The following is a 494,748-nucleotide window of genomic DNA, read 5'->3' as shown; positions in this document are numbered from 1 at the left end:
GCAAGTTTGTTTTCTCCTTTTACTTAAGTGAGTCTGTCTCTGTCTGAACAATTGCCAAATCTGCTTAATATGCAGATTTATATAGGGCAGTCAGTGATCCAGCCAGAGAGGGAAGGGCTGCACTGGCCTCTCCTGCGTGACTGGGAGTGCAAGCTGTGTTAAGAACATTCAGAGAGACAGATGAGTGTACCATAAGCCAGGAGTAGCATTAAACTGATCTGAAAATTAAGAGTACTGTATAAGTACCATATATTTCTGTGCCACGGACTATGAAATCATCATGTTATTCAATCATATGAAAAGCAGTGACAGCAGCCACCTGCATAAACCCCCCCTGCTCCCTGTCTCCAGGTTATATGCAGCCACCCAGTGCTGCAAAGACTACAACGAAGTGATGCAGTGGGCAAAAATTCCCTCCTCCTATGCAGAAAGTAGATAGCTAAAGTAGGACAACATAACAGTAGCATTACAACAAAGCAATACCTCTAGAAGGTGATTATGAAACAACAGCATTCTGCGTCTTACACCATGCCAGCATTTAAACCTGGAAACCTGCTGACACAGCTGTATAATTCAGAGAACCAACAAATGATCTATCCAACAGGTATCAGTTGATCAGGCTCCTGCCAAGATAAAACTGTTCCAACAACCTCATTTGGTGGTCCACCAGTTTCTTTAACAGAACAGTTGCAGCCAAGGAGGAAAGCAGTTTGACAGCCCATGGTCCTTACCAGGGAATTGGCTGATAACATGAAATTCAAGTGGGAGATTAAATATACAGGGGTGGGCAGTGTTGCTGATACACAACCAGCACTGCATTTCCACCACCCAAAATGACATTAGATGTCCTTTGTGCAGGAAAAGTGAGCTGTTAAGTTTGTGCTGTGGTTGAGCTAGGCGGTGTCATCAGGAAATATGCGACCCATTCCCCAATGTTAAGATGCACAGAGGAACTAGAACAGGGCTCTGTTCCAACAATACAAAACTGAGACTGAAGGATTAGGACTAAATTTTAGCATGCTGTAGTGAATAAGCAGCCAGAGGGAGTGAATCTTACTTTTATGCAGAGGAAAGCAGCTGAGCCATGACCAAAAAGTACAGCAACAGGAGAGGTTTATCTAAAGCTATGTATTAAACTGAGAGCTATTCTGCTGTTGAAAATTGTTTTAACTGGACTCACGGAGTGTTCTATGCTCTACACAAAGCACCCCATGATATTTAAGAAGCTCTGATAGCAGTAGTCTTGTAAAAATATACGAGTAACGTAAAAAGAGGGAGACAGAAGAGGACATTTCTCATCTTCAAATGCTACAAGTGAGGTCTGGAAATCGGAAAGGGAACAGAGGAGCAAGTGTGTAAAGAAAAGCTAACCATGTGTTCTACATAGCAAGTGCTACAGAAACAGATTGCTAACTGAGAAACTTGTGTTAAGTGAGAAGTGGGATATAAATTGAGTGACAGACTTGATTAAACCAAGTACTGAGTGGGAGACTAAATTATGGGAGTAGAGTTTTTAAAAGGAATGTAGACAAAATGAAGCAGGAGGAGGGGTGGCAATATGGATAAGAGAGTATTGTGTCAACAGAAAGAAATATTGATGTTCTGGCTGACATTCCAGTCTACTTGTACTGAGAGCAAAACTGCCAACAGAGGTGAATCTGGATGGTGCCTGGTCAGAATAATGTTGCGGGGACCAGAAAATATCTGAACAGAAAGAAATGGTTTTGAGAGCCTATGCACTAGTAATGGGAAATTGAGCTAATGAACAGTGGGATCCTGACCTGAGTTATATACAGGATGCAAATCAAAGTTAAGCTTTACTTTTAGTACTAGCCAGCTGCAGATTGCACATTAGCAGAGTGGCAGTTTTGGTCTCAGTCTTTGAAGTAGCACCGTACTCTAAACTGTCAGGGATCTGTGAGGTAATAATCTGATTTTAATAACTGGAGCTGAGTAAGAGGCACTAAAGAAAGTAAGTAAAATGCAAAGGATTTAATGCAAAGCCCATGGGCGTAAATGGACATTTCCTCTGATGTTAATGGACTTCGGATCAGGCCCCATCTGTCCATGGAGCCTAAGGTCAGCCTTGGTATGTTGAAGAATGTCTGTGGGAAGGCAATTACACAAAAGCGTTGGTCTTTAGGGAAGCAGAGTGAAGGACTAAAAAAAATATTTCACAGAAACTAACTGGAATTCAAACCACTGTGGAAAATGGGAAGGATGCTGGAGAAGATGCATGATTTCCAGCAAGGCTGAACAAGCCCATGGGCAGCATGTATCCGTGTGCTGAGTGGAGCAGTGCTGGCTAGTACCAGATAGGAAGAAAGAGTGTTAGCAAAAGTAAAAGACTTGGGAAGGGTAAGAATGGGTGGAGTTAGAAATCAGTCTGGGAGGTTGAAAGCAAGTACCAAAAAAGAAACACGCAGTAAAGAAAATGAGTAGGCATATTTTTTAAATAGACATTTTCTCAATTTCTGCTATTAACTTGGGGTCCCACAAAGAATCAGCCAATTTTTCTCTCTATGTCTCTGCTCTCCAGCCCCTCTCTTTAAGTGAGTAGCTCCAGGTAGGTCTTACCTCTCACAGAGATATTACAGGGCATAAAATTCAACCTGCCCTGCTATTGTGTGGGGCTTCCTGACACTACTTCAGTATAATAACAAATGAAAATGCAAAAGAAAACACCCAAACATCTAAAATTGTGTGAAATAGTCCATCATCTTAAAATGAGAGATTTTTTTGGCAGGTGAGGAAAAGTTTTGAAATTCTTGACTATTATCTTGCTTCTGAATCTACAAAGAAATATGCAGAGTTACCTAAATGAAGCATCATTTAATCATAACTGTTCATGGACTCATATTCATGCTCACAGAAGAAAGCCCCCATATTTTCAAAGGTGATCATTCATATTGGCTATAAAAAAATCTCAATTTTTTTTTACTTACACCATTGTTCAGTCTCTACCAAGAAAATCAATTTTCTTTAATGTGTCTTGTTGTTTTCTTCCTTCTCCCAAACTGACATTCGTTTGCTACCTCTGAGGATTTATAAGTGAGGCTGATAAAAATAAAAAGTACCATGCATAGAAAGAAGATTGGAAAGAGAGGAACTTTTTAGTGAATGAATATAAAATTTATATTTGAAATAAACGATAGAGTTCTGGAGAGAAGCAAATATTAAATTACCCTATTAGTAGGGACTATTCAGTCATCCATCTAGTTTAGTGTCTTGTCTTCAGTAGTGACCTATTCCAGATGATAAATGTAAGAGAGGGGGAAGAGAAGGGTATGAAAGGAAGACAGAGAAGAAAAAGGGAAAGTAATCAAAGCAGGCCACTAAAGAAATCCATGGAACTATGACCCATGTGCATATTGCATGCTTCTTGATTAGAGACTGGCTTTCCTCCTGCCCCAAACTGATGATCAAAATATGCCCTGAAGCACCAGGATTGGTAGCCCCTGTAATTTTGATCCTAGCTTGTGTCAGTGCACATGCTATTCTGTTTCATGTCAATGCCTAATCCTTTTTGATAGTTACTAAGCTATTTAAGTCAATAATATCCCATGGCTCTGAGTGTCGCATGTTAATTATATGGCTCATAAAACATATAACCTGATCTCATTGCAAATTTGTTCTATTTTAATGTCTCTGAGTGCTTTCTACTGTTACGAGACAGGGTCAGTATAGGTAGTGTGACCAAGTGGCCAGCCCTGTTCTGTACATCTCTGCTCTTCAGTGCTGTGGGTCACTGCCCCAGGAGCTCAGACCAAGGAGGGGGCAGCTGTGTCTGGCAGGGTCTCAGTGCATGGGTGCCTCTGGGCAGGCTCTGTGTACCTGCTGGCAGCCTGCCTGCTTCCCCAGCCCCCCTAGTGGGCCATGGGGGCACATGCGTTTCCCTGGGATTTTTCCAAGTCACCTAGACACACGGTATTTTCCTCTCAGCTTGAAGAGCTTGCAACTTTGGGTATCGGAAGCACAGGCTAGGTCCCCAGCTAGGAAAGGGAAGCATTTGGTCCACATTTTGCATATTTACCTGGCAAAAGCTCACTCCACACTATCTTTTCTCTAGAGCCCTATCCTACCTTAATAAGGAATCAATATCAGGTTTATTGACTGATTTCACAAGCTGTTACGGATTCCTGCGCAACTACATATAATAGAGGCAAAGCCTAGGGGAAGGTAACACATGGATAGTCTGTAAGAGCTGAGTACTTCACCCACAGAGCAATACAGAACCGGCTACAGCAGCCTGATTTTATGTTTTTCATCTCATGAAAATCCAAGTCCCTTCAATAATAGCATGAGCTCTAGGTTAGAAACTGAGTGAGCTCCAGAAGACTCACCTTTCCAGACTCTTCTTGGAAACTTTCTTTGCTATAGAGACATCACTAAACTATTTTTAAATGCTGAGCTACAGTGTCTACCGGCTGCTCTCTTAACTGGTCAGTTTTACAACATATTATGCTTTTATCACATCTAAATTATCCTTTGAAATTTATCCATAGGACCCTATAGAAAACAGTAACGATTATGAAAGTCAGACAAATAATGTGAGCAGTAAGAACTTCCCCTAGTTCTGTATGTATAGGAATATTAATAACAATGCATTAAAAAACCCCAATTTTCACTTCTATCGTCTTGAAACTGGCCAGTGTCAATTGTTAATCGGGTGAAGAGGAGGGTTTCCCACCACTTACGTGGCAACAAGGTCATGTTCCACAAACTCCTTTAATAACTGTCCAGTAACAGTAACTGGTATGCTAAAATCACTATCAGATGAGATTAGCCTCAAAACATTTACTTTCTGTTGCCTCCCTTGGTGGATTGATGACAGAGAAACAGATTTTCCAGCTTCACCAGAGGAAGTGGACAGATCCATATGATCAGTGCCCAGTTTAGCTTAATAGGGACTCCAGGCAGCTCTGCTGTCACTGAAGGGTTACTCTGTGGGTATACGATAGTGGGGAAACATCTTGAACATTCATTTGAATATGGCCATCGCAGTGGAATGTTCAGGGCTATTTTAAGATTCACACTGTTTGTTTAAACAAGATGGCATGACTCAATGACTGTTATGTAAAGGATGAACACAGATTTCTCCCTATATCCCAAATATCTCTACCAACGTAAAATATTGTATGGAATGATACATATACCATGCTGAAAGGTATTGATTACTGAATGAATACTGAAAACTAATGCCACATCCTGGAACGGAGTCTCCCTCTTTTTAAGGTGAGGTCCCTGTCAAAGGAAAGGCTAATATTGCAAAAAAAATGATGGATGGATAGGCTACAAGAGCTGAATGCTGCCTTTCAGAGTGTTGAGAAGAATATGAACAAGTAACTCCCTCATTGCTGGGGTTCACCCATAACCAAAAGGAATGAGAAATGAGCATTTGGTTTCCGGTGATCAGTCAATGCGATCTATTGCTACTGCTGAAAGAAAAGACTTCCATTTAGTGCCAGCTGCAACAAATTTTGTTTCTTTGCTGTTTAAAATGGAGCACAGATCACTGAGAAAACTTCCAGTTTAACTCTCACAACCAAAGTCATCAAAACATTTGGCTATTACTAGCTCTATTTGAATTAAATTCAAATTAAGATAAACTCATGTATCTCACACTGTCCATTTTGCCATCTTGTCATCTCAGTTGAATTTATGGCACAGTCCTTGGGGAGATGCTAAACTTCCATTGAGTTTTCTGTTAACTCTTGATTTTAATGGTTGTGGATTATTGTCCCAGAAAAAAAGTGCTAAACGAAGTGTGTGCAGACTCTTGAGATTACAAAGAGACCAAATCATTCCCTTGGTGAATTTGCTGTCATATAGTATATTGATGGATCAATCTCAAACTGCAGGCTGTTCAGAACAAGGCATCTGTCTGGTCTCGTTTGGTAAAATACTGTGCATATCTGGTAGCATATCATTGACTAATCAGTTTTAAACTCTCAAATCATAGCACCCTACCAATTAAATATCAAGCCATGACTGGAGTTATTTAATGTTAACACAAAATAATAGAAAGCTATTAAAAATACAGGGGTTTATTATTAATTTTGTTAAGCTTGCAGTTTGAAAGTTTTCGGTTTTCACAAGGAACACCCTGTGCTCCTTGCCCTCATGGGAGTGCTGAATACATAACGTGACAGAATCATCCAGCACTGGGATTCTCAAACCTTTTTATCCTGAGAGATTACTCCGAATCTGGGAGACATTACAAGCAACATTTCATCATCAAAGCTCCTGGTCCATTATAAGCCATGAAGTAGTGTACTTCCATAGCACAAACGTCACTGCCAAAATTGGTATGAACTGGCCCCTCCTGGCAGTCTCAGGAAATCAACGTTTACAGAGCCTGTGCTTTCCTGTCATCACCAGGCACAAGTCCTTTCAAATTTAGGACTAAGGCAGGAAGGGTGTATTTTCACTAACAATGTCCACAGTACAAGTACAAAGGAGTAGATGCAGAAGCAATATCTCCAGAGTATTTCACCATCACTTTCACCAGCACAAAACTCTCAACACCTGTTAGCAGAAAATACTGGTTTTCCTTTTTTTTTTTTTTTTTTTTTGTGTTTGAATCCTCTTGGTCCAGTGTTTCACCTCCTCAGTTTAAATAGTAACTCTTTAAAGATGACCTTGATATTTTTAAAAGAGCCTGTAAAACCTCTCCACTGTAAACCAGCCAGTTTAACATTTGTGCATCATTTAAAAAAAAATAAACATTTTAACCAAAATTGCCTGAATGTTTACATGATGGGAGAGATAGCTCACAGGACTCTTCAAAGAGCATTGGCAGTAATTTTCTACCTTGAGTAAAATAAATTAATTAACACACACATCCTGTTTCACATCAAAAGAAAATCTGGCTCCGAGGAACAATCTAAAGGAGAGGGCCTGTGAATGTTTACAAAAACAGCCTGAGCCAACAAGAGCAGCAAGAGGGTATTTGGGAACCACAGCAAAACCTCCACCCAGCAGCTGAACTCTGACTTCTCCAGGTTTCAGTTCTGCCTGTGTGTAACAAACAGGGAAGACACAGTGAGAAAGACAGGCTTGATTCCCAGCCAGAGCAATAGTAAAATAAGGATTTAAACTCCCCATTACAAATGGGGCCACAAAACCTGTGGGAGTAAGTGAAGTAAATAATGTTTTACAATGAGAGAAATGAGCCAGAGAGTGAGACAGTGACTCTCTCATGACCTCATGGGAGGGCATCTGTCATGGGAAGGCAGAATTCAGGTTGCTCCTCCAACATGAACAGATACAGACACTTTCCTGTGGATCTTGATTTTGGGTAAAGGTAAAGCAGTAGTGCCACTCTGAATTAAACAAGCAGCTCTCATCAGCTTTCTCCCCAAAATTATGCCTCAGCATGGAGTGCCACCCACAATTAAACTCACTAAACCTTTCTTATGTTCCTATGTCTCTTTTCTACGGAATGGCTGTGAGTGCCACTGCATTCTACACCTCCTTCTGAGTGCACTTTGTTCCTTGTATCTTGTTAATAAAAATAAAATGCAAAGGAAAAAAAGATGATTCTTGACAGGTTAAAAAAATTACACCCAACATCTGTCAGTTTGGGTTGGGATCCCCATTAAGAATCCACCACTGTGAATCTGCAGTGACACAGACTTCCTGCCTTTGAAGGGCAGTAGGCAAACACACCTGACTGTGCGGAAACACAAATATTTGCACATTCAGAAGCCCTTAAGTATCTAATTTCTATATTGCAGAGAAGGGTGTTATTTCCATGTTAAATGACCTTATGTTACATGTGAGAAGTACCAGTGAAAAAAATACATCCTAGCAAGAGAATAAGATGCTAGCTCATGGCTGTTTGTTTCTTGAATACTTGCAAATCACAGAAGTGTGTGCAAGTGCCTGAACCGTGCTTCTGGTCACTAAGATGTGGGTAAGGCGACTCTTGCTGAGGTGTGCACGTGTACATGTGACTGGATGGTGCACAGGCCAGGTAGATGTAGGTACTGCAGTCCCACAAATGGGAACAAAAGCAGAGATACCATAAACTGCAAACAAAGATGAGAGGTATTTTTAAATATATATTCCAAGACACGCAATACGTGCAAAGGCCAAGGACCCAGAAACAATAGGGAGGAACTGACTTAGAGTGAGCTCCATGCAGCAAACAAGGATAGGCTAGGGTGTGTCAGAGAGAGAGTGACAAAGCATTTTACATTTACATGAGAAAATAAATGCTGTCAATGCAATTAAAGCCAAACTCCATTTAGCTTTTGCTTCTGAGTGAGTGTGGAAGAGGATGTGCACTCTGTGATCCCACGCAGCTGTAACATTCAGCTGTCATTCTTACAGGAAGAGCAAGCTCCCTGTGGAAATCACACCTGCTGGCTATAACTAAAATTCACAGAATTAACATCTGCCTCAGCTTTGGCATCTGTCTCTATTCCTAGATATGCACAGGAGTAGGTGAGAGCACAATCTGGACTGTCCCTGACTCCACTGGATGATCCTTAAGTCCAGGAGCTGGGGTAATTCATTTGATGAATGAATGATGCCAGTTGAGGACTTGAAAGTCCTATTCCTAGCCCACACTTCTCTTTGGCAAGAGAGCACGGGGGAGTTAAAAACTTAGTTATACTGCATGTCACTAGAAATACCATTTCAGAGTGAAACTCAAGAGTTTTACAAGCACACACAAAATGTTTGAAACTCTCATGTGATTCCATTTCTCTTCTTTAGAAGAGCTTCATATCATATTAATATTTTTCTTTCAACAACTTAGATGTTTTCTAAACCTAAATATTGCCTATTTATTTAAATCTATACCTTCATCCTTTTGTCTCAAGGGTCTAATCCTCTTGTTTTCTTGGGATAGTATGCATTTCTTGGTAACGGAAACTTTATCATTTTCTAAAGCATATTTATCAACACTGATATCACAAAGGTGACTGCTTAGATCAGCAATTGTTTTCTGTATGTGAAACATTGTGATGGACACTGTTTTGAGTATGTTTACCACCCAGCTGATTTAGAGATGAGGCCTTCTTGTGGTCACCATGCCCACTTTGAGCATTAAATTTATTATTTATTTGTCTCTGTCTACCTGCTAACAGGCCAAACCTTACAGAAATCATCTCAATGCTGGAGATTAGAATCTAGCCTCCCGTATTTCCAACACCTTTCTCAAAGTAGGACTTTGTTAGTTATAAAGTGTACAGCCAGAACAATAGCAAATGTTGTATTAAGTGAAAAGGATATATGAGTGGTTTTTGGTTGCCTCAAGTCTACCTTCACAACACATTAGCATAAAAGATTTGCTCAAACACACAACACGTGGTTATTCTGGCCTTAGGCTGGTACAAAGACAAGGCCCAGCAACAGCGACATTCACAATTCAAGTTTGCAGCATAAGTTCTCCAAATGCCAGCATTGGCTCAGTCAATAACATGCTGCACATGCTGGGCTTGTGTGCCACCCTGTCAATGTGTGTTGCTTCTGGGACTATTTTTGCTTCTGAAACTGTTTAGGAACAGGAGCACAGGACAAGTAACATTCAGGGCTCATCTGCAGCTTTCAGCTCCACCTTGAAAGCAGGCATGCCCTTTGGGAAGGGTGCTTTTGGGGACCCATCCTCACTTAAGTCCACCAGCACAACTGAGAGGGAAGGGAAGCACTGCTGAGTACTTACTCCGTATGTGTTGTATAGGGACATTTCCTAGCAATAAATATTTAAGAAGCAGCAGGGGAAAAGATGCAAGCTGCATACAGCCAAAACAGATGTGGGACATCTGAGTGAAGGGTGAGGAAGAAGAAAAGTATCAATGACTATTGGAACAGTCCTGCTACTACTGAGTCATAAGCAAAAAGTGGGAAAAATTGCAATCCACTGCCAACGCAATTTAGCACTTATAGAACATGCATAAGTATGGCAAAATCTCAAGACCTAGAGACAGTGAAAGTCATCAGGAGATCACACTACGTAATACGAAAGACAGTCCAAACCAAATAGCTTCAAATTTCTTCCTTAACAGTCAAAAAAGTTAGTAGAAAAGGAGAGTGTCGGCTGAGCTGCGTGCTGCGCTGGAAGAGCTCTGATCGCTAGGCAGGAGTTGGAGATGCTCAGAGGCCCTCAGGAAAGCACGGTCGGGAGACCCCTCGCGGCAGCGGCCGCGCTCGCCCGGCACAGCGGCTGCCCAGCCGGACCGCGAGCGCGGCAGCAGCGGCGGCAAAGGGACCCGACCTGCGCCCCTGGGCGGGCTGCGGCTCCGGACACACACACCTCGCCCAGGGGCAAAGACCCCGGCTGTCAATAGCCCTAAACTGCCCGAGGATTAAAAACCGCATCTACAGCAGGCACTTCAATCCTGCGGTTTAATTACCCCAGAAAACACTTTCAGTATAAGGAGTTATGAATTACCCACATGGCAAAACTGCATTCCTTTCAATCAGCTTCAGCTGTGTGTGTGTCCAGCTTTCGACACCACAACTTCTGCTTTTGCTGTCCTCTGCTCCTGTAAAACTTAGTGCTCATTTGCCAGCGTTCCCTTGTTAAAATCAAATCTTACCATAGGACCTTGAAGCAGATGATCCTGCTTTCTTACCATGAACAATTTCCTCTACGGAACAGATTTTGTGCCTTCTTGGTGGCAAACAGAGCTCTTTGGAGATGGGCTTCTTATTTGCACAGGTCAGCAAGTATTTACACAGGGATGTACAACAATACAATGAGATAATTAGAGTTGCATTAATAAGTCATGACTGGACATCATTACAGAGGCAGAACTCCTAATCAAGACAAAAAAGTGTTCAGAGAAGGGACTCAGAAGAAAATTCTCTCTCCCTTTCCTGTGTCATTTATCTCAACGGTGAAATCAGAAACCATTATTTAGATTCAGTTTACCAGGTTAAAAAGATTTTTGGCACTTAAGAAATTATCTTTGTCACTTGGTATTTTAACTATTTAGAGGAGAAATTACAAATATCCCAAATATATTTGAGGAGAATACCTGATTTCTACAAGATAGCCAAGAACGCATATTCAAATTTAATTTCTAAGAACTTATTTCAAACAGCTTTTTAATACTACATATAAAAAGGAGTGGGAAAAGCAGGAGAACAAATGCAGAAGCATATCCCATGATGCCATCACAATTCACTTAAGTAATTGTCCCTGAAACTGCAAATTTAACATCAGGCTGGGTTAGCTATGAGGTACTCCTTCCTTTTGTATTATCTCAGACAGCACCTACTGAAAGACATTTCTAAGCATTGTACTACAACAATCAAACCTATGTCAATTAGCAATTTCTTGTGCTTTTCAGAAATTAATGATACTATATATTACATATATACTGTAACAGGAGACATGGAAGACCCCAAAGTCTACCTTTCAGTATCCAGTTTAATGTGAATTAAAGTTTTCCAGGCTGAAGGTGCCACTTGCTTCTGTCACACAACAGGCAGGAGAACCTCTGGTCAGTGGATTTGGCAGCTTGCTGAGTAAATCTTTACTGAAAGTCTGGCCTCCACACAGGGTATCCCTGCAGAACCCCTTAAATAGCCCTCTATTAGGAGTAGGTAATAAGGGAAAAAATCAACATGCCTAGCTGTTGAGAAAAAAAATTACTCCAAAGATAGTTAAAGTAAAAAGAGATAAAACTTTGGGAAGTGGAGGTTGCAGGGAGGGAAGGATTTACTCAATTACTCAAGTAATGGCCCCACCATGAATGAGTACAGGAGGTGTAAAGAGCCAGACTAGACCCTATAGGGAGGTAGTTCCAGCATAAGAGGAATTCTTGAAACAAGCACCGGGAGTTTGCACTTTAGAAATCATCACAGTTCCTGTAATTACACAAGCGCACACTGCCCCCAGACGGCAGCATCCCACACTCTTCCACTCATGTTGCCTTTTTCTGCTCCCTCTCACTTGTCTGCACCAAGGATAATTAAATACATGGAACACCACTCTTGCAGAGAACATTAAGTAAACTAGGACTTTTCAAATTAGAAAGGTAACAAATTAAAGTGATGTGAAACTTGCATACAAAATAACAAGGGGATTCAGAGAAAGAAAGAAAGAGAAAGAAACAGATAAGTGCCATAAACATATCCTGTCCATTAAGTAGCTAGTCCTGGTATTGTCCCCTGGAATTCAGCAAGCCCGGTAGCCTTAGGCTTGCTAGGTGAGTATCACACTAGTAGGCCTCAGAACAACAGGGTGACATGGTCCTCCAGAGTTCCTCACATTGCTTCTGCCACCCTGGGCTCCCCAAAAGTACATCAAGGCCAGACAGAAACACCCTCCTACCCCACAGCTTGAGCCTTGATATGGACTGGGCAGAACTGAGCTGGTACTTTCTGAAGGAACCGGGTAAGATCTCTCAATCCCAAGCAAGGTTCTGAATTCTCCCTCCAGCTGTCATCTGGGCCTGCACAAATAGATCACAACCCTGAGCAGAGGTATGCAGACCGTAAGACAGCCAAGGATATCTAAGTGGCTGCCACCTTCAGAGCAATTTTTTGCATGGTCTTCTCACTTTGTTTATATTTATTGAGATAGTCTTTTCCTCCAATGCCCGGAAGAGTTTTAAAGCCTTTTCCAAACTTCCCCTTTGCAGAACAACACCCACGCACAACTACAGCAATATAATTCCCTTTATCATTTCCTAACAGGGTTAAAATATTAAATTCTAGTCCCACAAGACACTTTGCTGTAAACGAAGGGAAATTTATGCTTTCATAAATCAACTGTTCAGTGACAGCAGAAGCAGCACTCCTGGAACTGCAGAGGGGAGCGATCCAGAGGGATGCCTGGCACAGGCGAGCCGGGCGAGATGAAGACTAAAGCAATCTGCGGATATTGCAACTTGCGGCAGCGGGACCATCCCGTGTGCCTGGGAAGAGCGATGGAAAGCCTCGCTTGCGAATGCGGAGCCCGCCTGACCCCGGAGAGAACGACGCGGCGGGGCCTGGGCCGGGCCGGGCGGCTGCGGACGCCAGGGGGCGCCCCCGAACGGTGCCGCGGCGCCTCTCTGGGCCCGGGCCATCCCGGCACATCCCGGGGTGTGCCAGAGTATCCCGGGGTGTGCCAGACAATCCAGGGACATCCCGGGGTGTCCCAGAGTATCCCGGGACATCCCGGTGTACCCTGGTCCCGGAGGGGCACGGCCGGGCCGCCGCCACCGGGGCCTGCGCTGGCCTGCGCTGGCCTGCGGGCTGCCCGCTGCCTGCTGCTCGGCTGCGGCCCAACACACTACAGCAGTTAGTTTTAATCACGAGGTGTTGAAATCGTGACACGAAGGAGATTTGTTTGTTTGTTTTTTGAGCCGTACTTTGTGTCCTTTGTAGTCTCTTAAATTTGACTTAAAGATTTTAAAGTCACAACTTGGTTCAAACTTTTTCCAAAATTTACACTGATAGAAAAATTTCAAATAAATCAGCGGGCTCATGCAGGCTGTAGGAAGCGCCTTTGTTCGGATTTTTGGCTATCTGAACAGCAGCTCAAGATTCCTGTAAATTTACAATTGAAGCTGTGCCCAGCTCAGCCCCAAGCACAGACGGTAGTGCAGGTGATGAAATTCAGCACTTAGCTCACTGCAAGGGCTGCTTTGGCTCTGAGGTGTGTGAGGGAACGGCTGGGTGCGGTGCTCGCCCTCCTCGAACAAATCACCCTCCTGCAGTCCAATTCCTGCAATGCCCCCAAAAGTAATCAGCAAATCCGATCAAAATCAGGAATCTCCTGCAAGACACTTAATTGTAAACACAATGAGAAGAAGGAATTGATCAAAGAGCAAAAGGATAATACACCATGAAACACGACATTTCTGTGGCAACTTCTAGCTTAAAATTAACAAAGGCTCTGAGAGCTCATTATTCTTGACAAATTATTTTCAAATATAGGCTCTGTTTGTGGCCTAAGGCACTTCATAGGAGTTGAGACCAGTAAGAAAAGGTCAATGATACCAGACAATTTACATTTGTAAATATAGACATGGAGCTGTCATATTTTAAGTCACTGGCTCCACAGTAGCCTCAGCAGGCCCTATGATTTTTTCTTTTATCTCTTTATTTGCAAGATGTGATAGCAGTTATCTCTCCCATAAATCACAAACAGGGCTCTGACTGACAACTGGTATATAAAGAATGAAGGCTTGTTAACAGTCACTGAAGTTATGCCAACTAACAACCCCGCAAATTCATGCTGTTTGGCTGTGGGTGTATTCATTTAGTTAATGAATATCAGTGTGTGGGATTAACCAGATAAACCTGTAGCCGGTGAGAAATGAATACTATGTAGGGTGTGCATCCCTCTCAGCAATCCATGATTAATAGATTCTACTAGAGTCTATGCTTTTCATAAACTCCAGAATAATGAGCCCCATTATGCTCAGGGAACTTAATTTTTCTAACTGTAATACTCTGGAGGCTATGGCTCCCCAGGTGACTTGCAAAGGACAAACAAAAATTCGGGAGAGAAACAGGTTTTGCAGTTGAACCTAAATGTGCATCCCCATTGCAAACAGGAGGAGGGGCTGTTGTTTGCAGTTTAGGGCTCCCAGGGCTGTTTGCCATGGCCAAGAGAAATGTTTACTACAGCTGTAATCTGTTACGTGCTGTTGATTTTAATTGCTTTTCAAAATGTGAAGACAACTGTGATATTTGGAAGAGACTGGCAAGCTGCACTAATAAGCTCTGTTGTGCAGCAGATCTAGTTCACAATGTGCTCTGCAAGCTTCTCTGCAAAATTTTGACAGTATCCTGAGGAGCGAGGAAGGAAGGATCTTAGACATGCCCTACCCAGCCAAAGAAGTGAGCCTGTTTCACTGCTTATCTTGGATCTGTATCCACAGAAGCCTAAGCCTTTCCTTAGAAGACCCTACAGAAAGTAGCCAGCTACAGCCACAGAGCTATGGTGATACTAATTAATGAATTCTTATTGTAAAAATAACACTGAACATCAGATTCACACAAGTTATTTGGTCCAGCAAGAACTGTCTTGGAAATTAGTAACATAGTACTTGGGTTAGAAATGGGTAGCCAGCAAGGCACCTTGGTTGAGGGCTCAGAGGGGTTCGTCAAATATTTGGGAACACTCCAGTTCCAGGCTAATGACCATCTGGAGGCTGTTCCCAAAAGGTTTCAGCCCCTGGTCTCAGCTGGTGATGTATAAAGGAAATTCTTTGCTTCACTTCACTAGGCAATTGGTATTGTGTGACATTGACTCACCTAGAAGCGGGTTGGAGGTGCAGTGTGGGTGCTGGCTTCAGCTGGGTGCTCTTGTGATGGGAAATGGTGCAGTTTGCTTCATCCAGCCCCTTGGAGTTCAAGACTTCTTCCCAAATGCATTTTTCACTAGCAAGAGATGAGCCAAATGAGAATGACAGGTCAGAGGGTTAAGACTTACTTCAGCAAAGCTGTATTGTATAGACTCCACAGACAGCTTTTCTTTTGCAGCTGTGAGCTGGAAAAATCAGAAAATGAGGAAAAAATATCAGCCAGACAACTGGCATAAACTGGCAGATTCAAACACAGTAATGGAGCAAAGCTATTGCTCTCATCCTGTCACACCCAGATACCCAGAAACTTCAAAATAAACCTGATTGTAAACATGATTTTCAATCATGGATCCCAGTTTCTAATCCTCCAGAAGAGCTAGTGTGAATTCTCTGTATGCAAGTTGCTCAAACTGCAGCACCAGAAGTTACCGTGTCTATTTAGAAGCGGGTAACAAATATTAACTGATTTTCAGAGGTTTGTTTGAGGTCCTGGTAATTTCAAAGCAAGTTGTAGATGTTCAGTATCTCTGAAGAAAAATAAAATTAAGAGACCCTCAGTTGTTTTCATGTGCCAAGTATTAATTTTTGGAAGACTGACCTCACAAATGCTGGCTCACTTCTTGTTTGACCTCACTGAGACCTGTTTTCCTCCTCTGGATTATATACATAATAATGATATCTCTCCCTATAATTCGTCTGAATAACGCTATGCAAATAGTAGATATGATTAATTACTGTCCACCTCACACATAAGGAATAGGCAGATTGGTAATTTAACCTTTTCTAAAGATTTTGGCTTTTGAACTGTTCATTTGACAAATAAGTGAAAACCCCAAACACTTGCACTTAGACACCTTGTTAAAATCAAAGCCAAAGCCATACCTCACTGATATGAACAATGTCTGCAAATAAACAGGCACTTCAGATTTTCTTGCATAAACAACTGGAAACAGGTCTGAGCAAATGGAGGCAAGTCCATACCTTCACCACCCAGTCCCTGGAGCCAGGGCAACACGGGACTGTGCAAGTTCTACCTGCCAGAGCCCTGCCTGCACCTCCCCTGCCCCAGGGTTTCTGTGTCTGTGCTCCAGGTCTGTCCTGATAGTGTTGGACTGTAATGTGGATTTAGATTAGGAAACTGGGACCTGCCCTTTTATTCCAGGCAACAGCTGAGGAGCGGAGGAGCGGTGCTGAAGCGAAGACCCTCAGCCTCCATCCTTGCCCAGGATTTTCAAGGGTGTGGCCATGCCTGGTCTCTACCTCCCTGCCCCGCTGCCCTCCCGGCCTGACCTGGGCCGTGCTCAGCTGGCAGCTATGCTGGCCGGGGCTGGGCATGGCACTGCGCCTGCCCGCTCACCCACTGCGCTCCAGCCAGCGCGGGCACAGCTCACCTTCCTCGGTGAGCACCCGCCTCTGCTGCTCCCCGGCACCCCTCTTCCCTTCTCACAAAAGGATCAAAGGTGCAAAAAAAGGTCTCCTTATCATATTTCTTTATTCTGGATGAAAAATTATTATTTATTTGATTGCTTTGGGCAAGCACAGGCCTGTAGGATCTTGCCTTACTGAGGTTTTTACCTCAGATGCTTTTACAGAGGGATTTGGCCATAAACCATGGCAGGCAGGGCACTGAGGGGAGTGGACACCTGACCAGGACACAGTAGGAGTGTAGGTTCTTGGGAGCCAGTATGCTAATAGAACCTCCCTATATTTGGTCAAGTTTCCAGTTTTCCTTCACTGTTGGCCAAGACCTTTTTCTTATAAGGTCATGTTCTAAGTTCACTTTTCTGATTCAGCCTGTGTCCCTATACCTGGCTGTGTTTGCCCTGCCCCCAGGGTCTTTGGAACCTAGTCTCTGTACCTGCATGGCATTTGTTATTTTTGCTATTAAAGTTTTTATTTTCTGTTTAGTTCCATTGTTCCCATTCCTCTTTATTAGCCAGCTCTTCCCCACAAAGCCAAAGCAGGGTGTCCTCACGAGGTTTCAAAGCTCATAGAGGCCCCTTCATACTTCTGTGCCTATGGTGACCTAGCTTTAATCTTCACTGTGAATTGATAAAAAAATATGTTTGGATGGAAAGCTTTCCTGGAAACTTTGCTCTTACAGGACAAGTGCCTAGCTGGGACTCACAAATGAACCAACTATATCTGGAAAATTCACCCCAAAACTTCCAATAATCTAAAATGGAAACTGCTGAATGCTTTCAGCACATGCACATATCACCAGTCCTCACCACACACACAGGTAGCTGCCATTCTGCAGAGGCCTATGGAGGTGCAGTGTGAACAACCCTGACTCACCCAGAGAGCCCAACTCGGTAGGAAACAAACCTGCCTTGCCTGTGACACTGGCAGGGCTCAGGGTGATGAACACACCACCTTGGCATCTGGGCCACATTGGCCTGCCTTTGCTGAGGGGCATGGTAGCAAACACCAACCACATTCACCTTGTGTCATACAACCCCAGTAAACATGCTTGGGGGAGAAAGCAAAAGTGCAGCTCAGTGTTGTAGCCAATGCATTATGTATTATCTAAAGAAAAAAAGACAGGCAGAAAAGCCTCTTCACTGGCTTGCTAAAGAAATACTCATTGTCACCGTCCTGTACACTGGTAAGATTCAAAACAAATGTGCTACCAGCTGACCATTTAGACACAGGCACTTAGGATGTTACTCCACTTAGCCTGTGCTTTTTAAGGCAAAGCATTAGGTCCTCTCCTTGTGTTTGTACAGTTCCTTAGCATCATGGGGCTTTGGTCTGTAACTGATATTCCTACAGCTGTTCAATAGTTGAGGCACTTAAGGGATATCAGAAAACTGCCCAGTATAACTGGCAGGTAGCCTAGCTGATTGTCACAGGACAAACTAAGGATAGGACAAAGAAAACAAGTTTGAAAGAAAAGTAGAAGTAAAATGGTAGGATAGTTTTGCACTGTGGCTACACACTAGATAATCTGAATGAAAGAAGAAAGCTTTTGAATAGTTGCTCAGTTTTAAAAAGCAGTTATTAATTACCACATTAAGCTAAAGGGAGAATGATGGAATCTAGAATTACTTTTTCCAAGTAGTTTAACTTTTAAAAAAGCTAGTCTTTCTTTTGGGAAAGTACAGCAGTAAAGAATCAAAACTTTATCATATTAATGCTGTAACTCAAAGCAAAAAGCCCCATATTATTTCAAGCCCATTTCTGCCTCTAATATACTTGAAATTATCCCAGCCATTGCATGATGATTGTTTGCTGAAATTTTCCATATGATTAGTTTCACTCTGATTTATCAATTTTCTATATTTATTTTTTGTAACACATTTTAGTTTTTGTGAGGCCAAACATTTTGTTTCCAGTGTGTTCTCTAACTCGCAATAGTTGAATGATATGACCAATTAAAAGCAGATTACACTGCATGGTGTATTTCCATTATGTCTTCAGCCTGTGCCTAATAGCACTGTTTTGCTTTCTACAAAATATTTTGGTTTCCTTGAAGAAGTCCAGTGACAGAGATGAAAACAAAGATTAAATTATCCAAACACAGATGCTCAAAAGCAAACATATAAGAACTCCAGTACAAGGATCCTTAGAAAATTAATGCTTTAATTTGCTAGAGAACAAATATTAAGAGTATCAGATTAGGGGACATGCTGAGCCTTGGATTTTGAAGGAAGCCACTTCAAAACATCCTGTTTCTTAAAATTACTAATCTTATCTTTGAAACAGTAGCATGCCTCATTTCATCATTTGGGAAGGTGCCCCAGACCAATAGCAGTGATGGTCAGAGAATTTAAATTTCCAGCCTAAACATACTTGTCCATACAACCAGTGGACACAATCTGAACAGTCTGTTCCAGGAATTCCCCTAAGTGACACTTTTTTCATAAATAACTTCTGTCATGTAAATGCCGATGGAGACATGCATCGCTTTCATCCAGTCATCTTTGTGCCCACAATAATTCTCCGAATCTCTTCAAACAGATATTATACCCTTCACTCCTTGGGTGCTCAGCTTCCTACAGAATCACCTATAGGTACCTATTGCTTACTGCTTTTTCTTTCCTTGGATCCTCTGGTCTCGTGTCTGTATTTTTTAGCTTTTTGTCTGTGTAACACACAGTGTTAGCAGATTCATCAGCCATGTGCAAGGGAAGGAAAGAAGCCTCCTTCCAGCCTTCACCATTACACTAGGCCTTCATCCTCATCTTCTAGAGGTGAAGCTGCAGATGACCTGGCACAGAAGCAGAGGTCAGCCGGAGGGAAGACCTTCAACTCAACAGACTGATGCTTGCCAAGCTTGACAGACAGCTAACTTTTCTGACTATCAACAGAATTTTCAGGCACTTGCAGTTAAAGAACATATTTTAAGATGTTGGTTCAGGGAATTAATTTGAACATATTTGAATAGATTTGATTGGAACCCAAAGTAAATAATAACTCTACAAAAGATCCCAAGAATCCTAAGACAAGCTTTAAATAAGTGGGCTGGACATTTTAATCAATCCAACAGCAGTGAAGATTCTTACAGCCAATGTGTGAGTCAGTGACAGAGCTGGTACTAAAACTTAGCTTTGCAACTCATGAATCCAGGGTCCTTTTAAGGCACAAACTGGCTACTACAGTACAGCAACTTATGTGTATTTTCAGGGCGAGAGAAGAGACTGGAAACTGCTGCTCACCTAACTCTCAGTTAACAGCCAGGTCAAAAGGCAGGAGGCCAAATTAGATAGATCAAATATCTATCCATGCCGACATTGCTAAAAGCACATGAAATATATAACTTCATGAACAGATTCTGTAGTGGACTGGACCTCTTGTTATCCAGGCAACTCGAGTAGGTGATCATTTATAATGACGTATTGGTGAATTTCCCAGTTGATCAAAAGCAATACTTATATGGGCTCCTCAACATTCCCTCAGTCAATTGTTAGCTTGAAGAGAAAGAAAACCCCTTACTGATACATGAGAAAGCAGGAAAGCAGACACAACAAAAAGCACAGCATTGCTTAATGAATTGAGAAAGGAATGAGAATATTTGTCTCGTAGCTTTTTGCATACAAGGTCCTTCCCCCAGCACCACATAGGGAGTGTGTACTTGGCTTGCTTTTCCAATTACCATGTACCAAGCAAGCAAGGAATAGATCAAGCAGGAAGCTTGAAGAGTAATTTTTAATGTCCACTCTGAGGTTTCCAATAGGATCCGTGTCCCTGTGTTTTGTCTAACTATAGACTAAACTGCTACTTGTAGGTATAAGCTAAATTTGTATAAATCAGATTTAAACTAGCTTAATCCATTTACACTTGCAGCTGCAGCAGCTTTATTCAATGGGTTCATCATTAAGGTAAGCTAATTGCACCTCTCTGGTTACTGACCTTCTCCAATACAGATACCCTGCAATAAAGTGAAGCACCATAAACTTAAAGTGATTGAATGCAGTGAACATATTCTTCACATACCTATGTTGTAAGGCACTTCTGCTTTAGGAAAAGAAAACAGAACTGAAAAATCCCTCACTACAAATTAAAGAATTTCAAGTATTCACTCATTTTAAGAATATGATCCACATGGTGTTGGTCAAATAAGTAGGGAGTCCTCAAAGACTAATGTGGTATGAAAAATTACTTGATCACACTAAAGTGGCTTCTAAATGCAATTTTTTTACAGCAGCCCTTAGCTTTTCATTAGTTCTATAGGAATACACTAACTCTCACCCCAAACACAAGGCCTGAGAATGAGTGTAAGGATAAATTAATTAAGTAAATAAAGCTTTAAGTAGCTGATCCATTGAGCATGGGGAATTGTGGTTTCTCTGGGATCACTTACCCAAGCCATTGTCAGTAACAAAACTGTAATGCAATATCACATAGCACGTGAATCAGCACCTTCAAACATGTTCACCTTTACAGTGACAGCGGTGTACAAAGATGCCAGCCTGCAGCCAGAGCTTCTTAGTCTCTGCTGCAGAGAGAAGAAAAGGAATCATTCATTGCTTTTCTCATTAGAGATATCTGTCCCTTATAACATTCAGGCTCAAATTTCAGTTTCAGACTGCTAAAGCACAGAGTGGTGATGTGCTTAAATTTCTCCATAAACCATTTGCAGGAATAGAATCGATTATATGCCCCACCAACATTCTTTCCAGCAGGTGGGAGTAGAACTGCTCTTCTGGTTTTCCATCCACAAAACAGAATGAGAACTCCAAGGTACTCAGAATATTATGATATACTGCTACTCTATATTCATGATGTCCTGAAAAGGAGCGTACTTCCCATTTTGCAAGAAACTAGCTCCTTGAAGGTTAAACATTATTCAAGGGAGGAAGGAGATAAGCCATCCTATAAAGGATGTCTGTAGTTATTAATAAATACAATGAAGGAAAGTAAGATCATCCTGTTGGAAAGCAGTGTGAAAGGAAACATGGAACCATTTCCTCCTAAAACCACACATTCACCATGCTGTTCATTCCCAGTTGCTGAGAGTGTCATTATCAGTCACATTATAAGGTGAGACCAACTCCTACTGTTCCCATGGGAACTCATGCAAAAACTTGATGGAAAACAAACTGAGGCCAAAGGTATTTGAAAAGTTGGAAGAGAGTTTCCAAAGATACATCTGCATTTTGGTACTTCTTTTCTTAGCAGTGCTCATGCCATAAACAACAGAAGCCTATGCAAGCAAGGTAAGGCCACTTTACCAATTATTTCTGTAAGCAGTGCCACAGAATTGAGCAGGAAATGCACTGAGAACTGGCAGGCAGAAAAGCCATCTTCCTGTGCAATGAGAGTGCTGCCTGACACAAACACTTCAAGAACCCCATGGCTGCAGAGATTAAAATGCCCCAGAGACAGAAGGACACTGAATAACATAGGGTTTGGCAAATTCACCTCCTGAACATTGTTGGTTGCCAAGAAAATTCATTCTGACTCACAAGAAACCATATGTATTGTTCCACAAAAGAATATGAACAAGTGTAATACTGATGGCCCGTAAAAGCAGTTAAAAAATACAGCAGCTTTAATAGATTTCTGTATGGTCTGAAAAACAATTCTGGTCTGCAGAGGAGACCTCCTTAGGCTCACTGAATGGCACTTGTCCAAAAAGACCTGGCGGGTGGCCTGCCTGGGAAAAAGAGAGCAAAAGGACGGAAGCGGAGGTGACCGGGTAATGTGTCAGCAAGGAGTGGCAGGCCTGAAAAAGACTTTAAGGAGCCAAAATGCCAAAATGGGATAGAGGCATATAATCAAAGCCTATTTTCCTAAAACAGTTCTGCCCTGCAGAGCCTTTTTTTTTTTTTTTTTTGGTCCTGTGCGACAGGAACAGGAACCCTGAGGAAACACCACCTGACCTCCCCGGGACTGATGCTTAGTAATTGATAGTACCGTTTACACAAGTGTCAGGATATTTCATTACAAAATTTGGCCCCTTAATTGTTAGATTTAGTTCTGAATTTCAGAGAATTGTTGACTGAAGAGCTGCCTATATGTCGAAAAGATTTACACAGCGAACAAATCCAAGCCGTTGTACTGCGGGTGTTCAGACTCTCATCTGTTAAAAACACTTTTGGCTTTACATATCTCTAAGATCTATCTCGGACAGCAGCATGCTTCTCACATAGTCATTAGTCAAACTGCACAGCATGCCTGGGCAGTAACTAAGGTTTATAGTCCACTAAATGGATATGTCAGTAAGAAACCGAAAAATTCTGATTCACCTAAAGCAACAAAAGAAGGTGATAGCAAATAATTCAGATCCATACAATAACATTTTTCTACTTTGTTTGATGTTCCTCTTTATGTTAACTAGCAGAACTCTTCAACTCTGTTTCCAAAAATAACTCCCTTCATTCCATACCTGTGAGATCTTCCCATTCTACACTGACCAGGCTGGAAATAACAGGCTTCCTGGTATTAAAAAACCTACATTTCAAAAAATTGTTTGCATGTCACAAATTTCCATGTCTCTACTACTTTCAAGCTTTTTAAAAAATTGTAAAATCGCATCCAATGAGGATGTACCCCTTGCGTGTGGTAACTTATCACCCCCTTAGGGTCCACATTCTAGTTTTTTATATATCTGTCTAAAAGGACTCAAGCATGCTAACAGTGTTTGAAAGGGAGAAGACACAAATTGACAAGATACACCATAAACACCCCAGATCCACCAATAAAAAGCAGGGATAAAGGAGGCATCAACATCCCTTCAAAAGCTGAAATTGAGAAAAGGTTTAAGAGCCCTTTTTTCTTACTGGCATAGGCACCAAGGCAGGATTGCCCAGATTTGGAGCCCAGAAACACTGCTATTCTCTGTAAGTAAAGTAGCTCAGGCTAATTTTTTGCTGAGAATTCACTATTTGTTTTAATGTCCCCACAAACTATTTGGCAACAGCACAAAGGTTTCTTCAGACAGCTGTGGGATGTTACTGAGCATTTCATGCTCCTAGCAATGCAGTAATTCCCTAACCACTGTATAATTAAGGGCTTTGTTGAGGTCAGGTGACATATTTGAGTACTTGCAGTGCTGCACCTTGTTTCATAGGTCAAACTGACATGCACCAAGAAAAAAGCCAAATTTCTAACCAATATATTTTTCTGCAAAGATGGATTCTTCAATAGTCTTTCACAGCTGGTAGAAGTGTGGTCCATCCCCAATCCACTCCACTTATCCTCCCCTTGGAACATAACCATTCTCTGCATTTGCTTTTAGTCACCATTAAAGCCCTAGTGCTCAGAGAACTGACTTGGCTTTCTCGAGGTCAGAGCAGCTGAACATTGAGCCTTTTGTTCTCATCACCCAATGAAAGGAGAACAAAATTCCTGAGTAGATGATTCTATCTTATTTGATCATAGTTTATAATTTCTTCCTTTGTTTCCTGTCGTGGACTTCCCTGGGAAAGAAAAGAAGAAGCTTTCCCTGCCTAGTGTGTGATTTCCCTGCCCTTCTGCTGACAAGCCAGATGGCTGGTGCTGACTGGTGCTGATATTACAGTCTATGCAAGAGGCAAAGGGGAAATGACCTGTCAGCATTCAAATAATAAAACTTGCAACTGCCACATTTCACTGCTGATGACTTACTCATATTTGTCTTTTTAGAGCCTTTTCCACCCTGCAAAATCCCCCCCAAAAAAGTGAAAATACATTGTGGAATTAAAGACTAATTCTTACAACCTTTTTTTCATGCAGGTGCTTCATGAAAATCTGCTGTAAAATCATGTGGATGACTCATACGGATGTGTGCAGAAGCAAGCACCGTTCTTCTATGCTAAGTACATTTACTGAGAACAACATATCATTGACTGCAAGATAGGCAGCTACATCTCTTAAACAGGCAGAGAGCTGATAAAAGCTTTTAACAACTTGAGTGGCAAACACGGATCACCTTCAATTGCCTAACTTGTTTGAAGTGCCATTTCATGCTTCATGTCCCAGCAACATAAAGATATGAGAACTAATTGAGATGCTATCAGACTTCTGCATTTTTCCTTTCACGTACAGATATTCCAGATTTAAGGAATTCTGGCTCAAGCTGTGATATATGTAGAGAGAAAGAGAAAATACTATCTCAAAGGATTTTATATGAGTTTCCAAAATATCACATATAGGAAAAAAAGCCACCTGTATTTAGACATTAGTATGTTAAATAAAATTCAGAAGGTGGTATAATAGGGAAGTGATATTTCTGGGCAAGTATGGGCATTCCAACCTGCTAGTATGGTAGAAACTACAGACTGACTTTTCTACAGTGACTAAAACCCCTTGAGGCTTAATGTAATTTAACCTGTTTTTCTTAAGGAAGTATGTTCAATGTAGGTTTTGGCAACATTTTATTTTTCACACATGATGAAATAACCAGCAAAACATCCTGCCCTTTCTCACACAGATGAAATAAACTGTATGATTTTCCATGAGAAGACTTTAAAAAAAAAAAAGAGAGAGAGAAAACAACAAAAACACAGAACTAGCTCCAACCTGATCTCTGTTGAAAACATGGTGTTGGGTAGAATATTCATTTCTATAGGAATTGAGTGGGGTTTTGCATATCCATTTTATCAGAAATTTTGGATGTTTTCCATAACCATTACTGCCCCCACTAAACAGGGTGACTTAAATACTTCAGTCACACACTATTCCATGTAAAAGAGGTTGGTGAGGAAAGACACAGGGCTGAAACTCAGGGCATTCCCAGAAAACACTCCTGAATTTCTCATGGTAAGACATCAAGAAAATCATTGTCAACCTGCTGCAAAATATGAGTCTGGATTTGGTTTATGCATCATCTTTCTATCTATAGAAAAGGGACTTTTTAGAATAGAAAGTCTCCAGGGCAAGGAGGATGACTTAGCAAGTACTTGTAAATTTTCTGGCAGGTTGGAAGTCTGATTTCAGCACTGGCCTCCAGGCAAAACCTTAAAGGTAATGCAAGAGATAATAAACTTTGCTGCAACTTCCCTGTGAAGCACCTGGATGCTATCAGTGATCATTATCTGACTGCCTTGACTATTTGATGGCTCTGCATTACTCGTAGAGGGCTAAGAGTTATCTAATGGTGTTTCATATGTATACCTACAAAAAGGTAAGAAATTTCACATATTTGGTAGCAAAACAGGTGTCAAAGGCCTCACATATTTTGGGTGGAACACTGCTACAGGACATGCAATTGTGAATAGAATTTTTGAGGCTCTGTCCAGAGTAGGAGAGGCAAGAGCTGAAATTTCGCTTCCCTGTGAGTAGTGACACTTGAGTGTCTGCTTCAGTGCAAAGGAAGGTGCTAGCCCTGACTAGAATAATTTGCATGCTGGCCTTTTATTGTTATGTCCTTCCTCTGTGACTCCTGTCCTCTAGATGTAGAAGTAATAAGTAAATTTTTCTGGGTCTTTGTATTAACAAAAAATTACAGCTCTCTTCTAAACAAGTTGTTTAGAAGTTGTCAGGCAGAATGAAGCTGGAAAAACAACAATGCCTGGAACTATAGACTGAAAACACCTTTGAAACCTGTTTGTACCCAGAACAGAAGGACCTGGGACTGTTATTCACATAACAAGATCTAGGGAGGAAGAAAAGTCCGTGGATATGACTAGTCGTGAATAACTTGTTCTAAAATATTTATTTCTATCATAGAAACATGGAAGAATTATAGAATAGTGTAATTTTATCTTCTATGTCTGTAATATTCTTTTAAATCCTGAAGGGCTAGGGAGAGTGATTCTGGCGTAAGATGGTATATATGAAATCTACTGGTGTTCTAGTTTAAAATAATGTGCAATATTCCTTTAAATTACCTGTATATAAAGTCAGTCTTCACATTCTCTGTCACCCACCTTCAAAACAGATACAGCATTTCCTCTGAAGTACAAGGATCAAGAACTGTTGAGTAGATAATGATCTAAACATGAATGTGCTTGTAGTAGCAAAACCAGTTTCTACAGGGAGATGGACATTCTGTGGGTGCTGCCATTGAATATTGTAATATTCATGGGATTGCTAACTTGGGAGTTTCCCCACCCTCTGGCTGCTTGCTGAAAATATATGTCACATGATCCCTGAGACACCTAGTTGATTTTTTAGCTTCTTTTCAAGATGTCTCCCTTAGTTCAAGTCTGGACCAAAAGATAATAAAACCCACATTTTTCAGCTTTTGGAAGTTACTATGCTTTAACTTCCACTATGGTAGCTGCTTTCTGTGTGACTTTTTCATACAGCTCAGTGATCAGGTGCCAGAAATATGGGGCAATTTAATTCTTATTCTCCTTCAGTGACACTCCCACCTGCAAGCTGTGATGGTCATGTCTTTTCTGGAGTCATTGAAAGAGCAAACCTTGCTTTGTGACCCTTCACTGACCATAGGCTTGTACCCACACACATTCTCCTGTTTCTGTTTCTTCCCTTAAGCTTTGGAAGTACTAATGAGAAGCTGAAGTGCTATGCCCTAAGAAGATAAACCACAAAGATTTCAGGTTCTAAGTAAGAAAGAAAAAGTAAAGAAAGTAGTGGGTGAAAGGAAGTACTGGTAGCCTGGTTTGACAGCTGAGAATCAGTTTGAGAGACATTAAGTTTCAAGAAGTACACACACATGGCAAGACCTTCAGAGGCAGGTAATCTAGTTAAATTCTTGAACTATTCAGTGACAGAGCTACCTGTGGGTACAGCCAAGTTCCAAGACACAGTCCTTCCACATCCATAACTGGAAGCCAGATCTGGGGCAGGTTAAAATCAGAACACGTCTCTTATACCTGTGACAAAGAGAAGCTTACTATAGTACCTGAGGTTGGAGACTGTTGTTTGGTGCTGAGACTGGCTTATTCTGTACAGCAAATACTCTGGCTGGTTAACTCTGTCCAGCTGCATTAAGCAGGACACACCATTCTCTTCCTGAAGAAGACCGAGCATCTTATCTCCTTAAGTGTTAGCAAGCTACAGTTTTATTATTAGAAAACATCTGGGCCTATGTGTATTACAGCACAGTTGCTATAGGGTAGCAAGTCAAATCAGTATGCAGTCAAAAGAAAAGCAGCAGATGTCTATTTTCTGGCTATTTTGATATATGTTTAGTTTAGGTGAGAATCTTTCCAGGTTCAAAGATGCAAAATCCTAGAATCTGGAATCCCTTGAAATTCTCAGTTTTTAACTGTCCGTACTCCTTGTCCTATTAATTCTTGTATATTTTTATAATTTCTTCTTCCCTCCCTAATATCCTACAGGTACTGGGTATTATTAGCTCCATCCACAGCTCTACAAATGCGAGTCTGATGGCCTTGACACCTTGCAAGTGGTCAGTGGGACAGCCTGTCTGCCTCTGCACAGCAGGCTCTGCTATCTCTGTGCCACACACCCATGAGCTCTGTTTCCCAGGGTGGCACCAACAGCCTTGCCTTATATTTAGCTACTACCAGCCTCATGATGTTTCAGAATGTCCTCAGGTAAACTTACTAACTCCTCTGTCAAACGCATGAGTCAAGCCAGACAGCTTCTGCTGTCTCACATATTTAACAGGAAGGCCAGTCCTCAACAGTTTTTCTTTCTGATTAGAAAAGCCAGTGCATTGAATGAAAAAAAAGACACCCATGTTAACGTATCTGCTTGTTTGAGCTTTTCTCAACCAAACCACCAATAAACCTCCAATAACCAAGGGAAATAAACAAATATTCTCCAAAGAGTTGCAATACTCTACACTGCAAAGAGAGAGCAGATTATAAGGCTTCTTCTTTAGCAAGATTTTAGGACACAAGGCAGACAGCCAAAAAGTCAGAACTACCTTGTCTTTGCTAGGGTGCCTTCCACAGACAGACAGAGATGGAAGAAGAGCTACAATCTCAACAGGTTGTCAAGATGTTTCAGGAAAGAAGGTGGGAATTCTGTCTAGTTTCCATCATGTTGCCATTTTCTTCTCTCCCACAACCCTGTAATCTCAGTTCTCATCACAGAGTGATGAGATAGTGAGTAACTTATTTTAAAATAGTGAGTAGCTATTTAAAATAGTGAATAGCTAAAGATAGTGAGTAACTTATTTTAAAAGTGCTGGCTTGGATGTTGCCACTATCAAATATCAGCTTGGCCAAACTGACTGGAGCAATGTGGCCACCTGAGAGAGATCTGCTAAAGGCAGCTGCAGCTTGGGAAGAGCTGCATTCAGTAGGAAACAAGCCCATTGAAGAGCAGGTGTAAAAGATACAACACAGAAATAGAGGAAGGTGAACTTCCTCTCTCTTGGCTGTGAATCCCAGCTCATTTGTTGTTTCCCCAGCCATACCTTGTCTGTGTGCATGATCCGTCCATAAAACTGAGAAGGATGTGGGTGCTCGTGAAAGGCAGAGTACATGAGATACAATAAACTGGAGAAATGTATTGAAGTGTCTGTAGAGCAAGACAGGATAAGACCATTTCCTTTTTTGGTGGGTAATCTTACTAGCTGTGGGAGAGGCAGACCCCTGTCTCTCCACACTCTCCTTAGGGGGCTGGCTGGTATGTTTATATTCAAAATCGCACAAGCAGCTTTCTGCAAACCTCTGTCCTATTTCATTTATGCAACACCAAACCCTGCTTCCATCACAGCCCTCTACACTTTCCTCTGTTCATGCTCTCAGGATGCCTCCAGATTCCCAAACCTCTTCAGCCCTCAGATAGAGCCTTTGAGTAGTCTTTCCTGGAAGCTCACCCTGGCTTTTTGTTAGCTCCTCTCACCTGGGTGCAGGGCATGTGTGCTCTGTATGTACTCATTATCTTATTGTTTGCTTTCCTGTTTTGCTCACAATTTTCTAAATGGTTTCTGAAAGATCTGGCCTCTCTATTCCCTGTCTACCTTAATGTGCACTTTGACTTGTGATGCTCAGACCCACTCATAAGACCCAGGCATGCTTTCACATTTCCATTCTGCCCACAGAGAGGGGGTGTTGGGAGACATCTCCACTACAGTGTACAGTACTCTGTAGGAGGAACTCCTTCATGTGTTAATAGGGCTACTAAAACTGTAAAAGGGAAAAAGCTCAACAGGAATGGCAGATGTGACCAGTTCCTTCCTTAGATAGTCTCACTGACTTCAGTTCTGCCACTCTGAGCAACAAAAGGCAGTGGGGAAGGGAATTCAGGAGAAGTAAAGTGGGGCAATGAGCTGTACAATATGAGCACAACTTAGATATTGCAGAACAAGACACAGGCCCAGTCAAGTCAGAGCATCACTCAGGCCTATGAACAACAACTGGGTGTTGCCAAAGTCCAAGAGCAACTGCAGACAAGTCTGTAGTGGTCACAGAATGGCAATTTAAATTTCTTAATGGCAAAGGAGGTGGGATCGAGTTAATCAGTCTGTGAAACATGTGAGAAAAAAATCAAGTATGCAGGACACTCTCAGAAAAAGAGTACATAGCTGGTGCATAATTGAATAAGTCTCTATAGTAGCGTAGCAGTCATTAAAAAAATGATACAGTGTCTTTGGTTAAGTGAAAATATGGATCTTAGCCAAGAAAGAAAAACATACTTTAACAATTTGCCAAATATTTGTGGACTGTAAGACTTAGGTGAAGACACCACTGGACACCTTTGGACAAAACTGATCTCTCAGGTTGTGCTAATGACATAAGATATTTCAGGAGAATGTCTACATCATCCCTACAGATGTTGACATTCCCTTGCAAACTCCTAAAAGGCATACAGACAGAATTACATTATTTTCCCCAAGAAAAGCATTTGGCTTTTTTAACTCTGGCTGTACAGGAGCTAGCTCACTACCAATCACTTGCACATGCAGAGTTCTCTTTCTCTGAATTGTCTATTAAAGGATTTCTAAATTACAAATTTTATCTTTTACAGGGCTCTCCAAAGCCATATTCTTAATTGGCCATTATCTTACAGTTATGGGACAACTGGTGTGTATTCATGAATTACTTGGTACAGCCTAGTGCCCTCTAGCTTGCTAGCATCTTGCCTCAGGAGTCTAGAATCAGAATACCTGATTTCAATCTTGTTTCCTTGTTTAAAAGGGCACAGAAATATGAACAGGACTTCAGTGGTATCAAAAGTGTTTCTTAACCACCTGGTGATCAACACCAGCAGTCCTGCTGATAACTCAGAACCAGAGTTCTCCTTTGTTTCAAAGGACCTGAACTTTACTGAATCAAAACTTAGTCCTAAAGACTGTGACTTTGATCTTTTTTTGACATACTCCTATATGCAGTGTGCCTGTAAAGGAGATAAATTTCCTTCAGAACTGAAAACCCAGGACTAAGCACTCTGCATAGTTATTTGCTTGACTAATCCAGCCAAAGGAAAAATTTGCCTGAAGGAACATGTCAGCAGTTTGCTGAACAAAGGCTGCTTGTGCTCCAGATGAATTTCCAGACTTTTTCTGATTAAATCCATGATAAATACTCCATAGACTAACTCCAGTTTGTGAAACACATTCTGACTATGATGGTTCATCAGTAATCTAATTGTTAGATTCCCAGTTGTAAGTAAGAGCTGAGAATATTCTGTATGCAATTGGACTTTCCTTTGCCGTAAGTTTCATGTTTATTTGACCACAAAACATTTGTTAAAGGTCACTTTCATAACCATCATGAAAAAATCCTTGAATCTCATATAACTCAGGCCAAAATTGTAATGGTGATTTGCTATTCTTGCTGCCACGTGACAAATGCCAATTCAGCTGCTCTGTTCTCCCTCCCCTCCTCCACTGCCACCAGGAGATGACACATACAGAGGAGATGAAGATTGTATGAAAAAAGTCTGCTGTGAGCCAGATACTTTGGTCCCCCAGGCCTGCAGAGCACTATGTGCAAGAGAGGTATCCAGATACCACCTTTGTATGAGCAGCACAAAGTTGCAGACGCAGCTCTGACTCTACTGCACAATTCCTTTCTGTATATTAAAAGAAACAGCGAATGAGTCAGAAATAGGGAGAGAGAATATGGGAAAAGGGCAGTCATGTTTCTGGCCAGGAAGAGAATGGGGATGGGAGCCAGCTCTATAGACTGGAGCAGTTTGTCCAGCTGTCCCTGGCACACTGCTACACCCACAGCACACACTGAAATGGTTTCCTGCAGCACACTGCTAAAAGCCAGAAAGGCACCCTGGAAGCATCAGAGTGAACAGTAGAATTATACCTGAGGTTGCTGTGAAATGGAACAAATACTTTATCTCAGCTTATCAGTTATCCCAGCCTAGCTCACCCTTTATTTAATGTCACCTCAGGATTTTGGTAAGGAGGAAAAAAATAAAAACACATTTTCCTGTATTAACTACAAGTATTCCAGAATATCAAAATGCCAGGTATATCCCTTTGCACTTGATTCTGTATATTATAAAATGCATTTATAAATGACCAAATTTATTTTTACTCACTCTATATGAACTTAGAAATCTTTAAGTGTTTGGTTTTTTGGTGTTTTTTTTTCTGTCATACATTCACACTGGCATATTACTGCAGAAGAGCAGGCATGTGCTGAGATGAGAACGTTGGTTTGCCATTATCTGAATGGTCACAAAGTGCTGAGTTTTGCACAAAATAATTTTTTACTTCAAAGTTTCTCAGAAGATCTGAGTTGTTTGCACAGGTTTGCTATTCTAGGGTTGCTCACAAATGCTGAACTGAGAAATGTTTGTTATTGTGTTAAAGACACTAAGGGCTAGACGGTCATTTGCATTTTTTTTTGTTGGTTTTGGCTGGTTTGTTCTTGAGGTTTTTTTATAATACCAACTATCAATTGTACTGAAAAAAACCCTAAACAATTAACTAAACTACTAAGCCTCCATTAAAGCTAATGCCTTAATTATTTATCTGTTTCATTTCTCCACTTCCTTGTGGCAAACAAAGAACCGTAAAACCAAGTTCTGAGATTTCCATTTAAAGTGCCAGGCAGTATAGAAGAGTGTAATTGCAACAATTATATGTGAATTCTTTAATGAACAATTTCTTAAACTATCAACAATTGATGATATACAAATCTTAGAAGTGATAGTGTTCTTAAATATTTATATATAAAATCTTAGAAGTGATAGTAATATTTTTCAGATGAAACACATAAATCTCAGTCATGTCTCAGCTGCAGGTAAATTTTGCTACCATTAGCACCATGTAGACAAAGTAGCTCTGCTTAATTAAGTTCCTGTTGTATCCTGAGGACCACACTTTGCTAGTCAATTAAAAGACCAGAACATTATAGATCAGATGCAAATGACTGCCATATTACTTTACAGAAAGGCTTTCATCCTAAAAAAGAGAAGATCCAGCACTCTTCATGCACTTTATGTGTATCAACAAGCACAATCTTTGCCTTCCTCATATTTAACACCCTTCAAATAAAATGAGAACCAGAACAGGAATATGCAGACAAGAAGCTTCACTTTGGATCTTTTTGACATTGGAGTTACTAACAGAGGCAACAGTTTTTACAGGAACTGTGTGCTCTGGCCCTAGAGCATTTCAATGCAATTTGGGCATTTAAATCCTCAGCCAAAAATACACATTAAAATATCATGTTTGAGTAAGAAAAAAAGCAGCCTAAGAATTATTTACTTCAAGGATAATTACACTGTGCAGTAACGTTAGAACTGACACAAAAGAAGCAAAGCACTCCTATGGTAAAGATTTTGGAAATCCTTTATAAAATTCCAAAGCATTTTGTGAAATATGATTTGAAATTATTGCTTCTTAATGGACAGATGCATACCTGTGAAGAAGCCCTGCCTTACACACAGACACCAGCTTGCAAAGGCATATTTTAGAATTATGGCTGCTGAGCAAGTCTCTTCTGAAAGAGGCAAACACTACTAGCAAAGCCTGTCTTAGAACCCAGAATTTTATTCTTTCCTTTTACATTATTCAAAACTATAAAACCTGAACCTTTTCCAACTAAAGATGATTTCCTATTAATGTTGTCAAAAGAAATTGCTGTCTCTATGTTGTTTTCAATTACTGGACAGTTGGAATTAATTATTATGACATCTGGTTGGTCCAATCTGTGAGATTCACTGAGTTCACTGTCTAGCAATTTGGTGGTCAAGCTGAGGGCAGCTGCTCTGTGAATGGGCACCACACCATAACATTCACCCGTTGACTGGTTTTGCAACTAAGCCCTTTCTTTTCCATGGTTTCTTTTCTGTAAGCCTCTTGCTAGTGGCCAGCCTCATCTGTTTTCATGGTCTCTCCCACACCAGGGTGCAGTGCAGCTTCTGGCACACGGCCTGGCAATGCATTCAGCCCCACTGTAAGTTTCAACATTGCTCTTTTTCATTGAACATTTTCATGGATCTTTCCACAGTGTTTGTGAAATACATTTCACCCAGTAGTTCCCAGTGGGAAATGAGCTTGGATACGGGTAAACAGAATGTCATCAACCCTTTATAACAACCTTCTGGTTTCCATCAAACTTCTACCAACACCAAACGTATGTCTGCAACTGACAAAATGCTTGTCCATCATTTGAGAAATATTTACAAGGGGAAGTGATAGGTAAGGAAGAAAGTGACCTATACTTAAGGGTGAGCCTGCCATTTCTATAGCTGACCTAGGCTGCTCTCTCCCTTAGTATGGAAAGTAGTTCAGTATATAGCTCAGTATAGCTCAGTAGATGGACAGCAGGTTGGACCACAACTGTACAACCTGCCTGACAGCCCCCTCTGGCTTTGTTCATGACTGTCCTTAACTTGGAAAACATCAGGATAACACTGTTGGTGGTGATAGAGCACTGGTCAGTGCACTCAGGCCTGTAAAAATTCGGTTGCTGCTGGTGGCAATCTCAAATTTAAAGTTGATATGGCATCTCATTTAACTTCAACCTGTGGAGAAACTTCTGAGGACATGCTCTGTGATGCTACCAGTACCCACCATCCAGGGCCACATCCTCACTTCGGCACAGTGCAGATGCCAGTCTGACTGTACCCTCTCTGTGTGGCAGAGGGAAGTCTGACCCCATTTTCACAATCCCGTGCACTACAACTAGGTCAGTGACTCATCCTGGTGACTCACTGTGGTGCCTGCTGATTATAAACATTTCACTGGATGCCTGTTCTTTAAAAGCTTTGCTGCAGAGGCCAGGACTTCACACACTATAGTTGCATGAAGTTGGTGGGTTTGAATTTGAGATGGAATATGCAAAAATTAACCAAAATCCATAGAAAAGCAGATTCATCCCTGTCAACTCATTCTTTGGCTCTGCTGATCAGTGGCCAGGAGAGGAAGACAAGCCACCAGCTTGCAATCTTCAGTGGGCAAGAGTTTGCATTATTACTTTATCACGACATGGCATTACTCAGGTGTAATTCAGTGTATCACATGCTGCATCAATTGGGAGCCTGATAATGACTGCAAGAAGAAAAATTGCCATCTCAAATGCTTTAAAGAAAGATTTTGCTTCAATTGATGACATTTTCAAAATACAATGTTTTGTGAGTCTTATGATTTCCTGTATAAAATCCATGCTCCTGTGCTTCAATTCTTCTTTCCAATAATCAGGAAGGTATAAAAAGGTAACTCACATTCTCCACTGCTTTGATACACCAAGGAACCTTGAAGTTATTAAAGCAACTGCAGAAGGTCTTGCCATGAAATTGTGAAATTTGGCAACACTGACAAACGAGAGTGGCTTACAGCTCCCTTATAATTAGCTCATAGGAGCACCCAGCCAGGCGAGGAAACGGAGTTATTACACAAACTCCTTTGGGTCCACTTTATGACATGGTCTCTATGTAACACCTCAAATGTTTCCATGAATTTATTAAACATGACCAGCATGAACTCAAAATTCTTGAATTTTTTTGCTTTCTTTATTGAAACTTTCGTAATTTCTGAAACGAATATAGGTTTTTCCTCCTTGTTGTGTTCCCTGAATCTGTGCTGCTGGGGTGGAGGTGCGGCTGCAACATTGCTGGGCAGATAACTTTAGGAATTCTTCAAATTCCTTATATTCAGCCTCAGGAGAAAGGAGTGGCTTGCATGACTTTATTGTGGTTGATTTAATTTGTTTACTCCTTTACCTAGTGCCATATAAGTGGGTTTGGGTTCAGCACCTCTGCCTTTCTTATGCAAGTAAGAATTATGACATGCTCAGAAGGTAAAGAGCAAAACAAATCAAAACAAACAAACAAAAAAACCCCAACAACAACAAAAGAAGTGTTCTCAGCAATGTGGTGAATCAAAAATTGAATTTTACAGAATGGTTCTGAACTGACAGCTGCAGTCCTGACAGCTGTCCTCAAACTCTGCAAGTCAAATCCTTGGACTTACAAACTTGTGACAGACACATCACTTCCCCTGCAGACCACTTCCACTTATTAACTTACTAACACCAGGAAATGGTGTCTGAGAGAGACATGTGTTTTGCTTGGAGTGCCCACTTGGGCAGACTGTCGATGGAACACTTCCTCTTGATATCAGAGCTCTTCAATATCCTGCTCTGCCATGCTGGCTCTTCTCTGTTTTGACCACTGTATCTGCTTCCCAGGCAAATTACCTGCACTAAGATAGGTCCATCACTGTAACATTCACTTCTGGAAAGAAAAAAACCAAAGCCCCACAAGCCATTAAAATGCAACATCCTTTGGAGCTACTCTGAGCTTGCCTGCCTTGGTTGGTACCAGGCTGTTCCTCAGTTTGTGCTCCCGCACGCGGTTACCGAGGGCAGCGTTCACACATCCCCGCACTGGGTCTGGCGCGAGGCCGGCAGGACGTGGATTCCTCTCAGGAACAGTGCTCAGAACCACCAGTGACCAACAGTGCCTGCATCATGGTTTGGATGACAAAACTCAGGGCAAGAAAATCTGGCACATTCTCTGGGTAAATGTAACAGACTTGTACATGGGAGGACACGTGGTCTCTTAAGGGTCGTGTTCTCTCAGCCTTATCCCTAAGCTCTTCACTCACAATGAAATAACGAAACAATTACTTAGAAGCACCACCTACACCACCACTCACGGCCCAATGTCACATCTGACAGCTGCACTGCTATTACGATGGCTTGTTTTTAATGACTGGGTTCTCTTGGCCAAGGTCTGATTCAACCCATAGGGAAAGGAAAAATTCTACAAATTCTGAAATGCTGCCAGCTCTTTCTGTAAAAATATGTCCTTGGGGAATGGGGAGGGGGTTCAAATGCGTCGTGATTTGATGTCTTCCTCCTCATTTCTGTGAAAAGAAGTGACAGCCTGTGACTAAGGAGATCAAGATATAGACAATGTCCACTGTGAAAAGGTGGTGGGGCAATATCTGGAAATAAGTCATTGATGATACAATGTCTATTCTCAAAAGAAAGGGTGGCAGGAAAGTGAAAAGTGTTTTTTTCTAAATGTGATCTATGAATAAAAAAACTTGAACATGAACTTAACATGGACTTCATTAAGCTGTTTTATTGTCTCACCTCCTGTTTTTGCTGAGCTGTCATGACTGTAAGAAGGAAATATGGAGGAAGACAACACAAATTTTCCCCAAATGCAAACCCTCTGTATACTACATTGTAAGCACTCTACAATAAATTACTTTCACCCCAAATGTCAGGCTGCTCTCGTGTCAGTGGCAGTTCCGGCACTTTTCCATCTGTTGCAGAATCAACTCCATGGTATTTATGTTTAGAAGTTTTGACAACTTTATCCTCTAGATTTGCATGATTTTGTGGGCAAGCTGCTAAAAATAAACATATTATTTCCAGTCTACCACAGTCAGTATGTGATAAACAAGAATTTGAGGAGTTCTGAAAGCTGCCAGGGTTACACAGTATCATGATGAAGTATAAACACCACAGATATTTTTCTTCCAATTAAAATACTTCAAATTCATGAACTCTGGTTAAGAAATGCATTTAAGCAGATTTTTCATTTCCAACATATGTGACTTACAGACAGATCTCACAAGAATGATTTCTTGAATCAAGACAATTTACATTTTAATTATGAAGTGTTCTCCTACCATACTGACCTGATTATAAAGTAGTTACATCAAGCTGGGTACAAAAAAGGTAAATCTCAACTAATTCTAAATTTACAGTTTCATTGTGGATTAGACAGTGGAGGTGAAAATACAGTGCTTCTGAATGCTGGTGAGGAACAATATGTATTGCTTTGAAGACAAGCAAAATAAAGATGAGGGCAGAGATCTGGACAAAGACCAGAGAAGGGCAACATGAATGCTGACTCAACTGAAAAGCATGGCCTAAAATAAAAGGTTGAAGAAATTGGGGTGACAGCATCTGGAAAAGATACAACCATGAAGGACCATGAGGAAAAAGCCAGGTCTAAAGTCTGTAAGATAAGAAAAGATGTTATTAAAAGAATAGTGATGCACTTTTCTCCAGCTTTAATGGTGGGGAAAACAAGAAGTAAGTATAATATGTGGAAGCTGAGGATACAAAAACTGCATTACTAAGGAAAATGCTCTTGAAGAAGTTAGCTGTGGAGGTTTTAAGTTCCATTCACAGGAGGTTTGAACACAAATATGTCTCAGGAATTTATAACTAATGATACCTCAGCGGGGAGCTTACATGACCTTTCAAACCTCCCTTTCATTTTCACATTTCTGGATCCTTTTAGTCATATAGAAAAAAAAAAAAAGCACAGAAGTATTAACTTCCCTAAACCGAGAAAGTCTTGAAAGAGCCAAGAGAGAACACAGAACATTGGATTTCAATTTCTCTCTAAAAGAGAAATCCCTGCTATGCGCACAGAACTGAGCAAATTGATATGCATTCCTAAAACCATCAGGGAAACTCCCAGCTCCCTCCTCCTCCTTTTTATCCCTCATATATTAAGTGTTAAGACTGGTAACTTAATGGCACTGAACATCAGCTCAACTGTAGTAACAATGTTAAAGAGTCTCACTTTTTTAATAGGGATTAGGGATAGAGAATGTGAGACTGCCCTTGTGGGGCCTGTAGGCTTGTGAAAGAATACGTGACTCCTCCGTGTCAACCTCTGTCACCCAGCCTGCCCACCCTGAAGAGCAGGGCCATGCAGTGGCCATCTAGAGCCGCACCTCAATTTCCTTTCGTGCAGGGAGGCTGCTCTTCACATTCCTTTTCTCGGTCACAGATAGCACAGCCTCTGCAGGCTGGCCTGCATGATCAACAGCTACCAGATTTCTTATCCTGGCACACTAAATGTTCTTCAGAGCAAACCAGAGGCACCTGCTTTTTTTGGTTTTGTTTTAATTGCCATAGAGTAGATATGGGTTGGGGTTTCACTGGGTGGGGTTTTAAAAACTAGTTTGTCTTTGAACCAGGACTGTTTAATATCTTCAAAACAGCAAGAAGGGTAGAATAGAGATTATCATTATTCAACATGTAGGGCTCAAATAGTAGAGTATTAGGGTGAAGATCAAATAATAGGGTGAAGATCAGGCTACACTTTTGGAAATTTTGGCAAACTAGAAAAACAATTTTTAAAAAATGCTAATATCTTTTGGCAAGTACAAGAAAATGAGCTTCAACGAGAAGATGGCACTGGCTGGGATCCTACTGTGCCAGCAGCAGGTCTGTGGGAAGAGATCCCAGGGTTATAATCATTCACAGATGAGTCAACAACACCATGGCATTGTGAAAGCAGCAGGGATTGTACTGATTGCCTACATGGGAGTATGGCCTGAACAGCACAGGAAATAATCCTACTTTACTATCCACTTGGGCACTTGTAAAGCCTCAGCTGCAGCACTGAGTGTGGCTCTAAGTGCCAAGAAGGGCACACACCAGCAGGAGACAGAAGGAACCCAACTAATGCATTCAGGGGGTCAGGAAACACTGCCTGTGGGCAGAGATCAGACACACTGCACCAGGCACCAGGCACAGGCAGCAGGTGGGATGCTGTACAAGTCTTACAGTCCATCAGGAGTCTAGAAATAAAATGTTTAAATGCCCATGGTAGACAGGACAACAACTAATGGATTCCAGTTGCAGTGCCTGATTTTCATCAGAATAAATCGATGAGGAACATATACTGCCTCTATTAGCATGGGTTTTTATAAAGCAGGTGAAACAATGCCACAGATAGAATGACCCTGCTTTTGGACAGAGGGATGAACACAAGGTTCCTTTGAATATGATTTTTATAATTTAATAGAATTAATTTTTATCATTTAATCATTTATTGCTGATGGATTGTTCCTGAACTTAAGACTATATAAAAGAAAATAAATCTAAAAATTTATGTACAACTCTCTGCCTCTCAGATGACATCCTTCTCAAGACCATGTGGATGTGAATGTTACCAATTCCAGTTGTGATATGTCGAAACAAAAATACTAACATGGGAAAAAAAGAACCTCAAGGAAATCATTCTCTTCCTCTTTAACACAAGTTCCTTCTCTGTCCAACAATAAAAAAAATATTCTCTGGTTTATGCCTATTATGGAAATGGTTAAGTCTTTGACACATTAACCTCAAATCTTTCTAACAAACATTATTCCTTCCATAAATTAATTCGTGGCCTAACATTATAATCCATTACACAGCCCAAAGCCTCAGTGAGACACACTGCCTCCAGAAGCCCAGGAATTAGTTAACTATTTAATTTACTATGACTGCAGGTTTGTTTAATTTCCCTAAGCCTGAGTTCCTATTTCCTGGGAATATTAAAGCTTGAAACCATGACTGTCAAAGAAAAGTCACTAAACAGATACATCACAATATACTCAAAACTCAAATTATTTTCTTTGTCAATACATAAAAAATAGGGACTAGGTTAAGTAGTATGTTGTCTAGAAAGCATATAAACTAATCCTATTACATGCAGCTTTCAAAATTAACAGTATTTTATCAGCATTTTATTTTGGTATTATTTGGAAGATGCCTCCAGTAGCCATAAAATCTCAAAAAGATCCAAAAACCAGGAAAAACACAATCCTCACTTTCTTTCATTTTTAGAAATGGCTTCTGTAATTGCTAAAAGATCTTCAATGACTTGCAGAAGGTAAGAGATATCTAGATTCAATAAACACATTTTCTTATTGAGACTATCTGAAATTACAGATCCGTTTTCCCAGGTGGAAATATTACTATAATGAAATCCTTAGGAGAGCATTTTTATGCTGACTGATGTTTCAAAATAAGAGAGAAAAAAAGTATACATAAATCTCATCTGTACTCAGGGGTTAGGATGCTTGGATCAAGGGATTGAACCTCACTTCCTGATTACAATCCTGCAAAGAGCAGGCTGCAGAAGAGAAAAAAATAGACATTCCCACCATCTGCTAAGGAACTAGATATACACAGAGCAAGCACTACGAGCAGTAGGAGAACTTGGATTCTGACAGGGAATGTGGACATAATCCTGCAGCCAGGGAAATCTTGGGTTCTTGGCTGGACAAGAGAGACAACCAGCAAAGAGCCTTTACTGCCTGTAAAAGTGTGTCTGAAAGGACAATTATCCTTCATTCAATTTGATGAAGACACTTGTAAGACACAGAACACTGGTGTGGTAACACGATGGCTCTTGCTCCCGTTTCTGCATCTGAAATAACCACTCAGAATGAACTTTCTTATCTGCCTCTCCCGATCTGATAGAATTTGTTAACACACAAGAAATTTCAAAGATATGCTAAGATCTTAAAGGCAAACATATTAATAGACAAATTGTCAAACAGGAATGGTTTTGTAAACAAGGCCTCCAAAGTAATAAACCACAGAAAACCAGAGGTTACAGAGGATGGACCCAGCAACCTCAGCCCTGGAATAAGGGCCAAGAACAATATCGGGGACACTGACTCATGGAGAGCTCTTTAAAATCCTAAGTAAACCACTGCACATCTGCATTATATCCTGCAGAAAAGACAGACTTGGAGATTTTATAGACTCTTTTTAAAGAACCCCTTCAAATGATCCTTGGGCAATCTCAGACAAGAAGTAACCGAGTTTAGGAAATATAGAACTCCACTGGTTAACGTGGTTGAACTAAGATGAAGACAAGTAACTTAAAAGCATGTCAGCTTCATCCCAGTAGGCCATTTGTCCCTCTTGAGATTCACTAAACCCAATTTCATTTGACAAAGGCAATGAAAAGTTGCTTCACTTGCACAGGAATTCAACTAGCAAAATTCAGATTAGTCTCAGAATTTTAAGAGCATACCTTAGCTTTTGACAGAGTATTCCTGAATGTCCCATTCAATGGAAAAGGTCTGAAACTTCTATTTTTCCAGGATATCACTAGTATCTGGGAACAAAAGATGCTACAGGGGGCTTTATCATAGTAACTGTCATAAACCAAAAATGCTATGCTTTTGCATGCAACAAAAAGTCTGTTACAGCCCCATAAAGGAGAGACTGCACTGTAAATGGGTTTGGTTTTAACATTCACACTGAAGGCTTTTTTGGTCTGCAAATATTTCATGAGTCACTTCTGATTTCTTCATGTCTAGTCACTGGATCATGTGAACATAACATTTTCACAAGTACCTGAAAACTATTTGAATGAAATCTCACAAACTGTTGTGCTTCTATGTGTTACAGTATTTGCAATGTTGATTCACCAAACTCCATTTGTCCTTTTCAGCATTTTTTTTCTCTAGCATATTGCTATCATGATACATTTACATTGTATAATGCCAGAACTGCACTCAAGGTACTTCAAACTATCACACTGTATCTAATATAAAAAAGAGAAAGTCCTGCCTGATCAATACTATTGAGCTTTTAAAACTAGTCAGGAAAAAACTGTGATGACTTTCACCATAATTTATGGGAGGATTATTTTATTTTCTAGGTTGGGCTAAATTTCTGAACATGTCCCTGAATTATGCAGCTTTGCCATGAATTCCATAAGCAGTTATCAGAAAAACAACAGCTGAAGCCAGATCTGAAAGACTATTCCATTCCAGAACAAACCAGTATAATCATGGTTTAGTTCCACATCAATGCCATCAGAGTAGCCATGCCAATATGCGGGAAAAACAACAGAAGGTCCAAAAAGTTACTTATTTTACTCCACTCCAAATATTTTTTTTGGTTCTTACCACAAGGTTATTCAAGTTCTTTAGCATATTAAAATCAAAATTCTAAACCATAAAACTATATAATCTCGTTCATATTCATTCCTCATTATACTGACATGGTCAAATAAGAGAAGCAAGATTTACCCTTGCAAAACTTGTTTTCTGTCTTACTTTGAGAATGTCATCTTCCAACATTCTCTCTATTGGAGCTACAGTTTCAAAAAATTGTTGGGAATAAAGGTAAGGTTTTGTGGTGTAAAACACCGAGTTAACCTTGGAATATTTTTTAACACAAGAGCACTACTTATGAATTCTGATCCCCATCAGCAGCAATTTTAATTGAGGAGCAGCATGGTTTTTAACATTCTTGTACTTCATATTAAACTCAATTCAGAAGTTTGAGATGCTGCTTACCTCCTAACAGCATGACTTCTTTCTGAACTACAGGTTTGATCAAGCACCCCTCTTTTGGATAGCTCTTTTCTAAATGTACATTATAAGGAGAAAGCATGTCTAAGACAGGTGCAACTCCAAAATTAACAGAGAAGACAGATACAGAAGGTTGGTTTGCAGTTACAGCAATTGTCTACGTTTCCTCATGTTTCCTAACATCTTGTGATCCTCTAGGTTAACCAAATCAGTCATTGGCTTCTCTTTCCCAATAAACTTAAGCTGGCATGTGATTCTTTTGTTTGGTTTTACAGCATTAACCCTTTTCTTAATTTTCCGTAATATTTTACCTCTTAATCCCTGAAAAAAATTGTATTTCAGTTTACTGATTTCATCCATCAAAGGCTTCTGTGTGGCTTTAATGGGTTTTCAAACCTCACCATGCAGCCAAAACAATTATTTGGAACTGAATGGAGCAAATGTTTTCCCAAACTTCTGTATCTTGGTCCAGGTCCTTTTAAAGGAATTTAAATTAACTGAAATTGAGCACACATGGATAAGGGATCAAACATCATCCATCGTACCAATGCAATGACACTCCAAAACAAATATTCAGGCTTCAGTGCCATAGAAGTGGGGCACCAAAAAAGGCAGGCCAGAGGGAAAAAACCTGAAACAAAATCACAAAGTTCATGGAGGAATGTGGATAGATCAGTCAAGACCTGAGATGTAAATTCAAAGGAAAGAAAAAATGCAATTTGGCTGGTGGTTAGCAGTCATTAACAAACTGCACGTAACAGACCAAGAGAGGCCTCAATGTACGGAATGCAGTATCTGTGCAGAGGAAATGAATAAAGATGACCCTACAAGGCTGACAGTCTTTTCAGCCTAAAAGGCTACTTAAGTCACATCCTACTTTGTTAGGAAAGGCAGCCCACAGTTATGTAAAGCAAGAGAGACTTAGCGTCAAGTCACAATTGCATAAACTCATTTACAATAGCGTAAATAAAGGAAGCAGCTGAAAAAGATGTTGAAAACCTGACTGATGTTAGGCAGTCCTCTTGCTCATGCTATTGCAATCCTTTCGCCCCTGTGGGGATCAGCAAAGTCACAAAGGGGCAGATCTACCTAAAAATTGTTCCTTGCCATCAGAAACACTGAACATGCAAAGAAAGCTCAGTTTTATGTTGCATCTGAGGAATGAGTCATATGGGTTGTAAGCATGTGGTCTATCCTCCTGTGTGGCGTCAAGTTCAGATAAGGTGACACCTGAGAAGAAGCCATATGGTATGGCTTCTAAGGAGGAGCTCTAACATGCTTCAGGAGAGCCATGTTGTTTCCTATATTTATGAAATGTCAAGAAGTACTTTGAGGGGAACCTTATTTTTCAGCCCCTGTGTTTGGTACGACTAAATCAATATTTCATTCCAGTAAGACTCAGATTTGGAATTCTTTGATAAGAGGATGGAAAGCTCAATCAGTGCTTGCTCTGGTACCAGTACTGTCAAAAGAGGTACATCTCTATATGCCTAGATTTTTATCACCACTCAGCCCACAAACATGGGCAAGGTTGCTTACAGAGCTGTATTTGCATGGTGTTGTATCCAATTTTCTTATCCAGATCAGGCATATCATGAAGTCTATTATTAATATACACACTTCAATATCTGATTTACATGACTCTTGGCATCAACAGAAACACTGGTACTAAAAGATGATGCACAGCAGACCCTCACTATATATTCAAGATATCTATGAAACATCGAAAGAAATTAATGTAAGAAGTTCATCTAAATACTTTTGTTCTTTCCCCAATTTATATGACTGAATCTCACAACTTAATTCTGCCTATTTTATACATAATAAACTCAAATGTAGATTTTAATGTATGTATTCAAGAACAAAAATCTATCCCTTGAAAGATTTTGGATGGGTAAACCTCACACAGCCGTGTGGCTGCAAGTGTCAGATTCTATTTGTGCGTGTCAACAACAACAAAATAATCCTATAGATTAGGTCCTGACAAGGACAGTAAAGCACACAGGCTTTTAATATTGTTAAGGAGAAGAGACAGGTCTGTTGCCTGGGCAGAACACAGAGCTCCAAGCAGTACAGGAATTCATTATGCTCAAGTCTGTCAGTAAGAACTTTCTGGGGCATCAAATAAGTGGTTCAAGTTTAATTAGCATTGATTGTTCTCAGAAACCAAGAAGTTTTAACATACATAAATCCTGTGTTCTTGGTGAAGAAAAGCTATGGAATATACAAGTTAAGAGCACCTGTCCATTACTCTTCCCTGAGAGGTGCAAGAGGATCAGAATTATGTACAACCTAAGAATACATCTGTAAGACTTAAAGATTCAAACTTTTCAAAATTTCAGATTAGAATAAATTTCCAGGTTCCCTCAGAAAGTAGAAATTTTTTACAATATTTCTATACAAGTATAAATCTTTGTGCTGGTATCACTATGCTAGAGTGGAAGAGGGCTAAGGATAGAAAATGGACAGCAGAACACTGAGAGAAAAGGAAAAGGGCCTTACAGAAGAGGCAGTGGGAGACCTGGCAATGAGCACTCGCAGCCCAGAAAACCAACTGTATCCTGGCTGCAGCCAAAGCAGTGTGGGCAGGAAGTCGAGGGATGTGATTCCCCCCTCTATTCTGCTCTGGTGAGACTCCACCTGGAGTACTGCATCCAGCTCTGGGGTCTCCAGCACAGGAAGGACATGGACCTGTTGGAACAAGTCCAGAGGAAGTCACCAAGATGGTCAGAGGAATGGAGCAGCTCTGCTGCAAGGAAAGGCTGAGAGAATTGGGACTGTTCAGCCAGGAAAAGAGAAAACTTTGGGGTTACCTAATTGTGGCCTTGCAGTACCTGAAGGGAGTCCGCAAGAAAGTGGGACAGATACATTTTACAAGGGCATGTAGTGACAGAAAAAGGGGGAATGGGTTCAGACTGAAAAGGAGTAGATTTTGATTAAATATTATAAAGAATTTATTTACTGTGAGGATGGTGAGGCACTAGAAAAAGTTGGCCAGAGATGCTGTGGGTGCCCCATCCATGGAAGTGTTCAAGGCCAGGTTGGCCTGAGCCAACCTGATCTAGTGATGTGTGTCCCAGCCCATGACAGATGAGGTTGGAACAAGATGATTAAGATCCCTTCCAACCAATGATTCTATGATTCTGTGATTTAATGGGTGGTACCAGAGCAAGCAGTTCATTGTGGAAGAGCAAGTACACTTTTAACCAATGATGAAAGCAGATAGCGTAATTTCAATTAATGCTTAACTTAATCCTGGCAAAATCATAAAGATTCTGGAAGTTAGTACTTAATCTCCATGGTCCCAGAGGTTTGAATATTCATTCAGACTTCAGAATGATGCTGTTTTTATTAAAATTAAAATATTTTCTCCCAGCAGGCCCCAAACATACTTCTCTACTTTTTCTAGCAGGCACTAGCATCTCTATTGCACCTCCACTTGTCCCAGCAGGATGATACTTGCCTTTTCCAACATGCCCATCTTAATCCCCATGGACTTTGAGAAGTCTTTGTATGTAGAGCGGAGGAAAACTGCTCACTTTATATCTCCTAATTATCCTTCCCCTTGTTAAGTGCCTGGGGAAGTGTGTTTTCTTCTCAAAGAAACACATGTTGAAGTTCATTTAGTATTTCCTATTAGTATCAAATTAGCTAAAGGGCAATCTTCAATTATTCACACTTTGAGGGCAAGAGAAAGACAAGCAGACCCTTAGCCTTTTGTCCTTCCCTTCCAAGACACCAAAATGAAAATAAGGGACTGATGGCAGAAGAATTGTTGAAATCTATCCATATCTTTGGATATTTGGCACATGAGAGATCTTTGCTGAATTAACTTTGTATAGGTTTAAGGGTGTAATGATATAAATTTATATGCAGGATAAAGTTCTTCAACCATCTTTCCAGTCCAGGGGCAGGAATTCTACAGAGGTTCAGGGGCTTTTGCTACTGGCTCACAACATCTATCATCATAAATATGAAGACACTTGTAATTTTCTTTTTAAAAAATGGGCCTTGGTTACTGTAACATCTGTGTTCTGTGGCAGTCCTTATTCCAAATAGTTCCAGTTTTAGATTTGTTCATCATTTCACAGTGATCAGATTAAGATACTGTTACCATTACCAGGTGCTGGACTCCATCTTCCACACAGGAAACTGTCTTTCCTAACAGGGCTCTGGGTTTTTGGACACTTCAATTTAAAAATTAACAACATTTTGCTTGAAAAATGCAGGATCTACAAAATATCAGACTTAGAAAAGCACAACACTATCAGTACTGACTGATGGTAGTTCAAAGAACAATAATCCAGATTTTCTTCTGGTGGAGAAACTAATTCCAGGAACTGACAGATAATGGCTGATAATAGTGCTAAATCTAGGAAGACGCAGATGGGACTGATGCTGTCAAGTATGTATATATTGTTTTTAAAAGTCTGAAGTTTCACTTCTCAAGTGCTCTGTTCTGTAAAGAACTAGCAAATAAACACATTTTTGGCAGCCAGTAAACGTTCCAGCTGGAATGCCAATACCATGTATCATTGGAAAGCAAACAATTCTTGATTTACTGTGTCTCAAATGGAGGAACTCAGTCAAACACAAACCCCTAGTCTCCACAAAAATTACCTCCATATCATACCATAGCAAAGACTGCTCGTGATAGACATATCATCTTTAAGACTGAAGATTGCAATTTGTCAATATTTGTGATATCTATTAGGTGGGCAGATGTCTATGAGTTAAGAGAACAGAGATACAAGAATTGACTTTGCAGTTGATGGAAATTATTTGGGAAATCTTTATTTTAGTGTCATTGATTCCTTTTTCCATACTTCAATTTTATTACCTTGCTCTGCCAGCTGAAATTCCCATAACTTAGTTTCTCATTTCCTTTCCTACCAAATAATGGTGTATTAGTTGAGTTGCAAATTTATTTTAGAGCACAACTTTCTATGCATCTATAAAAAGCTTAAAACCACAAAATCTTATTCTACTGTAGACTTTGGAAGGACTAATAAAGAAAATATGTATAGATCGCAAGAGCTTTCAAAAAAATACCTGAAAACAAAGTTTTGGGGTGATCAGCTTAAGATACTTAACATCAAAGTTAAGCTCAAACACCAAAAATTGTTAAAAAGGTGAACTGAAGGAGCCACATTTAAAAAAACCCTCAGCACTTCAATGTATTCAAGGTAATTGCATAGACCTTATGGACAGGAATCCCCTGTTAGCATGGCACATGACTTTGGCTGGGTTCTTAATTCTAAATATAGAACACACATATTGAGGTCCTTTATGTAATCTTAAAAACTACTCCACACCCAAACTAAACTAATGTACCATGAATGACCCAGAGCTCTTTTGACTCCATTAGAGGCAGCAGATGTGTGAGAAAATGCAATGTTCCAAGTGCTGCGGGAAGAGTGGGATGCTTTGGTTGACAGGCCATTTTATTTCAAACTCGATGAATAAACAAAGCTGTTCCAATTAGTAAGCACTAAGGATTCTTGTAATAGCTTGTATTTATAAACTGGAATGCATTAAATACTAAGAAAGAATGTGGACTAGGCAACAACATAAAAACACAAATATTTATCATTTATTTTAAATCATAAGGTTGCAGTTTTCAAGGAAAGTCTGGTATAGGAGTCAGAGAAATATGGGCATCAGAAAAGTCTTAATTTCAAAATGGTTTGTTTTTATTAATAATTTTTTTTCATAATTACCTTGTGTTTTCTAGAACAGGAGGCTACTTTTCTAAGCATTTTCTGACAGAAATAATAGTTGAGGGGATTCATCACGGTGGAGCCATTAAAAATGGAAATAGTGAAACCAAAAACATCATGCACAGTCACACACACGGCCCTCAGGGCACTTCAATGTTCACATGATTTCACTGAAGATATCTAAATAGAGCCCTGGAATGGAACTCAAGACTTACATTTGCACCCTGTTTTTCCACTGACCTATAAACCAGGTAATTTAAACTTTTGGTGCCTCCTGCTGCAGCTAAACCATTTAGTTATGCATTCATGTGTGCAGAATATCAGGTGCAATTTGCAGCAGGTGCTCCCCAGAAAGGCAGTATGCTTATTAGGGTTTTTAGTCTGGATCATGTGTTATGGAAAATTAACTCTGAGACGATTCAGGGGAACTTTAAAACTCTGCAAGGAGACTTTGTCTTACATTTCTGTGTGGGATTGGTTTCGGTGCAGGCAAAGAGCTGGCAGCTGCGTAGAGCAGGTGATTTCCAGGGCACAACTGGAAATGAGTAATGACCAGAGCTGCAAGAAATCAAATGTGCTCCTGTGATTGTCTTCATAGGAAGGATCAGGGTGTGGGAGATGACAGCTCCAGCTGGCAATCAGTGGAATATGTACCCTTAGCTATAACTTCTGCCACAGCTTTCCTTCTACCTCTCACCTACAGTGGAGAGGAGGAAAAAACCACAAGTTTGTCTCTCTTCCATTTTTAAACTGTAAATGCCAATTTTATGGACATGGGGTTAATTTTGTCTTTTGCTCTTAAAAAGGGCTGACCTGCTAGCTAGGAAGCATTTAAATCATTTAAATTTTGTTTAATGAGAAAGGCAAATAAATTCTACTTTTACTTCTATTTTTAATAAGAATTTTTTAGTGGACTGAGGAAAAGCTGCCTTGAAAATTGGATGCCCTTCTCCCCAGTTCATCTCAAGTGACTAAAAATAGTTGGCCCTCTTCCTTATTTAAAAAAAAAAAAAAAAGGAAAGAAAAATGGAACACCTGTTGACCAAAAGCAACACAAAGAAGTATTTGCTTGCTGTGACTACTAATGCTACTTCCTCCTACTAATTGTACCAGAGCTCTCACCATTACAACCAAAGATTCTGTAAAAGTAGCCTACAATACCACCATCATTACATTTCCTAATTGCATCATTGAGAACAGTGAATACAACTGTTTGAAGGTCACAAACTGTGACGTCGGTGGCATTTTAAGGGTGTGGCTTGGGACATGTTTTGACTCACTATTTGTAAATGATCAGTATAGTGACCAGTCCGAAACTGAGCTACTTCATCACAGTGTAAGATGTTTACCGTTTTTCAGAAATTTTTCTAATTATTTAAGTAGTATTCATGCATTAGTAACAAAAATGCAAGGCTGCTTTCTTCCTATATGCACTGAATACTTTGCTTTTAATACACAGTGTGACAAGCACAATATGTGGTAGTACCACAGTATCTTAGCAAATTTGCTGTCAGCTCTCAAAACTGCACAGCTCTAGGCTATGTGTTTGCCCATGGGAAACAATGAGCAGGGATTTGCAGATAGAACAGCCTGAGTTCTTTTGAAGCACCTGAAAGTTAAAATGGAAAGCTGTTTATGTTCTTCTAAACACAAGTTTTAGTCAAGTCTGTGAAAGAATTTGAGATTGAAGACGTGACAGTTTCTTTAGTCCATCTGTGAATAGTGATTTTTCACTGAAATCCTATCTGGGCACTCAGTACTTTGGTGATCCTTTCAGCCCAGATGTTAATGTGAGCAATTTCTGAGTTCCACTTCTACCTCAGCAGTTAAAAAACAGCAGCAAGAGTTCTTATGATAAATATTCGAGAGAACTACACTGGTTATTGATTGCAGAGTTATCACCAGATAGAAACGCTCAGACATAGATGGAAACCAAGAACAAATAGGGAGCCATAACTTTCAAATTGTTTTGTAATTCAGGAGAAAATAGCAACTTGACATACAAAACCAGGCTGTAAGTTGTCTACTAGTCTTGCAATTTGTGATCCCCTCACTCTTTCTACTGTGAATAAATTGATGGGACACACAGTCAAATCAGCAGCATTTAACATATAGCTAAAAAATAAGTAAAGGATACCCTTTTTGCTCCCCCATCTTTGTGGAGTGACACAACTTTCCAGTCACAACTTCACACAACACTCAGACCAGAAAAACAATCTATTGCAATAACCACACGACTGCCTCAAACAGCAAGCAATCTGATAGGAGAAAACAAGCAAAAACCTAAGAGGGGCAGGGAGCTGACAGACTAATGGTTTCCGCTGGACATGCCTCTGATGGTACAAGGGTAGCTTTGTGGGAGGATACTCTGGCCTGCTCCGGGAAAGATTGCCCATCATGAGATAGTTGGGGAAAATAGTTGAACGTGGTAAGATAGAGCACAGAATGGAGGTAGGAGGAAAATGGACAAGTCACTGATACCTTTCACACAAATTTCTCAGAGTGCCCTCATCTATCTTAGGAACACATCCTACTGTAAATATGACATACTACAGTAAATATGACTAATTCATGGTCCTCCATCAGTCAGCTACTTTGGTCATACAACCTTGCTTTTCCTCTTCTAGGTTAGTGATTCAATGAAGAGCTTCCTGCACTCAAGTGCAAAGTCAACAAACAATTTTATGACAAACCTCCTCAGTACAGTATGTTTCATGCACCTCAGCAAACTGAATGGCAGAAGCACATACAGCTTCACTGATTTCAAAACTGAGATACAAAAATTACATAGGACAAGGAAACACATACTTTAGGTGAGAACATAATTTATCTTACTGCCTTTATGCCTGGAGGCTGGATCATCACTGGGTTGGCACTTGAGCGGGCAGCAGGATAGTGCTGCTGAGAGACCTGTCTGTGAGCCTTGGCAAAAAGAGTTGCTGGAGATCAGTGAGATTTGCTCTGTGGATTTGAGACAGTGGTGAACTTCACAGAAAAGCAGCCAGGAAATGGTTGTAACTTGGCTGGATGTGCAGAAGAGATTTGAGTGGGCTTCACTTCACACTTTTGATCTGTCTACAGGGCAATCCAGTGCCAATAAAACTTGTGTAAATATATCCCAAAAGCTTTAAGCACAAGTTCCTCACTGCAGCCAGCATAGCTGGGGCAGCCTGAGCTCTGCATGGCCAGAAGGGACTCCAGGCCTAACACTGGAACCTCCATGACCCTGCAGCTCTACTAGATGGAGATAAGCTAGCAAGTGTAAAGCTGCCTCAGGAATACCAATAGCTACTGTACTTCACATCTGGATTGCAGGAAGTTCAAGATAGAGTTTGCAGAGAGTTAACTAGTTCTTTTTAGGTTGTGTCCTAAAATAGCTATGTTCCTTAATGTGTTTTTAGTTCAAATCTAAAGAACTGGACATGGTGTGTGACAGCTACAAATCTTTCTTCCAAAGGCTGCTTGTTTTATTACTTTTCACAATAATAAAGAATTTATTTGCCTCAATCTTCCCATATTGAAATGGTCACTTTGGTTATTCGGGTAATAATTAAATAATTTTAAGAACTCTTTTGTTCACTACTATTTTATTTCTAAAATATATATTATAAAGAAGCCAGGCCAAACCCTGTTCTTTCTTTTTTTTTTTTTTTTTACCCAAGAAGATATCTTAATCAATTTCAGCTGTGTTTACATACTTCTTGTCAGGATTAATTCTAGATTACAAGATAAATGAGCAATGACTTTGAACTCCACAAGGCATTTATTTCAACACACTTGACTAGTCTTATCATACTTTAAAAATCTTGAAAAACTAAACAGAACTGTACAGCCCCCTCTTGTTTATCCCAAATCAGTTCAAATACAATGTGACCAACTGCCCATGCAATGTCACGCAGCAGGATGCACTGGTGAGTTCCGAGATGTTGCAGATGAGCAGTAAGAACACACAAGGCAATGCACTGAGAAACTCATACTGTTGCCTTCCCTGAAACAGATGTGTTTGAAAATTTTGGCTTATTTGGAATAGTGAAAACAAACAGTTTCCATAACAGGACAGAAAATAATATGCAGTACACCTTGCTTTTTAATGCAACTTCAGGTAATTAAGCCCCTTGCTTTGGAGTTTGACAATTGCTATCATTATGTTATCACAGACTACTTTTAAGCATAGTACAGGAACCCTGCTTTCTGCATATCTTTGGAGTTACACAGAATTTCTTCCCTGTGAGGACATGATGTCATTTCAACCCATCACTCTATCATGTCAGATAAATTCTAGAATTAATATGGGAAAGATAAACTTCTTTCATTTATTGCTGCTTGAGTGGTTATATCCAGCTACCCCTTACTTTCAGGTGAGAACTGGTTTATTGATCTGTCTAGAACTCCAAGAAAAGATGCTTCCTCCCAAAAAGATCCTACTGGCAATAGGTTTAGTTCCTATCCTAGCAGACCAGTGCAAAGATGATCTCTAGCCTTCCTTCATGAAACTGTTTCTGTTTACATCTTTTCCAGGTGTGGAAGGTACTTTTGATCTTCATAAAATAATACTTTATGAAACATTCTGCTACTTTCTGAGGCAAGCAGCTGCATTAAAAATATTTGTTTCTCTTAGAAGACCTTAATGAAATTATTTCCATGAAAGGATTAATGATGTTTTAATTAAAGAAATTTAAATTATTAATTGTGCAGGCAAAATAATTAATCTTACTAGTAGACGGAATTGAAGCAAACTAATTTCACAATATGACACTCATTCCTGTCTCATTACCTCAAAAATGAAATGGGCTTCAGGATGTCTGTTACATCCTAGTTCTTGTAAGGTCAAAACTATCAACTTTTTGTTCTCCTGTTTTGAAGCTGATAGTTCATAAGCATTTAAAAATACAACTTGGAAACAGAAATCAATTCGGACAAGTCAGAGAAAAAGAGTTAAACCTGTACTTTTATTTCTAACATTTTATTTTGAAACAAGAATAGGGAAAAGCAGCTAAATTTGTGTGAAGATCCATCAGAGACAATGAACTTGTCTTAAATTTTAATATAAGGTATCTGTTCTAAGGTATTTGACTTTTTGTCCATGAAACACAGGCAAAAACTCTTCAGAAATATCCTGATCAAGTGCATCACACCTCAACAGGGAGCTTACCCTACATTACTTTCTTTCATAGCAGCAAACATATGCCCACCTCTCATTTACATTCACGACCTCCCTAGCAAGCCATGGAAACTCAAAAAAGTAGTAGAGAAGTGCAGTCATTGGTATGAATAAATGGCTGTAATGTTAAAGATATGGTTGTTTCCCAGCAGCTGTTTCCAGCATCAGTCTTTGCTGAAAATTGCTGATGGGTACATTGACCCAGTGGGCCAAAAATTACTTCTCCCTGGAAGGCTTGGAGGGGAGATGGTTGAGCTTTTTTTTTTCTCACATTGCTAGGAGTCAAAAAGTCAGGGGTTTTTTTCAGATCACTGGAAATAGCAGAATGTGGGGACTTGTAGTAAATAGCAACCTAGATCTCTTCAGGCAATAGATGGGGAAACCTCAGGCTTAAAATTCAAGCACTAGAATAATGGTCAGGTCTCTGTCCTACTCTTCAGTCTGAATGCTTATGACGTTGAAAATTTTGCTTTCTTTTCCCCCTGCACTTAAAGGTAAGAAGTTAAGGCAAATGAATATGTAAGGCAGAGACAGGCAAGATATGAGCATCTTCAGTTGACAAGTAACATGCAGGTGTACTGAGGCCTGCATCTGACAGAGGTCTTCATTTCGAGGCTATTCCTACTGCCACACACTTCAGAAAGAAATCTCATGGCTAGAAAGGGACCTGTGAAAATGTACCATCTCCTGCACCTGGAAACAACTCCATTAGTGCTTTCAGGGAATGAACGGACAATCATTTGTCAGCAGGCTGAACCTAGAGAAGAATCTGCTAGCAGAGCTTTTTATAATACAGGAAAAAAAGAATCAAGAAAAGTACTTTCCCAGGAAGTGAAAGAAACAGAAATTTCCTGTGCCACTAAACATTGTGTTCTTGTTTATGTGTCTGAAGGAAATGGGGAAGTTGCCCCAATATACCTAAAATAATCTGTGGGTGAGAAACATGTTTCTTTTCAATATTTGACTTTTAGTCTCTTAATCTTCACTCCAGAGAGCTCTGTGTACAGTTAGGAGATACAGAATCTAATTTCTTCTTGCTGATCAGGGCTGGATAAAGCAGAGAAGTCCACTGTAAGCCAGGGAGTTATATAAGCACAGTGTAAACAGCCATCAAGGAGTGGTGCCAGCTGTTCATCTTATATACTCTAACCACTTTACCTTCAACTTGCATTTCCAAGGAGAGGGTGAAATAATTCTGCCCTTTCACCTCTTAAGCAGATAACATTTTCCTGTTCACAACACCATGAGGGTCAGAAATAGCAGAGTGCAGGAAGGGGCAAAAATCCTATTCGTGAACCCGGCCTAGTACAGGAAAGGACAATGCACTTCGTTTACTCAATGACTTTTCACTGATACACTGTAAAAAAATCTTTCTAAGGTGATTGAGCTGTCTTAGCTACTTGACAATGCAAGATCTTTCCAATAAGTCTTCAACTACTAACTCTTCCTTGCAACTTGAACTGACTACTTCAGCATGTATTGATATCTTCACAGTTCCTCAAAGGCTAGGAACTGTTCTGTAAAGGTTTGGGTTGGAAAGGACCTTAAAATCATCCTATTCCAACCCCATCTGTCATGGCCTGGGACACACATCACTAGATCAGGTTGCTCAGAGCCCCATCCAACCTGGCCTCGAACACTATCAGAGATGGGGCCTCCAGAACTTCTCTGGGTAACCTGTTCCAGTGCCTCACCACCCTCACAGCAAAGAATTTCTTCCTACTATCTAATCTAAATCTACTCTCTTTCAGCTTGAGGTCATTCCCCCTTGTTCTGTCACTACATACTCTTGAAAAAGCCTCTCTCCATGTTTCTTATGGACCCCCTTCAGGTGCTGGAAGGCCACAATTAGGTAATCCCAAAGTTTTCTCTTTTCCAGGCTGAACCATCCCAATCTCTGCCTTGCCTCGTAGACACTTCATCCCTCTATGACCTGGGAGTCTCTCCTCTGGACTTGCTCCAACAGATCCATGTCCTTCCTTTGCTGGGGAGCCCAGAGCTGGACACAGCACTCCAGGTGGGGTCTCACCAGAGTGGATGAGAAGGGGGCAATCACATCCCTTGACTTTCTGCCCATACTGCTTTTGATGCAGCCCAGGATGTGAAAGAATATCCGAAAGGAAGCTCAGGATAAGAAAGAGGTAGTCAAGTCATAAAATCTAAAACTGTTACTATTTTTTCAGTTCTTTTCTGCCAGCCCTTAAAAGCAGATTTTTTCAGGAAGCCTGTGTGCTATCAAAGGGGCTCCACTGTCTGTGATCACACAGCTCTTGTCAGCTGTGAGCTTCCATGCAATACAGGTGTAGGATACCAGCATTTCTGACTGAAGAACTTTTAAAAGGTTTTAATTTTCTGCACTATGCAAGTCTTTTCAGCATTATAAAATGAGAGCAATACATTTACAAAACCCCAGCATGCTCACAAGCAGCTTGCCTGCCTCCTATATGTGCTCACAGAACTATGGGAGAAGTGTTAGTTGAAGAAATACCTTAAAAACAATGCTTAAGCCAAAAAAGATCTGAAAAAGAGGGAAAAAACCTTAGGATGAGCTAACACGAAATACATTAATGTATGTTAGCACAGTATAAATACCAACAATTACTTGGTTTTCTGACTAAACAGATACTAATAGACACATGCAAAGTACACTAATATGGTAACTGGATATGACATGATCAGGTTTTTTTGTGTTGTGGGTTTTTTAAGTGTTAGAATGCAGACAGCCTAAATCATCATATCTTAAAGAGAGAGAAGCCACAAAGAAAGGCACTGCAAGGATATGACAGATGAAGGCATCAGCAAGGATTCCAATCAAAATGGAGTTATGGTCAACCAGACTGTCATGTGGGTGGACTATCGGGCAAAGTGGTACCAGGAATTCCATAAAAATAGGCATTTCTGGTACAATACATAGAATCGACACTCTAAATTCATTGCTGGCAGTTGGTCTCACACAAGGCCCCGGGCCTTGAAATCTCCATTTGCTAATTGCATATGATGAAACTGTTTTGCATACATTATTCCCATTTCTCTCTTCTAAAGAAATGTTTCCACATATTTCTCATCCAAATTCATCCTGTATTTAGAACCTTATTTTTCAATGATCATTTCCTTCTCCTCCCCTTTGCTTGACTAAGTCACCCAGCCCTTCCTCTAGCTTTCTCCCTTGGGGTGGCATCCGGGCTCCCTCACTTCCTTCATGACCAAGCGGAAACTTTTGTATTGAAGGGTGGAGGAATGATAAAGGAAGGAGATGGGAAGAGACCAGGATTGATTGGTGTGCTGTGCATAAACCTTGTGTTCTTCATATGACACCATGAGAACTTCTTGATATGTTCCAGAGTGAAATCTTGTCACTGTTTCCCACACTGAATAACCCTCTATTCCTCACTCTGATGGAATGAAGAACAAAGAGGCTTGGACCTGCAAGTCCAGATCTAGCAGGTGATCAGAGGTAGTACTGCTGTGTCCAGGGAAGTGAATTTTGCATCCTTATGTCCCTTAGTCTGCTGTGGAAGATACTGCATTACCGGCTGATGAGCCCAATCTAGCCAAGACGGTACGTGTAACATTTAAACACATTCCCAACATTAATGGAGAAACTCACATGTTGACAAGCTTAACCCCCTGTTAAACGAGCTACCTAATATTTAATATGTTCCATAGCCCTAGAAATCATTTAGCCATTACATACAGATTACAGAGTCTAACTAAATGGTTCAAACCACATCTGCCTGCTACAAAATTTGATCCATTTATATGTACCTAGCAATGACTCTGATCAAAATGTTAGCAGGTCCGAAACAAGCGTTACCAAAAGTCTTACTAATTTTTCTCTAAATTTCAGTCAAATGCAGGTAGATATTATTCCATAATTACAAAAAAATATTTAAATTGGGACAAGGATAAAAATATGTTTGTGAACAATTGACGTGAAAAATATTTACAAATCTAAGCACTATATCGTCAACTACGTGCAGAGTCACAGCACTTAGACTGCCTGCTGGACAACTTCAGATTTGTAGTTGTGATTTTTCACAGCAAATTTTGGCATTATTTTGGAAATCTGTATGTCAAAATTTACTGCAACAATCCTTCACATAAATTAGTGTGTGGATGAATGACATTTGTTTTGAGGACTTATTTTTGTTACATTTTGAAGTACATATGACAACTGGATTAAAAAAAAAAAAGAAAGCACCAGAAAACCTAATGAGTAGAGAACAATTCTGTACTTGACATGTGAAAGCCAGTAGGAAAGATCACATATTTGGAGCATCTTCACTTGAAACTTAGCTGAGGTTTGTTCAATTCCTACCCATCACATCTGTGCACATCTAATGGGTCATGAATTGGAGAAGAAACGTACTGCAAATGCCTCAGCACAACTCTTCAGCTGCAAAACTAACTGGCTGGAAAAGCTCAGGCAGGTTACAATCATGGTGTCCACTGACATCTCCAAGTGGGATAAGTCATGGAATTGCAAAACTGCAGGTGCCACTCCCAGCATTTCCAGGGTAGCCCATAGAAAGACAGACTGCACATCTGAGTTGTGGCACTCATCCTTCCAACATGCCTAGAGGATGGTGATCTGTTAAGTGCAGAAAAAAAGTACAATGCTTAGAGAAAATTAGAAGAATTATTCTCCCAGTGAAGTAAGTGGGGGAAAGTTGTAATTATCCCTGTCTGGAATCTGGGATGTTGCGGTTAATATCCCTGTTCTCGTCAATAGTTCAGTGAATTTCCCAGTGGCTGCAGCAGTCATGACTTCAGTTTTATATTCCACACTCTAGAAACGCATTTGGACTTTGGCTCAGCACTGACTCAGTGGGCAAGGTGCCGCTCACTGAATCACAAATACCACTTCCTGCGGGACTCCTGCTGCTGTAGTATTTCCAAGGACTGCTTGGCTGGTTGGCTGGAAATGAGCCTCAGAACTTAAGACAATAACATCTCAGAACACACAGAGTTTGTGTAACATTTGTTCAAAATGCACTATTCCATCCCATAGTCTTTGAATGAGGTTATTTAAGTGCAGTAACATTTCGGAAGTGTTATACAATATTTTTTCTTAGGAAGATAAAATAAGGGGTTTATTTCAAAAGAAAACATGTTCTATCTTTCTATTTCTTTTGCTTTACGTCCTTCTTCAGTGGCATGGCAAAGCATTTTGTTATGGATAGAATGAATAACAATTCATAAGAATGCATATCTTATTGATTGGGATAATTTTTCCGTATCAGGAAGTCATGATAGCTCAAACTTTCTGAGAGTCAGAGTTCCATATCTTTGGCTAAATAACACTTTTAGAAAGAGACAAAACCAAAATAAGCAACCCTTAGGTCGCTGTAATATTACAAATCTCTAAAACAAATAAATTACTAGTGGGGAAATTTTACATGGTGCTATTATCAGAAATTGCAGAAATCAGCTCATAAATTCATTGCGAAGTCTCTGGTCAACGCTGCTGATAAATATACTTGCCCTCATGATATGCAAACGGAAGACAGCAGTCTCTTCCTGTTGGTGATAGACTGCAGGCTACAAGTAGCCAAATGATTAATTCCTAGTGAGGATCAGTGAGTTTATCATGAGGTCATGCCTGCATGCCAGTCCAAACCACCTCAGCTGTGCATGGGACAGCAGGGCTGTTTCTGCAACCCTGCCAAGCCTAGGCACTCTCCTACAGTTTTGTGACTCTCCTGCTATGATTTCCATTAGCAAAGGTTTTGGCAAGTTGTGCTTAGATGTTTGTCAAGTCCTAGGAATATGCATGAAATCAGGCTGATTAAGTAAGTAATAGATACTTCTGTTTAGATTTCTCATTGTTAGCCCAGCTCTAAGCTCTCCCTTGAGAGCTTATTTAAAATATATCTGACTATTTACATGTCTGCCAAAGTAGCCCATATTTCACATCTTTAATGGGCAGTAAGTGACTTTTCTTCTGAAAGATATAACTAGTCTCAAGCCTCAAGTAACTACTAGATTTCTGAAGAAGCTTGTCTGAAAGGAGAGTATTGGAATGAGAAGATAACTGTATAAGCCTAACCATTAATTACTAAAACATTCAAATTTCTCTGAGATTTAGAGCTCAAAGAATTATGACATTGCCAGTAGAGTAACAGCACTGACACCGTATTCCATACCTGAATGACAAAAGTAAGAACCACATGCAAAATCAAAAATTCAAATCAGAAATTCTCAGGTGACCTAAGGTGGGCTGCATGTGCCAGGCACTAAGAGTTGAACTGAATCTTTTGCATTTAATATAATTTGAGGTTGTACAGGCAGCCCAAATAGATCACAGCATGCCTAATATACCCATACATCTGAAACTGCAGCTTCTAAGTATTTACTGTGGCATTTCCCATAGCCATAATCTAACATTGTGCTGCAAATAATTGCCCTACTGTGAAATACAGGTTTCAGTAGAGATGAAATGACAATCATGCTTTACAAGAACTCAGGAGTTCACTGTTTTCCTCAGTCATTCATAGGATCTACCATTCCAGGGCTTTGAAATAAGAGTAACAGATAAGGACACACTCCTATTGTTAATCACCTGTTTAAAAGCAGTGCTTATAAATACTTTTTTATCAAGAGCTAAAAAGAAAACATGGTGTTGACTTCCAGCTGCTCAGATTTTTGCCCCCTTCTTTTTCTAGAAAGACTTCTGTAAAAGAAGAGTTACCATTGTTTCAGAAGGTAATTTTCATGCCAGGATTCAGAGAACAACCTGTCAAAGGAAAGGTTTCTCAGCACTTCTGATGAGTCACAGCTCCTGGGCTCTGCTGGCTCTAATAGCATTGGTCCAATTAACATCTGAAAAAATTGTCTTGTAAATGTCACCAGATGTTTAGGTATCTGCTCTTATTTTCACTTAATGAAATTTCTGTAAATGTCCATGTCATTTGCTAATAACCAAAGCATAGCCTACACTATTTCTCTTGCCTTTTGAATTGTCAATACTACACACGTATGTAGTAGAGCTTATACATCTATTCTAATATCTTAATAGGGCTTTTTTGAAGATGCTAAAGGTAAACTTTGCCATTTCCTAGTCTGAAGCTACTTACACAAAGTTTCAATTTTTGGTACTTGATATATGCTTGCACAGACTTGAATGTCACATGCTCAGACTGCGGTTTTCTGATGTTCCTTAAATGATTGTGCCTTTCCTCTTTAGTATTTTGGCTTTGGGGGTTTTTTGGGTTTGTTTTTTTCTCGCAGCTAGAGAGAAAATGTCATACATGCCCATAGAAGTCAATGCACAGAAACACAGAGGTCCAAGTGTGCCAAATTATCTTGCTCCAGAACTGAGAGCTGTGAAACTGTAACTGGGCAGCAATGGGAGTTTAATGAACCTCACTTTGAGGAATGATCTCATGTTAATGTGGTGACATGCTTTGGGTTCAAAGGAAACACCTCTGCCTGGCACTGAATACTATTGTGGAATCACCTACTAACATATCACCATACTGTGAAAGACAAGATAAATGCCTTTTTCATTATGAATCACACAGGGGGAAGAATGAAAGGCAGAGGAATAGCAATTAATCACCTAAAACTATCTGAAGCGAGTGACCTAGTAGCCTACTTTACTTTTATTGGTATTTAGTGAAAATCATCACTCTGACCAGCTTAATTTCTGTACATATCAAACTCAGGCACGGAAACATTTAAAAAAAATGTTGCTTGACCTGGTTCAGAATGCCTAAAGTAGGTATTTGATGTCCTTATGTCCCATGAGAGCATCCCCTTAAAACATTAAACAGGTCCTTTAGTATATTTGTAGAATCGTTGCATTCAGTGCCTGCACTAGAAAGGCCCTTCCTTCTCGAGGCATATGAAGTCATCTTCTAAGACCAGGAGCTTGACAAAAGATCCAGCAGTAGCAGTACTCACTTTTTGCAGTTACCCTGAAAGGAAAGATTTAGATTCCAGGCTCTTGTCAGTCTAAGGCACGGATTTCTAGCTTTTGTGAAAAGGGTGGTCTAGGGCAAGAGTCAATCTCCAACTTTTTCTGATGAGACCCTGCAGAGAGAGAAACAGATCTGAGGCCCAATAGCCAATTGAATAACCAAGCAGCTTTCAGGAAAAGCTGTTCCATTGGAACATATGTTCTACAGTGGGTTTTTCTATAATTTGGTGGATACAAAGAAACAATAATGAGTTATTACTGGCCAAATGCTGACCCCTATTAGAGTAGCATAAAGATGCTATGGAGCAATTGAGCTTGTAAACATGTGTTTCAGAAGAGAGTTCACATCTCTAGTTTAGTAGGTATTTTGGACCTATTTGATTGAAATGAACAGAAAATTAGCATCTACCTAAGCTGTTTTTCTTTTAAATAATATTCAGTGCAGCTCAAGGTGATTTTAAGTAATGTTCAGTACAGCATAATACAGCAGCCTAGGATTTGTCTAACATTCCTTACACTGAGTAATGCTTATTCATAGAAGTAGTTCCATATAATGAATTGTATTACACAGACTATGTTAGAAATTTCCATTTATCTCAGGGGGATTCACATGGACTACAAAAGCTTTCCTATTGAATGGCAACATGAATGTTCATCACCAGGTGCCATGAGGGAAAATCCAGTTATTTCCTACACTGTCTTACCTTAACAATATCCACTGCATACTTGCAACTCCTTCACATGGTGATCTCCTTAGAGCTTACCAAATACAAATTTAACAGTGGAGTTTCTCCTCCAACTCCAGTTTAGGGTTCCTCCAATCTTATTTTGTCCTTTACATGGAATTCAAACTATTCTCACAGAACTGCTCAGAGGCAGAGTTCTGTCCTTGTTTCTCTGAGCTTGGGAACCTTTGTTTGCACATCACTGGCCACATTCCACAATTCTCTTCTTCACTGAATCTCACCATACTCTTCTAACACAACTGTTTTTACTTTGAAATGGCTCTCTTCTGGTTTCCTTTTTTTCACTTGGAAACACAAACTAATTTGCCATCTCTGTGTGGGTGATGTTACAGCTCTACTGTAAACTTTCTGTAAACTCTGTCAATGAGCGAATTCAAACACCTCTCTGGTATTACCTTTTTGTAAGACTTTTCATGAGGTCTCACTCAGTTATAACAGAGCTCCATCTTTCTTAGTCCTTTTGGGTCCAAAACAACCATCTTCCACTTTCTTTGGCTGTCATGGAAAGCAGTGTAAATTTTCTGCTTGACAGAAGCCTTGAAAATTGCAATTATGTTTCTCTTGTTCACACTCAGACCAGCTCCTGCAAAGGCATCTCTTGTGGAATTCTCTTTGATCAAGTCATCCTGCATCTCATGCCTGTTTTTCACTGAGTCAAATACTCATAATTTGTTTTCACTCTCAGAGCACCTCATGACCTACGCCCTCTAGGCCTATCCTCTCACACTCATCCTTCAGATGCTGAGTCCTCCTGAATAACTCATGTGGCCAACCTACATTGTCCACATAGTAATTTTTCTGATATTACGCCTATGGATTAGCATCTTTCCACTTTTTGCAGCAGTGTGTTCTTCCGTTTCTGACAATAACACTTTCTTCTTACCCTTCTCCCTGCCAGTGACATTTAACACTGCCTCTTCCCCCATCACCCCACTTCCTTCCCTACCTTTCTGATCATGACTTCAACAGTACCAACTTGGAGCCCAAGATGCTGAGCCTCACAGATTTATTAGCACAGAGTGTGCTCTCCACCTTGCCTTAATCTCCCCTGTAAGTGACAGTCTCCCTCACCGCTTGGTCCATAGAAAGAAGCGAGCATACGCCTGACACCTCTTGGGGAACAATGGAAAGACACACTCCAAAAACTCCACATGATGGAGACTTTGCTGTATTCTCAATTTGAGACATTTTTGTCAAAAAACACGTTTTGTCAAACACACGTTTCAGAAGAAAGAAAACATTGTAATTTCCAACCGTTCTAACCAAAATCACAGAACGGCATAAGTAGCAAGTAGGGCCAAGAAAAAGCCTTGGAGACAGAGGGGAGAGGCAGAAAGTAAATATTTCTGTTTTCTAGTATGAATACTCCTGCTGGTACTGATGATAGGTCACTCTATGCCAGAACCTCCCTCTGGAAGACTTTGCACAAAGAAGAAAAATGGCCTATTTTGCAAACAAAATGTATTTTTTTAAGCTTTGTTTTTCTATTGAGCTCGTGATATATGAGAAGGCTCTGCAGTCTCCCTTTTTCTTTGTTTTTAGGGGGTTTTTTTTGTCTACCTCATTTGTCCATGAAATCTGCAACTGCTATAGACAGGATAAGGCAAGTAAGCACAGCTTTCTTTAGAGATGTATTTACTTAAAGCTTATAAACTTGAAACAACAATCAGCAAACAAAGATTAGGGAAAATAGCACATTGTTCATAGTAGAAAGAAGTTACAGGAAGTGAACTAAAAAAAAGGAAGAATGCAGCCAAAATATCCACAGTAGGGGTGGGGGGAAGATGAGTACTATTATTAGAGCACCCGATATACACACTATTATTACCCAAGAGTACCCAAGTTAATTCTGTTTCTCCTTTCTTCTCAGCATAGTTTCTTTATGAGCTTATGCAGGAAGAATGCAGTTATTCAACAGCACCCAGGAAGCAACTTATTTTTTCTCCTTAAAATTCTTTATCCCCTGAATTGTTCAATAGCTGATCTTGCAAGTCTATTGAGACTGCCTGACACACCGGGCAGCACTGCTTTATGGGCTCTCTACCATTTTTCTGCATTTAGTAACCTTTTCCTTCAACTATAAATTCACAGAGCTGCCATTTTCCCTCCAGAGCTTCTTCAGAACCGTCCATTACTAATGTCCTTAATGTCAAGACATAAGAGTTATTCTTCCTGTATCTTGTATTTATTTAGATAATTAATGCTTTAGAGGGAGTGGAATCCTAAATGATCTTCCCAGGCAGCCTTTCACAGAGATGAACAGTGCCAGTTTTCTCTCTGGGGCTGTATTGCACAGGAGGTTAGGGTACGCAGCTTCCTTGGATATGCCATCACTGGGACACAGCTTGCAGAGGTCAATCCCCAGAATCTGTTTTCTTCCAAGATTTTAGCAAATCCTTTTTCACCAGAAAGATGCTAACTGGCATGCTTTCAGTTTCTTGGGTTTCCTGTGGAATGTGCATCTGATTGACTGACGCACTGCAGAAAAAGTAGTCAAAAATCAGCTCTTTCTGTAAATTTCCAACGTTGGATTTCAATGTGCTATTCCAGACCAGTAAATGGTAGGGTAGAAAAAGGATTCCTTTGAAAAATATTCTACTTCAGGATTTAAGATCAAGCTCAACTGAATCCCTAAAAACCCTTGTTAATTGTTTTCTGCCTTCTACTTACAGACTCAGAAATCTTTTTTGTTTCCCCCAGTGCTATCAGCACTTGGATTTCAACTAAAGACGGGCCTAGACCTATACACAAACATGATTTTCAAGTATTTATTATCTGAATGCAAGATCTGGAGCTCAAGTAATCTTTAAATTTCAGATATTAGCTGCCTCAAATGAGTAATTTGATCAAATGTCAGAGAGATTGCTGATTTTCATAATAAATGAATTTTCATAAATGCTAAATGAGATACAAAGCGTAGTTTAAAAGCAGGTGCGCATCACGCTGATGAAGAAACCCTCAGATGCGATCATCGCTGTTCTGAAAAATACCCGTATCCGGACAGCTCACTGAGACAACAAATGATTGTATACAAGAAGAGGAACACTCGTGCGGCAGCTGCTCCCCAGCATGAGCGCAGGAGGCCGCTGGCCGGGGACTGCACAGGCGCTCAAGGTGACACTGCCCCAGGCCAGAGATAAAGCCTGGCTACTCCCCTGCCTGCCAAGCCACAGGCAGTGCCCACAGGCATCCGAGAGAGCCCAGCAGCCCTCAAGTGAGAATGCTCTGCCACTTCTGCGCGCACAGATAACAGAGATAAGAGGAAAAGCGGTAGGCAGCGAGGAAAAGGAAAGAAAAATTAAATAAAGAAACCTGAGTAGCTGAATTGTACCTAAAGGAAATGAGATCACCACTTGCTTCGGATTCCAACCACAAACAACTGACAAGTAATCAAGAGTCATTAAAGTACAAGAATTTTTATGAATCACATTCAACTTAAAATCAGCTACTCTGGAAATTCCTGGGACTCATACAAACAGTAATTTGCGAAAATAAGATTAAAGAGTGAGCTTTATATTTTTAACTTTATGAATAGTGATACATAACATTTGAAATATATTTGTTTACATTTCAAAATCTAATGGTTTATTCAGTAATTCCAGTTATTATCTCAAGAGCTAGAAGTAAACTGATTTAAAAATTTAACTTGGATAACATCAGAGAGAGAATACAAAATGTTTTACTGTAAAAGTACCCATGTTTTTCAAGATGAAGACAAAATAATCTACATCAACTTTTTACTGGAAAATTTCCTTTCAACTTGTAACACACTTTCTGACTGACTTAAAATCCTTTCTACCCTAATCCCAAATTGACTGTAATCAAACACAGTTCGAGTTTGAAGCTACACTCCAATACATAAAGCAATGGTAAATATAGCTATGTTCTGTAAATTCTATATCCATAGCTGGGGCTGTTTAATTCAATGATAAACGAATTTCTTTAACAAAACTGACAACAACAAGCCATTATTGTTATAGAGATGACAAGTCACATCAATCTTTTGGCATGACTTCTAGGTGTTTTCTTAACTTTTGTATTCTTAATCACTAAGCAAATACTCACTGTGTGGTTTAACCCTGCTCTTTCATTTGAGATGACAGAGGTTTAAGCACACATAACTGCTTTTATGCAAATTTAAACTTCTCCATTCATAATGTACCACGAGTAGAGAGGACTTGAAATTCCCATTGGCAAAGTACACATTTTCCTAGTCAAAGGACTAATTCTGATGTTACTTATGCTGGATACAACACGCCCGAACATGCTGCCAGAACATGCACAAAATGACCATCAGACTTCAGGCAATATAAAGCCTGAGGCCTAAATTTTCCTTGTAGAACAGCACTTCTGTAGCAGTTCTTGCTACTACTATAAATAGAGTTATTCAACTCCCTGAAAGTTCTAGCCTTTTGGGGTTTACTGATGGACCACCAGAGTCAATGGTGGATGGTATTTCTCTTGAGTTTTAGTATTTTATCATCAGCTGTGAAAGTGAACACTGTAACCAATAATACCTCCACTGCAGCAACTTCTGCAGAACAATGCAAACCTCACAATCTCTTTCAGTACACCACCATGAGATAAACCCCCTGTATTTCTCTGAGGGTCAGCGTTCTCATCTAGCTGGAATGGAATGTTATCTTTCCTAAATTTGCTAAGTCAGGCTGGCTGATTAGTCTGAAACATTCAAGTTACTTCAACAATAAATGAAAAGAATCAGCAAGATTTTTATTTGGAACTGAAAACTAAAACACAAAATCACAGTAACCCAAGAACTGCCTGGCTGTGGGTCTGATACTACTTGCTCTTCAGGGTAGATCCACCTCATCTGACTTCTATTTAGAGAAGTGCTATATGACTGCAGACTCAAATCACATTAGGAGCTCATAATAGGTGTATGCATTTTCTTTACTCTGTGATATAATCTAGGTGCACACAGAGAAATATATAAGGCCCTATTATTAACAGCCCTGACTACAAAAAAGAGCAAATGACTTGAGTTTTTTCTCATGTAGATACTGTACTCCTACTAAGCAGGTAAAGTACCTTCTACAAGGTCACTCTAGCACTTCCTTTACCGTGTCTTTTTCTTCAGAAATCTTTCCTCCTTCCATCCTGCCTACACCTCTGCCAAATTTCAGTAAGAGGCTGAAGTGATGAAACCATGGACGTGTAAAGGAAAAGGAAATAAACTGTGGAAAGCACAACGTGGCTCTCAAAATACAAAACTTGTTCACGAGTCTGTACAAGTGTTTCTCTCTTAAGCCTCATGACTTCTCATAATCAGAATCTACTGAGCAAGTAAGTTCCACTTCCACTGAGAGTCTTACAGTAGGCATTTAACTTTTTTCTCTGTTTTTCCCAAACAACTTTGCTTTTGAGTTATAAAGACCTGCTTTTCCTCTGTCCTATCACAGTCTCGTCCTGGACAGAAGACATGGCCTGTAACCAGGCCCTTCTGAACTCTTGAGACATGCAATAGAGAACAAATGCTGACCCTGAAGCTACTGAAAATCTCTTGGTAGCAGAACCGGTCCTGTTTCATCCCTCCCACTCCCTGAGCATGTGCATTTCCCATCTGTGCTGACAGGTCCAGCTTTGAGGTCAGACGGAGGACATGGCAGAAGTGCCATGCTACAGATTTTCCAAGGTCTCTGCCTTAAGGCAGGGCACATGACAAGGTTCCAAGGATTTCTTTTACCTGAAACTTCACTTCAGCTGTTGCTGTGCCAGCCATCAGCCAGCTCAGTGAATCTAGGCACTGGAAATTATCTCATGCATCTCTGCTTCCCTAAGAGTCATTTAATGCTCACAGAGATAATGCAGCTGAGAGGTTACTTGGAACACCAAAACAAACTTATGTGCAGCTGGCTTGGATATATTTCTACTACCACATTTTCAGTTCAGTGCAGTCCAGTGCCACTATAACTCATTTACCTATCTAGGTAGTACATATATGTACAATAGACCAAAGGAATTGGATGGCTTTAAAGCAGCACTGCAAACACGTCCGAATTTCTCATCCGTAGCTGTCACCAGTCTGATTGAAAGACAGTGACACTGCAGCCCAAGTCACTTCTCCCTCCAGTGGGGCCTTCTAGATGTACTCAAGAAGTGAAGTATTTCAGTAAAACCTGAGTATATGACAAATGGCAGAAAAAGGGAGATTTGAATCTTGCTGTATCTTGTATCAGAGTGAAGACAACAGAAGTTTTTGGTTCTTGGATCTGGAAAACAAGAACCTGCAGGTTTTAGGGAGAAAAGTAGGAACAGGGGTCATCTGCAAAGCTTGGTCAAAGGTTCAGGGAAAGGATAACTGATCACACTTCTCAGGAAACAAAAACATCAACGAGGAAACAGTTGCTCTAGGGTTTTTTCCCAGAAGGATAGTTTGAGGAAGGCTTAGAGACTCTTCCTTGGGAGCATGGAGGAGGAAGGAGAGGTGCTGCCCAGGCCTGAGGAGCTCCCCTCTTCCTGCATTTCCCTGCTCTTCCTGCTGAATCAAACTATGACCTATTTCTTCATTTATTATGTGTAAAGTTGGTGTATTAAAATTAATTGAGTAAATGTTTCAGACTGCTTTTAAAATCTGGATTATTTTCCCCTCGGCAGAATTTATTCCTTTGGATAAGTTTAGTTGATAGCCACTCCTCAGAAATACAGAGCGCCATGGGGATTCTACCCTTATACTTTCTGCCATGTTTCTTAGAGGGTCTTATTACTTATGATGTTGATATATTAAGTCACCAGAGCATGTGAGACACATTTCTCTCCTGAAATTCAGAAAGGCTTATTCCTTGCCTATGCTCACTTATGGAGTCCCAGCTTGAGCTGTTTCTCCTCAGTTCCTGCCATTCAGCAAAGTGAACTCCATGTGCTTTCTGCAAATGTGAGATCTGTTCTAATGTGAGCCTGAAGATCTGAACAGAAAGAAAGAGAGCATGCAAGCAGATAGTACCTAAATAAAGGTATGGTTATACCACAGATTGACACAGATAGAAAATGGGGAGGGAAGAAGAAAGCTGAGCCGTGGTCACACCAGTTGTTACATGGCAAACATAGAAAGGTAGTCTCCTTAAGCTCTGAATTGTCAAGTTATGAAAACATTTCTCTTGAGGGAATTTCAGGTCAACTACTTCTCTGACCTGACCTCTAAAGAAACTGCTCTTCATCAGCTACACAGCCTGTAGACACCCACCTCACTTTAGTCACCTGCACTACCTGAAGCTAAACCCTATGAATACACCCACAAATATTATGTACTGGTTTGCTGTTATTCACTGCACTGCTATAACATCGCAGCATAATGTGAACCAAATCCCATTTAACCGGGCCAGGAAAGACTACCTATTGTACTGGGTCTGCATTCTTAGACATCTGTCACTTCAAATTTCCATCCTCATCTCATGAAATGAGCTGCTTTGAGTACTTCTTTGGGATGCAGACATTATAAGAAAACCATGACCACTTTCTCACGAGCAGAAGATTGCACAGGGCCAAGGGAGCATAAGTAATTTGGAGGAGATGAGTTTAGCAACTGCTGTAAGCCCCGAGTCCTAACAGATTCCAGCTGGCATGAGAACTGCACCCTACTCGCCCCGATGTCCTGTGTTTCAGCTGAAGACAGCTCTCTGAAAACACACCCAGAGCTTCGAGTGCATTCTGACCCAATACTCCCTCCCAGCGGGCTGTGTTTTACCCACACCTGAAAGAGTTTAATCCTCTATTAGTTAAAAAAAATCACTTGTGCTTCTCTCGTTATGGGTAGCACCATATGAATAATACACCACATTTGCTTGTATCTCCAGCCATGTTTCATAGTCATGCTATGTTTATTGCTAATGCATATATACATACTTGTTATCATTGTTATCATTCTGTCAAGTCTCCAGGCATGTTTCTAGTCATTCCTTTCATAGCTCTCACTTACATTTCTCTTTTGCTTTTATAAATGTCCCTAAAGAATTACTGACTACTGTGGGGAAGCCAAGGAGCCCCTTCCAGAAATCTTACCCCGTACAAAGCTGTTTACTCGCCCTGACCATACTCCCCTTCCTCGAAACTAAAAAGCAGCATAAAAAATTCCCCCCTTGAGTCACCCGGCACTCTGTTCGGAGCGCTCTGGAGCGGAGCGGAGCCGCCCCGGGGCGGCAGCGGCGGCGGCCCCGCCCCGGGCCGGCCTTTATAGAGCCCGCAGCGCGCTGCGTCCCGGCAGCCGCCGCAGCGCCGCCGCCCCGCTCCGCAGCCGGTAAGTGCCGTGTCCTTAAAAACCAGCTGGCAGCTGAAGGCACCAGCGCCGCGTCTAAACCGATCGGGATGAAACGATTGCTCTTAAAATTACATTGAAATTCGAAAAGAAAAAAAAGCTGCTGCGATGCAGTATCGCAGCTGCGGGAAAGGTCAGTTCTAGTTGCCACAGTATGCCAGAATTTTTAAAGGAATCAGCGGTACTGCTGTTTGTGGTGTGGAGGCTGGGCCTGGGAAACTAATTATAGTAGCAAAGAATAAATTACTTTCATTGCTGCTAAAAATAATTGTCATAATGTTTAAGGAAGTATATCTGCTAAAAATTCATCTGAATCTGAAAAGCATGCACAGCCAAGTACCTGGGGCATAATTTGCTTTCTTGCATGATGGACCTTACCAGCAAAGGTTGCATCTGCATTAGCATTTTCATTTGTATAGTGTCTATTTTCCAAATGAATCTAGTGATCTTCTCTACACCCTGTATTTTGGTTCACATCCCTGCGTGTGTGAACTTCACATGTGTTAGGAGTATTCAATAATGAGCTATAGAGTACTTGCACTCCATTTCTTCCAAATAAAGTAAAACTAGAAGGTGCAATCCACATATCAGCAGGCATTCAGTCTGCAGGACCAAACTGGAATTAGTCCAATATAGAAACCTGAAGCAGGTACAGTGTACAGCTCAGTTCTGTACATCCTCTTCTACTGCATTGCTTTTTTTTTTTTTTTTTTTAATCTTTTAAAAATCAAGTTTTACAGTTTTCTAAAAGTGAGAATGTTTTAAAAAAATACTCCCATGACTTACATTACAATTTAAAAAGAGAAAAAGACATATGGGACTTTATTATACCCCCATTGTTATTACAAGGTAATTGTTTCCCATTGGAAAGATTGTTATATGTGTTTGGCTACAGGATTCAGCAGCATATAAGAAATCAAGACAGAATATGTTATAAACCTCTAATACTGAAAATAAGTGAGGCAACATCACCAACAGACTTTCAAGAGTTGGCAGTGGTCAGAGGCACTCGCTCAGGTGGCCAGGTATACCTAAGTGCTGAGCAGCAACGATATGTAGCTGATAACTACAGAGGGACTGAAAAACGGAGCTTTCTCTTTCATACCCTGAAGCTGCATGCTCAGTGCTTTTGGTCAAGGTAGCAATGGTCAGTTAAATAGGCACAAACAGTTGGGCAGCAGCTAAATACATCTGCCAATTTCCAACTTTTAGTCCACACTGGAAAATGGAGTATGGATTTTTCCAATTTCTCTTTCCCTGCTTCAATTACACTCTTAAAAACAAATCTGGTTTTATTGCTGTCTGTACAAAAAAAGCTTCAGAATATAACCTCTAATTTAATATATGGAAATAATAACCAGATATCCTGCTGCAAGTAAAAGCTTAATTCTTCATCAGTTGGGTTGTAATTTATTCTGAAACCAACTGAAGACAACAGAAGCAAGAAAGCTGGCACTGCAGGCTACAGCATGACACTAAATTCCTCTTTTATTTTCAGAATTAAATAATACAGATAGAAGAAGAACAAAGGGAGAAGTTAACTAACAACATGAAGTTACTCATCCTCCTCACAGTAATCTTGAGTGCACTTGTCACGGGACTAGAGTCTGTAAGTTTTAAGTATATCAAAAGCTAATCTTATTTCATGGAGAAAGGCATACCCAGCCTGCAAAGCAGAGGGAAAACCTTGAGGGACAGAACAAGAATCCATTGTTGAATAAATTTTCTGGCTTTCATTCTATGGCACAAATGTGAAGCACCAAGGTCAGCAAAATGATAGGGGCAGTTGATGAATGTTGCATCTTTGCTGCACTGCTTGGTGGAGTGGGTGAAGTTTCCTTCCCTGTTTTAGGGACCATTAAGAGCTGCCTATGTTCCTACAGCATAAATAATTGTGATGTTGACCTGATGCAGTGGCACAGCTCAGTGGGGCTTTTCTGATCCTGGGGTTCTTCGGTGGTTTTTGTTTGCATGACATGGGATTAGTTTTCATTCCCCATTCTGCTTTGCTTAATTAGAGCTTCACTTCTCATTCATATCCAGATGCCGCAGAGCGGGTTCAGCAGGTAGCTACATGCAAAAAAGTAAACTGTTGAAGGTATGCAGTAGGGAACAGAGTAGGGAAAAGATTATCAAACCACATAAAAGGAACTGCCTCCTTAAAATCCTTTTTTTTTTCTTTTCCTGTAGATTTATAGCTGGAAATACTACAAGCTATATAAACGCAGATCAGAACACAAGGGTAAGCATCTGCCTGTTCGATTTGAACCTAAAAAGAACTTATTATCCTGTACTTATACAACAAAAGACCATTAATAATACTGAAACACCTAAAACTTAATTTTAAATTACATTTCACCTCTGCATTCAAATGTTTGCCTATAATTAGTGATGTCTTTGACTTACAGAATGCCCTTGCTTTAATGGAGGAACATGCATTACCTATTACCTCTTTAGTGGAATTGGTCGTTGCATCTGTCCAGATGGATACACTGGGATTCACTGTGAACTAGGTAGAGTATGTCTTCCTTAATGCTAACTAAATTGATTGGAAAGGTCTAAAAGATAGAGAATTAATATGAAATGGCAAGTGAAAGCATTAGCCAGAGATATGACTGGATAGCCTTTAGCAGTTTGTGCTAACAGACTAAATGATGAGAAGCAAGAAAATGGTGGTGCAAAATCAGGATCTCCAATTTCTTTGTCCCTGCCTCCTCATTAAGGTTGCTTACCTCAACCTTACTTTTAGTTTGGGGTGGAAAAAATGAACTAGTTTGTGGGTGGTCAGAAGCAGAAGAACTTATTAGACTGTGAAATTCACTTAAACTGTTAAAGAAATAACATGCATGCTTTAAAGTATAAGATACTTGATGCTCAAAATCCATTCAGAGCAAATTTAAAAACAGTATCTAGTCAGTCTGGATTTTGCATCTGTTTTTGAGTGTAATGCAAGAACTTTTTTCCTTATTAGAAGGATTTGTCCATGTCTGTCACAGAACAATTATAAACAAGAGCATGATGCTAATAAAATATTTATTTTCTCAGACACTGACAGCACATGCTATACTGAAAATGGGAAGGACTACAGAGGGATGGCAACAGAAGACAAATGTCTGCCATGGAACTTGCCCTCACTAGTCAGGAGGGGTCGTTACCATGCTTACTCAGAGAATGCTTTGCAGCTTGGGCTGGGCAAACACAGCTACTGCAGGTAAGAAAAGCATCACTCTTCTTGTGATAACTTTCATTATCACAGCCCCAGAGATGCTTCACTGAGAAACATGTTTTTAAAAAATAACATTACAGAGGTGAATTATTGAATAAAATATTTGGAATGTGAGTTTCCAAAGCATTCTTTTCCCTGGCATATCTTAAAATAAAATATTTTGATTTTTCCAGAACACTTGGAATTTTAAAATATTATGACTGGTTTTAAAACTGTCTTTATGAAAAGAACACTGTTTTTATCTTTTAGAAACCCAAATGGAAGGAGCAGACCTTGGTGTTACACCAAAAGGGGATCTGCCATTCAAGAAACACCTTGCAACATAGAGAAGTGTGGTAAGTAATACTAGTTTCAACACAATTGGGGTTTTGTTTGTTTTTTTCAATTTTATTTTCAATAGCACAAGTTTGGAGTTTATTTGTAAGAACATCTGAATGAAATTTTTCTTTTCACAGGGCCTACATGTGGTCAAAGGAGCATCAGTAAGAACTTCAAGATTGTTGGTGGAAAGCAGGCAGAGGTTGAGTCTCAGCCTTGGATAGCAGGCATCTTCCAGACCATAAGGGGCACGGAGCACTTCCTGTGTGGTGGCAGCCTCATTGACCCTTGCTGGGTGCTCACAGCAGCACACTGTTTCCACACTCCGTAAGTTTCCAATTCCATGGGCTTCTTAGTTGACACCTTCTTCAACTGATTTCTTGGTGTGATGCTCCCTGAGCAGCCCTTTGGAATGCACCACAATAACGATGTTCCTTTGATTGAACAAAACAAGAGCAGCAAAGAAACATTAAGCCTCTGGGAGCCCACATCTAGCAGAATGAACTAGCAAGATGTGGACAGTTGGGTGGGATGCAATCAAAACCATTCTGTGCATATTGGTGCCAGGATTTCATTTTTACCTCAGCCTTCCCCAAACTTAACTGTAGTGATGATGATGAGCTGTGTAACACATCTATGGCTGTTTTTTGTTGACTTTTCTATGGAAAGCTGATCCTTTTGGCATCCTGCAGGGGATTCTTAAGGCCAACGCCTTTGATTAGTAGCAACTAGTTAGGCATGTTTAAAAATGTCTGAATATCTATCTTAATCTCCTCAAATGGAAAATGAGGATGCTTTTCTTCAGAATATCGGATCAACTTTGAAAGCGGATTAAAGTTTACTTTTTTTCTTATCAGCATTAAAATAAATATGAAACAGAACTGGGACTGGATCTCAGTAGTTTGACCTTACTATCAGAAATCAGTAGTCTTCATCAATCTCTCTACTCTCACTCAGATCAAGAAGACAAATAAACAAATCTGTCTACAAAGTCTTCCTTGGAAAGTCCATACTGAATGTTACTGATGATAAAGAACAAGTATTCATGGTTGATGAAATCATCTCTCACCCTGACTTTACAGATGACACAGGTGGCAACGAGAATGATATTGGTAAGTGTTGTCTTAATATAAGCCTTTAAAACACTGGGATAGGGGAAGGCTGCATAATTGGGGCATACATCTAAGAGAAGTAGAACCAGACATGGGAAGAGGGGGAACAGGAGCAGTCTGAAAACTAGGCCTGTGCTGATAGTTTCTGCACTTGTATAAGTTTTGGTTGTGGTACATATCGGATGCATTACCTCGCAAGCAGTCTCTGGACCTGTGGTAGACATAGCTTTTCCATAAGCACTGGTGGCAGCATTGCATTTCTGTCATGTTATTATGTGTCTAAAGATCAGACTGTATGTATAGCAAAAGATGAAAAAATGCCTGCACAGTTGGTTTCACCATATAGCATGGGAATGCCATATCAGCTACCTCATTAGCTGAAGGTTATCCTGAATTAATTCAGACTTTTATGAAAGTCTGGGTTTCACAAGCCTATTCCTAAAGCAACCATGTCAGAGATGGGTTTTTGCAACTTGACCAGACTTCTCACTCTTGCACTTGACATTTAGAACTCTACCACGCCTTCCAGATTCCTGCTGCTGCTGAAGTAAAAAAAAATCCAAGAATATCTTTGTAAGCTGTTCAGGATAGTGGGTACTGCCCTCTACAGCCAGTCAGAAATTTGATCTTATAAAACATCTAAAGATAATCTTGCAGAAGACTCTTTTGCCTGAGCTATCAGCCCCTATCCTTTGAGGAAGCAAGTTTAAGTTGGAACATTTGTCAATTTTAGTGTCGGGAAACTAATGTTGTTGTTATTAAGTAACAACTCATTCCAAAAGCAATGAGGGGAGCCATGTGTAACCAGAACCAAATACAATTGCAGCTATTCCCATTAATTGTACCAAGTACTGCTATTGTCAGAACTTGAGGAGGAAAACTATATCTTTTTTGACTTGTTTTATAGCTTTGATAAGGATAAGGACAACTTCTGGACAGTGTGCAGTAGAATCCAAGTATGTCAGAACAGTCTGCTTGCCAGAGAGGAACCTCTACTTAAAGGAGAATACACACTGTGAAATAGCTGGCTATGGAAAACAAGATTTTTGTAAGTAAATGACTTCTCTTCCCAGAGTTGGTCTTCCACAGTGGTGGGAATGTGATGATTTTTACACTATGATCTGTGAAGTATTGAAAAGGGATTCCTTTCTATTGTATGTATTCCATGTGCATCTCTTGAAGATGACCTTTGCTATCATTTTCTCTAGTTGTCTCTAGCATTTCCTATCTGATGCTTCTCTCTTTCATCAACCATTCAAAGTAAGGCGAGATATAAACCCCAATTTCTATTGTTCCTGATGTGATGAGGAGCAGAAAAAAAATGAAAGCTGTATGGGAGGATTACCATCAAAATTATTTAACTCTTTCCCTCTAAAAACTAAACTTTATCTTTTGTATTTGGATCATTCATTTTTCTCTTTGAAACTAATTTATGAACAGTAAAAGCCAACCATAAGGTGGACGTAAGAACCTCAATGGAGAATTGGAATGGTTATGCTAATTTAAGTGCAGAAATTGTGTTATGGGGAGGTTTCTTGCTGCTTTTTGTTTTTTGGAGGGTGAAAATAATGATTTTTTTTTTCAGATGACATCTTCTATGCTCAGAAACTGATGTCAGCCACTGTGAGCTTAATATCACAGAGCAAATGCAAATATGAATACTATGACAATATCAGAGTTACTGACAACATGGTCTGTGCTGGGGATCCTACATGGCAGATTGATGCCTGCAAGGTAAAATTTGTTTGTTTTATTTTCTAAATAATTTCAAATGAATGTATACTACTATATGGATCAGTTGGCAGCATCTTGTAATTCTACTAGTCACAAGAGTCTCTAATGTAACTAGAAATTACTATGTCAAGTGGAGTTGACCTGTCATGTGGCCAAATATCAGGAATAAAGTTGGAACCCAGAGTTAGGTTTTACCCCCTTTGGAGGTGTAAGAAGTGCAGTGTCTTAGCTGCTGTTTTTCCTCAAGGCCTTATTTTCAACCTAGTCAAGCATTAGCTGATAGATGTCCATCAGAGCTATATAGCAACTGTTCTAATCTCAGCTTGCACATTAACTATAGCTTTGCAAGGGTAGATTACAGGGGACACTGAGCTCCTCCAGGTTCCTCAAAACTAGATTTATTTTCCGGCACCTTACTGGGCAGAGTGACCATAGGAGCCACTGAAGAGAACAAGCCTCCTCAAGTGTAAAAGTACCTTATGGACAGGGAGGCAGTTGATTCTGTGATGATGAAAGGGCACATTGGCCTTGACCTTGTATCACTAGTCTAATATCTGTGCTTTTGAACTTAGGATGGGGGATGGAGGGTTGTTTTCCAAGGTAACTATTCTCCTGGTACCTTGATGGGGGAACTAGAGACCTCCTCAGCTTTAGAGATCGTTCAAGTCACAGTAGATGCCAAACCTTCTGTTCCATCAAAACAATGTTCTCAAAGATGAAAGCTTTAGCTCATAGGTCCTCACTAGCTTGCTTAACGCTAGAAAAACAATCACAGCCTCCATCTGCAGAAAATGACCTAATATGTTCTCTTTCTGTTGTCAGGGAGATTCCGGTGGCCCCATGGTCTGTGAGCACAATGGCAGGATGATGGTTTATGGGATTGTCAGCTGGGGAGATGGCTGTGCAAAGGAAAACAAGCCTGGTGTTTACACCCGAGTTACTCAATACCTTAACTGGATTGACTCCAGCATGAATGGGTTAGCTGCCAAGAGTCGTTTTCTTCCTGAACCAAAGTGACCTATTTTTGACAGCTGGACTGAAATGAACAAAATTTTGCCTACACTGACACCAGGACAGTGAAGACCTGAATGTCATAAGAGGCTCTCATTTTGAATGCTTGTGTGGTCAGTCACTCACATCAGTGTTCCTGAGGCATGAGGCAGAGAGAGGGTTGATTATTATCTTACTACTCTGAATTACCTGGAAACCACTCAGTGGGAAGCTAAAATATTTAACATTTAAATGAGTATTCCCATGTATGATACTATGCATAGCAAGTTAGCTGTCTACTTCATTTATGACCCAGCATTTGCTCTGGAAATATTGATACAGTTTTGACTTACTTAACTCAAGTATTCATTTTATACATGACCTGAGTCTAAAATCTCCCCTCATTGTACTGAATAACACGAAGTCTTAAGTCCCAAAAACCTAGCCTGTTAAGGCCAGTACTGAGAGAGTGGTCAGACTTGGCATCAAAAAATTGGGGGAAAAAGAAGTAGTAGCTGAATCAACATTACAAACTCTTAATGTATTTAACTTAAGAATTGTGCTGCAAGAAGGCAAATTGGAAACTTGCTGGACTTCCAGATCACATGTGAAGGTGTCTGTGTCCCCTGGAAAGTCTGATTATGCAACCTTTACATCTACCTATACACTCTGGAGAATATTTAAGGACTTGGCATTTGTTGAATGCTGCAGGCATCAAAAGTCAGAAATGTCCATTCATTTAACTGATATTATATGGAAGCGATTTTTTTTTTTCCCTCCAAGACTTATTCTGGGTTTATTTTTAAACTTGTCTTTGTTTTGTAGATTTGGATTATTTGTATGAGGGCTGGAACCTCAAGCTTTATTTAAATTATTTTTACTGTGTTTAACTTATTGTTTGTATTATGGATGTTAACTATCATTAAAAAAGCCTTCTTCTTATGTGTGTTTCTCCTCTTTGGAAAATAGAAGATTGACTCAAAAGAGAATTGTCATTATTAAGTTCTAATCTGACTGTAATCTTCCTTAGTAAAACAGGAATATTAGTGAAGGATTTGATGTGCATAAGCTGAAGTTTCTTTTTCCAAAAAGCACATGGGTGTCTGTGAAAAGGCTACTACAGCTGTAGCTTCATGTAGTCTGGGTTCATGAACCTTGCACACTGATGATGGAAAGAAAGGAAAAAGAACCTTGATGAAGTCTGGTCCTTGAGACTCAAGACTGAACTAGGTAACAACTCCACTCTTTGTAGTGCTGTTATTGTTGTCATGTGCCCTTAGACTTCAGTCCCCTCTCTATTAAAGGGGTGGGACAATACTTCCCTTTTCCCACAGATCTGCCTGGCTCTGAGCTGTCAGGAGTGAGAGTTGACAACTGTGTGACTGTGCTGTGACTAATGCCCTGACAGCCCAGTGGTGTACAGGGACACCAAGCACTACTGAAACATGAAATGATTACTGACAATGCTGGGTTGCAAACTGCCAGGCAATACAATTTCTGTTTGGGATCTGCAAATAAATTTATTAGTGGAGTTTTCCACTGTGTGTGGTAAAGCTATTTGGGGTAAGTTTGTGGAGTCCCAGTTCAAGTTTGTGCAGGGAGCTGGTTACAATTGCATTGTTTCTGGAGTTAGAGAATCTCATGTGAGAGATGGGAGACTAGAGACTGTGAGAAGAAAAATACCTCTTCACTGCTTCTTTTGTAGACAGCAACTACCAGGACTGCTTCACTAGTGCTGGCAGAGAATGCTTCATGCCCAAAGTAAGCAATGGTAATACAGTTTTAGACAAAAATATTCTAGGTTTTAAGCACGTCTTTTGGTATGCTACAACTTTCTTACTTTACTATTCCCCTTTAATACTTATCAAAATACTTAAATCAGTGACTCTTCAACAGGTGGAGAATATAAATACCTTCATGGCCATTGCATACGATTTTCATTGCAATGGACAACACATTTATCATCAATTTCTCTAAGCTTTTTCTATGTAGAGATATAATTTAAATTTCAAGTTATTTCCATCATTATGAATATAAGTAAGAATTAAAAAGGAGTGAAAAATAAAACTTGCATTTAGGTGTCCTTCAGTCTGAAGTCTAGGGAATTCTAAGTAAAGTATAAATAAAGACAGGATCTTGAAAGTAGAGAGCATTTAGATGTTGTTTGGGTGTGCATCTTATTTGTTTAGTTTATATTGGAGAAGTTATTCCAACAGAAATTTTTAGACAAACATACACTTTACATACATCTCTGCTCTGGCTGCTATACCATTTTATAGTCTCCTTCAATGTTCTTTGCATAATTTTGGCCCCACAGCTACAGTATCAGCTGCCTGGCTAGTAATCAGAGCCTGGAAAAATGAAGGGCAAAGATGAGAGCACAGTTTAGCAAAACTTCCTGCAACAGAACCCACAGGAAATATTCTCTTTCCATGTTGCAGAGAGTGAGCAGGTGTTAATCCAGGTTGAGGTGCTGGTGAAGATGGAAACGGCCCAGAGAACTGTGCATAGAGGCTGGTAAACACCCCTGCAGAATGACAAGAACATGACCAGTGAGAGAATGGTTTTGGAAGATATTGGGTATCTGCTGGGTAGAAACATACATGCAAGACAAAATGTGATATCATAAAGCTACTCTTAGTTAATATGGTTCATTGACTTCAGGTATTTGCTGGCTCTAGAGAGGAACAGAATAGGAGTCCAACAAGCATTTAGAAACAGCCCAGAGATGGGCAGCAGCCCAAGTGAAGAGATCATACTCTCGGAAGCCTTAGAAGCATGACTAACATGAGCTCAAGTTCCTACTTATCTTCAATCCTCCCACAGAAGAAAGACATCAAATAAAGAGGAAAAAGCAGTATCCGATGTGTCCAGAGCACAGAGGAAGCTTGTTTAACCTGTCAGCTCTTAGAAGGAAGTGATGCATCCTGAATGAACAGACCACTTGACCTTATATAGCTGAAGCTTTCTTCATGGAAGTGAAACTAAAATGTGACTCAAAGCACTTAAAAATAAAATCTGTTAAAAAAAAAAAAAAACTAAGGGATGAGGAAATGTAACACATGATCACCTATTTGTTGTACCACTTACATGTGGAATTGCATGAGAGTATTTTACTTGTGCATATTGAAACCTGAACTAAAAACCCAACAAGACTATTTAGTCACTAAGCCTTTGGCTCACTTCTGACACCTAACCACAGCTCTTGTTTTAGGCCTCATGAGTACAGAATTTATCCATTAAAAGCTAATCAAATCTTTCTGCATCCATCAGTCTTGTAATTTCAGGTTTCAGATATTTCCATCTTAAGCTGAAGTTAAAAAAGTGACATATTTGAAACACTATATATTCATTGAAGAAAAAAATCTGGGTTCAAACGTGGTCTGGCATAACCCTTCCAAATCCATCACATCTCATGCAATATACAAGTGGACAATCTGAACAGAATTTGGGTTGAGCTGTTTGACCTTTTGGCAAGTGAATGAAATGGAACTATGAGAAGTGGAAACACATGCATTTGGAGGAACAAGGACTATGTACTTAATGAACAGCAAAAGGAGATGCAGACCCACATGAGCAGTATGCTCAGTTCCTGTGTGCAGTTCCATAGCTGCAGCCAACAAGTTGACTCATTCGGATTTAGGCAGCATCTGCCTGGTAGGATACACCAATGATCTTTGAAGCTGGAAAGGGCTGTGAGAATACCAGCATCCAAACAGAATCCAGAGTGAATGCAGCAATCCAGAGTCATTGAAAATGAACCAGACAGCAAAGACAAACAGGAATAACCAAATTCACAGAAGCAGACGAGTGATGACTGGTATTAAAACAGATCCAGAAAGCATTGCAGACCACAGGCTGGATTTAAGTCAACAGTGTTGAGTATAAAACTGTAAACAAACTGACAGGTACTTCAGAGCACAGTTTGTAAACATCAGGACAAGGCAAACAGTCCGCTGTGTTTTGTTTTGAGTGTCATTCTTCTTGATGAGAAGACAACAGTAATCAGTGGTCAAGAACATGACAAGCAGAAAAGACTGAAAACACTCCAGAGAAGCAAAATCTACAAGGGACATTTTCTTCAAAAGAGAAAAGGCTGAAGCAGAGAAGGGAATAAACTGTTCTCTGCATCTTCTGGAGATGGAGTGATAAACAATAATCTTGTTTGCAGGAAGGGAAACTGAACTGAAATATTATGAAATTACTGGTAAGAGTAGTGAAGCATGAAATAAATGGAACTGAGTGGTGTTGAGCCTCATTCACTGGAATTTTTCAAGAAAAATTTAAACAGAAATAAAATAGCTGGTTTGGATTCTTGCAATGCAACTGAAAGGTATTTTGAGAAATCATTTAACCTCAGGTTCCCTGCTGTTATTATGAAATCAAAGAACATGCTCAGTGACTGAGATGACTACATGAAAATACAGACATTGCAGGGAGATTTAGAAATCATATTACACAATTTACCCATCTTTTTTAAAAGTGGCTTTAAGAAATGGGTCCTATGAAAGAAAAAAGTCTGAATTTCTGAATTAATAACTGGACTAATAACTATAAAGAGTTTTGAGCAAACCTTTCAGTGAATCTTAACAAAATAATATTCTAGAAAGGACTAGAATCAAATTGTTTCCATGTCCCACTGGACAAAATAATGTCAATGAATAACATGTGCAACTGGCAAGAGAGTAAAATTATTATCCCCCATTGGATAGTGGAAATGTTATTTTTTCTACTGAGTAACTGAAAAGTGGTTTGTATGTAATGCTATGACTTGGCATCATGCACATGAATTACCTCAGTGTGCTTTGAGCTAGAGGCCTCTGGGTGTGTGACAAAATCTCCCAAAGCTCAGTATTATTGTAAGAAGCAATCATAGAAGAAGATGAAAATTACAGGCAACCACGAGACTTTGCTAGTCACAGACTTATGCATTTTGGGACTTGGTGCCTGTTTGGTGACAGTATAATTCCAGAAAACCAGATGGACACATTTACACATCCACAGGCAGTTTCACATTTATTAGAAATGAACCAAAGTATCTCTGCCAGTCACAGCTGGGATGTTCCAAGTGCAGTAAATTCGTAACATCAACAGCAGTAGTTAAGAGTTACTTACCACAAATTCTTCCCTAAATTTTCTTGCCTTGTGGCACAAACCTTCAGCCTAAGTTAAAACAAAGCATGCCCAAGTGACATGAACCAGAACATCACTACAGCTGTTGAAATTGCAGCTGTTCCGTGAAGATCACAGCATGTACTTGGCATTACTACAGCATGTTAGCACCCATGTCAAAAGAATTTTCACTAATGTTCCAACTCCTTCATCTTCACATGCACCTGCAAAGTCTGACACATTGCAAATTTGTGTGATTGGATAATATTTTTATTTTTAAACATGCTTACATACTTACGTGCTATGTTAACAGCAGCCCCAGCCACATGAAGGACTGCCTTAAACAGTCAAATTTTGCTCTAGACCTTGCTAGACCATACCTGAGCCAACACTGCAGGACAGCAAAGGGGTTTAAGTAGCTGCCATTCAAAACTGAATTGACTTATCTCAGAAATTATTTCCCTTAGACATCTTGCATTTGGGAACAGTGTATTTGATTAAAGACATCACATTTTATGTATCCTCTTAAAGAACAAGCAATTGCTAATTTAGTTCAAATTAGACAGATACAGATAAATTAGAAATATTTTTCCAGAACAACCCAGTTCCATCTAAAATAACTGCAATTAGGTTTATCTTACATATTAAATCTTTTGGTCTCTAAGAATGCTCTGTCTTACATTATCTGTATCCTCTACAATGGGCTTGTTCTAATACACACAGCATCAAGAGATCTTTTTATTACCTGGAGAGACAAATCAGATTATTTTACATTCTGTAGCTGAAACCAGGCTACAGAAATGTTTTCTGATGGTCACCTTGGCTCAGCCTTAAAATTAAATTAAAGGGATTTTAAAACATTCACAGGGAAAATTATACCAGCCACAAGCTTTACTCTTAAAAGTTTGGAACAGTTTTTATTTTAACAGTCCTATTCTAGACATAAAATACACATACGTCCTCCTCAAGCATGAAAACAATCATATGGCCAGGAAAAATACTGACTGTTCAGAGGCAACAGAGCTGTCAAACATATAAGATGATAAGTGGTGGAAGAAGATAAAGAAACAGTGGATTTCAGCCTCCCAAGTTTATGAGTGCTTTCAACTGCAAAGCTTAAAAACAAAGTTTGTCGCCTGACTGTGATCTATGTCAGCAGTTTTTTATATCAACAAACCTGCAATAATAATAAAAAGATGCATTATTAATACATTGAAAATACCAGGAGACAGCAATGTTTAAAGAACTCTCTGGAACCAGATACAGAATCCCAATGAAAATACTCCAGACTCCAGGGCCAGACTATACAGACCCATGCTGGCACTTGCACTGACAGACTTTGTGTCAGTAGAAATAAAGAGACAAGTATGCAGGTACAAGAAATATTATAGTTTTCATTACATTGGTTTAAATAAGTTAATTATCTTTGCCTGATGGGACAATTTCACAGCTACAAAGACTGCGGTAACAAGGTTCAAATTTCACAACTACCAGAGATTTTCTGCTATGCTTTTTCCTACTAAACATTCATGTCAAGGGCTGAAGTTTTTATATATATGTAATGTATTTTACTGACTTAATCCCAAGGAATCCCACAGATCTCCAGCATCTGAGCTCCTTCATTAAACCTGAATGAGAAAATAGCTATATCTGCTGGTATATTCTAATTTCTATAGGGACAATCAAGATTAGATGCTATTTAATTATTGGGTTTTCTTGGTCTGGTATCTGTTAAACTTGCCTGGACACTACCATTAACATTACAGTCCCCCATGGCAAAGAGCATTTCTGTAGGAGCTTTCTCTCACAGAAGGTTACCAGTAACCCAACCATGTTACAGGTATCACAGCACAGTAGCCAATGGCTAATTTTTATTAATAACAAACCCACTGCCAAACAGATCTTTTAGTGTTGTATTTTTAGTAACAGAATCTTGGTATGGAAACAAAGATACGTCAAGACAGGGTTTATACATTAAGCTTTACAGAAAAGAAATGTAAAAGTCTTCAGCTCAAAGATACAGGTAATCAGATCATTTTGGAGCCTTGTGAGCTATTAGAAAAATAATGTTTTAAAGGGAGAATGTAAATACAGCTCTGACAAGCACACCTTTAATACTGAATGATCTACAAGATTACTGAATTCTTATCTCCAGATTTAGTACTAAGTGTTTGGGCCAGCCTCATCTCTCGTTTTACATGAAATAATCTCACACCCATAAAGCTCACAGCAGACAAGGTGGTTTCCCTGATTTAAATCCTATTCTTCTCTATTAAAAGTTTTATGAATATCTGCAGAAAAATTAAGTATGTCTTTTATTGATTGGTCTAGAAAGACCCCAACTTTGATGGCTGCCGCACTTGCTGCTGTTCAAATCCATGAGTAAGTTAGGTGCCTACGGCGGGCAGTGAGGAGCATCTCATCCCTGTCCCGGCAGCCAAGGTACAGACCTGCCGCTAGATGGGGGAGCAGCCTCGCAAAAGGAGACACTGTCGCCAGCAGCCAATGCGCAGGCCATTCATTGAGCACGTAAATCACAGCGAAGTGGTTTTATTTATAGAATAACCTTTGCCCCCCTTCCACCCCAGTGCTTATAAAAAGGTAAGCCTAGCACAAACAGTAGTTACTCAGCAATTTAAGTGTATAACTTGTCACTTCTAACTATGATCCTGCAGACAAGTCTGTGACTCCTCACTGACATTTATAATCCTGAATTTTCCTATCTATCTAGACTTCAGGTAATGCTAGCTAGCACCCTCTACAGCAGCAGAACGGCCAGAACGCTGTCCTTACGAGAAACCCTTGGCACAACAAAGACAATTTCTTCGTGAACAAAACATAAAAGAACAAACAAACAAAACCCCCCTAAACCAAAAAGCCCCGACAACCAAAACGAAAACCAAACAAAACCAAATAAAAGCAAGTTATTTAATGTCACGTTCACAGGAAGTCGTGGAAGGCATGGAAACAGCGGGAAAAGTGTTTAAGGAGAACCTGCAAAAGCATACTACACCACATAACCACTTTCCTCCAACAAAGCACAAGCTCGACTGAAATAGCACAGCCAGAGCTGATCTGGCACACAAAGCACAAGCAAAAGCGGCAATACTAAATCTTACCTAAGAAGAGTAGCAGTTATAATTGTGTTGAGTGGGAACGCTGACAGTGATCCTCCCTGAGCCGCTCTAAAGCTCTGGATCATTAAAACGTGCCCGCCAACTGCTGCCGCTTGCGAGCATCTGCTGAGAGCATCTCCCGCCGCCTCCGCGCTGCCGGCTCCGCTGGGGGCGCCCGCGCCTCGCGGCGGCGGGGCCGGCACGGCGGGATGGGCACGGAGGGGATGGGCACGGCGGGATGGGCACGGCGGGATGGGCACGGCGGGGATGGGCACGGAGGGGATGGGCACGGCGGGATGGGCACGGCGGGATGGGCACGGAGGGGATGGGCACGGCGGGACGGGCACGGCGGGGATGGGCACGGCGGGACGGGCACGGCGGGACGGGCACGGCGGGACGGGCACGGAGGGGATGGGCACGGCGGGATGGGCACGGCGGGGATGGGCACGGCGGGATGGGCACGGCGGGACGGGCACGGCGGGATGGACACGGCGGGATGGACACGGCGGGATGGGCACGGCGGGGATGGGCACGGCGGGATGGGCACGGCGGGATGGGCACGGAGGGGATGGGGACGGCGGGGCCGGGACGGTGGGATGGGCACGGCGGGATGGGCACGGCGGGGCCGGGACGGTGGGATGGGCACGGAGGGGATGGGCACGGCGGGGCCGGGACGGTGGGATGGGCACGGCGGCTGCAGGAAGCCCCCAGCCAGCGGGGCGTGCAAAGACAGAGCCGGGCGGCCCAGACTGCGGCAGCCGTGCGTGCTGTCATACAAACGCCGTGGAGAGGGGATGGTGCCTTCCCCAAGGGACATCCCGGGCTACCGCGGTGGTGCGAGGCTGTAACCCTTCTTATGAAAGTAGTAATTCCCATACTTTTATAAGAATATTAACTATAGGCCGTGTGGCCACGTCTAAGTAGGAACCAACTCGCTGCTCTGGCCTGAGAGATGCTGACCCTTCTCCAGACCACTTCTGTCACTCGCTACACACAAACAGAGACAAGTATTTTCCTGTCCCCCAGTTAGAACAACACAGTGCAAGTTGTTTTGAACTGGTTTAATCTCTTGGATTTTGGACGTTTGAAATTTTAACTTCAAGACAACACCCACAAAGTTTCTACTCAGTCCTTAACTGCTTTCTTAAGGTAGTGCAAACACACTCAGATAATAGGCAAAAGTTTGTTCACAATTTACTTTCCATGATTCTTCACATCTGACACATTCAGGCGGGGAAGCGATGTATGGTAAAGTGATTTCTGAAAACACGCTGCCACCGGAAGGTGCATCAACATTTTCAGCACCCAACTGATCTTACATTGACCAATTATTGTGATCTATTCAGGCATTGGTGCACAGCTAAAATGATAAATCTTATCAATTTGTTCAAGAAGTTGTTCTGTTCTGAAATTAAGAATAGCATTACAATATTAAAAAGGTGTAACACAAAGATTAACAGAGCATCCAGCCAGAGAGCACTTGAATGTGTTCAATAAATAAGTCTGTACCCCCCTCTGCTACAGTTGTCTGATTTGTGTTATCACTTGTTACCAAATCTTAGGAAGCCCATGACCCAGACACTATCATTCTGAACCTTGGAAACAAGAAACTGTTAAAGCATCCATGACTGGAAAATTTTAAGATTAAGAAACTTTTTCAGGCTCTGAATTATCAAATTAATATATTTTTAAGAAATATAAGATATATGGCAAATACTAAGAATCCTAATTCATCCTTCTATTAAAGATAATGTCAAAGATTATTTTCTTCTTTACACATGAACAGAACTCAGTATTGCTTACAGAAGCAAATTAACAAAAGCAAACACTTATTTAATCTCATTCTGCAGATGGCAAACAAACATGACATCAGTCAGAATGCTGAGATATTCTGCATTTCTCACAAATTACTCACCCTCATTAGAAACAGGTTTTGTAACATTTAAATAGGTTTGTTACTTACTCTGTTAGACTATTACAAGAGCACAGCACATAAAAATTACCCACTTTTAAGGTAACTATTGATCATCTTTATGCATCACTTAAGTTCTAAAATGATGCCAAACCCTCCATTCTTTTTAGATCTATTTCTGCTACAGATATATGATGTACTGTGTTTTGACAGCAAATGTGACCAAGCTGTGGCAACCGGTATTGATTCAGAAGTTAAAGGAAGAGGCAAATAATTGTCTTAATCTTCAGTGATTTAAAAAAATATTTCTAGAATTTATATCTTTTGCAAAAAATGGTGATTTAAATGCCAAGGATAAGTAAATAGCTTTGCTGCTTTTTTTTTTTTTTTAATTAAGGATAAATTCTGCCTGAGAATGTGAAGATAATTCAGCACAGAAGTCTTTCTAGAGCATTCAGTTATGAATTAAATGAATGCTATCCATCAAGTAATAAGTTTCCTCAACAAGATTCATGTGACCTATTAACATATGCTACATAAATTCAAGATTGCATTACACAGGAAAGATCTCTCTCATGCAAAAATGGGAATTAAGTCACCATCATTCCCAGGCCCTGCTGAAGAAGGGAGTCTAATGAAGCAGCTCCTACTGTTACTGCTCGGGCTGCACTCTGTGTGGCAGCCTCCCAGCACCTGCAGGAAGGTTATTAAAGCCACAGCAATGGCAGATACTTAACTTGTGTCACTGGGATGAACGGTCCAGAGAACTGATATCTTCTGGCACATGTGTGAACACAGAATTGTGCACCTTAGTGCAAACACTCTGATTGGCTTGCATAAGTTAATTCTTCTACTAGGGTCATTCATCATGGACAGCTCCTGATTTTTTAATTCTCTGACACCAAAGGTTATTGGGCCTTTCAAAGCACGAACACAGCCAATAACTTCTTCAGATCTTTTGGAGCATGGTGCTGATACATCACTCTTCAGCTATCAAACATTCAGTTCTCAAATCTCAACATCAGATGTTCAGTCTAAGAGTAGTTACAGACACTTCAAGAGCCTGGGGTGCATTTCCTGCACTCTTTGGAGGGTACTCCTGGTCTCTTCACCAGAAAACCTACTCTAACTTGTGTGCTCCCTTTCCTTCTGTGCTTGTCCGTCTCTAAAAATAGATTTTAATAGTTGCAACATTTCTCCATTCACTGGGTACATCCACCTTACATAAGGAGGCATATCATGCAAATATATATAGTACAGATTTTCTTACTATAATCACAGAATCACAGAGTATTCTGAGTTGTAAGGGACCTACAAGGATCATCAAAGTCCAACTCCTGGCCCTGCACAGGACAGCATCAACAACCACACCACGTGCCTGACAGTGTTGTCTAAGCACTTCTTCAACTTTGGCAGGTTTGGTGCTCTGACCAGTGCCCTGGGGAGTGGTTCCAGTGCCCAACCACCCGCTGGGTGAAGAACCCTAATACCCAACCCAAATCTCCCCTGACACAATTTCATGCTTCTGCCTTGGGTCTCATCACTGGCAGCCAGAGAGAAGATACCACTGCCTGTCCTTCTGCTTCCTCTTGCAAGAAAGCTACAAAATTCCAAAGGAAGTGCTGAATTCCACTAGAAGAAAAGGTGCTACCCAGGATGAATAGAGGATCTTTTAAAAAACTGGTTATTTACTGTGTTTTCTTTTTATCACAGCCCACCCCAGCCCTCCTCTCCCCCCACCCCCTCAATAGCTTATTATAATTCTTTCTCAAGTAATCATAAAATTGTAACAATTACATTATTTCTTCTGTTGAAAATGTACATTGAAAAAACCCATCATTCTTGTTGGAAAAGAAACAATTCAGGGGGTTTTGTTTGTATAAATGAAGACTCAAAACATTAACAAATCTAATATTAATTAGAGTAAAACCAGCCTAAAAACGATTATTCACTTTGTCCCTGGTCTTAAATCTGAATTTCCAGTTCTTTATTGTCTCTTTAAAATTATCTCTGTGGTCAGTAAGGAATTTTGTGAGCTCTTGTAATCACACATAATGGATGTTACTGCAACCAGTTAGAGGACACATAAGTGAAGTTAAACTGAGGATAAGCAAACAGCCCTCAAGGAGTTAGACAAGTGTCTATTGCTTATTTAGCAACCAGTTCAAACGTGTCCATATGCCAGTGTTTGGTCTGGCACAAAGTTCAAGAAGTAAAGAAATTAAATGGGAACACTGTCACCTCCCAGACCTGACGTACTGACATCCCTTGTAAAATAACTGGACAGACAATGTAAGAAAAAGGAGGGGGATTCAGGGGCAGCAATTAGGATAGAACTACACTTCGCCATAAACCTTTCAAGAATGGGTGGAAACTTTGCTCTGCCAAGGAGTTATAAAACAATTGTAAGCTCTAAACATCTTATTTTGCGAGATGTGATGGGCAAACCTGGAATTCTGACCAAAATTTACAGAGAAACTCTTTAATTTGTGGCTATTGTAGATACTTTTTAAGTATAGGAAGAATCCATATCCTCTCTGCAGAGTACAGGGAAGGATGACTTTCCAAAAGTTTCATTAGGACTTCTAAATAGCTGAAGAACATTGTGACTCTATTTCTAGAAGAGGTATAGACCAGAACAAACTTGTAGAAACCAACCACTCCTACACTGTATTTCAGTATTGATTAGTCAGACTGTCTGGGTTAGCTAAGGAAGAATATTATTTTAGGGAAAGAAATTAATATCCTGAGCTTGTGCCATGAAGCTCACCAATACAGGACACAGCAGAATATTCACAATGCACGGGCCCAGTTCACTCAAGATCCACACTGAAGGAAAAGCTTTTCCTTCTACAACAAAAAAGGAAAACCAGTGCATTCACAGCTTGATAAAAGGAAAGGTGGTAATTCTTTGGTTGTATTTTACTTTTTTATGCAAATTATTCCCAGTGTTCCAACAAAGTATAGACATGTGTCTAAACAAAGTATTTCCTACTTATAGGACATTTTATGATTTGGTCCATATATATTACAACTATATCAGTTGAAAAAGTATTTGAATTTTGTCATGAAACATGTCACAGCTTTATTTTAGCTGTTGTAAAGGGGTTAAAGTCTGCTAAAGAGGAAAGCAGTGCTCCAGCAAATGAATCCAATTTTCTTCCCTATCTATACAAACTGTTGCATATATTTTCCCCTCTAGCAATCTCATTTTCATTGTTTCACACTGCCACCCAGAATAGTAATTTAGCTTTGAATAATTCCTCTCATCATAATACAGATGTCAACACCAAATGATAGAGGCACATGCTACAGCATATGCAGCAGCTCTGGATTAAAATGCAGACTTGTATGCAGAGCCAGTGGAGCATGTGGTTTTTATTTTTCAGCTGTTTCCATCAGATTGAAAATTCCACAGACTAGAGAGTTTTGAATAATTTAGAATGCTACTTGGAATACTTTTTAGCTAGAAAAATATATAAAGAGAGGGGAGAAATTGCTTAATTTTAGTTTGCTGGATAGATTTGATTCCTAAATAATAGTGTCTTCCTAGGGAGGAGAAACTAAGTACATAAAACATGCCAGCTCAGGAGAACATATTGATTCACTATATTAATGAGACTCCAGAGCAATTTCATCTTTGAACAAGCCCAGCAGCAGGGCTATTTCTCTGCCTCTGTGACAGGAAAGGAATAAAAACTAAGCTGTCGACTTGCTTGACTTCTCAGAACTGACAAGACTCAGGTAGGTGTAGAATAAATTAGCCTGCAATTGCTTTAACAGCGATGTTGGGGAACCAAACACCATGGCGGCTGTAAGTTGCAAAGAAATGGCTAAACATGTTTATTCAAATGCATTGGTGATTTAAGTGCTTAAAAATGTGAGTTTTAAAAATTCAATTACTTATGGGTATCTCTTGAGTTAAAAAGCAGGAACCCAGCAAGGGAGTAAGATCAGATTTCCCACTACGCTTTTTTTTCCCCCCATCTCCTCTGCATGTGTCTTCCTCAGCTGGAGTCAAATTCAGAAATGCTATTTATGTTGCATCATTTTTCAAACAACTATTTTACCAAATATAAAATACATCCTAAAGAATCTTAATGAAATAAAAAATAAAATCCTCTGCAAATCCTGTTTGTCTAGATTGTGTCCCAATGAATAAAACAGCAGGACTTGAAATTGTTCTTCAGGGTCAATCCCAAATATTCAGCCCTCACCGCAACGCCAGCAGCTCCCAGAGAATCTGACAGGCACCATGCACTCATTCCAGAGGCAGAATCTGGCAACTTGCTTTTACCCTAAAGTCCAGCTTGCTGTGAAATAGAAATACACTGCAGCAAAATCAAACCCCTGCAAAGACAAGAGATTCAGAACTACAAAATGCCCGAGTATGAATTTCTTATGCAGTTTATTTTTGCAAACATTTGCAAGTCATAGTTGCAAGGCTAGGCTGCAGCTCTAGCAAGAGGGTGACAAGGAACTGAACTGTGGTAGCAGCAGTGTTCTTTCTCTGAAGAGCCCCTCCGGGCCTTTCCTCCCTCAGACCTGACAAGTCTCATTGCTCTGAGTGATGGCTCAGTCAATCAGACCTCAGCTCCTGCACTTTCACACCTCTGCCTCAGTCTGCATTCCATGCATTTGCAGTGCTGGGATTCTCCTCTTTGCTGTGCCTTGTCTGTGGTGTTCCAGAAGGAGCAGACGTGGCAGCAGTGCACATTTTCCGGGCAGCTGCCTGCAGCTCTGTGCTTTCCCACAAACACATGAACCCATGACACGACCTTGAGCGCACCAGATGCACAACCCTCACAATCCCTCATCAGCTGGAGTTCCATGAGTCAGCGGCAATATCTGCTGAAAGATTCCTGCTCGGAGCAGTGACCGGGTGAGCAAAGGGAATATAATCCAACAAATCTCTTCATGGCTAATTAGACAGTGCTTGCACTCGAGTGGAATCTACCAGAAGCAAACAGCCAACATTGCCAGATTCATGGGGACTGGTAACGAGTCACCAACTTGACTGCAACTTTCCTCTGCTTCAAGCAACAAATGGAACTCAAAAACGGGGGGAGGAACTCAAAAACCTGTGGCTCCAGCTTTGCTTGTGATACTGAATGAGATTGGAAGCCCTGCACACCATGAAAAGCCAGATAACTCATCTCCTCTGTTTCTCAAAGCCATGACTGAATCAAAAGGCTCCACCTTGTGTAGGTTCTCATCTGTATCCCCATTTGAACTAGGCTCCCATTTCAAGGCACAGTGGAAGACTATTCAGGAATAACCAACTATACTTATAAATCACATCCTTTACTGACTGTAATTACACAACTTAAGCATTAACTTTCTGCACTGGACTTTCATGCTGTATGTTACTTCATTTTGTGACACATTCCTAGCACAAATGGAAATACAAAATAAAAAAAGCTGAAAACCATAAACTCAGGGAAGCCACATTAATTTATGCATCCATCTGGTAAGTCCTGCTATTGTTTCTCACATGGTACTTAGCAGACAACAATTATTTTCTATGGCTCAAACCACTTCATTATTTCATTAGCACTTATACTGATTCATTAAAATGTCTTGTCAAAAAGCACAAAAGCATAAATTCTGTTAAATAGGGAGTTTATTATCATCATCACAGTCTAAAATTGATGCATTGATTGAATTTTCTGCAAAAGCTGCATTACTAATCAAAGTGAACAATATTACAATGTCATCTATTCTGTACCTGGCTGGTATGTTCAGAAGAAAATGAAGCTTAATGGTGTATGAAGACAGAAAACTCACTAAAACAGGTAATTCCAATAATAAGGAAATGTGCAGGAGATGAGTCTTCTTTTGGAATCTGTAAGGGCAGTTAAAGCATTAAAAATGGCATTTTGATTGTGAAGATAGATATTAATATAAAGACATTCTGGCACTCATGGTTAGCCATAAATAACTTTATTTTTAATTAAAAAAACAGCTAAAACATATATAAACCAAAAGGAATGAGGTATTTAGATTTCATGAGTGGTTATTCTTGTGTTGGGACTACAAGACTTTATACCAACAATCAAAGCAAGCCCTGATTGTGAAAGCTGTCTTCACTTTCCTTCAGCAGACATTGATCTCAGTGGACTTAGGATAAAGACAGCTTTGGGGAACAGCTATGATGCAAACCTACATGATGACAGGAAGGCAAATGGTGATGCCAGAAGATGATGTGCAGCAGGCATGTGGTTTTTTTTTTTCTATTGTCTGTATACAAAGAAGTGAAAGGGTGCTTCTGCATCCCTGACCCTGACAAAGGAAACCTTAGAGTCCTTCCTAACATTACTTTGTGAGGGTGTCACGAAGCTGCTAAATGCTTATTATCATATTGAGAAAGATCATGGCACAGCAATAAAATCAACTGAAATGCGTATGTCACCTGGAGCTTGTGCGTCAAGTATAGAAAATAAAATTAGGCTCCCATTTTGAACCTGCAATGTTCAGTCCTCCTTCACCTCAGCATCTTTCATGGCCAGAGATAAGACTTGATTTAAAATAAGCAGCCTAGTCAACAAGAATCCTGTACTGCAGAACAAGCTCAATAGGCTTTCTGTGAATTACCACTGGTATTTAACAGCATCTTTAATTAGAAAAAATACCACTCATCCAAAGTGGAATAAGAAAAGCTATGAGAACTTGCAATGAAAATTGTTGTTTAGTTCAGATCCCAGAGTCAAAGGATTCAAGCTTTCACTCACAAGAAAAATTGCATTCCTCATGGCTGGAGAAAAAAAGTAAAATCATGACTCAGGTGCTTCCTTAAATAAGACAAAGAAATAAGTGAAAAAGACCCATGGATCACACAAAAGAAGCCCATGATTTTACAGGATGGTGGGGAAGGGGAGAGGAGGGATTTGCACACAATATTACCATACTTGAATCCTGTATAACTGTATTTGTGATATTTTAAAGGTCATCCACAGTGAAGCCTAAGCAAACGGAAGACAAATCTGAGTGGCTCTAAGATTGCTAATATTTGCATTTCACTTTCACAAGCTGACCACAATGAAAAAAACACAGAACTAGACCAGCATATTTAATTCTGCCTCGCAGAATCTTTCAAGTTCCCAAAATTAGTGTTATTTTCCCTTTGCAATGGAAGCAGGAAAATAATTTCCATACTTTTGCAACAACATAAGGGTTCAGGACAATCTAAATTCCTGCTCTAATATTTGAATATAGATTATGAATATTTACTGTGAATTTTCATCCTACACAATTCTAAATATGGTTGAGCATGGTTTTAAATGGGCTTTTTCACACACCATGTCTGTAGCCCTACTTTCCAAGCTGTAGCCAACCAGCAGGCTATAATTCAGTCTTTAAATATCTCCTGTCTATTTCTAAGAATGTTCACATTAACCAGTAATTGTACTGAAGAACTAATTTCCACAAACTAGGTCTACATATTACCCAGCAATATTACCACTGTCTTTTAAGAATTTTTTTTTCTTTGTGTGGAAGCAAGTTTGAAGTCCTAGAAGAAAAGCTTATTTTCTAGGCTTGTCTATAGCAAGGAGGATGCAGCAGACTTCCACATCAGTGATTTCTTCTTCATTGAAAATCCAGTTTGGAAAGACCCAACACCTAATCACCAGAATCTACCAGGATAACACATGAAAATATGAAGAAATAATGTCTCTTTCCTCTTTTTGGCTAGGCAGCATTTCACTTGACTGATACTGTATTCAGAATGACCAGGCTGAACAGAAAGCTGAGAATTTTAGCCAGGGTGAAGACACACACACCCATATAACTGCACTGCTTCCAGCAGCCAAGCTAAACTGCCCAGGTTTAGCAGGGCACCTCCATGCAAGGCACAGGATTTAGTGTGCATTGAATAACTACCAGTTTAGAGAGAAAAAAAAAAACATTTAGACAAATCTTCCTCTTACAACAACCTCACTTGCTCATGATAGTGGCTGAAATAGCCTTTTCAGTTAGATGGGGCAGGATGAACATCTTTGGTGGTTTTGGGCACACAGTCAAAGTATTCTAAAAATGTAACAAACACGAAAGGTTACCTTGAAAGCAAACAGCAGCAGCCAGTCCGCTACTAAGCCACAAAAGTACATCCATTAAGGATCTTGTAATGTCTTATTTGGAAAGCTGGTAAGTGCCAAATCAATGAGGATATAATTTTAGACCACTGAGTAAGAGTGCAGCAAAAATATTCTAGTATTCTTTAAAAAAACCCAGGCAAATTCTAAGAAATAGAAAAAAGTACTGTCTGCTGTTTTATACTAAGATGTCACTTTTTGAGTAATTTATATACAGCATCAGTTCACAGAGATTTTCACAATTCTACAATGAAGATGAAGTAGAACCCTGAAAGCATAGAAATTAAATGCAACTGCATCTCACAGCATGAAAGTAATGTACATGAGGGGTCTTTCCTCGTTCATGGCCCTGCAGAAGAAAGCAAGAACACTCGGCATCAGCAGCCTCCAGAAACTTCTCTGAGAGATGAGAACCCAGATGGATTCCACAGAACCATCAGCTGTCCCTGCTCTATTCTTCCAGCCACAAAACTGTTCCTTGCCAAGGTAAAACAGATCAAGTCCTCTGGCACAACTGCAACAAGTGAGGAATAGATTCTTTGTGATTTCCTGACCTCAGCCATGATTTTCCCCTCATCAGATGTCACAGTTTTCGGGTTACTCTGACCGGCATCATGAGAAAGCCCCAGAGGGTTTTTATAGCTTTCAGAAAAGCACTTTGCCTTACCCTGGCACAGCCATTGTGATCTGAGAAAGCTGTGATATAAAGCTGACTGTTGTTTTAGCAGCAATAACATTTGCCAATATTTACTCAAGGAAGAGGAGTGGCAGATGGTTAAAAATGAGTCATTGGTAAATAATGCAAGAACATTTTTTAGCTCACCCTGAAGTAATCCCTTGGGATTGCTGAAGATCCCTAGGAAAGAGACAACATCAATTTCATGAACACAGATTTAAGGAGAGTCTTAGCAAATTCAAAAGCAGAGTCTTGATTTGGAGTAAATTTTATACTGCTTCTTTGTCTCATCACCATCTATGTTTCCAAATAATTTTTATTAAGTACATTTGCAAATGTCTGTAGTCCTTGAAGTCAGTGTTCCTGAAAGCTCAAATCAGACTCCATAGTATCATTACCTCATCAATAATTTTCTACATATGAGTGCAATGCTTTTATTCCCCCCTAAATTAGACATTGCAACACATGCACACTCAAAATCAGACATAATAGCAGCTGAACCACTGAGAGAAGCAAGTAATTTTGTCAATGTGGTGTGACTCAAACCTTAAATAAGAAAATTCTTATAGGGCCAATATTCTTTTCTATTGAAGGGCATTCATTTTCTGTCCTCCACTGCCATGGTGTAGTTATTGCTTGTGGATCCAGGCTTAAGGCAGCATAAGCAAAAAAAAGTCAGGAAATCTAAAATAAATCTACATGAGTCAACAGTTAGGGAGTGGATTTTACTGGGAACCTCCATTCATTGGGACAGAAAGATTTCAAAAGGAAGGCAAGTGAAGGCAAGGCTAGGCAAATAAATTGTCAATTATGATTCCTTTTTAGAAACACAGTATATCTCATGAACATGCCTTCATTCCACTTCCTTCAGCAGATTGACACATATTACCCTTGACTTTAAGCCCCAGCCACGAGGGGCTCAGCTGTGTGCTGCACTTCCCATACACCCAGCACCGTCTCTTACCACAGCAATCACCCAGCCACCATATGGCTTAGTCACTTCCTTACAAGCTTGTGCCTTACCAACAGGATAGATCCACATAACAGAAGCATTTGCAGCAATTTTCAGGACTAATAGGAAAACAAGTTTATCTAATTGGTCATTGAAGGAGGCAGTAAAGCTTCTCAAAAGCTGAAACATTCCTTCTTTTAGATGTCTACTCCTCGCTTGTGCTTCAGTCAGAAGAGCTTTAGCCCTGAAATTTGGTGCAGCTGCTGCTTAGCAGCACGTACACAAGGCAGCAACAAAAAGGAGTTCTGCTGGTGCCTAGAAAGCCCCAGCTCAGCATAAAGTCATTGTAAACTTGGCCAGATGAGCTGGCATTGCTCATCAGTCATGCAGAATTAGCATTGCGCTACTGAGTGGCTGAAAAACACAACGGTCCATTACCAGACAATATATAAAATCAGAGCTGACAAATAGAACTCTGAATTTTTCCTACAATCAGAATTGAAACATTATGTTCTACAGGTCATAAGGTGCATCAGTACTATAAGAGCACCCAACAACTAAAGAGCTATATATCAACTCTATTCCTTTTTGCCAGGACTAACACCTCACACAGCAAGAAATCTTTAGCCATTGGCAAGGAACAAAAATCATGAAGAAAAACAACAAACTGCAGCTCTATTTCACTGTCAGTTGTTTTTTTTTTTTAGTTTCCTTTACTGATCCTATCCATCTACTTTAATCTGACATCTATGTACAGGCACATCTCTCATGTGCAAGTGCCACACACACTTATTTGCTCTCTGATGCTTGCCTTCCTGTATGAAATGGAAGTGGAGCTCCTTCTACAAGCACCAAGCCTCTAATCAGACAATAACCACATCACAACTTGATTCTGAGGATCTGGAGGACAATGTCACTTAGAATTATTGTGCTGTTTCATCAATGTGAAAAACAGTATCTCCTAGTCAAGAAAAAATGAATTTCCCAAATTATGAATACTATTTTGAAATTTTTCAGCTTACAATGTCCAAGCACACTCAGAGTTCTCCCCTCAGAACTACTCTCCTTATTGGTAATTGTATCTTTCCCCAGATAACTAGGAAATTACAGCTTACTGGGTGCTAAGCAAATTACTGTACAGATAGGGCTCTGGTTGGAGAAACAGAAATAGTGATGCATTTGCTTTAGAGTTGCCTTGCATTTGCCATTGACCACCATGACATGCTGATTAGTATACAACCCAATTCATCAGCCAGATGTTGCAGGCTGGAATTCTGTGCCTTGTAATACATGCTCTAAAAATGCTGTATTTAACTGCTGCTGTTACCTGCTAGACAATAGTTTGAAATTTGAAAGTGCAGAAAATACCTAAATCATCAAGAGAAAGCAAAGACATTCTCATTAATTTAAAAATATGTCTATTTGAACATGCATTCCTACAGAGCAAAATGTAGTCTGGTAGGTTGCTAAAAACTGCTAGATACTGATCACAAGGCCACATGTGTTACATCCTGTTGAGACTCCAGCAGATGCTCTTTGCAAAGTGCAATTTGCAAAGGTGTTGTGTTACAAAAAGCTACAATTTATGGCAACCAAGCGAAACAGAATGATGCCAGTTCCCCATTACCACAAGAAACCCACCTAATTTCAGCAGTGCTTGCCACAATAAGGATTCCAAATACGACTTTGAATAGAAACCTAAGAAATTTTGGCTGGTGTGTGTCCTGTCTAGTCCCCTTTTATTTCTGTTCAGTTGGTTGTGAGATGAAAACAAGAAGCAGTGCTGTGGCCTGCATCAGTAACTAATACAAGAGTTGCACTTCTGATGCAAATAGTTTTATAGTAAAATGAAACTATGCAAAGAGAAATTACACTAGTGAAAAAGGTTAGGAAAACGATACAGTCAGAGTTCTATGAAGAACATTATAGTCCAAGAAAAACTAAAGTAATAATAAAAAGAAGTTCTATGTTCTGTTACAGTGTGGTCACTAGGAACAAAATATGAGAGGCAGAAGTGAGAAAGACCAAATAATCAAACCTTTTGCTTTGCTACAATTGATTTCTAAAGCTTTTTTTCTTGGTCTGGCACAACAGACAGGCTCTTAATTTAAAGTTTATAAGCTAAATATGTTTTTCAAAGCTGTCCACTCTGGCATTTGGATGGCTTTGAGAAATACACCATTAAAGCAAAATCATCGCTCTGGCCACTGCCTTCCTGGTGTGTTCAAAACTGTCCCAGTCATCAGCAGAGAACATCCAAGGGCTAAAGCAGCAGAAAGACTCTTTTTATCAAGGAAAAAGAGACACCTGAACAGACGGTACATAATGTCACACAGCCAACACCTTGCAATCTGGGGCTCATTGTCTTCAGGGCAATGTTCAGAGGAAAGTTAATGGAAGACAAACATTTACACTAACAATTAATAAATCAGAACTAGTCATAATTAAATGACACACTTTGATAGATCTGCAGTTCGATACACTACAAATATACTTTGACAGTGTAGCTAAAACATGGAAGAGTTTTAGTTCTAAGATTTTAGCAGTGGGAAAATGCAAGACTCACATTCCTGGGTGGGCCAGATGACTGCTGAAAATTAACATATATGGTAATTCAATTGAAACATTACTACTAGAGTGAGGGGAAAAAGTTCTGGAAAAGCCTTTTCTTCACTAGAAAAGACAGAAAAAACATTTCAGTGTACCATTGACCAAATGAACCACCACTTCCCTGCCGTCCTTCCCCCAGCTGCATTCTGTTTTCTAAGAATTACAAAGATTTTAAAAAAGAAAGAGGAACCTGAACAACTAAAACCAAGTTTGTGTTTGGTTACTACTTAAAATGCCAATATGTCTAGATCCATTCATTCAGAATGGCCTCAAACTTAACATAGTGGTTCTGGTTTCTGTAATTCATGTTTACACAACATCAACATTTCCCAGTTGTATTACAACTTATTCTAGGCAGGGTTACACCATAAATCCCTTGATTCTTGACTCTGAAACTGCATCATAATAAAGCATCTCATTGGTTGTCCACAAAACTGTCTTCAGAGTTTCACACTAACTAGAGTTTGGAATAAAGTAAACAAGATATGAAAAATATTTCTGTGCATTTATGGGCTTGGGTCAGGAGAGTAAACAACTGAACTTGTTGATCCTTGCTATGTGAGCTGGAGCCTGCTGCACTGGACACCAGGAGAGAGGGTGCACTCTCTAAAGCTGATGGAGAGGGTTTGCTTGCTGCCCCAATGTAGGCATTCAGAGCATTTTAGAGACTTTCCCACAGTTCAGTCTTCAATTTGAGACACTGAAAAATTACCCTCTCCTTTTCTTGGAGTAAGTGACCTCTGCAGTGTACCTCAACATTTTTCCACTTCTCTCCATGCCTTGTACTAAGAAATCTCCTGTTTTTCTACACAGGATAAGCATTGTGCCTGCTCTGCCATAATGCCTGTCTGAAGGCAAGAAGAACTGGCATGGGCAGGGCATCCCTAATCAGCTCAAACCTTCTGCCTCTTGCTTCCAAGCCACCAGCTCTTCTATTTCTGTACAAGTGTCACGACCTCTGATGGCATAACTTAGCTGTGCTGCCTTGCTTGGGTCTCCAGATGCTTCATATTTGCGGTCTGTCTGTTACACAGGCTAACAGCCCATTTCCTCATGTAGCTTAGGGTGACTTGATGAAAATGCAAATATTTGGAGATATATGCAGTTGCATTGTATGCCCACGTTAGCATGGGCACTCCTGTGATATCTCACATTTTAAAAAACATTGTATTTTTCTTGAATAGTATATTTCATAAGCTTGCCAGTATAAACAGTGATGTTTGATAGGTACTTCTCATTTGCAAAATGAAATATGTAGTACTGCACTTAGAATTAAATACATAATAATAACTGAAAGCAATAAAAAGCTCAAACTCTGTAACGAGTATTATTGACACTCAGCAACAGTATGGAAGTTTTAAAAGCAATATTATTCATATAACATCATTGCAGAGGCATTAAACACACTAGAAATGGAAGAACAGGTGGGTACTATATTTTCCCACAGTCAGTCACAAGAAGTGGAGAAAAACACTTACAAACATCCTTGTTTAGAACTTAAAGCATCCTTCACGTACTACCACAGAAGTCTTTACTAGCCCATGTGTGCTACAGAAGGTTATTCTTCAGCAGCAAACACTAGACTTATTTTCCTCTGCTTTTACAGTGGGTATCCAAACCCATCCACCCCCAGAGCACCTTGCATACAATGTTCTCTCTTTTAGAGAAAATGGATTTTTGTGTCTGCTTTAGTTGTGACATATAGAAAAGGACAAACAAATTTCTGCTTGGGAGTTCCCGATAAAAATTACCTGCATTCATATGACACTGTACTTGACAGTAGTCACCTGCTTTTAGGACATGCTAGAATTACTGGGCATGTATGGCTGCTCCACTCAACATTTTCCAGAATGCCTGTGACAGCATGCCCAGGGTTTCTGGAAGTGCAAACCTGAATCAGAGCTGTTGGGCACTTACAGCATTGTTCACCTCAGGAATTTCACATATATTTGCATTTTACTTACTTGGAAAAAGCAAAACAGGACAGAGTTGTTATATTTTTAATTGTGTGTTACTTTCAGGCAAAAATAGAATTACCATTTTTATCTGTATAGTTCATCCACACACCAAGAGGTTCAGTACACAGTCAGACCCACTGCATACAGATGATACCATTCCCAGTGCTGAAATATTTATTTACATGTGGACCTGCTTGCTCACATTAGTTTAAAATCAGCTGGGGAAAAGTGCAAATTAACAGAATATAGAGAAAAGTTTAAGAAAACAAAGAGAGATATTCAAGAAACTTCTCCAGGGCACAAAGCAAGATAGTGTCAATGCTGGAGTCCTAATACTCAGCATTTCTTTAATTTAGAGCTTCTAGCTCAAGAAGAATATGCTTTTATCTCTCAGCTCAAAACGTTGTAGACTCCATTCAAAAGAATTCATACTATCCTCTACCTATTGTCAGGTTTTCCACTGTACGAGTTGTTCAAAGCTTCGGAATAACCTAGCTGTCTTAGCAGTGATTCATAAAAGCAACAAGAAAAATCATAAATAGTAACAATTATGGTTGATATCATTTGGCACTGATGCCAGGAGGAGGCTGCCTGCCAAAGAGAACATTCCTTGCAAGTTAGTCCTACAATGTGCTGGCAGGCAGCAGTGCCTGGAACCAATCCGATGTTCTGCTTAGTCGGGCTGCCCCCAGGGCACCAGCGAGACAGGGCAACACAGGGGTGTTTCAGGAAGCCCTTAGGGTGCATGGAAATGAGGGCATTCCCTCTTTTTCTGGACAAGGGAGGCTTTGTGATAAGTGGAAGCATTTTCTCAAAGTTTGTGGAGTAAGACACAGGAAGAAAAAAATCACACTAGAGAGGTCAGGCTCTGCTTCTCAGGAATTTTGTTTGCATCTGTTAGCAAACCTTAAACTGAACTATTCTCTTTAATTGAAAATACTGTGTTTCACAGAGAGGAAAGTGCCAAGTTTTTAGCATCCATCTCCACGATAGAGCCAACACAGCTCGATAGAGCAAGCACAGAGGATTGATTCAGGATTTAAAGGGTATTGTAGCTTTTGGATCTGTATGCATCATTGTGTACTGCAGGAGGAGGGGCAGTTGTCAGACAAGGGATTTAAAACAAAAGCAAGTCCATGTTCAGTGCAGTTCTTTCTGGAACCCAAAAGGTTAAGGGTAATTCCTTTGAACCCATGTGTTCCACCACCGAAAAATGCAGACCTACTGTGTTGAAGGCTGAACCGCCTCTCTATTTTTGATATTTCCTAACACATTTTTAATATCTGGTAAGGCATAGGAATGTGTTTACCTAGTCATTTAGAAGCAGATTAAATAGATGCTACCACTATGCCACCTTACCAAAGTACAGCATCTATGTGAGTGCTTTAAAACACTTTATGAAGTTTAGAAAAAAAATTAAGTATCTTGCAACTCCTACTGTTCATGGTAGCTGTGAATATTTTTATTTCTCACTAAGCAAGCACAGAGTCTCTCATGCTGGCAAGTTCAGGCAATTTCAGATTCTCTCAGATACCACTTCCAGCACAATTGATTACTTTCAGCTCTCCATGAACTTAAAAGAGTATTCTAAGAGCAATTTCCATAAGGAAAGTTGTAATTTGTTCAGTAAAAGATGTCAACTTCTGCTGTTGAGAACTTAATGAAAACATATATTATGTTCTGTGATGCTCTAGATTTTCACTAAAACCAAGAAAAACAAAAGAAGAAAATAATCCCTTTCATGTCACTATCTTTCTTAAAATTCAGCTGAATTAATGATCACGGTCTTGATTCATCAAGCTTTAAGATAAAGACGTGGATACTTGCCAGAACATCTTTAGTATCACTGAAACTCTGTAGAACTCCCCAGATTTAATAACCATACTTACACTTTATTTATACTTTTTTTGGCTGTTGAAATCATCAAAGGTCTTGGTTTCAAGCTGAAACAAAATAAGAACTGAAAATAGAAAAAAAGCTAATCATAAACAGAGAAGTAATTTTTCAGAAATTTAGACACTTAAAGCTTGAAGTAGCTTGATTCAGGGAAGTCTCACTTTTCTGCAGTGGGATAGCACAGAAACAGTGACCATTTTGATTGCCCCGGTCTGGAAGGAAGACTGCAGTGCCAAAGTCTGCTGAACACCTGAGAGCCCATGGCACAAAACTCTCTTCCATCACCTCAAGGCCGGTTTTTATGAAACACTGAGTATTCTGAAGTCAGACACTATATTCCATTTCATTGCTATTGTCCAGTATTCCAGTCTCTAGTTATGTAACCTTGAAAACCATTAAATATTTTCTTCTTTGTCGAAAGGACATTCCGCAAGCCCATGTTCAGTCCACGTTTTATAGGTGGAGAATTCTTTTAAGTAAGACATCAGAAAACCTGACTCCATGCTTCATGTCTTTTCCTAGAAAAGATGATTTTAATCTATGCAAGCAATATTCTTTAGTTATTAAGCACATCTATACCTGAAAAAAATAATATTGTATGCTGGCTGATGTTGCAAAAAATATTTGCTTAATTTTTTTTTTTCAGTTATCAGTATAATCTGAAATACAGGAAGAGCCTTGAAATGCTTTAGGCTTTTTTTAAGTCCTAAAACCAGAATATTGTAAGTGTCTGGATAGAGATGTAACCCTCTTAAGCCTAAAAAGACAAGGATTTAAAAAGACTGAATAGCTGAAAGGATTAGCAATGAAAGACAGACACTTTCACATATAAACTTGTCTGGGTTCATCCAAATAAAACAGTTACTGAAGTCATCAAAAGAATGTTTGGTGGTTCACTGGAAGCAAGTCTGTGGCTCTCAGCCCAGTTTCTAAAGAAAAGATACTCATCAAAAACATGCCTCTATTTGGCATTCTGGCAAACTGGGTGTTTCAGAAAAGACAAAGAAACAAAAATACACAGAGCAGTTCTCTTACAATAAGATATATTAATGGCCTGGCTAGAAAAATGTAGGGGGCACAACCTCCCTTTTTTCAATTGAGGATATGCAGTGCAATCCATAATCCAATAAAAGCAGATTTTTATAATATTACTAATACAGATTTTTCTGAAAACTTGTAACGTATTCAGTAAGTGGGAAGGAGAGTTCATGTGATTCACCACTGAATTATTCATTTCTAAACCTAAACTCTGTTTACATTTCAATGGGACTTACAATTTTACATTGCTGCTGTGGGTTTTCTTTTCTACAGCCCTTCCCCACAGAGCTGGACCTGAGCAAAGCTGGACTCCTTTCTCTCAGGAGCACACTGGGAATGCATTCTGCTTTTATAAGACACTGCTGTCCCACACTCACAGGGGACACTGGTGGGCCTCAAGTACTTCAGCAGATAGTGCTGTCAAAGGCACTGAAGTCACTGTGATGAGTCTTGACCAGAGCTGCCAAGCCAGGGGGAGAAGGCAGGTCACTGCCCATCCACGTGGGCCGAGGCAGGGGGAATTCCACAAGTGATCAAGTCTCTTCTTCCTCCCCTAAGCAGCAGCCATCAGACAAGACTTTTGCACTCAGTTACCAGCTCAAATTTCTTCATAAAGTTCCTCAGTTTTGTGGGCATGTGTTTCTTCAAGTGTTAAAAAACAAAGCTAGGCACTGGGAAAAAAAGCAAAATTTTCCGAGAAGCTACAAATTAATAATCTTTCCTCAAGCAAAAAATGAGTGGAGGGAGAAAAATATCCTTTTTTCTTAGATGACTTCTTATATGCATATGCAATTAAGCATATGAAATTCTAGAAATGTTTACATGGCTGTAAACTTAGTGTGAACAGTAACCTCAAAAAGATAAGCTGCATTTTCATGAAAAATATTTTTGTACACTGTTTTCTATCAAAGCACCTATGGACTTGATATTGGGTACTCTCTATGCATAAGCCAGTTTTTAAAGTGATCAAATGAATTCTGTGCCTAGAAATCCAATCATGTCCTCATATAGGTGTCATGAATGCACAAATGCACGCACATTATCACACTCATTGCCTCTTCTGCTTTAAAGATGGGGAGGGGCATGGCACTCCAGAGCATTCCAGCTATAAATGCTTCCTGTATATCATTGCATGGTACACTTGCACTCACCAAACTCAGGCTGGTGGTAAAAATAACCCTCTCTTGAAGAGCAGACATTAAGTTATCTACTAGGGCTTCCACCTGTTAACATTTTTCAGAGAGGGGCCCTGTCTGGAAATAACTTTGTATTTCATTATGAACTCTATGTACTTTACTGAACAGAACCAATATGTGACTCATTGCTCTGAGCTGTGTAAATGCTAAACCTGTTTCAGCCATGGAGGCTCAGATTTGTCTGAAAATAGACAGACATCAGAGGCGGAACAGAAAAGAGACAATAAAAATCTGGACTCTGGGTTTTTATTTTCCCTGTAAGAAATGTTGGTGCTCTCTGGGTAATCTCAAGAAATATGCCACTATAAGGAAGACATCACATAGTAGGAGCAGCAGGCTCTACTTTCTAGAAGATAAGAAAATGTCTGTATAGGTCTCTGTTTAAGCCATCCTTCTTCCCCCTCCTACTGGTCCCAAGATCATATCAGTGAGCACTGGGACAGTTACATTTGCTGATGACTATATTTTAAAGTGAAATAAAAAGTGAAATAACACATTTTAAATTTGCATGAGGTGTATATATATATATATATATATATATATAAAATTCTCAAATTTCTTCAGTGTTATGTCATGAGATTCTAGAATTCCTTGTGTCAAACTTATCTGAATTTAAACATTATTTGGCTACAGGGGTCATAAAATCATGGCACTTATATATCAGAAAAAATACTAACAATACTAATTCTGTTTAATGTAGAGACTGCCATTACCATTGAGAGATAAGACAAAGAAATTATAATATTTTGGGTAACTGTGCACACTAGTATTGGTTCTGCAAGAAACAGAAAAAAGGTGCAGGATAAAGATAAAGATCACATGTTGAGGTCTTGCTCCTACCCTGATAATAAGGATAAGTTAAATATGTACACAGAAAAAGAGTCACAGGAGTATATAACCATCCATTTATGAGATCTGCCATGAAAATGTTTTGGGTTTGACATAAAAGATTCCCTATCAAGGAAGATACAGTAGGGCTGGAGAGTGGGATGAAGGATTTATTTACCTCAGGAATGTGGCAGCTCAAGAAAATATCCTAGCAGTGTACAACTGCAAGAATAAAGAAAATAGCTAGAGAGAGCATAGTTTAGCTGTATCTACTTCGGTGAGAAAGACAGAAAACTGGTGGAGAACAGTTATGACTGTTAACAGTTCAGAAGCTGCACCATGACGAAGCGGAGACTGCTCCAATACACAGGCAATACACTCCTCATATCCACACTGTACCCTACAGTTCTGGGCAGTGTGACATCCCCAGCACTTCCTCAGCCTGATGCCCAGCAGGGGTGGAGCAGATCCCTCACTCAGTGCTGCTACAAGCTCTCAGCATCGTCTCAGACTACTGAGGAGTTGCATTACTTCTGAAAGTGCCAGCTAAAACCCAAGCAAGTGTGTGTGTTTTGGAGGGGGACTGATGGGGGTTTGGTTGTTTGGTTTAGTTTGTTTTTTAAGGACTATTCCTAACCAGACCTATGAATACTAGTGAGAAAAGCTGAAATCTTCTTTATTCCTATAGTACCTGCACATCACATGCCACTCTGAGAATGCGCTCTTTATTCTGCCTCCTGATGGCAAGGCTGCAAACAGACAGTCTTTACAAGGGTTCTCTCATTGGGTCTTTCCTAATCTGGATTCCTAACCTGAGCTCTTTACTGCAAGGAACTGATGAACAGGAAGAAAACTTTTCTTGGCTTTCACTCTCCAATCAAAATATGTAGGAGTAGCTGTCAAAAATAGCATTTTATTTATAAGCGGATAAGATTTGAGGTAGGTACCAGTGTGCAAAGAGCATTCCAAAGCCACTTCATAATTCCTTTTGAGACTTGAACTGAGCTATAAAACAGTCCTTTAAAAAGTATGAACTCTCTTCAACCATCAAATGACCTGACACTTCAAAGAAATATTTCCAAAAGCCATCATAAAGATGACTGATACATTCTATACAGGTTTAGCTATTTAGCCACCACATGGCTTTAAGTTGGAGAAGGTAATACAGCTTCCCTGGCAGTATTTGTTATGGAAGCACTAGAGGACCTTGAAGGCCCCACTGAAAACCAGGAACTTCTGCAAAGTAGAGTTCATATTTATGAACTCCAGCATCCAATTTCCCCAGCTGTAATAAGGTATGTTTTAGGAGCCACCATCTGTGAGATTATTCAGTCTCAGAAGGCACCAGAGTACCAGTAATTTTCTTTGCAATAGATTTTTAGACATTATCCACAGTACAAAAATATTTGACATTAAATACAAGAAAATCCTAAATCCCTTTCTAGGCTGGTGCTGGCCACTAATAAAGATAAGCCCAATGCAAAGTAAATACAGTAATGAACTACCACATTTAATGGGGACAACAGAAATAAGTTGGAACCTGAAATGTCAAGTAGTATTGTAATTAAGAGCAGTGTTTTAATTAAAGGTTATGACTCAAACTACTGTCTGGGGTTTTAGAATTAGAGAGCCCCATACCTGAGCTTTTCTCCCCAAATGAGATACAGGAATTAGCCATATTAATTTTAGAGTTTTTATGACATTAAATGATTAGAAAACTCAAAAACTAGAGTTCAATTAGTAGTACTACAAATGCTAAGACAAAAACTGAAATTAGTCAGAAAAACTTAATGTTAAATTAGCTGAGATTAGAAAATTACCTAAATTGATGTAATGAAAGCAGATTTTTTCGTCCGATAATAAGCAGACAAAATTGTGCCTCTCAAAACAAAAGCCTGACAACAACACTCCAGCTATTGAACAAAAAACTCTACTGAGTGTCTGAAGACAATGCAGTCACAGGGGAATTCATTTTAAGCTTATCTAGCTGACCACGGAGTTTGTGGGTGTGAAGAGTTCTCTGCACTAGTATTCAGTTTTAATGCCTCTTTTGCACCACCAGTGTCAGTTCCAGGACAAAGCTACAGCCGAAGCAACAAAGATGTGGGTGATGAATTTGTTTCAGACTGTGAGCTATTAACAAGTAGATTAGTCAATGGGCTAGATGGGAGTGATGATACACAGGGCGTGAAGGGGGCCTGTCACTGAGTCTCCAGAAAGAGTTGCGAATTGCATTTCTGAACAGATTAAGGGTGATCTGTTTTTAAAGGGGATTTTAAACTAGCTTTTATATACATTAATCATTTTTACTTCTTTTTAAAAGCCTTTACTTCATATAAATACTTTGAACTGAGAGCTCTTATCTCATTCACCATGAATTGCAAACCCTGGGGTGTTGCTCTTCAAAAACTTGACCTTGCCACAGCTCACATTGTTGCAACACTGCAGATCATTTGAAACTAGCGCACTGTTTGGTCTGTAAACCACAGCTACAGTTTCTGGTGTCCCTGCACAAGATAAACTCACAAGAAACAAGGACAAAAAATAGTGTGAGCAGAGATGACTCCAGGATCGAGAAAAGCACCTATTTGCTTTCTCTCTTACAGAACTGGAAGTTGTACTTTTTCCTCTACCTCAGCGTCTGCAGGCCAAATTCCAAACAAAGGCAAGGCCTTTGTGTCTTTACAGATGACAACACATAAATAAAATACACGTTTACACCACCTTACTGACTGTTTTCATAGTAACTCTATACAATTTCCACTGCAAGAATATCTGTTTCTGCTGGCCTTCTGTGTGCTACTTGGTATGTCCAGTTCTTCAGCAAAGAAACGATTAATGTTGTCTCACATGAAGCGGGCAGACTATTCCTAGAATTACTAGGGGAGATGGCATAAACGATCTGCTCGGAAAAGTTTACAGTTCTACTCTGCATGTTGGGACAATTGTTAGCAAATGAGCTGCACTGCCCTCACTGCTGTTCCTGTCAGGGATTTAAACACAACTAAGGGGATATGTTCACCTCTCAGAAGAATGATAATAGCAGTTTTGTAATAGTAATAGACAATTGTTACCAAAAAGCATGTCGGAATGTCACAGACTATAAAAATTCTGTCTGAGAGTCCTATGTGAGTGGCTTGCCATCTCCCAGAGTGTCTGAAAGCTTTGCAGACCCTTGAAGATATTCTGGAAGATGTTAAAACTCACCAGCAACACTCATGACTGAATGGATATTCCCCAACTTCATCCACAATTGTAAAGCCTCCTATACGTTACTTATTCCTGCCTGACCTTATCTATTCCTGAGCTACTATGCGCAACTTCGACAGAAGAAGAAGAAGAAATTTATTTGGTTCAAGAAGTTGGATTTAGTTTTAACCAGACTAAGTAACATTCAAAGTGTTTATGTACATAGTCTAAGAGCAGCTCCTGCTTTGCTTCACAGCTCCCTTTGCAATATCCAGGAGCACCTCTGGACTGTCAAGAGTGTTTAAGTCTAGACTGAAAGTGTTTGGGAATAATGTGCACATACCTAAAAATATTATTCTGTTCCATTAGTCCTGGTCATGCTAAAACAGGGAAATAGTCTCCGGATTTTATTTCCTGGTCACAGATGTTCTTTGAAGTTCAGGGATAAATTCCTTGCTCCATTACAGTATGTGTGCATTCTATTACTTAATCCAGTGACATGAGGATTTCAGTAAAGATATTTCCTTGGGTGCTTGGGACTTGGATAAAATTTTGCAAAGTTGGGCTAAGTACTTAGGAAATCTGGGTCAAATAATGGCTTATGCAGAAATTATGGAAGACTGAGGTATAAGTTCCACTTTTTTTTGTCTTGTTTGAATATATATAAAGCTAGTAGCTTATATTAAATACTATTCCACATGTTCAAATGTTCATATAAAAATTTGAGAGATATGCAGAAGTCTTACAACAGCATGATTTACACAGAGTAAATAAACCATCCCCATGTAAGAAAGCTTTAACTATGCCAAGCATTTCAAGAATGGGAGCTCAGAGAAAAAGACACTGCCAAGACTAAAGTAGTATCACATCATCTCTATCTGAAATCTAACATCTATAGTTAAAAATTTAAGAGAATGGATTCTCAGCCATGTATATTACTGGAGCCAGAGAGGTCAAAAGAATTAGCTTAGAATACCCAGAACTGGCAGAATAGAACTAACAGTGTTGAACACTTTGGGGTGTTGCAACTCAGGTGCTTATTCACAGATGGAATAATTGCTTTCCAATTATTCCATTGGCTAAAACCCATAATCAGATTGGACTACAAAACCAATTCTGAGACCACTTCTTGACACCTCTGATGTGTAATTACTCTATTCATGTCAAATTATGTAAAATAAAAGCACATAGAGAGAGTGCTCTCAAATATTTCAAAAAGAGGTAGTACAGACTAAGCCTAAAAACATTACTTAGCAATTTCAGGCACTACTAAAGAAGGAAAAATTGTTACTTTTAAAAAGTCTCAGTTCCTTGTTTTCTAAAATAAGACTTAGCCCATGCCAACCTCAGAAGAGAGCACTACACATTAGCTAATATCTAAACCATCCTTTGAAAAATAGTGATGAATGAACTCGCAAAGCATACCAGTAGATATAAGCAATACCATTACTTGCAGAGAAAACAGATAATCCACAACCATGGAGAGTAATCTACCAGCACATAAATTGATATTATTATTACTGCTAAACAATACTTCCAGTTTATTAATAACCATAAATTTTGGCAGCAAAAAGATGGGAGTATTTACTGTTCATAATCTCAAATCATTATGTTGTATTTGTATTGCTTGCAGATTACAATGGGAATTTTGTGGGCTGATCACTTTCGTAAATCCAAATACTTATGAATGTCATTTTGCCAGTATGAAAATCATGCAGCCTGTGAAATCCCACCCTAACAGGATTGTAATGTGTAGGGGAATTAATGAATCTAAATTCCAAACCAGCACTATTTCATGTACAAAAGGAGTTTGCTTTATCTTCAGGTTACAACAAAAGTAACAGGAGGAATTCACTGCCACTTTATTGGGGTGAAAAGAGCACCCACAGTCTCCTACCATGGGCGGAAATTCCTAACTGAGGTTTCTTAAACCTTCCTCTGAAAGTGTCAGGACTGGCCACAGTCTGATTGAACTAGGAGGGGTTAGTGGTCTGAGCTATGACAACTGCTACCTTCCTGTGGAATGCCTGTGTGAGTATTTGTGCTCCTAGGAAAATGTACAGAGGAAGTACTTTCTATTTCTTATCTCAAATGAAGATATATTTCTCTGCTTTTGGAATACTAACAAGTCTGAACTCAGTGTGGCTGTAGGATGCTAGCTGGGAAAGAGAAAAGAGATTTTCATGAAGCTCTGGAACATTCTATACACGCACACATTCCATACATCATACATTTGCAGTAGCACCAGCAGTAGTGCCTCTTCTCACCACAGAAGCGATCTTCTGGCCATGGTATCTGCGAGAGAATACATTTCTAAGGTGTCAGCTGCCATCTGTTTGATTTTGCAGACCAAGGGGGCAGTGGCACCTTATTTCCCATGTATAGACCTGGTTGAAATTCAGTACACAGAGAGCAGAAGATGAAAGCAGAAAGAAACAGTAAAGTAGAAAGAAACAAAACTCCTTTGATTTTGGGTGAGGTGGAAGAGCCACATACTGGATATGAAGCAAAGAAACACACTTCTCCATTATATAGTTTTAATCAGCTGCATGGTTAATTCCCTGGGATGCTCCTACAGTGTCTGTATATTCAAGTGTACTCAAAGTAAGCCATAACTTAAGAGCATTTAACAGTTTACAGCAGGCTCAAAGCTCATTGGAGACAATTACCACCACCTTGAATATAATTCAGTTTATGTTTGCATGCACTTTTAATTTTATTATCAGTAAAAAAATCAAAATTATTTTATCATAATGGCTACTCCTCTCCTTAGGTCTCCTTTTTGGTCTCAGCTTGTGCCAGAGTTGAATCTTTTCTAAATTACTCTTTCCAAATCAATGTCATCATTATCATTGCTGTGCACTTTTTTTTTTTCCAATTCATAGTAGCAGCTTTAGATGTTATCACAAAACCACCGAGCCTGGGACACTATGGACAGGTGCTGGGCAAGATTCTTTACATAGCTCTTCTGGGACAAGGCACCTTAACCCTTGGCCTCTGGCAGCTGCTGTTCTTCTAGTCCTGCATTTACTAAGGATTTCTCTCTCTGCTCTCTGCATGTCTACACTCCCTCTTGTTCTGCTCCTGAACCTCCCAAGTTCTTGCCTTTATGCACGTCCTTCAATTCCAGCCCTGGACTGGAGAGACCCCAAGCACAATCTAAGCTATGCAGATTCAGCTTATTGGGCTGTTTGTGGGTCAGGGGGACTTAGCTTTCTTTGTTTGTTTGTGTGTTGGGTTTCAAAGGGTTTTTTTTTAGTTGGGTTTGGGGGTATTTGGGGGCATACATTTTTTTTTAGACTTATTTGCTCTTTTCCTAATGTTTTCTTAATGTTCTCTTAGAGACACAGGTCTGAGTTGCAACTCTACTCCTTCCTATTTTGTGGGCAGAGAGCAGAATGGCAGCAGCCAGGATGCAGTGTTTACTCTTCCTCCTCCATGGTGTAGCTTGCTGCATGGTCCCTATGATCTGCTGGATTTCAGTACAAAGGCCACGGGCCTCCACTCACACAGCACCTCTGTGTGCACTCACTAGAGGCTTTGTGAAAAAAGGACATCTCTCACAGCTACAAAATCAGTATATCTGCTTTGGATTTTTGCATCTGTGATATTACTGTTTCTTAAAAAATATATTAATGTTCTTTTTGTCCTCACTTTTCTTGTTGCTTTTAAGAAGATTAATGACATTTGTTTGCTAGAGTGGAATAGGACTTAATTTTTCTTACAACCTAACCCCAAATGCACAAATTCAATTACCTTGTTATCTGTTGTGCAACCCTGATCAATGTCATGGACATAATAATCTCTTTCCTATTCCATGTAAGACAAACCTCATGCAATGACATCTGCTCTTTCATTGGCAGGTTTATTTCCTACCATAACATGTGACAATTGATATTTGTATCTCATCTTGTCACTGTACATTTGACATGCAATCAAAGGGTTCCCCAGAGTATTGGAGCCCTTTCTATAGCCACTTGAAGGGCACTTGTTCTTAGGGTTTGAGCCTCCGCAAACCATGATTCATTCTCTTTGTACTTCTGTTATTTAACTAACACTCCTGTATTTTGCAACAAGACAGCTAAAAGGAGAACCAGACTTCAGCGTCCAGTGGTGAAAGTTACTGTGTTTGTCCCAGGATTGTCTCAGCTGCAAGATTTGGAAAGCAGCTGTGCCACAGTGATACACTTCATCGAGGACCTCAATCAGTCCTCAGAAACTCAGTACAGAGCTTTCCTGACAATAGCTAGTGCAGCAAATGGCCTTCCCTGCTCAAACTCACATTTGGAAATACACTTAGTGATATTATTTTAAACTCTTCCTGAAAGTTATAGAAGTACTGGTTTCCTACAGCAGCAGAAGGAAGCTGATATCCCAAGGGGTTTCTGTTGTGGACACATGAACTGTATGTACTCAGATGCATGTGTGCATGTGGGTAACTTCTTAAAATGTTGTGCCTCAGTTTTGACCCATGTTTTTCCTCTCCTTTATCATTAATTTGAAATCAAAATATAGAAAGCATGTTTCCTGTGTTCACTGTCATTTCATGGTTAAAACAAAATCTCCTTTCATGAAATCTCTCAGCTACTCAAAGCAGTTCTGTCAGTAGAATGCCTAAATAACATTCTCAAAATAAATTTTCTGTCTCAGTCCTGTGTTCAGAATCTGTTTTCTTTACCTCATTTTCAGATCTAATTTTCCCAGGGTTTCTATTGCATTATAGTCTCTCTGCCTTTGCTCCCAGTTTTCAAGAGAAACGCAAACCTAATTAAAGACACATAGCATTTTTAGCCTATAAGAGTTAGAGACATTTTGATTGAAAATAGGCTTGCATGAAGCCATAGGAAGTTGTTTCCAGGCTTCTTTTATAGGAGAGAGATGCCAAAAGCTGACTTCCAACTTACATAAAGGAGATGCAAGGAAAATATTTCACAGAGAGTGCCATAAATACTGTCACCTGGAGGGTTAATCTGCTGGAAAGTAACTCTGCAGGGAAGGATCTCAGGGGTCATAGTGTTCATGAGCTGTTCATGAGCTAGCAGTGTGCCCTTGTGGACAAGAAAGCCAAAGGTATCCTGAGGTGCCTTGGGAAGAGCACTGCCAACAGGCTGAGGGAGGTGATCCTGTCCCTCTAGTCAGTCCTATGGAGGGGTATCTGAAGCATTGTGTCCTGTTCTGGGCTCCCCAACACATGAGAGACAGGGAGATCCTGGCACAGATCCAGCACAAGGTGACAAAGATGATTAAGGGACTGGATCATCTCTCATGAGGAAAGGCTGAGGGAGCTGGGCCTGATCAGCCCGAGAAGAGATCACTGAGAGGGGATCTCGTCCATGTCCAAGTGGCTGAAGGGAGGGTGTTGAAAGGATGGATCCAGGCTCTACTCGGTGGTGCTGGGCAACAGGACAAGAAGCAACCAGCAGAAATTGATACACAGGAAGTTCCAGCTGAACATGAGGAAGAACTTTACTGTGCAGGTGACCAAGCACCGGAACAGACTGCGCAGAGAGGCTGTGGAATCTCTTTCACTGAAAATATTTAAGAACTATTTGGATGCAATCCTGTGCAATGGGCCCTGCTTGAGCAGAGACGTTGAACCAGATGACCTAGCCTGTGATCCCTTCCCAACCTTACCCATTTTGTGACAAGCATGTCAATCACGTGCATGGGAGTACATACATTAATATAAGTATTTATGTACATATATTTAATATATAATGTGCGTGTATTTAATATATGTACAATTCTTTTCTTACAGCTCATACTTTGCATGATAAAAGCATGCATGGCATTTAAAAGTTTGTTCAGCAAGTAGTCCCTGCCACATGACTAGATGCAAGCCCACTCCATGACCTGATCCACAGCTGTGCTTCTCATATCACTGTGCCCATGGTTGTCCATTGTGCCAGGATATGATGACACAGCACGCGTTGTTTTTCCTCACATTATCACTAATTATCAAATGGGAACAGTACTGTGTTTATACAATATATATCTTTGTTGCAACAGAGACAAGTCAACTCTAGGAGAGGAAAAGCTCAGTCACAGAAAAGAGGATGTAAGGGGAACAGCAGATAAGAAGTTACTTTCATATTACACATTATCACCCTGAAGTTTCTTACTACCCTGACACAAATTTTGGCCCTTCTTTCATGAACAACGGTGCTAGAGTAGAACCATTTCCCAGGAACAACACAAAGATGCCCAGTCAGGCCATGTGTATCATCTAGCACGGTATCCTGACTCTGATGGTGGTCAACAGTAAATGTCTATGAAAGAGTACAAAAGAGAGGGAAAGAATAAAATAACAGTTCCCAAAGTACATATGTTCAGCTAAAAAATCTAAAGCTGGGGATTTGAACTAAAAATAGTGTGTCTATGTATTTATTAGACCCTGATAGGTCTCTTTGTGAATTTGTAAAAATGGCTTTTGAATTTTTCTTCATAAAAGCTTCTGGAATCAATAACTTTTTTGATGATGATATAGTGAAAATATATATCTACTGAAGTTATAAGCACTTAACATTCAGAACCCCTTATTTTGTAATTTACAGCTATATGTAGCACTTATTTTTTAATTCTTCAACTAAAGTCTGAACAGTTTTTAGCATGTACTGGGAGGAGGAATTTTTAACACTGCAAAATAATTTTTGGACTCCATTATCATGTACAGGAATGGAGGCTGAAAAGAAGAAACAAATCAGGCATTAGGGTTTAAGACTTTTGAGGCATAAAATACATCTGCCAAATAGCAGCCACACCTGTAAGAAGACATTCTGTAAGAATGAAGCAACTTTATCCAAGTTGCTACATTCCTATTTGGAACATCTCTGAAAGATAAGGGTAGCACTCCTGTTAAATCTTTCATTTAGTAGCGCTCCTGTTAAATCTTTCACTGATGGCACACTAGTAGAATCACAATGACTCGACTTTAACATACAATCCTAATTTGAGAGACTTGTGACTTGAAATTTAGGAGCCCCTTCTATTACAACTTGCACTTTTCATCAACCTGAAAAGTGTTGATGCTTTTACCTAATGACATATAAACAATATATTCTTATATGGACCACCATATGACCTTAAAGAAACTCAAATTCACTCAGCAGAGTCAGTCCAAGAAGTTTGAAACACACTGCAATCAATTCTCATTTTCTCATAGAACACAGGACATTTCCTCTAAGGAGTTTAAAAAGAAAAATATAATCTATTGCTCCACCTTCACCTTGACAGTGTCCAAGCAACAAGCACCCTGCCTCTTTCACAGTCATTCCTGCCTGAGCTATTCTAGAAAACTCATAGTTCTTTCACAATCAGTAGGAAAAATAGCCTACAAATTATTTTCTTTCCTAAGAAGCCCACATCCCTAAGAGGCAGGCTTTTCTAATGACATTTCAATTTGTAAGACTTTGGCCTAATTCCCCTTGTTTGTTTCTAAAAGCCAGATCTATCCTCATGCTAACAAAAGATTTTAAGCCTTGTCTACAATGCAGTGAACAAGGGCACCACTTACAGAGACTTCTGTAAACAGCGGCCCAGCAGAAATGTGAACCACATTGCACTCCCCTACTCTGTCAGTTGCTCTTGCTGCTTTGTCTCTCTACTCTTTTGACCTGTAGGTCACTGCTTCTCTATGTGCCTGGCTGACACGCAGCTAGTGCTGCTCACAGAAATCAGAAACCCCAAAAACCTGCAACAGCTAAATACAAGTGACTCTACCGGCAAATAGAATCTGTTGAGCCTTTACATTTTTGGGGCTATATGTACATTAAAAGCTCTTTTCAAGCCTTTGAATCAGAATTTGCAGAATGTGGGGTCTAGATATTGGTGAATTTATTTTTATTGAGAGAAAATGTTCTGGCAGAATTTCAACCAGACCTGGCACTGAGCCCCACTAATTTCCTCACAAATGTTTTTCTTATGGGTTTTCCTGATTAAACTGTAATCCTAACAGATTGATATTGGCAGAGTTCAGATACACATTTGGATCTGGAGCAAGTGCACTGTTACATACTTAAAAATAGAACTGAAAAAAATAGCTGCACTTCTGTTGTTCAGGCCCTAGACAGTTAACATAAACTGCACTTCTTTCTGCAATCACAGTATTTGTATTTCATTCCATCACTCTGACTAAAACATGACAGCAGTCACCTTTCTGAACAAATTCCAAAAAGCTCACATACTTCCAACTATTTTGTCCCTTGCTGAACTGAGGATGTCTTCCCAGGCTACTACTGCTGCTTCTCTTCTCCCATATTTGGAAGTTGGCCTTCAGCATGGAGATCCCTTGTGGCTTTCTGTTTAAATTCCAGAGTCACTGTTGCACATTGCCATTTCCTTCAGCTGATGTAAATCAAATACAGTACGAGTGAAAAATGTGAGTCTAGGCTTGGCTAACTGCTTTGCAAGGGGAACCGTGATGAAGGCAGAAAGTTTGTCTCAGGAGGCAGCGTGTCACAAGCACAGCGGGACACGGCTGAGGCTATTGCCCCTCTTTCAGCACCAGTTTGCACACACTTTACCATTGAGTTGGCAGTGCTCACACAGATTGCAACAGTGGAGAACTCACATGGAAAATATTGTTGCTTGGCATCAGGGACATTTTTCTATACACAAAGCCCAAAACCAAAAGAGGAAATTAATTTCACCCCTGGCATTTTATGGCATCTGTAGCAAACCTAAAGGCCTATAATTTTTGCTTCTCATCCTCCAGCAGCTTCAAGACAGCAGAACCCAAAGAGCTCCTAATTTCAAAAAACATTAAAATTTTTATTCATCAACTGTTGCCTTCTGTAAGTACACTGAATACGTGATATTCTATTGCATACAACATCTTACATAGGAATTATTTTGAAACATTTTAACAGAACTAATAGTTTATAGCCAAGATCCTTTAGGACAGGATTTACGAACCTCTCATTCCTAACTCTGAATACTGACACGGCAAGGTCACCTGTGGTATGGGGCAAAATGCCACTAACACTTAAGACCTACAGGAAAGCAAGGCACAGCACAGCGATTTTCCCTATGGATAAAAGTCACAGTTTGATATTTAATAGCTAGGAATCTAGCTATAGAGGAGACTAAGAGAAAGATGATCACGTTTTCGGTAGACTGAAGAGATTCTAAAACAAATCACATGCCCTGACAACAGATTTTTCAGGCCCAGCATGAATCTATGTCATTTTGGATTCTTCCCTTTGCAGTGGGATAAAACTCTCACTACAGTCCTAATGATCTTTAAAATCGTGAGTGCCAGTGTTGAATACACACTGTCTTTCTGTAACACCACTGCATTTATGTGGAACAGAGAACAAGAAGGTTCACAAAGCAATCTTACAATGAGTCCTACTGAATTTTCCCCAAGTACAAAGTCCAATTATGTGAAAATAACTGCAAGTTCAGGATCAGGGGGCAGGAAGAAGGAAGTATTTTTGCATTAGGTTAATTGTCTTTCTCTATTGTAATTACTTGAAGCTCCTCTGAGACATTTTGAAGAGTTTCAGTCAAAATGTATGACTGAATTGAACACAGACAAGAAACTCAAAAGTATGTCAAAACAGTATATTTATTCTGTGGATTTATATCTCCATTGTATATGGAGGGAGTTTATAAATTTATACAGAAATTAAGTGCTATCTAGCATTTTCTTTTTGAAGCCTAATTTGGCCATTTAGTATTCGCTGATGGCAGTAAACTCCTGTATCTACTAATATATGGCTACAAATCTTTAGCTTGGACACTAAATCAGATTATTATATACGGCATAAAGAATCTATGAAAATGTTAAATATCTCTACAATTATGCAGTTAAAAACCAATCACATACAGGCATGTGTAGAAAGATTTCATTATTACTCCATGTAGTACTTCTTAATTTCAGCCAGTGGCTTTTCAAGAAGCATTGCCCAGTCTAAAGGCTTTGACCTCATGGTGAATTTGAACATACACAGAATTGCAGAACTCCGAGCCTGTTAATCCTGTAGTAGGGAAATAAATAACTTATGATACTCCAAACCAGCAGAACATTTAAAATTTCAGACCAAACTTACACTTTCCAACACACACATGCTTTAATACTTGAGTAAGTCAAATCTAATACAAGGAACCACTAGGAAAGGAGTTGATACATACAAGCACATAACATTAGAAATCAGGAAAAAAGCCTGTAGAGGCACTGATGAACATGTACCCCTGTTCCCAAAAAAATCAAGTATTGTTTAGATCATCTTGGAAGCTGATTTGGATCCAGAGCTCTTTGAAATGAAATTGAACATATCTGCACACAAAAACACTTAATCAAGGACTGAGCATCAAGATGTATTCTTGCAAGGCAGATAAAAAATGTGAGAACTTACTGTAGGCATCTCACCTGAGATATCCGTCCTTTTCAGAGCAAAGCAAAACAGGGGAAGCTTAAACTGATCAACAGGAGTAATTTAAAACAACTTTTTCAAGGAAATACACCGAGACCATACAAGAAGTTAGTTGCCACATCTCAGCTGGTAGATGCAGCAGCTGTGTTAACTGCTTGATGACAAGAGCTTTACTGCTCTCACAAAGCATGTTCTTGGAAAGGAATCGTGGTGCAGCAAAGGCCATTTAAAGCCAAACAACAACATCCACATGATGTTTAATAGTATTGACTTAAACTCATTTGACACCTTTGGTTTATTTGCCTCAATTTCCTTGTGCCCATATGACCATAAATATTAGCCAAAATCCCTATTTGCAAAATGAATGTTTGGACTATTAAAATGGTCACCTAGTGTAAATAAAGTGCTTGGATTGTTTACCAGGGAGTCAGTTACATTGACAAGCTCTGAGCCAGTGTAGGAGTCAAGCTCCTGAAAATCACCTGCTGCTCTGTGAAACACCAAAGTCTACTGCAGGTTAATAATAATGTTAGCACAAGAGTAGGAAGATTTTTTGTTTGCACTCACTGTGAATAGACTGTATAATTGTAACTGCACATACACTATCATATGTGCTTTGCATGTACATAATAATATATTTTTACCTGCAATTTTTAGAAGAAAAGTTGAAAAATGCTTTTTTGAACCTCATCCCTAGTTAGCAATTTCTAGAACAAATACACAAAAATATATATTTATTATGCTCACCTTTCTTTTTTTACATGTTTCATGTTCTTAAAAGCATTCCTTGAATTTTGTTGTTACAATTGTTGTGATACTTACTCCACAATAAACCACTTCAGAATGTAGTGTAGTTAAAAAAAAAAAGTTTTGGGTTCAGTGCAGTTGACACAGTAACTGAGAAGATGAAAAAAATTAACTACATTTTCACTCTTGGTTTCCTATCAGAACTTCTAGCAAGAAACCCCTTGGGGGAGACAGGGAATTGGTAGCAGCTTTCTCTGCTGACCGAAGCCCCACTATGTCTGCACAGCAACAGAACACAGCTATAGAAGGGCAGCTGGGAACCAAGTGGTGTTGCGTGATGAAACAAAGTTTGTATTCAGGAGCTGGATGACAACTGTGATGTAAATTTTCCAGTTGTAATAGGCTGCTCCCATCTAGCTCAGATAGTGAGTCAGCGTATAAAAATTCTAAAGTGCTGGTGTCATCACAGTTCCTAGAACACAGCCAGCCAAGATGCAGAACTGAACAAAACCTAACCTGGTTTCATGGCAAAAGTCATCTAAATAATGGCAAAGCACATCATTGACAGGCCACTGTGGTGAAGTTACATTGTCAAACACCTTAGTAATCTGCTCTTTCTTTCTCTGAGCTTGTTTATTAGGCATGAAATTTATTCCTCCTGCGCCAGTCACCTACACACTAGAGCTATCAGTATAGTAACACCATTCTACAACAAACTCGTGACAAATTTCAGATTTACATTTAAGGTGGATATTACCACAGAAAGAAAAAAAACAACTTTTTACTTAAAATTCAATCATCCATTGCTTACTCTTTACCAACACATCCCAAATACAAGTATAGGTTTTGGTCCTGTAGGCAGGAAAAGTTCCAGGAGGCCACCAAAAATTTCCATCTGTTCTGTATTTTAATTTGCCTGTAGTAACTGCACCTATTTGAGCTACCAGATCAGCCTTTTATAACGATCAGATAACACTTTTTCCTGAAAGTAATATGCAACACGTGCATATTTCAGCCGTAAGTCAGTACACACAAACCTAAATCTAAAGCAATTATTTTTAATCAAAGAGGTTTGCTAATGTGCAAGTCCCAGAAATGACCGAATATGTGGGGTTTATTAAGTTTGTATACTTCCACAAAACAAAATTTAGCAGATTATTAGACATGGACTAATTGCTTTTTGCAACTTCCAGATCCTGCACACTGCTGTCCAGAAGGATTTTTATCTATTCTCATTATTACTGATCCACAGTATGTGAAAGAGGTACTGCTAGGCATGTATGTGCTAAAAATGGTACCTGCTATACAGGCAACAGCAAACAACATAAGCTACTCTTACAATGCACCGTTCAATTAGCTTAAAACACTCATTACTGCTGAAAGACTGATAATGTAATTAAGTTTTGTGTGCCAATAGCATCATTTGATTACCTGTTATCAAGCCTACAGGTACACCTCTTTCCAAACCCAGTGGGCTTGTACAACATGGAAGTTAGTACTGTGATTTCTACTACTGGAGATTCAATAAACACACAGAGAGAAATACAATTTCCATCATACTACAAAGAGAATAGTAAATAAACCAAAACAAAAAGAAAACTTCTGAGCTAAAGGTGTTGCTAAGATTTCTTAACCCTGCACAAAAGCTGTTTTTCATCGCTTTTTAGGCCTACAACTTGTAGTTGTCCCAGTAGCTCCAACAGTGACAATGCTGGTACAAGTTACAGTGAGATCCTTGAGCTCACACCAGCCTTACTGATTTAACAGCACTTTCTATACGTCCCTGTGTCTTCTGGTAGGAGTGGCTGTGTTCAAACCCTGCACAGAAAACCTGCACAGAAAACGCATTGTTTGCTCTGGACCGCTTCAGAGTGCAACCTAGTCTGACAGGGACATTGATTTATAGCTTAAAATAGCAGCACAAGGATAAAACCACCTACAAGGCAGCAATGACTTTCCAAATCTGGACCTGTGCTCGTTTATTACAGAAAGTAAGAAACGTGGAGCGTAACTCCATACTCGCGTTTTATTTTATTACCACGAGTGCTGCCAAGGCCACAAGAGACCGTGCCCGGGACACGCCGGAGGGCGGGCAGCGCTCGTACGGGCTCAGCCCGAGCCGTGCTGGGGCCGGCAGCCACGCTCCCACACCGGCGCGACGGGAAAGTGAGGATTTATGTTGCACTGACTACGGTTTGTACTCCTTTTCCCGACACCTCACCGCTCACCTGAGTGTATTTAAACAAACTCCCGCTGTTATCACCACTCACAGCGGTGAAAGCCAAGCCGAGGCTCACGCTCCCGGTACGTGCCGCCCCTCAGGGCCGCCGCCCCCTCAGCGCCGGCCCGCCGTGTCCCCTCAGCCGCTGAGGGGCGGCGCGCGGGGAGCGGGACGGCAGGGACAGCCCCCCCCACCAGAAGCGGAGCGCGGTCGAGAAGCGGCGCCCGCAGCCTTTCGCCTCTTTTCCTCAGTGTGGGCGGAAGCGTTCAGGGCCGCGCCCAGGGCGGGCCGCGCACGGCCGGCTGCAGGGAGAACGCACACCCCGCACGAAGCGGCGCGCCCCGAGCAGCCTGGGGACAGCGGGTCCGGCCAGGAGCGCCACCTCGCTCGGCCACCCCGGTCCCAGCGATGTCCAGCTCCACGCGCCCGGCTGGGCGGTCACGCTCCGCCTCAGCCCAACAGAGCGAACTTGCTCCGGCGGCGGGCGTGGCGCAGGAATCCCACCGCGCTCGCCCCCCGCGATCCCGGCACCCTGGCATTAATCGTCTCCTTATATGGACACCAGAATGTCTGACGTCATCTCGACGCTGGGAAACCAGCGCCCGCGCAACCGAGCTTGGTTGGGAAGGCGGGTGGTGCGGGAAAGGCGGGGGGTGGAGGGGGAAGGAGGATCTGGAATGTTGATGGACGTGGCGTTGCGCCACTGGGAGCGGCGGCCCCGGCTCGGCCATTGGGCGAGGAGCCCGGGGGCGGGAGCCGCGGGAGGGGTGGGTTGTGGCGCTTGAAAAGCCACCGCCTGGCGGAGGAGCGGCGCCAGTGTGGGGTGGGCGCTGCCAGCGGGTGGCAGGAGGGCAGCGAGTTCGAGTCCCGCTTCCGAAATCCTGAGCCGGCGGCCGCTTCTCCGTGTGCCGCACTCCGCTCCGGGGCGAGGGGAGCTCGGAGTGGGCGTTTGGTTTCCTATTCTTCCTCCTTTTCCTCTTCGCGCGGAGGCCGCGGCTTTCTCTGTGGGGCGCCAGCCCGCAGGGACGGAGTTTACCAGGAGTTTGTGCTGAGTTCGGGCCCCGGCCCCCCCACCCCGCCGCCGCCATGCCCGTCTTCCACACGCGCACCATCGAGAGCATCCTGGAGCCGGTGGCCCAGCAGATCTCCCACCTGGTCATCATGCACGAGGAGGGAGAGGTGGACGGAAAGGCCATCCCGGACCTCACCGCCCCCGTGTCGGCCGTGCAGGCCGCTGTCAGCAACCTGGTGCGGGTGAGTAGCGGCGGCTGGCCCGCCTCCTCCGCGCCTTCTCCTGGGAGCGACTTTGGCCGCCGCGGCCAACTTGGGAGTCCGGCGGCGCCCGCTCGCCCCGGGCTGTCGCGGACAGGTGTCCCGGCCTCCGCCCCGTGAGGACCGGCTGGGCGCGGTGCTGGGGCCCTGGAAAGGGTTAAGTTGGAAGGCTGTCTGGACCTCTGTGGCTCCCGCCTGAAAGCCACCTTCGTTTGTTCCCGCTCCGGCCGGCGAAGGAGCCGTGAGAGCCGTGCAGCGGAGCAGCGAGTTGTCCCAACAGCGAGTTGCTCGCCGTCTCGGAGCGAAGAAGCCTTTGCCCACCTGAGGAGCGGCATCACATTAAAGTGCAGTAAAGCGCGGTAGTTGCTGCGGTTCATAGCCGCCCCGAAACGCTTCACAGATGGCTCTGATACGCTGTGTGGTTCTTTGCTGCCTAGGAAACTCCTATTTTAAGTGTATGCGCTATAAAAGGCAAAATACTTACTTGGCGTGAGCCTATCCAAAAAATCCCAAACCCAACCAATAATAAAGCCCAAACCTCCCAGGCACTTGGGTTTCATTTTTAAACCGGTGAGGGCTGGCCCTTCCTTATCAGTGCAGAAGTTGAGGCGGGACAGACCTGTGGCTTCCAGGGAAAGTCTGGAGCTGTAAATTGTTGTTGTTACTTAGCCTCGAGTGTGAGTTACTGTTTGCTTGTGGTAAGCTAAAGGTGACGGAAATTTGGCCTGAGTCTTTCGACTTCTTGAAAGCGGTTATGCAGAGCTTGTCTCTAAGATCTGAGTACTTGCAGTATGGACACTGCAGTATGAGAAGTGCAAGTGACTAATGCATTTGAAATGTTTCAGTGCTGTTAGCACTTTTATAATAAACAAAAGAATAACGAACTGTTGCAAGGCAGAAATACTTTCTTTGATATAGAAAGCACTGTAACATTGCCTACTCTTCTAGTGCATTAAGAATTACCTGGGAATTCTTACCTTCCACCTTTGCTAAGCTTGTTTACAAATACTGAGTACATTTTTGACCATCACATCTTCCTTGCTCCTTTTGAATCCTGTAAAATTTTGAAGTAATTCCTAGCGAGAAATACCCCTTGCCAGTAAACTTTGCCTTAAAATGAATAGCTATGCAAGTTAAAATACTGTGTCACTGTTAACCAGTGTTTGAGTGCACTGAAATCATGAGACTTGTGGGCATAAGAAGCTGTCAAGATGACTAATGTATGTGATGTGTTAATCATGTTTTGGCCTGTACTACTCGCTGCTGCTAGAATAACTTGCCACTTGGAGGTTTTGCAGTTTACTACAGTGTAACTAGGTCTCTTGGTTGCCATGACTATAAATATTACAGTCTGTCCAGAATACTTGTGCTTCTTGCTGACTATAGCAGACACTCATCTTTTTATGAAGAACAGTTGTTCTGCAGCAGTTCACTGATGTAATAGGTGTTTTGGCTGTAAGGGTGCAAAGCCTGTGTGTATGAAATACTTTTCCTTGAAAGGAAGATGTTGGAATAATGCTTTGCTTCTCTGAGCTAACCCTGAAACACTGGGTTGTGTGACTAATTTTCTTCACCCCACCTTTATCTCAGAAGAAACTTGATCTGATAAAATTTCAGTTATTAGAGAAATACAGAAACAGATTTAGTTTCCTTCTGTGGTTTACTAATGCTAGATCTTTCATTTTGGACTGTTAGGGAATCCTCTGTTTTTCTCTTCTTGCCTGCTAATTTGATAAAAGGAAAGATTGTTGAATTATTTTTTCTGTGTTTATTCACAAAGAGCCAATAAAAGTGATGTAGACTGAGGTGGTAGTTACCAGGAAAATGCTCTGATCTGTTAAAATACAGCTTTGTCTATATTAGGAAAAGTACAGAATTAAAGGTCTGTTTCCTATCTGGAGCTCTGTTTTCAGTGCATTGCTCTGAAGTGTAAAGGTGATTTATGAAACAGCAGTTTCACAGGAGCAGGAGAATTTGTGCAGACAGGTTCTCGAATTATGAGCCTTCTGGTGGCTTCCCAGGTGACAGCAAAGATGGAGTTATCCACGCAGCCAAGAGAGTAATGTGGCTGCTGGCTCGTTGTGTTGCTTACTGTCTGCTCAGGGTTCTTAGTGGGTGAGTATCACAAAGTACATAAAGTACTGAGGAGCAGGGAGTTTTTTTAGTGATAAGTTTTCATATACAGCAGCATTACTCTCCAGCTACCCAGCCTATAGTAAGGATTCTGCAGTTTGGAAAACGCAATTTTTAATCGATCTAACTATCATGTCTGTGCATAACTGCTAGTAGCAGTGTTTGAAGGCCTTGAAGATGTACTGTGTTGAAGGCCTGGAAGATGTACTGTGAGGGGAAATGGGCTAGGAAATGACTATATGGCTATAAGGAAGGACCTCTGTGCAATAACTTGAACATTCCTGAGATGGAGAGAGCAGGATACACTGTTCAAGATGGAATAGAGGTTGATAGTTATGAGAGTCTTACATTAGGACCATTAGGTAAGTCAAAAGGGAGTCCTCCTCCTCAAAACCCTCACTAGAGATCTCTATAAGAGAACTTTTCTTTTGGCATGCATGTCTGTGTTTTCTGTCATTAATGGTTATGCTGTATTTCAAGGTTTGCCTGAAGCCATCTTAAATTACATGGCTTTTTTAATGTCAAGTTTGCATGCTCAAGTGGACCTATCCTAGAGATACTGGCGTGTCAGGACCTAATTGTAAAGTAATCCTGGAGAAGAGAGACAGTCCAAGTCATTGTTGAAGTTAATGAAATAACTAAGTCTTTTACAAGTTAGTCATTGCTGTAGTAAAATACCAAATAAATACTTGGTATTATATTTCCAGTATGTGACAGTTTGCTTCCACTGCATCTTGATTATTTTTTTGGGGAATAGCTTTTGCACAATAATTCTCAAATTGGTTTGAAGCATTTTGATGAAATTTCTTAACTGTGGGGTGAAGTTCTTGTTGCCTGTGCAAAAACATAATGTGGAGGTAACATCAAAAGTTTTTTACACAGGAATCAACTTTGACTAGAGCCAGGAATTTGAGGGAGAGGCTTTAGATACCACAAGACTATGAATGTACTAAATTGGTCCTTCTTTTAATTGAAAATCTTAATGTTTGTATTGGCTTATATTTTTAGTGGATGTGTGGTGTGCCTCTTATGGGAAGGTTGGCATTTGGTATTTCTTTTAGATAAAAGATGTGGCACTGTAAGTCAACAAAAGTGGTGCTGGTGATGGGTAATAGTCAAGGCTACCTAATAGGAATAATTTTGAGCTTGTTAAACATCCTATTAGTTTAGAGGAAAGTTAAATGAAATTTTAGTCAAACTTCCCAGGGAGGAAATGAGCCACGTAGTGATTTTCTAGTTGTTTCAGGCTTTTTTTTTTCCCCATAATTATTTGGTTTTCTTGGTTGGTTTTGGCTTTTTTTTTTTTTTTTTTTTTTTTTTTTTACTTCACCAGACTTTTAGCCTATTTTAAAAACAGGGATTTTTATCAAGGATGGCTGATGATAATGCAGAAATGGTGAACCAATCACACACATTATATATATGATTTTATTTCATGGAAGAGAAGAAAAATTGCTACTTGGCAGTAGCGAATTTACAAGCATTTATGTTCAGACCAATGTTATATTATTGCAAAACAGAGAAAGCAAATTCTGCTCTGATGTTGTAAGCTCCAGAGGGCTTTGTATGGATTCTGGCATTCTGTCAGTGCAGGCATAGCCTGCTCTGGTCACTTCTCTCTGCTGTTTCAGACAGAGCTGCCTCAGAGCAGTGTTGCCCTTGCTCTGCCAAATGCCAACAATACCATGGGTGAAGCTGCTGAGTTTGACGGATTGGGTTGGAATTCTCTGTGTGAAAATTAAGGTAGTAGAAGCACGCTATTTAAAATACTGGAGCAGGCTCAGCAGCTCAAGGAGGTGTTGGTTTTTCAGAGTCTGGGCTGTTGAACGAGGTCAATGGCCTAAAAGACCTGCTTTATCTGAGACCAATTGAGACTTACTCTGTTTTCATGTCCTTCATTTTCATAGAGCTTGGGGCACCTGAGCATGATGATACTCCTATGAAATGTTCATAGTGGAAGATTTAAGACACTAATGGTAACAAGCGAAGTGACTGAGATCTTTCAGAACAGAGATCTGCTCTGAAAAAACAATACTTGTCTATTTGATGATGCAACTTCTGCCATTCCATCCTCCGTGTTGTCCTTTTATATGTGAGTCTGCTTCACAAGTGTCTATATGCTTCCAGTTTCTATTATATTATTTTTTTAATGGGAAAAAATTGCTTTACTCGCTATTAAATTGCTGATGACCGCATTTCTCAAGAAGGTGTTATTGTTGGATGCTGTGATATGACTTTATTTACCTACTGAGGTTTGGATGCTTATGAAACACTACTGACACCTTTCTGTATCTCAGTTACTAACTGTGACTAGCTAGGTCAGGCTAATCATCAGGAAGAGTCTCTCAGATTATAAATCTCCTGTCTCATAGTCAGGGTTTATCAGATGTTTCCTTTAAGTAGGTCTGGGCCAAGTACTATTTTAAAATGTAAATAAAACCAGTCTAGAGTAAAATTAAGCTTGACTGGAGATTGTACTTGATGGGAAAAAGACCCTGTACTGCTGGGTCAAAGTCATGTGTGTCAAAGGTTTTTGTGACTTCCTAAAGTTGTGAGGTTGGTCTCCTTAAACTGCCACCAGCTGAAGCCCACCCCATCTAGGCACAACTAAAAGTACCCAGATAGCTCTTAAAACAGATGGAACTCAATACCAGTACTATGGCAGAGACATAAAGTTTAAACTAAACAACAGAGTTAACGGTGGGAGTGTTGCATTTACTGTAGCTATAGCAGCTGTCCTGTCTCAGCAGAGGAAGAAGCAGTAATCACCTGAAGCCACTGGCATGTTCTGTCTGCATCCACGGGCCTCTGACAGGTGAGAAGTTGCCTGGGGTTGTATGGCCATTTGGAAAGGGCTATCCATCTTCCCTGGACAGGCTGTAAATTGCCTACTGATACCTGCAAACCACCAGCTTGGCAATCACCTGTTTAAATGAATTTGTGAAGAATGCAGCCTGCCTTGAAATCCTTGTCATGATTCCAGCAGCAAAAGTCAAATACACAGATAACACCTGGAATGAGGAGAAATGGTCTGCCTGTTGAGGAGAGTGGATGGTAAAACAGCTGTATCATCCTCAGTTTTCTTTTTGCATAGCTGTCTTGCCTGTAACTTAGGCTACAAAGAGAGGAGTGAGCTGTTGGGAGCAGCTTAGTATTTCTCTTTTTTGAGGGGAAAAATTAGCTTGCAATATGTTTATATATCTTGGAAAAGGATGGAGAAGAAAGGAAAAAGATAAGCTTTTTTTCCTTGCAGAATTTCTACACAGCACGAAAGATGACTCTCAAGGAGGTTGTGGATTTTGCATTTTTCCTTGATGTTTGTAACTTGTCATGGGATATGTATAGATCTATACCTCACCATTTCCAGTTTATTATGTTGTTACATTTTGAAGCTGAAAGAAATGGTCAAAAGAGCGGATAATCTGAACTCTGCAGAACTCAAAACTAGTGACAAGTGAATGAGCACTAGAATAAGATTGAAGATCTCATGAGAGAATGTCTTTTCACTACAGCTTTCTGGGTCTTACCTATGAGTAGTAGAAAACTGTGATTAGTGTTTTGCAAATAATAATTTCCTTTTTTTTTTTTATAAATTAGAACATCCTCCTTCAGTGTACAGCAATTTCTTCAGGGATCATTTACCATTCTGGGAGCTGTGGCCATATTCTCTGAGAAAGTGGATAAACCCCATTAGGGCTGGGAGGGGCTGGGAGAAGAGTGATTAATCAGACAGAAAGCAACTGTAATAACAAAAGCACATCATAAACTTCTTTCTTGCTTTTATCTGTTAGGAATCATCTTTACATAAGTGATTAATTAGTTTCTGATTTGAATGGAATAATCTCTTTGTTCTGTTATTGTGTTTGGATACTTAATTTATTCCAGTCTCCTCCATCAGCTTTAAAAGGAATCTTTTGTTCTCTTTTCCTTTAAATGTACATAGAGATTGTTAATGTCTCCTCATATGCAGCTTGCTTTTTTGGACATAAAAACTGAGACTATTATTGTGGAATGGATAGTCTTTAAATGGCAGTTGGGCTAAAAAGTTCCATATGCCATGAATCTGGTGAATACCACTCCTGCTTTGAAAAACTTACTAAATGCTTTTTTTTCTGCATAAGTCAAATACACCAGTGTGGGAAGAGTTAAACCTGTGTTAAGGACCAATGTTTTTAGCAATTAATTCTTCCTGATGTCTTGTAACTTTAGAGAGTGATGTAGTTTTGCTTTGTACTTTGAAACAAGAAGATACTTTTCTCCACACAGTGATATTGGATTGTAGATTTGGAATTCCTTTTAGAGGTTAATAAAAAATTACCCAAACAAAACATGGGTGAGAAATGTGTAACTTCAGAACACATTAAGTTAAGCTCTTCAGTACAAAACGGGATGTATTAATACATAACTGAATGAAAAACTTTCTAAGTTGTGAACAGACATTTGTGTACTTGCTTAGGGGAGGTTTTTAATACTGAAGTGTGTGATGCACTGAATATTTATCTAAAGAGTTATCACTAGAAAAAGAGAGCTGCATCAAGCTCCCAGATGGAAGTTACTGGAAGTTTAACTTGTTTTGGTGTGTCTGCTTGTTATTGAAATCATAGGGGTTTTTGTAACTTTGGTCAAGATAAATCAGAAAAGGTGCTTCACGTTTCAGCCTCTGAGTGTGTATACAGGTGTCTGTTTGCCCTTCAGCTAAGTCTTCAAAAGCTTCTGGTTTTACACTTCAGAAGAAGTTTTCTTCCAAGTACTGCTTTTTCAAATTACTGCATAACCCTTACAGGTTTTTAGGTGAGCTAACAAATTGAACTGACTAGTGTTTGGACTACAGTGATAATGACTTCCATGAGCATAGCTGTCTTTGCAGCTTTTGCAGCACAATAGTTGTGCTGATTAATAGAGAGGAATAAATGGGGTTTCTCTCGAACTACAGAGTAGTAGCAAAAAGGTCACTTTTTATTTGGCTTGCCCTGATCCAATGACAAAAAATGGATTGTGAAGGCCTAGTAATTACAAACCACTGGTTTAACTGTAGCAAGTGAAGTGCTCTTTGAGTCTTTGCCACACCTATAAAATGCTCTCTTTTTCTCAAGAAAGTCAAAGCATGGTGAATGGGAACCTCAGTAAATGTTAGATAGGTTTTACTTTAACTTGAATTTTTCTCTGAGTAAAAAAAAACCCTATAATAGCATGGCATTTCTTTAATTTCTCCTCAGGTAATGCTGGCAAAACCTGCATTCCTTAGCTCTCAGACTAGATTCCACTGGCACTTGAGCTGTCAGACCATCTGAGCCCAGCCCACTGCTGTTGAAGCAGGAAGACAGGACTGTATCTTTTTGTTGGTCTGATTTTAATGTTTTTTCCTTCTCTTCCCAGCTTGACGTCTGTAATGATTGTTAGCTCCTGTCTAGTAGCTAGTACAGAAACTTCATCTCTAATATATTTATTTCACCAAGATTTAATTACTTTTTCATTAATGTCTGTTAGACTTGTAAGAGGATTTTAACAGTTAGAAATGGGTGGCCCTTTAAAATAGTTTTCCTGTTGTGGAGTTGATTTGTTAACCTTCTTGCAATGTGACACAGTTTCTGGTTTACTGTTGCCTGTGAAATGGATGATACTGTGTACATAGAGTGCCTGGCAAGATGGAGTTCTAAAATGCTAACAAATTTCAGTGTAGAAGAAGAAAAAAAGCTGTTGTTTTGAAGAAGTTGAACTTTCTAATGTCTTTTTTGATTAAATGTCAAATTTAAATATTTAAGACCAATTTATAGAGGCTTTGCTTCTCTACAACTTCGAACTAACAGTGACTAGATTTATTCCTTTTGTGTGCCAGAGGTGAACCCAGGCTTTGACCAGCTTAGCTAATCATGGGAACTTCACTAAAGAAGCAGTTTTAGCCTACATATTTATGTGGCACTGGACTGTAACCTTCAAGTTGCTTGCTTATATTAATTTTCCCTCATTGTTTCAAAAGAGAATTGAGTATAGCTCTAACATGAAGCTACTACTGATAAAGTCTGTCTATCCTGTTAAGCATGTGCAGAATGCACTGCCTGCAATGGCAGGGCCAAACAAATCCACTGGTATAAAGAATTGTCACAGATTTCAGTGTTATGTGAGCTAGGCTTTCCAGTAGGGACTGGAATGTAATGTATATTAATATTAGTCCAAAGCATTGATTTAAAGTTGGGTGGTAATAAGTTTTAACAGCTGAATGCTGATTGTAAAAGTGGCCAAGAGTAAATTCTACTCTAGATGCATGGAAAATAATAACTGTTGTGAAAGAAATTAGGTCTATAGAATTAATTAAATGATAAAAATTCTCAATAGAATCAGTGACAACTAGGAATTGGATTACACTAATCTTATTGGTTATGTCATCCCTTGGTAAAAGGAGGTTTTTAATCTTACTGCACTGATAAGATTTGCTTCCATGCCATAATTTATAAGCTTTTACTACAAAAACCCCAAATCCTTAGTCTCTTGAAAGTATATTGTTTCTCAGAGTGAGTCAATAAAGAAATATCAATTGCTATTGAAAGCAGTTGGTTTTAAAGCTTTTTTTAATATGATAGTGGTTTGTTATATGAACATATAGTAAGTTTAAGATTTAAAAATTAATTTTAATGCTGAATAAGTCTCCATCTAACTAGGAATTAATGCTGTATCAGACACTACTTTATTTGACTTTTAATGTTCTCTATCAGCTCTTTTTGCTGAACGGCTGCTTTTTAATGCTTTGCAAATTTTGTGGTGACTCTGTATATGAGCAGGTCATCTCATACATGCTGAATTGCTTGCAGAGCTGGTATAAGTGGTCATGAGCACTGAAAGCAAAATCAAGCTGAGAAATAATCACGTGATATCAAGTTTCTGACACACGTTTACAATGGTGCTGTGAATGAGTACTGTCCCTTGGAAAACAGCCTACCATAGCTAGTTAAAGTCTCTTTAATGTAACTAGATACTGTTGTAGCTAATTATAAAATTTCATTTAAAATGGGAGCAATAATTTACACCATGAACTTAGTGTACAGTAGAAATAGCTGTTAGACAAGTAAAATGAGACTTATAAAAGACAAATTGTCCAGTGCCACAGAAGGTGGATAATTGCTATTGAACGCTGTGTAGCATGTATCTTGCTGGTCAAGATACATTTGCTGTTGCAGAGCTTATGCCAAAAGATTTAATGCTGTGACTTTCTGCTGCTTGAGTCATATATTAGTGAGCACGTGAAGATATTTTCAATACATAGAGACATAGTGAAAAATATTACTTTATCAATAAAGGAATTCTAGATGAGTGTATTTTTCTTATTCTGTCTTCCTGCAGGGAACCATTCCTGCCATGAACTTAAGGAAAAAAAAAATCTGTTCTCTGGAACCACTGATCCTTTAGGACAGAGCTGATAAGGGAAGTGGTGCCACTCTTTCTGTGGAAGAAGAAAAATCAGTGTTGAATAGTCTGGTTTTCAGAAGTCAGTACAAGCATATAACTGAAAGATCCTAAAATTCAGGGCCTGGTAGCCATCCTACCTTTTCAGTTGTGACATTTTTAAATGTCTCATTTAGGTAGCAATATCTGTCAAATCAGGAGTGTTTTCAAAAAGTAAAATGGATTATAAAGGGTAACAGCAGATTTGGTAGTTAACTAAATGGCCAAGGGAAATTAAGGCACTTCTGTTGGACATCTGCCTTGCAGCTAATACAGTCAGTTACTACATCAGTAAATTTCAGATGCAGAACAGTAAAGAAGCGTCACTACTGTTCTACATTTGAAAGTTACTCAAGAAGTAATAGAAAACACATTTTGTCCTGGCTTTTTTTTTAGCTTCTTGAATATCTGTGCCAACGTGTGGGTAATTGGAATACCAACCTCTGTTGTGATCTGTGTAACAATAATAAGTTAGTTTGTGCTCCTGATGAAGGGAAAAACAAACTGGGTGGACTCAGTTATTATCTATGTGTAGCTGTAACTTGGGTTGGTTTAGAGAGGCTGCAGTACAATATTTATCTGTATGAGAATCACAGATTCTTCTAGGCAGCCCTGCTGTATCTGGAGCCAAATCTGCCTTCCATTTGATAGGATCTGCACACTTCCTATCACAACACTTCTTAGTATTACTCTCTTGCCAACTGGGCCAAAAAGTTCACTAATCTTGAGGCTTTCTGGTTGCTTCTACTTGACTTAACACTTGAAATGCTGGGAGGACAGGCTACATATGAGTTTCTAGGACATGATGGAGATCCTCATCCACCAAATCCTCTGCAGCATGCAGATATTAGCGTATTGTCAAAGATGGTGTAAATCTACCAACAGAATCATGGTGTTTGGTTTCTTGTTTTTCAGACAAGCATCTGAATAATGAGAAAACTTAGCTCCAAAATCATGTTATCTTTTGGTACAGTCCTAATATGTGTAAATGACACATGCAGCAGGATTTATGTTAAGAGGTTCTCTGAAATTCTTTACCCCATATGTGAGTACATGGAAATGAACTGGAAGAGCTTTTGGAGTCTGCAATGCTGTTTGGTATGTGGTGTTGTCTTTAGATTTTCTTGTGAAGGTAGCTGTTTGCAGCTCTCAATCTCATTTCTAGACTCCAGTTGCTGTATCTTATTTTTCCTGGTGAGTTGTGTAAATGTCCAAGGGTTAGAGATTACTTATATGAATTATGTTATTTGACTGAAGTAGAATTATAATGCCCTAAAGTAATTTTAATTTGAAGTACTGGTTTGGAAAAAGAAACTCTTCATAAAATAATTAATTTCCAAATTATGATAGTTCTGTTAAGTATATCACATAATCAGTATGTGTTTACTTAACTTCTGTGAAGTTAATCCTGTAATTAGCCAAACCATCCGGGCCTCAGCTCTGTACTGGTAACAGAGTTAGTGGGTACTAGCAGCATGAAGAAGTCTTTAGATATCCAAATGATGTTGCTTTCTATTTTCCATATGGTTCTTGTTTCATAGTTCTGTATTTTACTGGATAGCAGGATTTCCTTAGCCTTAAGCCAGTTAAATTTTTGTTAATCATCAATGCAGATGATTAGGTAGGTTCAGTTTGCTGCTGCCGGGGACCAGATGGCTGGTGTGTTCTAATTTGCTTGCCAGATGACTTTGGAATTGTACCCTGCTATGGGTGGAATGCATCTGCATGGCAATCCTGAGAAAACCAGGAGTCGGGACACGGCTTCCATGCTGGCTGAAAGGACAAGGGGATAGGCTCTGAATCACCAGTTTCTTTACCAGTGGGCCTGGCTTCAAGCCAGAGTTGGGACTGGCTCACTGCTGGGATATGTGCATTGTTCATTTGGTGTAAACTAAAAACAGGAGGAGAATTTAGATGCACATTTCTTTGGACTTCTTTCCATCTCTAATTATATTGGCCTGTTCACCTACAGAGAAGTAGAAAACTCTAAAGCTTCTTAAACCAGTGGTAAACTCACTGATTGAAAGTGGCATATCAATCCTATTTATAATTCAAAGCAAGATGAGTAGAATGATGAAGAGATTGGAAATTTGCTTTGTTAAAGGCTTCTGAGAGTCTTTGAAGGAAAAATAAAAGTTCGTGTTTAAAAAAAAAAGTTGTAGCTTAAGACTCACTTTTTCAGTTGTATTAAATGAGAAGGATGAGATGGTGAGGAGTGACCTGTAAACCTGTTCACTTTGATTTTTCTAAAAACACTTCAACATTGCTTGACTTTTCTGTTCAGAGTTTGCAAAAGTCGTGTCTTTGCTGGAAGCTGTTTGTATATGATGATTTTTGAGTGACTTGTAAATTCAGATGAGACAAAGTAATTTCATTGTGTACCCCAAAGCTGTTTGACTTGCTTTTGACAAAGTTTGATGCTAGGCTGCTCTGCCAGGATGAACACAATCCTGTTTTGACAGATTTACCGCATGGATTATGGCAGCTAAGGGTTAGGGCGTGATAAACATTCACTCCAACACCTGTATTTCTAAAAGAGCTGAGCGAAATAGAAAGGAATACCAACAACTGGATCTTCTTGACAGTGTATGTAATGAGAGTGCGCGTTGCGATCAAAATCCTGTGACTGATAAGAACAAAGGTAAACAGCCAAGTCCTGTTTTGCTTCTCTTTCCTGCCAGAGCTTCTTCCAAAAAATGTTCCATGTAATTGGGCTCTGACTGGTTTCACAAAAGGAAAACTGAACAATTGGAAGGTACTTACTGAGCCCTTGCCACTTCTGAAGCTACAGAGACAAACTGGTCTCTGAATCAGTGTGGGATAAAGGGCTTCCTTTCTAGGCCTTCAGTGGACAAGCCTTGTCAAAGGAGAGAGCTCTGAAAGGTATAGGGCTCACAACTGGATATCATAAATTTCAGTCATCATTTTCCTTATGTTGTCTTGTGTGAGTAAGACCCCTCAGTATGGAACCTGAATTAAAAATTCTTTCATGAGGATTTATTTCTCTCTGCCCACGTTGTATTTTTTCAGTCCAGACTGAAATATATCTCATCTATGCCAGCAAGGAGTTAGGTTAAATTTGCTGTGACTTTGGCTTGCTTCTAGCTCAACTTGATTCTTTGCTCCTAGTCATGATATCTAGGTTAGTTTTACTTGAAGATGCAGGATGTGTGGAAAGTACTGGTTAATTTCATTTTGAGATGGATTCTAGATGTGGCTGTGCAATGTAGAGACTGTTATCCCTGTAGAATTAAAGCAAATACTTAATTTTATTTTTTTTGGGATAGACATCTAAAGAAATGTGTGGAGAAGTTGCAGGGAACTTGATAGGACTCAACTGGTGAACAAAAAATTTGAGATTTAATGCTTCTACTATCATCACAGTCCTTCCTGAAAGCAAGACATGGACGAATGCATAAACCAGGGAGTGGATTTTTATCTAGTTGTCCTCTGATGAAGTTGCTTTTACAGCATATGGACCTAGATCACTTTGTGTGGCACTTGTCAAGCAAAACTCATACTGCAGCTTATTTCTTGGGGGAGCCATGGGGGTAACAGCCAGGGCTGTTCTGTGTTCACTGGGTGATGGTGAAGGAATATTTTAAGGCTCCTTGCTAAAATGACAGATGTTTTAACTTAAGTTTCTGGATCATTGCAAGAACTAATTCTTCTAAGGTCATCTTCCCTTTTAACGGAGGAAATCATATAAGCTGTGAGGAAAATGTCTTTTCCCACATTTGGCAAATTGTCAAACTAGTATTGTCAACAGAGGCATTCAGAGGAATCTTTGTTTAAGGGTCATTTTATTTATTTTTTTAAACAATAAACTTTGGACTCACATCTTAATTATTTTTGTTTTATTTGATGTGATACGTGCAGTTTTTACTTTCAAACTGGAGAAGTAAAAAGGGCTAGATATCACTGGGTGCTTGTCTGTTTAAACAAACTCTCACAGAATTACAGAAGATGAAGTTATTTCTCCTTCTCACTGAGCAGCTATTGTTTGCTACATCTAGCAGGCTAAGAAGGTGGGCAAGGGGCCTTGTCTTATTTTTCCTGCAGTAGAAGCAGATATGACAAAAAACCTGCAAAACTGCTTATAAGGAAGAAACTTGGCCAGAAAACCTTTTCTTTCTTTTCTGTGAAGAAAATTCTCCGCATCAGAAAGCCTACAGCTTACTGGTTTGTACTAATCAGTGGCAAATAGGACTTGCAGAAGACTGACAAACGAGGCTGAAAGCAGGAGCAGGAAATCTCAATCTCTTCTTCCTGCTTATAGCTACATTCCTAGAAAGTTTTTCAGTGGCCATATATATATAGATGCCCTCTGACTTTAGTGTGTCCCATTTCCTCTAAATTTCTTGACTTGTCTGCCTCTTGTTCCCTGCTTTTTTGATCAGAGCAAGAAGGAAAGTAGCTTGCTCTTTATTCAACTGATTTGTCTGTAATCTCAAAAGAGTTTGGAAATTAATATGGGGTAGAAGTTGTAACTAGGAACCTGTCAGGTTTGCTTGAGAGCTCCCCTTACTCTGTAAAGTGCAGTGTTGAAATTATGGTTATTTTAGTGTGTTAGTCAGGGCAGTTTCTTTGGAACCATGACTAAGTGCCACTCCAACACTGTGTAATAGCAGAAGCTTCTGTATCAGTCTGTCACTTCCCAGTAATTTGAGGAAAGATCATCTTAGGAGGTAAGAATATCCAAAACCCAAGCAGGAATCCTGTCGTTTTTTCTACATGTGTACTGTTGGCTAGAAATAAAATGTGTTTCTCAGATGATTGTTTTATATTCGCACGAAGCTGGACAAGCTACCTGCCTGAAATAAGGAATGTGTAGATATTACATCTTCAAGGAAAAAAAAAAATTAAAAAAAAATTTTCTTGGTGAGAAAATGAGGATTCTACCTTTCTACCCCTGTGAAGAAGGTAGTTGTTACCTTGTGCTACACTGCAATGTGTCCAAAACTTGCTTAGGCCATATAGAGTTCAATCTGAAGAAACAGGATCTTGTGAAAACTATGTAGGAAACAAAGCAACAAAAACCCCTAACCACAAAGTTAGAAGGGCAAACCCACTAAACTTTCTTGAGGATGTATATTTTTACTCATTAACGTATCTTTATGTTGTAAGACTTTTCCTATTAAATATTACATGGAGTACATTTATTTATGTGCCATTTATATACCTTGGCAATGACTGCAAGGAGCAATAAATGGAAACGTTAAATAACAGCTATGCAAACAAGGTTTTATATTTAAACAAGTTCAGGAGTACATTCTGTGTTGGTGCTTAAAACAAGGTTGGAAGTCCTTTTTACTAGAAAGGTAGTGGACCTCTTTAATTGAGCATCATTGAAGCTACTAGAAATCTTGTGTGCCTTCTGTAGTATACAGTGCTGAGGACATACATGGACTTGGAAGAGAAATGTCATTGGAGTTAAGGACAGTTTTTTTTGAGGATAAAAACCTCCACAGAAAACCCCCAAACAATAGGAGTTGATTCTTATCCTATATGTTACTTCTGTTTGAAGACTAAAGATAGCTACATAGCTACTTTGCTAGCTACAGCAAGAAAGTCCATATATATACATACATGCATCTGTAGACGTATAAAGTAGATACACATCTGCCTACAAGTAGTTGATAATGCTTCTTTGATTACTGAACCTAGATCTATCCTTTTATAGAAGAGACTTATCCTTTCTAGAATGAGTGATTAAGTGCTTTTTGTATGGTCTAGTATACCTGGCCAATATAAAATAACAATTGCTAAAATGACTATCAACTTGAAGTGCCCCCCACACTGTAAGCTTTTTTTTCTGCATTCTTTAAAATTATACTTTTTCCAATATATTCAACTGTATGCAGGTTGGTACAGCTGCAGAAAAATAAATCCTGAAGGCATGGTCCTTGTAAATGCAGTAATGCTCTTGATTTTCACTTGGTGAGAATCTTTAGTCTAACAATGTGTAGTTCAGAGTTACTGGAATTACTCAATTTTTTTGTGTTATCTTGATCATGCACGTATCCATGCAAGCTTGTGAGAAATACAAAGAATGTGTTTCCTGAGTGCAATGGAAATAATTGGAACAAAGACATACTCTCTGGTGGGTCATGGGATACATTTAGAATCATGCTCCTGAGGCATTGCCATGAGGTTCAGTAATCAAAGCAACACTGCAGTGCTGTGCACTAGGACAGTGCATGACTGTTGTAAACCTGCTGTGAACACAAGAGACAGAAAACTGCCATAAAATTCAAGATATTTAACTTCTTTTGCACTTCCATTACTTTTAAGTATCTGTGTGTCTAATTGTGAGTGTAGTACTAATAGATTTCCAAAAAAAAAAAAAAAAGGCAGGCTAGGCTCAATCTGTTTGAAGCAAATAAAATACTCAGGCAATGGACTTCTGTGAAGTTCCTCTGAAAAGGAGCAGACTAGGGAGAGAGTTTTTGGCAAGCAGCAAAAATTTACAAGGAAACAGTGGTTCTGGAAGGCTGTACAGCATTAGAATTGGCAAGTGCTGTGCATACTGACACACTGCATCTTCTGTCCAAACCCAGTGAATCTTTAAGCACCAGCTGATCAGGGATTTTCAGGGCTATCTTGTGTAGCTTGAGCAGGTCTGGCAGCTCTTAACACAAAGTGGTGTCTGGTTTAAAGACCTTCTGCTTTGTGATGCCTTTCTGAATAGGTTATTCAGCTGGAAAATACAGCGAACAAAGGAGCTGGAAATATTTTGTCAAGTTGGTGATCTCACAGTTCAGAGAGTCAGCTACCAATTATAAAGACTTCTATTGTGTAACACAAGAGCTAGCGTATAGAAAGCACCAGATCTTACTCTCTTTCTTTATTGGCTTCTGCATAATTATTTTTTGCCTAAATGATGGTGTGGATGTGGGGTGCATTCTCAGTAATTAACTACATTTTTCTAACATACTAAGTTGCTAGCAAAAGGGGGGTGAATTTTTTTTATCTTTGAATTTGATTTCTGACTTGTGGAGATTAGGACAGCGGGAAACCTTCAGAGATTAAATTTTTACAGCTAAGTGCAGGAAAAAAATAGTGTTGTTTCTATGGAGAGTAGGAAGAGGGAGAAGTGTGTTGGTGTGTCATTTAATTTAGTAGAGATGTTGATAGGAAACAACTTATGATTTCTAAAGCATTAAGTTAGCCACATTATATAGTGATCTCAAAAGCAGACACAGCAACAGGAACCCCGTGAAAGGAGCTGTCATTAGTACAAAGCTTTTTTTTTTTTTGTTATTTCACTATTTGCTTTTATCTGGCCTTGACATTGAAATTTTGATTCTTAAGTATGTCTTTTTTCTCCTGCAGGTTGGAAAAGAGACTGTGCAGACAACAGAAGACCAGATCTTGAAAAGGGATATGCCACCAGCATTTATCAAGTAAACTAATTTTATTGTAAATCTTGTATTGTGTGGACAGGAAACCTGTTCCAATGTCAGGAACAACCTCTTTGGCAGCAGGGATTTGTCTTTTTACATTCTGTATATATAAGTACATATATATGGTATTTTTTCCTTTAAAAATAATTACAAAAATTATTCAGGGTAACAATGGTGCTTAGCTGTGTGCTCCTGTAGGTTTGCCTGAAGTGTCAGAGACAATGTGGTGTCTCAGTCTTTTTCTATTTATTTGGCTGATGAGAAAATGTGAATTTGTCAGTATAGGCAGCTGATAGCAAAACTGCCTGGAAATCTAAGACATTGAGGAGCAGTGACTTAATGCAGAGAGTGTAGTAGACAGTCCCCTTACAGCAGACATTCTTAATTCTGTGTCTTGATATAAAGGACAGCTGACTTTTTCCATGTGTTGCCTTAAGCCTTAAAAATGATACATCACACCTTATTGTGGAATTTCCAAGCTGCTTATTGCCACCTGACAGACTTCTATTGAAGTAACTTTCTTCTACTACCTGTAGGAACCTCTTTGTTAGCATTGTCCAGTGAATACAGAATTCCTGAGTATTTTACTGATATTTCCAAACACCAAACAAACAGGCAGACAGTCAAAACAAGAAAGCATTGAGACAACTGGGAAAATAATAAAAAGGAGAAGGGAGGTGATGCCTAAAGAGAAAATCTATGGTAGGCAGTCAGTAAGGATTTTGTTTATTGCATTGTAGGGTGGCAAAATGAATTATTAAAATAATGCTTAGGACCAGGTGGTATTAGCATATGAGTTCAAGAATGAGATAGCTGAATTATTAGTGAAGTATCTTGTCACTTGAGACCACCAGTATGTCAATCAAGGTGATGCTACAGCCTGACAAACTGTCTAGGGAAATCTGGGGAACAGGAGATGTATAGGTCTGATGTGCTTTTGGAATAAATGATTAGAAATTCTGTATTAGAGAACAGAGAGACCTCACCTATATGTATTGTGCTGTGGGTGAATCGACAGTGTTTCTGTGGAGGGAAATTCTGCCTTATAAATCTATTGGTATTCTTAGAAATATCACAAACAGGGGAAAGGGTAGTCCAGGTAATACAGTATACACTGATTTCCAAACTTGGCAGGGTCTAGAGGCATTTAAGAAGGTGAAGTAGCTGCAGGGTAATTAGAAAAATTTTTATATGAAAAAGAAAATCGAAAGTGGAAGAAAAGATTAGATGGTTAACCCTGACAATAGCAGGAGGAAATCAGTAGGACTGTGGAGCTCTTGGTTGGGATTGTGCGTTTCACCATGTTAATAAATGTTCTGCAGACCAGGCTGACTTGTGAGGCAAAAGTATTTAGTGATGACTCCAAGTTTTATGCAGGGCAGAGAAGTTAATGAATGACTCTGGGAAATTACAGTACCTTGTTAATTGAAGTGATTTGATGGTAAGTGTGGATTAAATGAATTTTAAGTATCTGAAATGATGCATGCTTGGGAGAGCAGCAGATCTGATGGCAGATAGGATGATTGAATTGACCATTACCAATAGTGAGCAAAGTCTTTGAGCTGTTGTACATTGGTGAGAGCATCCTTACCTGTTCATAATGTAAAAGTAAATAAAACATTAGGTTTATCATCAAAGAATGAGAGATAAAAATGTCACAATATATTTTTGTTCTGCAGCTTGAATACTGCATGTCCTGACACAAATTTCAAAAGGTTGTTGTAGGACTGGAAAAGCTCATAGAAGGGCTTGGAGAACAAAGGCATAGGATTACTTCTGTATAAGGCAAAGCTGAGTAGACTGGAACTCTTCAGCCTGGGAAATGTGACAGAGGGGATTGAGGCCCTGACAGTGTCTGAGGAAGTATGAGTTGCATGGAGAAGGTGAAAACTTAGGTTTTTCCTGTGCAGAACTTGATGGGGGAATTGCTTTAAGCTAGGAGTTGGTAAGTAGGGAGAGATTCTTTGTACAGCTAGTCGTGTACTGTTAAAACTCTTTATGTGGGTTTGGAGGTTAATAGCTAAGGACTTAGAGGGATCTATTGTGGGTCATCAAATACACAAACTGCAGGAAGTTCCAAGAACTGGAAATAGTTGAAGGATGGGAGAGTGCCTAGAGGATGTATGATAAATGCTTATCCTGCTTTTAACCTTCCTTAGGCTTTTACTTGCAGCTACTATTGGAGACAGGATGCTGAGCTAAATGGGCCTTTGATACAATCCACTACAGTATTTATCATGCTGTGTGCCTGGTGTGTGATCTTGTGTGGCTGTAGGGGGGTTCGATTTTTTGAGGGGAGTGTTTATTTCATGAAATGAGATCAAAGCTTTTTTCTTGTTTCTTGATGAATTGTATGCAAACATGTAATTTTGATAGTGCTCATTTTTGAGGATGTGTGGAATTTTTAGTTAATTTCCAGCTTCTTCTTCACCTAGACAAGTAAAGGATTAAGGAAAAGAGATTTTTAAAATTACTGTATTAAGCTTTTGATCAAAATGTAGCAAATTGTGCAAGACTTGAATAATTAAACTACTGCAGAAATGTGACACAAGTACTGCTGAATAGTGTGACACAAGTACTGCTGAATAGTGTGACACAAGTACTGCTGAATAGTGCTGCTTTATGCTGGGTGCAAGAACTTTTTCTGCAGCAATTCATGACTGCCTGAGCTGTGATATAATGTAAAATGGGAACCAGAGGTATCTGTCAGAGTGATGACACCCACTCCACAGAGTACTTACTATCCAAGATGCAGTAACATGAGTTAGCAATGTTCAATGATTTTTATGAATGATAACATGTTCCATTTGTGGGTTTTTGTTAATCTAGAATTTATATAAATATGAATTAGTACAGTTTGTTGTTAACATGGGGAGTGTATTGTCCTGGCTATCTTGGTTGTGGGGACAAATGATAGTCACAGGTGGGCTACAAAGGGAGCCTTATCTGCTGTAAAGGACAGAATTTAGATGCAAGAATTGAAACAGATGAGAGTCTTTTTTGGGAGACTCTCATCTGTTTGGTTTTGTTTTTTTGGTTTTGTTTTCCTGAGAGGGAGTTTTTGTTTCTAAAGCATTAGTTCAGGAATTGGCATTCCTTTTTTAAGGGAGTGCTCTGGCAGAATTTGTACTGGTGCATGGATGATGGGTAAAAAGCAGTACACGTGTGCTAGCACTGCATTCCCTGTTCGTATTTCCTCCATTTCCTCAAAAGGATGCAGAGATGTGTTTATTATTTTGAAAGACTTGATACAGGCATCGAGGGTTCATAATAAATACATATTATGGTAATCTGTAAAGCTTTTCAGTAGGAGTATGATTGAGCAGCAAAATAACTTGCTGGCTGCTGAAAAGCTATCACGCATCCCTTCGCTTGCTGCTGACATAAACCACATTTTAACTATTGACTTAGAGCTAAAAAATGCTGAGTTCTTTATCTTAATTATCTTAATCACCAGGGAGTATAAGTAATGCATATAATTTACATCAGATGTTTTGCAATGTGTTCCTATTACTTGTTAAGCTTCTCTTGTAAAGAAGTGAAGAACTGCAGTCTCTAGGCAAAGAATAGGGTTAGACTATTTGTTTACAGTGAGAATATAAATTTGTTTAACTTTCATGCACAAGCTCATTTAACAAATCTAGCAATAATGCTGTTCTATGTTAATGTTATTTTGGTAGCCAAGCTGTAGCTGCCCTGCTGGTATCTGTATTAACAAATTACTGTTAACGTAAAAGACTTGCTTTTTACTTTATATTTCTAGAACTGCAAGTAATCTAAACTGTAGTGGATAAACTGGAAAACAAACTCAGGGAAAAGCAGTGGTCAATTCTTAAACCTAAAAGCTAAAATGATAGTTTAGCATAAGCTACTTTTTTCCCCTCATGTTTTGTAAGGAATAAATTTACCAGTGATGAAGTGGATTGACTACCCAAAGTAGTATGGTTAGAAATATTGTGACCAGTGTCCTCCCCACAAAGAATTTGGCTGGTGTTAAGATAGCTTTATAGTAATCACGCCTTTAAATTAAATATACTTTTTTATTAAGATATGTTGTTGGGTTTTTTTAAGTTGCAATATAATACAGAGATTAGAAACTTCACCATAGCAGTGAACTTCTATTTGAAACTTCTGAACGTGGTTGATTGTTGTGATAGAACAAGTGGTTCATTGCTTTTTTTGGGGCTTTGGTAATTTGTGTTGTTTTGCTTGGTTGGGTTTTTTTTTTTCATGGAAGTAAATGAATACGTTTTCTTCTTAATCTTCTGCTCTCTAGCATGTGTGCTTTGCAGGGGATGAAATGTGTCTGATTTTAAAACACCACTATGATTTTCTTGTACACAGTTTACACTCCTGAAGCATTTTAAGTGCATTGGGAAATTCATGCAGAACAGGCATTATACTGTTGAAATTCATATTTACCTTTAAGACCCTAAAAACTGTAAAAGAAAACTTTGAATCCTCAAAAACACTATTTTCATTAATTATGGTGACTTCTGGTGTAATACGCATTTATGTTAATTCTTGTCTTAACAAATGAAAAAGGCAGCCTTGAGATAATTATCAGCATTAAACAGACAACCATGAAATTAAACTGTAGGAAATTAAGTATTTCTGAGCCTATAGCTCTAAGCTGCTGAATAGGTGATTTTTTAAAATCCCTTTATTGGCAGAGTTGAAAAGAATAAATGTGAGAAGCAGGCACGGAAATCTAATTTAGTGAAGTCAGTTGACTTTGATAACACAACTAAGTGCATTGCATAGTGATGAGCAGACCATTTCCACTTTCTGTCTTGAAATCCTTTGGCATTTTCTTGCTTGGTTAGGAGCCTCTGCCATCTGATATGCTTAGCAGATGTCTCCCAGAAAGAGCTGGTTATGATAATGCAGCTGGTCCAACGTGATCTATTCTATGGAGCTATTAGCTGAAAACTTTACTTTCTGGGCAAAAGGGTGTTTTCCTGTAATGGGTGTCTTATTTCTACTTGTTAAATTTGGATGTAACCATTAAGTTCTAATATTTGTGTTAGCAAAGAACAGGGTGGGGGGGGGAATGGGTTAACTATAACTTTCCAAAAGTACTTTTATTAAAGTATGATAAAAGAGTTTGCCCAAGTGGTCAGTAGAAAATGGGCTATGTGACAAGCATGCAGAAGTGGTCATAAGAGGTAGCATTGCTGTAATAAAAGTGTTCTGTGTTTGTTGGAACCTCATGTTATTGAATGAGCACATGGCATTCACATGCACAGAGCATTGTGTATTACATTACACTTAACTGAAATGGGAGACACTGGAGGACAGTGCAGTCAATAACTACAACCATGAATAGCACAGCTAGCATGAAAGGGAAGTCTCAATTTTTTTATTCTCCAAAGGTGTCGCAAAGTAGTTGCAAGAGAACAAAATCAAAACGTTTTCAGTCTTCCAATTTTTGATATTTTAAAATTGTTATATTAAATGATTTGATGGAACCTAATCTCAGAGCTTATCTTCTTATTGTAAGTACCTTTTGTGTTACTGTAGTTACATACTGTAATATCTTGCAAAATCTTTTTTCTGCTTTTATGTCTGGAATTGCAAGCTGCATTTGAACATTGTACCTTACCACTACATTTTGTGGTTATTTAAAATGCTCTTTCTATGAATGTTAACATTCTGAAGACCGGGACTACAGCACAGTGTCTTTCTTACAGCTATGTTATTTTGTCCTCATGCGTAGCTGTCATTTAATATTTATTAATAGCGATTGCTACTTGAATAACAATGCCTATACAAGGCTGATAAAAGTTAACAGTTACTTTCATTGTGAAGTCCTAAAAGAATCATTGTTTTGTTCCCTGCCCTTGTCATGAAGAATGTAAGGTATTTTGCTGGGTTGGGAGCTCTCCTTAATGACACTGTACTACGTGCTCTGTAAGGGGTACTTCAAACCTTCCCTTCGTGGGAAGGTTGTGTGACTTCTGAAAAACTGGATTGTATGGTTGCTGGTGACTTTTTGATAGAAAAAATACAATAAATACTCTTGCCTTTTAAACTATAAAGGTGTAGAATGATCAGTTTGCTTGTGGTGCTTCAAATGGTAAAGTTAAAAATAAATCCAACATTTTCTCAAGGCTGTTGTCATACAGACAAGCTAATCAGCAAGTGTTGTCTGCTGGCTTTCCACAGAGTGGAGAACGCCTGCACCAAGCTTGTGCGGGCAGCCCAGATGCTGCAAGCAGATCCTTACTCAGTACCAGCTCGTGACTATCTCATTGATGGATCGAGGGGAATCCTTTCTGGAACATCAGACTTGCTCCTGACATTCGATGAAGCAGAGGTAGGAATCCCAGCCCGACTGATATAAGTGCCTGCACAACAGTATTATTAATTAAAATGTCCCCCTAACTGAGGTAGCTAAACCAAACAATTAAATAGATTAATGAGGTTTTGACCGTTTCAGCTTGATTGGAAACATATTTTGCATTCCTTTCTGTCAGAAGGAGCTTAAGACTTGTTGCTCTGTTTTGTTAGGAGCATTTTTGCATGACATAACGTTTAGGTGTTGCCTGTGATTATTGCTCAAGAAGGCCAGATCTCGTCACCTGTCTGATACCTACCTTCCTGATGCTTTTCTGTATTCCCTTCACCTTACCCATTACTGATCCTTATATTTTCTGTATCACTTCACTGAAAAGCCCTAGGCCACTTTATGTTTGTCTGGCTCATTAGCTCTGGCAATTTAATTGGCCTTGGGGCATGGGAGGTAATACAAATTTGGACTGTCTGGCTAGTCAGGCCAAAGATGTATTTTGATAAATCTAACAGTTGCTACATTTTGGCTGTTGCACAAGCCAGAAACTGACCCAGAAGTGCTGTTTGTCCATCTTCATAAGTACAAAAAAAATCCACAGTTGCAAGGAAATGTAAATGTCTCATGTTTGATTTTTTTTTTTTTTTTTTTTTTTTTTTTTGTGTCACAAATCACAGTCTTGATGCTCTTTCTGGGCATGTAGAGTCTTGCTTATTTCTGTATAAGAAAGATCATGCTGTTAGAAATGTTGATGTCAATCCTAATTCTGCTACAATTTGTTAACCTATGGAATTGTGTTGCTCTTCTTGCTGTTTTGAGTAATCTAACATGGTGTCCTTGTCTCATTTAACCATCTCATGGCAAAGTTACCATGTCCCTCTGAAATGGTTTTTAATAGAAGCCTTATGGGGCTTTCAAGGAAGTTAATAGCTTTTAATCTCTCTTTCTAGTGTTTAGGAAGTGAATTGACTTTTGTAAAGTTAATGCTTTGTGGGACTCACCTGACAACTCCTTGTTAGTGAAAAGAAAGCCATTAGTCAGGAATGATTGATTTTTCACAAGTACTTAAGTTGGCACATGTCTGTCCTGTGTTTCAATATAAAGTAACATTGGGACAAACTGAAATGGGTTTCAGAGGAACCTTTGGTCTTCTCTAGGTGCTAAACACTGCATGTGGTTGATACAAACTCAATGTTAACTTGTTCTACCATAATAATTGTATGTAGTGAAGTGGGAAGTAATGTGGTTCAGAGGTTAGAGTATTTACTGACTGAGAACTGTTTGGGAATCAAATGTAGACTGAAAAAAGTTAAGCTGAGGCAGAGGTCCAGAGGTAAATGAATTTCAGCCTTCACAGATTTTTCTGGAAAGTTTGAGATGTTAGATGTATCTTCCCTGCTGGAATGCTGGGTAATGTTTTATCCATATGTAAAGCTGTATGGTAAATGATACTTCCTCTGAAAGCCTGAAGTCTGCTTTCTATGTAGCTTTGCTTTGTGATTTAAGTTAAATATTTTATTGATGAAATTGCAATGAAAAACTTCAAGCATGACAGCATACATAGGTGAAGCTCTTTCTAACCTATTTTCTCAGTGCTGTCCTTCATTTATCATACAAAGTGAAAACATTTCTGAGTAGTGGAAAGCTGATTAAATACTGGCTTTCCACTACAGCACTTGAGTAATGGAATTTGGGTAATTTAGTCAGGATCTCAGACCTTTATGATTGCCCATTTGTCCTATTAGCAAATGCTGTAACTAAACTGTTCTAATAACAGGTTTGCATTTCTAATGTTTGCATTTCTAAGTGTAACTTAGCTTTAGCTAAGAAATAACAGGATGTTTCTCTCTTAGGTCCGTAAAATCATCCGTGTCTGCAAAGGAATATTGGAATATTTGACTGTGGCAGAAGTGGTAGAGACAATGGAGGATCTGGTGACTTACACGAAGAATTTAGGACCAGGTTTGATTTGCTCCAGTCTTTCATAAATATATTCAGTACAGTCTTTCCCACTACTTTATTCTCCCACCAGCATCTTCCTCACTCAAGCTTTGAACACTGGGACAATGGTAAAGCAGTTGCTTTGGAAGTTTCTATTGGGAAGAATGACTCTTTCTGTTTCACAGTCTCCTTTAAGAATGCAGAAGATGTTGGTAAATGAAATGTGCATGGGAATGATATGTACTGTACTTTTCCTGCACTGTGAAGGAAGTAAGCATGCATTAGTAAGGATAAAACAAAAAAAAACCCAACAAAACCCAACCCCCCCAAAAAAGCTGTGTAACTAAGCACTCAGAGATACAAAATCCATTAAGCTGATAAAATGACTGCACTGGCTGAGATAGTTAGGCCCAGTAGGAATTTCTTGGAATAGTATATGCTACATGTCATATGTTAACATCTTAATGAGGTTGCAGAAATAGCTGTCTTGAAGTATGATACAAAAGCCCAGCTGTTATGGAAATTCTCTGTTTGCTCTTTGATGCTCCTTCACTACCTGTTACTTCACTGTGTTAGCTCACACTTTGGGTGGTGGAAGTGATTGGTAAGTGAGGAGCTGCTGTCTCTATCTCTTTATTGCTCTAGAGGAAACCTGCCATTCATTATGTCATCTGCTAGTTCAAATGCTTTAGCTTCAGCATGAAGTAGCTAAAGTATTTAACAAATGCATTCTGTAAAATCAAGATGTGGTGGTGGTAGTGTAGGAAGATGTTGGAATTAAAATTACACTGAACTAAAGAATGCTTATATAAAACCAGCAGGAATCTATTTATTTATATTTATAAATACTTGTGTAATGTGGCTAGGTGATAAATGAAATTATTAAGAGCTGTCATGGCACAGAGTGTGTTTGTAGATTATCTTGTTTTTGTTTAGCATGTGTATACTTGACCTTGTTTATAGATGTGGAAAAACTTAGAAGTTCCATATGAAGGTATTGTGTTCTCTAAACTTTTATTTCCCATCAGAAATTACCTTCAATTAAATAGTTTTTGCCTGGTTTTGAAGAGGAAAAGATAAAACAAAAGAGCAATCTTCTCTTTCCCTGAAACTTTTTCTTCAACTCAGTATATACACTTTTAGTTTCTCTGTGGTTATTGTCTTACATATCTTTAAAACTGAAGTTTCCCCTAAATTCAGTTTGCTCTGTTGGGCTCAGTTACAAGCATTTGGGTCTTTTCACTGGACCTCACATGCATCATTTCTGTTACATATGTCTGACAGAGGTCTTGGGTAAGTGTCTTAGTTTCTTAGAGTGAGATGAAAGCTTGTCACCTTTATTGCAAATAATCTTCTCTAAACTCATAGTATTCTAAATAAATAGTGAGCCTTGTGCTTCTGAAATGCTGTAGAATCTCTGTCTTTGCCTGAGCTGGCTGCTGCTCAACATCTGCAGCCCATGCCCACACAATGTAAAGCCTGGAGTCCTTGTTCCTTGTAGTTATATTATTGGGCATTTGAACTTAACCATTCATGTGGGTACTCTATAAATAACAGGAGTGTCAGCTGGTACACCTAAAGTCAAGGAAGTGCTTATAGGTTTTAGGCTGGAACTAGAGAGGGGAACATGATTACCTATTAAGGCTTTTGTCATTTAAAAGTAAATGTGGTTCTGCACAGCTTGCCTCTGTGCTGTCAGTGTGAGGATCCTACTACTTTTCAGTGATGTCATGAAAACAGTATTAAGATGCCTAAGACGCTAGCCAGCAGAAAGGTAATTCAGTCAAAGAACATACAGCTTCCTTCCAGTTTTATACCCTGGAGGAGAAAGAGTAGGAGCACAATGGTACCAATTTAAATAATCTGAAGTTTTTATGAAGCTGTGTCTGAAGTTTCCACGTGCACTATGCGGTAAACCTCACAAGTCTTAGCTACTGCTCTAGAATAAATGTAATTCTTTTCAGGCTTCTAGGGTACTGAAATATTTCTAGCAAATATAAAGTGTAAATAAATACAGTTCTTGACCTCTGGTAGAACCTCCTAGCAAACAAACAAAATCCTGATGTTTCCTTTTTCTGTCCTTCACTTAAGGCATGGATCAAATCTTAACAGAAAAGATGATACCCTCCCTTGCCCCTTACATCAGCTTCCAGTGTTCTTTAAGTGACTTCATGTCCTAAACCAGTCATTTCAAGTATTTTCCTCTTTTGTTGATAGGATTTTATTTAAAAAAAAATTTGAGTAGTCTTTCTGTAGTACTTTACATGGTGGCTAGGTTTTGAATAGGTGACTTCTCTCAAGTGTCTGGAATGTCTTTAAAGTAACAGTTGCTAGTACAAAAGTTTTAAACTTCAATATAGTTTTCATCAATCATTATGCCTCATTCTTGTTTAGAAATCTCAAGTGTTTCAATGTTCAATTACTTCAATCTCCAGGAATGACAAAGATGGCCAAAATGATTGACGAGAGACAACAGGAATTAACTCATCAGGAACATAGGGTTATGCTGGTAAACTCCATGAACACAGTGAAGGAGCTATTGCCAGTACTTATTTCAGGTATTCTTTGCTTTGTTCTTTATTATAATTCTGAATTACTGTTTTGAACTGGAGTTCCCATATTTTATGTTAATTAGAAATAATGTCATCATATGTAATCAATTGCAAGGAACTGTGTTTCTTGTATTAAAACTACAATCCCTTTGAGATAAAATGGTCCAAGCAAAAGAAAATGTTCCATGTAAATACGGCAGAAGATCAACTTGACCACTGATTAGTCTGATATACCTTTTTCTAATCTCTGGTATTTTCACAGCTATGAAGATTTTTGTAACCACAAAAAATTCTAAAAGCCAGGGAATAGAAGAGGCCTTGAAAAATCGCAATTTCACAGTAGAGAAAATGAGCGCTGAGATAAACGAAATAATCCGTGTATTGCAACTCACTTCCTGGGATGAAGATGCCTGGGCGAGCAAGGTATTTTCATATCAACATTTGTATGTAGAAGTCTAGTTTTTGTCTACTGTGCTTTACCCTTTTAAACTTGCGCTTTTGAGACCACTGAAATATGTATTAGTGCATCAGTTTTGTAGCACTATGTAATCGCATCGTATAATGTCTTCAAGGTCAAGTATATTCAGAGATAAATATATTCATGTATCTTTCAAAATAAGCTTTCTCTCAATAAGCAAAATTAAAATAATGTGGCATTTGAAGGTAGTTCAATGGTTTACTGTAACTCAGTCGTCAAACAGAAGACAGATTCATTCATGCTTTATTTTCAGCATTATTAGGAAGTCCTGGAATATAGTGTATTCCACTCAGAGAAGGATATTTTCCCTATCTATAACTACCCTATATAATAATTTTTGACGTAGGAAAGTTAGATATAAAAGTTAGTGTTCGTTCAAAAAGTTCGTTTGTTCGTTAGTGGTCTCATAAATGAGATTGAGGTTTTCCTTCTAGATCCTGCCAGAAGAGATAGGCTACTGTTGTATTCCTTGTGCAAAAGGCTTGGAATTGAGAAATTTTAGTCAGTTTTGGGGGATTCCTCCATGAACACTTGCCCCGTTTCTCCCTGCCCCATTTTTATTCTGAACATGAGAGTAAATTTCAGGTTTTTGTCTTATCTCAGAGAAATCTGTTAGATGGAAGAGGCTTTCTGGCTAAGTTTGATGCCTGTGAAGTTGGCCTATGGACAGGATTGGTTCCTACAGCTCAGTGTTCAGCTGTGTGAGTGACTGCAACCACTTACCTGGAGCTAATTGCTGCTCTGAAGTGATGGTGAAGTGTCTAGAAGACTGTAAAGCAGGTCTGATAGACAGAATCATAAGTGTTGTAGGCTTACAAATAAATGCAGCTGCATAACTGAAATTCCTGCCAAGTTCTTTTTGAGTACTTGGAAGTAAATTGCTGAGGATATTTTTTAAGGGTTAATGCTATGAACAACAAATAAGCCTAAATGTCATGGAAAACTTACTGAGACCTGAAGCCAGACTGGTTAGTAAACGAAGCCTAGCAGGAAATCTAACTTTGACGTAACCAAGATATAAAATCACTTTGGCCTTGGTTTTTGGCACTTGACCCTTAGTTTGCCTCTTGATTTATTTTGTCACTATCACTTCCTTATTATGACTACTGTATGCATCTCTGTTTTTGTTGTCCTGTTTCTTACCCTTTTCTCACCTTTAGAAGGTAAGCTTTCTTCCACACCTTCCACCTCTACCTTGTACTAAACCCCAAAAAAGCATGTCTGTGGGATTTTGTGCTGTGTGCAGACTGTGTGATGTGCAACTTCTGTGTGCCAGCTGTGACACTGGCATTAAAACTTACGGATATACACACAGTTTTAAAAAATCATAACAGCTCTGTCTAGCTGTGTGTAGCATTGGCTGTCACTGAGAATGGTAATTGCAAGCTGATCTGCATCAAGACTCTTTCAGAATCTGATTAGAGTTAGGGCAAGATTTTACAGCACATTCTTGCTGAATGCTTTTATGTTAATTTATGAGTCTCTGTAGTGACAAAGAAAGGGTCCAGTCATGCAGGAATGAGCTTTCTGCATGGTCAGAAAGCTTTATTAAGTCAGGAATTTTGTCCATTCCATAGCGTTTTACCCATAGCCTTCCTTCATTTCAGATGGTTCCTGCTCTTTAGGTCTAGGCTTAAAACTGCAGTCTTGCATGGGTACTTTTTCAAATCAGTTTTAGTTTTGGATTTAAGCTTTCCTGTATTTTATGAAATACGAATACTATTTTATTTTACACAACAAATTCAGAAATTCTTTTGGTAGAGAAAAATGTCTATTGCAAGGAGTTGGCAATTTAGGCTTAGGAAACTCTCATTCATACTGCTGGTGAGGCAGATTAATAAAGGATTTAATAAAGAAAATGGTATATTAGTAGTGTTTCCGAATGGAAAATATTGGTCATTATGCATAAATATGTTGTGTGGATTAGTATAATCAAAGTATCATTCTGTTCTGAACTGAGTACTTTTTAACTGTATTTTGGTTTTGAATTAAGATATCCTGATGATTTGGAACTGTAGCACTGGGCATTAATCAAACAGTGATGACAAAGCATTTGAACTGAAAAATGCAGTGGGATGAAGAAGCAGAAACTAGTTTGCTAAAAGCCACCTATCACAGACATTATCCTGTATTTGCACACATATCTAACAGTTGACATTATTTTGCTAGGAGGGGGATGAAGGAGCTATTTAGTTGTAGTTGAGGACACTGTTGCATGCACTTTGTGCCTGGTGGTGAAAGAAAAGATTTTCCCGCTCCTTTTCTGGAATAAAGTAAGGTGTTTGGGGATGCCCAGCCTTGAATTTTTATCTGTGTAATACATGCTGTTGCTGGACTTTATTTTATGTTTATTATTTTGAGTTATTTATACCTTGAGTTATCACAATCTGTCTAGAGATAGTGGAGAAAACAAGGTATGGAGGCAAAGTTGTAGGTTTTGTAGGAGTTGTAGCTGTAGGTAAACTATTTTGTTGGTCTCTCTGGACTCTGCACATTACTATTACTGGATTGCAATAATCTCTGTTTACACTGGATTTTAAAAATAGTATGGTGCTTTAGAACTGAAATACTCTTCTTGGACAAAATCTTGGGGAAAAGAACTGTATCTATTTTTTCATTCATAGCTTTGAAGTTTTTTCCTTTAATTTTTTTGTGTTACAGAGGAATTTAATTTTCTCTTGTGTATTGTCAGTGTTTATTTTAAAATGAATTTGAAGTAATACTCAATTCAAACATCTTTCATTTCCATGGCATTGGAGGGAGTTAACAGTTGTAAGAAGCTGAGAGATATTGAATATCTTGCAAGATTGAACCCTGAATGGTGACTAAGCTATCTATCTTGCCAGAACACTGGCTTTGCCTATTTCCTCCAACATTGCCTTCTTTGGTCATGAAATGCAGATATCCTTAGACTAGACCACTTCATTGAGTCAGAGGTTGCGTTTTACATCCAGCAAGGAATTCTGTAGGATTTATTTTGCTCTTTTGCATAGCAGAGCCAATAATACCTGCTCCCTGAATAAGCTCAAAATTCTTGGTAGTGGCAGAAATGATGCATAAAGTGTCTTCAATAATACTTGCTTTAGGAATTGGTTTGGAACAAATCCAGCTTGCTCTTTTCCTTTCAGACAGTGTTGCCCTTGTTGTTTAACTTGATTAACTGAAATAGTTTACCTCTTCTGAAAATGCAATAGTGCTGATTTTGTTAATAAACTTCCTTTTGGTAACAGGGCAACTGTTGGCAGGGAGAGGAGGGAAAGAATCAATTTTTGCTGATAAAACTGTATAAATTTTTTTGCAGAAGAGCAGTAGGATTTTAAAAAAAATTAAGCTTGCAAACAATATTCTGTTGGTAAATCCCAAAGAGTTACATTTTAAACATATTTAGCTGTTTAGGGGAGGAATAAAGTATTTAAACAGGTACAGAAATCAGGGCTATCGAGACACTTTCAAGCAGTGAGACCTTGAGCAAGTTGCTGGTTTTTTTTAGATTGGGTGTTTCTGCTTTTGTCTTCTTTTCTTTCTTAATAGCCTGAATTGTTTGGTAAGTCCAGACCTTTCAGTCTGGCTATACTTTTGTTGCTTGCCAAGTATCTGACACCAGACACAGCTCTGGCAGACACAAAAGTGCTGTACCAACAGCACTTAAAGATGCTTTCCAGTTTTCTATTGCATTATTCCACTCACTGCAATGAAAACTCCTGATCAGGCTAAAACTGAGAGGGATTCCTTGGGCTGTGCAGATGGGGAATTGGTGCTTTAAGAGCAGTTGTCTTGAAACGCTTCAGCTGCTATGCTAGGATTTCACCAGATTTTTTAAAACAGAAAAAGGGGACAGTGTTTTGCCAACATGAGTGCAGTGGAACACAGGATAGCCAGACTCACCCTGCAGAACAATCCAGTAACTCCATATGATTGGGCAGATGGATCCTGTTGCTACTGGGGCAGTGCTGGCAATTAAAAAGTCATGAGTGCAAAATCTGGAACATCCATGATGTTGTCCTCAGATATTAGACTTCAGATTCAGAGGCTTCTAAAGAATTCTGCTGAAACTGCAACTCTGCAGGCAGCTGAGACAACACAAAAGCCTGTGAGAGTATAAAGGGAGAGGCCAAGACAGTTTTCCCAACACTGCTTTTCTCCACCCACTCCTGCCATCTCATTGACACAATAAGAAACATCTGTTGCCTTTTTAAAAATTCAGTTAATTGTTTCAAAGTATTTCTGGGTAGACAGTCCTGACGTAGACCATTCATTTCAAGCTAAAGTGGCTGCAGCCTGATAGAAACAACAGAAGACAGTAACACCTACCTTCATAGGTAGTAAGATTTATATATACATTTGAATATTCAATGAATATTTGCTTGTCTCTTATCATACATTGAATGCACAATGCTTGAACTATAGAGAAGATGACTTTTAAAATAATGTGCCCATTTGCCACCCATAGCTGCATATCTGACCCTTTGGAAGTTTTTTTCAAACAGGTCCCAAGTAAGTTTGGAGACCCAGTTTCTAGATTTGAGACCCAGTCATCCAGGTGAAAATAATTGTGCTTTTGGTGCTCTCTCTCAGGCTGTGATTCAAGAGCATTTAAAAATATTCAGCTGCATCACATGACATTTTAAGAAGTTGCTTGCTGAATTATATTACCTTATGAATAGCTGACAGACCAACATGCCTGAATAAAAATGCCAGAATATTAGTGTTGTATGTTTGAGACGAAGCATACCGAATGAACAACTCCACAAAAATGGGGCATTTCTTTAGTGTTGTCAGGATAGCACATGCTATAGCAAGATACTGATCACTGATGGCAGTAGGCTTCTCTTCAAAAGTAGTGGACATGGGCAGTCTGATTCAGATGCTGCATGAGAGCCAGGCTTCTTTTTGTCATCTCTATACCATTCATGGGATCTTAGATGTATTTCAAATCACTTCCAGGATATGTGTGGTAAAAGACTATTTTGGCTTTTCCACGACTTCTACGTAGGTACGTGTTACTGTTTTCACTGTCCTTCCATTTATGTAAGATGCAGAACTTGTGGCCTCTAGTGGAGGGATGGCACACGAACAAAGTGCAGACTGTGCAGAGAAATCAGAACTGGGAGGCTGTTTCCCCTGCAGCCAGAGGTGTTGGATAGTAGTGGCATAATAGTGAAAGAAACAGCTTCTTTGATGATCCTGGCAGAGGAGCTCGGAGTTTAAACAGTCACATGTAAATACATGTGTTTATCTCCAAAGACATTCAGCTCCATATCTGAGACTTTCAGAAATTAGCTGGCAGTCTTACTTTTCTGTAAACAGTAACTGTTTGACTTGAAGCAGCAGAGCAGGTGAGAAATGCAGATGTGCAGCCTCTTACACCGAAGTAAGAAGTAAAATTCACAGGCTAGTTACCAGATACTGATACTCCAATTACATCACAACTCTTCTATGTGTCCTGATGTAAAGTGGAACTAACTCCAAGATGTGTGCTTATTAGAGCTCCAACTTTAGAAATAAAAGCACTAGTAAATAAAGAAATAGAAAAACCACTAAAATTGCATGCATAATTTTTGCATTTTGAGTGAAATGAAAATGTCTGTTCTAACTGGAAAGAAGCAATTACGACCTGCTAGTTTGAAAATGGGTTTTGAGCTGCTTATACGAATGGGTTTTTATAAGTAGACTCTGCTTTATAGAACCTTTGTCAGCTTTGCATTGATTGCTTGTGCTTTGATATTTTTGTTTTGAGAATCATTTTGCTGGTTTCTCTTTTGTAAAGGACACTGAAGCCATGAAGAGAGCTTTAGCCTTAATAGATTCAAAGATGAATCAGGCAAAAGGTTGGCTGAGAGATCCCAATGCACCTCCAGGTAATATTCAAACACAAAAAGCAGCATAAAGTATTTTGATTTTTGAAGGTCTCATTATTTCTGTTAAGACAAAATGGTCTTTAAGCATTAATAACCCTTACACAGTGGATCATTCTGAAGGTGCTTGTATTTATTCCTTTCTTTAGACACTGGGAATTGAACAAGTTGTGGCTAATGACCTAGAAGGCTTTGCTTCTTCTAAATGGTGTCAAATATATGTATTCTATGGAACATACATGTTCTTAACTTGCATTGCAGTACTAACCCCAAAAACTTATGAATTGAACAGTACTTAATTGTAGCCATGGCTAATATTTAAAATCCCTCCTTTTGTGCTTTCAAATTTTTATAACTTGAGATTTCCCTAACAGAATCTCTTTAAGTGTTTTTCTTTCAGCCTTGACATAAAATTTTTAGTAGGAAAATCTGCCATAAATATTCTTTATTGTAGTCACCTTTACTTATATAAGGGGTTTGTTAACCTTTGTATATATGTTTAAAGTAAACAAAACTCGATAGAGGCCTGTTCCATTTGGATGTTGAAAGACCTTATCAGACTGACTTGCTCTGAAATCAAAGCCAAACTAATGCAGTTGTAAAAGTTGGATGCGAGTTGTTATTTTTTGGTCTATATCTCCATTTTTGGTAAATGTGCTTTCACAACTAAACCTAATGCAGTTCACGTGACATGATGATACCAGTAGCTTTCTCGTACATGTCAGGGAATGTCTTGTTTGCTGTACTGACTGAGCCTGTGCCTCAGGGGATGCTGGTGAGCAGGCCATAAGGCAGATCCTGGATGAAGCTGGCAAAGCGGGAGAGCTGTGTGCAGGCAAAGAGCGCAGAGAGATCCTGGGCACGTGCAAAACCCTGGGGCAAATGACAGACCAGCTGGCTGACCTCCGGGCTAGGTAAAGCTCCTGCTTGGGATGGGCACTCCCCAAGTGCTATTGAAATGTTTTCTCTGCAGTTGACACTTCCTAACCTGTTGAAAAGCAGGCCAGGACTGTATCTTACCTTTTTTACTTCAATCTCTTCTTTTGTGAAGAGAATAATGTGTTTTAATAAGAGAAATGTTAATCACATAATATGATGATTAGAATTGCTCAAGTAGATAATTCTGACTTTGCTTGTTGTCTAACACATAACCTTCCTCCAATTTAGGCAGAAAGGAAATTTGAAACTCTCCTGTTAACTCTGTCCTCCAAAGAGGATATACCCCAATTACTGTAAGATACATGGATATTCTACTTTCTAGGTGTTTTCTGGGATGTTAGATCACATGTGGTGGTTGTTGTTTATCCTTCATTGGCAAATGCTGTTGAACTTTGTGTGTACATGATTGAGGCAGCTAAGACATTTTATTTTCATATTTATTTTTTTTATTGATCTGCTGTCACCACTTAGATGTGGTGAGACTTTAACTCCTGCAGATTCTGACTCTCTGTAACAGTCTGTAAATGAGGAGAAAAGAGGCCTTGTCCTGGGTACTTTAATGGAACTACCTAAAATAGCTTTACTTTTTGTCTCTTAAAAATGTTTATTCTTCTGAGGCTGCTAAGTGTCACATTCTGGAATAGGGAAAATATATTCTTAGTTTTTATCTCTTCTTTGGTTCCTCAGTTAATTTTTGTTTCCTTAAGGAGGAAACAAATCTGATTGAATACTATATCTCTTGCAGTAATTGCTGGGAATAAACATAAACAGGTTTTGTTGCCTCTTGACTAGAAAATAGCTTTTGTCAGTGCTGAGCTTTATCTGTGGTGCTCTTTTTGTCTCGGGCAGAGGACAGGGTGCCACACCCATGGCCATGCAGAAAGCCCAGCAGGTGTCCCAGGGTCTGGACTTGCTCACTGCCAAGGTGGAGAATGCAGCCCGCAAGCTGGAGGCCATGACCAACTCGAAGCAGGCAATTGCTAAGAAGATTGATGCTGCTCAGGTACCACTAGTGATTAATAAATACTTCAGAACATTGCTACTCTGAGCTGTTATACTGAACTGCTGTAGTTGTTTCCAAATAAAACACAGTTACTTGATAGGAAGAACATAGAGAGGATACTTGTTTTGACAAAAAAATCTTAATTTCAGTGATTTACAGCATATGGTGAATTTTGCTTCAGTTGATGATCTTTTTTGGTAACTTACTTATCATTACTAAAAATTTCAAGCTTATTAAATTAAAATGATGGAACACCCTAAATTTGCATATAAACTAATCTTATTAAAGAAAAGAATAGAAGAGTTTTAGATTGAACAGACTTATATGTGGATAAAACCAGAGCCCTTTCTTTGGACTCTGTTTTGGGAGTGGAGTTCAGGATTTGGAACTGTATGTTAATGACAGAAGAGAAATGATGGTAATGAAACTACATTTTCTTTCACTTGATCCTTTATTTTAGTTACTCTTAGTGTCCCTCAATGGTTAGTCTCTTACCCAGTGATTATTATGATGGTCATCAAATAATGGACCTTCTATATATACACCTTATTTAAATGTGTATGTGTGTCTATTATAAATATATAAAGATACATTGATATTACATATGTTCAAATGAAATGGTAAAGGGACTTTTTAGGAAGAGCTCTGTGAAAGTACCACCCTGGGCTCAAGAGCATCTGTTTTCATTTTTTTTGGAAAGTCACATCATCAGTTTCTAAAGGCAGTGATTCAATTTTGCTTCTAAAATACTGTTGGCAAATATTGAGGGGAGAGAGACAATGTAAAATCTTTGGGTAGATTTTATCTAGTTTGACTTTTTTTTCAAAACAGAAAAACTATGAGGAAGTAGAATAATTTCATGGTACCCAAGAACCAGAAATTGCTTTTGAGAAGTATTTTCTGTTAAATAAAGTTTTGAAAGCTATATTGGTATTTTCTTTCCCTATAAATTCATACATTACGTCTTCACTGGAACACAACTTCTTTCTATTAAGAATTGGCTTGCAGATCCTAATGGGGGCAGTGAAGGAGAGGAGCATATTCGGGGAATTATGGCTGAAGCAAGGAAAGTTGCAGAACTGTGTGAGGAGCCTAAAGAGAGAGATGATATCCTTCGTTCCTTGGGGGAAATCTCTGCTTTGACTGCCAAGCTGTCAGATCTGCGACGACAGTAAGTATTTGTTTTATCACCATTTATTTATTTGAATGACTTGTGTGTGCATTTCCCAGTGCCGAGCAAGATCAGAATATTGATGATTAAAATAAACACTTTTAAGTTGTTCAGCCTATTGATTTCTGTCTCAAAGCCTAGCTTGCACTAGCTTCCTTAAAAAAATGTAACCAGACATGAATTACATAGAAGTATTATCTTTCTACTGCCTATGGAATATTTGAGAAGGAAACTGAAGGCAAAAGTGAGCTTGTTTGTAGTGTTGAAACAACAAGGTAATGGGATATATAAACTTGGTTTATGCAGATGGGTGTCATCACTGGTTTTTGCTAAGTACTTTACTAAATATCAAGGTGGAAAATATCTACCACTTCCATTGCTGTCAGTGTTCTAAGCTGTAATTGCAAACTATACAAAAGATAATACTTTCAGAAATTCTATTTCTGTATCAGTTTTGCAAAGAGGCTACTTGAGAATGGAAGAGGCGAAACAAACTGTTATTGTACAAACTGTGATCTTCACCTAAGGCTGGTTGCAATATAGCAATAAATATTTTTCTTGCTTCATTAGTTAGATGCTTTAATCAAGGTTTATTGAGCTTTAGCTGCTGTAGGTCTTAATGTGCTGCCTTTTGTCAAGTTTATATATTGCCTATGGTCTGTGGCTGCTTACTCTTCTGCTTGTAATCTGTATGGCATGATTTCAGTGGCTCATGAAGACAGCCATGGAAATGGGAAATCAGTTCTTAGACCAGTATTGGCAATGACAGTCTATGCCTTCCCCCACCTCAGTGCTGTGCTGAACATATGAAATGCCCAGGTACCACAGCAGAGAATTGCTCCTCAGAGTCTGAACCCGAGTGTCAAATTCAACCTTATTTAAAAACATCAAGAACCTTTTATTGTGTGTCTTCCTGCTGAACTTGAGATAATCTGTAAATGATCTTTCTATGACTACAACCTTTTTTTTTTTTTTTTTTTAAATCCTTAGTGGGAAAGGTGACTCTCCTGAGGCCCGTGCTTTGGCTAAGCAAATAGCTACATCACTTCAGAATTTGCAGTCCAAAACAAACAGGGCTGTAGCAAATACGAGGCCAGTTAAAGCAGCTGTCCATTTGGAGGGCAAGATTGAACAAGCTCAGAGGTGGATAGACAATCCCACAGTTGCTGATCGGGGAGTAGGTAAGTGTTTCTCTGTGATTTTCCCCCCAGGTTTAGAATCAAACCTGTTGCCAGTTTTGTGGTGGAAACTACTGCTCCTAAGATGCTGAGGATGCATTGAATCTTCACTGGTGTGGAGACTTAGAGTTATAGCTAAGTCCTGACTGCAATTACAGAATTAAGCTGGCCCATGATTCTCTTTGTGTTCTTTCCTAAAGAATGGAAGAACATGTGTTGTAGAGAAAAGAACTTAAGATTGCTCCTTGCTTTCCTTATTATGGAAATATTGTATCTCAAATTTCAGTTTATACCTACTCCAGCAAATTGAGTAATTAAGTCCTTCTGAGAAGAGAAAAACACTCATAAACCTGACCTAGAAGTATCACGTTTTGTATTCTTGTATGTTCTGGGTTATCTGAGAAGAATGCTAAGAATTAAAGAGAGAGGGGATTTTTTGCTCCTGATGAGCATATTGGAGACTGTTGTTCAGGAGTTGCTGGCACTTGGCAGGATACTCATAAGAGAAGTAAATTAAGAATATAAAAGATGGCAGTAGTGCTGAGTGATTCTTGGATAGTCTGATGCTGTGACAGCTTCCTAAGTCATTTAAAGCTTGATCACAAACTTGGATTACTTGTGGGTTAGCATTAGTTGAAAATTATTCTTCAGTAGGTCTTTGGACTTAATACATGATGAGTTCTTTTAAAAGAATACTGCTTTTGTGTTGTTGAAAGAACAGAGAATTACATTCTTGTGAATGAGCAGGAAGCATCTGTAAGTGAATGAAGGAAATTAGCCATGCTAAAAATAATTTTTTTAATGGAAAAGCTTTTGCCACACTGTGGAGGCTTTGTAAGGTGTTCCCTACCCCCACTGTCCCTTCCAATCCAGACTACTTGACACTTCTTACTTATGACTTCTGGAATTCTGGGAGAGGGTATTTGGCTTTTAAAGTTATGTTTCTACTTGTCTTTTCTTCCCCTCTTGCTGCTCGTCTTCTAATGTGGGGATGAATTGCAGTATTTGAAATTTGTAAGTGCTTCTATTGGAGTCAACAGATTAGTTATGTAGAAATACCTGACAGCTGCCATGGTTCATTGTCAGATCACCCTAAGTAAAAAGGATGTATCTCTAGCCAGAGTTGCTGAATTAAGCAAAGAGAAACTGGAGACAGTTGAATTCCTCTGTGGTTTCGAACTGTAATTACGCAGTGATAAACCGCACAAGACCTTTTCTACCGCCTAGGGAAGCGTTCTTAACAACCCAAGAGTGCCGATGTGCGCACGTAGGCGTGCAGTACTTGCTGGTGCCTCAGGTGTTGGTGGCCCTGCTGTTACTGCCCTGTCCCCCCGCAGGCCAGGCAGCCATCCGCGGGCTGGTAGCCGAAGGCCGCCGCTTGGCCAACGTCATGATGGGCCCCTACCGGCAGGACCTGCTGGCCAAGTGCGACCGCGTGGAGCAGCTCTCTGCCCAGCTGGCTGAGCTGGCTGCACGAGGGGAGGGCGAGTCCCCCCAGGCCAGGGCCGTCGCCGCTCAGCTGCAGGACTCGCTGAAGGTAAGGATGCGCTGGACCCCTTCCCTCCGAGCCGGCCCTGTGTGGGGGAGGCCCCCGTAAAAACAAAAGGGCGGCTACAGACCTGTTGGCTTAGCTGAGGTGTTTAAAGCAAACTTTCTAGAAAGGCCTTGTTATCGTGTCATGGGGGTTAATTTCAGATGAACAGTTTAGAAGAAAAAATTAAGTCTCTCTTAAAAGAAAATAGTATGCTAGCATTGCAGATTTGAGGGACGAGGTCTCAAATCATGCTGTTCATAGCTTCTAATGCCGTTTCAAGGAGTGGTATGTAAGCTTTGTACATTTCAAATTATATCAAAGGTGATGAATTGGTCATACTTTTAAGGTAATTTTATCTCAATGTCTGCCATTGGAACAGGCATTTTTTTGCAAGAGAAGGCTTTATGGATTTGAACCCTTACAGCTTAATATCCCTCTATCATATGCCAATAATTTTCCACTTTTTTTAAGGATCTTAAAGCACGAATGCAAGAAGCAATGACCCAGGAAGTTTCTGATGTTTTTAGTGACACCACAACTCCTATTAAATTGTTAGCAGTAGCAGCTACTGCTCCCTCTGATGCTCCCAACAGAGATGAGGCAAGTATACCCAGGTGGTCTTTTCTTTCCATACAAAGCTTCAGTTATTGTTGAATTTTACCTGAATTGGTATTTTGAAAAACAAATCAGTGTTCTGAAAAATGAATTGATATTTTTCCTCAAGTTTGAGGTACATGCTTATTAATTCTGGCAACATAAAGATTACTGTGCAAACCTCTCCAGACTCCTGGAGACTGTGAATTGTATAACCCTGGAAACAGTGTTGTCCCTGACTTCATAAATGGCCAAAATGTCTCCCCGTGTTGTTGGTACCACATTGCCATCAGCGGGCTACAAAATTCTTCTGCAAAAATCCCTAAAACACTAGTTGGTGGATTTTTATATCCTAGCTGATTACAATAGTCAAATTCATGCCAGAATTAATCAACAGACTAAACCTGTTTTCTTGCTGGATATTGTTTCCTGTACTTGAAAGCCACTGGCTGCACATGAAGTACCTAAAATGCAGTGTCTGGCAGTTGTGTTAGGCTGTTTTGGCTTTTGGCTACATGATCAAAATAATTCCCAAGGCCTTGGAGAATTCAGCTTTATGGCAGGATAGCTTTTTGTCCAAGTATTCTGTTTCTTGAATATCTAAGCACTGTAAAAGGAGGCAATTTTTTTCCAGTGTGAATTTTTAGTGCAAACCCCCTTATTTATCTTGCAGATATAGTTTTGTATTATGGGTTTGAAGATGAATCTCTGAGCTAAAATAGTTTTAATAGAGTATTTCTTGCAGCAGTAGTCATCAGGAATTACTGAACTTCATACCTTGAAGCTATAAAGTGTATAGCCATGTCCTTAGTTGTCCCATTAAGTTAGTAAAGAAGAAAGTCTGGTCATGTAAAGATTAAAAAAACCAAATACCTTCAAAGCTTTTGTGTCCTTTTGCATCCTCTCAGGATGAGTTGAGTGGGGATGTTACGAAGGTGTTTCTGACACTTTGAAGAAAATTGTGTGCTCTGTTAAGGAGGTTAGGGTTTTTTTTTAATGTTTTTTTTCTCTTCTGACAACTAGGTGTTTGATGAAAGAGCAGCAAACTTTGAAAACCATGCTGCTAGACTGGGAGCTACAGCAGAAAAAGCAGCTGCAGTTGGAACTGCCAATAAAACTACTGTGGAGGGCATTCAGGCAACAGTGAAATCAGCAAGAGAACTCACTCCACAGGTGGGTTTGAAGGGCTGGATTTGAAGGGTTGTTAAAAGGGCTGGGGATGACTTCTGGGGAATTTTCCTTATGCTTCTGTTCTCAAAGAAAGTTGTTAATACCAACAAAGAATATAGTGCTGACACTCTTAAAAGGGGAATGGTAAATATTTCTATACATGATACTGAAAGTAGAACAAAATGATCAAATGGCATATTTTATTTTTCAACACTTGGACAGAAGTGTTTGTGACTTAGAGTTGAAACAAAATGATTTTGAGGCTTAGTAAAAGATGTAAGTGGAAAAGATGCTCCTTTTTTTTTCCAAAATAGACTTTTATCTAAATGCTGGTAGTGTAATAAGTATTGTACTTCAGTGCTTTCAAGAGTTGTTTATAAGAAATTAGTACATAATTGAAGTTCCAGAAAAAAGTATTTATGCCAGCTAATTTCAGAAGTATGGTAGATCTTCAGGGAGCTAGATACTGCACTAGAGTTAATGAACTAGGTTTTCAAATGTGGAGCGACACACCTAGTCCTGAAAAAACAAGTGCATTTTCAAGAATGTGCGTAATGTTGATGTGTACTGATAATTAAAAATGTCTTCTGTTGGCAGGTAGTATCAGCAGCTCGTATCCTCTTGAGAAATCCTGGAAATCAAGCTGCTTATGAACATTTTGAGACCATGAAAAACCAATGGATTGATAATGTAGAAAAAATGACAGGTAAAGTAGGAATTTTTGTTGAAGATCCTACCTGTGGCTAATTAGTTTGTATAGATTTTTCTCCATGCTGTTTGGATTGATGAAACGTGGAAAGAATAATGATTGATTAAAAGTAAAGAGAAGTGGGAATGTGCTCTCTCACTCCAGGAATATGTATATGTTACAGAATATGAAAAATAGCTGGCTTCTTGTCTGTTAATACTGAGCTGTAGAGGAGCAAATCCTGCTTTAGTTCTTTTTTGGGAAAATCAGAATACCATCATTTTTTATTGCAGTTTATTCCAGCATTCCAGCAGTATATCACTGTGACAACTTGAGGTTTTCTTCTGTATAATCTTGGCATGTTGAAATAGGACAGAAAATTACTTGAAGAAAAGAAAATGTGTTCAAAATATTGTAACAGCTCGATAAATACAGAGAATAAGACAAAGCTACTGATCCTGGTGAGGCACTGAAATGTTTCAGTCCTTCCCAAGTGCAGATCCTTTGCACCAACCAGCTGAGCAGCTGACTGTACGATCTCTTCCTTCATCCCAGTAATTAAATCCTGGGTATTTTAAATCTCACTGCCTCGTCACTATGAATCACCACTATGTAAAAAGCACAGCCAGAGGGATATTTCCTTTGGAATGAATGGGACAGTACAAAAAGTACTGAATATGCTTAAGGAAATTTGGTGTGAAGAAAGAATCTCTGCTGCATATTCTGTGTGAGCTAGTTCTTGACTGAAACAACATTCCATGGTAGAGGAATAAGAGCTCGGGATATCATTAACAAGCTTTACCTTGGTAACTGTCACAGAGGCACAACAGAATCAGAAGTTAAACTGCAGCAGTGCTTTGGTCTGATTTCCATGCCCTCTTCTACTCTTCCCCAGACCCCAGTTTTAAAATACTTTTCTGGTTTTGAGCTGTCTCTGGAATACCAAATATCCCTTTCCACAGATGAAACTAGAATATTAATGTGTTTAACTTTTATTCTAGGGTTGGTGGATGAAGCCATCGATACGAAGTCTCTGTTGGATGCATCAGAAGAGGCCATTAAGAAGGACCTGGATAAATGTAAAGTTGCAATGGCCAACATGCAACCTCAGATGCTGGTAGCTGGTGCCACCAGCATTGCCAGACGAGCAAACCGCATCCTGCTGGTCGCAAAACGGGAGGTGGAAAATTCTGAAGACCCTAAATTTCGGGAGGCTGTTAAAGCAGCCTCTGATGAGCTGAGCAAAACTATATCACCCATGGTAATGGATGCTAAAGCTGTGGCAGGCAACATTTCTGATCCCGGTAAGGATTCAGTCAGCTGCTTTAAAATGTGCCTTTTATTGCCTGGAGATGATGTGAAGTAGTGCTCATTTTTTAAATGCAGCTGTGTATCTCCTTTTATGTAAATATGGTGTACACTTACATCTCAGAATGATAAAATCAAGCTCACACCATTAACTGCTGCATCCTGCTGTTCTAAAATGCAATCAAAGGCCTTTGGCATATTCAAAGGAAAAGGACTCAGCATTCCAATATGTTATGCGATTTCATGTTCTTAATTAGAAGCATTTGTTACTAGTTTTAAGTAATACTACTTTATAGAAGAAAATACTATGTAGTTTTTTTGATTCTAAAAGTTGTTCAGGGAATTACTTGGGCTATTGATAGTGATTATTATTCAGCCAAGGCTTTATTACGTGACACTAACATTTCAAGCCAAGCATGCAAGTCTGCTGTAAACAATTTGGTAGCTTTTAAATACACATGTAAGTTTTCTTGGCACAGTACATTGGAGAAGTAATTTTTGGGGGTAGTGTTCTAAGTATTACCAAGTTCTATTAAATTGGTGTTCAACTGGTATTGGAATTTTTGTTCAGGTTTGCAGAAGAGTTTCTTGGATTCTGGATACAAAATTCTGGGAGCTGTGGCCAAAGTCAGAGAAGCCTTCCAGCCTCAGGAACCAGATTTTCCTCCTCCTCCTCCTGACCTTGAGCACCTTCATGTAAGTGTAGGTGGATTGTAATAAAATACACATTGGTCATTGATGTGTGGATTACACTGAAATTATTTAAATATATTATTCTTCCTTAGAAATAAAAGGTATTGTCTGGCCAGCCATGCGTACAAGTAGCCTCAAGTCTAAAAGATATCAATCCAACATTCAAAAGGAAACTTTAAAACATGGTATTTACTTTAACAGGAAGCACTTGAAAAACTGGAAAAAGACCTGAGATCATACAGTCATGTCTTGTCATGGCACCAATCTTTGCTCTGTTTCACTGCACTCAATAAGATGTTTGCCTTCCTCAGCTGACTGATGAGCTCGCTCCTCCAAAACCACCACTGCCAGAGGGTGAGGTTCCCCCGCCCAGACCACCACCACCTGAAGAAAAGGATGAAGAGTTCCCAGAGCAAAAGGCAGGAGAAGCAATCAATCAGCCCATGATGATGGCTGCTAGGCAGTTGCATGATGAAGCCCGGAAATGGTCTAGCAAGGTAGGAAATTGTTGTAAGTGTTTTGTGCTAAAAGGATTCTCCTTTCATTTTATTTTCAGGGTCAGTGTGTCTCATCTTATGATAGTCTTTCACAGACTAAATAGTAAAAACACTGGTGTAGGAGGAATTAGAAAACCTTTCAAGATCACAGTGAACTGGGGTCAAGAATACTAAGGATTGCTAGACTGCTTTATTAACATAGCCCTGGGAACACAAATATGCTCTGTGTCAAGCTGTTTGTGATCCTTGGTGCTCGTATTGCCCAGAGAGTCACTAATACTTGCGCTTGTGTAGGCTGACAAGCTGATTGCTGTATTTAATTGATTTTGAAAAGTCTGTGTGGAAAAGTCCATATGGATGTTGTAGATGGCAGCTGCAGAAATCACGACCTGGTTTGTCTTAATTCTGAAGGATGCTGCAAGGTCCTGTGCAGTTAATTTGATGCATTTATGATGGGAAAAATGTCCACATATTGGTGGCCTGGTCTCATTCTTTTTTTTGGAGTGAGTCACATTTCCTATTGAGGCTGAAATCCTGAATTTCCTTCCCATTTCAGTGCTATGAAGAAGTGTGAATTTGCCGGTCTCATAAATGCTAGTATCACTTTGTTTTGCTTTTCTTTTCTCCCTCCTTCCCCCAAGAGCTACTTTTTTTTTCCTCTGGCAGAAGCTGAGTGCTGAGTAAGAACTTCAGAGATTTAGGCTTCTGCAAGTGTAAATTTAGGGGTCAGAATTTGGCTTTTATAATCTCTCCCTTTTTCTGCACTAAATTAGGTGGAGAGTAAGAGATAAACTTGAATAGCTTACAGAATCAACTTCAGTGCTTTGGGCTATCTGTTTTGGAAGCATAGATAAAATACAAAAGAAGTTTCTGCAAATCTCTTTGGGTGTCTCTTATCCAAAATCCAAAGCTTTGTTTTCCCCATACTTCTGGATATACCAAACATATTTTTTATATTTCTGAAGAGACAGTACTGGAATGTATTAGTGATCTCAGAAGGTAATTTTGAGGCTAAAAGCTTTAGTTTCAGTTTCCTAAAAGTGTTTTGATGTTGGAATCCCAGAACAGATCCCTGTTGGAATCCTTCAACTTAACAGTACTACTGAGTAGGTAACAAAATGCTTTTACCATATATATACTATATGCATTCTAAATTAAATAGTGCAAAGCCAAGCAGCAGACCTTAAAACTCCTTGCTGATTATGAAAGATCTCCAAGCTCAGTGACTTTAGATTATAAAACACTGTATTCATTGATCATAAAACACTGTATTCATTGCTGCTTCTTTCATTTGAGACTAACAAACCAGTAAGTCAGCCTGCCAATTCACCTTCTAATTCTTTTTTAGCAGTATCATTTTAGCAATAGGAGCTCAGTTATTCTCACAGTCTGTTTTGGGGGAAGAAGTTTTGAAAACACTTCTGTAGTCTCCGAACTCACCTGATTGGTTGGAAGAGGGATTGATGGACAGTGCTGCTGAGGAATACGGGCTAGACCTGGAAAAACAGAGCTGTAAGGTCTTGCTTACATGAAGTCCCAGGAGACTGTGTGTCAACTGTCTTTTTTGTCTTGTTGCTGATCACAGTCTGCTGGTACTTTACATTAGTAAAATGGCAGGGGTGGGTGAACAAGTACTTAGTCTTTAAAAAGTGTTGATAACATTGTTCATTCTTCTAAGAATGAAACATTATTTTCCTTCTTTACAAAAGCTGTTCTTCACGGAGTGGATTCTGAGCTTTCATGTACTCCATTTTTCTCATGGAACACTGGCTGAACAATGTTGACTGTTTTAATTTCCCTGGCTCCCCCCTCATTTGGATGGATCAGAAAATGAGGGATATTTGGGTACTTTTCATTAGATTCAGATTTATATAAAAGCTGCCTTTGAAGGCAAGTTGATTCGGCCTTACAAATCAACAAATTACAATCCAAAATTCCTGTATGTTGTTGTTGACAAAGATTTTTTTTTCTATAAAAGACTATATCTTAAGCAAAACACAGTTGTAAATGCACAGTTTTTGGTAAGGGTACCTTTACTTTTATCACACTTGGCTTTAGTTGAAGAAATAAAATACTGTTAGTAAACTTGTAGACTCTTTTTGTATTGAAATATTGCTGTCTTATTAATGCCTATATTGTTGTAACCCCCACCTCTTCCTTCAGAACATCTCTAACATAACTTGCTTCAACCCCCTTTCTTTTTTTTCTTTTTGAAGGTAATGGATACAACATATCGTGGCAAAACAGTATCATATGCTTCATAATCCTCTTTTTAAATTAATTCCATTTCAGTCTTCTTTCAGAACTGTAATATTCACAGTGTTCATGGCATTCAACATCACCTTCTTTTTCGAACCCTGCGTTGCTCTTTTACATGTTCTGTGTGGTATCTCAGTACTTGCTTCTACAGTGTCTTCCATCCCATCTCTTCTTTTTTACTCTTCAGCAAGCAGTGTCAGTGGCTTTTCTGCTAATATCTGCTCTTATCACACATCTGAATGGGCTTCCATACCTGTGCCTGCTCCTGTGCAGTCAGAACAGCATCCATTGAGACAGAAAAGCCAATAATTTCATTGTTGACCTGCCAGTAAAATGTTGTTCTGTGGGTCAGCCTCTGTCTACAGAAGCTGAATGCTCAGATGGAAAATGTTGCTGCGTATCTGAATTGTAACTTTTGAATATTTTTGGTAACTTTGGTTCACAGGTGAACTGTTTGTTTCCTTCTGCTAATCTTATATTCCTTCCCCTCTTCCCCTTGACCTGATCCTAGAGCTGCCTTGTCAGATCCTGAGAGGCCAAGAGGATGTTTTGGTCACTAAAACTGCTCAGTTTGTGCTCTTCTACCAAATTCTGCTTCTTGTACTAACTGTCCCCTGTTTCTCCACCCTTGCTGCCACCTGCAAAGCCTGATGTGACTGTGATTAATGAAGCGGCTGAGGCTGGTGTAGATGTAGATGAGGAGGATGATGCAGATGTTGAATTCACTCTCCCCTATGACATTGAAGATGATTACGAGCCTGAGCTGCTGTTAATGCCAACCAATCAGCCCGTTAACCAGCCCATTCTGGCTGCTGCTCAGTCTCTACACCGGGAAGCAACCAAGTGGTCTAGTAAGGTACTCCTGAGTCCCGGGACTGATCCGCGTGCATCCGGCCACTTGGAACGCTGACACATTTGCATCACTCTTGATCCCTGCTGGGCCCCGCCATCCTGAATGAATAAGTGTGTCTGCACTTCATTTTAAGGACTGAGAGTGGCTTCACAAGTTTGCTAGATCTGTTTGTCAGTGCCGGATTGAAGCTTGATTGGGGTCACTTATTAATATTCAAAGACTTCCTCTCCCTTTGCATCTGCCTGGTCTTCTTTGTTATGGCAGTTTTCAAATTGTAATAGGGATTGTCTTCTTCCCCCTCGGTTCCTTTTTCCATTCATGTGGGCTACCTGGGAAGCCATGGTTAATGGTTTCCTAATGACTTCCGGATACAGCAGAGGTACAGAATTCAAGAAGTCATTTAAGGTGTCTATTGTGCTTGGCCTCAATTGATGCCGCCAATTAACATCCCTTCCAACAAGGAATGGCTTTGTGTGGCAGTGTTTGTGGAAGAGACTGCCTGACTGCTGGCTTGCACTGGGCTGTATTGCAGATGCTGGTCTTGAGAGAATTCTTTTCTGAAGAAGCTGCACTGAATGCTGTTAGCTGTTGAATTGAGATCCTGTCTGTATGAAACCAGTGGAAATCTAACGAGGTTCAGACATTCACAAGTAGCCTGTCTTCTGTCTAAGCACAAATGTTTGCAAGACTGGGCACTTTTCATAGCATGCTGCAAAAAATAAGGTTGGTGTCCCATAACAAACAAGTTAGGGGAGTGTGCATATGTATGTGTGTGTATACTTACGTAGTTACACTAAACCATTTTAATAAAAAGGGCTTTAAAAATGTTCTTGTCCTTTTCAGATTCTGGTGCTTGGATAACTTGTTAGACACTGATCCTTCTACGTGAAAACATGGAAAAACTTTGTGTTATGTCATTTATATCCTAACTGGTTATAGTAGCAAACTGTTTAGCTAATAGGCCACGGTAACGAATAGTTCAGCTGTTTGGGTCACTCTATCTATAAAATGCCTGGGATATCATCCTGAACTTGCTCGTAGTGAGTCACAGACGTGTGTGCACAGGGTAGAGGATACCTTGGCTCAGCTGGGTTCTCACTGTGTACTCCTTGCTCTGAATTTCATTGGTCATTATCTGTGGGATTATTCCAGAGAAAGCGTGTACTAATACTTAAACTCACTCTACTGCTATTTCATCCACACAGTAGGAATGCTTCAAAGCACCAAATAATTCTCTTTTGACTAACAACTTTCTGTGAAAGGGAATAAGATAAATACACTAAATGTACTGACAGACTATTAACAATCAGTCAGCTAGGTCTGCTTTCCCTTGCACTAGGTTTCTCTTTGGAACAGTGTATAAGAAATTGGGTTTGCCTTGGTCACAGTTAATTCACATATCAAATATTTCTCAATGTATTTTTGTGACTGAAAATTTTGATGCACAAGAAATCTTGATTTTAATATAAGAAATATCACTATATTATGTTTGATAATCCATGTTCTTCTCTCCTAGAGACTTTATTTTAAAGGGAGAGATTGTATCAAAAAAGATTTCTTTTCAAGGAATAGTTTTTAAAAAAGTAAAGCTTGCATCTCACTTCCACATTACCAGTGACAAAAGTTTCATGTGTTGGATTCTCTTCCATTTATCCTTTGGCATTATTAGCAGCATAGCTGGTGCTTTACCAACTTCAGTTTCAGATGCCACTGAAAATCCCATGCTCAACTGTTATGACAACAACTGGTTTAACAGGTTGTTTAGCACATTTTTTTTAACTTTAAAAGAAGTCTTTTTTTGGGGAAAATCTGGAATTTCAAATGCTAATAACATGCTTTACCCTAAAATCTAGTCATCAGAGCAGTAACCCATTCCGTGGACAAACTAACACTTTACAACTTCTTTTTCAGTTTTGAAGTGAGCTTTTTTCCCTGAGCGTTTAAAAAAAAAGTCAGAAACAAGTAGTTAGTACAAACTTCCCTGTTCCTTGAAGAAACCCCTTCTGTGTTCACAAATGGTTCTTCATCCTTAACTTCTTGGAGCGTTTCTGCTGAGCGGTGGCGTGCCAGCGTGCTGGCAGGAGCAGTGACTGTGTCGTTCCGTGCAGGGCAACGACATCATCGCGGCGGCGAAGCGCATGGCGCTGCTCATGGCCGAGATGTCGCGCCTGGTCAGAGGCGGCAGCGGCAACAAGCGCGCCCTCATCCAGTGCGCCAAGGACATCGCCAAGGCGTCCGACGAGGTCACCCGGCTCGCCAAGGAGGTGGCAAAGCAGTGCACGGACAAGCGCATCAGAACCAACCTCCTGCAGGTAACGAGGGAGCTGCTCTAAAGCTGCTTTTCTGTGCCTCTCTCAGTGGGGGTGAGCACGGGAATTGTGCCAGTAAATCATGGGCATCTTCCCTTGGCTTGTCAAGTTTTGTCAAGGACTGTGTTTTTAGATCTCATGGAAATATATATATATATACATATACATACATACATGTATATATATATGTATGTATATTTATGTGAACATATATTCTGTAAAGTTAAACTTGGATGTCAAAAGAACTTCTGAAAAAATACTGTGCTACAAATACTGATCTGTCCTAAGTCGGCATTGTTTTGTATTTTATTTACTCATTCCTTTGTATCAAAGAATAGTACCAGAAATGCAACATTTTTTTTCAGTCTCATGCAAATATATATATATATTAAAAATATATATATATAAAAAAGGCAAATATATATATATATATTTATATTTATATTTATATGTAAAGCTATTCCTAACCAAGCAGACATTTGAAGGGAAACAAAGAACAGAAAAATGTTGTCTCCTTCCCAAATATTCCCAAAACAAGTAAAATAAGATTCAAATATCCTACCAATGTTTATCAGATAGTCTTGAATGTGTAGGATCACCTCTATGTTCGTTCATATTCTAATAGTAAAAGAAAAGAGAACATTTTATCTGAAGAAAATGGATGCATAATGTATTGGCTCAATTTGCAATATGAGGTGGTTTTTATCCCTGTTACTTAGGTCTGTGAGCGAATCCCAACCATCAGTACACAGCTGAAAATTCTCTCCACTGTCAAAGCTACCATGCTGGGCAGAACTAATATCAGTGATGAAGAGTCGGAACAGGTAAGAGGTGTAAAGACTGATGGCAGCATGGAATTGTTGATCACTTTTATGGGGACAAATACACAACCTGTTCTAGCAGATGCATTCTGGGAACTTGATGTTGAAGCTCACCTCAGCTGTTTAGGGAGGGTAACATTAGTACAGCACCTTGGTTTCTGGCTCAAACGCTACAGTTTGATAGAGGAATCGGCCAAAAAGCTACTCGGGTTCCAATTTTGTGACGAACAACTTGTTAATCTCCTGCTTTGCCAATAAAAAGCGGAGGGAAGGACTCGCCGCCGCAGACTGGACCTGGGAGGGGCAGGGGCGCCCTCGGGTGGATTCCAGGGGAAACGTTTATTTTCCAACATCATCTCGTGTCCCCTGCAGCTCAGTTACGTTCCAAATGCATCTTCTCAGGAGAAATCTCGCAGCTTTGGCTTCTGAGAGAGATTATTCTACTTAGTGACATGAAGGTTGTATTCAGATTTTGCACAAATACACGGTGAAGAACGGGAAAGTTTTGTTTTGAGTCAGGATAACACTGGTTCCCAGAGAGTTACTTCACTTACATTTACATAGTTTCAGGCAGCAGACTTCATATATTTGTACTGGGAGTTTTTATGCACAAAGAGATGACGTGCTACTCTCCTAATCATGGTATTTACTGATATATTGGAAATTCTTCTTTTTCTTTACAGGCAACTGAGATGTTGGTTCATAATGCCCAGAATCTCATGCAGTCTGTGAAGGAAACTGTGAGAGAAGCTGAAGCAGCATCCATTAAGATTAGAACAGATGCTGGATTCACTCTTCGCTGGGTCAGAAAGACCCCATGGTATCAGTAAATACTTGCCACACGTTAGTATTGTTTTCTGTAACATAAAATGCCTTTTTTTGGAAACAGAGGAGATATATTAACAGCAGAAGGTGCTGTATACATGAGCTTAAGATTAGCTTATGCTAATGCCCCATTCTAAGGGTATGAATTATAAGGTAATGCATTTCAAATGTCTTTGGAACACATTTGATATCCAACACCTCTAATTTGCTGCCAACAGCAGACAGTTCTTATATTTAATTTTTTTATTATTTTTTTTTTCTTTTCAAGATTCTCTTAGTGAATTCTGTACTCCCAGAAGCACATTTCATTTATGCACTGTATATTCCAGTAGTTTCCACGTGATCATCTAAAACATGGACCTCACTTTAAGCTTGTCTTGAGAGTTTAGGACACTTGGTTACTTGGCAGTTCTTAGGGACAATCATTGACACAGAAACATTCAACTTCTCAACAGGACTTTATCTGGCTATTCTAAAACCATACAGAAGTGATGGAAGGTGTGGGGTTTTTGATTAAAAGAGGGAAGGTGGGGCAGCAGAACAGTTGTTAACTGAGGATTAAAGCTCCATGTCTGAAATGCTTTTGCTTTTGATTCTTGCCTGGCAACAGTACTTTACCAGAACCTGGAGCTGTCTCTGTTCCCCTCCTGTCACCCTGTAGGTAGGCATTCCAGAACTCTAGTACTGTACTGAAAGGTGTTGCAGATTATGTTAGTGGCACACTGTGGACAGCTTGAGCCTTGTGGCTGGAGACCTTAAATCACAGGACTCTTTCCTTGCTCAATTCAGTGATGTATTGAGCTGAAAAATCCTGGTTCTGTTAACCTAGCTGCATGTCCAGGACCAGAAAATGCCACATGCTGGCTCTTTGTTTCTGAAAACCAAATGAGCACATGCAATTATTCTTATTTCCCTCATCCCTCCATCTAATGTTATTCTGGCCACTCAATATGAAAATTAAAAGATAAAGATATTCAGTTTAAAAATACCTTTAGCCTCACAGCTCTCCCTTCCAACAATGCATAAGCTTCTTGAAACCTGAGCTCTGCAGGGACACGAGACCCTCTTTAGGTAAGCTGGTGCCTACCAGCAAATGGTGGTTCCTAATGCTGCACATACCTCATTATTTTTACTGCTTGTGGAGTTTGGAGTCTCAAAATCTTTTTGTTCAAGTGAATTGAACAAAGTGTTACTATGTCTTTAAAAAAAATCCCAAACAAAATGACAACAATAAACCCCTCCCAAACCCCCTCCCCTTACTAAAACAGACTTATGATATTTTATCCTTCCATAATTGAATATGCCTTCATATATATACACATATATTCAAAGCTATTCATTTAATGGAAAGGAAAACTTGTTTGAGAATGAGTTTCTACATTTGCAAGGAATACTTGCAGACTTTTGCCCAAATCAGCACTGACCTCATAATGCCCTCTTCATTTGCTGAGCATTGTTGCACGATCAAACCACCTTGAATAGAAGTGTCCTTGGGGAAAAACTTCTCAGTCTTAACAGCTCAAAGGAAGAGACACAGCACACTCAGCTGTCCTCTACCTGCCTGCAACAGTTATTCTGTGCTTGGACATTCTCCCCTCCACCCCCTTCATTGCACTGTTATCTAAAAAGGGAAGTTCAGCTGTTGATAATACAACTGTCTCAAACTGACCTCAGCAAGAGAAGGCACGTGTTCTTCTTGAATTTGCTCCTTGTGTCTGGGTATCATGAAATATTTGGTACTTAGGATCTTTCCTTAGTAGTCTCTTCTTGCAGTTACCTGCAACAGGAAGAGGAAGGAAGGGGTGCCAGAGCCTTAACCTGGATGCATTTGGTTGGTTTATATCAGATCTTTAGCATAATTTTAATGTAGTAATTTCTATTTAATAGTACATAACACTGAATACGTAGGGATTATTTTAAAGGGATTTTCTAAATAGTCTTCCTGTATTGCTTTTCAATGCTCCTCACATCCCCTCATCCTGCTCCTGCCATCCAGGCTTCTCTGTGAGATTTTTTTTTAATTATTATTATTTTAGCATCACTGTTTAGTTGCTTGAATGATATTAATGCAATAATACTAATGCCTTTAATACATAATTGTTTATGCCAAAGATCACTTTTTGTTTATTGAGGAATGTTTGCAGGAGAATGATGAATCATGGTTGCCTTTGATATTCTTCCAGAATGTTTGCTCTAAGTTCTCGAACTATTTGTAGAAGCCGAGATACTTGACCACCTTATGCAATTTCTGCATTTTTGAACACTACTGGTCTTCAGACCTGATGTGCAGCAAAAATTTGAACAAGACCATGAATGTCACTTAGAAATGTTTTACCACTATAAAACTTTGTTTATAAACCAAAATGTATTGTATAGTCTAATGTTTTCAACCTTTCTTTGGTTCTGTTAAAACAATAAAAATGCATTTGTACAAAAATCAGCTTCTGAGTGTTAATGATAACAGCAGTGGATGATGCTGTAACAAGAGGAGCAGCAAAAAGCTAAAGCAAAGGAACAGTTGTTTCTACATGTTCTGAACAGAAAGAAAGTGCCAAGTTTCTCAAACAGGGGAAGATTAAACAAAGGTTTTTTGTCTTTTGTGCCTGTCCAACTAGTAATTAAATAATTTACTGAAAGCTGTGTTCAGTGGGAGAGAACAGGAGATTTTCTTGAGACCTGACAGTGATCTGCTGTATTGTGAAAACTTAAAATGGTGTTGGCCTGGTCCTGTCAGTAAGGGAAGAACAGCTACTCTGACCAGCATCTTGTTAATGTGAATCTTACTTCTTAAAGTGAGTGCAAGGGTGACGAGTATGAAACCACTGTTGTATTTCATTCACTCCATCACTGTAAGAACGTCTTATAAACGCTTCTCCTTGCTAAAAATTTCTACCAGCACACAATGTTCTGACTTGTTGGAACCAATGTTTATTGGTACTGTAGGACCAAACATAGCCCCATAGTCCCAGAGGGCACCTGGTATTTAGTAATGATTGGTAAAATTCAGAGTTTTGTACTGTTCACAGTTCTCTCCATATCTGAAAGAAGATGAGACCCTGACAGACAACCACCTTTGTCACCACTCCCACAGCTGGACATGAGGAGAAGGGGAGATCAAAACCTGGCAGTGTAATTCCTTGCTAGTGATACCGTCTGATTCCCTAAACTCTACTCTTCAGAGAAGTGCTGGTACATTCTTTTTTTCCAACAGAACAGGAACACAGGTCCCCTTCTGCAGCTGAGCTTCCTGTGTTTGGAGATGCCGAGGGAACCAGCACATGCACAAGAAAAGGTACTGGCCTCACACACCTGCAGCCATTTCCTTGACAAAACACATCTCCATGCCTCGCCTGGTTTCCTAAAGGGGAGTGCAGTTCCTGCTGACAGCGAGTTGTGGTGATGAGCTGGGCTTTCCCCTGACAGCAGCTGGTGTGGGAGCCTCCCTGGTGCCCGAGGTCCTGGAGCAGGGGGGCTGCTTCAGTCACACGCGGGAGGCAGCGCTAGGGTTGGGACTGGAGCTCTGACAGTTCTGTATAGCCTAGCTCAGGAAGGCTGGCAGCTCTGAGAGGCCACGGGGCAGCATTTCCAGGCTGCTAATGCAGAGCAGCTCCAGCTGCTCAGACTTCAGCTTGGGATGTCACCTGTTACCTCTGAAGACAAGATTTCTTCTGCAAGTGCAGTAACTGAAGCATGCCATTTGCTGAAACACAGAATGCTGGTTCTTCATAGTGCTGTTTTTATCTGTTGAAATGTTAGAAATTCAAAATGGTGGTTTGGCCAAGTTTACCCTAATGATATTACTGAAGTTACAAATAGAGACTGCATGCCCATTTCTTTCCTTACTGACTTGCTGCCAGGGTTCAGATGGATTTCCTCTCCTCTTTCCTGACTGAATCATTTTTGTCCCAGTAGTTGAAATTTTGACTAAGTGGCTTTGCTTCAGATGAAGAGTAGGAACCAAAGCTAGTACCTACTCATTGATTTGTAAGCCTAACAGGTTAGACAAACAAAGGGTCTCCAGTATCCCATCCTTAATTAATACTGGCCAAATGCATGGTTTGGAACTGACAGTTACTCTGGAGTATGTATTGGTTTAGGGAGATGGTTTTGTTGGTGTATAACTAGAAGTTCAGTCAGCTTTGCTCTGCTGAGCCTTTGAAATATCATAAATAAATAGCTGTCCTCCATTTAATTATAAGAAATATGAAAGGGACATTTACCTATTGTGCTATTAGCAGCCTTTTAAAACTCTAAGCAGCTGCACAGTGCAGAAGTTCAGTAAGGATTAAGCAGTCATTGTTCAATAGTGTATCAGATGCCTCCTGCTTAAGATCACCATGAACGGTTTACAAGAGCATGAACATTTCATACGGTGAGACGCATTTGCAGTGGAGTTCCCTTTATTTCAGAACATTAAAGCACACAACCATTAAATACACTTAACATTTCTACTGTGCTATCTAAAAAGCTACGCTCAAAGGTACACACTGCACAGACCTGGTGGCATCCACTTCAAACAAGTGGAACATCTAAATCAAAGCAAAGGCTTCACATAAAAAATAGATCTTACTCTCTGCAACTGTATTCTTAAAAAAAAATGATGGGGATGATGGGATTGAATGGAAAGAAAGTGGATTACTGAAGCAACAATCACCTCCCAGATTTAATGCAGGATGTTATTTTTATCAGCTCATCTGCAGCAGGCAGAAATGAAAGCTGATTAAGGCAAATGCTTCTTAAGAAAGGCGATTTCTTGTAAACAACAGAGAAATTATTTTTTACTTCATCAGAAGCTTTTTCTGGAGTGACACTTGCAATGTCCCAGGCCCTGGGGGGACCCCTGCCCCTCTCACTGCTGCTCTCTGTCTCTGAAAGGATTACATGTTGCTTTGTGGAGTGCCAGCTTGCAGCTGGCTGTGGGTGGAACTGAGCTTTCTTCGCAGGTGGCTGCAGCAGCAAAACATGCCACCAGAAGATTTTTCCAGCAGTCTGTCTGGCCTTCAGAATGTGCCTGACCTCAGGGCTTTGGTATCTGACTGGCAGTGTAGTGTTTGCAACATTTTGTGGGTTGCCCATGTCCAACTATTCACCGGCACAACAATTCAGTAAAAAAAGAGTGAAAGTGTAATAGGAAAAAAGTACCTTATTTTAAAGCCATATTAAGAAAAACTAAGCTATGCTTTCATTTTAAGAGCTGCTGTGCACAAATGCTTTGATCCCAAACTAATCAGTGTCTATTAATTAATTGGCACCTAACCAACATAAGTCACTAAGCAGTCAAGTTTTTTTAAGGGGAATTTCCTCTTAGCATCTTCTCATGTCCTGACTTGGAATTTTCCTGCTTTTGTAATGTATTTGACACCTTTAAAAGGCTTGTATTTTTCTCCATACATGTCTAGGCGATTCACTTTCAGTCCTGAAAAAAGACAGAGACAAGTACAAAGTTAAAAGCAGAATGCTAGGAATCACCGCAGTCTGATTAGAAATCCAGCTGTCTTGAGAGCACATTAGGATTGGTTAGGAAGCTTGTTTTCCTTTCTTTCACAAGTTCATCTGGTTTGGAGTGGCAGATGAGAACATTCTTGTCACCTAATCATAGCTGTCTTGGCAGGGCAACACCTTGTTTCTCTTCTACTCCATAAGCCAACATCCTCCTTCCAAGAGATGAACTGTGGAACAACAGAGTCTATCTTCCACAGCTCCTGTACACTGCACTCCTTTCCAATCATGGAGATGAAGCAAAGGACAAGTTTTAGAATTCTTTTCACTCCAAGTCATAATTGCAAGAACCAGCAATCCCTCTGCTATTCCTTGAGGAAGGCCAGTAGCTATTAAATACCTACAGCTTCAGGCTGTTCCGTGCTTTCTCACACGTCCGTTATCTTTGGTGTTCAGCCACTGGACCAGCTGTATCCTGCTGGATTTAAACTAGCCGAATAAACTGCAGGATTGTGTTCTTACACAGGAACTGTTATTTACTCCAAATAGCCTAGGCATCAAAAAGATCACAGCCTGGTACCTATCCAGAAAGGTACCACGTGTACTACCACCAACTCTCATCCCCTGCCTTCAGGCATCCTCCTCCTCCGCCTCTCTGAGTGAGTTCTTGCATTGTTAGAGCCTTAATCCTGCAAAGCTTGCTTGGAGAAGCACTTTACACAGGGACATCTCACATGATTTAAGTGTTTGCAGACTGAGGCATTGTCTGCTTTAAAATTACTTTTGCACTTACCCTATAGATTTCATTCTGCTTTTACTTGCAAATTGTTTCAAAGATGAAAAACTAACTAGCTCCAGAAGGAAAGAATAAGAGGGCATTCTTCAAAATGAATGCATTTTTATGACCACTAGAAAGAGCTTTAGTGGTACAAGGCTAAAGCATGTCAGGAGCAGCACACTAAGTAATCATGCATCAATCTTCACTAAAAGGATACGTCTGCATGTTTAATGCACCAGTCAACAAAGAAAAATCCATTCTTCTGTATACTTCTCCCAGTCCTTGAGCAACACAACTGGGAATTCACAATTCCCAGCAAAGAAATCTTCCATCAAGGGTAACTGTCAAGTTTGGGTAAATCAGACTTTATCATTTTGGATCAAGATGACTTCAGAGCTGCACCTCCAATTAAATGATTAACAGTTTCCCATTTCATTTCCTACACCAACTTGTTCTGCCAGCACCAATTTCATGTAATACTCCCCCACTCACCTGAAATTGCAAGCTGTTGTATCTTAAACTGGATGTTTAAACTTGGGTTCTCCTCTGGCTTGGGGGCTCCAGACTGCAGGTTCACTATGCCCTTCAGGTTTGGTAGCTTTTGAGGGGTTATTTTGCCCACATCCCATGTTAGCACCTTGTCAGGAAGGAGAGAATAGTAGTAATAGCATTGTAGGAAACAACCTATGAGGTCAAGTTTATGTTCAGGTTTTGGTTTGCAGGCTGGGCACCAACAGCAGCCTGGGAGCCCTGAGAATTACCTCACTGGCTGGGAGAGGGCTCCTGCAGATACAGGGTCTTTTTTCTCACCCTGTCATTGTGGGTCTGTGCACTGAGAACATCTTGTTCCCTTTGCTAAGGATAATTGATCCTGATGTCTGTTTGGGTCAGCTGGATCCATGAAGCCAAGACAATAACCAGCACCAAGACCACAGGAACTTAAACACAAGAATGAGATGGGTAGGAGCAAGGCACTGACCAAAGGAGATAGTCTAAGCTAGACTTTCTCAAGGCTCACTTGTTTGCCATTGATTCTTACACTCATTGGAGAAACGTGGAACCAAGCAGGCCCTTTACTCACCCACAAGAGGTGGTTTGTTTGTCCTTAAAGTCATAAATGCAGGAAGACCTCAATTCTCTAGGCTTTTTAAATTTTTTGCAGTTTCAATTCACCTAGTTATCCCAACTCTTGATAAAAACACAGTAACATTTATTTCTGCAGAGAGGGAAGCACACCTTAATTTTTTTTTATGGTGCTTTTCTTTTAAAAAGATCAAGGTCTATTGTTTTTGAAACAAAATGCGGCTTGGAGAGCTTTCCCTAACAATTTTAATGAATTGCTGACTGAGATATTCCAAGGGCAGCAGAAAGCTCAGAGCAGGGTATTAGAGCCAGCAGAATGGTTTGGCTCAAACTGCTTTTCAGCAAAATGGCTCCTGGGTACTAAAAGGCTTCAGGAGCTTTATGAAATTTAGGTCTCAAACCCCAACTCAGAGGCAAGGAATCAGGAGCCCAAGACATGTCTTTTCAGACACTTTATTTTTCTGTGTGTCTTTAGGCAGATCTTTTGGAAGAAATTTTTTCTCATCTCCTGCTCCCAGTTTTTCTGTCGGCCCATTTTCAAGGCTAGTGCAATTTCTTCCGAAAAATATGTTTCCACAACATAAACGCAAAATATATCATGGCTGAAACTATCAGCAAAATACTGCTGCATCCACTAAGGAAAGATATTAGCAGGTGTAAGAGCAGGGTGAATAGAGAGGGAAGGGAAGGAAAAACATACTGTCAAAGTCAGAAATCAGAGCTGGTGTGTATCCAAGTTTGAAAAAGCAAATTTTAAAGGTAAATTTTTAATTCATAAACATATGCTGAACAGAGCTCTCTGCCCTGCCAAGTGTGGAATACTGTTCCAGTGTTCTGCAATATGTGTGACTTGTAGTAATGCCATCTTCAATATTTAAATAAATAAAAATTCATGACTTACTTTAGTAACTGGATCAAATGTATAGCTGCCTTGTGTAGCAGTGAGGTTCATGTTAAGTACGGCCTTTGGCATGTGAACGGTCATGACTACTCCTTCTACTGTTTTCCCCATATTCTGTTTTGGTCCAATGGTAACATCAAATCTTCCTGAAGAAGTATTTTCCTTAAAACTGATCATGTGCTTCACATACACAGGAATTGCCACCAAGCTGAAAAGAGAAACAGTAGCTGAATGCATCCTGGTTACTTCTCTGCTTGAGAAATTAAAACACTTTCTCATAAATGGTTCTTGTGTTTCTAGTAGGAGTTCAAGTTAGAACTGGTTTGTTTCAGAAGTGATAAGTGAAGTGATACTCTGCTCTTCAACATCATTGCTGAAATGATTTTATCAGCAGAGAATCACAGGAAAAAATATTTTCTTTATTTTCGTCCAAATACCTTGTCCTAGTCTCTCTTAATCTGGTTGCTGGTGGTTTTTTTTTTTTTTTTTTTTTTTTTTCAAAGTAGTCTCACTGAGCAAAATCTCAGAAGAGCCACTAGTCAGATCAGGCTTTAGTTTGCAAATATCTGCAGTTTGGACTTTTTTGCTTTACTCTCTTCATGAAGCTCAGAGTCTTCCATGTACACAGAGACTTACTCATAAAGCATCTAGCACCAACAACAGCTACTAGGACTGAATAGCCCTATATCACTGTCATGTGTGATTTACTCCACTGAAAAAGTATTGCTGAGTATCTGCAGGTCACTGAAAAATGGTTTTCTTCTTTTAGTAGGGGCAGAGCAACAGCTGAGACAAAACCTGAGCACACACATTTCAGAACAATGCAAATTCCCCCTTTACAAGGAGGAATATGCTGTTACTCAGGTGGCAAGCAGCAGGTGGTGTAGCTGGAGGAGCAGTGTGCTGAATGGAAACGTACTTCTGGGAACTGACGCGGTAGGAGATGAGTCTGAAATTGCCATCGGGGGGAATAAAGGAAAGGACTCGCTCAGACTCCCAGCGTTTGAACCGAATACATGGATGGAAGCTGACGTCATCCAGCAGCCGTGGGTTCTGGAAGGAGTAGCACAATGGTAAGTGAAATCTCATCAAGTACCAGCACTTCGAGCTAGCTACTGAACTCTACCCAATTCCTATTTCTTAGACTTTTCAGAGACATGTTACTGAGCTAGCTGGATTTCTGATCTGACGCGGTACAGCAGCTCCTGTGAGGGTATTTTTATGTACACACAAAAGCCATTCCAACTACTGAACAATGCAGCTTCTACAATATAATGCAAAACTTGTTACTTCATATGTGTAACACATGAAATAGTGATCTTAAAGTTTAACTCTGATCACTAAGAACAATAAATCCTGAGCAATTAAGATTCCCAAATATAGGCTGAATTTACCATGAAAGACAGAGAAAGATCTGGCATTCCTGAGAGCTTTATACATGAATCAATAACACCTTGGATTTCTGCAAAGACTGTGGAACCTGCAGAGAAAAACAAGACACTTGACTTAACATTATTTTGAAAGGCCTAACAGATGTGGTGAAGTGCAGCTAGAGGGCACAGATGACATTTGCACAACACTCAACAACATGCCAAGCCCAGCTAGGAAAGGTCATTCCAGTTACCTGTGTCCTGGGCAGCTTGCTAAAATACATGAGCCAGAGCAAACAGCCTGTTCCAAACTGGTTCATGATACTTGTGCCAGCTGTTACACAGGACTTGTACTGGATGTGCTTGAACTGGTTGCCAGCAATAAGCAAATAAGAATTTCATAACATACCAGCTCTGAATCTTTTCTTTCATCCCTGTCCCTAGTCTCTAGAAAACCAGCAAGTTGTGTAGTGGTGTAGTGAAGTTGAAGCACATCAAAGCAGTAATGTCAAAATGCAGTAAGCTGGTGCTAACTTTGACTTTCACAAGTAAAGGATCTTTAACAATGAAATTAAATATTCATCCTGATGTTAAATAAATCTATAGCAAAAAAAACCCCAAACCCCAAAGCAAGAGTACCAAGCATTTTACCCAGGAAATGCTCATTTCCTGAAATATCTTCTAAGTATAAAAAGGCATAAGCAGGACCCTGGACTAATTAATTAACTCCACATGCAAAGGTAATTTTAGAAGATAGGTAGAAACTGGCTTATCTAGGCGAGGGAAAGGTGAAATGGTGGCTTTATACTTTGTTTGAAAAGAAGTGATCCTGTTTCAGGTTAAAGCAGTTGACCATATCCCTGTGAAACAAAATACCCTCCCTATTCTAGGGGAGCAACCTTATCTACCTTAGTCTTGGTGAAGGCTATAAAAAGGGGTTCTTGCATTGCTAGTCCCCAGGGGATCAGAGCAGAAAAGAGTAGCTATGACTACTGCAGATAGGAAATGAAACACTCAGTGCACACTGATTTGACCTGAAATATACACAGAAATTCACTGTGGCCTTGATTGTACATTCTCAGAATAAGCACTCACACTACTCCTGGGAATCCTAAGGAGCTAGGACAGCAACACAGTCATCAGCATGTTCTATAAGGACCCTGTGAGGGCCACTTAGAAGAAATACACTTAAGCTCATCACTTTAAATTGAATATTTCTACCTAAGGAATAAATGCATGTACATAAAACATATGCAAAAAAATAAGAAGGTTGGATTGTATTCTCTCTAAAACATCATTAGCTACATGTAAACACACTCGAGAAACAAATATCAGTTTGCAAGGCATCTTACCTGATTTGTCTATAATTGCATCAATTTCTTCAATGACATCAAAATAGGCTTCATTGTTTGTGTATTTTACTCCCGCTCTGCGCCAAGGAATGTTGGATAACTGTCCAGTGGGAAGTGTGTCTCCCACATTACTACTGCCTTAAAAATGAAAAGGAGCTTAAAATCAGTAATTAATTACAAAAGGAATGTTTCAACCACCAAAATTAAAAATCAAGGCAAGGCTTGCCCCAGGTACTGTAGGCTAGAGCCTGGACCCTTCAATGTTATTTGTGAAGGCACTGGAGCCATCTGTCCAGACTAACAGCTTTCAGACTACATCTTGCACAGCAAAATACAATACTCAAGTCAGCAGGAGGTTTGAGTGGGAGTAGGTGTGGGGCTAGATCTTATGGAGGATTTCATCACTAATTGAAGACAAGACAGCTCCCTGTGAGGGCCTTAAGCCTGCTTCCACCTTCTCCTAAGCGTTTTAGCTGGATGACTTCAGGGCTGATTAACAGGTAAGAGTCATTAGCAAGAAAGATGTGTAAGAAGCCTTAGGGAGGGCTCCTACAATCTTTGCTTGGAGCTGGTGTTAGGCTGAGGGTCTCACCCTTGGTACCCACCTGAGCTACCCTGCATCAACATGACAGCCATGTCTCTACCTGACCATGTGTCAAATCGATCCAGACCCTGGCCAGACTGGACTTTCTGGCTTGACCTGTCCCATTCTGATGGATGTTACTGGCAATCACTGAGCTGTAGATGACCTGTTAATCATCTGATCCAGTCCCTGACCTGTTGCCTCAACTTCTGGGCTCCTGACCAATGATACCACTGTCCCTGCCTGCCTTGCTCTCACCCTTGGCTCCTGGTTCTCAATACCATCCAGCATGAGTAGAAGGCTTCCTGAGCTACCTAGTTACAAAGTAAATTGATGATACTTTAAAAAGGAAAAAAAAAGGTCTTATCACTTCTAAGGCTTAGGTGAAACAGCATAAACAACTCCTTCTGCTAGAAGCAGGTCTTGGGCTAGGGCCACAGCTCATGCTGACTTGTGCCCTTTAGCACAATAAACATGGTAGTGTGTCCTGCCATGTGAAACAGCTTCACTGAGAAGCTGGTGGCCAGCAAGTATCATTTCTACAAAACCTGCTTGGGCAGGCCCTATCCTGGCAGGCAGAAAACAGAAGTTTTCATTCCTTTGAGATAGCAGAATACTCAAAAAAAACCCTTGCTGAAGTCCACTCCTGTATGTGCTGTAACTCAGGGGGGAGGAGTTGCGACCATTGCTTCACTCCTACTGCATCTCTGAAGAGGAGCAGTTGCTGTTTCTGTCCCACAGTAGCCTTGCAGGGTGCAGCAGTGCTGCCAGGCCAGGTAGATAGAGACCTCTCAGGCTGCTGTTTCCACCTGCTCAGCGCTGAGCTGTTGACAGTGACAAGATGCAGGCTGCCTTGGGCAGGCACTTTAGGCTCCTAGGGAATTTTAATAAGTTTTAGATAAAACACTTATTTTCATAAGTGTAAATACTGGCATTCCAATACACATGTAAAAAACCTAGCTAAACTCCAAATAACAGAAATTAAAACTGATGAGATTTATACTCAAAGACCAAACCATATCTACTGCCTTAAAGACCAGCTCCTCTGAGCATTATGTGTGTGGCCCTGCAGCCCAACTACTCCCTTCTCTAACACAATGTACAAGTGACCGTCTCGCATCTCTCTGCCCCACGTGACACTCATGGCTCACCTCCCTTGCACCCGCTTGCCAGACAAGCAGATTCCACCAGCTCAGCTGACAGACATTTGGCTTCATCACTGCAAGACAGACCCATTTACAACAGCCTGAAATCAGTTGCGAAATCAAATCCATATGAATCCATGTGCTGCTCGGTGGTGGGGGCAGGGTGGAAGATGAGGACAGGCTACTTGCTTCCCTTCATGCTATCTGTTCCCACCCATCAAGGATTTATTACATTTCTATTATATGCCTTCCTATATGGATTTCTTACAAAATGCTTAACCTTCTCCAGTGCCCCATAGTTATTCAAGGCTTGGGGTGAGCTCTGTACCAATCCCAGAGCACCTGTCTCCAGTATGTCCTGACTGTGTGTCCTGAGCTGCTGTTCCTGAGGGACTTCAGCAGCTGTGGCTGAACCAGGCAGTGCCTCCGAGGACAGCAAAGGGGCCAAGCGTAAACTGCAAATAAGGAGGGACTTGTTTTTATTCAATTCCTATTGATGAGGAATGGCAGGACAGTGCCCTCACCTAACAGATTCACACCAATATATTATTTTTTAGCTATGAGAAATGATGGGCCTTTTTTTTTTAAACAGCCATCATTGCTGAAATTACATATTTTCATACCTGTGATGGAGTTGACGACAGAGCGCAAAATTGTAGGAGGCTTAATCAGCTCCTTCAGTATGTTGGATTCTGTTGCCAGTGGAAAGCCATTGTCCAGCATTTCTTCTAGAAGTTCATACACAATTACTACATTGTCCTTAATTGCCGTCTCAGAACATTCACCGAAGTAATCCTAAACAAATTCAGAGATTACAAAAGAGAGGATTTTTATTCCTGTTAGAATGCTTTGCAAAAGGAAGTTGGTTCTCTTTTTCTTACAGAAATCCTCCAATATATGAAGGCATTTTAGTGCCTAGATGGACTATTTCTAAAGTCTGATAGCAGCATATTGTTGATGTTATATTTATCACCTGACTGAAAATAAATACAAGCATGAACAGTGAAATAATGTAATGTGATGTGCTACTATTTATGTTACAAAGATCTTTCTAGTTGTGAACATTGACACATCTTCAGTTACAAGACTCTGGTAAAATAAAGATACTATCTTTTGGCAATGCTCAATCTTCAGAGTGTTTGCTTTACATAAAGTATCTGAAATTGGTTGAGAAGTGGCTTCTTTGCAGCCCTTTCCTCACTACAGAGAGCATGCTGCCCGACTACATGCTCCTTCTTCCCATCTACATAACATTAATAGTACAAAAGCTTACAGAAAAAAAACCCAGCATTTACAAAGTCAGATTTGGGTTCTGATACTTGTGAGTGCACAAAATAAACCTCTTTTTTCCTTTGTACGCTATAAACCTGTGCTTGACTTAAAAATTGCAGACAGAAAAGTCACTCACAGAAGGGTTTATTACCTTTCTCTAAAAGAAGTTTATACAACAAATCCCTTGAAGCCATTCTAGAATCATAGAATCACAGAATGTTAAGGGGTAGTCCCAACATACCCTGCCATGGGCATGGACACCTCCCACTAGATCAGGTTGCTCAAAGCCCCATCCAACCTGGCCCTGACCACTGCCACAGTTGGGGCATCCATAACCTCTCTGGGCAACCTGTTCCATTCACTATTTTACTACCCTCACAGAATAGAATTTTTTCCTAATATCTAGCTTAAATTTCCCCTCTTTCAGTTTGTACTCATTTCTCCTTGTCCAATCACTACCACTCCTGATGAAGAGTCCCTCTTTGGCTTCCCCATAAGCCTCCTTCAGACACTGAATTTTAAAATCATTGAATGGTGACAGACCTGGAAAGTATCTGCTACTCGGTGCAGAAATTCAATGACGAAGAGCGGTGGCACTTCTGTCTGTATGACAGACACAAAGAAGATTTTATCCCGATAGATGCTGATGAGGTAGTGATGTGGCGTTGAGATGACAGGAGGCACATTCTCAACATCGATTGCTTTCTCCTGAGCTTCGAAGAAATAATCGCAGACTGACTGGCTCACAACACTCTTCCAGTGCTTCTCCAAGAAGATATCACCAGAACAGTTTATAAGAAACAGGCTGTGGATCATTTTCTGTTGGAAACACATTAAAAGAAGTTAAAATAAACAAAAGGATATGTGGATTGACATTTCATATCCCAGATTCCCTTTCTTATGATGGTTATTCTTTATTAGCATGCACTGTGAATTTAGTAGAAAATATCTACTTTGTTGCTTTTCTTTGAATTCCATTTTCTTTATTTACAAGAACATTCCACAAAAAAATATTTGCCACTGGATTAAATTGCTAATGTATATCATAATGCAAGCATGAAGAAAGCACCCTCGTTTTCCACTTTCATCCCTATCTGGTATTTGTAATTTATTTCTTTAAGAAAAGCTGACTCCCATGAGCTGGCACTCGCTCAAACGTGTTTGCCGACATGAAAGAGTTACTTGTACAGAAAGTTTCCTATGGCAGTTGGCCTGGCAGTTGCCCACTTAACTTAGAATTGCTCTGTCTTAAAGATACAGCTCTTTAGCTTGTCAGCTTTCAGCTGTTGAACTAGAAAAGTTCTTTTTACTTGCTGGCAGATTAGTCTTATGATCTATGCCAAGCTGCACTTGGGTAAAGAGTTGGAATTCATTAAAAGTACACAAAATTAGCCATTTAAGTCTGATTTAATGGATAAAATTGCCTCAAATGTGCTTGGCATGCATGAAATATGTTTACATAAAATGTTTTTCACTTAAAAACTCACTTACGTAAAAGGGGAGTATAAACTGCAGGTAAGGAATGTAACTTTTTTCTTATCTCTTTAAACATTTACAAATAACATGCCTCAGCCACTGATCCTTCATTTTATTCATGGGGCAAGAAGCTTATGTGCCTATTAAAAAAATAATTCCAAGTCTATTTCTCAACTTTCAATGCGATAGTAAGTGAACTAAGTAGTTGATAAAATGAATAGACTATTATCTCTGGATCTACGGAGGAAACAAATGTTAGCAAACTTCAGTTTATCTCTTCAGCCTTTACACGAGACAGATACAATGCGTTGGCTGACCTGCGCATAATGATCCTCTTAAAAAATAAGTTAAAACTCGGGCTTAGAAAACAAACCAAACTGTAACCTCCACAGCAGCTTCTGAAGGTGAAGTTAACCTGGTACTCAATGTCAAGCATAAATTCATCTGTAGTTGAAGAAGCTGCCCCTGGCACTGGCTGGCTGTTCTTCCCATCTGCCCCTCAGGTATTGATTTGAATAGGTCTGTGGCTCTGCAATTACCTACATTAGGAAAATAGTCCAGCCAGAAATTGACCCAGCAAAAGGAGCTGTTGGTCAGACCAGCTTCCTAATGCAAGTTATTTCACTGCCAGAGAGTGCTGGAGCTGGCACAGGCCTTGTGGTGGGAATGGGTAGACGATAGCAATGGAGATCCAGAATTGAAAGTTAGCCTTTGGAGGAATTCAAACATGACTGGAAAGAGACCAGACAATTACTGGGTGTCCACAGCTTGAAACAGGAAGACCGCCATGAACTCTGCATGTCCAAGAGAAGCCAAACACACCTACCAAAAACCCATCATAGTTTTCATTAATTTTACTATGTTTGCCCCGGATAATGTGCTAAAACGCAGATAAAATTTGCTCCTTCTCTGTTAACTCTGGCACACTAATGTAAAAATAGCATGGAAGCATCTAGATGCACATGGCCCAGTCCCACAGAGATTTTAAGAGTATAAACACTGTATGACTAAATCTCATTCCAAAATACTGGAATAAGCACTTAGATCCACCCAGAGTGAGTTTGTGTTGCCATGTCTGAATCTGAACTACCCAGAGCAGTACTCATCTACCAATACACTTGTAACAATGAGAAATGGTCTGTCCCTCCAGATTTTCACAAAACAAAAGTGTGTCTTCCAAAGCTCACCAAAGACAGTGAAAAAGCACAGCTCAGGAAGGTTGTCAGCATGATATTTCCCTCCACCTAAGTCAGCAGATGTGGGAAGAGAGCCAAGATCCAGCTTTTCAAATTCTAAACTCCAGCTGCTCCTTCACAACCATGACAGCAACATGCTCATCTTCACTGGGGCCATGCCAGGTCTCAGATACCTCCTGCCAAGAGCATGCTGCCTTTGGTAGCCAACAAAAAAAGACCAATAGCCAAAAGGTGGACAAAAATATTCATCTAAGCCAATAGGGAATGTAAAGGGAAGTTATTTTAGAAACTGTGATTGCAAATTTGCTTAAAAGTGGGAAAGGAAACAAAGCTACAAAGTGTTATTGCATGTTTCTACTCTTTCCTGGACCAAATTAATCTCTAATTTAGTCTGTTAAAAAAACCAGAAAATATTAATACTGTGACCACAGCGTTTTTATAAAGGAGCCTTGACACAATTGCTTTAATCCACCTCCAGTAAACATGTTCTGTATTTAGCCAGTGTTGAACATTAAAGCCTTCCAAAATCTCCTCGACAGTCACACAAGGGTGGCAAGCATAATCAACCACTGAATGTCAGTATTGTTTGACACCACGGCTGCCACACATACGAAGGTGCTCAGCTGTAAAGCTTAGAATAGATCTCTGTACATTTTTAAATTGATACAATAGCATATCTGTTAACAAATATCAGACCCATTTCCTATTAAATGCACACAGAGCTGCATCTCAGAGTCCAGTACAAGCAGCACTGGTTAAGACTCCACTTCCAGAGGAGCTGATCCACAGGCCGCTCTGGAGGAGCTATGTTGGACAGCAGGCAGATTCCAATGATACGCTGGCAAAGAGTATCAGACACATGTGACAGTGTTTGCAGTGCTTCTGTTAACATTCATCCAGATTCTATTCATCTACAGATCAGAAATGTCTGCATTTGTCACAATATACTTTTAACAAGCACAGCTGTGCAGCAGACCACACAACCACAGCAAGCTCCTGGTGCACCAAGTGACTGTAATAGCAGGGCCCCTTCTTTTGCCCTAAGTTCCTCTTAGGGTATTAGACCATGACCTGATATGCAACCAAGGGAGGGCAAGGGCAGCCAGAAGGGGAGGAAGCACTTGGCCACTGCCCTTCTTTACTCATCAGCCACAAGCTGCCTAGGTACCAGCTGTGTTCATAGGAGTGTTTGCGTGGCCTTGTGGTGAACCGGAGCAGCAAACTGATCCAGGGGACTACGCTTGGCAGATGACAGCTTTGTAGTACCTATGGCATATGAGCAGTAAAATCCCCCCTGGCTGCCTACCCTATCTTCTAAGTAGGAAGATAGGGATTATAGAATTTCCCACGGCACATATTCTGCTTCTAGCTTAGAACTTCCCTTCAAATCCTCTCACATACTCCTTTCTTCCTTCACACGTTTTAGCAGTGTGCTAATTTGCTGCTAATTTGAAGTGCTCTGGAAAACTGAAGCTCTCTCCTTGCAGCCCAAGTGCAGAGCAGGCAGCTCCAGAGGCACAAGCCCTGCCCTGTCAGTCAAGGGGCTCAGCTGGTACACTTCCCAGTGCTCACTAGAATAAAGACGCTCTTACAGCAGTGGGGACATAAGTCTGTTATACACAAGATGAAGTAATTTGATTTATCCCATACACTGTCAAGCAATTGGTACCAGCTGATTAAAGACAGATTTCATGTTTAATATCTTAGAACTGATAACACTACAAAAATATCAATACAAGACACATAAACTATTATTTAACAAAAATTACTTACATTGCTCCAAGTACTGAAGATTTCCCTGTTACTTTATTTTTTTTGTGACAGATTTCATTTCAGACATGTAGAGATCGCTAAACTAATTTTGCAGTAGTAAACTAATTTTCCAGACTTTTTTGTCTCATCATAACACGATTTGAAAAGCAAAAAAACTGACAAATGCTGAACATAAGAAATCAATCCAGTAACATTAAAATTCCTCACACCAGTAGGTCAACAACAAAGTGTGTTAAGAGCTGCAGCACTTTGAGGGTAAAGGTCTTGAAACAAAGTTCCTAAGTTTTAAAAAAAACAGTAGCAAAAATACATCACAAGAATTCAGGAATCATGAGATTCTTCTCCATGTAGTAGTGTACAGAGACAGCACTTTGAGATGTCAGCACAAAACCGCTCTATGTAAGGTACTGAAGATGTTTCTACGACTATTCTATCGGACACGCCTCCCATCTCTCTGCTTTGAGGCCTACCCAAGAGCACACTGAAGGTGTACATGGATCATTATTTGCATCTAGGCCAAAGCAAACTGCTCAAGCTCATTTTCAGTACACTGACAGCCTTTCATGTTACTGCCTGACTGCAAGGCATCTTACAGGCTCTGCAGCAACAAGCAGCCCTGCAGTTTTGCAGCTTCTTCTCACTAACTTCCCATCCTTTGTCTGACATGCAAAACCCCATGTGATTCATCTCAGTCACTTCCATCCTACCAGAATCTGAAGTACACATAAAAGAAAACCATATTTTATCTAAGACACCTTCAATGAGCTGTTTCCACATCTCTAACTTTTCTTTTGACTAAATCTGGATCTGCAATGTTACTGACTTTCAAATTCTTGGCACGGAAACATCTGGACTAAAGGCACAGGAGGCTCACAAGACAAAAGTGGAGCTCACTGGCAAGAGAGAGAGGCTGCGAGCATGGGAAAAAAGACTGATTGCACATGCTTGTCCTTAGCTACAATTAAGTACTACAAAGTGTAATTAATGCAGAAATACTGTCAACAGCTGTTTTTTCATAACACTGAGCCGAGTTACATACAAAGCTCTGAAACCACGAAGTGAGGAATTTATCACTGACCTCTGCAATGCCCTTCAGAGCTAGTACTAATTACTGAAAATAGCTTCAAATAAGACCATCACTAGGAAAATATTCCACAGCTTCAATCTTCCCTGAATTTAGCATAGCTGCTTTGAAGGGTAGAAGAATTAGTGGTGGTAGACTGTCTGAGTCTCTGTTATGTATTTGTGGAAATGAACTTCTAGTGACAAGTGAATGGAAAGTAATCAAATGCTTAAAGTAATCTGGAGAAATAAGCTAAAATAGGCAGGTCTATTTCAATTGAAGCTAGTACTTTTGTCACAATCAGATAGTCAGCACTTCAGCTTTTTCCTATAAATTCAATATGTGCCACAAATGTGTTCCTGACCTCCCCAACCCCATCCACTGGCTTTCAAACCAGCAAACCTAATAAAGAGAAGTCCCATTAAACACCTGAACAACACTTTCAAGACAGCCAACATGGCAGCTCTGAAATACTGTGTAATTGGCAGGACCAACCTGAAACATCATTAGCAGCTGTGATTCAAGTTGATAAATCTGTAAGTCTCAGGTTTACTAAAACATGAATGTTCTGTAATTTCACAGGGGTTTTTTATGCTCCTATTATTGTTTGTGTGTTTTAATGATGCTGCTCAAGTGTCATGAATCTTTGTAGATATAAGATGCTCACACCTTAGGTATCTACACAGCAAAGTAAAAACATTTTTACAATCTTTTTTAAGAACTGTTTGTTGTCCCCCTCTGTTAGTCAAGCAAAACTTCATATCTACTCAACACCATGAAGTGCTTGTGTCTGTACAAGTACTCAGACATATTTTATCAGCAAGATCATCCCTATTAAAGACTACATGCTTTGATTCCCAGATGTTCAGCATATATTTATTTATCTTTGGTCTCATTTAAAACACTGTTAGTAACTTTCTGAAATTGTTTTTAAGGGGAAGTAGTCCTTTGAGAATACTCCAAAGTTGACTTAAATCAGTGTTTGGTATCCATAACAAAATCTGCAACATCCTCTGTGCTTTTACCAGTAGCAATTACAGCCTGCATGAGAATTTGTGCAACATTTAATCTACTGTCTGATGAGCTTTCCAATAATACACTCGCACGGCGCCTCTGTTCAATTTAGTTTCAGTATAAATCTTCTAACTGCTGGCAAGAGAGTTCCATCTCTTCTCAACAGAACAATATTAGATTCTGAAGAATCAAACAATATTTGATCCTGAATAACTGTAGTTCCCTTTGGGACCTGCAAGAATAGAAAGCTTTGCTGGAAAAGCAAGAGTTTCTTAGAAAAAACCCACACCAAAACAATTACAAGTTCTTTGCTAATACTGCATTTTTACATGGAGATGGAACATTTGAAGACAACTTACAACTGAATCAGTAGCTTTAGGACTACTAAGGATGACTTAAGAAATTCACTCTCTGAAAGCACTACTGAATAGACAGCTAGGGCCAAATGGACACAGATGAAGTGACTATCAGTTCACATATCGAGTGTCCATAGTATTTTCAGGAAAAACTGATAATTGAGCTCATATTCCAGCCAAACCATGAAGAACTCTGAATGGCCAAGGCAGCAGGATTCAATCATAGGATATCAAAGCCCTATGTCAAACCTCTTTGTGAAGATGTTTTCCACCACGCTCACCCAGCTCACTCCTCCAGTAAGTCTGACAGACCAGAGCAACAGTGCTACTAGCTTTATACTTCTGTCTTCAACAGGCTCTCTTTGAAGAGGCACTCCAGGTTCCAGAAGGGACAAGCACAGTGCCAGAGAGCCACACACTACTGAAACACTCCATCAGAGCCAGCAAGCATCACTGGAACTCTGCTGTGCATGGCAGCCCTTCCCAACGGTGTGCACTTTGCCCCAACCAGTCCAAACACAGAGGGCAGAAAAAAGGCACATAACCACTTGTACCTTCCTTCTCCTTCAAGAGGACAGAGCAAAGCAGCACTCTAATTCTTTTATCCTGTATCAATGAGTCCCATGGATGCTCTTATTCTAAGCAGGTCCTGTTAAAAGGCTGCCTTTCATATATTATGTTAAATAAGCATAAAAAAGATTTAACTTATCTTCACTGTATTCATTTTTTTTAAAGTTATATGAGAAGCTGTAATTTGGGGGAAAATTAAAGTGATATAAGAGGAAGGAACTTCACATTTTAAACAAGTTTTAATTTGGTTTATTGCCATAATTACAGCCCTAAAATACAGCTACCACTCGTCTCCTACTGTTCAGACTTCTCTACCTCAAAGACTTCAATTTCTCTTTTCTGAATCTCATGACAAGGTTTTTATTAAAGATTCCTCATGTAAGAAGATCTGTATATAAAGAATAACTGGGATTCAGCAAAATCAGACACGAGAGGGTATAGAGTATTCTTCAAATTTGATTTGCCATTTGCAAGGAATTTTCAGATATATACATACAGGCAGTAAAGAATCTGTCCTTTTTTTTCCCAAAAAAATCCTCAAGTTTGCTTGTGTTTTTGAGTTAGCACACAATACGAGACATTTTTTACAGAGAATTATAATTCAGGTATTTCCTCTTCTTTTTTTTTTAATAAATAAATGAGAAGCTATGTATGATTCAAACCCGCTGGGAACTGCCACAGCAGAATCATAAACCATTGTTTCCATCATTTACCTCTTGCATGAGTAATTGAAGTTGGTTTTGGTTTTCTTGTAAAATACCTTTTCCTCTCCAATACTGCAGTCTGCCTGCTATGAACACAAATTTTCACCATTCAAGTATGATTTTTTTGCCTGGTTGGTTATAGAAAAGCTACACTGAATGGTGACGCTATTCCTCCAGTTTGATTAACATTTAATGGGTATAAACGATTCATCATATACTGAAAAGATGGTAACTACATTACTAATTCACAGCAGATTTTAACTGAAACAAAAGAAAAGAAGCGACAACCTCCACTCAGTTACCGCTGGGTACTGAACAGGGCAGGAGCGATGTGCAGTGCCTAGTGGTGGATAGTAATGGGTTTATTCCCAGCGCATATGATGGAGATCGGCAGTCACAGGGCTCCTTGATAATTAATCAAGAACAGCACGAGTAGAAACACCACGGCTGCAGCAGGGCCGCTGAAGACCGACCCAGGTGAGCCGGCGCCGCTCCCTCGCCCGCCCTGCCCCTCCCGGCCTGGCCTTGCCGCGGGCTCTGCCGCGAACGGCGGCTCCCACATCGGCCCTGCTGCAGGCCCTGCGCACGATCCCTCATCCTGCGCCTCATCCCGGAGCACGAGCGGGGCAGATCCGCCACGGGGCTCTGACCCGACCCTGCCCACTCTCCGCCGGGCGGTTCCGCACCTCCGCCAGAGCCCAGAACAACGGAAAGGGGGGGGTGGTATTCAAACACGGCAACGATGTTGTATTTAAACAGGCACCGAACAACGGAAACGGAGGCGAGTAAAGCGGAAAGTCTCGGATTTGCGGGGCAGACTCCCGGTACCACCACTGGCGGGGATGTCAACCCGCGCCAACCAGCGCGGCCGGGACCGGGCACGGGCGGCTCCCGCCTGGCAGGGATCCCGTCCCCCCTGAGCAAAGGCAGCGCCGCCCGACTCCCTCACGGCCCGAGCCCTCCGCGCCCCACGTACCTCCCCCGGCCCGGCACGGCCCGGCCCGCTCCCGGGACAGCGGGGCAGCGGCCAAGATGGCGGCGAGGCCCGGCGGCGGCGCGGGGCCGCCCCCCGGCGGAGGCGCGGGCGGCCGGGGCGCTGCCTGCGCCGAGCGCCCGAGCACGGCCCCCTCCCTCCCCGGGCCCGCCGGCCCCGCTGCCACGGCCGCCCCTCACCGCCGGTCAGCACCGCTCAGCCTCGGCGGCCGGCAGGAGACAGGAGCGGCCCCCGGGCGCTAAACCCACCCGGGCCGGCGCCGCGGCAGCGCGCGGCTGGGCAGGGACGGCGGGCGACGCGGGCTCCGCTCCCCGCCCCTTCAGGAGCCCGGCGCGGCCGTACGTTCGTCCCGGCGCCCCCGCCCCCCGGTGGCGGTGCCGGCGCGGTCGGCGGGGCGGGCCGGGGCCGGCGGGCGGGCCGAGGGGAGCGGAGCGCGCCGCACGCCGCCCAGCGCGAAGATGGCAGCGGGGGAGCCGCAAGCCAAGAAGCTCAAGCTGGAGCAGAAGCAGCTGAGGTAACGGGCTCCGGGACGGACTCCGCTTCGCGAGCAACCGCTGCGGGTGCCGGGGGGTGGCCGGTGCTGCCCCCGGCGGAGGGCGAGACACGTGCCGCCGCCGCGCTGCGGTCGGACTCCGCCGGCAGGGTCCCGCCGCGCCGGGCTGTGCTCGGCCGGGCTGCGCGCGGCGCGTGCGGGCGGCCCCGCCGCGGCACCGGCCGCACGTGGAGGCGGCGGCGGGGCCGTCCCGCCGCGCTGCCCCGGCTCCTGCGGCGGTACCGCTGCCCGGGCCCGGCGGGTGCCGCACTGGGCTCCCCGCAGCCGAGGCAGGGGCGGGTGGGCGGCGCGGGGGTCGCGCTGCGCCCTGGGGTCGGGTCGGTCGGTGCGAATGAGCTGCTGAGCATCTGGATGGGGTGCGGTGAAACGGAACGCTGCCCGCAACGCTGGCCCCGTAGTAGAGCACAGCTGGGGTTGTCGTTGTCATTGCTTCTGCCTTCCCTTTGAAAGCAGCCTCTCAAAAATGCCCCGATTACTACTCGTGCGAGGGTATTTGAAAAGCAGCCTCTCAAAAATGCCCCGATTAATACTCGTGCGAGGGTCTCTCGTTTGACAGAAAACTGAAAATCCGCATTAACTGTTAATTTTTTTTAAGACAAACCGTATATTTAAAAATATTTCCATTTTGAAATTATCTCTGTGATTTGCTATACTTCCTCATTTCTGTGATTACAGAACTGAATCCCATCTGAATGATGGCCTGCACAGACATAAGTAATTTATTTTTAAATGTCATAGCAGAAGAATGTAAGGTTTCTCAATGGAGAGTGTACAGTCAAAATGAGAACTCTGAGTACTGAGAGCTGTAGAGCAGTTGTTTTGTTTGTTTGTATTTTTTGTACAATTTCAAGTTTGTTTTCTCAGGATTATTCAGATAGGAATATAATTGTAAGATAGCTGACTTTCTTCCAAATGTTCAGTGTATGAAGAGAATTAATGGCATCAGCCTTGAAAGGTCCAAAATTATCTTGGCACTAACTGATAACTAATAACTCACTCAAATATAGCATAAAGGGGATGTACTTTAGTACTGAGATGAGAACAGTCTTTTTTGGTACTGATGTCCTTATTGAAAGAGCTAATCCTATTAAATTTGTCAAAGTCAGGGTACTTGCTTCTTCAGCAGCCAAGTGACTTTTTAAGTGTAATAATGGTTGACAAGCTCAGTTGCAGATAGTAGAAGAGGAAAGATGTAGCTGAGCTCTGAAAGCAAATAAATGGCAGACAGCAAGATAAGGTTGTAGTCAAAAAGCAACAGTTATCTCCATGGCCCTTAAAGCAAGATGAGGCGAGAAACTGGCAGCTGCAATGTTTCTGTTTATAAAGTTTATTAGAGGAAACAGCATTTTAAGATGAAACATGAGAAATATTTAAAATTTGAGAATATTATTGGTGTACTGAGTTAAAAATTTAAGGGTTGTTTGCAGTGGAATGAAAGGCAGTGGTGACATGCTCTGGTAACGACTGACTAAACTGCAAATACTACTTCTGTAAGGTATGACAGATAAAACATGAGGAATGTTGTTAGAACTTGCATATGCTAATTCTGTTGCAAGTTATTTCAAGCCAAAGTATAAATAGGCCCCAGCTCTGTTTCATAAGAGGAGAAATGCCGTAATTAACTGGTGATCAAATAAAGTTAATGTGTGCTGTTTGCCACAGGTTGAACTCATGAAGCAGTTGGTGGTCGGACTAGATTTAGCAGACCTCAACACAAATTTGAGCGTAGTGGCAAGAATGTGTTTGGCTGAGTGCTGTTGTGAGACTTAAAAGCCACTGGAGAAGGTACCAGACTGGTTGAGGTTCCATGACTTGGCTGTATTTGTAATGAGATTCAGTTGCTAATGCAAAGCACTGCTAGATATGCTTGGAAACGGTTCCTCTATAGATTAGAAAAGAAGTGAAAAATCACTTAAAAATTTTGGAGCTCAATAACATCGTACTTGTTATACCAAGAATTTGAGGAGATTATAGACAATGATTCCTTCTCAACATGTAGGTTTGAGGCTCTCCAGTCTCTTCAGAAGACCATGTCTAATGGATTCAACAAGGGTGGTTGTACCATATTTATTCTCCCATATGATATCAACCTTAACCCTTCCTGTGATTACCATGAAAACTATTTTAGTATAAAAAGTTACATTAAAAAATAATTCTGCCATGCAATACAAGCCATACCTCATCAACAATAGCAATTTTTTCCTTTCCCTGTTTTCTTTTTTTTTTTTTTTTGTCATAATTTTCTCTCTCAAAATGGCTTCATAGAGGTTTCGTGGATACATTTTTAGACCCTTTTGATCTTTTTAGACAAAGGAAAGCCAATATTGCTCCCTCATGAGGTAGGCAGAGCTGACTGGGTTCAGGAAGATACACTTGTTTGAAAGCAGTATAGGATGGCTGGCTTTTGCCACCCAGTGAGCAGCACAAAGCCCGAGACCCAAACTGGCATTCCCAGCTCAACAATGTGTTGTGCTGACATTCATCTGCTGGGCGGCAGGTTTTGCATTGTCTTTATTGATGCTTGCAAATCCTCACTACAAACCAACGGGCTTTAGGCAAGGCCATTAATGTGTGCTGCCTTGTTTTGGGCTTCTGACTGCATCTCTGCTGTGTGAAGTAGAATATCATTGTACATGTGTGAACCGCACTGTTTGAACAGAAAATGGGTTTACAAAACTGCAAATGGCTTGTCATGGAGTGGTAGCATCAACTTACTAGAAACATCATGAGGTGTTACTTTAGAGGAGAATTACTAAGGATTTGTGTCCTTTTATATTCGGTTTTGTTAGAGAAGTCTGTGAAAACCACAAGCAGATTCTGTTAACAGCCTGGTACAGTTAGGAAAAAATTTGGACGTTTTCTGTAGAAATGTTTGAACTTATACGTACGTGTCTGTACAGAAATAGGCATGTTCATTTTTTCCTTCTGCACACAAACTTGTCAAGTCCCTTGTGCTGCATTATGACCTTCTGGCTGTTCTGCAGCTGCTGTATTGATTGAATAGTCATGACGTGGCTAGTTGTTTGAACAAATCAGTTTATCTAGAAGACAATGTAAGCATTGAGTTTGGCAAATAGTTCATACTAAAAGTAAAAAGTACAGTATTCTTTCTATTCTGCTATTAGACGTCTCTTCATTTTAAGAATAAATTGTCAAATACTCTGTGAATAATTGTTATCAAAAGCAGTCCTTTGTCATTACTGTTCCGCTAGATTTTAGAAAGCTTGGTACTAGTGGCTGTAAAAATAATGCTCATTTCATGCATTTTAAATTTTTTAATAAGCTGACTTTTAATTTAGTTTATTCCTGCATCAACTCTTTATAAATGAAAGAAGATTCTGAATATTTTAAGTTAGCTGGGACTAACCTTTCAGTTAGAATTTAGTAAATAATTTTTCTTTCTGTTTTATCTCTTGGTTTGGGTTTGGTTTTTTTTGTTTGTTTGTTTTTTAATTTCACCTTGCTCTCCATTTATATTGATTTTGGTTTTTGTCTTTATGGCTTATAGTTTTCTTAATTTCCTATTACTTATATCTGCAAATACAGGTAACGTTTTCCATGTTGGTACTTGTAATGTCCTCAGGTCAAAGAAAGATCTGAAACCCAAGCACTTTGCTGCATTTGTTCCAGAATTAAAGCAATTGACTTTTTCTTCAGATGAATATTTAGTCCGCTTTAGAAATCAGATAAATACCCTTGAGGACACTAGCAACAGATGTTGCTAATTTTATTTAGGATGTAACAGCAGTTACCTTCCCTTCCAGGCTGTGTTGACTGAAATACATCCAAAACCGGAATAACTTGCAGCATGGAAACTCCTGTGCTCTTACAGTGCAGGCATTGGTTTCCATTGTTCAGATGTGTAACTCTCGAATTACTGTTGTCAAGTGTCTTCACCTGGCCTTTGATGTAATCCTCTGGGATTTTGCACAGCATGTGTCATGTTTCCACAATTTTGTGTTCTGCTTTTGGGAAAGCTTGCTGTGGTGTTTCATCCTTTTAATTGAAGTAATTCCTTGCTTTCTTGTACGGAGCATGTAACCTGAGGACAAGGAGGTTTGTGGGAAGGCTCTTTGTTCTCTGGACCACAGGCTCTCTTTCCTTACTGAGGCAGCCCACCTGGCCGGCAGAGTCACACCCACAGCAGTAGCTTATACATGACAGCCTTGGCCAATACCCGGCAGAAAGGTGCAGCTCTGCCTTGCTGGGAAAAGTCCTTGCCTCCCTTAAGTCACTGGGACTAGTCCTGTCCCTGAGGCTGCTTGCAAGCTGGATTACCTGGGAGAGAAGAGCCAGTGCGAATAGGCCTATTTCATCTTGAAATTGTGTTTTCCTGAGATCTGAGTTCCTTCTTTTTCAACTAAAGGAACAGTTTGTGTAGGGTTACTTACCTCATTGGATCTACTAATATTGCTTAAGAAAAGATGAGGAAGATGCCCAGGAAAGAGACTTGAATGAATGTAGAATAAGCTGACTATGGTGTTAGTGTAGCAATGTGAAATTCTGTAGCACAAGACCTTGGCTTACTCTGCTGTTGCTAAGGTATATTTCATGTGGAAATCTTGGAAGCAAAATTCTGGCTTGTGATACAAGGCTGTGATATTGAATTTTAGTAGTTACTTACACAGGCATGGTACACAAATATTTCACAAAAGCAGTTTCAGAAGCAGGGAATGGGTTGCTATCTAAAGGTCATTAATTACTATTTGCTGACAGTGTATTGGAAAACCTTATCTTCTTGAAAAAAGTAAATTGAACTTGCAGATACAATGTGAACACAATGTTTTTTTCAAGGCTGTTCATTTTTTATTTACATAAATTGATTCTTAAAAATTTATTATTCATATAATGTATAATAGTAGTACAAAATAGTATTATTTATATAATATCAATGCATTTTGTGTGAATAAGAGAAGTTTTTGGGTATTACTCAGATTTCAGGGAAGGGAAAGGGATTTTTTTCCATTTTGAACTGTAATAATTTCCATAATGATTATTTGACCGCAGTCAAAGCTGTTCTGCACTTGAAGGATATGTTAAGATAAAGCTACTTGCTGGCTTTATGCTACCTTGGGACTTCATTTACAGTGAAAGATTGTTGTGGGGTTTTCTTCCTTGTACATTCAGTGGTACAAAGCAGTTGTAACTGTTTCAAGGCTTATTTGATTAGAATAAAATAGAAGAAAGTGTAGATGTCTGCAATATGTTGAAGAGTTAGCAGATTTATAGACTTTGCTTTTACAGCTGAACACTCTGTGAAGCTACATGAAAAGAATTGGTATGATGTTACAAAATTTTTAAAATAATAAAAGATTTTTAATACTTTGCAAGTAGAACTCATACAAGCTAAAAATGTATCCTATTTTATGTTGCAAGATATTAAATTCTCTCTGTGGAAAAGCTTCCAAAACAACTGTTATAAAAGAAGATATTTGCAAGCTCTGTAAAATGCTGTTACTGAAAGAGAATTTGTGGACTTGCTGCTCACTAGTCCCATTTTATAATGTCTGCTGGGGCTATTACATAAAAGATCAGCCTTCTGTCTTGCAAACAGATGGGCAGCTTATCTAAGATCAACCTTACTTTTGTACTTTGAAGAAATTGGGTGAAAATATGGGAGTTAATAGAGAACTTTTTGTTTATATATTGCAAACTGGAAGATTTATATCAAATGTTTGTGATGTAAAACATAACACATTAGTCCAAGGCTAAGGCCTAGATTGCCTATCTCTTGGATACACAAGTTACAAATATGTAATATGTAGAGTTTCATGGATTACTTTACTAAAGTACAATTTTAAATGTTCTCATATGCCTGCCTGTTATTTTATCAGGTAGGGGAAGAGTTCATTTTGAATTCATAGTGTGCTTGAAAGGAAACATTTTAGTGAAATAAACCAAGGAAGTTGTTTATGTGTAGAGAAACTTACATGGTCATGAAGATTTCTCTCTTGTATAGTAACAACAGGAGTCAAGAAATTGTGGCTAGACATTATATATTTTTAGATACAAAAGCTGTAAATTCCGTGTTTCCCTCAGGGATTTCTGAAGCCAGACCACATGTGAAGGCAAGGTCAGCTGCCCCATGTGAGCAGAAGGAGTTTGGAAGGTCAGGGGTCAGGAAGGCTGAGCAAACTCAGACCTGCACATACATGGTGGGACTGCAAGTTGAACTTGGGGCACAAGCATTAAGTTCATCTCTGAATGACCATAAGTCATAACTGGCCATTTTCCCAGGAATACTCTGGTTGCTGTTTCTCCACTTACTTAGGCTAGGGTTAGGTCTGGATGTCTAGCAGCTCCCTGCAAATGACGAAAAGCCCAGTGATAAGTGGTAGTAGGGGTAGGTGGTGTCTCGAAGATGTCAGTAGCAGTAGAACCTGGGCGTATGTGATAGCACAGCCAAGATGATTGGGCACGGGGAAGAGCTGGAAGCTTATCAAGTGCTATTGACTGCTGTTGAGGTGTCATACATGCTGTTCCATGAAGAGATGTTAATATTTTTAGAGAAAATATGCTCAGGTGGTAAAATTTAGAAACATTTGATGGTACCTCATTTGGCCTCTGACTCTGTAGCTTACTATTCATATTATGCACCTGTATGTTTCAAATTACTGTAAATGTAGTTCATGTTGAAGTATTATATCTATTTTTCTTTACATATCTTTATGTGCTTGTTAAAATCAGGCAATTATTTGTGAGGGAATCTACGACTAGATTTTAAAAAAAAATGTTTTTAATATTCTGAATACAGTGATAGAACGAAGAAGCCAGCTGCATTCTATAGTTATATACAATAACAAGTTATGTAGCTATTACTGTTTGCTGGTGATGGGATCCTCCTCCCCCACCTTCTTGGTTACAAAACAGAGGTTTGGCTATTAAGCACTGAAACTGTAAAACTGGACATAATAAATTGTTTAACATGAATCAGGGGATGCAACCATTATGTATCTATGTATTTGCATTTCGACAGAGCTCAAATTCCTCCCTCAGGATTTGAGGACCTCTTACACATTGTGTTGCAATAACAGAAAGAGGATGAATGTGTTTCCTACTCTTATTTGACTTCTCAGGACCTCTGACACGTTTCAATAATGAGAATTTTGTGACGAGTTCAATAAGTGGTGATTATTTTTTCAGTGCCTGATTTAGAGAACCTAGGAGATTTGTCCTACATCAGGTATTGAGCATAATTTTTTCTGTTATTTTCATGTGACAATGCAGGTCCTTGACCTTCATCAATGTGTCATAACTCCTCTGAGACCCCAAAATCAGAAATAGATGGAAAGTTTGGCTTTAATTTTTCTGAGTACAGTATTCCCATTTTGTAGATGGAAAGGAAGGGAAACTTTGGACTAATAACCACAGGATTATGAAGTTGTGAAGTTTAAATATTTAGTTAGAGGTGACACAGCAGTACTTAACAACGTGGGATTAATTTTTGGCAAAAACAACCTATTGGCTTCAGTTTCATGAATCAGTGCTTCTGGTGCTAGTAAGTTAACAAAGTAAGTGCCAAATCTGCACAATGTGGCAGTAACTTTGACAGCCAAATGAGGAGTGATAGGAAACTGGCTTTAGCGAGGTTTTCCCTTTCTGATACGGCAGTTCTGCCAGTGTCAGGCGAATAAGAAAAGGGAGTAAGCAATGCCGGGCTGCCCTTTTCTTCCCGTGTTTCCAGTCGTGTCCTCTGGCCGCCTGGGCAGCCGGAGCGCTGCGTTCCACAGGTGGCTGCCAGGCAGCCCGGAAAGAGGCGATGTGCTCCGGGGGCTCGGCAGCCCGGCCCCGCGCCCGGCGGCCGCCGCCTGCGGAGGAAGCCGGGCTCTGCAGATCACCCGGGACGGCTTCGCGTCTGACCCAACGCACAGTTAAAGAAAAAGATTGAAAACGCCTTCGTGTCGAGGGTGTAGCGATCGTGTGTCGGGGCGGGCGTCAGCCCGCGGCCAGGACAGAGCGGGGGCGGGGGGTCCCCTCGGTTCCCACGGCCCCGTGACACCCAAGGGGCAGCGCTGCCAGGGGCTCCGCTGGCCATCTTTACTGTGGGCGGTGCGGCTCGAGCCCCGCACCTCTGCGGGGCTACCGCCGCTAAACTTTTTTTTTTTTTTTTTTTTCTCGGCCGGTTGTCACTGCCTCCCACACGCGCCGCCGGGGCTCGCGGAGGGGACGGCAGCAGCCGGAGCGATGTGGGAAGCGCGCGCTCTCCGCCCGTACCAAAGATGGCGGCCGAGGAGCCGGGGGGTGCCGGGCGAGCGGCCCCGCTCGGTACCGGGCGCTGCCGAACCGGGGCGCGGGGCCCGTCGGCAGCGCCCCGCGGCTCCTCGCGCCGCGCGGCCGCCGCGCTGGGCCCGGGCCCGCCCCCCGGCCGCCCGGCCAATGGCGGGACGCGCGAGCGGGCGGGGCGGGGCGCGCGGTGGGCCGGCCGAGCGCTGCCCGGCGCTCAGTCGCGGTTGAGGCGCGGGCGCCGGGCGGAGAGGGGACGGTGCCGCTGTCAGGGGACTGCCGCGGGCGGCCGGGCGGGCGTGGAGCCATGGCCACTCTCAGGTAATGTCGAGCCCCCGCGCAGCGCCCGCAGCACAGCTCCGCATCCCGGGGGAAGGGGCGGCGGGTGCTGATGCACTCCCGCTGGCGGGGCGGAGGCGCCCGGCGCGATGCTCCGCCGCAGCAGGGCTCTTCTCCCCGCTGTGTAATCAGGGTGCGGGGCAGCGCGGCTTCGTCCCATCCCTCTCCCTCTGCCGCGAGTTGGTTTGGTGGCCGCACGCCCGGTCCCCTGGAGCGAGGAAGGAAGGAGAGCTGTGCCGGTGCCCCGGCGGCCCCTCAGCCCGGTGGGGACGGCGCTCCCGGGGCGCCGCCTTGGCTTCTCGCGGGCAGGTGGGCGCGCCCGGCCGGGACTCCCGGCGGCGCTGGGCGATGCCGGTGCCCAGCGGCATCGGGAGCGAGAGCCCCGAGCATCGCCGGGCCGGGCCCGCAGGTGATCCGCGGGGCGGTGGCCGGGGGCTGCGTGCGGCGTCGCTCGGCGGCGGTGCCGCTGTCACAGGTAGCGCCTGGGCGTGGGCGGCGGCCGCCCGCCGCGGGGTGCCGCCCGTGGGCGTGGGGCGATGCGTGTCGAGGGGCTCCGGCAGCAGCTGTGGAACCTTAAACCCTCGCTGTAGCTTGCCGTGACTGGAACTAGATCTTAAAAGAATCGCTAATAACGAGAAGCAGGGTCTTAATAGTGGGCTGGGCTCCTGGCAGTATGTTGGAACTGCGGTGATATCAGCCTGTCAGCGAAACCCGGAGAATGACAAACCCCCGTAACTAACATTCAGTGAAAGGAGTTATAGGGAATAGTTTTTCTCCCCCAAACACTTCATCTCAAGATGGGGTTGTATTGTGAGGTAAATCGGTAACCTTTGATCGGGCCTTTGGCTGCTAAAGAAATGCCTAATAATTATCAAATTGCCTTGATAATTCAAGGCAATTCTCCCATCTCTTCTCTCCACCTCCAAACTCTGTGTATCAGGTTTCACTTGCACTGTTTGTTTTTTTACCGAGACGGTAACTTTGAAATTGCAATAGTATCTCACTGTTGGGGCTTGTGAAGTTAGCGCAGCTGTGTGAGGAGCTGGGTAGTGGTGGAACAGTTTTTTCTGCCGCAGCCTTGCTTACATAAGGCCAAAGCTTTTAGGCTTGTTTTCAAAGTTGGAGCCTGTGAGTGTGTCACTTTAGAACAGTACGAAAGTTTCATAATAAATGAAATCTTCACTGAAGATGTTCCTCTAAGTCAGTATGTAAATATGTAACTGCTTAGCCAAATATTGTCTTTGCTTAAGACCCACGTCAGGAAAGCATGTGAGCAGTCCTGCAGGCACCTTGTATGTTTAAGGTCTATATGGTAAAGTGATTTGCTGACCAGTGATGCAAGAAAATTGTCTGAACTCTGGAAGCATGGAATAATAGTTCTAAGGTATTTTTGTGTTAGTTGAGTTACTTACTGTTCTAAGTATCATCCTAATTGTAGTGATGTTACATGGGTTTGTGGGGTGAGAGAAGGATGCTCTTAGTTGAGAGCTTGTAGATAGTCAAGTGCTATAAATCTGGTACTATTGCTGTTTTGCTTTAACTACACATATAAGTAACTTTTGGTAAGTTCAAATCTTATGTTATGTGGGGTTTTAAACTGAAATGGATGTGTTGAGGTCAGGCTTTAAAACATGCCTTGTTTTGTCTTACTTTAAAGGGCATAGCGAAACCCTTTAGAAATACTAATATTTTGGATCTTACAAGACCATGTCTTAAATTTGTAAAAGGAAGATTAGGCACATAGCGTGCTGCCATGCAATTGCACACCCAAATGTCTCAGCCATGTTTAAGGCTTTCTGAGTTGCCAGTATCCAAAGGCCCAAAATATTCCTCTGTCTCTGTGCCAGTAACTAATAATAAGCTTTCGCTGATATTTTGATGTTGCTCTTCCACGGAAGTGCGCAGCAGCCTGGGATGATAACAATATTGTGTGATAGTTGGATATAGTGCTGCTAATGCTCAGCAGCCAACTTGAATCAGGACCATATTTTAAAAAATGCCTGCAGCAGTAGAGCATGAGATTGGACACAGCTTTCCAGATCATTCAGTTGCAGTTAATTTTGTTGACTTCTTAAAAGAGGTTCAAGGGTAGCTCAGTACTGATGTTGTGGGTTCTTTTTTGTTTATTTGTTTGGGTTTGTTGTTTTGTTTTTATCCAGTTTGGTTTCATTTTATTACTTCTGCCACTTGTGATAAGAGTAAGGTGTGAAACACTGGCCATTTGTGTAAAATCAGTCATATTAGTAATGTCTGAACAAAACACCGAATTAACAAGTGAAGATTTATTTATGAGTTACTTAATGAGTTACATTGCTTGAATTCGTAATTGCAACTCACACTTCATGTAGTCCTAAGTTAAAAGCCAAACTCATACAATATATTGCTGCTTGTCAATAGTTCTGGATGTAAATGTGATGTACATCGAAGCTCTGTGTAGTTACTGTTCTGTGGTTTTGCCTCCTAGATGGATGGTGTATTTTTGTCCAAACAACTTTTAGATTTGTATGAACATCTTATATGTAGTTTGAGGTTTAAAAAGTATATATCTTGTTCATATATATGTACTCTTTGTGTGTCTGTATGTGTATACTCACATAGATGCTGACTGTATAGTCAATTACATGTGTGCAGGTGAAGGAGTTATCACCTGCTTCTTGAAGAACTGATCCGGATATTCTTTTGCAATAGGTTAGTTGGGTTAAACAAGAGCATTGTTTTTGGATATACCAGTACTCCAGTGAAGGAGAAGGGACTGGGGAGAGGCTGGGGACTACAAAAGTGTGTTCTGTGTCTGTGGTAGAGATGTGTTCCCAAATAACCTATGTATTGTGGAATCTCAAATTTCAGGAAGTAGTACTGCTTCCTCACTATGTTTTATCTCTAGTTGGTTGGAAGTAATCACTGAAATTTTAATAACTGCAGATTTCCAGTGTGACTGAACAGCAAACATAAGGCCTGTAAGGTTCAAATCTACTGTTCAAAGTCCTCAACTTGGTGAGAATATAACAGTTTAATATCTCAGTTTTTCACTCTGGAGACTCGTAAATTTAGCATTCTCCAGAGTCATAAATGTTTGGTTTATTTTATGCTTTTACAGAGGCTTATGTGGCTTTAACAGAGTAGACGAGATTAAAAATAATTTTTTTAATTTTTACTGAGGATCAACCTGAAGCCGAGTAGTTGCTGCACCTCATGTAGTGCCACAAGCAGTGCAGTAGTATAACAGTGTGGAAACTTTGCAGCTCCTCAAGAAGGGAAGGGTGATTTGCATTGCACCAAATGTAGCCAGTGTTGGGTTAGTCAGATTTAACATGATAACAATTTACACAGTCAAGTCTTCCTCTTTAACAGTAGGACCTTCCAGATTGGTTCAGAAAGCTTGTATTAGAAAATGCTGATCGCAGTGGGGATCCCAAAATCAGTTATGTTGGAAAAGACCTCTGAGATGGAATCCAACCTCTTAAATATCTGCTTGTTGACTATTAAAAATTTCTGAAGTGCAAGTGGAGTGTATGGATTTTTCTTTTTTTTTCCCAATGGCATGTTAATACATATTTTTAAGCACAGAAGGTCTAGTATCTTAAGGCTTAGGTAATTTTAACACCTAGAAAAAACAAAAAATGTAGAAATACATATTAATTGAAGACACAGAGCTAGAGATTAGTATATGTTATCTTGTGTGTTTAGATTATTTGCAAAAATAGATAAACAGTTTATAACACTTAACTTGATTTCTTCAGGGAAATCCTTGTTAAATCTACTCAAAGTTTTATGTGTTTAAAATGTTGTCAAGTTCTGCTGTCCTACATTTAGTTGTGAGAAATAACTATACTGAATTTAAAAGCGTTTGCCCATAAGTTTCAGTGGAATATTTCTGAACATATATTTACTAATCTAATGATAGCTACCTTGGCTTTTCAAACTTGATTCCAAATGGTGCCCTACATACAGCCTCTGGAATACTTGAATGAGGATGATAATAAAATATTGTAGGTGAAGGAAGGCTTGGGAATGAGCAGGACTTACATGTGATGTAAAGAGCTGCCTGGATTAAATGGCACCGAAAGTTCTGGTTCCTGCTGCTGCTGACATGTGAGGAGTTTGTACACATGTTATTGGCTTCATTGAGCTTCTGCACAAAGTTGCTCTTGTGCTGCTTTGAGCACATTGACCTGCAGGTTCTGTAGCCCACAGCTCATTGAATGTTTGGTAGCTTCTATTTTGCTTTTCCATTGAGTGTGGTAACTTCTTCATAGGCAGTGACCTCAGCATGTCAGCTGTATTTCAGATTTTTGTTTTGTAAGTACAGCTGCTGTTTTCTGGCATACTGACCATTAAAGTGCTGGCTCTTGTCTTATACAGAAGTTATTCATGATATGTTTTGGTTTGTTTTTTTTTTTCCTGAAGTGTAGTTATAAATCTGTTGATGTGTAGGATTTCACAGCATGTGAGAATCAGGTAAACATTTAAGTACAGGAACATATAGCTTGGGACAAATCTGCATTCAACTTGAAAAGGTCTGACTTCATTCATTGTCCTACGTACTACTTACGCAACACTCAGGTTTTACTACAGAGAGAATGTTCTGTCTTATGACTTCAACTGCAGTCCCCTTTATCCTTATGTCTTCTGAGCTGTCATCTGTCTCTCCCTCTTCTAGTTTTCTAGCTAGGTGTAACTTATGGTTATGCTATTTCGAACACTGTGCTATTTGTCACACTGACAAAAGTATTTAGCCAGTCTTACAGGTTTTTACTAAGCAGATGTTAACTATTCCAGTTAGGAGCGAGCTGGATTTCTGGCTCCATCTTCCACAAGCTGCATCAAGTACATGTTTCAAGCAGCATGTTCCACATTTTATTTACAGTGAAATGGGTTGTAAAGGATTTTCCTTAAAGCTACAAAAACTAGGATACTTAAAGCATGGTTTGCTGTGTCTCAGTATCAAGGTTATTGATCACATTTTCCACAGTGCAACGTGTGTCACTGTTCCACCGATTGCAGTCCTTCAAAGACAGGCTGCTCCAGCATGGCTCCTTCACAGGGTCACAAGTCCTACCAGGAAACCTGCTCCAGCACGGGCTCCTCTCTCCATGGGTCTGCCGGTCCCTGCCAGGTGGCTGGTCCAGCACGGGCATCTTATGGTCCCAGCTTCCTCTCAGGCATCCACCTTTCCCAGCGTGGATCTCTTGCATGGGCTGCAGGGGGATCTCTGCATCCCTGTGGGCCTCCATGGGCCGCAGGGGGACATCCTGCTTCACCATGATCTTCGCCTTGGGCTGCAGGGGAACTCTTGCCCCTCCTTCTCCAGTGACCATGGTGTCCGCAGAGCTGTTCCTCTCACATGTTCTCACTCTCTCTTCTCTGGCCTCATTACATCTGCACAGTAACTTTTTCCCCCCTTCTTCTAAAATCTGTTATCACCGAGGTGTAACGATCATTTCTGATTAGCCCCGCCATGGCCAGTGGCATGCCCATCTTGGAGCTGCCAGGGATTGGCTCTGCTGTAAATGGTGGAAGCTTCTGGTAGCTTCTCACAGAAGCCACCCCTCTAGGTCCCTGGCTACCAAAACCTGGCCACACAAACCCTTTATAGGTGGTGATAGTGAAGCTACCTTTGGTAGCTGGAGCATGGGTGTGCCTTGCTGGTTGGAGACAGTAGCTATTAGTTTGGCAAGGAATGTGATGGGTTTGGATGTAGTTTTGGAGAACAGCTGCATTCACCCCTGCTTGACACTAGGCCACATATCTAATCCTTTGGTATTACTGCATTATCACCCAAGTATATGCTATTCAGGAACATGTAACACATGGTTTCTGAATTAATCTAAAAAAAGTGGTTAAAGCTCAAGAGTACTGTTGACAGTAATTTTTATATCTTTTTTTCAATGTGAAAGAAGTCATGGTAATGAATGTCAAATTGCTTAAAAAGTTCATCCAACGTACCAATAGACAGCTGCAATGTTTAAAATGGCTGACAATGCAGAATCCGTAGTCTCTTTGTTTCAGTTTAGTAGAACAGACTTAAATTGTTAATTATTTGTTGGTACCAAACAACTGAGTGAGTTCAGTGAAATTCTTATTACTCTGCTGTGATGCTTCCCCTTTCTAAAATTTGGTATTACAACTTAAATGTCATCCTTTAAAACTCCAGAACATGGCATGCAGCTTAAATTCTTTATCTGAGTAAGTGACAGTTTAACAGAATAATGTGTTTATTATTGCAGTCTGTGTATTGATCAGAGATCACTGTAGGGTGGCACTTCACTCAAATTTGATTCTGTGTATATGCCAGGTCACGTGTGTTTACAGTGCTGGGCAAATTGTGTATTCTTTTGTTTTTCTCTCTAATAAAAAAGTGTCTTTACATGTACTAGAAACAATAAATGAGTGCAAGGCTAACGTGAAATAATTTATTCTCTTACAGTGAAAATGTCCTGTTTGGAATGGGAAATCCTCTGCTTGATATCTGTGCAGTTGTGGACAAGGACTTCCTTGACAAGTAAGGCTTGATATATTTTTTAATGTCACTTTTGTTTCCAGAATTATGCCTATAAATAAATGGTGGGCTACCTGCCTGTATAATGCTGTGTTTAGGCTGATCTCTGGGATTCTGGCCTTGTGCTGGAAGTAGCCAGTATTTGTCATTTGATTGTTCCTGCTCTATGAAACTGTGGTGGTGGTATCTATGAAAACCTTCAGTGATTTTATATTTTTTTATCAATTTATTCTAGTGTCCTCATGCTGTCTTTGTTAGTCTTTAATTGGAAGGCGTCATCAATTTCAGTAAGATTCAGGTAGCTCTTGTATGAATCTTCCTGTGCTACTTTTGATTTACTGTACTCTTCTTCAGTGATGTCTGTGGGGTAAATAGGCCATTTCTGTAGCACACCAAGAAAAGTTGTGCAAATACACCTTTAAAAAAATTCCAGTTTATCAGTCAGGAACAGGACTGCTTCTTATCAGGTTGTCTATTATCTTGCTTAAGCCTACTTGTTATGCTACCATCCATATAACCATATTGCTGGATTGCTTAATTGGCATTTAGCTTACTCGTTCTTGAATCAGCTTAGAGATCTGTCTTTTCCAGAGGTGTAAAATACAGTTGCTCTTTTAAATCTTTCTGGTTGAGCTCCATTTTTTATTGCTGTTACCACTTTTTTCTCTGCTTTGTAAATTGATTTGATCTTTCAGAGTGCTTGCATTTTTTTCTTTAATTTTTCAAGTGTTAGTAATTTTTTTCTCTAATAGTTCATTATTTTGTTAGTGGGAATATTGCATCAAAACTAAATTTCACATCACCAAATAAGGAACAGGTGCAGAGTTTTTATTTTTGAATGTGCATTGACAGCCGCAAATATTTTGTTCTTCAGCTTTTAATAGCAATAATTTGTCATCAATATTTCATCACTCATATTTTATCATAAGGTTTGTTTAAGTAAAAACCTCTATGTTGTAAGCTGGAAACAAAAGACAAGAATGTAATGGATTGTGTCAAATTCAAACATCTGGAACTTTAGAAATCAGGTCTATGTCTTGAATATTAAAAAAAGTGAATTAATCTGGTGTAATTCTCTGCCTCATGTTTCCATTGAAATAACTTGAAAGCCAGTCTCTAAAAATAAGTAATGCCCTTCTCCCAGCCCAACAATACTCCCCAGCTAATCATTATAAATTGCTGACATAAAAGAGATGATGGGATCTCTACTGCAGCACTGAAATCCTTCAGGAGTGCATTGTGCTTTTCACTGGATGTGATGTGCTGTGCAGAATTTAATTTAATTTAAAAATTAGAAGTCTTATGTACTCAAATTTGAGTCCTGTCAGACAAATTAAATTATCTCCTGAAGCAGCATATGCTCTGTGAGCATTTCTTTACTGCTAGAATGCGTTTGTGGGGTATTGCATTATTGAAAGCCATAAGCAGTCTTCCCCCAGCAGTTTCACAGGAGCCTGCTGATAATGTGGTAGCTCTGGTAATAACCTCAAGACTGGGGAGCTTGTTTACCTTCTTCTGCCCCTGATTTGATATCCCTCTCCCTGTTTGTCAGGGTATGCAGAGAGCTCCATTTAACAAACCAACGAGAGTGTTTCTTCTCCAGGTCCAACTACCTTTTGCAACACTTCCTGAAGTGGGGATCAGATCCCATGCTTCATCAGCTTGTGAAGGGAGATGAAATAGAAAAGGGAGCTGAAGAACAACTGCTAGAATAAAGTTATGTATTCAAATGCTGCAGGGAGGTGCAAGAGCATAGACATTTCAGGACTGTGAAGCATTTGAAAGAGAAATTGTTGATCATTGTAGTTTCTCTTTTTTCTTGTCAAGCAAGACATGCACCCATCTCTAGCCATGTAGTGTCAGCTTTTGGTATCTTGGCAACCTTGAGTCTGTTTCTCACCTCTTCTACTGTGTGGGAATGTTTAGTGGGGTTGTCAGGCCAGCAGGGCTCTGACTTGAGAAGGTAGCTTAGGAAAAGTTTAGGTAAACACACATAAGAATTTTATACATTTAACTTTTACAGTGTTTCTGTTACTTTATCCACCTCTTGTACAGACAGGTTTTAGAATAAATACCTTTGTTCAGAATAAAGGACTTGATGTTGCAAGTTTAATTAATAGATATAGTCAATGAAACGAGTATTAAAATGAGTCCTGTAAACAGCTTATTTTTGTAACTTCTGTTAAAAATGTGCAAAATGAAGCAGCATAAGGAAGTATAGAAAGTGTTCTTTTTAAGAATATTTAATTGGCCTACAATCCATGTTAGAAATAAACCTAAAAATAAGCATATAAAGCTTGCAGATTGTAAACAGTTTGCTGCCATGTAATACTGGTTTGAGGAACTGAGCAGTGTTGGAGAGCTGGGTGGGTATTTTTGGCTTGGGTTAGCACAACCCTGATACTTTGCTTTCAAAGTGGATTTTGGTTTAATTTCATCTCCAAAGTCTTTTGCTGTCTCAACAGGTTTTGGAGGGCTTTAAGCCTTTCCTAGGAGAGGCAGTTTTAATGTGTATCACAACAGAAGTTCACCATGCCCATCTGAGCTTTTCAGACCGTATCAGCAGTCTGGCATTACCTGAGCCAGAGAAGCTTTAGCCTCTGTTGTGATTTCTGGGTCCCATTTCTTGCCTCTCTTCAGGGAGACAATCTGGAAAAGTGTTAGCAGTGTTGATGGCACTATTGAAAACTGGTGATACCACAAACCACTTTAGTTTCTGTTTACAGAGCTGGAAAGAAGTCTTAAAATAAATATAGTCCACCATATGTCTTTGGGTATTTTTAGTATCTGCATGAAAGAAATATCAGAAATGTGGTTTTGTTTTGGTTTTTTGGTCTCCTTTTAGTTTGCCTCAACTCCATTACCTAAGAGTATTTTTGTTTAATTTATCAAGATATGGATACTTACTCAAAGAGCAGCTTCTTAGGGGTGAGAGGGGAAGGAATAGAAGAAGAATTAATGCATTGTGGGTGAATTGCTAACTATAGCTATGCTAATCTGTGAAAATAACTTTGCTAACAGGTATTCATTAAAGCTTTTGGTGTACTCACTTCTATCTATGACATTTAACAGGAATGATTCTTCTACCTTCTAACTCCAAAAGGCATTTAAAAATAACTTTAATCTACACTACATACATTAAACTCTGCTAAAATGGGCAAAGAAATTCTGATTAACGTGCCAACGACATTTTGAGACGAAACTCAGTATTGTTGACTCCTGTAAATACTCCAGTGTCCTGCTCTTAGAAGTTAGGAGATGGCATGTGTTTCATTGCTCTCCCTAGAGCACTCTGTTTTGCAAATATTCAGTTTTTGACACTGAATTTAGCTTACCTAGTTGTAGTTAATTTTTAGGTTGTAGAGATCTGGGCGTCACTTGTCACCTCAGGTGCACTTCAGTGGTTGAGAAATGTGTGTTCATGGTATGGATAAATCTTCTCTTGCTCGGTCTATGGATGCATGAGCTGAGGAGGAGAAGAGAATTGATGTTGACAAATTGACATTGACAGGACTATTGTGCCAGTCCTGAAACTTCTCCATATGTGAAACCTTGTATCTTCCCTGACTGATCAGAGGGAAGGCAAGGAAGATATCTCTGGTTGCCAGCACCTGTATAAGCATGGAAATATCCTTCAGCCCATGCTCTTAAAAAGGAGTGGAGATACATGGGAAAATTAGGATATATGTTTTATTTATCACAGCAAGTTTCAAGAATCATATTGCTGTATTTCACTTTTAATTTCTGGGCTCTTGACCAGAGCCATGATCTCATAAGTTGAGGTATGTTTACTACTTGGGCTGCCAAATTCCATTATAGTTAAAACCTGCAGACTGACTATTTTGTCACCATCATGGTCCAGGATTACAAGTTTCTGTGTGATTACTTGTTGGTTGTCCAAGCAGACAAGTATTTTTCTCTGTAAGTATTTTTTCCCCCTTAAAATTAGGGTCTGTGGCAATCTTTGCACAAGTTCATTTAGGATGCTCAGTATTGGAATTTTTATAACTTTCATGCCCTCTACCATCTGTTCCTTAGTTCTCTTCCCTGCCTTTTCTGGTGTAAATACAAACTATCTTTAAGTCAAGAAATGGGTTTATATTCTTTTTCCTCTTCACTGGAAAGAACAGGTTTGAAGAAACAGGCAAGGAAGAATGAATGGGGTCTTTGGAGTGGTGGTAACAATTACTATATGAAAAGAGAATATCTCAGTGAAGGAAGAAGTGCTGTCATTATGATCCATGATTTCGCAAGTATGGCTGTCACTGAAAGGATCTCCTGCAGTGTGCCACCAACTTGACTGCAGCACTGCAAGTGGTTGGGTCGTTCCTGGAGATCCCAAGATGCGGGAGCATCCTTTACCTTTCCTCGCTGCAAAGTACTGGCTGAAGGTGATGGGTTAGTTGAGCACAAACTTTTGTGCTAGAACAGCATTAACATCTAGTAAATTGAACATTCTTGTGTGAAGCTATTTTAGTGTTTGCTGTGATGAAAGTGGAGAAGATGTACATATTTGATCCTTTTTCCGGTCTTGTGGAAATTTGGATTATAAATTAAGAAAAAGTTTGCAAAGCAGCTTCAGTTGACAATGATGAAAAACTTGTGCTTACTTGTGTAAAATTTAGGTTGGTCTGTATGAGCTGTGGTTTGTGTTATTCTGAACATTTCCAGTTTGTTACCTTTGCTCCTGTCTAACAGAAGCCTTTGTAGCTTCTCATTGCAAAAAAACCTCAAAAGACCATTCATGCAGTTAACTCTCATGGAGTGGCCAAGGGTCTAAATAGCTTTTAGACAACCAGAGGTGATTCTCCATTCACCAAACTCAGCTTCAATGCAAAACAAGCTCTTCTCCAAAAGCTCATGCTGGAGTGAGCTTGAAAAATGAGAAGGACAAATGGCGATTCTGTACTTGGAAGTTGCAGTATCCAGGAATGCACTGCTTGCAAACATGGGCTTTGCTGCTAGATTTAAGTGGGGACCCCCTACCCCCTTCAGACTTGCAGCCTTTTCACTTTCATGAATGTGTTAGATTCTGTGCTTCACCAGCCCTTGGGAGAGGTTAATGGGTTTTTGTATTGCTTTCAGTTGGGAATTGTGTTACCTGTTGTCCTGGTTTTGGCTGAGACAGGGTTAATTCTCCTTCTAGTGGGTGTTGCAGTGCTGCGTGTTTTGGATTTAGTATGTACTGTCTGTACAGTGATGAAGGTATGTGAAGAACATGGGAAAAACTTTAAAATCTCCCTGAAAATTTCGCCCTGTTATTTTTCCTCCCCCTGCAACAGATAATTTGGTGTATGATGATCCATTGTTTCAGTAATTCTTCAGGAAGATTAATCCTGGAAGTATTTGTTGCATTGGGTCATCTGGCAGAGAAGCCAAATAGCTGAGTGCTATATTATTACCTTGTGGTTTTAGTTGTATCTGTAGAAGTCCATTTAATTAGTCACAAGGTCTGAACATAGAACATTGTTGAAACTGTTGAGCCCAATTGCGTCATCTGACTGCTGATAAATGATAAAAACTCCAGTGTTTGCTTGCAAAAACTTAGAATGATAGCTGTTTTAAGAAGGTCCTCTTCATACTAATATGTCTATAAATTTGGTAGTATTCCTGACAACTTACAGTCCTAATACTTTCTCCTAGTGCATTTAGTTAAATATGTAGTTTAAATGTGTGAAAGATTTTAGTTTTGCTGCATTTAGAAAAGGCTGTTTGAAAAATTTTCTATGGAGTGACAGTGTTGCATGGAGAGCTGATGTTTTCAGGGTATATAGGGCTTGAGCAGTGTTTATAGAGGAGCTTGTAATTATGTATTTACCTGTAAAATAGAATGTAAAATGTTCACGAATGGGAAATATTCCACTCTTTTCTTTATTGTGTGTTTCACTTTCTTAAATACTTGTTTAGTAATAAACTGTAAATCATGAATTATTCTTTTAATTTTCCCATTCATCAGAAGACTTACAGATTCAATGCATATCAGTAGAACATGTCTTTTTAATGGACTAATTTTATTGTTTAGAATACCTGAAGCATATGATAGATACACACACACACACAGAGCTTATCCATGTTTTCCCTTTGCTTACAAGTGAAAATTTGTTTGACATAATTTTGTGACTTGCGTTACAAGACAAATAATGAAACAATGGGCTCCATTTGCCTCTTTAATGCAAACAAGGAGCTTTAAGTGGGAGAGATCTATGAATTAAGTAAGTGTCTCTGGTTTTAATTAGGCAATAATATTAAATGAAAAGACCCTTGCTGAAGATATCTTTGATGGAAAAAACTGGGTCTTGTCAGTAGAGAACCGTATTCCATCTTAAACTCAATGGTAAAACTTTCTCTTTGAAAGTGTTACTTGCTTTTTCTACTGAGAAACCTTGCATATTAGAGTTTCCACGTTGCACGATTACAAGATTGATTTTTATTTAGGATACAGTAAACAAACATTGTGATTCATGTTCTGGATATGGTTTCAGGCATTCTTTTTAATTACAGATTTCTAAGATGTGATTTTAATATTGTTTTCCATTCCCATCCTGCTTGTCCAACCCAAAATTTTCAGTAGCATAGTACAGATTAGAGGGGGTTTTCCGCTACAGTAATAAAGTGAAACTGGTTGATCACTTGTGACTTGAAGAAAAAAAAAAGCCCAGTCAAAAATTAGCAATTATTTTACATGGTCTCACGTTTTTTACTCTAGATGAAATTGATCTGTCATCTTTTAGAAAAGATGGCTTTTTAGTGATAACTTTTTGGTTGGAATACCTTCATCTTTCTAAAAACTTCAGTTTCAAAAAAAAAAAAGATATTTAAGTAAATTATAATGCTCATTACTACTTGATTAGTTTTTCTTCTTTCAGGTCAGGCAATATGCAATCTCAACAGTTTTTCTTCCCACGTTACATTAATCAAGAAGAGAAAGACTTGTCCTTCCTTTTGAAATTAAATACTAACATTTCTGTTAGCATTTCTTTTTAGTAACTTGCTATTACATCAGGCTACTCCTGAACAAAGTGCAGGTGCCACACCAGTGTTACAGGTAACTGTAACCTAAGGTATGAGGTGCTTATGCCACTGAAGATCCCTGATCCTGTGCCTCTGTTCTTTGCCACAGAACCCTGCCCAGGCCTGCTCTGTGTTTTGCTTCTTCTTGTCCTGTTCCTTTTTGGAGGAAAAAAAGGAACTGTTGGCCTTGTGGTCACTGCTGTAGCCACAGGGAAAGGGTGGAGGCAGCCCATCTTCCCTTTAATTACTGGTGTTCTTGTTTTCCCTTAGCCAAGAGCTGGAGTAGGGTAAACTAGCTGTTTGAGTGTTGTTTTATGTTATTTTTGTCAGGGCAGAATCATCAATATACCAAGTTACTGGAGATCTGGTTGTATTGTAGACTTCAGGACGTTACAAAGCTTGCAGTTCCCTTATAAGTTCAGATTAAATGCAGAGCTGGGGAGAGATTATTTTCATTTTACAAACCCTTAATTCCTCTCTTCAGTGTGTTAGCATACAAATTATTTTCATTTTTTAGTTTTACTTGAAACTTGTGGGTTTGTGGCGCATGAATACTAAGCGGCACTGGCTATACAGTTTTTGGTGATTATTTTAGCAGATTGTTCCTGTAATTTTTTTTTCTTTTTATTTCTTCCCTTGTTTTGTGACAGCAAAAAGTTTCAATGTATTAAGTGATTTATTTTCAATGTAAGAATTTGAGGTGTACGGGACAAAGCATGAAGGACAGCAAATGACTATCTAACATGACAAGCTGTAATATGTGAACAGGAGCATGAAGCCACAGAAATACAAACATTACCAGGAACACTTTCTCAGTTCTTGTATTATTGAAGCTATTTATTTCTTCAGTCTTGAGGCTGGGTTTTATTCTTTTTAAATAACAGAAACTTCCCACTGGTAGGAAGGTAGGCAATACAGATTACTGTAGCATTAGGCTGTCACTGTAGTCTGGAAGTGTACAGTCAACTTGCTCCATTAGAAATGAAACTATACCCAATTCACTTCCAGACCACTCCAAGGAAAGGCTGCATGCAGTCTCACCTGTTAAGCCTGGTGTCCTATGTGGCTTCAGGCTAGCATATTTATCTGGTCTGTGTCAACACGAGAACTACAGTTACAAATGTAAATCTTCTGATTTCTGCCATTCGTATCTCCCAGCAAAAGTGACAAAATGTTCCAGAATTTCACGTCTCCTGACAATTTATTTTGTATAGTTACTGTGGAGACAAGAGATCAAAGACGTTTCCCCAAATACGATTGCAATAACTTCCATTTTTGCCGGATGATCTTACGGTGTGTTTTGCTGAAGCTGTTTTGAAATGTGCTTGTGATGTTCTATGCGGCAGTGTTAAACATCAGCCAGAGTTCCAAACAGAATCCTCAGGATGTGTCAAGTTCTGTATGTAATTCTACAGCCAGTCCTGAGACAAAACACTCACCTAGGCCTAAAGTGACAGGAACTGTCCAAATACCTCAGTCAGTCTCTTTCCTCTGCCAGACTCTTGCGTGTCTGGACTTGATGCTGCAGGTACCACGGTGGGTGAAGAATTAATATATACTGAGCAGTGGCCATGTCCTGAGGCAAAAGGGAGGAACAGCTCTTCCCAGAAAGAGTAATTGCAGTTCTCAGTGTGCCCCAGTGGCAGTAGAGCAAGGACTTAATCTCTCAAGAACATTCTCTAAATCTCCATCTTGGTATTGCTCTTTCATTTTTCAGGATAAAATCAAAATTTTCAGTGCAGGAAAAAAGCTTTCCCTGCCATTTTCCCCATGCTAGTTTTTCCTAGAAAGCTGATGACTTTATTGGCTTGGATATGTTCTTTGAGCATGGCTGAAATTTCTCAGTAGCTGTAACATTTGTCTGTAGCTTTCTTTTTGCTCTAAAGAGTGTTAAAATAATTTGTAGAGAAGGCAAATTAAGGTACATGAAATCCCTGACAACTATCTATTTAGGTTTCTGTAAACTGGACTATCCTGTATTAAGCCCTTGGGTGCAGAGACAGGTGATGAGAGAGATGTAGCTTTTAGACTACATTCATTTAGGTTGCAGCAATAATATGAAATCATTACTTCAGCCTAGCCTGTCACAAGCAGAAACACATCTATAAAGTTGTCTGAAAGGAAAATGGAATACATTTAAAACTATATATTTTTAATAAATCAGAGAGATTTTAACTGATATGTAAGACTTGCTGTTAGTTTCCTTATAATTTCTAAACAGGAACAGTGTGGATTTTATTACATTATGATACACCAGTCTTTTTCTGTGTCTCCCTATGAATGATGACAAGGTCAATTCTTAGCATTTTGGAGACAGTTAAATATTTAATATCAATCAAGATTTAATACAGTCTCAGAACTTTCAGTTCCTTCCTTTTGGAGAATTTTGTTGCTTGAAGGTAATATTCTGGGCTGACTTTGTGGTTTGTGGGATCTTCACTGACAAATAAATGTCTTTTGCTCTGTCTTAGTTGATTTTTTTTGATGTGGCATTTATTTCTTTGTACTAGAGATACTAAAATAATTGTATTTTAGAGACTCTGTTTTCATTTGTTCCTTTTGGAGATAGAAATAGAACAGATGTAATATGGGAACAGAGTTGTAATTCAGTTATGAAATGTACTTTGTGTTAATGGAGCCCAGCATAGGTTGTACGTTTTCAGTGTAATGCTACTGTGTTTGTTAGTGTATTCAGAGTATTAACAGGTATTTTATTGTAGGTGTAGAGCCTATTGAAGTTCATCCTGATGGCTTTTTATGAGTCTGCCTTCTCTGAGAATGCAATGAATAGTGTGTTTTCAAGTGTAAATTGAGTAGCTGGCAGTGCTATTCATATATGGAAAACAGGGAGTCTTTATTTGGAAGAAATCATCAATATTTAGAAGAAATATATCAATCTGAGGGTTGCATGAGCAACCACACTACTGTGCCTTCTCTGAATTAGATATATATCTATATATATCTGTATGTATGTGTATATATATAAAATTCTCAAAGCAGGGCTCCTCAGGGGCAGGGAAAGTATTTGGGGATTTTCAGTACTAGTGGTGACAGGATCTGTCCTAGAACTGGTACAAGTTGGTCCGAACAATAAATTTTAAAGTGATAATAGCAAATAATTGTGGGTAAAAGGAAAAGAAAATGAGCCCTTGAGTTTAGATTATGTACATCTTACTTTAGTTGGTGTTTTTCAGTAAGTTTTATGCAAGTGAAACTTTAAGACATGACTGTGGAAACTGGTTTGTCTTTTTAATCAAAATTAATTAAACAGCAAATGAGTGTTTATTTCTGGTTGAAGAAAATAGGTATGTAAATATTAGAGGGTCATTTCAGAACAGGAATAATGCAAGAAGAGCTAGGAAAACTAAAGAAGTGGCTTAAATATTCGAGGCTCAAAGGAATAATAGTAATGGAGTATGTTAAGAGTTCAGTCTGTAAGGAGAAAACCTATTGTTTTGCACAAATTGAATTAATATTTTATCCCTTGATAAAGTTACTAAAGGTCAACAAAATGTATTTTTACTGGTACAACGAGTCTAGAATTCAGAGTACCAATTTAAAAAAAAGTACAGAGTGTCTACAGCTTTTGAAAAGGTAGTCAGAAAAATGTTTTTTGGTCATAATTTTTAAAACATTTATATCTCCATACAGCAAGTGTTTAGCTGTCTTAAACTTTTAGCTCCCTAGCTTGTAATTAAGGAAACTTTTTTGACAAGGCCACTTCTATATGCTTAAGTCCAGAGTGATAGGGCTGACCCTATTAAATGATCATAGTTTTTCGCAGTCTGGTGATTAACAGGCTTTGAACTTTCCTGGCTTTCTTAATCCCTTTTAATCATTTAAACCTATTATTGTTTTGACTTCAATTTCAAAAGCCCTTTAAATCTGTCTTACAATATTAATAGCTGATTAAAGTCCTGATTTCCAACCATATTATCAGTGGGACGTCTTACCTTATTACACTGAATAATTCAGAAACAACTAGGAAAATATTGATCAAGGGTGAAAGGAAAAAACATCAGAAAAACTGGACCTAGTAATTTTTATATTCAAAGTAGTGATCATATCCATGTGTTAAGTGGAGGAAACAAAATTTATGCTTTAATTTATGATATGAATAACTGTATTTCTTTTTTCTTTCAGGTTTCAATAGTGTCATTTTAAGCTAATTCTGTGTTGACATTTAAATCCATAATCCATCTTTCATAATAAGTAATGTGTTAAAAAATTTCTGCTAATATTTTTTGAATCCCTTTCACTCAGAAATTCCAACTTTTTTTTCTGAAGAGGAGAAGTTTGTATAGGGAGTCATGCAGCCAAATAAGACTCCAGTCATAATAATAGACAGGAACTGAGTAAAAAGGAAAACACTAGAAATTTGCTCCATGTGTTCTCCAAGGTGGTCCTTCATTCTCTCAGCTCTGACATATCTATTCCCATAGCAAGGTTTAAAGTCTGGAATTTTTTTAAAATGAAGTGCCCAGTACCAATGGTTTGAGTTGCAGTTAATTTTTTCCCTAAGCAGATGCTTTTGTTTAGTTAAGCAGTGCGGTTCTCTGCTAGTCAATGTACGCGCCCTTTCCCAAACCGAACTAGGTTCTTTGTCATTGATAACTATGAAGTAATTTATTTCCTATTAAATATGAAGTAATTTATTTTTTCTGAAGTAATTAGTTTTCTACATTCTGCAGAATTTAAGATTGAAGTATCTTAACCTTCTGTTGCTATTTTTTCAAGTCTCCTTCCCACTACCACTAGTGTGTGCTTTAATCCTACCTACAGTTCTTCTTCTGAAGCTGAACACTTTAGTTACAAGTTTGTTTTTTTTTGTTTAAAAATTGAAGAAAATGAAATAATTAGTGAGGCTGACAGCTCACTCTGGGGTATTTTTGCTAATTTTTGTTTTGTTTGTTTGCTTGTTCCTGTTTCTGGGTTGTAGAAGTTCATTGCTGTCTTAAATGCTTGGTGTGAGTTGGAAGCTCAGGTTGAATTTGTTACAGTTCATAACACCTCATTTCCCCTCTCCCCAGATGGAGATGCCTTTAACCCCATTCATATTTTTATGCTTTCAATTTACTTATTTACTCTTACTGTCTGCTAGAATGCTGTGTTGTCATGACATACCCGTGCCAGTCTCCTGTCATCTGTGGGTTTCATCAGTTCCTTCTGTGCTTAAGGCCAGATCACTCATGGATGTGTGGCATAGTGTTGGGTCTAGCACTGATCCATGTTGAAATCAGTCTGATTTATGCATTCTCTCACAGTTCTGATATTTTCCCAAAGAAACGTCTGAAAGGTATTTTAAGCAGTTTCCTCTTTTGTTGGTATAAATGGACCCTTGCAAAACTTTTTTCTGGAAGCAGGCTTTCTTTGGGGTTGTATTGTTATTGTACAGTCTGTCTTTAATATTTCAGTTTTTCAGGGATGGCAATCTGGACTTTTATATTTGTCAACAAAGCAGTATCTATTGAGTAAGGAATTTTTCTAAAATGGTCTAACCCATTACAAGATCATCCTTTAAGTAAGAGTGAATAATAATGAGCTCTCACTGAACCCAGAAATTAGTGTAGAAAAGGTCTCTGTTTTGCTGTCAACTTGAGGCCAGGAAGGAATGTGAAAAGATAGGGAGGACCAGCTGCCCTGTTATAGAATAACAGAGAGGCTAAAGAGGGGAAGAAACTTTGAGGGGATGGAGAGTGTGGTACATTTCAGATTGTGAAACTGGGAGACTAAGCAACAGTGGAATCTACCGGGGAAAAAAAAGGAACTGTATTAAACTGGTGGAGTAAAAACAGTGCAAGTCAGTCAAGACAGTGGGACTTTCAGAATATGAATCAAAGACCTTTACTGTTTGGGTCTGTCTTTTTTTTTTTAATGGAGGGGAAAAAACATGTCTTAAATATTTGGACTAAGGTCCTTGTATCTGCCAGTTACAGAAAACTTTAATTTTGCTTAGCTGGTTTCATCTGGTCCATGATGAATTGGGCTGCTAAACTTACATACCGGGTGTGGTCTGGGTTGTGGATTTTTTTGTTTTTGTCTGGATTTAGAAAATTCACAGCCCTTGAATCTGGTTTAGCAAGCTCAAAGTAATAATCCAAACACATACAAGTCATGATACTCACACTGTGTTTGTGTGCATGGGAAAGATTATTGGGCTAGTAGGATGAGTAAGGCTACATTAGATTTACCTGAAACTTCTAAGCAGCTGTAGCCTTGTCAAAAATGCAGAAATACTTCAAGTGCTATTTTACTACTGTAGGAAAAGCAGTTTCCTTACTGCTTTTTGATCTCTGTGTAGATCAAGTCAGAAGAAATGGAGTTAGCACTTATGGCAGCATTACTTATTCTGTCTGATGAATTGCAGATGGAACTTGAGAAACGGGCTGACCTTCTGTACCCATCCCCCATAAATCGGAGGCGTTAGAAATATTTTGTGAGCTGGACTTGCTGTGTGCATTGGCTTGGAAATGCTCATGAGGATGCCGTGTTGTAGCAGGTTCACACATGGCTGATGATCTCGTGGGATGTGAGAACTGCATAGAAATCAGTCAATATACTCTGAAAAAGAACACGTGAATACAATGTCCCAGAGATGCCTTTTTCTAGTTTTGACAAGATTAATAATTATGAAAAATTTAAAAAAAAAGACTGTGGTTCCTTTTTTTCTTTAGACTAGTGAAGGTAGCCTTAACATCACTTGGAAGTTGAAGTAACACAATTGCTGAATCATTCTTATACAACCTTCTTTAGATTAATCTGAAATACAATAAGACTATAGGGAAATCCTTAAGGTTCCTTAATGACTTCTTTGAAAATTTATGAAGAAATGCTTCTGCTGAGCTCTGTCTTAACAGGTATCTTCTTTTATTGATGAAGCATAGCCTAGTATAAATAAAATCTACCTGTCTTGTCCTCTTAGTGCAACCAATGCGTGTTGGGTGTCTGATGGAGAAAACACACTCTGTTCCTTTTTTTGATGACTTTTCTGCAAAGTTCAAAGAACAGGTTGGAAATCTGTCCTTTCATGTATTGAATTTTTAATCAATCTGGGGAATACTTAAAGCAGTAAGTGCAGCAAAGCATGTCAAATACAATAAGCTTATGGAATAGCAAAGCCCAAGTGCATTTAAAGGTGAGTAAGGTTAGTCAGAGCCATGTACTGAGGCAAGAAGTTTGTATTTATTTGTACATCAACCAAAGCAGAGGAATATCTGTGCAGATATATATTTAGGGCTTCCTGGAATGCTTTACTGTCCCAGATTTGTGTCATAGAAATAGTTTAAATATAGGGGTTTTTTTGCTGACTACTCACATTGATGGTTAATGCTTAGAAAAATACTTCTATCTCTAGTGTCTTTTCTTCACAAGTACTCTTAAAATAGTGATCCAAATATTACTGTCATACATGTGCAGTTTTTCATAGTTCCTTGTCTGCATTTCATCTTGGCTCTTCTGGTCCAAGCAGCATATATATGTGTGTGCTAATTTTCATTTTGATATCTGTGCAATTATTACTTATTTTTTGCTTAGATTGGTGGATTCAAGTAAAAATTTAAAAGGTGACTTAATTTTCAAGCTATGAAGATCTATTGCCATTTTTTAAACCTGTTTGGTCATCACCAGTTTCATTTTGGGCTTTTGGACAGGTGAATTTTACCATCTTTTCAGGAAGTTTTTGATAGAGAAAATCTGATTTTGATATATGTTTGGAGTTTATCAGCAGTGCATATTTCATGCAGGCTATGTTTTCTTTTTAATTTGGTTAAGGCTTTGTGAAATTGGATGCTGCCTGAAAGGAACTGTGCCTTATGGCTGTTTGTTACATTAAAAATATTTCTGTAAAAATGCCCACTAGTGTCCAAGTACATGAATTTTCATTATGTCTTGTATGAGAAGCTGGGAAATAAAAAATCCTGGAGTTGTAAGATTACTATTTTAGAAGGATCATTAAAATACATTACAGAAGTTGAACTTGAAAGTTTTGGTATGCTTAAAAATGAAAAACAGGCATATAATACAAATTAGACATTTTGGCAGAAATTGAAATTGAGATGATAAACTTGCAGGTGAATGCTAGGCAAGTTCTTCAATGGTCATGAAGAAGTGTATATACCACCTTTTAACCACTGTAACCAAATGGAATGTATTGGTCAGAGTTGTACTTCTAGCTGTTGGAATAGATCTCTTCCAAGTGGCCGTAGCATTTTTTTCATAGAGTGTATTTTGGTGTACTTAGAGCAAATTTCCTCAACACCATCTGGCTCCCCAATACCATGTCCTCAGAATGCCTGCAATAATGTTTTAGTCTGGGTCTGTTGCTTTATTTCCAGGCTTGTGGAGAGGAAAAATATTTGAGATTTCTATAGCTGTGAATTTATAATTAGTTGTGCCTTTGTTTATTGATTGAATACAAGCACATGAGATTTCTCATTTGTTCTAGTAAGTTAAATGTGTAAACATGTCTTTTTGTGGCGTCAGAAAGAATACTGTCTAAAAGAATTATCTTGACATTGGAAAAGTTATTGTATAGCACTGTGGAACTTACAGTTTAAACTGTCATTAGAGATGGACGATAGCGTTGTAGTTTCTGTTAGCACCTATCTGTAGCTGGGACACTTAGCTTTGGTTAGAATAGGGTGTGTTGGAGTGGCCATGTTACAATGACTTCTAGAGGTTAAACCCAGCTGCTGTGGCTTAAGAAGGTTCATAAGGAGCTGCGTTTGGGAAGAAGCTCTCTCAGAGCCGGCAGTCTTGCGCAGGGTGCAGCGATGCGAGGGGCTGTCAGAAGCCATCAGCTGTGATGCTCAGAGGCCGGGTGTGTACGGGCAGCGGCAGCTGCGCAGCCCCGTGCGCAGGGGCAGCTGTGCACTGTGGAAATCGTGCAGTCCAACCCTTTGCTGCCCAGCTTTACAGACAGCTGCCTTTCTGAAAGGGTGTCTGGAACATTGGCTGCTCTTCCAATAGATGAAATGTTTGTGAAGGACAATTCAAAGGGCTTTAATGTATCATTTTTGAAAGGCGCTGCAGCATGTTCTGACACTTACCTACGGTCAGGCTGTAGACTCTTCTGCATGTTTTTACTCTTAAGCCTCCTTTTTTAAATAGGACCTCAAGCGGTGATGAAGAAACTCTTAACATTTTGAAACTATCACAGTGTGCTACTGGATAGTTGAAAAGAATAATAATTATTTTGTGTTCTAGGATGTGTTGAACTTCAGACTACTTGAATTTCAGAGTGGAAAAAAATGAAGTTGTGATCACTCCTTTGCTTACTTCCATAGCATATATGGCTCTCTTCTACTCACTAGTTTAATATCAGGCAATTAACTCTATAGTATATACACAATTCATTGTTCTGGTTGCTTAGAGGATTTAGATGTCCTTATTTTAAATTTTTTGACTGCTTATCTTTGGCTTCAATTTTGCACTTAGTATTGTTAGCTCCTAAATATCCTTTAGAGAAATTCTGACAAATCTAACCTTCATTAGTTAGGAAGACCCAACTGGTGCTTATCAATCTTGCCTCTGAAGCATTTTCCCTATGTTGGGAAAATATTACCTAAACTGCTCACTGTGCTAGTTGCACATTTAAATTTATTAAATAGTTCAGCAGCTGTGTATGAAATATAATATACGTCTTAATGCAAAAGTACTCATAAAAATTTGAACTCTACAAGCATCTCCCTTTGTGGGAAGTTTTCTTTGACAACTTGCTATCAAAGCAATGTCTTTAGGGATCAAGGAAGAATATTTTAAGAAAACTGTTTTCACAGTAAAAAAGGTGGTGGTCATGAAAAAGATGATGTAAGCTGAGGTTCACCAAATGAACCATTCTGCAAACCTTAGGCGTAGCAATTGTGTCCCTCCCAGCCCCTCTGTGGTATGTCAGTAACATAGCCCAAAATCACACATCTGTTGAACAGCATTCCCCTTATGTTACATGATTTCTGAAGTAGCTGAATTACTAGGCTGAGTAAGTAGTGATACGTTTTATTTGTTTGAGTTTTTTCCCCTCTAAATAATTGTGGGGGTAAAATTGTGGTTAAAAAAAAAAAAGGTGTAGTAACAAATATTCTGGAAGCTTTGAAAAGCTCAAAGATAGATTTTGTTTCTCAGCAGAGAACATTATATACAGTTAAAGCTGAAATAGTCTGACTACTGGTAGAGGAAAAGCATTCAGCTTAATTTTTAATGAAGAATCTCTGTGACTTTCTGTGGGTATATTTGTTAATGGGCAAAATTATCTCCATTTGCAAAATGGATTGCATATTAGTGTATCTGTCTATGACAGATAAATCCTCTGGACAAAGACCTGATTTCATTTTAAGTCAGATTGCAAGTTTCATAAGAAGAGATAGTGTCCTTTCACTTCTGAAAGATGTTCCTTTTAGAATTTCCTGGTAACTCACTGCGTTTTCTCTGATACATGAGTATTTTCTATCAGTGAAATTCATATTAAGACATGACAAATGGAGATATCGGGGAGGTGTAGCAGCATTATGAAGAGACTGGTATTGGGCTAGACCCTTTTTCATGTAAGAAAAAGAGCCTGATACTGTTGATTACAGAAAACATTAAGTTGGAAGTAAATGTAAGATTGTAACAGTAAAAATCAGTGTCTTAAAGACTGACAGGATGGTAAAGTATGAAGAAGACAGCAATTAAACAAGTGACCTAAATCTAAACCAGGAAACCCTGCCTACCCTGTATCAAATGTGAGCCCTGCACTTGGAAGGAGAACATGGATGAACCACTGTATCCTGATTGGGAATGTCTACACCAAGGATTTAGCAGCAAAGTGGATAAATGGATTCAAGTCAGCATGGTAGTGTAGCAAATAACCTGGGGAAGTATCTGTGTTTGTAAACAATAAAAGTCAGTCAGTCAGTGTCTTGTATGTCTGGGGGCAATGAGTGCTAGTGAGCTTGAGAAGGTGTCCAGCATTGCATTTTCAATGGATGCTGAAAATATGAGTTTCAGAGAGTATCATCAGAAAATGCTGTAAGAAATAGAGAAAGGATATTTTGCCTATTTGTTATAAACAAAAATAATTTTGCAAGATAGATTGAGTGTAGTTGTCGGTGACCAGAATCTTTCCTCAGGAGGAATAACTTAGGGTTCTGCAGTTGTCTAGAGCAAGGAACAAACACAGAGGACAAAGGAGCAGTGGGAACCTTCAGCAGTGTGAGCACAGCTGTCCAATGGACACTTGACTTCTAGCTGCTTACATTATGAATTATTCTCTTACAAACCAATCAACCAAAAACCCACCAAATGCAAGAGAAAAAACCAAACCCCACAGAACACTATAGCAATTTATTTTGAAATGTCAGAAGATTTTACTCTGATGCAGAACAAAAGTGAGGTCGCTCCTTAAAGCTTTTCCACAGTGAGTGACAGGGCAGGCTGCAGCATGGCTGGCAGTAGGCCTTCCTGGCAGAGACTGCATTCTCTTTTCCCTCTGATCAGGCAGTGTTGGCAACCTATTCTGTTAAATCAACTATTAGGTTAAGCTAGCAAAGAAAGTTTCTTTGTCTCAAGCACTCCCTTTTATCAGAGGTTGCTTGTATGGACTGCGAAAGTTTCCCTAAATAACCTGTCGTTAAAGTATATTTTTTCCTACAGAAATATTTTGGTATTTATTTTAATATTTTTATTTGGTACAGGTACTACAGCCACATTTATTGTTTCTATTGTCTGTAATCTTCCCTTTCATGTTTTGGCAGATTCAAATTGTAAGATCAATGTATGGGTTATGGTATGAAGTGCTGTGATTTTTGGTAAATAGTGTCAGCCAAAGTATCTAGTGGAGTTTGAAGCCAAGATATAAAGCAAAATTTTATAAGATGTTAAGTTTACTTTGATAAACACATTATAAGTTTTTAGAAAGTTTTGGGACTGTCTTTGCAATACCTGTGGTATCTGAATCAACAAACACATAGTTTAATAATTTGAAACTGTAAAACTTAATTTTATGGTCATATTCTCATGTGAGTAACTGCTTTGTGTTTTTTCTTTCTTTTTTTCTCCCCAAGGTATGGGCTGAAGCCAAATGACCAAATTTTGGCAGAGGAGAAGCACAAAGAACTGTAAGCTTTTCTGTGATGATATACATGCATGTTACCTATATACTTTTTAATGTATATACATGTCTTACTGTTAAATACCTGAAGCAAAAATGTTAGCTTTTGCTCTTTAGTATTTAGTCTGCTATAAATTGCAAAGTTTGTCTGAAGACTAATTGTTACAAAAAGAGATTGAAGAATCTTTTTTCATTAATTTATTTAAAAAATTCTTTAATTAACAGCAGTTGGCACAAATGCAATTTAAATACCCCATTTAAATGTTCATCCTAAATGCCTAGGTTCATTTCTAAATTAGATACAGATTTCTAGGATTACTTTCACATTTCTTGTTTTCAGGGTAGAGATACTGGGTAATTTGGTCCATTTTGTGTTCATTTACAGTCTAAGATATAAAAATAACACCGCTTTTTTTCCCTTACTGGTTTAAACTTTAGGCACTTGCACACTGTCTGTTTCCATTACTACATTAGCATTGTTTTGCATTATTTTGCATTTTTTCATGATACACCCAGAAGACTGATGGAGTTTATCCTAATGTAAAATAATGCATCTGTTCCAGATGAATTCACATCTATAGCTATCAAGTTTTCCCATATTAAATTGTGGATGTTTTTAGAAAGGTCAAAGATTTCAAACAGTAAAAATGTATTCTAGTAACAAGGATTTAATTCGTCTGGAAAAGATTTTTTTCCCAAAAGGCTTAGTGATTGAATTACTAACCAAATGTCCCATGTTCTTTCAGAGGATGGAAAAAGACATTTAACTTAGGTTAGTACATCATGGTAATGTACCTGTGACATTAAAACTGCTTGAGCTCCAGGCGAGAGACAGAGGCAGCATCAGTTTTCTTTGATGAATGATAAGATTTGTTTTATGCTAAGTACACTCTCTAGTGATAGAGCACTTATGGACAGCATAGCTTTGATTAACCCATTAACCTATTTTGGATGCTGTGAGCTAGAAGTATTAAAAGTACTGCAGAAAAAATGCAGAGGGGTTAAACACAAGGTAAATCACATGCAGGTCTGTATTTTGGACAGTGCAAGTTGTACTGTGTACACAAGCTTTATTTGTTCATTAGGTACTGATTAAACTGAGCCTTTTGATGTGAGATATTTCATTTGAAGTACTTATCTTTTAGCTTTTTATTATAGGTATATTGCATATTAGTTAATTGCATGTTTGTTATTGATATGTTTACAGCATAGTCACTTCTTTAATGGAGGATTGAACTAATTTTATTAAAGTAGTTCTTTATTAAATTTTGTTTAATACAGAAAGTTGAGTAAAACTCAAGATTTACACGGATAACTGCAACAGAAGCCCTTCTTTGGTGTTCTGTTGTACACACTGCATTAGCTCCTGAGATGATTTATTTGTTGTTGGGTATAATGAAAGAGGTTGAACATGCTTTTGCCACTGATCTTGTCATCTTGAATGTCACTGGATACTTGACCAGGGAAAAACTCCTGGAGGTCAGTGTCACGTTGTTTTCAGGAGAGACCTTTGGAACATTTCGAATGCTGTGTACTCTTCTCCTTGGACCATGAGAACACAACAGATTGCACATTGTTGAACTTCAGAGCACTTTCAGTCCTTCAAGCTAAATTCACTGATTTAACTTAATAGATGAGTTGTTAGATACTAATAATAACTGATAATTAAACTTTTCTGATGTTTAAGTAGACCTTTATATTTAAAAGAAATGCCAGTTCTAAGAAACATGAAAGACAACTTACCACTTGGGTAACTGTTGCTGAAGTGATTGTAAACTTATTCTTAGGTAATAACAATTAAGTGCCTTATAATTAAGGCGCTCTACAAAGTTAGTTTCTACATATTACTGTTCAGTTCCAAAATCCTCCTACTTAAATTAATTTATCTTTCAGTCTTTGAAATGTCAGAAGCTTTTGTATTGTCCTAGCTTTTGTATAGCCCTAGTAGTAAAGAAGACTTCTTTTGGCATTCTTCATCTAAAATCCATCATGGTGATTTGTCTGACTGTCAAATGTCCTTCAGTTTCTCAGAGACACTTCAGTATAGCTGTTGTTCATAAAAATGTAAATTTTGTTCATTTTGTATTGAATTTTGTAATGAATTCCTTACCTCCAAAGGTAACTGAGCCTGCTACCCTGACTTGGCTTGATCCTTTAGTCCTTGAGTCTTAGTTATCTAGAGAGAGAAGCACAGCCACTAAGAGTGGCATTGGTTTACAGGCATGGCATCGTGCTTAATTTCTATTTTAAGCACTAAGGTATGAAAGATCACCTTTTTTTTTTTTTTTTCCCCTGCATTCAATTCACTGCAACTGTAGCAGCCTTCTAAATTTGTCTTTTCATTTTGTGTACACTTCATTTGTTTAACAGGAATTTATTAGCACTAAAGCTGTTAAGTTTGTGCATATATGCATTCTTTTCAGAATTTACCTGGAAATATCTCCTCCTTCCCCACCCCAATCAATTTCTGAATGTGCCTTGTGATGGATGGAGGGTACTGTCCCACAGCTCAACCTGTTTCCATTAAAACTAGCAGGTTAGTTAGAGCCATCAGCACTGGTGATCAAGCCAAGCCATGCCCATGTTGTAGGGAATCAGAGGAGCAGCACTCTTATTTTCAGTGGCGAGTCTGCTGTTCTGCAGCGGGAATAACAAAGCTGGCACCTTCTGTTTGCATTGGTGTTTTACAAGGGAAGTATGCATTTGTGGCTCAAGGGATGTCGTGCAGATGTTTCCCACCTTCCCTAACCCAGCTAATCCCCCTCAGCTCAGTCCTGCAGGACTGCTAGGGAAACTTGGACGTAATAACATTGGTGAGGTCTTAATGTTGCATATATTTTTTTCTCCTTCTGAGAACAATAAAAAAAATATAAACTCTGAGACAAACAAAAATATTTCTCCTGACCCTTTGTATGGTCCTTTTACAGGAGTTGTTTCTATTTTTAATTCTCAGAATTGGCTTGATTTGCTTTAACTGAAGGTCATATTAGCAAGTATAGACTTGTGTATGGTGTTGCCTAGGCTGATTTTTTTTTTTACCATGGTTCCACATCAAAAGTTTTTTAGGAGAATAAATTTAGGCTAGGTGCAGCCAGCGATGGGGTGTGATGCAAGTTGTCTTGATATTAAAGTAGGAATACTTTAATACAGAGTTCATCTTCACTGTGTAGGATAAGTGTTGCCAGAGGAGTTGGGGTTTCTACTAATATTTTCTTCTACTAAACCAGGGGTTGTTAGCCAAATTTTGGTAGCTCGACTAGCTTGTATGAATACAGGCGACTGAAGTATAGTCCCTGTGAGTTTTAAAAACATTGTTTGGAATTCAGTAATACCACTGAGTCTGTAAGCAATGCTTCAGAACACTTGTTTTAGTGCAGCTTTGACTGACTCCTCCTTGAACAGTTTTATAAACTTTTGTTTAGGCAGTTTTGTCTGTGATGGGACACTTATGAAAGTTAGTAGAGGAGAGAGTAATAAATGTGGAATCCATATTGTGTTTCTCATTTTTTAAGCTTTCTTTTTCAAAGATCAAGACCATGAAGTGAGGGAGAAGATGAATATCAGCTTTCTTTCTCTTCAGTCAGTTTTTGATGTGTTGGTCAGAAGGGAGAGAGCAGATGTGTTGCTCTGCTGCAAGTTGGCTGAGGGGGATTGATTTAGCTGAGACAGATTTCATTCTTACCTGCACACTTGCTATTTTTCATAGTGAAACTGAACACGGGAGAGAGGAACTCTTAAATTTGAAGACAGCTGTTTGGGTGACTGATGGAGTTTTGATTTACCTCTAACATCTGTCAGGAGGTGGTGTGTGTGTATTTTCTGGTTTTGCTTAGGCAATATAGATATTTAAGTGGAAGGGTCATTCTTGGAGTCATAATAGGGATGTTTGGGGAATACAGGGGGCCTCTATTGCTTGGGAAAGAGTAGAGAAATCTACAGTAGGGATTTAGAAGTAGTCTGGGTATGTCAGAGAGCTTGAGGATCTCAAAGGGATTAGAACCATGTTACGGGAATGTTGAGAGCAGTTTCCTTGTATTTCGGGGCAGGGGTCTACCCCGTGTTAGTCACTGTCTATCACAGTGCTTCAGTACAAAAGCTAAGGGACTCGACCCCAAGCACAATTAGAGTGCAACCATGTGTCATTGATAGTTCATCTTGCAGGGAGGGAGACATGAATTCTGGGCTACCAGAGAGACGCAGCTGTCCATCTAACGCTTTTGGAGACGGCCGAGTGTTCTGTGCCACTAGAGGGGGCAGGTTATCTTCGCTAGCACTCGCAGAAATCCTACCCACTGTGTGGGGTTTAGGATTTGTCCTGTTGGGCTGAAGTCTCTCTAAAATACCTTTGCTTTTTATCCATCCTCTTTCTCCCCTAAAGCTAAAAAAAGAGGGTAGACAGTTGTTTGTGGAAGCAGGGGAAAGAGAGAGTAAAATATCAGAAATAGGAATCTTTAAGTCTTTTGTTGGCCTTCTCAACAAATGCTGGCAATATATGTGATTTGTATGGATGAGGTGATATATGAATCTGTCACAGCTGTTGAGTTACTTGATATAATATGCCTCACTTGTAATTACATTTGAGTGGATTAATATATATTATGAAATATGATTTGGCAATGAATTAATGTGGAAAACTGTTATGGCAGTTATAACAAGGCACCCAGATTCATGAAAAAACCTGCCGGCTCCCACCTTTGCACGACTTTATTTTAGATTTCTTCCTCATTTTTTTAATCAAGTATCATATTTACCTGTCTCCTGGTGTAGAGTTTTGTCCGAAAGCTTCCATAAAAATCTCTACTGTGCAACTGATACTCACTTTTACAAAATCAAATATTTTTAGAGTTTTTAGAGGAAAACTCTTAAACTTCTCTCTTTAATGAATAAATAGTAATTCAGAATGACTAGTCTCTTAAGTTGCCACTTTTTCCCAAGCAAATATATTTCTGTGTATATTGACTCTGATTGTTCCATGACATGTAATTAAGTACTTCTTTAATTAAACTTCTATTAAGTACTTGAGAAATCTGTAGAGTAAGAATCTGGATGATGTGCTGCCAATATTTGAGAAACTTGTAAGGAATGAGCTTGATGGCTGGGAAGAGCTCTGTACTGATCTGGAATGTTTTCTTAATCCAGTTCCTTGAGTTGTTGGCTCCCTCTGTAGAAACTACTTTAAATTGCAGCTTGATTTCCCTAGAATTGTTTTGTCACTTCTGTGTAATATATATGCACACACATAAAAGCTTGAGTCAGATATACCAAAAGAATGATTTATGGTTAGCTACAGAATTTCTATTACAGATTCCTCCCTCTGTATTTTTTTCCTTCATTTTTCTGTGTGTCCACCCTTCATGCAATTATTTTGAATTACAGCACCAATGCAAATTAGCAGTATAGAAATCAGCTTATGAAATTCTCGGTAACAGGCAGTCCTGCAAAAAATTTCTACACGTTAAGGTACCAAGTTAGCGGAATACTTCTAACTTCTTTCATGGAACAGTCTTTACATATGCTTAAATTTAAAATCAAAAATTTCAAGTTAGTTTTAGTATATAATTTCATTTTGCATCCTACTATTGGAAATGTTAAATAAGTAATCTGCGCAATACTTGTACAGCGTGGTAAGCAGATTGCATCAGTATTTTAAAACTGTGTGTATGTATCAGTACAGTGTTTTAATTGAGCCTTCTGCCTCTGTTCATGTTCCTTTGTGTGTATAGTACATTAAAGCCCAACTTTGCTATGTGCCTTTAAAGGCTCTATTAGAATAGTCTCTATTGTTAAATGGCTCCTGGAAATCAGTGTCAATTCATTCTTGTATGGCACAGTGCTTATTTGATGTAAAATAGAAGAAAACTTCTGATAATAGCTATGGCTGGAAGTTAAGAGCAAGGCTTATGTTCCTCTAGGGAGCTTGGTTTTGAAGCCTGAGATGCTTCTCTGAGGCTGTTGTGTGATACAACACTTCTATGGTAGTGGGAAGGAGGAGTGCTGGAGGGGGAAGAGAAGGATGGTTATGAAAGCCAATGGAGAATCCAAAATAGTTTATGTATGTGACATACAAGGTGTAAAAACAGCTGCTAAAGGATTGAAGCTTTATTTGGTTAAAAATTGCCAATGTCAGATTGACTGTTCTTCTGTAGTCTTGCTCTTAATTGCCTATATTAATTTTTCTTCTCTTACCTTCAGTAGAGGTTTTCTTGTGTCACCCGCTTTGATTACCACGGCCTTATCATAGGTGGTACAGAAGAGATATCAAAAGATCCTTCAAGGGAAAGATGTTTTCTAATATTCCAGCTCAAATTTCATCACTTACAGGAACTCTCACAGTACTGATTATTGAGTTAAATTGATCTCTCATAATGATTTCTTACTTTGACAATTTGTGCAGGAATAGGTGGACTGATATGGACCACCTATTTGGTTCTTCTGTGTAGTGAGCTAGTGAGGCCAGGTTACTCTGTTTTTCTTCTTGATAATATTCCTGACAGTGATTACTGTTCCTCAGTGTGTACTAGACATACATGCTTTTAAAGCAAGGAAATAATGTTTTTCCTTTTGCTTCCTGTTCCTAAGCTCACCCTCCTGCACAGACTGAGCAGAGAGCCCACAGCCCTGAACTGAACTCTCAGACTTGGAAGGCTCAAGTGATCTGAACTCCTTAAAAGCTCTTCAGCTTGCCTCTCACCCAGTGTTCATAGCAAAGGCTTCACAGCACAGGATGGCTGCACCCTCCTGTCCTCCTAGGGTTCATTGCCAATACATGCAGTTTGGGCTCAGTAAGACATGATTGTCCAGAAGACGAACTTCCCTCATGACTTCTCTTGGTACTTCTCTTATTTTTACAACTTGTTAAAAAATGCTGTTAATGTTTCAACTGCACTGACTCCTGGTATTGATGAAGTGTGGTGCTAATGCAGTAGTGACAGCACTGTGTGCCATGACAGACGTATTTGAAGACTGAGTTTTGAATATGTAGAATAATTTTTTTTCCATACTGCTGCATATTTCTGTCACTGTAGTGCTTTCTTTCCAATAGAGGATGGGGTGCACTCTTTTTAGAATAAGATGCAGTCCTGTGCTGCAGAACATGCAAAATCTCCTGGGATTGCTGCTTTTTAGCTAAGGTAGCTAAGGTTTCTGCATCTTAACTGCACAGTTTAGAATTGGACAAGATCTGTATTGAGAGTATTAATTTTTGTGTTATGCAATGTAGCACTAAACTTGAGATTTTCCTAAAATTTTGAAATTATTAATTTGACCTTTTAATAGCCTAGAAGATATATTGTCTTAGTGTCTCTTAGAAAGAGAATGTATTAAAGATGGCTGTGGGATGATTTTGAGCTGTCAGAGTAATTATTTAACTTAAAGCTGCAAGTTACACAGCAAGAACTGCATATTCTGAAACAAAGAGTGAGAATTTAACATGGGATTTTTATTCCATTCTCTTACTGTATTTCTTACATGTATTCTGCTCACAGTCCTCTAGGCATAGCACCAGAATCAGAATAAAAGGTAATATCCACCCAACCCTTTTGTGGAATTACATTAATTTTATTGCCTTAAGTATACTGTGTGTGAAGGAGAGCCTTCAGATGATCTTCTGTTGGCAGATCCTGTTTTAATTCTGATTTTGTTCTGATTTTAATGACATAACATCAAAGCTGCTGAAGTGGAGGCGCTGTTTGACAGCCCCGGCAGAGGGTGCGGCCAGTGCTGGGAGTGCCACCAGCTGAGGGGGCGCTTTCAGCAGCCACCTTGGTGGCAGCTCTTTGAAACCTGTTGTAAAAGGTGTAAAATGTGTAAAATGTCCAAAGCTTTTAACCACTTGAAAGGACTTGACAGTGCACTGTTATCTTTTTGTGTAAACATTTCTAAGCTTGAGGTGAGGGGGCTTACTGCTTTCACTGAGGCTCTTTAAATCCAGTGGAGGTAAGAAATGCATATTTCACGTGCATGCAGTTTGAGCTTGAGATGAGATACACCTGAGCGTGGGGGCTTGTGAGGGGTTTTTGTGTAATGCAGACCACGAACATCTCTCATGTTCAGATTGATGTGTTAACTGGTTAAGTGAAATTGCAAAACTCAGAGTAAGAGTGTAATCATCTCTTCTCTATACTCAGTTGTGATTTTGTTCTGGTTTTTAACGTGTTGCTGGTATGCTTATCTAAAAGCTAGTCAATGCCAAAGAGAATAAAACTATTCATTATTTAATTCTTAGTATTTTTTTTTATAATCCTGAGAGTAGATTGAGAATTTAAACTTCCAATATTTTTGCATTTTCGTGACCAAGAAAAAATTACTGTGACTATGACTGAATTTTCAAATGCAGGCACATTTCATTTGATTTTTGAGTAGCTTGAGGCTTTTGTGAACTCTTAGGATTTTAAGAATAGAACTTATTTATTGGTGGCACTTGTGTTTGCCTCTGTTTACATCAGTAAAGTATGTGCATTTTTTGTGTATTATTTTTTCATAATTCCATAAGAGACATAGGATATAATGCCAACATTTTTCCTAAATAATCAGGTAATGAGCTTTATTGTTGTGACATTTGTGCGCAATTAATAACATGGTATAAATTTTCCCTGTGTTGGACTTCGATTTTCTCACTTGAAGTCTTTTTCTTTTTAGTGAAGCTCTTAAGAATTGACTTGCCAGAGAATGCCCACTGATGTCCTGCTTGTTACCCTATTATGAAAATGGCAGAATCACATCAGATGTTCCATTTCCAAAGCAGTTAATGCAGTATCACTCTTTGCTAATTTGGCTCTAAAAGTATCCTCATTTAGAGATGTAAGCACCACAAACAAAACATAAAATAAGCTGTATAGTTTGTTAGCAACGGAGAGAATAGATAAGTCTCTATTGCCCGTTCAGTCTTTTCTGCATTAAGCTTAGCCCCAAGAGTACCAATTAGTGCTTAGAATAGTGAATTCTGCTATTTTAAAGGTGGTCATCTATCAGAGCAGATTAAATGGCTTGTGTGAAAATAATTTAGTAGCTGCCCATTAATTGCCTTTCATTTCACAGATCTGTAGAAAGAGACCTCAAGAGATCATTTAGTTTCAATCCCCCAATCCAGCTAGGGATGCATCTTTGTCATTCCTGGCAGATATTTGTCTAGCTGTCTCTAAGGGTCTTTGGAAATAGTAAGATGTCATGTGGAGACAGTGCAATCTTGCTACATGACTTGTAATGGTGTGCTCCTTCATTCCCACTGAAAAGTTTGCTTGCAGGATGGAACAGAGAACTATTGCCCATAACAGTGAAGAGGGAGCTGGATGGATTACAGGATGCACAGAAATTGCGATGGGGGTAACGAGGCGATGGTTCTAAGCAGGGGAGCCAGGACAGTGTAGGACCAGGCTGTGTGCAAAGAGAATGTGCACATGTATTTTTTCTAGGGTAAGGTTTTGTGCACCCATGCACCCTTACAGGCAAAAACATAGAGCAGACAGAGTAGCCTGTAGTGTGAGGAAAATATTGAGACTCGAGCCATTTTAGTAGTGATGGCTGAGGTCACATAAAGTTGACCATCGGATTTAATCAGGACATCTGGAAGCCCCTGCTTAGCAGTCTTAAGGATATGTGTCCGGTATGGATGTGCAGTTTTGCATTTGCAGAGAGATATGTTTGTTTTGCTTTCCTCCTGCTCATGAGTAATATTGAAGACTTGCCAGGAAATATTGTCTGATCTACATACTTACATAGTTCAATAATCACTGTATCATGTAATTGTCTCTCAGACATCTAAATTGATTTGTTCTTGAAGCTTCGTACCAGATAAGATTATAATTTTATGGATTTGTGGCCAAAGCAAACAGGAGGAATGTAGCTGGCTCTAAATTGCATGGGAAATTTGCTGCACATCCAGGAGCTGTGTGCCTGAACGATGGAGCTGTCTGCTTATTCTGAAGGGGGTCTCCTGCCCTGATAGTGTTGTGACTGTATGATCAGATGACCTTATTTACAAGAAGTGGAAACAGCAACTGACACAGGCTGCAGCTTCTGTCCCCAAAGCAGCGATCACAGATGGAGTGCAGCTGCTGCAAAGGATTCAGTGGTACCTTCTGGTCACATGAGTCAGCTGGTGCAGTTGCAGCTGCAGATGCCAGTGTCTCTGCTGAGAGCTGAAACTCACAGACCTTATACAGGCGAGTGCAGGGGTGTGTGACAGGTGATGGACATAAACTGCCTGTGCCAGTAGAGCATCTGAACCACCCTGCACCCAGTATGTCAATCCTGGCCTGATCTTGCCTCTTTAACTGATGTCACTGGTTCTGGTTGTGAGGGGAGTGATGAGAGCTACTGACAGTGACAATATAATAGCATTACTTAATTTCAATTTCTGATTTCTAATATCTATGTAAAACACCCTGAATACACATAATGTTCTTCTATCTTGCTTGTCCTCAGTGTAGTTCAGGTCCAATATTGGACTATCAAAGATTGGAGGGCATAATCACAGTCTTTCACTATGGGAAAAATATTTGGGGAAATTCAGTATTAGCACAAAAATGTGTTGGATGCTTTAAGTTGAAATTGAGTTTTTCAACAGGCTATGCAACTCCAGCAGTTAACACTGTGATTTTAAGCTGTAGTGACGAATTTTCTCACAGATTTGTTGAAATTTTCTGAACTAACTTAAAAACTTTTTTAAAAGTAGGCAATCTCTTGAGCTAACATTTCTAGCACTCAACAACAGTGATATATCAGTCTGTATGCATCAGCAAATAAGCCTACCAATTCCCATCTGTTGACACAGTCCTGCGCAGATTTCTTGAATTCTAAGAAAAAAAAAATTGGGTTAGAATTCCAGCAGCAGCAGCTATGAGAATGTTTAGAAACAAACAGCAGCTTTGTTAAAACTTTGCTGTGTGAATATCCTGCTTCACAATGAAGAGAAAATCATTCCATCATAGTTGTCCAAATACATGTGTTATTGGTTGATACATTTTATGGGAATCCTTCCTAAGCTGGAAGGATGTACCTCTGTCAAGGGTTGGACACTGAACTATTAAACTTTGTGACTGTTTATTTACTGTCTCCTCTGAGAAAAACACTCTGAAAACACCTTTAAAACCAGTACTTTATTTCTGTTGCTCTGGTTATTGCAGTTGGCAATTACTGTACAAGAGCCGTTTTCCCCTTTATTATTTTATGGGGTTTCCTTTGGCTATGCCACAGGTGCTTACCATGAGTAAACGTTACCACTCTGATACTGGAAATATAAAATAGTTGTTTTTCTGAGGAAATGGGACATCAAACGAGTGAATAAAAGGGAAAATCCTAAATTAATATGAATAAAAAAAACTAGAGGGAAGAACAAGCAGGTGTAAGATACACAGGGTACTGTTGTTGCAATATTTTATTTTTTTTTTGTGAAAATGGCCAGGCTTGTATTTTTGTTTGGGTCTTGAATTAAAGTATATACTCAGAAGATACTGAATAAATTTCTGCCTAAAAAGCAATAAGAAGTGGCCTAGTTCAGGTAAAAGTATTTTCAACTTTCAGTCAATATATTAGGAGGTTTCAGTGTCAGAATAAACTTGAATTACAGATGTTGCAATATTTACAACTTGCAGTGTTATATTTGTTGCTTTTTTCAGTTTTTTTTTCCCCAATTATTTGTATGTGAAGTTGCTCTTTTCAAACTCTTTGCTAGTACTGCATTTCCTACCAAGACCCCCATATTCTCTGGATGCTGGCTGCTCAAAAGCTGTGATTAGAAGTAGAAGTATTCTGCTTACCTGTTTTAAAGTTGCTTCAGTGGCTTCATGCTAAGTGTTATGAGTGATGAATATCTCGAAGGGAAGATACTGCCACTGGATGGTGCTATTGTTATGTTATTTAACTCACTTTCTGTGATAATGTGGATGCCGTGAAATCTCCACCCTTATCCCCCTGAAAGATTTTGTGAAGATCTGCTGCAACAAAGTCCTACGTATAAAGGTCACCAGTAGTAAAATAGTCATCCCCCACCTGTACCTTCATGAAGGCTGGGCAAAGGTAATTCTGTCTGCTGTGATCTGCATTTGGACTTTGCAGATGAATGTTTAAAACAAGTTTGGATGACAGCCTGCCTTTGCTAATACAGTTGTTTGTAGGGAAGGTGATGTTCTTGAGGAATGGGATGCATTTAAGCCAATCAGCTGTGTGAAATCTGCATATTCATAAAACATCTAATTATCCAGAAAGAGATGCTGAGTTACTGAAATTGTCACTTTGAACGGTTTCCTAACGAGGGGACTGTCTTTTAAAACGGCAGGGGTTACATAGTTAGCTACCTATTACATTACAAAAAAAAAAGTTTTGACTGTTTTATGCAAATATACTGCATTACCTTGTATAAATGAGAAGGTAAATCAGATTTTGAAAGCCCTTCATGTTTTTTTGAGGGTGTAGAAAATGAATTCTTCTTACAAATTTGCATTTCAAGAAGTAAATAACAACTTGAAAAGGTGCACCATTTTCTTTTAAAGATTGCAGTTTGATAAGCTAGAGATTTGAGTGTTAAAATGGCTTTATAAATTTTTGAAATTCATCTTTGAATATGCTATGAACAATTGAAAACATACTCCAATTTTCTTATAAGCTGGCTTAAAATTTTTTTTTGTGCTTGCTTTCTCTTTCCCTTCCATTTTCATTCACATATTTTGATCTGTCTGGAGTAATTGGAGTAAGTTTTTAGAGGCCTGGGAGAGGAGAGGAAGGGAAAGAAAGTCCCTAGAACCTAAGAAAACTATTGCTGTTGTCAGTCCTGACTTCAGAAGAAATTATGAGACTTGGCAAGACATCTTCTTGTGTATTTATAGCCTGTCTCTTTTACCAATTGAGCTATTCTGTGTCTGTCTCTAATAACTCTTGAGCTCAGTGGGCAATATCAGAATCATGTTTGACAGGGGAGAGAAAATGTGCAGGATAAGAAGTTACTGAAGGTCTCAAGCAAGTTAGGGGCTTGATAGAGAAGGGAGTTGCATGTAGGGAAAGGAGGGTGGAACACAGACATTTTTTCCTGCAGCAGGATCAGGCCTGAGGGACTGGAACAGCCGATGGGCACTACCCAGTAAACCTCAATGCAGGGAACCACAAATCAGCAGGTCCTCCCCTTCCACCAGCCAAGCAGCTGGGCTGGAGGAGTGGGGAGAAGAATGAGGGTGAGAAGGTTACTTTGAAGGGACTTCAAGAACATGGCAGAGAAGTAAGGCTGTTGATATAGCAGATATGGAATATGCATTCTTAAGAAACCAGGCTTGTTTATTAGAAGCAGTTTTACCTTCAGCAGATATAATAAGCGGCTGCTTCTTTGGATATGTTCATTACTTGCTGCAATTTAGAAGCTGTATGCTTGCTCAGTCTGCACCTTAAAGACCTTTGTTTGTTTATGCTACATCTATCCTGGAGTTTTAATTTTTCTTTTATTACTTGAATTCTCTAATATGAGAGTAGCTACCTTCAATTTTTTTTTCTTTTTGAAATTTTCTTTTTGTTGTCAGACAACCTGTCCTGAAGTCTCTGTTTTAACAGGCATAGATTTCAGTCTTCTGATGCAATTTTTTCATATGATTTATGTTAACTTTTCTCCTTTCTGTTGCAACCCATCAGCTCTTTTTCTGTGTTTGCTTGCTGTTGTAGATGTTGGCCCTATCTAGCACAGACATAGTCAATGGCAACTTAAACTTCTGAGATAACAGTAAGTGTGTATAATCATATGAGGTAATGTGTCTTAAATTCTCAAAGAGAAGGCAATTCTCTTCCTAGAGCTCTGATCAGGAACAGGGTTGGGATAAGGCAGGATGGAATTAGACTGTGAGGAGCTGGCTTGAAGTGTTGACAGATTATTTCTGAGAGAAGTCTGGGAAGAAATTGAGAGGCTTAGGGACATGCTGCAGTAGTGTTGGGTCTCAGTGGAGACTCTTGGGCCAGGAGGGGTTCAAGAGAAGATGCAGGGAATCCCTGCTGGAAGCTGAAGTGCAGGAGTTTACAAGGAGTTGACCAATATACTTTGGAGCTTCGTGTCAAAGTTTTTAATGACAGTGATAAGTGGTATTGATCTCATACTTGGAGCATCTGTTGGGCTGAAGGTTGTGCTTCCTTGAAGCAGGTAGATGTTGTGGGTGGTAGAAGTTGAAAAGAGTTGCAAAGTATTAGACTAAGTATGTCTAGGATATTATCTCAAAAGATTATGAATAATGGACCCATTCCTCTTGCACTGAGGGTTCAGAAGAGATGTAATTCTTGTTGAAAATCCCCTTCATTTTGTTTAAATAATGTAATAGAATATGTAACTCTTCCTACTTGATACAAGCAAATGGGAAGTTAGATCTTGGTTGTTTTTTTTTTTTTTTAATTTCCACTTGGCTGAAGTTTAAAAAAATTGCTTAGCGTTGGAAAGGACCTAAAATGCTTACAAGCAAGTGAAGATCTTGGTCAATGATAATCTTATTCTGTATACATGGACCTCAAAGCTGGATGGACTCCTTTCATTTCTTCATCTCTTGAATACCTGAAGATGATGTGTTTCAGAAAGAAAAAAAAGGGAAAATTACCTTTGCATTCTTCTTGGCACCCCTCTTCCTGGGACAAACTGAGATCATCTGCAAGATCAAATACCTACAAGAATCTGTGTTCTTGTAATTGAAAATTGGAAGTCTTCAGTGGATGTTTATTGGACAATGTCATGTCTTTATGAGGTATTAAAGGAATTTGATTAATGTATTTTATGATTTTATTGATCATGCCTTATATCACATTTTTTGTAGGTCACTATAAAATAATGTTACTTTGTGGTGGGGAAAAAACCTGACATTATTCACCCCTCTAGGTTTTCTCAAATTCCTCTCTTTTTTACTATAGGCTCAAAAATGACAAGGCCATACAAAAAAAGTGTCAATAAACTGGGATGAAATTTCTGAATCACTGTAGCTAGGAATGTGATTCCAGATACACTTCAGTTTTTCAGGGTTTTTTTTCTTGATTATTTGGTCTGCATGTGGAAGAGTCATTATGTTCTGTTATGTGACTGCTGCTATGCTGTCCAGCTTCTGTATGAAATAGTGAAAAAGAATGACCCCTTGTTTGAAGGAATATGAAATCCAAGGTACATTCCCACATAGAGTTCTCATGTTCAGTGTGTCATAGGTCTGCCTCACTTAAATTCTTATTACTAGAGATTCATTTTCTGAGTGTAATGAAGTAACACATCGCAAACTCATGTTTTAGTCAGTGTGACTGTGAATATAGATAGGGTGTTCAACATCAAGATGTAGTAGTAACATGTCTTTTTTAAAATTTATAATGTACACTTGTCGTGATAGATTTTGTAAAATAGATATTGTTCGAGAGCATCCAGCTTCATTTAATAAATAAAGACAATTCTTTAAAGATACCACCTGTCCAGGCCTCATGTTTTTGGGTCCAGCATCTTTGTAGTGTAAATTCATTAATCCTTACTGATTATTGGAAGTCCCTTCTCCAACTTTTTTTCAGTTATCCATTTATTTTAACTTTTCTTTCCCAACTATCATTTCCTTTTTTCCATCCTCTTATATAAAAGAAGTTAGAACTCAGGGTTACACCCCTAGTGCCCTGTGTCACCTCTTGCATCTTGGGATACTATTCAAACACTCTGTCTTGCAAGAGTAAGAATCCTTAATAGATGCATTTTAAGGAGGGTGAAAACTGGCCTTTTATAATGCTCCTTTGTTTTTGGTTTGTTTTTTTTTTTAAAGTAATATATCCTGGTTTCTTCTTCATCTGTTATCCATATAGGAGTTGTTAAATCTGTTGTCTGGCTTTCATTTGTTACCTTATTGTTCCACTCTTTCTGAAAGATAGAATTGCTGGAGTTGTCCTATTTCAGTTGTGCTGTGACTGGTCCTGTCTGGGGGAGCTCTGTCTTTCACTGTGTGGAGACACATGCACAAGTAAAAGAGGAGGGTGGAAATCTTGGCATTCTCCCAGTAACAGCTTGCTTCTTCTGCCTTAAAAACTTCAGTGTTAGGGATGTTGTCCCAGACTTGACAACAGCCTTGGTAGGGAGAAAATGCCGACTGTTGGAGAGTGGTTTTTAATATAGAAGAGAAGCTAACCGAGATCAAACAATTCTGGAAGTTTAAGGCATGCAAACTGATCTAAGATGAAGCATGCTGAAATTGGTAAGCTGGTTGGATCAAAATCGTGCAAGCAGTATCTTGACAATTAATGATATGAATTACTGTTCCTTGTTAAGTCCTTAATCAACTGAGGTAGGAGAGGACATATACAGATGTTAAATTTTGCATTAAACACCCAAAGATGCAATGAGAGGGAACAAAGTAGGGAAATTTCTCATATTACGTCATGACTTGTCTCTGAGTCCTTGGCGTTATTTAAAACAACTTTGTTGAATTGGATGAACTTTGATCCTAATGAAGAACATTTGATTAAGTGCAGACTTCAACTGGCGTTTATCTTGAAGAATTGTTTGCAAGTGTTAAATGTGTATCTAAACAATATAAAATTAGCATATTTAGCATTTTATAAGTTAATACGCACATTTCTGTTAGCCCAGATTTGTATGTTTACTACTTTCCAAATTGTGCTTGATGTTTCAATTTCTCCTAGCAGAAAGAAGAATTCATTTGGACTTGCTTTTTCTTCTGCTCTCTCATCATGCAAATACGGGTTTGGAATGAGGTAGTATAGGCTTGATCTTCAAGGATGCAAAGCAGGATGCAAAGGATGTTAGCTTAATCCTTTCTGGTGCTGATAGAGTGTAAGTAATTTGCTCCAAGTACCCCACCTTGGGGGCAGACACTCTGCTATAACCTTACCTCCTCTGTGTACTTTGCAGTGGAAGGGTGGTTGGTTTTGGGAGATGAGGGGAAGTATCATTATTGTCTGATGTATAATGCTACCTATAGGTTACTACAGCTCTGGAAATCAGACTTGGAATGCTGCTTTTGTTTGTTTTTTAAGTAGACTGTAGGTTATCTCAGTCAGTGTTAATACATAAATGAAGGATGCCTAATTAAGCTGACTCACTGGAATTACATGCAGGAATACCAATTGGGAAGATGGATGTTATGTATAATCCTAAAAACACAGCTGGGAAATAGCCTTTGAGGAAAAGACCATAAGCTAATCTGGGTTCTGTCTGGACAGATTAAACTGATGTGTTCTGTAGGTGCCTCGATATTAGTGTCTAGTTTGGATATCCTCTTCTTCTGAATTGATTTTTTTCATCTGTCCCCACCTATTTCACTTGACTTCCCATTGCAGAGTGATCTGTGAGCGCATAAACTGAATTCTTTTTGGACAAAACAAAATAGATAGAATGTTCCAGGAGCAGGCCTTATCTGCCTCAGCTGCTGTGAACTCAGGGTCTGGGAGCAGGCAAGAGCTAGTCTGACAGTGCCCTGAAATACTTGTGCAGTCAATGCATGGCTACTCCTGAAGCCAGCTAATTGTCTGGCTCCATCATGGCTCCACATATAGGAGCTTGAAATGAGTTCCAGATCTAGGACTTCTTGGGGCAATGCACTACTATCCACAAGCTATATGGCATGCATGTATTGCCATTGTTAAACCTTTCAAATGTGGGGCTGCTGCTGCTGAGCTCTTAGCTGTTAATGCATTTGAAGCTTTTGTCTTAATGAAGAATAAATAAGTGAAGACATGGTGGAAGAGTTCACACTGTTCTGGGAAAAGAATAACCACCAATGGTGGATTTAAAGAAAAGACACAAGTCAGGACTGAGCTGGAATGCATGTACTGGCTAATAATGCTTGTTCGTTAGCTTAGGGGTGTTTTCATACACTTAAGATTTTATAAAAAGTTTCCTCTTCAAGAACTGGATTTGGATTAGTAATAGTTGGTTGTTCCTCTTTTTGCAGTTCAAGTTAAGTTCTACATTTAGGCTTAGCACAAACTGTTTTAATAGAGACTTTAACATCACTCCAGGATTTTTTTTGTCTAATTTCTATTTTTAATTTCAGTTGCAATACTAAGACGTCGGAGTAATTGCTGCTTGAAAAATCAATTAAGTAAAACAAAGTTCACAGATATTAAATAGCAATAGAACATAGAAAAAAATTATTGAGAGTAGCAAAAGAAAGACATAGAATAGTTGTGCTTTTGCACCACCCAGGTAATGAGTGATGTAATCAGCATTGTTTGGGAGTTGCCACCTCTGACTCTTGACATAAATAAGAGAAAGTAGTTTGACTTTTGACAAAAGGGAGGAGGAAGTTGACAGATGATGCATCTACTATCCTCTCTGAGTTTTACTTTTTGTTTCATTTTCTTGTTACTTGCTTTGAAGCCTGTTAAATCATTTTCAGTTTTCTTGAACTGGTAGACTACTAAGCTGTTTGTGACTAAGCTGTTTCTTTGGTTGGTTTTGTGACTTTAGTTTTGAGGTTAAACTTGAGCATCTAGACTGAGGCTTGATTCTCTAATGTATAGGATTTGAAGTTTTTGATGACTGTTCCTCAGCCTGTTATAGTTTTGGGTTTTTCCTATGTCTACCAGATCTTGAGGTATCAGTGAACTGGGATTTCTGGGGAATATTGTTATTGTATCCCTGGTGACTGAGAGAAAGTAATCAGTTCTATGCTTAAACTTCTGGGAAAAGTAACAGTGTGTCTCAAATTGTCAATAGACTGGGCATGGAAAAAATGACTGACTTCTGTGGATGAGAGAGGCTGGATAGTACAGACAGTACCTTTGGGTCACTGTGGTGAAGAGCAGCACTTTGACCTTTTATGTGCTGCCCATGTGCTAAGTTTCAAAGGTTTGGAGTTAGAGGCTTGTGTCTTCTTGTTGGTTTGCTTGGGTTTTTTTCCTTAAACTTCATAGAGCGTTCTTAACTTGTTTGAATTCCTATCATAGTCATGGTGTGGTCGTTGTAAAATTCATTTGTTAGCCTTTCAGAGGAAAGATGCGCATGCTTATTGTAAATTACATGCATCAAATTGATTTGAAATTGGACCATTAGTTACATTGATTTAAAGTGCCAGAAAATTGATCTAAATTTCATAATTTAAGAATGGAACTAGTTTCTCTTACTTACATGAAGATGATTTATTTAGAGACCAACTGGAGCATGAGTACTTGTATAATAAAGTAGATAATGGAGTGACAGCAGTGCTGGGAAAGAAATAAAAGGGCTATCACAGTTTGTTCAGGGAATAATTTCATTGTAGCCTATTAAAAATCAAACATACCTGAATATTTCTGGAGTTCTTGTTAAAATGTGTTTCCACATACCATCACATTTTTTACCATTGCATTTCTTTCCTTTCATTTTTTAGTAGGCTTTGAAGATTTGGTTGGCAAGTATTATGTCTGTTTAATAAAACCTTCAAAATAAAAGGCTTTTCCTGTGTTGTAAGTGAGAATGATACGCTAGCATATTAGATTCAGAAGATGCTGATTAGGAAAATTAGGAAGTTAAGTATACTGGAAAGTTTGAAAATATGTCAGATACTGAAATTATCCCAAGAAGCAACAGCTGGGGGAGGTGTGTGAAAATAAAATTTGAACTCTTTTTGTTTCTAACCCTTTGCAGCTGGTGGTAATAGTCTGGGTAAACTGTTAATCCTGTGGCTAGTTTGTAGAGTCAGCAAATACAGGTAGGCCATGTGGAAATGTACACTGTGTTTTGTATCAAACAAGTGAAATTGCACAAACATGGAGTATAACAGCCTTCAAGCAAGTTAAATAGTGGATTACCAAGCGTAGGTGACATTGGCAAATACTCCTAAGTTATTGATAATTTTTAACCACTTGAGGCAGTTAATTCTTTTACCTTGGATTACTTAATTAATGGCAAGAAGTACATTAATTAATTAATTAATTTGTTCATTCATGTATGTTGTGACCTCTGATCTATAGAGTGCTCTTAAACTTTAAATGTTTTTTTGTTCAACTGAATTTGAATGTCGCATACTGAGCCTTTTCTTGTTCGTCTTAGATTCTTAATGCTGCCAAGCACAGACCCAGGTTTGTGAAGGTGCCCTTTGTTACAGGGGGCTTGTGTCATAGTTAGCCAGAAGTTTCCTAGGGCTGGGCTACCTGGCATCCTCTGTTAATGGCCATGGAAATGTGCAAGGGAAGCCTGAGAACCAATTATTTCTGCTAAATATTTTCTTGGTGCTGAAGGGTACTGGTGGCGCATATGCTTTGAATTAACTTCATGTTAGTTTCATCATTTTGGCATTTGATTTTGCCAAAGTCATGTTTTTGACACAGGCTGATTCATTATTATCTTCAGCAGAAAACTGATTTTGTGTTTGTTTAGTGTGAATGGATTTTCTTAAGTGTGCAAAAATGAAATCAGAACATGATGATCAATTGTGGTTATTCCTGTTGTGTTTCACTATAGTCTTAATACCTTGTATGTGCAGAGAGCAGCACTGGTGCTAAGGTGTGTGAGTAAATAATGTGTGTAATTAATTACCTGTTAGCCTCTAACAATATTTTGGAGGGACTAGTACAGAATTTGAGAGCAGGGGTGGGAAAAAAATGAAGATGGGCATTTTGTACCTTACTCTGTTCGGGTTATCGAAGCTAACTACATTGTCTCAGGGAATTCAGTTATGTGTGGGTTGTGAGACAAGTTATGGCAGTTCTAAACCTGAAACAGTTTTTGAAAAAGACCAAGATTCACTAATTTTAACTTTTCCAAGCCAAGTTCAGCAGATACAATAAAAGAAATTTATAAATGCAAGTGGAAATAGGAGGCAAAATAGTAGGTATGGAGATTGAATTTAGTTTTAATAATGAACAAATACTGTAATTATTGATCATAGTAGGCAAGTAGGTCAGTTATGTTAATGTGTGTGCTTGAATTTGATGTTTGTTTAGATTCTTTGGGAAAGGTGGTAAGTATTTAGATAAAAATACTTTATTTAGATAAAAATAATGGTAAGACGTTTTAGTAATGAATCGAGTGAGCATTGAGAGAGGGGATGGAGAGAACCAATGATTGTTCTTAAAGCTCTTCGAGTCTTCTTTTGGTGTTAACTTAAAATAAAAAGTGTTAAGGTCTTATTTCTTAAAGTATTTTTTAAACTTTTATCTGTGAACTTGCCAACTGGCCATTTCACTTTTCTTGCTCGATATTAATTTAAACATATAATAAAATTAGTTAAAACCACACATATTTCTACTGGTTTCTAAATTTTGTTAATGGCCAAGAAGGTAAAAATGACTTCAAGATTTTGTTTATATAGTAAATGCATGTTTTAGAAAATTGCTTTCTAACTTGCATTGTGAGTAGTGCCATTAGTAATGAACATCATAGAGGGACCTGACAATGTATGAATTATTCACTGGTAGATTATTATATCTTTGTTGTTAGCATGCAAGATAATGAACATAATTACTGTGGCAGTGTACTCAGGGGAATGTGTGGTTCTTCCCTCTGTCTAGACTGGAGTTACCATCCAAAGGAGCTTTGAGCAAATGTGGATGAGGTCTGGTAGCTGAGTTGCTGCTGCTTATTTCCTTCTGCTGCTTTAATAAATGCATATGCTTTGTACACTTTAACCTTAAAGGTGGTTTGGTTTTTTTTGGGGTGGATATTGGTTTGGTTTTAATTTTTGAGAGTAATAATCATCCTTCTGTTCTCAGTCTGGCAATATTGTGTACCGACTGAAAGGATCTGATGTTTAATTGTAGCAGCTTTGGAGATGTACCCTCTTCTGTTAGAATGGTCTATTATAGTAAATTAGTATGAACAGTCTAATTGCTTAGGAAATCCAGGGTGAAAGGTTAATCAGCAATTTAACTTTCTTTAAAAGACTTAGCTTGTTATGATTTACGTGTCTTGAAGAACTCTGCAGGCATTAGTTTGTGTGCTCTCTAATCTGTGAGGATGTCCACCTGATCTTAAGTTAAGCTTTCTTGATAAACCAAGTACTTCTATTTTCTGTTTTATATTATGATAACATAAATTATCTGTAATAAGCCATCCTAATTAATGTTGGTAAATCTAGAGCTCTGCTCCAATTACACACTAATCAATTATACACTAATTGAATTCTACTTAGCTTGATACAGTGCATCATTAATCAGGTTCAGATTTAATACAACAGATTTACTGTATTAACCAAAAAATTGGTGCATTCAAGTAGGGGGAAATAAAGGAAGTCACTAGGCCAAACAGTGTACATAAATACTTTCTTATCAATAATGTGTTACAGAAGATTTAATTTTTCCTGAGGGAAGTATTACTGAAAATAGTTCTTTGTGAACAGATTATTGGTACAAGCTGAAACCACTGATAATATAATAGATTTAAGCAGATCATGGTGCTTGTTCTGAATGTTATACTTAATTATCTAATACAGACAGTTGCCTCACTTCTAATGTTATTTAAATGATTAGTTATAAATTAAATGTGTAAATTCTGCTCAGACTTTTAAAGGCTTTATCCATATATAACTCTTCACAGGAGTTTAACCTATCTGCTGCACTTACCAGTGAGACAGACACGTGTGCAAGGAGCTGTCTGCACGCTCTCTTTTCCTTCTCCTTGTGCAGGGCTTAGGAATGACTGAAATCTGCCACCAGGACCCTCTCTAAAAGTTTGAGTTGCAGGGTGCACTTACCTTGAACTGCAAAAGGCCACACAGAGCTGATATGGTTTCCAAAAGGGCTACCAAATAAAGAAAATACCCAGACAGATAGAAAATTCTTCCAAACAGAGGAGACAGCCCAGCTAACAAAACAAGGTCTGCACATGAGATCACTTTAAAAACCTCTGTGCCTCTCAGAAACAGTTAAAGGGGAATAAGGGTATTTCATAAAATACTAGGTAGGAATTAAATTGAATAATAAACAGAGTTAAATTTTCTTGCTCGAAGGACAGTATGATAAGTTCTCAATTAGGTTGGGAAAAATATTTTGGAAACCATTACTTGAAAACAGGAATAAGAGAACACATGGATAATGGTTGCTATCTTCAGGCCTGCTGTTATGGATAACACACATGTTTGCAAAGAAAAGGATTTGAAAAAATACTGTTTTGTGATTCTGCCTATTCAGGAACCAAAAAAAAAATCATAACCAGGACTTATTTTCTTTTGCTATATAAACTCTTGGTTTCTCCATGTTCAAGATTTCTGCTGATAATATGCAGGCATTAAATTCTTAAATCTGGATGGTTTGCAATGAGGGCTTGGGAAAATATAGTTATTTGTCTTATAAAATCTTAATTTGAGGTTTGTATGTGATGCCTTGATTGTCATTGCCATTGCTGCTGCATTTTCCTGTCCTAAAAGTTTAAAGCATATCAAAATAATCCTGTATTCAGATGAACAGCAGATTCAGTCATTTTTTCCCAGATTTTCAGATCAGCCTTTTAGAGCTCTTCAGTTTTCACAGACTTGATTTAGCTTAATCATCTTTGCCAGCCAAGTCTGATTTCTCTGTTGTAGCATCTAAAACTGAAAAACTAGGTAAGAAAAGGTCTTTGAAACTTCTCTGAGTATTAACTATTTCGGGTCTTCAGGATGTATCTTTGTCCGGCGAGATCTTATATTTTCATTTTGTGGATGTACTTGTTCTTTCTACAAGTTAAGTTAGCAAATGCATGGTTAATATCAGTTCCAGTAACAACGTGATGATTGCATATGACACAGAAGGGTTTGCTTTTTGGGAGTGTTTTCAGTGTGGATGTGCCTCCTCATTATCTCTGAAAGTGATTTGAAGTAATTTGCCTTGTTTTACACTGAAACTGACCATCCACATTTATACAGGCAGTTATTGCCTTCTCCACTGAGGTGACAGTAGCTGTCAGATTATGATTGTCTTAAATTCTTTAGTCTTGATAACAAGTGGTACCTCCATGCCAGTGGTCTTTGACAATATGATCACACACTGTTTTTAATGTAGAACTGTTCAGAGCACAATGTGAAATGGTAGGTGATTCTGAAATGACAAGATGTCCTTGTGCATAGAGCATCATACACTGTGGAAAATGGGATATGTGCATATGAATGAAAAGAGAGAGAGTGAAAATCATGGTTCCTGTATAGCAGAACTAAAGAATATCCTGGAAGAATGATTTGTGGTCTTCTGTGTAATTTTTCCAATTTTCACACAAGTCTTTTTTCTTTCCCAAGTGTTTGATTTGTGATCTAAATATATGCACTCATATATACAATGTGTTTTTTATATATGCGCATACACATACTTCTTTCTGATAATTGGGGTTTTTAATTTTTAATATTACTTTTGATTTTATTGCTATTCTTGTTTGAGTTAAAAGTCAGGTGATTTTTGAAGTCCGTATTGGTTACCTCTGTATCGACTTCTTAAATATTATTGAAGGATAGCATTTTTCACAATTGTTTAGTTACTAGAATGCAAGCTTTAAATACTACTTGCATTTGGCTCTGTTTTGACAATAGTAGTTAATAATGTAAGGTTTTTCTTAAAGCACTGTTGAAAAAATATCTTATTGAGCTATTTGTGGTGTTTTTTTAAAAGATGTTTAAGATTTCACATTCAGTTTAACTGATCACAGATGAAACTGTAAATTAATACCTCATGAGTTTTACTGACTGCAGGGCATTGTTTGTGATTCAAAGCTGCTTTGTTCCTAGTCCCTAGGAAAAGCAAACAAATTAGAGTTCACCATGATATCAGACTACTTATTAAAACTGAAGATTCTGATTTTGAATTTATTACTTGACTGTGACTTTAACTATAACCTGTTAAGAACATATTTTTAAAAGACTAGATTTTACCAATTTAAATAAAATATATAAAATTGGTTTAATTGTTGGTCTTAATTCACCTTGGTTGAAATTTCGTACTTGAAGGATTACATGGCATACAGAGTGAGAACATGTAAGTTACGTCAGTTCAACTTGGTTTTTTATACATTTCCATTGCTACTGACTTGTATATGGTCTTGATCCAAATAATATCTCTGCAGAAAACCTTCTGTCATTCTTACCTAGAGAGAGCATGTTTTTTCCTTCAACTTCCTTTTTTTTGTATTCTCTAATGTCAGAAAGCGTTTGTAGGGAGACTTTTATATTTTTACTATTTTTGTGGAATTAATGAATAAACGTTGGAGAGGGAAATTGTCTCAAATTGTGCAAAACTTTCTTCCTATGCCACGACTAAGGAGTTTCTGCTAGAAAAAGATGGACTTTGCCTGTGGACAGAGTGGCATATTCAAGGTTACAGGGGAGTCACCCACCATGTATAGGTAGTGACGCTGTCTTTAAGCTCTCTACTCAGTAATGCTCCCTTGTGGATCATCTCACAAGGCCAGCAAAAACTATATTTTGAAATATGTTTGAATTGGGTGCTATTGCTGTAGCGTGGCAAACACCAGCCAGCCTTGGGCATAAGAGCAAATGTGGTTTTGCAGGGAGTTCAGCCACACTAACATTAGCGTAATGCACCAAGTATTCTCAATAACAAAGCAGTGTGCAACGGTGACCAAGGCTGCTTAAAACAGCTGAAGTGGCTCATGTTCCTCTGTTTGATTTTATGTAACAATGTAGTTAGGCTCACATCCAGTCAGTTCCAAGGCTTAATTACTAGTATTTGAGACTAGAGAGAAGGGCTGTGAAGTATAACAAGCATTCCTAAGTATTTGTGTTGAAGAGTCATTGTTAAGCTGTCCATATTGTTTCTAGACATTTCTTTTCTCCATTAAACTCCATTTTTTTCAATCTTTTCTTAAGAATTAGTTTGTGAAGAAAATGTTATTATCAAATTAGTGGTAACTATGAGACAGTTAATTACCAGGTAGTTATGCACAGGTGTTTTGTTTCAGTGGCTTTCCAGACAAAAAAATTAACTTATGTGGGATTTACAAGAAGTGGGGCCATGTGAGCCTGATGAGCTTCAACAAGGCCCAGTGCAAGCAGGGTCCTGCACCTGGCTCAGGGCAGCCCCTGCTCTCAATCAGGCTGGGGTGTGAAGGGGCTGAGAGCAGCCCTGCCGAGGATGACTTGGAGTCATGAGCAAATGGAAAGCTGAGCATGAGCCAGCCATGGTGGGCACACAGCCCAGGCAGCCAACAGCATGCTGGGCTGCCTCAAAAGCAGCATGGCCAGCAGGTCAAGGGAAGGGATTCTGCCCTTGTGACACCTCACCTGGAGTGCTGCATCCAGTTTTGGGGTCCTCAGCACAGCAAAGACGCATACCTGTTGGAAGGGGTCAGGAGAAGGGCCCCATCCTTCAATACATTCATGGTGAGGTTGGATGGGGCTCTGAGCAGCCTGTTCCAGGTACAGATACTTATTGCACTTGAACTAGTTGACCTTTAAAGGTTTTCTCTAACCTAGGCTAGTCTATGATTTCATGGTCCACAATGTGTTTCGGTACTTCATAAAGAGAGGTGAATTTTTTTTTTTTTTGTTGGCTTAAAGGTGGGAAGGTAAGTTTCTTCCTCCTTCATTGCAGCTTTGTTGGGAGTAGAGGAAAATTCTTTAATGCCCATCTCCTGTGACAAAATGCTGTCTTTTTAGAAATACTGTTCAGCAAAGAGCTGGGGAATTCTGTGCAACATGACAGCTGACCATAAGCTTCTTAATAAAAGCATGAAGAGTTACACAGGGTGTCACCAAACATGTCTTGTTAGTGTTGTAGTGGCAGGGAACACGCAGACAGGGGAAGTCAAAATTACTCTTTTCAGAGGAAAACACAGGGTTGGCTTATCTGTGTAAAATATTTGTATTTTTCCTTTCAGTCCATTAATTGTTGTTCTGCTGTGAAATTAGTCTTTTAAGTGCTGTTTGGAACATTGATTTTTGAAATGGCTTATGCAGTACTATCCCCTTGTAGCTTTGCTGTAGCTTGTGATTTTCTTCCTTTGTTTTGTTGGGTTGGTGCCCCTGTGCCTTGCCCTGCCCTCCCCAGTTCATTGCATATGCTAATCCCCCCCCAAAAAGGTGACCCTCTGAGATGGTGCCTGTGGAGTGAAGAGATGGACTGAATTGTCATAGGCTGTGGGATGAGTTATTTTTAGCTGTTGGCATTTCAGGCTGGAACACTTCATTCTGTCGTGCTTGTTAATGAGTCATCTGGAGAAAATGGGCTTGCTTTCAGAGAGGGTCTGTAGCAAATAATAATAGGCTAATCTCTGCAGGAGATACTCTGTCAAGTAACTAAAACTTCAACTAGAAAATGTGCTGAAATGGAGACTAATCTCCATTAGAGAATGAGAATAAGCATGCACGCACTATTATTATTATTGTTGTATTATCATGTATATGAAAATCTCAAAAACTGAAAAACTTAGGAAGAGCCTAGTAATGGCATAATAGTGAAACATTTCTGAGGAAGAAGGTTAATTGAAAACAGTCACGTTTTAGAGATAGAGAGGAAAATATAGTTGCTTCCTAATTGAGAACATTATACACTTTCTAAAATTTGAATGTGTTCCCTAGTTCTAGAGGAATCTCCTGAAAAGATTCCTAAATAGCGGACCACTATAAAAAGCTTGTGCCTTTCAGAGAACTCCAAATTCATTAACATTATGTATTATTTTTAAGGATTAACCAGTGTCTTTGTTTTTTTTCCCTACTGAAGACTATATTTAATTTTTTTTTTACTTTTCTGTGTGAAATTTGTAGTTTCTCCTTCAACTTCTTCCCTCAAGGTTTGAAGGTTTTGTGTTGGTATAGCATGGGAGGCTTTGTTTTGGAGATGACAATATCAAGACTTAGGTAAAAAACTTAATGTAACAATAACTAATCAAAGCTGTTGATCTGGTTGCTTTGGTTTTGTGTTATTGAAATTCCAGACTTTGGTAGTGCAGATGATTCATTTGTTAAAAAAAAAAGAAACAAATATTTAGGGCAAACTGTTGAAAGAATAAAAAAAGACTCCCAAACCCTATTCTGTAAGGGACTGTTTCAAAGAATAGCTTGAGTATCAAGTCTTTTGTCGCCTTTGGTACTTTTAATGCCACTCACCGTCTGTACACATGTCTTATTTTGTTTACACATCTTCCTTCTGTAAAGCAGATTACACATCTGAAGACTCTTTTCTTTTTTGGTGGCAAAAGGATATTTCCTTTAGAGGTAATAATTTTTACTCTCCATTGATTATGAAGCTGCTTGGGTTTCCCCTTGATTTACAAATAGAGTACTGAGATAAAAATGAATGCTTTCTTTTACCTTATTGAGATAAATATTTTTGCATTATTAGTAGGTGTTGACCCTTCAATGTATACTGTTTTAACTCAACTTCTCATATTGCTGTGGTCATTCTACAAAATGGTTTAAACCAATCCAGTGTAGTGATTCTGATATTATCAGTGTGTGCTGCTCCTAATTAACTCACAATTCTTGGACTGGGTTAGTCAATATAAATTATTTGACATTTTAGAAATTTATAATTTCTACAAATATCTACAGCAATATCCACAGCAAATATCTACACTATGGACAAGAGTGTTGGGGTCAAAAGTGTTGAAAAACTTATTTATAAGTTTGTCTGAGTATCAGAGTCAGTTTAACTGCAATAGCATGCAAGTTTTTTCCTACTATCAGTAGGTGACTATCTTAATGTATATTGAAGACAGTTGTACTGAGAAACAGGGAGGATAAAAAGAGCTAAACACGAAATATTTCTTGGTATTTACTGATGGTTGTGCTCAAAGCAGGGTTTTCTGCACTCATCATTTGTTCATGAGGAAAACTATTACAGTTCATTGCATGTTAATAGGAGCTTAGAGTGGATGCATATTGTCTTTTTGGTCTACTTCTATTTCCTGATCTATTTTTAATGTTTTCCTGGTTTAAATGTGCCAACTGTCTGCCAATTTAAAGAATTTAAAATAGCACAAGGGTTGAAGAAAAAGAGATGTTTTAGCAGTGTAGTTGCATTGTCATGAACCATTTATATTACTTCAACGCAAAAAAATTGGCTTAGGTTGTTAACAACTGTCGCCATTATGTTGGATTTTGTGTTCATAGAGAATATTACTTAGGTTAAATGTTTCTTGATCTGAGTGATGCATGGGAACAATTAGTTTATAATTTGGTTTTGAAACAGCTCTGCAAAACTTTCTAATATCTTTTTGGCTCTAAATCGGAACCCAAACTTTGCACCTAACACATTTTTTACAATTTTTATGTATTTACAGATTAAATTACAAACTGTAAAATTTCTATTGTAAAACATTTCTGTCTACTACGTGTGAGTGTGCCTATGGATTTTTTGTGGGGTTTTTTTGTCAGTACATTACAGTTTAATATTTGTACTACAGCTTTAGATAATCCAAATTGTAGCAAAGATACAGTGTAAGATCTCCTGATGACTAAATACTCTTAATATTAAAATATTCTTGGCAAATACTTTATTAAGTTAAACAAATTTTCACTTTGATGTGAGCTGGAGTAAGTTGATGCTTGTGAAACAGCAGTTTTAATTAGCATTCACTAAAGGTTTATTGACAGTTAACACCTGGTCTCTACTGTGCCAAGTGGGAAGCATCTATTGCAGTCTCTTATATTTATTGCATAATTAGGATTATGATCTCTAATTTGCTTGTAATTTTGTAAATCTAGTCTTACTTTCAAAACCCGTTAGTGTTACTTTTGTTCCTGCATTTTTATTGTAGATCCAAGATACTCATGACAAAAGGATTAAGTTCATTACTTTGTAATATGATAAACAATTTGCCCTTTCACTGTTTTTAGTTAGCAAGTAAATTTGGACGCAAAAAATTTACCTGTAGGTATCATAAAGCACATATTTTTCCCATGCTACTTCTGGGAAGCAAACAGAAAATGGCAGGTTTTTTTTTTTTTTTTTGAGGTTGTAGTCTTGCACCCAAGCTGCCAGATGTATACTGGGAACATCAGGAGCAAGTGTAAATGTAATGGTGCTGAGAAATAACAAAGGAAATGACCGTGTTCCTTAGTGCTCCAGAACAGACTTGGTGCACTCAAGGATGAAGAAGGTCAATGCTACATTCTTTTCCCTGCCTGCAATGCCTTTTGATCCTTCTTGGCTATGCATAAGGGCAGAGAGCTGTTTCTTTCTGCGGTGTTTTGCAACAAGCTCTATGGTGAAAATCCCTAGATGTGTCCACAAAATGGTTGAGTCTTGGCTGTTGTTTTGGAAGATCTTCCTTCAAGAAGACAGTGGGAGGAAAGCATGCAGTTGTAGGGAATTACTGAACTGACAGAATTTCTTTTATTAATAGTGTTTTCGACTGCTGCCCTTAAATGAAACTTCTTCAAATATTTTGAATGAAAATTTAATAGAGGGAGGGATATTATAGTAATTGTATATTATACACAAATTTTAAGGCTTGAAAAGGTGCTCTGTGTATCTATAGTGTATGTATTTGTAGTGTTTAGAGACAGAATCAGAAATGTGCTCTTTTAATTATCTAGTGGTATAGGGTGGTGGGGTTATGGGGTTTGTTTGTTTTCATTTTCCTACACCATTGTAGAATATCAACAGAAAAACTTCCCTTGTGGCTGATACTTCTGAGTGTAATCATATATATTTTTGAGATAATGTTAAGGAAGATACCCAGATAATCTGGAATAAGGGGGGGGCTTTTCAAGAACACTTGCATAAATTTGCCTCTGCTGGAAAAAAAAAAAAAAGTTGAGAAATTTCTTTAAATCATGATCTTAAGAGCTGATGTTTTAACCTTACATTTGAATGACTGTTACTTCTTCCATCTTGTTTCAATATGCCTAAATGCAAACACATGTGGAAAATGTTCTTTTGGCTTTTATCAAACTGACATTTAAGTGCATTTTTTTCAACCTCACTAACATTTGTGGTAAAATATTTCAAAGCTATGAATCTTGCAATTTGCCTATGCATTTTTTTCTTTTTTCATATAATAACATTTGGTACTCATAATCCTAACCTGGTTGGAATTACTGGCTTTTTTCATTTGGTGTTTGTTTGGATGAGGTGATTAGGAAAATACTTCATGTGAAATTCTAGTTTGCAGCAGTAAATGCTTCCATGAAGAGTCACCGTTCTGTGAACTTCAGTAAATAAAGGAGAAAAATATGATGATCTGCTCTGTTCAATTGTGGCAGTCCTATTCCTAACAAATTTAGCTTTCTGTTGTGTTATATGGCTTTGGTGCTAACCTGTCTGCAATACTTCCTTCTTAGCATGCTTCGTTCTTCCCCTTTGCTCCCCTACCCCTTCCCAAGCTCTTTAATTCTGTGCCAAGCTAATAAGAAGAACTTGCTCTGCATAAAGTCAGTCATTGCCAAGCAGCTGTTATGAAGTTTCCTCATGTACCTCTGTGATTGTACCTCATTTCAAAAGGGGGTTTTTGGTCTTTCAGGTTCAATTTTAAGTAAGAGCAACCAATTATATCTGTATCTCAATTTCTTCTGTCTCAAAGAGTAGGGATGAAAGTGTTCATATATATAACTATTCTTTTTAGGGTTTGAACTTTTAACACAGAGTTGTACAATTCAGGTAGAGAAAGTAAGTACTCTATTTAGAGTTAAAAATATGAATTGTGCTTCTTTTTAACCCACAGAATTAATTCTAAAATATTCTGCCTTCTACTTCTGTTTAAAAATAATACTCTCTGATTTAATTATCGTGTTTGAATCTCAAGACTAGACCTTTTTCTTAAATGTAAATTAGATTTTTCTCAGGATGAGATTATGAGGGCTTCAGCTTGCCTGCTAACACTGACCAGGGAAGGTTGTCTTTCAACAACATGTGCCCCATCTGCCTGGCGGTGTGGCTGCCTGCATTGTTCTGGCACTGGCCCAGGCTGTGATGAAACTGAGAATGTGACAGATGACAGGCTTGTCCAGATGTACGCATAACTACTTCTGCCATGCCCTGCAAAACAATCAGGATGCAGGTTTGGCATTATTTCCTTGTTTGTGTTGGTTTATTCCTTGAGGGTTTGCTTAAAGATTGAAATAATATTTGGTGTTGTTCTTGTAGTTTTACTGAGCTTTTATTATTATTAAAACAGGTTGTAAAATATGATTCTCGCTCTCTTACATACTTTCTTCTTTAATTTATGGAGTGATTTCATAGGCAATTGGACACAGGTTACTTAATTTGAAAATTTAAGTAGATTTTTTAAAAAAATGCAATTAAAAGGATCAAACATCTAACTGTCAACGTATTAGTCTGGCTCTTTTCACAGTTGAACATTTAAAGCTATTGCCATGTCTTAATATGACTGCTTCTTGCCAGTAAAAGTAAATATCTGGCAAAGGTGTCAGAATCACCATTAATTATGATTTTTAATTAAAATCTAATTAAAATTGTCCTGTACCTTAAAAAAGATACCTTAAAAAGATACCAAATCCTTGTCTACCTCCCTTTCTTAGAGGTATCAACAATGGCTGCATCCCCAGCCAGAACATAATCTTTAAAGAAAAGGAGTTACAGACTTATGTGAGGCTTGCAACCTTGTATTGATTATTAAAGAGGTTTCCATCTTAGTGGTTTTGAAGATTTTTATAACACCAAACAAAATATACAATCCACTGAAAATACTTTATTATTGTTCTTTGGAATAGCTTGATTTTTGTCTTTACATTCAGGCTGTCATTATCTGGTTATCTGGCATTCAAAAGGGCAAAAATTACTTTTCTCTCCTCTCTAGCTGCTTTTTTTATGTGGCAGGTGATTTTTTTATGTGTAGCTCCTGCTGGTGTGTGCTATTGAGTACATCTTAGGTAATAAGCAGATATATCAAAAGATATCCAGGGCAACATACCCTGCTGAAAAACAAGAGATTACTTTTCTGTATTTCTTGCAGATAAGTAGCTTCTGACATATGCATCAGGATTGTTTTTTTTTTCTGATGCACTCTCAATGTAAGACTGGTATTCTGTGGCTATTTTACCCTTCAAAAAGGTGTGGGTTTTTTTGTAGTTTAATATAAATTATGTCATAAAACTTAACAGCATTACTTGAATTGCTTTAATTTTCCATAGTGTAGCTCCACTGCCTTATGTTGCCTGTTTTTGGTTGTAGGGAATGTTTTATGTGCTTATTTTTCTTGTCGGTTTGATTTTGGAACCATGGTGAGCCACACACGAGTGTATCTGTTGCTGTGTAACAAGAAGACAGTCCCAGCTCCAAACCCCTCAGAATTTGTGTATAAAGCAAGTTATGAGAGACGGGTATTGATCCACGAGAGGATTGCCAGTTATTAGGCTGGAGAGTAGCCTCGGGAAATCACACAGCCTTGCTGATGACTTTTTTATGACATTATGGTGAAAGATAGTTTGAAGTAAGATTTAAAGTAGTTTTGCTAATAGTCATAGAAAATTCTAGTAACTGGACATTGGATGATATCATGGGTTAGTGAGAGAAAAGCTATTTTTGTTGACAGCTCTGTGCCCGGAGGCTGTTGTAAATGTGAATGTATCAAATGAAGGATGGTATGTTCAGTGCATTGCAGTGCAGGGCCTTGAAAATGTAGAGAAGTGACTTCTGCTTGCATTGACTGAGAAGGGGCTGCGAGAGAGCTGGGGCGAGAGGCAAGAGCTGGTCAGAGGGGGAGCTGACACAGATGATCTTTGCAGGTGTCTGAAGGGATTAGATATTGCAGCAAATGCATTTTTCTCTACAGTGCAGTAAATCATGCTTTTTTAAGAGGTGCTGTGAGAAGGAATAGTGTAAGGTTTACACATAGTTTAGTAAGAGCACACAGAGAAAGTGACTAGTGATGCTCAGGTTATGAATGGTCTGAGAGTCAAACAGGGTGGTGCAATTGTCAGCAGTGATATTTACTGGGGGAAAATTCTAACAGCTGTCTCCAGTTTGAGGTAACAGTATGGCATATATTAGAGTCTGTGCCTTCTAAAAATCAGCCTCCACCTCCTGTAAAGTAAGGAGGTTGTATTTTGTAAAAGAAAAAAAAAAGGCAGATTATATTCTCATTCTTGTTTGTGTTCTTTTGTGTAATAACTTCTTCTTCTACCACCCTATAATTTTTTTTTAATAACTATTAATTCTGTCAAAAGTGAGGCTAGTGAACAGCCTCACCTTCCAGTATCAAGTTCAATTAGGAGTACATTCTCTTTTGAAGAAGGGGAAAAAAAAGCAACTGACAAAAGTGTTATTGCCTTTACTGTAACTGAGCAAAACATTAACATATCCCCTTTGGTCAGTGCTAGAGGTGATCATCAGTACCACAGCTGAAAACATATGCTGCAGCAAATGCAAACTTTTTTTTGTTAAAATAGGCTTTAATGTGGTGGACAAATTCATGGTACTAAAAATAGAGGCCCCTTTATATGGTGCCGATTGTGGGATTTATTATTCTGTTATTTAAGGTAATGGTATGTTGTGAGGTCAGAAAAAGGGTCACAGTTCTCAGATACAGAACAGCCTTAGAAATGCTCAGAAAAACCAGCAACTACAAAATATGAAGCAAAAATAAAATTCCATTGTGCTCATAAGGTTCTAATTTTCTTGAATTCTCTGAAGTGTGATAACAGCTTAGTTCTGAAGGACACACAGCAGCTCTGTTCAGCATTCCCGAGTCATGGAGCAGTTTCTACAGTTGGACTTCCTTCCTTCAAGGGGAGGGTTTTCTAAAAGCAAGCTCCGTGTTCTGAGGCATGCTGCAATGAGTCTTCTCTGTGCAGGTCAGGCAGGCAGCACACAGTGACAAAGTCTGTGTTCCCACGCTGCCTGTGCCATCTGCTGACATTCGGAAAAATGTCCGTCTGACTGTTCATCTTGAGATAAAAAACAATGAGCATGCTGCATTTTGAGGTCATTCTTGATGCAATTCAGGCTCTTGCAGATTAAAACAACAGAATTACATTGTCCTTCTGACGTGTCATGGAAAATGACCAGCAAAATTTACTTTAGTTGCAGCTGTATAAACTCGTTCTATTTTATGTAACAGATATTTGGAGATGTTAAATTCACCATCTTAATTTGAAGAAAAGGACATACATGTTTTCATGTTCAATCTGAAGTAGTGTAAGCATCATTTGTCTTACTGTATTAAGTAATTATAAAGTAATTTGTTCAGATTATTTATTAGATTGTGTAGCTGACACCTTGAAATTTTTATAATACAGATGGTATTTTATGGCAATTTCCAATTTTTTTTCCCTCCAAATTCAGATAGTCGTCTATATTTTATTCTTCATTTCAACTACAAGATAATTATTTGAACACATACATATCTAGACACAGAGCTGCTTACATAGGTGCTCGACTGAAGTATACTGTGTTTGCAAGGTTTAACATGCCATTAAAAAATGTGGATATGGAAACTTCTTGAATTTCTGTTAGGTAAAAGAATTAAAATAAATTAAAATATCAACTTGCATGCTTATGGATATACAAGAAAGCAAAAACAACCATGTGACTTGCAAAGTACATACTCAAATCGAGTGAAAAGGCAAAATGTCAATTAAATTAAAGAAAAAATATTGCCAAAATACTTAATTGGTTCATAATGGTTTGTCTTTGCTTGAAAAACAATTGTTAAGAGACCTGTTGGGTTTTGTTATTTTTTCCCACTTTCAGCTACTTGCTATCATTTAAGGTTTCAATTGCTTGACTTAGAACTGGTGGATAATTAGTAGTGTGGATAACTGTGAAAAGCATATGTAGTAATTTAGTTCTTGATTCTTTCTAATTGTCTGCCCATTGGTAGTTTGCTAGGGGTAAGTAGCTCATTATTCAAACACTTTAAATGGAAAGTACTCCAAAAGAAAAATGCTCTTATTAATAAGGTGGTATTGAAAATAGAAACCTTTTAAACAAAAAAGTCACTGTTTGACAAATCTATCCCCAAAGCTGTTGTTCACATATTGTAAGAAGATTGGAGTTGTGAGGAGGAGAGAAAGGGTAGATTTGATAGATAGCATTCAACTTGCACTGTGATTGAAATAAAGATGTGTCACTCCTTAAAATGATGCTAAAGGTAAACACAATAAAATAAATTGGAATACATCTAACTGGGCAAGCTTTGTTTGTTGAAGGTAAAGTTAATAGGCATTAAAGGCAAATACATGCTATTAAAATTAGAGTAATGGAGGTAGTTTTGAACCTCATATCTGCAAACAAAGTTTGCAGTAAACATTTTGGCTGGCTTGCAGGAGTACTTCTGAGTCTGACGTCTTCTGAGGTTGCTAATCCTGCTGTTTAATCCACTCATTTTGAAGTGTGCTTGGAATTGAAAGGCATGATGCAGTATTTGTACATGGCCTCCCAGCAGTCTCCATTACTCCATCATTCCAGTTCCCTTTTCTAGAGCCTGTGAGCAGAGAGGAGACTGTTCTTGAGTGGTTGTATCCTCTGATCAGAGCTGTAACACATATCCTACACAGTGAACAGTGCTTTACAGTCGCTGGGTCTTAACCAGAAAGTGTGATCTGAAATATGAGGGTAGATACTTCTGTTAAAAGTTCAAATATTTGTTTTAGTATTCAAACCTAATATACTACTGAATGTTGACAGAGAATTCTATATTTTCATAGTAGGATGGCTTGAAGGGTTTGAAAGTTCACCTGGAGGCACCTTTTCTGTTATCAAATTCTCTCACATACTGCTGGATTTGTTCATCAAAGTTCTTCACCTGTCAAAATGTACTATTTCATATGAAATCTTAAAATATAGCACTGTCGTTTGGGTTAAGTTAATTTTGAACTAGGCACCAGATCTCCTCAGTCTTCTCTCTTAAGTTAGAAACAGAATATAAAATTTTATGAGGTGGAATAAGCATCTGAATATCTTCATTTATGTAATTTTTCTTCATGCATATATTTTACCAATCTAATAGTTCAGTTCTAACAACTTGCAGTTGAGCTTACGCTCCAGATAATTTTCTCCCCCCTGGTTGTTTACTCTACTTGCAACTTTTAGGTGAAGAGTTCAGTTTGATGTCATACTTTGTGTTGTGATTTGGACAAACTGTAAATGAATGTTTCCTGCTTGCATTATGTGTAACAGTCGATCTGTGTGAATTTCTTGTTTTCAAGTAATGTGATGTCATCTACTTCTAATCTTCATGACTTGTTTAGGAAAAAAAAAATTACAGAGTTTAATTTGTTTCTCTATTTTTTCTTAACAGATTTGAAGAACTTGTGAAAAAGTTCAAAGTAGAATATCATGCTGGTGGTTCCACTCAAAATTCCGTTAAAGTGGCCCAGGTTTGTTCTTCCTGTGCAGAGAATTATTGATAATTTCAAGTGTTGTGTTTGAATCTGCTCTGTGTTGTCTGTTTCGTCATGAGCACTGCAGAGTGGCTGCTTGTGATTCTGTTGCTCAGCCTATGCTGGTAGTGTTGTATGTGACTTGTTTTGTAGTTGTGCTCTTTAATCTTTTCACAAGTGTTCTGCAAAGGTTATAGCTGCACCTCCAGTGTACCCTGAGTGAAAAGCTTTAGTCAAAGATGTGTGCTGGAAGGAGAAGAGGCAAGGATAAGGTCTCTAGCTGCTGTTAGGAATCTTACACTGAGAAAAGTCACAATGACAGTGGTTAAACAGTAAGGTTGTTGAGTCTCTGTGCTTGGAGATTTTCATAATGTACCAGAATGAGTCCTTTGGCCAGGCAGATTTAAATTTGAGGCTGTCTCTGCTTTGACTTATGTGTTGGACTGGAGAACTGCAGAGGTCCTGTCTAGCCTGCATTGCTCTGTGATTCTAAGCACATTTATCCTGTAAGAACTTCAGAGTTTGTCCATAAAAGACTGAAACATAAAAATTTATTTTATACAATGGGAATGTTTCTGGCTATGGATGTGATGAACAACAGTAATGATGAATTTAGTTTCAGGTGTGTTAGGTTTTCTATAACTAAAGTATGCTTTTTGTCACAACACTCTGAAGCATATACCTATGTGTATTTTCATATTATGAGATATGTAAAAATTCTATTAAAAAATACACAAGTGGCACCTAAGATCTTCTTGTTAATGAACCTAGCATATTAACTTTGAGGCTCCCTATATAGGTAAAATTGACTGCCAGATAGCATTAAATGCACATTTGGAAGAAATAAAATTATATTATAATAAAGGTTGCCCCCCCCATAAAAAGGAAAAAATTGTCATAACTACTGCTTCTTTCTACAAAACAGTTGTTGCTTCCTTTCTAAAGTTTTCATTTTCAGAAACCCCAAATGTCTTGAAAATATTTTGGATTTAAAAAAAAATTGCATATGTTTTAATGTATATAGCATTGTCATTCTGAAATGGTTATGTTTTTAAAATATAGTCAGCATTTCTGAGTTGTTTTTTTTTAAATGGGGTCAAGACAATTTTTTGCTTCTGATATTTTTGAAAAATCTCTTGATCAATGGAGCTCAAGTTATTGGAATAATTTTCTGTTAGATATCATTGTTGCTTAACCTGTGGCAATGCTGTAAAGGTGGTGCCTTTTTGTGACAGGTGATTAGATGTGAACCTTTTGGAGGGAGTTCTGGAACTGTTTATTTGTTGAGAGACGTGAAATTCTCCTTCTGTTGCTGTGTTTAGTTTGGGGAGGTTTAGAAACGAATGCATGTGACAGACTCTGAGTTCCTAAACTTTGAAGTGCTCAAAGAGCCCAGGATTTTAATTCCATCTCTCCTTGAAGTGACCTCTGTGGCACTGGCTAATTTATTAATAAACTGTTTCATTCTTTAACTGTCATTAATCTATCACTCCAGGTATTGTTCAATAATTATACTATCAAGTACATAGAATCCATATAGAGTTAAGGAAATAGATGAAATGTAAATCAGTGAAATGTAGGTATTTCTGTGTCAGTGTGCCTTTCTTACACTGATCAGGTTTTGTCAGTGAACTTTTCCTTTATCTTGGCTCAGAGCTGGGAGCCTCATTCAGCTCCAGTTGCCATCTGGAATTGTATTTGTCTCCAGAAGGTTTGTCATCTCCTAGTTTCTGTTTTAAATACGATTGAAACTTAAACAGTTGTGCATGAATAACATAACATCACTAAAAGACTTGAAAAAGAGAGATGGGAGAGTGAGAGAGAGGAAAAAAAGTGAATTCTGGAAATCTTGAAAGAAGCTGTTATTCTGTAAGCTTTAGCAGAAGAAAAAAAATGGAAGGATTGGAAAAAAAAAGTAGTTGAAATGTAAACCAAAAATTAAATTAGAATTTCTGGAAGAGTTTTTGCAGCAATATTCATTGGCTTATTGGAGAGAATGAGTGTGTAAGTAACCTTAGAGAGAGCCAGCTTAAATTTATATTAATTTGTTGAAAGTAATGGGAGAAAAAACCACTATTTTAGGAAGCTTATGTGGTGACTGAGAAGTAAAGGACCAATAAATAAGTTCAGAGTGCTAAGGTAGCCACACTTGGATTGAATGTGGATTCTCTGTGAGAAGATACAGGGAAGAAATCCTAAGAATACAGCTCTTACTAATTTCTCAACATTTTGGGAAAAGCTTGAAAAAGTGTACTATAAAATAAGAGCTAAAACCTAAAAGAGTTTACTCCAACTGTTTAAAAGTTGGTCAGAAATAATGACATGTTAAAGAAAGGCATCCTTGGAAGCCTAACTACAATGAAATGCTACTGAGGAGAATGGTTGGAAATGGGCCCTGAAGTCTGATAAATTGCTTTTTTAAAAGTTGAGTTCTTAGTGGAAAGAGGAATGTAATAGGAAAAGTGCAAAAAAAAAAAAGATCAAATTTTAAAAGAAGAATTTAGGAAGCAGCTCAAGGTTATGGAATTGTTTATTTCAGATAGATAGACCCTCTTAAAAGGTCAGAAAAGCAACACTATATTGAAACAAAAATACCCAAAGGCAATGGGTGGAGAAACTTTAGAGCATATAATGTGTTTAAAAAGGGAAAATGAACCTGTCAGATGCTTGCTTACATGGTGTATGGTGATCATCTGCTGATCATCTGCTCATGGTGTATGAACACATCATCATCTGTTACATGTGCTCATATATTTTGGATATTTCCTTTGTATCTGCAAAGGTAGTATCATCTACTCGAGAAATGATCTCTGTTTCTGAGCAGGGTAAGCCAATTTCTTAAAAAAAAAAAAAAGAAAAAAAAAGTCTTAGAAATACTGTATTTGTCATGTGTGAAAAATTTGAGATGGTAATCACAGAAGGAGCCAATAGGAAGAAGTTTGGAATTACAAAGAAAACTGGGAAGAAAATGAAGCTTAAATCATGGGGTTTTGAACTAAAATTTAAAGCAGCATAAACTATAAAGGAAGCGAAGATTTTAGAAGTTTACAAAGAATTAACCAGAATTGCAGTTAAGCTGTGAAGAACAGAGTTAGATTTTATTTTTTTTCCAACATGTTAACAGAAAGGAAAGATGTGAAGTGCAGCCGTGAACGAGGAATTTGGCTGATAAGGTATGAAAGGGAATCTCTGTGTTTTTTCAGTGTTGTCTTGCAGCAGAGCAGGAGAGTGTGTGGCACTCTGCAGGACTGAACAATAGTTGGAGAGCATTGTGAAAATCAGAAAGCTGAAGGTTGGCCCTGTCGACTGCCCAAAGCAGACATTTTGTGGACAGGGTATCTCAGCAGGGTCAGAAAAAGAGAAAGGACTGGACATATGAGGGACAATAGAAAAGTTGTGGGGTTTTTTTGTAGAAATACTTCTAAGGTACAATGGAGAAGACATATTTCCAGGAAATGAAATGGGGAAGCAGGGTCACATCATACATTAGAGGGAAAGCTCTGTAAAAGGAAAGGAAAGAGCAAAGGAAAAATTCCTCTGTTGCAGAAGAAATACAGAAGACTGTTGGAGTAAACATTGAGAGGATGGAAGATAAATGACAAAGGGGCAGAAACTCAGAAGTATCACACTTTTGAAAAGTGTGTTAGATAAGCATTTTTATAAGTACAATAATATTTCTTTAAAATACCTGCAAATGGTGAAAGGGAGTACCAAGAACAATGTAAAAGTATTGAAGGGCAGTGCTAAAGCTCAATGGGGTTAGGTTTTATGGAATATTAAAGTTGTTTGAACTGATCTTGGAAAGAGTTAGGGAATCATTATTATCATGGCTTGGCTCATGATATGAAAGGGGGCAGGGGGGAAGTGATTGCTATATTCCAGAAATGACAGTAGCAGGCATAAAAATGGAAAAGATCTAATAAATGAGACAACAGTTTAATCATTGCTTAATGAGATTCAATTAACAGCAAATTATGCTTCAGAAATACTAATTCATATTAGGAGAGTAATGGTGACGAAAAGAAGAAGGTGGAGACAGAATGTGAGAGAAATTACAAAACTGAGAGAAAAGTTAGTAATATGGAAAGAGAAAAACAGTCTAAAAATCCCAATGTTACTCTGATTGTGTATTCCCTCACTGTCCCGTTCTTGTTTCTTCCTTACCCATCTACTTTTCTTGTCAACTCTAATCCTTCTTGCATGTAAATTTGTTTACCTGCAAAATAAAGATGGCTAACTATGACAGATTGAAAACTTACAAGGCCTTAAACACCAGTCTTATTGAAGCATCTTTTTGTTTGAGACTTTAGTACTCAGCCTAAAAATAGGGACAGAATGTAAACAACGGGAAGAGGGTAAAAGGAATAACAAAGGGCTTTCCTGACTGCAATACAATACAGAAAACGGATGGAATCCAGATAATCAGTGGAACGCAGGTAATGTGCTTCTAAAGGTGCTATATAACTGTTAGATACAGGTGTGGGGTTGGGTTTTTTTTCCTTAACCCGCCAATAAGACATGTTGCTAACTTTGCTGAATCAAATTTCAATTGATCAGGCATCAGTCACTAAAAATTCCTTGACAATACTTTGGAAAAAGAGGACTAGAGAGGATGACTGAATTGCAATCCTTTCATTTCTGGAATAGAAACCGAAGTTTAACTTTCCTGTTTGCTTGGCATTAGAATTATCCCTTTATACTAACTTTTGGTTTTGCTGTATGTTTGAAGTTGTGATGCTTGCTTAAGAACAAGAACTGTAGGGGTATCAAATTGAAACTGCAGTGTGCTTCTCTGACCTTTACTTGTCTCATTAAATTTTAGCTTTATATCTAATATGATATGTGACATCTTGCTTTAATCTGAGCTCTTGAAATCTCTCCAGATGATTGGATCCATTATATTAAATCTATAAAATATGCATACATGTAACTGCATGCAGTTCATAAATAATGTATTGTTTTAGGGTTCTGCCAACAAACTAAATTCAGATTCATAGAGACAGTGTTCTACTACTACTCAGCTTCCTTCCATAATTTTAGTTAAGCCTGTGCCCATCTAACAACAGACATTGATCTGGAAAGGAAAAAAAAAATCTGAGTCTTTTAATAGGGCTCATGACTTTAAAGTATGTAAAGCAAATAGCTTACATGTGCAGAGAGGGCAAGTATTGCTGACCAGGCTGTGTTTGCATGATTTTTATCAGCATTTCTTTTGCTTTTGGAGTGCTGAGGTTAGAACTGCAAGAAATAGTCTTTGAAGTTTTATCTTTCTAACACAAGTGCTGGATTTCAAGTTCAACTTGATAGAATTTTATAACTTAGATGTTAAACTACACGACCTTGGCAACAAACAGCACATTTTCATTCTTGTTTTTCTGGAAGTACTTACAAAGAATGCCACAATCTTCATCCTCAGAATGGGTGCTCCTGGTTTTTATCCTATTTCTTAATATCTTATTTTTATTCTAGCAGTTCTAGTGTTGCTGTGAATCTAACTTAGCAGCTAGAGAATCCTATATTCTATTGTTTATTAATCATTGGTAGAATTGTAAAATTCCCATTTCACAAGTTTTATTACTGCTGATGCAATATGTGCTTGGAAGAATGTAGCTTGACACATTTCAACTTGAATTGGTAGGACTGGCAGGTAAAGGGAAAAAATGTAAAATAGAATTTTTGGGAAGCTTTCCTATAGATAACTCTTGGGAATTCACAATAATGTTTGTATAATGACACCTGACAAAAGCATCATAACTCCCTTTTTCTTTCTGCATTACTTCTTGCCATCTAATTGTAACCTTTCAATTTTGGAGCTGTGCAACATTTTTTGCAAAAGCCTACATCCTTTCATTAGATACTTTAAAGAAGTTTGGCTTTAAGCTAGAGTACATCTTTATTAAGAGTAAATAAAGTGTTGATTGGAATGACTTTTAAATGAGGGATAGTACTGAGAGAATAATATGCTAAATTATGTTGAACTTCTGAATTCACATCAGGGAAGTATGGCACTTTTCTGAATATCAGCCTCTATTTCAAGCACTTGTAAATCATTCCAAATTTTCATTCTTCCATTATGATTAACTTGTTCTGTTAATCTAAAGGGATTGTGTGTTTTAGCATTCTAATGAACTCATAACTATGAGAATTTAGCTTTGAAAAATAAACAGATTCATGCTTGTTTATAAAAAGTGGTATGCTGTTAGGGCTTAGAAGTATTTTAAATTTTTACTACTTGTTACGTGTGTAATTAGCCAAACCTTGGATTTATATTAAGCACGTCTGTCTACTGGGTCATTTCATACTTAATCCAAAAATAATATGTAAAATTAGAGATTTGTCTATGAAGAATACTTGCAGGCACAGAGCTCTGTTTTATAAACAATATGAGTTGTAATCTTGTAAACATCTAAGTAGCTTCATTGCAACTGATTCCATGCTTTTAAAATAAAGTTTATGCCTATTTGCCCAGAAGTACCCTTGGTTAAACAGTACTTGCTGAATGTAATCTACAAGATCCATAACACAGGGATCCATCAGTCCTTTAGTGGTTTCCTCCTCACTCTGTTGTCATTCTGTATAAATGAAGATACAAGTAATGAATTTAATCTTTTTCTCACTTGTGACAATTTCTGGATTACTTCTCTGCAGTAGATCAGACTGAGGCATAGCAGGAGCCAAGATTTGGCTCAGGAGCAGGCTTCAAAATGTATTGAACATGCATAACTGGCATGGAGATGGCACTGTCATTTTTTTATTAAATGAACGATGCCATCAACTAGAAGTGTTCTGCTTAATTGTGTGCTTAAAATCACTTACACAATGAGTAGCTTTCTCCAAAAATCGTTTCTGGACCATCACTCCAAGAAAGTACAAGCAAGTCCCCCAAACAACATTTCCCTCTTACTTAGTGAAACAAAGAACATTTAGCTCTGTATCTTTCTGACCAAAAGGAAATAGGTCTCTTTTTTTTTTTTGCTCAGAGAGGTAGGTTTTTTTGCTTTCTGAACCATTTGGACCGGAATGTTAAATTCCTCAGAGTTAGTTTTGGCCATACGCTTGATATTCCTTAAGCAGCTTCATTTTCATTCCTTAAGCAGCTCTGCTCATATGGTCTTGGTGGCCCCATCAAACATGTGTTTCCAATATATTCAGTGATTTAATCCAGTTTTTAAGAAAATGTACAAAAAAGGTCTCTAAATGATTTTCTATTTGGTATGGTTTAATAGATTCGGGGGTAATAACCTTTCTCTCCACTCAGAAAAGAAATCCTGAGGTGTGTGCTTTTTCTATGCGAGGTCTCACATGTTTCTGCCATGCTGGAGGAGCCTTCTCAGTGTGGCCTTCTGTCAGTGCCATGTGCTCTTCTACAAGTGCACGTATCTGCTTCTCAAACCTGTTCCATGTAAAAGAAGATAAACCAGACAAAGCTGGAACTTACAGCTAATTTTTTCTTATTTATACCTTACTAAAATTTAAATGCTCCTGGTCAGTTAAGTGGATTTCTTTAACACCTGTCCTCAATGCTCTGTGTGATCAGTCCTAATCAATGAGATGTGTATGGAGGAATAGCAAAACATGCCTCAGAGCTAACAAAAACAGTCATTTAAGTTTGTCTCTCTGGAAATACAGCAGTGGCTATTCCCGCTATGGCAGAGATGATGTCCTGTTGATAGTGTCACAGCAGGCAATACCGCATGCCAGTGACATCAGTTTCCTGAGCCACTTATTCTCTCAAGCGCATTCTGTCACTCATATGTGTTTCCGAATCAGTCTGTGTCGAACATCACAGTGATGTGTCCCTGCTTGTTACAGAGCAGACAGCCTTTCCTCATCAGAATTAAAACATGCAGCTTGGGAAACTGGTGTAATGCCTAAACTGATCAGTACAGATGTCAGAGAAATTTTGTAACATTTGAGAGTTGCCTAGATTTTTTGGAACATCTTAGAGAAAATTGCCAGACCTTTTACTCAGCTGTAGCTAAGATGATTTCCAAAGCCTTATTCAGAGCTACGTGGACGGTTCAAAAAAAGCAACAAAACAGTTTCATCCTAATGACAAAGTCTGCAAAAATGTAAGCAAATTTCCCTCCAGATTAGAAAGCTGGGAACTTGTCAAGCTTTTCTTGTGCTTGTGAAGGAAGCCCATCCATTGTTTATGTGGTTATGGATCACATGATGCAAGATGCAGCAGTGGACTGGAGGACCTGACTTGTTGAGGCTGCTGATAGTGAGGCTTTTTTCTGTACACTGGAAAACAGCTGTGTATGACCGTGTATATTTATAGACCTAGGAAAATAATTTTAGCCAATATCAGGATGGTCAGAAAATAAAGATCCGAAGAGCCTGTGGCTCTTTGTTTTTCAGGGACTGTAATGCACAGTCCTTAAATCTGTCCACTCGAAAATGAGAGAGGTCCAGTTCCACCATTGTCAGTTTGAGAACAGACTTTGTTGGATAGTAACTGTTAGGCATTGCAAGACAAACATCCTTATGTGCATCACTTTGGTGTGGAATTGAGTGGTTCACTGCTGGTCCCATGGACTTGTCTGTCTCATGTACCAGAACCAGATTCACTTGTTTTTCAGGTCTTGCTCCTGGCCAGCAACATCAATACTATTGTGGGAAGATGATCTTCAAAGTGATTTTGGATGTGACATATTTTAGAAAAACAGAAAAGGAGTTGTACCATCACATTTCTGCTAAATCCATTCAGATAGAACCTCGAAACTCTCTCTTCTTCAGTGTGTTTGAGTGAGTTTTGGCGTGCATATGCACCCTCTGTTCATCCATCCAAAATTGTAATTTATTTTGACGATTAGAAACTGTTTCCGTATTCTGGAGTAATCAAACACAGTCACCCGCATGGAATCAGAAGGCACTGTATAAATGGTGGCAGTTGGTTCTTTCTGGGTGTGCATTTCAGCTGCCTGCTGCTTGACTCGGCTTATATGCCTCTTTAGCTATGATAACATCATGTTTAGAAGCTGTAAAAACTTCTGCAGATTTTTCAAAAGCAATGAAGGAATTTAGACTCTATCTCTAAGCTAATGTCCACCTGAATGATGAATGAGGGAGCTCAAACTTCATTGGTTTTTGATTCTGTTTTTCCCTGAGTCAATGCCACCTTTAACTTGTAAGACATGCTATATATGAGTCATGTTAATTAGCACATTCCCTAATTTATCTTATCCTGAAAATTAAGCTGTTTCTAGGCAATGCAGTAATTAGTGCAGGCTGGGATTTCTCCTTTTCAGCAAAAAATCTGTAACCCACAGTAAGGGGACCTGGTTCCAAAGGTGCCATGATGTGAACCCCCCAGTGTTTTGTGTGCAGAATGACAATGGGACTTGGTCAGAACATTTTGCCCCATAAAACTTTCCATGCAGCGGTGGGCTGATGGCTTGACTGACATTTATTTGACTTGCTTCCACTGGTTGACACTGGAAGAGAATGAGTGCTTGATTTGGCAATCTCTGAAGAGAGGGTAAATCCCTGTGCTTCACTGATATTAATTTGGCGTGCCACTCAAGCCTTGGGAGCTCGTGAGCTGTTTTATCCTTAGCAGCTCAATAAGTTACATAACTACATCTTTAGCAATTAATTAATGTTAAGTGATGTGATACAGTGGGGAGTTAATTGCCCTGGAAATCTGAAATGCCAAGTTAGAGAGGTTTCTTGCTTGTCTCTGGAATGCTTCCTGTTGGAAGTATACTTTTCTTTTTCCCCACCTTAACACAAACATCGACAATCTTGCTGTTAGCTAAGAACTCCATGCAGGTTTTATAATGAACTATTCCTGGAAATCCTTCCCTCAGAAAGTTTAAATATATTGGTATAAATTCCTTATACATTTTCTTCTTGTATCCAGAGGTTTGTTGCCTGATATCATTATTTTCTCTTCTTCAATTATTTGTGCTCAGTCCAAGAGGATGTATGTCTGATTTTCTACTTTTGGTTACTGCTAACTTAGATTGTAGGCCTGTAACAAATTAGTATACCTTTCTCTTTCTTATGGATATGATGGAGGTAATTTATCAGAATAGTGATTTATCAGAACAGAAATTTAATACAGGAATTTACTTAAACTTCTCAACAGTGCACAGAGGTAAGGACAGATTTGTCAGGATCCTGAGCATGATTTCAAGGGGACAAATTGTCAATCACGTGGACAGACTGTGATTCAGTGGCTTTTGCAGTGACTAGCATTATGTGGTGCTTTCTTCAAAGAAAGGATATGGGATAATGCATTGAATTCCCTGTAGAGAAGTCTAATCCTAGGACTAGTCCATTAGCAGTTCACTTATACCCTGACCCATAAGAGTAGGCCTGTAGGTTATCTTGTATTGGTAGATATGTCTAGTTAAAAAAAAAAAAAAAAAAAGAAAGAAACAAACTGTCGGAATCCAGGACATCCCTCTGGGTGCCCTAGATGTCCAGAGCCACTGGCAGGAGGCTCTGAGACCCTGGCATGAAGCCAAAAACACACGTGGGGTTTTGATCTTAGCCCGTAGAGCAAATTACTAACTCTGTATGAAGAATTACAAGCCACACACACAAGTTTAGGTATTGTAGTAGAAGTAGTCACAAAGTGAAAAGAAGGATTTTTGAGTGCTGTACAGGAGAGTTTTGAGCCTTGTACGCAGGGGTCCAAGTTTTGCCCATGGGGGTAAAGAGTTCTAAGATGGAGGAATTTGGGTGTGCCCTGTCCTCTTTCTTTCTCCTTCTTAACCTCCATGTCTTTGGTAATGTTGGCACTCACAGATTGGTTTAGAGTAGAAAGTCACCATTCAATATAGATAGTAGGCATTGGAGAAAAAGTATAAACATGTAGTACGTAATATATGATATAAAAGATGGCACCAGCCCCTGGGAGGGCAGTGTGCCTTTGTCTGAGCTGCTGAACGGGCCACAGCAGTTCAGGGAGAAGAATCTTTTAGATAACCAACAATAAACTACCTTGAGAACAGACAACAGAAGACTACTGAGTCTTTCTTTGAAGGCACGGGTTGGAGGAGAGACTTTTCCATCTTTTGGGGTCACCCCAATCCGGGGGTGAAACCCCACATCTGGCATCCCTAGGTAGGCAGGAGACCCGACATCTGGTGTCCCTGGGTGGGCAGGAGACCCGACAACAAACAAAAAAAAACTTTTGTAAAATTTGATCTCATTGATATGCATTGAGTTTCACAGTTTTATTTTTCTTGCTGCAAACTAATATTTGGATGGATTAGGCCTCTTATCATTTCAACTGTAGTAGAAAATGTACCAGAGTATTTACCTCATGTTGCTGGAGTGCCATTCAAAATGGTCACAAGACCTGAAGGGTAAAAATATGGCTCTTGTATAATGTGAATTTGTTAAAGCACAAAAAAATATGCAGCAGCTCCACTTGTTTTTTTTCTGTATTGTACCCATAAAGTACTGAAAGCTGGCAGTTATTCACTTCAAGTGCTGTGCTTGTGTTCTGCTTTTAACTGAGGGATTTTTTCACTTGTGAGTGAGGAAGAGACCTTTATGTGTAATAGCTGCATTCTTCATCCTTTGCCTTGCTCTGCAAGATCCTGTTCCTAAGGATCTATCCCTCACTCTTCCTCCATTGTCACTGGACTAACTGAACAATGTCTGGAGTATGTAACTTGTTTGCTTCTACACAGTTTTTATTTTTTCCATTTTTCTTATAAGAAGACTACTCTGATTTACTAAGGCATCTTTAGGAGTGAGATGCAGATTTTGTGGACTTGAATGGTATTTACTTATAGAAGACATTACATTACATACCCAATCAGTATAAGCAGAGTGTAGTTTAGAGATCCTACTGAAGTGAAATGACTACAACCAATTGTACTGAGCTTCTTCATTACATTAGTCTGACAAATAAACTAATTCAATAGAATTATTTACTCTTGTTCTGCCAATGGTAGCATTAATGTGTTGACACTTACTTGTAAACCCTAAGAATACATCTTTATTTTATTGTCTTTGTAGTGGTATAAGTGAGCTGTAAGACCAGTTAAGTTGGTTAGATTGTCTTTTAAAAGTATAGCCTGAAATCAGTGATCTCGTATTCTTAGTTTGTAGATAAAATAAATGGGTTTTGGCTTTTAAAAACAGTTTTTGAGAACCCACTGGAACTCTTAAGATTAGCTAAGATTTTCTGCCTTTCTCATGCATATTTTGTGGGATAAATTCTGCATGACTATACATTAATTCCACAGTTTACAGTAGATAATTTAATGAAAAAGGAAACTTGTTGGCATTAATGTTTAACATTGTTAGTATTCATTGTTCTAGTTTTTAAAATTTGTGTACAAATAGAGATGTCAGTGGGTGTGACAGATGAAGAGAGCTGACTTTTGAGTGGCCTCAGCAGTTCTCATCTGTCATCTCAAAATGGGTCAGCTTATTCTGTAACAGCTGCTGAATTGCTGCAGCCTGCAGGCTGGAACACTGAGAGAACATAGGTGCTGGTTTATTTTCATTTACCAGGCTGTCACGTAGGGTAGATACGTCATGAGCCAGTGAATTGTTCCTGCAGTGAGGGCAAGGGTTCCTGGGAAAGAGATTGGTAGGCTGCTGCTTAAACACCCCTAAACTCTGCCAGGGAAATCTGTTCCTTCTCGTAAGTCAGAGCTGGTCAGCTAACTGAGAACCCAGGAAATCAGCCCTTCCTCCCTAGGGGACACGCATTACTGGAATTCATCTGCGCCATTCACTGGGGTCCAGCTATGTCTGCATGAGCCCCTGCGCTGTTGTGAGAGGGAATCTGATCTCCGATTATTGCATCCTTCATTTATGAATATTCCTAAAGATAATTGTGAGGTAGTCCAAGATTCAGCATTAGTCTAATTACAGTAACTGTTCCCTAAATTATTTTGGTAATGGTTATCATGTATGAAATGCAGATACCTTGATAACATGGTCACATGCATTACCTTTTAAAATTGCTGTAAAAAGTTGCTGACTACTGCTGCTTTTAACAATCTGCCCTACTCCCATCTTATAAATGACATAAGATGCTAACACATGATTAAGTCTTTATGTATTGCCTATTCAAGTCACTGTGAAGTTTTTCCGACTATTACTTTCAAAACTTTATTAAATGGAAATATTAAAAATTCAAAGAAATTAACACTGCAGAAATATACCTATGCTACAATTATATCTAATACTTAATTATTAATTATATCTAATAATTATTGTAACATTAATTGCATTTTTTAAGCAATTACATGCTTTACAGTACCTGAAAAGTTTTGGGTTTCTTCCAAAGAAATTATTCTCAAATAATTAGTCTCAAATAAGCATTTGTCTGCCTATTTAGTTAGGTTCATAACCTTGTCAGTTTTTTTATTACAAGCCTTGGCCCTCTAAACTGGCAACTTATCAATTTTTGCCATCACTATTGATGAAGATATATCTACTTTTTAAAGTCTTTGCAGTAATTCTGTAAGAAACTGCATGCCTTGTTTTCCAGTAAGCATGTTCTAGGATCCCAAGATCTAGAATGAGCTGAGACTGATGGGTCACAAATAAGAGCAAGTTGGCAGGATTCAAAGGAAAATTTTCTCTTTCTGCTACCCTATTTCTGGTATGGTTGGGTAATGGCTTTAGGTATGACACATAGAATTTTTTCAGAAGAACTAACATGATTTAAAAAACTGTAGCAATGACAGTTTTAAAATTTACATACATAATGTAAATTTGAGCTTTATGCTGGGAATGCTGCTGTGAAATAAGACTAAGTGTGATTTTCTGTGACAATCTAACTGTGTTAGAATTGTAGACTAGATGACTCAAAGCTGCCCTGCTAAAAATAAAGCAGGTTTCTGTTTTAAAATCTGAGCTGTACACACAAATTCAGAATATATATGCAAATAGAAAAAAAAAGCAGGCTTCTGTCCATGAGATTTTTTTGGTGGTATTTTTTTTAACTCTTATATACAAAGTTCAAAGATCTGAAGATACTGAGAATTAAGATAGTGATAAGAATAGGTAACTGTGACCTGGTCATCAGAAGCTATGTTTCCAAGAGACCCCTGTGCCAATAGCCTAATACTTTTTTTGCAAATAAAAGAAGCTCAGTGGAGCAATTAGTGAGGCAGCACAAGCTTGACATCCAGGTTTGCTTTTGTTAAATATTGTGGCCAAGTTAAATTTTAGAATCAATATAAAGATTAATAATTGAATTCCAAAGCAGCTTACCTCAAAAAATGGAGAATGGCATGGCATGCTTTATTACCCGTGTTTAAGTATAGTAGTTGAGTATGTTCCAAGTCAAGCAAGCTATAACATGTGTGAGATGATTGTTTTTTAAATTGCTACATGATGGAGTGAATTGGCATTTTGGGTTCTCTTTTTTGGGTTTTTCTTTTACTCTTGTAATGTTTTTAATCTTGTAATTTTTCCCATCGATTCTTTGAGACATATTACGATAAGACAAGAGACATTGACATAAACTATTTTGTTAGTCATATCAAGATGAGCTTTAATTATTGTTTCTTCTTTTCTAGAAGGTTTAGAAGAGGGAGAAGAATTTGACAGTCATCTGACCTGGGTTCTTGTCAGATTTTTCTTATTTAATTAGTATTATGAGAAGTGTCTAGTTTTTAAGATGCTTTTAGTCAGCTGAAAGCAGGCTTTTGCCTATTAAAATATAAATCTGTTCCATCAAAGACACAAAAAAGACATAAAATTGTTTTTCTAACTCATGTTCTGAACTACTCTCTGACCACTGACATTGAAGTTCTCTTTTATAATGTGTCTGGCTTAATAACAAGTGACCTCTTCCACTTTCTATGATCTCTTTCCATGCCTTTTTTTGTTGTGAGCATGCAAACAACACCAAATATTCCCAGTTCTAAAGCTATAATTTAAAATTATATGGGTGAGGCAGCCAAAATAAAAAGTTTTTAAATAAATCCCACCCTGTTCTGTTCTTTTTAGGACTTTTTGATGGTTTTGCCTTGTAGTCTAGGGGCTGAAATGACTTCTGACACTAGACAAATTCTGTGCAATTTCCTCTTCACCCTGAGATCTCTGCAAGTGTTTGTTTTGGATTTGTTCTCTAATACAAGCTCACTGTACCTCTTAGGAGTCTGTAATGTTCCCTTGTTCTGATCTGAAGAAGGGAACATTCTTTTTACCAAGGGAGCCACTCCATGTTATTGTCAGGACATTAGAAATCCCCCTCCTCTTGAAACAGTGGGACCCAGACTGCAGTGGCAAGATGTCATTAACAGAAAGTTTTCTTTTTATAAAGCTTTTCTGCTTAGGGAGGAACTGATGGCTTTTTGTTAGTACAGAATTTGTCAGGTGCTGCTTATTCTGTCAACAAGCAGCAGTGTCCACTGCCCTTATGGACAGAGTACCTTATAAACAGTTCCAAACTGTTTCTTTTTTGCTTTGGTTTTGGAGTATGCTTGGGAGTGTTGCTGCCAGACATAGGATCCAGCCTGGACTATAGAGTTATGTTTGAAGTGTAGATATTTGCATCTCTTTCACTCTTTCAAGGAGAGTGCTTTTTTTTTTTTTCAACAGTAATATATGTAGCATACAAATATGAAATCCAATTTACATGCAAGGGAAGATCATAAAGAGAAACACTTGATGCTTCTGTATCTTTCTGATTGAATGATAGCTTTTCACTTCTGGAAAATCTGTTTTAGAAGCAGATTGAAGGACAATCCCAAAAAATGCCCATCTTGTGCCGTTCTTGTGGAGTTATTCCACTTGGACCTTTTCATTAGTTTGGCTTTGGATGTGGGTAAGCATTACTTTTAGCAGAGCTAATATTAGGGTTATAGTCAGAGGTATAATAAAAGAAGAGGTGGAAACAACTTTTCCACAGTCATGTTCATTATTTGTTTGTCTCAGAAATGGGATCCAAATGCTGTTGCTACTGTCAGTAGCAGTAAGTTTGGTAGTTCCATATTATGAGAAGTGGCATCTTTGTTGCATGAGCTGTCTTGTATGGAGTCTTTCAGACTTCTGTTTTCCTCTCCATGGTAGTTTGAATTCACATGAAACCCCAGGAGGTTATTGAATATTGCCAGTATGCAGACATGAAATAATTGTATATTTCCTTTAAGTCGGTGCAGGGAGCGTCAAAGGCTTCTGAAGAATCTGAACATTATTGAAAATCAATATATTTGGACTGAACTTAGTGTAGAACTGATACCAATGGAAAGATGAAACTTTTGCTAGAAGTTAGCTCTTCAAATGTCACACTTTGTTAAAAATTATGTGCAGCTTAAGATCTTCAGTCTAGGACAGAGCTCTTAAAATTTGCTTTTTATTGACTACAAGTCTGTGCTGTTACTGTGACACATACAGATCTTACATTTGAGACTTGCATGCTTGTTACTCCAGCAATCGTGTGCCTGGAAAAGACCTAGAGTTTCAAGTAATGCTTTCTCGTCCAGAACAAAGCAACTTAGGTTCAACTGAAAGTTTCAGGTCTAAGCTGCAGTTTTGCACACTATTACATACTGAAACTGGCTACAGAGCATGGTGCTAAATATCAAAGCTCACTGCTCTACCTCTCCCATGATGGCTGTCCTCCACAGAAACTGAGGAGCTGTTAAAAATTACAACTGGAAATAAATAATCAAATTAGAGACAGAAGGAAGTAATTTATAGGTATGAACTCTAATGTGTGCATCCTAACAGAGGCTAAATAAGGCAAGTCAGTGTAAAGCAATATATTTTATGAGTATTTTATATCATTTTGGAACATTGCCTAGACTTTTTTCTCATGATCAGCCTCCAGAAATTTTCTTGCCAGGGAAATTGTGACCTCAGATCTTCTGAACCACCTGTAAGCTTTCAGTGGTAACTGAAATCCAGGTCCATATTCACTAGCTACTTATGAAAACAACCATTTTTATTTAATGCCTTCTACAGAGCAAAATAACTACAGATGCAAGAAAAAAGCAAGATAAACATAGTAAAGTGTCCAGGCAAGACTGAAAGGCAGCTAAGGGGAAAATAAAGACTTTTGGGTTCAGGTTGTTTGGGTTTCTTTTGTCTTTTGGTTTTTGTTGTTGAACGTTTAGAAATATTTAGCTCTGTGGTTGGCTAGAAGGTAAAAGTATTTGCTCCTGGGGAAGTGGAGCATGGCTTGGTAGAATGCTGTCAGGCAGTTTTATTTCACCTACTTTCTCTTTGACCTTTTGGAGTCTCATTCTATACCTGTCTCTCAGTATATTAAGTTGCATGCGCACCCATCAATTTCTCATGGAGGTGATTGCGGGAGGGGAAGTACTGGATGAGAAAAGTCAGCTTTATCTGTAGAAATAACCTCTCTTTCAAACACTTCCAATAACAACTTAGAAATAAAAAGATTTACAATTGGGATCGAGCCACAATACTGTAAAATTCCTCAAAAAAGTGCCTGGGCTCTGCTTTCTCCTTACTGACGTTATCTTTGGTACTAGAGCAGAGTTATTTAATCATAGTAGCAACTTAGCTTGCATCTACTCATATGTTTAGGTTTTTGGATAATGAAACAAAACAAATGTATGTTTTTGTTCAAGTATGTTACTTTCTTCACTTTCAAGACTGTTGATGTTTCTTTAATAGGAAATAAAATATCCTGCAAGCACAAGTAACAGCTTTTCAGTGTGTACCAACTTGCTGTCTTCAGTGCAGTGTGTGTGTCTAGATGTTGTAACAGTTACATATCTCTGATTGATCTTTCATGGCATGTGGTGCATTACCTAGACTTTATGCAGCTGAGGTGAGGAATCCTGCTGGGATACCTTTGCTTCTGTTGGTAAACTCAGGCTTTTAATGCCTGGTCCAACTTGTTTGAGTGTTGGGCTTTTTATGGTATAATATTTTCTTTGTGCAAGTTGAAAACCCATTTTCTATATGACAGCATAATTTAGGGATCTATTAAACTTCTAATTTTAAAACAGTGATATATTGGTGATTATGTGAGTAAACTGATTTTGAAGCAATGCTCTTGAATTACAGCAAGGCAGAGTCTGTAGACACTCTTAAATTTCCACTGAGACAAATGAAAATAAAATTTTTTTCAGGACACAAAAAAAGTATTATATCAATAATTTAAGTGCTTGTTTATATCAATAGAATAGAAAATGATTGTTTACAAATCTGTTTTGTAAGAATCCTGTCTTCCCTTGTTCCTGTGAATTTCAGGAATTATCACCTTGTTCTTCAGAGGAATGTTTTTCTGAGATTGTACTTCAGATAAAAATGAATATACTGTAAAAATCCCATGCTTAAATATGAGCCACCTTGATAAGACATGGATTTAATTGCATTACTTGAGTCTTTAATGAGGGGAGTAATCCTAGTCTGCAGATACTACGCTTTCGCTAGTTCTGGGCCCCTCAGTTTGGGAAGGACATCGAGATGCTTGAGCGTGTCCAAAGGAGGGCAACGAGTCTGGAGAGGGGCTTGGAACACAAACCCTATGTGTTTGTGGAAGGACTGAGGGAGCTGGAGGTGTTTAGCCTGGAGAAAAGGGGACTCAGGGGTGACCTTATTGCTCTCTACAACTCCCTGAAAGGTGGCTGTAGCCAGGGTGGGGGGGGTTGGTCTCCTTCTCCAGGCCACAGCTGACAGAACCAGAGGACACCGTCTCAAGCTGTGTCAAGGGAAATATAGGTTGGTTATTAGGAAAGAGTTTTTCACAGAAAGAGTGATAAAGTTCTGGAATAGTCTGCCTGGGGAGGTGGTGGAGTCACCATCCCTGGATGTGTTTAGAAAAAGACTGGATGTGGCACTCAGTGCCATGGTTGAGTTGAGGTGTTAGGGTATGGGTTGGACTCGGTGATCATGAAGATCTCTTCCAACCCCTTGTGATTCTGTAATATAACTTAATATAATAAATATCAGGGTAAGTTTTTCAGTTCTGGAGCTTTGGGATTTTTTTCTTAAAGTGCAGAACCAGCATGGTCATAAAACTGAAAAGAAGGAGAGATGAGTAGTTAAATATCTCATTTGGAAAATGAACTGGAACATAAAATATCATCTAGCAAATAACAGCAATTAATTCTGAAGGTAGTTTTACTTCAAAAGTCCTTTTTTAACATTTTAGGTAGGTTTTTTTTGTATTTATGTCTTTTTAATTTGGGCATTGCAAGAATGTTTCTTGAAAGTTGGGAACTTAAAAATTGATGCAGGGTTTAGTTCTACAGAGCACTGTAATCCCATTACTCCTCCCTCTGCATTTCTCAGGGTTTCCTAGCAGTGTAAGACATAGTATTTCCCAACTGTGTATAGGAATCATGAATGTATTCACACTTGGAAATACCTGGTGCTGGTATTTACTAGAGGAAGACTGGTATTTCTATGAGTTTAAGAAACAAAATATAGAGAAGCTTTTTCTTTTCCTCTGTCAGAAAATGAAGTTTGACTGGTGTTTTGTGATGCTTCACACTCTCAGTTATGCCTTTGTCAACGAATACTCTCTCCTTCCTGTGAAACGCCAAAAGATTTTCAAGAGCTGGCTTTTTAAGAGCCTTTATCAATTGAGCCAAATCTGATAGGGTAAGAAAGAAATTGATTGAAGTATAAAAAAATGTTGGACATGAGCTAACAATGTGCACTTGTAGCCCAGAAAGCCCAAACGTGACTTCCATCAAAAGCAGCGTGGACATCAGGTTGAGGGAGACAATTCTGCCCCTCTGCTCTTGCGAGAGCTCACCTGGGCTGCTGCATCCAGAGGAGGGCCGTGAAGATGATCAGAGGGAGGAAGACCTCTCCTGTGAGCAAAGGCTGAGAGAGCTGGGTTTGTTCAGTCTGTAGAAGAGAAAGCACCACCATGGAGACCTTATTGTGGCCTTTCAATACCTAAAGGAGGCTTGTGAAAAAAGAGAGGGACAAACTTTTTAGTAGGCCTTGTAGGGATAGGGCAAGGAATAATGTGTTTCAGCTAAAATGTGGGAGATTTAGACCAGATATAAGGAAGAAAATTTTTAGAATTATAGAATGAAACTCTGGGTGGTGGGTGCTCCATTCCTGGAAACATTTAAGGTCAAGTTGAACGGGGCAGTGAGCATCCTGATCTACTTCAAGATGTGTCTGGTCATTGGAGGGGGTTGGACTAGATGACCTTTAAAGGTCCCTTCCAACCTAAACCGTTCTGTGACAAAAAGTAATCAGCCCCAAGGACACTGAAGTAGTCCTTGCAGTCACTGGGTACAGGAAACCCTTATTCAGAAAGTCCTTTGCCATTTCTCAGCACCCTAATTAGATGATCTACAAAACTCTTAGATGTGCTCAGGTCTGTCTCTTTGATGACTAGCTGCATTTTCATCATAAGCTTTCATCATTTGACAAAAGTCTTGTCAAATAAAATACCCTTCTGCACAATTAAGTGAAATTCCCAATCTACTTGGATTCATGATCCACTTTCTTCTCTAATTTAAAACCAAGTGAGAAGAGTGGGCATTTAACAGCAGGGAGCAATACACAGTGGCTATTGGCATTGCATGGAGCTTGAGTTAAGCTCTAACAGTAACTGAGTGCCAAAAACTGTCTGGACTCAGAGACTGAGGCTGCATGGTGAAGAGTACTGTCAGTGGAAACAACATCAGTTAGTACTCTAATTTAATATTAATCTACCAGAGAGGCTGGAAGCAAGGGGATATAAAAATGTTACTGTTATTAGGTTAGTATTATTGTCTGAGAGGTAGAAAATTAAACACTTTGCAATGTTTTCTTCTTTTTAGTACTTCTAAAAACATCTGCTGAAATGAATAAAGGTCTAACGTCTCCTGTTATCTTTAGATGTTAAAGTTACGTTTAGATTAAGTCAGATTAATTATACTTTATTCAGATAAGTTCAAATTCTGTGAGCTGCATTAGAGTAGACTTGCTAGAATTAGTAAAAGTTGTGTTACAATTGTTTTGCATTCTTTATTTCAAAAGAAATTGCAGAAGCATCTGAATATATGCTGTTAACTGCTTTTGAAGCAATATGCACTGTTCAGAATATTTAAATAACCAATGAATCAATTTATAATAAATCTTTCATACCTTGAAAGAGTATTCAAGATGAAGCCAGATAAAAGGGAAAGGCTTTTGTGTTGTAATCTCATATTTCATCATGCTTTTTGGAACTTGCATGCTACAAAAAGGATGTTTTAAATTAAAAGTAGCGTTTGTGGTTGCTTGAAAGTTCTTAGAAAAAACCACTTGGATGTTAATAAAAATGGGATCCTGTTGACATTTTCCATTTCATGCATGCTAAGTCAAAAGTGTAGTATCTAAATATTCTGCAGGGAATTATTAAAATTACGGCGTTATTTCTTAGCCAAAACTTGAAATTATCTGCTAACTTTCTTGCTGTAATGTAGTGCTCAAAATATGTACAATTTAACAGAAGTTAAAATTGTAGATGGTTTCTAACCTTTAAAATAATTCCCAATTGGTTGCAAATTCCATTGCAATTAGAGAAGGCCATAACAGTTTTTAGTTTTATTTAAGACATAGAAGAATAGATTTAATTTCCAAAAGTGCTGTGTATCAGCAACTCTGAAGTATTTTAAATTCTAGCCAGAAGCGTAACATAATTGATATTTATATTATTTGGTATGGCAGCATTCTCAGGGCTGTCATTTTGCTTGTAATTTTCTTCTTGCTTGTAAAATTGTCTTATTTATTATTTGCACTTTATTCCTAATCAGTTTTGCTAATGTAATAAAAACATTGAAATGTTATTATATGATTAGCAATTTTCCACTATATTAATCCAGCATTACATTATACTGTGTGGTGACAATAATGATTTCTAAAGTGGTAATGAGAGAGAGTTATTAACATGTCCCAGTATTTAATAGTTTCTTAATTGCAAGATGAAAAATATTTTAAGTTGCCATAATCAGCTGTATTAGTGGTGAGAACTGCAAAATGGAGGGATCTGGAACATAACAATTAAAAGATATATGTTGAGTGGAACACTTTCTCCATCACTATAAAGCTGTTCTTGTTTTATGCTTGTTTTCAGGAGTCGTAGCTATTCATAGGAATTTTTCCCTATATATTAAACTCAATATTGACAATTAGGGGAAGACTTGCAGATTTAATTCACGTTTACCAGTGTGCATTAAATGGGTGTGTAATACACTGTTTTTAATGAAGAAGGTGAAAAGTCTGTGGTATCCAGCTGGGAAGATGATTTAAAGTGATTAAGCCTCTCCTAGCTGAGACACAGTGCACTAAAATATCCACAGTATAAACCAAGAACTGCACGTTGGCAGGAATAGAGATTCAGAAGCAGCACTAAACAAGTACATAAATGTTGTAAATTATTTCTCACTACATTGAGTGGGCTCTTATATTCAGTAAACAATTTTGAAAGCATTGGAGGTACTTCAAAATTCAGAAGTTCAAATGGAGCTTCTGGTTGTGTGTATGTGCATTCATGGAACAGGCAGGTTTCCTTGTGTTTGTGTCTGGGTGTTTGTACAGAAATGTTGCAAATATCGTATTTTAAAGTGTTTTTAATTAGCCCATGCAAGCTATTGAGGCTTTACTCTGTGTTTTATTAACAACATTAAAAGATTTCAAGAAAATATATTTCCCACTTAATTGTAAGAGTTTTATAGATGACTTGGAAAACTGTTGGGAAAGAATAAAAAAGAGGAAAATAATTATACTTTGTGGGGGAAACAAGTGTATTTTCAAAGTAAAGGTATTATAAACCTGTACTAAGTTATGGTACAATGTGTGCTGGCAAGTGTGCTTACATAAAATCTTATTACATCAGCATCATGTTAAGCTTCAGATGGAAAACACACTGTAGAAGTGGAAAATATGTAGTCCTGTGGAGTACTATCATCAGTAATACAGCTACTACAGGGAAATTCAGCACTTGGCCAATGCTGGGTGTTACATTACTTCTAGAAATTAAATTTCCTTGCAAGTCCCTCCAATACAGTGTGTGTGGCACAAGAACAGGAGCAAAGTCACCTTATAAAAAGTAAAAATACTATACTACAGCATTCTTAGGTGTAAATTGTCCACCAGGAAATGTGGGCTGTTTACCTCATACCCTTTTCAAATCAACAATTTAGTTTATGAGGTAGTGTTAATGACATATTAAAAAATTACTTCTGATAGTTCCACTGGAGTGACTTGCATTTTATTACCCAATAAAAGCAGTGAGGCTTCTATCAGGATTCTTATAACTGAGGATTTTGCATAATACAGCTGTCACTTGAAGCCATTATTTATGGACGTGAGTGCAGTCCCGTAATAACTAAAGGATAAGCTTTCACTAATTTTGCATCTGCTACAATTAAGAGATAGATTTAGATTCACTTTATGTGGCATGCTGTAAAATAGATTCTATGAATGAGGCTGAAATGTTTAGCCTGCTTTTATTACATGTTTAAATAGCATAAGGAATTGACATTTCAATACCCATCCCTCTAAATGTGTATATTGTTCTCAGTGGTTAATTTAAATGCACTTCTTTGTCACAGTGATTTGCTTCTAGCAGAAGTATTGTGTTCTCTTCAATTTTTCTGTGTAAAACTCATTGAAAACTTGCTCATATTTCAAATTTTCTTTTCAAAAAGAAACAAATATAAACAAAAACATTGCAAATGCCAGCATTGCTTTCATCACTCTTGTGGATTAACTGGTTTTTAATCCACAAATCTCTACCAGCTTGTCACTGCATTTTACTGAAAGAAGAAATTGGTCATACCTGCTTCAAATCTTTTTTCAAGTGGTACACTGCAGTTCTACATTGAAGGAAATATTTCAGGTTATGGTTGAAATTCTGTAGTGAGATCAGACAATCTGGGATCACAGACCAAATGCAGTTTTCCTCTCTCAAATATATGAATAATAATAACGGTGTACTGGCACCTCTAAGCCCCTTCTTCTTAAACATCTACTTTCTATTATGTATAATATGGGTTCCTGAAATCCTGTTACAACAGCACTCCAGCTTTTCCTCAAGTTTTATATTATTTCAGGACCTGTGTTAGATGAAAAGGCTTAAAGCAGCAGCACTAGTGAGATTTGATGTTTAGGTGCTGCACTGACTGTTACAGTGTTACAGGAGTTGGGAGCGTTGCTTTTGCTGCTTGCAGTGTCATGTTTCAGTAATGCATTCTTGCTGCTGCTTTACAGCTTTCTTTTGCCCATCTGTGTAGTTAAATGTGACTCTCATGGTGTTTAATTCCTAGTTACTAAACCAGAGGCTCTAACAGATGAGCCATCTCTAACAAAATAAATGCTTATGAAGGTGCCCTGCAAAAGCAAGCTGCCTAATCATATGGGATTTTGTTTGTTCCTTGCCACCCCTTTCAGATGTTCCTTTGTTGGGCCAGATGAAGTATGGAATGCTGTTTGTAGCCTAATTTATCTTTATGATAACTATTGATGAATATTTGTTTGTTTCATACATATCTATTTTCCATTTCCAGATGAAAAAAAAATGCAATACTTTTCTTTTGGATATTAGGGAGAAAAGTTAGTGTGTGAAAATCTACACACAATTAAAGAAAGGTATATTAACAAAGTTTTATAATGGTGTGCATTACTTTCACCTTATTTTTGCCTTCTGTGTCATAAGTGACAACTCTGCAAATTTTTGGATGATGCTACAGCAGTGTTCTTTTTCCTTTTCGGTGGTTGGATTATTCTCCTTCACTGTGATATTGTTACATGTGGGTGGACACCTTTTCTCAGATATCATGGATAAGAAATGAGGATGTTTAAAAATAGATGGTTTTCCCCTTGTGTCAAGGAGTGATATTTGAAACTCAACATCTTAATGAATGGTTAAGAATACTTCCTTATTTGTCTGAAAATTTTTCAGATGCTTGTATATCTTCTTTTGTCTCTGTAGGTACCTAAAAATTATGTTGTAAAAACTTATTTTACTGGAAAAGGAATATTTTCTGTTGCTGTATCAGTATTTCTTTTCTTGCCTACTTATTTCAAGTTTTCTGCCCGTTTGTCAAAAAAACCCAAACAAAGCAATGAGCCCCAAACAACCACCAAAACAGCTTTTATTCAAGTACTTCTTAAACAACTTGACTGCAGTGCTCAGGCCTGCTGTGTTGGTTTGATGGGTTTACATTTATCTGTGCTTTACCTTTCTCCTCCGATGTCTTGGGGTATTGGGGCCTCTCTCTTTAGTGGTCATCATGTGTATTAACAAGCAGGCCATCTGCTCCCTCCGAGTTTTCTTCCCAGTCTAGTATCTAACTCTTGAAGAAAACTTTGGATTTATCCCTTTTTATGTGATTTATTAGAAAGTCTCTGATCGTCTTGTCAGTTCTTTGTCTGCTGGTGCATTCTGGAATAGGGAGTAGCTTTTTACCAAAACTATAAAAAGTATCTGCTTGATTTTTCTCAACTGTAGTATTTGCATTAAAATGTTCTTGTCTTTTAGAGTGCCTATGACCTCACCTGGCACTGGATTATTTTTTTTTTTTAACTTTACATTGTTGCCAGTGACAGAGGACTATCCCCAGCTGTCCTATTTACTTCTTAAGGTTCACATATAGTTTCAGTCTGTGAATTGATGTGTGAACTGCCTTAAAACCCTCGAAAGAACTGTTCTAAAATTGTCTTTTGACAGAGACCATTTCCTACTTCACATCATTTATTTCTGATTGTTCTCTTCTGGGTTTTGTGTATTGCATCTGTGATGTACTCTACACAGCTGGTGGTCATTTGTCTTCTCATCTATATTGATCTCCTTGGCTGTGTCAAACAGCTTTCAGTCTGTTCCACCACAACCAGAAGGTGAACAAAATGCATGCTGTATCTACGTTCATTTGTTCTGGGATGAAAAATAATGCCTTACTTCAGACAGTGAACTGCATCAATTACAGAATTCTTATATTTTCTGTTAGTGTTCTGTATTAATAAAAGAAATATCAAACCTGATCATTCTAATAGTCAGTTGTTACCCTTTAAATTAAAGGTATGTAGTCTTTCCTTTGGACAAATCCATAGAGCCATCAGAACAATAGCAGTGTGCAAATTATGGCTTTTGCAGGAAATCAAGCAGGGAGTATGCAAGTCTCTGTTGTTTCTTTCTATATCCATCTTGGCAATAACAATGTCTCTGCTCGTTCTCACAATCCTTAATTGTCATTCAGAGTATCCCATTTGAGTTCAATTATATGCTCTTAAGGGGTAGGAACCCTGTTAATGTTTATCTGTAAAGCCCTGTGCTCATTTATAGCACTTTGAACGTAGTGATCAATTTTCTTTTATACTATGCATTCTGGTTTGCACTAAATCCATTTTAGCAAGCAGTAATTTTTCAACACCAGTCTTTCTCAGTGTGTGTTATTGGTAGTTCAGTGAAAAACTACAACAGTGGCATGCAGTTGTTACTTTCTTTTTATCAATTTTGTTTCTTAACTAACAGTTTCAAAAGTGGTAAAATTACATATTATTTAAGAACATTGCATACAGGTTAGGGTAAATCTTATTTCTTCTATTTTTCCAAGACCCATGTTTTTCATGCGCCAATTAAGAAAAAAAACCAGTAGGGATATTTGTTTATGCATGCAGGAAAGCTGTCTTATTTTCTTCTAAAACAGCCATATTCCACATCAAAGTGATTAAGTACATTATATTTAATGTCTTTATTTTGTTTTTAGAGTACTTTTGTCTTGAATATTAGAAATGCAGAAGATGACTGATAAAAAGTGTCTTATTCATATAGTTACAGTTGAGAAGGAAGTGAAGTGAGCATAAGATCGTGTGTCTCTCTTAACTTTGTACTGAATAATATAACATGAAGAATAGGAAGCCCGCAGTGCTGCTGAAAGAAAAACTGTGGTGTTACCACTGTGCATTTGCCCAGAACAGGAGCTAGCTCTGAAGATTATTAAAACAGAAATGATTTTTACAGTATTAATTCTGCTTGTGGTTACCTGATGTCACAGAAAATTATTCAAATACAGTTTTATTGCACTTGCTGGTTTCAGTTCTTTAACTAAGTAAAAAAGTAATTTAGATTCACCATAGATCACAGCCAAATTGACTTGGCCACTTTTTGAGTGGTTTTGACTTTTACAAATACTGTCCACTTGTTTTGGAGTTTTTAATAATTTTTTATTATTTTTTATAATTTTAAATAAGACTAGGTGGCATACCCCAGAAATCTTCATACTGCACGTATTTGCAAGATTGTACTTAACATATGTGTATGGAAAAGGCCTGAGGAGTCAAGAAGATGTGTGTTGCCAGGGAGCTGACCAACAGGCAGGGCCTTATTGCTGCCGCTTCCTGGCTGCCCTTTGCCTTTTCTCTTGGTCTTTGCAGACTGCCTGAAGTACCATTCTTACAAATCCGGGGCTTTCTTTTTGGTGGATCTTTTAGCCTTCAAGTGTACAAGGGCATTTCTGCCATCTAGCTCTTCTTCCCATCTTCAGTTTTGACTGCTCTCTTCTGAACCATTTAGGTGTCTGTGGAACTGAGTAAATGTCTGAAGTTTTATTTGAAATTATAGATGTATTTTGAGTATGAAATGATTCTTGCATGCCTTTATGCCCCCACTCTCTAACAAATCTGGAAGAACCATAACTATTTAAATGACAATTGAATTTTGTGATGCCCGTTCTTTAAATCCTCTATCCTGCTGGCTAATGGGAGACTGATGCAGCCAGTCTCAGCTGTGTCAGAGAACATCATTGGTTATACTGTACGTGAGAATGGGAGCTCCCCATGAAAGATTTCATGTTCTCCTTTGGTTAATGGTCAGACAGAAACCCTCTGTTTCCGAGAGTGGGCCACTGAGTAAGCACCTTGCTGTCAGTGTTGACATTCAGTATTTTATCTCCAATCAATGTCAATAGATAGAGGAGCTATCTGATACTGTTGAAAATGGCAGCCACTATATTCAATACTGAACTTCAGGTATTTTGGCATGTACACTTGAAAATTTTTATGAGTGTGGATTCACACTGAAGAAATCCTGACAGAAGCTATTTCTATTTAAATGAAACATTTTTAACAGTTAAGTTGCTTCCTTCTTTTAGGATTGAAAATGTGTCTACAAAGACTTGTTACAGAGATGAAAGATTGCTAGACAGAGTAACTGACAGTTTCTACATGTTTGTTGTCAAAAAAAATACATGTCTGGTGCTATCAGTTCAAGTGAAATATAGTTGTCCTATGGCTTCTTAACAGTTAAATATAACTCTTTTTCCCCAAGGTAGTTTTGGTTTTTTTCCCCTTGCTTTGCAGGATATTTTTGCTTATAGCTATTATATATTTGTTTTTCTGGCATATTTCTATGCAGGATATTACCAAATGAAGTATTTGGCAGAATTACTCCTCTGATTTAGCAAAAATGAATAACACATCATCTGTAACTAGAGTATCCATGTATTCTCCCTGGAAAAATATATTGTGGTAGATACCTCAGCATTTTTTGAAGTGGTTTATCAAAGTTTTAAATTCAGAAACAATATGTCATTGTCCCAACAGCAATTTCAGAAATTGCTTGGTTGCTTGTATTTTATGAAAGTGTGATGAGAAGGGAAGGAGAATGTTTTTGTGTTGTTTTCATTTTGTAAGATCAGGGGCTAGTAAAAGCTTATTAAAAGGGTATTGTGATAAAGTGTAGTACCTTCAGATTTTCACTTAACTTTACAGTAGTCCATTTACGCTGTTTGAAGTAGGCTGACTTGTAAAAGCCAATAAAGAGCATATGTTGAATGCCAGCACAGGTCGAATGTGTAAGAATTTCACGTTTGCCATTTCAAAGTAATTACAATTCAATTTTGTGTATTGTGTGGACAGCTGCTGTTTGCAAGAGAGGAAATTTAGTGATAACAGTAAAAAACTGCCAGTGAAAAGGCAGGATAACTCCACAAACTGCTGTATTGGAATGCACTTCAGTCAAAAACAGTTTTAAGATGACGTGTGCAGATATTTGTTTTCTTTTGTGTGCAAAACATTTGATTATGACTAGTAATTATTCCATGCCATAAATTGTTTGATACTTCCTTATTACAGTCATACACTAAATGGATAACTTGCTAATCTGTTAAAAAAAAATTAGATGTAGGTTTAGATGTAGATTTAGAATTTAAATGTAGATTTTGAGTATTTATTTGGAAATATGTTTAATTGCTTGCTACCGTGAAATCAATTGCTCAGAAGTTGTGATATGCCATAGTTGGTGGGGCACTGAAGATGCTTTGGAGCGAAATAGATTCAAGAGAAGATCAGCTTCTTCCATACAGTGATCTTGAGACCCAGAAGTCAAGGAGAGGTGACTTAACCTGTTCTAAATGTTTCCATTTTTGCACGTAGAAACAGGTGTATGTTTGAAATTGGTAATTCTTAGCTCGTGCTTATTTGTTCAGGGTTTTATCTTTAATTGCAGAAATCATTCTCAGTGTAGGCATTTAAAAACTTCTAATAGAAATTTTGGACTTTGGTGTTTGGGGAAAGTTGATAATTGGGGTGGCGTGGGTTGGGAGTTGGAAGTTGGTTGGTTTTGGTTTCTTCCATTATCTTTTTTTTCTCAAGATGTGTTAATAAGTTTCTAAGGTAAAAATTGAAAACCTATGTACCTTCAGCCCAGAAACTCAGATGGTTTTCAGTTCACTTCATGGTCCATTTACAGAGGCCATACTTCATCATTTGAGAATGTTATGAGAGAAGCTGTCAACAACCTTGCTGTAGTCAAGATAAACAATACCCTTTGAATTCCCTTCATTCACTGGCCTAGTAATCTCACTGTAGAAAGATGTATCATCTAAAGTAAAAATCCTTGTCATCCTTTTTTTTTTTATTAAGCTACACAAAGCTAGAGTATTTTAGGATCCATTTATACTTTCTTTGTTCTTATCATCTTACTGTTCTATTCAATTTTTATTTTTCTGTTCTGTAAACAGTGACCAGACTGATTCTGGTTGTGGTCATGACAGGGATGCTTACAACAGACTTAATGCTTCACTCTCTACATTGGAAATGCCCCCTGGTTTTTTTGTTTCTTTGCTTACTGTACTTTCAGAAGTAGCGTCTTTTAAAGCAACTCAGGTTGTCTATGGTTGTGGTCAATTATTATGTCCAGATCTTTCTCCAAAAATTAAACCTACATGCTCAGTGCACATTGAGCATGTGAGCTTGCAGTTCATGTGGAAACATTTCATACCACTTTTATTTTCACAGTTCAGTAGGTCTTGAAGTCATTTTGTTCTTCTGTAAGGTGTTCTGATTTTCTTCTTTATTGGGCTTCTATGTAAGCAAATCTCATTAGCACTGTTCTGGGGTATCTTTCATTACTGTTTTGTAAGATCTGTCCTAGGGCTGATCCTGGAGGAGCTACAGCATTAACTTGCTTGAAGCCTTATGATCCTTATTTCAGCCCTTTGCCAGGCACCACTGCCTATTGCTTCCTGAGATTTGTGTACTACCAATTGCTATTTCTGCAGCTTCATTAATACTTCCCTCTACAGCATTAAATCAAATACTTCAGTCAAGCGGAGATATATTAAATATCAAAGACAAATGTCATATTTGTCTGACATGATCTACCCTTAGGAAGTCCATGCAAGTTTTCTCACTTTTGCTTCCATACAGCTGTTTCACTCAGCTGTTCAAGAAGAGTGCCTGTAGTCTTGCATGATGTTGAAGTACATTGCACTTCTTCACTTATCCATGTCATGTTTTGCCTTTTCATAAGTGTGTGATCTATTTCTTTCTCCCCATATTGGCAGTACATGATGTTTCAGTAGTCAGTCTATTGTATCAGTAGTCAACCTATCGTATCCTATAATTTTTTTACATGCCAATTAATACCTGAGGGCAAAAAACTAGAAGTACCTGAAGCAGACGTTTTCTGTGAGAAATGATGTGTGAGGTATTTGATCATGTTTCCAGTAGCTGTATTGAAAATTCGTTTTGCATTTTTCTTATTTTTTCATGAATAATGTAAATTTGTAGTAGTTTTAATTAAATAACAGATTGATAGTTTTCCTTAGCAGAGCTCTGCTATTTTTCAAGTTTTTAATCTGGAACATATTTTTTTTTTTTCTGCAACGGATATTTTTATCTGTTTTGGAATAAACATTTCCAAAGCTTTCCTAAGTGCACAGATAAAAACTTTGCAGTGTGTGGTGTAAAATCTTCACTGATTTACTTTAGACAGTTTGCTTTTTAAAAAATTATTGTTGAAAATTAAATAAAATATCTCAGAAAATACTCTTTGTTTTTCAGGGTTTGGGATGGTGGTCAAGAAGTTGGTGGGGGCACGTGAATACAGCTTTTATTTTAGAATGCTCATTGTCAAGCTGCCAGCTGAAATGTTGTGCCTCCCTGCTCAAAATGCTCAAATTGCGCTGCAATGTTGGAACACAGGCAGGAAACAAGGCTTGGGAAGTGTAGGTGAAAACTAGCAGGAAAGCAAATAGTAGGAGCTCTTGGGCACGGTATAATGCACAAATCTTGTGTAGATACATTCCCATGAGGAGGCTGCCGCTTTTCTGGGAGAAGCCCTGGAAGGCCTTGCTGGAGAGTGCAGGGAAGGTGGGAGTACGGGCGGGTGGTGGGGAGCTGCTGCCAGTCCCTCCGTGCAGTGCACACACCTGGCCATGGGATTCTGCTGAGCCGGCTTCTGCCATGAACATGAGTGGCAGCCTTAGTGTGCCCTGCAGAGTCTTCCAGAGACATCAAACTCAGCCTTTTGTAACCTCACAATGCCTTTGCCTTACTCAAGAGGCAGTTGGCCCATTCTTCTTGCTGGAAAGAGGGCTTGTCTCATTTCCTTAGGTGTGTCCAACAAAGGGTAAAGCTGTCTCCCATTTCCTGGGGTGCCTTGTGTTTGAAGGTGAATTATCATTTTATCAATTTTTGCCTTAGTAATCATGCATAGTACAAATGCTTAAGTAGAATAAATACATGTAGCTCATTTTTACTCTCCCATCTTGTCCCAATCAAGAGCTAATTAAGCACATGGGGATGATAGTGCTTTTGTGGATAAGAGATCCCTTAGACTTTTGCTTACTAACAGGATGGTATTGAAAAATACATACGTGAAACAAATATTTTTTCCCCCCCGGGAATTGTTTTATTCATTTGCTTAAATATTTATGATATTGTGAATCTATTTATGTCTTAAGTCAGACAAAGACACTGAAGACAGTATTTCTGAATACTCATTCACATTATAAATTCCACAAAGAATTTATTTAAGGAAGCATTATTTTGTGAATTTTGTGACAGCATGTTTAACTAGTATTTTCAGATTTTAAAATCCAAAAATTAAAAAAAAAATTACCTTGAAAACGTGAATATTTAAATTACTTTTATGTGAACAATAGTGTTTATATTCACCTGCTGAAAACAAACTCCTTGTTCTACTTGCGAATGTAGACTTTATATAAATTGTACTTAGGTTGGCCTAATCTATTAAACTACTTATGGCTGATTAATTAGATTTTTTAGTAACCCCAAGGGATTTAAGGTCAATATTTGTCTCATTTTTTCTGATTTATGATGATACTTCCTGTCATCATCATAATAATGATTCTGTAATCTACAGGTTTACAACAATATATTCTGAAATCAGTGGTTTTTTTTAAATACCACTTTATTATTTACAATCAGTACTTGAAATCTGTTAAATGTTGAAGACATATGAAATCATTTGATCAGGATTAGCATATTGGGTAAATTAACATAAGTTATGAATATTGATCATCACAGACAGCATTCATTTTACCCTGAATACTTACTAGACCAAGAATAAAAGTAAGGCATAAAGTCCAACTTGCTTTTTGTGCTACTTGGGATCTTTGGGCGATTTTGAAAGCTGTAAGTAGCTTTTATATAGTAATATTCACATTTTTTCAATAAATAGTCCACTGAAATTTTAGTTTTTCCTATGACTACTAACATAGAATGGATTATTTAAAATTGGAATCTCACAGTGTCATAATATCCAAAAAAAGCCATTCTTCAGTAACAAGTTCAACACCAAGTCAATTTGCCATTAATATATATTTAAAGTGAATGCTTTCAATGAGATCAAAATCAGGTGATAGTAAAATATGTATCGGTGTCAAAATAATACTGATTATATATCTTAGCAGACTGATAATCTGGATGTGTTATATTTCTAATTCTCTGCAGTACTGCAGTTGCAGTTAGTAGTGTATTTTATTTTAATCTTTCTAATGAATCACACAACACCTTTTGGAAAAGTGAGTGCTGGAATAATTCCATCTAGAAGTCTTTGCCAAATGTAGTATTATTATTACAAAGTAGGTGTAACTTCCTTTGCCAATCATATGAGCTATGATAGCAGAATGGAATGCCAAGTGCTGGCAGCTGTTTGTTCTTTTATTCACTCTCTTTGATATTCCTTGCTTAGTCATTAGTACTTCCACAAACATTTAGCAGGTTAATGTGTCAGCTACGTATCAGCTATGGAAGTATTTCTGGCAGTCTTTCAAAGAAACTTTTCTTTTGTGGCTGAAACAATCCAGTCTTCCATTCAGTGTGTTAAAAACTTGAATTTAGATTATACGAGCTATAGCTGTAAAATTGAACATGGGTATCACAGTTTTTATGAAGTAGTTAAAAATCCATTAGGTAAAATTTCTTCCAAAAACTTAAATTTAAGAATTCTAAACACACAATTTTTCACCTGCTCGGGATCTGAAGCATAGAACTTTTCTGTCTTAGACTTGGGAAGTGCAGTTTCTTATCGAAGCATCTTCCCACTTGCCTGCGGACTCTATACAGTGTATTGGAAAGAGTTTGTTGTCGCTGTGATGAACATGCATAACTTCCATTAACGTTAATGGGAGCTATGCCAGAATGTCAAGAGAAGAGTAACTTCCCAATGCAGTAAAGGAATTAATTAAGCTGTATTTGGTTCATTGGTTACTGAAATGTGATCATTAGACTCAAAGGAAAAAAAACCAAAACCTATTAGGGTGATAGACTAGTTTACTTTGTACTGTGCTGAAATCTCTTGATTTGCCAAGGCAGAACTATTATAAGATCAGTTAAATTTGGGTATTTGCTGTACAAGTATGGTGAATGTATAGTGTGACAAAAGTACTGGTTAATGGTTCTGTAAGATGTGAAAGGAGCATATTTTATTTGTGCAAGTAAATAAGCTGAAACAAGACTTTTTTGGAAGGTTGCTTATAAAGAAAAGTCTGACTTGTTTTTGCTAGGCATTTTGACATCTGACATGATTATAGTAACTTCATGAGGAATTGCTCACAGAAATAGTTAGGGAACTGTAATTAAGAGGATCACTGAGGTATGTATTCAAACCCCTTCTGCTGCTCCATTTGGTGTTAATAGTGTTGTGCTTGGTTTTTCCCTATTCTCTGTATGTTGAGTCAGATGGTTACAGGTAGTTGGAGTTCTTGTTTGCCTCTATATTAATCCCCACTATCAAACACAAACTAATCCAGTTATTTTGGCTGTTCCGGGAATTCTGTAACCTGTTCTCTCTGCTATGCATCTGTTACTTCAAATAATGTCTCAAAATAAATATGAATGCCTTATTGAATGCAGCATGATCTGAAACAAAAAATGGATTCGTAGATAGACTAGCTTGAATTTTTTTCTTTCCTCAATAGATAGTAACACCCTGCAATTTGTGCAGAAGATAAACCATAGCTTCTGTTAGTGTTCATGTAGAAGGGTGTGCTGAGTGATCCAGATCTTGGACTGCATACTTAAAATCTTAGAATCATTAAGGTTGAAAAAGACCTCCAGACTGAGTCCAACCCTTGGCCAAACACCATCACAACAACTAAACCATAGCTCTAATTGCCACATTGTTTCTTGAATACTTCCAGGGATGGTGACTCTACTACTTCCCTGGGCAGCCCATTCCAATGCTTGATAAAATTCTTCCGGATTCAACTTGAAGTCATTTTGGTTTCCAAATACTAGGTGCAATTCCATCTTTACTGTGCCTTGTGGTAGACATTGTCTTCAGAACACAATAAATAGCACATATAATACTATTTGTAAGTAGAGTATTTATTGCTTGGTCTAGGTTAATATTTTAGTCAGTTTTGAATATGCAGAATCTCTTTTCTTTTTGGTATGAAACAGTATAATGAATGTTTAAGTACTTTATTTTCTACCATCTTTTCTGAACCAAATTTTAGGCTTTCACTGGAGTTTGGTACAAAACATAGGAATGGAAAATTGCTTTATAATGGCTTCCCAATGCTCATCTTTCATTTAAATTTCTGGGGGATACTGAAGATTTTCTCTGTCTTAATGAAAGCAGAACAGTTTTATATGCATGCCTGGGAACAATTTATTGTGATTGACTGAACAAATTTTATCCATGTAATAGTAACAATAGCTTGGTTCTCTTCCAGGTACATTTGTTTCATTACTACAGTTCAAGGAGACCTTGTCTTGGAATAATAGGTTGTTCAAGGTAGAACAATTTGCAATTGTTTTGCGAGTAGCTATGATAGGAAGTTTTGAAGTGATGTACTCTCCTAGACAGAAAACTAGAATTTTTACAGGGGAAATCAGTTAAGTCAGCATGGTCTTCTGGTGATGCAATTGTGAGTAAGAAGTAATCCCCTGCTATAACGAGGTGACTGTACAATAGCTGTGAATTACAATAAAGCAGGTACATCTTGAGATGTATTTATGCTGTTGAAGTGACAAAATATGGAATGATTGTATAATGCTTAGCCATATGTGCTGTAGTTATAGCTGCTTCTTTCTTTTAAGGTAGTTTCCATCTTAGCAAAACTCAGGATTTTTCTCTCAGAAATTTCATGTGCAGTGTTAGAGTGTGAATTCCATAAGTCAGCTGATTTCTACATACTTGATAGAAGTTGCTAATGCTCTCTCAGTGGGATCTCTCACCGCACACCGCCAGTTGTCACAATTCACTGATACGCTGTAGAATTCTGCCTGAAATGCCTTTTCTCAGTTTCAGTTCTTCCTCGGTGTACAGGAATGCAATCTGCTAATCCTAAACGTGCTATGTGCAAACTGTCTTGATGTGGACAGACAGATTAGTAACAATTTAAGAGGATTTCTGTGTTTGTTTTTGTTTTTAAGGAGTCCAAAGTACTTTTGCAGAAAGCTTAGACTTCTGTATCCGTGTTGAGGTTTGTTTTGGTTTTTGCTTGGTTGGTTGGTTTTTTTTGTTGGAGGCTTGGTTGGGTTTTGTTATTCTGAGGAGGGGAAGTAGAAGATTAGCTTATTGTAACACAGGGAGTTGTCTAGATGTGTGTGATGTCTGGTAAGGTCAGGGTAAAAAGGATTTTTGCAGCTCTGTATTTTGGTATCTTCTGAATGTGCAGCCCGCAGTACTATCAGAGTTATTGTCTTTTTAAAGCCTCATTCTGAAACAGTCCAAGATTTGTCGTATCTCTAGCTCTCATTTTTTAACATTACTATCTTTTCTTCTAGCTTGAGCAATTTTTAAAATGGATAATGGATTAGCAAGGAAATTGGATACAATTTCTTGACATAAGACTTCTTCTTTTGGCTTTTAGCAGAGGAAAGAAAGAAAAAAAGAAGTGATTAATGCTATAAGTAACTTAATTGCAGGAATTTCTGCAACAGCATTGTTTTCCTACATTTGTCATCCTAACCTTTCCAAAATGTTAAAATACTGGGTTAGACTGGGATTTTAACAGATAAAATTTGGAAAAATCAAGTGTTTATTTTGGCTCACAAAAAAGAGTTCTAGAAGACAGTATGCTGGGGCTGGAGCTGAGTTGTTGAGAGACAAGTCATCAAAAATACTGCTCTAAAGGGTAAGCTTTTAGTATCACTAAATCGAGAAGGAATCCTCACTTTGGCAGTTATTTCTGCTGTTTGAAGAAGCAATCTAAGAGTTAATAAATCTGGATTTAGACACAGCAGGCATGACACACAGTCTTTCAACAAACATTAGCTGTAAGCTAATTGTTTCCTTTGTAACTCTGTTTGGGAGTGGTGGTGGAATAGGAGCAGCTATTGAAGATGTCAACTTGAACTAGCTGAATTTGGGTTTATTTCCAATTTACCCTTTGAAGGAGGGTATGGTTTAGCATTTGCCTTGTGTTTGTCCATGGTAGGATCAAGTGATCCTTTTAGATCAAGGCTTGTTAAGTGGCTCAAAGAAATAAAATGAGGAAATTATTGTTTGCTGTCTGGATTTATTTGTGTAGCAAAAATCTAGTGGATATGCACTTCGAGGAGATGCGTTTGTATTTTCTTAGAAATAAAAAGTAGTGATGCTGCCTTTGAAATCATATGTATAGGAAGAACTTTCATACCAGCATCTGGCATTGATCTGGTCTACTTGGTTTCAGATTGCTTTACGGTTACTAATTAATGTCCTCACAGGCAACTAATGCAGCAATGTATTTCTATCCTGAGGACTTAATTTTGGGTGGTAGTACACTGTGTAGAACAACTAACAATTTGCCAACAGAATTAAAACAATAGGACCAAATTCTCTTTTCATTCATACTGGTAGAATCCCACTGATATCAATCACATTCCATCCAAATAAGTACGAGTACAAAATAGGCTTTTCGGTTAAAAGCGTCTGAAATGGATAGGGATTTGTTCTGGAAAATTAAAAAAAAGGACAAGTAGTTCACCTTTTGCCTAATAACTTGTCAGCTTTTGCATAAAGAAAACAGTTTTATATTCATTATAGCTGGTATATTTCAATAATAATATTTGTCCTTATCTTTCAGTTGATTTATTGACAGATTCTCCTCTTAATAAAGTTTAGATAGATTTTTTTTTTTGTTGTTGTTGCTATTGAGTCATATCTTCTAATGCATTAGCATTTTTTTGTACAGAGGCTGCCTGAAGCACTTTGGTGCTTCTGTTTTAAGAAGCATTTCCAAATCTTGCTGTATTTTAAAAATACAATATTTAAAAATTTCTGAATACTGTATTTAAAAAAAAAAAAACAAATTTGCATTTTATGTCAAGTTATCATTTTGACAGCCTTCTAATCGGCTGTGTTCCTCAGAAGTGAATAAATAGATGGAATTACAAGTTGTTACTGATGGGAAATCATTGGATGATGTAATTACTGTTAATATAGCAGCTAACAGTAATGATAAGATAAAAAAACTCCAGAAGGAATAATTTAAATGATGTTGCAGTTTTGTCTTTCTGAGAAGGGAAGTATCTCAAGATACTTACAGTCCAAAATTCCTTGATTTTAGTTTTCCATGGAGGTTAAGTTAAATACAATTATACTTAAGAGCTTCCACTATAATAGATTTTGGGCTGTACAGAAAATGACACAAAATACCAGAGTAATGAAAATAATTATAGATCCAAACTAATTAACACATGTACTGTTAAGAGTTTCGTCTGAAGTACATGCTGTCTACTCTGTTGGGTGTTGAGGGTTCTCAATTAGCATGCCCTGCAGCCAGTGCAAGCAGGATATGGGGATATGGGGCTGTTGGCTTACCTGGTGCTGCTGAAAGCAGCAGTGTCCCTGAACAGAAAACAATAGTTTGCTGAATGACATTATTGCTTAGACTGTTCTTTATCTTCTTCTATAAAGCATACCTTAAAATGTTTCTTTAAAAAGTAAATGGGCTATTATATGTGCTCAGATGGAGATATTTGATGACAGATTTATTATAAAATCAGATTTACCAAATTTCTTGTATTACTGATGTATCAGCTGAGGATTTCTGTCTCTTTCAATGACATTGACTGTCCTCTATGACATGTACAGGCCCAGAGCATGTCACACCAAATTTTGGCCACAAGATTTTTCAATTTTTTTAAAAATAACAATTATTGTCTGTGATACTAGTAGAAGCTACTCTAGTCCTCGAGTATGTTTTGGAAAACAGTACCTTCTGCAAATATTTCTTATTCTGTCTTTTGTGGGAGGGGTGGTTTTGGTTTGGGTTTGTTTTTTCTTGTGTGGCAGCCCTTGCAGCTCTTGGCTTTTGGAATTAAGTTATGAATCCACATTTCACCCTCATAGTACAATGTTCATCAATGGCATGCATTCCAAAATACAGATAACCCACTTGGTCCCCCCAACAAATTCAAAATCTGTGAATCTGAGGGATAGAAACAAACGTTTTCTGAGATGCTGGTTCTGCCTATAGTTAAAGGATCAGTTGCCAGTAGTATTGTAATACATCTGTGAAAAACTGGACTAATTGAGATCCCAAGTGGGCCAGGGCTTTCCAGATTCTCAAAAGAAATTGGAAAAGGAAATTGTTATCTTCAAAATAGACCTGACTCAGAGAATATTAACTGGATCAGGAATGTACAGTTCCTAGCAAAGCATCTTCTCAGTGTTTGGTGTATGTATTTCTTTCTTGCTGATTTTGATTTTAGATGTGAATAAAATATTTCCTGTTGTACAGAAGATAAGGTGAAGTTCATCAGGTATGATCCTGTGGGTTTGTTTTATTTTTTTTAAGCCAATGGCCAAAATGTTGACTCTCTTTTTTAAATCAAAAACCGGCATTTTTGTAAATGTAAGCTTTCCATCGCCTTCCACTCCTGCCAGATTAGGTCTTGAAGTTCAGTGCTGAGGTGGAGCTGATCGTGGGAGTAAAGTGTCAAGTGCCTTAGCAGGGATTGAATTCAGGAAAAAAACAAATTTAAGAGCAATTTGCAGTTCTTTTTCAGAAGTACACAGGAGTTGGCAACTAAATTATCTGTTCTGTGAAAATTATTTCAACTTACTGGAGTGTTTGAGCTATGTGCCAAGAAATCCAGGTAGTGTCAAGTGCTGCTTTCAACTGCAAATAATTATACGTGACTTCTGCAATACATTTAGTTAAAATAATTTTTTTTTTAAAATTAGATTTGTTACAATGATATATAAAAATTACCACGAGGGAAGAAATATGTCTGTTTAAAAGAAATCTACTTTGCTATTTTTTTAATGTATCTCGGGAATCAGAATGGGATGTCTTTATGTTGTGGCAAATAGAAACCCTCCTAAATTCATTTGGTAAAAGTATTGGTTGTACCGCTACAGCAAATCTAAAGACATTATGGACAAAACTTGCAAAAAGACATTCTTGTGATTGGAACAGATAAAATACAGTATTTATATGCTTAAAAAATAGTAAAAATAAGGTTTTTGCCATTCAGTTATTGGTGACTAGAATAAAGCCCCATAATGTTAGAATGGCTGACATTAACTGCAGTGGAGGAGCCACATACCATGTCTCCCCTAAGTGATTGGCAGAAGCATCTGACAGAGGAGCTTGAAGAAGTTCTCTGCATTGGGCTACAAAATTTCCATGCAGTTTCTCCTGGAGACATTTGTGCAGAATTCCCAGTGTTACTGTAGCAGAGACAATAAGAAAGGAGTTGTGCAGCTTATAGCCTGTCTTGATTTACCAGAATAAAAAGCTGTTAGAATTGTGAAAGTGCATTCTTTATCCAAGGTTTCTTGTTCTTTTCTGAACTGTTAAATACACCTCTGTTTGTACACGTAGCCATGAAGTTAATGGATTTGCATCAGTAACAAAACATTCTAATTTTGAGGGAGTACTTCCCGTTGGGAATACTATGGCAGTTTGATTGTTTTGTGAGAGCACGTATGAGTTGTCCTCTAAAGCATTGTTCATGTGCACACTGTGGACCAGTATTCACCTGGAATCTCAGCTTGGTCTCTTCCAGACCCAGATTTGGTGGACACAGAGCATTTCCAACTAAATGTGGTTGGAAGTCACACATGAGGAATCCAGAGGCTTTTCTGGGATTTGCCTGTCCTGAGGCAGTAATTTTTCAGCTGATATACATTTTTCTTTCTTACTGGAGGGATCATTCTTTAAGAATGTTGAACCTTGCAGGGGGAGCATTTCCATGTGGAAATGTGGATGAAATATATGGTACAACAATTAGGAGAGGCCAATCCTGAAATACTAATTCCTAAAAGGATCAACTCAAAGCCCAATATCACCTTTCCAGTATTTTGACTTGGTCTTTCACAGGGCTCATAGTCCAGTAAGAGAAAGCCTTGAAGTTAGAGGGAAGACACCCTATTTTAATATTTTTTAAAAAAACTTCTTTTCTCCTAATCTTTTTTGAAGAAGCTTGTTTATTAACTCTGGAAGAAATAAACTCCATATCAGTTTAGATGGATTGCTCCACTACAATGCTGTAAGCCTTACTGTATATATATTATAAAGTTGAGGCTGAATTTGTATGTACTCTTTGCTGCTGGGTGTGATGGTTTTCTGTTTGGAAAAATATTGCAATTCAGTAGTGCTAATCCCATAATTTCTGAATTTGTTTGGAGCTCCAGAAACCTTTCCTGTTTTGAACTTCTATTTAAAAAAACCCAGTTAGAATCTGGCTAATTATTTAATTTCTACACTGATGCTGTTAGTGCTAAGTGATGTAATTGGTTGCTTTCCTGACTAGATTGTGTTTGTGGCACGGGGTGACAGGTTCTTACACGGGCTCATGTTTGCAACCTGAAAAGATGTTCTGTTACCTATAAGCCATATCTTGACATTTACATGAAACCCATCAGTTTCTAGTGGACTATTTTTTGTTTGGTTATTGTTTTTAGATCTAGGTTATATCCCATTCCTTCAGAATAGGTCTCCTGAAGAGATGCCATTGTGCCAAAAGTCAACACACTCCTGAGGCATCTTCAGTGGCATCTCTGAGGGATGTCTCTGTTCAAGGTTTTTGTACATTTTTCCCTCATGGAGATTATCTACTGTTTTCCTTCCCAGCCCGTGCCTCCATTGTGCCTTTGGTGCAACATCTGGGCACGATGCATCCTTATCGTAAAGAGATGTAGAATCAGTGTCTTCCTACAACTGCTAGGTAAACTTCTATGGTTCAGATACTACTTGGAGTCAGTCACTGTGGGAACAAGATGTGGAAATCAAATATTAACTGAATAAAAGAGAAGGTTGTTTAGTAGTAACGGAAAATTCTTTGAAATGTACTTTGTGTAGGCAGGCTTACAAGTAGCCCTCCTTCATTTTTTGTCCAAAAAGATTGGGATTTAGAAATGGAAGGGTGAAGTACATTTTACATTATCCAGTACTTGTTGCTGTGGCAACATAGATGCATAATTTTAAAGCATTTTTTAGCCTTTGGGGTAGATAGCATTTAGTGTCTTTTTCCTACTTCAGATTGAGAAACAGGATTTACGTTTCATCAAATTTTTATAACTAGCATACATTTGCTTGAAATACGATGTATGTTATGTTTGTAAAATGTATAATAATTTATAAATTAGTAAAAAGGGTGATTTCCAATTGCTCTGGCATGCCTTAAAAATGAAAGGTTTGCTATTGCAACAAAAATTATAATCTGTGTTACGAGAGCTTTGGTAAATAGTTTAATGCACTGGGAATTCTTGACAACAGATAGATGAAGACCTGCCACTTTAAAAACTCCCTTGCCTTTACTGCTTTCTAACTCCAGTAGTCAAAAGCTTTTAAGCTTTAAGTGCTCTGTCATATTTGTGGGCTTTTATAGCAAGGAGTAGAGCAGACAGCAGTGATGATGGAAAACGATGGTAGGTAGACTTAAAATACTATAAAGCATAGAGACAATTGTACGTAATGCCTGGAATTGAAACCTTTTTGAATGAAATGATCAGCCATATGTGCCACCCTTATGGACCCTGTAAGAAGAAGAAAAGAAATGTACCCTACTGCTAACTGTGCATGAAATTGCAGTGTTAGAAGATATTGACCAGATGTTTCAATCTCAACAAATAGCTTGTTATGTGACTGAGTGAAAATCTCTCTGCTGCTTTGATCACATACACCTTAAAGGAAGAAGTAATTTAATAGAGGTTGTCCAAGTTCATCATTGTCAATAAACTTTGACTTGACCTTTGCCATCTGTTTTTGATACTGCTGCTGATAGAAGCTGATAGGCAGCTGTTTACAGTTTGTGCTATGTGAATTCTGTGCTGCCAGACAATGAAAGAAGTCTCACCACTTGTGGATTTTATGCTGTCCTTTTCTGAGTGTGGGTGTGTTCATTGAGACTGCACATCATTTAGCAGGGGAGTGTGGCTGACATATGCATGGGTTTTGAAAAGGAAGTTTTGTTTTACTGTTACAGATATGCAAAATCATACATGAAATATCCTAAAAATGTCACTTTGCAACAGCATCAGCTTCACTTATAGAGTAGTACCTAAATACATATACAATGTTTTACACTGGAGAATTTTAAGGTATTTTTAAATTGCTTATCAGTTTTTAAAATTTATTTGAAGTGCTAGTTCTTTACAAGTAGAGTAGGCTGAGGCATTGTTAACAGTACCTTACAGTTGCCCATTGAACCTGTCTTACTATACCTGGGTATGATGCTCCATTTTCATGTTTTTTTATATCCTTCTATTCACATCTGAACACCACTGCTTCTGACCAGAGAGGAGCAAGACTTTATGTTGTACTTTGTTTGCCACTTTTCATTATTTCACATCCAGTCTTCAAGAAGGATGTTGGTATATTTTGATTTCTTTTACTGATAAAGATACTCTTAATCCTTACTTCATGCACAGCTTTGCAATATTGGTCATTTTTAAAATAAGTAGTTGTATACACTGAAACAGCTGCAGAAGAGTCCCAAGTAAATCTGGAATTCTTTCTGTTGTGATACCCTTCAAGTAGCTGTCATCCGTGACAGTGATGAAGAGCTGGTGTGACCAGCCCCGTTCTGCGGGGCTATCATCTTTTACCTGGTTTTGGGAAGGGAATGCGCGAGGTTTGAGGACAGGGAGTGACCCATCAGATCAGGAGTGGGGCAGTGGTTGCTGACTCAGGTTCTGCCCTTCAGATGGGAGTAGGACACAAGGCCAGCTGTGTCTCAGTTGTGTGCCTTGTAAGGCCTTACAGGAGACATCCTGCCTTTGGCCTCAGATGACATAAATTAACCTTCAGAAGAGAGGCTACAGCACTTCAGGTATTTGAGGCAGAACTGTAACATTATAAATACAGCATAAGAGCATAAGTGATGGAGTAAGGTATATTGGAATTAAGTGTTACTTAAAGGGTACAGTAAAAAAGAACACGTGTTTGTGGTCACATTGAAACTTTGGGATATGGCTACTACATGCTTAATTACAGAAAATATTCCTGTATTTCCTTGTACGGCAAGAAGCTTACAAGCTAGACTAAAAATAAAACAGTGAACAAGTAGATGAAAAGTAATGATAAATGGGAAATGGAATACAGAAGAGTAGCAGCATTGAAAATAGTAATTTGGATTATAGAATTTTTTTTAAGAGGCAGTTTGTTAAATTTGTTTATAAATGTAGAAGTGAATGAAGTTATGCTCCTGAATGATTAATATTTTGATAGGCATCTTAATTTGAAAAGCTGTAGCAAAAGGCTCTTGTGGCACCATGTTACAACTAATAGATGTTCCTGTGCAGGGATTGTATCGCACATGTTGAGCCAAATGCTGAAAAGATTTAGATATTGGTTTCAGTGCAAGGCTTTAAATAGTCATTTCCTTAAAAAAATGTTATCACTTATATCTAATTTGACTGGAAGTTGCTTGAGGGTGTTGTCATGCATTTTAAGAATATCACTTCCTCATGCAAGATTTGGCAGCTTCAGCTAATGGTGGAAGAATTACTGTACAGGACATGAAGCTCCTTTTCACAAGCCTGCTTTTATAAAGATAAGCTTATTTTTATCTTTTCCCATTTTTTTTCTTATATGGTCACTGTGTGATAATAGCTGTCACATTGTTTGAAAATTCATCAATGAAAATAAGAGAAAGGAAGAAAATTGCAAAGGTATTGGAATAAACTGTGGTAACTCATCTGTTTTCCAGGGTCTTGCTGCTACTGTCTCATAACAGTGATTCTGGACTTAGGTGTACTGGGTCTGCTTGGGATGAAGCTAATTTTTCATAGCAGCCCATATGGGTCTGTGTTTTAGGTTTGTCACCAAAACAGTGTTATTTAACACAGCAATGCTTTAGCTATTGCTGAACCGTGCTTGCACAGCATCAAGGCCTTCTCTGTTTTTTCACTCTGCTGCCCCCAGCAAGTAGACAGTGTAGAGGGAAAGAGGTTTTGAAGGGACACAGTCAGGACAGCTGACCAAGGAGATAATCCAGGCCGCATAGAATATGGCCAGCAATAAAACTGGAAGGGAGGGGGTGTTTTTGCAAGTAGCCATGGGCTCAGACAGTGCCTGGGCATCAATCTGCTGATGCAAGGTAGTGAATGAATGTCTTTGCATGATTTCTTCTTGAGCCTTGTGTTTTTTCTCACTGTTGCACTTCTCATTCTCTCCTTTATCCCTCAAAGAGGGAGGATTGAGAGAGCTGCTGGGTGGAGGCTTAACTGCCGGCTGGGGTTACCCCACCACGGTAGGGATTTTAAATGAATGTGAAATTAAATGTGTAATGGTAACAGACTATTGCATTCTTTTTGAGCCTTAGGTGTATCATATCATACATAACAAATAAGTGAGCTCACTTGGAACAGTAGCACTTTATTTTTTAAATTTTGTTTTGTATATTTTCAGGCTTCTGAGTTTTTAAGATATATGATTTGATTTTTGATCCCATGCGCTCTCATTTTATATGGCCATCTAAGATGAGTTGTGATTTACTTTCCTTTAACATCTAAAATATTCCTAAAATATTTCAAAGAGGTTTTAATGGACAGGGATTGAATGGACTGTATATATATTGGTGGTTGTACATAACAGGGACAGAATTGGTGAGGGGCACAACAGACTGGTAAAACCTTTTGAAAAATACATGGACTCATTCTGAAATCTAGAATATAAAAATAAGTGATATTCCATTCCTGTTTTGATTTACACTTCATGAGTAGTTGCTCACATTGTTTAGTTTAGATTTTAGCAGGCATGTTAAATCTTAGCTAATTTTAGGTCCTTGGAGTCCTCTCCTCTGTGAACTGCAATTTAAAATAAGATCAGATTTGACAGGTCATGCAGAGAAGAGTCCAGCTTCAAATAACATACTTCAGATGCACTTCAGATGTCTGTATTCAGTGTTAATGAGTTTTGAAGATCCTTCGCTGTGAAGGGGCATAATGCTTCCTGTTGTGTTGTCAGTTCCTAGGCATTTGGGATTCAAGTCCACAGCTGAAAACTCCTATGTGCAGAGAAGGTATGTCAGTCTAAGCAAAGCTTTGGATGCTTTGGCGTTGTTAGTTTAAGATGACTGACAGATGTGGAAATGCACTACTAGCTGCCACTTAAAAAATTAATTCAGGAACTCAGAGAACAATGTGGTTGTGAGTGTCTTTATCAGCCTCCTTGTTCCAGTTATCAGTGTTGTCCAGTTAATGGTGGCACTTAAAGCAAAGCAGAGAGTTGGAGTAAAATGAAATCATTTCTAAAGATCTTTGTTATAGACAGAAGGCTATAAAGCTGCTCTAAGATTCATCTGTAGGATGTTTCTTTTTTAAGTCTTATGGTAATGTGTACTGAGACCCAGCAGAAGAAAACTCTGCTTTTGCAAGGAAATTGTCTTTGCAACAGAAGACAGTGAAGTAAATTAGTAGGGTCCTCCTCTACAATGGACTTTGCAGGAACAGCAAAGAAAAGCTTCGAATGCAGATCAAGTGTTGTGATAGGGGATGCTGGACTCTGCTCCTGTGGCAGAAGCATGGCATCTTCAAGATAAATAGCACAAGCCTGGGAAATTCAAAGTGAAGAACTTTGCCTTTCTCTAATTGTGTAAGGCCACTGATTTTCTTTCACATAATATGAAGGGGTTTTTCATTTTTTTTATGGGGGGGTGGTGTGGAGGGGTATTGGTTCTCAAAAGATGGCACTGAGTATCCAATCAAAGTCAAGTCACTTCTAGTGTTACAAGTGCTTCCAGGAGTGCTTCTGTAACTCAGAAGAAAGGAGAAAGGTTGTTTCCAAAAGCCATTTTCTAATCAGACAAAAGTGGGAAATAGGTGTACTACATCTTCGAGTCTGAGGAAGTGAAAGAGTGGGACACAGTTCACTCCAGGCAGTCTCACAAAGTCACAACTCTTCAGAAGCTTTTCTTGTTACCAAGTTTTCTTGGCATCTCAACGTCTTGCAAGAAAAGATGGTGCTGTTCTCTGCAATTACCACCCACTCACTGGAACACAAAGGTTCTTACACTTCTCTGATAGCTAAAGCTTGCCAGAGAGTTCATCTTCTTCAACTCTGATCATCAAAAACCACATGAACAGATAGTCCTGCTACTGTGAACCCAAGTTAACCTCATGAAAATAAGGAGAGAAGTATTTTGTCACCCTCTAGTGTGTCTTGGAGCAGCCAGGGTGCTGGCTTCTTTTGCAAGTATTGGCCTCGGTATTTGATCGTAAGAAATAATGGGTCTGTAGGGATATGGTAGCCTAATATTAGACTATGCTTATTTTGAAATCAGCTGAGTTTTAAGACAGGTTTGTGCTAAAGGCAAGGCTTAAATATAAAAAATAATTGAAATTAAAGTTTTCTTTGCATTCATCAGAGTGCATGCAACAAAAATGTGAGGAAAATGCAATCAGTTTAACTCAAGAGAATGTCTGAAAGGTGTTTTGTTTCCTGTGCTCCTTTCTCTGTCACAGATGTTTATGCTAACTGAAAAGGTCAGGACCTGTCCTTGTGTGTACCTGATGTCCAAGCTGTATTGACAGAAGAAAACTTTAGAGCAGAGAAACACATTAGATTTCATAAACCACTCCTTGAGTTTCCTTTGTGGTATCCCACTCCTGAGGCTGTCGTGTTCTTTCATGATAAGTTCCTACTTTTGACACTTCTGTCTTTGGTCCATTAGCAGCCTCAAATTCCCCTGGGTGCTGGTGAGGATTCATGGTGTGGCCAGGTGCCAACCTCTCCTGACCAGACTGTCAATACAGTTTGTTAGTAGCTGCTTCTCTGCCTAGCCAAACCCTGGATAATTAACTCATTATGCTGATTCCCGCTGAGCTGGGTCATTTTCTGTTTCTGTTGAGAGTCTTTTTCATTCAATTAAATCTTCTATTTCACATAAATCTATAAAACTAATTTTCAGTCTCTATAACCATATACCTGGCATTAATGTGTGCAGTTTGTTATTGGCCTGCATACGATACTGGCTATAATGCTGCATGGCTGCTTCACAATGATGAACATCTCCTGATGGCTGACTCCCATTCCCATTTAGAATGTTTTAGCCAAAGAGTCACTAATAACAACAGTGTATGAAGTAGCCCAGAGAAGCCTGTTTTTTCATATCAGTTTATTCAAACTTAATATCAAGTTCTGGGTCAGATTAAAAAACAAAACCCCAAGTGCCTGCCTTGAAGAGCTTCTCATTTTTTTTCACATGTATGCAAAAATGCCTGCTGTGGCTCATTCCACGAGGTGCAGCTTCAGTGCTGTACCACAGGGATACTTCTGTCATTCAGTTTGATCAAGTCTGTAATGTGATGTCTGCTTTTACTGTTACTAATACGTACCCTTTTAGCTGAGGAGAGGAGAATCAGCTTGGGCGAGTTCTGCCGCTGACAGCACCTCACCACCATTATTGTGGGAACAAGAGCAGATCATTTGGAGGACTGTTGGTAACTGGAGATGTGTGATGAGAGGGTCTCTGCAGAAACACTGCTGAACTGCTTTCCCACCTTCCTCAGTTTTGCTTAACTCATATACTCAAATGGAAATAATACCTATACAGTGGGAGTATCCTCTCACTATATAATACCTGTATTTTAAATAATCATGAATATGAGTAGAGCTGCTGATGGAAGAAGTAGTCTGCACCACATACAAAGATTCATCTCAGGAAAGTCTGGATCCTGACTTTTAATTCTCAAGTACAATTTGACTTAAAATCAGGATTGTGACAGCTTATATATGGCATGTATCACATCTGAATTCAATAGCCAAAACTTGTGATACTTGAATGGAAACTCTTTTTTTCAGAAGTCTGTGTGAAATATTAGTTACTTCTGCTATAAATGTTGTCAGACTTAGATAGAAAGTAACATCATATGATAAAATGTTGTAAGCCTAAGGTGCAGTTTCAAGTCTTACGTTTTTTGAAGATTTTTTTTGGGTTTGATTCTTTGATAAATGTTGTTCATAGTGATCTCTATTAGTTCTTGTTATTTGTGATGGTAAAGCATGCTTGCATGGGGCACAAGCCTTCAAGTACTTCTGTTCTTACCCATGTGGAAATTTATTCCATATTTTCTTACAGTTGGTCACAGCAGTTTTCATCTTTTTGAGTGATCTATTCCACTTAATCATACCTCCAAATATAAAGGATTATTGTTCCTGAGACATCCTAAATGAGCACTGTGCAGATGCATAATATGTATGTGCAAAGGCATGTCAAATGCAAAGATATAATTGATATCCTTATATAAAATGTATTAACTCTCTTATTAGAGGTTTTCTTAATTTATGTTAGAGTGGTTGGAATGGATAAGCAGAGCATATGCAGTTCATGGATGAGAGATTTAACTCTGCCACCATTGGATGATAAAATCTTTTTTCTCCTTAAGCTTTATTCAAAATTGCTGCAAGAAAGAGACCTGGCAACTTTTGTCTGCCATTGCATTATTAATAAAGACTTTACATGACTAAAGGTTTATTTTTTTTTCTCTCTCTTGCTCTTCCCTCTGGAGCTGGTAGTAATAGAGATGTGACTAAGTATGTATTTGCAACTTAGTTTCTTGACCTTTCTACAACCCACAGCTACCACTAATGCTGCTTTGTAATGGAGACATTATCATTTATTTAAATCTTGATTAGGAAACAATTATGAGTAGGGTTTTAGTATAGCAGAAAATTGCTGTAGCCTTTAATTCATACTATAGATTGAGTGGATAAGCTTGCTGACTGTAATTAGAATGAATTATAATGACTTCAGTTGGCTGACTCACCACCAGCAGAGTAGGGCCTATGATTGTTTCTTCACATTTGTTTTTTAAATTCACTCTTGATGTCACATTGCTTATAAATGCTGATTTTTAACTTAGCACAAAATGGAGTTATGTTTACAGCTGAAATGATACATTTTTTATTTATAAAAGGAGAATTTTATGAAATAACCTGGCACCTTAGCAACACTGTGCATCTACTCTCTTTCTTTACAATTCCAGTGACAGAGCTGCTCGTAGTGAAGTTGGAGATTAGATACTTTCATGTGTGGTTTAACAGTGTAAAGAGGGAGCATTTCCTTTTTGCATGCAATTAAATGGTAGGCAAAATGATTATTTGCAGTACTGCTTAGCATTTATGTATATATTATGAATATTACATAATGTTGCTTACGTTTCTCAAATGTTGTTTTTCTTATGTGCTATCTATTTTTATTTATTTAGTTTGTTTGGAGGGGTTTTGTGGGCTATTTCTTTTCCTTTTTTCTTTTGGATTTTCTACACTTTTCTTTGAGGATACCATGTGTTGCTTGATTAAATGTAAGTGTAGAGGCAACTCCTTTGAGCAAGGGAACTTCTTTTTGTATACCTTGTAAAAACATACTAATGTACTTTATTTATGATGAGCTACATTTATTTACATTTTACATTAGGTGTTACAGGCTCAGTGGTATCATTAAGGGTAAATTTTGTTTTCTTTGCTGTCCTTTCCTTCTTTCTTTTGCAAGATGTTTTTTTACTTCAGGCATACAAGTGTTATTAAAGTCAAAATGTAGGCACGGAGTTAAATATGGTGACTGGAGAGAAAAAATGGCAAAAATAATATATCAGATATGTTAACTTTGTTTTGTGGGTTTTGTTTTTGTTTTTTTTTTTTTTTTTTCTCCTGCCAATCTGCAGTGGATGATTCAGAAACCTCACAAAGCTGCAACTTTCTTCGGGTGCATTGGCAAAGATAAATTTGGAGAGATCTTGAAGAAGAAGGCTGAGGAAGCTCATGTGGATGCCCATTACTATGAGCAGAGTGAAGAGCCAACAGGAACCTGTGCTGCCTGCATCACTAGTGATAACAGGTCAGGGGCCTTTGATATTTTCTGAAGGTACAAATGCAGTTGGCGTAGTGAATGTAGCCTAATTTGCTTGTAGTGTCCAGCCTTGAAAAATTGTGATTTGAATGATAAAGTGTTAGCCCTGGTTTGAGACAATACAGACTGCCTCGGCCATAGTTTGGGGCTGGGCAGTATTTATATACTTTCAGACAACAGCAGTTGTATTGTGGCCAGAAAGTGTGAGATAATCACTACTTCTTCCTGAACTTGATAGCTTCCACTTGCTCTGGAGAGAGAAAATATGTGGGAGACAGCAGTTGGTTAACAAGTATGTTTATGCAGCCTATGTGCAAGCTGATTGGTACATAAGGCTTACACTTGATTGGCAAGTGAGAAATATACCTCAGGTGATACTGAGTTCAGCGAGATACTGAGTTTAGCTGTACACTGATAGCTGTCAGCATAATAGCCAGATTGAAAGGGTTAATTTCCTTTTATACAAGGAGAAAGTTTTTGTTTTGCTATTGCACTTGTTGAGAATTCTTCTAGTACCTGTAATTGTTAGTCTATGTTTTAAGAATTTCTTCTGAATTTCTTTCATATTTTCATTTGCTACATTTTTGCTATTAATTTTTTTTGACCAAGCCCCTTTGCTTTATTCTTTCACCCTCTACTCAGAACTCTTTAACTTGTATTCTGCTTCTTTGCTGATTACCTTCTGACAATTTGTTTAGAGATTTCAAAGCAGCCAATCAGGTTAGCCTTAGTTTTGAGATGTTACTGGCACACGTCAGCCCTCTCTGATTTCTGACAGTATTTCAATTTTCTGACACTACATACTGAATCAATAATGAAAATTGCATCAGTTACCTTGAAGAATATTTTCTTTTTGGCTCAGAATAAGATAAAAATATCTGTCATTAGCCTTTTTGGTTTCTCTCTGTGGCTTTCAATGCCATTGGTCCTGAGGACCTGCTCTTTTCCTTTCAATGCAGTATCAGGAGTAAGTAGAATTTATTACAGTGAGATAGCAGATCCCTAATTAAAGTCCACACCATGATTCCAGAGAAGTTGGTGAATGTTCTGGGTAGAGTTAGAAAAGGTGATAGACAGCAACATGAATTGAAATGAGAGTCAGAGGAGGAAGTGTTTTCCATATAACATGTGGAACTCTAGAACAGTTTTAGTTAGAGCAGGCATTTGAGACAAACCCCTGCAGAATGCAGGGCCAGCTTCAAAGGTAGATCAGGTTTTTCATGGCCATGTCCAGCTGGGTTTTAAGTATCACAAAGGATAGAGGTTGCTCAAGCTCTCTGGGCAAACTGTTCAAATGTTTGATCGCTCTTCATGGGAGAAATTGTTTCGATGGTACCCAGTTGCATTATTCCTTCTTACAGCTTGTGTCTGTTCTTTCTTGTGTTCAAGAACAGTGTGGCTCCATCTCCTCTGTAAACTTCCATTAGATATTTGAAAAAAGCAGGAAGGTCTCACCTGTTCTTTAAGATTCACCCAAAGCCTTTCTGTGTTTAAGTGTTCCAGCCTCCTAATGATGTTGATGGCCCACTACTGGATTCACTACTCTGTGGTAGTGTCCTGCAATGGAAAAGTCAAAGCTGGACACAGAACTCCAGATAAGGTGTGGAGACAGAGGTTCTCCTCCTTTCTGGATATAAAACTGCCTTTGTCCTCCTGTCTGCATGTTTGCTCATACACACCTGAATGTGATTTACCTTCTCTGTGTCATGCACTGCTGACTCATGCTCCAAGCCTGGTTCACCAGCATCTCCAGGTCCTTCTCTGAAAAATCACGTAGTATCCTGTCAACATTGAGCCTATATTGTTGTGTGTAATTGTATGACTTTGCATTTACCTTCGTGTTTTCTGCCAGCCCAATTCTTCAGGCTGTTGCAGATCCATTGAATGACAGACAGCCCTGTCCTCCAGCTTATCAACCTGTCCCTCCCAATTTAATGTTGTACATAATGTCTTACTCTCTGGAATGAATGTACATACTCTGTGGAGGAAGGAAGTTCATTCATCTTCATCTGGAGTTTTGACACTAATTATGTCTACAGACTTCCCCCTTCATCTGCAAGATCCACATTCATTTTTTCAAAGAGAAGAAAAGCAATAAAGATGTTTTTGCTCTGTGATTCTCTCTGCCTTGAGTCATATAGTGCCTGAGTATACATGCTGCAGCAATCACCATTTTCTAGATAACATGGTGGGAAACTGAAGTCAAGACTGTCAATAGGCACACAGTATGAATTAAAAAAAAAACAAACACATGCATCTCAATGGAATTTAAAAGTTTAGGTAAATTTGTTCATAAGAATGTCTGCAAATACTTCTTTGACTTAATAAGCAGTATTTTTGGTTTGTTAACATAAACCACTCTTCTTTCTTAATATCAAATATTTGCTCAAGTACTAGACAGTGGCTTCATCTCAATCGATGCTTGAGAGTGGCAGGGAGCTCATGCTCCTTGGGAGAAGAAAAACTAGCTGATGGTTGCTGCTGAAGGCTTTATCCTGTGAGAGCAAGTTTATTCTCAGTCTCTAATTACCCTCTGTTTTTTGGTTTTTAGCATTGTCTGTATTGGTAAGAATCACTTCCACTTTGTCCCAGTTGGTAACACTATTTATTGATCAATCTCTTGTCCTAGCTCACATATGTGCTAACTTCCTTCTTCAGCTCTCTTGCCTCTTTTGGAGTGCCTGACTAGTAGCGCTCCTGGTTTTCCTAGGAAGTGGCTGTATATATTTATGTTCCAGATGCCCTGATATAAATGTTTCTTGCTTCTGCTAACTCTATCTAGCTTTCTGCAGGAAAGGGTTCTGATCTGATGTGTGAATACCATCCTGAATTTTCTAGTTTGGCAATACTAATATGCTTTGTTTTCTCAGAGCTTTTCAAGAAAATCCTAGCACATGATTAAACTCTAAAGTAATACCTACACTCTGTCATAGTCTATGACTTTGATTTGTGCATTCTGCTTAGAAATAACCACATGCACAGAGTCTCCATTAAGCTGTTTCAGTTGAAGCACTCTGACTGTCTCCAATTACTGTATTTCATTGAAAAATGTCTACCTAGTCTGTGCCCCACATGTTGAACTGAGTGCTGTCAGACTTACAGTTTTAATTTGGAAAAGTTCAGTGCTTTGTCGTCAGTGTAGCAATCTTTTATTACCCATATGTGCAGAACATCTCTGCAGTTGGATATAGCCACACAGAGCTAGGTTTACAGTTTCAGGGGCATGTGGTAAGTGAAAGGAAACATATAGAAAGTCTTTGCTCAGTTTTTTGGAACATAATTGCTTTTCACTTAGCAACATATGTAGACAGACAAGATTTTTTTTTTGTTTCAAAGTATGTCCTTGATGGATATTAGGGTTTGCCAAAACTGGAAGATTTAATTTGCTTTAAAGTTTGATTTACAGAAAATTACCACAGTTATGCACATGTCTTTCTTGGATTCACTTGGTTTTCCACTGAATTTCTTGTCATTGAAATGGTAATACTCATGAAGAATGAAACTTGTTGCCCTGTTACTTATAATGCTGCAGAGACTTGGTGTATTTGTTCATAGTTTTTTCTCTTTTCCAAATGTACGTTAGTTTTCATTGCATTTAGATTTTAAAGAGATAAGCCCCAAATCTGCTCATGGGATGAAATGACACAGAACGGTAATTTTGATATATTCAGATAAAGTTGGTCTAACTTTGTTATCATTTTGTATACATGATCTGTTTAACTGACAAGGATTGTCAGTGATGAATACTTCAGGAAGTTTACTAGGAGAGTTGATTGCACTGTTCATACAAGTTTTCTTTTGGTCTTCTGTTTGTTTTTCATTAAGTAAAGATTGTCTCACTTACCTCCTAACACCTGGACATGGTAATGGGCCTGGAGGCAGAAGCATACCTTGGTGAAAGCAGATGAGCACTTTGCTCCCACCTGGAGCTGTCTCTGGATTTTAGTAGCACTTGTACAAAGAGGATGATGTATACAGCATCAGTTGCACGCACCTTGAGAAGGCCAAAGTTTTCAAAAGCCAAATGTTGTATATGTAATTACACATTAATTATCTGGCTGGTGCACTTAAATATAAAATAGTGATGTGTTAGTGTTAAAAGGGCATCCGTTGACTATTAAATTTTGAAAATTATATTTAAAGCTCTGTATGCTAGCATGGAAATAATCTCTTTCCCAATGCCCTTTCTCTAAATATTGCACATTATTAAACATTTTCATAATACAATTGCATAGAAGAATTTGGTCATGGTAAGCAGAGTGGAGAGGCAGAGGTCTTTTTAGGGGTACGTGTGTAAGTTTTGTGTGTTTCATAAGGCTGAATGGAGTGGGGGAAGAAGATGATTTAAAATAGAATGAATCTTGCATGTAACAGAGGCAATGTGATACAAGTATTTTTGCTCTTGGTAATGGAAGTTGTGTCCCACAGCTTGTGTTATAACTTGTTAGGAAAGAAGGAAGTACAAATGAGTTTTTGGTAGTGTTCCAGTAATCCACAGCTAAGCCAAAGGTTTTTTTTAACAGTTCATCATCTAAAAGTAGGAACCTGACCCTTTTTTATTTGCTAAAGGAAAATGTGAACCTAATGAGGGAAAAAAACCCCAAAACAAGACCCTTTTTTAATAATATAACTATTCATTGGAAAATTAAAATGGCAAGACTTACATATCCATCAACCTTTTGCTTCTAGTGATGGAAAATAGTTTTCAGAAGATAAACTGGAGTAACTACTTTTCTTTAGGTGTTAGAGGAGTTTTCATGAAAATGTGCAGATGCTAAAGCATACGGAGGGAGTTGATCACAGAATGAAACTAAGGTTGGTTCAAAGCCAACAAAGGCACCTTCAGAAAAATGTAATAGTGATAGGTTACCCAAACTATGTCGTTGTATTTAAGATACATTATTTAATATAAGATTTAAATTATATTTAATCTATTATTTAAATATATTATTTGCTTTTCATGAAATTATCAAATAAAGTATATGTGACTTGTGGTGCTCTTTGTTAACTGCTTTTATGTTCTTTAGGATCTTTGTGAAATTGTGTTCATTGTGAGAATTTGGCAGTACTGTTGTTTACAGAGGGTCTAATCCTTGTTCTTTAATCACTTTCAGGTCTCTTGTAGCTAACCTTGCTGCTGCTAATTGCTATAAGAAGGAAAAGCATCTTGATTTGGAGAAGAACTGGAAGTTGGTGGAAAAGGCCAAAGTTTATTATATAGCAGTAAGTTCAGCCCCTTTCAAATTGCTAGAGTTTGTGTTACCGTATCCTGAAGTTCTAGCAGTGAGTATGTCTGTTGTATGTGGTATTGAATGATTTTATAGGGAGACAGGGAAAGAAAATGACTGCTTCAATTTCAGCATAGTTTGATTTCTTCAAAATCAGATGTACAAATGCAGAAGTATGTTTTAGTTGTATGTTCACTTAAATTGATGGGAAAAATCATAAGAACTAAACATATTTTCAGGGCTTTTGTAGTAATGCATCAAATTTACATTTCACATTTTCTAGTAAATCGTTGTGAAGGATGCACAAATTATGTAGAAAAACACTATTAGCATAATTATTCACTGCAAACAGTTTGAGCTTATTTGTGTGAACAATCTTAATTGCTATTTATTCCATAGTAATTACCGTGGCACCTTATAACTCAATATTTCAGAAACAATGATTTTGACAAATCTCTTAAATGTGGGTGGTGGGGCAAACTGATTTTAATGATTGAATCTTGCTTTTGGAATAAAGGGGAGTTTGAGGATGGGACATTAGTAGATTTACAATTAGTATTCTTTTTTACCATCCAGAATTAATCAAGCCAGATAAATGTATTTGTGTAGATTATGCCTTGCCTAAATAGCAGTGGTGAATTTGTTTTCACCTTGCTCTTGAGTAGATATGACTGGTCAAATTTAACAAAGGTAGAACATCTATGACAGATTAAAACCTCATAACATGCATGTAATATATGGATTCTGTATGACAACTGTTTCCATTCTGCTACCTGTGCTATATGGGAACAGCTGGCAAGAAGCATAAAAAATTGATTATCCAGGAGGAACAAGTTCATTGAAAATACAGTTACTTCTTTTAGGTAGTGTTAATGTCTCTTACAGCCAGTTAGTGTGCACTGCTGTAGGCTTTACATGGTTGTTATTGATTCTTGTGTATGGCCAAGACTGCCCCTTTATAAGTGTCACAAAATACTTACAACCTTCTCAGAGTACAAAGAAAACACATCCCGCTGTTATGACCATATGTTTGTGCTGTGGTTAAAATATATGTAGGTGTATTGTCTACTAATTTTTTATTGCTGTTTTTTTCTCATGTTCTGAGTTCTTTATTTTCCAAATGCCATGCTTGGGAATTACTCCTGTTGGCTGAAAAATTTTGAAAGGCTAAGGGTATAGGTTAAATAAAGAAGAACGAGAAATATTCCCAAAAATTTTGCACTAAGTTTGGGGTTGGTTTTTTTTTCATTTTTCCCATGCTTGTATATCATTCCCAATGAAGCTTCCAATGTACAATTTGAAACATTTAAATTAGTGGAGATGCTTCAGGAAAACTGTGAAACATTACATGAGGTGCTAAACAGATTTGTACTTTTTAAGATAAAACCTTCCTCTTATTTTAGTTCTGAAGTCACTCTTGTGTATTCAGTCAGTTTGATCCCTTTAATTTTGACTAGGTGATTCACTACTCTGATTGTTGTTTATATTAAAAGCGGTTTTTCTCAGATGCCAGTTCTACAACATCCAGACTTTGTCTAGGAGACAGAGAATTATTGTACTAAACAGAAAATAAACCTCAAGATGAGCATGTGATAATAGATAAAAAATTAGATTGAACTGCTGATAAATGGTATTATATATTTACAATATCAATTCACATTAGGGAATATATGATTGCAGGAGATGTTCTGAGTGAGGAACCTTGTTCACATGTATAGCAAAAGCACTCGAGGATGGGATCACTCAAATTTCTAGGACAGTTTTATCACTTCAGATTGCAGATTGCATATGTAACTTTACTGAAGGAGAGGAGACAGTGTAGAACCATGCGTGGTTCTTCACACTACAGAGTGCTCATGCCCTTTTCTTTCATTTAGCTTCTTTTCTTGTGTGTTTGTAGTGATTACCAGATTAAACAAAACCATGTAGTGAGCAATTACCACTCCTGAGGTAGAGGGTGGCTTTGAGTCATTAATTTGTCTGCTGTTGTCAGCCTTCAGTTCAGTCTTGTTACCTTCCTTGACTTTGCACGATGCATATGTTGCTTTTCATTTCCTTCTTTCTATCCAACTGTCACCTATTTCTGGGATTGCATTAGAGTATATGTCAGTGACAGATAGTTATTCTGGAAATCCATGTCCTGAGATTATCAAACAATCTATTTTCTTGGCAGAACTGGGCAGTTGTTACTTTAGGACAGGTCTGTGGTATCCTGTGGTCATCTGTATGTGCTTCCTAGAATAGATAATGTGCTTTTCAATGCAGCATTCAGCAGAATGACCCTCACATGAAACTTAGCTCTGAAATCTAATCAATTCACAGAGGGAGGAGTAGGTACAAAGGAAAAGATAGTGAAGCCGTGACAGAACCCTTAAAAACAACTTCTGTTACCATGAATGAACACAATACATTTATTTTAGCCATCTGGTAATCAGATCCAGCAGACAAAATGGAGAAACACTAGTGGAGAATGAGACCCAGTAAATCACAGATAGAAGCAAAATACAGGGGCTGCCCCAGCTTTCCCAAAGATGATAAACTTTGAAGGTATATTTTAATCCTTTAAAATTACTCTTTTTTTGTATTGTTTGAGATAGGCTACATGTACTTTCAAACTCTATGCAATTTCTTTCCCTTCTCCAGACGTAATTCCTATACTTGTGGTAATTTATACCATTGACATAATATCTTCCAGTCTGTCATATTCATTTCGCTGTGCATCAGCTAGCTGTGCTGCTGGTGTCTGATTAGAATTCACTGTGAGGAATTTTATTTGCTTCCTACTGAGGCTAGAAGATGTCTCTTCCTCAGACATTTCCCTTATTTCAGAATAGGTTGAAAGTCATGATAGCACTAAACACTGTCATGCAGTCTCTGGAGCTGTGAGTGGGACACAACATAAAACTAATTGTAAATTCGGGGGAGGAACAGGCAAATTAATATTTTTCTTTTTTCTTTTGGTGTTTTTTGGGGGTTTTAGGGGTTTTTTGGGGGTTTTTTGTTTTTTTGTTGTTGTTGTTGTTCTGTGAGTCTGTACTTGCTTTCAGGACTTGAATTTCAGATATCCTAAGTGTCAGAGTTGCATCTTACGAACTTGGGTGATAGAACTCCATATTTGTGCACCTTGTCTTATTTTAAGAGGCATCTGTGGGAGTTGCTGATGTTCAGCTTCTTTTATGTTGCACAAAAACATTTTGACATTACTAACGCAATTTGCAGTATATAGCTGGTAATTTTCATATGTTATAAAGGCCTGAAATGCAAAGATATTTTTATTGTCAGTGGTTTTGGTTAAAAAAAAAAAATAAATCTGTTGATAAGAGTTGCTTAGAAGAGCAGAAAAAAATTGAGGAGAATTTTTGTCAATTGACTCCAGTGGGTAACTCTGTGTTACTGCATATAAGTAAGAAATTTTGCATTTGTTCTTCCATAATGAGAAGAAAATGGAAAAGGAGAAAATGCTTTCCTTTATTAAAAGCTGCACTTAACCTTGTGAAAACCTAACTGTATCAATTAATACATACAGCTTGCTCATCCAGACAGCTGAATTTAAACTTTCTCCCTGTACATGAACATGATTGTTTACAAGTGTGGTGGCTTCCCAGAATGTGCTTTTTCCTGTTCCAGTTAGCCATCCTTATTTCAGCCAGTTATTTTGTTTTACTCAATTTGTTCTTTGGTCCAACGCCTGCATTTGTTCAATGTTTGCAGTTGCTGATTATGATGCTTGTATTTTCTTGGGGCTGAAGTAATGTGTTTCTTCTTGAAACTTCATTCTGTGCTTCAGTTGGGGTTTTTTGTTTGGTTTCCATTTCTTTCCCAAGAACTTGCCTTTACTAAGCATCATGTGCTTTACTAAGCATCTGAAATGGCACTATTGACTGCAGTTGTGTTCCCAAACTGTGGTAATGTGAGTCCTAGTTTAGAATGGATCATTATAGGAGCTTCCAAAACCCAAACAAATCTTTGTTATTTTGCTGTTGTTATTTCATAATCTGTAAAAGTTTAAACTATTTTCATCTCCTACTTCTGCATAGCAAATACTTGAAGTTTCTCAGTGATGATGCTCTTCAGTTGTACTACATTGAGTATAAAATTTTCTTATGCTGCTTAGATTTGTTAGCCCACAGTTGAGTTACATTCACCACTTCAGCATCTTCTGTGCTTTCAAAGCTAATACAAAGTGTAGTTTATTTTGATGATAATGGCAGTTCTGATAAAGACCAGGAATTCTGGTCTTAGGCCAAGTTTCCAGGAGGGCATGTAATTTATTACAGCAAATCATAATGAACCCAATGCAACACACCAATCTGATGGAGAAATTTTGAAAACTCTAACCACCCTGGTCTGTTTCAACAAACGTTGTGGTATTTTTATATTTATTTTCTTTTAATGCCTAAGTGCTTGTCTAAGCAGAGAGATACTGTGGTAGTGTAGTGGGCTTGATGGAGGAATTATCTGGTTTCAACATGAGTCTGTCAAAACATAAGCTTGATGTCAGCAATGGGTAACAAAGCTTAAATAACATTCTACAGTATTTTACATGGGGTTTTGCTATTCTACTTCAGAAAAAATGTTGATTATTACAACAATATAAGTATAAATGAAATTTCTTTTGTTCTGTCTCTTCCTTTTAGAGGTATATTCAGTGAATGCATTTTTATTGTAATTTACTGCTGAGTATGATAACTTACAATGGATTACGATAGGCTTTTTCCTTTGAGATGTGCTAGGTCTGTGTGTGCATCACAGGAAACAAGATACTGGCAGGAAGCAGAATATCCCTTAAAAAGGACATTTGTTTGAATAACTTCACAATAGTTTTTTTCCCATTGATAACTTTTGCTGTAGTGCTCTGGCACCAGTGTGTTATGCCATTTGACAAGCAAAACTGTTTCTCACAATGATGAATAGGTTTTATGGCCAAACACCATACTGAATATCTTGGCCATAGAGAAGAGCATGCTAGTGCAGCTAGCAACAGTTGGGGCCTGTTTTGGTGGCTTGGGATAACATCCACTTACTGAAACCCACCATCTTGAGGCATTGTCTTTTCTGGAAGTCATAGCTGAGGTGGGATGCATTTATTGTGGAGAGATGGTAGACTCTGTATCTAACCAGGAAGTAAATCTGCCATTTACTGGCTTCCAAAACAAATATGGGGAAAGAAGCCTTTCTCTCTCATAAATGCAGAAATCCACAGCTTTATTTATTTGATTAAAATGCTAAAAAAGCTGTGTCTAAAGCAGCCACATGTTGTGTCATCCTGTGATATATTTAGGGAGTGCATTATGCTACCATTTCAGGTATAACTTCTCATGCATAAACTATTTTGTTAGTGTTTTCTCAAGTAACTTGTGTGAAAAAATGAATGAGAAACTTCTTATTTTTTGTTGTGAAATTTGGTCTTCAGGATGCCATTCTTCAAAGTGAATGCTTTGTCCTCTACGGAGAAAAATATGTCATTAGCTTTCAACGAAGGTTGTACCTCCTGTTTCTATAGGATAAAATTAAGGACAATCTGTCTAACATTGTAAAAATATTTAGTTCTAAATGTTCATCTCTATGTTATTAATTGTATTTTTTAAGGTTAAGAACATACATATTTCTTTTTAAGTCCTTCTCCTTCTACCCCAGTAGCCTTTAAATTGCAGATATGTTTCTTCAGCACAGTAATTAGTGAAGTTCAGTCATCGCTCCTTTTATCATGTGATTTTTGTGTGGTTTTTTTAGAAGAATGCCTTATTAGAACACTTACACAGCCAGTCTAGCTGCAACAGCCAGGCGGCAATAGCAGTGCCATTTTTCACAAAGAAAATGTTGAAAAGGAGCCAAATGTTTGGTGGCAGAGTCTGTTGCTAGGAAATCAAGTTCCTGAGGCGATTAATGACAAAGCAAGCAATAAAAAGAAGGCAGAATTACAGATTTAAAAGAGAGGGAGAAAAAAAAGTGGTTGGTGTTATAATTACCCAAAGAAATCCGTACTCATTAAATTGGCTGTTTTTATGATTGACTTTAATTGGAGGTTAGCTCAGATATTTAGCTCCTTTCCCACCCCTTTAAACACACACATGCACATAATCTGTAGAACTGCAGACTTGTTTTTCTAAGCATTGAGAGGAGCTTGCCCTGTAATTTGATCCCCACTGACAGATGCATTTTCTATGCTGCCATTTTGAATTAACCTATTGTGCAACAATTTTCCTCAGCTCTGTTGAATAAAACATCAAGTCTTATTACCTCAGATGGATTTGATAGAGTAAAAGAATGTACTTCTAGCTGAAGTAGACTATTTGCAATGAGTTCAGTGATTTGAACTCTGCCAACAAGCCCCAATAATTTGTGATGTATACTTAAAGAATGAAAGAGAGAGGAGCCACGTGGGGGGTCTTTTTGGCTGTATGAAGTTCAAACACAAACCTCGGAGTAATATTGTTGTATGTGCTAAGGTTATGTCCAGAGATCAAACCTTTTTAGATAAAGCGTGTTAACTGAGATTTTTTACTATTAAGCACATTAGGTTTGAACTGGAGATTCTCTTACCCCAGTAGTTACCCAAACTGTCAGGCTACTGTGGGATTAGAAAAATAAAAATCAATCCCCTCTCCCAGAAGCCCCAATAGTTGGATTTTACCTCTGAGACTTCTTTTGTGAAGAGAAATTTTCCCTTATTAAGTTAGGCTAGAATAAATGATGTTTTACAATTATATTAAATTCCAAATAATTCTGTGATAAGGGGAGAACAGGCTTTCACCTTATTCACTTTTCTGCCCAATTAGAAAAACTTACGCAGTTGGTTCAACAAAATTTTGGCACAGAAATGGGAAAGCAACTGACCCTGACATTTAAATCCTGTCATGTTTCATTGCTCGTTTCAAGACAATATTCCCTACTTGGAGCAAGTGATAAGTGAGAAAATAACCTTTTACAATACCTGCAAGTGAATACACAGAAGCTAACTGTAAAAACAAAATTATTCCATAGCTCTCTGAATTCCGAACCAAACAGTGAAACAATGGAACTGTGCATATTCTGTCCAACAAAACCCACATTACTAATCAGATGCCAATGCCAAGCTGTCTGCTTTGTTAAATACCCAGGTTCCCTGAGGCAAGAAGACAGCTGCTATAACTACTATGAAATTTGGTAGCTCAATCTATTTTTGCTACCCTTGGGCTATCAAGCTACTGTTAATTCAGACCACCCCAATTGGTACACTTTAGGGATTTTTTTCAAAGTGTTTGTAATTAAAATGATAAAACATCATTATTACTCCAAAGATGTTGTGCACGCTTTGTATTTGACAGATACCTACAGAGATAAACCCAGCGTGTAATTTTCATTGACATAATGGTTGTGATTGCATTACCCTTTTAAAAGTATATTGCTTTTTAAAGGAGGGGGTGGGGAGAAGAAGGGAAAGGGCATGCTTTTATTTCATTAATAGAATATGTAAATCTGTTGAAATACTAAATCAGTCTCTTGGTTGTAAGCTACTTGTCTGCTAAGACTGAATCAGGCTCAGCAGCAGGCTGGGGAGTGCTGAGAATCGGTGTTCACAAGGGACAGGGACCTGCTGTGCCACCCACAGCTCACTGCAGAGACCTCTGCTCCCAGGTGCCTCTGCCTTTAGGGACTCTGAGTCTCAAGTCATATGTAAAGTCTGGGCAGACTTAACACACTTATTTAAATGTAAATTAAGAAGGTAAGACTTCATACTCTAAGTGGTGTGGTGACTCAGTTGGAAGGGAAATTTTTACTGTAGTTTCTCTTGCATGTCAGGCTTTATTCGATGTTCTCCTTATGAGAGCATAAGAATTTTGTCTGTTACCATGTCAACTTTCTTAGAGCAAAATCTCAAAACTAAAGCACCATCAAATCAAGGCACTAGAAGCTCTGAACCAATATTGATTCTATCTTGTATAAATTTTTGTTTCAGTACTTCTCTGATAACATTTTAAACAATCATTAATTTAAGACTGTTCTAAAGACCAAAACTTGACATTTGTGAATTTTTCTAGTTTGAGTTAAACTTGTTTGTTTTGTTTGCTGGCTACCAGAATTTATCTTAAATTTGTAGTCACTCCTCTGAGTACAGTTGGTTGAAATGTGAGGTTCCTTCTTTCTTCTGAACGACTTGATGTCATTAACATGAGGAAATGTCATAGTCTGTGTTACCCTGAAATATGTATTGTATCTATATAATCAACTTTTACATTAAAAACCATAAAAATTCTGCAGCAACTGTGCACTGTTTTACATTAAGAAAGTTTATTTCTTTAACAGCAAAGACTGTGCATAACTTTAGAGCTAAGCTATTTATGATAGCCCACTACTTGGTCTGAAGTGAAAATTACAATTTCAGTTATTGTTTCCTTGTATAATAAAGACAGTGCAGTTGTTTAAATACTTTTTTTTTTTTTTTGCAAATGGTTTTGCAAATTGATTTGCTTTGAAATGAGCATTGAAGTGGTAACATTTGGGCATGATATTTCAGAACCAGTAACTTGCAGTAAAATTATAGAATGTTAAAATATGCATGCACATAATGCAAGGGGATTCAAATATGCTGCTTCTTATCCCAAAACTTAAACTGTGCTGAGGGGCATTCATCTTTACTGTAGACTACAGGTTACAGAAATAACAGGATAGGAACCTGCAGGCTACTTTTTGATTCTGCAAGAAACAAATCATTTTAGAAAGTAAAAATGTTTTTACAGCACAGCTAATCAATATCCTAAAAGTCTGTGTCCAGAAGATTTTTGTGCTACATTGTGCTTAGTAATTCTGTACTTGGAGTCAAAAAACTAGTAAAAAAACTAATATTACAAAAATGCTTCTGCATGGATTTTCAGTGACACTGCATTAAACACATAAATAAAATAAATAAATAAGTATAAATAAATAAAGCAGATTGGGCTTTTTACAACTTTGTGATAAATTCTTTGGCCCTTTAGGAGGCAGAAGGGCTGAGTCCTGCCAGCTTTGTTTGTTATGTTTATTTGAAACAGGAATTGACTGATCCCAAAAGCAGGCTCTGGAAGTTCATTTGAAGGGAGCTGCTGAGGAGTTTTTGTGGTGTGGCTTTAATCCCTCTGGTTGTCAGGCTGCTGTTCAATCAGCAGTGCACCAGGTCACCTTGGTAAATGTGCTTCAGACTGTCTGGTTTGGTCAAGAGAAAGAAGATCCTCCTTTTTTTCTTTTCTTTTTCATTTAATTAAGAGTAAAATGCTCAAGGAAACACTGCATTGTCTGAATAACAATAAATGCTGGTTTTGAAGAATTTTTTTAATTTGCAATAGTGGATGTGCGACACTGTTTCTTTCTAAGGAATATAGAGACCATCATGGTAGCAGGTAGTGCTTGACAGATAAAACATCATTTTAGCAATATGAACAAGATAAAAACACCAGTATTAATCCTTGCAAATGTTTGACTTAAACAAAAGATCAAGGCCCTTAGAATTTTTCCATAATAGAAGGATTTTGCTGATGCAGCTGCTGTGGAAAACTGTCCTGGGGATTTACACTTCTTTCTGGCATAAGCACCCTAATATGGAGGCACTTTGGAACAGCTGCTGCCCCAGCAGAAGAGCTCTCACCTTCCCAGTCATACTTGTACCATGTTTCTATTGGTAGACTGTGTTGGTTAAGGATAATGTGCATTTTTTTCATGTTTCTAAATAATTTAGCTGCTTGAACAAAATAATTTAATAAACACCTGGCCATAAAAACCTGGTGAGTATTCACCATGAATACTCAGACCTCATGGTCCAGAAATATTGCAAAGCTCTTCAGAACTCAGAAGATTTCCCATGGGTTAGTACAGGGCTAGCAATTCTCAGCCTTGAAGATGTGTAGATGAGATTTGTCTTGTTACCACTTTTCATGCTGAAGTTACAGAAGTTGTTGTGCAGAATGTCACTGCTCCTAATAGTTTTTCCAACTATGGTATTGCCAGATGAAATACAACAATGCTTTCCTGCATATTTGAAAATGGTGGGAAACAGCAGTTAACAGTATTTATCATGAAATATGCCTCAGCATATGCCTCTGAACATGTCTTTTTAGGACCATATGGAGTATAATTGGTGCTGAACAACATTGAGGTGTTTTGTGAAAAGTAAAGGCTAAGCATTATAAAGAGTCATAAAATCTGAAAGAATGAGGCAAATGTAAGAAATGGGAGAAAGAGGGTGGTACTGAATACTCTGTATTGCTCTCTGCATAACCTGATGTGAGAGACCGCAGTGTTTTTCATAGATTTCTCTTCACAGTAGGGTTAAAATAAAGAAATTCAGCAAAACAGTGGCAGGTAGTGGCTATGGAAGATTGTGTGAGTAATTGGAATGAAGCAGAGACAACCATGTCATCTTCTGAGGGCACGCAGGACAATACTGGCATTTATAGCTGTGCATACTGTCATTGATCACAGCAAAGTAAGGTAAGAATGAACTTTGTTCCTTAAATATGAATTTTCCCTGTCCTTTGAGGACTGTAGTCAAAGTGAAATACCTTTTATTTGTTTAGTTATTAAGACAGCTTATTTCCAAGAGGAAAAATTCCAGCTTAGAATTAATAGACCAATGTACTAAAATTTAAATTCCTCATTATTTTATTTATTTTAGTCATGAACGATAACTGAATGTAGAAAAAAACTACAAACTGTAAGTGATGGAAAATTTTCAACAATAAGAAGGATCCAATTTTTGCTGAAGAAAGAGAGAGAAATTTTCAATGAGTGTGTATAAAGGATAGCAAGTATTCATTCCCCAGTACTAGTGCTGTCCCTAAGTGCTTCTTTATACTGCTGAGAATGGGCAGAAGAGCGTTTCTGCTGAGGACTGTAGATTCTTACCTGCCTGATTGAGCCATCATTTGTTGACATGAGGGAAATCATGTGGCCTGCCTTTAATGCATTTCACAGTAACAGCAGAAGTAGAAAATGTAGTTCATGGAATAGGAGCAGAAAATGTTAAAATTTTCTAGACTATGGAATATTGTGAAGTTGGTATTGCAGCAGAGTCAAATATTTGAACGTTAGCATAGTAAATACACTAAATAAAATAATCAGATTCTAATTATCTTGAAAGCATTGAATTTCTTTCCATTACAAAGACTATAGACCTTCAAAAAACAAATGTAGTAAGTACTTAGTTTTATCAGTATGATCATAAAATTATGTCAGTAAAACTGAAAGCATGTGTCATCTTTCTTTTCTTTTGAGTATAAATGTCATTACAGTAACCCGCCCAATTGCAGAATTGGTACCAAGTGTTGTACGGTGGTAAAACTAACAACAGAAAAACATCCAATATTATGATTTAGTAGATTGATATCAAAAAAGAGTATTAAACCCCCCCTGTAATTGGAGGCATATTCTCTGCTTTATTCAGTCACTCTACTGTATCAATTTTATATTAAACTTCAGTCATGCTCCCCAGCCAAATATCCTATTTCATAGAATGTAGAATTACAGGCTTAGCAGTTGTCTTGTTGGGGTTTTTTACAGCTCTAGGTTGATCTCATCTGTAAGAAAGTTAATTTCAATTTTGTTTTAAAAACATGGGATTATTGGCTGCTCTGTTGATAAAGTGACATCATAGGTTGGAGGAAACAGGTACAGCAGCAACGCCACTTTAGAATTTTATCTAGATTTTAACAGAGTAACCTGAGACTGATAGCGTTGTGGAGACTTGCTTGCTAATTAATAGTTAATCTGATTGTGTCCTGATTTTCATATCACTAGCAGTGGTGTCACCACTGACCTGACAGGAAGGAGTATCAGAAGAATACTCCAGTCCTTCTGCAACTGCCCATCTGTGTAGAAAATCTTCTCTGCTGATAGTAGTTGGCAGCTGCAAGAGTATTGTATGTGCTTCTCTTGTTTTAGTCTTGTCTAGACATCCTCGTGTGGCTGCTGTTGGGATGCAATACTGGACTAGGTAGGACTTTGAACTGGTAATTTACTAGTGCTGCTTTTAAGTTCAAAAGATTCATGGCTTGCACCTCTCATTCTTGCTTTTTGAACTAGTGGGAGAGCTGAAATGGAAACAATAATGAAAAGTAAGACAAAAGTGTCAGAGGTTAAAAAGAAAAGTATGAATCCTTAGATGTTGGGGAAAAATTCTCCTGGGCATGTTATAATGTAGTGTCTTTCTCTTTTGCATAAAAAGAATATATGTGCTTTAATGTTTTATTTTCAGAAATATTGCGATAATGTTAATCTAGTAGAATACAGCTTACACATTGGTGAACCATGTAGAGTATTTAATGTGTTTTCCACGCTGTTCGAGCTATTGGTTTTAGATTTGAAAATAGATTTTGGTAAGCTACAATTGTTTTAAACTTGTGTTACCAATTAGAAAGCAGCTCAGCAATTAACATCTGCCCTGAAGGCAAATGTTTTAATTCTGATGGTACAATGTAATAACATCTAAGTAAATAGAAAATTCCAGGATGAATTGAGACTTTTACATGTAGAAGGCAACACCCAGCGTGTTACCCAGGATGTGAATTCCATTTTCTTAGCTGTAAGCTATAAGTAGTCATAATACCTAAAAAGCTATAAGAGAATCACAGTCAATATATATTTGAGCTGCTTTCAGAGTCATTCTTACCTCCTTGTTTACTCATATAGAGGAATTGTTCAGGCCTTTGGACAGAATGCAGGATATTTTGGTGCTGAGTGATATTTGCCAGGAAGGAAGAGTAATTCTACATTTCTTCCCATTCTCCTCACATCCCAATTGGGTTAGAACAGAGCAAACCTTAGACGTTGCTCTTGCTCGCTCTTTTTTTACTCATAAATATATTTGTGCTTATGTAACTGATGAATCAGATGCAATTTGGAAAATATTTTTTTTTCCTCCTCCTAACAATAATTAGGCAGCATTGTTATAGTAAGAGGGGATTTTTTTTTTTCCAAAAATCTAAGCTCAGTCATCATTTTGTCTTCTCAATCTTATTATTACTGTATATATTATAATGGTAAAAGTAGTCACAGACATTTTATTCTAAATAGACACTATTTAATATTGCATCAGTTTTACAACACTGTCTTGTCCTCTTGTTACAATTCAGGTAAGTTTTCAATTTAACAATAGACTAGGTTTAAAAATGATAAAAAATACATATTGTCACATGGAATTCCTGGAAGCTGCTTCCACTGGTAGCTGGAAGACTTAAAACAAGGAAAACAAACCCAAAAAAACTTAATGTTATTGTGTGGTTGTGGTTTTGGTTTTGCCAATTCAAAATGTCTAGTGGAAATAAATTTCTAGTTTTAGTACAGCAAGAAAATGGGGATCAAGATAATAAGAACTGTGGTTTGTTGATGTGGCCAATGGCAAAAAATTAGTGTTGCAGAGTGGCTCATCTGTACCAGAAGGGCAGCAGTAGCCCACAGCTAAATAAAAAGAAATATCAGTTACTTTGTGTGTACTCTTATTTTTTGCTTATGTGCATTAATTATTTTAGATGAAATAAGATTAAATACTTACTGTGACCTCAATAAACTGAAAAATTGCCTTATGAATTAGACAAAATCTTACACAACAATCCTGTACAGATTTTTGGGCCAAATCTAGGACTGTGTTTACAGTCCTTTCAAGCTGAAAAGCTGTAGCTAAATATGGAATTTTGATGAAATGCATAAAATATGTTAGCTGTAAATTCTACAAGAGTATTATTTACTTGGAGTTCTCTTTGCCTTTACTGATAAGTCTGCCTAGCAATACTCAGAAATTCTGACTGCCCTGGAATGGATGATGGTTCAAAAATAAGCCTTGTACAAATCAGTGGGAGTTAATATTTGCCTGGTATGACAAATGCATAAGGAGTTTTAGAGCAGGCGTAAAAGAGGTTCCCAAATTAAAATTTCTTGTTTAAAAACAATGAAAAGCTTCTAGAAATCCTGTGAAACATTGTGAGTTCGTCTTCTGTGTAATGTTTATTGCCCCAAATGTTTGAGAATATATTATAATAAACTACCCAGTTCTTCCCAGATGTTAAGGATTATTATTAATGACTCATTTGGCTTTGTAATTGCCATAAAATTTTTTCATTACCAAAACCTCTGATGAGAAAACAGCTTTCCCAAAATTTCTCAGTACACTGCTTTTTATATTGAACTTTATAGTTTGTTTGTTTTTCAAAAGCTCTTAGCTTATGATGTCTGATAAAAAGTGGCTTTTTGTATAAAATTCATTGTAAAAGGGTGCACATATGGTTGATCTGCCTTCGTCTTATTTTGTATAGCCTTGTTTGGCATAATGTTTCAAATAATGGAATACCACAGATCCTTCAATCCCCTAATACACTCTGCTGTTTTGGTAATAATGGGCCAGAAAAATTTGATTTCCTTCTTTTGTCATCTTTATTCCCTCTAACTTGCCACATTAAAAAGATTGCTGCCATTTTGCAACAAAATCCTGGATTTTAAGTGTATGGAAGCAGAGGGCTTACACTGCAAAGATGGTTGGTTTAGTCTCCAGAGAGATTCTTTTTTTAAATGTCCTTCAAGATAATGTTCTCCATACTTTGTCATTTATTTTATAGTTTAATTTGCTTGTGTCACATGGAAGATTTCTGTTGCTTGCTGTAGTTTGATGTAAAATATAAAAATTCATCTTGTCATTTTTGGAATCCCTCCTGCTGATGAGCTGCAGGATTCGGTAGCCCACAGTCACGTGGGCCTTTAAAACTGAGTCATGGATCTCATAAATCATCTAAAGAGCTGTAATGGTATAATCTGCAGCAGTTGTCATACATAGGAGGTGTGACTTTTTTTCACAGTATAGAAGGAAATCAAGTGAGAGGGGGCAAAAAGCATGTTATAAGAGAGTTTAGAGTCCTATAGGTAATGCTACTCATGTTTTTATTCCACATATTGAAGATACTTTGTTAGGATGTGGGATACCTCATTCAGTTTACGGTGTGGTTTTCCTGAGAGGTTAACATTGGTTAAGCACAATAAAGCAAACAAATCATTTTCTCCAGACATATGTGGTTAAAGTTCAGTGATTGTTGGCGTTAGGAACCTCAGAGCAGCAGTGGTTGATGTGCCTTTGCTAATGTGAGTGCCTGTGGTTGGTGGTTCAAACGTAGCCATAAATCTAAGTGTAATTTTTTCCCAGTTTTGCTCATACTTTTGTTATATACATCTCATATCTCTTTTATAAGAGATTATGTGCTGGTAAGATCACCCAAATATTTGATGCATTATGTTGACTATGATGCATAATTGCTAATTAAAGTTGTATTAAAATTTTATTCAACGCGGTCATATGTTCATAATGGATATTTGAATTTTTAATATAAATGTTGGTGAGTTTAATAAAAATATCACTTGTCGTCTGACTCCGGCAAGCTAATCCTAAAAAAGAAAGGAAAAATAATTTCATTTCAGAAAATAAATTTTCAGATACTAACAAGTCAGATGCAAAATTAAGCACACTTTCAAGTTGCTGCTTTGTCAAAATGGATTTAGTTAGGGAAATTCCTGTGGATTTAAGTAAATTCTCCCAAGAAGTGGTGTACGTGACAGAAATAATGAAAACTGCTTAACTTGCTATGAAATGCACAACATTTATCATCGCTCTCAAAGCTGATATTTCATGCAGTTGTAGCTGTTTATGACTGGCTTGAAAGCAGTTGGATAAGGCTGCTTTCAGAGGTGGCCATGCTGCTCCAGCTGGGATGTAGCAGGACCGTTGACAGTTGGATTTAGCTAAATGGGAGTTCTGCTACTTTGAGCAATGCTTTGTTCAGGGCTACTTTGTGCTCTGATTGATCTTGATAGTTTAAGGTGCTCTCCAAACTTACAGGGACATAGTTTAATACAAATGTTTAGGCATGGTTTGGACGAAGTTACTGTCATTGATTTTCCTTTTAAGTTCAAAAACAAGAATTAGCTTCATCCTCTCCAGTTGCTTTAAATCAATACTGTTTATTACATAAACTCTTCCTTTTATATCCCTCTCATTGGATAATCAAACATATAAAACTGAGGTTTAGATACTGTTTATTTTCTTTAAAGTATTTTCTTCAACAGAATAAAATAGAAACGTGAATGAGAAATAAAACCATGGAACAAAGCAAGAGCAACGCTTACAACTCTTGAGTGAGCTGATGGAGTACAGGAAGTGCGGGAAGAGTAGGAGATCATAGCCATGCTGTAGGGAAATATGCAAAAAATGCCCTCTCAGCTTTCAGTAATCTGCAGCTTAGGGTCTTCCTCAGCTAAAGGCAGTGGCATGTTGCTCAAGAGTTCTTGAGGTTCATCGGCTTTCTACAAGTAAATGTAGATAGTTTTTTTAGCTTCTCCCTTCAAAGTACAAAGATGTACTTTGATTCCAAAAACAGGAGTAAGCTCCAAGTGTAGTCTTGCTATGAGTTACCACAGAGTACAAACTGTATTGGAGATTAGGCTTGATGATCTTGGGGGTCTTTTTCAGCCTTAATGACTATGGATTCTATTACAGACTAGTTTACTGTATATGTATTTTGCAATGTGAACAAGCCCTAATACAGCAAGTGTATGTAGATTTGTATTTCTTTTTTTGCATTAATTATCCTTCCATTTTTTCAATCTAATATAAAACATAATATCTCTTAATTATATGATGCCACATGATTGTGGCATCCTGGCTCTAAATCTCTTGTGGTTATCTTACTCTGTTTTCCTACACCAGGTTTCCCTGCAATCGCAGAGTCCTGCTTCTAGCTCCCAAGAGCTGAACACTGTATTTCAGCTGAGGATGTATGACTGTAATTTATTCAGAATTATTTCCTGAATTTTGCTTTTTTTGCAGTTGCTGAGTAATGAGTTTTTCTCAAAAGGTCAACTCTGAGGGTGTATCTGGCTAGTTTTTTTCCTTTCCTAAATACTTTCATGATGGACAATTGGAGACCAAAAGATAGAAGAAAAAAAATTATTCATCTAGCTTTTGGGAGGGTAAAGACAAAATGAATGAATCAATTAACAGCATATGAGAATAGTCCTTGCCTTAAGGCCTGAGTCATTGTCTGGTTTGGTGCTGCTGGTGAGGAAGAGGGCAAACTGAAAGACTCTCTGATCAGAAATCAGTTTGCTTGTTTGTAAGTGGTTTTTGATAGCTTAGCGTTCAGGAAGTTGAAAATCCCATGTGTAAAAAAAAGGATATCAATCTTGCTTACATTGTTTTGAATTGGTATGCAAAGGGATTTTTTTGGAAGTTGTTTTGTGGTTTTGCTTTATGTTGTTTAGACAACTCACAAAATGTTGCATATGTGGGTACCTCCCAAGAGTGTAGACTTCTGCTGCTTTAAAAGCCTAAGACTATTGTATATCCAGTAGCAGAAAAGTAAAACAAACAAAAACAACAACAAAGAAAACACCAAACAATTGCCCCAAAACAACAAAACAAACTTGGTAATTATAAAATGTGGGCTGCTACACATGGCTTAACGCCAGAACAGTCAGTCATTTGCAAAGAATCAGTTGTAGTCTGAAAAGAATTTTGTCACACTGCCACCCTCCTACACCTAACCCTAGCAATTGCCTGTAGCTTTGCTCAAAATGAGGCTAAAAATCAATTCATGTTTTAATAGCACCAAATATTCTTACTCATACAGGCTATTTGTACAGACCACTTATGATTTGTAAGGTTACTTATGATTTGAAAGGTTAGATTTATAGATAAACCTAACAAAGTAATCAACAAACACTTTCAGAAGGAAATAGTGGAAAGACAAGGAGGATGTGGTAGCCATTCAGTGACACTTTGTGGCATGCTTTTTTTGCAGGGTTGCTCATTTCTTAAATAGTCTGAGCATGGCTTCTGTGAAGTGTGAATGGGCTATATTTCTGCCCATTTAATTTCATTTCTTTTTGTTTGGATATGGTCTTAGTGGTCTCAGTAAAACCATGCCAGTGTTTTGCCTTGTCTGCTGTGAGAGCCTGTTCTAATTTTTTTTCTGTACAGATCTTCTAATCTGTTTTGCCCTCAAAAACTCATTCACATCTTTTTATGTCTAGTCTTGAATTACAAATATGCATTTGTCAGCATAACCTTTGCACACACAGCCTGGTGTGAAATAAATGTTCATGTCCAATGCTTGCACTCAGACTGAGCGCTCCCTGGAAGGGCCCTGTGTTACTGTACAAGGACATGGTGTACATTTACACTGCTAGGTCAGGTTTTCTCTGCTCAAGTGCCTCACTGTAGGTTACTTACCTTGAGTGAGGGTGGACGCACAGTGTGCAAAATAGCACTTGAGCTGCTGTGCCCGGGCATTGTGGTATCTGGTGTGGGACAAAGCTGCCTGGGGCCCGTCACAGGGTTAGCTGAAACACTATCCCATATGTCTCCTAAGCAGTTGTGTTAAAGCTACTCAGTTCTTTTTGGGGCTCATAATTATATGTGGCAAAGAATTAGAAGTCTTGTCATGGAGCTTGTCAGCATCCGCATTCAGAGTAGTTATGTTAGCAGGAACCGAGTTCTTCTAGGTTGAATATTATTGTATATTGTATTGTAAACATTTCTGCTGGGGCAAAATGCATCCAGCTGACAGTCTTCTCTTGCCACCTGCAGCGCAACACTCCAAAAGATAATGTTCACACTTAGAATTGAACTCTGAAATATTAAAAAAAAACCCATCCATAAAAAGGGCTAAGAGTTAGCAGTAACATTGTTGTCACCTCAAGAATTATTTTTTTCCTGTGAATTGCTGTTTGTAGTATAAGCCTGCTTATAAATACCAAGTATATGTTCTCAGGGGAAATCTGGAGAGTATTTCTTAAATATACCAAACAAATTGAGTATTCCAGTTCTTTTCTTTTAAAACAAATATTTTCTGGAAGACTAGTCTTTTACAAAAGTGGATATTGATGTGGTATCTATGTGGGACAGAAAAGGATTGTTTGAGCTCACTCAAGTGAAGTCTTCCACCCCTTTTGTAACAAATACAGACACCAGTAGATGAATGAGTGTTACAGCTGGTGCCTGTCATGATCACATGTTCTGCTTGTGGATCTTGTCTTACTCTAGACTTGATGTATTACAATAATTGAAGTAATAAACTTCACAGTGAAAGATTCAAGGAGTAAAAGATACAGCTTCTACTCAGACTTGAAAAGCCTCCCTTTTATTAAATTGAGGGTTTGAGGTTTAGGACAGCAGTATTTCTGTGGCTTTTTTTAATGAAAAGACTGAAATGTTTGCTCTGTTTCTAGTGAGTGTAGGTGTAAGGAGGCAGCATTTTGTTAAACACATGCAAATATAACAACATTCTGACAGGAGTAATGTTCATTTATAAAAATTTCCTTCACATGTGAATAATAGATAAGGCTAGAGTCTTATGCTGAAGTTTCCACATGACATATCCATTTAGCAGAGGAGCATAATCCTTTCATAATGATGCTTTTAACTCCAGAAAAACAAATGAATAGGTTACTGAAATGGATGTCCTTAATTCATACTTTTGCACATAGTAGATCCAAATGGTTCTTCTTTCAAGTGACCTGTGCCCTGTATAGCTTCAGTATTTTCAGTGTGGTCTGCAGCCACAGTAAGAGGAATGTCAGTGCTGTGGAAGGAAACAGAAAAGTAACAGATGTCTGTGAATGCAAGGAAGAGTTGTGGAAGTAGAGATGGGGTGCAGTGCTATCTGTAGCTTTGTAGAGATTTCTATGGAAACTTGACACTTTTGGAGTGCAGGTGTCCCATGCCAGTGTGACAGATCAGGATACCTGCCTATTGTAGAAACTCTGCTTATCAGCAATCCTGATATCAAACTCACATATTTATTTGTAGAAAATGCAAGGTCTCAGATTCAGCAAGTCTTCCCATAAAACAAAACAGATCCATCTCTAAAAGAAAGCCAAACCCAACCCATGAAGGAAAAAAAAACCAAAACGGAAGAAACTTGGTTTACCAATTAGTTTTTATTCCTTATTATTGCTTTTTGTGTGTGTGTGTGTCTGTTGTCGCTGTAATATCCTTCCTTTTCTTTTAATAGTGACTTTTTCATACATTTGCCACTCCATAGATGAAACCACTGTTAATTTAACTTTCTTGTGCAGTCGATGTTCTTATTATTCTTTAATAATGTATCAGCATAAAATATTTCTATAGAAATTAGTGCAGAAGATCATATTCTGCTCCATAAGGCTACCCAAGATAAATATGCAGGTGTGATATTATGTTTTCCCTTTGAATCCCGTGGTTTCCATATGTCTTAAGGATAAAACGATAGGAAAAACATATACAAGACTAAGATCTAATTCTGTCTCCCTAACAATCCTCATCAGTCTGTATGGCTTTCAAAGGAGTTAAATGCCAGGGATGTGTTGTTCAGCAAGTTTGCTTTATCCTAGAAGCAGCTAGTCCTATTGTTGCATTAACTGGTGCAATGTACCTGCAATTTTTTACAGGATAGTTTCAGTACTATTTAGATGTGGTTTATAAAAGTACTATTTCACTTGAGTAAGGCTAGTCTGAAATCCTGCATTTCCCTGGTGCTAAGCTTGTTTGTCCCTGAATTGCAGCATGTGTCTGCCATAGCATAAGGTATTCAGGAGGAAGTACTTGATCTTGGGGACTTAAAACCAAAAAGAACACTCATAGCAGTATGGAAATCCTTCCCCAAAAAAAACCTCTTAGAATTTGCTATTACGAATGGATTTTGTATATGGGCATAATAATGGGTATTTTTGGTGCAATTCATAGTGGGGGGATCTTAAAATAGATTTTTGAGGTTTTTTTTCTTTCCGTTTCCTGGACTTTTGAGCATACTATAAGGTCCAAGATGGAATTGTTGTCTATATCTGAGGTCCTGCTGCAGTGCTGTTTTTTTTTCCCAGCATCTAGTATTGTATTACAGAAAATCCTAGCAGAATAATGTATCCAATTCTAATTTGTGAAAGGTTCAGTTATAATCTACAAAGAAAAACATCTGGTTTGCTACAATCTTTCTGAAAATTTGAACAGCTCTGTGTGTGTTTCAGCTTGAAGCTGATCTCTCAAAAATGTGTAAATGCATGCTTTACACAATTCTGTCATAAGATCCAGTTGGTTGCATTACTTATGTGCCCTTTTCACAGCATTCTCTCACCTCCCACTCATCTTTAGCAAACCTCTGTAGTTTTTCCTACTGATTAAATTGATGCTTAGAGATGAGTAGAGAGTAGTGAGCTGCAGGCTATGCATCTTGTGGGTCTGATACGACCTTTGAAGGCTGGTGGTGATTTGTGGGTGGGCTCCTTATTTACCTGTTTGAACCTGGAGGTAAAGTTGGCATTCAGAAATAGCATGCAGTTCTCAACATGTGGTGTGGAAGCCTGAACATGAATCATTACAAGAAGGTAGCTGACTCTCTTTTGTACTGATTTTAGATTTGAGCTGGTCAATAAACTTCCTTGTTTACTTTTTCAAACCAGTAATTTTGCTTCATGCTCAAGTGAAGGGTGCCTTAGCAGAGGAATAAACCCATGCATCTTTGGACCAGTAATGTTACAGAGGTGAAGTGGGAGCAGGGAGCCAAGACAGTAAGTGGAGTTTTTTCCCAGCTGCTAGAAAAAATGTACTGAGTGCAACAAACATAAAAGGCAAAAAGGATTATATAGTTGATAAAAATGTTGGTCCAAGTAGGCACAACTGTTGATCTAGAATGGATGGAAATCATATATATTATCTTCCTCTGATTTTATGACTCAAGGTTCTGAGTATGTAAATGTAGTTGTTATTCAGTACTTAACTGGGAAATTTGCTAAGATATTTGATCCTTAGTTTTTAATGATACGATATTACATACATTTAAATGCATAACACATCAAATGTATACCACACCCCTTAGTATATACTGTCCAATGGGAAAGGGAACTAAAGAAACCCTTTGCTGTCCTGACAAAGTTAACAGAGAATTCCCTAAAGTCTGCCTTTATAGTAATATTTTGTGTCAGACTTTGGGTTCTGTTCCTATAAATGTTAAATTCTGCTTAAGAGTGCCTTACATCTTTTATTGTTAGGCTATTTATGTATAAAGATGTTACTGAATTTGCTGCTTGTTGTCCATTTTCACCATTGAAATCCAATTTTAAGGCCTGGGGTCAGCATTTTTCAATTTCCAAAACTGTTATCCTGCAAAAATATTGTACATAAAATAGCAAGCTGTTTTGTATTTGTGAGAAGCTGAGAAAGTTATTACTCCAGCTTTTGCCAAGTAAGATGACTAAAAAAGAAAAGTTTATCGTAGAGGATTACGGAAGGAACAGATTTATGGCAAGTGTCTGATATATACCCAGTATCCTCATGTTCAACTAAACCAGACTTGCCCTGGGCCTTCTGGGGCACAATGCCCTTAGCAAGTAGCTTTCGACAGCTTTTTCAGGAAGCAATATTTTTCTTCAGAAAGAGGGTCACTTCAGTGTTTTTCTTTTTCCTTCTCTCCTGTCTTATCTTTTGAGTTCAGGAAGTATTTTAAATTTACAGCCAGCTTTGAAGGCATGAAGCAAGTTCAGCCCCAGAAGTATTTCCTGTTATGGCATTAATCTAATTCCATGAAAGTAGAACTGATTTTTCATCTGTAAAGTAAAGTGCCTGGAGCAGCAGACCATTACTCTAGGTTATCATGATAAAGAGGCTTAGTTTTGACACCAAAGTGTTTATCAGCATAACCAGGGGAAGATTTCATCCTTTTTCTTGAAAGAGATATTAATGGATTATAATATTTCTTTGCTTCATGGAGACAATGAGTTCATATTGAAAATGTTGACCTGAAATAACAACGTTCCCATAACATATTATAAGTTAATTTATCTGGAAAGCTACCAGTACCTGGGGGAACTAGTTGTAAAATAATAATGTGGTGAGCAAGTGTGTCCTTAGTACATGATAGTGATAATTTCAGAATTATAAAATAGTTTCAGAGCTCTGGCTGGAGCTGCTGCTTGCTTTATGGTTTCAGTGATGCCTGTGAGTGCAATTAATCTGATCTGCCTCATTTTAAGGATGTTGCAAAATACACTGCATAATAGCACTCATATAGGGTAGATGAGAAACACTTCCTTACCTCTTTTAGTGGCTAAAATGATGTTGCTTTTATGTTTCTAACAGTGCTTAAAGCATTCAGCATTTAACTAGAAATGTGCAGCAATTTCTACTATATTCCTTATTTGTAGGACTACTTTTTCCAGTGTTTAAGATTTTTTTAGTATTTATGTTTTAAAGAAATAGTTTGAAGTTAATACTCAAACTCGTCCATGAACACTGACTGAGTCATGACTGTGTCCTGAGTGTGTAACTGTACAAACTACATGTACAAATTGTTTCAGACTGTGGGAGCTCTAAGAAATCTCCAAGTGCAGTTCTTCCCCACTCCAGTTCCAGTGTCTGCATTTAGGTGTCGTCTTCCCAAATTAGCATTCATCTCCGTATTTGTTTGCTGTCGCTTCAGAACTATGGATGAAGTGTATTCACTGGTCTTTGAATGTTAATATAATAGGAATTTTTACTTTATGTGTAATGAATAGACTCTGATGTGGCAGTGCCTGAGGATTAGGAGGTGATGCATTTTTTCCTCACTGACCACTTGGGAAGCATTGCCTTTGGTTTGCACAGGAAGGCAGGAACCTAAATTTGTGCAGCCACCTGGGAGGAGCATGCCCCAGGCAGGGATGGCAGCTGAAACAGGGCTCTGCAAGCATAGGAAAAAACCCAGAGATGCATGGGCCAATTAGGCTGTAAATACTCAAGGTTGCAGGAATCCCCAAGAATGACTTCAGACTTGAAGGAAACAGCATTAAGAAGCAGAAGAAAATAAGATTCTGAGTCTGAGTAATTTTCAGGGATGGCAGAACATGAGCCTGTGGCTAGTGTGAAGGAGCAGAATGGAGGGAGAGCAGCAGGATTGTCCTGAGGATCAGCAGGCCTTGAAAGCCTCCTAGCTGAGAGGGGTATAGCAGTGCAGTCTGCTCTTGCTTCCCTTCTGTGCCTACCACCAAATGCCAGCCATATAGGTGGTTTGTTCACAGAAAAATGTCTGTGCCCACCAGCACTAATTGTTTTACACCTTCAGTCCTTAAGCTGTGAATTCTGTATCAATTCATTTGGTCATTTGTAAAAAAAAAAATTGCTATGTAGCATAGTATGGTTGTATAGCTATATACAAATTAATTATTTTTAGAAGTGCTTGCAGCTTTTCTGTGGCAGACAACATAGCCTTAGTCTTTAAGGACAACAAAAAAAGCTGTGTTTTCCCATATCTATATCTAAAAAAAATTAGGGAATTTCTGTGCTTTGCTCATGGAGAATATAGTGTATCCCAAGCATGTTCTCCCTGTCCTTAATTTGTGTTTTCACTAGTGAACTAATACGATCTGTTGGCTGCACTCTGAAGTGAAACAGGGAACTGAACTGAGTGAAAGAAAATAAATGTTGGGATTTTAGCCAATCACCAAGCAACCCCACAAACATTTCTCCCATAAAACTGGCCATGGTATAGGATATTGAAGAGCAGTTGGGGAAGGTAGAGTTTAGGAGTTACTTCCCCTAGCACAGCCAAGAGTAAAAGTGTGCAAGTAATTGTGTCTTACTGTCTATGTCACGTTTACATTTTTAAAAATGAAAAAAGGTACATGTAAAGTACGTTTATTGACCCCCATTTCTGCTACCATTATGCTTGTAACTTATTATTCTGGACTTCCAAGACATTAATGTACAACTTAGTCTTAAACATATGTTTTTATTTAGATGTGGGTAGATGGTGTTGTAGTAACTGTCTAAAAACTGTTAGTACACATAAAGTTAAATTTGAAAGATTTCAAATAAATGGGCCTATTATAATTTTGCTATTTAGCATAATAATATAACATTAATCTTACTTGGTTTTGCTTGTTTTGTTGGTTTTTTAAAATTCTATATAAACTGGGAAATGCCTTTGTTTGTGCGTTATCTGTTAGGGCAGGTCTGTAGTGGTGCATTCATTCTGCAGTAGATCTTCAGCTTCAAAGGCAATGTAACAAGCCCCTTGAGCCACTTTTCCCCACGGCTTTCCCAAACTGCAGACTGGAAGTCTGCTGGGGGAGGGATGGGAGCATCTGGGCCTGAAAGGATGGAGCACTTTCAACTCTGTGTTGTGTGCTGTAGAACAGCTGTTGAAAGAAGGCAACCACCATGCGTTAGAGCAGCAATTAGCACTGCTCTGGCATATGTTGAAATGCTCTCGTCCACCCCCTGGGGAAGTCAGAAATTATGTGAGATGCAAAGGTAGATGTCCTTTCTCCGTTGTGTCTCCTGTATGATGCCTTCCTGAGATGGCATTATGTCTTTAGTCTATTCATCAAATGTTGGTCTTTTGATGTTTTGAGGAACAGAGAGGTGAAGGGTAAGAAAGTGATGATTCCTCAATTCGTCAGTCGACTTTCTGCATATGATCAATATTTAAAAGCTTTCTACTGAAAAGTGTTGTCTCTGAATTTCCCGTGGTTCCACTGGAGGATGGAAGGAAGGGGGAGTTGTGCATTATTACAGGAAAATTATGTCTTGGTCTAAAACTGCACCTATGGTTTCAATTAGTCAAGTCTCAATTATAATAATGTAATGAGGAGAAATGAGGAGGTGGAGGTAACCTGGATAATTGCAAATGTGACTAACACAAAACACATGTAAAATTAGATTGCTAGAGCCTCCATTGACAGCTTAATGGAAGTAAAAGTCCTGTGACAACCCTTGGAATGCACAGAAGATCCCATCCAGTTAGGCATGTTGGAGCAGGTAGATGCTTATGTTGCTACAAGAAACTTATCCAGCTGGGTCACTTCTGTGCACAGCCAGCTCCCCAGCCAAACCGGGCTTAATCCAGCCATGGGAGATCATGAGCAGCATGAAACTGCCAGCAACAATGTTTTAGAAGCAAAAATCTCTTTTGTGGGGGAGTATTTTTTGGAGAAGACCTTTGGTAACTACTGAATTGATTTGTCAGAGCTGTTGTTCAATAAGCCTTTAGGTGTTTTTTTTTTTTTTTCCTTAGTTATTGATAACTGATAAGTATTATCCTGGTCAGATATATTTATTTCTGACTTTCTCAGTATCTTTCTGTTTAATAAATACAGATGACTTTAAGCTGCAACTTTGTGGCAATCAGAGATGATACAATTGTATTTCATGCTTCTACCAGAAAATGCAAGCTTCATAGGTAGTGTGGTGGCTGATATGTAGAGGCAGGTGGTTCCCTTCCCGTATGTTAACATAGAAGAAGCATGTATGACTGTGTTCACATCTGTAGCAAAATTTTTTTCAGTCATATCCCTACTTTAAAAATATTTTTTTTAGAAAAGTCATTTTGGGGGGCAGAAAGTTGAAACTGAAAATACACTTAGGGTATAAAAATATTTTCTGTTGGTTTGGTTGACAACTCTATCTATTACCACCTTATCTGAGGTCAAGATAAAAACATATCTAGTATTTCCTTTCCTTGAAAAAAAGGAGTATGTCTTTTAGAACACATTTTCTAAGGATTCTAATCATACACAAAGGAATCTCTGTATTAATATTGTCCGTAGCAAGTAGTTCAACATTGTACTTTGGATTATTAGAGATAATCCTGTTGTTCAAGCAATCCCTGAAGTTTCTAGGTTTTACATGCATACGAGATGGAGATTTTACCAGGAAAATTTAGTAAAAACTAATAAAACAGTATTGATGAATGCCTGGCTAAATATAGTTCACTTGGGAGAAGTCAGTATGGCTTCTGCAAAGGGAAATCTGATTTGTGCTGCTAAAAGGGCTCAACAAACCTGTGGGTGAGGGGTCTCTGACCAATACAGCTATGTCTACATTAGGAAGGAATGCATGGTTCTCAGCTGGCTGACAGGACTACAAAACAAAAGCAAACTAAACAAAATCCGACCCAAAAATTAGGAACCATAAAGCAAGGACTAGAGAGAAAGGTACAGAAGACAAAATATCAATAAGTCATCAAAGAAATCCACACCTTGGATAATGGTCATAGATCTGTTCTGTCAATTCTAAAAAGCTGTAACAGAACTGGAAAAAGTTCAGAGAAAGGCAATAGCAGAGATAAAGAATGGTTCCTGTATGAGGAGGAACATAATTGTTTATAGTTGTCTTTTTTGAAGAGTAACAATTGAAAGAAGGAAACTGCAGAAGCTGAAAAAATTAGTCATAGTGTAAGAGGACACACAAGAATCAACTGCTCACTCCTTACAAGGTGAGACTAAAGTGTTACTTAGTCAAGCTGGTAGAAACCAGTTTCAAAAAAAATACGGGGAGTAGATATGTGGTACAATTTTGGCAAAGGTGTTTTTAGATGAAAAATATTCACTTACAAGATGAGTTCTTGAAAGATGGATCCACAGAGTATTGCCTTATATGAGAAAAGACAGCATGCTCTGGAAATTTTTTGAGATGGAAACAACTGGAAGCTGAATGATTACATGGGAAAAGTGAGAAATGCAGCCTGTCTTGTTCTCTGTTTTCCCTATGTGTGTCCACTCATGGCCATTAGAGGTAGGACATGGGACTGGATACATCTTTGTATAAGTATAGCTGTGCTCAGTATTGAAAGTTGTGGCTTGTTTTCCAGAGTGTTCTGAAACATACAAAAAATTGTAATAAACTGTTATTCTGCAGACAGACTTCTCTTGTGTCTAGAGCTCATAGGAGCAGTTGTGCTACTACTCCTTGTTTCCATGCTACTTCTGGTTTCTGCAGAAGTAGTAAGTTTGCTAACATGGACAAGTTTTGGGGGTTGGGTAGAATAATATGGATGTGAACACCTGATGCTCAGCTATGTGGGAAAGTACAACAGTTCACATAAGAAAAAATACAGAGAGCTGCAGACTGCCCTTTATGTAAGCCCAGTTATTTCATCCAGCAGAGCTTCCTTTGGAGTGAAATATCTATTTTTGCAGATCAAATACAATTAATAACACTAATTCAAATACTATATGTTGCCCATTTTTGGCTCATGTAAAAAAATAGTGATTGGAAAAATCTTTAGCACAAGAAAACTAAAATCCAAAATTAATTTCAGATGTTGCACTGTAATGGCAACAGATTGTTCTGCTGCAAGTGAGATGTGCAAAAACTACAATCATAGAATATTCTGAGTTGGAAAGGGACCCACAAGGATTATCCAAGTCCAACTCCTGCCCCTGCACAGGGCACCCCAAAAATGACACCATGTGCCTGAAAGCATTGTCCAAACAATGGGCTTTGGTAGCCTTGGTGCTGTGACCACTTCCCTGGGGGGCTGGTCCAGCACCTGAACACCCTCTGGGTGAAGAACCTTTTCCTGGTATCCTGCCCAAAGCTCCCCTGATTCAAGATCAGGCCATTCCCTTAGGTCTTGTCACTTCCACCATGGAAAAGAGTTCAGTGCCTGCCTCTCCACCAGTATTATTGCTAGCATTCTTCTTTTGTTGCACCTCAGTTGTTACAAATAAAAATTATTTGGGGTACCCTGAATTCCTTTTGAAAGGATCCCAGGTGAAGATCTGCCTGTGGCTTGTCTTTACACATGTGGTTTTGAAAGATATCTGTAATAGTTTAAAGTGAAACAGCATCCCTGAAATTGTGAGGCATGTTTTAAAGCATGTTTCACTGGTAGAATTGTCTGTATATGTGAGCTATCACTGCTCACTGGACTTGCCATTTTTATCAGTGTCTTTGACCATCAACCATATAATTCTAACTCTATTTCATTTATTGTCCTGTCTCAGCTCAGGGATTTCAAATCATAAGGGCATGACAAAGAGGTTTGATGAGTGCCTGTTACTCATCTGATGCTGTCTTACGCTGAGGTTGGCCAGGGGCTCTGCAGCCGCTGAGAGAGATCAATGTGCCAGTCCCACAGCATGCATTTCTTCCTGAAAAAAACAAAAAAATATATTATGTTTCACACATTTACTGGTTTCTGTTAGAAAATTTTAATAAGTTCTGTTTACAGTGCCTTTATTACTGCATGAGTGATTGTATTGCACTGGTCACAATGCATTTATGTCCTTTTTCCTGCATGGGAGATAAGTGTATATATATTTATTTCTGCAAGGTCTCAGGTCAAGAAAAGCTTCTCTGGGCAATTTGAACACAATAATTTTAGTAATCTGTTAGCCTTTGCTTATGAGGTTGTTTTGTTTGGTTTTTTTTTTTTTGGGGGGGGGTGTTTTTTAAACAAAAAACCTATTAGAACACCAAGAAACCAAACACCATAGAAATTAATGCTTGCTAGATATTCATGATGTCTGTTTTCTTTCTCAGTGAGAAAGCAGCTTAATTGTTTTCAAGTAAAATTTCAGATTGTTGGATTGAAATTTGAATCATTTCTTTAGAAGTAGAAACGGAGCATACTGTTTCTCTTAAGATAATGACATGCATGTGCTCTTGACTGATTCAGTGTTTTGATCTCAGATTCTCTGGACATCTATCATGTAGCTACTGTCATATAAATTACACATTAATGCCATCAAGATTTATTCCAGTATTTGCAGTAGTAAAAGTTCCCTTCATGATAAAATATTTAAAAAAAGGATATGTATCCTATTATTGGAAATGTAATTAAAAAGCAAAAAAAAGGTACCTACCTAAACACACTTAGCAGCTGCCTCTCTTCCAGCTTTCTGCTAAAAACATATCACTGATTTTCTTGAAATATTTGAAAAGCTTACAGAATTATTAATTTAGTAAATTAAAAAAACCTTAATCTTTTAGGATCCAGTCTTCTGCATTTGATAAAGAATATGTGATCCATTGGTTATGAACTTTATAACATCTATCTGATATTTTAAGATATTAGTGAAGATTTTACTAACCAGTGAGATTAGATCATGAGGACTTTTGTTACTTTCACTACTATTACAGGAAAACACATTTAAACCAAGCTCTGTCATGTCTGCAGGTTTCAGAACCAATGGAAATATTAATATATGTTTGGATACCTTTGTGCTCCCAATCCTTGAGCTTCATTTCCTCTTTCCAGACACTTGTACTGTTTTATAAATGCTGACAAGTTCTTGGCTAACAAAGGCAGAAAGAGGACACTTGCAGACAGGGATGGAGAAGCAAGGTGACGGGGGAAGATGGGCAAGCAAGGAATACAGAGGGTATATCTTCAGCTTGAAATATGAAATCACACCAAAAAATATTCACAATGGTGGAGCTGACACTTGGAAAACATTCCAAAAAACCTGAGTATAAATGAATGTAGTATAACCCCTAAACAACTTTTAGGCAGGGTGTTCCCCACAGGGGCAAGGCAGAGGAACGTCCTTGGAGTAGGACTATGCTCAGAAGGCACCAGGAACAGCAGCTGGCCTAAGTCCAGAGTTTGGGATGACCAACCATGGCATACATGGCAATAACCATCACTCCTCCTTGAACAGGAGGAGGCACTAGGAGCTGCTAAATGTCTGTGGGAGATTTGTATAACTATCCCTGGGAGGAATGCAGTACTAAGTAAATTGAGCAGTTCTCATTCAGTGCAGTGTGTTTCTTTCTTTTTTTCTTGTAGCTAAAACATGAAATTGAGAAGAGAGATGTAATTGTTGTGTTATTTACAGTGACAGAGGAGGAAATGGAAAGGCAATAGGGAATTTATAGACGTTATAAAAACAGTAGGTAACTACTGTTTCTCTGTGTTCTTAATTACTTTGCTTGTGCCCTGTATCTTGTTCACTTGCAGTTCTTCTGAAGTTAGAATTTTAGGGTAGGAATTGAGTCAGCCTTTGTGTATAGATCACCTGTACTATAATGAAGTTGCAATCCAGATCAGAAACTTTGAACATTACCACAACATGAATAAATAATAAAACATTAATAATAAGAAACAGCAGCCCATCTGCACAGGATGCACAACTACCCTAAATTCTATATATGTCAATTGTAGATGAGTTGCAAGCTTTGGGTTTCATGAGTTAGTGCATGTTTTTGGTGTAGAGAAAATGCTCTCAAACCTTAAAAGGATTTATCATTGAAAAATAACTACTTTTATATGCAAGTATCTATTAAGAGAAAAAAAACATGTATATTCTAACAAAAAATAGAAATTATCTACATCTAGCAGAACTTCCTGCTTTTGAGATTTTAAATTATTAGATTGTAAGTATTCCAAGACAGAAGCTGTTGGGTCATTTCTAATTGTAAAGCAGTAGCACAATGAAATCTGAAATAATATTCATCTTAGAAAATAATTTGTTCAGAGGTCTTACCTTCCTTTATGTTCCTTGCTGTTTTGAAATGTGAAGATATCAGGCAGCTGACAAAGAAAAATATCAGATGTCCATGGGTAAAAACACCCTAATAAGCACTTAGCAGGATACTTAATGATTAACTGTGTGCATTAATTAGTTAAAAGTGTTATATGTCATTAATAAATCTATACTTAATTACAGTATTATATACTGTATATCTGTTTTATGATTAATTACATACTAAAGCACGCGTTTACATGTTTGTAAATAAGTGATGATTGCAGAGTAATTATTGTTAAATTTCTTTGTATGAATTGTTAACTATGTCATTGTAACCTGCTTCTTTCACTCAGTCTGAGACTGAATGAAACTTGTGGGTAGGAAAGGGGGAGGATTCCTCACCTTGTTTATGTATTTGTGTGAGAAAATTCTGGGCTGTAATTCTTCCTGTGCACTTTCAGGTTAAGAAACATAATGCAAAACAAATTCAAAAACAGCAGCCCGTTTTTAGCAAAGGCAGATAGTACTGTTTGCTCCTATGTTTGTGAGTATGATGTTTTTGTAATTTAGGATGTTGGTAAATGAATGAGAAAAAGGGATCCTCTTGTGTATTTGGCTAAATGTTGTCCATCTATGTATGGTTCCTTAAGAGAGCAGATGAAAGATATGTGCATTTTATCTTTGTGTTAGAAGTGATTACACAAAATGTGCCTTATGGTCTGTTTCTGTCTCATTGGAAGTTGGATGAAGTCTCATTTAACTTCAGCAAAATCAGGCAGTTACTGCTCTACACATAAAGAATGGTTTTGTTGCTTAAACTACTGAAATGCAGCTAAAAAACTGCAGTTTTTTAGAACTAGAAATTAAATTCTTCATCCATTAGAGGCAGATGACTTGAGTGCCCACTAGCTCTTTTTAAAGGAAAAAAAAAGAGAGAGAAAAATCAGGTAATTTCTGTACTTTTTGCCTATTCAGTTTTCTAAGAATGGCAATCAGTTTCATTCTTATTCAACAGGTTTTCTGCAATACATGTTCTTCAGTCATTTTCAGTTAATATCTCAGGGCTTACGCTTTGTAGTAGATAGCAGAAAATGGCATGTGACTGAAAAAGCAAGAGGAAGGTGTTTCACCCACGCTTGCTTGTGCTGTACCTCTTACCTCATCATAGAAAGCTTGGCTTATTAGGATACACTTAGGGTTTTTTTATGAAAACAAAGCAGTGGGTTTTGCACAAGCTCTTTAGAACATTCAAGAGCTCAAAAAAATAAGAGGTGTTTGCACTTCAGATGTCCATCATTTTGTAATAGTAAAGAATAAAGTTTATGATTCATTTTTACCAAAAAGTCAGTTGTTTCACTGCATTTTTCAGTCCATATACAAAGTTCTCACAAAGCAGCACTGGTGTGGTGTCTATCCTTTCAATAGGATGGAATGTTCATGTGGCAGATTGCGAGAAAGATGAGGAAGGTGACAAAGTTGGAAGCAAGTAATTAATGTGAGTCTTCTCTTAATTGCAAAATATAAATGTTCTCTCCAGAATTATTAGGAGGAAGAGGGGAAATGAGAGAAAGTTGGCCTGAAATAAAATACTGAGTCTGTAGCCATGAAAAACACCTTGCTTCCTGGTTGTACAGTTAGAATTTTTTGCAGAATTTTGTCTGGGAATCTTGTTTGGTTTAATTCAATAACACTTGTGAAACCTTCTCAGCTTCTGTTATAATTGCAAAGCATTAGTGTTATTTGCATTGTTGTTGACAAAGTTCTGCTTTGCTGTCCCAAGACTAGCTCATTGGGCAGTGCTTCAAAGAGGTCATGACTTTATGAGAGATGTCACCGTCACAAATTTTTGGCCATATGAGCAAGGGTACAGATCTATTCCATGCGTGTGCACAGGTACACACAGAGATGTCTGTATTTCTGTTCTAACTGGAATCCCTCAGAGTCTTAAGCTTTGTTTTTCCTAAAGATATCAGGATGATATCTACTTTAGATATAGTTTGCAATTTGTTTTGAATGTAACTTCAATTTTTTCTTTATTATAATAGAAGTCTGATTGGAATTTTTAAAACAATTTTTCAGACATGAGAAATAACATTTAGTTTTTATCTCATGATGTGTTTATGCTAGCGAAAGTTAGATTTGTTACTTTCAGCCTGCAAAGTACTCATAGAGAAAGTTAAGGAAAACTTTGTTTCCTGCTCACACTAGACTTAACACATACTTTAGGTAAAGACAATAAAAACCATTGCAATGTATAATATATTATTAACCAAAACCAAAAAGCATCTTCTATCACTGGGGTTTTTAGCAGCCAGCAGAATTTGCAAGAAGCCAACATGTGCAGAATTGCTGCAGGATACTATTGATCTTACTTTCTCTCATCAATTGCTAATTAATTTTGCCGCAGTTAATGAAACACTTACATTGTTCAAGCTCTTGTTTTTTATAGTGAAAGAGAATCTCTAGTTCAACTGAATTAAACTATTACAGCATTGTGAGATAGAGCCAGAAATAAAATCTGGCTTGCATGCTCAAGTATTGCAAGTCACGCTTTTTGGAAAGCAGCCCATGATAACTTAAAGCTTATAGAATTTAACTCCTTGCTATTCTTTAGGTGCTCCAAGTGCTCCGTTGGATGTCACGGCCTAGGTTCATCAACTAAGTACTGCCAAAGACCTTCTGTCTAGTACTCCCAACTGGCTGCTGTGTTTCACAAGTGATTTATCCAGTAAAACAGTGAATGCCAGGTTTTGCAGACTTTAAACAGGATGAGTCCAGCCTCACTATGCTGCCTCTGAGAAAACAGTGAAAATAACTGAATGGATAATTTTTTTAAAGTACAAATAATTACTTTAAGTAATAATGTTTTTTAAGGCACGTGTTTTAAAGGCTAATTTCTTATCTTGACTCGTTGTCAAGACTAATTGTCTTCTTACTTTATCTGCTGGTCAACAGCATGTTAATGCATGAAGAAGACTTTTACTTCTCACTCTGCTGCTTCTACTAATTTTTTGTTTTGAAGATGTTCAAAGAAAAAAGTTCCAAACTTCAATTCCATCTTTGAACAAGGCTGTGCTGTTAAAAATCCATTCTGTGCAAAATCTGAAAGTTTTTCATGTACAGGAGAGAGCTGAAGAAAATCCAAGTTATTGTAAAAGCGTAATTTTTTTCCTTTGTAAACAGGAAATGCATCTTCTTTCTTTGGGAAAATACTATAAAACTGCCTTTCATTTTGGTAAGATATATTAGATACCTAAAAAAGAAAGGCAGTGGAACAATGTAGATTTAGAACAATAATTTAACATAAAGAAGTTAAAACATTTTCTAGTGTTCCAGTCACATGGGATACAAGACTGGTCTGAAGGCTTTCTTGTTACTTGGTCTTTTCCTGGCAGGGCATGTGACTAAATGAATGGCTAGCAGCATTTTCAACTGCCACTGCATTCTCAGTGCATACCCTTTTTACCAAATCCATAATAAGGTAATTCTATACTCAAAACTGTCAAATAACCATGTAGTAACACTATGGGAAAATCTTTTGAAAAACCAAAAGAAATCAGGTGACAGTTGCCTAACAGGGATTGTGGGCTTGTGCCACGCTCTGTATGGTCACTGGGCGAGTATGAAATGTTTTTGCCAAGACTTTGAGTACTGATCTGCTCCTATTTGAACTATAAGAAATAACATGATTTTTTAGAAAAGTGGATATTTCTAATTGTATGCCATCCTAATAATATAATAAACAAATATTTACTGTGTAGTCATGACTTATAATGACACACACATTCCTTCTCCAGCCCTCTTTTTTCCCCAAGCAAAAATTGCATGTGAAACGCTTCTGTGTTTTCTTCACTCTTCTTTGTGGTATTCTGTGAGTTGCTGAATGGTTTTATGTTGATAAAGGCAGAAGAAATGTACTGAGACTTAAGTAATCATTATTTAAAAAATTATCCATTCAGTTATTTTCACTGTTTTCTCAGAGGTAGCACAGTGAGGCTGGACTCATCCTGTTTAAAATCTGCAAAACCTGGCATTCACTGTTTTACTGGATAAATACAAGAATCATCAGGAAGATGCAGCAGTTTCATGTTCTGTATCTGTAATGGACTTCAGTTTTGGTATTTTCAGGGCCAACAGGTCATCTTCTGTAATTCTGAATGTGCACCTGGGATTTTCACAGTAAACATTATTTCGCTGTAGCTTTGAAGAAAATATAGGATGGCATTCACTCATTTATCATGTGCAAGGTTAAGGAAAGACTTCAGACAAATTTTCAGAGTCTTCAAGACTAATTCCTTGGATAGCTAAGATAAAAGCCTTCATTTTCAGAACTGAATATTTCCTATGCATGATAATAAATATATCCCTTCTGTTAGAGCATTTCAGTGCACTTTTGTAATATTGTTCACATGTAGAGGATAAAACTTACATGACAATCATGACTGGCCAGCTAGTCCACAGAAGACCTTAAAATTAAACTAAATTCATTTCCCATTTTACTTGCCTAGATGTGGTAGTGTTTGCCTCAAATGAGCTTTAAACTTCTGTTAAGCCTTTCAATGTCTCACAGCAACCAGAGGAAATTGTGACAACCATTGACCTGTAGCCAGTCAGTAGATGAAGTCTTTCAAAGTTCATGCTGCTGTTTCCTGCAATCTTGGAACTGTGGCTGGTACAAAAAATAACTGAGGAGGAATACTGAATCTTTACATACTCTGTTGAAGTCAAATAGCAATTATCACTGGCCATCTAAAGGCATGAGTGGGAAACAAATGTGAAGTTACCTAAGTAAAACCATCAGTAAATTGAAAGAGAAGTTTAAGGGTTCGGTACTCAAAGCTGCTCGGGTGCCTTGTAATACTGATGGTCATCCAGAGTAGTTTCAGAAGTAGTTAATACCTTACATGCCAGTATATTTTTTAAAAGCCCTTGAGAGTGTCAAGTGTTACCATGATGAATAAACAAATTTCTCCTTCTCTTTAATTTCAGCTCTTCTCTTTTCCTGTCTTCTCCAGCTTACTCCTTTCTTATCCTGCTCTGCAATTGGATAAGTCAGAAGCCATGGCACATTTAGACATATCCCCTGAAATCCTTTCCTGTTGAAGTATTTGTTACATTGAAATGAGACTAGTGGTTTTCATGCTGTTGAGAAATGCAAGTTTGGGCAGCACATATTGGGATTTTTTCAGAAAAGCACAGTAAGGTCCTTAGTGATAACCTAACAGTTGTGTGCTTTATGGGTGAGGATTTCTCCAACCACTAAAGGGCAGTGCATGCCACCTTATGATTTCTTTTCTGCAGCCATTGAACTGTCTGTCCTTGCTGTTAAGCAGATGGAGGTAGGGCCCATTGCTGGACTTTCCTTTTTGAGAAATTTGTGAGCTTGATGCAGTTTTCAGCACGTAAGATTAAAAGTCTACTGTTGTGAGCAGGACATGAAGAGGAAATTTCTGTCCTTCCCTTGTTCCTATTCAGAGGCCAGCTGCCTTGTGGCTGTAGTAAATAAAAGAGCTGATTGTTTTTGAAACAACATTTTTCTTGGCCAAAAAATTGACTTATGTTGTAAGAAGAATCCTAATTTCAGCACTGGTATGGTGCTGAAACAGAAATACTGTGCAGATCTAAAGGTCTCATTATGCTAAACACAATGTGTGGTATTTACTGTGCTGTTGAAACTCTTAGCTTCAGTGATGAGTAAATATGATCAGGTTTTGGATGAAGCAAGTAAACAAACATAATAAATGAAGGTATTTGAAATCACGTTTCTTGTTTATGTATTCTGACAAGTATACTTTAATTATTGATCAAGATAGTAAATATGCAGTTGGTTACATTAAAAATTCAGCATTTTTCAACATTTAGCTGGCAGTATTTATAAAATAGTCTTAGTGGCATGATTCTTTTACCTCTGTATTGCTCCTGTTGGACCATGTTGGTGTCTCTTTAAGAATAAGTATCTCCTTACAGTGTACAGTATGCGTGAAAATGTTGTCTTTGAAGGACAAGACTACTCTGAATCATTGTGCTGTTATGTGTGACAAGTATTGACCAAGTGTGTGATATAAGAAACTGGATTATTAGAGCTATGCTCAGTGGTTATTGGGTTAGTGATTTGTTTGGCCTATTGAGTTGCTTTTCTTTTCGTTTTCATGGTATATCAAATCTGGGGCTCCATTGGGATGAACCAAGGAAGTTGTTACTCTAAGGACAAATAAGAAATATATTTTCTTTTTATATGCAGTAAGGAAATAAAATTCTGTAACAATTTAACCAGAACTTTTTATTCTGGGCAATTTTTCACAATCTCACGGATAGGTTTTACTTAGGTATCATCAAGTTTTCAGCCAAATTCTGATGGCAGAAAGAATGTGGACTCTTTTCTGAGTTTGGCTATGAGAGGAATGCAAATGTGAAAGAGGTACTTAAGTATTTATCAGGGAGGATATTATTAAGGAGCACATTCAGTACTAGCTCGGGGTGCAGCTGCAGGTTGAGCTCTGGGTGGGAGCCCAATCAAGAGGTCGTGAGCTGCCAACACTTTGCACAGTGAAGGGCTCGGGGAGCTGTGTCCGTGCCAGGGGACCGGTCACTCAGGGATGCGGCAGGAGCCAAGGACCCCAGACCTGCCCATGCTTGGACTGTGAGCATGTAAAAGCCCAATGGATTTTTTGTCCATGGTCCCTTCTTGAGACCAGCTCAAACTGTTACTGTGTCATTTAGTTATTGCACCAAGATTAAACTATTTGAAGGATTTGGTCATCTGAGCCTCTGCTGCGGGAAGCCTGGGAATCCAGCTGGTGAGGAAACCTCATCTGCCTGTGTGGGGGATGAACAGGGAGTCCCACTGGAGCCTCCTGCTGTGAAGGGCCTTCAGTGCCAGTGAGGGTGGCGCAGATGTGACTGCCAGAGGGGGCTGCTGGATGGTCAGACAGGCAAGTTTCCCTAGCAATGTGCAGTCTACTGGCTGCCAGTTTCTCAGGCTCATGTCTGATTGCTTAGTAGGTTTTTATAAAGCATTGCCATGTTATGGAACCCCATGGCATCCAGACCGATGAAATATTGTACTTGGCTCAAGATTTTGCTTTAGTTTGTCTTTTATAAGGATAGTATTTTAACTAGATGGTGATAATGTCTTCCTTTTCCAGCAAATAGGTAATCCAGGAATCTGATTCTGTGTAGGGAAGAGTCAATGACCAAAGTTAAGCAGTAAGTTTGTGCATTTTGTACCACTCTACTTAAAAAGAATGGAGGCTTATGAAAAAGTATCAACTCCAGTACCTGGTCTGCTTCTGTTAAAGCTAGTTATTTTTATTGAATTACTTGGAATAAACTAAAGACATGGCAAAGCAGTAAAGAGAGGCTATTTCATTTTGTGTAGTAATATGCTGAGGGTTTTTTAATTGGTGGATTGAGCAGCTGTGTTTTGTTTTCTCTTTATAACAATTTTTTGAATTCTTGAAAACAGTATGAAAATGTATCGTTAGTGCTTGTTGAAGCTTTAAAATGGTGATAAGTATTTAAAAAATAAAAATCTGGGCTCGTCATAGTAAGGGAACAAGGCTTTGAGGCTTACTTCAGTATTCTACTGGAAAGTGGCTGTTTGCTGTACTCTCTATTCCGACCGTTTCCAGACCAGATTTTTTTGAGAGAAATGTCTGCAAGACAGAACTGTAGAGGTGACTTTGTCTTTGGAAAAATAAAATGCTGGATTTGGTCAAATTCATATATTTCAGTCTTTACTATTTAAAAAAAATATTTTAGCAGCACATTAAGATAAAACATAGTCCTCACATGTTTGTCATCCTATGGAGAATTGAATTCAAGTCACTGTTACTTCATGTATTCCTTTCAAGTCCTCTGCTTAACATTTCCTGGAAAGATTATTATTTTAGCTTAAAGAAGACATCCAGCGCTGACAAATTTTGACCCAAGTGGCGAGTTTCACACAGCCATACAAAACTGAGAACAGTTTACAACTGGAAGTACAAAACCACTTAAATAGTTGTATGACGCTGAAGAGAAATCCCTGATATAGGAAATTAAGTTCCCAGTTAAGTGTCAGGTGGGCTGTTTTTCCTGGGGGTATTTTACAGTTGTGAATTGAGATCTTGTACATCTCACCTTTTGTTATTTGGGGATATTTTGGGGGAATTGTGTTGGGGGGGTTCTGCCACTAGTCTGGTAGATGAAGATATTTAGTAAATGTCTTCCAGAAACAACACTTCTTTGTCTGAAGAGATTGCACCAGGCATATGCAGTTGCCACAAAGGCTATGTGTCCTATCTGTAACGATCTTCCTTGCTGATAGGTACAGATTTGATGACTGAAATGTATAAATCCAGTTTGCAGAGCTGCAACTGTTGGTTTGGCCATGTCTTTGTGGGGAGTCTGGTAACCTGCAGAGTGATGTGTTTCTAGAAGATGCCACATTGTGTTCTGACCTTCCTTGGCACAAGTGTCCCAGGGCCGTGGCAGAGGGTGCTGCTGCCAGCCTGGGCTCTGCTGGGGTCTGCTGCTGGAGGAGAGGGGAGGCACACTGAGATCTCAGCACTGTGGGCTCGCTCCTGGGAAAGGGGCACCATTGCACTGCTGAATGAAATGCATGAGTGGCACCAGCTCCAGCAGATGGTCTCTGTGGTGTCCATAGTGGTGTGTGCTTCCAGTCCTCTCAGTGGACTGGCATTAATCTGCAAGGACTTGCTGCCCAGAGTGAGGTGGAAGGGTTCTAATAAAGCAGCAGGCGCTTCAGTTCCATGCCGTGTGTCTTTCTCTCCATTTACAGTTGGAGGTTTTACACTGGTGGAAGCATGGGAAGATGCATGTTTTACACATGCATTTGACAAAATAGCCATAAAAGTCTAGGTAGAAAAACTTCCAGTATTTAGAAGAAGCTTTTAATGTGTATTTGTGTATGTTTATTTTTTTTAAATTTGAATTGCAGGAATATGCTGCTACTGAATGGTGTATGGCCTTTTAAAGAAAGAAAAGAAAAAATCACTGCCAACTGCTGAACAGCTAATTCACTCAATATAAAACAAAGATGCATTTCTGTAGGGCTAACGACATGCATCACATCTCCTTGACAACTGCTCTAATTACCTCAGCTTGGACGATCAATATTTGATCTTTTTCCCACCATACAAACATGTCACTTTAACTGCATAGCTTTCTCTTAGCTTTTTGATAATTTGCAGCCAAGTGAAAATGGTCCTTTCTATTTGTTCTCCCTGGCTTGAGGCCAAGGGTTCTCTCAATAGTATAATGCAGTTCATTGATATGAATTTGTTGATCTCCTGGGTAGTTTTTCACAAATTTAGGGCAATTAAAAATCTTTGGAAGGCATTTCAGTTGAAGTCAATAATTTTGCTTTTAGAAATTACTTTGTTTTATGATCATTTTTCCTTCATCTGTTCATAAAACAACTTCAGGAAAAAAAAAAGACAAAGCACCATTTTATTGAGTAGCTTATAAATACATAAAACCACAGCTTTCAAACATAGAATTAACCAATAATTTAGAAATACTTAAATTGAAATGTTTAATTTGTAAGAGTAAGAATTGTTTCATTCTATTTTGGACTCTGCAAAGTAGTTCTTTAAGGGAAGTCACAGCTGAAGTACAGCATTATCTCCCAAATAATTTCTTTAAGAGACATGAGCACCAGACTTTGGAAGATGGACTGATCATGCTTCCACTCAGTGAACACTAATAAGTTGCTGAAGTTTGTCAAAGTGTTAGTACAGAGGAAATGATGCTGTATAGTCCAAAGAAAGCTTTTGTGAATTGCTCAGTTCACAATTGAATTGGTCAGTCAGAAGCAGAAGTAGGGAGCACCCAAAATTTAGGCCATTAAATTAGTTACAAAGTGAGTTAAAATTGTGCTAATAAAAGTGTTTTTATTAGGACAAATAATTTTTTGGCATGCGGTGTATTTATTAATTTTGTTTCCTTTTTCCCTATGCTCTCATGAGAGGGAATCTATGTTGCTGCAAAATACAATGATTACCTCAGGTGGACAGTGTAAGATTTTTTGCTCTCTGGAGTTGTATAGCTGTATTGTTATTTATGCCATCTTTAGGTATTACCACTGAGCTCTTGGTGTTTTATGGAAGAGTTTAAATACTTTGTTTAGTGCATGCTGTGTTTATTAAATAGCTGTGCTGTGTTGAATTATAATCTGTTCATAGAATAAAAGGCTGCTATGCCCAAGGATACATTAAAATCTTTCCAATTGCTCATATCTGCAAAACAAATTCCATCAGAACAGACCAGGGCAAAAATCCATCTAGCCAAATACCTGGTATCTGATAGTGGTCTGCTATTCCTTGAATGTTTAAGGAAATTGGGGGGAAACTGTGTCTGTCTTCTGGTATTCTGAGAGCTTGTGGCTGTCAGCAGTTATGGACTTCACTGATCTGAAGTAGAACCTCCTCAGTTAAGAGTGCCAAGTTCCCATCATAGTAATGAACAATTAATTCAGATATTTAAAGAAATTTTTCATTTGACATAATAGAATTCTTTACTGGTTTTTAAAAATATATTCACACTGTCAAGTTTTTGCTTCTGAAAAGTATAGCATTTTAATAGAAATCCTGGGAACTTCAGTAGAGATTGCTAGTATTAAAGAGCTACTGAATCTGTAATTTGGAACAGAGTACAGGAGTAAATCATTCAGGACCTATACCAGACAAGCTGAGTGTTAATAAGATGACACAATTTCACTGAGTGTAGAATCATCTCCTTGAAGGCAAAAAATAATTTCCCATGAAATACCTTCTTTACTTAGGCTAATTAGATTCACATTTGAAAAACCTTCACATTTAGCAATGGCCTAATTATTTAGCCAACTAAATATATTGCTTAACTAAAGAGACAGTCAAAAGAGGAATTACATCCTGTTATTTGTATGAAGTACATTTTTTAACTACTACAGGAATTTAGGTTCAGCTTTATTACCACAGTTATTCCTGTGAGAAAGTCCAATTCCAGAAGACGTGTAATCCTTGGGGAGGAGGTGAATGTTTAGAGAGGGAATATTAGAATGAAAAAGTAGATAGAAAAATATAGAGGCTAAACCATGAAATTCAGTGTATCCTTACAGTGTGTTCCTATATTGTCAAAGCACCATTTTCCATTACAGGATACATGACATTGAACTCTGGAGGTTGCTTTTCTTACTGCTTTTTAGCATACCTTTGCTACTTCTGAACCAGATCTGTCACTTTGTCCTTTTTGTTGTAGTTACAGAAAATAAAAGGCATAGTTGTGGTATATGTTTGTCAAATATATTTAGAGAAACAATCAGTAATTTTCTCAAAATTAATCTACTTAATAACCAATCTCTTCAGAAAGTAAAATATCCTCAGGAACCATTTCAGTATAAGAGTTGTATGAAAAATGGTGGAATAATTTTCATGCACCTTGTAAGACTTTGTTAATTAAAAGTAAATAGGGCTCTTAAGTGGAAAATGAAATTATCCTATTGCTTGAAATACCTTGATGCAGTTTTTATTACAGGTTGCATATGGTATCTGTTAGGAATTTGAGCATGGTTGGTTGTTGAATTATTGTGTGGATTAGCTGTAGTATTTGAAGGTTCTCGACTTTAAAAGCATGTGTCTGTTTTAAATCCTACATAAATTCCTCACAGTTTTTTAGAGCAGTCTGTAACTCTAACCAGGGCATTTTTAACACCACAGCTTCAAACAACAGCAGGAGCAAATCTAAAACATCGCTCTGAGTGGTTTCATAACATCATTAAAAGATTTCCATTTAATTAGATAAATTCCGCTTTTCTCTAACTTTTCAACCTTTCTCTCCTAAGTCCTACAAGGCGAAGGGTGAAAAGACTAAGTGAATTGAATTAAATATTAAAACATTGAAATTGGCAGTTTAGAGTTCATAAGGAAAAGACAGGGAGAAAAAGAACTCATGAAAAAGCATATATTTCATGCATATTTTAAATTTTATTTTAAAACTTTCCCAAAACTATTATGGATATTCTTAGTAAAGAAATATCATAGGCTGTGTTGTCTCCCAGGGCAGCTAAAGTTTCCAAAAGGAAGTTCAGTCTGTAATACATCTTTCACATGTTATTTTAATAAAAAAGCAAATATAATTTCTGTGTTTCTACTGCTAAATGGAGACTCATTGTTTGGTCATGTTTCCCGACATCAGCAAATACATTTAGAAAGAATAAAGTAAATTTTATTATAAGTTATCCCGATGTGAAACATTATGTGTGTGTTGCAGTAAAATTGATTTGAGGTTGAATGTGAAAATAGCTTAGCTGATGTCTCCCAGGTTGTGTGTCTATCTGTCCAGGATTTTTTTTACATTCATGGATTCACTGACATGTATTTCCATGTTTGCAACTTTACATGGTATTAAGTTCTTTCGTTTCTCCTCACTTGAGTGGAGAAACTTTATTGGTATTCTAGTACTGTGATTTACAGAAGTGTAAACAAAAGAGAAATTACATTTACTTAGTGTGCTGTTACCATTTCTCCAGAGCAACTTGCAATTTGTATAACGGAAGTCAAGAAAAGCTGTTCACTGCATATAAGCATTGATCTGCATTGTAAAACCAATAGGTCTTTCACTATTGTGGGTCATTGGTCTGAAATGTGCTGAAGGAATCATAGCAAGTCTTTGTCTTTCTAATGTGTCTTACTTAGTCTTACTAACATCTTACTTTTCCCTGGCATTGGTGGGAAGTGGATTTTCCACCAGTATTGCTATTACATCCAAACCCTTTGATGCCTTGTGGTATCATAGGCAGTATATATTGTTCTTTGTGTTTGCCTAGGTTTAGAGGCACAGTGAGCACTGACTTTTTTTAAGAACATTAATTTGGTTCGAATCATTTGAATGGTGAAATCTGTTTGTTAGAATGTCATAGAAAAGTGGTGTTATAATTAGGTTTCTTGAGAAAAGGGCAGTGATGTGTAGATAGACCTTATATAAGTATTGTAGGCTAAAACCAGAATAAGTTCTAAGCTCCTGTGTGTTGATTACAAGGGGAAAAGGTTGCTACCTACTAGTCTTTATTTATATAAAATGTTTGTGCAGAATTCTTGCAGTGATGTCCAGGTGCCTCTCTTAACTAGTTCATTCCTTTTAATAAGCAATTGACATCAGGAGGCTGCATTCTGCTGAAGTTCTATCCGTGCCCTTTTTACTTCCCCACAAGAATCATGTGCCCCTCAGCAGGTTGTGTGGTTAGAGGTGATGTCTAAGGTGATGTCCTCTACACTGAGGACTCTACTGTAGAATCTCTGTCAGTCTTTAGGAAGGGAAGTTCTGAAGGAATGGATTCATGTGGGTGTCACAGAATTCACTCATCACTGTGGTACAGCCAAGAGAGGATTTTGTTTGCTGAAGTTGCATCACTGGGAATTGAGCTCTTGTGAGTCCATTTGAGGCTTGGGTAGTGAAGCTTCAGTGCAGAAATGGACATTACTTCCCAGCATGCCTGGCCCAAACTCCTGAAGCATGTTCCAGGTGCAAAGTCAGAAATTAGGTTTAGAAGGGATGGGAATTAGGGCCATCTTCAGGTAAATTGTCCTCTGTTATTCATGCTGTAACTGAGAAAGAGTTATGGGGCAGCTCCCATGTGGATGGATGAATGTTTTAATTCGTTCAGATGTGTTGTTGCTTTGCTTATCCATACTGACAATATGTTCATGTCCTCCAAAAATGTTTTTCTTGTTCATGCTCAGACTTGGTGCCTGTGACTGAGCGAGTCCTGCATGTTTGAGATACCTGTGGAGAATGCTTGGGATCACCAGTAATTCTGGTCATGGGCTTGAGTGCCCCCTGCTACCTGTTCATGGCTAGAGCACTGGTTGTTTTTCCTTCATGCACATATAACTGTGTAAGGTTTTAAAGGATGGATTCTGCCACTTTGCTTGTCAAAGGATCCTGGTTCCTGAGTTCAGTTCAGAGAGGCCTTAGTTGTCCTGAATTACAGAGGAAATAGAAGAATAGTATGAACAAATGATACTGGATTATTCGACTGAATCCCAAATTAAAAACTGATTTACAGTTTACAGCAGCAACCTATTTGGTAAGCCCAAGTTTACCTAGTCTGTGGAAGCTAGACAGTTAAGGACTGCTATTTCTACTTTTTACTACAGCATAAAAGTGAACTGATTCCCTTTGGGGATTATATATGGTGAACTTTTATATATTGATCAGTATTTTTAATGCTTTTAAGGCTTTTAGACCAGGTGTTATCTGAGGACTCAGCTTCTCTGATACTTTGTGAGCTGGTAAGAAAGCTAGGGTTTTACTGAGTGATTGACAGGCCCTACTTGTGTTTTGTCATCTACTTCTTATATAATGCAAAAAAGTGAAAGAGAGGAAATACAGAAAAATACAGTTATCAGTTTTTTAGTTTTGTATAATTACTTCTAAATCTCCTTGCTTTTTCCCCCCTCTAATACTGTTGTAGAAACTGCAGCATCTTTATGATGAAATTGAGGTAACTTTTCAGAAAACTCGGTCTGGAATTAATTTTTATTTGGCTTTTATTTTTGGTCACTCTGCATAATTTGCCATAATCTAACAATTCCTACTTTACTTATGCTGCCTTTTGAAAGTCGGGGTTTTTGAAAGTTTGCACTACATGTTGTTTGCCAAGGATACAACCTGACATCTCTGGTGACTTCTCAGAGAGTCTCAAAGCACTTTCTAGATGATGTAATTGATACATCATATAAAGAATCAAAAAGAATGAAGCTGCTCAATAACTCACAATGGCACTGTGTGATAGTTTAGAACAGGAAGTGTGGAATAACTATGTGCAGCTGGATCTACAGGATGAAATTAAATAGACAGGAAATACTTAACCAAGCTGGAATTTAACCACATCCAAAGTGGAATTTGATGTGGAAACTAGCACCTTTAATTATATGATTTTTTTTCCAAAGGAGCGCTTATGTGACTGTATGTGATCACAATCTTAATTTTCTTCTGTTGACACTGAAATTCATTGATTGAACTAAGTTTTACTTCTCTTGTAATAATGTCAAGATCCTAACTGTCTTTGGTATAAATCCCTCTGCTGTGCAGTATTTAATTATTGTATAGAAATGCTTTTATGGTTTTCCAGGACTAAATCAATAATGAATGATTTTACTTTTGCTGTTGAACAAAAGAATTGCAGCTATCCCTCCCCTCCATGACTTCTGCTGTTTTACTACGATTGCAGCATATGGACTGACAGCGGTCAGTATTGTGTGAGTTGCATGGAGTAAAACACACTCAAAACTGTGCTCTTTCCTCTGTCTCAGGAACTTTCTCTATAAACTTTCACACAGATTTATTCTTTTTTTCATCCTATTGTTGTAGTGCCTTGGAGCCCAATGACAGATCCAAGCCCTGCTGGGATGCTACTCACACAAATATTTCCTGTTGCAGAGTGTGCAGCAGGGACAGCACATAAAAATAAGAACATAGCAATGATGTTGGTCTGAGTATTCCAGAATTCCCAGAATCTCCAGTGCTAAAAGCTTTATGGTAGACCTGGAAAGGGAGAGCTTATAGGAAGCTGTCCACCTGCTTGTGGGACAGAAATGGATAAAAGAAGATAGCTGACAGTTTCAAAAGTGAAGTAGCAAGCAGTGTATGCTCACAGATAATCTGGTTTAAGATGGGTATCAAAGCCTGGAAGAGAAGCCAAATCCCAAATACTCAATTCAGGAAGGTGATGAATGGAAAATTATTTGTATTTCTTTTTCAAACACAGTTGGAATAAGGTGATGTCTGCTCAATTTAAGCTGTGTGACTAATAAGTAAGGGAAATTTGCTGCAGAAACCATTAGAAGAATTCAAGTGGCAACATAAAAAAAATACTTGAATTGAGAATGTGGTTTGAAAATAGGGATCTCAGCTTGGACAGAGTAAGGCAGGACTAAAACAGAGAAAGGAGAAGAAGTAAAGGTCCTTCCACTGTCAGCTGAAATGTGTTTGCTGATGATTACCTCAAAACAGGAGAGGGGCAGAGGATATGTTAAACCCAGCTGTAGAGCCATGTTCAGCACTGTAGAAGGGGATCTTGCAAAAGACGTACTGAAGGAGTTGTTAGGTAAGAGCATCTAAAAGGGACAGGTTGGCTAAGTCAAGAGAAAAAGAACACTTCAGAAAGAAGAATTTTCATCAAAATTTACTGTAGCTTAAAAGGAGTGGAAAGCGAATTTGGGTTGGAAGTTGGTGGCTGTATTATGGAAAAAAGTGCAATAGCCAGAAAGATGGGAGAAGGGAACTTGGAGGTCGAGGGCCATTATCAGTGGATGAAAGGGCAGGATGATGTATTAACCTGTTGTTTTTATCCTCTAGGTCTAATCCTTGAAAATTATAGCATAAATTATAGAATGTGCTACTTGAAAATTACATGTCTTTATTGTAAATTCTTTCTTGCCTTCTATACCTGTCCTTTCCTTTTCCTTGTTAAAACTGTTGGCCAGTCTTAAGCTTGCTGAGTTGCACATTATGTCACTGGTATGTTGAGGCACATGTATCAGCACAGTTAATAAATAGAAGCAGCTGCTTTCCTCTGCTCTTGTGAGAATGTACAAACACACAACCAAGATCTTTAAATGCTCTGTATGCTTTGGATACAATTCCTATCCTAAAAAGCCATGCTGTGATTTCAATTAGTGCAGATGTGCACCAAGCCACCTTATTGGCTCAGGAAAGAATTCTTTTGTTTCAACACTTCAACTGCTAGATCTGGTTAATGTTACCAAATGGAAAAAAAAATAGCATCACACCTATGGTATTAATCTTATTCTTCAGTATCTGAAAAAACCCTGGCAGACAAAAAAATGTTGTCATCTCACAGGGAAAAGCTGAATTCATACACAGGAACTGCAGGATTACTTCGACATTTTACTAGTCCCCTGTAACACCAGCAAGTCCCATAAATGCCTAATGGAAAAACAGCAGAAAATGAGATCTGCAGCAGCCTTTAGAGATCAAATTTATGTTGCCGAACACTTTTTTCAGGTCAGGTTTAAAGGTCAGAAGAAAGTGGATAGATTAAATTTACTGATTTTGCCAACTTTAAAGGCCCCTTTCAGAGATTCTCTGTTTCTACAGGAAGCCCCAATATGCTATTAGATAGTTTTCTGCAAGAACTGAAATGTATAGAATCTTTACTGTATTTTTCTCATGTGAGAAAGGCACTCACGTAACAATACTTAGTTATCCCTGGTGTGCTCTTGGGCAGTATCTGATTTAGATCCAAGGTGTGTTATCATCTTGGAGTAATTAGTACTTCCATTAATAAAGTTTTTTGTGTATATTAATTTCATACACAGACTAAGACTCATCTGTCACAAGGCCAGATGTGAACCCACGGAGACAAAAATGGTAACCCCAATTCATTTTCACACTTGTGTTGAAATCTATCTCCCTGTTTCTCACACAATATTAATCTCTTCTTTGTCCCAAACAGAAAAGTATCTTCCTGTGGGCATCACGAACTTTTACACTCTGTGCTCCTTTAAATGTGAATAGAATAGAGCTTACTACCCTCAATGGAGAAAAAAGAAAGTGGAATACAAAATCTTACCACAAGGGACTTTCTAAATCATCAGTCTCTGCAAACACTAGTTGCAAAATGAATGACTGAAAGTGGGAGGGTGACAGTGGACAATATCTTTAGAATCCTAAGTAATGTGGGCATAATGCCAGAAATGTAATTTTTAGAAACAAAACACAAGCTTTTCTAAGGGGTAGTAATACTACAGAAAGACAAGTTGAATGAAAAGCTTAGTTTCTGTATATAAAGCAGTGCAGAACAAGCGGTGTATTTGTGGAGCTGTATTTTGGGGGGGGGTAGAGGAAGGAGGGGAATTTATAATGTGGAGTTATTTCATCAGTCTTTACACGTGTGGGTAATTCAGTGCGAGATGTTACAATATTAGTTCAATATCAAGTCTCAATACTTCCCAATTCAAAAAATTTTGACCCAGCCCTCTCAGTGTTCCCTCTTAGGAAAGTCTTGAATTTGTGGCAAATGCAGTTGTTCTCATGTGTATATGATTACTTGTAAATTATCGTGCTTAAATTGTAGTAAATATTCACTCAAAAAGCCTTTTCAAAATTTGAATACTTTGAATTCAATACTTTGAATTGGCACTTTATTTAACTTTCTCATGGATACTTTTCTAATATGTGGTGATTTTTCAGACATGAGGTTTTTAGAGTAGTTCACAGTTTTATTAGTGTCAAATTGAGCAAAGAGCATATACAAGTGTTTTGGATTTCAACTATGTGAATTTCCTGTGTGCTCATTAACATTAGGGATGTCTTTGGAATGGGAGAATTGAGTGATATCTGTAATTACAGATCTACCAATATCTCCATAGTGAAGTACTTTATTACCCACTCATTAAAGAAAAGCTTTAAGTAGTAATTTTTAAACACTAAAAACTGTTATTCTCCAGTTTAGTTCTTTAGTGAAGCTTCTGCTAGGATTTGAAGAGCTAGCTGTGAGGAGATCTTTGTGGCTTGCATGTAGTCCCGTGGGATGTATTGTAGCTTGAACTCCACTATTTATGAAGATTTTCCAATTTAGCCAAATTCAACAGAATAATTTCATTTTCAGGGCTAACTGAAAAATTTACTGAGATGGGAGCTCAGATATCCAAGCAGTCTTAGAAAAATACAGTTGTTTTTCACACTCACAAACTCAGAAGACTGCCTGACCAGATATGGACCTTGCTGAACTAAATGGAATAAAGCTTAACACTTGGGTTTCAGCTTAAAAACAACTTGTAACAAATGTGCACAAACCCAGGGTAAATCTGAAAATTCTCCTTTTGGAGTAGAGCTGATGGGACAAATTTTAATAAAATTGGATACATCTGCAGTGGTATCATATATCAACCAAGAGGCAGACAAAAGAAGTAGGAATTTATTGGAGGAATCCATCTGACTTTTCTTGTGGGCAGAATTACATCTGGCATTTGTGAGGGTGTGCCATTTTCCAGATCTTCACAGTATGTTGGCAGACTTTTTTAGCAGGCTTGGGTGTTCATTTGGGAGAGCATGATCTCTGAATAGATGCATAATTTACTGTAGCAAACCAAGTTACACATCTCCTCACGATGGACTCTTTTGCCATAAGAAAAATATCCAAAGACGAATACAAATTTGTAGCAGGCAGTCAGAAGAGCAGACAAAGTCTTACTCTGTCAAAATGCCAGACATCCAGAAGATGTTTTATAAAAGTTTCTAGCATCTCCTGGTCATCTGTATCCTCTTCTCAGCATAGAATCCTCATAGAATGGTTATGGTGGTAATTGTGAAAAATTGGTAATCATCAGTGGTGTTAAATATCTGAATTCTAAAATGTATCTGAGTCTTGAAATTGTTGAACATTTTCCAAGGACTGTTATTAGCAGTGAACATTCTAAAGCTCCTTGGCTCCAGGATTAGAGTGCTCAGGGATATGGCAGGGTACGTGAGACATAAAAAATTGTTGTGGTGAGCAAATTGCTAGAAAAGCAAGTTCACAGGAAGACTTTTGCAACTCCTGTGTGTATGAATGCAGTTTGTCAGGAGTAAATAGGGTCAGAAGACGCTTCAGAGATTGTTTATTACAAATATTCAGAAGTACTGCTGTGCTGCAAACCATTCTCTGAAGTCTGCTGTTTCAGCAGCCTGAAGTATTATTACTCCAAGGTTATGGGTGTACATTAGGCTTAGACTTGAGTCCTGTTGGATTTACAAAGTTAAGTGCATAAGCTTCACAGGCCTGAGGCTCTCATTCAAGGGGAACGCATGTAATTTCTCTGCTTCTAGACTTGGCCAGGCCTGCAGTTTCTAACAGTAATTCCTCTGGCTAAACCAAGCAGTTAGGTGATATAAGCATATTCTATGATTTATGTGTATCAGTTGTAAGCTGGTAAGTGTGGATGAATTCTTAACTCATTCTAGTTCACAGTGGATAAAATCAGTTGAATGCTGGCAATAGAAGATTTGGACATTCTTTGTTGGGTATTAAGTGTCTAAAGTACTCATTTGGTGAAGCTAGAGCCTCAAACCTTAGCTAAGACATGATATCCAAAAGTTGTTCTTTCTATTGGAGCAGGTTGGTCTCTTTTGGTGCCTGAAAGGGAAGTGTATCAAGGAAGCCAGCTTCCAAACTCAAGTTCAGCAAACATAAAATCCAGACCAGTGTCACCATTGGTGCAGTGGTGCTCATTTGTAAAAGCTGAAGTAAAGCCTATGCCAGCATGAAATTTATTCTCCTCTTTGCATTTCAGTTTGTGTCTCTGGTGACTGATTTAAAAAATTACCTTTTTTTAAAGTAGCATCCATGAAGAATAGGTAAATGGATCAGCACAGTAAGGATCAAGTTTACCTGCACAGGAGCCACTATCCTATGAAGTGTCGTTTGCAACTGTTATGAAAATCTCTCAGTGTCTGTTTCTGTTACAGAGCAACTGTGCTGACAGCTCAGAGGTGAGGGAGTTCTGCTGTAGAACTGCAGGAAGAGCTGAATGTGCCTGCATGGTTCTTTCACCTGAGTGACAGGTCAGAAAGAATAGCTCTCCAGCCTTCCTGGTGGCTCTTTGCCTATGGAAACAATAAGCAAGCAATCCATCTGTTTGTGGATCTTCTTTAAATCATTGATCCAGACATGTAATATTTTTTAAACCACTTACTTCCAGTTAAAATTTTTCTCTTTGAGTTTCATTAAATAAGATTTCCCTACTACAGAATTACAGAGCATAAAAGGAAAAGGAGTGAAAGGCAGTTTGTGCTTCAGATTAGTACAAATAAAGTGAACAAAGCCATCCATTGTGTTGCATTTGTGTCGCTGTTGTTAGATATTAATTTGATAAGGACAGACTGTGTTAAAATGGGGACTGAAAAAAAATGTTGAAACTTTTTTCCCTTGACTGTTCCATCATACATTATAATGTTTATTGTTGAGATTAAGTACTCTCTATTCAAGCAGTAACAAGTTTCATAGTGGAACAAAAGTAAGCAGCACTCAAGAAATTCATTTTAACAAAAAGTATGAACAGAAAGATATGAAAACTATTGATTATGTTGTCTGTGGTGACATACAAACAAAATGATAACTGTTCACATCTATACAAGTGGAAGAATGGCAATGTCAGATTGTGCAGAGATTAACATAAGAATCTGACATCTTTGGTGAAAATTTATAATTACAATTGATGCTTTCATAGAGATTGGAATAAGGGTGGAATCTTGTCAAATAATTTTTTCTGTTGTTCATGTCACTGCCAACTACTTAACCCTTTGATTATCAGTGATTATTGCTGTGGGTAAACGTGACTCTTGTAATAAGTTTTTCTGTGATTTGTACCAGTTCTGAACCTCTGTTTCAGAAGGAAACTTCTTAAGCTTAATTTTATTCTGCAGATGATATCTTAAATAGTATCATATAGATACTGCTCTCCAGGGCAAAGTTTTGTAAAAATGGCTGATTTGTGTCTCAACTGCCTTTACTGAAGAAAATTAGAACTCTAAACATCAGAAAATTGAAGAAGTATAAAGAATTTATCTATGACTGCTGAGCGCTGGTTTCAAGGTACCATCATCACTTCTGTTTTTTCTTATTTACAGAAGTGTTTGATACCACTCTGCCAGCTCAGGTTTCTTATTAGATTCATGACTGGGTTGGACCACAGATTTTGATGAGGTGGCATTGTAGGGACAGGAGTAAAAAGAAAATCCTTCATTTCCATAGTTAGCTGTTCTGAAGAGAGAGCAAGCTCCTGTAAGTACCAAATCATCTGACTTTTCTGTAAATGAAGGGATGTCATTGATACAGATGCATAAAAGTATATCAAAAACTTGATACAGACACTTTCCATGTTTGAAGAATGCATGCTGCATTTTACTTTGACATGGACTAATAATTTTATTCCTTAAAATGAGGTTATTCTATTACACAGTTTCAAAATGTTCTTGTTTAGCTGTTTAAAAAGTAGAAATTCTGTTTATCTAGCATAAGGAAGGGATTTAAACTCTCTGAACTAAGTAGGTGATTTTGAGAGATCCCATCTTCATTTTCGTATAAAAGCATTGAAACATGAGCTCAAATGCTGATTTTAAAAGGAGTGCTTTTTCATTTATCTTAGCTATGTGTCTCAAATATGTCAAAGTTATTCAGTGATAGTCTAATCCAGAAATCATGGTTATAGTGTATAAATTAGCACACAAGTTAACACTGTTAAATACATTATGATAACTTTAGTGTCTATTTTTCTTATTCTCTCTGTTTTCAGGGACACAAATTGAATGGGCAAAGATTCAAGCAAAGGGTAAAGAAGAGCAGGGAACATTTTTTCATAATTAATATTCTGATTATTATTCTGTAACAGAGCTCATTCCTGTTCAAAGGACTATCTACATATAGGGTAGTAGGCATTATTAAGATCACATTGACTTCATAATTTGGAATTCAGAGATGCTCTCTGTGAAGAGGAAGGGCTGCAGAAGGATCTCAAACTCTAAGGTGTTCTAATGCATCTACGTGGTTTGTTTGCAAAGTGCATACATCTTGTGGTGTTTGTTTCAGGGTAAAATAGCTAATTTCTGGTTGTTAGGGGACCGCCTGGGATGCTGTACTTTGAGATACTTTTTTAGAAGCTGGTAGAACATCAGAGACTGTCCACATATTTTTTTGTCCATACTTTTCAAATATGTTCAGATCTAGTATTTCATAGATTTTTGCAGTAATTCATGTTGCAAGGGACCCCTAGAGATTTGCTGGAGCAAATCTGAAGTTTTCAGTTGCTTTGTGTTCAGTCATTTCGAATACTTCCAAGGATGTTCTAATGTTTGATCCCCGTCATGAAAATTCTTTTTCTGTGTGAAATTTCTTTGAATATTGTCAAACTCACATGAGTTTCAAAAGCAGTTTGATTTATATAATTTTAAATACCACTTTTAAGAACATGAACTCATATAAATCTTTTTCCCTATGCACGTCAACATTTCAAAAAGAAGCCGATTGAATTAAACCACACAAACTAATTTGGGCAAGAGGAGACATTGGTTCAGGAGGCTCAGTCTGATTTATAAAACTAAAATTGCCATGTTGGAAGTATCTCCTTGTAACCTTATTTCCATAAAGTAAAAGTTTTGGAGACTTAAATGAGTCCAAAGAAGTCACTTAATTACATTCATGGGGAACACAGGTATTTATTTGCTCCCTAAGTTTCAGGGGCTTCCTGTTCTCAGAATCATTTGACTTGGAATCTCACTGATACTCTGCATCAAGAAAGGTTAGTTGTCTGTCACAGGCTGACAATCTAACATGAACTTTTATTGATCTAAAACTTTTTTTTAATTGTGTTTTTAGTTAATTTTTTAAAAGTGTTTGTTCTGTCATATTTCATGTATCTGGAGTGTGATTTTCTCTGAAGTTGGGCAAATAAAGTGATGGGAGTGGAGTCAGTTTCAGGTAGAGAGGCATGGAAAATATTCAGTAGAAAATTAAAACTTACTTAGGGTATTCAAGCATCTTGAATAGCAGTGCAAAGTGAAGCCCCTACTGAAGTCTCTTACTCCCCCAGTAATATGACATTACAAAAAATAATGTCTTTGCAGAAAATAATGTCTTAGCAGGGAAGTTTCCCCTGAGGTTATAAGATCTGGAAGTAAAAGACTTACTCTGTTCTCCCTGGTTACAGTAGTGGTCCTGCTATTAAAAGTAGGTTTCTCAGGTATGAACTCATAAGTTCATTAGAAATAGAAACTTAATGTAAGTATTATTTGGCTCTAAAAAGCTAATACTTAAGGGTTCCCCCTCACCCTTGGAATTTGAAGGAAGTACTTATTCAGGCTATAATAATTAATGCAAAACACTTACATAGCTCATTGTATTCAAACTATTCTACAGCCAGTTATTATTACCCAAATTAATTTAAGTGACGATATCTCTGTTTAGAGCTTAGCAACTGTCCACATTTCAACTATATTAATAATTATTAGAATTAGCATAGATCCTGACCCTCATTTACTTGTGTTCAGAAACAAAGCCATGTAAGAGTCTTTCTATAATGAAAATTAAAAGGCCAAGCAATAACATTAATGTTCTTTTAAATAATTAATTTTAATGTGTGGAAGTGTGAGCAATAAATGTTTTATTGTAAACTCTGATGTGGTAATTAATCCAAGTGATTAGGACCTAATTGCATGTTCATAGTAAATGTTATATTTGCTGTGAAAGACACTTTGTTGGAACTGTGGTTCGGAGGATAGAGTTGTGAGAAGAGTGATATTTGAAAGAAATATTTAACTCACTTTCTAGTGAGTTATTGAAATTGAAAAAAAATTGAAAAAAATTGAAAAAAAATCCTATATTATTATTATGCCATCTATATTTTTAGCTCTTCTGAGCTTTTTGTTGTGCTATGCACTTAATTCTATGCAATAGTGGTGCTTAAACATGAAAGTAATATGTAAGCCCTTTAAAATCAGCTAGGAAGTACCTTGGGGACTGGGAGAGGTATTTGTCTTATTAATCATTTACACCTTAATTTGCAAATAATGGAAGTCCTACTATTTCATAAGGCTGGTAATTTCTTTAATGCAAAGAATGTCATCCTGTGAGCAGTGTTTGTTTCAGGTGCCCTGGTTGTGCTTTGGAAAGCCCCATTGCACACCAAATTAATTCCAATCTCCACTGAAGCTTGGGAGCTGCTCCAGAATTTCACTAATATATTGATGGAGTTTGGGTCTCTCTTTTAAAAAATATTTATTTTATTAGCGTAGGTGGGTTTTTTCCTTCAGCAAAGTTTCTTATTTTAAATATACTGTGGGCTTCTGTGGTTCTAAATAGAGCTCAGTTTTGCCCATGGTGAGTCTGCCTTGTTTAAACAGACTCAGTTAAAGGATGAGTTAGCATTTGAATAGTGCTGTAAGCTTCAGAAATCTTTTGACTTACCACTTGATCATTTCTTTTTTCCTCCTCATACCTACCATGCTACATATTTCTGATGATATGATCTTTATTAGTGAAATAATATGCTCTTTCTTTGGGGCTCTTGAAATATGTTCTAACGATGATGGTAATGACTTTGATTAATATTTAATCCCCATGCTGCTATGTTCTTATAAATTACAAGATCTCAAAGGTAGCTGGGGTAGGGAAGAAAGGTTTCTGCTGAAGTGTTTCAATATTGGAGTGCTTAGGGAGAAAGATATTTTATTACTTTGTATCTGCTTTCAAGCCTGAATTTAAGTGAAACTTCTTGTACTATGACCACATTCTTGATCATGAAATCTGTAAGATGGACTTGTTGTCCAGGGCACTGGACTCATTCTCGTGTTTGTGTTATGTAACTGCTGCATTCCTCTGCATCACCTGGGGATCATGACAGAGGCCACAGGTACAGCAGTATGTACCAGTATAGAGCAAGAGCTTGGTGAGACTTTTTTTTCCTTTTGACACCCAGTCAGTCAGTAGTGTTTATCTACTAATATCAGTCGTCGTTTCACTCTGAGTGTTTAACCTGTATTCATAAAACAGGCCGTTGTGCTGATATAAGCACATTTAATTAAGCAAATACTCCTATGTGTTCTCTTCTTGTTCAAGGCTATTTTAATAAGCAAGAAATGGGCTTGTTTAAAGTATTTACTTAGAGAGCTTTCAAACTGAGGATTAACTGTCTAGAGAATTAGAAATTCTCTATGCATTTGTAGTTACATAGATTCTCTCAATTTACTAATATACTGTAAATATTGTGTACACACCAAACTTGAATGAATTCAACATATGGTTGATGTTTACATAATTTATGAGATGCCACATTATATTAATGGAACTAACCATATACAAAAAAGCAAATGTTGCACTGTCATCGAGGGCCTAAATTAACCATACCTTATTCTATGCTTCCTGAAGTGTTTATTTGCCAGGCAAAGATTCTGGGATTGTGCTCAAAATTTTGGCAGTTCAGATTGAAAACCAGTTATCTCATTGTTCCAAATATCATCAATAATACTGATGCCAAATTTTTAGACTTCTGGACATTGTTTAATTAAACAATAAAAAGTATGTCCAAGTCTGTTTTTTCATCTGAACACAACATTATCTTCATATTAATAATCGAGTTAGACAAACCTAATAAAGAGTTATTTTAAAAGGATGAAAGGTGAAAGAAATTGTTTCTCTCTTTAATCAGCAATTTAACAATTTTTTAAGATGCATGGCTTTCTCAGTAAGGATTAAATTGGTTTTCAACGGAAAAAAAAAAGTGTGCTAAAGTGGTTCTGGGATACTAGGAGAAATGAAGTGGCTTGCTCTTTATCATAGCTTGCTTGATCTGCAGCTTATATTTTATTGATGGTAATACCCTATACTCTATAATACCTTTCAACACAAACTTTCAGTCATTTCAGTAATGTTAAGTAATTAAACCTCCCACTGGCTCTGCCAATGGAGCTGCATTTATCATTATAACTATTTTGCAAGTGGGTAAACAGAGGCAAAAGAGGTTGAATTATTAATCGAAGTAATAAAATCTCTGGGCTCCTATCTCCCAGATGATGTTTAGTACTTCCTCCAAAATTTTGTTAAAAATTCAGTATAATTAAATGTATACATCTCACTCCCTGAGTTTAATAAACTCATGTAAAACTATATACTGAATTGGAGAGAGCATATTTGAGAGGTGTTTTTGCTTTTTCACTGAGGGGCCAACTTAAGGGAGCATTGTCAAACCAAATTCTTAAGCTCATTTTGACAAGTTGAATTTAGATCTTAACTAACTTTAGACTTTTCAGGGAAATAGGAGAATTTATTTATTTGGGATGACTTTTCTCTATGGCAGAAGTAGGTATATTACTGCTCTCTGGCACATGTGTTACACCTCATTGTTAATATCTACACTGTGAGTACACATCTCCTAAGTAAAGTCACACAATTATTTTGTCCTTAGCGTGGCTTAGAACAACTCCTGGAGACTGCCAAATTTAAACAGTAGTAAACAGAATTGAAAAATATTTCCAAACTGATTAAAATTAAAAATAGATTGGTAATATATGCATAAAATATTTGTTTTCTTTAGAATGCAATGCCAGATATTGAAGGTTTTCTGCTACTGATAGATACAAATATGGCAATAATGAGAGTTCATTTCAGCAACAAAGAAGCTGTTCAAGTCTGAAAGCAATGCTCTCCTTCTGACATGTTGGCACCATCATAGAGGAAAATGTCATGGTCAATATAAGCACATTTACTGACAGTTAGGTTTTTTCCTATGTTCCTGAAAACTGTTTGAAACTTGGCTTTTATCAAAAACAGAAACACTGGCCACTCAGAATGATAAAACAATAGTTTATGGCTTAGTCATTTTCCAGTTATAAAGCAATACTTTCATAAAAATAAACAAGGCATACAGGAACAAGCCAAAACAATTACTCAGAGAAATTGTTGCATTCTTGCTGTCCTTGCTTCCTGATTTAAAACAACTGTCTCCACTAGGAACTGGACAAAAAGCAGTGGGTTTTGTTTCATTAAGTAACTGCTTGCTGATCACTGAGCTCACTGAGATAAGATTTATCCCTGAGATAAAATATAGTTCAAAAATGCAATTGATACTAGGTCCAGGCACTTTCTAAATTCCTAAATTACCTTTTACAGGAAGAACAGGTACATAGATTAAAATAACATTAATGTACTTCACTAATTTACAGACCAAATATTTCCCAAGTGGATAGTTACAAAGAGCTTTTGTCCTTTCTGGAGAAAGTAAAATGCTACTTTAAAGCCAAAAGAACTTATATTAGTAAAGGTCATGTTGATTATTTAATTTGTAGGGGTTTGTTAATTATTTCTGAAGGGGTTTTTCCCCATACTGTGAGTATTTTATTATCTGCATCATCATGACTATTCTGGCATAGCTCAGTAAGGAAAACAATTTAACAATACTTTCAGGCAGGAACAGGATACAAGTATAAATGCTCCAAACTGAGAGATTGGAGAGGTAAGGGGTCAATAAATCTGCGAACTTGACAGTCTTGCACATTCCAAGTAATATGCTCAGATGTTTCAATGTTAAAGGTAGTTTTTAAATTGCTCCCTTCCCTTTTAAGCTCACGTAAGTACCAGGAGAGATGAAGAGTTTTTGCTCTGTCAGTCCAAGAAGATTCCTTCTGATTCCTATTCTGCGGGAAGATGATTTCATTGCCATGTCTCACAGTGGGTGGTACATGGGCTGCATCCCATCTGTGCTCAGGCAGTTCAGAGGCTGGAACACAAAAGTCTTTCAGACTCTTCTGGTTGTAAGAGCACCTGGAAGCTTTGTGGAAGTTCTTTGGTCTGGAGCAGTTACCTGGTGGTTCCTTTTCCAGCTCAGGAACTGCCGTGTGTTTGGCCTCACTCTTTCCAAGCCCTGGTACTTTTGCCAGGCTGCAGCAGATGAGACTGATGGCAGAGCAGAGCTGAGGGATGCCTCTTCTGCCCAAGTGAGTGGCTTCAAGCTCTCTTTGTGTGCAGAATAGGAAACTGAACCAGGTCCAAAAGCTCTGACTTGGTTGTGTCAGTCATGTAATGGAACAAGTTTTTCTAGCACCTCAGCGCTTTCACTCTCTCACTGGAACTGCCAGCACACTTGAAGGTAGATGATTTCTGTAGGGCTTTACTGAATTGTGGTATTTATCAGGACTGTCACTATGTAACTGTCAAGCTTTCTGTGTGTCTGAAAAATTCCACCCTTTAGATGGATGGGACTGTGATGTCATCATAATTGTATTTTTATAAATATATTTATAAAATAATTTTGGATTAAATGATGTGTTGCTTTCCTGTTGGCAGAACATAATTTGTCTTAAATGGCAGCAAACTGTTGTATCTGTTTTCCTGAAAGTTAAATATTTTGATTCACACTTAGGATTTATTGATCTTACATTGTTACCAAATGGCATTCCCAAATCAGCTCAGAAAACCATGCTTCAAAATCCTGTCATTCATATGACAAAGTTGTTTTCATGTAATCCGCTCTGGAAATGGGAGTGGCACGGAAAGTGGAAGAGCTAGAAAGAAAGAAATGCATTTTAACAGGTAGTAAGTTTGAAAGAAATCCCAATTTTTATTATTTCTGTATGTTTTTGAGAACATATTGCTTCTTTACTGTTAAACAGTAATGAATCCCAAATTGCAAGGTTGTTTGTTACCGTCTTGCCCTGCATTTGTTTGGAAATACTCACTCAGGAAAAAAACAAATCTTGATCCTGATTGTGCAAACATTCCATGTGCGTAATCCGGATGAGTTCGTGTGCACGAATGCAGTGTACGGCAAGGCTTCTCAGCTTGGACAGAGCACCTCATACAGGAATGCATTCACCAAAGCAAGAGTTGGGCTGGTTTCATGAGGTCACCTCTTCAACACTGTTTCTGTGCTGCTGACACTTTTGACACCCTTAATTTGCTGCCTTCACATCTGCTGTAGCTGGTGTTGTGAGAGCTTAGTGTAGGTCAGAAGAAACCTTTTGGATCTGCGTGTGTGATAAAAATGAGAGAGATGGTTTACAAGACAAGTTGCTGGTGTGTGAACTCATCAAATCCTTCTGGTAATGCTAGTGTCTACAAAGAAAAAAGATGTGAATGTGAAAGACTATCCAATATTCACAGTACCCTGGCATATCTTATGGGGTGCATCAAAGAATTCCTGAATATTGTAGGAGTGAGATTAATGTGACATTCTCTGTTGACTTTGTCCTCTGCTGTTGTATGCCATCTTGCTGAATTTAAAAGTTCTTAAGTTACAAACAAGTGACTGTATCTCCCATAGCCATGTGTCTGCAATACATGAATGCATTTTTGTTACTTCTTTCTTTTTGTTTCTTTTTATCCCACAAGGAAAATTTTGGTTTTTTTTTCCCCCACCAAAGGACTGTACTTAAATTAAAGGATTGCTTACAGGGCCTAAGAATGGTATTGCTTTGTGCGTGTGTACATATAAACATGTATATAAATAATTGAATCTACCATCCTATTTTCCTGGTCTGTATTTTGGTTCAGCCTTGCTCTCTGGCTTGTGGTACGATGGTACCTTCCTCCTGGCATAGCAAAGACACTCATTACATTTTGAGCAGGAGAAAATAATAGCACATCATGAAGCAGTAGCATCTGGTATACTCTATCAGCAAATGCCAAAGGAATGCTGTGTGCTGCTAATATATCTGATAGCCTTGAATGTTTTATAGGTTTGCTTAGTGTACAGTATTCCTGCCTTTCACTTCCTGTGACTGTACTGCCCAATTGTCACATGTCCTTCCATCATAGAATCATCAAGGTTGGAAGAGACCTTTGAGATCATCGAATCCAACCCATGACCACAACTGTAACCCCATATCCACTAAATCACATCACTCAGCACCAGATCCTAATGCCTCTTAGACACCTCCAGGAATAGTGACTTCCCCACATCCCAGGGCAACCCATTCCAATGCCTGATCATCCTAACAATGAAAAAAACCCTTCTAATAGCTAATCTGAGTCTCCTCTGTCTCAGCTCTAGGCCTCTTGTCCTCTGTAGGCAGAGCAGAAGAGACCAGTCCCCACTTCACTGCAATCTCATTTCAAGCAGCTGTAGAAAGAAATGAGGTTCCCCCTGGGCCTGCACTTGAGACTAAACAATCCCAGGTCCCTCACCCATTCCTGTAAGACAAGTTTTCTAGATCTTTCTTGAGCCTGGCTGCCCTTCTCTGGACAGGCTCCAGCACCTCAGTGCCCTTTCTGAAGTGAGGGGCCCAGAACTGAAAGCAGTCCTCGAGGTGTGGCTTCACCAGTGCCCAGTGCAGTGGGACAATCGCTGCCACACTCTTCTCACTGGCTGCACTATTCTTGCTACAGGCCAGGATGCCATTGGCCTTCTTGGCCACCTGGGCACATTGCTGGCTCATATCGAGCTGGTTGTCCACCAGCATCCCACTCCTTCACAAAGGTAGATATATACACAGTAATTTCATTTTTTCTGTGTAATGTACATTTTCCAGGCTGTTGGAATTTCTGTTGGTTAACTGTCTCATCCTTTGATTAGAGATACTTTCTTCATGGTTGTTTTAAGTGACTTTGGGTTTTGCAGGTAAATAGGACCCCAAAACTCTCTATAGTAGTCTAAGGTATGTAGGTGGGTATAGAATATCTTCTGAGGAGCCTCTTAATGTTCTTGTTAGTGGGAACAGAATTTCCTACTGGTGAAATGCAAAGTCTTTCTTACCAGTGATACAGGATACACTTATTTTCCCACTCAAAGCTGATGTTGGCTGACAGTTCATTGTTAGAGTAGGTAAGAGTAGTTGGCTTAGGCATTCCTTTGTATCCATCTGTCTGGACCAAAAGCAGTGGCAGCTGCAAGAGCCTGCAGGCTGAGTTTCTATGGAAGTCACAGAGCAACTTTGCTGTGAATCCCAGTGAGATATGAGAAAACCTAGGGGTTTTAGGGGAATTCATTCCTGTACACAATTGTAGCATGCCACAGTAGGGTGGCCTGTGGCTTCTCTGGTTGTAATTTAAGCTTAGCAAGCTGAGTTACTCTAACTACACTGGTCATAGCTGCATGGAATTCTACTAAAAGTAGAGAAAAAGTCAATTTAAATACCTGAAGAGAGGAGTTGAATTAGGTTTCTTTAAATCAATATCTGTTCAGATCAAATTTTATTTTCTCCCTGCTTTCTTAATTCCATTGTGTGGATTATACTGATACAGTTTTGTTTTGCAAAGAAATGTTATACTTGGAAAAGAGTTGTCATAAACAGAACTCTTAATTTCTAAATGTTATAATGTCAAACAGTTATTTAAAAAATATAAACAAAACCATGAAAGAATGCAATTAAATGGCAGAAGTGATTTTTAAGAAACCCAGAAGACAAAGCAATAGCCTTTGAGATTTCCTGGCCTTTACTTTGCAGGATCTAAAAAGCAAACTCTCCTATCTGTATCTCAGCACTTTTATGATGCCTTTACAAGGAAAAGGGAGTTGGATGCAGGCCTTAGATCTTTTTGGGGATAGTGTTCTGTACCTTAAATTACAATCAGATGTATTTTACTTCAGTGAAGTTTTCAGCCTAAAATTGGTAAGAAGCCTAATTGTTTGACCAGTTTACTATTTATGTATAGCACTGTAGAGCAATATGTCAGTTATCCAGAGCTGACAACACATCACCCTTGAAAGATTTTTATTTTGTGTTTGGAAGAGTGTTTTTAAAAACCCATCTCTCTGTTCATTACATTAAAAAAAACTAAAAGGTGGTAGAGATTGCTATGGAGATTAGAAGTTATAGAAACTGTTCATTTTAATTCTTCTGAATGTAAAATTAGCAAAGAAGCTTGGATGTTTACAGGCTTCCAGTCCTTCAGAGTACTTACTAGCTCCACAGCATGGATAGGATTCTTGTGCCCTTTGGACTTAGATTGTCAACTAGAAAATCGTGCTATGATTTTGAAATCAGTCATGTATTTTTTAGACTGTGGAGAGTGTGGAGTAAGGAGAAATAAATACATATACTCTCAAGGTAGTCTTTAATCTATAGACTTATATTTTATAGTGATTAGAATGCCTAAAATGGTCTGACAACTGAAGTATGCAGGGTGAAAATAGAGCTGTTCTGTGATTCAAAGGCATTATCGTATGTATGAAAACTGAAAAATAAGACTGTCACTATTGCTTCTTTTGGAGTGTTATGGTGGTGGTGTTAAAGATAGGACTGGGAAGGTGTTTTATTTGTCAGACCCTCCTCAAAGTTGTTTCTCACTGTGCCTTAGACATTATCTCTGGCCTTAAATTTAACACTTACTACTCATGCTTGAAAATTGCTGTTTTTTACTGAGTTTGGAAAACAGTTAGTAAAATAAGTTTTAGAATTATAAAAACAAAACATGCAAAATTTGTTTAATTAGTGCAAGTCTAAGCCTTTGTTTAATCAGTAGATTAATGAAACTGTAGGGTATCTTTACATGGCTCCTGGAACATGTGGTTACGGTAACCATCTGCAATGCTAAATTCAAAATGGCATCCTTGTTCTTCATAAGGTTGAAATCAGCATTCACAATTTAGTAGACAAGTAGTGATTTGTGGAAGTTGATACTTAAACGTGGATTTTCTGAGCAAAGGAAAGTACTTTTGGAAGAAGGGGGCAAATAAAATACCCATGTGGAAACCTGAAAACCCCTAGGTTTTTTTCTGTAAAACCGTAACCAGTGGTACAAAGTCAGCATTTCCAAGGCCTTTATTGTAAACAAGGTTCTAATGTTTAAGTTAGGGATTTCATTTGTCTCCTAGCTGTGTATAGAGCCATTAGACTGGACTTTGGAATTAAGCAGCACAGTCTGATTGACTCTAGTACTCTAAAGGGGCATTTATAATACCTCACATTTTAAGATATGAACATTAGTCTTAGCTGCCATGGGAAAGTGTAGTCCGTGGAATGCAGATGTAAGGAGTTACATTTCATTTTGAAAGGCTGTGATGCTAGGCATATGCAGATTCTTTGTCATCTCTTTAATACCTTAATGGAAAGGCAGTATTTCCCAGAAGTTTTTATCTGTGCACGTGTATGACAAACGTGGGTTGGGAGAGACTTTACAGAAATAGCATGCTTCATGTGGTACCTAATATAAAATTAGTAACATACATTGATTTGTTTTGATGCTTGCAGGGATTCTTCCTGACAGTGTCACCAGAAGCAGTATTAAAAGTGGCTGCTCAGGCTTCTGCCAACAACAAGATCTTCAGCTTGAATCTTTCTGCACCATTTATTAGCCAGTTCTACAAAGAGCCGATGATGAAGGTCATGCCTTACGTGGATGTTCTTTTTGGAAATGAAACGGTGAGTCTTAAGAGAGTGATGGAAGTATTTGTGTCTCTTGCACTTAGAGGTTTGTGTCTCAGAGCCTGCTTCCCCAGGACATAGCCTCAGGCTGGGCCAGAGGAGGTTCAGGTTGGATATCAGGAAGAATTTCTTCCCTGAAAGGGTTGTCAAGAACGAACTGCCCAGGGAGGTGGTGGAGTCAGCATCCCTGGAGGTGTTCAAGAAAAGCCTGGACGTGGCAGATAGTGCTGCAGATCCAGTTGATGGGGTGATGGTCAGTCAAAGGTTAGACTTGATGATGTTGAAGGTCTTTTCCAACCTTGAGGATTCTGTAATTTGTGGTCCTTCTTTTTTTATAGAGGAAATCTGACCATGTGAGGTGTCACTAGAAACTTAAATCAGTGGTCACTGGACTGGGATGTTTCAGTAGATGCCAAAGATGTCACTTGACCTGTTAGAAGTTTACAATGTGCTCATTCTAGCAGGAAACACCAACACATTGGTGCTCTATAATAACTGTCCATGTGCATAATGTCCTCACCCTGAATTTTACTCTGCTGCAAGAAAACATATGAAGGGCTGCCACTGAGCTCCTGTGACTCGATTCCTTACCCACAGTGCTGCTATTAATAGCATTTTCTCTGATGAAGATGATTCTTTGTGGAGAAGTGGGAGGAGAAAATTAAGAAATAGAAAGTTGGTTTAAAAGGCTCTCATTGATTTTATGGTGGATGGACTGGCAGCCCATCAGAGGAAGGCTTATCTTAGCTGTGTAAGTTGGCAAACAAATTGCATGAAATTCTGCCCGGAAGTACATGCTAATAGACCAAATTAATTCAGACTTCCCTCATCATTTTTGATTTTTCTTCACTTTAGAAAGAGTTCTTAAATATTTATTAGTTTTCTCAGCAGGAAAAAGTTGAAAAAAGCCTTGAAATATGTGACACACCTAAATGAAATGTAGACAAATGTAGGTTTGTCACTAAAGGTAACTACAGGAGCACAGGAAAATGATGGAAAAGCAGTTTACTCCTGTGAGTACTTATTCCTGATTGTGACAAAGGGACTTGCACCAACACAAGTCAGTCTTTAAACTATTGTCCACATGTCCACATAGGGACTAGCGTTGTTATAGATACTTAAATACCTTATAGATATTAAAATACTTTAAAAAATTAAAATACTTATTTTTAAAACAAAGAAAATTGCAGTGTTTTTAAATGCATGGGCTAAGGGAAACCCTTTTAACTAAAGTGAACTGTACAGAAGAAGTGTTTTCCAGACATATTCTTGTTATTTCCAACTGTTACCTTTGTACATCTTTCTTGGTACAGGCCTCACAAAGATGGTTTTGAGTATTTTTATTAAATAGCAGTGTGATCTTGACACGAGATCCTGTCAGACTTCACAGATTATGTAATGCCAAGTCTAGATAATTTTAGAGTAGAAGAGCTTTACAGAAATTTCTGGGATTAAAACTTGAGGGTCTTTTATAAAAATATTGCTACACTGACCTATTAGGATAATTCAGATCAGAGTGGTTCATTAGGTGCTGTTTTTCATAGGTTGTTACTTTTTGTGCATTTGTGTATTTTATAAGCAGTAGCCAGTGATACAGGTGACACTCCCATTTCAGAAGTTTTATTCAGACTAGGTTGTTTTCCTCTGTCATTTCAGTTTGTTATGGTATTATTCACCTGCTGTCAAAAATATTGTGTAGTACTGTTGTGTTTGTTAAAGTTGAAAGACTCCCTGCATTTTCTGTATATAATTTCTGAAGCATTTTGGTGTGTTTCAGGATAAAAGAGTATTATTTAAAGTTAAGTGATCATCCTTAAACTTTGCAGTACAATCTATATAAATACTTCAGAGTACCAGCCTCTTTGTTGCTTACATTAGTCATGAAACCCTGGTCACTTTTTACTCTCAGCTTCCTGCTGGCTGTTGCTGCTTTGGAGTTGTTGAAATGCTGCTTGCAGTGGTTTATTGTCTTGCCTTTCTGTGTGACTTGAAGCCATGCTCTTGGCACGATGTACTTCTGGTTTTAAGTAGCTTCTGTGTCTTCTCATTGTCAGTATTTCTGCTCTCTGTGTATGGTTTTTGATAAAGAGTACTTGCAAAACTCAAAGCTCAGTCTGACATGTTCTGCGTTTGTAGCTTCCACCCTTCGTTTTGGTGCTTTTTCTTTCCTCCCGTATGAATTTCAGCTGCAAGCACATTCAGGATTTTTTTTTTTGTGTTTGTGTATATCTTGATAGGCCATGGACCACTTCAGCTTGCCAACACCAAGATTTTGTCCATTTGGTGTGATTTCCTTTTGCTTTATGCTACATTTTCCATCAGTGTAACTGCATAAGTTAACAAATAAGCAAGGCATACTAACTTGTGTGGTTGTTACTTCATTAGTACAAACAATATTCTTAGACACAATTTTATTCTTCCCTATATTTATCTTCACATTATAGTCCAATAAAATTATATTGTTAAGCACTGAGCTGTTTATTTTTTGAATAATACGAAAACATCCATGTGCAGCAAAATTCCAAATCGCTGCCATTCCTAAATTAAAAACAATTGGCAAAGTGATTTTAAATTACATCTTCTACTTAAAAATTTACATCTGAATAGAGATTGGTTATTTCAAGTTTCAGCCAGATGGTAATTAAAATGGGCAAGTTATAAACCTCTCAGAAAAAATATTCTAGTTTTGAATGTAAATGCCAACATACCCTTAACTGCAGTTTAGACACTGAATGCTGTGGTAGCAGCTCAGTATATGTATCAATTTCAGTGTATTAACGCAGTGACCACTGGTGTTTTGATAATTTATTTAAATCTCATTCATAACCTACCTAAGCATCTTGTCTTTGATTTTTTTGTATTTATTAACAGTACTTCATATAACAAATTTAGTACAGAACATTCAGAAAAGGAATAATTACATGGTCATTGCAGTTAACCAAGTAGGGCCATTCTGCAGTCATTATCTAGCAATACATGACTGAAGAACTTGATTATTGTCATTGCTTTTAATTTTTATTAAATTAAGGTTTTTTTAATAGTGTCATTTTGCAAATGGTTCTTAGCAGTAATACCTTCCAAGCTACCATAATCACTGGATAATTAACCTGCCAGGATTAAGCACACTCTACTTTGCCTCAGGATGCTTAACTCTCAAATAAGGTCAATTATCTCCTGATGATAACTGCTTTGTCACAAGTTGCTGCTTAATTCAGCTGTAAAAGCTCACCTTAGAATACATATTTTACAACTCAGAGTAACTTCCAGTAACAGGATGGTCAAAAGAGTAAAAGCTTTGAAAGCAACATCTTTACACAGAGTTGTAGAAAGTTTCCTAGCTATTCCTATTTCCTCAGCAGTTATTCTAGGCACGTAAAGGAGACTAAATTTGTATTTAGTAAATACAAATGTAAATTTCCTGGTTAGGGCTAAATGGTGACATATATTAAATACTTGACCCATCAAAGTCCATAATGGACACAGGAGTCTGAATTAATTTTCCAGTCACCCCAAAAGATGTGAGTTACAGTGGCATCTCCTCAGGGAAGGAGCTTCCTTGGGGGAACAGTCTGTATATATTTGCATGTGCACCTGGACAGCCATTTCTTCAGGATTTAAAGGAGACTGCAAGGCTTTCACACGATTGATCTTCGTATCTGGCACCAGTTCATGACTCAAAGGAATATTTGTTGATATTGATGTGGTGAAGATCTTCTGGGTTCTCTTGCTATGTGTAGGCAGGGCATCACTGAAAAAATTTAGAATTTAGAAACTTTAGGGTTATAGACACATTGAAGTTTTTGTCTGGTGCTTTACAACAAAAACAATAAACCAGTGATATAACTTGTGGCATTCAGTCTACTGCGATCTGTAGAGGTTGAGGAGGTTATGTAGAAGAGAAATAGTGAAATTTTTTTGAAATACAAAATAGTAAAGAAAACTAAGATAAGAATTATTCTTTAAAAATTTATATTCTTTAGTGTAAAGAGCTGTTACTTCTAAACACCCAGTCTCTGAACAAATTAATTACAGGATTATAAGCTGAAGTTTTGCAAAGACAGAGCATCTGTGAGCCCATTGGGAAATTGCTGCCTGTGTGACAGCAAATGTGCTGAAAAGAAAGCAGGTTGTGTCCAAGACTTGTACATTTTAAGAAGCAATGACAGTGAGTCATTGAGTGGTGGATCTAGAGTTAGAAATCCTGAGCTTTAAAGAGATAAATGCCTTTGGAATAAGATAGCAAATGGATCTTGTCATCATTTCCTCTTCACAATTATACTGGAATGGTACATTGTGCCTCCTTTGTTTAAAATATTTTCAATTGAGGTATCAAATACTAACAGAAAGATCCCTATAAATGTAGCGACCTTTAATAACCTTTTTAAGACCTTATAAAGGCAAGTCTCTTAAATGGTGATAAAAAACAGTTAATATAAAACTGAGGGGTTGGTGGGATTTTGGTGAGATTAGCAAACTCCTTCTTTTGAATTTACAGGCAGTCTGTAGTTTTGTGCTTGTTTTAGCTGAGGGAGGGAATGGAAATACTGATAAGTTTTCTGGCATAAACAGTGTTCAACACACTAGGATTTACACCTAAATGTCAGTTTCCAAACAAATTTGTCCATTCCCTTGCTGTAAACTCTCACTCCACATAATTTGATATGTTGCATTAAGATATGACACTGAGAACAACCTTCAGTTCCACCTGCAAATTTCCTCTGCTGCATTATCACCTGGGATCAGATGGATACCTGCAGGCTCAGGAATCTGCCCACAGCCCAGAAAAATCTTGAATGAGACATAATCACTTTCGTAAGATAAATAAGCTTCATGGTGATTCTCTTCAAACTTGTGTGCATTCATAATGGCATAACTGAAGTGATTTGAATTAACACATTGCAATTCCTACTGTTTCTAGACCTAGCACATAGCCTTCCACAAGCATGAGTGTTCTTTTGCACTGGTGAGTTGTCTGACTTCGAGGAAACAATTAAGAAGTAGGAGTCAGGAGAAAATCAGATGGCAGATGTAATTTGGTGTGGGGAAGAAGGGAAATACAGCTTGACTTTCAATAAATAATGGAAGAGAGACCAACATTTCAATCTGTTCTTCAGTATCACATGGGACTAAGTGAGGAACATGGCAGAGAATCACTGGTCATGCCATAAATATCACTAAGTTGATGTTTCTGTTTGAAGTATTTTCAAGTAAGCATTTATAATTGTTATTGAAAGGCAAATAATACATGTATTTGAAACAGAATGTCTTGAAGAGGCTCAATTTAGTACTGCTGACTTGCATGTATGTTATGTAAAGAGCCCTTAAGAAACATCTTCTTCTCGTCTTAATCGACCTGGTCTGTATTGAGAGGTTATTTTCAGTCACTGGTTGTTGGCAAGCTATCATCCTTAAGAATTCACCCTTTACCTTCTACATCTCTGTTCACTTGGAAATAAATTTTCAGAAACAGTCATCACCTTAAATGACATTAAGTTGGGTATTAGTGTTTTGCATTTCAGTTTGTATACTGATATTTCCTTTTTCATTGTGCTTTCAGTTCTCAGAAACTTGCCCCACAGGTGAGGGTAATTATCTTCAGTTCCTAGGCTGGGTGAGAGACTGAGGTTTGCACAGTTCCCTACAGGGAGTCTGTGGTTCAGTTAAAAATCGTAGTCAGATATTCTGACCCAGTTTATTAAATACACCTGGGAAAAAATTTTGTAAGGAGACATCTCATCTTCCCTTCTATTTTAACAGGTAGAGGTTTTTAAGGTCAGCTGCTGCTGGTGTTTGCTTTTCCAAACTGCTGTAAACAGATAGGATTTCTTTTTATAAATCTTACACTTAAGATTTGTGCAAAGTCTTTGGAGGGAGCCTGGGAATTAAAAATTGTAATTCTGAATGGGGGAAAAATAAATACTATTTTTATTTGATGTCTTTGTAGAATTTTGATGCCCTTTTTCTGTGGTAGATGTGTTTTCAATTATAGGACAGCTGTGGTGTTCTAATATTGTTCCTTAATTCATAGAATTAACTTTCTCAGTAGTGGAATATCTAATAAATTGTGGTCATCTGAAAAATGAGAGGGTCTCTAGCACAAGGAGGGTTGGTAATGTCAGTGGTGTGTTGTAAAGATGTGCTGTGGGAAGGATGCTGAAACAGCCCAAGGCTATTTCAGCTGCAGACACTGAATCTGCTGCTTCTTCTCTCCTCTTTTTTTTTTTCCTCCCATGTGAACTGCAGTGGCTCTCTAAGATAAAATGCTTTTAAATCATTTCCCAACCTTGCAGCCGTTTTTGATAAAAGCCCTGTTATCTGAAATGATATGAATCACTGTGGAGTTAACCATACCTTTTACAACAACATATTTTGTTGTGATTCATTCTGTCTCAATTAATCATCCTATTTATCTATATTGTCTCAGCTGCTGCACTGAAATTCATGAGTAATAAGCAAGTAATTATTTTAGTATGGTTTACCTAGTACATCTTGAATGAAAGGAAAATTGAGAGCCAAGTATTTAAATTTATATTTAGTGCTGCTTTCAGCTAATGTCTAGCTATTTAAGCAATTTAGGAAGCCTATCTCGAAAAATGTCTTTCTTGTTTCCTGTTATGGGAAACAAGCAGGTATTTAAAAGCAAAGCTTATACTTTCCAACAGACTTCATTTCTTAAAACTAAAAATATTTTCTGGTAGTCTCTCAGAATGCTTAGGGATATTTATCCTTCCTTATGCTATGCAGTGTTGAGATACTTTTAAGACTGTGAATACTGGAGAACACGCAGCACAAGACAGAATGTCCTTTGAGAGAGGAAAGCAGATTCCATGGTATTTCAGCAGCTTGTGTTTTACTGACAGTGATTGATAACCCTTTTCACTTTGTAGCACTTCCCAGAGCATCTCATAACACTTCATAAACATTAAAGCTCAGAATAAACCAATAAGGTGGGTGTGAAGACTTGACTGTTTTACAGGTGGACAATTGAAAGGTTATTTGCCCAAGGTCATACAGCAAGAGCAGAGCCAGGAACAAGCAAAATTGAATTCTAACTTTCTTCAGTTAAGTGTCCTGAAATGTGTTCAGCTGCTGAATACATCTTGGACAAAACTCACCTGTCTGGAGGAAAAAACCTGCAGAATCTGGCTTTCAGTTTTCACTATAATATTAACATATGTCTCTGAAAGCCTTTCAAAGGTGAACTATATATGCTTTTTAATACTCAGATCACTAGGGCAAAAATGTATAATATATAATATCTAATATATAATTTAAGAACTGCAAAAATAAGAGTATGAATAAAATTGAGTTACGCAGTTGGTACAAACAAGAAAAATAGAAGCTGAAATGTTCACAAAAGCTTCATTAAATCAGTGTAAATTCAGAACTTTTCAATTTCACAGAGATACTTGCAGATAACAATGCAGGTGAAAAATACATTACAATAGAGCTTTGTTTTCCAATCCAGCTAAGGTTAATTCGATGCCTCCACGTTTCAAGCCCTGTTTGGGGCAGATACAGCCACTTTCTGATTCAGAAGATTAGGTTATGCTAAAGTCTCTTATGGCAACATGTGCTGGAGATTCTCCCCCTGTTGTAGATAGTCCTTGCAGTGGATTGTAAGGCTGCAGAGCCATGTTGTCCCCATGGATAGCATCTAAGTGTGAGCTGATGCAGTCCGCTCTCACCCGCCCTTATCACATGATGTCATCTGCCCCTTCACTCAGATTAGCAATTTTATATCCAGAGCAAGAGTGAGTTCTGTGGGCCAGACTGCTGTTAATCACTGGGCTGGTCCAGCTTTCTCAAACAACACAATCAGTAGATCTGATTAGATGACAGGGTAATGCATGGTGGTACAAAGGACTTTGAAAGAGAAAGCATGATAACCTTGCTGTTTCATCAGATATAAGCAGCCAATGCTGTTAGAGTCTCCCAGGCAATACAGCAAAGAAACAATTATTGACTGACTTAAATGTTATTATGAATGAATAAGTTGTATATTAGCTGTAAATGTTCTTGGACAGAGGTTTTTTACATAAAAGAGACAGTTTTTACCTGAAGAGTATGTATTGATGCTTCCTGTGCTTATGAATTTCAGTCTGAGCAAAGGTTCTTGAAAGGGGAGAAAAGGGAAGGAAAGGATAGTTGAGAAGACAGTAGTAGGTCCATGCTGATGCTCAGAATCTTGAAAATGTGGTTTGAGGGTTTTGGAATACAATTGGCAATATCATTATTATGTTAACCTATTTTTCTGTACTATTGTGTAGCGCTATTTTTTTCAAAACTGCAGTTTCAGCCTTGTTCTTTCTCTCATGTTATCTTTCTCTGTCAACACCTTCCTTGCCTCTGTTTATATAGCTCATATAATATTTTTATTCCCTCAAGAGAGTTTCACATCTCATTATAAATCTATTAGCTAGTTTCATTTTTCTGGCTTGCTTCAACAAAGAGCAAAACTAGGCATTTGAACCTTCTCTTCTTTCCAATTAGCTATATAATCTTCTGTTACCAGAATTCTTTCTGTAGATTTTAGGAGAATAAATTTAATCCACTGATGTTTCCTTAAGATTATTGGAAAGTTGCTATGTATAAGTAAATTAATGAAGAGAGATTTTTCCTTCATGTGCTGACATAAACATTGAGGATATTTAGAATGGACTTATGCTAAACTATTACTGATTAAAATCTGTATTTTATTTTTTAATTATAATTTAGAATTTAGGCAATGACATTAAATTGAAAGCTAATTGTGCATCTATTATGAAGCATATGCAATGGGGCATAAATATATGTAAGGGTTGCAAAAATATTTTGCTAATTTTATTTTTTTTTCAGCGTTTTCCTAAAAGCAGGAAATAAGCTTGTAAAAGAAATAGCAAAAATATTTTGCAGCATACCTAATATATTTGAAAGATAGATAAAAGCATCCATGGTTTTCCCAAAGGCATTAATTGATCTCTAAAACCTTGCCTTATTTATAAACTTAAGCCACCCCATTTATAATAGCCTTTGGGTGATAATTTTGCAGCCACATCAAAGTGTGTCCTTAAGCTGTATTTGTAGGTTTAATGGTCATATTCTGACCTAAAAAACCATTTGTTTAAGTACTGACCCATCAGGGAAGAAATGTGGAGAAATTGCTTTGCTGTATAAGTCTTTTGTTCTAAGTTAACAGAACTTATCCATCCTAATCATTGCATTTGGGTTTTTTTTAGTTCTCCAGAGAAATGATCCATTAAATCTGTACTTTAATAAAACTACTGCTAATCCATATGTGATAAGTAACGTTGTCAAAATGTTGCTCTTTAAGTCCTCAGACCCTCCTTTGGCTCCTCATACTCTGTGTCAAAACCAGCAGCATATGCAATCACATCAGGGAAACAAGCGTCCACAAGTCAGTTTGCCTTCCCTGCTGAAGTGGTTTACAGGTGCAGAGCTTCCCTCTAAAGGACAGAATTGCAGCAGTTTCATGACTGGGACAGTAGAACTTTTGAGATGCATAAACCTGTATTTTTCTAGTTATGTTATGTTTCTAGTGGTGTAGAGGAGAACCCCCTACTCTGAACTTGAAATTCTATGAACAATTGTGTCCATCATGTTCAATTTATGTTATTCGAAGACTATAATTTCACAAGTAGGAAGTTTCTTTCCCCCACAGCTAAGGAGAAGGACTTCCTGTCCACGCTTGCAAAGGAACCGGCCTTCAGCATCTGCTTCTGGTCCCACCAAATGAGCTGGGCTGTGCTTTCAATAGGCAAAAACCTTTAGCATTGGAGAAACTCACCTGAAGGCAATGGCAAGGTGGTACACATTCCAGTGGAAGACCTTAGGATACCCAACCAGCCTGCCCTTTGTGGTACTTCTCAAGCTGTTTTGCTGTTGTCAAGGTATGGCCTTACTAGTTGAAGATGTCCCAGGTATTACTGGAATTAGGAATTTTATTTTAAATTTTTCTGATGCTGGAAACTCATGGATCTCAATTCAAGGGAAACTCCCTATCTTTATTGAGAACTTGAGAAATTCTGCATCTTCATCTTGCTGTTATTGTCCTGTGAGTCTAAGCCAGTCTGCAGGCACCAATCAACAGCACGTTCATTTCTCTTTGTCCATGGCTGCCCTTTTGTAGGATTCTGTTTTAGAGAATCTGAGACGCCAAGCTGTGGACAGTATTTCTGATCCCTGACAGGTAAGAGACCTGACAGGATTAGGTTCTCTTTAGGATCTCTTTTAATAAAGCATATTTCTGCTCCAGAAGTCCTCTGAGAAACCAGGGCATGTTTAACTTGTCTCTCAGACTGTTGACCTCTCCAGGGTGTGCAACAGTTCTTTAAATAAAAAAGAACTGGAATTTTCATGAGAAATTAAGTGGTAGCCATGAAATGTGTTGTTGTGGTAGTCCTGATTGCTCTGCAAGGAGGACCTCCCGGCAACTGAAAAAATATCTCAAATTTCAAGGAATGACAGGTATCCTTTACCATCAGTTTATCTGGTTTTTCTTAACTTCTTTTGAAACATGGACGGGCAGTCAGATGGTCTTAACACACAATATTTGCTGTATGTGTTATTTTGGAGCAGCTATGATTAACATGTCTTTTTCCTCTCATTGGAATTTCTACTAGAGCAGGAGAAATACATCTGTGAGTGGTCTTGGACAGATACCAGTTTCAGATAAATGGATCAGTCAATTTAAATTCTGCATATATAGTTGCCAAACACTATGCATTTGATTTGAACATCAAAGTAAATGCCAGATTTGGATGGAGCTGCATCTTGGTATATGTGAATTACGATAATGAGTCAAACTACTGAATCTCACTGCTCAAAAAAGAACACTCATCATCTGGAACCAAATTCCTTTCTTCTAGAATCTAAAGTCATGAAAAGAGCTGAAGTATATAGCCAGTTGTAACCCATCTCTGAACAAGCATTACCTGAGAGGTGGGTGGACAGGCTTCGGAGCATTCTAAAGTGTAAAATCATGGGAGGTTGGAGCCATCATTTAGACCCCATGAAAAGCCTGTGTTTCAGGAGCCCGTATTAGCTTTACTTGCAGATGAGTTTCTTTAATATTTCAAACAAGAACTCTGTCTCCCAGGATGAGTGGTGCATGTATGTATTTCAGGTGGAACAAGCTAAAATCAAAATCAAAGTGTTAAGGGTGTTAACATCATCTTCAGCAGTGTTCTTGAGATAATTTTTAAGTCTGCAAGGAAGTGACAACATAACCTATCCCAAAGTTATCTTCTCATTTATGGTAAACAGATATCAATTATTTTAGGGGAGAGTCTTCATTGTAACAGACTTTCTTCAGGCCATAGGGCCTGTATGAATTTTGTACCTCTTCCATCAGAGTTGGTTTTTTAAGGAACTTAAATGTCAGTTATCACTTTTTAGCCATGCTTAACCTCTGCTACTGTTAAACAAGTTTCTCTTCATTTTTACTTGGATTTGAAAAATGCATTGTGTAAAATATTGCAGCATAAATTAAGAAGTTACCTGCTTTGGAGGACATCTGCATAGATTTAGTGGGAATAGAGCAGGTAATAGATTACTGAACAATGTTATTAGACCAGAAAAATGTTTAATTCAGGAGTATGCTATAGAGACTTTCTGTCTTGTGGATACTGTTCAAGATAACAACTTTTAGAATTGTGTTTCATGTAATGAAACACAAAGCAAACCCCCTAATTTCTGTATTTTACAATCTTGCACATTCAACAATAATGTAATAATTTTGAGTGTTAGGTGGGTGCAGAGAATTGGATAACTTATATATATGTAGAAATATTTCAAATTAGTTTTTTATTAGATTTGAAAAATATTTTCAGTGCTACTTTTTTTTTTGTTAGTAAGATCTTCTGCAATAAATCCTTTTTCAGGATTACAAGGAAGAAAAATTATTCTTCATGTAAATAAATTTCACAAAAGGAGATTTGAAATATATCCAATTCATCCTGAAAACTATTTGAAATGTAACTAATTTTGTCTATGCTAAGCTGCCCAAACCCTGTTACTAATTTAAATTGACATCGGACTAAGTTGCAATGCTTACATTTTCATAACATTTCCTTAACGGCTTCTTTTTCTTATACATTTCTTGCATTTCATTTTGCTAGAATCATACCCAGCCACAGCCTAGGGTGCAAATTTTGTATAACTCTGCAATGTTTTCCTATTTAAATTCCACGTTTTCAAACAGTTGTGTGAATCCTATGTTGCCCGTCTCAGCTATGAGGAAAGCATACCCAGGTCTTTGATAGCTCTTATCACTGAGTCTGAGTTGCTGCTGTCTCCCAGGAGCCAGCTCCAAACCACCCCAACTTCCCCTCTTGCTGTCATAAACTGACCTGCAGAAGCCCTTCCCATGTTCCCAGGAAGCTCTCTGCAAGTATGAAATGTCTCCTTCCTGTTACCCTGGCTGGAGCCACAGGCGTGCAGTGTTCAGCCTGCCCCAGTGCCCGTGGTCCCTGGGTGACTGTACCTGGAAGATTGGCAGTGGTGTCCAGGGCAGATCCCCAGCTTGGGGCAGGGCACACACAATTCACTGCCTGCCCATGGAGGCCTCCAGGGTATTAAGCCTTACATAGGAGTTTGCCATTTGTCAGTAAGAGATCATGAGATAACCGTAGAAGATTCCTGAAACATTTTTCCCTGAGCCTCATACAACTTCCTGGCTTTGCAGAGAAAGGCCCGTGAGAAACTGTATCAATAAAATTTTTAAAACCTCTAAAATGGTTTTCATCTGAAACATATCTTATACAGACTAGATGATGGGTTGGCATGTAAAAATGGGGTTTGTAGATCCTTTTCTAAGGCATCTTGCATTACTGTCTTGTTAACTCTTTGAATTATGTGTCCATCCCAAGACAGCTTTTCTAAGAGACCATCGTGTGTTCTTTTTTTTCTTGCCTATCTCCCATCCTTATTATTACAGCAATTAACTTTATAGTTGACTTTTGCAGCTCTATACGCTGTGCAAAACAGAGTGAGGCATGCCTCGTCCTGAGAAACTTACATTTTAAACAGAGATAAAGAAAATTAATAAAGAGAAGTAATGACCAGAGAGAGGTGAAATCTCATAGCACTGATGATACACTTGTTCAGTGCCATTACAAAATGTAGCTAAGGTTTTTGCCCCATAATCTCATATCTCAATTTTTAAAATAAATGCAGTGAATGGAAAAGAAAAAAAGTAATGATGCTGTGTGCTGAAGTTGGATATACAAGTCCCTTTATATGGTTATTTTAGGAATTCTCTTATTCTCTTCCATGGTGGTTTGGTTGGTTTGTTGTTTTTTTTTTTTTTTTTTGTTTTTTTTGCTTTCAGCCTTAAATATCATGCAGAATTAAAGCAGTTCATGATCAGTTAAAATTTCAAATATTTAAGACAGCAGTTTTTAAGATTAACTGTTTTCCATTTACTGACTGTTACTTGGAACCAAAAGAATCTTGTATTTTTGTAAGCATAGTAAGCTGCACTGTTTTTCTTTAAACTTGAGGGTATGAATTATATTCCTATAATGACAGCTGCAGGGTGGAATGTTTTAACACACTGGAGTGAGATATATCTTGGACACATTCTTGGTACCTTAAGTTCAACATGCTCCATATGGTGCCACTGAGCCAGTGATTTTGAAGAAAACAGTTAAAGACTGCTGAAACAGCGTAAAATACAAATTAGTCTTTGCTATATAAGTAAAAAAAAAATCACTGTCAATCTTTTCAGCTTTCTGCATGAGTACTTCCAGCAACTTTCAGTAGTAGTCCCTATGTTTTAAAACAACTGTTGAATTCTAGCAGAACAGAGTGAAAGCTTTTGGGCTAAGAATACATTAACTGAATTATGCCTAACTCTTATGCAGGGGAGCAAAGGGAAAGGAGACTGGGCTTCCCTGCATTTCCACATTAGCTTTAATGCGATAGCAGGGTTTGTGAGATGCAAGATCTGTGAGAAGTAGCTGGCTCTTTGTTAAGTTGGTCCTCTGTCAGCGCAAGAGCACCATGAAGGAGCTGTGTGTTGGGGAGGTGTCTCAGTCCTACTGTTGAGAGTGCTAATGATGCGAGGCTGTAGTAAAACTGCAGAATAACTATTGTTGCTACTAAATATTTTAGTGTTTGGGGAAGTAAATTAGCTGAGAATTACATTTTCAGCACATTGGACTTTTTTCATTTATGTTTTCATTTGTGGTATCAAGACAAGCAGGAGTTAATGTATGAGTTACTTGCTTGTCTATCTTTTACCTTAATTTATTTAATTTTTTTTCTATATCAGCCTAACCCTCAGTTTTCTGAATTTATATTCAAGCTGTGGATTGCAAAATTCTTACAGCATACTTGCAGTTCTTAATACTGAAGTTATCGGTTCATACCCTGATTTTTACTGATATTGACTTGATGTAAATTTTCATCCTGGATGATGATGATTGTTATTATTATTGTTGTTGTTGTTTATTATTAGTAGTGTTGTTGTTATCATCATCATTATGGCTTTTTAAAAGCATCATACATGAATTCCAAAGAAAAGACCAAGGATTACACAACAATGCAAAAATTATTCTTCTCATGTGGTATAAACCTTAAATTGTTTTGTATCGGTGTTGACTCATAAGAACAGATTTCCAAATGTAACAGAGCATGAGACCAACAGCCACAGTGTACCAGCCTGTTAACCTGTGCTTGTGTACCTCCTGTATCAGCAAAACAGCACAATGAAGGGAGAGCACCACTGGTAAATGAAGCCTGTGAGGGGGTGATTTGCAGTTATATTAGTGTGAAGTTGCACATTACAGCCAGAGTTGATCTAAGAATTTACTGCGGGAGGAATATGGAAATCTTGCTCCCTGTTGTCCCTTTCTGGACTTGTAGCTTCTATCTCAGGTTCGCTCTGTACAGTGCAGCTAAGGCAGCAGAGGCATGGCGGATATTTTTAAGAAAAGAGGATGTGGCTACATGATTTTTTTGATTAGGGATGTAGTTAATTAGAGACAGTCCATCTAAAAGTAAGAAATAAAAAACCAGTCCTTGAGCTTCTTTCCCAGAGATAAATTGTTACGGTCTATAATATCATGAGGCAAGGACTGATAACTACTGTTTCAATGATCCCATGTTAGAGCTGCCTGCACTGTTCTAGTCCTTCTAGATATAATTAGGTGAAGTCATTGTGAATAGTTTGTGTACAAATTTCCATCTTTGAAAATAGCCCAAATGTCAAATTTCAAATGATAATTGCTTATGACATTTGGTAAACCCTTTGGGATACAGCCAGTGAGTATCTATGGTAAGGGACCTAGTTGTCAAAGGATTCATAAATAAAGTTCTTGTACACTCAGAAAATATATTCAGAGCATGTAAGGTTATGATACAGTAAATATCATAGCAAACAGAGGTCAAATATCTGCTTTAAGTGAAAAACAGGATTTAATATTGGCATTAGAGATGACCAGAACATCAATGGTGCATTAAAGTGGATGCTTTCTCATCATGCATAAAATTAGCACCTTTTCTCATTTTTTCTTGCAGCAGCAGGATTCTCTAGTTTAAAAGGGTGTCTGTTGATGTTTGTCCAGTCACTGGGCATACATTGGTATATGTTCTGTAAAAGACTCATTCAGCTGTACTTCCCTCATCACTGATAGCTGGCTGGCCCTTCCAGTCTCCATGGCCATCCTAATCCATTTGATATGATACAGCTGTTGCAGAACACTGTTCTCTTTGTTTCTGGACCATAAGACTTCCAAGCCATACATGTAATGTAAGCCAAGGAGATGGTCCCAAGGGATCCACTTGACCTATCAGAGCCTGCCTTCATTGTGTGCCATGGGCAGACCAGCAGAGTTACAGTCCTGCTCTAAACTGGAAGACAACTGTGCTTCCTTTCTCTGAGTATCAGTTCATTGTCACTATGTGTGAGAAGCTTGTGTTAAGCTATGTGTTAATCTTGTGCTTCGCTGTTCCAAAACAAGTTTGTGTATGAAAGACATAACAATGGTGTTGTATTGCTCTGCTGGGACAAAACGAGGACCTTCTTATGTCAAACATTCTTTATGTTGAAGAGCAGAACATAAAAGGGGGACCAAAGCCTTTTTCTGCACATTACTGCTGTTTGCTGAAGGAGGCAGGGTCCAGCCTGTCTTTTACATTCCACATCTCAGCCGTTGGTGGATAATTTGTGGAGAGGAGGAAATAAAGAATAAGGGAAAGACTTGAGAAGACCAGGTGGAGCTCTCTGCATGGAAATGACTCTGTATTTCCCAGTGATGGAGAAATTGCCTTAGCATTTTATACCCACAACAGCTCAGTCTTGTCTGATGCAAACCTGGAAGTGGTTTTCTTTATTCAGGCCAGAAGCCTGTTCATACTTTGCTACTTACAGGCCAATAAATTACTTCTTCAGAAAGTTCCTATTTTGATAAATTGATGTGCTTGTGTGTTTGCACTGTATTATGTACGAGGAGCCTTGTCATCTTATTGAAATTATAGGACATTGAGAGATACCAAGTATTTATGGCTAGATTTAACGATTTTAAAGGAAGGAAATTATTGCAGCCCCAGGGCAACAGTAACTTATATAGTGACAACCTATACATATTTTATGTCCCTACTTACTTCAGTGTTTACTGCAAAAGTATAGTTACCATAGCAATGACCATGTCACCAGACTTCTTAGCTAGTTCTGAAATACAAAATACCCAAATGCCACCTGAGCTGTGAAGATTTTCTGCACAAGTATTGAAAGTAGAAGTTGAGAGTGTCACACACTTTTCTAAACAAACAGCAATACACTGATTTACAGAACATGTTATGTTGCAAATGGATGTTGGGTTGTTAGCATCCCTAGTACTGTAAATTCTTTGCCACTAAGCTGCAAGTAAAGCTTCACTGGCTCCTATCAAAAGAGACTCCACTAGTATATACTTAACATGTAGTCTTCTGCGGAATATTGGTACTTACCTGCCATGCTTCAAGAAAATAATGTGTACTGTTCAGGAAGACAATCTGATTTTAAGTGTTAACTAAATAAAACTATCCTTTGGCTATTTACAGGTTGTTAGCATTACATAAAATAGCATCACAGAAAGTGGTGTGATTTTCACCTGCTGCTTCTTTTTATTTTAGAAATGGCAAATTTGTGGAGAATTTAGGTGGTGACTTCTAAACCTTGGCGTGCAGCTCACTAACCAGTAGAATTGAGAAGGCAGGTACTAGATTTCCCAAGTCAGCATTAGCCACTGGGCAGTAGTGCATTACCTCAATATGACTTGTGGGCAAGTAAAAAGTGAAAACTCTTACCACACATGTAGACCACTCCTTTTCATAGCTAGATTTTCCCATGTGTAGGCAGTGTGAGTTAACCTGAATACATATAACAATTACAAGTACAGATACTTGAAGAAAAGCAGTTTGCAGGACTGCAGACTTAATCCACCATATCAATCATTCTCCTTTAATAAAGACTGGTCTACAAGGAAACATTATTCTGAACTGAGAGGGCACATCATTTTAAGCACAACAGCTTTAACTCTGATTTGTATTGTGTCCACTTGTGTACAAGCTTATGCTGGAGCAGGGTTTTTTCCTTGTTTAACTGAAGAGAAGCATGGCGCATGAATTACTGAGCAAACATGTCAACACTTGGAGCCAGACTTTAGCAATTCCATGTGAAAATGTGGAAGTAAAATTGATCTACATTCATGTAATGGTTGATCTTGTCTTCCTTGCATTGTGTAGTGTCAGAATTCTCACAAAGAAGGAATCTCACTTTGCTGGGTAGGGATGTGGACATCGTGCTGTTAGGTATTACATTTATCTGTAGGAGTTTTAGAGAAGAGTAAGGAAATCACTTTACTGGGAAGTTTAATCCAACCTCCCTAAGTCCTTGAAGTGAACATGTGGACCAGGTGGGTCAGATTCCAGCTTTTTTATAGCAGTGCTGTTGTTTAGACTCTTTAACCTGATCAGAGGACCCCAAAGGAAAATGAAGTCTTAAGTCAGAAAGAAGGAAGGAAGCTATTTTACATAGCTTCTGTGTTGACTGAGAATTGTGTAAAAGGATCGGAAAAAAGCCTCTTTCATTGTGTTGTAATTCTTAACCATTAATAAGTAATTTCAGCTACTTCAGTTTTTGTTTGGATTCTTTCCATTCTCCTATGTTTTTTTCCCAGAAAAAAACTCAGCGTTTTTATATTTATCTAGGCAGCAAGTGAAATTTATAACTAATCCTTGAAGTACGTAGGTGTACTCTTCAACCAATGGAACTGACCTAGGACAGGCAACCTGCAAAACTAGATGATTCAATTTGCTGGTGCTTCAAAAGTACCTTCAGCTGTGTGACTGTGCATGAATTACCAGCTCAGCCTGGTAGCTCAGGTGGTTCTGAGACCTCTGCGATGCTCCACTGCCTGCTGTAGAGATGCCCAGAGACTCGTATTGTGCCTGATCCTTGCAGAGACATATACCACTAATTTCCCAGCTAGCCTTCGGCAGTGACCTGTCCATGGGGAAGGTAAGATCTGGCAAATCAATGGGCTGTGACCACCCAGCTTCATGCTGATGGGCAGGTGTGGGGGAGACTTTGGCCAGAGAGCCCCTCATCCCTGCAGCTGATGGGCTGTGATGGATTAGGTCGCTCTGTCTATGTCGCCTCTTTTACCACACACTGCTTTCATAGTGAGAGGTGTGTTTGTTCCAGCTGTGATGTTAAAAAGTGTAACTCTGTTTACATCTACAGGGACGGTCTGGCCAGAGCATTATTTATCATTACTGCCAAATACACTCAGTACAGACTCAGTACAGACTGAAGCACATGCATCTTGTGTGTGGTTGAAGGTGTAGCTTACACTCGTCGTTCTTGACACTGCAACAAGCTTGGGAATAAGTCTGCCTTATTTTCTGGGTGAAGGCTGTTTTTTTTCTGCTAAAACGTGACATCCAGTTCTTGTTCTGTAGCTAGTCAAGTATTGTATTTCTTCTCTGTTGTCTTGCTGGTGCAGCCACTTGGTGTGGGGTGGATTCCATGCGTGTGATGCTCGCACACATGCTGCTCTGCTGCCAGGAGCAGAGGACCTAATCTTTTGTGACATGAAAAGAAACTTGCTGGTACGGTACATTACTAAATGCTACAGTCTGACTTCATGAAATGGGAACACCGCAGGGGAATCTGGCAAGGAAGATGTGTTTATGTAACTGAATTGAGTGTTGCAACTGCCATCACTTAGTTCCCTTGGCTGCAGTGAGCGAGTTGTGAGAGAAAAACAATCCAAACAGAGATCTTCAGATGCTGAGGGCAGCTCTAATTACATATAAATAATTAATAAAAATTAAGTGCAATATTGTTAGAAAATACAAATACCATTAATTTTCTTCCATGATCATGTGTACCAAGATCATTGATAGGGACAGAAACGCTCAGGCTTTTGCACTTTTATTTGAAGTATATATTGTTTGAGTGTCTTCAGCACATTCTGATATCCCAGGGAGATTCATGACACAAGAGTAATTGCACATAACATAAACAAGATCTGCATTAGTTGGCTCTTTTACTCAGAATCCTTTTCCAAGTCCAGATGTGTGATGTGTAAATGTTAGGAGAACAGAGTCCTTATGAAGTAGCTTTATCAAATGCAGCTAGTCTTCCAGCAAAATGGAGAAAATATAAATTAGCACTCAAGACCTTGGTCAAATCTGGTGCATAAAATTTTATGGTTATATTTACGTTCCATATGTGCTTTGGACAAGTGCCATGTTTGTAAAGAACTGCTTCAATATTATTTTTTAAAGTGACACTTTTAGCACAGTATCCTCTGCAAACTGTTCGCTGCTTGCCATGTAAGCCATCCAGGCTCCAAATAAACTGTTCATTTTCATGGTCTAAACCTGAGATCAAAATGCCTTTTTAGAGCATGGTGATTTACAAAACATGGCATGGTAGATATCATATGTGGCTTCTTTAGGCACAGTTCAGAAGAGTTGATTAACGTGACTGAAAGAGGAGCATGCATGATATAAAAATCTGACAAGAGGTAAGGAATTAGGAAGTTGTAGTATACGTGTTTGCTAGTGCTGAATATCTGTTCTGACTCGTTTATAACATAATTAGATTTTAGTACATTATGTGAGCACTACATTCCTTGTAGCTCTTTAGAAATGAAAATAAACCTCAAACAAAGGAGATTCTACAAATTTGTGCCACTTTGCAGAGGCCCCGGCCTATTTTTTCTTCATTTCCCTAAATCCATAAATAACTGTCTTTAAAAGAAAAAAAAAAAAAAACTCCAATGCAGCATCTGGTGTGCTGTTATTGCCACTACTTCTGCTCTGAGACTATAGCACTACTGCTTTGGAATGTTCTCATTCACTTGTTATCTGGTATTTGGCCAAAAAAATTATTACCAATGTAAGAGAAAGAAGTGAATTTCTAGAGCCCAAATCAGAATGCAGTCTGAACAAAAGAACAGCACTGAGCTGACCCTACAGCTCTTTTCAAATTTTGCATAAAATGGAAGAGACACAGCATCTTGGGAAAAAATCACAGGAATCCTTTGTGTTGGAAAGTGTGAGTCAAACTAAATAGCTTGAAATAATTTCTGTTATATTTAAACACAAATATAATGCTAGACGCAGAGGAAAAAATAGATTATTTATACTTCGAAACACTCAGAGGTGTGAGAAATCTGCAGTGAAGGGCTTGAGCAAGTACATAGCTAAAAATAACCTGTCCAAAACTGAATTACTACTACTATTACTATGACTACTAATTTCAGCTTCAGAATAATTTGTAGTCTTGTACTTGTCATGTGTAAAATAAGAAAGGCATCAGGTGCAATTGCAGGTTCATTTGCTTAACATACTAAGCATATAGAACCGGTTAACAAATATATAAATGTATACTAAAATTTAATGTCAATCTGTTATCTCAGTAATTAAAAAATAGTTGAGAGACAAATCCTAAAATAAATGTAGCATTTTGAAGTCATAGCATTAGAGGTTAAGTGGTAACTGTTCTGAAGTATAGCTGAGACTTAAAAAAAAATTTTCCTTGAGTCTGGAAATATGTGGAGAATGCTCATATGGTGGAATCAGAAATGGTAATTTTTTTGTATCATTCTGTACCAAGTTTATAAAACTTTATTGTTTGAAAACTGTGATAGATTTTTATGATCCTTTAGAATACACAACTGGTGCCACTAGGATGGTGTCCTTGCTTAGCAGAGATTTAGAGAACTGTTCTTGTAAAAATAGCACAGTTGAAACTCAGCATCTTCTTTTATTCAGATGTTGATCAAATCTTTCATTTCTCTTCTGTGTGGACTGAGTCCAAATTTTATTTTTCAGCTTGGCTTTAAAAGTTATCTATGTGAGTTTATGAACATAGGAAATTGTACAACAGCTTTAGTCATTATGCTGAAAGAAAAATGTATTTATCATTTAGTATTTTATAACTAGTAGCTATAGCAAATGGTACCTTGAAGGGGGAACAGATAATAAGTCATTGCAACTATATTAACAAGGTAAAATAACTTCATAGTAAAAAAAATATCCATCAGTACTATTTAACATGAGTGGTGCTATAACCAGTGTATCTCAAGTTATAGCTGTAGATCTTCATAACCTTCAAGTGCTCAGAAAAGGTGAAGGTGCGAATAAATTGTTATATTTTAGTGGGTGTGATTCCTTTGCAGACACCTTGTTTTTCCCTAGCTGGAGGTCTAGTGAATATAATTAATTGCTTATGAAAACCACTGATTTAACAAGGAATCGCTTGGAAAATGGGTGCATATGGAAAACTGAAACATAGGAAGTTTTAGAGAGGGGGATCACATTTGTTTTGTCATGATCTGTACATGCATTTGTAAAAGTCATGTATGTGTATGTATATATATGTGTGTACATAAAGTTGGTTTAACAGGGAAGGTAAATACCCAGCAGGCAAAACCACTGTGAATTCAGCATATCAGTATTTCTGCTACATACCCAGTGCATCTTGGGGCAAATGATCACACTGAAAGAAAGGGATCTGCATACAGTTATCCATGCTAAACTATGCACTTTTGACAAGAAAGTTGTTGTCATAATTGTGTTGTTATGTATTAGGTTAAAGATTACTGATCTTCAATGCAGGAATATAATTTTCCACAATACAATATCTGATTTCAAATATTTTTCCTATAGGAATTAATGCATATTCGTACACCATTTTGTTATTTTTGCCTCTTACTTTTTGTCATTTTCTTCTTTTTTTTTAAGTATTGTGTCTTAAAAGTAAAATGGAATGTTCAGTATGCTTGTAGTTTCGTTTGTCATAGGAATTCTGAGCCCTGCTTTGTCAAAAAAAATCACAGTATAATATCAAATTTCAAAGACCTTGACAGAGCAGAGAAATGGCCTGATGGGAATCTCATGAAGTTCAGCAAATGGAAATGGAAGGTTCTCTTACCTAGGGAGGACTGTTAGTCCCAGGACAGGCTGGGAACCAGTTGGGTAGAAAGCAGCTTTGCCAAAGAGGACCTAAGAATTTCAGTGGTAAAAAAGGCTACGAGGCAGTGACGTGCCTGCACAACAAGGCAGGAAGAGCTCACTGTCACAGGCTGCATTAGGAAGGGCACTGCCAGCAGGTGGGGGGACAGAGGTTGCCTCCCCCCTGCTCTGCCCTGATGAGATGTGTCTGCAGCGTTGGGTACAGTTCTGGGCTCCCAGCGTGAGAAGTTCAGGGACTTACTGGAGTGATGCCACCAAAGGGCCACAAAGATGAGTGAGGGTTGGAGCATCTGTTGTATGAGGAGGGGAGACAGAGTCTGAAGAAGAGGAGGGTCAGGGAGATGTTATCAATGCACACTAACAAGAGATAGTAAATAACATGGAGGCGGGCTCTTTACAGCGGTGCGAGGTGACACAATGAGGGACAACAGGCACACATTCAGCTACTGGAGATTTCATTTAAGCATAAGAAAAAACCTCTACTTTGATGGTGGTCAAGTGTTAAAACAGATTTTCCAGAAAGGCTGTGAAGACTCCATCCTTGGAAATATTCAAAACTGAGGGGTCCTGGGCAGCCTGTCTTCAGCTGACCCTGCTTGAAGAGTGTGGTTGGACTCTGTAGGTGATGTGCGGAGGCCCCTCCCAAAATCAACCCCTGCATGTCTTTCATAACACCATTTTAAAATATGTTGGAATCATATCCCTTTAATTTCAATATTTGGCTATTCTTTTGATCTCTGATCTGTTTGAGCCTGTCTTAAGTTACAGGATGGCTTCTAATGGAAAAATAAACTTTACCAAACTCCCTCATCCATACATACTTAATGGTCAAAAGCAGTTAAATTCTAACTTCTATGGATTTTTTAAAAATTGATCCAAGAAATCAGCAAATTGTCCAAGATGATAAATAGTGCCCTAGTCACATCTGGAATTAGAATCTATGTTCTTCACTCGGGACCACAGTCATCTAACTGTGGTCAGATTGAAATGTTGTTTTTCTGTGCAGTGACCATGTTGTGAGAGAGCACTGCTGGTAAAGACTGAGAACTAGGTTTTTCCTTCCATAAAGTAGCTACAGTTAGCTATAACTGAAAATTTCAGAAAACAAAATTCATACTGAATATTTGTATCTTGAATGCAGATATATGCATCATTGAATTTGCATTAAACAGCACAAGAAACTCCAGTAAGAATCCTAAAGTCAACTGGGTTAGAAATTCATTGAAAGGGTAAAATATGTAATTTGAAGATCAATTTACAAGATATTGTTATTGCTGAAGATTGCAGTGAGCAACTTTATTTTTTTTGCTAGAGTTAACAAGCAGAGCAAGCCCGGCACATGAAGAGTGTGACACAATGATTGCTTTTTCCAGAGTTCCCAATGCCACAGCCTCAGTTATGATTCTAAATGGCTGTGCATGACATCACACTAAACAAAGTATATAAAACAACTCAATTTCACTGCTAAAAATACATTAACCTTTTACCAGGACTAGAGAGAATCCTGCTAGATCCTAGCACTTTTGAGTGCCTGATTATTCTCTTCATCTGAAATTGCTAGATGAGAATGTCTAGTCTGATTTCAGGCTAGTTTAAGTGGTTACAATCACAGAAGGCCTCATTGAAAATGATGCAGTCTTTTATTTCTGTTTGTCACCCTCCAGCCAGAATGGTAGCACCGGGAGCATTCAATGAGCGGTAGTAAAGACTTCAAAAGACCCCACACATCTTCTATTTTTATATACAAATAAAACTCTTGTCTTCTAGCTATTAATATTTTTGTTTTCATTTTTGTTATCTTCTCCTGATTCAATGATATTTAAGGAAGGGGTGTCTTTTTTTCTTCTTTCTCACTTCTGATGATGATGGATTTATTTTTAAGGTAGATACAGACATATTTTTATAGAGAAATGGTGTAAACAAGTATTGTTCACTAATTTGACGCTTGTCATATGGGAGAAGAGAGACACATACAGAGTCATAAGAAGTTGGGTTCTTTAGGTAAGGATGTAAGATAGAGATGTAAGTAATAGCACTTTATCCGTCATAAAATTTCAAAATGGCTCAGAGGCACATCCCTGCTGCAGCCGCTGCAGACCCTGTAATGGCATTAAGCTCTGACTCAGGGTGCTTCTTTCCACAGAAGATTCTGGCAGGAACTATAGTTCTGGTAGAAACCTGAATAGGAGAATAAATAGCTTGAATATTAATGAATTGTACGTGATAGAAACACTCCAGGGTGAACCCAAGCAGGACAGGAAATATGTTTCTTTCTCAATTCTTTTCACACTAGGCTTTTTCAGACAAAACCCTCTGGTACTCTGCCAGAACCCCCTCTGAACACTACAACTTTTAACCCCATATAGTATTTATACTTATTCTGATTATTCGCTGAACTGATTCTTATTATTTTATATTTTCAGCTACTGGATGAGGGCAGTGTGCATATATTTGCCAGCGTCTTTAGTATTTCTGGAGCAAGCTGAAATAATATTTTAGGATATGATATGAATTCTCGCTATCTATCCTTCATGAAAAAAAAAATTGGGGTCTAGTACTGCTCATAAGAAAAGGAAAGTGGGGTAAAAAGAGCCTCAGTGTTCCTTTATGATAATCTGCCCATCCAGTTGATGCCAGCTGTGTTTTTTCCAGTAATAACCAGGGAGGGGTGGGGGGAACTTGCTGGTTCTCAGTGTTGATTCTCAAGCTGTGTGCAGGGTCTGTCCATTCTCTGACCACTTTCACTGATCTTCTTTGAAACATGAACAGATTTACACTACTGACTGAGTCAAGGATTAGGCCTCTGTGTTGTCAAACAAAAATAATATGGAAGCATTACATCTGTGTAGCACATCCCCATGCATATTGCAAACTTTCTCAGCTGTAGCAGAATTTTACCACGTGTTTCAGAAAATATTCTGGGTGGTTCTTTTGTCTTCTATTCTCAAACTCTTATTATTGACCCATATTAAAGCAAATATCTCTGAGGAAAAGGAAAAAAAGGGAAAAAGGAAAAGCATGAAATTATATTTACCTTTGAGCCCTTAATGCCTTTATAAATGGCCATTTTTTAATAAAGGCATCTGAGATTGTATTGCCTTTACATAGGGAAATGTAGTAATAGTTGACCTTAAAGTAATGCCTGTCTAAAGCCAACTACAATGACATAACAGGCTGGATAGGACTATCTACAGTGTTTTGAGTAACCACTGATAGCTCTTTAGCACTGATTGAAGATGAACATGTGTACAGTACTGCTGGCACTAAAGGTTAGTGATCCAGCTGGAGCTGTGTCCTGTAGACTTTTCATCCATTCATTTTAAGTAGCAGAATAATAGCAGCCGCATGTTGAAATCATGTTTTCAACTGATCAGCAGAGTCTTTAGTGGAATCTACCTCTAATTCCTTAGGGAGGTCATGGTTATCATTACCACAGCTTTGACATCACCCCTATTTGCATCACATGAAAGTACTTGTAGTTCTTGTATGCTGTTAATTCACCATGTTGAGAACTGTGGATTTGCTGTGATAGCTCTCTGTGTGTGTATGTATATGAATCTACTTTCCTAGAATTGGGACAGGGAATGAAATCAGATTTACCTTAGTTTGGCTTTGTGAATCATGTACAGGAGAAAGTCGTATAAAGACAGATCATCGTGCTGCTCGTTCATGGGCTCCATTAAATACCTGATGAATTGATGGAACACCCCACCAACTCTGCCATGAAGATAGTGGATGTATTCATGACATCTTTGTTATAATTCAAAGGCAGCAATTGAAAATCCATTGTCCTCTTTGTGCCTTAAGTCCCATTTCCAGGGTCATATTTAGTATAAACTGGCCTGAAGCTGAATGAGTAGAAAACATGGCATGGCACAGCTCACTAGGTCTCTTGCTTAAAAACTAGTTGATCTCCTGCACCGTGACAAGTTTTTTAGGAAGGAAATACCAAAAAGAGGGCACATGGTAATTCATTCTTCATTACCTTTCTTCCAAGAAAATAAGAAAGGAGATTTTAACAAAGAGAGTATCTTTTTTTTGGCTCATACTCAGATTGACAGGGCACAACAGTGCCACTGAAATCAGAGGTTCTCAGTACTTATGACGTATATAAAACAAGGGTATAGCTCCAAAAACACAGAATTGTATAAAAAAGCTCTTTGTTAGGGACAGGAAAAGATGATGGAAGGGACAGACAGATGGGAGGACAAATGTGCCTACTTAAGGAAAGGTGAACTACAAGTCTTAGTAATTACATTACAATAAAGACTCATGTCTGTAGTGCAGAGGGACAAATAATATTTGATTTTTTTTTTGCTTTTGTTTGGTTTTGATTTTTTGTTTTACAGGTCTGCTGTCCTTTAGGAAATCATGTCTAAAAATATCTGTTTCAGAAATATGAATCTTCAGCATCTACCTCGTAAGAAAGGAGATTATCAATCTAAGCCAACCTTGATTATTTGAGTCTGTCTTCTACAGAATGAAGTTGTAGATATCAGTGGGCATCACTTCTACAAAAATCATCCCTATATCCTCATTTGTTTATTTCAATTGTCACCCATTCCTTTTAGATAACAGGGTTTTAATGTTAGGTTTGTGAAAGTAACTTTGTTGCCACAAACAGTGCAATCTTTAAGAAAGCAAGGGAGGATACAAAGAACACAACATTACCCCAGGGTTGGAGATGAACTCTGGAGTGGGATGAATGGTAGTAAATGATTATACTGAAGAAAAAGGGAATTACCTGAGTGAGAAAATCACAGTATTAAGTGTGTTCAAGGAAACAATGTAAGTAGAAGAAAACTAACAATCCATACTTCTGAAATGTAAGAAAGGAAGAAAATGTTTAAGAGTAATTTTTAGAAGATTTTAGCAGTCTAGAAAGGCTTGTAAGGTACAGTGTTGGAAGTACTATTCAAATTACAATCAAATACGGTTGTTACCAGTAGGAATTGTCCCATCAAATGCTGACACAAAATAAATGGTCCTCATGGTCATTTATTATTTCTCATTGAGTGAGTTTGCTTTTTTTATTTCTTTTTGTTGTTATGCACTCCACTCTGCACTGGGCTGCAAGGATCTCCCTCTGCAGTTCCACATGCTCTGTGTGTGTGCAGGCTTGAGGTTGCATTGATTCACGGGCTGGGCTGAGCCCTCTGCGTCACAGACTCGCTGTGCAGAGAAAGGAGGCTGGTATTCCTGGAAATGTGAATGGGGTGTATTTTGGTCAAGTCAGGAAGTTTACAGTTAATGAAGTAGGAACTCCCTCAAAACCTGTCAGTAATGTCCCGATTAAAAACAGTAAATCCAGGGGGTGGTACTGCAATATGTGAGTTGAGGTTATTCTGTGAGATGTTTTCCCTACCAAGAAGGATGGCAGGGGAGGGATTATCTTCAGCGTCCCCTGCATTTGCTGTTTTGTGCAATTATGGGAAATGCATTCAGTGTGCAAGGGTATCATTGCTGTCCTGCTGTTTTATCATTTCTTTATGAGATAATGTTGATTTCGGCAATGAAATGCAAATTTAGTTTTCAGTGCTCCTTTTTTTTCCATACAAAGGTTAAAATGCATATTGTAGATAATAATGTTGCTGATGTTTTTGAAACAGTCTTTGTCAGCTAGTTTTGGCAATACATGGTTTCAAATCCTGTTCAGTGCAATTGTGTGAGTTTTATGTTGGCCTACATGAATTAATTTTAACCCACTATGCATATTGTTACCATTTTGGCTGTAATTTGATCAAGTAATCATGAAACCTTGGTACCAACAGAAAAAATTTTGGATGTGTCAAGAATGTTCAATATATGGTGGGCCTTCTGTGTCTCATGGCAAACTGAACATGCAGTTATTGAAGTTGAGCCATTTTAACTCTGTAATCATAAAAGTATTCTAACACAGGGGGCTAACATAGGATTATATGTTACTCCTAGGATTGTAGAGGCTGATTGATTCTTTGTTTGGAGGGTATGTTTCTGTTTACTTATAAACAAATAGTTTGTACTGCCTCTGATAAAAGGGCTCAGGATTTTAACAAGTCCTGTTAAAATTAGCCTGTGTGTAGATTGTAAACAGCTCCTTTTACTGAGTGCTGGGGTTCAGACAGCAATAAAATACATGCAAGAATGGAAATAGTTTTCAGCTGGGACTCCAACAGCAGTAAAATACATGCAAGAATGGAAATGGTTTTCAGCTAGCAAGCAAATTCTAACATAACAGCAAGGCCAGCACTAACGGAAGTTGTCTTTTTTATTGTTATCTCCTTAATTAATCTCGCTTTCCTGTGTAAACTGCTCACTATTGTGCAAAGAGAGGGTGTGTGTTAACTTTGGTGACATTGTGTTACTCCCATTAAGTGGCATTGCACACAGGTTTCGTCAGCTTGAGTGTACTTAGGATTTTTTTTCCCCCCAAACAGCATGAGCCAAATGACATTTCACAACTAAAAACAAATCTCATTTCTACTTTAGGTGGTGCAACAATAAATTTGCTGTCACAGTTAGTCAAAAGGTTATATAGAAAAAGGAGTGTGAGTTTTTAATCCATTTAGTATGAAACAGTGATAAGGTGGGGAGAGGATTTCATGAAATGTTCTGTAGGCAGTAACAGAAACAGCTCTGAAAATGCTGAGTTGGAGTAATGAATGAATAATGTGTAAAGTTTATCAAAACTGAAAGAACTCCTCATGTGAAATGAAGCCTCCTAAGAAAATTCTGTTCTGTCGCTGTTTTGCTCTGCTGTTGTCGCATGTCACGCATGAATGAAAATGCTGCATTCTCTGGGGAGCGGTAAAGCTTCTGTGTGGGTTGTTTATTTCCTTAATCCCTCCTTCTTCGCGATTTTCAATGTCAGATATAAAATGGAAAGCCTGTAAATACAGTGATTATCATACTGATTATCACCTGCACCAGGGAACGCCCTGGCTGGCCGCTGTAACCCAAGCAGTCTCCACATGTTACATCCACTTAGACTTTAACCTGACTACTTTATTAGAGACGTGAAGCTCAGTATGAGGTGCCCTAGGGCTGCACAGATGGGTTCTGCTTGTTTCCTGTTCTCACTGTTATTGTGAATAGATACTAAAAGGTTCTCATCGCTTTTATCTGGTTAATTTACTTTGAACTGTCCCTGGCAATCAGAGCCCGCCTCACATTTCTCAGCGTTTCACAAGCACTAAACTCTACAGTCCAAATGTGTGCTTTGAGCCTTATTAATTTTTTTTTTCTGGAAAGGCCTTAATTCTTAAAGGGATCTCGTTCTGAGAGAGGCTGGTTTTTAGGGGACAGTAGGCACAATCCTTACTGAATAAGCTGCTCAGGAGTCATTCTGAGGTTCATTTGATAGGAGAGAAGAAAATTAAGATTGCTGTTGTTCTTTGGCGTGTTCAGGCACCCTTAGATTAGAGGTCAACTGCAGGAAAATCTATGATTTTATGCTGGCTGCCATTATTCATGTAGCTGGGCAGCAGACCGGGCTAAAAGATGACGCTCTTACAGGAGAATCTGAAAATGAGATACTTTTGAACAAATGTGCAATCATTTATCCTTTCTTGTGGAAGGGCCAGGTCTTCCAAAACACGTGTGCTATGCATGGGTGCCCCAGTACAGAAAATTAAGATGAATTCTCTCAAAGTCTCCCACACAAGAAAGCACCACTTCACTGGAACAGTTTTTATTTCATGTACTGGTGTCCAATTTCCTGGCCAGACAATAGTTTAACACAGATGTTAATGTCCTGCTGTATTGGGATTTTAAAGAAATCCCTTAGGACAGATCAGTGTAACTTCCGATTTCAATTGCATGACCAAAAACCTGAGGTTAAAGAAATTATTTGGCTACAAGACATAATTTTTAGTCAGTTTTCTTATTCTCTTCCTCCTTATTCCTCCCTTATTTCTCTTATTTTATTTTTTCTTCTGTGTCACGGTCCCATTTGAGGCTTTCTTGATTGTGTTGCAGTTCATTGTAAGTGCATCACTACAGAGTGGAAGCTTTGCAAGGCTCCTTTTTTCATACGAGCACAGGCTTTGTTAATCACATGCTGGTTTAGGAAAACACTGCATGATATCTTTGAACCCTACACTCCTTCTTGACAGCCAGGCTAGCAAATGTCATTGACTGTGTGATGTACAAGAAGGGATTCAATTGTAAGTAAATTGTCAAAGTGGCTAACCTTGCCCGCACCCGATTGTCAGGACCATGATTCAGTTTTTCTGTCAACATCAGCTAAGGGTAACCCGGTCAGCCTTATGTTTCTGCAGTGAAGCAGCCTGAGGAGTTGTGCTTTTCAGCTTATCACATTTTATTAACCTCAACTTACTGTTGTTATAATCAATTGTACCCACTTCAAATTCTTCTATTGCCCCCAAATTGACAGATCATGTAGGTCCACAACTGTGTGTTTTCTGAAGCACTGAAACCTCTTGTAGGCACACTGGATTGGTTTGGTACAGTAGTTATTTCTGTTTAGTTAGATCAATTCACCGTTTTGGCTCAAGATTATCCCTCTATTAATATTACTTGGCAAAGATAATCTGGAAGAATGCAAGTTAAAACATAAAGACTTCAAGGGTTTTCTGCAATATTTCCAATGTTAAGACAGAAAGTAAGTAAGGGAAAACATTGCTATTGTCTTCCATTCCCTTGCTTTTATTTCAAAACAGATTTTTGGTTGCACCAATTAATATAAATAAGACATGAGGACATACTGATACCATGATGTTTCCTCTGTTCTTTCAGGAAAAGAACATAGTTAAATTGCTTAAAGCAGTGATTAAGACATCAGAATATTTTTAAATGTTCATCTGATTCTACCACAAGGGTCTGAGCACATTTAGTGATCCTGATTTTTTAATGCACTGTAGATGACAAATGATTTTTTTAAAATGGCTTGATAGCATGTATCCCATGAAGTGCCATTCATAAATGGAGATGTGATACAATTTCAATTAAAAATATGTCTGAGGGATGTTTCCTAGTTCAAGTCCTATCTGCAGAAGTAACTTTCTTCACTTGGAAAAAACATATTGTACCTTCTTTATTTGAACTTGTGAAATGTGTTGACATTGTACTGTTGCTGGGCTTGAGGGAAGAGGGAGAAGCTTTTGGTGCAACTATCAGAATTGAACAACTGTATATGGCTATATTGAGATAATCGTGTAAAAGGCAAACTGGCTGAATGAGTTTCAAAATGTGTTATTTCTTCATTATCTAGCACTTTATAATTAACTGTTCTTTTTTTATTATTTCAGGAAGCTGCCACTTTTGCTAGAGAGCAAGGCTTTGAGGTGAGTTAACCCACAATTGCACACTAAACAGATCCTAAAGGTTTTTTTCTTGCTGATAATGAAGTTCTTTTGGACAATGATTGATGTGCTATTATACTCTCCAAGCCTCGCAGCGGTTGCCATGGAAACTTGGCAGTCGTCATGGTTTCTTTGTTCTGCCAGCTCAGTGTTATGACGCACTCTGCTAGGTCTGCACCCAACATCGCCTACAGATGTTATTTATTGAATTTTGAAAAGCCTCTTGGGAAGCCGAGAGGTTGGGCACGGTTTCAAGCTGCCTCTGCAGATATGGGACCTGTCAGTTTGTTCAGTTAAAAAGCTACCTCATTAGCTGCATTACACTCCAGAAGGATTCACTGCTAAAGCAGTGGTGAAGCAACACCAAATAGTGAAATATAACACCGCTTAAATAACTTAAACCCTGCCATATGCGGATTATCATTATGCAAATGAATTTTAGGAAGGTTGTATATAAAATTGTTAGGTACTGATTAATGTAAACCGTGCTTCTACAAACAGCTGCTTTTTAGAAAAGGTAGTGTGGAAATTGTTTCAAAACATATTCGAGTCGGTGTTTTCCATCTGAGCTTTAAAAATGTCTGATCCTCTACTTTCTTGAAGTAAATACTGTTGATTTTACAGTGATTTGCAGAGCTTTTGATTTCATCTTCTCAAGATATTTATTTGACTAGTACCTCCCATTGGCTGCATTCAGATAGCTTAATCTGGAGACCCATCAGCTATTGGTCTCTAACCAATTCAAACAGGCAGTTTTTAAATACTATAATTAATGTGACAAGGCTTGTGCTAATTTTGCAGATAGTAAGTGATCTTACTGAAATCTAAATTGCAGAACCGAACACATGTAAATCCTTTTACGTGTTGCTTTTTCACTGGAATAAGACCCACCTTAATTGATTTGTTTGCAGTGTAAAAGAATAGAAAGGAGTTTGACTGCTCAACACCCATTTTGCATAAATAATAGAAGCCGCGCAATTCAAACCACATCGCTTACAGAGTGTGCCACTTCTGTGTGTGATTGGTTGCATAGAAAAAAAGAGGGAAAGACTGACAGCTTTTGTTCTACAATTTAGATTTCTTTAGAGCCACACACTAGCAGGTACATCAATGCCATCCCTGTTTTAACTATTAAAACTGTGGGCTGTCCCATTTCATTTTATGTTTCCCAAATTCACGTGGCTGCTTTGTAGAAATCAAGACTTTTTATCACTGTCAATTTTCATTTGTATAATCTGTATTGTTAGGCATAAAAATACACTTTGAGTTTATGCTAATGAATGAATTTCACATATGCCTCCAAAATATGAAGCATAAGATATTATTGGTACCCTCTGGTAGCTAGACAATAAAAAGAAAGGAAGTAGTGTATTAAGTCTACCCATTCTATATTTTTATTGCCCCCTTGAGCTAAAGACTTTGAATGTGCCTGGTTTAAATTCAGCTCTAGTGACAAACTGCTTTTGCTGGTGTCTGCTAACTACCATCGTATTAACCTTTCCATTAGTGCATGCTTAGAGATTTTAGCAGAGTTCCTCCTGAACATCCTAAATCTGCCACATTTGATTACAGCATATCAGTAAAGTGCACAATGATTATGATCTTATCTCTTATTACTCCCTTGCTTGGCAACGATTCACATGTCAAGTTTGCTGACAGAGATGAGTAAAACTTGATAGTGTCCACAGTTTTGTTTTCCTGTTGTTCTGGGGAGGCAAAAAAAAAAAAAATCACATTGATAATAAAGCATCTTATGAAAAACTTGAAGAGCTTCAATTAGGCTTTCCATTAAAACCAAGAAAAATTCCCAGCAACTCCCAAAAGCTTGATTTTTATGTTGAGACTAGAAAACTGGTAAAGCATGGCAAATTAAAGGAAAGGACTTGATTGACCAGGGCAAAAATCAAGAGGATGTTTTTCATAGAAGTGATTAAAAGTTGCTGGTGGCTGCATTTGAATTGCCACCTGGAAAGACTTTTTTTTTTTTTAATTGAGAAATCTTTTAGCATAGAAAATCAGTTGGTGAGTAGCTTCTTTTGTTTAGTTGTTTGTTTGTTTATGGGTTTTTTTTGTTCTACCTCACAGTAATTCCAACAGTTTTGTATACTAAGTTCATCTTTTACACATGAAATGAGTTCGATGTATCTGAAACAGTTTTTGAAAAAAAAGAGAAGTTACAATTAAGAGAACTTCAGCAAAATACAAAATACACACATTTTCAGAAGACATGAAATCTTGTTATAGGTGAGAGACAACACCTCCATGACACAAATCTATTTCTTTGTAAGGGAAATTCTATTCAAAGCAATTTTAATCTTTATGCTGCACCATTCCCATAGTTAGTTCTCCATTGCAGTTGCTGAAATACAAAGCATTTTTGTAAAATCAGTCACAATATTTGAAGACCATTATTTCCCTCACTTTATCCCCTGACCAACACTTATCTGTAATAATCAAAAAGAGGACATTACTTCTGATGTTCTCTCTTCCTGAGCATCACTGAGGGGTTGGGGGTTTTTTGTGAATTTCATGTTCTATGGCATTTTTAAACTATATAAATAAATATATGCATAATGTATATTTTGATGACATTTTTAATAATTTTCAAATAACAAAGGCTTATGATGTATTGTCTTTACAAAAAAGTAAAAAAAAATTGTCTTTACAAAAAACGTAGACGTTAGGAAAACAAAATACTACTTTAAACATAAAATTTAGGGTTCAGTTCTGTCTGTCCACCCAAGTAAACTGAAATGAACGGGACAGTAAATGTCTAAGGGGTTAGTAGCAGCTGCCGTGCAAAATAACTTTTCTTGTCAGAGGTCTCCTCTAAGTTCATATTCATTGGGGAACCATATTAGAGAGAGTTTTGTTACCCTGGACCAGCTTCAGGTCATTAAGTTAATGAGGTACACTGCACAAGTGCACTGCTTTGGAAGGATTTATGCCTGTTCCAGTCAGGGCTATGGCAGTCCCAGCTGCTGGGGATCTGTTCAGAGGCAGGAATCAGGAGATGCGGTTTGGTAGCGGTTCTGACTGGATGCAGTTTGGCACTGGATGCCCTTGTCTGATCCTGGGATACCTGGCTTGCTTTTTCACGTGCCCATGTCCCACTTACCTGCTGCCATGGATGCCACCTGCGAGGTTCTCCAGGTGCAGCGTCAACAGGCAAATTGTGCTTCAGTGAGATTTGTATGTCAGCTTTGTTAAATCAGATCCAAGTATGTAAGTGGGTGTGTGGGAGTATCCTGTGAATCTGGGGCATGTGTAGAGGCTTCAAACCACAAATCAGTGCAATCTTATCATTCAGCCGTGTCCGGAGGCACAGGACGTGTAAGAAAGGCTCGGTAAATGGGCACTGCAAAAAAAAATCACTGCAAAACAGATATTATACGTTTTGGCTATTTATTCTGAACAGAAATCAGAGATGGCAACATTTGATGATGTTTGCCTGACAACAAAATAAGAGGCATTAGTGCCTCTGCAGTCTTCATCTGTAAATATTCACATATTGTAAAATGTCACAGTTGTACCTTCAAAAAAAAACTGTGCAAAAGTTGAAGCCTCCTCAACACTCACATTGAAGCTCTATTTTATTCTCTTCCTTTGAAAAAAATTAGTGTGGGGAGTACTTTTGGCAAAAAATTATCAAGTTACTTTTCAAAGAAGACACTATTCAGATATTTCTAAGGTCTGCAAAATCAGAAGTGTCCAAACATCTCTGTCTTGAAATTTCTGCTTTTTAAAAAAAGTTACCTTTTTGACCTAAATACTTTCCTTCTACTGTTGCATGTTTATTATATATTTAATTCTTCCTGAAAATATATGTGCTTTTTACTTTTTTCCCCTGTCTACATTATTTCATCCTTACTATCACTCTTCACTAATCTCTTTCCTTGGGGTCGTCTTTTTTTCATCTAAGTTAATCTTTAGTCTTTCTTAAGCTGAAGAAATCATCTCTTGATTATGCTCTCTTCTCCTATTATAACTTCATAATTTTCCTTTTAAAATTCATTGTGCCCGTAAATACATTGTACAAATATTTTCACGCTCTTTGATTTCTGTGCCTGCTTTACTCCCATGAAAATGTGCCTAATGAAGTCACTAGTAGCCACTTCCTACTCAGCAAAAACTAAATTCCTCTGCCCTGTTTCCTTTGATCTGCATGATGCTTTATTGCAATTTCAAGTTTGTGGATCTCTTAATTGCCAGGGCCTGAAGTAGCTCAGCATTGAGGTTAACCTTCCTGTGGCAAGGCTTTGGCAAGCCTGTGTCTTACCAGGCTGAGGGCTGCATTCTCCATCCATCCCTTATTCAACAGCTCGTGCCACCAGCTGATACCTGCTGTTCATAAACCTCTTTAAAACACATTTCAAAACAGTAGAACAATAATTGCAATTTTTTCCTCTGGCATCTTTAAGAGACTCCTTGTCTTCTGGGAATTAGTGGGAAGATGGCCCCTGTTACTGTCCTCAGTTCTTCTCTGGTAGCAGACATTGCCTTCTAAAAGCTTTATTAGCTGTCTAAGCAAGAGGAAGGAGGAGATAACACAAGTGAGAGTATCATATATGGAAATGAAAAGTAGGAGAGAATTTTAAAAAGATATGAAGAGACCAATAGATTAAGGGTAACTCTTTTCATGTTTGCCAAATGTATATAAATCAACGGGTTCACTGACTACCCAAAGTTAGGGAAGAAATTAGTGCGAGGCTGAAAATGTTGCAGAAAAGGTAGGTATTTTCACATAAAGGGGTGCTGGTAACTATATTAGCCCAGGCATATTCTCTGTCTGTAATACTAATCATGTCAAGAAGTGAGTTTGGATTCATAACAAACAGTACACAAAGCAATGTAGAAAGTATTATTATGTTTTCTTATATTCAAGGCTAGGCCATTGCTATGTTTCATTACATTTCCTTGTACAAGGAAGAAACTGGGGAAAAAATACAGCTTTATTTAACACAGATGTTGACAAAGTGGGACACAGTAAATAGCACACTGAATAGTTACAGTCATACATACTCTTTTCCTAATGTTAGAAAAATAAAAGAAAAAACTATATATATCAATTATGACAAGAAATAGATTGCACCAAAGGTAATTTATAGAACTTACTGACTTAAGTTAGAAATCTGAGAACAAAAGCTTCCCATATAGTATTATATAAGGGTTTGATGTTAATACAAATAACAGAAATACATATTATATATTAGCTTGAAAACCAAGTGAATTAGAAATTGAAACCCTTTTGTTTCAGATCATAGGGCAACGGTGAGAATAGAAATTATAATATTCTAATGACAAGTGGTGTTAGAGTTTACTGCATTAATTTAAACATTCCAAACTTGATGATGTGTAAGACACTGGATGAATGAGAAGTTTGGTTCAGTCTGCCAGGTTCTTTGCTCCTAGCTACATGCAGAATGAAGTACAATATCCTTTTAAAGCCAAGATTTCTGAAACTTTTGCAGATGAGACTGTCTTCAGAAAATTAGTTGTATTCTGTGCCCCACTGAATACAGCTTTTGCCCTTTGCTTCCCTGCATCTCAGTTATGCAGCCAGCTAGTGGGACCTGGGCTGTGCAACCACTCAGGGGTACAGTGTTCAGTTTGCTTGATGGGATCAGTCACTGTAGGGAAGTTAGAGAAAGTATTTGTAAGTGTGCTGAAGTCAGAGGTGTTACAATAGTGTAAAACCTGGCTAAATTGGATGAAAACCAGGCTCGGAGTTTATCCAAAGTACTCTCTTACCAATTTTATTTTTAATTTTATGATAGGTATGGTTTGCGTCCAATCAGCAGCAGAGAAACCCACTAATTGCTCATTAAGAAATGCTCTGTAATTCTTTTGTTAGCTTTGCAGTTTTGCAGTGGTTGGAGAAGCTGAACTATCATTATCAAGATTAAAAACAATAGTCTCATAGTACTACATAAGCCCTTAGCAGAATGCCCTTTTTCCTTTTAAAAATCTTCCTCTACTGACAGTGAAGTCTATTTTATAGCTAGCTGTAAGAAAATAAATCTTTGATCTGCTAATAAAGTTCCCACCACTCCAGTATGCTGTAACAGGAATTTTCTTTCTCTCTCTTAATAGACTGAAGACATTAAAGAGATAGCCCGGAAGACACAAGCCCTGCCGAAGGTGAACACTAAAAGGCAGCGAATTGTAGTCTTCACCCAAGGCAAAGATGACACTGTATTGGCTACAGGTATGTTTTTCAAATCTCCACTGTCACTCACAGTAAATATTCCAGCTGTCAATTACAAGTTGAGGTTTTGCAATTTTCAAATGGTTGTCGCAGCATTTGCCTTTTGATGTTGCTCCGTGTTTCTCATCTTTTATGCTTTTAATTGTTTCAAGAGTCTGAATTTAAGAAGCTATTATTTCACAAGAATGCCTGAGAATTTAGTTCTGAACATTTTTATAACATAGATTTAAAATATTGATGCAGTTGGTTTTACTCAGATTTTTATGACTTGAGATTTTATCTGTGTAGCCATCTTTGCTGCAAACAAGAATACACTGTGCCTGCTGAGAACAGCTGTGCAACAGTGTAGTATATTTAAACATTTGCAAAGAGGAGGAAGTGAAATCCAGTACTAAGTGAATTTCCAGGCTTTTTTTGCTTTGAGCAGAAAGTCTCACTTTAGCTTTTCTCAGCCGTCTGCTCTTCAATTCTCAAAAGAGTACGTGGGAAAAAGGTGTTCTAGCAGGGCTACAAGCAGTTTCTGCTGTCTAAATTGATGATGTACGACGCACAGATTTAAGCATTATAAACATGACTGCCTACCTTTTGACAGTCCCTTTAATTCTGTCCATCTATGCTTCTAGACTAAATAAAGCTATTAAAAACATGTGCTGTGGCGAGCCATTTTAGTAGCTCATTCCTTCACAAGGTGAGTTATTAGGCTGGACTGAATTCCTTCTTTGGAAAGCAAGTGAAGTAGAGGAAGCTTTGCACCTGGGGGACTGGTGCTTACTCATACAGTATTTGCCTCAAAATCAGAATTGGCTTCAGACTGTGGCTTCAGGGCTAGGCACTAAGCAGGTAGGTCACTGCTATAAAGATCATTCCTAGCAGCAGTTTGAATTATTTCTTCAACAGTTTGCTCCTTCCCCTATTTTGTTAGTTACAAACTGTTTAAAAGGGAATAGATAGCAGTCACTGAGAGTTGGGTATGTGTATTGCACGGATGATGATGGAAGTGTTCCTTCCAGAAAGTTACTGCCTGATGTGAATGGCCCATGTGGAGACACTCCACTTGAGTATTGTACACTTGACTGAAAAATAGCAGCATAAAAATGTTTTTATACATGAGCTAGTAATAATGTAGTAAACCTAAATCTTATGTGTAACCCTCCTGTGCTCTTATTTAATTTTCACCGAGTACTTTTTTATTCTTCAAACTGGAGTTGTTAACAAATCCATTAATCCCTTCTTTGATATTTTTACAACCGGGAGCTTATTTGAGGACTGACACTTGCTAATCTTAGCTGTTTGTTCGCTATGAAATGAACTTAAATTAGAGAATGCACTTTATATGCATGATAAATGTGAGATGGATAGAGACTGTATGCAATGGTGTCAGCTACAAAAGCAAACATGATAAATGTTAAGGCAGTTTTGAGCCGTGGGATAAGCTATTCAGTGCACAAGCATAGCTGAATCTCTTTCCTATGTTGTTATTCATGGCAGCCAAATAAATGTCAATAATAAAAGAGAATTAAAGATTTTCATTTCCCAGAGGCAGTCCTCTAATACAGCTTGATCTTCCATTTCATTTGTAATTCGTTCTTGTGTCAGGATGCAATCATTCGCCAGGCTCTGTGTGTCATGTTAAGTCATTTAATAATGATTAAGAACATAAAAATGTTTGGCCTGTGGGGCAATTCTCGAAAGATATACCAATTTGTTATTGTTTTCCCCCTTTTTCTTTGGTGTGGACCATCTTTTTCCCACCTCCTCACATTAAAATAATAATGAAAGAAAGGAAAATGTGTCCCTTAGTTTAGCATATGATGATACCACAGAATGGCATAGAGTGCTGCTTACATACTTATTTCAGAACTAACTAGGTCTACACTTAAAACCTGCTGTGGAATGTATAAAAGTTTCTAAATTATCTTTAAAATAATTACTACATTTAGAAATTACCAGTATAAAATTATTATCTTTTTTCTAATGCACGAGAGTATGGTTTTTGAAAAAGCAGAATGTGTGTACATGTTTATCTTGCCTTTCTGAGGGAACAGTAAAGTCTCAAGGAGCTTGTGCCTAGATTGAAATAGTATTTACAAAGTCAGCTATGGATTTGGGTATGCTTTTTCATAGCTTCTGCTTTATATTTTGTCCAGGTTAACAGTAATAGGAACAACGTGTTTGTTATGTTGAACATATTTATGCAGAGACCTCGACAGATTGCAGAGAGACCTTGACAAATGAGAGAAATGGGCAATCACCAACTGTATGAAGTTTAACGAGGACAAGTGCTGGATTCTGCACCTGGGATGGGGCAACCCTGGCTGTGTGTACAGACTGGGGAAGGAGAGGCTGGAGAGGAGCCCTGTGGGAAGGGACCTGAAGGTCCTGGCCAATGGCAAGGTGGATATGAGTCAGCAGTGCCCTGGCAACCAGGAGGGCGGGCCGTGTCTGGCTTGGATCAGGCTGTGCTCTGTGAAGAGTCATAGCCAGATGGCCACCCTCATCCTCCTTCCCTTTGCCCCTGCCCCATGCATGGCAAAGTGACACAGCACAGAGGCGGTGAGGACATCTGTAACAGAGCTCTGTTTGCTCTGTCGAAGGCTCTTTAAGGATGTTCCAAGCCAAGGCAGCCGTGGGGTTGGGTCGTGAGAGGAGGGTGCACCTCTTTGAAGAGTTATGTGTAGGTCAAATGAGGATCAGGTTATGGAAATAGTGAGGGGATATACTGGGATACAGCTCTGGCTGGAAGGAGAGGAAATAAGATGGATAAAAGGGGATGTCGCAGATTGCCAGGCCATTCATGAGGGGGCACAGAATGATACAGGCTGAAAATTTGACATGGACTTTTCTAGGGCACGGTAGAGGTGTGTGTGATATAAAGAGGTGCAGATACAGCTGGTCATTACATGTGGAGAGGATTGTGGCAACAGTTCTTGATTCCTGGACATTGCAGAGAATGGAAGTATCAACAGGTATTTTAGGAGCGGAGTGGAGCGTAGGGCAGGAGGGCACAGCTGATTACCAATAGAAAAGATTGACCAAACAGGTTGGAAAATACAGTTCTTGTATATGAGAGAGAGAGCTTAGACTGAAACAGCTGAAAAAACACCTTCCTCCAAAAATCTGGCCTAGCCATACTGCAAAGATTTTGTCATCTTATGAATTGCTGCAATTTATACAACATTGTTTTAATGTCAACTGAAAATACTGGTGGCTTACCTCAAACAGACCACAAGCTGTAGGAAGTCAGGTATGGATTGACAGACAGCTTAGAGGTCCGTGCAGCTGGAGCAGATCAATGAAGCAGTAAGAAGCAAAAACTACATCAGCAGTCTCAATCTAAGCCATTCCCATTTGTCAGTCCACTTTCTTTGGCTGTCAGAATTATTTGTGTTTTCAGAGGAAAAATTTCTCTGTCTTTATCCTGAAGTGCATTGGGTCTTTCTGCTGTCTGTTCATATCTGCTCCATCACAGCACTCCAGCCCCAAGGCCCCTTTTCTCTCCCTTTCCTTCCTGTTCTCTGTCATTGCAAGGAAGAGGCAAGCTCAAATTCAAGCTGAGTGTGATCTGTGTGTTTTAGAGGGAAGGAAAGGAGTGTTTAGGATTGGCATACAGGAGCTGTGACAGATGAAGCGTTGTCTTAATTAACTGTCACCTTCTAATAAGACTCCACAGAGCACAAGGAAATTATTGTAAATTATTGTGGTGTGAGGTTTTCCTCTCCATGTCATAGAATTTTAGAATGGTTTGGGTTGGAAGGAACCTTTAAAGGTCACCTAGTCCCACCCTTCACAATGGGAAAGGACATCTTCAACTGGAACAAGTTGTTCAAAGCCCTGTCCAGCCTGACCTTGAATGTTTCCAGGGCTGGGAATATCTGCAACACCTCTGGGCAGCCAGAGGTGCATTTTTTGGTGATGTTGAATTTTATCTTTTCACTGAAAAACTTGGAGGTGCTGGACATTCTCAGTGACCTTAAGAATGAGCACAGACAAAAAGATTGTAATTTTCTCTATCATTGATCCCCAACGTGACTGAATTTTGATAAAACTCTTTTGGAAAAACCAGCCTGTGAGAGACACCTGTGACAAAACCTTTCAGCACAGAGGATTATGCTTAGGGAAAGGGACTGGTAACTGCAAATGGGATCTATGGACTTGCTCAAAAAAAGTTTATTTGAGGAACAGTTTTGGGTAATTTCTTGTGTGGATACTCCTCAGCTGTCCTGGGAATTACTTGGCTATGAAGACTCTGATCCCACTATCACAGCCTTGCTCCATGATATCCCTCTTAGCAGGCCTGAGATTCCAGATTTGACTGTGCTTTGAGGTTTGACTAAACTTATAGGATACATTTCACATTTCAAGACTTTTTTCTATAACCACAAGAAATACATAAGCAGGGGAAGTTAAGGAACATATGCAGTCTCCTGATTTCAGCAGCTGGAGCTTTTAAGAAATGCACCAAAAATCACAAGCTCTGATAGGAACATATATGTCCTATCTATAGGTGTGCTCTAATGTTTGTCAGAGTTACTCATAACAGTTTTTAACAAATTATTTTTAGTCAGATATATTTTATGACTAGTCTTGGCTCAAAGGGAAATCTTCAGAATGTCTGAGCAAAATCAGTTCAGCAATGAAAAATGCTTTTATATTGAAATATTTGCATAATTCAAGACCAGCTGAAGTTACAAACTTTAAACTTGGCTTGTTTTATAGCTTTAATAGAGGAAAGAAAAACAATCCAAATTTAAAGAAAATCACTTCAGCATTTTTCAAGTTATGAATGATGAAATCTGGCATGTTCAGGGCTGAACATAGAATTTTCCATTCTTTTTTCCCTCTGATATTTGCAGGACCACCTCTGTTTAAGGGCATGTTTTTAATAACCTCATTTGCTACACTATGGCAGTGAAAATGGATTTTTCTAAGTATTCAAGCATTAAAGCCAGCTCAGGTTGGGCTTACTAACCACTTAAATCTTCATTTTTTTGGGACATATTACTTGAGATATTTCAGGAAATCTATTAGCAGTCTGGGCAAATGTGATAGAAAGAGAGAGGTTTGTCTTAAAACTTCATTAGTGCACCTTCCACATAGTGCATGCAGAAATAATTCTGTAGATTTTTATGTGTTATCATTGTTGTTTGATCTAGTCCATAAATTAAAGTCAGTGCATTGTAGCCAAGTTGATGTGTCACAGTAAAATTGCAATGTTACCAAATTTTGGAGCCTGCCCACCAAGTTCTTGCTGATGAAGAAATAGTAGGCATTTGCCTCTACATGTTATCTGAAACAGAAGACTGAGCTGTATGGGTGTTGGTGTCACTCAGTACAACTGTTCTTGTGGTAATACATGCAGATATGCTCATAAATTTAAATTTTCTATGTTTGAACAGAACTAAAACCTGATCTTAATTAAAATAATGACAAATGATAGTATGATTTGTGAATTATGAAACTCCTTTTACTTTGTAAGTATGTGTTAGATCTTAAGTATTTTAGGAGATTTTTTTAAAACCCTTCCTTTAAGAAGGTTTATCACATTCTGGATATGGAATGAGAGATTTTAAGAGCCATTCTTAGATCATAATAGCATGGTGGGGTATGCTTTTTGAGGGGAATAAAGAGGGCTGATGTTCAAGCATGTAGCTCACTCTAAACAGAGGTCAGTAAGTTTTCTTTGTCAGGTGTGCTGTAATCACAGCCCAGCATGTTACCCTGTAAGCCTATCTATAGAACATGGAAGTACTGAATACTGTTGGCACTGCTGACATTTTATGGTGGGTCTGTTTGCAGCTCTTCTTCTTTAAGTTACTGAGTATAATGTGTTCTTTAAGAAGCAAGAAAAGATGTTATTTTTTCTCTTTGCTTACAGCTTTCATGCTTGGCCTTCCAGACAGGAAAACCTTGACTAGCCCTTTTTTCATCAACTAGGCTCCCTTTGCATTTATACACACCAGGGTAGGACCTTGGACCAGGGAAACAGTAGTTGAGTTTTATTACCATGTGATCTCTTTTTCACACTATTACACACTTTCACTCTTCCCTTTCCCTTTATATTCACAAATAGAAAGGATAATTTCAAAAACAGAAGTGGGTTTAGGAAAAAAAAGGACATTTTAGTCCCCTAATGGTTTAACAAGTGAGCCAGAAAGCCCAAAATAATCAGGGTTTTTGTGTCTTATGAAACCACAGTATCTAAATTAATAATTAGCATTGTTTTGGTAGGGATTAATGTACAGCAAAGCTGGTAATACCTTTTTGTAACTGAGACCATTCATGGTTTTGTGCTGCATAGGAGTGGAAGACTGAGCATTTTATTAGACAGGTGAAACGCATTGTTAAAAAATGAATTCCTGGATGCAGGTATCTTGACGGGATTTAAAAGTGTACCAACTGTTGCACCACAAAGAATGTGTATGCACATATGTAAACAGGGACATGTGTGTGTTTCAGTAATTTCATATTGGTTTAAGAAAAGGATGAAAAGGATATCTTCTCTAGTCTGCTGTGTCAATACACCAATTTAGCCCAGAAGTTGAGAGTAACATGGGAAATCCCTTATTCATGTATAATCACTAGTAGTAAGGAATATCAAACCTAGCTCCATTTTCAGGTGCTACAATGAGTTTACATTCTACAGTTCTGAAGAAAAGATACCCCTTTAGGCTGTGGAAAAATGCATGTTTGTTAAATGACAATAAATATAGGCCCCTACTCCATTCTTAGAACTAGGCTGTATTTATTCTTCCAAGGAAGAATTTCTGTACTTGTTTCTCAGATACAGATACACAGATTTAGGAATCTAGTTTTTATACTGTAATTCTAAAAAGGATTCTTGTAGACATAACTATTAATAGATAAATCCGCTGCTTAGGTAGTAGAAATTATATGATATTGTAGTGGCAATGCAAAGTGAAAAAGTAGAAGCAAGACTGAGGCAGATCAAAGATTTATCTCTAACGTGATGTTTGCAAGTGTACAATACAACAGTGGGAACTTGGAAAAGAGGATAAAACCAGAGCAATTCTGGAGTCATAGTTCCATGTTGCACTCCAGCAAAATGTTGCTTGGCGATTTGTGAGCTAGAGATGTTGTCTTTGTGCTGAATAGGCCAGAATAGGATTTCATTATACGTGTCTTGTGATAAGGAGTGTCACAGAGACTGTGTTATGTAAAGAACTCTTGCTTACCTCCCCTGCACTAGTCTTTTTTCCAGACTCTTTTTGTATTCTGTTTACTTGGTCTGTGTTTGATCCATAGTTCTGACACTCTGAGCCACCCTCCACTGCACCTTATTGTGGGTCTGCTTAGTCTTTGTGAGTGGGGAACTTCAGCTTCCAAGTTCCTGAGGAATTTACCAAGTGGCTTCATTTTGCTGTTTTTGTTTTTGTTCTGTATTCCTCTCTTAATAGTTTCTAACAGTTTACTTGCTTTTCTGGCTGCCACTTATGATTGACCTGACATTGTCATAGAATTATCTGTTATAACTTCAAATTTTCTTCATGGTGTGGTAATTTGTGGTTTAGAGCCCATCACTGTGTATTTAAAGCTAGATCATTTTTAAATGGCCACCTTTTTTACATTGATTGACAGACTTGTATAGCCCTTTAATCTTGGACCGTGCTTCACACTCGACTTTTGTTTTTACTATCCCAAATGAATTTAAATATCTCACAAGAAGACCATGCCTGCTGTCACTGGTCCCTCAGAAATAGTATATCTAGGCAGGAGATGCTACCCCGGAGCAGGTACACACAGTTAACATTGAAACTGGATTTAGGGAGGGGGTTTTTGGTAAGGTAACCCCTGAAATCACTTCAGGCCTTTCTTGCTTGACTCTGGAGAGCAAAATTGAAGGAATTTACAGTAACATACTGATTCAGGGGCCATTAAATCCCAAATAAGCATTCTCTTTCTGGAAAGAAAGTACCTCTAAACTGCAGTGTTTTGGGGGGGATGAGGCATTAAACATGGTGCTTTGTTTTGAATTTCCATCTAGCAAGAAAGACTCTAGTTCCAAAGTTGGAATAGAAGGAGCTTCAGAATTGGCTGGTAATGCTGTAGAATGATGTCTGCAAAGCAAAGAGCAAAGAACACGGGGACAGAGCCACAAAAGGAAAACTAACTATTATCTCACATCCTGAAAACCACCAATTTTATTCTAGAACTCAACTGAAAGGATGGTGAAACAGCAGAATCTGTAATTGGGAAGAACTGGAAGTGGAACAGCCTTCCAAGTTTAAATTGTGCTTTTCACATATACATGTAACTGATGCAACTTTGTCAAGGTTATCTCTGTGTTCTGAAAATGACACCTACCTACCTACCTGCCTGGCTGCCCACCCGTCTCCATGTACACCAAACAGGGAATTCTGGTGACTTTCGGTGTTTCAGCAGCTGTCCACACATCTTCAATGTTATGTCAGTCTAAATATATCTTTCTGAGTTTTTAAAAAAATTGAAGAAAATCCAAGTCTATAGTATTCTGTTTCATAGAAAATAATAATCCTAGGCACTCTTAATTAAATTTATGCTTTAAGTTTAAAGTTCACCATTGTCCTTTTCTGTGCAGTCATTCGATGTTCCTGCAATGTTCAGTGTTGGACACTTGCCATTTCTCCTTAAGAACATGTGCTTTAATGAGTCAAAATCCGAAACCTTGTGCTTTAAAGGTTTACAGTGCTTACACTTCTCACCTCCCAACATTTTAGGGTTGAATCATACCAACAGGATGTCTGTTTTATGAAATTAATCCAGTAGTATTTTTACCAGTAATTTTTGAGAAATAGATTTTCTCAGTATCCTAATTTGGTGTTATTATTTTTTTCGTTGTAAGAAATTAAATGTATGGCTTGTTCAGCAGGTTTCGTAATAGATCAATAATTTGTTGGCTTAAGTTGTTTTTTGCCTGTGGACATGTGGGAAGATCAATGTCTGTAGTGCCCTAGGTCAGGATCAATAGTTTTAATAAAACTTCCTTTTTTTGTTGTTTTGGGGTTGTTGGGGTTTTTTTGTTTTGCCTTTGTACCTTTGTGTGGTTTTGCTTTTATTAATGAGCTTTTCCTTTAGTTTCAGACCATTAATGGTTTTCAGATAATGTCACACTGCCCAAGGTCAAGGCCAGTTTGAACTAAAAACTCTACTTATCAATCTTTAAATATATTGGATGGGCTTACATATGTTAGAAGACATAAGAGTTAGAATCACTGCTTTCCAGGGACCAAAGTTAAAGCAAAACAAAATCTCAACCTTTTGGGAGGATGGCACATTCAAGCCTTTTCTGTGTTTCCTTAAATAAATAACAGATCTTATTTATGGATCTCATACTGGCATTAACAACACGGGTAACTACTGTGGCCTTGACTGCTCTTCAGTTAAAGAGACTAAATGCTCCATATGGACCTTTATAATGGTATATTGCTCATTCCACAAAACCACTTCAAAATAAGATTGCATCTCTTGTTTATTCCTGAAATTCTGGGTGGGAAGAGGCAAATTATCAAAGTGTATGTTATCAGCTGGAGTGCTTGAGAGAATGTGATGTTGCTGTCTGAGCTTCAAGCCTGTGTCTTTTGAAATCAATGGAAAGATCTCATTAACTTCATTGGCAATTGATTATGGTCATGGAGAACTTAAAACATTCATGAATATTAATGGATTTTACTGATTCATGTGTCTTTATGTGTGTTGTACCTTGTCTGGAATCTGTGATTCAATTTTTGTAGTTTACCTAGGGGTTATACAGAAAGCAAACCTCTTGTAAGCTGAAAGATTTGATAACACTTTTTACCTGGAGGTCTTTGTGTGATAGAAGTGAGGGGCACAAAGAACTGCACCCTTTGACCACTGGCACCTTGGCAGATTATCTTCCGTAGGAGATTTTTTTTCCCATTATTTTGGCAGTGTTAGCCTGTTTTTTACTTGGCAGCAGCTCACTTCATAACAAATCATCACAGAGGAGTTTGAACAGCAGAATCTGTACTCAAAAGGTGCCCTACAGACTCTGGTAGCCCATCATCTTTAATTTAGAGATTTTATTTCCCATCTTGTGATTACAGTTGAATGAACATTGTAGAAAAGTTTAAATTGTAGCTATCTGTGTCATGCTTTTGCCATAAATGATGGAACTTATGGTTTCAAGCCTCTAATCTTCACCTGCTCAAATAGTCTCTATAAAATAATTGCGCAGAATGGAAGGAGAGTAAAATGTGGGTATGTATGGTGTCCCTGGATGAAAATTAACTGCAGGAACTGACCCTTTGATTAGAAGTTTCTCTGCTGTAGCATCCAATTTCAGACAATGAAAGTTGTGGGAAGTAGATGGCTGAATGGAAGACAAATCCTTAGCTCCAGGAGGGACAGAGCAGAGATCCTCGATAGTAGAAAAAGCAGACAAAGGGGATTTGAATGGGTTCTGCTTTGGAGACTTGGAATTTATTTTGTGTAAGATGACAAGATGTCTAGAATGAACTCTGAGGGCATGTGGGAGGCTAATTGGAGTGCTTTGAAATGGTTAATTGTCTAAAGGTGGAATTGTGAGATTTTATGATCTATTTGGCTCAGTGATCTCCACAGTAGTTTTAGAGATAATGCAAGGTGGAAATTATTTAAATGCCATATGTGACACGTAGGCTGTGCTTGTCAGTCTGATACCAATGACCTGGCCTTGACACACCTGAGCATATTATAGACTGTGAAGTGGCAGTTAAGATATAAACCTCTGGATGCCAAAAATAATGTTTAAGTAGTTATGTAGTTAATCCCATGTGAATGAAAGTAGGCTCTGTCTTATTTTCACCATAACTGTTTTCTTTGTTATGAATAATAAAGGCAGTAAAGTAAGCAGAGCTGGCATAGAGTATATACAGACAGCAGATTTAGTGAATAGGGTAAACATGGACCAGTTTTATACTATTATGTTTTGGCTATACCTACTGAATGATATAACACTAATGTTTGTTTAAAAAGAATGCAGAGAGTAGTCTGACACCAGATTTAAAGTTTGGGAGGCTGCATACAGGGATTTTGTTTGCTGTAGTTTGCTACCCTGTGCCCCCCACTGCCTTCCTAATCCGTCCTGATTCTTCTGCCTGCCCCAGTGATTAGCAGTCAAAACTAAATCAGAGAGGAGTCTATGGAACCAAATATTTATGTCCCTTGTAATGTGACACTGTGATACTGTACTGTGAACCTGAAAAGATGCCAGGCCATGCGTTGTGTCTAATAGCAATTGATCAAAAATGGGACTGCAGAAGTGTACTCCAAATTGCTGGCTTTATAAATTTGATAATAAGTACATTTCTTGATAGAATATAAGAGTGCAGCAAAGTGTGCATGCCCTCTCTTCCCTCCGCACCTGTCCAACTGCAGAATGCTGTTTGTACAGTACATTGTCGTCGCTGACAACTGAATAAGAATTTTTAGGAGCAGTTGGCTATCAAGTGATGGCAAATTTAAAGGTTATGCAAATTGTGCCAGTGCAGCCCAGCTTGTTTCAGACCTCTTTTCTCTATTATCATATCAATTGAGTCAGCTCATAGTAGACAAAGCAAGGTTATGGGAACCACCTAGAGCATCATGCACCATTAAACATCAATGCAGCACACATGAACATCTGCAACAACGATCTTATTAACAGAGGGTATAACGGAAGGCAATAAACAGCTTTCTTAGTCACCTAATTGTAAAATATTTAATAACGTAATGCTTGCATTATTTATCAACAGCAATTTGGTCAAAAATTAGACAATTGCAGTGGATTAGATTACAATACCTATTGTCTGCTGTAAATTGCTGCAAAAATATGAAAATCCTTTTGTGAGCAATAAAACACTTTAGTTAATGGAATGCTAAAAATACAATTTCTTTTAATTTCTGGCGCATTATGAAATATGAGTCTCTGCCTTTTGCACTGACATTTTTGTACTTGGCTAAAACCAAATATTATAAAAGAACCTAAGAATTGTTTTTTTTATTTCCTGCTTGTCTAGATAGCTTGAATGTTTCAAAAATCAGGGCATAATTTTTTTGTTGTGAAAAGTAACATACAGAAAACATGAAATGGTCTTGTGTGTGTGCAGTCAAAACAGATGTTTGGAAGGACAAAGTAAAGCATATTAGATGTTTGTACTGGGTGTGTGTTGTGTGTTGCCTTCTGGAGGAGACACTGCACTGCTTTAGAAGATGAGAGTATGTGAAGCTGTGCTCTCAAATAGCTGAGGGAAATGTTTACAAAAATTAAAGTATGTTAGAAGTTGATAAAAAAGAGAAAGGAGGTTTGGCTCTCTAAGGCCAAGCCAAACTCTAGGAATAGGTTAGGCTTGAAGCTCCCCCTTTGCTGGAGTCAGATACATTGGTGGGGAGGGACAGTTCCCTCTCTGTGAAGGGGGCACTGCTGGGCTCCCTGGGTACCAGAGGCCTGCTCGGAAAGCTCAGAGCTACAGGAGGAGAGCATCACTCTTCCTGTTTCATCCTGAATGTGCAAATACACAGGTATTTAAGAATTAAAACAGAAAGGAAATAAGAAACTGGATGAATAAATCAATACAGGCTCAAAAGTTGAGTCTGACAAGTGCATTCAGCAGAGAATCCTGCTCCAAACATCAGTTGGCTTCCAAGCAGCTCTGTTCCTTCCTTCCGTCTGCTCCCGACTGTTGCCACTGAGTAGCAGCGACCAGATCAGATTGTGTTCATGTGGAAGAAGAGTGAAGCCTTCTCAGTTTGTGTTAGTGTAAAAATCCAAATTGTGCCAGGATCACTGGCTACAGTTAGTCTCCTGGTCAGCAGTAGGCACTTCAGTCATTGCTTTAGTCAACAAGAATCAACAGGTGATGGTGAAAGATGTGGGGAAAGAGGAAAAGTGATTAGACAAAGATGAGTAGAAGCTTGATAAAAGGATGAATTTGGCAAGTTGAGAGTTTCAGGCATTAATTTTGTTACCACAGAGAAAGGAAAGTTTTTCTTAAAAAATGTTAATGTCTTTCCTTTTTCAGTCTGGTTTGATTTCCTCTAGGAAAAGATGGCAAAAAAAAAAAAATAAAAAAATAAAAAAATAAAAAAAAAAAAGCAGTGAAACTGTCTAAATAGCCATTAAGTGTATGTTTTCTACTGAAATGCTTCTAAAAGGAACAAATAACAAGTATTTTCCATTTTTTCCACATTTTTGCGTTGCAGTTCAAATGATCTCACTCTGTAGGCTGACCAGAATTTTTCCTGCATATCTCTGCAGTTTTTAAAGCAGTATCTGCTTCGTGCCTTTCTTCATAACTTTTTATAACTTAATTGTGTCAGCAAAGTGTCCATATTTTGCTTATACACATCTATTTACTTGCTCAGCAACCTTGCTTTTCAGATTGGAAACTCTGCAGAGCAGGATTTTTTTAGTTCTAAAACATATCTTGGTGGTCATCTTGACAATACAAGAATAATACATATTACAGAGATCATGAGCTGAACTCACCTGTATGCACCAACTGAAGTTTGATTAATCTTAAAATGTTTTATTGCTTCTAAAAAGATAAGTGTGTCATTTTGGGTATTATTTTGGAATAATTTAAATTTGAATTATTCAGCAAATTAACACTACAGAAATAATACTTTAAGAAAAAGGAAGCAGGAGTGACAGGCAGTGATAGGAGTCTGACAGCACTCTGCAGAGAGAGAGGCTGGATAATTCTGAATTTTCTCCTAGGTTACTTAGTTTGGTTTTGTCAAGCAGCCTGACTTTAAAGTATTGGGGTTTACCTTAAATGACAGTGCATGCCCTGTAAAGCCTGTTGGGTTACCTTTGAGGGGGCACATTTGGGACTGCAATGCTTTAAAGGCCTTCACACACAAACATATGATCCAAGAACTCTTGCCAGAGACTCTTTCTCAAAGCTGCCATTACAGTAACTGTGTGGAAATTAATTTAATCCACTGTGTAGTCGATAATTGTAAAAATTCAGGAGGGCATAATTTACATCAAAATGTGTATGATGTTATTGTTAAAAGGTGATAGATTTACCATCCTGCTTCTGTCAATGGTTAAACTGATAACATGATACTACACAGATCATAGTTTGGGGTATTTAATTCTCTAAGAAATTATCTGCAATTAAATGTAGGAGGAAAATAAGCTCCTTTATTTTGGGCCAGATTTTTATCTTAGGCTGGTATAACCCTTAAAAACAGCAGAATTTCTCTGTTACAGCTGGCATTTTAGGAGTAGGATATTTTCTCATTGACATTAGAACAAATTTTGGCCTCCATTGCAGTGACATCTTCTAAATAAATTTAAAACCTGCTAAAGTCTGATAAAATTCATTTAGTAATCATATTTTATTCTTCAAAAGTGAACAAGCAGTCTTGGGAGATCTTAATTAAAGGAAACATGGAGCTTACAAATACAGAATTAGAAGAAAAAAAATTGTAAAATTCTAGAGCTGAGCTCTGAGATAAAAGGGTGAAAAACTGAAATTTCTACATGTAGTCTGAATTTTTAATGGCAGTGCTGTAGAATTTCTGTGGTATAGCTACCTCATCTATGTTCAGCTAGTAACAATTTTTTTTTTTTCAAGGAGAAGCAGATATATACATTCACTTATTTTTAGTAATATTTCTAGGGAAGGCTGTCTCTCTCATTCCAATGGACTGATTTTATTTATGAAACTAAATATAAATTCTCCCAGAAGAAAAATCTCCTTCAGAGCTGCTCTGTAGTGACCTAATGCTCACTCCTTCTCTTTTCAGTCTTACTGATGCTCAAGTGAAATGGAAGTGCCTTGGGCCCATTTCTGCCTCCACTGACAACCCATGCTTCTCAGATTATTGTGTAGCATAAAAAAAGCTGTCATGTAACATGGCATTTATTTAAATGATGTGATTTCTGTGTTCACCACTCTGAAACTGAGGTATAGCTAAGAAAGCTTGCCAGTTTTGACAGGTGTGTTTACCCCGCTAGGGCAATATGCTTAATGTATGAAAAAATGTGAGGTAGAATACAGTTTTTGTCCTACTCAAAATCAAATTACGATGTGTTTTTCTCTCTCTTATTTTGGTTTTGTTTTGTTTTTAGCCAATGCCCTGATAAGCCTTTGAGTAGGAATTGCATTGACATGATTTATGGGTTGATACTTGTCAGAAGATTCTCCCATAGGACAGTGTTTTGGTGGCCTAGCTGTGCAGTGGTTTGAAATACATCTGCAGAATACCACGAAGTGAAGTACAAGCATCCGTGTTTCCTGCTGTTGTGTTGGTCAGTGAATGCACACACGGTCTGGTTGCTGAGCTGAGAGATGTTTCGTTTTTGCACAGTCCTCATAGCCATGCTTCAGAAGGCTGAAGTGTGTGTGTGAGCAACACGTGTCCCTGTAACCCAAACACACCTTTGTGATGTGTTCCTTACACTGCACATTGGCATTCCAGCTCTCATCATCTGTGTGTGTTCACGACTCTTGGCTACCCATTTACAAATAGAAATAGATTTGTTTGTATTTCTAATTCCTATACACAGCTCAAAAAATTATGGTGGAGGAGCATGGCTTGGTTTTTTACATGTGAGGATCAAGTAAGATGTACAGTGCCCAAAGCAATGCATGTAGGAATTACAGTGCAGGGAGAGATACTTGCATTTGTTAATATCCAAGGCCAAATGTGGTTTTGTGCTCACTGGTGTGGCTCAGCTCATTGTGGTAGAGCTTGCTCTTCATAGAGACCAGGATCATACAGTTTTATGGGCTTTGTTTATTCTAACCCATCTCTCCTGTCTTCAAGACGATTTTGGTCTGAGCTCTTTATGGTACTTCCAGACAGTCTTTGTGTTGTAGCAGTGAAATACCTGCAGAACCTTTTGTTGATTTTGGTGCATGTGACTTCACACCCCTTGCCTTTCCTGAGTCCTCAAGCCATGTGTGAGCCCAGACAGCAGTCAGAGGAGAGGCTGGAGCTCTGAGCAGTACCTTATGTCTCCAGCAGCCATGCCGAGCTAGAGCAGTGCAGTCCTGGCAGTTCAGTGGGCGCAGTTTCAGCTGCCTCTGAAATCAGTGCCTGGCGGGCAAATGGCAATACTCCTGTGTGCTTGTAAGGCTCTTTCAACAGAGTTCATTGCCATTCTAAACCTTAAACATTGTGACACATGCCAGAAAAATTCAGCAGCTTGTTCTTTAGGGCAGTTTTTCCAGATATATATATATATATATATATATATATATATATATATGCATATATATATATATATATATATTTAAAATGTTTTATTAGCAGCAAAGTGAAGCAGAACTAGTATTTTCCGTTGACCTCTTTCTTCTCCATCTTTTAAGAAAAGTGTTATGTTTACTTGTGCTAAAAATTATTTAATATGAGAAATAAAGTAGAGATTCAACTCTTGGCACTGGCAGTGATGATATAGAAAGTAATGACATTTAAGTGTGCCCCATACCTTCAATAAAGTAAACAAAACAAATTTTGTCCATAGAAGATGTTCATGAGCCATTAGTCAATGCTATTACATTTCTTACAATTGTTGTAACTATATACAGAGTTCTGAGTCCAATCTTGTGCTGATATAAATCAAGAGTTATTTCAAAGGAGTGATGTTGAATTAACGGGATTGCAGACAGAATCAGGTGTAGGTTCAGAGGATACACGCTGTGTGCAAAAATAGTGTTTAATTTTTCATCATTGCTAATGGTTGATGTGTATGAGTGTGCAAGTTGATTCAGATGAACCTTCTTTCCCCTATTAACTCTAATCCTATGAATCACACTTCAGTGAGAGGCTACAAATGCGGCTTCTGAATCAAAATGCTCTTGACCAGATAATGGTACAATTTGTATGTCTGAGGAGAGCTATAAGGGGAAGACAAGTCTAATTTACCTCCTAGGACAGAGGAAAATGGGGTCTGCCCACTGTCATTTCCCCTACGGGTATCTATGGGACTATGACTAGAGCCACAGGAGATTGAAAGTCTTTGGCATCATATTCTTTTTGTGTTTCTACTGGAAATGAATTAGCTGTCTCTGAGGGACAGCACTTCGCATCCTGATCAACACTTTTGCTTAGCAAACTGCAAAGAGAATTTTAGCTCCACTGCTAAAGAGACCCATTAATTGGGGTTTTTATTATGGAAATCAATTAATATTTGTATTACTTGTATCATACCACAGACATACTAAAGCATTATCAATGACAACTGCTCTGTAACTTGTTTAGGGTCATTTGTTTATTATAGCAATAAATAAACAACTTCTGCATTGCTAGTTATAAAGATTTCTTAGGTACCTATAGGATTCATTAGAATACAGCATCATTTGTTGTGTACTTTTAAAATACTAGATAGAAAGACCCCAAAGCATGTGACTGACTTGAATCTCGCTTGTCATGCTGTAACTCCATTGAATGGCACAAAGAGATTCCTTCTTTTTCTGACAAGCCCTGCATGGCTACAGCACCAGGCCCACAGTGCACAGACCTGGCTGGTGGAGGGAGGAAGTGTTGATGAGCAAAGCAAAACCAGTTCAACACACACCCCCAAAGTGCCAGGAGTGCCGGAGCGGCTGTCCAGAACTGGCCCCTGGAAGTCCCAGCCTGCAAATGCAGGATCCCGTTCTGTTCGCTTAGCAGGGACAGGTTGCCTCAGCTGTGCTGGGTTTGGAGCACATCATCACTGCAAGTGAGAAGGATTCCTAGCTGGGGTTCAGTGCCCTGCCCCACGTTGCCTTGTCGCTTTGGCCAGGGCTGCGTTGATAGGGTGGGGCAGCTGCAGTGTCTCTCTGATGTACATTAGCAAGCGTGGTGTCACTGCGTGAAGGACAGCAGCAGCATTATTTACTGTCGAACAAAACAGGAGAAAGTATTGCTGTACTGAGGGTTTTTGAAGATGTATTGATGTGCTGAAGAAGATACAGAGACTTAGAGCCTGTAGCCTTTTGGGGTTTACCTTCTGGAGACAGGTGAGAGCTAAAAACCATCTAAGCAATATGGTCTGGTTTCAAATACTTTTCTCATTACTTCTTACCTTACAGCTGCCCAGAGACATTTATAGGTTTTGAGTTCAGGTTTCTATGTTCTGTTAAGTTCTTCCTGTCTCTTTTTTTTCTTCTTTTCTTTTTATCTCTTTTTTTTTTTTTTTGGCCCCTGATCTAAAGAAAGTTAGAGAGGGTGGAGTTGGGGAGGAGACGGGACAGAATTCTGTTTCACAGTTGTTCCTTTATTTTACAAGTTAAAGCTCACAAAAAAACCATGAATGTGACTCCATCTTGTAAGCATCTGTACTACCACTACCAACCCATGGATCAAAAGATTATTTGAGGAAATAGCTAGACCTTTTTTGTATGTATTTTAGGTCTACCTTCTTCCTTTCATTTTATTTTAAAACAAAATTAAGGACACTCCAACATGTTGCCCATAAGAGTTCTGTTACAGGTAATTAAATGTAAGTTTACACATTTAATCTACTTTTAAGAGCAAGAGAGACTGGTAAATGACCCAGTTAAGGAAAGTACTCAGCCTAATTGGATGTAACGATTGCTTGCTGGTGTTTATTACTGTACTAAGAGTAGACATGTAGTCTGTGATTCTAATTTGGGTTAGAGACAGACCTGTAGTATTTGCACCTATCATCGGAGTTTGATTGTTCCTGCCAACGTTGTGCAATAGGCTTGTATTCATTGGGGAGCTTAAGAGTATTACAATGCAAGGAGCACTGAGTTTTTTCAGCTACTATTGCTGTCCAGTTATTATCTCTCCAAGCTGTTTTACCTACAGTAATATGTTAAACTGGATATGCTAGCATATATTTTTGCCTAGAAAAATAAATAGAGATTTCACCTCTTTGTATATGTAATGTCAGAGATTAACAAGAACTAAATTTACCAATGAGCTGTATCCTTCTGACTTACCTGTGAACTTACCTTGTCTTTAGCCTATGAAGTCACATTAATGTCTGGGTTTGATTATTTCTATGTCATTTTGAAAGAGTTGAGTTCCTGACAAATGTAAAGTTACTGAAAGTTGAATCAAAGCCCCAAAATATTAGATTTCATTAATGCTTATTTTCTAAAATTTCCTTAATTGTAGACACCTTGTTGCAATTTGCACTCACAATTTTGGGCTTCCAGGAAATTATGTTCAAGTGGAATATGTTGTATCATAGAAGATATTTGTTACATAAAAATAGAACACTGGATTTTATGCCCAGAGCAGCAGCACTTGGACTTCAAAACACTTATGTAATAATTTTTTATTTCATAAGCTCTCAGAATGATGAATGAAATCAGAACTGACTTTGAAAAGCAAGGCCACTGACGACCGGTGCACTTAGCCAAGGTGTCTCAGTGTCCTCTATGATGGATTTGGGGGTTTTATAACACAATGGATCAAAAATGAAGTTAAAGCAATATTAAATTGACAAAAAAAAAAAAAAGGATACTCAGAATGGAGACTTCTGCTTCATCGTGATTCATCTTGTTGTGTTTAGTTGCTACAAAACACAGATCAGTAAGAGAAATCAGCTCTTTTGGTGCTATTACACAGCCATGGCAATGTAATTTAATGCCGCTTTAATTCTGACTTACTTCATTTATCGGAAAGGAAAGGAAAAAAAACCCCAAATCTCAGTATTCCTTTGTTGATCTAACAGTATATGTTATTGTCAGCTGTAGTTTAGTTGATTCTACTATGCTAGAAGTTCTCCTAAGGTTAAAGAAAGATAATTTGCCTATTGGATATGTGCAGATGGTAATATTTTGTAATTCAGTGTGTGCTCCAAAGCCATGCTGGCTCTGTCTTAAACTTTGGTACTTCAAAATATGAGGTTAGTGCTCTGCTTGAAAATATATAGGAAGTTGCAGGAAGAAAATGTATTACCCATGGAAAACTATGACCAGAAAAAAAAAATTCAAAAAAATTGTACATGAGAAGAGTTTCCTAATATATGTGGGGGTTTAGACTAATTCAGTTAATTAAAATTATATCTACTACAGAAAGAATAAAATAGGAGCTCCTAGTGCAATACTTACCCGCACATACTAGAGGGAGCTGAGGGAGGGAGTCAAGACAGAGGAAAAGAAAGGAAAAAGATGAGGATGAGAACTTTAATTTGTGCTAGTTTGCTTGAATAGAATCTTATTTGATGCCATACCCCATTTACAGCTTCCAAAATACAGCGTGCATTATTCACTCTGTGTGCCCAAACACAGACATTTGTATGCGTGTGCAATTGTCTGCTGTGCATTTAACATGGAACATCTGTGTGTGCCCATGCACACTTGGGAAGGAGCAGGGTAGTTTATTACAATGTGTCTTCAACAGACTTAGCACATTGCTCATTGTTTTAGTATAATCTAGAGCAAATCAATACACCTTCTTGTGAAATGGATGAATACACTCTGCTTGTCTGCAGAGTTTAATGTAAGACCTCTCTTTGATGATTTCCAATTCAAATGAATGCTGTTAAAATTACTAAAAAACATTGCTCTTGAAGACTTATCTTAAGAGCACAACACAGCATTGAAGCACATTTCTAAATAGCTTTCTTAACAGAGTAGAGAGTAGGATGCCCTGAGAACTGACTGAAACCTGTTCTTTAATTGGAATATTCATCTTATGTTTTTCATTACCCTTTTTCCTTTGCCTCTCATGGATGGTTGTTGCTAATGCTCCCCTCCCCTCCTGGTGGGCCAGCCAACAGTTCCCTCTGGAGGCAGCATCATTATATCTGCCTGGTTCACTTAGTAGCAGATGGTGAAGAGCAGTAGAGCTGATACACTGCATTTCACAGAAACCAGGATCCTTCTGGTACCTCTGCAGCATACACAGACTTGCCTGATTTGAGACTGTGAATTCTTTATATGCCTTCCAAACTAGGTTTCCTTGTTTGCTACTGTGTATGTCAGTGTAAGAGTGATTTTTATGATCTGCTCCGTTGCTGGACAGTGAAGAAACTACTCATCTCCAGGTTTCAGCTACTAGAAGCTCTGTTTTCCATTTTATTTCTATTTTTACCAAAAATTAAAAGAAAACAGCTCTGATGGTTTTTCTTTTCACTGGTTGACAGGCTTTTCTTCCCCCTCCCCTTTTTGTAATTCCTGCTGTCTGCCAAAGGACAATCTGTTTGCTCTGAGACAGTTTAATGCATACTGACTACCAGAGGCAGAACTTCCATTGGCTCTGTTACAGGGGTAATTTACACTTTAACAAGGTATTGTGACAAGGTGGTAATTATATTTTTATCACGTCATTATGACATTACCACCTGGAAAGCCGTAGCTGATTAATTAGTGGCATATATTAAATTTATAACCCTGGAACTCTAAAGTTATCATACCTAAGTGGTGTAATTATGCTGAACTGTGGTGTGGCAGTGAATTGGAGGTGAAGATGCTGAGTATCCACCTATTGCAATACATTTAATGAGTGCCAGTAGAGGGCAGGGAGCTGAAGGAAATAGTTGGGATTTTTTAAATAAATACTAAGGAAGAGAGTGAAATCATTGAAATCTTGAAACCAAATCTAGTCAGATGGCAACTTCCAAGGCTTCTTACATATATGGATTTTTTTAAAGGTATCGTTTGAAAGCCCTTTGATTTACACTTGTTTTTGCTTTTTATTTCACAGCTTTATTTCAGTTAATTCACATCTATTTTGGTTTTAACAATGCAGCAGTTTCTGTTGATCTTTTGGAGGCTTGTACTGGCCATTCTGGAGGCTATCTCACCTTCCTGCAACCAGTAGAGAGCACTGGTTTTGGCAGGATGGGTTTTTCTCAGTTTTGTGCATATGCCCAGGTGTTTTATGTTGTTCCTTCTGATTTACTTCTTTTATTTTACTCTTTTCCTTACTCTTTTTCTCTTGTCCTGAGTATCAGGAGGTAGAAGAAATAAATGAGGCTGGAAGTAAAAAATGAAAATGCCCACAACTTGTGGCTTTTTTGAATGTGTTCCCATATTCCTACGAAATAAAGACAGAATTACAAACAAAATCTATTTTTATCCAAATTATCATGCTAAAGGTCATAGTTTTGAATTGTTTTGATTTTCCCTGTTTGTTGTGCATTTCAAAGTCAGATTGCCAAGTAACTCATGTTTTATTCTTCCCTTTCTCTACAGAAAATGAAGTGACTACTTTCCCTGTGTTGGTGAGCGATCAGAGTGAAATTGTGGATACCAATGGAGCTGGAGATGCATTTGTTGGAGGTATTTCTTACTTCATTCTGTTGTTTGGAGATTATCTTATTATTCTCTCTATAGAAAATCTACTGGTTTTTCATTCAGCTGTCCTTCAGAACAAGCTTCATTCTTTTACAGCTTTTCTCTGCATCCTGAAGTTATATGATTTAATTAAGTTCTGACTTCTAAAGGGAAAGTGTGTTCTATTACTTCAAAAATAATATGCCATTATGCTGTACTCTGGTCGTTTTCTTGAGATTAATTGTATCTGTCAGACTGTTGCATAAACAAGCTGCATCAAGTACTATATAGTGTACAGAAATCCCTCCTGGCTTAAATGTTAACACATTGTTGTTCTTTAAAACAGGTTGTAGTGAATATTAAACAGTATGTTAATAAGTGAGCATAATGTCTCTGATCATGTAAATTTTGGTAGAACATCTGCTTCCGATACAATTATTTGGACATCAGAAAAGATTGTAAAGGGTTAATTTGTTAAAACAAACCCTGAAAATATCTGGCATTGCTTAATATCCATTTGCAAACTTACTATTTATTTTGGCGCAAGCTCTAAGGAAAAAAGAGGATGTTATGTCTGTGCCTGTTTAAAAAAATTATTCTATATAAGCCAAAACTCAATCTAATCCAAGATTTCTGTCATTCATTGTAACCTTCATCCATGTAGTTCTGTGATGCACTATTGCATCCTGAAGGCTCTAATATCCAGTCTGCGGTAGCTGTAAGGAGCTCCATTAGTCACTAATTTACTGGAAATATTACAAAAGAGACTTTATAAATAGAATTGCAGGGCTCAGTCTTGTAGCTATGAAGGGGATAGAAAGCAGTGTGTTACCAAATTAAAGCTTCAGATTTGTGTCCCACCTCAAGAAAATATTCAACATAAGGTTAATCTTCAGCACGTGAGTAATTCCACCCTTACTTAATACAGCATTTAAACCAAAGATAAATGTTCAGTGTATACTTTAATCTGTCTGAGAATAGGAATATTTTTACTCATTACTTCAGTGCTTTCATGAATCAAAAAGGGCAGAAATAGAGGGAAGCACATTAGGTCATACACCTTTTAGGGCATGCTTGTCACTGTCTATTGTTCCTAAATCACAAACAAGACTAAATTTGAACCAGTAGGTAACAGTGACTATAACATAAGTGAGATCATCTTCAAGTGCTTGTCCTTGTATACATTTGCTCTGTTTATCAGCTGTGCCAGATAGCTGCTGTTCTTGTGAGGAGGGGAAAAAAAAGAGAGAATAGGTCTTGCCTATTTTGTTTTCATGTGTCTGCCATGTTTGTTGTATTTGTTTTCTGTTCTTCAGTTTTAGGCCTCTTAAAATCAGGACTTTTGTTTTAATAATCCTGATTTTGTTCTTTCCTATGTTAGCTGCAGGAAGAATATTGCAACTAAATCAGGGCTCTAAGAACTGTTTTAGAATATAATAGATCAAATTTAAAAACTGAACTCTCAAAAGCCTTCCTCTTTAAATTGCATCCTCTTCCCTGGTACAGCCATAGTGCTGGTTTTCTGTAGAAAGGCTAAAACATTTACTTTAATCAGAATATCCTGAATGGAAAGGCTGATACAAACCAGATCAGTCTCTATTCCAAACTACTGCCTTCCACCAGCAGCGTAAGGAGTTGGGGCACATCCGGTCAGGCTGGTCTTGGATCAGTTGTGAGATTCCTTTCTTGAAGGGGAAAAATGATGTGGACCGTGCTCAGTTGTGGAAGAGAGGGATGAAGGGACGTATTCTAAAAGATTAACTCTCCCTTATCATTCTAAATGTTAAGATACAGAAGATCCTGTCTATTTGGGATAATCTTAACAAAAGACCTGTATCACAGCTTATGGATGTATATTATCTTCAGTTCCCCACAAACATCTGAGGCTTTTTCATTGGTGCTTTTTCATCATGTGCTTTTTTTCATCATGTGCTGCAAACATCAGGTGCTTTTTCATGGGGGCACAAGTGCAATGCAGTCCAGTGCATTGTACAGTTCTCCCTCGCTAGCAGGGAAAGGACCACAGCTGGTTTTCCCTCTGTAATGGAAGCAGCTCAGCCATGGCAAATCTGTCTGAGCTGTCCTTGCAGTTAGACACTTACCTGAGCATCGGCGTGTGAGCTCAGCCTCTTGTTGCACCACGCTTCTCTCTCCTGTGACTCAAAGCAACATGAGCTTTAGGATATCCATCCAGAGCTCTTCCATTGGCTTCTGGGATATCTCAGTTCGTCTCTGGCACTCCATAAATAATAAATTGATCATTTATTCTCCTCAGAAAATAGATTTTCTTGAGTTTAGGCCAGATGGGAGAATTGGGACTCATAACAGACTAGATACACAGCTGATTCTAGTCTTATGTGTACTGTGGTCTCCTTCTTCAAGGGGTCACTTAATTTGCCTTCCCATATGTAGGAAATAGGATACTGGACTGGATAGGCTTTGATTTGGTCTGTGTTTCATTTGGGGGAAATGTCTGTATTTTATCTGTGGCACACTTGTTGTGTGTTTTCAAAGTGTGTCTTTGGAACACATTTGGAGAAGTTCTTGAATGTCTCCTTAGCAGAAGCCCTGTGCAGTAGTGTAGGTAATGCTGCCCAACATACAAATCTTCTGGCATTGGGTCTAGCACTGAGCCAGCTGCAGTGTTACTGTCCTGACAGAATTTTTACAACAGTAAAGTTATATTCTCTTCAGTGCTCTTCTGCTTCTTTCTTTGACTGAGGTTTTTATCAGTTGTTACTACCTAGGCAACAGTACATGTAATGTTTTTATTTCAGTGTCCCAGGAAAATGTTTCAAAATTAATCCCTTAACTAAAAAATTTGCTCAGTGTGACAATATCCCCTCCTGAAAACCTAGTTCTCTTATTCAAACAGCAGAGAACAAGACTCCTGTGGCAAAGTTTCCCATACTTCTCTGGAACCAGTACATTAACACAACTCAACAGTGGTTTTTCTGGAGCAGGTATCTTGGCTGAGAGGGGAACATGGGATATAATGAGAACTATCATCACACAGGAATAATGAGAACTACCCCATCACACAGGATTTATTTTGCATTAGGAGGTCAGGTTTGTCAGACTCTATCATGTTTTGAAAGGTCTTTTACAGAGGCACTCTTTTCCAGAGGTATAACCCACAGATCATAGGGAAATTCCCTCTCAATAATTATGCCAACTTGGCAGGTCACCCCTCATATGTTTCTCCGTATAAAAGTTGAAAAAAAAGAAACTGTGTTGTTTTTTTTTTTTACTAGAACCAGTCTAACTACTGAAGCTCTTGAGACCTTAAAGCCAAGACAAAGTTTAAAGACACAAAGTTTCTGAGCACTTGTAACTCTGAGTTGATTCATGAGTTCAGCATTTCTGAAGCTGCCAGCCTCCAAGGAGAACTAGCTCACCCCAACAGCTAGCAGCAAGAAATAAACCACATTCTTCAGTTGAACTGGGGTTTTATTAAGTTGGCACCAGGAATATCTCTGAATTTCTTGCCTCTTAGTGCAGGCGTCAAGTCATCTGCCACTCAGGCTGGTGCAGTGCATGAATAAGAAACTGGGTTTTAAAATTGCTGTAGGTATCTTTATGCTAAAAACACCTCTCTAAACAACACTAACACAGTCCTGCCTTTATTGCTTACCGGCAACACCACTACCTTTTACAAGTTTAAGCAATAATGGTTTACTTTGTAGCATCTCAGCACCTCTTGTGGTTTTCAGGAGTACCGCAGATATTTGGTTGTAAATCCCTGTAATACCCATAAATTAAAGTTGCAATTCCACCTTCAGGTTCTTATGACATAGAAAAATCACTTGAGCTTTGCTGACATGGCTTGTGCCACAAGAGTCCTCTTAATGGAATTACAGCCTTAGTTTGTAGAGTTTGGGGAGATCATTAAATTAACATTTATTTATTACTAGTCAGCCCCAGTTTGAACCATTGCAGTAATGATAATCAAAGTGTACTTAATGGCAATAAATATGAACAGTTTGACCATCGTATGCTTTCCTTTATGCCATCCTGCTCTCTTCAGCCAGAGTAGGCTTGCCTTCTGTTTGAACTCCCCTTTGTCATTGCCACCGTAACTAATGAAAACAATAAGCATCTGTTCTGATAGTTGCTGCCATTGTTCCCTGCAAAATCTCTCCCCTAGAATCTGTCTAGTCCCTGGAACTGAGTGCAGAGTTCATAACAAATGAATAGGAGAAAGTGTAAAATCGATGTTTCTTCAGGTTCCATCAATATAAATATATTGACTTAATAATCTGCTATGATTTAGTCATATACTACATGGAAAGTACTAGAGTATGAAATGGAACCACAAATCATTTTCAAGTAGCATGATAAGGCAGTGACAGAACGATTGCAGCAAGTGTGTATTACTTATCATCATGCTATAAAGATGTTATACCATTCTCAAGGAAAAGAAATCCCAGGATAGAAGGAGCTCTTCATTAAGCATTGTACGGTGCCAGATAGGAGCTGATAGCAATTTGCCTCTGTCAGAATCAAAGGGAAGGTCAATGGCTCAAACCACCTGTCAATTTAAAAATGGCATTGGCAGTTTTCATGTGCTGGGGAATCTCATAAAGCTGCTAGCTAGAGTTTGAAAGCTACAGTCACAATTTTTTTGTGCATGTTCTTCCAGAATAAGCAGTTCTCTCTCTTCTCTCTCTTGTGAGCCTTATGAGATGGTCAACTCCTGTCTCAGCTAGCAGGTGACTACTCTGATAGAGATAGGGAGAGCAGCAAAAGAGGAGTCATACTCTTTTATATGTCCTTTTGTGATTGGGCCTCATGGCATCCTTATCTCCTCTTTAGGGACCACAGGGCTTACTGAAGATACTTCTCTCTTTCTGTTTCTGTTTGAGCCAAACTGTCTCAGTAAAGCCATTTCCTCATCTTTAATAGAGAGGTTAATTCCAAGCATTATTTTTCCATCTTAATCTAAGTGTCTCTACAAATTAAATACAGACCTTGGACTTGTAGGAGTTTGCCTAAAGGTTCTCACACTGTTCAAATTTTAGCCTCTGTTCATGAGGTAAATGCAAATGATTTTCAATAGAGTGACATTCAGCTTTGATTTTGGAATTAAGTAATATTTTATATACTTCTACATTATTGAAATACTGAAATACTCTATTTCATGTGAAACACTCTTTGAATATATTATGCATGTACATATATGTGTATCTATAAAACCACAGTACAAGAAATAAAAATACAGGTTCACAAAGAATACAGAGTGCACAGAATAATTGGTCATCATTACTCCTCTACTATTTAGTGTTGGAAACCTCTTTTTATAAAGGTCTGGTTCTGTTTTCTGAACACACTAGATTTGCTTTGGAATACCTTGACTGAAGCTGCTGGATTTAAACAAGTAATATTGATAAAATGGAATCATAATTAAAACCAGTATAAAGATTATTCTGCTGTTGCTCTGTAGCACCCATAATTTATGGAAGGAATCCAGTGATTTTTAAAATTTAAAAAATCATCTTGATGGGATTTGATATCATCCAAGTTGACCCTGACTTAAGCCAGGGGCTGGAGCAAGTGACCTAAAGAGGTCCCTTCCCACCTAAATTGTGTTATGGTCCTATGAATTTTAATCCTATCAGTATTAAGTTCCCAGGTGCCAGTTCCTGCTCTGCTGGGAATCCAGACTCAGTCATCTTCAGAGGGCAATGTAGGTGGCTCCAGTAGGAGCTGCCCGAATTAAAAAATGAAGCTCAAAGAGTGGGAATTCCATCTTTTTGCAATAAACCTCTTCTAGGGCAAAGGGCACTGTACTTATGACTCTGTCTAATAAGTCCCTTATGTATTTCTTGTGCAAGCATTGTGGGGATAGAGGCGTGTGCACATGTGAGAAATGAGCTCTTACGAATAGTTCCTATATGGCTGTTCCAGGAGTGCTAAACGTGCAAGATCATCTGATAATGCCTTCAGCAGAGGCAGATTTGAATGTTTTTTTCAGAACACTAATTTATCAGTAAGCTTGTGAGTATATTAAAAAGAAAGGTACTTAATAGATTTCTAGAGCTCTTGAACACTGGGGAAGAATTTGTTTACACTAAAAATTAACATTTCTCTTGTTTATTGTATTTTCCTCTCTGTATAAATCTGTTCTGTAAGGGCTGCTCTCCCTCCAGTATTCATTATCCCTAGAACATTCTAGATGAATTGAAATAGGAGTAGAAGGAGCTAGGAACAGTTCTTAACTGCAGGAGCATGATATCAGAAGCTACTTCATCCACTTATAGTGGTCTTTAATTTTTATAAGTTTTTTATACTTGTGTGAAATACCTTGGGAAGTTGCCATCATTTTTTAATCACATTTAATAGAGGGAAATGCAGTGGACAAAATGTCACTGCTGTGAAGTACTCCCTTCTGATAACACCAGAGCTCTGAGATGCTGAGCTACTTGCCAGCTGGGAGCAAGGGATAATTTTTTGGTGATATCAATTAAATATGTGTGTGCATGTAACTTGTAATGGCTGATATTTGCTACAAAATTTATCTTCACCAGCAAAGAGAGAGGGGGATATGACTTTGAATCATTCTGGCTTTTCTTTGAAGTAAAGATAGCTGTTATAAGGGAAAGCAGCACTCTCAGTTTTCATTTGTACAGCATTGGTGGCTAATTGCCTCTGAGCAATCCTGTTGTTACTGAGATCATGGCGGGTGAGATAGGAAGCTTTGAAATAAAAATACTTACTTAGTGTCATCAGCACTTTGACTGACAGCCCATTTTGCCCGTCTTTACTACTCCTGGTTTATAAAGAGCATACAGGAGTATAATAGCTGAGCTGCAGAGAGGGCATCAGTCTTTGCTTGCCAGGGGATAACCTGTCAACATGTCCAGGACTTACCACCCCTGTGTTCTGATGGCATTCAGAACTCTGTCAGATAAACATCCTGCATAAACCCGGGCTATTAGATGACCACGTTATCTTTGTAACTGACCTTCTACAAACAAGAAAATGACCAGATTACATGTTCCCAGTTGACTTTTTCTCAGTCTCAGCTAGAGGCACATCATTATTCTGATCAATAGTGTAGCCAGTTGCTAGTAATTTCAACATTAGTATTGGCTCATTTTCAAAATTTGCCACAGTTTGAATTGCAGCTACTTAAACAAAACCATAAAAATAGATATCACTCAGAAAAATACATGGAATATTTCTGTTTTATTTTTAATTCCCTACTTCTTTGTTTACCAATTTCAAGTCAAAACTATTTCTTTCAAAGAATACCCTCTTCTGTGCTGATATCATACGTAAACCTGCTTGCATGTGTTGTCCAAATATAATTGTGATTATACTGTTTTCATTGTTTTAATTGCTACCCTTCTCTTGGACTCTAACTGTTCCTCCTACTTTCATTACATATGTATTTTTATAATGCAGTAATGTAAATATAGTAATTCGTATTTTCACCTGTTCCATTTAAAGGCAATCTAGAAAAAGACATAGTAGAATAAAAGTAAGCCAAAACATAGTATACTTGCTGTCATTTCTTAAATACCATGTAGAAGCAGAAGATCCACTTAAAAGGATCAGTGTATGAAATTAAAAAACCCTCAGAAGTTCCTAATTAGACTGAAGCAGGACTCGATTCCTTTAGCCTCTGTGTCTCTCTTCCTGTCAGTGACACCATCAGTGTTAAGGGAGCCTCAGTACATAGCAAGAGGATTATTATTTTGCAAAATTGGTTTTTAAAAGGCCTAATTTACCTCACCATAAATTCAGTGACATTCTGGACAGGTTTTATGAAAAATAAACGTCAAATAGGTTGTGTACACTTTAAAAAACAAACCTACTCTGTTAAAAATAGATTTTCAAAACCAATTACAAAGTTCCAATTTTTGCTGTAATAGCTATGGGACAATTACAAATTGACTTAACGCCTCAAAGCAAGTCATCACCGTTTAAAATACTTTGTCATGCCTACTATGCCTACCCTCATAACATTTCATTTTATGTTAATGTGTCATGTGTTAGAAAATCATGTAATGATAAAGAAAATGTTCATGTGGAAGGTTAGAAATTACTTTAATGAGTTACTATTACCTTGCTTGCAGACTGTTGGCAATATTTTTGTGTTATTTTAATGTATTCTGAATAGAGACAGAGGCACTCGTCAGATTGGATCATCAGGAACATTCCCCTGGGAATCAGGGCAGGATATAGTCCCCTAAGAAATGATATGTCAGATTAAGCTGATGCTGTATTCACAGGAGATAAAACCCCACACAATGAAATACAAAACCACGCTGAAATACATTGTCTGTTTGACATCTAACATGCCTCGGTGGGTGCTAAGGACATGAACACACTGTCCATAAGGACACTTCTCAGGCCATGATGTTCACAAGCTGGGTCCTCTCTCACTTGCAGCTCCTCTGTTATGTAACAGCATGGTAAAGTCTCCCAGAATTTGTTCACTTCCCCCACATTGCAAGGGGCTCGTACTTGAAGTGGGAAGATGGCAAGATTGCAGTAAAAAGGAATTAGAAGACAAAACGTGGTCCCAGTTAAAAGCAGTAGGTTGATTTGACACTGATCTCTGACCCAGTGGAAAGATGGCAGTAAAAAGGAATTAGAAGACAATATGTGGTCCCAGTTAAAAGCAGTGGTAGTAGCAGTGCTTGTAGGTTGATTTGACACTGCTCTCTGACCCAGTGGAAAGGGATGTTACTGTTATTGGTGATCAGTACATTTTTGCTATCAATCCACAACTGTAACAGATATTTAAAGAGGCAAAAAATATTAAGTGTCACTGTATTAAAATAGGAGCATTATGAATATAATGCTAGAGTAGGCTCTTTCAGCCCACAAAAGTCAGGAAATTCACAGGCTGCCTAGCTCCCATATTCCCTCTGCACTGGGTGTTGCTTTCCGATTCTCCTTACATCCTGCTGGCTTGGCTGTGTGGAAGCACACCTGCAAATAAAACTCTCCTGAGATTCATGCGTATGAATCTTGGCTATGAAGTTACATTCATGCAACCCTTTTTGCGCTTCAATATATGTTAAAAATTGAGTAGAGGATAGGCTATATTATTCCATTTTATTATCTTTAGAACTTCATTGTATCTGTAGTAAATTAGTGCAGTTCTCATCCTTGTATTCCAAGCAGTAGATGTAATAATTGGCACCATTTAGTGTCAATACAACAGGTTCGAGGCTCAGAAACTTTCCACAGGTACTAATAAAAGAAAGCTTATTTCACTCTTCTGTCTCAAAAATTTCCGAAAATTTTAGATTTTGCAGAACACTTCTAGGAAATGCTTTTAGAAAAAACAAAGATAAATATCAGCCTGGAAAGTATTTTTTTTTCAAATAGAGAGGATACTTGCAATGAAAATACCTGTTTCTGGTTTGGCACATGCAGTGCCTTGGATACTCCTTGTAAGCTTGGAGGGGGTTTTTTAATCAAATGTTTTTTCCCCTGGAGGCTGCTGGAGACAAGCTTAAGGCAACCAGATCCTGATCCTAAAGGAAATTTCCCAAAGCTCATCATGTGGACTTAAAAATGAGAAATGGGACCAAACCATGAGAAGTTATAACTTTGTTAGCATTTTCCTCTTTCACATTACTCTTGGAGCACATTATAGACCGAAATGATTCTTTTCTTGGACAGTAAGATGCACTGGGGAATTTAATAGAAGTGATATGCAACAGGTTATAGAGTCCACTGAGGATGTTTAATGTGGAAGGATGTCAGAGTATAAAATACTGCTTATATTTATAACAAAATATAACAAAGCCCCAGCCTTGAGCTATTCCCTCCCAGAAGGTGGACAGTATGCAGTGAAGGCACAGGGCAGTGATAGGAAATCTCATATCAATCTAAGTAGGCTTCACCTCAGGGTCTGTTTTCTCAATCCATGGCACAGCCTTCAGGAACAAACCACAACAGAGCAGCATACACCATTCCTACTTGAATGGAAGCATCAGAGAAAGGAGACTGCTGATTTTCCTTGGAGGGAGTCTCTGGTGGGCCTGAGCACATACAAGCCCTGGGAACTATGATGACACCTTGTTCTCTGAGCTGTAGTGAGCTGGCCCAGTAGAGCCAAACAGTGGCAATCATGTGCAATGCAATGAAATTATTCAGCCTTGAGTAACTGATTCCTAATGGAATAATAGGGGTGTAATGAAGTTTTATTTCCTTTTTTTTTTTATTGTCACATTTCTGCAGAAATCTTTCATTTTCCACATGTAATGCTTTAAAGCTTTAGACACTGTGTTCTTTTTTCTTGTTTTGTGTATTCAACACCTCCTCTCCATTCCAGGAAAAGGAAGCTAAACTGAAAACACTCCTTTCACTTATTCATAGTTGTCTAGTAAATGCAAAGTTATATTATTTGCATGTGTCCATAAATGACTGTATAACCTCAGACTGAGAAATATCTACACCCCTCTGAGTGATCCTTACAGAAATTCAATGCATTGAAAATGTATCCATAAATAAGAAGAAAACAAGAGGGATAGGCGTAGCGATACCAATATCCCTGCATTTCTGAAAACGTGCTTGGTTTAGTATTCGTGCTGCTGATTATAAAATAAGAAGTTTCTTGTGTCAAGGCAGTGAAATGCTTTTAGCACGTGACCATTTTATAAATAAAGTAAATATAGACTTCTGAAACATTTTAGTTGTGATCTCATGGTTTTGTCATTCTCTGGAAGTAAAAATATTGACATTTACCAAGCTGTTTGTTCCAGCTTTCTGGTCTCCTGCAGTTTATTTATATAACAACCTTATCGATGAGCCTCTTACTCAGCTCTCTAGGTTTAACTGAGTTGAGTCGATTTGCTACCACAGCTTCAAGTCGCTGTTACAGAACAAGCAAGACATCCTAATAAAGCTGTAAACGTGTTTACTCAAACATGGTATTGATTTTACTTGGAGAGGGAGAAGCTAGTGCTTAGCATGGTGTCAGGGAGGATGAATTTAACTGCAGTTTTTCATTGTCATCTGTCATGGTTGTGAAACACTAAGTGAAGCCACAAGAGGATAATTAGAATTGCCAGAAATTTAGCCCCTAAAATCAGTTAACCACTTGAGATTTTTGTAGTTTAATTAGTTTTTATTAAAACTTTCCTCCAGTGGTATAGTCAGGAAGGATTTTCTAATGTTCTTTCCAGTGAGAGATTTCAAGGTTGCCACTTGTTAGATATACATCTTAAATGACCATTTTTATGGAAGGGTTGGTAACCTTTTTTCTCTCAATTTTAATTAGCCTGGCACTACAGTCCTGTAAAAGCACAGAGCCATTTCATTTTAAAGGAGAGAAAAAGACACGTGTTTCTATGCGTATACATTTGTAGTTATTAACATATATATGCATGTATGGCATCATTTTTACAATAAATTTTGTGAAAGTGATAAAGTGCTTAAAGGTTGAAAGAAATATAGAGTGTTTGAAGATGCTTACATTTAATTTGTCTTATATACTGTAAGTCTGATGTGTCAGACCACAGTGCCAAAAGACATGAAAACAGAAGCCAAATCCCACCCTTAATCAAAACGTTTCCATTTAGAATAGCCAACATTTGGTTTGATAGCAATGGGCAGGGCCTCTGGCTTACCACACTTCTTGGCTGTAATATCCACCATCTGCCACAAAATTAAAAAAGGAGAAACCTCAGCATGTTGACGTACGGTCATTCAGTGGCTATATTGCAGAATCCACTGATGCCAACATCTTTTACAAAATCCAGGGTGGCTGGTTGCCTCTTGGCAGCAGCATTGCCAACCACCCGATTACCACTGACCAGGCTCATGCTACAACATTAGCCCGCTCCAACAGCGCTAAAAGACCTCAAAAAAAGCCCCAGTCGTATCAGCCACAAGGCATTGATTAGGTAATGTTTCTTGAAAACTGCATCTTCCCACACTGCTGGCCTGGAAATCTAGTAGGATCACATAAAAATAGATGAGCATCCCAGCAACTGTGATAAATTCTGTACATGAGCAAGAGTATGAAAAGGTGCTTGCAACTGTCCCCATGGTGGAATAACACCATTTTTAAAAGTGCAGTTCACAAATTAGGCTGTAGAAATTTTAAATACAAAAAAAGAGGAGTCAGCTAAGCTGGTCAGGATCCTTTTTGTAGCTGGGACAATTTTGATGGTGAATGGCTAGCATAGGTTAAATACTTTAGGGTTCATCTGGAAGCAGAATTGTCTGGGAACTTCACATAGCAAAAAGGTTTTGAGGGGCTCTGACTCAGGGTCAGCCTGTAGTTGTTTATAATTGATGCATTTGGTAATTGGATTTTTTCAGCTTTTCAGCTTTTCTCTCTTGCATTAAAAAAAAAAAACCTTAATTTTGCCAGGGGCATTTTATAAAGGTTGGAAGTGTGAGAGAAACTGCAGAAAGACAAGTAGTGGGGAGCTGGGTGTCGGAGGCTATAAATGGATTTTCAGCCAGCATTAGTAATTAACAGTCATTAAAATTAATTGTCAAGTGTACAATTTGAAATGAAACATTTGGCTTCAATATGAGCTGTTTTTAAGTGTTGTTAAACCATTACTGGAGCAGACCAGAACTGTTTTAAATCTCCACTATCGGACTCCCACATTCCTGCCCAACTGCACTAGTACTAAATGTTCATTCAGAATTACAACTAATAATCTGGAAATAAAACTTGCAAAGAAATCACTGATTTCAGTGAAATTGTCTCTGAAATATCTGGTTTTTAGAAAATCAACTTGGCTCTCCTTTAATGATGTTTAAGTTCTACGCAACTCTAAGGAGTAACAAAGTGAATACAGCACCTTTTGTGTCAGTCATTGGGCTGTCTTGCTGTGTCTTTTCAAACTTATACTGACATCCCCAAAGAGATTTGAGCTGGTCTCAGTGAGAGCCTCAGTTTGGGTCTGGCACCGCTTCTGGCACTAGGCTTATAGGACTTTCATTTGGTGGGGAGCACAAAAAGGAACAAAGCAACTCCACTTTTCCATCCCTCATTCTGTTTCTAGACCTAACAATCACAAACATTGTCTTTGAGAATATGTAGTGAGGAAGCTGGAGGTAATAAAGATAAACTCTCAATCATTTCAGGCACACTTTTCAGAGCAAAGTGATTCCGGAGTCGCTTTTCTTCTCCTGAGCAGAAAAGAAATCATTAAGGGCTAAAATTAGCTATTGGTGTGCTGTAATCACTTCTGTCGTCTGAGAATGCAAATACATTTTGTACTACTCCAAGGTTTAAAGCAACTTTTGAAGCAAAGTTGTCTTTTTTCTGGGAAGATAAGTGGGATGAATTGGACCCAGTTCCAAAGAAGTTCTCGCTGTTAGGGGGTCCAAGGTGGTTACTTGGCTATCCATGCCTGTGAAGGGCACAAGGCATCCCAGTCTACTCTGAAAGCTTACCAAGATGGCTTGTCACATCAAGGTGGCTTGCTAGACATCCTGCAACTGCATTTTCCCTTCCTTCACAAACAGTTGGCATGTCAGATAAGGGGGCAGGAGGCAGACAGGAAAGCCATAGGCTAGTGTGACGAGAGTGGTGCACAATGCTTGCAACACCATCCACAGCTCCAGCAGTGCAGAAATGCTACTGCACAACAGCTGCAGTTAGAACATGGTAAACAATATTGCCTGAAGTTGTTTTGGTAAAATTGAAGTGAGGCTGTCTGGTGTAGCCAAAGTTTACTGCTGCTTTCTGCTCTCCATTCCAGTGATAGCCAGGGAGCAGTTCAGCCCACAAAGAAATGAAGTAGATGCTGAGCTACCTTAGTGTGTGCTGGGATGATCTAGGTCTGTGATCCCAGGCCTGTGATACAGGATCAGAGTTCAATCCTGCCCTTTTGGTCTCTGAAGTTGTAGGAGGAGTGTGAAGTAAGTCTGAAGCCATGTTCACTTATCTTCTTGCATTTCCAATCATGGCACCTTAAGAGATTACAGCCTTCAACTGCTTCTCATCTTCCCTCCACCACCCTGCTCGCTCGTTGGGCTGTTTGAGTGCTCACTAACCCACTTCAGTTTCAATCAGCTGCGTTAGCAAAGATCCCCTGCTCAACAGCTACTGTTTAAACTGATCTGGCTCGTTTTGACAGGGTATCAGGTTATACCAGCAGCAAAGCAGCATGGTGGAAAACAGATGGGGGAGTAACTTCTTCAGCTGGAGCTCAGATCTGAATCGATGCCTTGAGAGTATGACTCATGGGGTTTGCATCACCGTGCCTTATACACTGGGGGAGGAAACTCAGTTATATTCTGACCATGTTGCTTTTTACTGCATTAACTAAAAAGAACATTCTGCAGCTAAGGCAGCCAACCTGATAGAGCTCTTTGCTTCTCTGCTCAAGCAACACTGCTTTCTGGTGTTCCCTCGGGGTCTACTTTGCCAACTGCCTAGTCTTACTATGTGATATAGTTCTGTTTGTGATATGTGTGTTTGTATTGTCATTCGATGCGATATTGTGTCAGATACTGCTATTTCCATTTCATCTATGAAACACATACCTTTTAAGAGAAACTCAGCAGAAAAGAGAATGGTTTGAGGGCAAACTCCCCATTGCAGTTTCTATATGTCATATATGACAGCTGTACTTAATGTCATTTCATTTCTGCAACACTCTTAAATCACAGAGATCTCTCATTTCTATCCCCAATTAGAACAAGATGTTTTTTCACCTGACTCTGCTTTCACTTAGATCAGAATAAATAAGAAGTAGCTTTGCTGAAGACAAAAGACTCATACTAACTTGAAACTACAATGAGCCTGGGAGGGGATGACAGTGTCAGTCTAGTTGGTATTGAAAAGTGATTCATGTTTTATGGTCCTTTGCTCTCTGGATTTTCTCATCTTCATGTATGTTTGATGCCTTGATCATAAATGTACAGGATAGTTGTTCTTTCTTGTATAAACATCTCTCTGAATTCATGCTCTGCACAAAACCTAGCCCCATGTTTGCCTTTGGAGACCTGCCCAGTGCATCTTCATACTTCCTGAGTCAGAAATGGACTGTCTTAACAGCCTCATTTTACATATGGTTACAACTTGCTCTCAAGTTTTAACCACCCAGAAGCACACTGGCAAGCTCCTGCCTCCCAGGCAGTTTAAATTTAATGATTGACACCCTCCACATATCCAAGAAAGTTTCTCCTAAGAATGCATGTTAATTTAATGGAGAGCAGACCATTTTCATCTTGTTATTCAGAAACTATCTGATTTGTGCCAGGCATGCTGTTTGAATTTCTCAACTGTTACCCAACTATTGCAGCTGGACCATCCTGCCACAGTTGTGTTGTCTGTCATCCTTGACTGCCATCAGTGATAGTACTCACAGCACAATTTCTTCCTGTTTCAGATTCTTATCTTTGTATATTGATAACTCCTGTCTTCTTCGCTCGTGCTTATGGACTTACCTTTTGTTGGTGAATGAGTCATTTTTTTCCCAGCTAGTGTCAGTCAATAGCTGTGAAATTCCAGCCAATACATAGTTCTCTAGAAAAGTATTGATGTCAGAAACATATGAGTGTTCTCCTTTTTTAACTAATCTGCTTACTCTTTATGGCCTCCATATTCCAATGAAAAGCATTTGATTTATAGACTTTGCAGTTTCAAACTCTTCTCCAATTTGGTGCAGTTTAGAGAAAACTGTATATCAATTAGGCTTCTTTTCACTATCAGTCATGACCAAAAAGACAAGATAGATATTGGTAATTGATGGAAACAGGTATTTGGCTCACCAGTATTATCCTTCATTAATCTAACCTTATTTTTCTTGTTTTACATGATATTTAATCTCCAAAGAGCAGACACCATTGCATAGGATGAAATATTTTTATTATCTTCTGAAATTATGCTGTAGTGTATCGCAAAAGGAAGTATTTAGAAACAGAGCACAGGTTAAATGACAGCATCACAATATGATGCGGAACCTTTTCCCAATAGTAAACCAGATGAACAGACAAAGTGAATATGAAAGCAAGCTAGCAAAACATATCAGCTTAGAATCAAAATTTGTAGTATGTCAGAAGTTGGTACTTATGAATTTTACACAGTACTTAGCAGAGACATGGTTTCAAGACTACATTTGTACTGTCAAGGCACAAAGCCTAAGCATGACAGAAACTTGAAATGGTGGATGAAATGTTTAAAAAGAACATCTTTCAGCTTGCTAGAATTCTGATTTTTTTGGGCAAGTCTCACTTTCCTTCTGTGATTGGACGAGGAAGAGAGATACATCTGAAACACATTAAAAACAGGATAAAAGTGAATAAAATATTACCTCTAGAATGAGAATGGAGTTTTAAATTATAAGGTACTAAGTTTACTTCTCACATCTTGAAAGCCTCTTCCAAATTTAAAATACATATTTCACCTCTGCCATAAGTTCTGTCATGCTTTTGATCACAATAGTTTCAGCCAAGACAAAATGCTTCAGAAATGAGGGACTCAGTCCATAAAGTTTCTGGTGCTGCTTGTACTAAACTTCTCCAAGTACCTTTTTAGGACTGCCTACTCTGTCCATTTAGGGGGTGCTCAGATTTTCAAAGCACTCAGGTCCCGGTGATTCCTGAGTTTCCAAGCTGTGCATGCCAGGCTGTGGCAGCTGAAGCCATGAACCGCGTGCCCCGATTCTGAGAGGCGCCTGGTTCTCTGCACAGTTGGCTGTTCAGGGGGGTATCTGCGCATGCTCAGGGGTACCTGCTGTTGCTGAAGTTTTAGATTAAATGTCCCATTATCAAAGGCAGCAGATGTCATCTAACTTTCCTCATCAGGTAAAGATTTTTCACCTTCTTTGCACTGTGAGCACCTGTAACTCCGAATATAATGTTTCTCTGTTACGTGTCTTTCTCTTTTTTGGAGAAAAGCTTGCACACAGTTGTGTTGGGGCTGTAGCTGTAGCCAGTTAGAGCAGAAGGAACTCTCTTCAGCAGGGAAAACTTCTTTGTTTTTAAAATGTTCTTTGAGGAATCAGGGGTTATCTCTATAAAGAAGAGAGCAGGAATTCTGTTAAAATCATTTTGAGAACACTAATAGTGATCAGTCTTGATAATCTTTAATTTACTGGAAGCTACCAGATGGAGACTTCATGAAGAAATGGCAGCACCACCATTCCAGCCCTGCAGTTCACTCAAGAGCAATTCTCAATTGAAACTGGCCAGGCTGCAGGGGTACATACAGGCAGGCCAGTAGTTCAGTGCTTTGTCCTGTAACAAACTGAAACACTCAAAAAACTAATCTGACCGTTTTCTTCCTTTTCTTTCTCTCCCACTGTGTCCCATAGGCTTTCTGTCCCAGCTCGTCTATGACCGGCCGGTGACTGAGTGCATCCGGGCTGGGCATTACGCAGCCAGCGTCATTATCAAGCGTTCAGGGTGCACCTTCCCAGAGAAGCCTGACTTCCACTGATAGTGGTGAATTGGAGGGATCAAGAGTAACTTCTGTGTTGCCATGGGATTGCTGCCTAAATTTTTCCTCCTTCCCTTTCCTTACCTTTCCAGTACCTGCATCAACGCTTCTGTACTTCTGTTCATTGTATTCTGAACAAAATATATATTTCTATGGTGTTTTCCATTTCATACATCTACCACGTCTCACTAGTCTTAACTTTTGGGAACAGTGCTAAGTGAAGCTTATTATCTCATCCATCAGGAAAAAGTGTTCTATATACACAGTTTCCAAGGAAGTCCCATTTAAATGACATTGCTGATTAACACCATTAAAATACTTCTGTTGAATAATCTAGTTTGTATCCAGCTGTGGCCAAATCCTATTCAACTTACATAAAATCAACAGACCTGACTTTATTCATAACTTAACCTTATAAACAGGGAGTTGTTCTATCTATCTAGTAGAGTCAGACCTGTGTAAAGAGTGGTGTAAATGTCCCAGGAATTTCCATACATATTGGAGTGTACAGGATCTGGCCATCAGATAGTCCAGCTTCCATGAAAGTACATCTCTGTTTTGTCAGTAATTTAAAGGCCTGATTCACAGTTGTGATATCTTGCATTCAGCCATCTTGCACTGGTGGCAGTAGCTTTGGGTCTGGCCCCTTTCATCTCTCAGTATATCTCTAGGTCTATAGGTACAGTCACTTTTATCTGTCAGGTGAGCTAGCAGATAGGTACTTTCAGTGATTTCAGGGCAGATGCATGAGTTGGTGATGAAAATAAACATACAGATAGGTCCTATCTCCTCCATGTGTGTTTTCTAGAGGCTGCATTAAGGTACACATAATGAAAATGAGGTACAGAAATATTTATGCAGGATACATTGACAGGATATGCCAAATGGAATCTCTGAAACGCACATTTTTAAACTTTTAATTTACTTTGGATAATTAAGCAATATGGTGGATTTTGTTTGTATTTACAGTATTCAAAAAGGTGATCTGACACTGCATTCATTACTTTGCTATGTAATTTGATACTGATAAATAAAAAATTGTCATACAGTAACTCCTGGTTTTGTTTTGGTATGTGTCTGTCTTTTTTCTGTGTATCCTACTGAAATGGGAACAAGATATGGGTGCTTAACCCACATGCATGCCAAATCTGAATGTTTTATACATGACTTCCAGTGTCCAGGTGGGTGTTGAAGGCTGATCTCAGCAGTAGGGAAGAGAAGGAGCATCAAATTGGTGTTTGTACCACAGAAAAGATGAAAAATTAAAGGCTAGGGTTCACCTAAGAATGTTAAGTCGGTGTGGGGTTCACACTTTACTGCCCAGGATGGAACGAGGGACACACAGAGATTGAATGCTGTTATTGCAGTTTATTACGAGGAGCATGGGGAGGAATCAAGGCTGAGATCCCAATTCCCTTGTTGGTCACTGTCCAGTCTGACACACTGGACAACAGGCTCTGTCATCTTGGAGATCACCGGGTGTGGGATTCCTGCAAGGGCATCAACCAGCGACTTCTGCAAACGCTCACGGGTCTGCGGAACCGCGGCGCCGCAAGCACAGGGCACAGCTCGGTGAGTCCCTCCCTTCTGCAGGGCCTCTGCCTCACACTGGCTACCTGAGAAAGGCTCCATGTACAGCCCTTGCCTCTCTGCCAACGGGTGCAGCTTTGTGCAAGTAGGACTGCTCTGGTTTCATCATAGTGCCACTCTTAAAAGAGCTTTAGGCTGTACATTTCTCATGTTTGAGCATAGGTGAGAGGAAGAGAAAATAATATGTTGGAGTGAAAATAGAATGGCAAACAAAACTAAGAGTCTGCAATGTGCATGGTCTTCAGGCTTTATGGGTTGATCAGAAGAATGTGATTTTTTTACATCTCATAGTTAATTTCTAATTTCTTAACTTGATGTATCCCTGTGATATGTTTTAATCAAGAAAAACTGACAGGCTGAAGATGGATGTGTTGCAGTCCCTGCTTTTAATATATGGTCACATATGCCACACCACTCTTACTGCATGAATTTGCCTGTCAGTAAGGAAAACCCCAATGGTTTGTGGTTAAATTTGCTGTTCCTCTTGCTCTACACCCATGACACTTTCCATTCCTTTTGAAAAAACATTTACCTATGTCCTGGCCTGATAATTATGGCTGATTTAGAATGAATATAAATATGTAAACATTGTTTATCTTACTAATGAAACTAGAAGACACTTGCATACTGTGAAGAAAAGGAGGATATGTAAAGGCAAGTAGTCATGACATTGTGGAGACTCTTTCTCCTTCCTTCCTTCCTGCCTGCCTGCCTGCCTGCCATCCCTCCCACCTTCCTCTATTCCTTGTTTTCAGTTCAGGATGCAAGAGTCAAGTCAGAGGTTCTGTTCTGAGCTTTTCCACTGATCTGTTCAATGAGTTTGGGCTCCTGACATTTGGCTTTGAGTGTCAGCTACAAAGCATAATTTGAAGCTAGTGGGAGCAGCTGAGGAATAAACTACTACCCAATTCATAGAAGGGCATCAGAGTCTGACCTGCTCTATTTAGCCATTCATTATTTCTCCAATATCTGTCAATGGATATTTTTGGATGCTATATAGATACTTAGAAACATATTGCTAAATCATGCTAAATAATTTCAAGTTGTGCTGTCGGATTGCCTGATTATTTCATTCTGGAATTTTTGCAGGATCTGTATTCCTTTCCTGCTTCTTACTGCTGAAGTGGAGGGTTTATCTATATAATCAATAATGTTTTCACCCTTGATATTCTCTCTCACAAATAGTCTTCCTCTGTCTTCCAGCTTATTCCACAAAGAGGTGTGTTAGAAAACTGGGCTTTCTGAAAAACATCATTGAAAGAGTTGTCTGCCAGTGATGTGTGCCACTTCTCAAATCCCAGATGGGATAACAGAAGTGACTGTCGCTGAACTTGAGCCATTATTCAAACACAGCGTTTTTACCTGGGTTACTGTCAGGAAAACAAATACTGAAAATCCACTTCCCACTAGCCAACAGCCAAAGCATCCCCCACTTATATAAAACTTTCCTTTTGCTGGAAATAGAGCTGTATCTCCTGAGCCCAGCATAGGGCATTTTAGGCTTGTTTTAATACCAAGCGGGTAGCAATGGTGCTCAGATTAACAGGCAAGGAAAAAGGCCCAGTATTCCAAAAGCCACGTGCTAAATAGCTGAACAGAATGATGAGCTGGGAATCAGGAAATAAAGGCTGTGCTTCTGTTTCTGCAGGTGAGCTACTGTGTAACTTTGGGCAAATCACTTTCCTCACTCAATCTCTTTTTATATGTAAAGATGAAAAGCTCAGTTAGGTGGTAAACTTGAGAAGTGAAAGTGGTAAGAATAATTCAAGTAGGACAGTATCAGCCACATCTCTTCCCGGGTTCATTTCTGGGTTTTTTGAATATTTGAATGCTCTGTTTTGTGTGTGAACTAATGTGGGGCTATTTGTTTACCCTTGAAAAATAGTCCTAGCTGTTACTACTTGTGTGAGGGTTAAGATAGGAGAGGCAAAGGAGGGGAAAGGGGAAGTAAAAAGCTTTACTTATATGAAAGTGAAATAAAATATGCTACATGAAAATGACAATAGGAATGCACACTGTTTTAAGATGACAAGTCTGGGAACAATCTTTAATTTAAAGGGTCTTATCCACAGTTTTCATAAAGAAATGTTAATTAAAAGTGTGATGACATGTTTGGGATTTAAAGGAAATCATTCTGCAAAGGATTTACAGCAATCACAGCTCCAGAGCATTAGGATTACAGATCCTTGTGCTGTTCCTTTGCAGTGATCATGTGATTGGCCTGCTGTTAAATATAGCTCCCATTTAGCGAATTGAGACAGGCATGGGAAAGGTAGGGAGAGTTTCCCTTTAACCAGCGGGATTTCAGAGGTGTTGGAGATTATACAATTCATTAGTTTTTACATAAGATCAAAGGGAAAGAGGAAGTCTTAATTTGGGCACCAACTGCTACTGTCTGAAAGTCTTGCAGATTAAGTGAGAAGAGAACATGTGCAGTGCTAACTGCTTGTGTTAGAGCATGAGACTATTGTTTTATATCTCACTAACTCATTGTTCTCTTCCCAGAGATAATTCTCACACTTAAGACCTTCAGAGATAGTTATGTCTATTGTGAATAGTTCAGCAACCAGCTGGCTCAGAGGTTATTGCCTAAGCATCTTTCCCTTGGTCTAATCCCCTGCAAGGTTTTTTTCTGGGCAGTGTTATTAATCTAAAATGACTGCTAACTGACTCCTGTGTCAAACATTATTCATTATGTGCTTTAAATGCTTCCTGCAGAGGCCAAAATAAATTTTGCTTTTTTAAAAGCGGACCACAAGGAGTGCCTATGTAGGATATTTCCTAAAAGATTAGACTCAAAATGGCAGTTTAGGCAAGGAGAGGAAAAAATTGTCTTCAAAACAAAGCTTCATAATTTACCAGGGACATACAAAATGGAGAAACCTCAGTTACCCACTTTCCATATGGAATTATCTGTAAGTTGCTCCAGTGAAAGAAAACATGCAGCCTTGCAGGGCAGGAGAAATACTTTGATGAAGACATGGAATAAGTAACCTTATTAGAAAATGAAGACCAAATAAGCAAAATTCTTAAAAACCAGTAATTCTTTTGTGTCTGGGTTTTTTTTTCAGGTGTCACTGGTGTTAGTATAAAGCATGAGGGGTTTTTTGTGTCAGTGACACTGACGAGCCTTGCATGTGTAATGGCAGTATGGGAAGAGAGACGGATAGATTTGAATAGCAATAAGGTGGGTTTTCTTCCAGTGTGAAAAGAGCACGGGATTCATGTGTGCTGAGATGAAGTATAGCCTTGCTGCACAGTGCAAATATTTAATGCTGTTCTAACTACCCCCTGGTTATTGGAGTGTGACAGTTAATAGCTGTCAGCTGCCAAATGCAAAAGTTAAAAAATGAAGCCAAGTCAAACTCAAAACCCGCGAATCATAAATGTGCTGTAGCTTAGCAGGCAGATCATCTCCAAAGTTTAGAGTCATGTTGACCTGAGCTGCCTCTCAAGTGAGAGAAAGATGGAGTGCAGCTGTCTTCAGGTCCTCACTTTACCAGGTACTCACAGGCAAGTTTTGGCTGGGCTTTCTGCCTCCCAAGGCCCTGGCACTCCCGAGTGACATTTGTAAGGGAGGTTGAGTATGGGCTGTAATGAAGAAAAGCAAAGCATTATCATTCTGGATCAAATATCTCAATTCAGTGGTGCAGTGTAAATTCATAAAAAATGGAAGAGCTCCTAAACTGAGTGTGAGAGAAATTGTGTGCTTAGAAAGGCTCCCTGTCTGTGGTGCCATGGAGATGGTAACATTGGTGTAAAATATTGCCCTAAAAGAAGCATTACTGTGGAATAATAACAGCATATGAGAGAATATTTCAAGAAAAGTTCAGCTTGAAAATCACCTCTCATTCTACCTATTATTTTTCTTATCCATGCTACAAGTAAGATTTCACTGTACTTAAAAATTGTTCTGCTTGGAACATACCTAGTTTTTGGGTCCCTGGAAATAGTTACATTCCCTCATCCCCTCTATATTTGCTGGCTGTTTCTCTGTGGTGATAATTACCAAATGCATGTGATTAGAAGGCTATGCTGCTCTGGCTACATAGTGTCCCTCCAGAGGACAAGGCAGAGTTCAAACACACCTCCTGCCCCAGTTAGCTCTATAAAAAGATAGGTTTGGGGTTTTTTAAGAGGTGAGGCAGTTACTAATCACAATAACTTTTTTCAAAAAATTAGATTGTTGTCAATCTGTGGATCAGTGAATTTTAAATTAAATCAATGATCTAACTTTGGGATTCATTTTCAGACATATTACTTATTTTGGGGTCTATTGATGGCACTCAAATAACTTGCAGAATTTCCAGGGTTCTTCTATCAGCCTCACACGGACAGACCTATTTTAGTCTGGCCTGTCCTAAAGCATAGCCAGCTGCTGTGGCTGTCTTGCAGGGTAAGGACAAAGCTTCCCTATTTGTCTCCCAAGGTCAGTACAATAACAAACACATTTTATGTCTGATAGTAAAAAGCATTTGTCAGTGCAACTTTTGCATTCTGTAAATGGTGACAGATTTCACCAGATGAACACTCTGGATTTAGGGAAGGCTGTGCTCCAGATACAGAGTGTTTTGCATGTAACATGAATACGTACGTAATATATTTCATTGCCTGAAATTAGCAGTAAAACAGCCTTTTGAGACTTGATGTTTATTATGCACCACAACGTTTCAGGACAAAAGAGGAAACAAGATTTTAGCACATAACCCAGCAAATTCAGCTTGGGGAAGGAAGAAATTAATTTGGAATGACTTGTCATAGTGTGTTTACTATAGAAATTTATGTGAGCTCTGAAGTTAGCCCTTCTACCCTGCAGCAGCAGCAGCAGCTTAAATTGGGCCATGAGAGTCTCATGGAATAGAAAGTTATTTGGGTTTCCCTGAGGCTCACAGTTCTGCCCTGAAGAAAGCTTCACATATTGTTGTTTCAATGGAAAAAGATAATTGTGGTGTGCTTGGGTATTAACTTGCACACTATCAGCTGCAGCTTTGCAGTTTCTGTTGACATACAGAAATACTGTGTCATCCTGAGCATGACAGATCTGTTCACCTCTTCCTGACACAGTGTTTGCTTGTCCCTCTTCATCCTACCTACAAAGTCATAAGGAGTATGTTTTATTTATTCTAGATGAGGAACTTTTTCCTAATGACCTCATTTTTCTAAAAGAGATGGGGCAGTGGGGAGGACATCACAGGAAAGAAAATCTGAGAAAATCAGCTTCCCTGAAGACTCACTCACTCTTCGATGAACTGGGGACAGAAGTACTAGCCTGTGCTAAAAAGGCCAGTGAGATTTCTAACAATCCATTGTTTCTTATGTCTCTTCCTATATTTCACACAGTAGTGAGAAATCAACTCTCTCTCTTACATCAGCAGGGAGCCCTAGGACTGACTCTTTGATTTAATTTGCTTTAGTTCTTGTTCTTTAGTTTTCCATGGGTATAACCTGCCCATCCCAATGCAGTGATATCGAGTGGGAGCAGAGCACAGGGCATTTGCCATTGCAGCCCCAGTCACAGCAGAGCTGTGCAGCTGTTGGGTTGCACACAGGGCAGAAAGGATCACAGGGGGCTTGGTTTACTTCCCCTCCAAACATCACCGGCTAAAAGAAAACAGACACAAATGCCTGTTGCACGGACCTCTTGCCTCTTGGTTCTGCTCATTTCACAACTCTGTTTGGCTGCCCCTTTCCTTCCAAATCCTAGCTGTGAATACTCAACTTTAAAAGGAAAGTGCTGTGGAAGGGGCCTTCATGCAGGACTCCCACCGGCTGCCACTCCTGCTGAAATAAAAAGATTGCAAGAAGCAAGAATTTGAATGAAGGACAAACGTCACATATGCTGTGTGCTCTGGAGGACAAATGCTGCATACAAAATATGTTTAATTGCTGAGTTAATTATCCCACTAAAGTCTAAATGTTGGTTTTTGGCACTCCCCCCCCTCCTCTCAGTTGTTTACTTTTATCAGTTAGAAAATAAAAAATCAATGTCATGAAAAACATAATTATATTCCTACTAATCTGGAGTGTTTTCTCATTTGAGTACTGCAGTCTGATGCGTTTTATCACTTTCCATCAGATTATAGCAGTGGAAATTGCCAGCTGAAAGCTATGGCTTGAGAGCAAAAAGGTGGAATAAGCAAACCCGCCCCAAAGCCATGTGCCTTGCCAATCAAATCTTATTCCTAATGACAAAGCTTCTGTGATTTCCTTTTTGACAACACATGAATAGCTAGTGAATAATTGGTTCAACAGGAGCTTCATTACAGTCCAAAAGAGAAAGCAGGATATTTCATGTGAATAATTTGGAATGATTGGTAAAGATGAGGCATTATTATAGGATTGCCTTCTGCTTCACAGTCAGAAACATGCAGCCTCTTCCTTGTTGAAGTATGAAAGCATTTTGTAAATAGTTCTGGTTACTCCCAAGTGGTGGATGATCTTGCTACTCGATGAAATTACTTTCTGGTTGTTACTGTTTATGGATTAAACACACTCATTCTTTACAGAAATGGAATGTAATTGAGCTTTGTCTGGAGAGCGCAGCTGTGGACACATCCTCCCACTCCCAGAGCAGGTTTTGGTGTAAGCCTTGGGTGCTTCTCCTGCACTGCAGCACCCAGGGTGGTGATGCTGACCTGCAGAAACCCAGGCCCTGTGCCTGTGTCTTGGCTCCCCCCACCATGGTGCTTCACTCTGTGCTGTCCTGTCTGGCTGGAGAGGACAAACAAGTGAAGAGCCTCAGGCTGTCCTCAAGGGCTCTGCCACTACATTCTTCCAGCTGGGCAAAAGCAACATAGAAAGCTCAGCCTGGGCAGCAGAATGAGCATTGCCCAGCAGAGTGTCCTGAGGGCATTTAGCAGAGTGGATGAGCCTGTGTCAAACACCTGCCTGACTGAGCTGCTCCCCCAGCCCAGCTCCCCTACTCTGACCCCCACAAAGCAGGGCAGTGCTGTTCAGCAGGGTTCTACCAAGTAAACCATGCAGATACTCACACCACACTCCTGTCAAGCTGGGGAAAGGCAAAAGGAGCAGATGAGCTTTCAGGAATTTCAGCCCTGGGACTGGGAACAGACACCCTGTAAACACAGGCCTTTATTTTGAATTGCACCTCTGAACTGCCTCCCTTGTGATGAGAACCCAATCCTGCCAGCCCCAATATTTCTGACTAGAGCCAATGAATCTTATAGCCTTGCTTGGGGTTTTCATACACTCCTAGATTTGCCCTGTGCATCCTAAACTCTACATATACCTCAGATTTTAACAACCCCCATTTTTTAAAAGAAAGGGCCAGTTAATATCTTTACCCTGCAATAAAAGACACTTGACTTTAATGAAAAATCATTCAGTCATTCTGGAAGCCCCTAAATTGAGTTGCCTGACTCCAGCCATCTTGGATGAATGTGAGCTCAACATGGGAAACTCAGCAGTGGAGCAGCTGTCTCCTTGTCTCTACTCCTGAGGATAATGAAGCCTTCTCCAGTGCATAGTCCCAAGACATCATCTGTGAAGCTTTTAAACAGTCAGTGAATGCATTAAAACCTCACTTTAAAGATAACCTCATAAGGTCATTCAGTCTTGAGGCAGTGCTTTGTTAGTGATGTACAGTGCCGCGGTGGAGGAGTTCAGAGTTTCTTGCTGTCTGTTGAGGCCTTTTTAGGTTGAGTCAAAGAGGGCCTTGAGAAGTCCCAATAAGGTTCTCAATACCCCCAAGGAAACGAACCCACATCCCAGCTGGACCCTTTCCTCAGAGGTTCAGCAGTCTGTGCCACAGCAGGACCATGGTATGAAGGCAGGTCTCGAGGAGAGCATATTGGCGGAGCATCTGGTGAGAGTGTCCATATGTGTGCCAGTGGACGCACATGCCCTCCTGCTCTGGCCTCTGCCTGTTTTGACAGGAGCCAAAAACCAGGGAATTGATTTTTCACCCAGTGTACCCACTATAGTGCAGCACAGTTATGCTGATGTACAGAAACATACGCTACCTGCCAGAATCTGGCTAATTCCTGCCAAATTCATGACTGTAATAAATAACAACAGCAATGTTGAACATGATCCTACTCCTCTAGGCAGTGAACAAAACAGCCTTCCCAAATCAGAGGCTGTGGCCCGATGTCAAGTGGCTGCAACCCAGCCAACTCAGAGCAGCTGAGGAGGCTACGTATACCAGAGGAGGTTCACTGCAGGGTAACTTACAGAGGGGGAAGCAGCTTTCATTTGCTGGGAGTGCCCATTTGCAGGGATAACAGTTAATCTGAGCTGTCCCTTTACCATGCTAAGGCTCCTCACCCCATGTGTCCTTCAAATGTGCAGCACCCACTATCCCTGCAGGATTGAGAAGCTCCAGAGGGTCCAGAGCCTCTCCGCAGGTTTTCAGTTTACAGGCAATGCCCGTGTTCATTTCCATTTCCTTTCAGCCTGTTTTTTAAGACATTTACCCCATCTCTTTCTCTTTTTACGGGTCTTCAGGTAGCTGTTCAGCCAAGTGTGTATTGCTGGCATTAAATAGCCCTGCCTGAGATGAGAACTCATAGCATCAGGATTGATATGTGAAAAACATCAACAAATTCAGGACATGCAGCAACAGTGAGCAGGATTTCTGTGAACAGTTTGGCCATTCATTAACAAAAAGAAAATATTTGTCATCACTTTTCCCCAGAATGTTTTTACAATGGCAGCTGCTACCTGAGCTGGTATTTGTGTTGCTGAGCAAGTGAGCAGCATCCTAAGGAAATAAACACACAGGCAGGTGTGCAACCATGCTCATTTGCTGCTTTTTGAGGGCAGGAGAAGGGTGATGTAATTAGCAGACACATGTTTAAATTTTTAATTAAGAGTTCTAATGGATTATTCACTGCCTACCAGAACACACATGCTCTTACTTTCTCACTTTTTCAGTCTGGGTTCCTAAGGAAACCAGGCTTAGTCAGTCATGCTGCCTGCCTGCCAGCCAGCCTTCCTTCCTAATCAGTGTTGAACTCTTGCGGGTTCATGGCAGGCGAACACCACTTTTCTGGCAAAATCATGACTGCATCACAACACAGTGGTAGGAAAAGGTCTGAGCAGCTGCTGCAGAGTTTAGCAGTAGGCACAAATAGATGTCTTCCCCGAATGGGGCTGAATCTCCAACAAAAACAACAGGGGCAGAGGGAGGAAGGCATGAGAGGAAAGAATGGGAAGAAGAAAAGAAGATCCTGATGGGTTGACCACAGCTTCCCCAGACCCCTTCTGTCTTACTTGCTGTTCAAAGAGCAATTTTTAAACATTAGGTTTTTTGTCTCATGCCACTTGCTGGGGCAGTGATACTCTTTATGGCACCTGTGTGATACAAGTTGCAATGTTGGGCTGAAGGGCACAAAACTGAAAGGCCCGCTGCACTCCAAGAGTTTTAAGTGCCACTACTCTCACAAGTTATTTTCTTCTGCTTGTGAATTCATGGCAATTTTTTCCTGGATACCTCTATACTTTGTGTATAGAAAGGCTGGAGGTCTAAGAAAAAGAGTTCTCAAGGTGTCTAGACCAGCGTTCTTATCCCTGGGACAGTGGAAACAGTATAAGACTATTCATTTTCTCCTTCCATGGTTCAGTATCATTAGTGGTAGGTTTGGTTCCTGGTTGAATCCACCATTTCTGCTCTTCTCTGAAGGAAAATGGGTTAACATTTTTGCTGAGATCACCAGGCTTTAAAAGCTGTGGAGATTTTGAGAGGAACAGCCTGTCAGGAAGCAGCAAGAGGTGACTCTCCGCAAGGAAAGGTGAGCTGGAGGCTGAGCACGCCAACACAGCTGGCAGTGCAGGAGTCTCAGCAGTCCCACAGCTCCCCAGTGAGCCAAGCAAGGATCAGGCACAGCCTGTGAACACCAGGCAGGTTCCTGGTGAAAAGGCAGGTCTGAGACCAGGCTGGAAGTCAGCTCCAGGTCAGGGTCTAGGTCCAGAGCAATGGGTCCAAAGGCAGGGACAGGCATGGCTGCAACACAGCAGGAGCTTTAGCTCAGATGGGGCCTGATGGCAGGGGCTTAGCTTAAAAGCAGGTCCCACAGGAAGTGGTATCAGCCCTAGCTGTGCCCAAGGCCAGCAAAGGAGTGGGGCAGCTCTCAGCTCTGCCAGCTCCAGGCTGGCCCTGAGCCCAGACAGCCAAACAGCCAGGAGGGGACCTGCTCTCAGGGCCCTCACACATGGCCCTCATCTCTCTGTTTGCCCTTGCTGAAGCATGGAATAAGTCAGAAAGTTGCTTTGTGGTGTGGAATGGTCCCTGATGGCTTTAAATCCCATAATTTTCCTTTTTGGATTTAGGCTTGCCAGAGGTAATTGCTGCTTGTTGCCTGGTGGTCCAGCAAATGATTTTTCCAAACCTATGGGGTCTGACAAAATCATGAGGCTACTCAGCACCTGCTGGTGAACCTTCTGGTGGATATGGGATGGAGAGGACCCTGTGTTTGTGCTCAAAGTGAGATGGATGACCACCTGGGGAGTCCAGCTGCAGAGTCATCAATATTAAAGCACAGAAGCTGATCAGCCAGAAATGAAGCACATTGTTATAGCCAAACAAAACTAAAAGCTAAAAATAGAAAAACAAAAGAGAAAACAAACCCAAACTAAACACCAAGCTCTTTCTGTACGTGCACAGTTTAAGTGGGAAAAGTGATTCCACTTCACCCATGAAGCCCCTGTGCCCTCAAGGCTACACAAACACACCAGGCAGCCGGACTGGGGTCTTACTTGAGATCTGATCTCTCAGACAGTCCCAGCACAGCATCAAAAACCTGAATGTTGCAAATCAAACCGGCAGAGAACTCCTAGCACCACAATGCAAGAAGATTCTTGTCCCACAATTGGGATCTGCATATTTGTCTTGATTGCTTTGCTGCAAAATACCTCAATGAAACTACAAAGTCTACATTTGACACCTGTAGCTGACAGACTTTTTCTACAGCATTTACCAAAGCAATGTTTTGTGTGCCTTCTGTTTGCTACGAGAATTATCCATGCATTAACACAGTATACAATCACTTCCATTTTCATTGCTGTTCACTCAGCTCGTGGGTGAGGTTGGTTGTTAATTCCTTGCCCCGAGGTCCTGGAGGTAACCCTTCGTTCTGCACGGGCACCGTCCTGCCAGCGAGCTGCTCACAGGAGGGTCCCAGGAGGGTCCCGTCTGTTTGCTCCACTCCAGGATGGCCGAGGGAGGGATGGGTGCTTGACCTGGGCTGTTGGTTTTTATCAGAGGTTCTGCTTAAGTTCCAGGGCACCACATATGCCTGAAGGCCTGTCCCCCACAGGTGCCTCTCTGTCAGAGCTGCTGTTTGGAGGGATGTGGGGAGTCCCTCATTTGGACTCGGTGAAAGGCATGTTTACGCTGCAGCCAAACCAGACCCAGCCTGAATCTGGCTGGAGAAACAATCTTGGAGCCTTAGGATCTCTCCCCGTCCCCCAAATCCCTTTTGCAGATAAAGCATTGAACACAAATGCTGTAGGAGCAGAGAGAAATTGCTGGTGTTATGACTCTTCTCAACCTACTCAGAGAATACAGTTGGGATCCTAAACTTGTTGCTGCACGTTTTGCTGGCAATCTGCTTTGTTTCGATTGTTTACATTATTTTGATGGCCTATATATAAACCATATATCATTGCACCAAAAATATGTGTGCATATGCATGTATGAGCGTGTCTCTACAATTTTATAGAGATATGAAGTCATTTGGTTTTTAATATAAAAGTTGCCTTCTTAGATTTTTACACGTAGTGCCAGCTTTTCAAGGTCCTGGCTTAAAATAATTGTATTAATGTAGAAATAAGATTGCATTAGACGTATAGGAGAATTTTAACACAAAAATACAAAATACAACATAGAATTGAAAATATAAGATACATTTTGCCTTCTTCTGTCCATTTAAAAACCTATAAAATAGAAAAGAAAAAAAAAACAAAAACAACCAAAACCCACAAAAAATAACAACCCAAATGAACAAACACCAAACTTGGAAATCAGCAGCTCATAGGGAAAAAACACAACTTCTTCCAGGCTTCCTTTCTACAGGAAAGCATATATCAAGGGCTGGAGTGAAAGAGAATAGGAATATTTGGCTGGAGTTCAGGCTGGTTCTAATAACGGTTCTTTCAAAAGACTATTTGAATTCTTATAGCCAAAAATATTTTGCAGTCTTTTTCCATGTGAAATGTTATAAATCAAAAGGCAATGGATATTGTAAAAAGTCCTGAAAACATATAGATGAGTTTTCCACTGAGCATCCCAAATCCTGGAAATGTCACATACCCTTTAATTCACCCTTGCTAGCACCTTCCATGGAGTATTGCCTTCATGGGAACTGTTCACATACTCAGATATTTGCAGTGGCATTTTTGTGCGTGGCAAACTCTTGCAAAATGTAAGGTTTTCTTTTCCCTGGCAGTGCAATATGCAAATACACTCCACTGATGCACAACTGAGCCCACTTAGTGCAGCTTATCATACTGAAATAGCCTCATCAGTGCAAACACCCAGCATCCTCTTACCCAGGCTGTAATAAGATCTCAATGACATATACACGGGTTTGTAGGATCAGATTATTATTTGTGTAACATTAAAGTCCTGCTCTATCTGGCAGGCCAATATATGGCACTCCTCATGACATTTAGTTACCAAGAAAACTTGGAGACTCAAAGCGTCTCTCTGGGAGAACACTAACAGCCCTGACCAGTCTCAGCTGCAGCATCCCCATCACCCCAGCCCTGCCCCAGAGCCCCGTTCTGGCTCAGCCCTGGTTGTGTGGCAGGAGCTCAGCTGCAGCCAGACCTGTGCCTGGCCATGGCATCTGTTTTCCCAGGCCTCAGCCCCCAGCAGCTCTGCAGCTTGGGCCTTGACTTTGGCCCTGCCAAGGCTCGCTGGACCCCGTACAGATCCTGCCAGGCCTGACCTCAGACCGGCCTCCCCACCACCGACTTGCCTGGTGAGTTTGACTTTTGGGTAAAATATCGGGGTCTGCCCTTCCCCACTCCCTTGCTGCCCATCCTGGCATGCCCTTCAGCTCTCGGGGTGCAGGGAGCAACTGACCCTGCTGCTCCCCGACGTGGTGCCAGCCTCTCATTGTGTGTGCCCAGCAACAAGAGAATGAACCTAAGGGACGAGTTACAAGCTCAAAAAAGCTTGTTAATAAGGGAATCTGTGTCTCAACACCCTTGCCACTATTAGGATGGGCCACATGAAGGATTTTTTTCTAGTGTGTCTCAGATTCTGCTTCAGCAGTATGAAATATAGATCATTAATTAATTAGAAACAATTCAGTTGCATGATCATAAGATTGTTTTTCTTTCCATGAATGGATGTAACTCATCTGTCTCTGCCACAAGTGCTCATATTTGTCTCTTGGGAGGGTTAACTCTGTCTAGCCATAGGAAATAATAATCCTGCCTGCTTAAATACAGCTGTAGGGCTGTCCATGTAACAGGGAAGCCTTGCACCTAGAACAGTGACAGCCTGCTCTGCCCAGCAGTGCACCAGGGGACCAGGGTGGGCAGAAGCAGGACACCTGAGGAACCTGCCAGCTCCAGCTCTTACTGAGTCCTTCCGATGCCCCTCAGTTGAGCTGCACATCACACACACCTCCCTGTTTGCTGAACTGGCATCAGCTGCTCTGCTCCACTGTGATTCTTCATAAGAGGAGACAGACTTGGGTTGCTGGCAGACACCTGTCTGTCTTGAAGAATGTGCACAGTATGGAGTGCAAATTTTCTGGACTTGTGCTGAAAAAACCTTTATCAGAGGATTCTGGTGCTTCTTGGTGTGCGCAGGGAATGATTTTATTTCTTCACTGCATATTTTGTGAACTGTAACTGTATCTTTTGATCTTAAAAAAAGAAGCTCTACTAAGCCTCATCAGTTCATAAAGCAACGTTGAAAAATATAAGATGCTCCTGAAATCAATTGTTGCTTAAATTCACGTGTATTTTGTGATGTCTAAAAGCTTCTTTCCCCTCAACCTGGAAAAGATAAATTTAAAAACCAAGCAAACACATACCCCTGCAGCTCCCCCAAGGTCAACATGTAGTCATTCAACTCAGGCAGTCAGTCCTGCCTGTAAAGACAACACACTTTAATATTGCTAGACTCATAATGGAGATCACAGTGGTGTCAGTTCTCAAATCAAAGAGAAATAAAGGTTCAGGTTTCTGTCCCAAAAGAAGGCAACTGGATTTGAAGGGTCGTCAGTCTAGAAGTTTCAAACACAAACATGTACATGTGCCTGCAAAGTCAGTCTTCTGGATGTATGGATAACCTTTCTCTAGACAGGATAGTGTAGCATAAACCCCTCTAAATGGCAGTCTTTGGCACTACTGAATGTGGTGTAGTTTGTTCAAATCTTTCAGTTAAAAGCCATTTCAAAACAGAAAGGAAAGTCACTACAGGTTGCTTAATTGGTTACAAGTGAGGAATATGAAAATTGCTTACCCAAGATAACCATTTGCAGTGAACACTAAGAAGAACTGATTTAGAACTATAATTAAGGTTGTGATGGCTTGAAACACATTAGAGAAAGATTTAGACTGAGCATCAAGAAAAAATACCAGAAAGCTGCAAGGTGTGTACCATGAAATGTTGGGAATGTATTGAGGGAACCTCCACCCGTGTCACTTTAAGGTAACTCACTGAGAAAAGGACACAAATGAGTTACATGTTTGTTCCAGGCTTTCATTTGCACATCATCTTTAAATTCAAGCTCTGAAGAGCACATTTTAAGGAGAGGTCCTGATGAAAGAAATTAAGTTTACCAAGCTTTCCTCATTTGGATCTAGGTTCTCTGCTTCTTCTCTATGACCCTAAACTTGGACTGCTTACAGAACTAAATTATCAACCCAGGCCAAGTAACTTCTTTCTTCTTACTTTCTCTCAAAAAGGAAGGAAAAAAAATCAGAGAAATTGTGAAGAGATTTTTAACTAGATAAAATAAAGGAAATTTCAAACTGAAGTAGGTCCTTCTGTTTAAACAGTAGTTAATGCTGTTACTGATTAGAATCACAGTAGTGCCTAGATGTCTTAGCTGAGATGGGGGGGGGGGGGGGGGGGAGGGATAATGTCACTTTCTTTATACTCTAGATCAAAAAGACAGCCAAAGGAGGTATTACTGTCTCTGTATGACAGAACATGAAACTCAGGGAGGTTAAGTGACTGCCTTACTGATAGGCAGCCTGTAACAAAGACAGAAAATGAAGCCAAAGCTTCTGGGTTTCAGTTTGGTGCTTCACTCCAAACTCTTTTCCTCTGCCAGGGAGCTTTGTTAGGGTAGGACTCCAAAAAGGTTAGTTGTTGTTTCACCAGTGCATTTCTGCCTGTGTAAAGCAGGAACTACAGTGCTTGGAACAGGCAGGCTTTGTGGCATGAGTTGGAGCCAGTTAACGTAGCTGGCTGTGGGTTAATTCTTTATGAAATGAGATTGTTGTTCATGTGTGTCGTGCAACTGCACTCAAGAGACCTGATTTTGATAGCTTGCATTACCAGCTGGGAAGTCAGAAGTTTGTAATTTTAGAAGCAAAAGGAGAAATGTAATTTCCTGGACTTATAGATGATTTTTTAAAAGCAATTATCCAATGTCTATAGAGTCAACATGTAAACTCAGTGTTAATTCTTTTCTAAGAGGTTAATTGTTATAAGAAGAAAGAAGCTCACATGCAGCAATTGAAATTGAGTGGGTTCATCACTATATTCAGAACCCCACTCCCAAGCTGAACATCTTCTCTCTAATAATCCTCAGCATATATACAGGAACATTTCTGAGCTTTGCCAAGGGTCAGACTAATATCTTCCCTATTTTACAAACAAGAAAACTGTAGCAAGGAGCTTTCAGCACGTCTAGATATGATGCCATGCCTTTAAAACTCAAAAGCTCCTGCTGCCCACTGTCGTATTTCGTCTCTTCACCCACATTATTTCCCATTAGACTATTTGTCTCTGATAGTTTGGGAGAGCTGTAGATTTACAGCCAAGGAAAGATTGAAAAAAATAAGACGAGTGAAACTCTTAAAGAAACAAAGGACTAATAGGCTTATTTACTGTCCTTCCTGAAATATAGACATTCATTTTTCCTGAATCTAGTAAAGATGGAATTATTTTTCTCATGTTCCTGAATATTCTCAATTTACATAACTCTTCAACTCTACTTATGTTTTAATTTTAACCAAATTACAGCATTGAATTAAAAAGTCAACTTTTGCTAATAAAAGCATAAAGTTTATCATGAGTGTTCATTCTTTAGTATGCTGCCTGAATTAATAAAGAGAAATTCTAGTTTACCATTTAAATGGTATTTCAAATTCTACCACACCCAATTCTCAGTATAAGGAGACCTCTAGTATAATCAATAATTTGATAATATCTTAAAAAAAAAAATCCAAACAGGCCAGCAAGCCCCAAAATAGAAAATGCATATGTCCAATGCAAATAATTTTCCACTTGCTTATTCACTTTTACTACTAATTGAAAGGTCTCCTATGCATCTTGGCATTTGCAATGATAGCATTTGTGAGAAAGTTAGTTTTATGATGTAATGTGGGAACTTATTACATATATTTGTAGATTCCTTTTCTGTTAGGTAATTCAGTATTTGCTTTCTTTTTGATTCTTTTATGTATCCCTTGCTTCCCAGAAAGAGCACTGGGGCCACAGATGAGCTCTTTATTTAACTTCAAATTATTTTAATTTAGTCCAGAGTTTCCAAAGATTAATTATTTGGTGTGCTCTACTTCAGATTGCTTCATTTGCAGGAAATTAATGTTCAGCATTACTTGGAAGTGAAGGAAAACGAACAGGTCATTTATAACAGCCTGTCATTAATACCATACACGAATTTTTCTATTCCTAATGACTGGGATTTTAAATCATCCATACAAAAATTAAGCCCAAACATGCAAACACTTAAGGTATGATAGTCAGCTCCTCATTTTTTATAGTATTTGGGATTATTCCCTGAAGCAGCTGTGTAAATTCATAATTGCACACATGAGCATCTAAATTTCCCCGCTAAAAACTTCCAGATTGCTCAGTTGCAGTCACATATCTTGTTCAGACCACAGCAAAGCTGAGAGTTGATTGAGGTTCCTGAGAAGGTACCCACCTTCTCTCCCCAGAGTGTCTGTTCAGGCACAATTACATCTGTAATCACTCCCTGACCCGCTGCAGTTCAGCTTACACACTTTTAATGGCCGGTCATTTCCAGCATGTCTGAGCGGTTCTCTGCTCCCTCTGTGGGGCTGTTTGTGTGTGGGTGACAATCCAGGGGATGACTCACTGCATGCAAGTTAAGCATCCAGCTCCTGTCGAAAAACAATAAGAGTTGATTAACTCCCAGCTGAGCTTTTGAAAATACCCAACTTTGCTCTTAGGCCACCCTTCAGCTGAAGATAATGCATAGAGAATGCTACTAGTTGCAGTGGAGCAGAATATTCATCTTAGTTATTAGCTCAGGCAGCATGATATCTCACTTAGCAGCAATAAGCTGTGTTAAAAAAAAAAAAAAAAAAATCTGGCAGCCCAGAATTAACAGAGTGGGTGAAATACTGTGAGGAGAGAGAGAGGCAGTGGTGGATGTTACAGAAAGACACAGGGTCTGATTATCCAGGCGTTGAGAGGGATAGAGAAAAAAAAAAGAGGGGATGTTCTGCAGCTTAATTAATGGAAAGAGGCTTGTGCATCTGACAGCAACCCCTCTGCAAGGTGAATTCTTTCATAAAGAGCCTCATTCATGAGTTGCCAAGACATCCACAACCTATTCTTGAATTCACACAAAAATTAAAAGAAAAACAACTGACTGGCTAATTTAGCGACTTGCAGGATGCAGCTGGTGCTACTGTTTTCACAAAAAAAGGCCTTTTCCCTTCCACCTCCTAACCATTCCAGTCTTCCTCCCCACCCCCAGCTATTTTGTATCCTGCTGCACCAGTGAGGAGTGTGACAACTCCTGACTTAGCTGGCACTGTGGGATATCGAATAACAAAGGGGAATAATATCAGGATAACAGAGGGGATCTGGCCAGCGCTAAGGAGCAAGCTCACAGCTTGCCCAGGTCCTGCCATCAGCTGAGAACTAGAACTTCCCTTTTTTTTTTTTTTTATTAAATAAACAAAGGCCTTCATTATGCTGGATAATGCAACTGGCACCTTGATAAGTCATCAGCTACCTCCTCTGTATACCCCTGAGGTGACAGTTTGTGTAGTTCTATGCGTATGAAGAAGACATTTCACATTTCCAACATTGATATGTGATTACCTTGGTTCTTCCTAGCTTCTACTTCACATTTTCATACTACCTGGCACAGAAAAACAAGTCTCTCCTGCCCTCCAAATCCCTTTTCACTCAGATTTTCCTTCCCAAAGGATATTTAATACAAAATCCTTCTGTGCATGATGATAATTTAACAACCAGAGTTAGTCAGGTTGAGAGCCCTAAAACAAGCAAGCCAGTGGCAATTTTTAAGGGAGCATTGAGCAGATCTAAAGGTTCCTGAAAGGGTATTTGAAATGATGTGGTGTATTGCCACCTGACTCTGACAGGCCTTCTAGTCTAGCTAACAGAGCTTGAGTTGCTGCAGTACCGGCAGCTATGGGAAGTGACTGAAATAAATTGTTTGTGCAGCCAGAGCTTTATTTAGCAAAGGAACCTCACAACTAATGCTGCCAACAAAGAAAGTAAGGAAAACATCATACAGACACCACTAAAAATCCAGCTGGAGATAGCAGTGTGGTCCTTGACACCAGTCAAACTCCTCTTGGTTCAAGCTGCAAAAAGACAGGGCTAGAGTGGATGTTGCTCAATTTCCAAACATTGCAGAGCAGACCAAAGGTTTTTCTAAGCCTGGGCTTAGCAATTGGCCTTAACAATTTTAGAGCTGGTTTGCCACATGGATTATTTCCCAAACTCCCACCCTTAGTGAGAATGTTGGTGTGCCAGGAGACGCTGAGCAGAAGTTCAAAGGGGTAAGTACTCCAACCAGTTTTGCGGTAGGTGAGGGTTTTCACTGTCCACTGAGTTTGAAAAGTGGTTGTTGTACCCATCAGTCACATTTCTTAGAACTCTGGTGCTGCCATACACCAAGATTTGGGTATCATTGGAAGTCTCCAAATTATGTGGCTGGCAGCAGCCCCTCAGGCCATTACCATTTCTTCAGCTTATTAATAGGATTTTTAAAAATATATTGTGGAAACTGGATGAGAATAGGATTAACAAGAATATGGTCAAGCTTTCTCCTACCTTTTTCTCTCCATGTTTCTTGGCAATCTTTGATCAATAAAAAATTGCAACAACTACAGATCCAGAAATTTTCCCCTGGATAAAACTGAACTATAATATAGTACACCCATATCACAGCTGGAAGTTGTGAGGATTCTTTCAGTTACATTAAGGACTGTCAGAATCCTTTCGCTGCTCAAAGTAACTTTCTTTAGCAAAACTGCCTTTGCAGTCTCTTTTATTGACTTCTAAATACCGAGGATGGCCCTCTTTTCATCTGAGGGGCTTAGCAAGTGTGCTACCTGCCTTTTTGGAGAAGCTTCCCCTTCTCCCTCCCCCTTGCTTGTCCAGTTTGATCTAGAAAAAGTTATATAAGTCATGCTCATTTAAACAGAGACCAAGAGAATATTCCAGCAGTATGGAGAACACAATGAGCTGTCGGGAAGCTGTAAAAGGGATTTGGTGTGAACCTTAAAATGAATCCCCCCTCTCATAAAGTGACAACCCAATATCCCCAAAGGGAACAGCAGGAGGGAAACCTAAACCTGTCGACAAAGTCAACCGGTAATGATTGGAGAGTTAATTACTTTAAAGCCCACAAAGACAAGCTGAGGTGTTAAAATGGCCCCTGCAAACATCAGCATCCTCCCCTTTCACCAGACTAACTAAACACAGCAGGACAGTAGCAAGAAGGACCCGAGCAGCCCCTGATTATGGCAGTTTTCACTACCTCTGAACAAACTGATCTTCATTCATTTTCAATTTCATCCTCTATCTTGTCAGCTGTCCTCACAAAGCATTACTGTAATGTGTATAAAAACACAAGGCTGCATCAAGTTCAGTGATGCTGGTTGGTACAGAGTCCAGCAATATCCCTGCCCTCCTTTTGGGATTAGCCTCGAAAACACCACTCTTGCACTCAGCAGCAAAATGCTTCCTGTCATATCAGTGCCTTTTACATGGCAAAAGGAGAAACTTAAATCCAGTACAGCTATAACTAAGAATTTACTGTGGAGCCTAGGTGCTAATCCTTTTTTCTCCAGCAAATTTGTTTTGAGTTACACATTATATTAAGATTCCATTTGTGAGGTTTAACACAAGGTTAGCAGGTGTTTCAATGTAAAGCATATAGAGGTTAAATACATTGGTAGGCTGTTTCAGATGATGATGAACTATTGTTGTAAGAAACCCTATTGACCCATTGGACCCATAACAATTGATTGCCATTTATTAAAACATCTATTAATCACTTACTAATCCTTTATCATGCATAAATAGAACCTCCACATCAAGTACTCTGAGACACTGTATTTATGAAAGACATCTTACAGACATTGTCATGTATAAGAGCCACCTGTTTTTTTCCTTCTTTGCTTTTAGCATTCTCCTTTGCACTCCCAAATTCTATTCATCCCACTGCTTCTTTAACATGTAGCATAGTTAATGCAGCAAAAAGACATGTTCCTGCTAAGGTCTGAAATGTGTGTTAACAGGCCAGCAGTTTCTTCTCTATGACTAGCACAGGACCTGTGAAACTGGATCTCTTGTGCCCAGAGTAGAGCCCTTAATACTCAGGTGCCCAGATTTTTCCTGAGGCCAGCATCCTCTTCTAACCACTTTGCTTTACACTTTGTCTGTCTCTGGTTGGGGAACAAGAAAAATAATACTCACTCACCTAACAAAGCTCTTACAGGAACTAATTCATTAAGGATTGTAAAGTACTTTGATATAGCAGCGTGGTATATTTGCCAGAGTAGAAAGGAACATGTGGGATTTATTATAAACAGTCACTGTCTCCATCCCTGTGGGATGACAGCTGATCTACCACAAACACTTACTTCCAAATTACAGTATTATGCCAATTACAACTCCTGAGTTGAAACTGCTATAGCATTTACCTTATAATCTGCTAGTTTTAGGAATTAAAAAGCACACGAATCAGTAAAATGGCAGCAGGAGACTATTTTACAGTATTATTCAATTTGATTAAATGTAATAGATGAGACAGCAAACGATCAGAAAACATGCCCACAGGTTACTCACTTTGTGTGTATATAAATATATGAGTGTATATATTAATATAATCTATAGTGCTTAAGTTGGGCGATGATGCTCTGCTGTGTGCAGCAATGCATATCCTCACATACAAACCAAGAAGCATTCTGCTTGTATTCAGAGGAGCAGACGTAGTTTCATGGAGTAATCTTTCAGATTAAATTAAAATATAAAAGGCTTGGGGGGGGGGGGGGGGGGTGGGAAATACCACAAATGAAAAAAAAAAATTAAGAAAAGGCTGGTTTAGTCCAGAAGGAATATGAGGTTGAAGGTTAGAGTTGCAGGGAAGCTGCTGGCAGGTGGGCTAAACAGAGGAGGTGGTGCAGGTAAAGAATTTATGCATTCAGCTCCTAGGCAGGGACATACTCAGGATGACTACAGGCTGGGATGAAACTCATTGCACTCTTAGGATTACTCTTCTCCCCAGGGTCACTTCTTTCAACAGCATATGCCAGGGGATGAAATTTCCAGGTGACTGTAGTCAAATATGTGGTTGTGTGTGGTAATAATAGAAGGAACGTCCTGGCTTGGTGGAAGTCATAGGACATTTTACCAGACTTCGATGGGGGCCAAGATTTTACCCTGCAGCATCTCCAAAGATAAATAGGGATCTGTCACCATACCAACATGGACAACTACATAATTGTTTCTAAATATGTAACAGCCCCACTAGTTCTAATGGAACTGCATCAGTGATTAAAGCCCTCACAGGGAAATTCTTAATATGGCAGTAATTTCATGCACAAGAATTTTCTTACTGATTTCAAGCAAGGAAGCAAGTGTTCAAACTCTAATTTGGTGTTCTTTTTAGTACACTGATGAATTTGTTCTGCACATGTCTGGGCTTTATTTAAGCAGTAGTCTCCAGCATGTCTTACACCACAGCCACCCAGCAATTTTCAGATTTTGGTTTTTGAGAACTGAATTTA

The 494,748-nt window shown here is 38.7% G+C and overlaps 5 protein-coding genes across 12 annotated transcripts; 3 read left to right on the top strand and 2 right to left on the bottom strand.

Annotated features, from left to right (window-relative positions):
• Positions 1 to 70,815: 70,815 nt before the first annotated feature.
• PLAU (plasminogen activator, urokinase) lies at positions 70,816 to 79,288 on the top strand. Its single transcript, XM_038141144.1, has 11 exons — positions 70,816 to 70,864; positions 72,381 to 72,491; positions 73,073 to 73,124; positions 73,291 to 73,395; positions 73,928 to 74,093; positions 74,358 to 74,443; positions 74,564 to 74,753; positions 75,384 to 75,538; positions 76,446 to 76,586; positions 77,124 to 77,272; positions 78,095 to 79,288. Exons 2-11 carry the CDS (start codon positions 72,432 to 72,434, stop codon positions 78,287 to 78,289), a joined length of 1,299 nt encoding a protein of 432 aa, XP_037997072.1. The 5' UTR covers positions 70,816 to 70,864; positions 72,381 to 72,431; the 3' UTR covers positions 78,290 to 79,288.
• LOC119702688 (basic salivary proline-rich protein 2-like) lies at positions 74,724 to 125,272 on the bottom strand. Of its 4 annotated transcripts, none has more exons than XR_005257418.1 (3): positions 86,494 to 86,626; positions 80,677 to 80,789; positions 74,724 to 74,860 (listed from the first exon to the last, which is right to left on the bottom strand). XR_005257418.1 is itself a non-coding variant. In XM_038141149.1 (3 exons), the coding sequence occupies exon 1, from the start codon at positions 125,268 to 125,270 to the stop codon at positions 124,449 to 124,451; it is 822 nt and encodes a 273-aa protein (XP_037997077.1). In that variant the 5' UTR covers positions 125,271 to 125,272; the 3' UTR covers positions 74,724 to 74,860; positions 80,677 to 80,789; positions 124,190 to 124,448. The 4 variants fall into 4 exon arrangements, 2 of the variants coding, with proteins under 2 accessions (XP_037997077.1, XP_037997078.1); XM_038141149.1 differs by lacking the exon at positions 86,494 to 86,626 and adding an exon at positions 124,190 to 125,272; XR_005257417.1 differs by lacking the exon at positions 80,677 to 80,789.
• VCL (vinculin) lies at positions 125,011 to 179,827 on the top strand. Of its 3 annotated transcripts, XM_038141143.1 has the most exons (22): positions 125,011 to 125,436; positions 142,360 to 142,430; positions 148,599 to 148,749; positions 150,576 to 150,684; positions 153,099 to 153,221; positions 153,478 to 153,638; positions 159,461 to 159,551; positions 160,315 to 160,462; positions 161,337 to 161,490; positions 162,486 to 162,661; positions 163,652 to 163,842; positions 165,177 to 165,376; positions 165,845 to 165,973; positions 166,991 to 167,140; positions 167,735 to 167,843; positions 168,827 to 169,129; positions 169,705 to 169,829; positions 170,138 to 170,323; positions 173,229 to 173,438; positions 175,544 to 175,747; positions 176,464 to 176,568; positions 177,249 to 179,827. In XM_038141143.1, exons 1-22 carry the CDS (start codon positions 125,269 to 125,271, stop codon positions 177,393 to 177,395), a joined length of 3,411 nt encoding a protein of 1,136 aa, XP_037997071.1. In that variant the 5' UTR covers positions 125,011 to 125,268; the 3' UTR covers positions 177,396 to 179,827. The 3 variants fall into 3 exon arrangements, with proteins under 3 accessions (XP_037997071.1, XP_037997070.1, XP_037997069.1); XM_038141142.1 differs by lacking the exon at positions 173,229 to 173,438; XM_038141141.1 differs by lacking the exon at positions 173,229 to 173,438 and having other exon boundaries at positions 125,245 to 125,436; positions 159,458 to 159,551.
• Positions 179,828 to 181,772: 1,945 nt separating this feature from the next.
• Positions 181,773 to 200,838, bottom strand: AP3M1 (adaptor related protein complex 3 subunit mu 1). Of its 2 annotated transcripts, none has more exons than XM_038141146.1 (9): positions 200,708 to 200,838; positions 191,857 to 192,132; positions 190,665 to 190,836; positions 188,314 to 188,451; positions 186,986 to 187,071; positions 186,511 to 186,644; positions 185,592 to 185,799; positions 184,100 to 184,244; positions 181,773 to 182,806 (listed from the first exon to the last, which is right to left on the bottom strand). In XM_038141146.1, exons 2-9 carry the CDS (start codon positions 192,127 to 192,129, stop codon positions 182,706 to 182,708), a joined length of 1,257 nt encoding a protein of 418 aa, XP_037997074.1. In that variant the 5' UTR covers positions 192,130 to 192,132; positions 200,708 to 200,838; the 3' UTR covers positions 181,773 to 182,705. The 2 variants fall into 2 exon arrangements, with proteins under 2 accessions (XP_037997074.1, XP_037997073.1); XM_038141145.1 differs by lacking the exon at positions 200,708 to 200,838 and adding an exon at positions 200,442 to 200,574.
• Positions 200,839 to 200,840: 2 nt separating this feature from the next.
• Positions 200,841 to 472,013, top strand: ADK (adenosine kinase). Of its 2 annotated transcripts, none has more exons than XM_038141147.1 (11): positions 200,841 to 200,973; positions 216,002 to 216,076; positions 235,123 to 235,176; positions 272,206 to 272,284; positions 322,992 to 323,164; positions 328,291 to 328,399; positions 393,256 to 393,426; positions 425,154 to 425,189; positions 431,301 to 431,415; positions 453,504 to 453,590; positions 470,837 to 472,013. In XM_038141147.1, exons 1-11 carry the CDS (start codon positions 200,918 to 200,920, stop codon positions 470,959 to 470,961), a joined length of 1,080 nt encoding a protein of 359 aa, XP_037997075.1. In that variant the 5' UTR covers positions 200,841 to 200,917; the 3' UTR covers positions 470,962 to 472,013. The 2 variants fall into 2 exon arrangements, with proteins under 2 accessions (XP_037997075.1, XP_037997076.1); XM_038141148.1 differs by lacking the exon at positions 200,841 to 200,973 and adding an exon at positions 209,432 to 209,556 and having other exon boundaries at positions 470,837 to 470,961.
• The last annotated feature ends 22,735 nt before the right edge of the window (positions 472,014 to 494,748 follow it).

Source organism: Motacilla alba, chromosome 6 (genome assembly GCF_015832195.1).
Source record: "Motacilla alba alba isolate MOTALB_02 chromosome 6, Motacilla_alba_V1.0_pri, whole genome shotgun sequence".
Taxonomy (NCBI): Eukaryota; Metazoa; Chordata; class Aves; order Passeriformes; family Motacillidae; genus Motacilla; species Motacilla alba.
This window is presented reverse-complemented; position numbering and strand designations above follow the sequence as displayed.

Excerpts from the sequence above, each read along its gene's own strand:
- PLAU (XM_038141144.1), top strand. The coding sequence starts at position 72,432 with ATGAAGTTACTCATCCTCCTCACAGTAATCTTGAGTGCACTTGTCACG. Across the intron at positions 72,492-73,072 it reads TTGTCACGGGACTAGAGTCT|ATTTATAGCTGGAAATACTA; the intron begins GTAAGTTTTAAG and ends CTTTTCCTGTAG. Across the intron at positions 77,273-78,094 it reads GGCAGATTGATGCCTGCAAG|GGAGATTCCGGTGGCCCCAT; the intron begins GTAAAATTTGTT and ends TTCTGTTGTCAG.
- VCL (XM_038141143.1), top strand. The coding sequence starts at position 125,269 with ATGCCCGTCTTCCACACGCGCACCATCGAGAGCATCCTGGAGCCGGTG. Across the intron at positions 167,141-167,734 it reads CAAGAGAACTCACTCCACAG|GTAGTATCAGCAGCTCGTAT; the intron begins GTGGGTTTGAAG and ends TTCTGTTGGCAG. Across the intron at positions 169,830-170,137 it reads CTGACCTTGAGCACCTTCAT|CTGACTGATGAGCTCGCTCC; the intron begins GTAAGTGTAGGT and ends TGCCTTCCTCAG.
- LOC119702688 (XM_038141149.1), bottom strand. The coding sequence starts at position 125,270 with ATGGCGGCGGCGGGGTGGGGGGGCCGGGGCCCGAACTCAGCACAAACT.
- AP3M1 (XM_038141146.1), bottom strand. The coding sequence starts at position 192,129 with ATGATCCACAGCCTGTTTCTTATAAACTGTTCTGGTGATATCTTCTTG. Across the intron at positions 188,452-190,664 it reads TGTCGTCAACTCCATCACAG|GCAGTAGTAATGTGGGAGAC; the intron begins GTATGAAAATAT and ends TTCATTTTTAAG. Across the intron at positions 184,245-185,591 it reads CATTTGATCCAGTTACTAAA|GTGCTAACATGGGATGTGGG; the intron begins GTAAGTCATGAA and ends CTTCCTGACAAG.
- ADK (XM_038141147.1), top strand. The coding sequence starts at position 200,918 with ATGGCAGCGGGGGAGCCGCAAGCCAAGAAGCTCAAGCTGGAGCAGAAG. Across the intron at positions 425,190-431,300 it reads CTAGAGAGCAAGGCTTTGAG|ACTGAAGACATTAAAGAGAT; the intron begins GTGAGTTAACCC and ends CTCTCTTAATAG. Across the intron at positions 453,591-470,836 it reads TGGAGATGCATTTGTTGGAG|GCTTTCTGTCCCAGCTCGTC; the intron begins GTATTTCTTACT and ends TGTGTCCCATAG.